Raw genomic sequence first — 576716 nt, 5'->3', positions numbered from 1 at the left:
CACATATTCATGCGAATCAGGGGCCTGAAAGGTCATTTCCAAACAGGAACTGGACACTCATAAGTAGAAATTGACAGCACATGAGTACTAACAGACCCATCTCTCCACTCTGCTTGTCCACTTCAAATAGTAACTCCATATGCGAATAGTAACTCCACATTCAGATGCTTGGTTTCTTCAGTTACCTTTTTTCTTGCGCTTGTTTCATATGGTCATTTTGCCATATTTTTTCATTTTTGGATATGTTTTTATTGATGTGTCTCACAAACAACCAAAAGAGCGAACTGATGCTTTGCAGAATTTCTTCGAACAATGAGATTCTATTGCAGGAAAAATGTTGACTGATTTATTTTGGTGTAAGATGTTCAAATCACTTTATACACTGCAGGTCCCCTGTGTTATTTCATCCTTATGACTAGAAAATGTAGAGGGTGACATGCCGTGGTTTGTACATTTTGTTATCGTATAAGATGCCTGCTGCTTTCGGTACTGGCTGTGGTATGGTAATAGTTTCAGTTATGTGGCTTATTTTCTATGGTCTGCGGATCTTTACTTTTTACTTAACTTTGAGTGTCCGCCTAAAATGCCTCTGAATTTTGAATTTCCCCCACTTTACTATTCATGAATCATGATATACCCTTCTTGGTAGTGTTTATTGATAGATGTCATAGAAAAGCAGGTGTAGTCGCCAGGTATAATCATAGAACTTCACTTGCCCCTTTGGCTCAACATGTCAAATGTAATGTACCTGACAATTTCATGACTTGTGGCTTAAAATGGGAAAGTCATTCTAATGTTGTCTTGACTCTTGTTTCTTGACATATCTGATAATTTCAAGTAGATGTTTGCTTGGGAAAGGGGGTTTGAAGAATTAGCGTGGGTTTCAACTGGTCCTGAGCACCTTTAGATCTTTTATGTGCTGTAAATATTGCAATACCTCTGGTTGATTGCTCTAGGCGAATGAAATATGTTTAAATAATTTACCATCGGTTGTTGATTTCATATTTTAGTCTACACTAAGTACTTCTCTGCTTTTACTTGCACTGACATTCTTATCGCTTTCTGTAATGCTTTACTTTCTGTCTAATAATTTCACTCACAGTTTTGTTTCCTTGAATCTCCAGCGATAAAACTGTATGCCCATTACCCCTTTTCCACTGTATTTGGGCACCTAATGATGAGGCGTATGTTTTAAAGAGCAGTTTTTTGCTTCATCACTCTGTTCGCTTGTTTTGTGATATAGTCTGGGATGGGGTAATGAGCTTGTATTTTCTTTTTGGAGAAAGTTAGTGTTTTTAGGATAAATGGAAGGAGAGGTTACATAGGCGGACAGACAGTAAACGGATTTTGGATAAGCCGTTAACGTTAAGGTTTAACCCCTTCAGTGCCCCGCCCTTTCCCCGCCCTGTGCCGGCCCTTTCATTAGCGGGCGGGGTTCATGACGAGATAGTCTCGTCATGGGCACAGCGCAACCGCGCTCCATGACGAGACCATCTCGTCATGGGCACTGAAGGAGTTAAGTAGATCAAAGAAAGCTGCTGGGACGTAGAGGTGAGAGGGTCATCTTATATGTTGGAGCTTGAGTTTGGATGTGTTTCCCAGCAACTTTTACACTGGATATCATCAGCGCTGCATTGTAGCTGGCCATGTGAGTAACTAGAGCTACTGAAAGCGAGTGCAGATGGTCCCAGCACATTAAGAAATTATTTAATAAACCAGCAGAAGGTGTGAGTTCTGTGTGGATTGCATGGGTGGCGGGGTAGCAGAACAAGATGGAGAGGTTTCCCCTTCTCCGTCTATGGAACAGAGCAGAGGAACGCAGGACCGGAGAATCTGAAAAAAGCACCATCAAAATAACACTAATCGTTTCCTTCCGATATTTGGAAGAACCTTGGGAGTAAGGGAGTAAAGCAAACGTAAATAGTCTTTCCCAAGGTAATGCTATGAAGTTCAGATCCCAAACTTCCATATCTTTGCTGTAGAGCAGAAAACTGACAACATGGTGTTGTTTCTAGAGGCATGAAGGTCCAATCAAGGAGCCTTAGCTGTCACTAGTTTGTTGGAACAAATCTTGATATAGCGGAAGATCCAGGAAAGAGGTGAAGATTTGATCAGTGAGTCAGCTGGCGTGTTGTCTACTCCCAAGTGGATAGAAGGATTTTATCAAGTGTTAACCTTGATCTGCACAGATTGAGAGATTCCAGGCTACCTCTGACAATAATTTGTACTCTGGGGAGACTATCCCCATGTGATTTACATAGGGTTTCATCACCAAGTTTGTCCATGTTTCTTTTTTTAATTTATTCAAATTATTAATTTTTTGAAAAAATATAATTTTATATTTAACATCCCCCCCCACCCCCCAAGTAGAATTGCTTCTGCACTATATGTTTCGCGACTATCTGGAGTGGGTAATTGGTACCGTTTATTGAACTCTCAAGATGATTCTCCTTTGGTGTTAAAGATGCTGGAGAAATTCGAAGCTCATACACATGTGTTTTTTCTTATCAAGAATGGCAAAAGATTTCAACTTTAGGTAATAAGGTTTTGAGAGCTGCTAACTATAAAAGAATGGCATTTCTTGCCCAATGGCTGGCATACTATACTCCAGAAGCATTAAATAAAATATATCCAGAGGTGGTAAATAGTGGTTTTCGTTGTGGTACCTTAGCAGAAGGGGGATGGCGACATACTTTTTTTTCCTGCCCCAAGCTAAAAAAAAATTGGGATTTTTTTTGTGCTTATTTTAGTAGGGCAATTAAGAAAATGTATAAACCCTCAGCAGAAGCTGCTTTGTTTGGGATAGGTGCTAGGGAGGCTATACTTTCAAAAAATGAGGGACGTTTTCTTGCAATTGCTATGTTGGTTGCCCGTTCATTGATTTTACAAAACTGGAGATCATTGGAAATACCTTTATTTGAGAAATGGTTGATAAAGATGAAACGGACAATGTCCTTCGAAGAAGTCTATGCCAAACGGGTGGGGGCAACTAAGAAATTCTCGAGGGTCTGGGATTATTTTTTTGATTGTTAATTTGATGACGGTGTTTTCCTTTTCGGCTGCTATTTGTAATTATTAATTAATTAACATGGATTTGTGTTGCTTACAGTTCAAGATTTTTGTTATGTGTAAACAATGGTTGCTTCTTGTTGGCTCTGCTCAATAAAAAAATAAAAAAAATAAAAAGTTTTTCCATGCTTCTCAAAAGTTAAGTTCCCTTCAGATGAGTCACAAGCAAAACCAACCGGGACCCAGCTCTCTGTTCAGTGTGAGAGCATTATCCCTGCTGTTGAGACGGAGATCTTTGGTTATGACATAGGTGTCAGGGCAGGGGTGTATCCCATTCTAGGACTTTGTTTTTGATTGCAATTATCTCAGAGTTTTGAGTAAGTAAAGATGTGCAGGTTATCATGTTATAAATATTTTTTGTTTGTGAGTAAGTGTGTGGAAGTAGTTTCATATATGTTTGTTTTGTGTGTATGATAAAGTAATGATGCAGTGTTTGAGCTTTGAATGCACTGTGTATATGATGCAGTAGGATCTGATCAGCTAGTAGAGAGTGTGAGATGTTTTTAGTTTGAGCCTGGGCAGTGCAGGCGCTGCAAGCCTGCTGTATTGGCGTATGTACTTGAAGCCCTGCCCACTCTCCGCCCATATTTTTCATTGGCTTGTGTCATTGTCCTTTGTAAATGCTGTCTTCAGATTCGTTATTAGGCTTGTTAGTCCCTCCTTAGTACAGCCTTGTCTTCATTTGTAACCTACCATGAGGACTGGCCCTTTTATTTCGGTTGTTACACGGTACGTCTTCTTTAGTCTGTAAGCACTATTTTCTTTAATTAGTTTCTCTTACTGCAGGAGGGCAGGCAGGTCTCACTTGCGCAGTTGTGACCACCGGCTTGTTTATTTAACTCTTAGCAAACAGAGAGCTCTTCAGGGGCCATGGGAGACAGAAGGGGGCAACTCAGCGATGCCTTCAAGCATTTGGAATGCAATAGGTCTCGCATTTGTGAGAGTTTAAGCTTTGGCATTCTAAATGACAAAGCTTATTATTTATGTCTTAGAAGCCAAAACATTAATAAAAGGCATTGTCATTTACAATACAAATAGCTCAAACTAGCGTAAATGCGAGACCTATTGCATTGCAGATGCTTGTTATACCACTCTGCAACGCAGCTCTGTGGTTCTTACTGGAGGTAGCTGGTAGGCTAGTTGACCCTCAGGATTCAAGGAGACTTAATCACCCAACTTAAAATGCACCACAGGGCGCGTTTGCACACTTGCCACATCAGGCCCCGCCCCCCTCCCTGCACCACAGTGCAAATGCGCCCTGTGGCGCATTTTAAGTTGGGGGATAAATTCCCCTTCAATCCTGAGGGTCCCTGGGGGCCAACTAGCTCACCAGGTATCTCTTGTAAACGCCACATGGCTGCGTTGCAGAGAAGTGCTCCAAGGCCACGCCCTTTTTTACACCACTCTGCAAATGCGGCTTCTGGTGCATTGCTGGTGGGGCGATGAGGGCCTCTTGTGTCCTGAGGACCTCAAGACACAAATGGACTTCATCCTCTGAGCAGCAGTGCGCCAGAAGCCGCGTTTGCAGTGTGGTGTAAAAAGGGACGTGGCCTCAGAACACCTCTCTGAAACGCAGGTCTGTGCTGCTTACTGGCTGTACCTGGTGGGCTACTTGGCCACCAGGGACCTTCAGGATTCAAGGGCACTTAATAGAGATGTCATAGTTAGAAATTAGCATTTAAAAAAACGTTGAAATTCACAGAAAAAAACAGGTTGCAGGTACGTTATAGTTAGAAATTAGCATTTAAAAAACCTTAGAAATTCAGTGAAAAAACCATAGGTTTCAGGAACGTTATAGTTAGCTGGACATTTCACTCTTACAAAACATAGAGATTCCACTGTTATAGTTAGTTCAGCTTACTATAACTCGCGCACCCGCAATGCACTGCTCATGACGTCATGTATTACATCATTCATGACATGGTCAGTGACATCATGATGCAAATTCATGGTAAAATCGTTCACTGTATGAGACCCTCAGAATACATTTCCACTGTTTCGACTCTTGGCTCTACATCAACCTATTGATCCCTTATTTAGGTATCATCAATTAATACAATGATATCAATATCTCGCTCTGAATGAGCCGTCAACAAACTACGAACCAACTGCGAGTCGATAATCATAAGCAGTCCATTATTGTTCTATTATTTCTCAGTTTGAAAGAGGAGTTCAATATCTTGCTACGAATTAGCCTTTATCATACTTCCAACCCAGCTGTGTATCCTCATTTCTAAAAACAATGTGTCTAAACCTCTCATAGGATAGTTTTTCATAATACCCACCCGAGTTACATCGGACCTTAAATTGAATCAATTTCATTTGTCAAATTACTATGTGTGTTGTACAAAACACGTCATTAATGGTCAATAGTTCCATCAAATCTGCATATACCATCTACTTCCTCTGGTGCCATCAACACTAGCCTAGATGTATGGCTAATTCTTCCTCGGTATTGACACCCTGTGGAATCTTTGTCTGTACGTTCACGATGTATCTGGACTCCAAGCGCCGTAGTGCAATAAAGTAAGAGAGCGGCACTCCAAACGATGAATCCCAAAGGTGGATTTTATTTAAAGAAATAATCAGTCAAAGCATTTCGGATGCTTGCTTGCAACCTTGTTCACGATGGTAAGCGGCATTTCATTTCATGATTAAATAGTGTCCCATGACATTGAGGAAAAACAGAAACGGGGAGTACAAAGTGCATTGTGCCTTCAACATTTGGGTGCCATCTTTAAATATGTTTATGAGCATTGCTAGTGGTATTTTCTGCATGGTATGTAGTGCATTTATAAATGTCCTAGCAGCAAAAACGTATGTAATTCCGACAAGCATACCTTCATTTAAAAAAAGAAGGTAAGTACCTAATACCTTATATCACAAAATATTACAAAATATCAGGACGGATGTAAAATCGAGTTCTTTCTTTTACATAATTTCTGGATACTCCGACTTGGACAGTAATTCATGATTCATTGCATAAAATACGTAAATGGAAATCCATCTAGTCAGTATGTTGACTTTAAAACAATGAATAGGATGGCATAAACAAAAAAGGCCAAAATGAATTCAATACGTTAAATAAGTGCTCCGTGCAAAAATGTGGAAACATGCTAGTAACCATTTTTCAATACTCAACCACATTGAACTGCCAATGCAGAACACATAATGAGTATACAAAATAAAGAGTATATATATCATCTCCAATCATTCAAATGCAACGATATGTACATGTTTTCAAAACTGCTCAAAAATATTCAATAATACAGATATGAACAATAAATGTTGCACACTTGGACTAGTAGCATTCCCAAGTGAGTGTATTATGATGTCATAATACCACTCAACCTTATAGTACATCAAGCCAAAACAATATGAAACTTAGACTGTGAAACGTCACTGCCAGAGATGTTGTAAATGCAGTCAAATTGCTAATTACGTGTAATGAAGCTAGGTGAACCCCAACCACCTGTGTGCTTAATTCCCAAAGTTAAAAACTCCCATGCAAAATTTCGACAGAGCACTGAGAGTATACTACAAGATGGAGCAGGGATTCAGTAAAGGCAGATGTACAATTCCTCATCTACATTGAAACCATGTGGTTCTTTGCTGTCTAGCTCCAGTATGTAATATGTTTCCAGCTTACGAAGCTCCTGTTCCCTGTCCCCCCCACTCCAATTTCTGGGAACCTGTGCTATGCAACTATATTTTGAGTCTGTTGGATCATTTTGATGGCATTTCAGAGGAAGCAATACTGTCTCTTGTAGTTTATGATCAGGTCTAATGTTTCATTGAAAAGTAACTTCTTTGGTTTTGCCAAAAATCTTGTAGCTATTTGAGGAATCTGCAAAAAACTTTAAAAAAAGAAACTCTCATCCGGTCAACATTGACAGTTTCATGCAGATCCATGAAGTGGGGGGCAAGAAGTATCAGGCTGGTCACAAAACTGACATTTCCTGTTGTAAATCCCATCCAATACATGTAGCAGGCAATAGAAAAAAATGGCTGAACAGAATTACACCAAACTAGTCATGAAACTAGAATTTTACTCAAGTAAGTGACTTTGCTTGGTGTGGTGTAAATCTATTCTTCAGAAATTAGTGCTAGAATATGATTTGTGAGAGCCTCAAATTGAGATGACCTGTCAATCAAACTTTGACATATAGCGATACCTGACTGTCAGTCTTCAGAGTGTCCACAAACGGGGTTTGTGGAACCTTTATGGACCCAAAGATCATACAAATTAATGAATTTGATTGGGCTAGAGAGGTTTTTCTTCAACTGTCACTACAGGTTAACAAACTCAAAGATGGCCCCACAAAAGCAAAGCTCTCTGATTGTCTTGCTGCCATTACAGGACATGAAAATTCTTTCCCCCAGTCCCGAAAAAAATGAAGGGGCCATAATAGGGCAGGGGAGCATCTCCTTAACCCCTTGGCTCGAGTTACGAAGCCTCAACTGACTCCCTCGGTCCTAAACAAAGCACACACAGAATCCTGCATGCAATATAGGCACCCTTGCATGCCTGCGCTGGCGCGAAGCTGCAAAATGGTGCCAACGCAAGGGAATGGGGAGGCATGCGCTGTATTGCCTACAATACATCACATTCCTGCCCTTTTCCGGTCACCCAGGGCAGCACACCAAGGTGACTTACTGCGCTGCGTGAATGGCCATAAATATGGCCCTTTATTTCAAAATCTGAGGTAAGGCCAGGAAAATTGTACATAATATAGAGACATTCGATCCCGAAACCAGGATGTATTTCAAGACCATGAGTAATGTGGAATCATACAAAATACACATTGCACGCAACTTCCCCTAGAGCGGTCATCATCATGTATAAATTTGTACGGGGGAGTAACTCGAGAACAAATGTCATTCAAGAATCCACTGTCTTGCAGTTCCCCTATGAGAAGAAGAAGAAAATTTTATTCGCATAATTGATTAAAATTATTACAAATTTGGCATAGTAAAATAACAGTACAAGGTTAAAAATGTATTTAAAAGAAGTTAAGAAGTCCCAGGTGGCCTGCTGGCTGTTTGGCCCTCCTGTTCTATTAATTCTAGTCTTTTTTTTGCTTCTTCCAGAAATTTGACTCCGCGGCATGCCAAGATTATGGAGGAGCCTCTGAGCCAGCATGTAACTGCGTGTCTGCAAGAGCGAATGTTTAGCTCGTTGAAGATGGGTTTCAGTAAGAATCGTCTCTGGTTTATCAGGGCCGGGCATGTACAGAAAAGGTGGACCAACGTTTCTTTATTATACCCACAAAGGCGGCATCGTTTCGTCTGGTGAGGCGATTTCCAAGACGGTAGTAAGTCTTTTGAGACGTGCATCCCCATCCGATAGGCTATAAATGCCTTTTTGAGATGACCATTAAAATGGGATGCTAAATATGGCAGTGGTTTTAGAGTTGTAAAAGAGTTCATGATAGTCCAGCCATGCCGACGTTTTGCCAATGTCTCTTTATCCTCCATAAAGGATTTCCTTTTTGCTGCCGCGTTGGCTAGTTTATTTAGCGTTGCCTTGTCTGTCCCTGATTTCCAGACTGTTTCCAGCTCCAACTTTTCCACACATAGTTTCAGGTATTGATCCCAGATGTTCGGCTTTTCAATTACCCCACTTTTTTTTATTTCCTCCCAGCTTAGCCAGTCCAATGTTTCTGAATGTGCAGATCGAAGTTTATGACAGAGTTTCACGAAGCCGCTCATGCTTCGGTACTTCTGATTTTGCAGACCAAATTCAAGCCTGACTTGTGAGGCTGAAGCAGATTTAGGCAGGTTGAAGACCGCTTTATAAATTTTGATCTGCAAGTTGTTTAAGAGATCGGCCTCCTTTCCACACCATGTAACCAAGCCATAAGATAGAGTGGGCATTATCTGTGCTGCCATTCCTTTTAATTGGTGGTTATAGTTAGGACAGTCCATTTTTCCTTTTAGGGAACGGTGGGCAAAAATCAAGGATTGTGCCAGGTTGTAATACTATTTTGTGGTCCTTGTAATTTGCTCCTTTTGTTATTGTTATTCCCAAGTACTTGTAATTCTCTTGTTCTTTCACTGTTATCCCTTGAGCCGTCCATTTGTATTTTAATTTTTTCGGGTCGACTAGACGGACCACTTTAGTTTTTTCTTTGTTTAGGTCCAAGATTTCCCTTTCTAAGTACAATGTTAGTTTGTTAATGGCTCTTTGTAAGCCGATTGGGGTTTTACTCAACAAAACAACGTCATCAGCATATTGCAAATAGTATATTGGATTGTTTACCAAGTGTGGAGGGTGACTGTCTGCTGATTTGATCGCGGTTGTAAGGTCAGAAAGAAAAAGATTAAAGAGGGTGGGAGCTAAAACACAGCCTTGTTTTAGTCCTTGGTGTGTTGGGATACTCCTTGTGGTACTACCTCCATTTCCCAATTTCACCTTTGTCCAAGTGTTGTCATGTAAAGCTTTGATGGCTGTTAAGAGCTGGTATGGCAGCCCCCAACTCTTCAACTTTCTCCATAGGCGCTCTCTGTTTACTCGATCGAAGGCGGACTTGATATCTATAAAGCAGGCATACAGGCGAGTGCCCTTTTCTACAGGTTGGTCTATTAGGATAGCCAGACAAGTTAGGTTAGTTATTGTTCCCATTCCTTGCCGAAATCCTGTTTGGAATTTTGGCATAATCTTTGTTTCTGAGATCCTAGCTTGTAGTTCGAGTAGGATACAAGAGGCATATAGTTTGGCCTCTACATCTAGTAGGGATATCAATCTGTAGTTTGAGGGGTTACGATGGTCACCGTGCTTAAATATGGGGTGAATGATGCTACCTTTCCAGGAGTCAGGTAACTCTGTTTGTTTGTATATTTGATTGAACAGGGGTGTTAAGGTCTCCGACCACAGGTCCGGGTCGTGTTTAAAAATTGCATTTGGCAGCCCGTTTGGTCCTGCTGCCACCTCTGTCTTTAATCTTGAAATTATCTTCTTCAGATCGTTTTTGGTGATTAGGTCATCTAATTCTATTGACCCATTCACCGGTTTTTCATGCTCGAGTTCCCAGTTTTTATTTTTGTTCTCTCCTTTTGGTTCATCCGTGTGGTCCTTCACTGCCCCTGAGCCATTGTTGTGACCTGCCTCCGTGTTACTATATAGAGTTTGCACATGTCTGATCCAGGTATCTGCACCAACCCCTGCTTCCTGTTGAAGTTTAAACCCTTGATTGAGTTCATTAATGATGCCCCAAAAGTCCTGGCTGTTAGAATTTTTACCCGAAATTAACAGCTTTTTCCAGATGGTTTCTTTGTATGTGTGCTTTGCGGCGCTCAGTGCCTTCCTATAAGTACTCCTGGCTCTCCTCAATTTAGATTTATTTACCGCAGATCCCAATGGGTTTTTGATTTGCAAGGTCCCGGACCTCCTTGGCCACCTTTCTTTTTTTAGCTCTAAGATCCAGGTTGAACCAAGGCTCCTTTTTGTTGTTAAACTTCCTGTGGTTCCCTGATCTTGCTGGGAACTTTTGCTGCAGGACCTGGATCATTTGTTCCCAGTTGGGAACTCGGTCCTCCTCCTTTTGGGTTCCAAAGTTAGCCATCTGTACTTTCACTGAGTCCGTGATTTTGCCCAAACCCTCTCCTCGCCATTTTAATTTTTTCAGGTTAAACCTTGATGCGTGTTGCAGTAGAGAGGTCATTATTGGTGCCATGCTTGGTGCAATACTCAGACTTATTATTTGGGGAAGATGGTCACTTTCCGCTCGAAGTTCTATGCCAAAAGCTTCGATACTGGGGATTAGCTCATCGCTTATTATAGAATAGTCAATTATTGAGGGTACCCTGCCACATAAATATGTGGCGGCAGCCGGCCTATCCTCCTTAAAGTTCCCATTTAGTATTGATAGTCCATAATCTTTTAGGCTGGATGCTAACTTTTTTCCTCCACTATTTACTTTTATCTTCACCTTCGCCTTATTTTGATCGATGAGGACATTGTTGAAGTCCCCGGAAATGACCAGTGGATATTGTAAATAAGTCCTTTGCATGAACTTGATAAGTGATAGCAAAGTCACATGTTTTTCTTTTTGTGATTGTCTGTCAGGGTGGATGTAGACATTGAGTATTAACAATTTCCACGGTTCCATCCCCGGTGGCTGGTTTTCGGTGATTCTAATCACTTGGACCCACTTCAGGCCCACGTCTATCTCCTCAGATGTCCAGTTAAACTTGAGGGTTACGTATGTCGATAATCCACCACGAGGGTGACTATGCGTGGAAAGGCTTTCAGCGTAAATTTGATGTTCTTTGAAGCCTGGAATTGGAGTTGATCTTAATTTCCAGGACTCCTGGATCAAAATAATGTCTTGTCGTAGGAAGAAGGCTTGGGTTTCATGATCATGGGCCATTTCTCGAAAGCCATGCACGTTCCATGAGCAAATTAAAACTGTGGGCTTCTTTGTTACCTTCTGGGGGGGCATCAAGTTCCGCGAAATTTCGATAGAGTTTAAAACAGAGTTAGGTAGCTTTATTACTCAGAACGTTGGGTATCCAGGACCAATCCGTGCTGTCTGTGTGGCAGCGACCGGTTGCTTGTGGCTTACAAATTGCACTTAGGGGCTCTGGCGTAGAAGCCCTTGCACCGCGAAGACAAGCGGGATGTTGGCCTGTGCTCTCTTGCCCCTTTATTTGGTCCCGTATACTAAATTGTAATGGGTATGGGTACCTCGGACACTTGTGACGCATAGTAGATATTCCCCATGTTTCGAACTGAGATCTTGCGAGGTATATCCTATCTACCAGGTCCTTTGAGGCCCAGGTTGTGACTGTTTCTCTTATGTCCGCGTTGTTTGCGTTTTGCTGGAATTCGACAGAGTAGAGGTCCTGGGAAGTAATGCCTTTTAGTCCCGGTATTTCTTTGAACAGTGTTAACAGGTTGCCTCGGTTCAAAATGTCCTGCGTACCCCTTGTCAAATATTCAGGAATAAATGTTAATTTGAGCTCGTATGAATCTGGGTCTTTACTTTGCTCCTTGAATGTTGGGCCTATTTTGCAAGGAGCAAGGCTACAAGCTTGAATCCTGCACTGACAGAATTGATCAGTTGTTGTTCCTGCTCGTTCTGTGCAGCCTCAGATTTGAGTACATTTTTCTGTGTAGGGGCTGTGTTCTTTATCTTCAATCGGGGCATACTTTGCTCCCTTTGTAATAGCGAGCATTTTCGTTCCTTTTCCGAGACAATAATTCGCAAGGGGGTTAATGCTGATTTATTTTCGACTACTGCTACTGGACCACGTTGTTCGTATGCATTCCTTTCTGATATTTCAAATGGTTGTTGCTCGATAAAGTTATCTATAGCTGGGTTTAAGCCCTCTTTGTGGCTGTTTTTTGTGGCCAAACTGTTTATTGCCGAGGCTCATGTCGAGTCAAGCTCCTCACAGGCTCCGTACTTGCCCACCTGTATTCGCTTGGGTTCTTTACTTCCCAGCACTTGTACTAATAATTGCTGGTTTGATCTTATATCCGTTTTGCTGTTTTCACCCATGGGTGGATGTGGGCCTGGATTGTCTCCCGATCTGGGGCCTTCTCCCTTCGTGTGTTTGATGGGTTTGGTTTGTCGATTGGGTCTACAAAAAAACCATCACCAGCTATTGACCCGTTCAAAAGATTAGATTTGTTTCCGTGGTGGGATTTATTATTAAATATGGGGAAGATTTTGTCAGTATCAACATTAAGTTGTTTCTTGTTCTTGGGCCTTGCCTTTCTCGCCCTTTTCCTTTCTCTCTTTGTTAATTTTTCCTCGATGGTAGATTGGTGGATGGACTGAGGTTCTTCGGTATCTGAGACTATTTTACCTAGACCACGTTCCTTTAATGATTGTTCTTGATCCGTTATTTGTTTGCTTATTGTGGCCTTTCTCTTGGGTGTTTGTAATTTTTCCGGGGAAGGAATTAATTCTAACACCAGTCTGTTAACACGTGATAGTTTTACCTCCCCCAGTATGTCCATCAGGATGGCCGGAAGACTTGCTAGCTTTTCAATTATATTTCCACATCCACAGTTTTGTTTTTGATTACTCCTACCTGTGTTGAGATCTGGTTTCCCCTGAGTTGTTAAGAGCAATGAGAGGGAGTCCAATTTTGCGTTTATACCCGAACTGTGTCCAGCCACTAGTGTAATGAGGTCAATCTGGACTTCCATTTTGTTGGATTGATAATTCAGCACCCTTATTGCTTGTTCTAGAGTGCTTAACAAGGATTGAGTCCATGATGTTGATGTCTCGTCTTTTTCGATTTTGCTCAAATCCTTGAGTTCTAAGTCCGACGTGCTCCCCGATGAAATTGTAATTGGTAGTGAGTTACTGGGGGGTAGCTGAATTGCCTGCGTGTTTATAAGGTCGTTTGTGCCTACTTTTTGTTGGTCTCTACTTGGGTCGGGGCCTCGAGGGGTTGAGACCAGCATACCCGGACTCTGATGCTGATCCCCAAAGCCATGTTCTACCCGTGAGACTCTCCCTTGTGTGTCGATGTACTTTGTAATTCTCTCGGTGAGTTCCTCTAATCGGGAGTCATTTGATAGAAAAAGGGAATTTAACCATGAGTCCCCTTCTTGCCCTGATAAGATGGGTTGATTTTTATGGCCTGAGTTTCCCTCGTAAACACCCTCGCTTCCTCTAACGTGGTCCCCAACATCGCTGGTCTCAGCTATTATTTCACTTTTCCTCGGTGTCAACCTAAGATCCTTTGCAAGGCAGTTATCTGCATTGTCCTTTACAGAGCTGCCTCCCTTGATTTCATTTGTGGCTGCTAAGGTGTAAGGACAATGTACTTGTGCGGTTACTATCGCATGTTTGCCTTGAAGGGAGGGACCCGAACACGTTGAAGTGGTTGGAAACTCTAATTTGGTACTTGGCATGTTTAATGGCGCGAGGGGACTTGGTAGCTTAGAAGCCTCCGCAATTGGTGCATAGATCGTTGCCATTGGGTCTTTAAGATAAAACAATTTTAGGAGTCCGGGTGTTCGTCTAGAGTCTAATCTTGGCTCGGGGGTTGGTACCGATACCAACCTTTCCCTGGTTTTTAGTTATGGCCCCGTGTCCAGTGATCTTTTGGCTTCCGAGGTTAGCTTTCTCGATTTTCTTTTTTTTGCTTTCCGCAGGTTTGCGTATTCTCCCCGATCTTATTTCCCCTGTCTAAATCTCACCCTCCTTTTGGCCCTATCTAAGGATCTGATCTTATTGTTTAGAAACTGTTCTTGACGGAGTCGGATGTGTCTAATACGGCGGCTTGTCGGGGGCAAAAGGGGGGGGGGGGAGAGAGAGAAGAGATGCAGCCAGTCTCACCAGTCTCGCCAGTCGTGCGGACGTACAGTCGTACAGTACAAGTATGCGCGCCCCAAATATTGCAAAAGGTTGAATTGTGCCCTTAACTCTCCTTACCACAATGCACCTGGCTGGTTTAATTCCACTGCTTGCTGCTGAATCCACTCTCCTCTTTGCTTTTTCGCTCTTTTGCGGTGTCGATTAATAATTAGGGTGTGGGGGTGTCAACTTTATTTGCCAAGGTCCACTCTGGCGACGCCACTGGCCCCCCACAGGCGGCTCAGCCCACGCTAAACCTTGTTATATGCTGCTGGCTCCAACCCACGCACCCCCTCCTGAAGACCGCCTTGTAAGTTGCGCCTGGTCTCAAGATTACTGGGCCGCTACTGCGCGGGGGTGGTAACGGCGATGCACAGGCTATCGGCAATCTGCTACCGGGTCTCCCTGGATCTCCTCGGGTCTTCTCGGGTGCGAGCGAGAGCTGCAGAATCCTCAACTACAGCTATGGCGTCCTCGTTTCAGTGATGTACATTCAGTGAGCGCCCTCTTACTTGTACGGATTTCATTGATGTGCTTTCAGTGATTGTATTCAGCCTACATTCACAGTTTTTCCTTTTGTCCCAAGGGCCGGTATAAGTCCCTTGTGGGTTTTTACAGGTTTACAGGCGGGAGTAATCAGGAGCAGAACTGCAAAACTGCAACACCGCAGATCCGATGCAGCAGTCCAAGCCTCCCGTGGCGCCGCAACAACCTTCACCCGCCTTCACCCGCAGCCACAGGAGTTCCGGTGAACAGAAACCCCCCACGACGTGAGGCTGATGTGAGACCGAGGAAGCGGGAATCAACCGGAGCTGGAGCGGGAATCACCGGGAATCAGGCGTTCAACAGCAACACCAAACGCGGAAAACCAAGGCTGGAATCTGGCTGAAGCCGCCGCTCCTCACCTCTGCTCTCTACTCTCCTCTCAACGCTGTTCTCCGCTCTCCGCTCTCGCTCAACCGGCGCTCAATCGGAACCGGGAAAAAAAAAAAAACGATTGGTGCATTGCTAAAATGTCTTTTTTGCATGACACTACACAATTTGTTACAGCTCGTACAATTCAGCACGCCAGATGTCCAGCACTTTCTGACTTCCAGTAAATTTGGGCCTTAGTTTCTTTAGATTACTTTTTGACCTATTTGCCTCATTTATGGTTTTTTTCGTAGGGCAGCGCAGCAGGCCTTGCTGCTGCGCTGCCCTATCATTACTGTCCTTTTCGCCTGCGCCGGTGCACAATGGGCTGCTGTGCGCCAACGCAGGCACCTTTGCACCATGGTGCAAGGGGGCCTGCATTGCAGGGAGGATTATTTTTGTGCAGGCAGGGAAACCTTTCTGCACAAAAATAATCACAAGAGGTTTTTTCCTCTTTTTTGTATCCTGCAGAAAGCAGCAGACCAAGAAAGAGGAAAAACGAGAAGAAATAAAGATATTTCTCCTCGCTGTGCCTCCCTTACGACTACCGTGGGGAGGCGTGAGTTTTTGGCCCTCCCGCAGATGTATGATTTCTCGTAAATCTGGGGCAGTGTCAATAAGCCATGGATGTTGCTGGGAACGCCCCGAGCAACACCCATGGAATGCCCCTTTCATGCCGTTTTCTGCGTGAAAGGGGCACATATTTATAAGGCCATGAAAAGCTACGCAGCATGGCTTTATGTGGCCTTATGAATATGCCAGTGGCACATTGCGCCACTGAAACGTCAAAAAAGTTGTCTTGCTAAACCTAAGTTTCTTTTTTATCATCAGTTTTTCTGTCAATCAATCAATCTGTGTCACAACACAGCTGTTAAGACCTATCCTCCCTTCATATGAATTTCCTGTTTGTTACAGATATCAAACTTGCCTGCTCCAAGTTACTATAAATATATTTGACTTCCACATTCGATCTTATTTCTTTCACTTACAGACTTAACCGGGTACTTGATTCAGCAGACACTTGAATTGGAATGTCTACTGTAGTATTTTGTTGACACACAATAACAACATGCTTCGCCTGTTAAAACACGCAATCTAATCCCTACCGGAAGCTTTCACGTCGTTTGGGGAAAAATGTTATAGCCTAGTACAAGGAAGGCTGACATTTCACTTTATATTTATCTCACGCTTTCCAAAAACATGTTTCTCAGTAATGGCTGAAAATTACAGTATGACTCAGAGGCTTGTAGTCTAATGCGGAATGGGCAAAGATACAGGATAATGCGGCATCTCTGTGTTTCTGATATCTATTGAAGTTAGAGTCCCCATAATTGGTTTTACTGCCTCGAAAAAACAGTTTTCCTCTATACAAATGCAAACATTTCCAAATTAGCCGACACATTTCAGGCATGTATTATCACAGTATGTACATCTAATTGGCTGCTGTATTCAGACACAGTTTTTCATGGTTTTGTTGGGCATGAAGCAGGCAGTGTAGAGTTTAAACATTGTGTTATGAAATTGTATATGGCGTTTGTATGGTGCTATTAATAATGTATTTGGAAGTGATGGGAAGACCTCATTCTTTTTTAGGTAACCCTATCAGACATCACAGCTGTATGGTTGCGAAAGGCATATAGTGGGCTTCCCCAGAACACACAAGGGCTTGACAAATATATGACGTTACAACGCATACCATTACAATGCATACTTTTTCATTGCAGTTTTTACAATTAATTGTAATATTTTTTTAACAAAGATATCTGACATTTATGTGTACATACAAAGCATTTTTTACAAAAACACTCTACAGCCAGTGGCGAACGCAGCATCTACATACAAGGCATACAAAGCAGAGACAACAGGTGTCCTTCCACCAATTCCATTACAGCAGCCAACCCATCATCTACTCAAAATGGCTGCCATTCTGAAACCAAACGTATAAACCAACATTTCACACACCACATAATAAATGTACATTCTGTCAGGTTCTGATTCATGCGAAAAATTGTTTTCATAACATATTTTCTTTTACATTTTTGTTTACTCCTAAAAAACGTAAAAATGAAGCCGACCACCATTTTGTGCTCAGTGGTGCACTGACTTCCCTGGTGACCACACGCAGCTGGAGGAGGAGGAGACAAGTGAGACTTTGCAGTTCAAACACTGCCATCTATTGACTGAAGTAAGTGTAAGTTTAAAACAAAACACCTTCATTATGAAGACAACTATTTATTATACCTACAAAAAAAATTACATTTATTCACAGAACTTGAAAAACAGCCCCAGCACTACAATACATATTTCCTATAGGTAGTAAGTGAATTTCTTCCTACATCTGATTTTAATGTAAATCCCATAGCCGGAAATTACATTTTTCCTAATTTCCAGAAGATTGACCATACACATACAACAACCACATTTTGAAAATCATCTGTAAGTATAAGGTACTGGTCAATACCGGGGGTCAAAATTACTATTCTTACACTGCTGGGAACTTGCCTCAGTGTAGCTGCTGGTCAGTGGAGGGGGGAAACGTACTATTCTATCTCCACCGGGTGTTTGCCTCAGGGAAGGTGTTGGACAGTGGTGTGGGGCAAAATTACTATTCAAACTCCACCAGGTTCTTGCCTCAGGGAGGCGCTGTGGTGGGGGGCAAAATTACTATTCTATCTCCATCGGGTGTTTGTCTCAGGGAAGGTGCTGGACAGTGGTGGGGGTTAAAATTACTATTCTAACTCCGCCAGGTGTTTGCCTCAGGGAAGGTGTTGGAAAGTTGTGGGGGGCAATATTACTATTCTAACTCTGCCAGGTGTTTACCTCAGGGAAAGTGCTGGACGGTGGTGGGGGGCAAAATTACCATTCTATCTACAGTGGAAGTGTGCACCAGGGAAGGTGCTGGTCAGTAGTGGGGGCAAAAGTACTATTCTAACTCCGCCGTGTGTTGGCCTCATAAAAGGTGCTGGACAGTGTTGGAAGACAAAATTGCTATTCTAACTCCAATGGGTGCTTGCCTCAGAGAGTTTGCTGGTCAGTCCTGGTGGGGTCAAAATTACTAATACAGCCCCCAGATACTTACCCCAATAAAGGTGCTGGTCTGCTGTGTACTTTTTTTCTCTTGTTTATTAAAATAACCTTCAAAAAAACATACAGACCAAACCATCAGCTGGACTACAAAGCCTATTCAGCTGCATAGCCGGCAATGCAGAAGAGGTAACATTTTGGGAAAACCTATCAGTAAACCCAATATTAACCAAAGCTTTTCTCTACAGTATCCCAAATGCAAATAAACAACAATCCGTTTTTATAAATCCAAGGAAATACAATTGAGGGGGAAAAAAGTTTAATGTAACAATCGCTTCCAAAGCCTCAGTTAATGCCAACTTTTCTTTTCAGATCTACCCAACAACACCCAGAAGCAATACAATCAACCAAAACATATCACCTAGAAATAAACCAATACCACCTAAACGCCAAGCAGCCAGAAAAAGGAACCTAATCAAGGTAAAGCTAAATATGTTAACTAATTGAAATAGCTATCTTTCTTTTCACAGAAGTCAACAACAAAATCATAGTACCAAATCATAGGTATCATATTCATTGTCGAAAAATAGAACAACATTTTCTTAGAAAAGCCAACAGGCAGTTACAGAAATATTAACCTTGTTTTACAGATTTTAAACAATAAAAACTTGGAAGATAAAAAAACATATTCACTTTTACACTTCTTGTTTTTCAGAAAACAAAACCAGTATGGCAAGTGGAAGAGAGGCTTCTTACATCAAGTTCAACAGAGGCAACAGGTTATTAAAGTATGGTGGCTACCTTTATTGTAAGGGGAGATTAACTGAGCCCAGGAGTCATTGGAGGTGTGTGCAATATTACTCATACCGTTGTGCAGGCAGAGCGGTTACTCTTGGTGACACTGTTGAAAGGACCACAGAGCATAATCACTCTGCCTCTGCAATGGGGATAGAAGTTAGAGAAAACATAAATAAAATGAAAGAACTTGCATCCACCACCAATTAATCCCCTGACTCAGTTTTGAGGGAGGTATCCCAAACCATCCCTATGCACGTAGCACGTTCTATGCCCATGATCCCTAATTTAAGAAGAATTATCCAAAGGAAAAAACAGGCAAGTAACCCTCAGTGTATAACACCCGAACATTTTCTGATATTAATATTCCCTCTGAACTAACTGTTAGTTACCAATGAAACCTTTCTTTTGCATGACAACAAAACCCCTCTGAAAGAATAATAATCTTTAGCACACCCCATAACCTTCTAAAATTGAAGACTATTTATATTTGGATGTAGGATAGGACGTTTAAATTCACACAAATATACACTATTCATGTCTTTAATAATAACATTGTAGTCCCCTTAGTGTACAATATACTCCCTGATAAACAAACCTCAACATACACTGAACTTTTAACAGCTGTTAGAACTAAAACACAGAATAAAAGTCCTAGAAAAGTGATAATTGATTTTGAATTACACATGATTAACACCATCACCAAATTGTATCCTGAAATCCAAATTCAAGGATTTTTTTCACTTTTTACAGGCATATTCGCGAAAAATTCTAAAAACATCTTTAGTTGAGGATTACATATCAGACAGTAAACTGGAATTTGAGTTGAAAAATCTAACCATATGCTTTGTTCCTCCTGACTGTGTGTATGAATACTACACATCAATTACTGAATCAGAATATTTTACAACAAATGAAGACAAATTGGGTCCATTTCAAAATTACTTTGAGGACACGTGTATTGGCCATCTAAGACTGTCGGGTCGCAGGAGGAATTCAAGTTTTCCTGTGAAGTGGTGGAACTGTTACACAACCAGCTTAGATGGAGGAGCAAAGACTAATAATGCCATAGAGGGATGGCACAACTCCTTAAACAAATGAATCGGAAACTTTCACCCTAACTTTTATCGTTTTTGGGTAATTTTGAAGAAGGAACAAAGTTTCCAAGAAATGAGAATAGCGCAATCATTGACTGGTAGTCTGAACCCATGAATTTCTAAACGAACAAAAGAAGTGTCTGAGCGACTATTGGGCCAAATTCAACTATTTTCATTGATGGTGGTTTCAGACTACCAAGACAATATTGCTCACATACTACATTCCTAACCTACTCTACCACCTATCCAACCTTACTTGTCTGTTTTGTAATTAAATTGTATTAATTAAATTGGCATTTTTCAAAATATTTTGAGGTCAGGTTTCCTACCTTCTGTTGTCTTCTTTCTATGACTCTTGGACATTCATAGAATTCCACAATTCACCAAGAGTCTTGAACACTCCCAAAATCCATAGTAACAAATCCATAATCCGCAATGTAATTCAAATACTGAGTCAAACTTTAAAAAAGGAAACAGTTTGGCATAGCCATGTTTTACAGCAAATGTAGAGATGCAAAATAATCTGTGTTAACTAAAAAAAAATCCCCAAAACAGAATCCTGAAAATAGATTATTTTTGGAAAAAACGTAGTAAGAAATCCATCACTCCAATCCACTGTCCACAGTTTTCAAATCCTTCTCAAATTTGGCAATCGATTTTCAAAAACAAAAAATAACATTTACATGCAGAAAAATTACTGCATAAACTTAAAAACCTTATAGGAAAATTGCCGATTTGGCCAAAACTTCCATTCAGTCATACTTCCCATCTTTTTTCTCCAAACTTCAAAGCGGCTGAAAATTCACGACTGTGCCATACTATGTTACAAAAACGCGACGCAACAAAAAGTAAAAAAAAAATTGCTTTCTTTACAGTTTGGTTTAATAGAAATCATAATATTTCTTTTAATATATATTTTTTTAAACAATAGTGTATATGACTTATTTTGAATTTTTTATCTACAGTTATATATTTTTTCATGAAATAAACATTTTATTATTTCATTTTATATGTCTATTATATTAGTACTTTTATCAAATTATTAAAACTTGTTTAAAATTTTTGTACAATTTTGTCCGTCTATTTTACTTAATTGTACTGTACATATATGCATGTTTACATATTATTTATTGTTGTACTCTGTTATTTTATATTTATTGAAATGTAAAAAATAGTTCTTTATAATTCTACATGCCCCTTCTGCAAACCCATTTCTACTCTAAATTCCTACTTCAGATGGTAAGAGGTTAACCATTATATTTATTTTTAAAACATATTTTTTAAATGTTACTTTAATAATATTTTTTAACATAAATTAGTGTTATGTTATTCAAATGAATACCTGGATATTATTGCAGTTCCACTCCCTAAACCCCTAATTCCCATTCCAGATAATTAGTATCACACCTTCAGTAGTATTCAAAGTATTAGTTACAACTATTTTCAATCAATTTAATAAATAAATTAATAAATATTAACTACCCAGGTAATAATATTAAAAAAGGTATTAATAGACTCCCCCATCCAAAACACCTATTTCTCTTGCATCCCATACCAGAAGAAGAGTATCATAGCCTTTTAATTATTAATTTGATTTTTTTATAGTTTAATACAAAAGTAAATTATAATCTATATTAATTATTACACAAGTATTACAATTAATACATGGGTATAAATACACTTCCCCACCCAAAACCCCTCTTTCCCTTGCATCCCATCCCAGAGGATGGGTGTCATATCCTCATAAATAATCATCGTTTAAAAAAAAAATTACTTACAATTAAAATGTAAATCATTTATTAGCACACTAATATTAAAAATAAAACCAGGGTATTAATACAAAAGTATTAAAACAAACACCTGGGTATTAAAACACTTCCCCACCCAAAATCCGTGTTTCCCTTGCATCCTGTCCCAGAGGATGGCTGTCACACCCTCATACACAGCAATCATTATTTAAAAAAAATACTAATAAGTAAAATATAAAATTAATGCACAAGCATTAAAAGTAATACCCGGGTATTAGTCTACTCCCACAGTCTAAAACTCCGAATTCCGTTCCACCCTATCACAATTGAATGGTGTGACATCCTCATAATTAAGAATCGTAATTATTGTTAAAATTAATAAAAAATAACATTTGTTAATACACAAGTATTACAATTCATACCTGGGTATTAATACACTTCCCCACCCAAATCCCCCAATTCCTTTACATCCCGTCCCAGAGGATGGTTGTTATACCCTCATATATTTAAAAATATATATTTTTAATTTAGCAAAAATGTAATTAAAAAAGAATATTAATGAATACACAAGTATTAAAATGAATACCTGTGTATTAATACACTCCCCCCACCCAAAAACCCTATTTCCTTTGCATCATGTCCCAGGGGATAAATGTCAAACCCCATAAATAATAAGTTTTTTTAAATAAAAATGTAAAATAAAAATCAATTAACATTTATGAAGATGATAAAACAAAAACAATATAATCAATCTTATCTAGAGTACTTACCTCAAACACTTATCCTAAAAATCATTGTAATAGCATGCGTTGTAATGGCATATACATTGTAATGGCATGTGTTGTAATGGCATATGCTTTGTAAAGGATTCGTTGCAAAGGCATTGCAATGTAATGCCTGTGTTGTAATGGATGTTGCCCGGGTTTGACACCCCCTTGCTTACTATTCGTTGGTTTTCCCGTTGCTCTCATTTGCTGCTTCTTATTCATGTACCAGCTTGTCAATTTTGTGTTCGTCCCTTCCCTGAAGCTCAACCTCTTTACCATCCCTTTGATGGGCTGGCCTCTATGCTTCCACTGCTTGCTTTTCAAGCACAAAAGTGCATACGTTTTCCAGCTGTGTCCCTCATGTACCTCTCTTCCCCTACATTTCATGTTGGTCACTGTCACCTGTGTGCTTCTCGTCTCTTCACCCCGTCCACGTTGTGCTCTTTCTTGTGTCCTCTCCCTGTTGCTTTTTGTCGGTGTACTTCTCCCACGCCAGCTCTACATTGCTAGCTCACCAGTTGTTTCTTGTTCCCAACTTCACCCTCCATGTTGCTTCCTTTCTCCCACCCTTGTGTTACTTCCTCCAATGCACCCTTCTTCTCTGTTGCTGTTGCTTCGTCTCCCACCCTATCGAGTTGCCCTGACCCACGGCCCCCATGTTGCTCCCCCACCTGCTGACACTTAAAGAAACACTTTCACACATTTTTTATTTTTTATTTGCCAATCCAACTTGATGGGCAAATAAAATAAAATGCAGTTGCAGGCATGCGTGATGAGTGAGCCCACTGCCAACCATGTCATAGGATTATTTTCCCCTTGTTTAACCATGCTCAGAGCATTGGGAATGCTGTACAGCATGGCTAAAACACCATTGACAAAGGCAACAGGTCTCAAAAGAAAGACCTATTGGCTTTGCCAGTGCTTGTTGTTTCAAGCCCTTGGCTTGTGTCCATGGTTGATGAAGCAAGCACGCTTAGTTTGCAGAGTGTAAGATTTATATGGATGCAGTTGAGCAATGCATCCTTGAGTGGGATGGCCCTTGGACGTTCTGCTTTCTTGTACATATTTATACGCATCATATTGTGGGTGTTTAACCAGATTGTAATAGGCTTTAGTTCATATTCTGTTGCCCACTTCCTGGTTGACACTTCATGGGAGCCATATTGGAAGGCAGTTGGCTAGAAGTTTTCTCAACTTCTGAGACGTCTACTTAAGCCGCATGAGGGCACAGACTCGCAGCTAATCCAAGAGATACCACTCATGGACATATCGTACATTCTAAAATCTGTTGTGTTGGTTATTCATTTTATTGCTTTGCGCCACATGTTTGTAAACTGAATACCTAATGCTTACCTTCTCCCAGTGTTGGCTGCCTCCAAGAGTGGGTGGTGGGGCGGGAGGGGTGGTTGCTGGAATGAATAAAAAAATATATATATATCTTACCTTCTCTTCACCACAGCATGCCTCTCCTCTGTCCTCTTCGTTCTGCACTGGAAGCAACCACCGGAAGCAGACGCTCCCAGCCAATTACGAAGCTGCATGAGCAGAGTTGTGATTGGTCCGAGTGTCCTGTTTGGATGCTCAGGCAGTGACTAGGGAGGCTGGGCAAGTTCTCCACTGGGCTGTGCAACACAGCCCAATGGAGAACATGCCAAGTGTGCATGACGGTTTGGCCGGAACAGTCATGTGCACTTAAGGAGTGCAAAAACACTCCTCACTCTGCCAAGCTCCGCCCAGCCTCGACCTGGATCAGTCCCTCGCAGAAAAATAAAATGGTAATAACTGCTCATTATTACCATTTTATTTCTCTTTCTTGCAGTGCTCAAATAGCAGTGGGTCTACGCTCCCCCGCCTTAATGGAAGACCCGCCACTGTCTTCTCCTTGCTCCGCCACAGCTGGGTAGTAGCCGATTGTTGCCTAGAGAGAGTTGCTGCTAGTGCTGCCCTCTTCCTGGTTGACATTACACGGACGCCATATTGGAAGTAGCAGGCTAGTCGTTTTCGCCACTTCTGAGACGACTACTTAAGCTGCATGAGTGTGCAGACGCGCCACTGATGCACATCGGCAAGCACGTTTGCGTCTGGACTGTGCTTTGTGCCAGAACTCCTGGCCCTTTGACATCAGAAAGGCCTCCTCCTTTGGTTTATTCCAAGGAACAACTATGGAGTGTATATTATGGGGGTAAGTTACCTCCATGCTCCACGTTTGGGTCTGAGGATCCTTACCGTAACATAAACTGTACTTGCTCTTCTTGTGGGTTTAGGGTCTCTCAGCCTCCATCTTTGGAAGGAATATCTACTAACGCCGACAAGGCCTTAGCAGTAACATATGATCCTGATTGGGTTTTAGTCATGGAGACCTGAGCAAACACTTCATCGGTTCCCGATTTTATTGACGCAATTCCCACAAGGTATACAATCCTTAAGCTGGGTGGGCAGACCAGGAGGTAGTCGGGCCATTGTATATAAACTTAAATATCACTGCCATATGGAGTAGATTAAATGTACTAATCTCTGTGGTGCTATTTACTTCACCATAAAAATGTCACCCATTGTCTCGTTTTCTGGCATCTCACTATATAGAACTCCGGGCTCTAGGGCAATGTTCCTGACCAAATTTGCAAACCTTATTGAATCGTACCTAGTTAGAATTTTTTTTTATCTTCTGGGCGATTTTAAATTTCACCTGGAGGAGGTCAGGAGTTGTGATTCCGGGGTACTGATTCGCACCATGGCCTCTCTGGGACTCCAACAACTTGTTAGGGCCTCCACTCATGCAGCAGGATACACCCTAGATGAGGTTTTCTCCAATGACGCCTGGCTGTCCGTGCAAGAGGTGCTACCACTAAATTAGTCTGAACACCAGCCAGTAGCCTTTACTCTTGCTATGCCTTGCATTCAGATTAAGGACACTTGCAATAACACCATGACATACAAAAGGAAATGGAGTGGGTATCTGCAGAATCCTTTTCAAGTGCTATTAGAAGCAAGCACTGCATTGAGTTTGAGGATGTGGATATGGGAGTTGCTGAATTTGCAGCCTGACTGGGCTCAGCCTCAGACATGGTCGCGCCAATAAGGGGAATTAGAAACTGCAGGAAGCTGCCGACACAGCCCCATGTTTTACTGAACGGTTAAGACTACTTTATGTCATCAATGCTGCTGGAGGAAACATTATGAGGAGCAGGAGAAAATCATATATATATGAGAATGCCTAAATAAAGAGTACAGAAGAGCTATTAGAAAAGGAAAATCCCTCTACTGTACTAATAAAATTGAGTCTGCCAACTCTTCTAGAGAACTTTTTGAATGTATTCATCAGCTCTTTGACACCCCAGTTCTTTCCAAAATTGACAGCTCAAAAGAATTCTTCAAGAAGTTGGCCGAATTCTTTCAATTCAAAGTTACTGATATCTGTAAAGAATATGCATCTTCAAATCAATAAGTGCATTCAGACTCGTACCTCACTGCTCCATTGCAGCAGATCCTCCTGGAAACCACGGAGGCTGAGGTGATACACTTAGCAACCTTCTCCTACTTCCTCCTTTTGACTCTGGATCAAATGGAGACACAACTCCTAAACTTAAAATCGCGATCACCACTGGAACCTTTTCACCCTAAAATCCTTCAACTGGCAGTTAGTGCAATAGCTCAACCTATAACCACCATTATGAAAAAAGCAGATAGTTCTGGGTGCTATCCATGGTTGAGGAAAGAAGCAGTGGTCAGGCCTCTACTCAAGAAACCCAATTTAGACCCAAGTGACCTCAAGAACTATTGCCCCATCTCCTTGCTTTTCAATCCTGGCCAAGATCCTAAAAAATAAACTTAACCAGCATCTGATGGGCCATGTGGAGAAACAGGGGTTGTTACACATCTCACAATTCGGTTTCACAAGTAATCATGGAATGGAAACTGGCCTGGTATCCACAACGGACAGCGTTAGGCATCTTGTTGACGCAGGGCACATGACTGCTCTGATCCTTTTGGATCTATCCGTGGCCTTTGACACCATCGCTCTCGCCCCGCTCACTGAACCTTTCCAGGATTTGGGTTTAGGAGATATGGCGCTGAAACTACCTACCTCATTCCTTATGGATGGATCCCAGATGGTGATCATAAATCAATTTAAATTTGACCATTGCTCCTTGCCATGTGGGGTTCCTCAGGGTTCTTCCCTGAGCCCTACGCTGTTTAACTTATAAGTTTCCCCACCGGCCAAACTTATGCTCTCCTTTGGGTTCGTTGGCCACACTGTATGCTGACACACACAAATGATTGTGTCTCTTTATAGAGACTTAGATGCCACTGTGGGCAACTTTAATAACTGTATTATGGGGGTGGCCAGGTGGCTGGGCAAGAATTGCCTAAAGTTGAATGGTGAGAAGAAAGACGTGCTGATTTTTGGGAGCCAAACATCTGTATGGAACCAAAACTGGCGGCTGGATAGCCTGGGGACACTACCCACCCCAACAGACTCAGTGAAAAATCTAGATCATGGATCGTGACCGGTCATGTGACCTCCAGGTCAATCATGCTGTGGCGTCCTGTTTCTGAATTAGCAGAACCTGTCTTTCCATTTATTCTTCTTCCTGCATGAAAACAGGTAGCCTTAGCACCAACTTCAGCCAGGATGAATTACTGCAATGCGTTCTATTTTTAAACCAATATGACAACTCAATCGAAGCAGCAAATGGTGCAAAATGCAGCGGCAAGGATGACCGTAGGCATTTCCAAACATCGGTCGGTCTCGAGAGGATTGCTTGAACTTCACTGGCTTCCAGTACAGAAGCGTATTACTTTTAAAGCTCTGTGCATTGTTCTTAAAGTCCTGTACAGTACCAGCCCGTGTGGTATTCCCCTAGTAGACATCTTCACTCAGAAGCCCATAATCTAGTTGTCATTCCCAGATTTCTCAGAAATAGATGGAAAGGCAGAGCTTTTCTGTCACAGTGGCTAGGCTCTGGAATTCCCTCCCCCGCCATCTGACCTGCATGAAGTTGCATACTCATTACAGGAAGGCCTTAAAAGCCTGACTTTCCTCCCTGTAAGGAGGTCAGCCCCAATTGTGTTAACGGGGCTCTCTAAGTGCCGTCTACTCTCAGGCTTAGTTATTAGCGCCGCAACGCTTTGGGGCATTTGTTGCGCTATATAAATATCTGTAATTTCCTTTAATGTCATTTCGTATTTCTATCAGATAAGTACTCTTCATCATTAGTGGAAGCAGGATTCATGAAGTCAAGTGAGGAGTGGGCTGAACAACCATGTGGTTAGATTCTTCAGAATTCTAGGCTAGGTGTGAGCTTTCTTACTCAGGATGAGAGAGTGGTACCCACATTGGCGTTCTGTTCTGAGTAAGTCACAACACCTAAGTAAGATTTTTAGCAATAATAATTCAAAGTACTGCCTTTGACCTATGGTTCCTCTTAGCTGGATAACTGGGTTGAAGTATTTCTCGTAAGAAGATTGAGCCTAGACTGAGAATTGTCTGATGTGCAACGCGCATGATCATGAATGAGATCAGTCTGGCCACAGGGAAGCAGGCATGTGCTTGAAGAGCTGGTGTGATGCGGTATTCCTTCTCGGGTACGTCTTAAGCAAACTAAAAAAATATGAAAGAGCCGTGCCCCCCACAACTATGGGAAATGTAATGCGGGTATGTGAAGAATCGTTTGGAGAAGGAGCCACATTAATTTAGTTTCTATTTTTGTCAAGTGTCACTCAACCAAGATGGTGCTAGTAAGGTCCATAGAATCCATAGTGTTTTTCATCATTATAGATTCAACAGCAATCTCTACATAGATGAAGGTAGGATATAGTCCATAGCTAAGAGCTGCCTGCAGGGAAATAAGACCAAAAGAGAGTGAGAGGCAAGTTTTGAGAATGTGGTGATTAGGAAGAGATATGAGCATCCAAGGAAGGGACAGAGGAAAGGCATAACAAGTGAGGTTGTGTGCTCGTAAGAAATAAAGTAGGTAGGCCAGTGCAGTAGTGAAAGATGGCCATGTAGCAGTATAGTGGGTTAACAATAGCAGTAGAGAAGTAAGAGAAGAAGTACACATGAAGAGTAGAGAGATTTTCTGACCAAAGGTGGATTATATTAGAGAGGATGGTGCTCAATTAATAATTTTGGAAAGTTCAATTTTTCTTAAGAGGCTGGATGAGGACAAAGATAGAGGCAGCTTAGAGATAGATGGAAAATCTGGAAGGAGTGCTAAGGATGTAATTCCAGATAGATTTTAAACCTGTCATCTTTATTGGATTTTCATGTTTGCATCACAGAAAGGGATGTCAACAAACCAGTGCAATAATAATGGCTTCCCAACATGTCTGAATAGTTTTTAATTCCCTTCCTCTCCCACTTCCCCTATGAATTCCAACAACCAGGTCAACGAGTGTAAGAGTTTTCAACCTTCCTCCCACGGTGAGTTAGACATGTGGCTAACGCTACTGTTCTTAGGAAATACCGTCTAACAATGGGGTAAATCATGGCTCGGGTAGACGCCTCATGATTCTGCCCTTAGTAAGTGGACATATTCAGGGAATGTCATGAAAAGGTTGGAAGACTCTTAGATTGATGAATCCAATATCGGGCCCCAAATCATTTGAAACTCCTTGTACTGGTCAGATTTTGATTTTTGACAATCTCTATTGTCATGACATTCCATAAGCTCAGATGGTAGTGTGAAATGGGCAGAGGGTCTTTCTTTTTCCAGTTAGAAGCTAATGTAGTGTTTTTGCTTCACTTTAAGCAATTTCAAGGTTAGTCCCTATTTGGTATTCCATAAGAAATGAGCAGAGGACCAGTAAAACAAAGGCAATATCTGAGGGGTTGGAAATTGCATAGCTGCTTAGACCTCAGCCCTGAACTTGGAAAGTCCCACCAAATATGCCTAAAGATTACAGGTAGGCAGCACACGGTTCGAAAGTATGCTTTAATGTGTGGATAAAATATTTTAAGCTTCTTGCAAGTCTCAAAGGTGAGCATGATATACTCTTGGGACATATCTGAGATTGTGTCACAGTTTCTACTTTTCCACCCTTCTAAGGGGCCAGGCTTTAAGGAAGGTGCAAAAGTGGTGTTGCCACGGATGGGTGTGAGGGCAACGTGGTCAGGTTCAAGCAGCTTGTTAGGGTGTCACAGAAGATCAGTATAGAATTCCTTGGAGCTCCTAATGTACATCATTTGGAGGTCGATCTCGTTGGGTACCTACACCAAGTCCCAAATACGCTGCCTTCTACTGCTCGATTTAAATGTGGCCACAGTTTTCAAAGTGCCTAGGTGACCAATCTAAGAGGTCTCACCGTTGTGAAGCCCTGTAATATATTGGAAATCCAAGAGGGGCAAATCTTCAGCAACCTCAGGGCAACACTAAACTATTTATGCTAACCTTGCTAGGTTCCAATACAAGATACATATCACACTTGTTTGTTTGAGTATTATGATGAAGAATTCCTTGTGCAATTTCATCGGTAGAGCTTGAAAAAGACAGAATCCTGCACGGTAGGTTAATTTTGATGGTGTTAATTCGATTAATCCATGAGAGAAAGATGGGTGACTATCTCCGAAAGTCCTCACTTAAGGATGTATTGATTTTTATGTGATTAGCTTTGAAAAAATCTGATGTATTTGGCATTATATGCACTCCGAAGTATTTAATTGATCAATCAGTCTACCAGAAGGTGGCCTGGGATTTTAACTCGTTTTTCTCCTACAGGGAAGTGCGACATTCAAAATCTCTGGTTTTGCTTGGTTTATTTAAAAACCCTTTGGCTTTTTCCAAACCCATCTACTGGGATAGAATGAGTTACATGGATGTGTCCAGTGATGATAGGCTCAGCAGCACATCATTTGCAAATTAAAGATAGTTTGTATACATCTCTGCCAAACGTGATGCCTCAACATTCTCATATGTCTGGTTATGTGCCACAAACGTTTTGATGTTGACTCAGTGCAAAAGCATGTGGTAAACTTCCATTGAACATGAACCTTGAGGTGGGTGATTAATAGCCTGCCAGCAGCATGGTTGTAAATGGGAGTCAATATCCTACCAGCCGTAATGTGTTCGCTAGGACCCACCAATGCACCCGGTCGAAGGCCTTTTTTGTGTCTAAAGAGAGTAACTGCAGGCATAGTCTTCCTCCTGTCTTTCTCAATAAGGCGTACTGTACTGTGAATATTAGTATGTGTCTGATGGCCTTTAATCAATCCCCAACTGATCAGTGTGTATTAAATCAGAAACAAGGGGGTCCATTCTAGTTTAAAGTATCTTGTTTGTGGTTTGGCATCAACATTGAAAAGTGTTATTGGCCTACCTTATGCACAAAGATTTGGATTTTTACCTAGCTTCGAGTTAATGGAAATATTAGTCTCATTTATCGAAAGGGTCACTTTGCATTCTCTTGCAACTGAATTAAAAAGGATGGTCAAGTGTGGGGCTAGGGAATTAGCAAAAACTTATAAAAATTTCCAGTAAAGACATCTGGGCCTGGAGCTTTGTGTAATGTGAGGTATTTAATTGCTGCCATTCCTTCAGGTTGGGTAATAAAGGACTGAAGCATATCCCTCTGATCTGAAGTCAGATGTGCAAGTGATGCTTATAGTAACAAAAAGAGGTTTGTTCGCTGTCTAAGAGAAATTCAGGGGGGTATAGAGTGGCACAAAAAGTTCAAAAGCCTCCATTTTATCTCCCTCTGAGGTGAGCATCGAGCACTCAGTAAGTTGTATCTCTCCTACATATACATCATACGGCTTTTGCTGCAACCGCCTTGCCAAATGGGTCCCAATTCTATAGCCCTGATCTTATGAAATATTTTGAAGGCACAGCAGTATTGTTTTTATTGAATTGTTTGTAGCCATTGCATTACATTTTCTTTTCAAAGACGCGATCATATGTAGGAGATATTGGGTACGATTTGGCTTGAGTACCTGTTCAGCTTTTAGGAGCTCACCCTCCAATAGATCCTTTTATTTGCACAATAACCTGTTGAGATTGGCTGTTACCAGATGCATTTACCCACAGAACTGCTTTGAAAGTGTCCCAATGACATGAGGGGCCCACTTCACCTGGGGTATTTCATTGAATTTTGTTCCTATACGCGGGGTGCAAAAAGTCACCCACGCATGGGGGTGCAAATAGTCACCCGTGCAATGAAGATCAGAAAGGTGAACAGATAGAAAGAGAGAAGATATCCTAGGAAAAAGGGGACCCATTAGTGAAGTGGAACAACCACTTGCTGTCCTCTGTTGCCCTCACACACCCCAAGAGGTGTCATGCTTCATCATTGGGCAGTTGCTCCTCGTAGGGCCGGCGCTGCAATTCCCTACGGGTCCCCTGAAGGGTCTCTTTGTCGGAGATCTTTTTAAGGACTGCCGGATGGTGCAAGCATTACACCTCTTGGGGTGTGTGAGGGCAACAGAGGACAACAAGTGGTTGTTCCACTTCACTAATGGGTCCCCTTTTTCCTAGGATATCTTCTCTCTTTCTATCTGTTCACCTTTCTGATCTTCATTGCACGGGTGACTATTTGCACCCCCATGCGTGGGTGACTTTTTGCACCCCGCGTATAGGAACAGTGCCCCCTTGTTAAAACTAATATAGTCTTTTGGAGCATGGACACTGGACCTTTAATAGCTCCGTGGCCCCCCCTCTTCTTTTTTGTTGTATTTCATTGAATGTATTCCTCTATATGTGATTAGATATCAGTTCTTAGTACAGGAATCCAAAGCAGTGTTGGATACATTATACATAATCCCATCAGGGGAATCCCAGATTTCAGAATTAGCTCAATCAGCGCATGTTCTGAGAGCACGATCAGATGCATTTTGGTATTCATTTCAAGTTACATCAATGCATGGTTAACAATGTGTAGTCAATTCTTGAATTTCTTGAGCAAGCATGAAAGAAGAATGTGAAGTCTCTCTGATATGTGTTATGCTCTATCCAAGGGTCTACAGGCCAAGGGTCTTTAGAGTCTTTCTACTCTTTTTAGAAAGGTCGCTCAAGTAGGATGAGATGGAGCCTGATCTTTCTTTCTCAGCTTCCCACACTAAGTTAAAATTGTCAGTTAATATTATATTGCCCACAACAAACCCTACCAGGTTTTCTAGGAAGGTAATTATGAAATTGTTGTGGCCGTGATTAGGGGCATACATAGTGGCCAGTGTGACTTGTCTACTCTGGCTTCAGCCCACCACCATAACTTATCTCACTTCTACTTGCCATAGAGGCAAATTCCAGTGATTTCTGAAAGAAGAGAGCATGCTATTATACACATTTCAAGCCAAAGGCTGCTATGCAATTGAATATTGATTATGTTTCAGGCAAAGTTCATCAAGTCTCCTTAGAAGGGTCTCTCGAAGTTCCATAATATCATGCTTTTCCTCGCCCAGATAACGCCGAAGATTGAATCTATTGTTGAGCTAGTGTAGTCCCTTCATCTTTGATGAGATGACTCTAACCATTAAGTAAGGATATAAGGTATCCTTATAGTACCAACCCTCTTTCTCTTCCCATGCTTTGGACTATCAATGGCCCCACTGGGTCTCATGCTTCTTGAAGTTCCAGGTTGAGTTGGCTAACAAAAATATGTGCCTCTTTGATCTTGTCTGTGACATGGTTTGTCACTGACTGGCATTTCATTCTCAGCACCGGCACTACTGACATTCCACCACATGCTAGCCCTGTGTCTGTAATGTTGTGATGGATCACAGATTATCCGTAACCCAACCATGGTGCATCCACTTCACCCAACATCTTTCCCCATGCAGCAACTTCAATGGGTCCTCCTAAAAAATAAGATTCATAAAAAAGCTAACTCTTCTACAATTTCTGACACCCTGTGTAAAGGTCGCTCAGCAGTAGCATGAAGTGCCCCGTTTATTAATGTAACCTTATAGCACAGAAACCTGGCAAACGCACCAATCCTAGATGAATTAGTTCCCCAGGGGGTGTAAACTTATGAAGCTTATGAGAGAAGGAAAAAAGATGGAGGTTTTGCTGTTTTGTTTATTATGATGTACTTTTACTTGAACAAAACGATTCTATCTCTATAGAAAACACCAAGCCCTCCCAAGACATCTTTATTCTAATCTATCTCCTCCATCTGGATTCCCTTTCAGATTCACTTGACCCTTTAACATAACTGTCTGACTTCCCTGGAAGAGGCTACTTCCTCCAAATGTGATTGCCCTTCAACTCTCTGAATGTGTGCTTGTAACCCAACTGTGCAAGAATACCAACTTCTTGAAGTTGAATCCCAACAAAACAGAGATTATGTTTACCTCCCCTAAAATCCAAACAAATGATCTAAATTAGCCATTTTACCCCCCCCCCCCTCTCTTTGCTGCCCCAAAAGTCCGCATTGATGAAAATCTGGGATTTAATTCTCACACATCCAATGTGTCCAAAACCTGTTTTTTTACTTACATATCTCCCTTAAAGAAAATCCTCCAATTATTACGAAGGGATACAGGGCTCCAGTAGTCATCACATTGGACTACTGGAATGCCATACTCCTGGAACACTCCTAAGAGCAGGATTTCCCAGCTTCAGCAAAACGCTGCCCCTAGGCTGCTCCGCGGTCTCATGAAACAGGACCCCATTCCCCCCTATTCATAGGACTTTAAACTCGTTACCAATTTACAAATGTATTACATCTTAATCTCTAACCATTGCATACAAAGAGCCATCTACACAAATAAACAAGGGTTGTTTTTATTTTTTTGCAAATCAATTCGGTGTAAGCTTTCTAGGCAGCTTCGCTTGGAAAATACATTTCTCCTACTGGTTCCCAAAATCAGTGCAGTGACTTTTGGTGATAATTCGTTTTCCATTGCCAAACTGTGCAATTCACTCTACTTGCATTTAAGAAGCCAGCCGTAATGACTTATTTCTACTAGAAGATGTAAGAACTTTCCTTTTATTACTTAATCCTGCGCCTAGCCATCATCACGATAGACCATCTCCTCTTCATCCAAACTCTATGCCGATCCAAAAACCTTTGGTGATCGTGCGCTAAACATATAACCATTACCAAGTTGACCACCTAGTTACCCTTATGAGCACCTGCAGAACTAAAGTACCAAAAGTATGACACATCCGCCCCTGGCGAACACGCGCTTGATGTCAACAGAACTCGCCTCAACTATGCATTTGTTGTTTGCACATGACTTCACAAAAAATAAGGTATAAACTCATTCTGCACCTGTGGGCTTTATAGAATTTGTTTAAACTGCCCCCTACTTGCAGAATAATGAAGCTGGTCATATGTTCTTCTTATCTGTAGGTGGATGTAGAGTTCACCTTCCTGTTCTGAAGAACATCCCTCGCCCTCTTGTTCCCCATGTAAACCATCTTTCAATTTAAGACCATAAACCATGGGAACTTGCATATGGTGATTAATTTATGCACAGTGTTGCAGGTGACATCCACCGGCACTCCTTTTTGTGTTGTGGACAAGTCCTTATTTTGCAGCGTCAGACTTTGACCCATAGCAAGAGAGCGAAAGGCAGAAAAGGGAGAACGCAGGTGAAAAGAAAGATAGGCAAACATTGACAAAGGGAGAAATCTGGCCCCAAAAAAAGGGACTGTAAGTGTAGATTAGTGGAAGAGAAAGGCATGAGGTGGAATCAACACTAAGCAGTCTGTGTATCTGCCACCCCTAGCAAGCTGCAGTAATGGCAGCAAGATTCTAAGAAAAACTTTAGGCTCCTGCACCTTATAAATAAATAAAAAATGAAGTATTGCACGTGACCTAATGGTCTTTATGGACAATATCTTGCTAGTTGTGTGAAGGTGTAAAAGCCATTTCATACCACTGAGATCCTAGGGTCTCCATTTCATGCATTCACATCAGTCACCAAGGATGGCCAAAGCACATCTATTGTGAGTCCTGGAACCCGGAACTGCAATTGTTTTTCTTCTGGATTATGCACAATGTATTATGTTCCTCTATATGCCTCACTTGTGTTTGCTCCACACTCTGCAGAGTAGTCTCATTTGGAGTGTAAGCGAGAGATTGCCAGAAGGACCTGGCTAGCATAATGCATAAAGTGTCAAAGTGATTGTGCAAGTGACTGAAAAGAGTGGCTGAGGTTCACCTGATCTTAAAGTGTTCTGAAAGAATGAATCGGTTTTCTGAGGGGGTCTCAACCCTCCATCCCCCCACCCAGCAGGCATTTGATCCTCCTGAGCTCTTGTTGAAGGGGTCCTCTAGGGAGATCTGATGCTCCACCGCTCTGGTCGAACAGAATTGGCCTTCATCCTGGCAGTGGTATGAAGCTGTGGATTCTGGAAGAGCAACAGTAATCGCATGACTTTAAGTGGGCCGGGTCCTCCCTGTGCTCAGCACCGGCAGTTCTTAAAAGCATGTGCGGAGACGGGTCTCTATCAGACTCTCCATTTTTGCCCTCACCCTTAGGGTGAAAAAAAAACTCAAGTCTGCATCAGAACCACCCTTCACTGCCTTTGATGTAACTTCTGAGAGACTCACTATAGATCTTTCGCAGTCTCCTCATTTCAGGACTGAAGCATTTTCAATATTATATACAACGAAGCCATAGTTGTTGCTTATTTATCTTATGCAACTAACAACCATTGACAAAGTCAATAGTCCTAGTTTGTTGTAGGTATAATGTCACTTGCTGTATTATTTATCTGAATACAATGACAGAAACAGCAAAATACCGGGCGGCCGGTACATTATGCAAATCACAGGATTTTAGCTTAGGTGTTTTTAAACCATGCCCTGAATTCCATAGGCCACGCCCCTTTAACCCCTTCCCCGCTCATGACGGAACCACTCCGTCATGAGCCACGGTTGCCGTGCGCTCATGTCGGAGTGGTTCCGTCATGCCGCGACCGTTGGCGGCCGCTCCGCCCACGCGGCGCTGTTTCCCCGCCTGTGCGGGGGGACAATGCAACTGGGCAGAGTCATGACGGAACCACTCCGTCATGAGCACAGCTCAACCGTGGCTCATGACGGAGTGGCTCCGTCATGAGCACAGCGCCACCGCGCTGCCCCCCCCACACCCCCCAGCGCTGCGGCGGAATTCCCGCCGCAGCGAAGGGGTTAAGAGACGCCCCACCCCCACACACCATTTTTTTCATTTCACTTAAAGTCCTGAGTAATGGAGTATGTGCCTGTATACATGTATTGGTACATATTAAGTACAAACCTAGCTACAAAGCAATCGAGAGGATTGTGGAAAACAGCTATGATAACTTTGCACCTTGACCATTGAAGAGACATGTGGTGTCTTCACGAGTGCACACTGAACTAACCCAAGAAAGTATTTGTTTGGAACATAACAGTAATACATTAACCCCTTTTAGAGATAGAGAGTTTCAATTGGGTTCTCTTTTCTCTCCCCCGCAACAGAACAGACACAAGAAATATTAAACATTATTTTAAAAGGCTTTACTTGAGTGAATTAAAAATGCATGAAGTATCTTCACCTGCTGTAGCAGATCTAAAACTGAAGGCTGCCATTATGAATGAGCAAAAAGTAAACATCATAAGCATATTTATAATAATTGAAATGAATTCTTCTTTAGTGAATCCTGGCTAATAATAATTAGCATTGAAAGGCTTGTGGCTGTGAGGAGTACACAGGATTAGCACATACTTGAATACCAAGGGCAAAGAGCTCACAGCGGCTTGCAAGGACAGCTTGTATTACTGAGACGCCACAATGTACTCAGTCTGTGCCTCTCTCCCTGAGAAGACTGAAAATACTGCTTATAAATTGATTTTCAAAACAATTGTGAGAAAGATATAATTGCTACTTGTCATGTAACATGAGAGAAAAACCCATAAGAATTACTACACCATTATCCACATTCACGGTCTGATCCACAAACTGCATTCTGTAGTTCATAAAGCGGATATACAGTAGTACTGCTTACTCATTACAACATGGAGTTCACAAGCCCATGGTCGTAAATGTTCACCTCTCCTATCTTTTCTATGGGGATCTCTTCAAACATGTTAGTTCACAACTTAATACATGTGAGGAAGTGGGGGTATGGGGTAAAGTGGGGAATGCGTCCATTACTTACCAATATTTGCACTACTCCTGTTCCTTCTCCTTCGCCTTCCTTCTTAACGAAGGAAATTCCCTTGCATCTAATTAGACCCCTCCCCTCTTGAAATAAAAACACCTCCCACCCCCTCCCCTTCCGTACGTAAAAAAAAGCCAAACCAGATACTCAGTTGTTCCTTACTGGGAGGACGGGAGGGAATCTTAAGGAAAGCGGGGGAGAAGGACTAGGAATAATGCTGTTAGCAGTAAGTAATGGACGCATTACCTCCCATCCCTCCCTCGCCTTCCTTCTTAACGAATGAGACACAGCCAGCAGCGGCAGCTGCAGGTAACAGCGATGGGGTGGTGGAGCCAGGTTGGAGTGTGGGGGGGGGGGGGGGATTTTGAAAGACGACTACAAGGGAAAATTAAACAAATAATTAATTTTTCCTTGTGGTTGTCTCTCGAAATCCCCCCTCATCTGGCTCCACCGCTCTTACCTTCAGTGGACGCGGCTGGACATAGCAAATAAACAGAAATGGACAACTGAGTCGCAAACACACCAAAATTTAATAAAGTGCACAGATCATATAGAGAAATCACTCAGTTCCTTCATAACGGACTAAACTCTGTCACCCAAAATACTATAAAGGCTGTCAAACTCAACAATCCTATACTGATGAACAAAAGTGGATGGAGTAGGCATGTTGCAGCCCTACAAATCTCGACAACTGAGGTCCCCTGCAATTAAGCCACTATTGCAGTCATACTGCATGTAAAACGTCCCTGAACCCCCAGAGGAGGAACCACACTTTTCACCTCATATTTCAAGATAACCAGAAAATGGATCCATCTCCTCAAAGTAGCCGTAGATGGTTTCTCCCCCTGCTTGACTGGACCAAAATTCACAAATAATGTGTCCCCTTTCCAAAAGGACTTCACCACATCAAGGTACAATAGTAGACACCTTCTCATGACCAAATAACGCCATCTGCACCCCTCTTCTGAAGAAGGCTCCGGACAAAACTCGGGTAAATTCACCTCCTTGAATAGTGTGAATAGCTGAATTGACCCTAGGCACCCATGATGGTAGCAAAACCAAGACTATCCTATCTGGGAACACGTTACAAAAAGGATATTTACAAGACAAGGCCCCCAACCCGCCCAGGCGCTTGGAGCCAGTAATGATCACCAAAGAATAAGTCTTAAATGTCAATAGATTCAAATCCACCTGAGCAAGAGGCTCAAATGGAGGCCCAGTCAAAGCCTCAAACACCAACTGCAGATTCCAATTTGGAAAAGAACGAACAGCTCTGGGAAACGAATTCACCAACCTTTGCAAAATCTAGGCATCAGCCCCTCCACATTCTTCAGATTGTGCCAGGAGCCACGAAAAGCCTGAATAACAGCACACTGAACCATCAGAGTAGCTACTGACAAACCCATGCTAGCTCATTCCAGCAAGAATTGCATAATCAGAAAAAGACTAGCCAAAGCGGAATTCACCTGTTTCCTCAAAATACCAGGCCAAAAAGGCTTTCCAATGCCTAGCATAAGAATGGAGAGTAGACGGCCTCCTAGATACCTGCCAAGTCATTTGCAATTCCTCAGAAACCCCCTAAACAGTTGCACCTCTCCGTTCAACCTCCATGCCATCAACGGCAACTTCTACAACGACCCCCAGGGGAAGAGATGGAATGAGGGGAAGAGATGGAATGAAGAGAGGAGACGGGACAACCGGTAGAGCCCATTCCTGACTTTTATTCAACAACCCCAGAAGAGGTAACCAATTTGCTTGGGACCAATGCAGAGCAATCAAAACTACTTGAGCCCTCTCTTTCCTGACCCTCTCCAGAAAAGACCGGATCAACTGTAAGGGTGGAAAAGCACAGATCAGAGTCAGAGGCCAGGGTCATGTCATCCCATCCATTGCCCTTGCATGAGGACACCTCCCCATTCAACAGAACCTCTGCATCTTGGCATTCTCTGGAGAAGCAAACAGACCCAACTCTGATTGACCCCACCTCCGATCAAACAGACACGGTGAAGAGAGAAATTCTTGGATAACAGAATCTCCCTGCTCAAAGGATTCGCCCTCATAGTTTCCTCCTCCGGAATGTAAAGAGCATTTAGAAACAGAACATAATCCTGCACCCAGTCGAAGCCGTCCTGTGCAATCAAGTTCAGACACGTGAATCTGGTACCGCCCTGACTCTTGATATAAGACTTTGCTACCAGACTGTCGGTCTGAGCCAGCACCACTTTCCCCATCAGAACTGCCTGAAAATGAACCAAAGTCAGTAGAACAGTATTCAAATCGCTCCAGTTCAATGATCTCTGAGAGTCCCATAGAGACCAGAAACCTTGGACTTGCTCCAACTTAAGCCAAGCCCCCCTAACCCGAGAGGCTGGCGTCCGTTGTCACCACTGGAGCCGGAGGAGAAAAGGAGATATCCTTCTCGAGGTGATCCTGCTCCAGCCACCAAAACAGATCACCGTGGACCTGGGCTGACATCTGGATGTGGACGGGAAGATCATACGCACCTAGAGACAAAAAGGAGAGAATCCAGTGAGCAAGCTTGTGCATGTGAAACCTGGCCCAAGGAACTAGAAATACAGTCGAAGCCAAGTGAACCTGAGCCTGCAACCAATCCACCGCCTTTGGAGCTTTCTGAGCCACCAAAGCCCAGAACCTGAGCCTGCAAACTGACCAGCCTTGTTTCTGAAAGAGTCACCATTCCTCTGTGAGTATTAAAAAGAGCCTCTACAAACACCATGTCCTGGGATGGAGCCAGACAAGATTTTTCTCCGTTTATCATAAACCTGTGCTACTGGAGGATCTGCGAAACCCTTTCCATGTGAACCACCAGTTGGGATTCTTTAGGGATGGCACCAACAGATCATTTAAATGAGGATAAACGAAAACCCCTTCTGTGTGAAGAATAGCTATCAAATGAGCCAGAATTTTAGGAAAAGACTTGAGCTCAAAGGGATGCACAAAAAATTGGAAATGATCGTTCCCCCACTGCAAAATTCAGAAACGGTTGAGAGGGAACTGTGATAGGGACGTGCAGTTAGGCATCTTGGAGCTCCATTGAGGCCAAAAAATCTCCCGGACCTACCAGAGGAAGGAACGCCTGAATTGTTAACATTTGAAAATGGATGGATTTTATCCAAGAGCTCACCCATTTTAGATCCAGTACCGAACAAAACACCCCCAAAAACCTTTGAACCAATAACAGGATGAATAGGCCCCTTTTCCCAGCACTGCGGTCAGAACTTTACAGATGGCCCCTTTTGTCTGCAAGTCCCTGAATCCATTTAGAAGAGCCTGCCTCTTCTCTCGGGCAACCGGAACCGGAGTCAGCAGGTCACCAGTATCCCGGGGAATTTGCTCGAACTCAATTGCATAACCATTGGCCATAACATTCAAGACCCAATGATCTGACACATCTTGCTGCCACCTCAGAAGAAAGTGCCGAATCCTGCCTCGATCCGGCAGACCCCTCCTCACCCCCCTCACCCTTCTCCCCGCTCCCTTCCCCAAGGACTGTGATGGTCATGAGCGCTTCTTAGCAGCTCCTTTCTGATTCAGGACATTGCGCTAAGGTGAAAATCAAGGCAGAAACCTTCTCCTCCTAAAAGAAGAATGACCTTACAATTCGGGGATGACTTAGAGGACTTATTCCATTACTTCCCAGCTGAATAGTCACCCTTATAGCGCAAGGCATGCTTTATTTCCTTAAATGCCTTAGAGATCATGGTGGACAACTGTTCCCCAAAGAGCGACTGACTCTCAAATGGAATCATCATCAAGAAAGACTTCTCCCCAGGGTCTCCCTTCCACTGCCTTAGCCAGGAGCTATCTCCTAGCTGCAATCAAAGCCCCTGTGGACATGGCTGAAGAATGTGTGATCTCCGAAGAAATGTCTGCAAGTAACCTCGCCTGCTGCTCTATAGCTGACAACAAATCAGAACATTCCAACCCCATGCTAAACTGCCACACCAGGCTTACCAAAGTCTGAACCAAGGACTGCACACATTAAGCCGAGAAAATACTTGCTTTTAATGCCAAATTCTCAGCCAAAAAAGACTTTTTAATACCAGAGTCCACCTTTCTATCTGTGGCAGGAGTGGGGGCACAACCCTCAGTATTAATGGCAGGCTTATCAATCAGAGTCGCTAGAATAGAATCTAGGTGAACTGAATGAGGAAGAGAGTCCTCCCTTTTCAATAGATGCATCTGCAGAAAACGAGGGACCTGTATTTTATCCACATCCTTCCATTCCCTGATTCCCATATCCCTAACTGGACCCTGAGAGGGAATGGCAAACCTAGAGGGTTTAACATATTGAAGTATTAGGGCTCCCCCTTTCTAAGTTGCTTGAAAGGATGGAAACCACAAGGTTTCTCACTGCTTTACTTTAGAATCGCTCCCAAGTCGTGCCTTCCACACCAGATCCGATGACCCGGAAGCGCTGCCACAGCAGAACTGCTGGACTCAATTAGAGCATCTGCAACCACGCTTCTTCCTCCGCCGCGCAGAGGGGAACAGAAAATGCTGCCAAAGCTGGGAAACTGCTGCCAGGGTCCAGCTTTCCATCATGGATCAGCAAACGAAGCACCCATAGGCTCCACCATGAAGGGAGAACTGGAAGGTAGGTCTCCTTGGAGATAAAAAAGAAGAGGAGGTGGAGGGCGTGGGAGGTGTTTTTATTTTAAGAGGGGAGGGGTCTAGTTGGAGACAAGGGGGCCTCATTTGTTAAGATGGAAGGTGACGGAGGGATGAAAGGTAACATCTACTACAAAATGGGAAGGGTTCAGGGAGGAGTAAGAAGGGGTTTAAAGAGGGATCGGGAGGGGTTAAGAGAGGGACAAGCTAATGCAAAGATCTACTGACAAAAGACTAAGCCCATTGCTATTCACAAATTACACTTCTAAAGTTATTACAGGCCAAAAGGCCTCAAAACAGTTGTAAAAGTACTCCAGACCAGCCTTGGAGTAAGTCCGGCACTACACATGGCCACTCACAGGTACTGCAACACACTCCCTTAGAAAATAATAGCGGCAGGGAGTTAAAATTGTGTCAGGAAATAATGTTAAAATAAAATAATTTATTTTAACTTTTTTAAAATATATATATTTAATATAATATTAAATACATATAAATAAAAATAAATAATGCATTATAAAATTGTAACTCCTAAATGCTGGGCCTTTTCCCTCCCGGTGCGGAGCCCTTTTCTGGCCATTTGGGGTAGTTTGTGTTCAGCGCTCCATACCTTTTTTCCACAGAAGGTATCCAGGACAAATTTGGGTCCTTTTTTCCAACCTCCTGGGGATTCCGAAGGTACCCCGAGTTTGTGGATTCCCCTGGAGGAAACCAAGAAAATAGGCAAAATATTGCTCAATTTCGAGTTATTGGGGACATTTAGGAAAAAAGTGATCTAGAAAAAAAAATCTGTTTTACCTAAAAGCAGCATCACAAAGTTTGCCGTGCTAAAGTCACCATTTTCCCAGCTTTCTGGAACACGCAGAGTTGAATAAAAAAACAAAAAGTTTACTAGTTTTGGCATTTTTCAAAGAGGTAGCCCATTTTTCCTATTTTTGTTTAACCTACTTTCAGTTTGTGGTGGAAACCAGTGTAAAACCTACAGGTGATCCAGAAAAGCTATAGATTTCTGAAAACTAGACAAAATTCCAAATTGAGCAAGGGATCATATGTGCCGATATCTCAAGGTTTTCTCAAAGAAACAAACTGTTGAATTAACAAACTATTGAAAATGAGTAGGAAAAAAATGGCCATTTGTGACAATGTTTGTCACAATGACTGATTTGCAAAAGTAATCTACCATTACATTCGCTAGACCATGGGTACTCACAAACTTTCTCTCGGGGGGCCAAATTTACAGTGTGGTTAGTGGCCGAGGGCCGCAAGGGTGGAGGCAGGGTCAGAGGGGGAGGGGCGGGGTTAAAGCAAAAAAAATTGTGACCGTGAGGTTGAACACAGGTCCCTGCAGCAGACGCCTTTGTCCACTGAGCCACCAGACCCGGCATACACACATCTCTCTCTCTCTCTCTCTCTCTCTCTCTCTCTCTCTCTCTCTCTCTCTCTCTCTCTCTCTCCCTCTCCACCTCCCTCCCTCCCCCTCCCTCCCCTTCCCCTCCCTCTCTCCCCCTCCCTCTCTCTCCCTCCCTCCCCCTCTCTCTCTCTCTCCCCCTGACTCTCTCTCCCTGTCTCTCTCTCCCCGTCTCTCTCCCCCTGTCTCTCTCCCCCTGTCTCTCTCCCTGTTGCCCTCGCTCTGTTGCCCTCCCTCTGTTGCCCTCCCTCTGTTGCCCTCCCTCTGCCGCCCTCCCTCCGTCGCCCTCCCTCCGTCGCCCTCCCTCCGTCGCCCTCCCTCCATCACCCTCCTCCCTCTGTCTCCCTCCTCCCTCTGTCTCCCTCTCTGTCTCCCCCTCTGTCACCCTCCCTCTGTTGCTCTGCCTCTGTCGCCCTCCTCCCTCTGTCTCCCTCTCTGTCTCCCTCTGTCCGTCTCCCTCCCTGTCTCTCCCTCCCTGTCTCTCCCTCCCTGTCTCCCTCTGTCCCTCTCCCTCCCTCTCCCTCTGTCTCTCTCCCTCCCTCCCTCCCTCTCCATCGTCTCTCTCCCTCCGTCTCCCTCCCTCTCCCTCCATCTCCCTCCGTCCGTCTCCCTCCCTGTCTCCGTCTCCCTCGCTGTCTCCGTCTCCCTCCCTGTCTCCTTCTCCCTTCCTCCCTGTCTCCGTCTCCCTCCCTGTCTCCGTCTCCCTCCCTGTCTCCATCTCCCTCCCTGTCTCCCTCCCTCTCCCTCTGTCTCTCTCCCTCTGTCTCCCTCCCTCTCCCTCTGTCTCTCTCCCTCTCCCTCCCTCCCCCTACATCTCCGTCTCCCTTCATCTCCCACTGTCTCCCTCCCTCCGTCTCCCCCGTCTCCCTCCGTAACCCTCCCTCCATCTCCCTCCCTGTCTCCCTCCGTCTTCCTCCCTCCCAGTCTCCCTCCCTCCGTCTCCCTCCCTCCGTCTCCCTCCATCTCCCTCCCTCCCTCTGTCTCCCTTCATCTCCCTCCCTCAGTCTCCCTCCGTCTCCCTCCCTCCGTCTCTCTCTCTGTCTCCCTCCCTCTATCTCTCCCTGTCTCTCTCCCTGTCTCTCTCCCTCCCTCTGTCTCCCCCCCTTTCCCTCTGTCTCTCTCCCTCTGTCTCCCTCCCTGTCTCCCTCTCCCTCCCTGTCTCCCTCCCTCCCTCCCTCCCTCTGTCACCCTCCGTCTCCCCCGTCTCCCTCCCTCTCCCTCCCTCTCCATCTGTCTGCCTCCCTCTCCCTCCCTCTCCCTCCGTCTCCCCCCTCCCTCCCTCTCCCTCCCCCCTCCCTCCCTCCCTCCCTCTGTCTCCCTCCATTTCCCTCCCTCCATCTCCCTCCCTCTCTCCCTCCCTCCGTCTCCCTCCGTCTCCCTCCCTCCATTTCCCTCCCTCTGTCTCTCTCTCTGTCTCCCTCCCTGTCTCTCTCCCTCCCTCTGTCTCCCTCCCTCTCCCTCTGTCTCTCTCCCTCTGTCTCCCTCCCTGTCTCCCTCTCCCTCCCTCTGTCTCCCTCCCTCCCTCCCTCTGTCACCCTCCGTCTCCCTCCCCTTCTCCCTCCCTCTCCCTCTGTCTCTCTCTCTCCGTCTCCCTCTGTCTCCCTCTCCCTCTGTCTCCCTCTGTCTCCCTCCATCTCTCTCCGTCTCCCTCTGTCTCCCTCCCTCCCTCTGTCTCCCTCCCTCCGTCTCTCTCTCTGTCTCCCTCCCTCTATCTCTCCCTGTCTCTCTCCCTGTCTCTCTCCCTCCCTCCCTTTGTCTCTCTCCCTCCCTCTGTCGCCCTCTCTGCCTCCCTCTCTCTGTCTCTCTGTCTCCCTCCCTCTCCCTCCCTCTCCATCTCCCTCCCTCTCTCCGTCTCCCTCCCTCCCTCTGTCTCCCTCCGTTTCCCTCCCTCCGTCTCCCTCCCTCCCTCTCTCTCCCTCCGTTTCCCTCCCTCCCTCCGTCTCCCTCCCTCCCTCTCTCTCCCTCCCTCTGTCTCCCTCCATCTCACTCCCTCCATTTCCCTCCCACTGTCTTCCTCCCTCCGTCTCTCTCTCTGTCTCCCTCCCTCTATCTCTCCCTGTCTCTCTCCCTCCCTGTCTCCCTCCCTCTCCCTCTGTCTCCCTCCCTGTCTCCCTCTCCCTCCCTCTGTCTCCCTCTCTCCCTCCCTCTGTCACCCTCTGTCTTCCTCCCTGTCTCCCTCCCTCTCCCTCTGTCTCTCTCCCTCCGTGTCCCTCCCTCTCCCTCTCCCTCCGTCTCCCTCCGTCTCCCTCTGTCTCCCTCCATCTCTCTCCGTCTCCCTCCCTCTGTCTCCCTCCCTCCCTCTGTCTCCCTCTGTCTCTCTCCCTCTGTTTCTCTCCCTCTGTCTCCCTCTCCCTCCCTCCCTCTGCACCCTCCGTTTCCCTCTCTCCATCTCCCTCCCTCTGTCTCCCTCCCTCTGTCTCCCTTCCTCTCCCTCTCTCTGCCTCCCTCCCTCTGTCTCCCTCCCTCTGTCTCCCCCAGACTGCGCCTCTCTGTCACCCTCTGTGTGTGTCAGCCCTCAGCCCGGGCTGAGACAGCTTCCCAGTGCGCACACACAGCTGCACTGTGACAGCTTCCCAGCGCGCGCACACAGCCGCACACGAGTACTTCACAGGTCTTTAAAAGACCATTTAAAGGTTAATAAATCTTTGTTGCATTTCACCTCTTAGGTCCCTGTATCTCCACTTTGACAATCATTGGAATCCTCCAGCCCCACAGAGCAGAGTCTTAGAGTCCGGGCTGCTGCACCTGGCAGTGTTTGCTAACACTATTTTTTTTATTTTTTTTAAACACAGGTAGGATGTCTGCAAGGTCCGCGTGCCGCCAAGGAAGGCTTGCCGGGCCGCTGGCGGCCCGTGGACCGTACTATGAGTAACCGTGCGCTAGACCATTCGGGTTGTGGGGATAAATAGTGTTTGTAGGTTCTCGAAGAACCCGAGGCACCCAGAGCCTGCAACTGAGCTGCACTGTTCAATGATTTTTCATTGTGTACAGAGTATAGACCAATTTATATTGGTAAATATGTAGAGTGAAAAATGGGTATCAAGAAAACCTATGTATTTCTAAAATGGGACCAAGATATGAAGTTTAGGAACAGTGGTTATTTGTGGTCAACCGTACTAGCATACGATTTAGAGGGTATTTTTTAAAATACTTACTTTCTTACACACAGGCTTACATATGAAAGTCACAAATGCAGGAGCGTCGCCCCACTTCTTTCTCAAAGTGCGAGAAGCAGAAACATAAAATGGTATCTTAAATACCATTTTATGTTTCTGCTTCTCACACTGCGAGAAAGCAGAAGGCAGGGTATGCCTGGTTGGAGGCGGGCGGGTGGGCGTGTCGAGGAGGAGTGGCTTTCCCACTGTTGTGGGCCATGACAGCCTACATAGAGAAAATGGCCTCCATTCCAGCGTTGTGATTGGCTTACGGGAGGGGAGGGAGCAAGCCTGTTCCTGTTCAAGAGCAGGAAAATGCCAAACGCGGGACCCGGCCCAAGAGCAGAGGTGGCGCGGGACCCGGTCAGGTACGTTTATTTGGCATTTTTATTTTAACACCCCACCCCCCCCCCTCCGCGCGACCCATCCCCTCCCCGCCCCCCACCTGCTAGTATTGCGAGCCTTGGCTGCACAAATGCAGTGAAAGCCAAGTGGTAATAACAAATATTCTACTATTTTATGCTCCCACATGTCTTCTGTTTAATATGGCACCTCACTTGTGTGGGTAGGCGCAGTGCCTGATGGAGGAAAGGCCCAAAGCGCAACATGGACACATCACATTTTTCGCTTGCACGTTTTTGAAAAGTAGATACCTGAAGGAATACAGGGACTGTTAACTTGCATGGCTCTACAAGTTTTTTCTTACCCAGAATCCGTTCCAAACCTCAAACTTTGACAACAAAAAAAGACTCATTTTCCTCACATTTCTGTGATGGAAAGTACTGGAATGTGCAGGGGGCACAAACTTCCTTCTACCCACCATTCCCTGTAGGCCTAGTGCCCACAGCAAGACCAGCTCAAACACAAAATGTATACATCACATTTTTTCAATCAAAACTGACCCCTTTATTTGCAAAGTGGGTAGCTGTGGATTTTGGGCCCCAGATCAGCCGGCACCTAGGAAAACCTAGCAGTGAGATTTTTGCCTTCCCATGGGCAAAATGGGAGCTAAACTCAAGTCTGGCCCTGGGTAGGGGGGCAAAAAAATTGGTTTGGTGTTTTTGTGGTGGGAGTGGGTGTGAGGCCAATGTCAGAGTTCAACACCCGCACCACTTTCGTTCGCCCCAAATGCAAAATCCCTGGTGTCAGGAGGACTTTCTATCCCCCAATTTGAGCAAACCTATCAAAGAGGCAGAACGCCCACTGGACACCAGGGACTTCTAAAAAAATAAAATAAAAAATAAAAAACAATCGAGGAGTGGGGGCACAGGGAGGCAGAAAAATACTATTGCCCCTAAAGGGATGGGGTATGACTTGGGTATGACTTGATACCCATGTAGGCCACTCCCCTCCTTTTGTTTGTTTTAGCTCTGTTTTGAAATCCCTGTTGTTCAGTGGGCTTTCTGCCTCCCCCCAGGTAGGCCACTCCCCTCCTTTTGTTTGTTTTAGCTCTGTTTTGAAATCCCTGTTGTTCAGTGGGCTTTCTGCCTCCCCCCAGGAGGGGGGAGGGTAAATTGAGGGTGAATACCCCCATCTTCTCCCAAGGGGGGCAGAAAGTCTAAAGGGGGCAGTATGGTGGTGGAAGAGCACGGACCCATGCCCAAGGGGTCATCCCCACCCCAAACACACAAATGAAGGTCCTGGTGTCTATTGAACTTTCTACCCCCCCCCCCCCCCGAAGTCAGGGCAGATTTGGGGTAATCATCCACATCCACTCACCAGAGAGGCAGACAGACTGTCAGCACATTTGTTTTGGGGAGGACCAGTGCCATGTCCATGATGGGCAGTTCACACCCCTACATTAAAAAAAAAATGAAATACTGGTGTTCAATGGCCTTCCTGCCCCACATAGGGGGCAGGTCGGGGTAATCATCATCATCCGCCCACCCTGAGGGGACAGAAAGAATGCCAGCCTATTTTTAGGGGGGTGAGGGTGGGGACATGGCCATGCCCATGATGGGCAGCTCCCACCCCTATATTTTATTTTTAGATTGACCTGGGGCATAAAGATCTTTCTGCCCACTTCCAGGAGGGTAGATCTGGGGTAATCATTCCTCATCTGCTACCCAGGGGAGGGCAGAAAATCTGCCAGCATAGTTTCTCAATGGGGTGGGGCATTGTTATGGCCCTGATGTGCAGCCCCCATATATTGTTTTTATATGTCCCTGGTGTTTTGTGGGTCTTCTGCCCCCCAGCATAATTTTTTGATGGGGTGGGGGCATTGTCATGTCCCTGATGTGTAGCCCCCATATACTTTTTTTTATATGTCCCCGGTGTTTTGTGGGCCTTCTGCCCCCCCCCCCTTCCGGCTGGGTAGATTGGGTGTAATCTCCCCCATATGCCCCTACCCCGGGATAGCAGAAAGACTGCCAGCCTACTTCTTTTTTGTGGGGTGGGGGTATGGCCATGCCTATGATGGGCAGCCCCCATTCCTCTATTGTTGTTTTTTGAGTCCCTGGTGTCTAGTGGGATTTCTGCCACCCCTGGGTAATCACCCTGTTTGCCCCGAGGGAGAAAGACTGGCAGTTTATTATGTTGGGGGCATACTGTTTTATACAATCAGTCTTTTCAATCATACAATCAGTGTCAGGTGAATCAGTCCTATATGCCACAACAGGAGAAACAGAAAGTGTTGAGCAAAGTGACGCGGATGGCAACAATTGCTGAGGAGCGGAATAAATGGTCGTCATAGGAGGACATAATACAGGTGATCCATAAGCAGCATTTGTGACAATGCCCAGTTGAAACGCCCCACACAGTGAACAATGAATAAAAAAGGGTTTAAAGTGCTCCGTATGATCCACGGGGAACACACATTGAGGGTCCAAAAGGATGCTGATCACAGTCATGTGATAGCAGAAGCAGCACTGGAATATTGGTCTTCCAACTGGTGGTACAATTCTTTTACATCTCAAAGTGTAATATTCATACAGACTGAAACGCAAATCTACGACCAAAAAAAAAGGTGATACCAAATTAACAATGATGCTTTGAAGGATTCAGCAAATTCATTGCCTTAGAATTTTGGTTGCTCCTGAAATGATTAGAAGAGTCAGGATTGCTAAATAAATTGGAGGCAAGTGAGTACCAAAATGATAGAAAAGCCCCAAGAACAGTTTTATAAGCAGTCAGTACTCTAGACCATACTTCTTTAAAAAGGTGGTCAATACCTGCAGTACTGGAAGCACTGAAGATAGTACCAAGTAGATCAACAAAATAAGTTGGGAACTGCCTGTTTAAGAGGTAAAGTAAAGCGGCCCGAGAATCAGTAGTTGCGAAAGTTATAGAGTGAGGTTAGCTTGCTCATTTTGTCTTGGCACCTTGGGAGTAAAGTACCTTTGGCCAATTTGTGAATGCAGAACCCCGAACAGGAAGGAGGTTGTCACAAAGTTCCCCTTACCGTTGATCATACTGAGATAAAACATGAATGGCGGCATTTTAATAGAAACCACAATCCTCTCCCTTTTCATTCAGAGACGGAGGATTCCCCTGATTGGTTCATTCCACAGGTTCGAGACTCATCCAGAGAAAGGAGCGGCTCCTTAAACTGGGAGCAAGGTTCAACAATCCACACCCCCTGGCCTGGCGTCATTAGCCCTAATCCAATTGAGGACGGAGCTCGGGAGGCGACGACAGACGGGGAGAGACGCTTGAACCGGGAAGACGCAGAGTACCGAACCCAGTGGGAGACGTCGAGAAAGGAGGAGGATACCGTGTGCAGAGCCTGGGAAGAGAACTCGGGAAAGGAAGAAGGCGCCCTGATTCCAGTGTTGACTGCTGAGCGAGGAACCACCGGAACGGCGGAAGAACCAGGAGACCAACGTATTCGCGCATCATCCAGCCACACTTCAGGAGGAGTGTGGCTCTCCTAGGTGCGTGCACAGATTGCGGGGTGGGCTGGGTGGCAGGGTGAAGGTCGGTGGTGAGAACACAGGCTAAAATCCCATAGCTCTACCACCAACCCAATAACCCCCCTCCCTTCACTCATACACCTTCCCCAGTGAAAGAGCACCGGGTATCTCCTCACTCCTTTTACCCCTATGGTGACGGTGTGAAGGAGAAGACATAATCTCACACCATTTTTTTGTTTTTGGTATTTATTCTTTTTTTGAGGAAAAAGCCTGAAGCAAGACGGCACTCTCACAACTGAACCAGGATTCGTGGACACTGTAAAAGCCCAAGAAGTGGTGGATAAGGATACTAAATACAAAGAACAATTCTGGCATAATCAATTAAACGTGTGTAGAAAATAAATCCCATTGAAACCTCTCTTGTTGTGGACCTCACTGATTCATCCCGCTCACAGAGGTATATCCCAAAACACCAACATTTACAGTCTGCTGAACAGTGAGGAGATAAACATATCCCTACATTAAATATTTGTTCTGGAAACATAGCAACCATTGATGAGAACAGTACGGTATGAGGTAATGTCGATATGGGCACCACCAACAACGGCAAGCAAGGTCAGGCATCACAAAGTCAGAAGGATGCTGTATTTAAACCATGTCTAACAAGAAGGAATTGTCCAAATCATTTGCACATGAAGAAACATTAATAAGGACAGGAGTTTCTTTTAGTAAGCACTTAGTAAGCACTGGTACTTGAACAGAAGACTCCATCGGAGCAAGAAACGGGTTATGCTTTGGTGTATACCGTACCATAGATGTTTGTCGTAGGCAGCTAAATAAATCATAAGTATTAATAGGTGAGATAGTTCCATGTATTAATCACATTGAACGGTTGACATCACCTGGTTAAGAAAGAAGGTCAGATGTTGACAATCACTGTTGACATAATTTGCCCACGTTGTAGATAGTGACCTTTACAGATGAATACCTAGTATCAGGTCTATTAGCTAGTTGGTTAGTCTGGATCAGTCAGAGAACATCTGTGTTTGTTACTTAGGATGAAGCCTCCTTTAATGTGCCATTTTATAACAGTATATTAATCTTGTCAGTTATAAGAGCTCTTCCCCATTTACAATCTGAGAAGTGGGTGAAAGTTTGCTTAGGTGCTAGCTGGATCACAAACCTGTAATGATAGGAAAACCCAGGCCCGCTGTTTGCTGAACCGTATTAAAAAATCATAGATATAAACAAGCTAGAAATAATGTATCAAACCTGTGGTGACCAAATATTAATATATGATTAGCACAGTATATCTAAAACCAGTCCGCTTAGTTTTAGCCTAACCAATAGTCCGAAACTCCTGTTAGGCCTAAGGCGATAAAAGGGCCGGGAGCGGAACGACGGCCATTTTGGTTTGAGGCTCCCTCGCTGTTCGGTCACATGGTCTTTTCTGTCCACCATTTACCCTTAGTTTATCATGCTCTGGTTAGGATGAAGTAATCGAGTCAAATATATAGTTAAGCCCAGTGTATCTAATATGTCTAATCAATATGAAGTCACAGTTTGTTATTCATGTGCTGCAACCCACTGAGCTATCTTTGTAATGTGCAAGCTTCAGGTGTATAGAATTGTTTCTGTAATGTGGAAGCTTCTATCTTATTCTTGCCTTCTCAGTAAGAGACCTGTTATGCTACATTGCTTTCCTCCAGTTAAGTCTATAATATGAATGTTTCTGTATGTTTTTGTTATAAGAAATAGAAGCTTGATAATGGCAGAAAGACATCTGATGCAGACATTTGTTCTGTAGCTCCGTGCATGGCACAATCCCCCTCCCTCTTGGAGTGTGATTTACTAAGAGCAGCTGAAAGTAAACGGTCTGAGGCCCGAAGGCCGAGTTGTGAGATAAGCACATTCCTGTGCCTGAGCTGAGCTAATTATGTGCGCCAAATATGGGTCTTCCTCTCCTCCGAGCCAACTTGTAGATTTCCATGTGCTGACTTCATGTATTCACTGAAAGTATATCTGTCTGGTTTTGACTGTAATTCGTCAGTCTTCCTCGGCGCACCTGATGGGTGAGGGTCGATAAGGCTCCTCTATATAGAGTTCTGTCTGGCCAATAAACGCTTGAACCTTCTACGTTGCCAACTGCTCATTATTTGACTTACATTGCGGGCCACTGGTAAGTGTGGCCCTTGAGATGAAATTTTGGATACAACAGTTGGCGACCACGAAGGGACCCCGTGATAGGGCCTTCTAGTGACCCTTCACCGGGGTTCTACGAGCTTAACTCAGGAGCTGACCGTGTTGGTTTTGAGAAGTTGGCGGCGGAGAACGGACATTCGTACCTGGGTGCACCCGGTGAGTAATTTGTTTGTTTGAAGCATGCGCTGTTGAGCGGTGCATTTGTTTGCAGCACGCGCTGTTGAGCGGTGCATTTGTTTGAAACACGCGCTGTTGAGCGGTGCATTTGGAACAGTTAACTGTATTTGATTTGAGGGGTCATGAGGACCCTAGGAGAATTACGGAGGTCTTGCAGGATGGCCCATTAGGGACTGACTGTAGGGACTCCGCGGATCTTTTGTGATTTGGAGACACTGATCAGATGCCTAGTTGTTACCTGTGTGTAACACATGGCCGGATTGCACTCGGAAAAGCCTGTGGCTGTAACTGGGTAGCCATGAGACATATCTGAGGTGCGGCTTGAACCACATCAGAACAGTCTCAGTGGTGAACCAGGGAGGCAATGGGATGGTCCGTAGTCCAGTTCGTGGTTACCCCTGTCTGACAGCCTCTTGCCAGTCTGTTGGAAGACTGCTTGTTGTGATTTTGTCGGTCCTTTTGAATAATTCTCCACGAACGGGAGTCGACGGGCTCTGTTCGTTTGTTTGGATGCATCAAGTTTGGATAGGTTGAACTGCAGAAAACGTTGTGTAGGAAAATGTACATGTCATTTTGGTATTTGAAATTGACACCTATTTTGCATTTTGTTTTGGTTAAAGCGCCGGCTATTTTCATGCTTTCAATCACGTGTTTGAAAATGTGTGTGAGTGGCGAATATATGCCTGCAGTATAAAATAAGGGAGTGTGTGTAACATGGCCATGTAGATATGAGATTGTATGTTGGTAAGATTGCTCAGTTGAATGTAAGTAAGCTATTAGTGAATAAGAATGTTGTGGTATGCTCAATTGTGTTTTGGAGGTTGCTAGCGCTGGAAAAAGCGTGTGATTGAATGACTGTGAATATGTGAAAGAATTCTGAGAAGTGAGATTGTTGAGGAGTAAGTTTAATTTGGTCTCATCACCGTCAATGCGTCGCAAAAGGAAATTGAGAGGGGTGTAGCTAGAGAAAGAGCAACCCCTGCGATTTGATGACACCCCTAATGTACAAAGTATTAACGTAAAATAATTAGTGATCGGTTAAAAGTTTAGCTTGAGAAAAATTGTGGGTATTTCGAAATTGCAAATTGTTCCTATACAGCTTTGTGTTCTTGGTGGTTCAGTGAGCCGATGTGCTGGGTCCAGACGGTTGTAGGTTCTGATTCAAGCTGAACCTGCAGAGACACCCACCTATTAGAGGTTGATAAAATAAGTACCATTGTGTGAAGTAATAACCAATATCTGCTCTGTGCTAGTATGTTATGTACTGTACATTATTCACAGTGAGCGTTTCGCTAATCTGAGATTGGAAAAATAAGATTATGATCCCCTGAAAAGAAATTGTATATCAAAAAACAACTTTTCAATAGGGCAAATTATTGCAGTTTATATATAATTGGGAAGACTTTTTGTCTTTGACAGCTTCAGAGTGAGGAGAAGGTGGGGGCTAAAGAGCGCAGAATGCCGGGAGGTGAAATCACTGCTTAGAAAGCTTCTCTGACATAGAATCTGTGTAATGCCCGCAGCCGGGGAGCCTTGGAAGGAGAGGGGCCGGGAGTAGATAGAGAACAGATGGCTAGCAGCCCAGGCTCAAACCAGCACTGAGGGGCTATTTTTAGCTTCTCTGATAAGACAGGGCAGCTGAGAAACGAAACTCCAGAAGCCTCCCTTTGTTCTATTCTGTGCAAGACCAGTGCCCCAGGAAATGTCTATGGAAGACTGCTGTCTTTATTTCTTGCATTGATTCTAGACAAAAAAGTAAAATGATGCTCTTGCTTGAAATTTTGAGGGCTATATGCCTATATAAAAACGATTTTTCTAATTCAGACAATTCACAGTGGAAATTGTGGCCCAAAGCTGTCACCACCTAACTGGTAAAATGATAACAGTTAAGTAATGGGAATTTATTTTTGTGCATTATGTTTTGTCTTTTGATTAAAAGTTATAAGTGTTATTTTGTCTGTTATGGGACATGTTTTTCTTTTGTGTGTGCTGTAGTTCTCTCTTCTGTCCACAGATTGTTCATGGATTGTTCTGGGTGGTTTTAAGGCTGACAAGACACGTGAGTTGGATTGGTAAAATGATCAAAAGTTTATAACTATGAGAGGAAACATGAGATATGCGCCGTCAAATAGGAAATCAGGGTACATTGTATTGAAATAAACGTATTTTTGTCATAACACCTTTTCAAAAAGAAATGTTCGTGTGTTTTTCATTTTTGATTATTCTTGCTGATCCTGTGTTGTCAGAAACGACACAGTCAGTTCATCTGACAGCTGGCCATCATTACGATGACCTGCTGTCAGATGGGGGTGTGAGTAGGGCAGAAAAATCAGTTATTAATTTTAAGCCTGACAAATTAAGCAGGCCAGAATGTTCGACTTTGAGCTGTAGGTACAGTAATTGCGCATCACTGCTCATTTAGATATGCTATTGTAGTTTGTCTATGCTTTCTGTGCTTGGTATACTGATGGCTTGGCATATCTAATTTTTATTTTATATAGGTTTTGTTTTTGTGTCGTATTGACAATTCTGTTTTAACACTAATACAAGTTCTCCTGTGCGGTACAGAGATGGTCGTGACGACAATCTTTGCGCAGCGCTTGGCTGGAACTTGTTCACAATTACTAAATTTCACAGACATGATATTACCATTATCATGCTGTCAAAACAGAAAACAGTAACAAGGTACTATGCATCTAAATGCCTTTCCAAACGTAATGAGGGAAGCATGAATTTTCCTTAACAGATATGACAATGAAGTGTAGGATTCCAATGGTTCAACCTCACTGAGTATGCTGGTTCTTTCCCTCGAGCAGAATGTCTCCTTTGAGCAAGGCAGTGATTTTGTAAAACAATGTGTGCATTCAGTTGAATCAGTTAGATGTATATAATGTGAAGAATGTATATAATGTGAAGAATGTATTTATATCTGAGTACTTTTATATAATAATGCAGAACATATCATTCCATATATGTCATCCAAGAGTATAGGTTGGCCTAGGTTTTAGGCCTCAATCTGAATTTTCCTCATGCCATCTCTTTAGCTTCCAGAGACATGATTAGTTACATGAATGTTGGTTTAGTACAAGGTAGTGGTGATCTCACCCTCTGCAGACAATGGAATGTCCGATTCTTGGTTCCAGTGGCACTTACGGAGGAGCGAGTGTTCCCCGTTTAGTTTTTGTTCGAATATTGGCTACATTACCCCAAAAGGGGCCGATCCTATTCAAAGGCTGCACTGCCTAGCATCTGAAATCCATACAGATACAGGTACCAGGTCTATTTCTGGTTGATTTGGGGTCTTTTGACTACCTGGGGTTGGAAGCTCTTCATGATCCTTTTAGGAGTAGCAGGTTTCCTCTTTACTTGCTGTCTGTGTATCCAATGCGGTCCGGCCTGTTGCGTTTTCTGTGCAGCACAGGTTCGCCGATCTATTCCTAAGCCCAAGCCTAGACAGACCCGGATAGATACTCAGCGGGCCAAAAAGGAGACACATGATCTGAGGCAGATAGATGAGGGAATCTTTGAAGATTTAATCGATTTTTAGCTATACTGTGCTAAAAGGGCCGTTCTGTGGTGACCAAATATTAATATATGATTAGCACAGTATATCTAAAACCAGTCCGCTTAGTTTTAGCCTAACCAATAGTCCGAAACTCCTGTTAGGCCTAAGGCGATAAAAGGGCCGGGAGCAGAACGACGGCCATTTTGGTTTGAGGCTCCCTCGCTGTTCGGTCACATGGTCTTTTCTGTCCACCATTTACCCTTAGTTTATCATGCTCTGGTTAGGATGAAGTAATCGAGTCAAATATATAGTTAAGCCCAGTGTATCTAATATGTCTAATCAATATGAAGTCACAGTTTGTTATTCATGTGCTGCAACCCACTGAGCTATCTTTGTAATGTGCAAGCTTCAGGTGTATAGAATTGTTTCTGTAATGTGGAAGCTTCTATCTTATTCTTGCCTTCTCAGTAAGAGACCTGTTATGCTACATTGCTTTCCTCCAGTTAAGTCTATAATATGAATGTTTCTGTATGTTTTTGTTATAAGAAATAGAAGCTTGATAATGGCAGAAAGACATCTGATGCAGACATTTGTTCTGTAGCTCCGTGCATGGCACAATCCCCCTCCCTCTTGGAGTGTGATTTACTAAGAGCAGCTGAAAGTAAACGGTCTGAGGCCCCAAGGCCGAGTTGTGAGATAAGCACATTCCTGTGCCTGAGCTGAGCTAATTATGTGCGCCAAATATGGGTCTTCCTCTCCTCCGAGCCAACTTGTAGATTTCCATGTGCTGACTTCATGTATTCACTGAAAGTATATCTGTCTGGTTTTGACTGTAATTCGTCAGTCTTCCTCGGCGCACCTGATGGGTGAGGGTCGATGAGGCTCCTCTATATAGAGTTCTGTCTGGCCAATAAACGCTTGAACCTTCTACGTTGCCAACTGCTCATTATTTGACTTACATTGCGGGCCACTGGTAAGTGTGGCCCTTGAGATGAAATTTTGGATACAACAAAACCCTTCAAGCTGCCACGATCATGGTCATTGCCTACTAGGGGCTAGAACGGAAGCATCACAGTACTTCGAGCCGTGTTCTAGGAAGGGTTGATGGAACTGGGGTGAATAAATAAATGTAGGCGTTGTGGCAAGAACTGTAGGAGAAAGCTCAGGATTCTGTAAATAAAAATAAGCAAATTAATCAGATCTATGATCAATATCAAAGCAAATTAACTTTCTTGGCAGGCCTCTCGGCCAGAGGGATCCAACAGTGCTTCTCACTGAGAAGAATTATGTAGTTCATGCTGGCTACTTGATTGATGGGCAAACAATGACCATATTGTGGAAGCAGTACATCACCTCATAATTCTCCACATCCAGAGAAGGATCTTCATTGGCAAGTGAAGCATATGTATTGGAATCATCCGAAAGGTGTTTGACTGCTTTTATATCCCACATACTTGAAAAAGAACCTGCGGTGATAATGTCATCCAAACCAATGTGTATTTGAAGCACTTTTGCAGGTCCCAAAAGGTGATAAGGAAATTTGCTCCAAAAATGCCATTTGGTAACTGCTAAGCAGTGATGTTTGTAGCATTATAACTACTTGCTGCACAACGAGATGACTAATGTGGCTGGAGCTCTTGCAATACAGAAGATCGTGGAGGATACTCAGTAAGACAGTGCCCATAAAACATCTTTTAAATAATAGTTTGTATAGTAATCCTTAGGCGGAATGATTGACTGGCTGCAAATACCCATATTTAGGATCAAGTTAGATGAATTTCCCTATACCTTCCCCAGCAACAGATCATCCTTACAAGTCGCACAACCATTTCTAATGTTAGAGTGCCTGAAGAAAAATGAAGAAAAGCAACTCTTGCTTCCTTAGTATCAAATTCCTCTTGCAACACTGCAGCTTCTTGCAACTGTGAACTCCCTTGTGATGGTCAGCAAGGACAAGGTTGACACTTGTTCAGCAGTCTCTTGCACTGGATCAGAAATTGACGTGGGTAAAGCTAGAGACTGAGCTGCTCCTCCTAGGAGAGAATCATCTCAACTTGGCTAATGTCTTCTCAGGGCAACTACATGAACAGAGTGGCTTTTCTGATCTAATCTGGAGGTACTTTGGCATTGGTGGGGGACCGATGAACCTGACTGGCCTCATGTTTTTCTGTCATTTTTGGCACCAGGGAGCCATAGCTAGATTACTGTACAAGTGTCTTCTATTCCAAGAACTGAAACAGGTGGCCTATATAATTAAGCATTTTTCCCAAAGTTGCATGAGTAAAGAAACCACCAAACACCCTCTGGAAGAAACATGCAAGCTCATCAGACCAATGAAGGCCAGAAACATGTTGGAATATTTGAGCTCACTCTGAATTAGGTGTGGCATAAATACCTGGCTGAAAATGTATAAAGTTCACCAAAGGTCAACCATCTCTCAAATAGACCATAATCAGCAGCGCCATAGTTTCTGTTCTACTTTCCTCTTCCTTCTCATTGCACAACAGGCCACAACCACAAGAGAATATTCATCACTGCAAGCAGTACCACACAAATCCCTTACCTCAAAGATGTCCACAGAGAAAGATAGAAAACATTTGAAAAACCCAAAACGTATTCTCTATTATTATAAAAATTCACAATCTTCAGAAGCAGCAAAGAAATTGGATTGACATCACATATTGAATGTCTACATTTGAAACATCTGCTCTCCCCCTTCTTGCTTTCCATTTTTTTCCTTATTTCTCATCATGTATTGCCAGCTTGACTACCCTCAATCACATACATTTCTTTCTTTTTCATTTATGTGACCACACTGGTTTTCGCACCAGGACTTTATTCTCTTTTTCTGGACTACTAACTCACTTCACCTATCTTTTTCTTGTCCCCGCATCTTATTGCTCCATTTTCTCCCACATTTATCTCATTTCTCTCCATAGAGCTGTTCCTGCAAGATCTATTGCATTTAATCTTGAGAAAGGTTTTGTTTCCTCAAAGAGATTTCCCTGCAATATTACTGTCTAACACAATGCAGATTCCACTCATTGGGCCTTAGGTTCAAAACATTTGCGACTCGCAAACCAGTCACAAATTTGCAACTACTTGAAGTTTGCATCTGTATATTCAAAGTGTTAAATGGTAAGCATTTCTCATTTTAGCTCTTTAAAATGTTTACTAATTCGCATTTCTGTGATGTCAATATTTTCTGAATCTCAAATGGGGATTCGCAAAATAAATTTGGCGATTCAGTATTTGTATGTTCAAAGCATTGACTAATTGCGATTTATCGTAAAACAAGCTTTATGCACTCGCAATTTACCACCAAGTGGATGCAGGTGGTAACCAGGTGCAAACTAGAACAAGCATTGGCATAGCCAATAGGTCTCGCCTTTGGGGCTTTATAAGTGTTTAGCTAGAGCTATTGGTTTTGCCAATGTTTCTTAGCTAAGTTAGCGTAAAGAAAGGCATATATATATACCGGGATAACAAACATAATATACCTAATGGCTATACAGAGCCCATGAAATTAGTGGTCCCCTGATATCGTTACTAACTAACATAATAGTGGTCATTGAGCAGCGCTTGGTTATGACGCCGCATTAATATACACAGAGACTATCATTCCGTAGATACGATGTCTAATTGTCCCTTTGCTCAAGAAAACTGAACAGCATTATCCCCACGGAATACACCACGTGGTGAGGGGCCCCTGCACTCTTGTAGTGAGTCAAGCAGCCACATGTATGCAGCATCCGAACATTAAAGAATGTTCCCTCCATTAAGGGAAACCTGACACATTAATTTGTAACAAGTGTTAGCATTGCAGGTGGAGGCCCATCCTTCAACTGAGATAACCAAAATAAGGCCAATGCCAAGTCAAAACACATACCATCGCGAGTCCCCAAGAACCCTATGACACAATGAGGATCCTCCCACTAAGCACTGGTATATACACAAACACTCCCCCTTCTCCCTCCTAACGCATAGTTTTTGCAATGGCTAGGTCACAACACAAAACAATATAGGCAGAAGTAGCATGTTGACACAACAAAAATCGGGCACTTGTTATCATTTAAAACCGGACAATGCTGTGTTACAGCGCTTGTCGCCAAATATGCGGTAGCACTTCAAATCAATATAAAAACCACATTGACAGTAATGGGTAAAGCGCGGACAGTGACTTCCTAAGTTCAGCAGCCTCCCCCCCCGGTGATAGTAACACGTATATACTCGTTACCATTTAAAATAAAACAGGCAATAGCGTTTTAAAGCGCATGTCTCCAAATATGTGGTAGTACTACACATCGATATTAAGGAGCACAATCGCTGTAATGGGTACAGCGCGGATCAGGACCTCCTAAATTCAGCAGCCCTCCCTGCAGTACTTACCTGTCCGTGTTCGCAAATGGCTAACTGTTTTGAAAGTTCAAGGGTGCCGGTGCTGTGTACACGCCATATAAATAAACTTCTGCTGCTGTAAGACGCCGTAAAATCCCACGTCGGACGGCCCGCATGAAGTCGGCATTTACCTGTGTAGATCGAGACGACCTCCCCCTTCTCGGATCTCTCTACTCATGTGTCCCCGATGTAGGTCGCGTGGAAGGGGCTGGAATGCCTCATGCGTTGTGCGGACCTATGGACTGCAACAAGCATGAGAGGGGTGCGCGAGCGCCACACTGAGACATCTGTTTCCTATTATCGCGCGCGCCTCTTTGCACGATAATTGCAAACAGATGTCGGGCCTGCAGGTAACTGACACCAATAGGCCATGGGCGGAGCAATGCGCCCGCCTTTGGCCAATTGCGTGCTGGCTTTGTTAAAAAAACGCATGCAAAGGCCAATAGCGTGGGCCAAAACTAAGAGCACACACACAAGCGTGTGAGATTCTTAGGTTAGTTTCTGAAGCCCCTACATGAAGTCTTCGCCAGAACAGCGCATGCGCGCTGTTACAGGCTCGACCTAAAAAGGGTCGCAGAATACTTAATTTAATTTCAAAATGGCTGTATTTATGTTGTGGTGAGGCAGAGGCACATTGTAGCAGGAGTACAGGGGGGAAGAAACAGGCAAGAGAGGATTCATAGGGACAGAGTCTTTGACCAAACAGAGGAGGCGAGTTATACAAAGTACAGGCTTACAAGTAGTGTTAGTTTAAATTTAATGAATGAAATTCACCACTTTAGTAGAAAGAGGCACACGTAGAGCCCAGGCCGTTCTGTCATACATTCAAGTTCTGTACTCTGCATTTTTGGCATCAGGGAGTTAAAAGCCATTGTGGCTGAGGCAGGAGGCATTTCACAGAGTGCACTCTGGATTTTAGAGCTTCTCTTGAAGCCATGTTGCTAAAAATCAGTACTTATAATGTGTTCCTCATACACCAGGTGACCTAACATGTGACCTACTAGCCATCAAGGTTGCATTTTTCAGAGTAGCACAATTCCCTCAGGTAATTGGCTACATTGAAGGAACGCAAATCACAATTTGTGCACAATTCTAATCTGACTTTTTACACAGCAGTGGGAACAATTACCACTCTTAATATACAGGTTGTGTGTAATAGTGAATGTGTAATAAATGATATTGTAGCACATTATCCAGGCAGTACCCATAATTCCTATATGTTCCGCCACTGTGCTCTGTGCACCCGTCTGGCTACAGGACAGCTTGGATACTGTTTTCTTTTGGGTATGCAATACATTTTAAAAAACATGTATATACCTTTATTAATTTTTATATATGTATGCAGGGTTTCTTATAATGTTTAATGTACTTGTAGGTGACGGAGCATATGCTCTTCGGCTAAGGATTATTACACCCTTTCTACATCCTCATTCAGCCAGGCAGCGAAGAGATAATAATGTCCACTGACAGACCGGGTCCATAATAGAGAGGACATTTGGACTCCTGAGAGAATGTAATAATGTAGCCTTTTTATAGAGATGTTAGAAGACAATAGTAATGATGAATGAAGCAATACCTCCACCTTGGGCACAGCATCAAGATGGAAGGAATGTTACAACACAAATCGACAACTACTTTTAAAGTAAGTTTGTTTTATTACTGACATTTTTGACTTCCACAAAGTATCATTTTTAAATTAGAAACAATATTTTTTTTCAGTTTTTTTCCACAGGCCACTGAGGAACAAAGTTTTCCTTTGAAGTAACATTTTAAAAATGAAAATGTATCTATAAACATATCATGTACAAATATTTATTTTCAGTTTAAATTGTATAAATAAAATAAAGCTACAACAACAGTTACAGCTTTATTGTCTCGCTCTTTTTCTCCCTTCATTCCTGTAACCCTGTAGCTAGATATTGGTGTATTACTTGTATGTGCACTTGGGGTTTGTCAGAACTGCGACTTAGAGTACCCTGCTCCTGCACAGGCAAACTGCTGTGGCTTGATGCCTCTTCACTTTCTTCAAGTGAATGAATGAATGAATGAAATTGGATTTCTATAGTGCGTAGCTACCCTGAGGCCTCCTAGCGCTTGCGGAGCGAACAGACAGACGGTATGTCATGTTAATGTGAAGTACTGAAAAGATGAGTTTTGAGAAGTTTTCAGAAGGCCAGTATGTTTGGTTCCCCTCGGAGGGTAGGGGGGAAGAGTATTCCAAAGATTGGAGGCATTCAGGAAGAAAGAGCGTCCACCTCATCTGGATCTTCGTACTTTCCTTGGGGTGGCAAGAAAAGCGGAGCTGGAACGAAGACTCCTGGGGGGTTGATAGGGGGTGACTAGGGACTGAATGAAGGCTGGGCCTGATTTCCACATACCTCTATGGGCCAGGCACATGGCCTTGAAATGTATCCTGGACCGAATTGGAGGCCAGTGAAGATTCCTCAAGGCACCTCCCTCAACACTCCTTGCATGTCTATTTTTCATTTCATCTAGCACATTACTAAGGTTTTAGAGGCCTTTAGCAACATCTCCACTAAAATGTCCTAGTCCTGCTTGTAAATTCAGGGGACCTTAGAGATAGAAGACACGTAGCGGTTACAAGGCGATCTATAGATCTACCAAAGCCGTAAAGTCTGTTAGTTAAATGCTGATGCTGACTTTAGACATCACATCTATCAGCATTCACTATTCCACGTAGTGTAGATATGGCCTCTGTTGATGCACCAATTTCTGTACATATAGCCTCATGTGACTCACAAATGCATATGAAACCAGATGTCATGGTTTCCTCAATGGCACTTAATTTTGTCCCTAAAGAACACATTTCCCTTAGTTTCTGTTTATACTTTCAGCATAGATTTCTCAATGTTTTAAAATGCTCCAGCAGATTGTAATTCTGCTTCTAAATTAAGAGACATCACTGCCCTCAGTCTTCAATTAGCTCTTTGATTTGGCAACAATCTGTTCTGCATCTTGCATCATGCTGAAGGGATAATATTTCAAATTATCTGCATAGTTGGACGTATTGGAGATCTTATATGACCATGGGGTTCATCTGTCGTTTCAGCTGGCTCTTCTGCTTGTACATTTCTGCGGAGATATTGGACAGCAGCTGGTTCACCCATCTCTTCATTAACAATGTTTTCAACATTACCATCTTCATTTTAAACACTCACTGGCGCAGCAGTATTTTCTAGTGAGAAATAACATATATATGTTTTAAGTGTGGTGAAAATTATATGTTATGGTTTTACTTCCATATAGTAAAATTATAATGACCGTAATGCATTGTTGTGCAGACAAAATACACAGATTGACATTTTTAAAGTTTTTTTTGTTTTTTTAAATGAACGTATTAGACTTAGTAGAGAAATGTTTAAAAAAAAGTATGTTTGTTAAAAATGATTGCTTTAACAATGCATTATGCGATTTGTCTATCTCATTTTGTGGATAGTGTTAATGACTATTTAAAAAAATAATTTACATCTACATTTATATTCAAAATATGCCTTGCAAACTAAATTAACATGATTTACTGCGACAGTGACCTTGTAACCCATGTTCGATGGTGGAAGATTTGAGGTGTCGATGTTCGTCGCTTCTGGCGCAAAGGCACTCTGTCATTTCAACCATCTGATTTACAGAGGGGACAGATGAAGAAACCACCTCCAGTACACCGAGCATCAGACATTCTTTGCACAACCTTTTCTTTTGGGCATGACCATAAATCATACCAGCAATTAAGGATTTCATCAATGGTGGGCTTGCTGACACCAGCACCATTTATTCTTTCTTGGAATGACCCCCAGATTTTTGGGGGTTTAGCTCCTGCAAAGTCCAAGCAGTTTCCTAAAAGGTTTGTCATTTTGGAGTCACATTCTTCTACCAAAATCATCAGAGAATTTATGTTTCGTTTGGGCCCTCCATCATCCCTGCCTTTATCCTAGATGGACATTGTAAAAACTCCACTATTCTCCTGCTCCACACAGACATGCGTGTCTTGAAAGTGCTAACCAAGCAATGTAACTCACTTCCTGCGACATTCAGAATTTGCGATTCTATGTTTGTGACTACTTCTAATTCGCAAATTTAGAATTGGTAATTGGCATAGCAGATCCGAAGAAATTGCTATTTGCGAAACCTAACTTTACGAACATAGGGTTTGCCGATTCAACATTTGTGATTTCGTTATTTCTTGCAAGTAACAATTCTGTAAATGACATGTACAAACATAAGGCTCATAATGTTTTCTTCTGTAAATCACTGTCTTACATTATTTTTCTAATCTCAACTCATCTTTCAAACCTAAACCTCAGGGACAACCAACTATTGCCCAAACTCAAACATTCTTAGGATGAGGAAAATGATGGATAGAACAGTAGATAAGCAACTAAACTCCAATGTCGAAGATGATGTATTGGCTGAATCTGGACTCAAAGCTAGCTTCAGCACCCTCAAATATTCTCAATGACATCCACCACATTGTTGGCAAGGAAAATGCCTCTCTAATTGTACCAGAAAAAGCCGCTGCCTTACACACAATCAACTACATCAAGCTTCTCCTCACTCTCGAGTACCATGTGGGAATACAAGGAAGCATTTTGAACTATCTAATACAATCTGTCCAGCACACGCCAATTGATAAAAAAAAAAATAGAAGCACACACATCAGACTCAGCTGGCGTAATATGCAGCAATCCTCGGTGTTCAATCATGACTCCCACACATTCAGTTTATAAATACAACCTTTAAGTATAATTCTGGAGAATTCAAGTTTCATGGTGCATTAATTTATCTGACACCGAACTCTCTTTAGACCTTAAACATAGAATACATGGACATCCTTTAAAGAAAAAGAAACACAGATGATGGACGGAATGCTGAGAAAATCAAACATTCACCCCCAGTCAAGAGATCTGTGATAAATCCATTGTTCTTATGCTCACCAAGCCACCCCAGTTTAGACCCAGCCATATCGAAATCAGTCTTCAGCTTGTGCCTCATGGGAACAGTCCAGCCTGAATTACCAAGCCATGTCCTCCCTGAACCGGAAACAAGCATCCTGTGACAAGTTTCGGGGCATCACCCCTCATCAGCCAGGTATAACTTGAATCGAGTGGACCAGTAAGCCCAGGACCCATGTCTGGGTATACCCGGCGCACTTAGGGCAAGAAAGTAAAAGAAACACAGATGATGGGCGGAATGCTGAGCAAATCAAACATTCACCCCCATTCAAGAGATTTGGGTTAAATCCATCGTTCTTTTGCTCACCATGCCACCCCAGTTTAGACCCAGCCATTTGCAAATCAATCTTGACCCTGTGCCTCATGGGAACAGTCCAGCCCAAATTCCCAAGCCAGGTGCTCCTTGGACCGGAAACAGCATCCTGGGACTCATCAGCCAGGCTAGCTTGAATCCAGTGGCACAGTGAGCCTTGTTCAGCATTTCGTCCATCACTTGTTCCTTTTGCATTTGTCGCCCTAAGTGGGAAGGGTATGCCCAGACGTGGGTCCCGTGCTCACTGCATTCAAGCTAGCCTAGGCTGATGAGAGGTGATGCCCCGAACCCGGTCCCAGGATACTTGTGTCTGGTCCAGGGTGGACCTGGCTTGGCAGTATGGGCTGGACTTTTCCCATAAGGAACAGGGTCAAGACTGATTTGCATATGGCTAGGTCATAACTGAGGTGGCGTAGTGAGCAAAAGAACGATGGATTAAACCCAGATCTTTGTGATTGGGGTAAATGTTTGCATTGTTCAGCATTCCGTCCATCATTGGTTCCTTTTGCATTCATCCTTTAAAGTAGGCAATCCCCACCATGCTCATTGATGCAACACCACTTTCTATTCCTACATCCTCAGGAAACTGAATTTCTTCCACCTCACTTTGAAGACTGGCCCCTTCATACTAAGGACCTCACGAACACAGATCTGCCCGCTCCCCAAACCTTCCCCCCCCCCCTTCCCACCCCTCAGCGCCTTGAGACCCTCACGGGTGAGTAGTGCGCTCTATAAATCCCTGATTGATTGAATAGAACTCAGTGGGTCTAGAAGTCTTCGTCCACACTCTCAGCTAAATTACATTGGTTTACTCTAGATTCAGCTTTTAAACTCATCCTATGAATTAACATAGGGGCAAAGCAGCCAATTTTCATCTTCACACCCTAAAGAAAATTGGCCTTCTCATTTCCTCTGAACATTTCAAAACAGCTGTTCACCACCTTATCTAGCTAATCTTTTGACATTTCCTGCTGACCAGGATTAAGTTAGAGTTTTAATAATCTTCCCCCAGCTGTCATCCGCCTCTGCTCATCACAATTTTGCAAAGAAAAGAGGATAGATAAAGGGTTGTTAGAAGTGGTTACTGCGGTTTAATGACTGCGACATTAATTCCGTTGGAAGTAGGAGAGACCAACGTGTGGCTCAACTAGTTTCTAATGATAGTGACGTTAAGAACAACATAGTGGGATTCCACAAAACTTAAAGGTTCTCTTTATAACAAGGGAATTCTTAATCTGAGGTACACAGTTTTTTGCCATAACAGAGAACATCTCTTTAATTATGTTTAAAGTTGAACGGTTTGATCCAGAATATGATTCGTTTCATGAGTGGTGCTGTACCCCTAGAGCAGACTCCTAAATATTCCACGTTGTTGTGTGGGCGTAGCACTGAACCAGGGGCCTCCTGTGCTAAGGTGAGGCAGCAAACCAGTCAATGTTTCTTGCACAATGACTGGTTCATCACCACCCCCTCTTCATTTTGCACAGTGTCTGAAGGACTAATGTCTTGGAGCACAAAGGCCCATTATCAGGAGTTTGCAAACTCTCATGCCTTGTTAATATTGATGAGGGGACCCTCCCGGCCTCTTGGTCGGAAACAGTCATAATAATCTTTAGGAAGAAGGGAAAGGATCCTTGCGAGCTCTCTTCATACCGCCCAATCTCCCTTATAAATGCCGACAACAAAATATATTCGAAATGTTTAGCAAAGAGATTGGGGGGGTGGGGGGGGGGGTTATTACACCCTTAGTCTCACTACGACAACATGGATTCATAGCTGGGAGAGGCACCACGGATCACGTCAGGAGACTTATTTCTGTCTTTGACTGGGCACAGGCAACGGGGGTTCCCGTTGGGGTGGCCCTGTTGGATGCCGAAAAGGCATTCGACAGGGTCTCCTGGGAGTTTTTATGGGCAGTGATGAGATGGAAGTCCTTTCCTAATGATTTTATACGAGCAATACAATCTATGTACTGTATGCCGAATGCAATAGTACAACTAGGGGGAGAAGAGTCACAGAGGTTTACGGTTAGCAGGGGCACGCGGCAGGGGTGCCCCTGCTCCCCACTTCTCTTTGCTCTGTTTATAGACCCTCTTATAAATAGGCTAGAGGCTGATACCGAAATCTGTCCGGTAAAAGCGCATATATATTCAGTGAAAGACTTGGCATATGCTGATGACCTTGCGGTGTTGTCTGCGGATATGAATAAGGCTATGGAAAGAATTGTGGTCATTACTAACAACCTTGGTACAGTGTCTGGCTATAAATTAAATCTGGATAAGACACAGGTGTTACATACGGAGGTTGGTTTACCATTAGAGATGGAGGTAGCCACAGAGGCAACGTATTTAGGTGTGCTCATTTCTACTAAAATTCAAGATATACCAAGGATTAATGTTGAACCACTGATTATATCATCAAATAATACTTTGGAGCGTTTAAATAGGCTCCAGCTATCTCCATATGGAAGGGGTAATGTTTTAAAAATGTCAATCTTCCCGAAATTTCTGTATTTGTTTCGGGCGATTCCAATTATGTTTTCCAATATCTTTTTTAAGAGAATAGAGCGAATGTGCTCACGGTTTCTTTGGGAGTATCGGCGCTCTAGAAGGGCGATGAAATGGCTATATCTGCCGGTAGAGCGGGGAGGTCTGGCCATTCCTAACTTTTATGTTTACTATTGCGCTACGATGCTCCAATTTATGGGTGTGTTGGTATCTGGGAATACTGAGGTTCAGGAGTCCGCTTTTTCCCCATCTATTTATGAATGGTGTTTGGGAGAATCGGCGAGAGGGTTATTACTAAAAATCCTGGAGCCAAGTTATTATAAAAAGACTCGGTTTAAGATCATTCAGGCAGCATATGCAGTATGGAAGAGGCTCAGGAAACAACTAGCTATCCCTTGTATCACGTGGTATACACCTTTGGATGCGTATACTCTGCCTTCTACTGTATGTCATGATTCAGTTATGAGGAGGTGGTCACAGCAAGGTATAAGAGTAATAGGGGACCTATTAGAGATGGGTAATATTCTTTCTTTTTTGACACTCCAAGAGAAATTTGGGGTTGGTAGGTCTGATTTTTTCAAATATCTTCAACTTGGAAGCTTCTTGCAGGTTGAAATTGCGAGGGGGAACTGTCAGGTGTCTCAGATCCGGCTATTGGAGTTGATAAAAGGGAAATCTAAAATAGGTCAAATATACAAAGAAATTATCTTAAAAGAACCTGATGACATCCGTAAATTTGAAGCAGCGTGGGAGGGAAAACTGTCATTGACCAATCTCGATCTTCAGCTGGTATGGAGGACCGCCTGTTCTATTTTGCTTTCTGGCAGTTTAAGAAGTCAAGCCTATATGGCTATGTTTAATTTATATTATACGCCAGCAAAGATTACAAAGTGGAAGGCTGGAAGGGGGACGAGATGTGCTAGATGTGGTTTATACGGGGCAGATTCGATACATATGTTTTTCTCCTGCCCTTCGCTCCATCAACTTTTATCGGATATTGAATGTTTTATTTTAGGGTCCCTGGGTATACCGATTTCTGTGACTGCACATATGGTTTTGTTCGGGATAGAATATGGTATGGACTCGGGGAGGAAATTGGTATCTCATAGAGGCCTAAAGTTCATATGTATGGCGGTTCTGAGGCTATGCATAACATCTCAGTGGCTTGATCCCGAACCCCCGTCATTCGTTAATTGGAGGGCTAAGCTTATATCATTGTACAATTTGGAAACCGCCCTATATAAATTAAAAGGTAGGGCAAGGAAGAAAGTGGGGGCTGCAATATGGGAGCCGATTGCTAATTGGGTATAGTAATATATTTTAATGATTATTATTAGACATATGTCTGTAAATTGCGGATTATTTATGTTGCATTATGGCTCTCTGTTTGTATATGTTCCTGTTTTAAGGCTTTTCTGTTTGTATACTATGAATTTTGTTTAAGTATCTCGACCTCACTGAATTGCACAAAAAATAAAAAAGTTTAAAAAAAATAATAATAATATTGATGAGGCAGAATTATTTTAAAAAAATTCTCTGCAAATGGCTTCAAGTGAAGAGGTGGAGCCCTATGAGGGACAATAAAGCTCCCATCACTGCATTAGCTGAATGGCTTTTTAGGTCTCGCCTGAGCCAGCGCATGTGCTGTCTGCGAGACATTTAGTAGGTGGGTTTTCAAAGTGCTATCCCGCGCTTTGGCTGGCCCAGCGCTTGCGTTCACGCGAGTGTGCACGCGCGCAGCCACCTTGTGGCTGTCATAGCTTATTAAGCCTTGCTCTCCCAAGCGCCTCGCTCTGCCCTTCCCCCCACCACAGAGCGCGTCCCTGCCATCACTTTCGCTTTCTCTGTGTGAAAGTTTTTAAAGATAAGCAATGAAGAGAATTGTTGCTGATTTTAAAAAGGGGCTCCTATTACCAGATAAAGTTTCACATTTTAATTAACGCGAACACACCCGGGCGGCCTCAAGATCTGGGAGGTAAACAATGCTAAATCCACAAACCACAATGTCATTTTTACAGTAAGCAAACTAAGGATGAGGCCTGTGTAAACAGGCATTGTTTAGGGGGACAGATTAACATTTTGCATACAGTGTTAACTCCCGGAAAACACATTAAGGGATTGACACCTCTGATTTATGAAATTAAAGGGTGATAGGAGGAACAATAGACTGACAGCTTTGTGTAAACGGCAGCGATTCACCGCACAAAGGGCCTGTTAAACTGCTCGAAATGAAGAATTACACGGAAAAATTGACTCAGACAAAAAATTTTAGATCTACTGACATGAGCGTATTTTTTATATTAGAACTAAAAGACAATTAGCTGCCACAGTGAAGTACTGAATAAAATAGTTGTGTTGCTATACTCCTATCATTGATTAAAATCACACTGACCAGTCAACGAAAGTGCTTAAATATTTGTTTTGTTAATGGACATATCCCACATGTATACCTTCTTTCCTCTCATCGTCCCAGACCTTTTCCCCTTCATCTTGTTTTTCTACGCACATCTGCCTAGTCTCCTTCTTAAAATAACATGAAACTGATTGCTTCATGTTGGAGGGAGGACCACCGGGGAGTCGGAGGGACTACTCCGGGCACCTTCCTACCACCAAGTTATAGCCGAGCGTCGCTGAGAAGCCTCCTAGGAGAGGTCCTTCTCCTATAATCGTACTAGGCCCAGTAACACCACCACACAGGACTCCGTATCAGTTGCTTATCTTGGTTCTTTATATAAAAAAAAGGAGCACGTTCAATATGTACAGGGGGATCGAGAGATCCAGTAAGATTCTCAATGTCTTGGAAGGAATAGGGTAGCGGGACAGTCTTAGTACCAACCAGGTACGGGAGGGCTTTGCGCCAGACCTTGGATGCTGGTCTCAGAGCGGCTCGGACGTGGAGAGCCGCGACGGCGTCAGCAGGGCTCGGGTGGTAGTTCCGCTTGGGTCGAGCCGCGACACAGTCAGCAGGGCTCCGGTGGTAGGTCCGCTTCGGTCGAGCCGCGACGAGGTCAGCTGGGCTCTGATGGTCTGTTGCAACAAGGTCGGGCCGCGACGGCGTCAGCAGGGCCCCAAAGGTTCGTGAAGGTCTTGTAAGCACGATGGAGCCGCGACGGCGTCAGCAGGTAGTTTCAGGAAGAGTCTTTCTCCGTAGGGTCAGCCGCGATCCGATCAGCAGGGCTCTCGACTCCAGGATACAACTACTGTCCTGCTGTCGGGTCGCCCCAGATATAGGACTGGAGCCCTTTGATGTCCGGACCCTTGCGCCCGGAGGGGGCGGAGAGGCCGGGTAGGGAGCGGCCAGACGCCCAGCAGGAGAGGCGCCAGGCCCCAGAGAGCTGTGGGGCGATCGCACCTAGGTGTGGAATGACGGTTGGGGGTCCCATCGATACTGCCCTCCGCCGGGAGTGGGAAGGGCTCACGTGGTATCCCCCGGGCCAGGGGTGGGCGCCTCGATGTCGGGCCTCGCTGGGACCGAGGCCGGGTAGAGCAGGGTCACGGAGGTGGTCACGTGGAGTGACGTGTAATCAAAGAAGGAGGAGCCCCGAGGTGCATGGGACCTCGTGCAGCTGAGCGAGGGGGAACAGGACCACGCCACGAGGCCGGCTCCAACACGCGTCCCCCCCAGCAGAAGTCAGGGAGAGTCACCCATCTCCTTGGGGGTTCTCCTCGCCGAGGCGGAAGAATCGGGACAGGCCGTCAGCATTGGCGTGGTCGTTGCCGGGCCGGTGTTCCACGGTGAAGTCCATCCCTTGCAACGAGATGGACCATCGCAACAGCTTGGGGTTCTCGCCCCGCATTTGCATGAGCCACCGCAAGGGCCGGTGGTCAGTCTGGACCCTGAAGTGGGTGCCGAAAAGGTAGGGCCGGAGCTTCTTGAGAGCCCATACCACAGCGAAGGCCTCCCGCTTGATGGTGCTCCACCTCTGTTCTCGTGGCAGCAGTCGGCGGCTGATAAAGGCCACAGGTCGGTCGAGGCCCTCGGCGTCCATCTGGGAGAGGACCGCCCCGACCCCGTACTCGGATGCGTCGGTCTGCACCACAAATTCCTTGCTGTAGTCAGGGGCCTGTAGCACCGGGGCAGCACACATGGCCGCCTTGAGGGCTTCAAAAGCAGTCTGGCAGCGGGGCGTCCAGTGCACCACCTTGGGCTGTTTCTTGGAAGTGAGCTCCGTAAGGGGGCCCACAATGCTGCCATTATCCTTAACGAATCGCCGGTAGTAGCCTGTGAGGCCTAAGAAGGCCCGGACAGCGGTCTGGGTTGCGGGGGGCTCCCACGCCTGGATGGCATCGACCTTCAACTGGAGGGGCGCTACCTGGCCACTCCCCACCTGGTGGCCCAGATAGGTCACAGATCCTTGACCGATCTGGCATTTGCTGGCCTTAATTGTGAGCCCGGCCCTTTGGATAGCGGCCAGGACTTTGCCGAGGTGTCCCAAGTGCGCGGCCCAATGGTCGCTGAAGACTGCAATGTCGTCGAGGTAGGCCGCGCTGAAGGTTTCTAGCCCGGCCAGGACCTTGTTTACCAGCCTCTGAAAGGTCGCTGGGGCGTTCTTCATACCGAAGGGCATCACCCGAAAGTGGTAGTGCCCATCGGGGGTGGAAAAGGCGGATCGTTCCTGGGCGCCGGGAGTGAGCTTGATCTGCCAGTACCCAGCGGTGAGATCAAAGGTGCTTAGGTAGCGGGCGGCCCCTAAGCGATCGATCAGCTCGTCTGCCCGGGGCAGGGGGTGGGCATCGGTCTTGGTGACTGCGTTCAGGCCCCGGTAGTCTACACAAAATCGGAGTTCCGGAGAAGTACCGGGGGCGGCGGCCTTCGGCACCAAGACCACCGGGCTAGCCCACGGGCTGTCGGAGGGCTCAATGACTCCGAGGGCGAGCATCTTGGCGACCTCGGTCTGTATGCAGGCCCGGACTCGGTCAGGTACTCTGTAGGCGCGATGTCGCACAGGGGGGCTGTCCCCGGTATCCACGTCGTGTACGCACCAGGGGGTCACCCCGGGCGTGAGAGAGAAGAGGGCAGCGAAGGGTTGCAGCAGCCTCCGGCAGTCATGGCGCTGTTCTGGGGTCAGCGTGTCGGAGAGGTGGACTCCCTCTAAGGAACCGTCTTGGCCCGAGGACCCCAGGAGGTCGGGCAGGGGCTCGGAGTCGCTTTCGCCCCCATCATCAGTAGCCAGCAGCAGGCTTAGTTCAGTTCGGGCAAAGTGGGGCTTGAGCCGGTTGGCGTGCAGGACCCGGAGGGGGTTCCTCGGGGACTCCATGTCGACTAGGTAGGTGACGGGGCTCTTCCTCTCAACCACCTTGAAGGGCCCGGTCCACTTGTCCTGCAGGGCGCAGGGGTCCACGGGTGACATGACCCAGACTTGCTGGCCTGGCTCGAACTCGATGGTCGAGGCGTTTGCGTCATACCAGCGCTTCATGTCTTGTGGCTGGCTTCGAGGTTGGCTTCTGCCAGGGCCCGGAACTTCCGAGTCTGGTTCCGCAGGGTCAGGAGGTACCGGTAGACGTCGGGGGGGGGGCATCTGGGACGTTCGCCTCCCAGCCCTCCTTGACCAGGCTGAGGGGCCCTCGGACGGGGTGCCCATACAATAGTTCGAAGGGGCTGAAGCCCAGGGATTTCTGCGGTACCTCTCGATAGGCGAACAGGAGGCAGGGCAGCAGGACATCCCACCTCCTCCGCAGGGGCTCTTCCAGACCCTGGATCATCCCTTTTAGGGTCCTGTTGAACCGCTCGACCAGTCCGTTCCCCTGGGGGTGGTAAGGGGTAGTGAATCTGTAGGTGACCCCACATTTTTGCCAGAGGGATTTCATGTACTTTGAAATAAAGTTCGTACCCCTGTCGCTCACCACTTCTCGGGGGAACCCCACCCTGGAGAAGATGCCCATCAGGGCCCGGCCCACCACTGGAGCTGTCACAGTGCGGAGTGGGATGGCCTCCGGGTATCGGGTGGCGTGGTCGACCAGTACCAGGATGAAGCGGCGTCCTAGGGCGGTTCGGGGGTCGAGGGGCCCCACGATGTCGATCCCCACTCGTTCGAACGGGGTGTGGACGGCTGGAAATGGTTGGAGGGGGGCTTTAACTCGACCCCCAGTTTTCCCGCTAGCCTGGCAGGTCTGGCAGGACCGGCAGTGGTGGTCCACGTCTCTCCGCATTCGGGGCCAATAGAAATGGGTCACTAGACGGCTGTAAGTCTTGTCCCGCCCGAGGTGTCCGGCGAGAGGCACGTCATGCGCCAGGTTCAGGAGGAACCCCCAGAACCGGAGGGGAACCACCAACACCCGGCCGGCTCCCAGCTCGGCGACTTTCTGCTCGCTGTATAGTAAGTTATTGTCCCAATAGACCCAGTGGGTTCCCGTGGGGTCCCCCGAGGCCTGGGCGGCCGCTTGCTGTCGGGCCCCCTCGAGGGACGGGCAGGCCTTCTGTTCCTGCTGGAACTGTTCGCGGGTGGGGCCCCCATCGTGGCGCCACTGAGCCAGCTCGGGGATCTCGCTGAGGGAGGCGGCCTCGTCGGGAGACAGTTCGGACGGCCCGGCCTCATCGTCGGGTTCCTCCGTGCCGGAGGAGGGTGATAGTTCTGGGCCCGTAGGCTGGTCGGTGGCCGCGGCAGCGGCGGGTTGAGCGGTCATGGACCGGGTGGTGGCGCAGGCCCACTCAGGCAGCCCTAGCATCCCCAGATGCTCTCGGCGCTCCACCTGGGCCCAGGGGGAGCTCTCTAGGTCATTCCCCAGGAGGCAGTCCACGGGGGCGTCGTCGCGGACAGTCACTTTTAGAGTGCCGGACACTCCTCCCCCCATCCGGCACATGCTTTCGGTGTTGTCCGCGGTCCGGACCGGGCATAGGACATGTGGCAGGATTTGTTCGGGGGTCACTAGGTGGCAGCGGACAGCGGTCACGCTAGCCCCAATGTCCCGGAGGGCTTCGGCCCGTCGTCCGTTGATGGTGACCCACTGCTGGTACTTCTGGGTGTTGCTTGGGATGGCCGCTCGGGGCACCATTTCTCGGGAGCCCAGGCAGACGAGCGACATGGCAGCTGGTTCCCACTCGGGGGACCCGTCCTCGCGGTTTTCCTCCTCTTCTTCTCCTTTCCCCAGGGCAGCGGCGGCTATTTGTCGGGGAGGGGGCCCAGCGGTCCCGTTTCGTCGGTTCACGGGGCAGGCCGGGTCGCTCGCATAGTGGCCGGTCTGTTGGCAGCCGAAGCAGGTCACTGGTGGTCGGGGTCCCGGTCGGGCGATGGGGGTCCCCCTTCGGCCCAGGGTCGGGGACGTGTGGTTGGCGGCTTGGCCTCGTGGCGGGCTTCTGGGCGGTCCGGCCGGGAAGTCTCGGCTGCGGTGGGACCCCCCTCCTCCACCCCGCTGGCGAGGGGGTCCCGTGGTACTCCGTTGGTAGTCCCCCACGGGGTTCCGGGGGACCCTTGTGTTGACCCATCGGTCTGCTTCGGCGGCGAGCTTCCGGGGCTCGGTCAACTTACTGTCCAGGAGGTGTTGCCTTAGTTCTACAAAGCAGTTGTTGGCGAGGTGCTCCCAGACAATGAGGTCGAACAGTTCATTGTACGAGGTGACCTTGCTCCCTTTTATCCACCCTTCAAAAGCCCGGCTGAAGAAGTCCACGTACTCGACCCAGGTGGTACCGGGGAGCTTCTTGCAGTCCCGGAAGCGCTGCCGGTACATCTCGGCTGATAGTCCGTAGCGGGTGAGTAGGGCTTCCTTCATGTGATCGTAGGAGGTCATCACTGCGTTGGGGAGTTGCAGCAGGGTATCACGGCCCTCGCTGAGGAACCTCCCCCATAGGCCGGCACCCCAATCCTTCCGGGGTACCCGATGGGAGGTCATGGCTACCTCGTAGGCTCGGAACCACTGCTGGATGTCGTCGTTCTTGTAGTACTCTTTGACGACATCCTTGGGGATATGAACCTTGGGCTCGGTCAGTGGTAGGGCGTCCCGGGCCCCGGGGGTTCTGGTCTCCCCGTTTTGGATTTCAGTTCGAGTTCTTTGAGGCTCCTCTCGTGCTCGAGGGTTAGCAGTCTCTCCTCGAGCTCCCGATGCCGTTTCTTTTCCTCGATTTCCTCTTGCAGCCGTAGTTGCTCCAGGGCTATTTTCTTCTCCGCTAGCTGGAGCTCACCGTCCAGCCGGAGTCGTGCGAGGTCCATTTCGTGTGCCCGGACCCTCTCCCGTTCTCGTATTTCTTAGTGGGATAGGCGGGCTTCGGGGATGCCTTGCCCCCCATCTGTCGGGGTTGTGGTCGGCAGGTTTTCGTCCCGGGCCGAGGTCCCTTCGGTGCGGGGTGGAGTGGCCTCGGCTTCGGCCCAGGCTTTCAGGGCTTTCTGCATTTCTTCCTTGGTGCCCAATCCTGTGGTTGGGATCCCTTTGTCTTTGCAGAATTGTTTTAGTTCTTTGTGGGTGTATTCTTCCAGCTTTTCCAGCTGGAAGGTTGCGGCCACGGTTGCTTCTTGGCCGTCCATGGTTCCCTTTTTCTTTTTCCGTCTGGTTAGGTAGTGGGTGCGTTACTTGCTTGTACGATTGCGTCTGGCTCGGATCCCGTCGCTGGCAACCAAATGTTGGAGGGAGGACCACCGGGGAGTCGGAGGGACTACTCCGGGCACCTTCCTACCACCAAGTTATAGCCGAGCGTCGCTGAGAAGCCTCCTAGGAGAGGTCCTTCTCCTATAATCGTACTAGGCCCAGTAACACCACCACACAGGACTCCGTATCAGTTGCTTATCTTGGTTCTTTATATTTAAAAAAAGGAGCACGTTCAATATGTACAGGGGGATCGAGAGATCCAGTAAGAGTCTCAATGTCTTGGAAGGAATAGGGTAGCGGGACAGTCTTAGTACCAACCAGGTACGGGAGGGCTCTGCGCCAGACCTTAGATGCTGGTCTCAGAGCGGCTCGGACGTGGAGAGCCGCGACAGCGTCAGCAGGGCTCGGGTGGTAGTTCCGCTTGGTTCGAGCCGCGACACAGTCAGCAGGGCTCCGGTGGTAGGTCCGCTTCGGTCGAGCCGCGACGAGGTCAGCTGGGCTCTGATGGTCTGTTGCAACAAGGTCGGGCCGCGACGGCGTCAGCAGGGCCCCAAAGGTTCGTGAAGGTCTTGTAAGCACGATGGAGCCGCGACGGCGTCAGCAGGGCTCAGCAGGTAGTTTCAGGAAGAGTCTTTCTCCGTAGGGTCAGCCGCGATCCGATCAGCAGGGCTCTCGACTCCAGGATACAACTACTGTCCTGCTGTCGGGTCGCCCCAGATATAGGACTGGAGCCCTTTGATGTCCGGACCCTTGCGCCCGGAGGGGGCGGAGAGGCCGGGTAGGGAGCGGCCAGACGCCCAGCAGGAGAGGCGCCAGGCCCCAGAGAGCTGTGGGGCGATCGCACCTAGGTGTGGAAGGACGGTTGGGGGTCCCATCGATACTGCCCTCCGCCGGGAGTGGGAAGGGCTCACGTGGTATCCCCCGGGCCAGGGGTGGGCGCCTCGATGTCGGGCCTCGCTGGGACCGAGGCCGGGTAGAGCAGGGTCACGGAGGTGGTCACGTGGAGTGACGTGTAATCCAAGATGGAAGAGCCCCGAGGTGCATGGGACCTCGTGCAGCTGAGCGAGGGGGAACAGGACCACGCCACGAGGCCGGCTCCAACACTTCAGTTTCCTATGCCCTTGTTTTCTTTGAATTTTAAATATGTGCCATTCTGCTTCAATCTGTGCTGGCACTTCATTCCTCATACCCAGTTCACTTCCCCAACCTAGTAATTATCACTAGTCTCCTCTAATCTGTTTCAAGACCTTGTTTTTCCCTCATGTTTTGTCTAGCAAGTTTGACACACCAGGTACAATTAATGTAGGTGCATTTGTTTTAAATAGAATGATTTCACATTTGCTTGTTTAATACAAGGTGCACTCTTTTTTCAATATTATTTGTGTTATTTAAAATGGGTTGTTTGAAACTCACAAGTATCCCACTGATACATTTTAAACATAGGTCCTTCATACCAAACGTGGTTCACATGTGTCTTGTCCCTTGAACATTTTAATCCTTCCAACCCCTTTTGTAACCGTCCCATACACACACTGGGGAGACCATGCAGCTCACCATGCCACTCATCCTACCACTACTTCTACAAAGTGGTCTTGATGAGGTCTCCTCTTCACCATTTGCCAGCTTACACTAGAACCCGACAGCATACACGTCTCAGGTAATGCTGCTTCCAAGACCATCTCTTGGAAACACTTATATAGCCCTTTCACAGTGTCATACCTGGCTATCAATGCAGTAGTAATTTGTGAACTTGTGGCTTGACGGTCTAGGTCGCAGCCTGACATCTGTCCGAGACAGGCACTCCACGTGCCGATGCAGTAGGAGGAGCCTAGTCTAGGTCAAACGACCTGTTAGAATTTGCTGAGGCAGCTTCTTGGCCAGTACATAGCACATATAAATACAGAGGACTACCCACTTTGATATGGTCCTCTTCTGCACCGCCTTACCATTCTTTGCCCCAATGATACCCCCCTCCCTCCCAGAGAGCTGATAATCCTCCCCATATTCAATGGTATGACCGATGTAAAAGCTTAAGGCTCTTTTGGGGTTCAAGTGTTAAAGCCTCTTCTCCTCCGAGGGGTGCTGTAGAGCAAAAAATGCTGGAAGTGTGATGGATTGTCCAACATGAAAAGTTATCAAAATCTTTGGCTTTGATGCCACCCTAGTCCGTAACACTAGTTTGGCAGGAAAAAAAAGCTGGTATATAGGTGATGAACTGGCACAGCTTGTTGCTCACTTATGCGACAAGATTAATGAAAAAGTTACTTACCTCTCACAGACAATCTCTGACAGATACACTCTCACAGACACTCAGATACTCTCTCAAACACTCTCACTCACAGGCACACTCTCTCTGACACTCTCTGACACTCTCACAGACACTCACAGACACTCACAGACACTCTCTGACACTCACAGACACTCTCACAGACACTCACAGACACTCTCACAGACACTCACAGACACTCTCACAGACACTCTCTGACACTCTCTGACACTCACAGACACTCTGACACTCACAGACACTCTGACACTCACAGACACTCACAGACACTCTCTGACACTCTCTGACACTCTCTGACACTCTCTGACACTCTCAGACACTCACAGACACTCACAGACACTCTCAGACACTCTCAGACACTCTCAGACACTCTCAGACACTCTCAGACTCTGACAGACACTCTGACACTCACAGACACTCTCTCAGACACTCTCAGACACTCTCAGACACTCTCAGACACTCTCAGACACTCTCAGACACTCTCAGACACTCTCACAGACACTCTCACAGACACTCTCAGACACTCTCAGACACTCTCAGACACTCTGACACTCACAGACACTCTGACACTCACAGACACTCACAGACACTCTCTGACACTCTCTGACACTCTCTGACACTCTCTGACACTCTCAGACACTCACAGACACTCACAGACACTCTCAGACACTCTCAGACACTCTCAGACACTCTCAGACACTCTCAGACTCTGACAGACACTCTGACACTCACAGACACTCTCTCAGACACTCTCAGACACTCTCAGACACTCTCAGACACTCTCAGACACTCTCAGACACTCTCACAGACACTCTCACAGACACTCTCAGACACTCTCAGACACTCTCAGACACTCTCAGACACTCTCAGACACTCTCAGACTCTGACAGACACTCTGACACTCACAGACACTCTGACACTCACAGACACTCTGACACTCACAGACACTCTGACACTCACAGACACTCTGACACTCACAGACACTCTGACACTCACAGACACTCTGACACTCACAGACACTCTGACACTCACAGACACTCTGACACTCACAGACACTCTGACACTCACAGACACTCTGACACTCACAGACACTCTGACACTCTCTGACACTCTGACACTCTCTGACACTCTCACAGAGACACTCTCACAGACAATCTCAATCTCACACTCTCACAGACTCACTCTCACAGACTCACTCTCACAGACTCACTCTCACAGACTCACTCTCACAGACTCACTCTCACAGACTCACTCTCACAGACTCACAGACACACACTCACAGACACACACTCACAGACACACACTCACATACACTCACTCACAGACTCTCACTCACAGACTCTCACTCACAGACTCTCACTCACAGACTCTCACTCACAGACTCTCACTCACAGACTCTCACTCACAGACTCACTCACAGACTCACTCACAGACTCACTCACAGACTCTCACTCACAGACTCTCACTCAGACACTCGCACTGACACACAGACACTTGCACTGACTGACACACAGACACTCGCACTGACTGACACACAGACACTCGCACTGACTCACACAGACACTCGCACTGACTCACACAGACACTCGCACTGACTCACACAGACACACTCAGACACTCAGACACTCACACTCTTTCAGATTCTCACAGACACTCACACTCTTTTCACACTCTTTCAGATTCTCACAGACACTCACACTCTTTTCACACTCTTTCAGATTCTCACAGACACTCACACTCTTTTCACACTCTTTCAGATTCTCACAGACACTCACACTCTTTCAGATTCTCACAGACACTCACACTTTCAGATTCTCACAGACACTCACTTTCAGATTCTCACAGACACTCTCTCACAGACTCTCAGACTCACAGACTGACAGACACACTAACTCACAGACTCTCACTCACAGACTCTCACTCACAGACTCTCACACACAGACTCTCACACACAGACTCTCACACACAGACTCACACACACAGACTCACACAGACTCTCACACACAGACTCTCACACACAGACTCTCACACACAGACTCTCACACACAGACTCTCACTCTTTCAGATTCTCACACTCGCACTATTTCAGATTCTCACAGACACTCACACTCTTTCAGATTCTCACAGACACTCTCTCACAGACACTCTTACACTCTCTCTCAGACACTTACACTCTTACACTCTCTTACACTCTCTCACAGACTCTCACAGACTCTCACACTCTTTCAGATTCTCACAGACACTCACACTCTTTCAGATTCTCACATACACTCTCTCACAGACTCTCAGACACTCACAGATACTCACAGACTCTCACAGACAGACTCTCACTCACAGACAGACTCTGACTCAGACAGACTCTCACTCACAGACAGACTCTCACTCACAGACAGACTCTCACTCCGACAGACAGATTCTCACTCACAGACTCTCACTCAGACTCTCACAGACACTCTCAGACTCACACTCACACACACTCGGACACTCTCACACACTCACACTCTTTCAGATTCTCACAGACACTCTCTCACACTCTCACAGACACTCTCTCACACTCTCAAAGACACTCTCAAAGACACTCTCACAGACACTCACAATCTCCTAGACTCTCACAGACAATCTCAGATACTCTCTCACAGACACACACACTCTCAGACACACAGACACTCTCACACTCACTCACAGACACACACTCAAAGACACTTAAAGACACTCTCACAGACTCACACACACTCTCACACACACTCTCTCACAGACTCTCACAGACACACTCACTCACAGACACACTCACTCACAGACACACTCACAGACACACTCACAGACACACTCACAGACACACTCACAGACACACTCACAGACACACTCATAGACACACTCATAGACACACTCATAGACACACTCACAGACACACTCACAGACACACTCTCAGACACACTCTCTCACAGATACTCCCTCACAGATACTCCCTCACAGATACTCCCTCACAGATACTCTCACAGACACTCACTCAGAAACTCACTCACTCTTACTCACAGACACTCACAGACACTCAGACTCACAGACTCTCTCAGACACTCTCTCACAGACACTCTCTCACTCTCACAGACACTCTCTCACACTCTCAAAGAGACTCTCACAGACTCACTCTCAGACAATCTCTCACAGACACTCACAATCTCCTAGACTCTCACAGACAATCTCAGATACTCTCTCACAGACACACACACTCTCAGACACACAGACACTCTCACACTCACTCACAGACACACACTCAAAGACACTCTCACAGACTCACTCACACACTCTCTCACAGACACTCTCTCAGACTCACAGACACTCACACTCTCTTACAAACACTCTCTCACAGACACTCTCTTACAGACACTCACAGACACTCTCACAGACACTCTCACAGACTCTCTCGCAGACACTCTCTCGCAGACACTCTCACATACATTCTCTCACATACATTCTCTCACAGACACACACTCTCGCAGACACTCTCTCACAGACACTCTCTCACAGACACTCTCTCTGACTCACAGACACTCTCTAACAGACTCTCACAGGCACACTCTCACAGGCACACTCTCACAGACACTCTCACAGACTCTCTCACAGACACACTCAAAGACACTCTCACAGACACTCTCACAGACTCTCACAGACACTCACAGACACTCACAGACACTCAGACTCTCTCACAGACACTCACTCAGACTCACACACTCTCAGACTCACACTCTCACAGACACTCACAGACTCTCTCACAGACACTCACTCACAGACACTCTCACAGACACTCACTCACAGACTCTCACAGACACTCACTCAGACTCACAGACACTCTCAGACTCACAGACACTCTCAGACTCACAGACACTCAGACACTCACAGACTCGCACTCTTTCACAGGCTCACAGACACTCACACTCAGACACTCACTCAGACTCACAGACACTCTCAGACTCACAGACACTCAAACTCACAGACTCACAGACACTCACAGACTCACACTCTCTCTCACAGACACTCTCACACAAACTCTGACACTCTCTCACAGACTCTCAGACACTCACACTCTCACAAACACTCTCTCACAAACTCTCTCACAAACACTCGCTCACAGACACTCTGAGACACTCACAGACACACAAACTCTCACAGACTCTGTCTCACAGACTGTCACTCTCTCACAGACTCTCAGACACTCACAGACTCTCTCCCAGACTCTGACACTCTCACAGACTCTCACAGACACTCTCACACAGACACTCTCACACACACTCACACAGACACACTCAACACAATCTCAGAGACTCATTCACACTCTCACAGACACTCTCATACTCACACTCACAGACTCAGACACGCTCTCACAGACAGACTCTCACTCTCAGACTCACAGACACTCACAGACTCAGACACTCACACAGACTCTCAGACACTCTCTCACAGATACTCACACTCTCTCACAGACCCTCTCTCACTCTCACAGACACTCACAGATACTCTCTCACTCCCACTCACAGACTCCCTCTCCCACTCTCTCTCACTGACTGACTGATTCACTCTCTCTCACTGACTGACTCACTCTCTCTCACTGACTCTCTCTCACTGACTCATGCCACCGCAGCATCACTCAGCAACACCACAGCATCACTCACGGCCAACACAGCATCACTCACGGCCAACACAGCATCACTCACGGCCAACACAGCATCACTCAGCACCATCACTCAGGGCCACAACAATATCACTCAGCGCCACCACAGCATCACTCAATACCACCACAGCATCACTCAGCACCACAACATCACTCAACACCACATCAGTATCACTCAGCATCGCCTTTGCAATAGTACACCACCACATCATCATCACTCATTAAGACCTAAGTATCATTCAGCATCACCTCAGCATCGTCTCAGAACCAGTCACCACCACTACTACTACTACCACCTCAACATCACTCAACACCACCTCAGCCTGATCTCGGAATCTGCCATCTGTTGATTCTCACCTAGCGTCTGGCCGCTGCTAGTGTTATAATACAGGTACTAGTTCAAAACCTTCAACCTCCAATTGTTTATGCCCCCCCCCAAAAAAAACTTTAACAAGCATTGCAAGAATAAAAGAAAAATTAGGATTTTTTCTATTGTACATACATTTTTTAATATGGTCGTTCTGTTGGACATAATGCCTTCTTGGTCATATATAAGGTAACAAAAATGCTTCGGGCACTTTTTTTATTACAACTTTCAGCATGCTGCACAACAGCCACACTTCTCTACAGCACAGCTTAAACACATTGGCAAAGTCAATAGCTCTGCCTAAACACTTATAATGCCCCAAAGGCGAGACCTATTGGCTATGCCAATGCTTGTTTTTTTAAAGTGACCCTGTCCTTTCGAGGGACAGAGACTGCTTTAAAAAAAAAATGCTGGCAATCAGTGGATTGCGTTGAGAGTAGGGGTGTGGCATTGACTACAGTCTTCTCCTCCAAAAGCCAGCAGTAATCATTGACAAGGGAGGAAGCAATCCCTCAGGAACAGCTTCCACTCTGTAAGTGAGTCACATGCCCCTTCCAGGTCTTGGTAACAGATGAATGTCTTGTGATTGCAAATCACTGATATATTTCACATTGGCTTGCAAAGGAGGGGAGGGGTGTCCATTAAACACCCCCCTGTTTGAGACTTGGTGACGGTCATAAACTGTAGTTTGCAAGTCGGGAACACATTTTTGTCTTGTAAACCACACTTTGTACACAGCAGCACCCTGTTTGTACTTTATCATAGCCTATAATTTATTTTGAGAATTGCAGGTTTTGCAGTACAAAATAGTTTTGTACATCTGGCTCTAAATTCCTGAAAATTAAACCAGAAGTTGAAATTGTTAACCATCGTGAAATGGGACTAGATAGGCATTATTTGACAAACATGATCTTTAGGATAATCGATGACAGTTTTGAAAGGTATCAAAGAAGATAAAGAAGCAGGTTCTCCAAATATAAGACAACAGTAATAAGTCATTTAAGAGAGACTAAGTGAGGATGTAACATACGGCTAGAGCGGTCGACCTCGAAGCTGGGGAACCAGGTTCGAGTCTCGGCAAGGGACGCTCAACATGCTGTGATCTGATCCTGGGCAAACCACTTAATCTCCCTGTGCCTAACATTTGTCCATCTGTAACGCAACCAGCACTCATGTAAAGCGCTCTGATACCTTCGGGTCAAGTTTGCTATATTAAAAAAAAATTAGATCTACTGACATGAGCGTATTTTTTATATTAGAACTAAAAGACAATTAGCTGCCACAATGCAGTACTGAATAAAATAGTTGTGTTGCTATACTCCTATCATTGATTAAAATCACACTGACCAGTCAACGAAAGTGCTTAAATATTGGTTTTGTTAATGGACATATCCCACATGTATACCTTCTTTCCTCTCATCGCCCCAGACCTTTTACCCTTCATCTTGTTTTTCTACACACATCTGCCTAGTCTCCTTCTTAAAATAACATGAAACTGATTGCTTCAGTTTCCTATGCCCTTGTTTTCTTTCAATTTGAAATATGTGCCATTCTGCTTCAATCTGTGCTGGCACTTCATTCCTCATGCCCAGTTCACTTCCCCAACCTAGTAATTATCACTAGTCTCCTCTGATCTTTTTCAAGACCTTGTTTTCCCCTCATGTTTTGTCTAGCAAGTTTGACTCACCAGGTACAATTAATTTAGGTGCGTTTTTTTTTTAAATAGAATTATTCCACATTTGCTTGTTTAATACAAGGTGCACTCTTTTTTCAATACTATTTGTGTTATTTAAAATGGGTTGTTTGAAACTCACAAGTATCCCACTGATACATTTTAAACATAGGTCCTTCATACCAAACGTGGTTCACATGTGTCTTGTCCCTTGAACATTTTAACCCTTCCAACCCCTTTTGTAACCATCCCATACACACACTGGGGAGACCATGCAGCTCACCATGCCACTCATCCTACCACTACTTCTACAAAGTGGTCTTGATGAGGTCTCCTCTTCACCATTTGCCAGCTTACACTAGAACCCGACAGCATACATGTTTCAGGTAAGGCTGCTTCCAAGACCATCTCCTGGAAACCCTTATATAGCCCTTTCACAGTGTCATACCTGGCTATCATTGCAGTAGTAATTTGTGAACTTGTGGCTTGACGGTCTAGGTCGCAGCCTGACATCTGTCCGAGACAGGCACTCCACGTGCCGATGCAGTAGGAGGAGCCTAGTCTTGGTCAAACAACCTGTTAGAATTTGCTGAGGCAGCTTCTTGGCCAGTACATAGCACATATAAATACAGAGGACTACCCACTTTGATATGGTCCTTTTCTGCACCGCCTTACCATTCTTTGCCCCAATGATCCCCCCCCCCCCTCCCTCCCAGAGAGCTGATAATCCTCCCTATATTCAATGGTATGACCGATGTAAAAGCTTAAGGCTCTTTTGGGGTTCAAGTGTTAAAGCCTCTTCTCCTCCGAGGGGTGCTGTAGAGCAAAAAATGCTGAAATGGTGATGGATTGTCCAACATGAAAAGTTATCCAAATCTTTGGCTTTGATGCCACCCTAGCCCGTAACACCAGTTTGGCAAGAAAAAAAGCTGGCATATAGGTGATGAACTGGCAGAGCTTGTAGCTCACTTATGCAACAAGATTAATGAGCAAGTTACTTACTTTCGGTAACGATGTATCTGGTAGAGACATAGTCTAGCCACAGATTCCTTAACTTAGAATATCCCCAAGCGTCAGACTGGTCCAGAAAATGTTGCGCAGCAGCACCTCTGAGCGCCGGGGGGGAAGCCGCACGGCTCCGCCCGAACGTCGTCCATGGACGTGACGTCAGCGGAGCCATATATGCCCCGCCCGGCGCGCTGACATCAGTTTTCGTCAGAAGACTTTTCCGCATCAGGACGCGAAGCCACCACCAAAAACTGTGAAAATATGGGAACAGTGTACAGAAAAAGAAGAGAAAACAAGGTATGGTGAAAAAACATCACCATAGAAAGACAGTGACAGGCACTGTATATTGTAAACTGAGGGAGGAAAAAGAACAGAGCACCACTCTGGGAGGGACCCCTTCAATCCTTAAGTCCGGGAGGGACCCCTTCAATCCTTAAGTCCAAAACCTTCCCCGGAGGCAGAAGAAGATGCAGAGCATAGGCAGGATTGAACCCTTGGCCTACGTGAGCCTGTGCCACCAGAGGCACAAGACTCACCATTGAGCCATAGCTCCGTGGGTAACCATCACAGCAGCCGGCAGAAAGGCTGCAACCACAATATATGACAGTGAAGGACAACCAGTCCAGAACCCACGAGCAAAGACAAAGTACCATAAAGCGGCACCCAAAAGGAGACGTCAGATCAGACAAAATGGACCTGCCGAATGGAGCATTGTCAGAGACTGCAACCACTAGATTGCAGGGGAGGCAAGAGACCTCAAGCAGTTGAAGAAGATAGAAGGGAAGAATTAGACACACATCGGACAACCCAGGGTAAGGGTTGTAAAGGACACATGGCACATGAGCATACCGTCCAATCACAAGAATGGGCGGAGCAGAGCCCCAAAACAGAATGTAGCTTCCTGAGTCGGAGTGAAAGAAGGCGTCACCCCTTAGAGGAATCAAGCCACCTAATGGGAGGTGAAGGCAAAAAGCCCAACCTGAAAAGGTTGTCGCAGGACAGGAAGGACGGAGGGGCGTTAAGGAATCTGCGGCTAGACTATGTCTCTACCAGATACATCGTTACCGAAGGTAAGAAACTTGTTCATCTGATAGAGACGTCTAGCCGCAGAGTCCTTAACTTAGAATAGATACCAAAGCCATACCCCTAGAGGAGGCGGGACTGCGACTGAACCTCACAAAGGTCCAGAGAGAACCTAGACGTCAATAACATGACCAAAAGAGTGTTATGAACTTAAGGGCGAAACACAGTGGGGACAGAAGTGACAGCTCAGCCAACCACCAGATCCCTAAGCCCTGAAGAGAGCAGGGAATCAAGGGGAGGCGAGGGCACCACAGCCCATCCAGAATAACACGAAAACCCCCACATGTAGAGGGGATGAGAGAAGGAAAACACCAAGCCAGAATGCTTGTGCCTGATTGAAAAAATGCAGGAGGCATGAAGGATCCACAGTATCCAAGGTGTCGACAAGAAGCCAGAGCTAGCCCCAGCTAAATAACTCAAACAGCGTAAAAAACTGTTAAACCTGCTCCTGTAAAGATACAAAGGCAGCAGGATACTGACCCCCGCCCAGCATGGGCCGACATGGAAGAAAAATACACCAAGCAAAGAAACTGGCGTAAAAAGATAGTTCAGCACCTCGCAGGAAGTAGAACTGAACCTTATGGCGCGAAAGAACATCAGGATGCGGCAGTCGACAAGCCAACCCAAAGGACAGGTTAAGTGGTATGGTGGAGAGAACGCGTAGCTCCCTCACATGTACCACAGAGGAAGGGTACTGCGGAGACCCTTGCCAGTCAGACATGTGGAGAGCATTGAAAGGATGACCCTACACAGCCCGAAAGACGCTCATACGCGGCCAGGAGGAACACCAGGAAGCAAGACAGCAGGAACAGCTGAGATGCGCCGAATCGCAAGAAGGCAACGGGCCCACACAAGCCATGAGGAAGAACATGGCGCAGAAACAGCCTCAAGAAGATGCTGAAACCCGACCAAACCCAGGCACTAGGGTATGCCCAAAAGTACCCGCAGTTATACAGAAAGTGGAACTAGGCCAGGCTATAAGCAACGTCTGCCGTCAGTCCAGAAGAGAGAGAACAGTCCCCTCGCAGGACAATTTAGAAGAAAAGACAAGCCTAACAAGAGAGTACTTAGGACCAACTCACGGGTCCTAGATGCCAGAAAGAGCGGGGGTTCAAGGAGAACCGTCTCCACGAGTCCGCCACATTTAAGAATGCTAGTGGAACGTAGAAATCCCTGCGCGAAAGCAGCGGGGGATGTGGAGAAAACTGTTGGAGAATAAGCCAAAAGGCCATAACAACCTACAACAGAGAGGTCCACGGCAACTCCCTACTTGGGAGAACAACCCAGAAGGGGCTGGCGCCAAAAGACGGACCATAGGACAAAAGCAAGATGCCAGGCTATGCGAGGTAGATACCACACAGCATAGACCTAGACCCGGAGTCCAAGCATTACAGACAACAGAGCGATGCGACCCTGCGGGACGCAGTAAAAGGAGGTAAATGAGCCCCAGAGAGATACCCATAATGAAAACTCCACAGGAGCGTACAAAGACAAAGGCAGACACCTGCCACCAGCCAATACCCCACATAGGGCAAGGGTCAACCCCTGGCAAGAAGGGGGTCCTCTTGGCAAAACAGATAGTCAGAGGACTTGAAATCAAAAACAACCCAGCCATACGGCTATACAGACAATACAGAGGCACCAACCTGCCTCTGATAAAAACTGGTCCGTAAAGGAAGACCGCAACGAAGAAGAAAAGTCAATCAGTCAGTGGCACGGCAGAATTACAGTAGCCCTGACAGAAGCCTGGAGATAGCCGAGTCAGCGTGGGACCCAAAAAAGTCTATTCCATTAAACGGCATGTCTTGGAGGCTCTCCTGAATATTATCAGGGAAGCGACTGTCACGCATCCAGGCATGACGGCGCAAAGTCACCGACCGTGTAAGAACACGGCCCACAGAGTCTGTGGTATCCAGGGAAGAGCATATTGTAAAATGAGCCATTTCCTTGCCGTGAAGGACAAGACGGAGTAACTCAGGGCGCAATTCCTCCGGAAGGGAAGGGAGAAGGTTAGCCACAGAGTTCCAGAGTGCAGAGGACGCACGTGCAAACACACATGTAATGTTTAAAGCGCGGATGGCTGCGCTAGAAGAAGCAAAAAGCTGTCTTCCACATGCATCCAGCCACCTGGATTCCCGGGTGGGAGGAAACAAGGGCAAAGTGGAGGAGTCCTGCAACCCAAAAGCCGCCTGAATTACCAGGCCCTGAGCGGTAGGGTGGAGGGACGGGCAAAGTGGACCCCCAGGACGGGACGGTGCCTACCAGCAATGGCCCAATCTACCGGGGCTCCAGAAGAGGGCCATGCACACGCGCCATGCAGGGCTTCTAATAAAGCACCCCCAAGGGGTAGCAAGGGCTCCACGGTAATGGGCGCAAGATGTAGCAGATCCATTAAGGGATCGGGGATGAGGGGTACCACAGGAGGCTGAAAGCCGAGGATAGCAGTTGCCCAGTTGATAGTCCGTGCATAGGCGGCCCCTAGCTCAGTAGTCACTCTAGGAGGGGACAAGAGGCCATCTGTAGGAGACAGTTGGATGATGCGTTGCCCCAGACGTGGGATCAGGCTTAAAGCTTGGTGTGGGTTTGGACGTCGAGCCCGTCATTGCGTCTGAACCTGGCATCGCCGACGCCGGTTCCGCCATCCACGCAGGAAGCCGCCCAGAGCTATGCGCTGACTGGCAGAGTGTGCTAGAGCGACCAGGACGGTCTGGGCCACGGCCCAACGTCGTCGCCTCAGCTCCGGAGTCGGTGCACACAACCCTTGTCGGGGAAGGATCCGCCAACGAGGGCCCGGCCTGAGTACCCTCCGCCTCTGTGGGACCCGAAGGCATGGCAGGGAGAGAGGGGGACTCAAAGTAGGCCTGAAGAGCCTGGGAGTAGGCCTCCATTTGGGCGTGCGTCACTCCAACTCATGGAAAAGGAAGGTATGGAGGAGGTGACATCCGGGCGCCCGTAGCTGACCCCTTAAGAGAGGAATGGGCGCCAGCGGCACACGTACGAGAGGTGGACCTCAGTGGACGTTTGTGGCTCCGCTTACCTTTTTTAGGGTGCCGGTCGCGGGAGCGGCCTCGGGAATGAGCTCCCTCTGGAGAGGGAGAGCGGTGACGAGAAGAAGCTGGTCTGGACAGCCATGTGGCCAACAACTTGATACGGCGTTCCCGTAGGAACTTCGGCTTCATCTGTTGACAGTCGCCGCATTGTTTGGAATCGTGGTGCACACCAAGGCACCACATGCAAATAAGGTGCGGGTCAGTGCCAGACATCTGACGTGCACAGGCTTCACAGGCTTTGAAGCCGGAGGGCATTGCACACTGTTTCGGTCAGACACCAACGGTACCGAGAAAGCCCAAAACCAGACCAGAAACTGCTGGTTTCCAGGGTCCGCGTCGTGACGCGGAAAAGAAGAAAACTGATGTTGGTGTGCCGGGGCGGGGCATATATGGCTCCGCAGACGTCACGTCCACTGCGCAAAATTTTCCGGACCAGTCGGACTCCTGGGGATATTCTAAGTTAAGGAATCTGCAGCTAGACGTCTCGATCAGATTTATCACTATGAGAAAGACTTTTGTGAGTCACTAGACGCAATGGACAGCTATGCATCTGCTCAAAAGGGGTATACAAAAGGGAAGTGAGAACCAAATTAAGGTCTTACCATGGCATTACAAAAAGTTTGGTTTGGAACATATGGACAAGACCTTTAAAAAAACGCATTACAACAGGTGATTTAAATAAGGATGTTTGGTCCTGTAAATGCAAAAAGGCTGAAAGGGCTGACAACCTTTAACAGTACCCACAGGAAGTCCTTGCAGGGCTAAAGATCGAACAAAAAGCAGAACATATGCCAACTTGGCTTGTACTGGATCGGTATGGTGGGAATTCACCAGGTCATACATTTATCCCGCCCTCCAGCATAAGGAGATTTTGACCGGGGCCTCTAGAACGACATACATTAATTTGGGTGGGAGGTTGAAGCCAGTGAACTGTTGTCGCTCACTCACCATGCACAGAGTTGTAGATTGCACAGGCCCGATGCAGGACCCTACCCAGCTGCTGAAGATCTTCTAAAACCGGCAGGGCAGACTGATCAAAGGCAAGTACTCATGGCCAATAATTCCATGTGCTACACTCTTTTGACCCAATCTGGAGCCACAAGGACAGCTTGGGTCTGTTCGAAACCGATAGTCTTCAGATCACTGGGTGGAAGCGGCAGAGGAAGGAAGGAGTACAGGAGTCATGAGCTCCACTCTAGGCAGACTGTGTCTCCAAGTGAAAGTTTTTGGGGTAGTCCAGCACACAAATGTGCTGACATTATGCGCTTTTGGCATTGGCGTTCGGGTTCTCTCCATTGTTGGAAGACACCCTGCACCCCCCTCAGAGTGCAGTTGCCATTCCTGATTCGTTAGGTACCGGCAGATGATTTAATCAGCCATGACATTTACAGATCATGCCTTATGGTTAACGACCATCAAAACACCCTGCTGACTAAGACCGTTCCAGAGGAGCAGGGAATTATGGCACACGTTCAGGAATCTTTCCCTGCTCTCCTATTTGCAGTACCACAAGATGGTGGTGTTGTCCAGGAGGACCTAAATTAGCCTCCCTCTAAAGGATGGTAGGAAGGCCTTCAAAGTCCAGAACATGGCCTACAACTCCAAATCATTGAAGTGGAGGTAGGTCTCCATTGGAGACCAGATACCTCTCACTTCCACATCTCCCAGTTGACCTCCCAAACTCAACAGCAATGCATCTGTGACAACAGTCAGTTCTGGATGGATTAGGGAGAGGAGATTGCTGCCAGTTCAATTGTAGTCAAGCAGCCACCACTGCAGGGTTTTGTCAGTTTCATCTGGCACCTAAATAGAATCTGTCAGGCTCCCTTTGTGCTGAGCCCACTGAGACTTAAGCTCCCATAGCAGAGCCTGTATGTATCATCTAGAGTAACCAACAAGCAGGAGGCCAAGAAGTCTCAAAGGCACTCTCACCAAGACTCAGAACCGAGGCTCAAACATTGGGATCAAAGACTGAATGTCCTGGACTCGATCAGGAGACAAACCTTAAAAGTGCATGATAGCAGAAAGGCTCCAATGAATTGGAGCCTCTAAAAAGAAGTCATGTGGGACTTCAGCACGTTCATCAACAAACTCCAAGATGTTAGAAGGTTCACTGCTGTCTGAGGATGGTCTACAACTGACTGTGGTGAAACCGCCATCAACAGTGAGTTTGAGGTTGGGGACAACTGGCATCACCAAACTCAGATGGTGTGATACAACCAACGCCATGACTTTGTAAACACCTGAGGGGCACTAGTGAGATGGAAGGGGAGTACAGAGAACTGAAAATGTTCTGGGGTCACCTTAAACCATAGATAATGCCTGTGAGACTGCAGAACAGGAATGTGAAAATTGGGGCCCTGCAGGTCCAGCGCTACCATCCTGCCTTCTGGATCCAGTGTAGACAGAACTTGAGCAAACGTGAGGATCTTAAATTTGCTGTTCTTCAGGAAGAAATGGAGAGGGTACAGATCTAAAATAGGACAAAGTATTCCATTCTCCTTTGGCACCAGGAAATAACAGGTGTAATAAAAGTTCACAATTTCCAATGCCAGAACCCTCTCTATGGTTCCTTTGATCAAAAGAGGCAGGTTTTCTTGTCACAGAATGGACAAATGTGCTCCAAAAACCGCTCTAAGGTGGACATGAAATCTGGCAGGTCAAACAGAAATGGTAGCATAGAGCCTTGTTGCATAATTCGGAGCACCCACTGGCCAGTTGTAACGCTATGCCACCCCTGTAGGTAATCACTTATCTTGCCTTCTACAGGATGGACATACTGTGGAAGTCAAACTAAATCAGCTTGGGGCCAGAAGTGGGGGACGTTGAGGACTGTGCAGTACACTGCCCCTGTATGCCTGGACATTGTCAGATATGACCTAGGCCTAGAAAGGGCTGTGGGTCTGTTGCTGGAGTAGCGGGCACTGGTGTTGTCTTTGCAGTGGAACCCCTTCCAAAGCCTCGAAAGGGATGAAATTGCTGGTGATACTGCTGCACCAGGGTGGAAAGATAGAGAGGCGTGCTGTGACCCTACTTTCCTACCAATATTGACTCTACCTTCTCACTGAAGAGATTGGTGCCATCATATGGCATGCCTATCAACAACACTTGGATGTGACCTGAGAAGACTGTGGATCGCAGGTGTGGAGCAGAAGTACAAAGCTGGTACCAACTACCATGCCTAAGCTGACAATAGTGTCTAGCCAAGAAAGGTTCGTACAGTTTACTGCATCCTGGGCATCTTGGATGATTTGCAGTAAATGTGCTTGAAACTACCGTAAATAAATCTCACTTACCATACCCCACAAAGCCGGTGAATATATGTCTACGAGCCAGCTATCGCTGACCAAACACTGTCCCTCACAAATCCATGTACAATTTCATGGCATCATAATATTGGACATCTTCTCCACTGTCATTTCCATGATTATTTTGGCTTTGGGCAGAGTGTGAGCCAAACAAGATGTGAAGGCCTTGGGATGGTATTCTAGAAGGAGACGTTTTCTGAGTCAGAATGAGGCAGGACCGTTAGTGGTGTACGATGCGCCTTTGGTCGAAGTTGAGTCTGATTCATTTTCAAAGTCTGACAAGACAACCAGGTTTACCGACAACATTAAGGCTGGTGTTGAGGTGGAAAGGACCGGCATGGGCCAAGGTGAGATAATTTAAGTCAGGTTAGGTACTAGACCTGGTTTTGGGGCAGACCCTGCATGGGCACAAGACAAGTAGCCAGCAAGGAGGTCGAATCTGCTGATGGTAACCCAACTGCGGGCCTCCTCAGATGCATGGGGCATGAACACGCACCAGAGGAACCCAGCAGGGTGGCAAATATGCACAGCATGGCTTCTATGAAAGCCTCTGACTGCTGCACTGTCGCTGAAAGATCAGAAAAGAGGGGTACATTGGGACAAGTTGTGGGGTTGGTTATTCAGTAAGGGACTGTGCCCCTCGACGCACATGCAACTTCCCACGATGAGTGGCGGGGCAGGGAAGAATCCTGCTTCGACATCTTACTGTTTTTTTTCTTGGACTTACCGGACAGCTTCGACTGGGAAGATAATTATGATTGGTCAAAAGAACATTCAGAGGAGCAGGTCCGTGCTCTCAACGTTAGCAAGACTTACGTGCTTTCCACCATTATTCAGCATTATAGAGATTGGCTTTGTGTTCCCAGATCACTAATTTGTGACGCACAAGTTACTTACTTGTGTAAGGATATATCTGTAAGAGACATTAGTTAGTGATAGATTCCTTACCTTCGAATATCCCCAGGAGTCAGACTGGATCCGGAAAGTTTTCGTCAGCAGTACCCATGCGCGTCGGTAGGCGTCGTCGTGCGGCTCCATGTACGTCGTTGGCGTCGTAGTCGCCGAGATGATGTCATCTGAGCTGCTTAGACGTGCCGACGTCAGTTCTGTACACAACTTGCCGCACCAGAAACAGAGCCATGCCAGAGACCGACTACTGGTGCATTAAAACTAGGGCCCTGAAAGGTATGACCTCAACCCTAGAGACCAGTTCACAGAACAGGGAGGATGGGCGGGCGGTAAGGAATCTATCACTAACTAATGTCTCTTACAGATATATCGTTACACAAGTAGGTTACTTGTGCATCTGAAAGAGACACGTTAGTGATAGATTCATTACCTTAGAATACATACCCAAGCAATACCAACCCCGGTGGTGGGTCTGCGAAGTGAGATTACACCAGAAAGTCACAGAGAACCGAACGGCCAAATAAGCCGTCTCTCCGGACTTGACTGTCAAGGCAATAGAGCTTAGTGAAAGTGTGCAGTGAGGCCCACGTGGTCACCTGACAGATGTCACGCAGTGGGACATCGCATCCCAATGCTGTAATAGCTACCGTCGCCCTGGTCGAATGGGCGCGCAACCCTACCGGAGGCTCATTTGTAGCCAAAGAGTAACATGCTTAAATACACGAGACAACCCAGCGGGAGATAGATCTCTTGCGCACAGCCTGGCCTTTCTTGGCACCCACGTAGCCAACAAAGAGCTGGTCATCCACCCGGAATGGTTGTGTGCGGTCGAGGTAGAATGAAAGCGCACGTGTGGTCCAGACAGTGGAGCCTCACTTCCTCTCTGGAAGGGCGCGGAGGTGGAAGGAAAGTGGGCAAAGAGACAGTTTGCCCCAGAGGAAAGGCAGTGACTACGTTTGGTAGAAAGGAGGGACGTGACTGAAGCACAACCTTGTCCGGATAAACCGCCAGGAAAGGAGGTTTACACGAAAGAGCCTGGATCTAACTCACAAGCCTAACGGAGGTTATAGCCACCAGGAAGACAGCGTTCAAAGTTAAGAACCGTTATTAAGAGGCTCAAAGGGAGCGCACAGTAAGTATGTGAGAACCAGGTTCAATTCCACGGAGGCATCACAAAAGGAATAGGAGGGAAAAGGTGAGTAATACCTTTGAGAAATCTATTGTCAACAGAGAGAAGGAACAATAGGACCTCAGAAAGATGGGCAGAAAGGGGATCTACAGCTTTCGCTGTGCACCATGCCACAAACTTGTTCCACTGACAGGCGTATACAGTTTTATTTGATGGACGTCCAACTGCCAGAATCACATTACAGACTTTAGGAGGTAAGTCAAATGGAATCTAACTGTCGCCGCTGAATCTCCATGCAAGGAGTTTGAGGCAGGACAGGTTCGGGTGAAGGACCGTCCCCTGGTGCTGCGACAGGAGATCCTCCCGAAGAGGCAGTCGGATTGGGGGATCCACACTCATACCAAGTAGCCCACGATACCAACCCCTTTGAGCCCAGTCCGGTGCCACAAGAATGACTTGGGCCCAATCGCGCCTAAACCTATTCAGCACTCTGGGCAGAAGTGGTATAGGCGGAAAGGCGTGTAACAGACCGCAACTCCACTCGCGCCGAAAAGCGTCGCAGAGCGAGGGACGCCTTGGAAACTCCAATGTGCAGAACTGATGACATTGCGCGTTCTCTTCGGTGGCGAATAGATCTAACCAAATCTCTCTGCTGAAAGAGACCTCGCACCACGTCCGAGTTCAGACACCATTCGTGATCCATCAAGCACCGGCGGCTGCATTCGTCCACCCTGGCGTTCAGAGACCCTGCCAGGTTTTAACCACCAAGGTAATGCCTTGATGTTCCAGCCATGTCCAGAGGTGCAGAGCCTCCTGACATAGGGTCCAGGACCCCACTCCGCCCTGTTCGTTGCAATACCACATGGCGGTGGTGTTGTCCATGAACACCTGCACAACACTTCCCCGGACAGAGGGAAGGAATGCCTTCAGTGCAAGTCGGATCGCCCGAAGTCCAAAAGGTTGATATGGAGCCGGGACTCCGCCGGAGACCAGAGTCCTCTGATCTCTGCCTCTCCCAAGTGGCCTCCCCATCCCAGGAGGGACGCATCCGTCATCACTGTGTGCTCCGATTGGGGAAGGGAGAGGGATCTGCCATTGACCCAATCACGATTTGTGAGCCACCACTGCAATTGCCGTGCAGTGCCCTCCGAGATCTGGACATGATCGGACAGGGTGCCCTGATGCTGCGCCCACTGGAACTTCAGGTCCCACTGCAGAGCCCGCATGTGTCATCTGGCATGTGTCACCAGCAGGATGCAGGAGGCCATCACGCCCAGAAGCTGGAGGGTCATCCTGACTGAATCCCGGGACAGAGGCTGAAAGATCGGAATCATAGACTGAATATCCCGGACTCGCTGCGCAGGAGGATAAACCCGAAACAGCGTCAAATCCAGAACCACTCCGATGAAGGGGAGCTTCTGAGAGGGACTCAGGTGCAACTTCGGCATGTTGATGGAGAACCCCAGCAAATGCCGGAGGTCGGCCGTAGTCTGAAGGTGGTTGACGACTGCCTGGGGCGAGCCCGCCTTCAACAGCCAGTCGTCGAGGTAAGGGATGACTGACACCCCCGACATGCGCAGGTGAGCTGCGACCACCGCCATCACCTTCGTGAACACCCGAGGGGGGCTGGTAAGACCTAAGGGGAGCACGGCAAACTGAAAATGCTCCTGGCCTACCGAGAACCGCAGGTAACGCCAGAGGGCCGGCAGGACGGGGATGTGAAAATATGTGTCCTGCATGTCCAACGCTACCATACCGTCTCTAGGGTTGAGGGCAGCCAGGACCTGAGCCAGAGTCAGCATTTTGAACTTCTCCTTCCGGAGGAAGCGATTGACGTTCCGGAGGTCCAAGATGGGGCGCAGGCCCTCTTTGTCCTTCTTGGGGACCAGAAAGTAGTGGGAATAACAACCACTCCATACTTCCGGCCCAGGAACGCACTCGATGGCCCCCTTGGCAAGAGGGCCATGACTTCCTGCTGGAGAAGTACCAAGTGATCCCCTGACATGCGGTGGCACCGAGGTGGCATGGCTGAAGGGGAGGACTGAAAGGGAAGGGAGTAACCCCTGCGGATGATCTGCAACACCCAATTGTCCGATGTGATATCGCGCCAGTGGGGGAGGTGGTGGCGGATCCTGACACCCACCGGCGTGGGGTGCTCCACAAAGCACGGATTAGGAAGGTTTGGAGGTAGAAGCAGCGGGGACGGAGGTGGGCTGACCCCCACGCTGATTCCCAGACCCGCCCCTGCGGAAGACGTGTCTGCGGCCACGCTGAGGCTGGTTCTGCACAGGCTTGCTGAAGGAACGTGCCTGGGCGCCCCTGCCATGACGACGAAAGGAACGAAAACCAGGAGTGGCCGGGCTCTTTGCGGAAAGACCAAAGGACTTGGCTGTGGCTCTTGAGTCCTTAAAACTCTCCAGTGCACTGGCGGCCTTATCGCCAAACAGGCGAGTGCCATCAAAGGGAATGTCCATAAGCGAGCTTTGGACATCTGGCGAGAACTCGGTAGATCTCAACCAGGCGTGGCGACGAAGCGCCACAGTCGTAGAAATCGGCCAACCCAGAGAGCCAGCGGTGTCCAAACCATAACGAATGGCGAACTTAGCCGCATCCTTACCCTCAGCAACCGCTTGGGACAGCACAGCGTGGGTCTCCTCAGGACACTGAAGCAACACCTGCACAACCGTATCCCACACCGCGAGGGAATAGCGGCCCAATAAGCAGGCGGTGTTCACTGACCGCAGCCCCAAGCTGGCCGAAGAGAACAACCGCTTACCGAACTGTTCAAGCTTCTTAGAGTCCTTATCAGGCGGAGCCGTGGGAAAGGCACTCATTCTTCGAGGCTTGGATAACCAAGCTCTCAGGCGTAGGATGAGTGGTCAGAAAAGCGGGGTCACCAGGCGCCGGGCGGTGACGCCTGGTGACATTCTTATCTACAGGGGCCCCTGTGGGTGGTCGCGACCAAGTGCCCAACAAGACGTCAGTGAGGGCGTCGTTAAATGGGAGCAGGGGCTCCGACGAAGTGGACGCCGTCTGCAGCACCTCAGTGAGGAGATTAGTTTTAAGGGCCACCGTAGGGAGATCAATGTTTAGAACGTCAGCTGCCCAACGGAGCACCATCGTGTAGGAGGCGCCCACCTCCATGGTAGGTGGGGGAGAGGCAAACCCCGGGTCAGAGGAGACGTCGAGGTCGCCGGCGTCCTCAGAGTCGTCCACCCAGTCCTGCTCGGAGTCACATTAACGGGCAAGAGGGTCCTCGGACCGTTCTCCACCTCTGTCACATGGGGAACAAGTCGCAGCGGGAGAGCTGGGGCCGGAGAAGGAACAAACGGCATCGGAAACGGTGCCGGCTGAGGCCGAGCCAGTGCCGCATCCCAGTGCGGATCCCAGGCCGGAACAAAATGGTCCTGGAAACTGGGCAAGGGAGGGACGAAGGGCACCCACTGCAGCGCCGGGGGCGGAGCCGAGGGTGGCGCTGGGGCCGGAACCGGCAGTGCTGGTCCTAGTGGCGCCGGGGCCAGAGCTAATGGCGCAGGATCCTGTGGCGCCGAAGCTGGAGCCACCGGCGCTGCCGGCGGCCCAACAGGATCCGGACACGGGACCGCGGGGCCCGAAGGCGCGCCGGCGGGAGCCCGAGGCCTAAAGAGACGGTCCATGGTAGCAAGAAATTCTTGCACCGGTTTGGGAGTCATTGAAGGACCCGGGTAAGGCGGGTAGGCCGCGTGACTCCAGGGCTCCAAAGGAGCCGCAGGGGCAGAACCCCTGTCCTCCTCGTCCGCATCCGAGGACCGACAGGGGGACGTCGGAGAGTGAACTCGCTTCTTCGACTTCTTTTTGTGTCGTCTCCAGAATCCAAGGGCGAAGACTTGGAGCCCGAGGATCGACGACTGCGGCCCCGCGAGCGGTCCCTGGAACAGTCCCTGGACCGGGAACAGCACTAGTACGAGTGCCGGCCTCCAGCAGCTTCCGGCGCCGCTCCCTCAAGGCCTTCGGTGCCATGGCCCGACAGTCCCGGCAGGACCAGGAGTCGTGGTCAGTCTCCAGGCAGTAGAGGCAAACATCGTGGGGGTCTGCCACAGACATATTGCGACGGCAGGCCCCACAAGACTTAAATCCAAGCATCCCTACGTGCACCAAGGAAAAAAGGAGACAAAAAGACTCAAAAAGGGTAGTCAAAATGTGGATCTGCGCTTGCTGGCGTGGAAAAAAGAAAGAACTGACGTCAGCGCGCATGAGTGGCGCCTAAGTAGTCTCCGTGACGTCATCTCGGTGCTTACGACGCCAGCGACGGAGGCAGAGCCGCACGACGCCACCTACTGACGTGCAAGGGTACTGCTAGCAAAACTTTCCAGATCCAGTCTGACGCCTGGGTATTATTCTAAGGTAAGGAATCTATCACTAACGTGTCTCTTTCAGATAAGTACATAAAATCGGGTTTAAGCAAAGTGCATAGTGCCCAGTGAACGTACAGCTGTGTGGAGAAATAAGTTAACACAAATACACGTTTCTTCATCTCATTGTTGGAGATAATGGTAAGCTGGGATACAGCGGCATAGGTTTCGAAGTCTCATAAAAGGAACAAGGAAAGTTTTAGTGTGCATTTTATAGCCGTCACAGAATAACTAGATAAGGGGGCAGCCACGATCTTCCTGCAAAAACTATTTTCTTCCCTCTGTAAGGCCATGGCCATGCATTCGGTAAAACCCTAGATTCCCGCACCGTAAGAAGCTATCAGAGCGCACTGAGTGGCGTATGTTTGCAACATAGGGGCCAACTCCCTTCCACAAGAAGTGTGTGGCAGACTAAGGAGCGCTGGGAGGAGAACACCATTTACACATTTGGAACATCGGAATTGCTCAGGGTTAACAGAGTTCTGTGCTTGTTAATGTATAAGATAAATAGCAATGGGGCGAGCACACATGCTTGGCGGACTCCGCGCCCAATACTGATTCCATCTGACACCACCACTGTGGCCGCACCTGACCCTAACTTTTGTGTTTGTGTGCAATGAAACTAATGAATGCACAATTGTCACATCAAGTCACATCTCAAGGAGGAGTTGCCTTAGCTTTGACCGATTTACACAGTCAAAAGCCATGGACAAGTCCATGAAGGCTAGATGTAGTGAGGTCTGCCTTTCCACTGTGTTTTTACCGATGACTAAATTCAAATTTAGGCATTGCTCTACTGTGCCAATACTGGTACGACATCCGTATTGACAGGTGTTTAAGATGTTGTTGTCCTCGACCCACTCTCGTATCCTATTGTAAAGGACCCGCCCAAGAACTTTAGCAGTGATATCAACCAATTAAATGGGTTTGGAACGGTCCCCCTTTTTTGAAAATTGGGACAATAACAGAGCTCGCCCGTGAGATGGGTATGGTAGAGTAACTTAGACTATTAAAAACACTGATCAATAAAGGGGCCCAGCGGTTCAGATTGTATTGGATTATTTCTATGGGAACACCATCTGGCACCGGGGATTTTCCCCGGTTGCTCTACTGTATGGCTACAGTAACCTGCTGTAGGCAGACCTGTAAGAATGAAATCAGATCCTTGCATTCTGGCATTTTGAGTTTTGGGTCAGTAGCTAAATAAATCTGGGAAAAATGGGTCACCCATGCCTCACTGTCTATGTGGTAACTAATGGAGGTAGATATCTGACCAAAAGATACAGCTTTCTGAAAGGATTTGCTATCTTTTGAACGGGCCGTATGCATTAGTATATCCCACTGCTGGGTGATAACTTCATCCCGTCTATGAAATGTTGCTATTTTATATTGCTTCTGCAAGGTGGTTACAGCACAGTGGTCTCTAGGCTTCTTATTTAGGGCTCTACGCAAGAGACGGTTAGACAGGGAACACTCATGATCAAGCCACCACGGGGTCTGCAGCGCTGGTCTATGCCGTTTGCAGATAGACTGTCTGATCTTATTGCAGAATGCCACAAAAGAACTGACTATCATACTTTGGCCTGTGGCCTCCGCGAGGCATCCCATGACTAACTCAGTATTTTCGGTTATTAATTTCCTCAGAGGTTGGGGTGGATATGAGAATCTCCAGGTGAGTCTTAGATTGTCTGTGGACAAAGATAGGTTATTGAGACCTGCTAAAATATGAAAATCCTTTTATATTGAGCACCCAATACTCTCAACAGGGTTATGATCACGGAAATTTGTGTTGATAATGGTGGTGTATGATAAAAAATGAATCAAATGTCCGTAAAGAAAAATATAGTCTATTACTGAGAAACAATTCCTCCCCCTTAAAGTGGGCAGGCCCGGGTTGTTGATTGCAGCCATTTCCATCTCATTTAACAGGTCAGAAGAGGCGAGAAAGACCTCCAGCTCTGTGTCCCTCGAGTCCCCTCCCACACCAGCATCTGAGACTTCGCAATTGAGAGTATTTGACAGCTTAGCGTTGAAGTCTCCAGCCATGCACAAGTACATGTGCTGTCCCTCATTAGATTCTTGCGCCGCAATGGTGGAAATGTAATCAAACATACTTGGGAATTTTTGATTAGGCACATTAAGAAAATCATTATTGTAAAAGTTAATAAGGTACACAGTCAACGCCGCCTTAAAAAGTACCCCTTGGAAGTTGTTGCCTGGTGAATTTAAAGTCTCTGCGTGGCCGCCGAGCTGCAGGTTAATCTATATAGTTAAACCTTGATGCTTGCCTTGAAGGGGATGGAACAGCTGGTATGCTAAAGCACAGGAAGCCCTCAAATGCTTTATGGTTTGTATCTCAATTTTATTGCATTAGCAAAATATGGTAAGATCCTATGAGCAGTAGCTGGAAGTGCTATCTTGGTGCGAAGTCCTGCAATATTCCAGCTTATTATCCTCACCAGGCGGTGTTTGACCAGCATGGGGTCAGTTGGAAGTATATTTTTGGGGCACTAACACTTTGATTGTAGCCAGACATTCAAGCTCAACCAATGCTACTGGTTTAGGTAGACAGCATGTACCTGGTACTAGGGCATTATAGTTATGGTACAGTGTTCATTTGCAGTCCCAGGCCTGATTGACTGGGCTTCCTCCATGGTAGGCCTGGACACATCCTGTCAATCAATCTCGTTACAATCTATTAGTGATGCATACCTGTTGTTACCGGTTAGGCCCCAAAGTGGCGGAGGGTGGTAATCGTTTGGTAGAGAGCGCACTGCTGGATTGGGAAGCTTGTAAAAATAACCCAGTGGCCGTGTGGCAATATTGGATTTCGTTGGTGCCCTTGCTGTATTTCTACCTAGTAGTCTCTGCACACTACTTGGACGCCTAAAATTAACAACGATGCAGTCACTAGTTAGGTCTTTCGGTACGTGGCCAACCCAGCGTACCCGCCAAACCATTAGGATCTCGTTTTCTTCTGCAATGTTAAAATTCCTATTCACCCCAAGCCAATGAATTACCTTGTTTCGTGCCTGGTCTCAAGTCTCGGTTTGATTAATTTTCAAGGCTGCTACTCCTGCCAGTATCTTCCCATATGGGCAGGCTTCTGGAGGAAGATTTGGGTAATTGTGCTGGGCTTTATGTCCGTAGCTCTGGCAATGTTACTCTGAGTGGCTGCTGCAGACGGGGGACAATTATATGGCGTACAAGTACAAACTGGTGATACTTAGAGGAGCCAAGCAACTACAAGAATTGACTTTCTTTGGTGCGGCGTCTTCCATACTGGTTATTTACCACGGTGGATGAGTATTCCTCTGTCGTCCCTATTGGTGGTCTCCACCACTGGGCTACGTTTCTCGGCTATAGGTAGGCCAATGACCGGAGTTATTTCTCCCAAACTGCTCCAAATGCCCCATAGATATAGTCTGCGTTCCGAATGGCTGTTTCATTGCTTACTACCCACATGGCTCTCTCTAACATGGTATAGACACTTGTGGGTCTATGCGGCGGGATGGAGCACTCAGTCGCTTTGTCTTTTTTTGCCCATAGTTTTGAAAGACTAAATAAGGGCCCTTTTCCTGCAGTGTGTCCAATTGGTGTGATCTCTAGGTTTGCGCTTGTTAGCGAGGTGAACCAGCCCTGCCTCGGGCGGCCCACGTCCCATGCTGCAGGGTTCATGCGGCGCTTGAATAGCGTCAGTGTCCGGGGCCCCTCCTTAGGTCAGCGGAATGCAGGGATACGAAGTCCCACCCCAGCAGGGCCTCACAAACACTCTGGAGCAGTCTTTGCAGGTAAAATCAATGCAGGCAGAGAAACTGCCGATGAGTGGGGAGCGCTCATTGGCGGTTTATCTGCGTGCATTGATTTTACCCGCAAACACCGCTCCAGAGGGAGGCCCTGCTGGGGTGGGACTTCGTCCAACAGCATTCCCCTGCCCTATTCTTCCAATTCGGTTTGGTAATATTATTGTTTTGCATTTTGCTTTGGTACTGCATAAATACTTTACACACTGCCATAAGTTAAGGTCTCTGCTCTGAACAATGGCTACCAGAGGACTGGGTTCAGGTGACTTTAGAGACTTTAAGGGTTCACAGAAGAGTTGCGATTATCCTTGTGGTGGGCCGCCACCCACTACAAATAATAATCCATTTTCTTACATTCCCAGTGGTATATTTTTGGTCAACCCCAAAATATATTTATCCAGAATAAGACACAGATGCACACCATATGTATATTACTGTAATCCAATATGTATCTAAACACTCAGATATAACCATTTCATCATCTCAATGAAGAAATTTCCAGAATAGTCGTGGATCATTCAGAAGATACTTTAATTTTTCTTTCCGGACATGTGGCAGCCAGCCAACGCGCGTTTCGCCCTAAACAGGGCTTCCTGAAGGCACAATTATATAAAATCGTTGGTCCCAATCTGACAATCAGTGTCCATTAAGCATCACTTCCAGTTAGTGTAGTATCAGCAACTTCTGCCCACTTAAAATTTCTGTATTTAGTCAATGTCGTTAATAAATGTACTTTCTATAGTAATCCACTTCCTTTTGTATATGTCTTGGAGCCTTGATAAGTTCCATCGCGCAAATTACGAACAGCGTCCCAATGCTCTCAAAAATCCGGCGTTGGTACGCCCTGTTTAGGGCGAAACGCGCGTTGGCTGGCTGCCACATGTCCGGAAAGAAAAATTAAAGTATCTTCTGAATGATCCACGACTATTCTGGAAATTTCTTCATTGAGATGATGAAATGGTTATATCTGAGTGTTTAGATACATATTGGATTACAGTAATATACATATGGTGTGCCTCTGTCTTATTCTGAATAATATGCTCTGGTGCAGGGTTAATGATCTTCAATTTTCTCTGTTTATCCAGATTGTTACACTCTAGGTGGATGAGTGTTTGACACTAAGATTGCACCCACGATTTAATTTATTGGCATAGCGTTACCTTGGAGACACATTGATGTGCAGATCGTTAAAAGCAAATCCACCACAGTTTTCTTAATAATATAACCCAAAATATATTTACTTTGCTATCTTTTTCCCCTGGAAAGTGCCCTGAGCCCTATTTACAGAATCCTAAAAGTCCATTCCTTTTTACAGCGATACATTTTCTTATTCATATCATAAGCTTTTCATGACTTTCAAGCCGCCTCTTCTGAATTTCACACACATCTTATTTAGTCAATCCCTTCTCTTTACTTAAATATAGTCGGGGAACAGATATAGTGCGAAAAAAGGGGGTACTAATCAAGTACCAAGATAGGAAAAGGTCTTCAAGCGGAACAGTGCCTGGTCATCTCTGGTGAAGAAGTAACAGAACTTTGTACTCCTAATCCTCAGCCTACATCGCAAAGTTAAGGGCTGTCCTAGCGCGCCAGAGACCCCACGTTTGCGGATTCTTGGTATAAGAGAGTGTTGCACATTCGCTTGGTGTGCAGAACCTTTCCACTGCATGGGTATAATCAGTGCTTGAAATGCAAAAATAGAAGTGGAGGTACTCTGTACCAGAGTACCTGCTTGTTTCTGAGAAGTGCCGGTACTCTCCCTCTCAAATTAAAAAAGTGCTGGTACTGCGTACCGGACAATACCGGCCTATTTAAAGCACAGGGTATAATGTTATTGCTACATCGTGCAACCCCCTATTCGTCATGAACTATGGCACAGAGCGGCGTTTCCCACTGACTTTACCTCGGACTGATGCTTTTTCTATGTCCTCAAATCCGTTCCTTGGACTCACTCTTAGATGTGCAAGCCTCAGTAACTATAGAGAAGCAAAAAAAAAGTAACAGACCATTTTCTTTCTACATTTTATTATTTCAAACCATGTGAACAATTTCATAAAACATCATGTGATAAAAGCTACGCTGCATCCACATTTACTAAAAAGTCCCCACAACATCCCTTACAGAAGAGGAAAGGCGGGGGTCGGGAGAAGGGGCGGAGCAGAGATGTGCCACTCCGCTCTACATATAGCAGTCTATGCTCCAGCGATGAGTTATGGGGGGGGGGGGGAATGATGGGGGCATAGCCTGACTTTGGGGCATATACAGCAGCCTCGTCTGAAAACCAATGTGTGTTAATGTCAGCAGTGAGAAATTGGGAAGATTGGACTGAGAAAATGAGGACATCAAGTTCAATAATCTCCAACAAATTTACAGAGAGGAAAAGACCCAATTCTTGTCATTTCTGTGGGAAAAGTTGAAATGTACAGATATATTCTCGCATGAAAAAAATGTATGGTTTTGCTCAAAACTGAGCGAAACCTACAGAAGGAAATAAACACAGAGGACAAGACATGCAAAGCGTTTTCATGTTCAGAAAGTGACGCAAATGTTGGCTCCACACCTAAGATGTCCTGTGGTTTCAAACCACCAAGACGTATCCATCTGAGAATACAAATACCAAGGAAACAAAGAGGAGCTATACATTTTTCTGCTCTTATATTTAACAGGGAGGAACGAGGGACTAGCAAAGATGTGTACAACATAGATCCAGGAAGGCCGGTCCTTTCCAGATTTTCAGGATAATCTCTATGTAAATTAGATGTATTTAGACACGCAGAAATTAGCACAATCTGCAGTTACTTTTTCTGAATCAAGTAACTGTGTTCGTAAGTAAATATGATCAACATCCTGGGAGGAGGGGAGTGTGGCTTTGAGGACATTTCAATCTTTAAACCGTTTCACAGTTTTTCATAATGTTGGCATCAAAAGATGTATGGATAATGGTTCAAATTCCTGAAGATGGCTGCTGTGCCTACAGGGGTCAGCATCGTTTCACCATAAAAAAAGGCTGCAGAAAATAGCAAAATGGTTGGCAAATGAATGTCAGAGTGGGCTCACAAATGTACACATTTTCAGGCACATATCTAAAAATGTTAACACATAAGAAGAGTTACCCAGTATCTAATGAGAAACTCTTCTATGCAGATTTGAGAAATTACAGCTTACATGTTGAATGGAGGCATGATTGTGTGGAGTCAAGACTACAGAATCACTGGTCGCGAGCCAGGCGATGCGTACAAGTACAAGCTGACGGGTCAGAACAGAGCCAGCTTGGGAAAAAGCAAATGACAGACCAGCCATTTTGGGATACAGAGAAACATGTCAGATATCAAATACAAATCCCATCCCCCTTAACCACCATATGGCTTGGGTAAGTATATTTGTAATATGATTTTTCAGGCACCCGTAAAGCTTAGATTAGTCAAATATCCATCTTACATTACTTAGAGTTCCTCGAAGGGCTGAGGGGCGGTTGGGGGGTGGGGTAGAAGGGGCAGCCTATTCTGTTGCCAGTTGTCCATGCTCGCTCTGGCTCTGCAGTCTTCATTCCCATGCTTGGCATACTCAGGTGTCACTATTTACAAATAAAGGTTACAGGCCACTTGAATAAGGCCCATTCAAAAGTGCCCAGGTTTGGCTGCTATGCTGCTGAAAGGCCTCCTTTGATTACAAAAATGTTTATTTTCACTACATATCTTGGGGGGCGATGCTATGAGTTACCTCTCATCCCCCGCTTGCAAACCAAGCCAGAGAAGATGAACCAGTGGCACTTCACCATCTGCTGTTCCTGTGCAGGGGAAGAAGAACTCAGCCTTACTTTCTAAATGGTAAGTATAAGATCCAAGTGTCAGACAGGGTTCTCTTAAGGCTGTAAATGCAAGTAGGAAGTCACATGTGCCTTTTTTATGCAAAGATACTCTCGCTGGGTGAGTGGCACTTAATGGGAGGCAGGTCATGGGTTGTTACACAGCAGATCAAGAAAGCAAATTTATGGAGAAAAATATTGTAAACATACGAGCAACATCCTGAAGGCACAAAACTGACTGCAGATTTTGGATCAAGACAGGTTGACCACTTAGAACTTTTACATTTTAAATATATATAATTTTCTTAGAAAGTATTTGTTATTCAAGCGAAGTAAATAAGAGTACATGTTTTGCCTTTAAATTAGACTTTTTTTCAGTAACTTTTTTTTTAATTTTGTGTTCAAGACCATCATTTTTTAACAAATGCCAGGCTAGGACATGCTAGAGTATTTTTTTTTTAAATCTCAATAAGAACAGGAAACCTCTACATTTTCAATTCAATATATCTTTCAGAGGCGCTGTAACTTATCCCAATATAATAAATCAAATTCTTTACTTTTAAAATGACAAATAATTTTTCATTAAAACATTTAGGCAAAGAAGCCTACAGGCTCACGGTTAAAAAACACAAAGGTACAGGAATAAACAAGCACGGGCAATGCCTTTATGGTGGGGAGGAAAAATAAAACAACGTACAAAATATATGACCAATTATTTCCTTAGACGGAATGTGTGAACGCCAGGCAACTGGAGAAGGGATTAGATTGAGGCGTAAGGTTGGAGTAGGGCGTCCAACAAATATTGAAATTCTGGCACTTGCCCCCCAAATTACTAAGTCTGTACTCATTTTAAAAGGATTTAAAAGCTGAAGTCTTGACACGATGCAGTCTATCCGCTTTCTCTCTGCCGCCTGTCTTGCATCATAGAAGCTGGTTCAAGTAATCCTGGAAGTAGAAGGAGGAAATGAAGAGATGAGGCGCACTACCAGAAATGGCTGGATTTTAACATCTATACAGGATGGGTTTTTTAAAAAACATGCCGCCCTCATAAAACATTTACAACATGGTTCCGCAGAAAGTTTTTTTATCCCCTATGTGGTATGGGGAGACAACAGTTTTTTTGGGGGGTGAAACTTCTTTGGGGTTCAGCGTAAGTAACACAAATATATATGTAGAAGCTTTTGTGATGTCATTTCCACAGAGATCGTCATCTTTTATGTACTGCACCTGCCATTAGTGTGGGCTCTGAGTGTTCCTGCCTTATCCTGGAAGACATGCAAGTACTTATGTATGTACACAAGGGTGCTGGTTCCTTGATCTGCATGAAAAGCGTTGGCGTAGGAAGCGCAGCAGTGATGTCACAGGTCGTATGGCATAGATCACATTTAGATGCTGCGATGGAAATGTCAGGAGGGGCACCTAGCCAAGAGCCACCCTACTCAAGGATCAGGATACAGAGAGCAGGGAGTTTGTGTGGATGCTGTGCGAGTTACAACAACGAGAACATAATTAAGGCTCCTGTTTTCTGTTTCTACTGATTTTTACAGATAAATACAGACAGAAAACATTTATTTTCTTGTCTGTATTTATTTTTAAATGAGGATAGAAACGGAAATTGGGTTGCTTTTTGAGTAATTCTAAATACTGTCTGCCATGACTGCCAGGTCAATAGCTGTGTGGATTGATAGGTAAGGGGTCTAAAAACAAAAGGAATTTTAGTAAAGAGGCTTTAACAGCAGTAGATATGCACAAGGTTGATACTGAAAATTGCATAATTCCTTGCAACTGCATTGATTTATCTTCTGCTGGTATTTAAAGCATGAGTGCATTTTTGCCGGTTTAAATAAAAATGGAAATATACTAATTTCAGCTTTATTTTTCCACAAAACCCAAAATAAAGGTTGATATAATTTGCAAAAAATAAATATGGATGGATACAGACAGAAATGTCAAAAAAATAAATACCATAAAACTTGGAGCCCTAAACATATATATTCTCCTGAAGAAGGACCACATTGCATCAGGACTAAAACATGTCACATTCTAAAGATCACTAATAGGATACTGATTCTGTGAAGATTTCTACTTAATTATAATCAGTAAGTTAGGAACCCGATTCACCGGGATATGGTGGACCATATGCAAAGTTCTTTACAAAACGTGCATAAGGCCCAAGTGAAAAATTAATAAGGGCATTTATAGATGCTTGGTCCGCAGTCGCATATCCAGTGAGGTGGGTCTGCACAGCAATTGGGCTGCTCACCAGGCGCTGCTTCAAAGCGTAGATTCAGTATGTTGATGGGGGGAAAGCAAAGTGTGTGCCCCAGGGGCAGTGCTAAATTTAAGCCAGTGGTTTCTGGTGCTCTGCAATTAATTGCCCACACCAGCACCTATGGCAGTCTGCCACACGGCGGCGCTGTCTGTCTAATTTAGCACAACAGTTTATTATTAACACAATGTGCATCAAAAATAACTAATACCTGCCACTCAAGCCACTTTTATTGCTTTGGGGGCCTGGAATAGTCTGAATTGTCACACTTGTAGTGTGATGGTTAGTTGTTTTGGTACTGGAGTCCGGAGCACTGGCAGGGACAATAGGTGGAGTAAGCGGCAGTGGCCTCCTGACGAGCGTCCTGTCACTCATTTATTTTTTGCAAATTAAGCATTTGTGTGCCCTGAGAATTTTACACAGCACAGATCACACGGGCCATGTTTTTCAAGCCCAGAAAATGTGGCAACAAGATGGTGTCTCACAAAACTACTATCGCCCTAAACATCTTTTATGCTTTCTGATGAAAAGGGACTGTATGGTACCAAAGCAAACAACCTTCTATAGGATTCAGAGACAGCCTTTAGATGTTTTTATGGAATTTTTGGCTTTCTGAGCTAAAAATCTCATGTGAATAACTGATTAGAATTGCACCATTCTTCCTCAAATCAGAAATGCCCAAGGTGACGTTTCAATGATTCTCACTCTTACAACAAATGCCTTAAATATTTGAGAGCTTCTCGTTGAAGAGCAGAAGCGCATTCTATTTGTTTAATCCGGAGTCTTTTGGCCTTGGACTGAGCTCTGTACCTTCTACCTGTACCTGGTCCGGCACAGTCGCAGCTCAGGATTACAGAAATGCTTCATCAACAGATCTCGATTCCCATTCTCATACTTAAAAATCCAGGATTATTCCGAATTCTTAGTCTTCCTATTCTTCAAGCCCTATAAGCAATGACTGGCACATATCTGAGTTATGGCTCTCCGACATTGTTTATTTCACTGCTTCTATTTTGAGTGGTTTTTTGGCATTTTTATATGGATCATTTGTTTTTTCAGGTTATGTTACACAAGACATACGCTGTTCATGTATTTACAGTTTCATACCTCGTTTTTTGGATTATGAATACCAAATTGAAAAAAATGTGTATAATTCATGTTATCTGTGACGTAACGGCACAAGTTGCCAGACTCGCATCCTAGTCAGATATACTTAATGCAATACATACCTTTATTTTCATGATGTTTTTATAAGCAGCAATTTGTTCTATGACAATTGATGTTCAGATCACGGTTGCGCTGCATAAATCTCATTGTGTTATATTATTCCATGGAGTGGTTATTTAAACAAAGCATTTAAAGTGCATTTTTCAACTTGGGTATCCTTCGCGTTGGGTTTGGGAAATTGAACACCAACTCCATTATTGAACACAACGGCTTTAACGTTGATGTATTGCTCAAGTGTAACCATCACAAAGTTTCTCTTAAGGGTTTAGTTAGGTACGGTTTGTTCACCGACCCAGCCAGAAACCTCAGGGCTGGGAATTTTTTGTAACGGCATGTTGTTTTTTTTCAACAAATTTTACTATTCCCTTTTTTACAAAAAACTTTACTGTTCACCTTTCTGCACTTCATAAACTGCACAACAGAGGAGTCTGTTGTCTCTTTCAGTTGCACATTTTATTTATTTAAGAATATAACTTGCCATACGTGTTTTCAACTAATTAGCAGCATTGCAGTTCACTCTAGATCCCTTTTCTGGAGGACCTAATTTCTGAGAACATTCGGTTAAGATATTTTTTGTTGGGGACCAAGATATACGTAGCATGTTTACTCATCGTTACATTATGGTGTAGCCTCTAGCGGCTTTTCCTTTTTCCTCTTCCTTTTCGTAGTTGGGTTCAGGCTTCCTGCAGACTTCGTCTCACGAAGCATAAATGTTAGAGAACTTCAGAAAAGGTTTTATCCAGGGGCAAGTATATGTTTGCATCTTTTGTTATTTGTTCACAACTTCACCATTACACTTTTGAGCAGCTTTTTTATGGCTTTCTTAATTTTTAGAAGTTGGATCCAGACTTTGCCAGAGAGCAGTCTTTACCGATGGTTGCAATCACTGCAGTTTTAGCAGTGACTGGACACTCACACAAGGTAGCGTTGCATATTATCAGGTTTATCACCATCTGATTGAAATTTATGACATCAGCAATTCATGTTTGCCGGCAATTGCATTGTTTTCCCGCTCACACATTTCTGCTTGAGAATTCATGATCCGCTTTTTCGTAAGAACCATGGGCCATATGTATGAAACTTTGGTTTTGCGATTCTCAAATAGCGGTATTTAGAGAATCGCTATTTGAGAATCGTAAAATGCTATGTATGTAGGATTTGCAAATAATTTTGCGAATCCTACATATTCCTCAATTGCGAATTGCAAATTGCAATTCGCAATCAAGGAATACCTCCCCATTCATTCCTATGGGCCTAAAGGCCCATAGGAATGAATGGGAAGACATTCTCAATTTGCGATTCTCATATAGAGAATCACAAATTGAGAATGCAATTTCAAGGTTGCCAGGGTGTCAAAAGGACACCCTGTTGCACCCCTGAAATGTACATGTTTGCACATGTGGCACACATACATGCCCTAAGGGCATGTATGTGTGCCACATGGCACTTTGAAAAATGCAAATAAGTGCATTTTTCAAAGAAATCGCAAATTACCACCAACTTGAAGTTGGTGGTAATTTGCGATTCCTTAAGACCAAATTGCACTTTTTCTGGGCCTCTTACATTGCATTTGAGGAATCGCAATTTGAGATTCCTTAAATGCAATTGCAAAATAAGGAATCGCAAATTTTGCGATTCCTTATTTTGCGAGGCTGTTTTCCTTTCATACATCCCACTTAGCTAAATTGCGATTGCAAACGCCGAAATTCTGCGAATTTCGGCATTTGCGATCGCAATTTTGAATGATACATATGGCCCCATGTTCTCACTTGGAATATTACTTTTAGCTTTTTCATAGGCGGTTCATAGGCAGATCACTCACAGTAACCTCTCTAGTGCATTTACACTTTTGCTATATTCTTTCGTTTCTCCTTTTTTACTACTTTTCTGAGTCGATTCACAGAGCACTTTGCTGCATAATAAGTGATTAATAGAGGCATGACTTTCACTACCTGGAAGATCTATCCAGCTGGGTTGGAGTTTCATGTGCTGGTTGGTGGCTTTTTGCAGTTTTCACAAACATTGAGAATTGTCCCTCACGGCATGAGGTCAAGCGTGTAACATTGTCATTTGTTGAATCTCTTCACAAATTTCTTTATGTGTGTTTGATTCTAGACACCTCTCACGAAGGGCTACTGTTACAGCCCGAAATGCATTGGGATGAATTACACTGCTAGTCTCCAAATAATGTCAAAACTAGCTTTCATGTGAAAGACTCACTGACAAGAATCATGTCCTTGAAATTAAATCACCTTGATCAAGATTTTGTTTACAAGTGTTATATTATTTGTAGAATACTAGTGCCTATGTATGTGTATATATTTTTTGCTCAATGTTAAAAAGAACTTATTAGATTTATAACCAGATTTTATTCCAGTCGTGGGAAGCAGTAGTGCATACTGTGTCTAGGACACTCGTTCTATGTACTCTCTCCGATATAAAGGGCATTTTCATTGGACAGGGCTTCATGGGTAACATTTTAAAAAGTGGCCATTTCAGGCCCTGAAAAAAATGATTAAAGGAAGTGAAAGATTATGATGAAAGCGAAATTTCAGATCTTCTGAAAAAAAATTAAAATATGAACAAAGGCCTGGGGATAGCAAAGCATGGAGTAAGTGCATAATCTAACAGGAAAATAATTAAAAGGGCTGTTCTCTACTGTCTCCTCCCACAAGCACTCATTGCGAAACCCAGTAAATGGTACTGCTGCAGAGTGTGCCGAGAGGTTGCTGCACAACAAAGCATGTCACTGTTTTTATTTTATTTTCCTAAAAGGCGTTCTTAAGGGGAGCATTCCAAGGGTTACAAAAATAATGAAGAGTGATAAAGAATTTATAATCTGGTAGGTTGCTAATGGACCGCTTAACAGGGGGAAGCAGTAATCTTTTGCATATGCTCCCCCCCCCCCCCCCCCAGTTTTGACAGGTTTGAGGAAGTGTCATATAAATCTATATCACTTCATGTTGACATTCAAAAAAACAACAGGGCAGATGTGTCTACCTTTCTCTACCTGCCAACAGCACAGAATCAATAATATGGTAAGCTCTGTCTTAGAGGCCTCCCAATAACTGGAAGACCTGGTGTTCTGTGAGCAGATATTCGACTGAGGCTCACAAATGCTATTCATTCCATCATTCCCAAGCCTATATCTATTCACTCTCTTCTACTGACCTTCCTATATCGAATGCAAAACACCCTCAGTCCACCTCCATACCAGTGCAAAGTGAGAAATGTCTCTACGAGGTAGGATTTGTAAAAAAAAGCTTTATGGTAAGAACAGTTTGCAGGGGTGTGGAATTCCAACTCCCAGGACATATTGTTTGGGGTCTAGGACAGCAAGCTGTCATGTTTATTTAGTCTTTGGCACAAGTAGGCCCAACCCCCTGCAGCCCAAACCCTTTGGCTGCTAGTTTACAGTACCACATTATGGATCAGTGAAGGACATTGTCTGCAGTTAAGGTAACATTTGTGTCCATATGATAATACTGTTTTAACTTTTATTTATGGTTCATTAATACAAAGCCTTTCTTATTAGGGTGAGCGCTAGAAGGAAATGTAAGCTCGGACTGCAATACTGACAACGGTTCCAATGTAAAAATGTGTACATGCATTTCCAAAGTTTAACTATGAGGCTAGATACAATGCTCCCAGAATGCTCTCTAATTAGATGCAAATATCTGCAGAAGCTTGAAAGCAAGATTGATTATCTTATGCTTTCATAATAAGATTTTCACCAAAAAATGCAACTAGGAAAGAAAAAACGTTTGGCTAAACTACTATGAAATTGTAAGTAACATTTAGTGAAATGTGTTGATGCATGCTAGTATTTCAAAAAAATATTCATCATGGAAAATCAGTGCAACCAGTTTCAACAAAATACATGAAAATAAACAAGCATTGGCAAAACCAATGGGTCAGATATTGATGGTCAGCCTTCTGGCTTTGTCAATGCGTGTCTTGTTTTGATATATTTTTGTAAAATTTTGTGGGAGCTGCCAGGTCCTCACCATTATAACAATCATCGGCTAAAAGCAATAACCTTTTTTGGATTCAAAGCACACATTGCCACAGTAGTCCCCGACACTGAATAAAACGACTGTGTGCCGATATGCTTCTTGTGAAACAGCGGAAGAGAGAGAATTTTAATAACATGCATTTGCAATGCAATAGCTCTTGCATTTACGAGAGGTTGAGCTATTGGCAATGCATAAGCTTAAACTCTCGCAAATGCGAGACCTATTGCATTGCAAATTGCTAGCGTCCATGCGGCGCTTTCACATGCATGGAGGCCGCGCCCCTTTCTTTAGACAAGCTGCGTCTAAAGAAAGGGGCGTGGCCGACATTAAAGTGAAACCGCAGCATGGGGCGCTTTGACATAAAAAGTATCCGTTTGTCAAGTTGACAAACTGATTTTTTTGTTTTAAAGCACCCCATGCCGCGTTTTTCCTTTAATAGCGGTCGCGTACCTTTGTTTAGACGTGGCCTCCATGAATGTAAAAGCGCCACTTGGGCACTAGTGAGTTGGCCTAATAGCTAGGGCCTAATCTGGGGAACCGGGTCCGAGTCTCGGCAAGGACGCGCAACATCCTGCGATTTTGGGCAAATCACTTAATCTCCCCTTGCCTAACAACAACAACCAAAAATATGAATGCATCCTCATGTAATGAAACTGGTGCTCATGTATAGTGCTCCGATACCCGATACCTTCGGGTCAAGCTATATAAAACTCTGTAAAAAAGAAAAAAAGGAAATTAAGTAAGCGCGGCCGCTATACTTAAAGCAGACTGTGCTGCTAAAATAAATAAATAAAGAGACATTGTTGCTATAATTAAAGCGGACCGCCATCATTAAATAAAAGAGGGGGTGCGCTACAAGTTAGTGGGAGGCATAGGGGAAATCATTAAACAAAATACTGCTCACAGCCAAGATATAGCAGACCATGCAACAAGACAAGTAAAAGGTCCAGTCGTTATGAGAGGTTAGAAATGCAGAAAAGGCGGTACCAAGGAGGAACTAACAGGCCTAATGATGACCCGGAAGCCAGCGTTTACGAAGGAAAATGACACAAGCCAATTAAAAATATGGGCGGAGAGTGGGCGGGGCTTCAAAGCCATACTCCAATACTGCATGCCTCGCAGCAGCACCGGCGCTGACCAGGCTCGACCTAAGAACCAAAGATCTTGGTTAAACTCAGACCTAGGCGCTCAATTTTTAAAGTCACTACTACACCCATGGTCTATGTCCTTGTATTAGTGCAGATTTACAGCTTTCATGAATTCACAAAAATTTACAGAAGGAGGCCAGGAATTTGTACTTCTAGAAAATATTTGTGAACTGCTTTTTAGCACAAGCAAAACTTGCAGGTGTAGAATTGCTCATGTGAAAATCTGTTGAGCATTAACAAATTCACTATCCCTCCAATCACTTTTTTCCCAACCCTAGAAGAAGTTTTACTTCTGCCATTATCAGGAGTAAATTTTCAACCTTTCTCAGTATGGGAAAAAATTAGAGAAGAGCTGGCGAAAACCCCTAAAACATGCAATTTAGTAGGTTTGCACAGACTCAAAAGGCCACTCCAACCCTGGAACTATTGCTTAACGCTACAAGTGGATTTTTTTTACAGCACAAGTTGATTCATGAATCAACTTGTCCCATGGACGAGTAGATATTTTATTAAATTCCACACCCCTGAGAACACCTGTTATCGAAATATCTTTAAAAAGGCGCACTCTTTCCAATAGGCTTGGCACTTAAAGCAAAAGTCGCCATTCCACCAAACATGAAGGGTATGCCATGCCTTTCCCATCATGAAGCAGTAGGCAAGTCTACATTCAGACGACTGCAACCAGTAGCTGCTGATACAGACATGAGCACAGAATCGGCACCAAGTCACCTACGGATGCCAAAGTAGATCAGGCACCTGTTTTTTCAACAGCAAAAAAGCCCTTACTGACTTGACTGGCCGGAATAGGAATGTTGCCTCCTTTAGAAAAAGCTGTGCAGATCACCAGGGAAACAGGTTGCCTGGTTACCGAAGAATATTCTGCTTTCCAAGGTTTTCAAGTGAAATCAGTATTACAGGAGATAAAAGACAGGGGGAAAAGCAACAAGAAATGTAACAGGCTTGTAAACATCTGGCTGGTGATTCTGTCTCTATGGGATTTTGCAGTCTGTTTGCTGAAAAAGAATGTGGACTGCTTCCCACAGCGTTATCCCATGGAGGAGGGCACAGACAGGATGCTAAGGTTTTGAATCATCCCTCCACGATTAACTAGCAACATGCTGCTTGCAGGAGTCCCTTCTTTCAATCATATCCCCAAGCTTGCACTGCAAATAGGGAGGAAGGGGTCTGGTTCACTGCAACAACCATTGGCAGTAATAAAATGGTGGAGCCACATTACCAATGTGAAGCGACTGCGGGTAACTCTGTCCCTTAACACCAGCTCGTCCTGTCCTAAAAACAGGGTCCCTGATGATCGGCAAAGAGTTAAATAACACCAAGCCTGTTTCAATGCAACATCACACACAGGAGTGACCAGCACTGTGGTGGCCGAAACAGTGACAAGGGCAGGATGGTGAGGAAGTGGTAGGTAGTGTCATAAAGGGAAGCAAGATCAGGAAGAAGGAACCAACAGGAAGAAGGTACCAATATTAGTCCAAGGGTGGAGGGAAGACGAAAGGCAACAATGAGCTGATGGGGTGTTGCAAATATGAACAATGGTGCTGAAAGGGGAGGGAAATTGGGGTCCCTCTCATGCAAAAGACATAGGCAGAAAGGCACAAAAAAAGAGAACACGGTATCTATCCTATCAATGGGGTGCCCCTCTTGCAGGTAGACAATACTGATATGTGGGAGAAAGTTGCATTTGCAGATGACAACCCCACCATGATGTGATCATCAAGGTTCCCCTACTGCGTGGAGTATGAACATTGTATTCAAAATGGCCACCGAGCCAGGCAGAACAGTCACCAATGAGCCATTGCAATATTATAACCCTGCCACATCACAACAGTCTATGTCCCTGCTAGGCAATAGCAGTCTGTTGTATGAATGATACCTATGAAAATGCCAACACATCTCATACTCACCATTAGAAAATAAACTAATATTCACAGAAAGTAGTTAGTGGCATTTGAAAAGTAATCTTACAACTACAGAGGATTTTGTAGTGTGTCATCAGCAGAATGTTACACTGTTTGCTAAAATGCAAGAGTGGAGAGACCTGAAAGCTAGGTGGTGTCTTGACCCACTCCTTATAGCTGCCCTTATTTTAAAGGGCAACGGAGGGGACACTGGTGGGACGAGAAACGAGGGAAGCCTATTGCTACATGCATACTGAAATCCATAAATTAATAAACGCTGATAACCACCCCATGGTATGTTTTAGACTTGTCAATTCAGCCATTCTCTATTCAAGCAATGTCAACATTGTCACTCTCCTCTCAAGAGTTATATGAAAAATACTGTTACTACTTTTTATAAAAAATAAAAAATATAAGACTATCTCACTATCATTAAGGGCCAATAATTACACACCCTGTTTCAATTTATTCTGCAAGCCTACGCCACATTCCTCCCACTGTAGGTGGTTTTAAACCAACAGATTCAATATGAGAACCTGCACAAGCCTGTTTGCTTAAACAACATTAATTCAGCTATGACCCCATTACTCCACATCTCATCAATGTATCCATAAGGCAAGCCTGTGTACTCACTGTTCTTAAGGAAGGCTTACCCTATAAAGAAACCTACACTTTGTTGTGGATTTGGCACATTTTCAGCCACATAAAACACCACACCAATTTAGTAAAAATCCTGGAAATGGTTTTTGTTACCCAACTACAATCTTTTATGGATATCAAAGATATACTTTTCCCTACGCAACCAGAATGTCACCCACTGCAACGGAGAGAGTCAGTTTTGTTCAGCTTTTGTGACAAGTCTTCTTTCAATGGATGATGGGGCCGCATTCACGTTCTCCATGCTGGACCTATCTGCAGCTTTCGACACAGTAGACCATGGCATTCATTTAGACGCTTAGCCACTGAGTTGTGTGCTGCATCTCATATCATAGTTACTTCAGCTCCTTTTTGAAGGATCGCTCAACCAGGTGAAGATCGAGCCTTTCTTTTCTCATCTTCTGACCCGGAGTTGCGGAGTTCCACGGTGTCCTGCCTTTTTAACATTTATCTGAGACCACTTGTGGAACTAGGTAAAAACAGTAATGTTTCTATTCAATCACATACCGATGACACTCCAATTTATTTAAGATTTTCCAAAGCTTCCATATTGTGCTCGAATTTGAGCACTCCGGAGGGAGATATTCAAAGCTAAACAACTTGCAACTACTGCCAATCGAACAAAGCTAAAACATAATTGATAATAGTAAGGGTAGATCGTTGTTGTTTAACGAACAAATTCCAGAAACCTTTGCCAAAAAACAACAAAAAAACACAGCTGATTAAGTTAAAAACTTGGATTTTTCTTCAACACACACACTTCCCTCAAACTTAAATTCAAACCCATTTTTAAAAGCTATGTTTATGACCTGTATACCCTTAAGCCTATCCTGACTTTATACTCATTCAAAAGCAGATCTTTAGTGATGGGAGTTAATTAATGCCGGCTTAACTACTGCAATGCATTGTCACAGGACATCATATGTATTAGCAACTGCCAGGGAGCCCAGAATAGCATTTGAATATAAATTTACTGCCTGATAAGACAAAAGACTATGTCTCAGAGGCCTTGTATTCCTCTTTGTTGAGTTTGGGTGCAGGCAAAAAGTGCTTTCAAGATCTTATGCCATGTGTCCCTTCCTCCACAACTCGGGTGACATTTGACTGTGTATCCCAGAAAGCAATTAATTTGAGACACATGCAGGCCATTCTATTCCCATTCAGCCTCCTATATAATGGTAATGGAATGCCCTACGAACTTTGAAATCGGCGAACTTGGAAACTGCTGCCTACCTGCCCATCTGCTGGCCTGGACACCCGCAGAACTGCTCCTTCGTTGCTGGCGGCTCTGTCGCGCCCTGGGCTCCTGTGCTGTTGTGTGTCTCCTGCCTCCGCCATCGCTGCCCTTGCGGCTGGGGACTCCATTACCCACACTGCCTAGCGCCGCACACGCGCACGAGCGCGTATAAAGCTCCGGCGCTTCTCCCGCGTCGCGGGACGCGCGCGGGCGGCGCCGGGCTAAGCCCGGGCAAAGGGCGGGCCCTCTTAGGCCCTCAGAGGCCGATAGAGGCTGGGTTGGGGCTGCCCCCTGTAAAGTGACTGTCGGAGTGTTCTTTTTTTCCTGCAAACAATACAGGTGTTATTTGTCTGTTGGTTCGTGTTTTGTCCATCCCGGTGGAAGAATGTCAAAAGGGTCATCTAAGGCATGCTCAAGGGTTGCGGGTATGGGGACCTTGGATAGCTATTTAAAACAGGCAGAATCTGCTATTGTAAAAGAGATCGCTTCAGTCGAACGTAGACTATCACTAGACCCCATTAGATCATCTGTACCTTTATCACCTGCTGTAGTTTGTTTATCAAATAACACTCATGGGGAGGATGTGCATATACTTGAGAATAGGAATGGCTCTTGCATTAATGTCAGTCCTACAATTATGACACCTCCTTCTACCTTAGTGAGTCCTGCTCAAACCTCCCCTGTAGTTCGTACTAGACAATTAAGAATCAGGTCTAATCTGTCTGTTGGTGGGTGTAAAACTGTCACGGGGAAAAGGAAGGCGAAGGACAACCCACAGGGTAATAGAAAACCGGCAAAACTATCTAAGGCTAACAATCCCGCTCCCGGTTTGAATAAACCCACCACCGAGGTTCCTTCCTCAGTTAGTAAGAACCTGGGAGCGGCAGGGAATGATAGTACTAAATCAGCTTTGGGCAGTTTTGCCGATAGAAACAGCGAAAAATCTATGCTAGAGCTCATAAACATTCTTGATGAGCACCTGAAATCATTTACTGCCCCGTTACTGGTCACCCTAAGGCGCATTGAGGAGCGGCTGAATATAATTGAGTCACACTGTATTCCTAAGGTTTCTCTTCCTGGTCCTAGTACCGGAGCAATTAACTCTCTTAACTCTGTTACTACCACGGTTAATAATCTGTTGGATACCATAATTACTGTACCCCAACAACCAGTACATCAGGGTCCGTCCTTGGCTTCTGGTGTTAACACACAACCTTTAGTTTCAAATCCTATGAGTACAACTCAAACGCTGGTTTCAGGCCCTCAGAATTCTGAAAGGGGCCCCGGCTTGTTAGCTAACTATGACAAGAGGGACTCCCTGCATTTACCCGTTGAGGCCTGTCCATACACCATTATTTTAGCTAATGTCCCAAAACTTGAAGGGGATACAAGAGAACATTGGACTTCCCTTAAAAATAAGGCCATCCACTTCTTATCTAGAAAAACTGTTTTGGGACAACATCTTGCTAACAATTTTATGATGATTAGAAGGGTTCCTTGGGTGGGTAGAACAAATAAGAGTCTGACAGGCGATTGTATTGTTATAAGTTTCAGATCTCCAAGGCTGGTTGAGGATATATTGAAACAGGCGGGGTCAGTGAGAATCCAGACGGATTTTGTCAATGTTCTTCCTTTGGGCTTCTTTTATCCTCCTTCTCAAGCTGGACCGCCACTGTGTGACCCCTCTAGAGGTATAAGCTTAAACAACTATGCTGTCCCTATTTTTAATAGATTTGATGCTCTCTCAAATCTAAATGATAACGAATGACTAGGGACATTGGCTGAGTGTAATACCCGAGTTAGCGGGGCAACTGGCTGTGATGAAAATATACTGCAGCCAACAGATGATAGTCTTGACGTATCTACTTTTGGTTCACTGGGCAATTTATTTAGACTGGTCAGTTGGAACATAGCCGGGCTAAAAAATAAAATTGATGACCCAGCTTGGCGGGCACTTATAGGTTCAGGACATATCATTATCCTACAAGAAACCTGGGATACAGAGAACACTTTGTTCGTTGATGGCTATAGGAGTTTTTTTGTCCCAGCTGTACCCTCAAATGCGGGGAGGGCAAAGGGTGGGCTGGTCACTCTAATCTCCGCCAGTATTTCAGGTCAACAGACCCAAATAGACACAGGTTCACGGAACAGTTTGGCTGTAGAAATTTCCCTGTCTGAGGGAGGCGTTCTTTTAATTGTAAATTTTTATAATTCTTTTGAAAGAGTCACCACAACGGATCATCTCTTAGCTTTAACACGCTTTTTGGCGGCTTACAAAGACGCTAACAATAATGACTGTTTTATTATAATCTCGGGTGACTTTAACATCCACGGCTGTCCTGACACTTGTCAGACCATTGACCCATTAGGATCATCTATACAAGGTGATGCTCACTTTGAGCACTCTGCTCAGGGAGAATGTCTTGAGTCATTGTTAGCAGACTTCGGCCTTATACTCCCTTCTTTGACGTCGGAGGAAATTCCCACTTTTAAAGGGAATGGTAAACACTCTGTCATCGATTATATTTTTATTAGCTTTGCACTTGGTAAAATGATTCATGGTTACAAGGTGATGTGGTCACACTTCAGTGACCATAACCCTGTGGTCCTTAGCATTTCAGAAACTCTTATTACCCGCACTAAAACTACGGGCAGGACGGATAAATTCAATATCCGCCCCTCTGACCAGAATCGTAGGATTAGATGGAACAAAATTATTCCAGAGGATTTCCACTCTAATTTAAAAAGGAAGGTGGGTGCAGAGATAAATATTTGTTTGAACACGGATGCCGGTAATAATGAAGTATTAGAGGCTTACTCTGTAATTTGTTCACAAATCTCTGCTGATCTCAGCTGCCCAGTTAAGGGTAATGATAATATAGACCTGGGATGGTTTGATAGTAACTGCTCTCTGGCTAACAGAAGGCTGAAGGCTGCTTTACGTTGTAAACCTATCAACAGGCCGATTATTGCTATGCTGAGGAAAGATTATGATAAAGCTTTGAAAACTAGAAAGCAAGAGATTAGAGAGGAGGCCTGGGCGGAACTAGCTTCCGTGGATGTTCTTAGAAATAGTGCAAAGTTCTGGTCTGTGGTGAATAAACCCTATTTTAGCGACGCTTGTAACGGCCAATTAGATTGCGGAATAGGGGAAGATTTGTGGTGTACCCATTTTAAGTCAGTCTATGAAGGGGTTAGAAATGGGGCACAGCCCCCATCCTCCTCCGTTGTAAATCAATATACTTTAACGGTTTCTAAGACCGAGGTAGTCGAGGCCATTGAAAAGATGACAAGCAACAAAGCCCCGGGCCCGGATGGGGTTCCGGTGGATCTTTATAAAACTGACCTTGAGACTTGGTCTGTGGTTTTAATGAATGTTTTTAATAGGATTTGTGTTTCAGGCATCCCGGATACTTGGTCGGAATCCGTGATTATACCCATTTTTAAAAAAGGTTGCAGGGGGGATCCTAGTTGTTACCGCCCTATCTCCCTCATCGATTCTGCAGTCAAAGTCCTTGGGCGTGTAGTTTTGGGGAGACTATCTGCGTGGTTGGAGGATAATGAGACCCTATCTTGCCTACAATATGGGTTCAGAGCAGGCCGAGGCACTATAGATCAAAGTCTGAACCTATATTTATTAATAGGCAAATACACTATTGCCAAAAAAGGGAAATTATATCTTGCCTTTATGGACCTGTCCTCGGCCTTTGACCGAGTAAACCGGTCAAAGCTATGGGATCTGCTTCTTAAGTGTGGCATTGATGAAAACATTGTATTTTTCCTGGCTGATTTACATAGGGATCTCACCGCCACTGTTAGATATGACCGCCTGGGCAACTGTACTAGTAGGATTGGAATTTCAAATGGTGTTAGACAGGGCTGTATTCTAGCCCCCCTGCTTTTTACTTTATATATTAATGATCTAGGTGCTGTTTTGACTAAATCGTGCAAGGACATTCCTAGAGCTGGCAAATTTTCTATTCCGGCATTATTATATGCCGATGATGCCGCCTTGCTAGCACGTACTCCTGTGGGTCTGCAACGGTTGCTGGACTCATTTGCAAATTTTATGAAAGCACTTGATCTCAGCGTGAATTTTTCCAAATCTCATGTTATGATTATGGGGTTTAAAGTAAAAAAAGCTAAGAGCTTGTATTGCGAAGGGCATGTTTTATCCCGCGTCAGTAGATTTCCCTATTTGGGGGTTATCTTTGATGATAGTCTTAACTGGTCTCCGCAATTAGCGGCTAAGCGTAATACTTTTGTTAGATCTACCTTAGCTGTATTAGACTTTGCCCGCAAATTGGGGGTGAAGCCTATGCAGGCCATTTTGAACATTTATGTTGCTAAATGTCTTTCTATAGCAACGTATGGGGCAGAATTATGGGGAATTAAAGATGTAAAAATTCTTCAAATAGTTGAGGACAAATTCTTAAAATCTATTTTATCTCTTCCTCAGTCAACCCCTGCCTTTATTGTTCATCAGGAATGCGGGTTAGACCACCTTGTGGACCGTATTGCTCTAGCGCCCATGTTAAAATGGATTACAACCTGGCTAAACCCTGATTTGGAATTAAATCACGCAATTTTAAAGGATTGTTTATCTCTTGAGTATGGTACCTCCATCCCCTGGATAAACTATGTTAAGAATTTATCAAGAGAACTAGGTCGTCCAGAATTATTTGATGCTCCTGGCAGTCTAACTAAGGGGGATTTAAAATGGGTGAAAGTTGAATATAAAAATCGGATAACCTTAGAAAGAGAAGATAAGGAGTTACTTAAACCTTCAGTCAGGGCTCATCAGTTATTAATCACCTCAAACAGTATTGAACCCTACCTGGTCACGGTTAATAACATGAATCATCGTTTTTTACTTACCAGGTTCAGACTGAACAAATTTCATCTTTTGCTCACCGATTCCCCAGGGTGGTCAAGGGAGAAGGATTTGGGAATCTGTTCTTGTGACGGTTTTTCCCTTAAAGATACAGTGCACTTTATCTTCTTTTGTAAATACTTGGCTCCCATTCGTAAAAAACATATCATCCCCCTTATTAAGGAGAAAGGTTTTAGGCAAGTTAAACCTGCCCTTTTATATTTACAATTGCTGGGATCAACGTGGGAGATCTTTAATATTGCCAAATTTTTAGCAACCTCAATGAGATTAAGGAAGAAAATTTCTTGGACATAATCATTATTTGGGTAATTCATGAATTGTAACCACTACCTTGTATGCCTTTTTAATTCATTCGTAGTGTTTTAATGTTAAATGTTATTTATATTGTATGTATATATTTATATGCTTTTATGGTTTTTGTTATGAAACCGAATAAAGTAATTTTGACTGACTGACTGAATGCCCTACGACTTCCAATCTTCTCCTCGCACCCTCAGGAAAAAAAGCTAAAAGATAATTAGTTTGGTTAGCACAATGAGACCCTTTTTTGAGCGATGGATGTTATATGAATATTGTAACTCAATGACTGACTGTAGAAGGGCGTAATTGATTAAAACCTTTGGTGGAGTCTTCACCTTGAACAAAACAGAGGAGAGCGGAAGGTTGAGGCTAAAAGTGCAGAGATCTTTTTTTGCATCCGGAAGAGAATGAGAAATTTAATATATTGATGGTGCCTTATCTGTATTTTTGGAAAAGATCAACCAAAGTGAAGATGCTTCGATTCATACGTTTAAAAGAGGATCAAGAACATAGGCTAAACCATACCTTCCCAGAAAGGTCAGCAGTTTCCTTGTTAGAAGAGGCCACAATCCTTCAGGTTGTTTTTGATGATGACATCAGTGACCGCGTCAAACACGAACTGGATATTCTTGGTGTCAGTGGCACAGGTGAAATGTGTGTAGATGTCTTTTGTCTCCTTTCGCTTGTTTAAATCTTCAAACTTACTCTGGATGTAGCTGGCTGCCTCGTCATACTTGTTTGCACCTGTGAAGAAAGGGAGGTGGGTCAGAGAACACTGGCTTCGTAATAATAGAGGCATTTTACAGAGGCCTGTGATTGTTGACTATATAATGTCATTTTTATCTACCAGACAGATCACTTTGCATATATAGAGCTCAATTTCGCCACTTTCTTGTATACAGATTTCTCCCCATGCAGGTCCAAAGCTCTTTCTCACTCTTTAATTTAGAGCTAACTTTACAAGTACACCACACTTTGCTTTTATATTCATTTTTTTGTCAAACCATTTTTATTGCAGGACCAAGTACAACGTACAGTAACCAGGATGCATGTCAGTAATGCAGGCTTCCCGTCCTCCCCTTAACCGTTAGTCCGTGCAGCATAAACAGCCGTACTGCCCACATCCCGGAGGCCGGGCGGCGTCACATAGACATATGTCACATTGATACAATACTGTCAGGAGCAAACTTCCGGAGGGGAGCCCCACTGCCTGCTTTTGATCTCTGTCCCTCTGCTCCCCCAGATACGCACAGTACTTACAATCTACTTCCAGAGAACCTTAAACTTATAAACTCCCCCTTTGCTTTTATATTCATGTGAAAAACAGTATGGCATAATTTTTTTTTGACAACCAATTTTATTGACTTTTGTACGTAATAACAAACAGCACCATTCAGAGCTACATATGCATCATCAGAATAGGGAGAAAATAGGGAGAAAAACTCATCTCAGTGACATCAAGGTTACAGAAGGAAATCACTAAAAGCATATCTACGTGTGCCTGACAAGAGGACCACACCATCTCAATCATCGAGTACCCCAACCCATTTGCCCCACATACGGCGAAATTTCTCAGGACATCCCCTGGCTACATATAGAGGCCGCTCCCGCGCAGCGCACCAATCCACCCCCGGAGCCAGCGCCCTAGAGTGGGAGGAGCAGTGTCCAACCAATGCGCAGCAATGTCCCTCTTGGCGACCACCAGTGCTGTGTTAAGGAAGAGCTTCTCCGCCCTAGAGCCGTCCAATCCGTCAGTGATTCCCAACAGAACATGTATGGGATCGAGAGGCACCTCCCACCCCAGGACCCCCGTCAGGTCTTGGGTTAACAAGTCCCAATATCTTTGGATCGCATGCCATAATTTATACACAGATAGCTATGCGTTTTATCAGGACAGAGCTGTTTCTCTCTTCCGCTGTCTTCCAAATGTTTAATCGACACAGATTCGAAGCTCGTCCCATTATCACTGTCCAATCTGGAAATCGTGATTACACCGCTGCACATAATTTAGAGTTCAACGCTTCTCCCCCATTCCTATCTAAAATTCAGTTCTTAGCATCATTCTTTATCCAGAGACAGACACTCCCCCCAAACTATTTTCCAATGTAACTTCCTTGGTTCAATCAAATCCTGTAAATTTCCACAGAAACCAAATTTACATTTTCCTCCAGTCAGCGTTTACCTCCCAGTTATAGAACAGAGTGCCAATTACTTTACGTACAGCACCATTTTACATGATCAGAAAGCTAATAAAATATTTAAAAATTCATAACCGAGTATACTCCAAACTGCCCCAGTCATGCTGATTTTCTTATTGCGATGTTTCCATCGTGTGGTCCCACCATTCCAATGGCCAATGCAGATACAGTCAACGGGTAGCTATCCATTGATGGCGGATGGTAAAGGAGTGTGTAAATCAAGGATCATAAGGTAAGAGAAACGCTCTGCTCATTCATGAATGGAGGAAGGCTTCCATGAACACCTCCTCATTCACTTCAAATGCTGGTGGTGGAATTTGATTTAGTTAACAAAGTAAGCCAATGTTGTTTTGTCTGTGACATTTTATGCTCCAGTAGTATCTCATAGTCTTGAAAACGTTAATCTCTCTAGCTACTGCTTTCAACGGTATATGGGCCTAATTTGAAGCTATGCAGTAACTATGCCCGGCTGAAGGTGTCAACAAACATGAAATGGTTCTACGTCACAGCTATGCTTACTTGGAATTACAAAAAATCAATTTGGGTGCCATAGAACGCTTGGGGGATTCAATTGCAGGTTTATATGGAAATGGACACAAAAACCACACTAGAACGGTGTGCCGGGAGCTGCTCTGATCCTGTCCAAAACACAAGTAAACGCAGAATTAAGTAAAGCTTCCGACTAAAGACTTCTAGACTCTGGCAAAAGATTAGGATACATTAATCTAGGCAAGAAGCCAGTAATGAGGATTAACAAAACAATCTCTCTCCGTACTTTAAAGCGTTGGGTTAGCAGCTGTCACATCATTAAGGGGAGAATCCAGTTTGGGGGTAAGGGTTTGGTTACAAATTGTGTGAGTTAGTTCCCTAAAAAGCCAGCTAGATCAAAGGAACTTTGTAGGACTTATTGGTTGAAATGGCGCCGCCACCAGGCTGGACCCTGTCAATGAACTTTGCGACAGGTACCACAAGCAATTTTCCATGTCAATCAGATGCAGAGATATCCAGGGCAACAATTACACGGAAGCATTACATCTGAACTGCAACATCTCTTCCCATAGAACAAAACAACATCAAAAAAAATAATAATAAATAATATAATACATTATAAACAGCAATAAACGCACAGCATTATAGTGACCCAGCAAACAAGCAAAGTACTCACAACCTGTACTTTGAAAAACAGGGTCTTATTTTTGTTTTACAGACAACACATAGCGGACCACTCCGCTACAGGCCTAGTCGCTCATTTCTTTGCGCAACATTTTAAAACATTTCTCACATCCGAGCACTCAACTCTCCTTCCACTCAGATAATATCTAGCCACAGTACATATGATCATACCCTCCTTCCAACACAACAGTGCTAGGAAAGAATGTAACTATTTCTGACATTTTACGTGATTTTATCATCTTTTCTGCAAATGAGCACCTGGTATGCTAGCACAGCATGCATACAATGATACTGCAACCTATCACCATCGTTTTAACATTTTCAGTCGAATGCCCCTTGGTGGCACCGCTTTGCACACAACTGGCGAACAGCTTCTATTTCTTGCAACAATACAAAAGATGCATCAAGTCTAGTGGAATTTAGGTGTGGTCCGACACCTTCACAGGGATGTGGATTCCTTTCAACAACCCAAATAGCCTCTGACATACGAGCAATCAGAAATGTGGTCATCTTCACCAACACAAACTGTGGATCACTGCCCAATACAACTTGGTCCGGTTAAACCACCATATGCTCGATTACATCACTTACTCTTACTTCAGTGACAAACTAAGGCTTCTTAAAAGAACAAGAATCGGCAAAGCGATAGGTTTCACCTATGCAAAATCTTTTGGTGTAGTCAATGTTTTTTTACATGTTGCACACCAGCTCACACTGCTGTGCAACATGGCTTAAAATATATATTTTTTAAAGTGTTATAACGTGGCCAGTGTTGACTGCGTCATGTCACTTTTTTTCCCTTTTAGCCATGCTTGCGCTGCTGTGCAACATGTAAAACAGTGGGGGAGGGGGGGGGGGGCTTTTTTGTAGGGGGGCAGGGGGGTGAGTGATATACAATGGAGGACGAGGGTTGAGGGAGAAGGCAGGAAGGAGGAGTTACTTTTGGACATGCACTCAATAAGAGGGGGTATCCAAAAGTAACAAAAGAGTACCTGCATGAGCCTGCGGCCAGTGGAAGGACAATGGCCACAGGAGGCTGTACCTGGTCCATGCTCCACGGCACTGACACACAGAGAAGCCCCAGGAGGAAGCTGAGGCAAGGAGGAGGTGCTCACCAATAGTAAGTAAAGCAACATGATTGACGTGGAAGCCAACCAATAGTACATAGAAGTAAGCAATAGGTGGGCTCTAAGCCCGTTAATATATATATATATATATTTTTTTAAAGAACAAAAGTTTTGCAGACACTGCATGCACGATATAGGCAAAACCTAAAAAACATTACCATGAAAAACACACATCTAAAAGCACCACTGAGCATAGAATATTACACTATAGACCCATTGCATCCAGAAAGTGAGATCAACCCTTAGCATCTGGATGATGGCAATGGTCTGTTCCAAAACCTCCCAGACTTGACTTCTTCTCTCGCACCCTCCTAAAGGGCATCCTACATGCTGTAGTTTGCCTGATAAATATGACATCACCTTCACACTGATGAAAGTCCACTATCTTGCCCACACCATAATCAAAACAAGCACTGGCACAGCCAATAGGTTTTGCCTATGCAAGATCTATAGGCTTTGCCAACAATGTCTTTTTTTTAAATCTTGCACAACGGAACAGTGCATGCTGCTGTGCTACTTAGCTTTAAAAATAAATATATATATGACGTTTTCAGACTGTGTCATAGCCCCCCTTTTTTCCCACTTTCAGCTATGCACGTACAAACAACTTGAAATTGTTATTTTCCCTATACATTATATGCAGTTTATATTTTGGGACAAATGCCCATTACAGTTACCAGCATGTCAAAGTGTAGCTAGCGGGAATACTGAGCATGGCAAGGCTGTGGTGTTAGTGCCAGAGCTGCTGACTTTGGAGCTGGGGAACCAGGGAACCAGGTTTGAGTCTCGGTGCCGGCTCAACATCCTGTGATTCTGGGCAAAACACTTAGGCCCTCATTACGATGTCAGTCGGGTTGTGGATTAGGGCCCAACCGGCCTCAGGTTGGCGGTTCTGACCGCATTATTTGGATGTGACTGCACATGGTGCAGTCGGAAACATCCATTTGCAATGAGAGTGTGTGCAGCGTGCTGGAACTGCCCGCAGCAAAAGCTCCCATTGAAAAATTGAAGTTTCTAAACATCCCTGCACCGTGTGTAAGGCACTTTACAGTGCCTGACACATGGTGCAGGGATGTTGAGGGGGGGCACCATAAGTGCCCCCCAGGCTCAAATGTGGAGGGCCAGGAGGGAAGGGGGCCCATTTACAGGTCCCCAAAGTCAGTTTCTGACAGCCAATCCATGTCGGAAAGGCCAAAATGGACTGGCTGTGTAAAACCGACATAATCCCGATGGTGGAAATGCTGTCTTTATGGTATCATGAGCTCTTTCCGAGGGGCCAACGGGCTGCTTGAGCCCAGCTGGTTTAAACTCAGACCGCTGTCATCATAATGATGACGGCGGTTGAACTTTAAACCTACAATGTCGGTCGGAAAGCCTCCGACCAGCGATTGGAGGCTTTCCGACCGACATTGTAATTAGGCTCTTAATCTCCCCGTGCCTGTAAAAATTAATGAGTCCTTGTGTAATGTAACTCATGCAAAGTGTTCCAAGTTCTTCCGGTTGACCTCATGCTTCATAAAACAAGCTTTGTAGGGTGGCGAAGAGGCATGCAGGGACAGGAGTGAGGTGGTGGGAGGAACATGCAGCAACGAATGGGGAAGGAGCATGCAATTATGGAATTTAGGTGGTGGTAAAAACAGAAAAAGCAACTAACAGAATGCGGATGCTGGAAAGTGAAAAAATATGTAATAAAACAAACATCCAAACAAGTTAACTTTTTTTATTTCCCTATACTTGATATGCAGTTTATATTCTTGAACGAATACCCATTGCCGTTACCAGCGTGACAAAGTGTAGCTAGCTGGAACACTGAGAATGGAGAGGCTGTGGTGTTAAGGCCAGAGAGGCTGACTTTGGAGCTGGGGAACCAGGATCGAGTCTCTGTGCTGGCTCAACATCCTTTGATTCTGGGAAAATCACTCCCCGTGCCTGTAAAAATGTGTGCATCCTTGGCAAATGTAACTGGCGCTTATGTAAAGCGATCCAAGTAAGTCCTTCCAGTCGACTTCGCACTATGTAAAACAAGGTATGATGGAGGTAGGAGGGAGGCAACTTGCAATGGGGCAGGGAAGAGGCATGCAGTGACGGAAGCAAGGTGGTGGGAGGGACAGGGCAGCAATGAACGGGGAAGGGGCATGCAGCGATGGAAGTGAGGGGATGCTAGGGACGGGCAAGCAATGAACAAAATGCGGACTCTGGAAAGCAAAAAAAAAAAAAAAAGAGTATGTTGCAAGTGCGAGGCCAGTGGCTGCTGGAAGCAGTGCTTGGTCCAAGCTCCACAGCGAGGACGAAGACGTGAAGCCAAGCAGGAGGAGATGCTGTACAACACAATAAAATGATACAAGACTGATGTAGGAGCCAACCAATGGTAAGTAAAGATAAGTAAATGACGGGCTCTAAGGCCCTTTTAAAAAATGTTTTTGTTACAAGAGATTTCACAAACACAGCAACAAGCAAAACCTAAATAGCTACAAATTATATGAAGCCATCTTAACTGGCACCCCTACCTACCTAACTGACTAACAGCTCACCGCCTTCAGGACAACTGGCACATCCACAGTCAAGGCAGTATCAGACTGCAGATTAAGAGTAGAAAAGGAAAAGCAAGGCAACAGGCCTCCTGTCTCTAAGCACTCAGGATCTGGAACTGCCTCCTTATACCCCTAACGCCACCTAAGCACAGCTCCAATTACCAAAGAACTGAAGATACAGCCCTTTAAAGATTGCTACAACACAAAGCTGTAACAGTCCACTTTTGCTCCCTGAACCCAGCTACAACCCAATCATTTGCGGACTGTATCTTTGCATTTCACATTGTATAGTATTCACTGCCTTTCAGCTAGTCCTGCGTTACACGAATACATATATGTTCAAATTTAAATCACCTCGTAAAATGTACAATGAGCACACAACATCTACTACCTACCCAAGGCATGACTAATTACATACCTTAAATAGAACCTTTCATTAGTGAATAATATATCTTATAATAAAACACATGAAGGTAAGTTCTCTATAGAACAGCACAGAATGCAGGACTTTGAAACTAGAGGATTCAAACCTACCTGTATACTCTGGAAAACAGATGGTCAGTGAACTGTGGGTGATCTTCTCCTCAAAAAGATCTTTCTTGTTGAGGAAGAGTATGATGGATGTGTCCGTAAACCACTTATTATTGCAGATGCTGTCGAAGAGCTTCATGCTTTCATGCATGCGATTCTAGAGAGAAAAAAGAATGGAGCATTAGTCTATTAGAATGAGTGAAACTTTGGAATATTGCACCAAACTGTTTCATCTGGAGAAGCCAGAGGGGGACTATGTCAACTCATGATACAAGGTAATTTTTACCAGAAAGAATAAAATTAAAAACTTGAAAACTAAAACAACCAATAGATTCTCCAACTGAGATTACTTTCAGTTTTTTCTTTTGTAAATAAGAGAGAGAGGAAAGCTGATTGACAGAACTGTATTATTTTCAGCAGCCATTTACAATGCAAATTCTCTTGACCGGGGGATTGGAAGCAAAGCTTATTCATCAAGAACAAAGAAGAGAATTGAAAATAGCAGCCGACAAGCGCTGTCAGGACAACCGACTACGCCTATGTCTCTATGTACCTTACTTTGTTTAATTAATACAGTATACTGGATATTTGCATACATATATTAACACCCTGTCAAAACAGCAGAGTGTTTACAGTTGATATATCCTCCTTCATATAAACTTCGTGATCAAGTAAGCATTGTTAAATAGGAGGAGAACAGTTCGCAGCATACAAAGTACTAAATCATGAGACCCTTTGAAAGTTTTTCTTCTCCTTAGAAGTGTCAGTTGAGCCTGTTTTATGAACTACAAATTCACACTTCTTATCTATATTTCAGTTTCGTATGAGTTCTGCCTACTGCATTATGGAAACACCACAATACTTCCTCAGTCAACACAGGAGTTCTGGATAAAAATGTTTTATCTTTTGTCCAGATTATTCCTATACTACTTGATGAAGGACCAATATGACAACCATTTGTTTTTAGGTCTGGCCTAGAGACAGCTTTAGCTGCCTCCCCACCCTCATGTTTCCGGAAGAAAAAAATAATATTCATCCATTCAGTGGTGTGAAACGTCTAGATATTGACAACCAGAACATATTGTTTGAGGTCAAGGAAACAAGTCTTCGTTTCCATTTTATCCAAGTAGACTCCACCCCCATAGTACAAGTCCAGGTTGCAAGTTTACTGTGTCGCATATTTAAGAAAGAGGAATCATTTGCTGGTATAGCGAGACAAACACACAGGCATGCAATACGTTTCAAGTAGTATATATGGGTCATTAATGCAAAGGTTTTACTCTTCAGTCAAGTGCTACTAAGCAATACGGTTTGCTGTAAGCACATCTTGCATTGACAAAGATTGTGAAACAAAAACCGTACACATTTTCAAAATCTGATCATTGTTGGGCATTGCCAATTTCACCAGAACGCTGCAAATACCTAAAGTGCTTATGGAGATGAAGTAGTCACGTCCCATTTCTTTTCTCCAAAAAGAAAACAAATTTCCAGGGGGGGGGGGACCACTTTTTCTATGTCCTACCTTCAGAAAGTACTCTCTCTGGCCCTGGCCTGCAGTAAATCCATGTATATGGCAGAAAAGGTTGCATGAAGTCTGCAAACTGATATACCTGTAGTTGCCCAAGAACTGCGAAGGCTGAACGTGCCCTGGACTGCTCACTTCCCAACCCCTGCATGAGATTTACTCCACATGTAACAGAGTGTGGTGGGGTAATACTGTGTGCAAGTAAATGAATTCAAGATTACTAGGTCACCTTTTTCTTAAAATCACGAATCAGGACTTGAATATTTCTGGGTTTTGCTTGCAAGCTGTATTAACACCACTGTTGTGAGTTTTATTCAGTGCACTCTGTGAAATCCCCAAGCCTATTATATCAATGCTTCTGAGCTATGACAACTGTCCATAGACTGTAGTCTTCAGCGGTCTTTGCTCTCACAGTAGGACTGTATTCCAGCGTCTCTGTCCTACATCATCCCCTAGATTTCCCAGGCGGCAGTTTGTGTAGATGTTGTAGTATAATATTGCATGACCCTAGGCAATCTTTTCAATTCTGCTCGGTCTTTGGTCTCACAGTATGATAACTTCCCTCCAACGCGTAATCTTTCCGTAGGCGCCTTAACTTTCCCAAGCTGCACTTTGTGTGGACGTTGCAGGTTTAGGATGGCTGTCCATACACTCTTCTTGGCCTACAGCTCTGACTTTGCTTCCACGCTAGGACTGCTCCACTGTGATGAGTTGATATTGTGTATGCGTTGTGAGGAACCCCAAGGTGCCTTTGTGTAAATGTTGCTGAGTTCTGACAACACGACTATGAGTTCTGTGGTTTTTGTAGCTCATTAATTTCCTTTCTTTTCACAAAGCTGTGTGGTCCAGAGTTTCCCAACTATTGATCCTTATCAACTGAACTGGAGCAACCTATTGTGGTACAATGGGCCTTATCAATTGTGCAATTGTATGGTGCAATGAGTCTTATCAAGTAAACTGTAGCACCGTAGTCCCTGGTATTGTTTTCTCCCCTTGTTAGTTTGTATATTATGGGTTCCCCATAGGCGTCCTGCTCACAGACCATTAGACTACCAATCCCCAGCTCTGCCTTTTAGTGTGCTGTATGAGGTCCACTGTAGCACTGTGCAATGTCGCAACTGAATATTGAATCTCAATCCCAGGCCCAACTTTATTCTTAGATTGACGTCCATGAATCGAGGTTCAAGGTGTTTGCGCGCGGAGATCCCTGGACCGCCACCGCGTAGCTGTTGCTTCATATTGACAAACAGAGACTACTCTCTATGTGGTCTCCACCTCGGTCTTGTGCTCATGCGGCAATTACTGTGATGCGTTTAATGCTGTACGCGCAGTGCAGAGGCGTAACACAGGCCCCTGCGGTGCGGGGGGCCCCAAGCTCCAGGGATCCCCCTCGGCACTGCACTCTGGCCAGAGAGCTACTGATTGAGCCTGGAGGGGGGCCCCTCTTCATACTATGCAGGGAGGCCCCCTCAATTTTCGTTACGCCAGTGGCGCAGTGACGTTCCTCGACTCCCTTTGAATGGCTAATGATGAGTTCACACAGATGACCTCAGTCCCTGTTTAATCTCTACTTCTGTCTTTACTCTCATGCATTGTTTATTCCCTTGTGAAGAGCAGAGTAATGCGGAAACCCTCAGGCCCCACCTTTTGTGAATTTTGTTGTGGTTTGCAAGCTGACAGTTTACCCTGCTTAATCTTCAGCTCCATCTTTCGTCTCACACTACAATGACTTCTAGGTGTGCTTCATATGATATGCTTGGCAAGGTCTGCCGGCATCATTGTGTGCCGATGCTGCTGAGCTATGGAAGCGGTGCAGCTTCTGTCTGCGCTTTCTAAGACTGCCTAGCTCATAGGCCTCTAAACAGTGATGTGAGGGGTCTTCTTCTAGGGTGCTCACACCATGCCATCATTTGAATGGGTCCTATCAAAGCTCTGGCATCATGACAATGCAACCACCATGTCTCATCTCACTGATTTGCACCAAACGGGGCAAGTACCTTTTTTTTAATACACAATAGGTAGATTTCTAACACATCTTGCCCCTTGAATATGTAGATATTTTATAAAATTCCACACCCTATATATATTCATACACAGAGGGGCTGTTGGCCAGTCTTCTTAACTCAATGACCTGTTCAAGTGTCATTAACGTTTTGTTTCTGCCCACAACAGCATAGGGCCATGGGTCTGCCCCCAAACCTATTGGCTGTCTTCGAGTGAGTGAGTGAGTGAGTGAGTGAGTGAGTAAGTGAGTGATGGCATATTGCCCAATCACATGTTCACAGCCAGCAGATTCCTTCAACAGTGCCACTGGAGGGATGTTATAGGAAGGCGGGAAAATACACACATGTGATGAGGGCCAAACAAAAAAGAACACCAGGTGGCGGTAAAGTATAATGAAAAAATATGGGTCAGCAAAGGGGTAGAAAGAGGACGTTTAATTAAAGAAGAGAGCTCTCTACATTCTCACGAAGGACGACCAGCTGCCGTGCTGTGTTTGTGTCTCACTAAAGCTAGAGCCATGTTGTTCAAGAGTGCAATACAGCTGGTGGACTCAGTAGGTGCAGGCAGTTTGATACCAGGGCCTGCACTACCAATGATACCAACAGCAGTTTTTCAGGAAGCCATTGCTTTTGGAGTAACATGATGTTGGGCGGGCATATGAATTCATCTCATGACTCTAGACATAAAATGGAGAACATATAAAAGGGAAACATATCAACTCTAAAAGTAATAGTCCAATGCTGGAGTTCAGCTGGGATATGGATGTGGATTTAGGGGGGGGCCTGAAGTGAGTGTTTTGTAATAGTATGGGCTGGGGTTGTGCTCAAGTGAACTTGGCAGTGTCTGCTCTCCAAAAGTTTCCTTACTCGGAAAACAGCCATTTGAATATTTGATGTAACGAAAGTTTTTACTTATTAATTTCTTAATATTCGAGCAATCGCACCTAAAGATTTTGGTAAGTGCATTTCTTCAAGGGCTGTTACATTGTTTCCCCCACTTCAGAACTCAAACGTAAGGGCTATATGTTTAAACAATGTGATGGTCAATTAACAGAGGACATTGGCTTGAAGATTTACTAAACAAGGTGCAACCTTCACATACATGACTACTGCATATGTTAGAACATGCCTATATCCCTAACCGTGTCTTTGGGCACGGAATGGAAACTCCTATTACGTTAACGTGCACCAAAAAGCTAAACGATTTATTGGACCAAGCATCACTTAGCTCTCCAACATATGAAAAGAAATGTCTGAATATTAATGAACTTGCACAATTCTGGATTAGGACCAGCCAATTGTGGAGCTAGGTAGTCAGACGAAGATTGGTGTTCGGGCCAAGTGGTGCCATGGTGCTTGGCAGGGCATGCTAGTATTAGTAAGCCAACTATGTAACTGATTTTGTCCTTGGATTCACTTTGGCACTGGGATTACTATTTTCTTAGGTCTCTGTGAGTTTTGCACTCTTTCAGTGTCCATTGTTCTGCACAGAATAAACACTCATGAAGTTCCTATATATTGTTCATCAAAACTTCAAGTTAATCATAAAGTGAACCTGTGGAGAATTAACATGCTCATTATATTTATCCATATAGTATCTTGATGTCTAAAGTCAGATGCCTCTTGCTCAAGAGGGAATCTAACAAACCATTTTAAGAAATATGCCTTTAAACATTTTTAGTTGAGGAAAAAAATCCGACTTTACAGTATAGTTTTGTGATGGGCGGGTCCCGCGGACCGAGAACTCTTTCTTCTCGTTTCCACCCATTTTGCAATACAAGTATTTTTGACCTCAGGAACAAGAAGGCCCTTCCATTGCTCTCTGCTGGAATCAGTGCATGTGCTCATCCTGCAGCCATAATGTGGGTTTATTTATATAGTTCTGGGATACAGACAATGAAGGAACAAGGAAAGTGGAAGGAAGCACTGCACAGCAGTAAGAAAGAAAGGTGAAATGCTTGCGGTCCTCCCTCCAGCAGCGGCTCCTCCGCTACGGCAGAGGAGCGTCGCCCACACAAAAACGAAAACTAACCCTCGTATTATTTTTCCTTTCCTGCTGAGTCTTGAGGGCGGAGCCTGAGAGTGACAGACACTGAGGGGAGTGGTAGTGAACTCTCATCACTGCGCATGACGGTTTGGCCGGCCGTCTCAGGCCGGCTAAACAGTCATGCGCAGTGAAAGCTCTCTCCAGCCCAGCAACAAAGTTCGGTTGGAGAGAGCAGGCACAGACTCACAGTTGGTCTTGGTGCGCAATTCGTGGCGCTCAGGCCAATCCTGAAGCTGCTCTCATGTGTCAGAGCAGCTTCAGGATTGGCTGAGGACATTCTGAGAGTCTGTGCCTTCCCTTGCTGCAGTGAAGAGGTGCAGAAGAGCGCAGCGGGAGGGCTGCAGATAAGTTTTTTCCTCTCCCACCCGCGACCCGTATACCCCTCCTGATCCCTCCCCCCGCACGCCTCGCGCCGCTCATTTAGCAGTCCAGAAGACCGGCCGCTACTGCCTCCCTCATTTACAAATCACTATATTTAACACCTTGGTTCTAGTAATGATCCACAGCTTGATTCCATCTACTCATCCTGAAATACACCATAATTCATCCGCTTCTCTCTTGTTGTCCATCACCTTGCTTGACCAAATTGATTTCATTAGATGTTAACTCCAGGACTCATCTCTTCTAGTGGCAATCAATATCTCTCTCTCTCTCTGCCCCTCACACTTATCCTTTGGGTTTCTATTAAATCAATGACAAATATACCAGAAGTTTCACTAAACCGTGTGGCTCTACGCTTTCTCTGCTGTCGCATTGTGTTCTGTGTCATCACTGAGCTGCCGCAGGACAGCTCTACCATGGCACATTACAGAAAAAAACACAAACTTCACTGCAAAAAGACAAAGTATTGTTTTGGGGAATTTTGCAGATGAAATGAGAAGCCTTCAGATAACACAAGAACATTGGTCATTAATCTATTCCTTTGGACCACATACCTTTAGTTTTTATGCTAGGAAATAAGTAACACCTAAAGGCCACCAAGGAATGTCATAATCTTTTACTCATGCTTCCATATTCAAAAACTTCAAATAGGAAAAGGACAGATAACAGAAGGGAGCATATTCCCAGTGGGGGAAATAACTTGTTCATTCTGCTAGCCCACAACTCATACTTCTAACCACAGCAGGAGTGGGGATCCTATGCCGGCTTCTTACCATCTCTTCATCTTCTGCAAGCACCAGGTCGTAGGCACTGAGAGCCACACAGAAGATGATGGCGGTGACGCCCTCGAAGCAATGTATCCACTTCTTCCTCTCAGACCGCTGTCCGCCTACGTCAAACATCCTGCGAAAGAAAGAGACAAGGTTACACACTAGAAACTCAACGCGTAAAGTAGTTGTAGACACAATCTACATTACTATATGCAGCATTGATGGAGCTCACGACAATGAACAAGTGCTGAAATGTATGTTTTTCAAATGTATTATTGTCATATCTATTTCCCAAAGTTTTGCTTTGAAGAAAGTTTTTTTTGGGGGGGAAATGTACCCTCCCTTCTGACAGGAGGTTAAATTGAAAGCTACATTTGCAAGTATTTTCAGAAACATGAAAGGTACAAATGAAGATAATTATTGAATTAAAGATTTTTTTTTTGATTACTCATCACTGTGAATGTCACCGATACAGCAGATTGTTGCTTTCTCACCTACCTGGGTGTGGGAGTAACAGATGTGCCCTTTTTAGTGAAATGTGATTTGCAGTTTGTAAGGGAGCTACCACATTCTGGACGATCATCCACATAGTCGTCGTCACACAGTTTTCTCGTGGCGATACCAGGACTTGGAAGGAGAAGGAGAGACCCAGAACATCAGATACTATTCAAACAAGAGATTGAGGATTGGGAAGAAACACAGGCACTGAAATCTCTCCATTCTAGATGAGATTTTCTTAGTGACTGACAAGTTATCATAGGAGAATGGATCACTTGTCCTGTGTAGTAACCAGGGTCTGGAATGTTAACCGTCTTTAAAAACCCTAATTCACCTGTATAGTACCACGGCAGTATATCTTGATTTTCCGCTTGTGTACCAATGTGAAAAGCATCATCATAGGGTCTTAAAATATGTTTTCTTACACCTGGAGGGAGACCTGCTGGTGTTAGCAGTAGTGATCGGAGATCTTGAAAGTGTGACTAAAGTGAATTTAAAATTGCCTCCATCACTCAGCAAAGTGTTTTATTCTGTTGGAGATGGGGCAAGGATAAAATCAAAGGGCGGTGCATGTCTAGAAGGGTTACTGTTCCACAGCACCTATTTAAAAAAAGAGTGGATGGTCATAAATATTGAACTGGCCTGTACTCAGAACACCCTTTACTCAGGTGGAGACAAAATACACATGCCACAATGCGGTCCAGCATACCAAATGGGCAACCGGGGGGGGGGGGGGGGGGGGGGGGGGGGCTTGGCAAGCCAACATGGCGGACGTGTGCTAAGTGAGCTCCGTCCAGCCCACCGAATATCCGTCATTCATCCTGATTCCCCCGACTTTTGAGACCGCATCGAGATGGCCCAGCAACACTATGTTGCCCCTATCTTCGCCCTGAGTGGTTTTGGGGAGCCTACAGCGATCCTTGGCGGCGTGATCGGACTGCGCCTGGAGTGAGGCTTGACTACTAGTGGTGGAGCCGGGGAGTCGTGCTTCGGGCCACCGGAGGCGGCTGGGGGCCGTGCGGCGTGCTAGGCCCGCCCACCGGCATATCGACTGGATCGGAGAGCCCTGGTGTCGGTGGAGGGCTTGGATGGCCGGCAGGGGGTGCGGAGCGCTGCTCCGCTGTTCTGCAGCTTGGCCCGGGACACAATCTGCAGAGGAGACCCGGCAGCCGGATCGGGCCGCGCAGGTGAGGCGGGGGCCGCAGTCCGTGATTGGGCCCCCCCCGGAGGAGAGGGCGGACGGCAGCACTGGAGGTTGCTGAAGGGGGTTGCAGGCTTGAAATCTACGGTGCGGCCCCCCCTTTTGGATAACTGGCATTGCGTGGGGGATCGGCGGTGCAACCGGACCGCGGGGAAAATGGCTGGGAGGCCTGCCAACCGTTCTTTTCTCCCCTCTCTCTGAGCTATTCCGGGGCCATTGGGGCTCCCACATCGGCGGTCGGTCGGGCTGCGTGGGGCTGGCCTGCTGCCTAAGGGACTCCCTCATCTTCCCAGTGGCTTAGTGGGGGATCGGCGGCAGAATCGGACTGCGGGGTCAGAGCCCCGGTGATTTGGGATCAGCCTCTGTCCCTCCCCCGTATCGTGTTGTCAGGGGTGCCCGTCTGGACTGTGGACGGCTTGCTCGCTTCCCCCTCCTGTATGTGATGCGGTAGTGGGGGATCAGCGGCGCAGTCGAGCCGCAAGGGGGGGGCTGTGAAGTCTGCGGTCTAGCTTTCTGTCCCCCCCGCCCCCCCCCCCCCAGAGTTGACCCGGGATCGCGGGGGGGCCCACACCGATGGTCGGTTGGGCCGTGTGGGCCTGCATCGGGCTGCTGGGACTAGTGGCTGTTATTACCCCTGGTGGGGCCGCACGGCGGGGGTGAGTGCGCGACTCTATTCATCTACAGGGATTTCGCCCCGGCAGTAAATTATAACGCACATACGTGTCCGGGAGCCCTTGGTGAGGTGGGGCCCCTGAGAGGTCTTGCTGGCCCTGTGGATTTGTAACGCCTTCTGGTCGGTGCCCATTCGGCGCTCTGGTCGGACCGCGGCAGCTGGTGGTTCCCGCGCCTGCACCCTGCCCTTCCTGGGATTGTGTGGGGTCTTCAGGGGCAGACATGACAAGGGACAAAGGAGATGACGGATCGACCAAGCAAGTTCACTGGTCTGTGGTCGGCGGCTGGGGCCTACGGGGGCCCGTCGGGAGCCATACCAGAAAATGCAGCCCCCATGGCTGCTATCACCCCATCCAGGGACATGTTGGACGCAAAAATTGGGGCAGTTGGTGCGGACTTCATGCTGTTGCGGCAGGATTTGCGCAACGCGGTGTCCCATATCTCGGAGGCTGAGTCCTGGATCTCTGGGGTGGAAGATGATGTCACCGTATTAAAGCAGAAGGCTGCTAAGATGGAGACTGTCCAAAAGGGCCTTGCGCTTCGAGTTGAAGATGCGGAGGGGAGGGCTCGACGCAACAACCTCTGATTTGTCGGGTTTCCGGAGGGCTGCGAAGAGGGCAACATGGAACGATTCCTTACGAAATGGTTGGAGAGCTGGCTTCCCCCTGAGGTCATGTCCCGGTGTTTTGTTGTGGAGTGGGCCCACAGAGCGCTCGTGCAGAAACCCCCGGTGGGGGCTCGCCCACAGCCAGTTATTGCCAAACTGTTAAATTACCTCAATCGGGATGCTATCCTGAAGCAAGCTAGGGCTAAGGAACCTCTGCAATACAATAATGCCCGCATTCTTATCTTTCCTGACTATACGAGACTAGTCCAGCAGCAGCGCCAGTCATTCACGGCGGCGAAGGCCCGCCTGAGAGACCTTAAGCTTCCATACGCCCTACTATTTCCGGCGCGCCTTCGGTGGTATTTCGCTCCCGCACCCACTTCTTCGACCCCCCTGGAGGAGGTATTGAAATGGACGGACAAGACGGTGCGGGTGAGGCCACATACGCCGCCTGGAAGGGAGTCCGATTCTTCATCGAGAGAGGTGGTCAACAGAAGAGCAGCAGACGATCCAGATCCCGGCGGCGCTCCCAGTCCTGCAGCGCCTCCTTTCGGGGGGGGGGCTCTACCTCAGGGCGACAAACTCTTGAACCCTAATGTACGTAGTCAATGGGGTGCTGTGGAGCCGTGGTAGCTCACAATGTGGGCTGGTCTCTACGCCAAGACCGTGTTGATCGGAGACATGCCCAGAGGACATGGGCTGTGAGTTGGGGATCCATTGGTTGGGGTGGTCTTCACCCCCCCGTTGGGGATTGGGGACCAGCCCTACTGCGACAGATACTTCAGTGTTTTTGAGGTATGGGGTGGGGCGTTTGTTGGGTGGGGGTTGTTTAAGTTTCCAGATCACAATTCCGCTAGACGCTTGTTGTTCTCTACATATGCACCACCACAGTTCACTATCCGCTCTGCAGGAGCATGCGCCCCCTCATGGCTGGAGTGCCAGATGATAGCCGGATAACCCAGGGCAGTCTCCGCATCATCAGTTGGAATGTGCGTGGGGCCCTGGATAAAATCAAACGCGGGGCGATACTCCACCAGACAAAGAGGGCTAAGGCCGATGTTCTTATGTTGCAGGAAATGCATCTTTTGGGCACGAAGGCCCTTTGCTTGCAACGCTATGGATTCCAGCAGGTCTTCCAGGCTGGATTTATAAGGGGTTCACAGGGAGTAGCGATCCTAGTACAGCTTATGGTCCCCTATGTGCACATACAACAGTGGACTGACACGCAGGGGCGCTATCTATTTATCCGGGGCAGGGTCAGGGACGATCCCCTGATATTGGGCAGTGTATATGCACCCCCCCTACAATGGAATCTGGTAGAGAAACTGCGTTCCTTGTGGGCCGACATGCCAGATGGGTTGTCCGTGGTGGGTGGGGACTGGAATGATGTTACGGATTTGGCCAAAGATAGGACCAGAGTTGGGGGTAGCCCCGGGGGTGGTCTTCCCACGAAACTGCATTAGTTAGTGACGGGATTGGACTGGATTGACGTATGTCGCCGTATGCATGGTGATCGGCAGGGGTTCACATACCTCTCGGCAGTCCATAACTCACTATCCAGAATTGACTACTTCTTTGTTCCTCGGGTGGCAGTCGATAGGGTGGCTTCGGTAGAGATTTTGCCTCGCGGCCTCTCGGATCACTCTCTGGTGTCCCTTGAGCTATATATAGGCAGAGAGAAACAACCGTTTCGGTGGCGTTTATCAGTTTGGCACTTGCAAAATGCAGAGTATGGGACACATGAGTGAAGCAATTGCCCAGTACCTGACGGCTAATTAGGAGTCCGTTCCTGGTGCCGCAACGTTGTGGGAGGCGATGAAGCCTACCTTGCGAGGGGTTGACATATCTTGGTGTGCGATGGCCCGCAGGAAGTGTCAGGAGGAACTGACTAGCGCAGAGGCGGACGTGGAGGAACTCTAGCGCCGGTGTTGGGAGGCAGGGAGGGATCAGCACGTGCGGCAATTGCTTTTTGCACAACAGACCTGTGCCGTCCTGTAGCTGGGCGAGGCACGCCAGGTCTGGCTGGCGATGCGCAGCAGGGTATACCAATGGGGGGGACAAGTCTGGCAAGATGTTGCACCGACTGTCCGGGGCCTTCCACACCCAGGCCCTACCGCGAATTCTGGACTCGGCGGGGACGCCGGTTACTGACCCCTCCGCCATAGCGGAGAGTTTCGATGCATACTATGCGGAACTCTATGCCCCCTGGAAATGTTTGTCAGAATCCACCATCGATAAGTTCATTGCAGACTTGCCCCCCCAAAAGGGTGCCAGAGGAGGTACGAGACCAGTTGGAGGTCCCCTTGACTGATGAGGAGTTGGGTGTGGCACTGGGAGAGCTCAATCCCGGTAAGGCACCTGGACCCAATAGGTTTCCTAAAAAATTCTTCAGTCGTTACAATGTGCAGCTAGCCCCTTATTACCGGGCGGTAGTGGAGGAGGCCTGGGAAAAGGGTTTACTACCTCCAGATTGGAGGCATGCGGAGGTAGTGGCGTTCCATAAGCCCGGCCGACCCCCAGACCAACATGCCTTGTATCGCCCCATTTCCCTCAAACGTGGAGGCCAAAGTCCTGGCCAAGGCGTTGGCCAATCGTCTTCTGCCCCACATCTCTGCTCTTGTACACCCGGACCAGGTGGGGTTTATGCCCCAGAGGGCGACCAGGCACAACATAAGGAGGGCACACGTGGCGGTGGCAGCCATACGGCATATGGGAGAGCCGGCGGCGCTTCTCCTGGCAGACATGGACAGGGCATTTGATTCCCTAAGCTGGGTTTACCTCTTCGCACTACTACGGAGACTCAATCTTGGCCCCCGCTTCCTCTCTTACATAATGCTCCTCTACATGGAGCTAACAGCGTCAGTTCAGGTGGCTGGCGCGTCCTCCTCCACTTTTTCCATAGGACGGGGCACAAGGCAGAGGTGCCCCCTGCCTCCATACCTCTTCGCCCTAGCCATGGAGCCGTTGAGTATGCATCGATGCGCAGGTTCGGGGATTTGAATGGGCCCCGGGTCTGTCCGACCGGATCGCGCTATATGCGGATGATGTCCTTTTTTTTCTTACAGCGGTGGACAGGACGGGGCCGCGGCTTTTGCGCATCATGCAGATTTTTGGGGAGACGTCGGGTTTGTATATGAATCCCTGCAAATCCACATTGTGGGCCCTGGGAGATCGAACGAGAGCGGGTGCATGGGTGTCCTCGGTCCAGTTGGCGGTGGGGAGCTTGAAATACCTGGGAGTGCTCCTTTCAGATATACCGGCAATCTCCTGGGAACGGAATGTAGCTCCAGTGTGGGAGCGAGTTCGTTCTGACCTTAAATCTTGGTCCCGTATGCCTCTGACTCTGTTTGGCAGATCGGCAATATTCAAGATGGTAGCGCTTCCCCAGCTCCTTTACCAGAACCACCCGTACCCGAACCCGCCTAGATGGTTCCGGATGGTGAATTCTGTGCTTGGGCAATTTTTGTGGGAGGGGGTAGGGTGCACGTGGCACTGCGCACATCCTTTCTGTCCACTTATTGCGGAGGTCTTGCGTCCTCGGACATTCTCTCGTACTACTAGGCATCGCATCTGCTGGTTCTTAATGAGTGGTGGTATGGAGAGACCCGGCGTATGCGCTGGAACGGCAACTCACCGGGCGCCACTCCTTACACACACTCGTATACTTGGCGCCGTTGCGGGCTGCGCTGCCATCGGTCACACTGGTGGTGTTCCACATTTGGAGGCAGGCCCTGTGGCGTATGAGTTGGTGGAATACCCTGACTCGGGAGACCCCTCTGTGGAACAATGGGCGCCTGCCCCAACTGGCAGCCCTACGGGGTTTACGGGGATGGGACGACATTGGCATTTCAACCCTGAGATGTTATGAGGGGCACGACACTAAAGCCCTTCCAGGACCTCTAGAGGGAATTCCATATGCCAATTTTTTCGGTACCTCCAGTTTCGCCACGCCCTGTCTCCTAGCCTGGAGGGTTTGGAGTCTCTCCCTGAATTTAGTCCACTGGAGGCGAAAGTCTTTATGGGAGACCTACAAGAAAAGAAGATCTCCCGGATATACCAATCCCTGGTTACTCACTATTCCCCCACACTACAAAAGCTTCGGGGAGACTGGGAGGCTGACGTGGGTGCCCTAGAGGAGGAGGACTGGACGGAGGCACTGGCAGCTCCGCGGGGTGCGGCAATAGTGATGCGACTCCGCTTGGTTCAGTTCAAGTATCTCCACAGGGTCTATTTTACTAGAACACGACTGTGGCGGGCGGGACTGATTGCTTCCCCGGAGAGTCTTCGCTGTGATCGGGAGGAGGGCACTTTCCTGCATACTGTTTGGCAGTGTACGTCCTTAGATCGTTTTTGGAGGGGGGTATTCTCATGCCTCTCGGAGGTGCTGGGGTGGGGACTCCCTCGAACACCGCAGCTGGCCCTACTTCACATCATGGAAGGGATAGGGGGCAATGTCTACAAACGACATCTTATGTTGTTGGGGTTTATGATGGCGAAATGAGATATTGCTAGGGAGTGGAAGGCGACGCGGGCCCCTTCAGTGGCTGCATGGAAGAATGTATTAGATTTTTGCATGGGGTTGGAGCAGCCCATCTTCGTGGCCAGGGGATGCCCACACAAGCACTATAAAGATTTGGAAACGGTGTGCAGACTATCGGGGCTTACGGTTAGAGCCGCCGGCAGAGGCGGAGACCCATTCACTGGAGTAGTTGCTAGCACAGTACAGGTGCGGAGAGGGGGGGGGGGGGTCATGGGGGTGCATGCTACCAGGGTGGGATTCTTTGTTTATTTAGACTGTGGGCAGGATAAAGCGGATGCAGAACGATCTCAGGGGGGTGGGGAGAGGGAGGGTGGGCCTTAAGGGGGGGGGGGCATAATTCATTATCATTCAGCATGCCTTTGTTATGCACCTTGATTTTACATATAAAAATGTCCATTGCTTTCATGTTTACATATGTCTGATTTGGCAGATGTCTCTGGACCACAGAACCCTGCGCTGTAATTGTTAATTGACGAATAAAATATGTTTTAAAAAAATAAAATGGGCAACCGGGGAATATTTTCTCTATTAGATGGCTCTGGTTTCTCTTACGTTCGAACACCCCTTTTCTGGGTTGCCCTCACCTACATTTTGTTATATGCTTCATCCTAGGATTCTGATCTCATCACAGACCCATTCTGAAAGGATGGGCTCAACTGTAAAAGGGACCCCATGATAGAATGTACTGGGAATGGAAGAAAGTAAAATTGTCTTCATGATGCCCGAAAGTAGTCTATTAGGGTACCTTTGATAAGATTAAAAAGGAAAGTTAAGATGTTATAAGATTTTAATTATCCTCTCATTTATATTGCCAACATGTTTCAGCAACACTTCAACGCCTCTGACAGTGGCTTTCATCTGGACAACTTTGGAGGGCCTATCAGCAAATTGTTCCTCTCACTCCTCTCAAACTTTAATGGTATATTAATCAAAATCCAGACGGAGCATGGAAACCAGATTCTCCATTCACACCCTTAATCTGTTCTTAAGGAGCGAAAAGGGGAGAAAGAAGATGGAAAGCAGACTAGGTAGAATGAATGGGGGAGGTGGGCGTAATGACCCTTGCGCAGACTCCCAAGTGGAACGCACATCTATGGTAGAGAAATTTAGATATAAACAATGATGAACCTAATTTGCTCAAACTCAAATGCTTTTTCCATTTAAGTGTTAGTACAATGGCAGGAACAAAGTTTTTTTCTCTAGACAGAGCCCGGAACTGTTGATATAAAAACACAGATGAGCAATGAAGCCATAGTTAACACATAACAAAACAGTTAAGGAACAGGAAGGTCGTTGGTGTTACAAATTTCGTTTTACATCAAAGTGAATAAAAAAAATTAAAAAAAATAAAGAAAGAAATTGGCATTATGAATACAAATGCAGATGGTCATCGGCAGAGAGCTGGCTAGATGAAAATGATACATCCCACAAGGTCAATGAGAAGTTACAAAATAAAAGGGACTTCCTATTACTCAGAACAGCAGCCGGGCTGAAAGGAGATACAGAAAAATGAAGGATTCAAAGGAATGAGGAGCACTGTGGGACATAGGCAAACAACAAGGACACACAAGGTCAAACCACTAGACAACAAACATCACTCGCACAATGGGAGACTGGCGGAGGAGGCCCTGTTGCTAAAGCAAACTCACACATGTTGCTCAGTGCTGAAGGCACAGATAAACCGACAGTGTAGCAGGCAATAACGATTAACAGTTTGTTTTTTGTTTAAACCTTTTATTGAATGCCAGCTTTTTACATAGTTTTGTCGCATAAAAAGAATTAATCGAAATCAGTATTCAAGAGCCACTATAATCAGTTTCCGAATGTGTGCCATTTACCAATAAACATTAATTGGAACCTGAATAAAGTCAGCCTTAGAACCTTGGCTCTGACACACATGATTTCCATACAGGGAGGCGTAAATGACAAGCCAGGGAAGGCGTGCACGCAAAACGCTGAGGGCACTGCTCCGCGAGGCCAGGAGAGGAGGGCACTGGCAATGAGAGCGGTAGGACTTGGTAGCAGAATGCCAAAGGCGCAACATAACCTCCAACAATGATCTACCTACACATAGCAGAAACGTAGACCGCACAGGCAGAGAAGAATGGCGACAATTCCTTTGGTTTTTATATGTTTTTACAGCTTGGACGTGCGGCCAGAGAGCATCTTCACTGTGCTTGGGATTACATAAGCACAGGGGCGGCTCCTCCTCAATGGCGGAGGAGCGTTTTCCCACTGGCTCAGCGCCAGCAGTTGAAAAATAAAAGGATATTTTATCATTGTTTTATTTTTCACCTGCTGGCTCAGCCAGCGTGTGTAGGTAGGGGCGGGGGGGGGCCGGGCCATGGGAGGGGGAGGAGGACTGGTTGGTGCACTTCTAAGTGTGCATGCGTGTTTGGCCGGCCGTCGTAGCTGTATTGCATGGCCGGGTTGGAGAAACAGCACTGACTCCTTGTGCCTGAGCGGAGCATCAAACCAGCCCACTCAGGCCAATCCCTGCGCTGCTCCCGTAGAATGAGAGCAGAGCAGGGATTGCATAGAGAGTCTGTGATGCTATTCCAGTGTCTGCTGGGACCAGGAAGCACAGGAAGACCGAGGCGAGAGGCAGCCGTCAGCTCAAGTTAAGTTGCCAATTTTTTATTATTATTAAACCTCCCCCCTCCGCTAGTGCCCCCGCCACTCACCCCTCCACTTTTTAGGTCTCGCCTGACCCAGCACATGCGCTGGTCTGGCGAGACTTATTGAGAGGGCTCCAAAAAGTTCTACCAGGCCAGCCTAGAACTACAGTGCATGTGCGCGGCCGTGCGCGCCGCATTTACCACGATTACTTTCACTTTCGCGGCCGCTTGGCATAGCCAATAGGTCTCGCTTTTGGGACCTTATAAGTGTTTAGTTATGCAACTGTTGCATGGCTAAACACTTATAAGGTCCCAAAGGCGAGACCTATTGGCTAAGCCAATGCTTGTTGTTTGTGGCGGCCGCCACTGCATATACAAGGAAAGGGTGGAAAATGGGGGAAAACAAACATTACTGAATTTGTTCAGGTTTTAAATTTACAGCTCAACATAACTTCTATTTTGACTGCTCCATCCTTTTCTCGCCCTGAAAACACCAGAAGCAGCTGGAGATGTTTGACCAGACTGGTCAGGAAGCTCGGATTATGGCAGGCAAATAACATTTACTCGCAACTTAAGAGAAAGACAAATTCAAGCAGAGGTAGAAGATATGAACAATGCCCACAAAAATGAGTGTTTGGGACTGACTTTACAGTGGTCTAGATGAGTAAAAATGGGAGCTTTTAGAGGCAGCCAACAGAACTGACGTCATGATGTGGAGGAGTGAGAAAAGCTCTGGATGAGTTGAGAGCTCCATTCTCATGCTGGGCACAGTGACACCACAAGAAGCTGTCTCCCCAAAGAGAGACACAACAAAGGGGATGGTGGTGCAGGTTACCTCTTGTTAATCAATGGCATCTAATGCAAAAAGTTAAAAGAAGGAAAGGTTGACTCCTCCGTCACAGGATGAAATGTGCTTAAGACTTTAGGAGGCATGTTAATAGGGGTGATGGTGCATGTCTTGTAATTCCCCATTGCCCATCGTCAAACCCCCACCATCACTGCTTACACAGTTGCTGATAAAAATGAAGGGACAGAACGGTCTTTGCAGAAACATTTTGCCCTTTGAAGACAGCTAGACTTCATTTATCTCTTTTATAGTAGAAACAGGACTTATCAGTAAGGAAAGGAAAATGCTACTTACCAGTATGCATCTGTTCTTGGCATGTAGAGCTGTAGATTCGTATACTTCTGCATAGATTGCCATCTGGTGTTGGGCTCGGATGTTTGCACTTTGTTTTTGTCGTGGAAGAAGTCTTTGTAGTCACAAGGTAGGTGACTCCTCCCTAGGACGATAGTGTGCATGGGCATCGACTCCATCCTTAGATTGTTTTTGCCACGTAGGGTTACGATGGAGTAGTAAGAAATAGAATGAGATATCCATGTGTAATGTATCTAAGTAAGATAGTACTGGAACAGATAGAGGTATCCAGTGAGGCAGGCGTATCTGAATCTGCAGCTCTACATGCCAAGAACAGATGCATACTGGTAAGTAGCATTTTCCGTTCGAGGCATATGAGCTGCAGATCGTATACTTTTGCATAGACTATATAGCAGTTACCTCCTTAGCGGTGGCTACCTGCATCTGTTGCAGTGGTTTGAAAAAGTGTTGTTAATACAGCCTGGCCCACACTAGCTTGTTGTTTTACCTGCACATCTACACAATAGTATTTTGTGAAGGTGTATGGTGTAGCCCAAGTTGCTGCTTTGCAGATGTCATCTAGGGTAATGTTCCCTAAGAATGCCATGGAAGCCCAGAGTTTGGGTGTGGAATGAGCTCTAGGGGGAATGGTTAGTGTTCGTTTAGCTTTGGTATAGCATATTTGGATGCATTTAACAATCCACCTTGCAATTCCTGTATTTTGGCATACCGGAGAGCTTATTGAGCAGACTTCAGGTCGTGCAGAACTCTGCAGCTAGAGCGGTCCTGAAGTTAGGAGCCAGAGAACGGATTTCGCCCCATTTGAAGAAATTATACTGGCTCCCAGTTCGGTGCAGGATTCTTTTCAAAGCACTAACTCTTGCTTTTAAAGCTTTACATGGGGTAGGGGCTCATTACTTGCGTAAAAGAGTTCTTTATTACATCCCGCGCAGATCGCTTAGATCAGCCCACCAACATTTGATCCTTACGCCAAGGTTCTGTAGAGCACGTTGTGGAGGTCGGTCTTTCCAGGTACAAGTAGCCCGTGCTTGGAATACTCTGCCTCTCCTCCTAAGACAGACTACCTCCCTTTTGGAGTTTAGAAAACAATTAAAAACCTGGATGTTTCAACAACTAATTTAATCCACTTCCCCTCAGTCCAAGTGTCTGGTGGCATATCCTCTGCCTCTGTCTTTACTGTCATAGCGCCGGGACACTCTGTTGAGTAGCTGAGCGCTCTATAAATCCCTGTTTAACATAACATAACATAACAATTCCTGCCTTTGAGATGGGATTGCCTTTATGAGGTGGGAGAAAGCCACAAAGAGTTGTTTGGTCTTTCTAAAGGATTTTGTCCTTTCAATGTAGTAGAGTATTTCTCTTTTAACGTCTAACGTGTGAAGAGCTCATTCTGCCACTGAGTCTGGTTGAGGGGAAAACACTGGGAGTTCAACAGACTGGTTGAGATGGAAGGCAGATACTACTTTGGGTAACATTTTTGGGCTAGTCCTTAGAACCACCTTGTTATTATCGATTTGTAAGAATGGTTCTTGTATGGTTAATGCCTGGAGTTTCACTAACTCTTCTGAGAGATGTGATAGCAACCAAAAAAGCTACCTTCCAAGTGAGGAATTGTAGTTCGCATTTGTGGAGAGGTTCAAAAGGGGGACCCATGAGTCTAGTAAGGACCACATTTAGGTTCCGCACTGGAGAGGGCGGAACTCTGGGTGGAATTATTCTTTTAAGTCCTTCCATAAAAGCTTTGAGAGCAGGCACTCAAAACAAAGACCAATGTCTGTTTTGGAGATAGGCTGCTATGGCAGCTAGATGTAGACTAATGGATGTATATGCTAGGTTACATTGTTGTAGATGCAAGAGGTAGCAGATAATGTTCTGAATAGAAGCATCTGGTGGATTTATTTTGTTGTGTGTGCAATAAATGGCAAATCGTTTCCATTTAGCTGCATAGCATGCTCTGGTGGTAGGGCATCTAGCTTCTTTAATGATATTCATACAGTCTGGCAGAAGATTTAGGTAGCCAAACTAAGACCGGAGGTGCCAGATCGCAAGGTTGAGTTGATTGGGATCTGGATGTCTTATCTCTCCATGGTTCTGAGTGAGAAGCTTGGGTGAGAGACATAGTTTTTGATGAGGGACTACTGATAGCTCCAATAGGGTTGTGAACCATCGTTGTCGGGCCCATGTTGGAGTAACTAGGATCATTGTGCTGTTTGAGTTTCCGAACCACTAACAGAATGAGTGGGTGAGGCGGAAAAGCGTAAGCAAATTTGCCTGACCTTTGAATCCATATCGCATTGCCTTTGGACAATGGGTGCGGATACCTGGGTGCGGATACCTGGACGCGAAGGTTGGGCATTTTGCATTTTGGTGTGAGGCGAACAGATCTATTTCTGGGTGGCCCCACATGTGAAAGAATTGAAGAAGAACTTGAGGATGGAATTCCCATTTGTGGATCTGCTGTGTTTGTAGACTGAGCAGATCTGCTACCTGATTGTGTACACCTGGGAAGTGTTCTGCAAGGAGATATATGTTTTGCGGAATGGCCCATTTCCATATGCTCTGAGCTAGGCGTGAAAGCTGCAGAGTGTGTGTTCCCCCTTGTTTCTGTATGTAGTACATTGCTGTCATGTTGTCTGTACGTACCAGGACAGCTTTGCCTAGGAGGTGGAGTTAAAAAGATTTTAACGCTAGGAAGATTGCTTACAATTCCAGGTAGCTTATGTGGAATTGTCTTTGTTGGGGGTCCATATGCCTTGGATGGTATGGGTTTGAAGAGGAGCTCCCCAGCCGGTGAGCGATGTGTCTGCTGTTAGCACTGTCTGTGGAACAGGGTTGAGGAACGGCCGCCCTTTGGAAAGGTTTTGTGTGTTCCACCACTGCAGAGAACGATGTGTGCGGGCGTCTACCAACACCAGATCCGTTAGCTGACCTTGAGCCTGGTTCCACTAACGTGCCAAACATTCCTGTAAGGGATGCATTTGGAGTCTTGCATAAGGGACGAGGAGAATGCAGGAGGTCATCATCCCAATTAACTGCATGAACACTCGCGCTGGTAGTGAGTGTTGAGGCTGAAATTTTTGGATTAGAGCCTGTATGGCACTTATCCTGACTGGATTGGGATATGCTAGAGCTTTTGAAGTGTCTATTGTAGCTCCTAGGTATTATTGTATGCTGGACGTTTGGAGATGGGATTTGGCGAAGTTTACTGTGAATCCCAAGCTGTGAAGCGGCTGAATTGTGTTGTGTGTGTGTTGCACTCAGCAGCTGTGTGATTTGGCTTTTAGGAGGCAGTCGTTCAGATAAGGGAAGACATGGATCTGCTGTCTCCTTAAGTGGGCTGCAACTACTGGGAAGCATTTGGTGAACATGCTGGGTGCTGTAGTGATCCCGAATGGGAGGACTTTGAATTGGTAGCGTTGATCGTCTACCACAAACCTGAGATATTTCCTGTGAGCGGGGTGAATGGGAATATGGAAGTAGGCGTCGTTTAGATCCAGAGTGGAGAGAAAGTCGCCCTGTTGAAGTATTGGGAGCACCTGTTGGACAGTGACCATGTGAAAGGGGTCTGACTGAATGTAGAAGTTTAGCGGTCTGAGATCCAGTATTGACCTGAGGGAGCCATCCTTTTTTGGGTTTAGGAAATACAGGGAGTAAACCCCTTGGCCTTGATGAGGCAAGGAGACTGGTTCTATTGCATGTTTTTGTAATAGAGAGAGAACCTCTTGTTTGAGAAGTGTCAGATGTTCTGAGGACATGGGACGCCATCTGGGAGGAATGTTGGAAGTGAGTTCCAGGCAATAACCATACTGGATAATTTGTCTTACCCTCTTGTCTGTTGTGATGGAATTCCAGACAGGTATTAACTGTAAAAGATGTCCCCCGACAGGAGTGGAATGATCGGGGGGAAGTGCAGGGAAGTCACTGTTTAGTGGTAGGGGGGTATTGTTGCCACGACCTCTCCCTTTATTATTGTTGCCTCTGTAGCCTCCACGAAAGTATGCTTTCTGACATGTTTGAGTGGGGCTCTTGTAGGAGGAGGGATGTTCTGAACCCATGGTTTTGGAGCCGGCTCTGTAGAAGGAGCGGCAAAAAGGGCCTCTCGGGGAAGGAAACTGTAAGGCCCCCATTGACTTAGCAGTTTCGGTATCCTTCATCTTTTCTAGGGATGTGTCAAATGCGGGGCCGAAAAGATGTTCCTGATCAAATGGTTGATATAAAATAGCAGCCCGGAGCCAAGCCTGTCTACGCAAAAGGACGCTAGTGTTAATTGCGTGAGATGCGGCATTGGCCGCATCGAGCGCACATTTTATTGATGTGTTGGTAATCAGGTTGCCCTCCTGGATAAGGTCGTTGGCTTTTTGTTTGTACTGGTCAGGAAGGTGTTCCATGAGCTTTTCAAGCTCGTCGTAGTGAGCCCTGTCATACCTGGCCAATTAAGCTCGGGCGTTGGCGATCCGCCAATGGTTTGCAGCCTGCGACGCAATACGTTTCCCAGATGCGTCAATCAATTTGGATTCCTTATCAGAAGGGGAGTGTCGCCTGTACTTTGTGAGTTTGCACGCTTGCGTGCGTTAGTTCCCACCAGGGAATCTGAGCTTTAATGTAAATTGGGTCATTGGGAGATGCCTTGTATTTTTTGCCCACCCTGAGATTGAGAACCCAGGTTCTGACTGGGTCCTTAAAAACCTCTGGGGCATGTTTTAGCAAGTCTGTTAACATTGTCAGGGTGCTTGTTGATTTTTGCGAGGGTGCGAAGGTTTCTAGCAAAAAATCTTCATCTTAAGGATCGGAATATAAAAGGACCCCATGGTATTGGGGAGCCCTGTTAATTAATTGTGCAAACCCAGTGTTGTTATCTGGTGGTGACGGCTTAGATGGATGTGGGTCGGGATCTGTATTGTAGTCACCCCAAGTGTCTACGTCATGTGGGATGTTATGTGAATGATCATCCCCATGTGGGTCTATATCTCTACAGGTGTCATCCTCACTATCTGATGGTTGAGGTGAAAATATAGGTTGTGGGGAGTGTGGTGGAGAAATCAATAAATGTGGATTAATTGGAGGGGAAGAAGGAGGTGGGGACGTGTTAGTGCCCATGTCCTGTCGTTTGAGAGGTATAGCAGGTTCTTCTGCACTGTCCAGTTTCCTCTTTTTTGGAGGCTTGGTGACTAGTTTGCCCGTGTTTGGGTCAATAAACAAAGTTAAATCAGATGCAGTTTGCGTGGGCAAAATGTCTTTATTCGGTGTCGAAGATTTTGGATCCAAACCTTCTTTGGAGGGAGTTTGTGAGGCTTTCTGTGGAGTCTTACACTGTTTAGGTTTTTGGGGCTCCGAAACCTTTCTCGGCTACGACGATTTTTTGGAGTCAGAAGCCTTTTTCGGCTCCGAAGATCTCTTCGGTTCTGAGTGTTTGTCTTTGCTAGGCTTCGATACCGAGGACTCTGGCACCGAAGCTGTCTTCGGCGTGGACAAGTGTTTGACTTGTTGCTTCGGTGCCGAGGAGGACTTTCCAGCGTCGGAAAAGGGTTGGACCGAGCCCGATGGCTAATGTTTAGGTTTAGTAGCCGGGCCCGGGGCGTCTGAAACGTGTTGACGGTGTTGACCCGAGCCGGAGGGCGAGGGTGTTACCGGAGCCTTCGGTTTATTTTTCGAGAGGGGGGTTTCGGTACTCACCGACCGTTGAGCCGGAGTGACAACCTCTTGTTCGGAGTTGTCGGAGACGTGTTCTTCATCACCCGATTGTTCCGGCTGGATATCGAGGTCTGCTTCAAAGATGTCCGGAATCGGACTGCTTCCGCGAGACATTTTGTGACGCCGAGCCCGACGATCATGGATGGTTTTCTTCGACCTGAACGATGCACAGGCCTTGCAGTTTTTATCTTCATGCTTCGGGGAGAGGCAGAGAGTGTACACCTCGTGCAAGTCTGTGTGGGAACTTAGCACCCAAATGCCCGCATCGAAGATCGAGGAGTTAATTTTAAGATGCGTGCCGAAAAGGGAAACGCGATTGAGACAATACCGTCGAGTGGAGAGAGATTGCGCGTCGAAGGGGGATTTGAAACTGATATCGAAACGGAGCGCAGTAATTCACATCCGATCCCGATGGCGGAAAAAAACAATCTAATTATGGAGTCGATGCCCATGCGCACTATCGTCCTAGGGAGGAGTCACCTACCTTCTTCCAAGACAAAAACAATGTGCAAACATCCGAGCCCAACACCAGATGGCGATCTATGCAAAAGTATACAATCTGCAGCTCATATGCCTCGAACACACAATTACTCTATGAAATTTAAACAACAAACATCCTTTGAAAGAACATATCTAAATCCAACCCTAGCAATTTTTCATACGACTTCTGGATTGTAAGGCTCACTCCACATAAACCTGCTTGAACAGTTTTCTGTGGGCTGCAACACATGCATTTGGAAAATGTTGGTGGTATTTGAGGGATAGTCACAAAATTAATGGTTAGAATGTTATTGGTCAGTGTGTGCACTGGGAATATGTCAAGGATAAACCAGTGGTGTCCACTTCTGCAATGCAAACCCCTCTTCATCAGCAAAATGTGATCATGACAAGGACCGGTTTACTGATGTCCCCGTATAGCCGGATTAGGGAAGGAAGCATTTTATCCGAAATGAACACACAGTGTGCCCTTCGAAATTAAAGAGGCTGCGCATTTTAATTTCAACGAAACAGTTGCTGACTTGGAGGCAATCGCATGCACTCCAAGTCTTTTTGACAAAAGTTGCACCATTGACTTCCGAGCCAGAGGTTTAGTTTCTATTTCAAGTGTTTCGCCTCCCAGATACCTGGGAACATCCTGAACTTTGGCTGGAATTCCAGTTGGTCAACGTCCCCTAAATAACGATCCTGTGTGGAGTCAGTGGTGTAACGCAAAAGATGGTGGGCCCCCTGCATAATAGTATGAGGGGACCCGGAGTTTCCCATATCCCACAGTTATTTATTGAACTTGGGCTGTATAGGGGCCCCGATGATGCAAGGGCCCATGGCTGGAGTGCCGTTGCCCTGGTTCTTCATTCTAATGGTTGGAAAGCCTTCTAGAACCACCTGACTGCTTCAAGACAAATTTCAAAAACATACCTGAAACACCCCACCCCTTCTATTGTGTCATTTCCTCTCACAAGGAGAAATTAAACGATGCCTCAGACTCCAATGCTACCCTCTCATGCACTCATTGTCAAATTGTATTGCTTGGTTAATAAAAACCATAACAAAAATGATTTCATGTTACATTGTCGGTACAATATCCACTAAAAAAACACTTACTGAGAGATGCAATTCATTATGCTAGTAAAATAACTTATGAGAGCATACAGAGCATGTAAATCACCAAGGGATGTAAAACATTGGTTAAAAAATAAAAATATTTAAATACAAAGAGTTGCATAGTCTGCATGCCCCACTGTTACCCGCAAGCACACCGGATCCCTGCTGTGGGGGATTGGCCTATTTAGGTCCCGCTATCAGCTCGCCCTGTCCAGTCCGCGTTTGATTAATAAGCAAATAACCTTTTCTAATTGTAAGGACGCTGTAATAATGCCCTCTTATATTTACCCTAAAAATGTCTGGCCTGAAGGATGGGCCTCAGAAGACGAAAGGAGTCCCCTCGCAAATGTCAATGCGCGTTAGCAGCCGCAGAGAAATGGGTGGGAAATGGTGGAAATTCTCACCACCTCCTGCCCACACTCCCAAGCCTGAATTTAGATACACTGTAGCAGCCAGTTCTGCAGGCAGTGAGAGAGTCTGGAAAAAAGTGTAGTCGTAGGAGGGCCTAGGTACGTTGCTTTGTGCGTTAATCATTACCTCCAATCTGTTTCACTCCTTCGCCCGCAGTCTTGGCAACGGTCAGCAGCATTATGATGGAGTGGGAGACGAGCAGCGCGCCATTTTCTCCATCTGTCAATGGCTTGATTATAAGCAGATATTTATAATTTTTCACGTCACCCGGGTTCCTGTGGTTGGCAGCGCGCCCACGGGCACTGTGTATTTGTTACTGTATGGACGCCTCCTCGAGAATAAGGGAAACGGTTTCAGTGAGAAAACACACTCATGGAATTGTAAACAAGGCCAGGGAAGCGAGTCAGAACCAGTGGAGACAGGTCCAGATGAGTGTCCCAACATGGTTCAGAGAACTGGCACAAGGGGCAAAAATAAAAGCCCATCCTTGTCAATACAAATTTAACCAACGTAATTGGCAAATGCAAAACACAAAAAAGCAAGAAAAAGCATAAACACCATCAGGTTTTAAAGCTGCATAAAATAAATATGTGTTTTTGTGTGTACACAGACACACACTTCTAAGATGAAGATGCACATAGACGCTTCTGCGGTCTCCTTACTTACTAGAGCTATGCAAAAATAATGCCACCATACCAACTACGACCTCCCTCAACACATCAGAGCCCCGCCTCACTTCTTGAGTTCCATAAGAAGCTGAAGACCTAGCTTGTCGTAGAAGCACGTTGGGGACAACACACCTGCCCAAGCACCTGAAGACCCTCTAGGGATGCCACCCTCAAACCGTTGCCTGTTTCTTTTCTTGACCTAATGTAAGAACAGGACAACCAATGGGGTATTCCTTTGCTAGATCTACCCATATTTAGGTGGGCAGCGAAGGCGGGTCAATTACTGGCCATGACATTAAATTGCGACCTGAGGGTTACTAATGGTAGATGCCAATCCGACCGCCAAGGCAAACAGACCTTTAATAGGGTAGGCTATAGTAGTAGAATTGATTACTTCCTGGCTGACGTAAAGGTCTGGCCGGCAATTGTGGATATGGATATATGAGCGCTTGGATAGTGACCACAATGCCCTTTGTATGTTGTTATGGGACCAAGTACCCCGAGCCCAGGAATCCTATGGCAACAGAGATATGGGCTCCCTCTCATATGCCAATAATTTTAGAACAATCAGGTGGGACTGGGTAATGAAAAACACATAATTTTAGAACAATCAGGTGGGACTGGGTAATGAAAAACACAGGTATTGCAAGCGATCAAGCATAGTGTTACTGCCACTCATGAGTTCCTATCCAAACTCCCGGCTGGCTCTAGAATTGGGAATTTTGCTATCCTCCACGAAAGGTTAATAGCACATGCCAGAGATACATTGGGGAAACCTGACAAATGGTACAATGGTGAATGTAGGGAAGCCAAGCACAAACTCATTGTGGCTCTTAAGACAAACAACTCATCCAGAAATAGCCAAGAAAAGAAAGCTGTATCAGCTAGCGATAATTAAAGCCAAATGAGAACTGGAGAGTTCCCCATGGACCAACCTACATGTAGCACTTTGTAATAAAGACAATAAGTCCTTTTGGAAGACAGCATCTGGCTGTCTCAATGGTCGTAAGCAAACCCTCGATTTTTACATCCAGCCGTAAGAGTGGGTGGCTCATTTTGAACAGCTTTATTACCACAAATGCGATAATGCCGAGAGTGGCGCAGAAGATATTCATATTAGTTCTATCACTAAGGGTGTCGATCTGACTTTTTCGCTCAGTGAGACAATAACATCTTTCAATTCTTGCATTCCTGGACGTGCCCCAGGACCTGATAGACTGCCTAATGATTTATATAGAGAAAATACAGAAATTTGGGGGCCATACATCAATTTACTTACACAATCCTAGCTGGTATGGAGATACCACCATCCTGGAAACTAGTGGATAATATTACGATCTATAAAAAGAGGGATAGGACAAATCCGACCAATTATAGGCCCAAAGCCTGATTGACACCCTACAAAAAACTTTTGTAAACAGGTTTTGGCTCGTATACAGGAGTGGATTAGGGATGAGAACATACTCTCCGATTGGCAGGCAGGTTTCAGACAAAATGTGAGCACTGTGTATCAGATTTTCTGTTTTGCATGTATCTTCTGTAGAGAGGTAATTATTCACAAGGGCAAACTTTATGTTGCCTTTGTTGACCTCCGTGCAGAATTTGATTTAGTTCCCGGTCCTAAACTATGGAGGGTTCTAGAGGAGATGGGGTTTCCAACCCCCCTGCTTAACATTCTTATGAGATTACATGCTAACACACTTATCTAGGTGAGGGGAGGGCAGGATGGGGCTCTGACTGAGCCAATCCAGATTGATCAGGGGTCAGGCAGGGGTGTGTTCTGGCACCCACTCTCTTCCCATAATATATAAACGGTGTAATTGGTACACTGGATCGAGATGGGTGTGATGCACCCAAGATAGGAAGTCGGAGAGTTCCCGTTCTTCTTTTTGCAGATAAAACCTTGTTAATTTCTAAATCACCTCAAGGGTTGCAACAACTCCTGAACTCCTGCCAATTGTTTTATGTTGAGAGGGGGGTTGGAGCTTAATAGCTCTAAGACCAAATGTTTGATTTTTACCAGTCAGAAGTCAAAACTCTAAGAGAAGGATTTTAGTGGGTGACACCATTTTAGATGCAGAGTCCAGCTTTAAGTATTTGGGCACTAAACTGACCACAAATCTATGTTGGGCACCGCAGGGAAAAAAGCTTACTTATCTTTGATCCAGTATACTGTTCAAATAAGAAAAATACACAGAAAAACAACATCAAGAAGGGTGGCTCCAGCCTGGGAAATTTATGTGAAGGCCCTAGGGGCGGTTTTATATGTTGCCGAGTTGTGGGGCTATTCACGCATTGAGTGTCTTTCTGTGGTGGGACAAAGGTTTCTTAGAATCCTATTGAATCTCCCCGTCAGTACACCTTTGACTCCCTTTATATCTAGATATGGCCAAAAGAAAATTGTTCATAAGATTGAACGCAGAATGCAGATTTATTGGCATAGGTTATAGACAACCCCTTCCCTGGAGTCCTACAGTGATAGTATCAAGGATCTTTTGGTCCCACAGTATGCACGGAAAACACTGTGGCTCTGTGCGATCAAAGCCTTACTTTTAAGATTGAAATTTAATGAATATTGGACCTTACCAGAGTATGTGCCGGATTGGTAAGGCTAGTCTAGAGGGACTATTTTGGGAAAGTGTGGCAATTGATAATATAAGATAATGTAAGGGCTCCTGGTCAGTGTCTTTTATGGACTGGAAACCAATAGTCGCCTATGAAAGCACTATTGACAAAATCCTCCCGCCACTGGCGAGGAAACTTTATCTCCAATTCAGGTATGGCACTCCACCTAGAAAATCATTTACATGCAGAAGACAACAAGAAAAAGGCTCATTTGATGAAGTGTGTGTAGGCTGTGAAGGGTGTTCTGAATCGCTTATCCGTGTTTTGTTTTTTGTCCATTTTACAATTCTATACATGCAAAATGGATTGTTCCCGTATGTAAAAATCTAAGTTGAAGGGAGCATAAGGAAACATTTAGAATACTGCAGAGTGACTCTAGCAAGATTGTGGTTTTTTGTGTGGCTATGTTTTTAAAGGCATTTTGGATTAAGCGAACTAAACTCCTACTGTCTGCCACTGATCTTTGATAAGAATTGCTTGATGTTGATGAAGCTATGTGGTGGAATTTTTTATGTTGCAAGTTTTATCTGTGGTTTTAGTCTCTTGCTATTTTAAGACAACAGTTGTGACATTAATTTTTGGTTTTTTAATATTTTTTTTAACAGCTAATTTTTATGTATTGATATTTATATGTGTATTTTTATGTATATGGGAGTTGTGGTTGCTTTGTTGTCTATACTTTTATGTTCCATAGTGATCGAAATTAAGTCTATGATGATGATGATGATTAGTGCGCTATATAAATCAATCTAAATTAACTAGATCTGTTGTCACTTCTACCAGAAGACTACTAATAAAGCGTGCCAGGCTAACATTTGGGTGGATTAGTAAAGCACAATGTGCACTCAGAAGACCAATATCTCTTTGGGGCTCAAAATGGTGAAATCATGCAAGAAATGAGAAACAAAAAATCTCAACAGGGACTGGGAATTATTTAGGCAATGGTGCCAATGAAAGGACAACCTTCAATGCATAAATGAAATTCATAAAAATGAATAAGGCAAAACAATCATAGGCAAAGCCAAGAAGTCTGGCTCTAATGGGCTACACGTGCAAACAAAAGAGCAGAAAGGCTGTTTGCGTGCATTAACCCATATGGGGCAGAGGTTTTGACTTTGACCATTCTTTTTTATAGAATGCAGTGGCAAAAGCTGTGAAATAAACAGGCACATTATTCCTATAAAAGCAAAACCATGCTAAACCTCAAAGTATCTAAAATATGGACAAGGAGGCACAACAACTGCTTTAAGGCCAAAAAGATTTTAATAAACTAATGAGCACAATCCCAGCAACTAACTGGATTGTGTGCTTCTGATAAATTACATGACACTTACTCCACGTTGGAGTGTGCTGCAAGTTAGTTTAGGGCAGAGGTCTTCAAACTGTGGGGCGCGCCCCCAGGTGGGCCATAGTCGTGTTCCCAGGGGGCGCAAATGCATCAGTACCAACTTGTAAATAAAAATAGCTTAGAAGCCTGAATTTGTTTATAAAACGCGCTTCCAGGTGGTCTTCATTTACAGATAGCAGCTGAAGTACATGACCGGAACAAAGAGAGGAGAGAGAGGAGTTGGCCTAACGGCTAGGGCGGTCGACCTTGAATCTGGGGAACTGGGTTTGAGTCTCGGCAGTGACGCTGACCATCCTGTGATTCTGGGCAAATCGCTTAATCTCCCTGTGCCTAACAAAAATGAATGTGTCCTCATGAAATGCAACTGGTGTTATGTAAAGCGCTCCAATACCCGATTCGGGTCAAGTTCGCACTATATAAAACAGGTAACGTAAATGAAAAATAGTTTCAAGATAATACTTATGAATTCTCAAATGGTTAATGCAATCACTGCAGATGTGTGTATGAGGCCAAAGAGTTACAGAAATGAATTTTGGTAGGTGCAGTGGGGAAAATGGGATTGTGTCTATATAGATATAAGAGGTCCAAGCCTGTAACAGAAAGTACTGTGAATGTCAATATGTTAATAATTAATTCAAACTGCATTACACCAAATATATGATAGGCTGCTGCAGAATGGTTTAGTCAGAGCCACTGGAATTAGGGTTGACAAAATTATGCAAGAAGAAAATTATTTATGTGGACTAATGACATTTTTTACAGTGTTGCTTCATTATTTTGTACTTTTTTCACATGGTAATACGGTTGGGGAAAATATTTTACTTCATTAGTACCAGTTTAATAACCAAATACAGAAATAGGCAAATGAAAGGTGACAATTTAACCTCTATCAAGGGCCTTCCATTATGTGGGACCACATGTCGCCACATTTTAGTAACTTTTGATCCGTTTGAGCTAGAAGCAATTTTTTTTCTAAAATCTGCATCTTATGCACCAGATAATGGATTATGTGGTAAATGTAGCAGATGCATAATTATGCGAAAAAAGACACAATATCGATAAATTCCAGTGGCACTGGGACCAAGAGTGTGAGGGAGCGCCACTGCACTGCAATTATGACTGTAGCGAAGACTGGAGTGGAGACCCATTTTCCTTGCTAGTATTAGGGCCCAGGCCACTCTTCTTCAACAGGGCCCCAGCACTGGGAGGGGGAGATGTGGGACTTTGTTCCCTTTTTTAAAAATTGCACAAAGGGGTATACAGTCTACTCTGAGCCTCAGGCCTAGGAGCAATATCTCTGTGTAGTGGGCTGAGGAGGAAGCCTGTATCCTAGGGCACTGAGGCCCAGTGGTGTGAGAAGCAAACTAAACCCCAATTATGGCTATTTTACTATCCTTTCTTGTTTGCATCAGGTCCCAGTGCACCCTTGCTGTGCCCGTATTTTTGGCCTCAAACCAATGGCCCAAGGGAGGTGAATGTCGAAGCTGAGATAGCTTAGTTGGGCCTCAGCGAGATGAAAGAAGGGGTATGAGCAATATCAGGCCCCATGTTTTCAACAAAGAGTCGATGAGACTGTCTGTTTTGCACGGCCGTACCTATCACTAGTGGAGCAGGTACCATGGCACTGGATCCCCTGGGATGAGGGGCCCACTGCATCAGAATCATGACTCTTACTCTGCAAAAGAGGCATGGGCCTTGCTAGCATTAGAGTGGAGGTAACCGTAGATACAAAGTGGGGAAACATGTGGGGGCTCATTTTTCAGAGAGTCTGCGTCAGGGCTGGAAGGAGGATAGCCAGGCATGGTAGGGAAAGGCAGAGAGGCAGCCCGCTACTCAGGGCTGCAGCTATCATTAATCCCGCAGGTACATCTGCATTGGGGTCCAGGAGAATGAGGGCTCACAACACCCTAATTATGTGAGCCAGAGTTCTTTGGTCAATTTTAGTTTTGTGTGGCATATTTGCTCTTTTATACTGCTCCTATTTAGTGCAGAATTTGAGCTACAGAAAAGTACCCTTGAAATTATCTCATACTCCTAGCCCCACCGCGCCCAGGCGTACCACTCCCACTTCCCCAAACCTTGCCATAAAGTTTTGGAGGGGGGGGGCCACTTCAAAACATTTTCTTTAGGGGGGCTCAGAGCAAAAAAGTTTGAAGACCTCTGGTCTAGGGTTTCCTTGAGATAATCCATGTCAGATTTAGTTAAATGACAATGACATTTAAACATACTTTGTTAATAAAAAAACAAACCAGAGTAAGAATTCTTTAGCAGAAAAAATAATTATAGTTAGTGGTGGGAAACAAATCCTGATACTGAAATTGGTGAGGTGTGAGTAGACAGTAAAGATTAAATAAAAAGAAACCCTTAAAAATATAGAATAAAATAGAGGCAACCTGGCATACATTTTTGGACTAATTGCATGTGTACAATTTTGCGTGAAATGCTGAGGTGCGTTTCTCTTAATATGCTCCTACGATTTCATTTTGAAAAAAAGTTGACCTAATCTCACATATTGCAATAAAAATGGAAGCGTTGCAGGACTGGACGACGTGTCCCAATTCATTTTCCTAGAGTGAATCCGTGTGAGTGAGTTGTGCAGGGCAGATAATATCGCAATCACTTTTAAAGGAAGCGCACATATGTCTTTCAGAACATAACGGACGAACTTCCAAATACTGGATCCAATGATTGCTTCAAGTGAAGTCAAGGTTAGTCAGAACCAAAGAGTCAATTTTACTGAGATTAATTTTACATGCTAAAATGAGCAAAATGTATGCATCAGTTCCTCAAAGGCTAACACAGAGTAGTGGCCGCTGTAATTACATCAGCTGCACAGGAAATGACGCTTTTGCTTTGCTGTCGCAACGTGGAATGAAGAATGACTTTTTCTGATCTGAGCAAGCAGCTGTAGATAAATAGCTAAAAGAGGATATAAAAGGTTTCCTGGGGCAGCGGACTGGTAAGGCAATAAGCATACAAATTGACACAAGGTTTGAATAGATTTAAGGATGCCTAGCTGAAGTCGCATACACTTCAAGAGCTCTAAAAGTAATTCCAGTTCACCCAATCAAAAGACATTTTAGTGTTGCCTGAGCCCAAAGCCCATATCCTACCCATCGTCACTTCTGGCTTTAACAATAATACATTGCGGTGGCCTCTCCGAAGGAGGTGGCCATCCCGGCTCGCCTTCGCTTCGTCCAGCTTAAGATACTCCACCGGGTGTACATGACGGGGCCAAGGCTTCTGCGTATGGGCTATGCCGAGGACGGATTGTGTAAGCGTGGGTGTGGTGCTTCAGCGACCTTTTTGCACATTTTGTGGGAATGCCCGAGGGTGGAGCGATTCTGGCGTGGTGTGCATGAGGTCCTGCGAGCGGTTACGCATGTCGCGCTGTTGCCTGAAGCGAGGAGATGTTTGCTGAATGTGTGGGAACCGACCGATTACTCGGTTCCGCAGACGCGATGGGTGACTCTGGGCTATATGGTGGCTAAACGGGACGTTGCACAGCTGTGGGGATCCCAGAGGTCCCCGGCGGTGTCGGCCTGGAAAGAACACATGGATTGGTGCATGTTCCGAGAAAAGGTGGTGTATGTGGCGCGGGGTAAGCCTGGGGCATGGGTGAAGATATGGGGCCCCTGGAACGCCTACCGCGGGGATATCTGCGAGCCGCAGTTGTTGCCTCCCGCTTCACCAGCTCCATCCCCCTAGTTTGCTCCCTCCCTCAGTTCCGAGCACAGTATTCTCCCGGTCCCAGACCTGTTTCCCTTCCCCTCTCGGGGGTTTTCAGTGGTTGGTTTGGGGTCCCCCATTTGAGGAGCACGTGCTGCCACTTTCGATCGTGGGTTGCCTTGCGGGTGTGTGTTTATTTATGTTGTTGTGTTGTATAAAATGAAACCGTATTGTGGGCTCAGAGCCACATGGCCCGCGTTGTGGATACCTCCTGCCTTAGTGTCTATGTAAAGCTAAGTGCCTCACTGTATGTATGTCATTTGTTATCGTCACTTTAGCGGCCGGCCAGAAGGTTGTAGGCCCCTACCTGTATATATTTGAGATTGCAATAAACGGTTTCAAAAAAAAAAAAAAACAAAAAAAAAAAACAATAATACATTGGCTAAAGAGTTCCCGCTGTATAACAGAAGGATACTGCAAGATAAGAGAATTTCTGTGAACAGTATAAGATCACACAATTCCAGTGTGATTTACAACAGTCTTATAATGTATGGGCTTCTGCTACCCTGTATAAAAACCTGTCTCTCATTGTTTTATAAAAGAGCAACTTGTGATGCACCCAGTCGCCGATTATAAAGGAATTGCGTTAGAACTCAACTGTAATAACTTATTACAGGTGAGTTCTGATGTTAAAATTCCTACTGTCAGCAGCTGAGGGGAAAAGCAGGTCAAGTCAAACAGCATATTTAAAGATGCTGTTTAAAGAACTGTACAGTGCCAAACAGAAAGATTATATTTATGCAATATTTGTATTTCTTCCATTCCTTAGATAATTATAGAAAAGTTATCATCTTTCTGTATGTTTCTACACATTCTGAGCTACTGTGCCTTGAGAAAAAAAAAACCTGACGCATTCAAATTACGGATTTCTTTTTGTAACACATATCTAACAGCTTATTTGATAAGTATAATTGTGTACTAGATATTCTATTTTTATTCTTCATGTTTGCAAACAAGACCTCTCTTTCTTGTGAAAGAGCTATGAACCAAGGATTTAAGTGGTTTGTGGGAAAGGTGAGGGTGTGACCATGTATTATAAGGAATAAAGTATCTCCTGCTGTACAAGAGGATATTGCAAGTCACCTCGGAGTTCCAGTACCTATAAGTGAAGGCGGCCTTCGGCCATGTTCCTCTAGTTGGTCATGAAACTCCTCGGTGAATTGCAATATCTGTATAATTTACAGCACATATAATGTGCAGGGGAGTGTTTTTTTGTTTACACACATTGGCACCCTTCATTTCTTTTGCCAATTTTTCACTTCCATTCTTGTGTTTCCCCTACTGTTTTTATTTACAATTTTCTATGCATTTCCTTCATCCTCTCTTGCCTTTTCTTGCCAAACGCTTTTAAAATGCTCTTTCTGCATCTCCCAAATACTTATTAACAGTTCTCCTCTTCGTTCCATTTTACATTGGTTTCGGTTTCCCTTCACTTTCTTTACTCTTAATTACCTGACATCTTGTTATATCAAATGTCGTACAATATAGACACGCGGTCTTTAGGAATACATTTGCTGTGTGGGCATCATTAAAACTAAACTGAATACTTCCAGGTAAGAGGAACAAGCTACTCATCCTAGCCAGGTCTAATATTTTATAAAGACACCCATAAACATTTACAACTTCATACACAAAATCGAGAGTTATCACGGACAAACTGCTCCGACATTTTTGTTTTATTTTTGACCGACATGAGTTTCCCTCTTGTTGTTACTGGCTTGGTTACACCCATTTTCTTCATTTTGTAGTTCAGTTCCGAACATTCCAAAATCATAGTATGGGACTGTCTTTTCATCATTTCGGCAGATTTTTGCACAGTAGACCCATTATGCTTTTATCAGTTTTGACTTGCTGTGCACCCTAAACACTATCTTCTCTCAGCTCCCATCTGATAGACCCATATCTTCAGGGTTGTGTAATATTTCCATATTACAGCAGACACCTCAATGTGTACTAGGATATAAAAATGAACGTAAAGATTAGAAATGCCCTCTCTTGCTATATAGCAAGAGAGCAGCCTGTGACCAAGGTTGCTGGGCAGGCGAAACGCGTTGTGTGAATAAACAGTGTCCTGCAACAACTGGGTTTCTTTTGTGCTATCTCCTGATAGCGCGCTTATTGAACTTTTGGAGGTGATATACATATATATATATATATATATATATATATATATCCAAATGAAAGCACACCACAGTTGAGGCGCCACACACAGTCGTTAAAATCACCTTCTTTATTGGCAAGACAGCAGGGAGAAGAAAGGCACTCTGCTAGTTGGAAATTCCCCAAACGCGTTTCAGGCTCTCATAGCCCTTGCTCACTGGGATCTTCGTTCAGGCATCAGCGACAAACAGTTCTTTCTGCCGCATTAGCGGCTTTTCAATTGTTGACCCCGCCCCAATGGGCATGTCATCCGACAGCATTCTGGTCTTTGAAGTTTTTAGAGTCCATGTGGCATGCCGCTATTGTCCTGTCTCGACTCAATCTTCCTATAGTAGGTAACTATGCAGGTTACTGTCGAGTCCCTGCTAGTAATGATCTTGCCACAATGGTTACGACGTTCCTATCGCGCTCTCTGTCATCAGCGCTAAGGAGCTGCACGTCCGCAGCGGGGCGCCTCGCGATCCGGCATCGACCGCTATAATATCCAAATGAAAGCACACCACAGTTGAGGCGCCACACACAGTCGTTAAAATCACCTTCTTTATTGGCAAGACAGCAGGGAGAAGAAAGGCACTCTGCTAGTTGGAAATTCCCCAAACGCGTTTCAGGCTCTCATAGCCCTTGCTCACTGGGATCTTCGTTCAGGCATCAGCGACAAACAGTTCTTTCTGCCGCATTAGCGGCTTTTCAATTGTTGACCCCGCCCCAATGGGCATGTCATCCGACAGCATTCTGGTCTTTGAAGTTTTTAGAGTCCATGTGGCATGCCGCTATTGTCCTGTCTCGACTCAATCTTCCTATAGTAGGTAACTATGCAGGTTACTGTCGAGTCCCTGCTAGTAATGATCTTGCCACAATGGTTACGACGTTCCTATCGCGCTCTCTGTCATCAGCGCTAAGGAGCTGCACGTCCGCAGCGGGGCGCCTCGCGATCCGGCATCGACCGCTATAATATCCAAATGAAAGCACACCACAGTTGAGGCGCCACACACAGTCGTTAAAATCACCTTCTTTATTGGCAAGACAGCAGGGAGAAGAAAGGCACTCTGCTAGTTGGAAATTCCCCAAACGCGTTTCAGGCTCTCATAGCCCTTGCTCACTGGGATCTTCGTTCAGGCATCAGCGACAAACAGTTCTTTCTGCCGCATTAGCGGCTTTTCAATTGTTGACCCCGCCCCAATGGGCATGTCATCCGACAGCATTCTGGTCTTTGAAGTTTTTAGAGTCCATGTGGCATGCCGCTATTGTCCTGTCTCGACTCAATCTTCCTATAGTAGGTAACTATGCAGGTTACTGTCGAGTCCCTGCTAGTAATGATCTTGCCACAATGGTTACGACGTTCCTATCGCGCTCTCTGTCATCAGCGCTAAGGAGCTGCACGTCCGCAGCGGGGCGCCTCGCGATCCGGCATCGACCGCTATAATATCCAAATGAAAGCACACCACAGTTGAGGCGCCACACACAGTCGTTAAAATCACCTTCTTTATTGGCAAGACAGCAGGGAGAAGAAAGGCACTCTGCTAGTTGGAAATTCCCCAAACGCGTTTCAGGCTCTCATAGCCCTTGCTCACTGGGATCTTCGTTCAGGCATCAGCGACAAACAGTTCTTTCTGCCGCATTAGCGGCTTTTCAATTGTTGACCCCGCCCCAATGGGCATGTCATCCGACAGCATTCTGGTCTTTGAAGTTTTTAGAGTCCATGTGGCATGCCGCTATTGTCCTGTCTCGACTCAATCTTCCTATAGTAGGTAACTATGCAGGTTACTGTCGAGTCCCTGCTAGTAATGATCTTGCCACAATGGTTACGACGTTCCTATCGCGCTCTCTGTCATCAGCGCTAAGGAGCTGCACGTCCGCAGCGGGGCGCCTCGCGATCCGGCATCGACCGCTATAATATCCAAATGAAAGCACACCACAGTTGAGGCGCCACACACAGTCGTTAAAATCACCTTCTTTATTGGCAAGACAGCAGGGAGAAGAAAGGCACTCTGCTAGTTGGAAATTCCCCAAACGCGTTTCAGGCTCTCATAGCCCTTGCTCACTGGGATCTTCGTTCAGGCATCAGCGACAAACAGTTCTTTCTGCCGCATTAGCGGCTTTTCAATTGTTGACCCCGCCCCAATGGGCATGTCATCCGACAGCATTCTGGTCTTTGAAGTTTTTAGAGTCCATGTGGCATGCCGCTATTGTCCTGTCTCGACTCAATCTTCCTATAGTAGGTAACTATGCAGGTTACTGTCGAGTCCCTGCTAGTAATGATCTTGCCACAATGGTTACGACGTTCCTATCGCGCTCTCTGTCATCAGCGCTAAGGAGCTGCACGTCCGCAGCGGGGCGCCTCGCGATCCGGCATCGACCGCTATAATATCCAAATGAAAGCACACCACAGTTGAGGCGCCACACACAGTCGTTAAAATCACCTTCTTTATTGGCAAGACAGCAGGGAGAAGAAAGGCACTCTGCTAGTTGGAAATTCCCCAAACGCGTTTCAGGCTCTCATAGCCCTTGCTCACTGGGATCTTCGTTCAGGCATCAGCGACAAACAGTTCTTTCTGCCGCATTAGCGGCTTTTCAATTGTTGACCCCGCCCCAATGGGCATGTCATCCGACAGCATTCTGGTCTTTGAAGTTTTTAGAGTCCATGTGGCATGCCGCTATTGTCCTGTCTCGACTCAATCTTCCTATAGTAGGTAACTATGCAGGTTACTGTCGAGTCCCTGCCTGAACGAAGATCCCAGTGAGCAAGGGCTATGAGAGCCTGAAACGCGTTTGGGGAATTTCCAACTAGCAGAGTGCCTTTCTTCTCCCTGCTGTCTTGCCAATAAAGAAGGTGATTTTAACGACTGTGTGTGGCGCCTCAACTGTGGTGTGCTTTCATTTGGATATTATAGCGGTCGATGCCGGATCGCGAGGCGCCCCGCTGCGGACGTGCAGCTCCTTAGCGCTGATGACAGAGAGCGCGATAGGAACGTCGTAACCATTGTGGCAAGATCATTACTAGCAGGGACTCGACAGTAACCTGCATAGTTACCTACTATAGGAAGATTGAGTCGAGACAGGACAATAGCGGCATGCCACATGGACTCTAAAAACTTCAAAGACCAGAATGCTGTCGGATGACATGCCCATTGGGGCGGGGTCAACAATTGAAAAGCCGCTAATGCGGCAGAAAGAACTGTTTGTCGCTGATGCCTGAACGAAGATCCCAGTGAGCAAGGGCTATGAGAGCCTGAAACGCGTTTGGGGAATTTCCAACTAGCAGAGTGCCTTTCTTCTCCCTGCTGTCTTGCCAATAAAGAAGGTGATTTTAACGACTGTGTGTGGCGCCTCAACTGTGGTGTGCTTTCATTTGGATATTATAGCGGTCGATGCCGGATCGCGAGGCGCCCCGCTGCGGACGTGCAGCTCCTTAGCGCTGATGACAGAGAGCGCGATAGGAACGTCGTAACCATTGTGGCAAGATCATTACTAGCAGGGACTCGACAGTAACCTGCATAGTTACCTACTATAGGAAGATTGAGTCGAGACAGGACAATAGCGGCATGCCACATGGACTCTAAAAACTTCAAAGACCAGAATGCTGTCGGATGACATGCCCATTGGGGCGGGGTCAACAATTGAAAAGCCGCTAATGCGGCAGAAAGAACTGTTTGTCGCTGATGCCTGAACGAAGATCCCAGTGAGCAAGGGCTATGAGAGCCTGAAACGCGTTTGGGGAATTTCCAACTAGCAGAGTGCCTTTCTTCTCCCTGCTGTCTTGCCAATAAAGAAGGTGATTTTAACGACTGTGTGTGGCGCCTCAACTGTGGTGTGCTTTCATTTGGATATTATAGCGGTCGATGCCGGATCGCGAGGCGCCCCGCTGCGGACGTGCAGCTCCTTAGCGCTGATGACAGAGAGCGCGATAGGAACGTCGTAACCATTGTGGCAAGATCATTACTAGCAGGGACTCGACAGTAACCTGCATAGTTACCTACTATAGGAAGATTGAGTCGAGACAGGACAATAGCGGCATGCCACATGGACTCTAAAAACTTCAAAGACCAGAATGCTGTCGGATGACATGCCCATTGGGGCGGGGTCAACAATTGAAAAGCCGCTAATGCGGCAGAAAGAACTGTTTGTCGCTGATGCCTGAACGAAGATCCCAGTGAGCAAGGGCTATGAGAGCCTGAAACGCGTTTGGGGAATTTCCAACTAGCAGAGTGCCTTTCTTCTCCCTGCTGTCTTGCCAATAAAGAAGGTGATTTTAACGACTGTGTGTGGCGCCTCAACTGTGGTGTGCTTTCATTTGGATATATATATATATATATATATATATATATATATATATATATCCAGGGCTTTAAGTGGGATGAAAAAACTGGGGGGTCTCTATAAGGGGCATGGCGAATGAAATAAAGGGCATGGCTTAAAAACAGGTGAGCTATAAATCTGTGCTTAGCATAGTGTACTGTCCGACTTGTATTTTGCTGTTTTTGTCATTGCATCCATATATATAATACTACAAGTAACATCATACCCACAACAAGCCAGGACTGGCTTTGTAAATATTTTTTAGTAGCATAAGATAAATAAGCAGCAACTATGGCTTGTATATAATTGTTGTAGAATGACTCATACACACCAGTAGAAGTATAAAGTCTTTATTCTTGACCATCCGCTCTCAAACTGCTTGGAGCTCACCTGAACATTCTAAGGTGAGCTCCCTCGGGTCATACCACTTACTGGTTGGGGAAAGGGGTGTTGGAACATACCAACTATGCTATGGCAATAAGATTATAACACATCTCCCCTTGAAGGGATTACAAAAACATTGGAAAACAACGTAGATTCACTCAGTGTTTACAACTCTGTCTTTGCTCCATGTCTGTCCGTTGTCCAGGCGAACAACACTCTTACTTGTGCCTTCCACCCTTTGAGGTACTCCGAATTTGCTCGTTCCCGGTTGCACCCTACCAGGTTTCCTAACCCACACCTGGGAGTTGGGTTTTATCTCCACCTCTTTAGCTCCATGTTTCCCATCGTACCAGGACTTGTACTTCTGTTGATGAGACTCTAGACATCTCTCCACTCGACCTAGGTCTGGTACAACTCTTTTTCCTCCCCCCAACCACCTCGGGTTCATCTTGGTGCTGGGTTCCCTTCCTCTGAGAAACACAAACGGAGATATTCCTGTTACCCCATTGGGCGTGGTGTGATATGCCCATAAGGCTTCTCTCAACTCTTCTTCCACATTCAACCCATTGGTGGTGGCCAGTTGTATCTGCTCCTTGATCATCCGATTCACCCTCTCCACCAATCCATTGGCTTTTGGACAATAGAGAGCAGTCCTCTCATGCTTTATATTGTGTTCTTCCAAAAACTCTCTCATGTTATCAGAGACGAACTGCACTCCATTGTCCGTTACCAGGGTAGCCGGGATTCCTTCATACACAAAGATGTTTTTTAGAAATGCAATGAGATTGGAAGTTGTGGTGGACGCTGTGAACTTAAAATTCACCCAATGGGAAGTGTAATCCACCAATACAAACATAAACCTTTTCTGTGTCCCCAGTATGTCCATGTGACCCACAATGTCCATAGCTAGTTTTGTCCACGGAGACATAGGTACATTGACAGGGGCCAAAGGGGCCCTGTGGATAACTTTGCTCTTATCACTTCTCGCACAGCTGATACACTCTTTTACTGCGCTCTCCACCTCCGAATCCATTCTAGGGAACCAAAACCAACTCCTCACTTTGTTCTTTGTAAGGCTCCTGCCCAGATGCCCTTCATGGGCCAGATCTATAACCCTTTTTCTCAGCCCTTCCGGTGGGACAATTTTCTCCCCCCTTTGCAAGCGACCAGCTATGATAGAAAGTTCAAATCTGACTTCCCAGAAGTCTTTAATTATGTCAGGGACCTCCGACAACTTGTCCGGCCAACCCTTGACAATGAGTTCTTTTAACATACCCATGGCCTTGTCTTCCTCTATGCCCTTGTTCCATTCTGCATCAGTCAGCGAGGGGAGATGCACCGCGCAAATGGGTACATCTAACACTTCCTCACTGTGATTGCCTTTGATTGGTAACCTTGACAAGCAATCTGCAATCACGTTTTCTGGCCCCGGTAAGTACTCCATTTTGAAACTAAAGTTTTCCAGCCCTAGCACCCACTTGCTTATCCTAGGGGACATATTTTGTGCTTGTTTGGGCGAAAACATGAACGTAAGTGGTTTGTGGTCTGTGTGAATGGTAAACTTGTTACCCCACAAAAAGAATTTGAAATGATGTACCGCCCAGAAACATGCTAATGCCTCCCTCTCGATGACCGAGTAGTTGCGTTCTGCCTCACACAAAGTACGTGAAGCAAACGCTATCACTCTTTCTTCCCCGTCACCTTTTTGGGACAACATGGCCCCCAACCCTTTGTTAGAGGCATCCGTGGTTAAAATGGTTCTCTTTTTGGGATCAAAAGACCCCAATGCTGGAGACTCCAATATGCACCTTTTTATCACTTCAACCATCCTACTGTGTTCTTCTTCCCACACAAATGCTGTATTCTTCTTCAGCAGCTCACGTAGGCCCACACATAAATCAGCAAAATTCCTGACAAATTTGGACATGTACTCCACTAAACCCAAAAAGGATTTGAGCTCCTCCTTATTAGTTGGGTGTGGGGCCTCACTGACAGCTTGGATTAGACTATGCTTGGGCCTGAACCCCTCTTTGGTGATGGTGTGCCCCAGGTAGTCCACGGATGTTACCTTTATCCTGCACTTGTCCAGTTGTACTGTTAACCCTGCCTCACTTAATCTGTGACACACTGCATGAAGGGTGGCATCATGTGCTTCCTCTGTGTCCCCATACATCAGGATGTCGTCTTGGAAGCAGAGTGTGTTCTTGACCCCTCTCAGTACCTGCTGCATTATTTTCTGAAACACTGAGGCGAGACCGAAAGGCATTCTCACAAACATAAACGCCCCAAACGGTGACGTGAATGCCGTCAATGGTCTCGACTCGGGGTGCAGCTCTACTTGGTGATAAGCCCTAGACAGATCGATAACTGAAAAATAACATGCCTTGCCCATGGTGCTTATCATCTCATTTATATTGGGGAGAGGGAATCTCTCCACCCAAATATTTTCATTTAAGGAGCGTAGATCCACACATAGGCGAATACCTTTCCCATTACCCTTGGATGCTAAAACTAAGGGCGCAAGCCATTCAGTAGCCTCAACGGGTTGTATGACCCCTATTTCACACAGTTTGTCTAACTCTTCTTTGAGTGTCTCTCTCAAATGAAAAGGTACTGACCGTGTCTTGTGTACCACCGGTTTGGCTCCAAGTCTGATTTTGATTTTGTGCTGAAACTCACATAGTTTACCCAATTTCTCAGTGAAAAGTTTGGGGAACCTCGTCTGTAGATTTCTTTCATTGCTACCTCTGTCAACCATAATCACCTGATTCTCACCATTGGGATCTAACCTGATACCTAATTCTCTTTGGTGCAGCCACCCCAGAAGATTGGCACCATGCTCAACAATGTACACACTCCCCTTTGTGGACCTCCCTTTGAAATCAATGTTGCTGTACAGCATGCCCACCAGGGGTATGGGATCTCTCGTGTACCCTTCAGGTTTGATATCGGGGGTCTCTAAAATCTCTCTGGACCCCCCCCAATGACTCTTCAAAATCATGCACATTCACTAATGTGAAGGGGGAACAGGAATCCGCATACACTTCCAGTGGTTTGTTATTGAACATCACAATACATTTAGGGTAATTGTGTTTTCCCCCCACCGCCATGCTCCTCACTTGGAAAACATATTTAGCATGAGATTCCTCACCACCACTAACCACGCACACCGTGTTATTAAACCCTTCTCTGCACACTCTAGCTAGATGTCCCCTCCTGTTGCATTTCTTACACATGACACTTCTGGCAGTGCACATAGGGTTATTGGCAAGATGGTTACTGCTACCACATCTATAACATTTTGCAATATGCCCATCTCTACTAGCTTTTGTGGCTTGAACTTCCTTCGTGCTCCACTTATCGGACACTTTAAAAACTCCTTCACTCTGCTCTTCTACCTGTACTTGTGCCACTACATCTTCTTTAACTTTCATTTCTTTTACGCATTTCGCCGTATGTTCCACAGATTGCGCAATCGCCACAGCATCTTTCAAAGTGGGATTTTTAGCTAACAGTTTTTCTTGAATCCTGCTATTGTTTGTGCATCTAACCAGTTGGTCGCGTATGAGAGAATCATTCAAATCCCCAAACTCACACAACTGCGTTAGTCCCCTTAGCGCTGCAATGTAGTTACTGATCGACTCGCACTTTCCTTGAACTCTGGTGAAAAACTTGTGTCTTTCCAACACAACGCTGACCTTATCCCCAATGTGTGACTCAAGCTTCATCAGTGTCACATCAAAAACATCAATGCCCTCATCATCCTCCAGCTCAGGTTCCGGAAGGGTTTCGTAAACTTTGCGACCATGTACGCCCAAATTGTGCAGTAAAATATGCTGTTTCCTCAGGGCTGAAAACCTTTCACCTCCCATGGCAATAAGATATGACTCGAACAGTTTGGCCCAATCCTTCCAGTGAATATCTGGGTCCCCACAGTCATTCAAAAAGGACGGGGGTTGACTCATGCCAGGTGTTCCCATGGTGACTGAAATGGCTAAGCCCCAAACACAGATAAAATGATTGAACCAGATGAAATGCGGGGTGAGTGTCCTACCTCTCAAAAGATGCCTGAGGGCACCACACCTGCGCCTGACAGCCTAGTCTCCTACTGCTCTGGGTACCAGGTCACCCTTACACACTGGCAGGATACTATGCCCTTTGCCACAGATAATTTGTGCACTCACCCCAGTCACAGTGAAGACAGGTTCGATACTTGGACTTGGCACTGTCTCCCGCCTGCCTCAGCACCTTTAATCAAGGAAACCGCTAGTAAATGGAATGAACAGCTGACGCGGCTGAAACACCGGCAGCGCTGACTGGATTTGACAAGGACCGGTCCTCAGCAGCTGGCGCGCCGGCTCCTCAGGGAGGATGTTACCTCACAGGACGTCCGCTCGCTGAAGGACTGAGGACGAAGCTGCCTGCGTATCGCGCTGCTCCTCACGTCGTCACACGAAAAGCTGTTCGACGCCCGTCCCTCCACGAACTTTACTCACGGAGCGATGCAAAACAGGTGTCCACCTCAGCACTGCCACCCGAAGCTGCTCTGTAGCGCGCTGCTCCACCCGCCGTCACCTCCAAGATCCGTCTAGATAGGGAATCTCCTCAGCGACCCATAGCACTCTTCCGGATACCGATCTTCTGTAACCGCTGGTCCCGCGGCAAACCTTCCTGACGAAACGCTCCAGAACATAAGTGTCTGCCTCCTCACTGTCACTTAGGAACAGACAGAATCTGCGCTGATCAGGTAAGTGCATTCACTGTAAATAGTCCGTTGTACATCGGGGATTCACAGGACACTGAGAACTGTAGCACACACGCCACGTAATCCACAGAGCGGCAAGCACCAGACCTCCTTCACAAAAGTCACGCCACTGGGCAACTGTTGTTCCAATTCCACCAAACCTGCCCATGTACTACAAGTTGAAAGATGGCACGATGTCCTTCACAGTGCTTGCCCTCGTAGCGCCGTGCTTCCTGCTTGTGCACTCCTTATTAAATTAGTAGTCTTTCTTGAGAGAATAAAACAGAGGGGAGATGGCCACCTGCCCCCTTCGCAGTTCGTCGCCAGTGTTGTAGAATGACTCATACACACCAGTAGAAGTATAAAGTCTTTATTCTTGACCATCCGCTCTCAAACTGCCTGGAGCTCACCTGAACATTCTAAGGTGAGCTCCCTCGGGTCATACCACTTACTGGTTGGGGAAAGGGGTGTTGGAACATACCAACTATGCTATGGCAATAAGATTATAACAATAATATTGAAAAAGCTTCCACTTAAAGCCCTGGTGACACCACAACAATGTTGCTGCTCCCGAGTTTCAAAAAGAGAAGGGCAAACTTGGAGAGAAAATGACTCTCTAAAGGATTTCCCTTCCCCTACAATGCTCACCTGGCATGACGTCATGCCGTAACTTCTCCACTAGTGGCTACAAAAACTATCTTTTGTATTCATAACCTTTCTTATGAATTGTTGGATGGCTCAGAGTATCGGCAAAGACATTCTCTACTTCCAATGTCCAAGACTGGATATCTCAGATGGCTGGCCTAGAAATGCAGGGCCTTCTGTACCTAGAGTACAGGATGGATTGTGTGATAGGAAGAGTTATACAGAGCCTTTAGTCTCATGTAACGAATGGAGGATAGAAAACCTTTTAGTTACAGACTATCATCACCAAGGGACTGGTACAGGAATGAATGTTTATGTTCTACCCACCTGCACACCACAATATGGAACACTCATATATGGGGGCCATTCAGACCCTATGCCGTAGCGCGAAAACCGGGTTAAATGCTATTTTCACTGAGGTCGGACACCATTGCGTTTAAAGCTTTTAAAGGAACACCACATAAGTGTCTCTCGCAATCAGTTTAGGTTGCCGGACCACTGACATGTTTTATTGTGCCAGGCGGACTGTTCCCCTGCTCCTGTAACTTAGCCCCAACAGAAATACAAATGCTGTGTATCTGGTGGCTTTGGCAAATACAATAGGTCAGGTTATAATAGAAAATGCCAGCCAGACCAATTTGCTCTTAAACGTAGTTTAAATCAGTGGTGATTCAGAGTTGAGCATTAATTGCACTTGCTCACAGTTTGCAATCTTAGTTACTGGTGGCAACCTCAAACGCAAAACATGTAAATGAGTTAATTACTTCTATGACCAGGGTGCAAATATCGTTTCCACACATCATTATTTTTTTATTAGCACCATGTCAGTAAAAAGGGCGCGAAACACTGCAAACTCCTGGGAGTTATACCGCCCAACAATATTGGCAGTGATTATATGAGCATTCATTTCGAGCTGTGCACATGCCTTACTGTATCCCTTAACTGTGCTACATGAAATGAAATTCTCGGGTTTCATGCGATGAACAATGGGCAGGCAGCAGGTGCGCTCATCTATGGCATGTTAAAGTGCTACACCTAGTGGGCTGTACGCCGTTTCACGCTCGCTGCATTCTCTAGCAATATGCCACTGACGTACAGCAGAAACATTATTAAATAGACAACACGTCAGTGACAATATTGTAAGTGTCCCCGTGAGCAGATCATCGCTGCAGGACGCTGTGAGCTGCGCAGCCGTAAAACGCGTCCCCCTGGAGACTGCAAGTGAAACAGCAGCGTCAGCCCGTTTTCAGGCATGACGTGTTTGTGGGAATCAGCGACGCCGTGTGACGTTCATTGGGCTATTGGAGGGTCTGGGATGAGCAATGGAGTTTGGTTAGCTCTCTAGTCACCATCTGTGGTAGAGACAGGCCAGAGCCAAAAGAAATAAAGCGGTAGTAAAGCCCGTTGAGCTGTGTATTTAGTATCATTTCCAAACTATATACGAGAATCCAGAATTTTAGCAAACGTATAAAGTCCAATATTTTGTGTTTCATGGAGAATTCAAGCGCCACAGCAGGATAAAATATTAGCGATATTATTGTGTGATCTGCGATACTCATCAGGGGCATGCCATGAATCAGCAACCTGTAGTTCCGTCTCTTTCTGCTACCATTAGCCTCCTCATTACAGAGCTGGACAAGCCCGTGGTACGTTGGGACTGAGACCAGCTGTAGGACACAGAGACCAGTGGGACCAAGCCTAGGGCAGAGGATTCTGGGCATTGAGATGCTGCAAGGTACCAGGGGGATGAAAGAGAAAGGTCACAATGTCCCACTTGGGCCTAACTGGACCCAAAGAAACTGCGTCTAGCATTCTGTACGCACACGGTGGTATGGAGCAGGCATGGTTGCGTAGGAACGTTGTGAATGTGTCTTTCAAGGTAATAGAAAAATAAGGGGCCTCATAGAGGGGGAGAAACCTCCTGGGGGCCTAGAGTTTATGGCAACCTGATGAGCACCAGTAACCAAAGCAACCGAAGCAGCCTCTCTAGGCCATAAACGATGGGATACATATCGATGGGATGAAGGGGGCACAATCAAAGAGAAGCAACAAACACTGTAACTTGCACAGCAAGAGGCCATGGGAATAGAGAAGTCAGGTGGAATTTAGTATAAGATATGGGGTGGGTTTATTACCTGCATGGTACCAACTTATTCTCTGGTGAGAAACACCACTGGTGTCAAGGTGGTTAGACAGATATAAAACTGAAGTGATTACACACAGACAGGTGTCTAAGAGCACTTCGTTTATTGATCGTTCATCTCCACAGCCTCCAGGGATAGTCACAACTGACCCTGGACTTCAAACAGCAACGTTCCGTAACCTTGGAGGTGACATCATAACAGGGAGAGAGACAGGTTGTCACATTACTACAACATCTCCCTTCTTTCCATAGAATGAACATTAAGATGCAGCATAACAATATAAATAGGAAAGAAGAAAAAAAAAAGAAATAAAAAGAGAGAAAATGAGCCAGACAAAAGAGAAAATAAAGAAAAGACACAATAGAACAAAAACGAGGATATGTGCAAAAACAGTAACATATAAAACATTCACATTGCGTCCATTAAAAGAAAGGAACGCATAAGAATGAACAAATATCAATTCCAAACGTTAAGGTGGAACACTTCTTCAAACACTCATACGTGTACTAGGCAGTTGAGGAAGGGTTTTGGGTTGGGTCTGAACCAACTCAGGATCACAACCACCAGACCCTTTCTCGAGACCCAATTTGAGAACCACACCCCTAGGAATCTTGTAAATTCTGGAACAATTCCACCAATTCTTACCATTAACCCTCACCGCAAAGCGTGAACTGGCATCCACCTTAACAGGAGGACTGAACTTAGACAAACCCTTGGCCACTTTTAGTGGAAGCTTAACTTTAACCCAATCGCCCACCAAAACCTTGGAATTAAAATCATGGACAGCATTCTTAGACAACATATTTCAGACATTCTTTGACAAATTATTGGATGCACTGGTTGAACATTTATCCCCACCCACACTTGAATTGGGAAAAGCTGTCACAGCACTGTCCGAAGCCCCAACCTTGGTACGCAAACCCCACTTCCTCATCCAAGCAGGACACCTGTCAAAAGTTGCAACTCTTCCATGCAACAGCTCAAATGGACTCTTACCCAAGGCTTGACTGGGAGTAGTGTGATACGCCCATAGCATGCTATGTACAGCTTCCTTGATATCAACCCGATTAGATAAAACCCACTGCACACACTCGACCAAAATGCAATTCATGCGCTCAATAAAACTATTGGCTTGAGGATGATATAAAGCCACACGGCGATGCAGAATGCCAGATTGAGACAAGAAATCGGACATTTCTCTTGATGTAAATTGCACACTATTGTCTGAGACAATTTCTTTAGGAAAAACTTCCCTTGCAAACAAACTTTGGAAGAAACGAATAACTTCTTTAGTATTGGGATCAACTATGAAATGGACCTCCCATCACTTGCTGTAATAGTCAGCCACAACCAACGCAACTTTGTATCTGTGTGACAATGCATTGAAAGGCCCTACAAAATCTACAGCCAGCTTCATCCATGGACCTGTAGGAGGTTCAACAACTTGGATCGGGGGCATGAGAATCTTGATGACCTTGTCACTCGTACAACAAATCACATACCCCTTGACCACATCCTCAACCTGCCTGTCTATGGATGGCCACCAATACATAGCACACATTCTTCTTTTAGTGCTGGTTTGCCCCAGATGTCCTTTGTGTCCCAAAGTTACAATGCGTGACCTCAAAGATTCAGGTGGAACAAATTTGTCACCACGCATAATCATCTCTCCACCCTCCAAGGTAAGCTCAACAGCAATTTTGGAAAAGGGTTTGAAGTTCTGCATCAAGATGCTTTTCTTTAGGCTGACCTAGAACAATGTGTTCTTTTACTTTCTTGAGAATATTATCTGACTGCATGGCATCAAACCACTCCTTCTCTGTTAAACCACCCACACTACAAACATCAATCGCCATAGTCAAACACTCTTCATCTTCATCACACCCATCTAACTCCTCATCTCCCAATGGAAGCGGTGATCTGGAGAGAAAATCAGCTCTCGTGTTTTTTCCTCCCGGAATGTGTGCAACATCGAAATTGTACTGTAACAATTTTTCACTCAATCTTGCTATCCTTGGCGCATGCTCTTTAACAATGTGTCCATTAAGAATAGGGATGAGTGGATTGTGGTCTGTTAACAACTTTAAAGACTTGCCCCACAGAAAACACTTACATCTTTCAACTGCCCAGCAACAAGCCAATAGCTCTCTTTTTATAACTGAGTAGTTCTTCTCACTTTGTCGCAAAGCCAATCCAACAGTATACTCCTTGCTGTGTTTGACCTGGGTAATCATACCACCCAAACCATCCAAACTCGCATCGACAGACACAATACACTGTAAAAGAGGAACGAAAGGGGTAAGAATCTTACATGAACCCAGTTCTTCTTTAATGCGAACAAACTCATCTTGGCACAACTGATCCCACACAAAAACAACCTTTCTCTTAAGTATATCACGCAAATGGACCGTTTGGGCAGGAAAGTTAGGAATGAATTTTGAATTAAATTTGCACACACCCAAGAATGAAGAAACATGATCCTTTGACTTGGGACAAGGATCATCGAGGATGGCATCTATCAAACATTCTCTCGGTTGAATCCCTTCACCAGAAATGCGATCTTCCAGATGCTCAATTGACTCCACAACAAACACACATTTAAGCTTGTTAGCCACAATACCTTTCTCTTGAAGTTTAGATAAAACTTGAGTGACTTGTCTCGTGAATCTCTGCACTTTCCAGCAACCAGAACGTCATCCTGGAACACCACAGTGTCCTCCAGACCCTCCAAAACATTCTCCATGATTCGCTGGAATGCTGAGGCTGCCCAAGCCAGCCCAAAAGGCATTCTCTTAAACTGAAAGGCGCCTATCGGTGAAACAAAAGCAGTCAAATGCTTACAACTTGGGTCCAGTTCCACCTGATGGTAGGCGGAGGAAAGAACTATTTTTGAAAAGTACTTCCATCTTGCAAATTTGGCAAGAATGTCATCAATTCGGGGAAGAGGATGGGAGTCAACCCATAACTCTCTATTGAGACTGCACGAATCAATGCACACTCTGAGACTCCCATTCTTCCTAAGGGCTACCACCAATGGAGACAACCATAAAGAGGACACCACTGGTTCAATAACGCCAGACTCACATAACCTTTTAAGTTCATTCGACAGATCATCTCTCACGCTACAAGGTACATTACGTAGTTTGTGCTTAACAGGGATTGCCTGATCTTTTACCTAGATAAGATGTTTAAACCCCTTAATGCACCCTAAATTCTCACCAAACACACTATTTTCCACACTGTCAGACATTCACCCTGATTACACTCATCAACAACTGACACTTGTTCTTTGGTACATGGTCTAAGAGTCATCCCAAATAATCCCTAGTGATACCAGCCCAAAATGTTGAGTCCTTTGTTTGCCACATACACCTTCCCAGAAATACACCTCACTTTAAAAATCAAACTTATTACAAAAAACCCTTTTAACTCGATCCTCCTGCCCTCATAGGAAACAGGATTTCTGTCAAGTGCTTCCAAAAACTTGTCCACCCAAGAACTCTCAAACAACTCCTCGGTGATCATGGTCATAGGTGCATCCGAATCGACCAACAGTTGAACAGACTTCCTATCAACAATCCCCTCCACCACAGGATCAACACAATCATCAGCATCATCTTTAACCCCTTCGCTGCGGCGGGAATTCCGCTGCAGCGCTGGGGGGTGCGGGGGGGGGGGGGCAGCGCGGTGGCGCTGTGCTCATGACGGAGCCACTCCGTCATGAGCCACGGTTGAGCTGTGCTCATGACGGAGCGGTTCCGTCATGACTCCGCCCAGTTGCGTTGTCCCCCCGCACAGGCGGGGAAACAGCGCCGCGTGGGCGGAGCGGCCGCCAACGGTCGTGGCATGACGGAACCGCTCCGTCATGAGCACACGGCAACCGTGCCTCATGACGGAGCGGTTCCGTCATGAGCGGGGAAGGGGTTAACAACAACAATTAAATCCTTTATCGAACTCACCACCATGCCACCCATCGGTTCACCTTTATCTTCTTCATCATAAACTGAGTTAACATTGCCTCTTGACAATCACATCTTCGCAAAATGCTCGTTTACCACATTTTCGACAAGAAGCATTTTTAGCTGGACAAACATGAGAGTTAGGGTAATGTAAGGAAAAACCACATTTCATGCACACATTTTTTTGTTGTTTCACCTTCTTCTCAGGTCTGTAAGAAGTGTTCTTGTGAGCACGTAGCTCATTATTTTGCTTTTCTCCCTGCTCTTTGCGTTCTTTGACCGCCCCCACACAAGCTTTGTCAGGCTTCAACTCGTTAGAAGCTTTTTGTGACAATTCTATACTTTTAACAATTGTGATTGTCTCTTGTAAAGATGGGTTTTTCAAAGTCAACAACTTTTCTTGTACTTTTTTGTCCATACAATGAGCGACCACTTAATCTCTTATAAGTTGTGAAGTGGATTGTTCAAACTCAGACGCCAGAATGCGTAGCGCTGCGACATAGGACACAATACTCTCATCATTATCTTGTTCCCTAGTAAATAATTTGTGTCTAGCTACAACTAGACTACCCTCTACATCAAATTGCTTCTCTAACATTGCCACAGCTTGTTCAAACTCATTAAGGGGCCCTTCTCCCTCAGCAACCTCTAAAGGGGGTAAGTGTTCTAATACAGCTTGCTCCTCTAGTCCTAGATTGTGTTCTAAAATAAACTTCCTTCATTCTGCACTGAATCTTATGCCCCTATGGTTCCTAAGTACTTAGTAAAGGCTCTATATCAAATCTTCCACCTAACAGGAGGGTCCCCTGGAAGCTGTAAAAAGGAGGAGGTGCTTGAACACTGCATAATGAACAAGACAGTAAAATAAACAGCACACTGAACGATTGAAACAGAGGATTGAATGAACCTACTGAGAAACACACACTAAGCAATGTTGCACAACAATTGCATTGTAGAAAGTGAGAAAAGAAGATAAAATAAGTGATTAATGAATTTCTCCCTTTCAGTCACCAATAAGTAGAGCGAATCTTCTTTAAGGCACAGTTGTACATATAGGTTAGAATGCCAGCTTAATCTGTTGAGGTCCGCAGTACTCCGACGTGCTGGAGCGCTCAATTCGAAAATAAGGATCAGAACAGTATTTCCAATACAGCCACGCTCGACAATAATCACTAGAGTACAGCCCATGCTTTTACAGGAATCAGTTGCGCAAGCTTTCCGGCAAAAAAAACATCTACATCAGGCAGATGGCGCAACGAAGCAAATCCCATAAAGGCAACTGGTGCAACGATGAAAATACTTATCAAGCAGGTCAAAGGTCGAACAAGTCTTCTGCTAGACAGTCGCACACGTCACTGAAGATCGAAGAAGGCCGCGAACACTTGTTGCACCTCACGCAGCGCATCAGATGTTCAGCATTCTGGTACGTCATCACACTAGCGCTGGCAGCCAAAGGGAAAGGATCAGGCAGAGCCGGGGTTAACTGAACGGCACAACGAACTCCGTGAGACACACTGTGAGACAAAAATATAAGATCTCACCCGTGAATCGTGATTTTCCTGCCCCAAGTGCACAAACTCCTCAGATACTGCGGTCTATGGTCACAGGTTGGACACAAAGGAAATTTTCAGCGGTGTGCCTAGCCCAACATGCACGTAGAATAGTATTTCTTGCACGCGAAAACAGCAGAAGGCAGCTCCCAACCTGATGTACGACCAAATCCACCTCAATGACACCAGGAACAAATTCCCACTGGTTACAACACGAGGGTGAGCTTTTGAAGAGGTTTTTTCTGCAGAAACGTCGGTACCGCAAAAAGCCAAATCCAAACAGACTGGGATCACAGCCACTGGCACAGCACAAGTGGGTGGAGATCTAGAACGGTCAAACTTGTTGCCAAATTTGAAGTGATTACACACAGACAGGTAAGTGTAAGAGCACTTCGTTTATTGACTGTTCATCTCCACAGGGATAGTCATAACTGACCCTGGACTTCAAACAGCAACATTCTGTAACCATGGAGGTGACATCATAACAGGGAGAGAAAGGTTGTCACATTACTACAAAAACCTTCTATAAACCAGGTGGCATAGACTAGGGTGGAGCAGAAGTGGCTGTTGACCACCCTGATATACAATTTTGAAGGTGGAAAAAGAATGGATTCCAATCCCCAATAGAAAGTAAATGAAATAAAGGGTCCAGGTTCACGTTCGCACTAACACCTTAGAGTAAGGAGGAACTACGGATTTGGAAAGGAACAAATGATGGTACTTATTTGAAATCTTTGTGTCTGCTTAGGGACATCTTTTATGGTTTCCTTTGGGATGAGTATGTTACTTAACCTGCAGTGTGATCCAAAACCAGAACATCCACTGGCCAAGCAGAGCCCTCTCTCTCCACCTATTCTTTGTATTCCTGCAACACCTAACTTCGCCCCCAATCACTTTTCTACATCTGCTCCACCAAGAACACTACTAGTGCTCGCCATTTCCCCAAAACCCAATAAAGTCACTGTTGAGCCTACTGGAGCAACTAGATGAACCATGCAATAGATCATGCTTACCGTCTCTGCTACCACACCGGCCAAAGTTGTAACATGACCTGTAGTTAGAACCACAAGAATTACAACATGAGCAACTGGAGGTATTGAAAGGTAAAACATGTGTTCCTCCATTGGCTAATTGCATGATATCTCATGCCAAAGAACTGCATTTGTTTCAACTGGAGGTGATTCCCTGTGCCAGCTCCCTCATGCCTCTGCCTTGTTTTGCTCCAGCGGCTCCAGTCTGATGAGCCCTATTGTGTGGCCTTCTTGATCTTAATATGGTTTCTGTTTTGCCCATTGCTGTGCCTCTTGTTTTTACTGCTGCGCTTCTGTTCTGCCCATTATTGTCCTTGTTGGACTGTTGTTGTTCTGGTCTGCCATTATTGTGCCTTGTTGTGTTCTAACACCGCTCTGCTTGTTCCCGACCCACCGCCTGCTTGTCTTTTCCCGCTTGTTACCGCTATTTTTCCCTCCTGCTTCCGGCCTTTGCTAACCCCACCCAGCGCCCCTACCAACCCCTATTGGATGCCAAAGTGCAGCTACACCATCGGTGTGCCTAAGGCATGCTTGTCGGTGCACGTCCATCGTCCCAACTTCATCTTCTTCACCGGGACAGCATCAACAAGCACGGAGGTTAAATCGCCCTCATCCACATAGGAACCATTCACTGCTCCAACGCCGCAGATACCACCGCAGACAACGCCACCCCAATCATGGAACACCTCAACTTCCAACTCAAAACTGACAGCAAAACCACCATCAAAGGCACCCTCGCCCATAGACCTCCAGGACCTCAATTGGCTTCTGCTAGGCAATCCCCGAGTTCATTGCACCACAAGCCATCAACACTGAAAACAACATTATCTCGGGAGACCTTCATTTTCACCTTGATGACCCTAACAACGCCAACACAGCCAACCTCCTTGAAAGAATGAACAACATCAGCCTCACCCAACTTGCCACCAACACCACACACAATGCAGGACACAGTTGACACGATTTTCACATCGAGTGATAGATTAAAGTACAGCCATGTCACTGAGCTCACCTGGTCAGACCACTCTATCCTCCACTTACAATCATAGCCATCCCCAGCACCACCACCAAGCCACCCTGCACCTCACGCCTTAGCTGGAACAAAGTATCTGAAAGTCAATGAACCGATGCCCTCAACACCTCCCAACCTGACACCACAACTGACCTTGAACAGGCTGTAAAGAGCTTTACCGCCTGCGCTTACAGAGTCACCCCCAGCAATTTCAAGAGAACCACCAAACGTGCCAGTAGGTACAACTCAGAGCTGAGAACAAAAAAACGCAACTGCAAGCAACTATAAAGGAAATGCCACTCCAGCAGGGAACCCACAGACCGCAACGGCTTCAAGACGTCGCTCTATCACTACCACCAACTCCTGAAACAGACACAAAAAGAACACCCTATCCAACTGCAATGAAGCCAGCAACAACCACAGCGAAGCACTTTTCAGCAGTGTCAGGGAGTCCTCCAACCACTCAGCAACCGAAAACATCACCCCTTCCCAAGAACTCTGTGACACCCTGGTGGACTTCTTCTATGACGAGCTCTCCACCATCTACAAACACTTCGATTCCCAAGCCGCCGCCTCCGACATCCTCAGCCTCCTCGCCCCCACAGATGCAAACTCCGACCACCAGATCACCGCTTGTGACCAGCTCACCACACATAGCAGCACTGCCATGTTGCACGCCGTCCACTCAGGAGCATCCATGGACCACTGTCCTCACCACATGTTGAACCTTGGAAACAGGACCATAAGCAACAAACTCACTGCCATCTTCAACACATCCATTACCTCGGCCACCTTCTCAAAAGACTGGATACGTGCTGTAGTCAAACCCCTCTTCAAGAAACCATCCACCAACCCCAATGAGCTGAAGAGCTACTGGCCTATCTCCCTGCTGACAAAGTCCTCGAAAAGGTCAACCACCAACTCACGGAATACCTGGAGAGCCACAATCTTCTGGACCCGTCCCAATCCGGATTCCATAGGAACCACAGTACCGAAGCGGCCTTTATAACAGCCACCGACATCAGAACCCTCCGTGACTGGGGAGAAATAGCCGTCCTGATCCTCCTTGACCTCTCAGCAGCCTTCGGCACTGTGTCACACCACACCCCAATCAATAGACTTAATTAGACCGGAATCCAAGAGGATGACCTCAAATGCATCGCCTTCTTCTTCATTGAAAGAACCAAGAGAATCCGCCTACCACCTTTCACCTTTGAACCCAAGCTCATCATCTATGGCATCATTCAAGGCTAATCCCTATGCCCCACTCTGTTCAAAGCATACATTACCCCTCCCTCCCCCAGCCAATATTGGCAGAACCCATGGACTGAACATCATCTCCTACGACCGACACCCAGCTCTGCCACTTGCTATCAGAAGATTCATCCTTTACAAGGGTCAACTTCCGCCTGTGCATGAACAGCGTCACCAACTGAACGCACAACAACTGCCTCAAACACAACACAGACAAAACAGAAGTACTGATCTTCAGGAACACCTCCCAGTGAAATAACTCCTGATGGCCTGCTGAGCTAGGACCCTTACACACTCCTAGGACCATGCCCGGAACCTCAGCATCATCGTGGACAGCAAACTCACCATGAAAAACCAGTCTCCTCTGCCTGCTTTCTCACTCTTCGATTGCTCCTTAAGATCTTGAAATGGCTCCACGTCAGTACTAGACATACTGTCACACAAGCCCTCGTCACTAACCGCTTGGACTGAAGCATCACACTCTACGTGGGAATCACCACACACCTCCTGAAGAGACTGCAGACCAAACAGGACTCAGTGGCCAGACTCATCCTTTACATCCCCAATTGGACCCACATCACCCACACCTCAAGAAACTCCACTGCCTGCCCATCCACAAGAGATGAAAATTCAAGTTGTTGACCCACGCCTACAAAGCCCTGCACAATCAATGAGAGGCATACATCAACCACCGCCTGAGTTTCCACCAAACCTCCAGACACATGCGACCCGCCTCCCTCACCGCAAAGTCCTAGAGCGGTCTCCCCTCCACCACTGGACCTCAATCTCTCTTCTTGGAATTCAGAAAGGGATTCAAGACCTGGCTGTTCAATGGATTCCACCTAAGCAGCATGGCCCTCAGCACCTGGAAATCCTTGCGGGTGATTAGCAGCACTCTATAAATCCTGTTTGATTGATTGTTTCACTGTTTCACCTAGCTACAGACATGGCTACAAAGAGCTAAATATAGACTAGACTGCAATAATGAAGCCCTTTTCTGTCGGAAATCCAGTCCACAACAGGACTTAAACAACCACTATCCACAAGCCCACATTTAACATTAACCACCATCTAAGCATGTTAATGTGAGATACCTGGGAAAAAGCTGAAATTGCATCTATGACCTACTGGCAGATTTCAAGTTGACCTCCTCTTCAACACCGAGACTTGGCTTGGTGAAGATGCTTCATGTTCTATAAGATCTGCAATACACAATGCTGCTATCACAGATGCTATACTAGAATGAATAGCTCCTGTCACTATGAAAGACAAAAAACTGTGTATAGAAAGGGACTTCAAACCTAGTTTGACAACCCAATACTACACACACCATCTGCCTTCTCTCCAGCACTGAAGAAGTTGTCTTCCACCAATTGACCACCAGTCTCACCCACTCAACTGGCCAAATGTTTGACACTAAATTTTCCTCAACATGCTTAATATCGAAACTGCAAATGGACCTATTGCATGGAGCAATCATCACATTGTTCATTTTCTCCGATTAGCTCCTTGACAACCAAACAACCTGTAGATTTGAATACAAACATAACTGCCACAACCTGTAAGAGATTCAATGCAAATTTAGTTAAAGAATCCTTCTCCACCTGCATGGAAAAGTCGGTTAAGCAATTCCACAAATTATTATTAGAGCTTTTCTCAGCATGGCCCTTCTAGAAAACAGATGTCTGTGACTCCAAAGAAAAAGAGCTAGTTGGTTCAATTCAGATACACAAGTAGACAAAACATAAACCAGAGGAAAACATTGAACTCCGGCAACGACAAGGGTCTAAAAGGTAATACGTAATACACAGGATCATCATTAAGAAGCCAAGTGGTCCAACCAGGCACAAAACTACTCAGACGCTTCATGCCCAACCAAAGAATCGCTGATCGATTTATAATTCTACCAGCACTTCAATAAAGGTTAAACAATCAAAGGAACTGCATTAAATCTTAGCAATTTACTTTGTCAAGAAAGACACCGCTCTCAAAGCCTACTTCCCCTCAAAAGCAAGCAGTGTTCTCTTGTTACCACGCCAAATCAGGCTACTCTGTGACTCAACCAATACTCTGCTCATTCAACTTCTAAAACTAAAAGATGCTTGTGACCGAATTAAAGCTTCAAATACAGCTGGCTCTCCAGCAGATCCTTGCCTGCCACACATCTTCAAAACATTCTTTCTTGAATGCTCGGCTGTCAATATCAGAGAGGGTGCTCAGCGACTCTTCCTATCAACTGGTGAATTTCCAAGTGAACTTAAAACAGCATATTTTAAACCTTTTCTAAAGGAACAAGGAGTTAATGAGGCTAATCCAACTGATTACAGACCAGACCTTAGGGTCGCTTTCTTAAGTAAACTCATAGAAAAGGTAGCCGTCGGACAGACATCAACTTTCTTGAACAAAACAATCTACTGTCTGTCAGAATGGTTTCAGACCTTGAAGAGACACAGAATAACCACTAATATCCTTTTAGTATGACCTTCAAGACTGTCAACAACGATGTGGATGCTGTTCTACGGCTACTTGTCCTGTCAGCTGCCTTCAGCACAATTGACAACCTGCTAATAGGCCAAAGCCTTTATGACTGGAATACAGTGTACAGCCCTTTATTAAAGACTGAATTTTTTTTTCTCATTATCACCTTTTAATTCTTCACTCTCCATCAGTTTAGTAGGTGTCCCTGGGGCGTCTACTATCACACCATTACTCTAACATCTACTTATCCCTCTTCTTGAACAAGTGAACTCATTCAAACTCAACTGCTAGATTGACTCTGATACATTAAGATCATACGGACACTCAAAAATTCCTCACAATTCAAACTTTTAAGACTCTGAGAATGCCTACTGATTTTGAAACAGATATACTCACATGAGGGTCATGATAAGCCAATAACCCAATATACTTTTCAGAACAGGAAAAGGAGCAGCCATCTACCACTGACTTAAATAAAAACCACCGTGGAGTGATTGGAGACCCTTAAGTCTTGATTCAGTCCCAAGTCAACAAAGTGACAAGTGACCTAATTCTACAAGGTGAGAACTACACAATGTATCTACACCTACTTAGGGCTTTCACGTCTGAGAGATGCAACACTAGCCTTTATGATGCAAAGACTGCATTACGCAAATATTTTACATTGAATAAACCAGAAAATCAACGGCCAAACTGCAATGAACAAACAACTCTGCAACTACGCAAGTCCTCAACCTATATTCCAAAAAGGGAGCTCAAGAGGGAAAATAACCCAAGGGGCCCTCTACTCATTGTCAACATACAAAAACCTGATTACATATTACAACTATAATTCCACGTTGTGAGGGAGAGAAGCACCATTTAGTTCTAGGTGGGACAGGGTTTGCTATCTAGTCATATACCGCCCATATGTGCCTTTTTTTATATTAAACCAATCAAAGCAGGCCGGTAACCCCAAAAACTTTTACCTGTATATGGCTCTAAAAAAGTGAAGCGAGTCAAGGAAGGGCCTCACGTAAGTAACACTGGGGGAGCTGCTGGAAGGTACTCACCAGTTAGCTCACTGTGTCATCATTGGCACTTTCCTGACCCAAAAGGAAATGAAACCCAACTCCCAATTATGTGGAGCGGGTTGCAGGAAAGACGCGGATGCCGGGCCAGCGGCGTTTTGGGTTGTTGGCCTTCTGTGACTTTTATCAGTGGCTTGCTGGTAGGACTTTACCTGGCAACTACCTGGACCATTGCATCTTCGGGGTGGAACTGGGTCCCCGTGCCCTGATGAAATTGCCACAAAGTTATTGGCAATGAAACATGTCGGCAGTTCAGATTAAATAGTCTAAACAGGACATTGCTGTTTTAAAGGAGTACGGACACAATGAAAATTAAAGACAGGGTTTTTTTGTTTTTGTAACTCAATTTTCACCTTATAGGAGTAGCACAATTGGCCTCCTACAGTAACGGGGCTCTTCAGTTTTTGGTTTAATATCACTTTATTTTTGACACATTGCTTCTCTTCAGCTTCACATAATTGGGAGTTGGGTTTCGTGTCCTTTTGGATCAGGAAAGTGCCAATGATGACACAGTGAGCTAACTGGTGAGTACCTACCAGCAGCTCCCCCGTGTTGCTTACATGAGGCACTTCCTTGACTCACCTCACTTCTTCAGACCTATACACTGGTCACAGTTTTGTGGGTTACCGGACTACTTTGATTGGTTTTATTAAATAAAAAAATACAAAATAAAAAAGAGACACATATGGGGGTATATGATTAGATGGCAAACCCTGTCCCACCCAGAAAGAAATGGTGAGACACTCCCTCACAATTTGGACTTGTATATGTAATAGGTTACCAGGTTTTTGTATCTTGACAAGTCCATAACCTAAACAAACTTGAATATAGAACACCTGTCCTCAAAGCACTACAGTAATTTCCAGTGACCAAATGAATATCATTTAAAGCTCCTTTGTATTGCAAATCAGGGTAATCCACAGGCTGGGACCTAGATTTCTACAACTGAAACTCAAGACTTTACGAGCATAAGGGAAACCGGAGATCAAGAATGGCCTCAATGCTTATTGTTCCCACTTACCATACAGCTTGCATAGAAAGTAATTACTACTCCATAAAGACATGCAAAGTATTAAATTACCTGCCTAAACAAATCAGCTGCATCAACAAGCACTGGCATTTCAGAAGAAGGGCCGTGAAGTCCTGGCTTTTCCCTAAACCAAAACTCAGTCCCTCTAAGGTCACAATCTTATTGGTTTGTATATGTTGCTTGTGAATGGGTCAACACACTTTTTTGCTTTATGCCACATACATCAACGTGCTCATATGCCACTAGCTAAAGTCTGAAGCATGCCCTCTGGGCATCATGTATGACACCCATACTCAACTCTGGTCGGTAACACTGCTGCCAATACCTTTGTTCAATCCACAAACCTCAGAACCAGAGGTCTGCATAGACAAGCGCTAGGAAAGGGCCAAACAAAGGTAGAGACAATACAGGATAACATATCCAGACAACAGAGGAAGAAGGATCAAGATATGAGGCCTGATGAAGATTACAATGTCTAGCAAATAATATCGGTGAGGAACAAATCAACTGTTAACCGTCACTGCTTGAAACTCTGCAGAAGTAATCTCTATTGGCCTGAAAAAGAGGCCAAGGAGTCCCTGAATATTATCTGTAGACAATAGGGGTTTGAACCTTCTAAAATACTTTTCACATGGAGGGAGTGTCAACATCACCTGTAACTTTGTCTATAGGATCATGCACTGTGGTAGGCTCCTGGTACTAGGCATGGCCCCTTGGCTGCTGCTGTGCACTGCAGCAGTCTGCTGGTTCACCTCTCCACTGTACCTGGGGCTCCTCTGCACCGTCGCTGCCTGTGGGAACTGTGCACTAGAGCTCCTGCTGGGACGGTGCGCACTTCACCCAGGAGATTTTGTGTTCACCACAGTTGGTTGCCAGCACTGCGCTCGCGGCTGCCTACTCTCGTGCCCTGCGTCCAATGAATGCACATGTGCAGACAACTGTTTGCCAGTCGATGGGCCGGCATTGTACTCTCTATAAGAGCGGACACCACACTGCTCAGCGACGCGTAGTGCAACGCTCTAGGATTCATATCCGACAGTACTTGGTACCTAGCATTCACACTGTAGCCATTACCTGTGCCCGAGCACTGTGCCACCTGCCTGTAAGGTGGAAGGCGCAGCAAGCGCCGCTAGGGGGGATGATCGCCGGCCTCGGCCTGTAGGTGGTGAATGTCGTGGGTTGCAGTCTATGCATTTTCTACTTCTGTCGTTTTTTGGTGACCGGGGTCCTCCCCTCTCGATGTAGCATTGCAACCTATACAGATAAAGGCACAATTCGTGGCGCTAAGTTTTTTTTTTCTTCTCTCTCTACCTCTCTCTCTCTACCTCTCTCTCTCTACCTCTCTCTCTCTACCTCTCTCTCTCTACCTCTCTCTCTCTACCTCTACACTGGGAAGGGGGTCGGGCGAATTCAGCGCTCTTATACTCGATAATACACGCAGTGCATAAAACAGATTATGCTCACGCGGTAGCATCACAGCCCCATCCACCCAACACACAGACACACCCCCTGGGGATACAGCGAAGATTATTCGCTGCCTTCATGTACACGGCGTGGCTGTAACAGACCCTCTGCTCTTACTGTAGGGTAGGGGTGCTGACCATTCACTTCCATGAGGGTGGGGAGGAGGTGTATTCTCGGCACGATGTTTACGCTGTCGCATTAGCAGTCATCAGCGGATCAGCTGTCATGTGGCAGGAGTGCTCCTCTACCGTCACGGGTGGGGGCACACATCCTTTGCTTTCAGGGAAGGTGGGGGCATGCATCCTTTGCTCTAGGGGAGGGTGGGGGTGGCACTGCCCCCTCTTCCATCACCATCATAGACTCACCGTGGTGGTTGCAGGGCACGCTACCGGGCTCCGAGGCTGCCTCACAGAGAGGGTACTGTCCAATGGATAAGCCCTGCTCTCCGACAAATCCGTGTGCCGGGCACGGTAAGGGTTCCTCGCCCGACCCTCAGGATCTTCGTGGCACTGCGTAGTGTAGACAAATGGGATAACAGCATGACTGGACAGCAATAAAACATTAAAACAAGCATTTGCAATGAAATAGGTCTCGCATTTTAGAAACTTTGACCTATTGGTATTGTAAGTGATAATGCCTTTTATGATTGCAGGTTTTCTTAAACCCATAAAAAAAAGGCATTGTCATTTACAATGCCAGTAGCTCAAAATCTTGCAATCGCGAGACCTATTGCATTGCAAATGCTTGTTGTTTTTGTGGTCGGTTTTTGGAAAAAGCTTGGTATTTGGATTGTTTGGTTAATATGGAACCGAGACGCCACCTTTGGCATGAAGTGTGGGTCCGTCCTCATTACAATCCTGTCCTTGTGTATTTGTAAGTAGGCTCTTGGAGTGTGAGCACTTGCAATTCACTTACCCTTCGTAGTGACGTGATCGCCACTAGGAAGGCCGCCTTAAGCGTGAGCATGTGCGGTGTAGCCTTGTGAATAGGTTCAAAGGGTGCCTTCATCAATTGAGTTAGCACTACGTTGAGGTTCCATGCTGGTGCTGGCATCCTCTTTGGGCGGCCGATCCTCTTGGCCCCTTCCAAGAATCTCTTTACCACTTGAGAGGTGAAGAAACTTTTCCCAGTTTCTCCTCTTGTGTAGGCCACCACTGCAGCCAAGTGCACCCTCAGGGATGTGTAGCTTAATCTGCTTTGTAGCAGGTGCGTTAAGTACTTTAGCACTGTTGATTCCTTTGTGACCTTCCGTTGTAGTTTCTCCTTGATGCACCCGAGTACTGCCATAGTACTTGCTGGTAGTTTTAGGTGCGCAAATTCTAGGTCTTCAGGAGCCATGCTGCTAGGCTGAGACCCTATGGTTCTGGGAGAAGCACCCTTTCGTTCTGCATTGTTAACAGGTCCCTTCTTCTTGGGAACCTGTGTGCTGGTTCTTGTGCCATTTCCACTATCTGCGAGAACCAGGACTGTCTGGCCCACTGAGGTGCTATCAGTATCAGTGTCCGTGTCATGTTGCTGATTCTGCATTCGCTGAGTACCCTGTGTATCAGTGGTATCGGGGGAAAAGCGTATGCAAAGCTCTTTGACCAACTTATCCATAGCGCATTCCCTTGGGACCGATGGTCCGGTTGTCTGGAAGTGAAGTGTTGGCATTTTGCATTCTGGTGTGTTGCAAATAGGTCTATTTGTGGAGTACCCCATTTCTGGAAAAGCTTCTCTATTTCCTTCTGGTTGAGCTCCCATTTGTGGGATGCAGACGTCTGTCTGCTGAGCCGGTCTGCTTCCACATTTTCCTTTCCTGGGAGATGTATTGCTAGTAGGTCTATTTTCAGTGGGATGGCCCATCTCCAAATTTCCTGTGCTAGCCCAGATGATGGTACCGATTGTGTTCCTCCTAGTTTGTTGATGTAGAACATGGTGGTTGTGTTGTCTGTTTGGACCAACACCCTGTTCTCGTACCGCTCTTTGTGAAAGGCTTTTAAGGCTAGGAATACAGTCTTTAGTTCCAGGTAGTTGATGTGTCTGACCGCATTTTGCTGCGACCATAGACCCCTCACCTTGAGCTTGTTCATGTGTGCTCCCTACCCCAGCTGGGAGGCGTCCGTTGTGATGGTCACTGTTGGGAGTTGTTTGTGTGAATGGCTTCCCCTGTGATAGGTTTTCTTTTTTCCACAACGCTATTTCCTGATGCACTGTGTGCCTGACAACCACAAGATCTTCCCAACTCCCTGTGACCATTGCTGCTGGATCCATTCCTGGAATGGTCTCATGTGTAGTCGAATATTTAGGACTAGGTGGATGCATGACGCCATCATTCCCATCAGTTTGCTCGCCGTCCGAACTTGCCCCTAGCGGTAATGACGTGTTTCCTTCAGTATCGCCATTGTTCTCTTCCTGCTGGGGAACACTTTGGCCTGAATGGTGTCGATGTCTGCCCCTAAGAATGTCTTGATCTGTTCTGGTTCTATTGACGATTTCTCCCAATGGATCGAGAAACCCAGTCTTGTCAGTGTTAGTATGACCTGCTGGATGTGTAGTCTGCATTGGCCGTACGAACTTGCCTTTACGAGTCAGTCGTCGAGATAGGGGTATACGTGTCTCCCTTGCCTTCGTAGGTGTGCTGCGACAGCTGCTAGGCATTTTGTAAACACCCTTGGTGCGGATTTGAGGCTGAATGCCAGTACTGTGAACTGGTAGTGGCTTTGATCACAAACCTCAGCAGGCGCTTGTGTTTGTGGTTGATGGGGATGTGTAAGTATTCTACCTTTAAATCTATAGTAGTCATGAAGTCCCCTTGTTGTATTACCTCTTGCAGGGAAGTCATCTTGAACCTTTGTGTTCTTACGAATTTGTTCAGGAACCTTAGATCTAGGATAGGTCTTAGTGTCTCGTCCACTTTGGAACCAGGAAGTAAGTTGAGTAAACCCCTTTGTTCCCTTGGTACCACCTCTATTGCCTCCTTGCTGAGCAGTTCTTGTGATTCTAACTGCAAGAGCGAGAGTTCCTTTGCAGAGTGTGCCCTGTTTCTTGGTTTTCTGTTCGGAGGCTATTTTTCTAACTCTATACAGTATCCGTATTGTATGATGTTTAGTATCCATTTGTCCGATGTGACCTTTCTCCATTCCTGGATGAAGTCTCTTATTCTTTCCCCTACCGGTGTTGAGTGTTCGAGGTGCTGTTTGTCTTTGAACGTTTGGCTGCAGTTTCCCTTTATGTCCTGCCGCCCACCCCGAGGTGTTGCTAGGGTGGGGGCATTTTCTTTGATGAAGTCACTTGGTTGAGGGCTGTTGTCCGTCTCTCCGTGTTTGTCCTCGTCTGTTTCCGCGCCCTCAAAAGGACTGTCCCCAGGGCTGGTACTGCCAGTTCTGCTGCTGCTGGCCTTGGTTGTTCCCTTGGTAGCCTTGCTGGAACGGTTGGTGTGATGTGGAGGGCGCGTTGCCTCCCCTACCGCCCGGTCTTCTCGTGGGTGTGCCCCTTATCATTCCCCTGAACTGCAACGCCCCCATGGACCTTGCTGTTTCGTTGTCCTTCTTAAGCTGTGTCAACTTGTCGTCGACTGGCGTGCCAAACAGTTGCTCTCCATTAAAAGGTGTGTTTAGGATGATGCTTTGCACCTCTGGCTTGAATCCCGAAATTCTGAGCCATGCGTGTCTTCTCTCAGTCACTCCGATCATCATCATTAGCCTGCTCGATGTTTCTGCCGCTTCCAATGCCGATTTTAGGCATGTATCGCCATGCTTTTCCCCTCTTCTACCAGGTGAGTTGCTCTTTGCTGGTACTGTTCCAGTAGATGTTTTAGGAGCTGTCCTACTTCATCCCAGTGTTGGTAGGCGTGCCTGCAGATCAGGGCGTTGGAGTTAGCGTTGCGCCATTGGATTGCCGCATTTCTCTCCACTTTCCTCCCTGTGAGATCCATCCTCCTACTCTCCTTGTCTGGAGGTGGTCCAGCATTAGTGGGTACAGTGGCCCTCTTCCTAGCCATTGCTGCGATAATGGAGTCGGCTGGCACTGAACCTCGGATGTATGCAGGGTCCTGTGAAGAATGTTTGAATTTCTTCTCAGTCCTAGGGGTCACAGCTTTGCATGTTGCAGGCTCCTTAAAGGCCTCTCTTCCTTGATCCAGCACACTAGTGAGCATGGGCAGGAATAGGCTCTTAGTTTGTTGTGGCAGTAGAGTTTCCAGGAGGAAACATGATTTCGGCTTTTCGTCCTCCATTTTCACCCCATAAGTCTGTGCAGCCTTCTGCACGACCATGTCGTAGACCCCTATGTCGTCTGGCGGCGAGGGCCTCGAAGGGTACGTGTCTACCCCTTCTTCCGGCGATTCTGTGTCGAGATCTTGCCAATCCATGTCTTGTGCATCCGAGGGTGTCGACTACCGGTAGGATTGAAGGTCTTCGTCGCCTTCTCCCTCGAAATAGTAGTCTTCGTCCCCAATTTCCTCGACTGGTTCGGGGGTTTTCGGCGGTTCCGCGTCTTTGTCGTCTTTCGACTTCGACCGCGGATTTCGGCAGGATGGTGTACTGGCTCATCTTCTCATCAAAGTCCTTTTTCCGTTGAAGGATGCTCACCATTTCGGCCTCGAGCCGCCTCTTCTTCCTCTCCATCTCTGCGGCATGTTCGGTGTCGAGGGCTGGAGCGCTTCTCTTTGTGGTCGTCGACGAAGTCTGCCCTTCTTTTCTCAACAATGAGATGTCCTTTTTGAGGGGAACCTTTGACGAACTTTGTTTCTCGATGGCTTTCACCGATTGGGAGTTCTTTTTGAAGGATCCGCTCGGTTGACTGTCCCTAGTAGCTGTTGCTTTTGTCGTGTGTTTCGACGGCAGAGCTCCCTTCGAGGACTTCGCTTCACTTCACTTCTGTGAGTGTCGCTCTGGGCTTTTGCTTCACCCTTTCAAGTGTCGCCTGAGTGTTTAGGGGTGGACGACTCCCTTACCTTCTTCGACGTCTTCTTATGGACCTCAACAACCGTGCAGTCCTCTGGTCCTTCGGCGATGTAGTCCTCCTCTCCACTGGAGAGACTCAAGTCTCGGAGCGATGAAGGTGGCCCCTGGCCCTGCATGTTGTGGTTTGCCCTTCTCTGCCTCTCCCTTACTCTGAGGGTCTTCGGTGTAAACGCCGAGCAGACGTTGCAGTCTTCGCTGCTGTGATCGTGCGGCAGGCAGAGGTTGCAGACTGGATGCTGATCCTTCTGGGCGTACTTGTGGTGGCAATTGGTGCAAAACTTTAACGGTGTTTTGTCCATCCCCGCGCTCAGGGTGCCCTCTGCGAGCACATCCTCCGTCGAGGTTTTGGTCGCAAAAACTTCTCCCTAATCGCTCCGGGTACCAGACCTGTGGTCTGGTGTAGTTGAAAACTTGCTTCTTCGACGATTTTCTTCGATTTTCCTTGACTCCTCTTCCAAAAGTCTGCAACTCTTCGGTAACGATCCAGACCCAACGGCAGAAAAAAGAATCTGAAGATGGCGACCATAAGTGGGAGCTTCCGCAAGAAGCCCGCTAACGTCACGAAGGACACCTAATGGTGGGACGTCACCGTCCACCTGGCCCACGAAAAAAAAAAAGAAAATACTACGATTCCAGACCCAAGCACAAGATGGCAGAATAAGATGGTGGAATAATGCACAGCATAGTGAATCCAGAAAGATTAACGCTGCAAAATTAGCCATACGCCAATAAAGCCTAAGCATTGTCTATGCTACGGTCAAGATTCACAAGATTCCCAACCGGGACCACGTTGAGTTGAGGTGTGTTTTTCTTCCATGCACCCAATAAACACACAAATGTATGAGCTGCATTAAACCACAACTGCATAGCACTCAGCGGTATTTCTTGATGCAGGAACTGCCTGCAGAAGAAGTAGCCATCCAGGTCTCCACCAATGTGTCACCTACTTGAAGTGCAGGTCTTTGAAGGTAAAGTGAGTCTCAACGATGCCGGTGGTCTTCACCCTTGTCCGCAGAACATCCTGCTGTGTAGGAATGTAATCCGCTCGGGCTATCCTCTCCAAATCGTTCAGGTAACTGCAAAAAGAAAACAAAAAAGAACAACAGTTAATGCAGGTCACATGAGGGAGGGAAGCCACAAGAAGCAAGTAGAGGATGAGCTGCAAAATAAACACAGTCGCCACGAGTGTCCGCCATTTAGTTGGTAATGAGAATCTTTACAATGAGGCACGCAACCCTTTTGTGCTTTTAGAATCTCGTTTCCCAAAAACAAAAGCTTCAAGACTCCGTCCTCTGTACCTGCCTTGGTGGTCGACTGTACACAAATTTGGATGCCATTAAGCATAAACAAAGTAAAAGCAACACACAAAATGCACTGTATTCCATTTGTCGTTTGGGCAAGCTTTCCAGTCAAAGCTTCTTTACAACACCCACACAATCGAGCACAGCAACATTACACCAGACAGCAACTACAATGAGAGTGAAATCATACACAATCAGAAAGCAGCTGTCATTTCATAGGGAAATGGATGTTCAGTATTCCATGACAGGAGACATCTCTCAGTCCTGGATTTTTAGACAACCACAGTTAGCATTCTGGGACTTGTAGTTTGAAATGTTGTATTATTAGTACAGGTACGTAAATTCCAGCATGCAAAAGTGTTTAGGGTGTATAGGACATCCCATGAGTAACTGTAAACCACAGAACAATTGTGCACAACGTTACAGTGCATTCCAAACACCGGAGGTTTGGCAATTGTGCCAGAGAAACCACTCACATGAAAATTACAGAGGTGTCAGTATACAAGAAATAGAATAATCACACAAGAGGGTTATTGTATAGCAGGAGGAGGAAGTAAATATTATATATCAGTCACATATGAGGAATAAAAAAAAGTAGAAACAGTAAAACTGGAGATCTAAAGGAGCCAGAAAGAAGGCAGTTGAAGCCGTCCATACCATGGCAACCTCACATGAAACATCACGGATACCACACTTTGGGTAATCGTAAAAAACAAAAGTTACATTCCGGGCAAAATAGCCGGGTGATTACAGACAGAGGTCCAAGAAATTCTTCAACCAAGAGTACTGAACAAGCAATCACTGAGAAATGATGCATTGGGCCCAACAGAATAGGAACACACAAATTGCCAAAGAGCCAGCCTTAATACGTGCAGACAATCTATGATGGCGCCATAGTAAGGCTATAGATCTTTGTAGCTGGAGACCAGACTCGAGTAGCATTGCATGGTTTGTGGAGGCCACTCTCCAGAAAGGTTCAAATAAAATATCTGGAAGGGGAATAGGAGAAAACAGCGGTTTGCAAACAGGGTGGGATTACCAATGCCAACTCTCATAATACAGTAATAGAACTCTTTCTAAGCTATATGTACCTTAGCCTCGTATGTTGTTCTTTAATGAATCCAAGAACTATAAATCCTTTGTGTTCCTTACTACCTGCTTCCCAACAGGATGATACTTGGTGGCGTCCGACCTCAGTGGATTGAAGGACTGGCCACTTTAAACTCCACCTAACCTGGTGCCTTGAGACTAAGAGTCAAAGACTTACAACAAAGGATGGGTGTGAGGTCTTTTCTATGAGAGAGCCAGGGAAAGGCAAAGGATGCCAAGGTGGCTATTTTCATTGTCTGTGCTATGAAGTTCACATAAGTCTTGAAGATAACGCTTAAGAATAGAACGGAAATAGTGTGGGCCAACAAGCAAGGATGGGAGATATGAGTAGTGGTGATATTCTCTGGTATCGTACTGCTCCTACTGGACAATCTTGGGGCGTCGGTTAGTCTACGTTATGCACCTACCTTCTTAAACTGTGTTCCACTCAGTTCAGCTCCGATTGACCCAAGCAAGCTAGTCTTCCCATTGTGGTCTATTTATTGCCCTATTACATGGTGCTCATCTCCATGTTCGACAGTCTTAAATACCTGATAACCAGGCAGGGGCGTAGCTTCAGGGGGGTGTTTAGGGGCTAGACACCACACAAATAAATGCAATCTTGGGCTGAGAGTTAGGTTTGGGGTCCAGAGTCGGGTTTCCTATGCCTGTGTTGGGTTTCATCTCCATCCTTATTTAACTAGAAGGTTTTAACTTGTTCATTTTTTTTTTAAGTTAGGAATGTAGACAAGGCCCACCTAATAAAAATCTGAATTTAACCTGTTCCTTGTGGGAACCGTGTACCCAAAGCCTTGGTCATCTCATCCCTTCACCATACTGTTTAGTTGGAAAATGTAGGAATCACACATCCCGAATCTTACTAAGTTACACCCCTATGAACTGGTTTGGGTACTGAACATCTGGAAAGCACGCCATACAATGAGAAATTCAATTCAGACTTGTCCCTCTAAATGTCTCCTCAGACTGTCCTTACTTGTTGCATCACCTTATAACTCAAATTAGATGAAGACACACCCATGAAACTATGGGCGGATTATTCAAACCCCTCTTACGAGACGAAAAGTCTTTCTGAGTCGTATAAGAGCATTGCACCCCTTTAGAAATCACAAATAGGATGGGGCATGAAAGCGGCCTCTTATTGGCGAATTTGAAAGGAATATATAAAAGTAAGCCCGGGCGGGTAACTACGCTCCGCCAGTCGAGTTGTGATTACTCCGCATTCCGTTGCGAACGTGGAGTTCAGGCAAAACTATGACTTTGTGGCGGAGCGTAGTTAGCCGGCTCCTCCACTCTCCCAAAGTAATTAAAAATAATTAAAAAGGCACTTAGCTGTCCGTGGTTGCCTCCTCCTCGACATGACCGTACAACGTTGGGGTTATATGTGAAGGACGACGGCGAAGAGGAGGCAGGAGAGCGGCCATGTCGAGGAGGAGGCAGCCACGGGGCAAGTAAGTGCCTTTTTATTTACTTTGGGAGGGCGTGAAGCAGACCGAAGTTCCAAGGAGTTGCTTTCCAGCTCCATGGAAAATAGCGAAAAGGCACTCTGCCTGCTCCGCCCAGGGTTATATAAAAGATGTTCGACTTCCATCACAAATGATTGATTAGTTACTAACTGTAAGTTGGGGTGGTTACTGATTTTCCAAGGTAAAACAGGTACTCTTGGGTCTCAGGATCTGTGTCGGTAATCTCAGGGTTGCACGTACAGGACCCAAATGTTTAACTTTAAAAAAATTAATTAATGACCCTTTAATGGACAAAAGCTGCTCTACAAAAAAGACTTACCATTTGAAAAAGTAAACATGGACAGAGGTCTGCTGGGCCTGATAGCATCCATCCCTTCATTATAGGCCAATCAACCTGGGGTCGCAAACTGCAGCCCGTCTTATAAGCATTCATTCGGCAGGTCGCTTTTTTCAATGGGAAATTTATAGCGTAATCTATTAGTACACAGGTCACATCGCAAACTGCTCTCCCATTTGCAAAACAGACGGGGTGCAAATTGAATATCCCTTGGTTGGGAAACCGGAATAATACATCTGACTCCATGTCCATAGAAGCTAGCTACCAAAGTGGGGGTGTCGCTCTCGGGGCAACAACGTGTAAATAATGGGTGTCCTGGACCATTCTGAAGACCACAGCATCTTTTATCCCAAATACTCCTTCTTGAACAAAATGACTCAATGTAGCCAGTACGGACCTTTATTCCTTCAGAAGATACAGAATAAGCCAATAGACACAGAACTGGCCAGTCGTAAACGACAAAGTGCAAAACCAGCCATTAAAAACCACCACAAGGCAGGTTGGGTAAAGAGCATCTCTAAACACAGGCCATCGGTGCAAATATCCTACTTTTACTATACGTCTTACCACCCCACTCACAACACCACAAACCAACAATGCAAGGTGCGCACAAGCTGCGACATGCCACAAGGTGCCCGACTCCACTTACTGGCTAAGTGGGCTTTCACCGACAATCTCCTATTAAGCTAATTAAAACGGTGCTAATCAGGGCACTCAGAGGCTGCGGATCCGCTAATGAAGCCACAGATCGCTACCAGCACCTTCCCCCCGGAGTCACTTGCCTTTGGGGACGCAGGAGACGAGTTCGAGCTTGCTTGAGCAGCTCAGCTGGGCTGTTATTGTGCATTAATTGACCAAGCCTTAAGTAGCCAACGGAGAGAACTCGGAGCGGCGCGTGATGCCCATGGGGGAGGCAACCTCTTCCCAAGCAAGTAATGAATATTGATTTACGCCGATTACAGCGTAAACGGTTCCATTACACAGGTGCCTCTTCCGAGGCAGGGTTTTACGCGGGAGGACTGCCTGCCTGGGAGACACAGATCTTTACACCCGAGGAGGGTTGTACTGTTTAATATGCGATGGTGTTCACACAGAGCATGCTTCTGACAAAAATGCTGTAACAAGTACAACAAAAAATAGGAACACGTCCCCGACAGTGAGAATTCACGCCAGAGGAGTCATGCTCAACTTCGTCTTAATTATACTCCGTGACTAGGGACATTGAGTAAAGACAAAACAACAAATGCGGGTAAATTCAAAGTCAGCTACGTCATCGGAGCGGTTCTGCACAACAGGACCATTAATGGTGACACTAGAATTAAGCACCCATGCAGGACTACATTTATATGCACTTTTGAAGGGCTTATGCTGTAGGAAAAAATAAATAAACTTAAGCAAAATAGTATGCAATTAAATTAATTATGCAGCACATTCTGTAACAATATAACCGCTCATGACATTTAAACGCACATAAAATGGAGCCCAATACAAATGTATCTCGTAAAATAAAAATGTGAACACATTCAGCAGATTTTATTCAAACCGTATGAAAGTATGGGACCTTTCGAAAACCACCGCTACACGTTAGAGCAAAATATTTTCAGTAAAACACATGCAATGGTCTTAAAAGCGGAAGACCTATTTAAATGCACACATTCCTTGTAACAGCACATTTACTTAGTGGTAGGTAGCCTTTATTAAACAAACACCTGTCTGTAACTTTTATCAATGTTGATGCAAATGTATTGGCCCCGAACAAAAACAAGCATTGGCATAGCCAATAGGTCTCGCCTTTGGGACCTTATAAGTGTTTAGCCATGCAACAGTTGCATAACTAAATACTTATAAGATCTCAAAAGCGAGACCTATTGGCTATGCAAAGCGGCCGTGAGGCCGCGAAAGTGATCGCGATCAAACATCAAAGCGGCCGCTCAGCCGCGAAAGTGAAAGTAATCGCGGTCAAGCACGGTGCGCGCGTCCGCGCACATGCACTGTAGCTCTAGGCTGGCAGCACTTTTTGGAGCCCTCACAAAAAGTCTCGCCAGAACAGCGCATGCGCTGGGTCAGGCGAGACCTAAACCCACAACATCCAGAGATGCTACTTTATTTCAGGCTCTGATCTCAGGCCATGGCCTTTGGTATCATTTCTTTTAGCAGACCTGGAACACACTTGGAAATGTGTACATCAGGCGAGGTAGAGTTTGAGGATAGTGATGAGGAAGGCACACCTCGGAGTAATGAGGATTACTGAGAATTAATCATGTCATTACCACCTCAACAGCACTCATCACATCCTTAGCTATGAGGGTGTACAAAGCAGTCACGCTACAGAGTGTCTGCAGTGTCTGGGCCACACAATGGGTGCAGGCACCAGACAGAAGACAAGATCATGATTTAAATAAACACCTTTAAGCTGAGTGGCAAAATTACACTATCACCAAACAAAGTCAGGAAGTACCCGTATTATCCCCATACAAGGCCTGGGTAAGGCTTGTCACAGATGAGACAGAAATATGGTACCACAGTTTTGCCATCTGAATACACCCAGCAACAATGCTATTTTTGGTGCCTATGTTGCAGAGTTGTGCCCTCTTGAGGCCATTTGTTGTGGTGCACAAAGGCAGATGCACGCCACAGCCTTAATTTAGCACAGGCCATACATATTTGGGTTTAAATGCTTTGTTCTACCTTTCTAATTTCAGCAAGTCAAGGTACTTTTTCCAGCAAACTTGCTGGCAAATGTAAACTACGTGTCTGAGACTCCATACCCTCAGGACACACTAATTATTCAATCCTAAAGGACCTATATTTATTATGCATTTTAGATAGTGCTGCTCTACCAGAATAGGCCTTACTGCACAGTAAAATGGCACAGAATGATTTCTTTTTGTACTATAATCATCAGCGCATATAAAATAGAGGTGATATTACTTGAATTATAATTAGTAAAAGTGATTTAAAAACAGTATGTTGTGTGTTGGAGAGGGAGTCACCAGTGTAAAAGACTGTTGCAACCAGGTGCTAATTAAGTATCCTAATTTCAAGGCATACATTTTCCCCATGTGCCTTCTTGGTCACAAAAACACAATAAAAAAATACCCACAGTTGAAGAGTCTGCATTCATTAGCAAGAACAACAACAACTGACTTCTACTGGACTATAAGCGCCATGCAACTAATCGGTCTAGCAATCTTCACAAAGTATCATGCCCTCCATCCGCAAAATGCTTCAACACCTCGTCAGGGGTAGTAAGTGACTCACAATACAATACATTCCATGGCTGCTCTTCCCCTGGACACAAAATCAGTCAGTCCTCTTTCTATGGAAATGTTGCTATATTAGTCTTCAATAAGAAGTCATTCTTCCATTTCCACCAAAAGCACAATCAGAAGGAATGATTTGCTACACCTGGCTCGTTCAGCAAGTAAGCACTCTGGCAAATTGCTGTTAATGCTCCTTTCATTTCCTAAAAACCAGACCCTGTGCACACGCTAGCCATTCCACATACCTTGAATGGTAACTTATGCACCCTCACATGTGTTAAGATTAGAACAACGGACATCTGACACTACACACCATCTTGACTCTCAGATGTGCTGGACCGTGCACATACAGAGCAGCGAGCGTGTGACTTAAGTTTTTTATTTTTTTTTATTTGCAAAGACTTCCTAACATCAGACAAGAAAACAGGATAATAATAAAGAAAACAAATGTGCATAGCTATGAGCGAATGAAAAAAAGTACAGCTCTAATATCCTCTACTCTTTACCAGCTTACTTCACGCATACTACTTGGATTCTACAGGACCTATTCCATTTCTAATCCTCTTAGCAGTAACACTTTGAAATTGCAGCTGTAATTCCTACAAACCCCCTGTAGATAGAAAGTGGTAGATTAACCTACACAGCTTCCTCTTCATCAATCTGCTGGTAACATCAGCTGCTGTATGCTGCTCGCCGCTTCACGGGTGGAGTGCCCCTTTTCTTCTGTTTCGTCATCTTTTCTTGCTTGCCTCCTTTTCTTCTAACTTGTCCTTAGATAGAATTTCTGCATTTTTCTGCACATCAAGACTCCTTTAACCAGTGTTTAATATGAGCTGGTGGATGGCAGTGGGGGCCACCGGCACAGATTTTTTGGGGATCAGCACTTATTTTTTCCACATCAGACTTTTACTGAGAGCCATGGAGGGAAAAACGCACAAACCGGAACACAGACGAAGAGAGAAACGGAAAAAGCGTAACAAAGGGAGAAAGGAGAAGGCTGCAAGTGGGCAGGGAGTTCCTGGTAGTGGATTAAAGAGGCATGAGGTGGGTTTAAGACCACACAGCCTTGGTATTCAGCGCGCCGAAATGTAATTGCACTAGCCAAGGGCTTCTGAGAAGAGATTTGGGCACCAACACCCTTTCTTTTACAAATTAAACAGTGTTAAAGACCTAGTGATCAACAAAGTTAAAGGTGAAAGTTTATTCAAGTAGGTCAAAAGTCGTAAGTCAAGCTAGAGCACCAACCAGGAACATGCTGTTCTCAGCTTAGGCCCAACCCTCGCAACAAAACTGGTGGAGCACTGACCACTTACCGTCTACACTGCATCACTCATACTGTGGAACACAGACTGAGACCCAAGAATACACCCAAGGCAGGACACAGTAGCAGGCTTAGTCCAAGCTAAAGACAGAAGACATCAGGCCTATCCTGAGCAGCTGGGGATGTGGCCATGAGGAGCCTGGTCCACACCACCCCTTCAAAGGAAAGAATGGTCCAGACTGAGCAGCGAGAAGGCCTAAGGCTCCAAGAGAATAAAAATACGTTTAGGTACATGCAATGCCACAACTGTATGACAGTCATCACTGAGCGGGAATATCCATTGGGCAGTTCATGGTGGATGCCGCCCCACATTCCTGCAGCCTATCAGATAACGGGCCTTCACCCAACCTTCAGATTCCTCTTCTAATCAGTCCCCCTGATGTGGGAAGATGAGGGTTAATCCCTATTATTCAACACACAGCAGTTTCTCTCAAAAACAGAAAGACACAAAACAGAACTCGTGGCCTCTTGCCACCAAAATATTTTTGCCATTTTATATAGGTGATCATGCATACCAATATTGCATCAATTATAAAATTCTTCCCATTACCTTTCCTTAAGTGAACCATGATCGGATTGCAGTTAAAACTCATCCATTATGTCAAGACTGTGCTCTGGGCAAAGGATGCTATGCTTCAAGTATCCGTACAGCTCCAACCCTCAAGCTGTCGCCATGCATTTTTTCTCTCGTGAGGAAGGCAGCAGCGGTGAGGAGGGACTAATGAAAAGAAGAACTAGGTGGGAAAGGGGAGGGACAGTCACTGTTTTAGAAAGGACTACTGCGCAGAGGAGACGACCAGAAGAGCCTGTGATGAATGGACGGAGAGAGACACAGATTAACGCAGTAGTAAGGTAGGAGGGGAGGCAGATGAATGGACACTAGCAAGGTGGGGAGGATGTGGCCTAAAGGCGAGAGTGGTTGACCTCGAAGCCGAGGAATGTCATTCGAGTCTTGGCAGGGACGCCCAACATCCTGTGATTCTGGGTAAATCACTTATTCTTCCCGCACCTAACAAAATGAATGTGTCCGTCTATAACTCAACTGGTGCTTAACTAAAGCTCTCTGATAGCCTCGGGTCAAGTTCGCGCTATATAAAACTAAAAAAAAAAAGCGACTCCAAAGATGAACACCTCAGCCGAAAGGACATATGCCCCAGTTCCTGGAAATTGGTCTACATTCGCTCTTGGTGCCAGGGGCATGCACCATCTACTGCAATGCCGAAGACCAACCCTGCAGACAGGGTAGAAGGAGACAGAGCCTGAAACTAAGAGGCAGGTCAACAAGGAAGTGTAGTAAGAACCAATGATTAAAAGTAAAAAAAAATGTGAGATGGGGAGAAAATACAGGCAGCTTTCAGAGTACACGGTAAGTCGGTGCCAGTCAGTGTCCTCTCCCAGTGCAGAAATGGGGAGGTGCTGAGTAATTGCTCTCCTTCACATTGAAAGGGAGAGTTCATCAGCAGTTCTCAGCAGGGCTGCAATACTTCTACTTTTCCCACCAATGGATGGCATTTCTGCTGGAATTCACACCTGCCACTAGGACATTTTGAAGACTCAAAGGAAAATAGGCTTCCTCTAACTAAACTATAAAATGGAAAATTCATGTAACATCTACAAATTCCTATTGATTTCTTTTTCTTTGAAAAATAAAAAACAAATATATATTAGAAAAAAATATGAAAAATTCTACCCCTCACAGAGAAGATGCCTAAAAGTCCACTGTCACTTAAAAACCATAAGCAGCTCCAGACAGTCTTTTATTTAGTCACAAGATGTTTCCCTATGGGTTATGATAATTAGCTTTATTCAGCAATAGTTTTATATGGTGCATACTAATAACCAGGGGTGTCACCAGTATTTACAGAGAAGTACTCATCATTTAAATGCTTACCAATTACGTAAAAAAGAATTCTAGTATAGGAAAAGTTGTGTTATACGAGAGTAAACTCATCATTACAATGATATCTCCATCCTACTGGCAGTTGCCAGTAGGTAGGTAGAGTTAGGACCTAGTTTCCACATACAAAGCATTGTATTGCTTTGCTGATCTTTTCAGTGCAGTTTCACAAATCTTTACGAAATTTTCAAAACTACAGTACAGCTCACTTCAGCTCCTGTCTGGAAAGTTTTGGGGGGATTTGTCTAGCGCGGGCCTAGAAAAAGGGAGGGTCCCAAAACGCATTTTCCCCATGCAATTTCCCCTAGGGTTTTCAGACACAACTACAGCCTGAACAGCTGAACAGAATTACACCAAATTTTTCAGACAGGTATCTCTTGGTCTAGAAAGAGTCCTCTTTGTAATTTTGTATAAACCTGTTCAGTAGTTTCTAAAGAAAAAACATTTATACATATCTAGGGAAACAAATTCTTTGAATCAGGAAGTGTTGGCAGCCATTTTGGGACTCAGATGAGTCCCAAGAAAAAAGTAAAAAATAAAATAAAAAAAAGCAGACAGAAGGGGGCAGAGTAGGAATACCCTGACACCCAACGCCTGGTGGTGGGGCCCAACAGGGACCCCACCAGGGCCCAAAAAAGTTGGGAAAAGAAGTTGGTAGAAACAAGTGTTCCCAGAGGGAACGGTGTAATGAAGGTGGGGGAGAGAGGAAATACAAGAGTCAGCAAAAGGGGAAGGGGTATTGCTCCCTTAGGAGCAAGGGTCCTCACACACCCCAAAGCGTGTCATGCTTCATCATCGGGCAGCTCCTCATTGGGCCGGCACTGCAGTGTTCAACAGGCCCCTCAAAGGGGCTCTTTGCCGGAGCACTTTTCTTGTTGTCGATGTGAGATGGAAGGGGTGGTGGGACGTGTGGAAGAAGGAGGTATGAGTAGAAGTGAAGGAGGAGTATGTGTAAAATAAAAATAATTACAGGAAACCCCAAAGATTCTTTATTAACTGGGTTCCTGTGCTATGGTTAAAAGACTAATGAGTCAAGGCGAGAGCAAGCGATGATGGACCTCTCAGAATCTAGTTTGTGCGTGTCAAATAATGGCTTTTGAAAGTGGCAGTCAAGAGGTAACTTAAATTTGCCTAAACTCTGGGTCAGAGACACTGAACATATTTAAGTTTCTACACTAGCGGCAAGAGTCTCCAAAGAGATGAGCAGTTGTGTGTCATTCACATAGCGGGAACATTTTAAATCAAAAGTCCAAATTAAACTCGCCAGCAGTGCAATATATAGATTAAACAAAGTGGGGCTTAAGAAGATCCATGAGGAACCCTCTGGCTCACAGACCTAAAGCTGGACCTAAAAGCTCCCAGCTGAACAAACAGCTTGGGATATCTCTAAAAGATAGGATTTCAGTCATTCAAATGCAGAAGCTACAAGACTGTTTGTTGTGGGCTTCACTTGGCACTTTGTCAGTTCAAATCATTGAAACTATGTTCATCGTTCTATTCTTTTTATATCATTGTTTATATAAAAATAAAATTGTATTATAAAAAAAGGAATTATACTCCAGTTCTGTGATTTAATGAGGCACCTATTATTTGTGGGATGTGTTACCGATTAAGAATTATATAGGGGAGGTTCTGTATTTTCTAATTTAGATTTTCCCCTGCCTTCCTCCCTTATCATTTAGCTTTTCAGGGGCCCTCTATAGTTCAGTTTTTGAAGCTACCAGACTGACCTCCCACTCCACTGCAAAAGCAGACTGTGGGAGACTTTGTTGAAGATAGCAGAGAGATCCATTTGCACTAGGGCAGAAGCTTTGCCCTGGACGGCTAGCCATTGTAGGTAATTTAGGACAGAGACCTAAGTTGTGCAACCCGGATTTTGCCTCATAAAAAAACTTTATTGAATAAAAAGAAAAAGGTGAGATCTGGAAATTCATTGTTTTCACAAGAAGTCTCACTGGTAAGGGAAGAAGGAATATAGGAGGAAAATTCCCAGTCGCCTAGGGGTCCTCATTAGCCTTCTTCAACAGAAAAACCGCAATTGGAGGTTTCCAGGTTTTTGGCACAACTCCAAGCTCCAAAGACTTACAACAAGCAGTGTATGAAAGATCATGTGAGGGTCTTTTCAGGAGATCTAAGCAGAACAAGGATCATGGGTGGATCCTGAGCCAACATATCTAGAAGCTTACGGAAGAAGGCCAAGCTGATAAACTCAAATTTACTTTTATGTTCCCTTAGAGTATCCTTTAACTGTCCTCTCAGCTCCCGATCATAGTTAACTCACCAGAGCCACTCGGCATTTTTACAAACTAGTTTTGGAATCCTTAGCTCTTCTCTGAAGTGATGGAGAGATCATGCAAGAGGTCAGTTGCCCACTGCAACTCAGTCCTGTGATACTCTGAAGTGACCAAGCACAGCTGGATGTCTGACCAGGGAGGAGAGGCATCCACACACACAAATGTGTGTGGCGAGAACTCAGTAGCAGTTGAGACTCCTGAACTGTGTGTGGGAGTGACTCAGCGACCCCAACAAAGCCGTACGTGTTTTGTTCTACTAACGAATCTGTATTGGCTGATTTCCAGTGAGCTGCCCAGGGCATTATAGTATCCAAAAGATTCTTCTGGTGAAGCAGACCAGTTTACCATTTGAAACTGGTCTGGCACTGTCCTGGTTAAGATTCTTTATGGAAACTGGAAAGTGGGTGACAAGGCCAACTCTCACTCACGGTGAATTGCTATCCAGAAGAAGGACCATCCCTGGAAGCCAAAAACTGCTGTGTCAACACCAAGAACGTAACTGGTAGTTGGGGGGAGGCTCTCTCTACTGGCTTAAGATGACTCTTATCGAGCCCCTCTGGCAGGACTGACGGCAAGAGACAGCAAAAAGCTGCGAATCATGCTGTGTAACTGGAGATGGAAGAAGCCACCAATGGCCACTTGTGAGTACTGAGCAGGAACTGAAAAGCCCATGCAGAATGGAAACGCTATGTGAACTAGGACTGTACACTATAACGTAGTGACAAACTAAGATTTAGTCGTTTTGGCCTTATTCATTCATAAAATACATTTTAATATCACCAAATTGGTCTGAGAGCTTTACTTAGTGCTTTCTTGATACAAGCGCTGTGCTGGTAGAAGGCATCTACTCGGACATTCTCTAGTAATATACCCGTTCTGCTGGATGGTCCTAACGCTAGCTAGCTGTCCATGTGAATCACCAAATCCTGTGATGTGTGATACCTTTAACCAGGCCGCCATGCAGTCCTCCCCCCTCTGTGTCCCATGCTGCTGCTCTTCTCCTGCCCTACCCTTGTCCTGTGCCCACTATTGTCACACGCACACCACAAGATCTCCCTGCCCTACTACACGCACAGCTGCTTTGACTCTTTGCCTATCACCCACAATTGTAGACTCTATTCCTGTGAAGATGCAACCGACTGATTTATTTGCTAAAGAATGCTATACCCATTTACTTTATAATATCTATTGCTATTTTATGTACATTGTATGGCTAAGAGAGGTTTCCACTGTTACTGTTACCAATTAAAAAAAATAATTAAAAAGAAAGTTATGTGGTCGTATTGCTACCCCTACTAAGGGGTACACAAGGCTGTCTTACATAAACAATGGTTCCCTAATTAGGATCTAGCACAGTAGTCAGTTTGCACCAATGCGCAACCCACCTTAATACACAAACTTTCTTCTCACTGCCATAAAGCTACCAGTTACGAAATCCCTTGAGGTACGGATTTTTATCAGAGAGATCAATGTAAGGGAAGTGATCAAAACCATACTAACCAACTTGGCTATATTACTGGTTTTCTACTTGGAAATCAGGACCCCCCTACTGGACTAAAGTGATCAACACATCCTTGAAAGTAGTGGATGGGACTGAACTATGTAAACTTAAAACAAGCAGTAGCATATATAGAAGATCTTTCCAGCTTCCCAACTTTTAACAAGCGTTCTTTTCTTAACAGAAGTTTCAGAAAGCGGTGTTGCAGAGACTGATCTGCATATGGCTGGGTCCAAACTGAGGCGGCATGGTGGGCAAGAATACAATGGGTTAGAGTGCTTTCCAGTACGATTGCCAGTAGCTAGACGTATTGTAAGCACTCCTCCTATCACTTTGTGTTTGATGTACCACCTTACGTGGCATGGGTATGCCCAGACATGAATCCTGTGCTCACTGTGCCACTGGAACCGAGCTACACACGTCTGACAAGTCCCAATCAGCGTAAAACTGGTCTTGGGTTGCTTGCGTTGCAATTCAAGGAAGACCTGGCTTGGAAGTTCGGGATGGACTGATGCTATTGGAGCAGGGTCAAGAGTAATTTGCTTAGGATTGGGTCCAAACTGAGGGGGCATGGTGGGCAAAAGAACGATGGGTTGGAATGCTACCCTGAGCCATTAGAATTATTGCAAGTATCAGCAAAGGACAAGTTAGGGGTACTGAGCTGGAGTGGAGATACAGGACACTTTTGTGGACCACCTCTCCTGTGGAAACAAGGACCCGATGTACGAAAAATGCAGCAGCACCATCTGCTGCAGATGAATTACACTATAGGGGATACATTTCCATGCAGTTAAGTTAATAGTAATCAGTTACAGATTCAAGGGCTATCCTAAAAATCTGGCATGGATCGGGCTCTTGTGGACTAAATTTGGACATCCCTTCTCAAGGAAACTGCGGCAAACCTCAAGGTATTGAATTGTTTCCCTCACTACCTTCAGAATCCTAGCTAAGCCTTAAAACCTTTAAACTAGTGTATGTGGAAATAGAAGGTCCCTAAAAGATCAAAAAGAGTGGTTAACCCTTATTTTTCCAAAGGTTTCACTTTCTACAAAGGAGAGGGCACAACACTCGCTCTTGACAGGCCTCACACAATCATAGTCGCAACACGTTCTAGGATGGTGGAAACCACAATGACTTCAGAAACGAGTACCAGTAAACCTTACATTGGGAAGCTGATTATAAATACAAAGAAAATACAACTAAGATATGTTCAGGCGTTAATGAAAGAAGGCTTTGCAAGCACATATCAATCACCAACACTGTAAAAGGCTTCAGTGTTACAGATAAACTTGAGTAATGCGGTCTTCCCACAATGCCCCACGTAAGGGGAGCTATGGCATTGGGGACCAACGCAATGCCCCAAGAGTCTGACCTTAGGGGCCAGCGTTGCAGTAATACTGACCCTGAGTGTAGCTGACAAACATCAATGCAAGCTGATCGACGAATACAGCAGTGGACACGGTTTGGGGCCTACACAGTAAAAACACTACAAGCAAACACCAACAACCACCACTTCTACCGACTAAACCCCATGCCAGGACCACTTTAGACAGAGAAGAGGACCAGCAAATACACCAACCACCTTGCATTTTATTCGCACACAGCCCTGAGTTAGCAAGCACCCTGTCTAACTTTATAAAAACAAATCTGCAGCTCCACTAGGCTGCAGGGAGAAGGGACGCGCTAATCAAAGAATTCTCCAGCCAGCCTCTCCCCTCCAGTGGCAATTAGCATCTATTAGAAGCAGGACCGCAGCCAAGAGTATTTATTTACGGGGCATGTCACACAGTAATGAGAACATGAAGGAAAGGATCAGACGGGTGGGGCTGTTGGATTACCTCAAGTTAAAAAATAATAAAAAATGTTGCAGTACACATTGAATATGTTTTGGCATGGGTGTGTGTTGCAATAATGCAATAGCACAGCTGACAAGTGGCTATGTATTTTATGACTAACACTTACAGCCAGTCCTGGATTTATAGCCAGGAGCACTGTGCATTCTGGTCTATGTAGTTCCATGTATGCTGGGGAGGACTGGCCATTAACCCTACCAAGCTATTTTTTTTTTTATTTGGACTGCTACATCAAAGACATTTAGAGCCAGCAGGTTTAGGGTGTGATCACATTCCTCCCTATTCGTTTCAGTAAAGATGAACATGTTTCTTAACCTATATTGAGCAGTACACCTCAGGTATTGTAACTTGTCCCTCCCAGTCTACCATGTAAATAAATGCTGACCACTCACAGGCACTGTAACAAAGCTCAGGCTGACAGGGTGCAGGACCGTGCAAGGGATATTCTGATAATCTACTAGAAGCACACAAGCCAACTCCAGACTTTTCCCCATTATGTGGCCGATTAGAAATGGGAGACAATAATTTGTAGGGTAATTCTGCCCATCCGTACCATGAAGTTAATACCAGTGGATTGGTATCTTCAGGGGAGCGAGACAACTTTTCATTACGAGTTGGACACAGAGGATGCACTTAAATATGGTAAGTGATTGTGGAACACCACACCCAATTCCCCTAATATCATCATTTCTCTCCTTAGCACTTTTTTCTCTCTCTTTTTCAATTTCTCCCTTCTTTCTCTCTGAGAAAGTAGCAGCAAAATATAAATAAACCCAACTTTCTTTCCTCCTTTCTCTCAGAACTTCTTAGTTTTGTTGCTACTTCTTGACTTGCAGTGCCCCTTCTTTCACAGGGCACTCACCCCTCACCCCCAAGCTGTCACTCGGCTCACCCACTGTTGCCAGTTTCATATGCAAATACATATTTCTTTGAATCACATTTAAAAGGTTGAGCTGAACTTTGCACATTTCCTTGCTTCATAAGGGTAAATTAGTTCAATATTACTTTATTTTTCAGTATTCCGAGTCCCCCAAGGGACAGCTGAGTGGTTTACGTACCACAAAACAAAAGCCAAAGTGATCTTTGGTATTAAACAGGTACAAGGGTTTACAAGCTTTAAAATATGAAATCATATTAACATCAATTTGTTCTAAAGCTACACTTATTCAGAGTCCTTGTTTCAGATTGTAAGGCTGCGGAGTGCAGCATTAAACTATCTGGGGGGCTTTAGGGAAGGAGCAGTATGTGCCGAGGGACAGGCCCATAAGACTTCGAAAGAGTTCCCACATGCTAGGTACCAGGGCTGGCTTAAGCACTGGTAGCGTCCGGGGCGACAATCACTTTTGGCGCCCTCCACACCCTATGACCGCCTCCTCGGATTCTCTCACTACCACCGGGCAAAAGTGCCCCTCATCTCTCCGATCATAAGATATTGCTAAACACAGCAACCCCCACCCCCTGACGTCAGCGCCCAGTGCAGCTGCACCGGTCGCACTGACCTAATGCCGACCCTGCTAGGAACAGTCTGCTGTGGGAACATATGTATTGCCATCATCCAAGTAGCTATTTCTTTAAATAGCTCTCTTTCTGGGGGTGAGTGGGTGGGTAGGGCTGGTTATTAACATTTTGTGAGGTTGTAAGCCTCATGGCAAACTGTCCAGAGCCAAACACAATTCAGACTATAGCCATGGCTTTAGCATCTCTGTGGAAGGACACAGAGAAAAATGCTGACACCAGAGCAGGGTGTGCGGTTTCAGTGCAGGAATAGCATGGGATGGCCGAGGGTGCTACAAGTCAGAGTTGAGACGCGTGGCAGGGCATAACGTGGATGTCGCTGCTGGAGGAGGAGCAGGCCTGCAGATATGAACGAAGGAGCACTGGTTGCTAGACTTGCGACTGGCTGCTAGACTTGCGACTGGCTGCTAGACTTGCGACTGGCTGCTAGACTTGCGACTGGCTGCTAGACTTGCGACTGGCTGCTAGACTTGCGACTGGCTGCTAGACTTGCGACTGGCTGCTAGACTTGCGACTGGCTGCTAGACTTGCGACTGGCTGATGCCTTTCACCTACCAACATCTAATTGGAAACATGCTCACAATGTTACTTTCCAATCCTGGTGGTACGCTGTAGGTTTTAACCATAGACCAGATACTAATTATGTTTCTCCCTTTTCCTCAGCTATAAAAAGAGATCTCTTATGGCTCCTAATTACTTATTTTGTGTCCCAGTCTAGTGTATGTGCAATTAAAGGCATGTGTATTCCTGCTGAAGCACGGGAACCACCTTACACCAGTATGTACAATACCTCTCTGTCTTTACCCACAGAATGACCTTTTTATTTGTATAATGCTTTTCATCTTTATGATATGTCTATATTTTTCTACTACTGCCTTCCTTTCCACTTTATACATCCCTTAATGGTATCATTCATTCTAATTGCTTAACAACGTATGACGTATGTTTCATTTATATCCTCATGACTACACTATACAATGTATTTCAAATTTTAAAATGGTGTTGTATTTCGTTACTATTTCCTTTATCATTATCAACTGCTGTTAAGTATTCTAAATAAACTCAAAGTTTAAAAAAAGAACTTGGGGACACTGGTCAAGCTCTGAGCAGTGGCAGGAGCTGCAGGAAAAGTGTAGAATTGAGGGGCATAAGAGCTGGTAAATTGTCTTAATGGAGGGCATGATGAACTCCAGCTCTGAATGGAGGGTCACTGGCAGAGCTGTGGCTCAGTCATGAAATATCAAGACTTCTACTGGGAGAGCTGGGGGCGTCAGAAGGTCTTAATCCTGGATAGCATGGTGGAACGCAAGTCACGAGTGAGGGGCATTGACAGAGCTGTGTATGAGTTCATGTTCTGCTCTAGGGCAGGATAGAGAGGCACCGGCATAGCTCTGGGTGAGCATACATGTAGGATTCGCACAGGGCTGCAGGACAGGATAAAGGTGCATAGAAAGAGCTGGGTGTGAGTCCCTGTGCAAGAATACTAGGGGGCTCAAGGGCAAGAATGACGTGCACTGGAAGAGCCGCCATGCTCAGTGCAGTAGTAGCAGGGAGCCTGTGGAGCAGGACTGGGGTGCATTGGGAGAGATCGGAGGGATTCTCAGTGGACAGGCGGCAGGGCTCCTCCAGGTGGAGGTGCACCAGCAGAGCTGTGTGTGTGTGGATCAGTGTTTGATATCAGTTTGTGCTGCAGGACAGGGCCAGGGTGCCCTTTCAAAGCTGTATGTGGGTCCCAGGCTGGACTAAAGGTTACGGGCCAGAGCAGGAGCAGAAGTGCAGGATTAGATGGCTCTGCTGAAGAACAGGACTAAGGTGCACTGGCCGGACTGGGACTTCAACCAGTAAATCATGGACCTGTCCCTAGATATCTTTTTTTGCAGATTTATATAGCACAAACTCGACCCAAAAGGTATTGGAACGCTTTACATGAGCACCAGTTACGTTACTCAAGGACACATTCATTTTTCTTTAGGTCTCACGTAGCGTTGCACAGCAACGCTCTGCAAGACTCTTGCGATGAAGGAGATTTCAGAAGGCGGCTTTATGGTAAACGGTGGTCTGCCATTGGAAATGAGGTTTCTGGGTTGCCTCCTTTTGGCTTTTAGTTCCGGCCCGCCCGGACTGGCTCGCCTGCTTCAGGGCTGTTGTGAAGACTTATCTTATCTGCTTGATAAGAAAAGTCTTCAAGACAGCTGTGAAGCAGGCACAGAGCTCAGAGGCGCATGGGGTCACGGGGAGGACAGAGGGATCCCGGCAGACTGTGTTTTCCTGCTGAGGCAGCAATTACATTTCCCGTCATACCTAAATGCAGTTGTGCACTGATGACGTATTGGCTTGGATTCCAGATCACAAAAGTACTCATCCGTCAGCACGTTAAATACTCGCAAGTATCAGTTGCAATCAATGGAGCACATGAACCGAGCTTTCAAGTTGTAGCACGTGCATTCCAAAAGTATCGAATGTCTCCTTGCATTAATGATGGCTCACATTGACTCGAATGCGGACTGCACGCGCAGCTCAATGAGACAATAGGCTTGGGTTGCAGGCAAGCATTGTTTGGTGATGTGACATGTCTTACCTTTCTGCTCTGTGGCATAAACACGTGATATAAAAAGACACCTTCTACAAATAGTACAAGCTTACAAAAACCTACATTTTGGTTAGGCACCAGTAGACATTTTTGCATGCAAGTGATACGACACGTTTTACAAAACCTGCATTGACAAGGAGGATTAGTATTGTAGTGCTGTGTACACAGTAATATGCAGCTTTTGCATTCACATTTCTATGTACTGCCTTTGAGAGGCAGCCGAGGGTATCTGGTAAATCACTGGATCTGTTTCACTGTATTGTACCTCCATTTCCTCACTGTTACCATCATGCGGATCACGTTGCCTTTCTGTCACGCAGATTCCAATCGGAGGATTATTTTTCTGTGCTAAGAATTAAAAAAACAAATTCTAAAGAAAGCCTTTGGGATGTCTGTATCAGCATCGGGGAATCGCCTGTTTGTCTTGCAAAAAAATGTCTACACTACGGTATGTTGTTAAAAGGTAAAGCTTTACATGCAGGGCACGCCTTTTTGGCTGTTCGACTATTACATGTATCCCTTATGATGCTCTCTTTCTCACAGTACCAACAAACAGACAATTCGGATGGGTGGCAGGCCCCGTTCTGCCTTAGCCCACTCCTGCCCCAACCCTTAGAAAACTCAAGAAATGGCTATTTTCAAGAGATCAACCCAATGTGTATACTTTTAAAATACAATAACCCTGCAGTTTCTGCTGTTTGGTGCCATGAGGCCCTGTGGGTGTGGGCATACTTTACAAAAGCATTTCACATCACATAGCCTAGCCTAATACAACATAAAATAGCAAAACATAACAAAACATAGCCTAACATAACATACCATTACATAACATAACAAAACATAGCCTAGCATTGCATACCATTGCATAACATAACTTAAAACATAACAAAATATAGCCTAGCCTAACACAACATAACACAGTATAGCATAACATAGTATAGCATAACATAGTATAACATAACAAAACTTAACATAAAACACAACACAGCCTAGCCTAACACAACATAACACAGCCTAGCACAACACAACACAAATCATAGCATAACAAAACATAGAATAACACAACAAAACAAAACATAGCATAGCATAGCAAAGCACAACAAAACATAGCATAGCAAAACAAAACATAGCATAACAAAAAACACCAAAACATAGCATAGCATAACAAAGCATAGCATAGTATAACAAAGCATAGCATAACAAAGCATAGCATAGCATAACGCATTGCATAACAAAATATTGCACAGAAGAACAAAACACAACATAGCATAACAAAACAAAGCATAGCATAGTAAAATACCAAAACATAGCAAAGCACAACAAAACATAGCATAACAAAACACAACATAGCATAGCATAACAAAACAAAACATACCATAACAAAGCATAGCATAACAAAGCATAGCATAGCATAACAAAACATCGCATAACAAAACATCGCATAACACAACAAAACAAAGCATAGCATTGCAAAACAAAGCATAGGAAAACACAACAAAACATAGCATAACACACCATAGCATAACATAGCATAACAAAACAAAACACAACAAAACATAGCAAAACAAAACATAGCAAAACAAAACATACCAACACATAGCATACCAACACATAGCATACCAACACATAGCATACCAACACATAGCATACCAACACATAGCATACCAACACATAGCATAACAACACATAGCATAACAACACATAGCATAACAACACATAGCATAACAACACATAGCATAACAACACATAGCATAACAACACATAGCATAACACATAGAATAATAAAACATAGCATAACAAAACAGCATAACATAGCATAACAACAAAACATAACAAAACATAGCATAGCAAAACAACAAAACAGCATAACAAAACAACAAAACACAGTATAGCATAACAAAACAACATAGCATAGCATAACAAAACACAACAAAACAGGATAACAAAACAAAGCATATCATAGCATAACAAAACATAGCATAGCATAACAAAACAAAACTTAGCATAGCATAACAAAACACAGCATTGCATAACGTAGCGTAACATAACATAAGAAAACCTAGCATTAAGTTTGATGAACTCACAGTAGCGGGCTAGCTAGCTTTAAAGGGCAGTGACTGTAAGCAACTCCATCCACCCAGAAGCAGTCACTCGGTCACCTCCAGCTCCAACAAATGCGGACCTATTGCATTTCCAATGCTTGTTTTTGTTAGGTACGGGGAGATTAAGTGATTTGCCCAGAATCACAGGATGTGGGCGCGACCCCGAGGCTCGAACCTTGGTTTCCAGCACCAAAGTCGGCAGCTCTAGCCCTCAGACCACATCCTCTCCCCGGAGATGTGCTGCAGCTTCTGGAAAATTAGCGCCTAGACAACCCAAGGTATTAGTTGCGCTTTACTAATTTTATTTCCATTTTTTCATTTCATGAGCACTAAAGTGCAGGATTCTCAGGGTTCGCTAATATCCAGAGTTGAGGTGCACTAGACGAGCTGTGGGGGTCACAGTGCCGGTTGTGCAACCGGTCAGGATTGGGGTGCCCTGTCCCAGTTGATTATGCTGGAGAACAGGGGTAAAGCAAGTACAGTTACGAGGAGCTTGGGCAGTCATATTTGTTAGCCTCACTTCAGAATCTGCAGGGTGTGCTGAAGTGCACTGCCATAGTCGTGAGTGCCACACTGTGGGATTGCCAGAGTTTATTGCAGGACAGAGTTGAGGTGCACTATTAGAGCTGGGTGTCACAATGCAGATGTAGGTGTGGATACTGATGTACAGCACTAGGGTACATTGGCAGAGCTGTATGCATATCTCAGTACAATAGCAGCCTGGTGTGCTTTAGGTAAGGACTGAGGTACACTGGAAGAGGTCCAAGTGTGCCCCAGCGTGGAGTAGCCGGTGGTGCTACAGGTCATGATGGGGGTGCACTGTCATAGTTGTTTGCGTTTGAGGATAGGAGGAACTGGGTGCGCAGAAGGTATGGTTTTGAGGCGCTTTGGCAGAGCTGCATGTTATTTTCAGGACAAGATGAGCAGGACAGGCTGCGTTGCAGGACCGGGTTGAGGTGCATTGGCAGAACTATGCCATCCTTGGTCCTTAACCATACCTCAGCCCTCCGCTCACCCACTCTGCACTCCACTAACCACTCCATTTCATCCGGCCTGCTTTTCCTTCTACCCTTCCCCTGCCCACCTTGATCGTCTCCACTTCTGCCCTCCACTCCTTCCTCTCGCCATTCACTTCCTGCTCTCCCTTATATTCCCTCGCCCCCTTTCACACACCTTACATGGCCCCCCACCTGCTCTTTTTCTTTCTCCACTTCTTCCCTCTCCCCTCGCTGCTGTACAGGCCTAGCTCAAACAGCATGGGCAGGGTACCAGCACAGGTGTCCCGACACTGCGAAGCACTTACACTGTTCTGAGAACAAACTGTTAATTTGAGGCCAATTAGCTTAAGAGGCAAATGCAAAAACATTCACCCTAAGTGGGATGGGTATGCCCAGAAGTGGGTCCCATGCTCGCTACGCCACTGGATTCAAGCTGGCCTGGCTGATGAGGGGTGATACCCCGAAACTGGTCCTAGAAGGCTTGTGTCTGGCCCGGGGAGGACCTGGCTTAGCAGTTCGGGTTGGACTGTTCCCATGGGGAGCAGGGCCAAGACTGATTTGCATATGACTGGGTCCAAACTGGAATGGCGTGGCGTGCAAACAAATGATGTATTTAATACAGATCTGTGAATGGGTATGAATGTTTGATTTGTTCAGCATTCTGTCCATCATTTGCTTGTACTGTAATAATCTTTGGAAGGGCAATGCCAAATGTCGGCTGGCCGGGCCTCAGGTGGCGCATGTTAAAGCAGGATAATTTAGTGAAGAACCATGAAATAAAATATTGTAAAATCAGATGAATAATGTAGAGAATGTCCATCATGTGAACGAGAGACTGAGCTTATGCTGGAGGATAAAGTGTCAGATGTATAAAGCTATATAACCCTATAAACTTTACCTTTATCTATGATGCGAACAAAGCCTAAATCCCTTAGATTGCACCTATGTTGTAAAATATGTGTTTAAGGATGGAAGTCCCAGACAGGTCCTTGAAGGCGTTTCATCTTGCCATGTTCCCTTTACCCCTAAAGCACCCAATCTTTTTGCAAAGTTTGTGGTCCCACGATACAGAGGATGTCCTCAAACTGCAATTAGGTGTGTCTTCAGGTCACCTCTTTGGTGTACCCCCTGAGATGAGAGATCCTAAGCTGGTCTCCCCGCTGTGAAGTCGCAAGAGCTTAGCCCCCCTTGTTCCTCTCTGCACAAGTCCAGACTGGTAGCAACATGCGGCTTGTTTTTTAAGTTGCTGTTGCACCTAGGGGGGCTGCCAACTGGCTTTCCTGCGTAACTGACGTCCAGAGAATTGGTTAGGCGGAAACCCCTTATATATATATTTGTTTTTTTGCATCTTTCTTCGAATTCTTAGCTTTTGCAATAACTAGGTTTTGCAATAACTCATGGACACCAAATTCTTTCAAACTACTTCCAGGGCACCGGTTGTTAGGACAATCCATAGCCATTCACCAGCATTCTCTTTTGATATACTGCTGATTGAACGATAGCGGAGAGATGTTGTCCACAAAGGACCACTCCACCCCCCATTTCTTCCTCTGCTGTTCTTTGCTTTTTTGGCTGTGTGAGGGAGGAATGCACAGCTTAAGAGCAGTCTCATGGAAGATGATGGTCATCTGCACAAAGGTAGAGACCAGGGTATGGAAATTTGGGGAGCAGGCCGCCCAACTGACTGACGGTCAATGGGACTTGCCCAACTGCCTTAGCTCGGGACTTCTGACCTGGGGCCATTCTCCAACTTGCAGAACAACTTGATGACCTCATGGTTCATGGAGCATGTTGCTGCTTCTAGAACACTGAACTGAGTGCTGCCAACTGGATCCGGACTCCCCGACTACAAACAAGCCTGAACGCCTCTGCTGAAGATCCAATGACCGGCCCTATTGCTGCTGCATTTACCCGATTGGAAGCCCACATAACTTAATATAATCTGGATTTAACTGAGCTACTGCTGTCAAAGTAATTCAGTACTCACTTGGCTTGCCTGCTAGCTGGAACTTCAGAGTAACCTGAAGGAAACCCTTTGTGCTTTCCGTAAGCATTTCTTTCAGTAACAGTAAGCGAGACAGTGGTCATTCCTAGCAATTATCACGGTTGGGGACACCCTTCTGCCCTACACCCTTGTGAAAAGTCACTTACCACATGGAGCCCCTGAGTAGCATGCATTTGTCTTGGAAAAGCAATGTACATGGTTTACTGCCGACATGTTGTATTAGTTCCACTATCTGGCTAACGATTTGTACTCTAAACATATATTTATAAACGTTCTGTGTGCTCAACAAATCTGATCAGAAATCCCTATCTTTGCCGCAAGGGTAATAATGTTGTAGTGTACCTAGCCTCACCCTATTCACCTCCCTTGAGAGTTCCAAAATGGGCCTACACCCTGAAGGAGTAGTTTCTTACCTGTAACTCCAGTTCTGTAGTAGGGGTATCTCTGTTATAGTCATAATCTATGAATAATCCCCGCCCATGTGCGGGGACCCCGGAGCAATCAAAAATATCTCTTAAGCTGTCCCGCATTTGCAAACCTGCAAAGACACTTAAGAGACAGACAAAATAATACAGCCTAATCACCACAAGGCTGCACTGGCCAGCACTTCCTCTGAAGTGAACACAAAAGCCAAAATAAAGTTGAAATGTCATTTTTATTCACATTTGACATGTTCCTTTATTATCACACACTCCCTTCACCAAAATCCCTTTAAACAATAGAGAGGAAGGGGTGGACAGACAAGCCCTATAGGCTGTCATTATGTGTCTGCTAAAGGGATACCGTGCCTTTAAGAAACTCTCCAGAGACCCCCGGTATCCCAGGATGCACAGCCAACACAAGTTACTTTCAGTTCTTTTTGAAGGTGTATAACAACAGGCCTGATACCGTCAGGTTACTCCACCGGGGAGGAGGGAGGGTCGCTTATGACTATAACAGAGATACCCCTACTACAGAACTGGAGTTACAGGTAAGAAACTACTCCTTCTGTAGTAGGGGATCTCTGTGTATAGTCATAATCTATGAATAGAATGGCAAGCCCATCCCAACCAACAAGAAGCGGTGGAGTAAGACCAACACCAACAAATCACTGTGCAAACAAATTCCTTAGCGAAGCCTGTCCAACCTGCGCATCTGCCCTAGCATCAGAGTCCAGGCAGTAATGCTTTGTAAACGTATGGACCGACTTCCAGGTGGCAGCCTTACAAATGTCAGCAATGGGAACATTCCTAAGCAAAGCGGTGGTAGCCGCCTTGCCTCTAGTCGAATGTGCCGTAGGCTTACCCCCTAATGTTTTATTAGCTTTTTGGTAACAAAGCTGAATACAGGAAACAATCCATCTGGAAATGGACTGCTTTGAGGTAGCTAAACCAGTTCTTACCGAACCATAATTAACAAACAGTTGATCCGACCTGCGGATATCTTTTGTCTTATCCAGGTAGAATTTCAACACCCTACGCACATCAAGTGAATGCAGAGACCTCTCCGCCGGAGAGGAAGGATGCTGAAAAAACGTAGGCAAAGTTATCATCTGATTCACATGGAAATCTGATATCACCTTAGGCAAAAATTTAGGATGGGTACGCATCACTACTTTAGAAGCATGGAAAACAGTATACGGCTCTTGGCAACACAGAGCCTGAATCTCACTCACCCTCCTGGCCGATGTAATGGCTACAAGGAAGGCAGCCTTCCAAGACAAATGCTGCAACGAAGCCTTATGGATAGGTTCAAAAGGCTCCCTCATCAATCTAGATAACACCACATTCAATTCCCAAGGTGGAGAAGGCCTTCTAACAGGGGGAAACACCTTACGCAAACCCTCCAAAAAATCCTTAATCACAGGGATTTGAAAAAATGAGGTTTGAGAAGGGCCCTTCCTATACGCAGTCAGAGCTGCGAGATGAACCTTAATAGATTGAAAATTAAGCCCAGACTGAGCTAACTGCAGCAGATAAGGCAAAATAACGTCTTCTTTACAGGATGTAGGGTCAAAGTCCTTCGCCTTGCACCATAAGCAGAATCTCTTCCACTTATAGGCGTAGGAAGTCCTCGTAGACGGTCTCTTAGCCTCTTTCAAGATCTCCATACAGTCCTGAGGCAGGTTCAAGTGTCCATACTGCACTAGCTCAGGAGCCATGCTGCCAAACTCAAGGACGAGAGATTGGGGTGAACCATCTGCCCTCCGAACTTCGTGAGAAGGTCCGGCCGGCACGGCAGGCGCCGGTGTGGCAGAACAGACCGGTGAAGAAGGTCGGTGAACCACCATTGTCTCGGCCACTCCGGAGCAATCAGGATCATTCTGGCTCTGGATTGCGACAGCTTGATCAGCACCGCCGGAATCAGGGGAATGGGTGGAAAGGCGTAGAGAAAGCTGTTGGACCAGCTGATCCATAGTGCATTCCCCAGCGTCCCTGGTTGGTAGTACCTGGACGCGAAGTCGCGGCATTTGCCGTTTTCTGCCGTAGCGAACAGATCTATATCCGGAGTGCCCCATTCTGCGAAGACGTCTCTTAGCACGTCGTCGTTTAGCACCCACTCGTGGTTCTCCTGAACGAGTCTGCTGAGCGCGTCTGCTTGGGCATTCTGCACTCCCGGCAGGTGGGTCGCCGTGATCGTCAGATTCCTGGCCACCAGCCAGTTCCAGATCGCCTGTGCCTCCCGAGACAGGGTGCGTGACCGGGAGCCCCCCTGCTTGTTGAGGTAATACATGGTCGTAGTATTGTCCGTCTGAACCAGCAGGGAGGACGTCCTGAAGGAGGGATGGAACGCCTTCAAGGCCAAGTGTACTGCTCTGACTTCCAAAAAGTTGATATGGTAGGTCGTCTCCATCTGCGACCATATCCCCTGAATCTGAAGAGGGCCCGAATGCGCTCCCCAGCCCTGGAGAGACGCATCGGTCACTATGGTCTGGGCCGGAATGTCCTTGTGAAAAGGAGTCCCCTTGCAGACATTCTCTGGGGAACACCACCATTTCAGAGACTGCCGAGCGTGCTGAGACAACTGGATCTTGTCCTCCCAACGCCCCCTCCTCTGGTCCCATTGATCCTCCAGACATTCCTGCAGGGGCCTCATATGCAGACGTGCATTGGGGGTGAGGAAGATGCAAGAAGCCATCGACCCCAGTAATGAAGACACCGTCCTCACCGTAGGAGAGCGGGCTGAGATGAGATGCAGAGCCTTCCCACGGATCGATAAGCGTCTCTCCTCCGAAGGACACACGCTTGCGGTCAAGGTATTGACTGAAGCCCCCAAGTACTGGAGACACTGCACAGGGATCGGCACTGACTTCGTCATGTTGATGTGCAGCCCCAGACGGTGAAGCAAAGCCGCCGTCCTGTTGAAATGGCACTGGGCTTCCTGATAAGTGGACGCTTTGATCAACCAGTCGTCCAGGTAAGGGTACACAAACACCTTGGTCCTCCGCAGGTGTGCCGCGACCACTGCCATGCACTTGGAGAACGTCCGTGGTGCAGACTTCAAGCCAAACGGGAGTACGGAATACTGGTAATGGTTGTTGCCTACCAGAAACCTCAGGAACTTGCGATGCTTTGGTGCGATCGGCACATGAAAGTAAGCGTCCTGCAGATCTATGGCGCACAGCCAGTCTCCTCGATGCAACTGAGGGTAAATCTGATGCAGGGACAACATACGGAACTTTTCTCGGCGGATCCACCTGTTTGCTTGACGCAGATCCAGAATAGGCCTGAACTCGTTCTTGTCTTTTTTTCTTACGAGAAAGAACCGTGAGTAGAGACCTTTTCCTTTTTGCTTCAAAGGAACAGCTTCTATCGCCTTCTTTTTTAACAGAACGTCCGCCTCCCGCTGGAGCTCCCGCACCATGTTGGAGGAGCGCACTGGTGGAATCTGTGGAGGCGAACTGGTGAAACGAAGACAGTAGCCATTGCAAACAATATTCAGCACCCACTTGTCCTGTGTTATTGTCCTCCACTCTGCCAGGTAGTGTTGAATACTTCCCCCCACCGGAGCGGGTAACGGATGAGGGGGAAGTAACTTTTCAGGGCTTCGACCCGGCCGGGCCTTTGTTCCCCGCCGAGGACTGATGCTGGCCTCTGCCCCTCTGGCGCTTCTGAAAGGGCTGCCTCTGGTACTGCTGCTGTTGCTGGGGCTGTTGCTGGGGGCCCGACTGACGCCCTTGGCCCCTCTGCTTGGTGTAGCGCCTGCCCGAGGAACGGAAGGACCTCCTCTGCTCCTTAGGCCGCTCCAGCCCCACCGCCTTCAGAGTTTCCGCCTCAGCCTTCATGCGGGCCATCTCGTCATCCGCATGTGACCCGAATAGCGTCGTGCCAGAGAATGGTAGATTGGCGATCTTCTGCTGCGCTTCCGGCTTGAGCGGAGTCAGCCGCAGCCAGGAATGCCTCCTCATATGTATGCCGTGGCAGTACCCATGGGCCGCCAGCAGCGACACGTCCCCCGCCGCACTGATGATCTGATTAGAGACCATCATGCCCTCGTTCAGCACCTCTTGAAAATCCTCCCTCTTGTCTCTGGGCAGGGAGGCCGCGAACTGTTGCAAGGAGTCCCAAAGAGACCTGTCATAGCGCCCCAACAGAGCGGAGGCGCTAGCGGCCTTCATCGTAGTAGCCGACGTGGAGCACATCCTCCTCCCCAAGGAGTCCATTTTGCGACTCTCCTTATCCGGGGGAGCCGTGGAGGAAGGCGTCGTAGAGTGTTGCTTACGAGCCGCCGCCACGATAACAGAATCCGGTGGGGGGTCCACTCTGAGGAACGCCGGATCCGAGTCAGGGGCCCTGTACTTCTTTGACAGTCTCGAGGGCGCCGGCTTCACCACGGCCGGCGTTAAGAACACCTCCATCGCAGGTTCCTCCAGCCCTGGGACCAGCGGGAGGAGGGGGCGCGACAGATGTACTTTATGCAAAGTCTCAAAAATCACAGAAGTAGTGGGAATAGGGGTAGTCACTGATATCCCCAACTTCGCAGCCCCTCTCAGCAACACCTCCTGGAACGTGGCAATGTCATCCACTGGAGAGACGCGGGTAGGAGGCGTCTCCGACAGCGAGGGCGAATACCTGCCAGCCCCAGAAGAGTACGTGCCCATCGACCCTCTGGACCGAGACCGATACCTCCGTCGACCATGTCCAGAGCGAGTGGAGGATCTGCGCCTACTCCGTGATCGCCTGCGAGGGCGAGAGCGAGATCTCTCCCGGTGAGGAACCCTCGGGGGAGGAGGCGGTGGCTGCGGTGGCGAAGCAGGCAGCTGAGGCACGGGCAGAGGCAGCGGAGGAGGCGGAGGAGGAGGAAGAGGAGGAAGAGGAGGAGGCGGAGGAGGAGGAGGCAGGGCAGGCACCGGTGGAGGCGCCGGTGGAAGGTCGGGCACCGGAGGCAAAGGCGGCCGCTGGGTACGCAGCGGGGTCAGATGATCTGAAGCCCCATCACTTCTAGCCGGAGAGCCCCCATCATCATTGTCCGGGCTCGCGGCCACTCTCCTCTTCTTGGCGGGCCTGTCCCGCGTGGAAGCCACCGAAGGCGAACGTCCGCGCCTCCCCGATCCCCGACTGGAGATCGTAATCACCGAGGACGTATTCCCCGATGTCTGGGACGTCGAACTGTACGTAGACCTCGACCGGCGTCTCTTCGCCCTCGACGACGAGTGCCGCCCCGCAGTCGATCGTTCTCTCGACGTCGAACCAAGTCTCCTCGACGTCGACCCATGCCTCCTCGGCGTCGAACCCCGCCTTGAGCGCCGTCGCCGGGGTGTCTGCCTCGACGTCGACTGCCTCCTCGACGTCGACCGCCGGTGTCTCGGCGTCGACCGCTGCGATCTTGACGTCGATCGTTGGTATCTGGACGTCGATCGTTGGTATCTCGACGCCGATCGTTGATGTCTCGACGTCGATCGTTGATGTCTCGACGTCGATCGTTGATGTCTTGACGTCGACCTGTGTCTCGGCGTCGACCGCCTCCGCCTCGACGGCGGGCGCCGGGATCTCGGCGTCGACTCCGTCAGCGTCGAGCCGTGGGTAGACGGCGCCGAGTGAAGTCCATGGGGCTCGGTACGACGTCGATGTGTTGTGGACGTCGACCGTGACACCTGCGACGGCGACCCGGTCCTGGGTCTCGCCGGCCCCTCCCTGGACGTCGAACGCCGAGGCTGCCGCGACCCAGAGCCCTGGATCGACGGCGAACATACCGGTGCCTTCTCTCTCGCCGTCGACGTCGTCGCCTTCGACGTCGAACGCGACCTACCAGCCGGTAGGCGCCGTCTCTGCTCCTTGCTCTGCCCGGAGGTCCCTCCAGGGGCTGAAGCATGGGCGGAGGAGGGGGAATGGGACCCTCCATGCCCTGAAGTCCCACCGGTCCTCTGCATCTCCTGTCCCTGAAGGCGAGTCTTCTCCCTGTCCCTCAGGGTCCTTTTCGAAAAGGTGCTGCAGATGTCACAGGCAGCTGGGACATGTGAGGGCGACAAGCAGAGGATACACACCTCATGTGGGTCCGTCTTAGCCTTCTTCCTCCCACACTCAGGGCATTTATCGAATAAAGCCATGCTGAGAGTGGGCCAAAACTGCTCCAGATTGCAGGCAGTAGTAGACAAAGGCTTTAGACGTCGAATGAAACCACTTTTAATCCAAAAAATCCGATTTTAATCAATTAAACCACCCAAAAGGGTAGAGCTCAAGCTCCAGGGTCCTGTTAGCAGGAGCCGGAAAAAAGAACTGAAAGTAACTTGTGTTGGCTGTGCATCCTGGGATACCGGGGGTCTCTGGAGAGTTTCTTAAAGGCACGGTATCCCTTTAGCAGACACATAATGACCGCCTATAGGGCTTGTCTGTCCACCCCTTCCTCTCTATTGTTTAAAGGCATTTTGGTGAAGGGAGTGTGTGATAATAAAGGAACATGTCAAATGTGAATAAAAATGACATTTCAACTTTATTTTGGCTTTTGTGTTCACTTCAGAGGAAGTGCTGGCCAGTGCAGCCTTGTGGTGATTAGGCTGTATTATTTTGTCTGTCTCTTAAGTGTCTTTGCAGGTTTGCAAATGCGGGACAGCTTAAGAGATATTTTTGATTGCTCCGGGGTCCCCGCACATGGGCGGGGATTATTCATAGATTATGACTATACACAGAGATCCCCTACTACAGAAATGGCATCACTGTGGCATGCCAACTTAATTTTAGATTTGCCACAGTAGCCATATAACATACAATCTGCTTTGCAAATTCCAATAATAAAAAAAAAAATCAAGCTCCAATAGATCAAAAGATACTAAAACACCCAACAAGACCTCCATGAGGCTGACATACACGTTGTAAAAATGAAAGGGTCACTTTGTAGCTGTTGACTGCTGTTTTCAGGCTTTAAAGAGCGCATAATTCTACTCATGTGGTGGTAATATCATTAATCAATTAATTAAGGGAAAGGCTTTTGACTGCACTTGGAAATAAAAACTAACATATTTATGTGTCATTAAGTCAGGATTGGAAGATGGATTATTTGTCATGAAAAATTATTTTTACATTTTAAGCAAATTCATGTCTTCAGCAGATACCATGTCACAGATACCATTCTGCAAATAGACATTTAAAAGGAGCACCCACTGTTTGGAAGAATGCCAAGCATTTTGCATCTCTTTACAAGATATTATGTCACAAATCTTAGAGTACCTCCTAGGGAGAAACGAACACTATAAATATATTATAGTACACACGGCCCTGCGGGGATGGGTCTTATTGAAAAAATTCGCATTCAGAAGCCTTATGGCATGTATACAGAGTAAGCTCAAAGCAGAAGACGAGGGTTAAAACATAACTGGAATACACAACATATAGGAGGTAAACCTTTTATTAAAAGAAGCATGCTTATGCAGGCTTCATTTCTTCTAAATGCAGCAACGTTTGTATTTTACACAAACTACTTGACTCTTGAAGGTAGAGGAATAAGTTAGTATAATAGTAGTGTGTGCTTCCTTCAGGAGGAATTCAATCACTCTTGGAGAATAACAATTCAACAGAATCTGGTGAATCTACAGGTTACCTTACTAAGAACCTATTTTCTATAACATTAGGATCCCTTTTGTAGCAGGGAGAATTTAAAAGTAAAAATAGCTAATATCACAGAATTTGCTGCACAATGTTCTCACCTCTGCCGCATAACTTGGTCTTCCTTTACCTTATAACTCCTGTGTCCCTGCCTGCCACCTGCTGATGATAACACCAATGCCTTACAGGGAATCAGTACAGTGAGTATGCGGACAGGTAAGAACATATGTATCCCTTCGACTGCGCCTTTGGAGCGAAAGCAAGTCCACAAGTCTGGCCTTGACCATAAAGTGGAGACAAGGTACTGGAAAGAGGAGCTAGAGCGGCTACTCACTATGCAGCAGAGTCATTGAGCTGGTACTCTCGGGAGCGGTTGAAGCAGACCTGGACGCCGCTGTCTGCCCACAGTCGCCGGATCACGTTGGAGAGGTCGTCGGGCATGATTCCCTGTTCCTCTGCGGTGCTTGCCAGTGCGAACAGCTGCCGTGCGTCATCCTATCGAAGAAGGAGGCAAATTTCACTAACGATGGTCAACCAACATTTCTGGGTGAAAACACCTCTGCTTATTAACTCCAATACATTTACTCAGGGGCTGTTGGACAGGACCAACATTGGCACTCAAGAGCACAACTAACCGAGCTGTACATTTTAAAGACTAACCCCGATGGCCCCATGTACTAGTTAGCACCTAGTTGTGCCTTACGCAGAGCAGGGCACTGCATATATCTACCATAAAGAAACACAATTACAAAAAACGACAAACAAAACTATGGAGTGCCAGTGTCAACATACAGATTACTATGCAAAGTGGGATTTGATAATAGTGAACACAGCCTATAAACCATTTCACAGGTTCATTCCCGACAGCTTGAGAATTGCCAAGATCAAAGCTGAAAATTCTAAAGTGTGGAGTTAATTTTTTAGGAAAGAAGAGTGACTCCTGTAAAAACGGATGAAGTCTGTCCTTGTTCGGAAAGGAGATGACAGCATCATGTATGGAAAGCACAAGCCATTGATGTGATAACCTAAGAGCATTTATGTTTGAGGGTAAATATCTAAACTAGGGCTTTGCTGTAGGAGCTGAAAGGTATGCTGAAACATCTTCTAAAAGTAAGAAGAAATCCATAATTTGAAGAGATGTGCCACATGGCCTACAGAATGCAGTGGGTTAATTTACAGTGCAATGACCTACACTGTTGCCAAGGATCTGTGAGTGGTAAAAAGGGATTGGCTTTGAAATGTGCCAAGGGAAATGCAACTCATGTAAACAAGGTAAAGAGCATTCACACACAGTACAGCTGCACTAATATCTTTAGAATCCATAGCTTTGCCCAAGGGTTGGCAAGGAAGCAATGGATGGCAAAAACATCAGTTAAACAAAAAAGAACTTTTAGAAGGTTGGTTTGCAGAGCTAAGTCTTCCTGGAATCATAATTCAGGGTGAAAATGAAGGCCATATGAGGTCAAGCCATCCTTTATGGAGCACAGTGTATAATTAACAATGAATTCTGCTCAGTGAGGCTGTTTAAACCTGTAAAGAGGCCTGAACTAAAAGAAGTGTTGGAGATTGGTGGCATTTTAATTTTAAATATTTCCACTGCCTCAGTTGTAGCATTTTGCTAGAACAATCAAAAAGACAATTCTAAACTTTAAAATATTAGCACGATTTCCTTTTCTATACAATTCAAAGCAATGTTGAGGCCTTCAGTTTTCTCCCTTAACCAGATTTCAGTCTGCTGTACTGCTTTCAAGTTACCAGAGGCTCGGTGGGACCAATGAAACAAAAAGAGCAAGTAACCCAAGTCCAACAGAGGAACATATACAACTGCCTCATCTTGCTCACCATCGCCTCAAAGTAACCATTGATTCAGACTGCCTGACCTTCTGGAGTCAAAGGAAGAAGAGATGCCTTTGCTTAAATGGAGAAAAACAGGTCATTTACTGTCTCACTGAGGTCAACTTTGTCAGAAGACATACAGTAATTTCCTGTGCTTTCCATCTCATTTCAGGTTATATGATCTTCTGTGATTGCGTTGCTTGACCAAAGGACATGTGAAGGTTTTTTCTGCTGGTGTTAGAAGTATGCTAATTAGTACTTGAAACTAAGGTACTTATTATTCAGACCAGTTTTCCATGCCAGGCACCAAAAACATCTACTGATATATAAGCCACCACGTTCAGTTGCCTCATAGAATATCTTTAGGAGGCAGGAAGAGGTGTTCATAATTAACCTACTAAATGGAAGCGGCATGAAGACAGAAAGTCTAACATTTTAGAGTGGGCCGTAGATGCCCGTTGTACGGAGAAGTTTTGAACAAGGTGGCATTTAAGGATATACCAGCTCAGCTTCCGAATTGAAAGTCTGTGCCCACATGTGTTGTGAAAATAAACTCCCTGATAATACTGTTTGAAGGGGAATCAAGTGAATCACTTGAGTTCCTTTAATGTCGTTTAATACCAGAACCAATTTAAGCAATCCTTAATTAGCTTTACTGGGGCAGTAAGTGACACAAACATTTGAAGTGACCTGAGTTTGCCGGATGGCCGTGTGATAAGGCTGGCGACTGAGCGCCCATACGCCCTGTCCCTCGAATGGGAACTTGACTACGGTCTTTTTGCACATTGACTATAACTTTTATCAGGTACTCATTGCTTCTGAAATTTCACACGTGGTAGCACGTTTTATGTTTTTACCACAAGTGCTTTAATTGTTTATCAGATCTTTGCCCTGTTTTTCTTAGACCTCTGCGACTGAGATCTAATACGATTAAAAAGTGCCGACCTAACTGGCCTCACATCATTTGGAATTCCCTTTCTGGACTGTATTAACTAATTCGTTGCCCTGAAGAAGCCCACAATGGGTGAAACGCGTTGATTGTTGTGTACTTAATAAATGAATAAAAGGATCAACAATACCTCCTAGTGAAAGACTGACTTTTCCAGGTTATCATTGTTCTCCATCATCTGTGGGATTAAAACCTACGAAATGTTTGTTTGTGTATCAATGCCTCTCTCAATTTATGTGCTTTCATGTTGTAGTTGAAACCACAATAGGTAGCTGGTTTCGGGAGGTGGGCATTGACTGATTATTAATTACATTGAATATTTGTTGATCTATTTATAAGAAACACAGGTCGTTTGTGCAGTAAATATACCCTGCCACCGTTCGTGTATGGAGTAGAGCAGTAGAGATGCACCAGCATATAATCCAGTATCTTAAGAGATCAAGCTATGTTTGTCAGTTAACTGATCCTAGACCATGTCGTCCTGTGATGGCAAAGCAAAAGAACACAGTTTCTTAAAAAGTGTGCTATCACCCTGCCTAAATCTTATTTGCCATTTTTTTTTTTACGGTTACTTGTTTACAAAGTAAGCATGCAGGTTTAATCTTTAATTAAGGAAAACACCATAACAAAATCTGAAAATTCGAAAAACATCCGTAAAGCAAATCAGTACGATATACAAATCCGGAACAGACACACAAACAGATTTGGGGAAGCATGACAAAAATGATACACATTTGGTAGGATCATCACAGAAACTCAGCAGGATATACAAAGAAACTAAATAAGTAGGGGCCTTATTTTATTATTCTGGCTAGCACTGAAGACCATACATGCATAAACATAACATGTGTGTTTGATAACACAATTAAAGCAGAGTTGATTTTGCAGTATAAAGGGAACGACAATTATTCATTATCAATAGCTCAGATACTTCATTATGAAAACATCTGTTTGGGAAATGAGGACCACGATGGTCGTTTGGTAGTTGTCTTAGTGTAGGAAAGCAGTATAATTCCTTGTGACAATTGCAAGCTAAATTCATCTTTAATGTTGATTTTGTTTATATATATATATATATATATATATATATATATATATATATATATATATATTCTTCCAAAACTGTCCCTGAAGGCGCAACCGATGGCAGGCAACTCAGCTAGTGCAGCAGGGTTATCATTTATTCAATTACCAGCTCCGTTCCCAGACATTTCATTCAGACCCTACGCATTTCGAAGCTCCTGCTCCTTGTTCACGGGTCGGTAACTGCTGGCAGATACGTGGGAGAAAAGTCCCTCATTTCCATTATATCGCCCTCTTATGGGAACGTGATGTCATCGAGTTTCTGGGACTTGAAGTCCTCACGTTGAAATATTACCCTGTATGGGTTCCGCCTAACAGCGCTTTGTTCATGACTGCATAGAGCCTCCGGTCACCTCGCCAGTAAAATCTTCAGCCCGCCATCCTGTTTTTGGGACAACGCGGCACCCACTTGGGAGATTTATTCACAAGGGAACCACAAATACCAGCAGGCCATGCGGCCTACGCCCACCAGGGCGGGACTTGTTACATTTATCAAGGGCTCCTTTGAACTGCCGTTACGTACGTCTCTACTGTGCCCGTGACCAAGAACACAGGAGTGTTCGAAACGCGTAGGGCTTTGCAACCATGGAGGGGGAGATTTCATTTTTGCCGAACTGTGTTTGCCTCAATTAAAAGGTGTTTATCTTCTGTCGTGTGGCGTCTCCTCAATGGGCAAATCTTGTTTTGGATGTAATGCGGCCTGGCACAGGTCGCGGAGACGCCCTGCTGCGAGCGATGCGGACCTGGTGTTTGGAAAGTTCGAACACTGAGGGACAGAAGTGCCATGTTGATTGGCATGTGAAGGACAGTTGGGCAAAAATTGCAGCTTCCGCCCAACCCACTTGGGTAACATTTCTTCAGTGAATTTTGGGACAACGCGGCACCCACTTGGGCGATTTATTCACAAGGGAACCACAAATACCAGCAGGCCTTACGGCCTACGCCCACCAGGGCGGTACTTGTTACATTTATCAAGGGCTCCTTTGAACTGCCGTTACGTACGTCTCTACTGTGCCCGTGACCAAGAACACAGGAGTGTTCGAAACACGTAGGGCTTTGCAACCATGGAGGGGGAGATTTCATTGTTGCCGAACTGTGTTTGCCTCAATTAAAAGGTGTGGCGTCTCCTCAATGGGCAAATCTTGTTTTGGAGAAAATATATATATCACAAAAAGAAGGTTGACCTTGAAGACACCACTCACAAGGGGTTAATTCCATTCATTTATTGAAGACTGCAGAGTGTCAGTGTCCCTGCACGTGTCGTGGTAATAACAGCCTGACGTGTTTCGCTAGCCAGCCTAGCGGATCTAACAAGGTAACGCTGTTGGAACAAGGGGCTTGCTTATTGAGAGACATCGTATTGACAGTGTGCAGCAGCTCCCATCACGCATCGACCCACTGGGGTTTTTTATGAATTTTATCTGGTTGACCGGCGGCACCCACATGGGAAATAATGGTGTATGACTGCAAGTACTACAGGGCAATGCGCGGGAGCGCCATGCCCACTCGGGCGGGACTTTAAAAGCAGAATGCAGGAGTCATACCTTGTTGTTGCTGTTGCCTCTTTTGTGAGCCTGTGAATGTAATATCGTGACCTGGAGCCTAGGAATAATTGTGGATGCCACACGTGTCCTTGAGTAGTTGCTAGAACACTGCTCGCCACGCCCAGCACTCCGGGCTATTTATTACTTAACACCACATGCTTCTAGCGTGGACGTCAGGCACGTCCACGGTGGGCACGCTCAGGGGGGGAGGTTACTTTCCCTAAAGCCAGGGACCCCCGGGATAATGGTCGGGTCCACAAACCACAACACTACATTCCTCCTTTACCCACAAATGCAAAAAACTAAACAAACATTAGGCTTAGCGACACAACATTTCTTTTTACAGTCTCAAACTCAGTCTCTGCAGGTTTCCTGAACAAACAAAAGGAACAGTCTTACTTGGTCTTGGTGCAGCTCACTTCCGCTTCGGGAGCTGACAGCGGGCCACAAAGTCCTGGTACCTCTGGGATGGCTGCGGGCATGGACGTAGGTGGTACCTGCTCTGGCTGCGCCCTTCTGGAGGGGTTGGAAACATGTCCTCAGAACAGTCTGTACCCGCCAGGCTGGGGCGGCTCGGTGTTCCTTGCGACTCCCGCTCTCCTTGGGCTGGTGTTGTCGAGGCGCTCTCTGCGTCTTCCGTCCTGCAGGGAGTCTCTCCTGCCGTGGCCTCTCTGGGACTCGGGGATGCCACTGACCGGTAGTCTTCTCGCCCGGGAAGCTCTTCCTCTCCTTCATCTGAGACTTTCTTAAAGAACGACACATTCCTCGTGACCTCTTCTCCATTCCTGAACGCCGTGATCAGGGTTCCGCTGACTCTTGTGACCGTCCAGGGATCCATCTCGAAGGGCAGACGGAACTTTCCCCCTGGATGGCAGTCTTTCACCAGCACTCGGTCACCCACTTGGATGGGGCTGTCAGCAGCTCTCCTCTTCCGGGATGCTTCGTGGTTGGTTCTTGTCCTGTGCTCCATGGACCGGTTAGGCGGGGTCGGTGCTGACGCCCACCTGGGATGGTGTGGGATAGTATCGGTGACTGTTCTGCCAAAACAGAGGCGGCTTGTAGAAACCCCCGTGGTGCAGTGGGGCGTCAACCTGTACTCCCGTAGGAACTGATAGAGGGCTAACTCTATGCCCTGGCCGTCCGCCAGTGCGATCTGGATGGTCTTGTTGAGAGTTCTCATCAGTCTCTCGACTTCCCCGTTAGCTTGAGGCCACCTCGGGGTTATGCGTCGGTGCTTGATACTGTGTGACTGCAGGCATTCTGCTATCTCGGTGCCATTGAATGGGGGACCATTGTCCGTGCGCAGCTCCCCAATGAGGCCGTGGGTGGCGATTACCTTTTCCAACTTGGGAATTACTTCAGATGCGGCTGTCGAGGACAGGAACTCCACTTCGGGGTATCATGAGAAGTCGTCCACCACTACCAGCATGTACTTTCCTCCGGGGAGACTGCCGAAGTCTGCGCTGGCTCGCACCCATGGAGACGTTGGTCCTTCCTCGGTGATTATTGGCGCCGGGGGGGTTGGGTAGGCTGGTCGCTAAACAGTCTGGACATCGCTGGACGATTGTCTCCACCATCTTGTCGAGGCCAGGGAACCAGAGCTTGCTCCGAAGACGGTTCTTCGATTTCACAATGCCTTGGTGCGCGTCATGCGCCAGGAGGGCTGCCTGTTGGGTGAGGCAGTGAGGTAGCACCAGACGGGGCCCTCTCAGGAGGCATCCTTCCGGAGACACAGACAGTTCGTTCCGGACTTGATGGAGGGCCTTAAGCGTCGCTTGGGCATCCGGTGTGAGGAACGACGATGGGCTTTGGAGTGCTCTCCAGTTGCCTGACATGACGGCTTGGATGGCAATCTGTAGGCAGTCGTCATCTTTGGTGGCTCGCGCCACTTCCTCCAACGAGATCGGTAGCGGCCGTGACCTCTCCACGATCATCCCGACGTATTCCTCCGTGGCCGCGGCTTCTGCGGCTTCCGAGTCAGTGGCAGGGCGTGTGTGCCTTGACAAGAAGTCGGCAGGGTTCCGGGTGCCCGGGCGATACTCCACCGTGAGCTGGAATTCTTGGAGTTGGTGCACCCATTTTTCGATCCGAGGAGGGGGGCGCGTGGAGGAACCTTGGAACAGCGGGACTAGAGGTTTGTGGTCTGTGATGACCACAAAAGGGTGCCCATACAGGTAGATGTGGAAATGCCGGCACCCCCACAGGATGGCGATGGCCTCTCGTTCGATCTGCGAGTACCGCTGTTCCGTCGGGGTGAGGGTTCTGCTCGCGTATGCAATGGGGGCCCATTCTCCGCATGCTTGTTGTTGGGTTAGCACGGCCCCCAGGCCTGTCGGGCTGGCGTCCACCACAAGTTGCGATTCATTGCGGGGATCGAAATAGGCCAAGGTCGTGTCGGCCGATAGTGCCGCTTTCGTCCTCTGGAATGCCTCTTGCTGTGCCGGGCCCCACTCCCAGGTGGCAGCCGCCTTTGTGAGGTCCCGGAGGGGGCCGGTGAGGTCAGACAGATCCTTGATGAACCTCCCGCAATAGGTGACCATCCCGAGGAAGCTGCGGACTGCTGTCACCGACGTGGGGGCGGGGGCCGCGCGAATATCCTTGACCTTTTCTGGGTCCGGGCCAATTCCTTGGTCTGAAAACCGGTAGCCAAAAAAACTGATGTCTTTGCGTAGGAAGTCGCATTTTTCTCGGTGGAGGGTCAGCCCTTGCTCTTGAAGCCGGGTGAACACTGCCTGGAGGCGTTGGATGTGCTCGTCCAAAGTTGGTGCGTGGACCAGAATGTCATCACTGACATTTAACACTCCCTCGAGCCCTTGTAGTACGTTCTGAATGATATTTTGAAACACCTCCGCCGCACTCGATATCCCAAAGTTGAGTCGGGTGTAGCGCCAGAGGCCCGCATGCGTGGAGAAGGTGGTAATCGGGCGCGAATCCGGGTGCAGGGGGATTTGGTGGTATCCAGACCTCAGGTCCATCTTGGAGAATCACCTCGAACCAGACAGCTCTCCGACTATTTCGTCTATGGTTGGCGTTAGGTGGCGCTCGCGCTTGATAGTGAGGTTGGGAATGCGCATATCCACGCAGATTCGCACCGCGTCCGGCTGTTTCGGCTTCTTGGCCACTACGATGGGTGACACCCACGGGGTGGGCCCGCTTACCCTCTCAATGATTCCAGCTCGCTCGAGTACCCTCAGCTCTGCTTCAACTTTGGGTCGTAGGTGGAACGCAATACGTCGGTGACGGAGGGCTACCGGGGCGACCGACTTGTCTATGTGGAGGTGGATGGCGGGTCCCTTCAAACAGCCGATCCCTTCGAACAGAGATGTGTGGTTTTGAACCAGATGGTCGAGGCTGCGGGCTTGGACTGTGAGCGCGAAGTGGATCAGCCAGAGATCTTGGGCTGTTCGGCAACCAAGCAAGAATCCCGACCCCGCTTGCGACACATAGATCTTGGTCTGCAGGGGAGTGGTGTAGTGGGACAGATCCGTTCGGAACATCCCGCACAGGCGGAGTGGGCGACTGGTGCCGTAGGCGTATACTTGTACCCTCGTGGGATGGAGTGCCGGGGCATTTTCTAGCGTCCGGTATACGCTGGCAGCCATCAGGTTGATTGATGCGCCTGTGTCAATCAAGGCCGCCACTGCTTGGTCTCGCACGTTGACTGTGCACATGGGTTCTGCGGATGGTGTAGCCGCCAGCGTGTGGAGCACTCTCACAACATGTACGGAGGCCACGTCCGCTTCGTCGTCATCCATGTCGCTGCTGGTGGATGTACTGGGTAGCGGCTCTACCTGTCTTCCCCTCCTTGGTGGGCCGCTCTGTTTCTTCTTGGGTGCCGACAGACATACGCTCGCGAAATGGTTGGTCTTTCCACACGTGCTGCATACTTTGCCTTGTGCCGGGCACGCTCCTCTGTGGGGTGTCGCGCCACCACACCACGCGCAGGCGCGGCCGGGAGGGGCTTGCGCCGGTCTTGGGTTTCTTCGCCGGAATTGTTTCGTGTGAGTCTCGGCGGCGTCGGTCTTGAGGGCGCACACTGGCTCTGTCTTGATTGCGACCACCGGCTTTGGCTCCATGTGCGCGGCCCTGGCTTTAGACAACTCCTTTGACTGCCCGTGTACGAGGATGTCGCGCATGTGCATGTTGTCCGCTTCCAACACCCTCTCGCGCAACTTCGACGATGTACAGCCCTGGATGAATTGGGCACGGATTTCGTCGTCCACGTCGGGAAGGGTGCACGTGCTGGCCAGCTTCTTCAGTCTTGCATAAAAGACGTCTACTGACTCCTCCGGGAGTTGGCGGGCTTGGCGGAGTAGGAATCTCTCATAGTCGGCGCTAGCGAAAGGTTCAAAGTACGCGATGATGGCGTCGCGCAGCGTGTCATATGTCCTGGGCGGGCCAGCCTCCGTTAGGTCCTTGGAAATGTCATGGATGGCTTCTCCGCCTAAGTGTAGAAGCAAGGCGCGCCGCCGCTCGGCCACGATCTCCGCCGCCACAAAGTAGTACTCGAGCCTCTCCACCCACTTCTTCCACCGTGCCGCTTGCGATGGGGGGGTGCCGGTGACAGCAAATGGCTCCAAAGGGGGTACGTTGGCCATGGCCTTTGGGGATGGGTGTCACCAGCAGGGGCGGGCTCACCTTCACTCTTCTGGGGGCGGTGCTCTATTCCTCCAGGTGTCATGTGCTGGTCCTGAGGGGCTGCCTCGGTGTCCTGGAGCGTCCAGGGAAGCAGGAGGGGCGACCCAGGGCCTCAGAATGGCTAGATTCGCATCTCACGCGAGATGCGTGAGAAACGGCAAGTCCGGACCACGTGTTGCACGCAAGATGCGTGAGAAACGGCAGGCGGGTCGCGTTGTTCCGCGGGTGCAGGCTCCGCAGTCACAGAAGCTTCCCGGGCAGGCAGGAGGCGGTCGCTGGAGGCCGAGGGGGCAGCGGTGGGCCTGGCCAGGCGGGGAGATGCACACAGCATGGCTGGGTAACGAGGTAGGCAGCCTGGCGCCGGCTGGGGCCACACAGGGGCGGCGCACAGCCACACAAGGAGGGGAATCGATCCGCTCCTTGGGCAAGAGCGAGAGGCGGCAATGCACGCGATGGGGTGGTTAGACCACCTCGTCGCCAGTGTAATATCGCGACCTGGGCCTAGGAATAATTGTGGATGCCACACGTGTCCTTGAGTAGTGGCTAGAACACTGCTTGCCACGCCCAGTACTCCGGGCTATTTATTACTTAACACCATGTGCTTCTAGCGTGGACGTCAACGTCCACGGTGGGCACGCTCAGGGGGGGGGTGGTGGGTTGGGGGTTACTTTCCCTAAAGCCAGGGACCCCCGGGATAGTGGTCGGGTCCGCAAACCACAACACTACAGTGAACAAGGATGAGAGGCGTCCGAAACGCGTCAGGCTGTTATTACCACGACGCGTGCAGGGACACTGACACTCTGCATTCTTCAATAAATGAATTGAATAAAACCCCTGTGATTGGCGTCTTTATCGAGGGAAACCTTTTTGTGGATATATATATCCTCAGCTTTCGTTCCATACAATCCCCTCTCTCTGGAAAAACGAATGCGGACTCCAATTTGACTGGTGCAAAAAAACAATGTATTTGCCCGTTACACCGCCATGACGTGTTTCATCCTGTACAGGCCTGGATTACTTGACGCGGCTGCAGAGTAAACTACCAAATTTAAAGTGACAAATACACTTTTTTATAGGTAACATTTTGACCTGACAAACAAGGCCAAAAGAACTGCGAAGAGTTAACTGGTGATGTAGTATATCCCAAAAGAAGAGGAATAGGCTAGACAATATATCATACGCCACAAACCTTCGGCCACCCATTAAGCTGAAGGTGGCTCTGCGTGTTAAACACTCATTAAAATTGCTGTGATCTACAGGTGACTAACCGAAATACAAGAAAGTCCATCTCATCCTTCCGAACTTCTGTGGTCAGTAAATTGAGTACACCACCACTAGATAGTAGCAACACCTGTTGCTTACAGCTTTTAAAAGCAGCAGAAAATGGTATGCCGAGCTGCCTAAAACAAGACACTATAGCATAGGACTAGATGAGGCAACACCACTCAGCACTGGCCCGTGCAGTTTCATCCACTGTAGGGCTGAAGATCACTCACTTTAACTCTGGCTTTTCCGATGGCTAGCCAAAATTGTGAACTACTGGTAGCTACCTAGAAGAAGTTCTCCTATGTGCAGCCCAACCTGCTAATTTTGTATGTTTGGTAAATTAATACGTTTTTCTTTGGCTGAATTAATATATACCAAATTGAAAAACGCGGATTTGAGACGCAAATGGGTCTATTTTAAGAACTCATATAAGCAGGTGTTTGGAGAAAATGGTTGGATTTGCTAAATATATTTAAAGCTGCTATTTGAATGACATATTAAGCAGCTTTGTGGAGAATTACTAATAATATTACCTTGGTGACATGGGTGCTGCAGCACCAGATGTCACGTGTTACCCGAAGAGAGGCATTTCACATTGATAGATTTTTTTTTGCTTTGTTTTACTTTACTACTGTCAACCCTGCCTGATGCCCCAAGTTGATCATTGCGGACAGTCTTGCATTGGGTGGCCACTAATGCGATCTTGTCTGGTGTGTTCACCATCACATCACTATTAACGTCAGTAGCGCAGGGTGGTTTTCATTGAACATAAGAAGCTCCTATTACATAAAATGTTGGAGACACCTGCCCCAACTGCGCAAGGTCCTTGACAATACTACTGGATAGGTGAACTGCACAGAAGCCATCTTGGCACCATAATAAATAATCACTAAGGCAAAAGTCTGGCATTCAACACCTGTTCCAACCTCCAGCTTTGCTGCCATTGCTTCAGCCTCTGTGCGGCTTTGGGCTTGGACAGATGTTGTCCTCTGCATCTGGCGCTACAAGTTCAAGAGCTCCAAGGTTCAGAGGCATTTCAAAGGACATCCCCTTTGACTAAAGAAAGGCAGTTGACATGGGTTTAAATCACTGATGCTACAAGCCAATTAAACGCAAAAGCCGCCGAGAGCTTAAAGTTCCTACAGGGAGCCCCCTGGGTCTGCGAAAGAACATAGACGTAGGCGTCAACATGAAGTCAGTTTCATCGGGGTTTGGCGAGCGATTAATTCTCACACAAAAGGCTCATAAAAGTTTCCGTTCCTCACTTGGCACCTGCTGACAAATTATGTAATGACAACAGGGTGGGACAGAGAACAGGCCCGGGCACAAAAAATGAAGTGGCCCCATTAGTGAACCAGCTGCAAATCGGCACAATTTTGGAATTTGTAAAGACAGACTGTTTAGGTGTTATTTGCGAGGTATGTGAAACTGCATGCATTTTTATTTGCTGCAGTCAACACCTGTAATAATAGGAGGGAAACTAACAAAAATAGGCTCTTAAGACCATACTCCGACCCAAGGCTCCAACCCTTCAGCATGGGACGACTCCTGGTGGCAGACGGCACTGGGGGCAGCCCCCACACCCACCGACCAAGCACCCAACCTGGGAATCATCCTCGACTCGACGCTCTCCGTGACCAAGCAAGTCAACACCATCTCCTCCTCCTGTTTCAACACCCTCCGCATGCTCCGCAAGATCTACAGGTGGATCCCGACAGATACAAGAAGAACAGTCACCCAGGCCCTCGTCAGCAGCAGACTCGACTACGGAAACGCCCTCTACGCAGGAGCCCCGACCAAGGTCATCTGCACGACTGCAACGCATCCAAAACGCATCTGCACGACTGATCCTCGACGTACCTCGCCACAGCCAAATCACCACCCACTTGAGAAACCTGCACTGGCTCCCAGTCAACCAGAGGATATCCTTCAAGCTCCTCATCCACGCACACAAAGCACTCCACAAGACCGGCCCAGCCTACCTTAACAGATGACTTTCCTTCTACATTCCCAACCGCCAGCTCCGCTCCTCCGACCTCGCACTCGCCACCACCGGCGGGAGATCCTTCTCCCACCTTGCCGCCAAGACCTGGAACACCCTCCCACTAAGCCTATGACAGACCCAAGACCTGCTGACCTTCAAGAGGCTACTCAAGACTTGCTGTTTGACCAGTAGCGGGGGCCCCCCCTCCCAGCACCTTGAGACCCTCGTGGGTATGTAGTGTGCTCTACAAATGATTGATTGATAAAACAGGACCATTAACAGTCAAAAACAGGTAAAAAACGGTCCATATACAGATCTGTCCGACCAGCACTATGAACACTCACAAATTGCCCTATAGGCACTTGTCCACCTGCGCAACGACTAATTATAGCAGCTCAGAATTCAATAAGAAAAATCTCTGCCTACAAAATACAAGAAAAGAACAAATAAACAATAGGAGACCATGATAATGGCTGTAATGCACCAGACAACATAGCTTAACATATGACCGCCAATGTGACAAAATACAAACATAACAGACACAACAAATCATAGCAAAAACATAACAGTCAATGAGAACTCCCAGAACCTACATATCACCATGCACCAACAGTACTAACTGGGTACAGCCCCTTACAGCATCATGTACATATAACAGCTCCATGTCCTGAAGCTGGTTAAGAGCTTGCCACCACAATAGCACATTTCCTAGAAGCTATAGACCTGCATCACTCTGGCGCACATATAAACACACCACAGCTGCAATCCAAACAACTGGATAAGCAATAAGATGTCACCTCAATAGCACAACAATTCACCAATGCACATATCAACCCAACTTAAATATACGAAACAAACATGCAAACCTCACTACAAAGCCCCTTAAGAAGACCAAAAGACGAACATGCACTCTGGTACAACGAAACGAACAGCAAATTAGGTCAAACTAGCTGTCAGCACCAAGCGATTAACTTATTGGGTCAAGGTGTGTACTACCACAATATGTGTATGCTCAGCATAATATTTCCTTATCTTCCGACTTCGGCCAGAAGAACTTTAGTCCAAGCCCTGGTAGTAAGTAGGCTGGATGATGGGAATTCTCTACTGGTAGTAGCGAATTAGACTTGGGTTAAAAAACTACAGATGCAAAACCCAGCAGATAGACTTATTCTGTATCTTCCACCAGGCACCCCGTCGGCTCCTCTGTTGAGAGCTCTGCATTGGCTGCTAGTCAAAACAAGCATTTGCAATGCAATAGGTCTCGCATTTACGAGAGCTTGAGCTATTGACATTGTAAATGCAGACAGCTTAAACTCTTGCAAATGCAAGAACTATTGCATTGCAAATATTTTTTTTGCTGTCAAAGCCCCCATGCCGCACTTTCACATGCGGAAGGCCCGTGCCCCTTTCTTTAAAAAAGCTGTGTCTAACAAAAGGTGCGCTATTAAAGTAAAACCGCGACATGGGTGCTTTTACAAAAAAAAGCATCTGCTTGTCAAACAAATGCTTTTTTTTGTAAAAACCTGCATGCTTGGGTTTCACTTTAATAGCGGCTGCACACCTTTTCTTAGACACAGCTCTTGTAAAGAAAAGGGCACGGTCTTCATGCACGTGAAAGTTTGGCATGGGACTTTGACAAAAGAAAATATTTGCAATGCAATAGGTCTTGCATTTGCGAGAGTTTAAGCTATTGCCATTTACAATGCCAATAGCTCAAACTCTCCTAAATGCGAGACCTATGGCATTGCAAAGATGCTGGCGCCATTGTCCCGGCTGCTTGGAAAGTGAAAGCATGCATGGCGCGCTGAATATAAGGAAAGCACGTCGTGCCTGCAGTAGGGCAAAACCCATTAAAGAAATAGTACTTACAGACGAAATAAAACATACCGTGGAGCAACAGAAGTAAAAGGGCCAGTCCTCATGGGAGGTTTCAAACTAAGACAAGGCGGTACTAAGTAGAGACTAACAAGGTGATTAAGGATTCAGAAGCCAGCATTTACAAAGGACAATGACACAAGCCAATGAAAACTATGGGAAGAGAATGGGCAGAGCTTCAAATCCCTAACTCAATTTAGCATGCCTCGCAGCAGAAAAGAGAAGAGCTAGCGGTATCCCTCTAGGACAGCACCGGATTTTCGATTAACCCATCATATTGATTGGTGATAATTTAAGTTCACCCCACGTGTGCACTCTTGAATAGCACCCGCCAGCACAGTGCTTCCCCAGGTTCTGGAGCAAATGTGAACAAACAGCAAAAGGTGCACCACTTCAACAGATGTAAAATGTGTTAAATTAGTCCATGTACTTGATGCGTTTTCTTTTCAAAAAATTCTTCTTTATTATTCATTGCTACTCAGTTATCAGACGCACTGGCAAAGCCAACAGGACTGGCCTGTGTTAGGTGTATTCTCGTAGTTGTATGTATGATATATGTGAATGTAATAACAGAAAACTCAGTCACCCGGAAGTGGGTCAGTTGGAATGCTGCGTGAAGAACTGGATTTTAGTTGAGATGTTTTAAGGGGCACCCTTAATCTCATATGCCTCTTGTGAAGGACCCTTCTTTGACTGTACCCCTTGCAGAGATACACTCATCTGTATCCTCCCCCTTAAACCAGAAGCAAATGATATCCGCCTCGATTTCTTAAGACACAGGTATTTGTGCACGTTTGTGTTTACTGCACACTAAAACGTCGCAGATTGAGAGAAAACTGCTTAAATCGCAAGCGTGCTGCCCAAAGTCATCAGTCATGAGTTCCTTTAGCACAATAGAAGGTGCAACATGCAAGTGTTCCTTTACTCATTCACGGAATGATTCTTTTTGGCCAGTTATGGTTATCATGTGAAGAGGACTGAGGGAGACCAGCACTTCAAGGCTTTGTTAGGGAAGGTGACGTTACAAAGTTCAAATTACAAAACATGGTGAGAGGCAGAGTAGTTCCGGTTGCAGAAACAGATGTACCATTACCATGCAACATAAAAAGTCATTTTAACCAAAAGGCTGCTGTCTTACAGATCTTTGGATAGCATGATCTTTACAATGTACTCCTAGAAGAATGAAGAAACAAGACAAGCCCGGTGGAGCGTGGCGCGCGCGCTTTGCGGGTGCGGGGGAGCGCATTTCAGGCGGGGGAGCAGACCCTTTGAAGTAGGATGCCAAACGGATTGCATGGCGGCACGATGCACGTGATTGTGCGCGTGCTCGCCATGCAATCCGCTTTTGGGAGCACTTTTGGGAGCCCCTTACAATAGTCTTGCATAGCGATCGCTTACGCGATAGCTAGGCGAGACCTAAAAAGGATTATTTTCAAGAGAGGCTGTCTCACCTACAAGGTCTTACAAGGAACCGGCCCTATGTATCTTCAACAAAGAGTTAAAGCTTATGCTCCTACCAGAAATCTAAGATCAAAGGATAAAGCCTTGTTGTGTGTTCTCCACATCCAACAGGTTAGATGTGGGGGAGATCTTTCTCCGACCTGGCCCTTGTCTATTGGAATGGGATTCCTATACACCTTAGCATCTGTCTAAACTATAGCCAATTCAGGAAATTATTGAAAGCTTCCCTCTTCTAATGGTGTCCTCCGCTGGCAGATGCAGTCTAACTATCTCGCAGTGCCGAGATGAGTATTGGTGATTTGTGCGCTATATCAAGTATATATAACATGTTTGTAGCCTGGGCAGATTTCTTTGATCATCCCACCTAAAGTCTAGTAACAGTCTAAAACCTTTTCTGTGACAAGAGCTACTTTAATTCCAGTAAATTCATCCGGAGCTACTAATATTATTGGTTACAGTGACCACATCAGATGCAATGACATTAGTGGCCACCCTAAGCAAGTTCATCATGAGTAATCACCTTAATGTATCATGCAAAGTTGACAACAGAAATGTAAAAGAATAAAGGCTTTCTCAAAGTGAAATGCCTCTCCATGGGTAATGCATATCAGGCATAGATGTAATGCCCCTGACACAAGGAGTAATTAGTCTCACCAATGCCTCGTGACTTATTACTCCAATATAAGCTGTAAATATATTTTGGAAATTTCACCATTTGTTCCAAACATCAGCTTATGAGTTCTGAAAAAGACACACTTTTGAAATTTTGTTAAACATATATTAGATGCTTTTTCTTGGCTGAATTAATTTAGTAGGCTGGTCTGCACACACGAGAGCTACTTACAGGTGACTGGTGAGCTACCAGTACCACACAGGCTACTCATTGGAGAAGCCTGGTTGGATGACAATTAGACTTAAAAGTTCACACAGCAGACAGAGCGAGACCCTGGAGAGTTGAATTTGCTTTCTATGGCTTGTTCATAAACGGTCTGAGGATAAGGTTTGCTTTCTGTGAGGGAGATCCCCAAATCAATTTACCCACCCAATAGATTATTCTCTTTTGATTGCTGAAAGTTTAGACTCATCAAAGCATCACTATTCTAAGATAAGTCTAAAGCTCAAAACGGCTAGGGCTTAAATCTACTTCTGTGTATGTTTCACTGCTCGGAATGTCTGAATTAAGTCCACAGAGGAATCCATGGTAGGCATTTTAGATGTAGTTCTATATATAAGCCCATACTGGCCCAATGACTATCTTCTAACTCCTAATAGGGTTTGATTGCAAAGCGTACAACATAAGTTGTGGCAGCCTACGGCGATCTCAGCCTGGAGCTGGAATCCCGTGTACATAACTTGAAACATCTGAATCTCCACTCCCTTCAGGTTAGAAGTCCTCTAGTCAGGACTGAGGGAATCCATCCACCACCAGCATGCCTATAAATCACGGCTCGAAAAAAATGGGCATTAGGAGGGGGAGTTTGGGACATGGTGTACCTCAGGCAGAATTGGGCTTTGTTTGCGCTTTGCCTGGGCTGGGCGGTGATGGGCTTTATCACTCAGTATAAAAAGGGCCATTTTATATTCCCTGTCACCATTTTGTGGTGACACAGGGGCTGTCGTTAGCTGCTAGGACAATTTTCAAATTTTCATTGCAGAGAGTTAGTGGCATTTAGCATCAAGCGATTGTCAAGTTTAGAGCGTTAGTGGAGTAGGCGCAGTGTACTTCATTTAGAAAGCAGGACCGCCGAGTGCAGGAGGCCATGCTCCTGTTGGCCGAGGCAGGCCGCATGGGCTTGCTAACGCAGGCAAGCGTGTCTTGGCGAGACCGGCAAGGCATACAGCTAGTGGGGGTGCAGCAGCTGTCCTGGTCTGCTCGCCCCTGCGCAGAGGAGGAAGTGCACCAGTAAGTGGGCGGGGCTGCTCGGTGAACAAGAGAGTGGCCCTGAACGTATCATGTGGCTCGTGTGCTGGGAAAGGACAAGCGCGTTGGCCCGTGCTTGTATTTATGGAAGGGAAAGGGGGCGGGACCAAGGCCCAACCGGAGCAGGAAATTAAGGCTGCATGTTCCTCAGGAGATGCGGGCCTTCTGGAACAGAGTGTGTGTGACCCTGGAAGGGGGCAGGGTGAGGGAGCTGAGAATTTGGGAAGCCAGGGAGGCACAGGGGGGGGTTGAGCTGATGGCCCACTGGCATCAGAGGGGGGGGAGAGGGTTCAGAGGGCTAAGGAGCCGCCTAGGGAGCAAACGATTGCGGGGGCAGGGGTTGGGGAGACAGTTGAGGGGGGGGGGGGGGTTGTGGATGTGGCCCCCAGAGTCACTTGGGGCGAAGGGTTGGCTTGATAGGGGCCCTAGGACAATGCATGGTTTTTGGAGTGAGGAAGCCAGATGGGGGCGGGGGTGGTGAGAAGCGGGGATACAATGGGGGGGAACAGGGAGGCTTGAGGTCTAGGGGTGGGGCACAACGCTATGTGGCGGGCCCGGTCTCCGTCTTGATTGCAGCATTCATAGGAAAGTGTTTTGAGGAAGGAGAGGAAGGTAGAGAGGATGGGGTATTGGTAGGTGAGGGAGGGGGTGTGAAAACCCCCAGTGAGGACTTATGCCAAGGGAGGAGGGGGTCCCCTGCACGGAGGGGCAGTCACACAGGAGGTGAGGGTAAGTGGGGACCGGGTGATAGAGGGGATGAGTGGGGCCAGGAAGTGGAGGTGCAGAGTAGGGAGGAGCATAGGGCACAGGCGGGGAGAGCTGTAATGGTGCCAGGACAGGGAACAGAGCAAGGTGTGAGGGAACTTACAGACAGCACGCCGGACCGGACTTTTGCATTTTAGGCTCAGCGTCAGGGAGGACATGCGAACTCGAAAGAGTCTTATGCGGCTTGTAAACCCCGAAGCAAAGAGATGGCAGGGTCTCGGATGGCAGGTCCTCAGAAGGCAAGCAGGATGGTGTTGTTGGATGGTGACGAAACTGCCTCACGAAGGCCTGGAGTGGCCTCGGTAGTGCAACGGCCGGAATAGGTCAATGCGGCCTCTCAGACATCAAGCACTGGTGGAAGGCTGAGATGGTTGGGGGCACAGCCAGGGGGGCGTATCTCGGCACCCTGTCTGCCCTCTGCATTGGTAAGTGATTCACATGTGGGGGGGAGTGGGGGACAGCAGGTTGGATGGCCAAAATGTAGAGCATTTCGGGCTGGAAGGGGTTACAGCCCGAGCCAGAACAACTGTACTGTGATGAGGTTACCTTAGAAGAAGGGGAAATTGTGGAAGACACCTTTGAAGAAGGGGACAAGTGGTAGGGGAGGGGTGCACAGGGGGGCTTAAGTAATGCACTTGTTTGCAGCTCGTTACAGGAGTGTCATGACGGACTTGGGACACATCAGATGGCATTGGCTGGTGGAGCCCCTCCACAACTGGTTTGGGGGACTGGATCAACGGAGGAGTTCCATCTTGATGCCAGGTAAGGGTGCTGGTATCACAGGAGTGTCTACACAGCAACAGGGCATGGTTGTGGTTGGAGTGACAGCGGTGGGTGGTGATGGCGGGAGTGGGGATGTATGTTAACAGAAGGGGAGATTCCTTAAAAGACACAGGCAAAGGTAAGAACGCACATGATGGGGGGGGGGGGGGGGTCAAAGCAGGGGCAGACACTCAGAAGATGATGGGGAAGGAGGACACCCAGGAGAAACAGCAAAGAAATAAAGATCCCAAAATTGCCTTACATGGGGGCGACTAACCCACTGGGGGCGCATTTAATCCTGGCAATGAAAGAAATAATATGGAAAGGGGAATATGTGGAGATCCTGAAGTTCCTTCACAGAGAATTGAGGGCCAAGGAGGGGTTCAAAGAGGAAGAGGTCGAGTTGGCTAGAAGGCCTAGAATGCCTACAACAATAGAGAACTGGACAGCGGCCTTTCTCATTTTTGCAAGCGTTTACTGCAAGAAATATCCTGAGCGTTGCATATCAATGTTTAAATATATGGACGTTATCTGCAAGGCCCAACTCGCTTATGGGGGAGATACGCGTGGGTGCATTATGACAAGGAATTTAGATCACGGATGGCATGGGACACAGAGGTGAAGTGGGAGGACACAGCAGACAATGGAGTCAGTCAAGTTCGGTATGACGACATACACAGTAAGCGGGTTGCCGTTGGTAAATCGACTCTTTCTGCCGTGGGCGGGGGGATTGGAAATAGCACACTCATGGCGAAGTGTGACATTAAGCCATCCTTTCAACTGTTGCTAGTTCATCCGCCAGATTTTCATTTGTTAGTCGTACAGTTTGAAGGCCAATGATACGTAGATAAGGTGATACCAATGGACTGTGTAATCTCATGTGCACTGTTTTAGCGGTTTCGCTCTTTTTTACAGTGGGTCTTTATGTCACACACTGGGAAGATGACAGTGACGCACTAGTTGGACTACTACTTTTTTGTGGGGTTGCCCGGTTCTGTGGACTGTGAGCAACAGTTGATGAGATTTCAAGAGCTAATGAGTGACATTGAGGTACCGCTGGCTCTGGAAAAAAGTATGGGGGCAGCAATGGTGCTATCCTTCCTGGGTAATTAATTGGATTTCACAGCTTTGGAAGCACATCTGCCACGGGACAAAAAGGTGAAAATGCAATTGCTTTTCAGAGCAAGCTGGAAAAAACAAAGGTGACAGTCAAATAGATGCAGGTCTTGTTTGTTTGTTTTTTTTCTTCCAATTTTATTAATTTTATTGCAAGCAAATCAGATACGGAATATAGTCAGTTCAAAAATAGACAATTATAATCAAAACATATCAATATAATGCATTATCCAGAAAAGCACAAAGACCATATCAATTACCAAGGCATTTTAAACATCCAATTCTCCCTGAATACATTGCAACACAGGGGCCCATATTTTTTCCCCCTGAAGTCTTCTATTACGGCCTTTCACCGCATAAATAGCATGTTCCAAATTATACTTCGCCAGAAGGCGTGCCCTCCATATATAAAATAGCGGAGGATATGGGTTTATCCAGTCCTGAGTAATGCAAGCACGAAAAAGAGACATACAAATAAACATCAGCTTTTTCCTATCACCATCCATATTGTCAGATGAAATCCCTATAAGTACCAATTCTGCAGTTAAAATAATATTACTATCAAAAATTTCAGACAAAAATGTTTGTATTGCAGTGATTATTAACGAAAGACATGGGCAGTGAAAAAACATGTGACATGCGTCAGCTGCTTCCAAAGAGCATCTCTTGCAAGCCGTCCCAGATGTTGCACCCCATTTGAAGAGTTTTTCCGGAGTATGATATAGATCAAATAAAACCATGTAATGCTGGGTGCGCGATCTACCTGTTAATAAGATGGCGTTAGCCATCTGAATGGACTCTTCAACCAACACATTTGTCATGCCCAGCTTATGTGCCCATCGATCCTGTACTAAGGGGATATCATCCGTACAAAATGTAATCAATTGGTTATAAAAAAAGCCAATCTTTCTTTTAATATATAAAGACTCAATCAAGGATATTTTCTTTAACCCTGAACACTCAAGAGGTGATAAAGTTTTAAGATAACTATGCAGCTGAAAATATTTAAAATAATCAGATTTTGGAATATTAAATTTAATTTGAAGACTTTGAAAAGAAATCATATCATGATTATCCCATAGATCGCCTAAGTAATTAATTCCTAGGTTGCTCCATTTTTTCATGACTTGATCCCTAAAAATGAATGGAAAGATATGTTTAGATATAAGAGGAGTATATCAAGATTTTTGGAATCTCCACATACCTTTTAATAATTTTCCATGCCCGATATGCAGCAATTACAGTCTTGAATTTAATTTTCTTATAATAACTCAGTTCTATATTCTTTATAAGACAACTACGGGCTTCGACCCCCCAAAAAGAATTCATATATAGAAGGAGAATGTGCGTCATTAATTGGAGCTTTGGAACCAATAATTAGGGGATTAATAAATTGCAATATTGATGCTAGATAGTAGAATAGGAAGTGTGGAGTATTCCATCCTCCTCTAGCCTTTGGGAGAATCAGCTTTTTAAAAGCTCTGCGATGACGTTTATATCCCCATAGAAATCTCCCCGCCATTCTTTCCATTTGTTTAAAGAATTCTATAGGAAACTCCAGGGGTATTGTTCGAAAAAGATACAGAAACCGGGGAAGGATTAACATTTTTAAAACATTATTTCTGCCATGCAAGGACAGATGTAAATGATCAATACGTTACAGGGTTATATTAGCTTTTTTAAGAATAGGAATGAAATTAAGTTTAGGAATATCAGAGATCGGGGTGGTAATTTTGATTCCAAGATACATTGCTGTGGAGACTATATTGAGATGTGTTGGTGGATTCTGACCAACAAATAGAATCTGAGTCTTTGAAGAATTTAATTTATAGCCCGAGAAGGTTCCGAACTCGGCCGCTATCTCTTCAATCTTGGGCACTGCACTTGTAATATCTGTAGTAAGGACCACTACATCATCGGCATAGGCCAATGCCCTGTATGGAATACCTGCTACCTCCACCGGTTTTATTTCCCGCTCTTGATTTAGCTTATTGAGATAGATATCAATATATATAGAGAACAGTAACGGAGATGATGGGCATCCTTGACTGGTGCCCCGAAAAATACCAAACGACCTGGAGATATTAGATCCAAGCTTTACAGATGATGTTGGAAATTGATATAAAGCTTTCAGTGCCACAATCATTTTTGGACCAAAGCCTTTCAAAGACAGAATATCCCAAAGATACGGCCAGGCCACCCTGTCGAATGCCTTTTCGGCATCCAACAGGGTGATTCCTAATGACGTTTTAGTAGCTTGTGCCCAATTCATCATAGCAATGACTCTTCAAACATGGTCCGTTGTATCCCTATTGGGAATAAACCCATGTTGCCATCGTGATACAATAGATGAGATTACTGTTGACATACGAATGGCTAGTATTTTAGAGAAAACTTTACTGTCGGCATTTATCAAGGATATTGGTCTAAATGATGCTGGGTTCAGTGGTGGCTTGTCCTTTTTAAGAAATGCCATTAAGATAGATTGATTCCAAGAGGCTGGGGGGTGCCCCCTCTGAGCTTCCTGGAATGTAGTCAATAAATCTTCCCGTAAGATATTTCTAAAAATCCTAAAAAACTCGAGGAGCAGGCCATCAGGCCCCATGGCTTTTCCCATAGCCAGGGAGAGCAATGCTGTTTCTATTTCCTCCCATGTAATATCTGCTTCCAGAAACGATATTTGTTGGTCAGACAGTTTTGAGATATTATTTTCTCCAAGAAAATGTATTACTAAATCCGAAGAGTATAGCAAACCGTCATCTTTATAAAGAGAACAGTAAAATTGCCGGAATACCTCTAGAATTTGATCCGGATGGTTATGAGTCTTGCCTGCTTCATCTTGTATAGCACTGATATTATTAGAGATATCTTTTCCCTGGTTCTCTTAGCTAGAATTTTACCAGCATTTTCTCCCATTTCATAAACTCGAGATCTAAATGTTGCAACCTGCTCCGCCAGTTTATCTGCAAATATTTCATATGCCTTAGCCTTATATATGTCTAGGGTAGTCTTAATTTGCTCAGTATCTTGATGATTAGAGATGGCTGTCATTAATTTTTTCCCACTCTCGTACTAAATTAATATTTTGATCTATTTTCTCTTTTATATGCCGTTGTTTCTTAATTGAATAGGAGAGTGTTTGGCCACGTACACCTGCTTTGAAAGCGTCCCACACATTCTGAGGAGATGTGCTATCTCTATTAAAGAGGAAAAACTCTTTAATCCATTTCTTCATTGTTTCAATATAGAGTGGGTCTGCTAACAGTTTCCGGTCAAATGACCAAGGTCTTATAGTTAAAATAGGGCTATCCTCCGTATTTATTTCTATTAATATCGGATTGTGATCCGATATTATACGGGGAAAAATTTCAAATGTAGTACTACTAATGAGTCCAGGATCTAAAAAGAAATAATCTATTCGTACAAATTTCTGAAGGGGATTAGAAAAGAAAGTAAAGCCAGGTGAGAGGGGATTTTTTGCATATCCTACATCCCTTAAACCATACTCCGAAGCTAAGCCTTTAAGTGCCTTAAATATCTTCTTTTTAAGTCCGGAGTATGCCGAATTACTGGATAAGTCTATCCCCCATCAAGATGCATGTTTAAGTCCCCGCAGAATATAACTGATGGGAGCCAATCAGCTAATTCCACACTCAAATAATTCAGAATCTCAGGATCGTCTGAGTTTGGAGAATAAACTGAACATAGTTTGGACATTTACATTTTGCATGTAGAGTGGTCAGGTCTGGTAGGACTTTCTGTAGGCGACTGGGTATGTCTTTAGCTGGGCTGTCCATGTCACATCATCAAATGCAGTTATCTGGAGCCACGAGGGAGGACATGGGTCTCTGGAGAACGTTTCTGGATGATTCCAATTGAATTCCCATGGTTGGTCAGCAAGAATGGGATGTGCAGATATACTCGGATGCCGTGGGAGGGTTCGGTTTTGGCCTCTACTGGCAGGGCAAGTGGTGCACTTCAGAATGGCCCACAGCATGCTAAAAAGGGGGGAGGATTATAGCCTTTTTAGAGTTTTTCTCTTTGCTGGTTGCTGTGACAATGTTGGGGGAGGAGCAGGCGCACAAGAAGGTACCATTCAGCGTGGACAATATGTCAGATGTACACGTAGTGAACAGGCAGCCTGTAAGGGACGAGCAGGTTCTCAAGCTGTTGCAAGTTTTTGTGATGTGGTGTTTGAAGCAAAATGTTGCTTTGTGTGCAAAGCAAGTCCCAGGGGTGGACAACGATATTACGGATGCTTTGGCTCGTTCACAGAGGGAGAGGTTTCATGGGCTGGCCACGGATGCAGACAGACAGGACGATGATACCAGAAAACATGTGGAGCACTGGAGAGATGATGCTGCAATTGGTGGTAGGGTCTTAGGCTGTATCAACCAGGATGGCATACACTCTGGCCTGGAAGGAGTTTCCGGAGGGGGGAGCAGAGTGTTCAGAACAGTGGGACAAGGAGGAAGATGTGGTGCAATACATACTCTCGTTAATAGAGTGGTCTTTCAAGGGTCACAATTATCAGGAAAACTGGCAGGTACTGCATTCATGGGCAAACTGTATAGGGGATATACGCCTGCGGCGGGGGAACTGGGTAGAAGAGGGCTAGAAAGGTAGACTAGGGGAAGGGTCAGCAGCCTCGCACATGGAGGCCGTTATCTAGGCACTTGCTTTGACAACTTTTGGCGGCACTTCCCCAGAGATATGCAAAGAACAGGGAGAAAGTGTCCTTTTCTCGACGCTTATGTCATGGATGTTTTTTGGGCCTTTCAGGGTTTTGGAGCTGTTGGGTAGGAAAGGTATTCCAGGGTTGTACTGAGGAGACGTTGAGCGACGGGAAGTTGGCCTGGATTTGTGAATTTGTCAATTTAATAATGATCAGAAGGCAGTTAGAAAGAGAGTGAGATTCCAGGTTTAGCCAACCCGGGAAGTGAGTCCGGTATAATGGGGGGCAAAGTGACAGGAGGTTGTTGGGGCAAAGAGGGGTGAGGTCTTTAGTCACAGGGATCGGTCTTGGGTGACAGCGCTCCAGTTATTATGGGTCATGCGTTGAGCTATGGTAAGCATAGGACAAAACCCAAAGGAATTCCGGACACATTAATTTCCAATTTGAGTGGCCACTGAACTGGCTGAAAGAGGTTGGGGCAGGGACAGGATTATGCCACAGGGCCGTTGGTCATCAAGCTGCTTCTGCCAATATGTGCAAGGGGAACAAGAACAGAGGTTTGTGATGCTGACATCTCCGAATCTTACATTTGTTTTCTTTTCAGGTGCAAGTGATTTGTCCATATGGATCGTGGGGCATTCATTTATGAAATGGGCAGAGCGACATGAACGTCAAATAAGGCAGAGGCACTAACCTTGCGTTGGGCGGACAGCTTTTTACAGTGCAATGGAATGGAAAAGGTGGTATGCATTGGCACGATTTGTTGCCTTGTTTGAATCAGTTACTGCGGAGACATAGATGTCCTGACTTTTTGGTTTTGCATTTGGGAGAAAACTATTTGGTTGTACGTAAAGGCCTGTCTTTGTTGAAGGAGGAAAAATAGATATGTTGGCGATTAGGAGCCAGCTTGCATTGATAAGGCTAGGCGTAAGATTAACAGGGATATGAGGGTGTTTTGTAGGGAAGAGAGGTTTGGCAGGGTGGAACATCCTGAACTGAAATTTGAGGAACTATATTTCTTTGGAGGGGATTGTGTGCATTTGTCACTGTACGGGTTACAGTTGTATTTGATTCAGATAAGAGAGACTCTTGATAAGGTACTGACAGATAGCAGGGATAGGGGAAGGCCCTAATAGAGGGGGGAGGGTTCAGAAAATGGTAGCAGGATAGGCCTTCTCTGAATGGCGGTAGGCAATGCAGTTGACATGGTTATACATTAAGATGATGGTTGTGAACATAGGGGAAGGAGGACAATGGGGGGGGGAGTGGGGTGTCAGTCAAAGTTAAACCAGGGGAAAGGAAAAGTTAAGAGTTAGGATGAGATAGTTAGATGATAATAGATGTAGGTCAAGTGTTTACCGCTGTAAAGTTTGACAGTTCAATGCCGAGGTAGGAGTCACAGTTGCAAGATAAGGATGTTAAAAGGGGGGTGGTAAATTTAGGGGGAAATTTGGTGAAGTAATGTATGGTGAGGCCTAGTTATGTGAGGCAAAGTCATAGAGTAAAATGTATGTGATGTGCACCTGTCTTCAATAAAGCGACCCTTTTCACACTAGAAGTGAGTATGTGGTCTGCGCTGCTCCTTATCGCCCACGAACGGGGAACAGAGGCGAGTGTACTTTTTATCATTCCCTATTCGTTGGGCAAAATCGGAAAACTGAAGCCTACAGTTAAGAGACTGAAGTTTTCCTGATTTCACATTACATGCAAGGTGTAGTAGAAAAACATACAACACTGCTTTTACAAGATCATTTCCTTGTCCAGACGCCCTGTCTTTGCAGGAGAAGAATGATTGATGTGAAGGCTGGAACATCCCACGATCAACACCAGGTATCAGGCAGACAGAAAGCTGTGACACTGCAGGGTAGGTGGTTATACAATTGTGGATGAAAGGGGGCTTGGGGCCACAGAGGTTGCATATGGGAAAGGGCTAGGCCAACCAAGATTTGTGTGGAAAGTGCAGAGCTTGGAGCAAGGGTACGGGTGGAGAGCTGACAAGCGACATCATCTATCCCTTTCCCTAGTTGCTGTTAGCATCCCCATGCAGCAACAAGAACTGCTGGCCTACACCTAAAGAATTCAGTTACCGGATATGTATATTTATGCCCTTTAGCTTTAAAAGTGAATTTGTTTTGCCTGACCTGCAGTATTACATATAGATATACGCCCATATTATTTAATGCACATCTGTGTAGAACAATTTATCAAAATAAACTACAGGCCCAGGAGTATGCTACATTTCCTGAGCCGGACACGTGTGTTTGTGGAAGGCTTCGGTATCAGATGACTAAAGACATCGATGAGTGTTCAAGCCTCAGACTTTGATCCCTCTTCTCTAGTCGGATCAATTGACAAAACATGCCAAGTAAAGATGATATTGCATTTTTGCAAAAATATATATGTGGGTCTTCTACACATGGAGTTCTGTGGAAATAGGTGGGCAAACATCAGAACTTATTTTTGTTGTTGTCAGACTTCATGATTGGATCACATCACCAACAGTGCACAGAGGATGGGGCACAAAGACATTTATGAGGAGAATCCTGCAGCTGTGTGCACCCTCAAAACTGCAACAGTTCTTTGTAAGATATCACTATGCGTTCTTTATCCAACAAGGATTTCCTCTTTGGAAGAGTCTGTCCACAGGCATCCATCGTGGGAACCATTGCTGGACTGAGGTGAGGAGTGCAGAGCACCCTTTGGGGTTCTTCACTCTAATACCCATAAAATGTGGGGCACATGGTAATTCCACTGAACCTCATCAAACATTTGAGTGTTACGTTCCACTCAACAGCAATATTTTCAATTATACACATTATCTATAGAAGGCATACTAGAACAGAACACATACTACCATAGTAATGGTTGGTCACAGTGCAGAGTGGACTTCACAAAATGGGAGCCTTCATGCATAGTGTAGACGCCAGCCAATAATGGTGAGTTAAAGGAGAAGGAAAGTGCGCAAAATCGCAGCCTTAATGCTGGGCACAGACTATGCACAAGCTGGGGGCCTTAGCGAGGGACAAAGAACCTCAAAACGGGTGTGGTCAGCTACACAAAACTGCCTGCCACAGGACAGGGTGTGTAACACCTGAGACAACAATTCCTCCAGATGGAACTGGATATTAGCCGAAAAGGGAGTGGGGACCCTTTGAAATTGTTGAGAGGCAATTTCTGGATAATAAAAAAAAAATGTAATTAGATTTTTAGTTGGCTAAATGAAAGCTCAGGTCTTTCTTAGTCTGAGAAACAAAACAGGTGGCTCTACACATATGTCCCTTCCTACTCTAGTGAATTTCAGGCACTAACCATGTAGGCAAGCCCTTCCCAACAGGAGCATCATGTACAGAGACTATGGGAACAACTGCTTCAACAACAAAAAACAGTAAAATCACAAAAGAATCGTATTAGATCAAGCTGAAGCACTCAAAAAAATAATCAGTAAAAGCACGGTCGTCACTAAGAGGCAGGAAATCGACAGGAGAGTCAACCAAAACGACCACAAAAACATCCGCTAATCAGGTTTGCGAAGTCTATATTGAATTAGACAACAGAGCAGAAAGCAATGGAATCCATGCCATTTGCCAAGTCTTTACAGCACTGGATCTGCAACTGCAGAGCAGGAGCGGCAGCGTAAACTAAGGGGGAAATGCTCACAAATAGTAATTCACTTTATACAGAATTTCCAAAATGGGTTTAATATATTTTGGAAATGCTGTGATAGCATGGGTTACTATCAGCCATCTCCATATTTGCTGCTCGAGAACATGGCTCCACCTTCATAGGTTCCCTAATACAGGTCTTCATGTGGGCTGTGCAGGGTCAGCCTCTAGGAATCTATAAAAAAATGTTATATATTGGTTCAGCCCACTCAAAGGTTTGTTAATACGTACAAAGAAAGCACATTAATCTAAATGTGAACCTTATGGAAACTGCCCACATTTCCTGGAATCCACGGCTTGGAGGACACCGCAGCTTGCTGTCCATCAGCCTATCCTGAGAGCCGCCTTCAGCCCCCACACATCCTTAGTCCACGGTACCCTGCTGTTTCTTAGCACCTTTATCCAGAGGTTCAGGGGCTCTAGGCGAAAAAGGCATGTATAATAGTTTAATTGAAACAATTTCGCCCAGAAAGTAGTGATTAATCTTTCTGGATCGAGCAATAAATGAATTATTTAAAGATTCTGCAGTACTTACTATTTTCAAGAAGCGCACACGTTCGCTTCCAACCAAATGTGTGTTTGGGAGAGATGATCTTATTATGTGTTTGCAAAATAACTACATTTGCCCAACAAACGCTAGAAGATCCACAGATCTACTGTTATAAGACCCAAATCAACTGACTTAATTAGAAGGCTAATTAATGTGATTGCACTTTCTATTTGATAACTGAACCACTTCAATAACAAATTGGTGTCAGTTCTTAAGTAAAGCGTGCTGCAATTATGTACATTAAAAAAAAAACCTTCAACAGAGGTAGTTGCCATGACTCTGCGGAGTACAGCCTTCCAAAACAAGTTGCACTTTTAAAGCAGACCAATCTACGCCCTAATCACCTCAAAGGAAAATGCAACATTAACAGCAACAACCAGCTCCCGCTTCAGCTTGAGGCGAATCTCCCTTGAACACAGTTAGCTTCAGGGCTCAAGGCAGGGAACACCACATTAGCCGAATTGCCCCACGTCAATCCTGGGGGAACATACAAAGTCCTTCGGCAACTGCTAGATGCCAAGATAGATCTGCTTAAAGTGCCACACTGAACCCGTATGGAAGGGTTACTGCTGAGCGCCACAGCGGATAAGGGGTGGGGGTGATGCGGTGGAGAGGCGCTCACTAATCAGTATAACGCAATCTAACAATCTCATTTAAAAGTCTCCAACATTCCACCATCAATTGTGGCTTAGCCCACTCATCTCTCACTCCCTCTACAAATGTTGTAGGTGCCCATCCATGGATGGAAGTGTACCTCCTTCCTAATTGTTTCTTTTAACGAGTCTTAGGGAGGGTTCTCCATCCTGGTATTTACTTTAACAGTCTTCTCTATTGAACTATTTGACTCACTGTCTGCTGAGAGAGTCATCCAACCATTTCAAATTTTTTGTCCTATCATGGATGTTACCCTGATACAGTGCTTTTTCATAACTGTACAACGGTTCGGTTAAGTCCTCGAGTTTCTTTTTTTTATAATTTTTTTATTGTTTCCAAGGCAGTTCCACAATTGTAAACATACAAAACTTCAAACAGAAAAACAAAACACAAATACTACGATGTACTCATATCATCAGAAAGGAAATTCATGAGGGCACACCAGATCAACATGCCTAAACGTTTCTTCCTTGTTCCTTTTAAAGCATATAAATGCAATTCAATTTCATACATACGATACAGCTTAGCTCTCCAGAATTCAAAAGTCGGGGGCTCGGGTGATAACCATTCAGTTGCAATACATAATCGAGCGACCGTCATTGCAAGAAATAGAAAATAGGCATGTTCTTTTAAGACCTGATGGCTATATATTTTTTGACATCTACCCAATATCATAAGTGACGGAGAAATCTTTAAAGGACAACCTAATACCAAGGATATAAATCTTTCAATTTCAGCAATAAGGTGCGACAGTTTTGTACAGTTATAAAAGATATGCAACATATCTGCTTCCTGTTCTCCACACCGAAAACATCTACCATCATATTTATCTCCCCAAGTCGCCATACGTTTAGGAGTATAGTATAACCTGAAAATAGTTTTATAAACTTGTGCCTTTAAATTAGCTGCCAAGCAAATTTCCTTTGCAAGACATAAAGATTTCCCTATGTCAATTTGAGGGTCTTCCAGTTGGCTAATCCAATACTGGTTATATTTTTGCATGTCGTCATTCCTGTATTCGTTTAAAATCGCATATAGTGGACCGATCCTTTTTTGAAGACGGATTCCCTCAATTAAATCATTAGGAAGAACCTCAATCTGATTTTTCAAGCAAAAATCGCGAAATTGAAGGTATTTAAAAAAAAACACATGTGAAAGCTGGTATTTATCCGATAATTCAGCATAAGTTATGAAAATAGCATTTTTATGATATAAATCCCCAATTTTTGAAATCCCTTTTCTAAGCCATATCTTAGCATTGTCATCCCAAAACACAGAAGGAAGTATTTTGTAAGCATCAAAAGGAGTGTAATATGTAATTTTACCTAATTTAATTATTTTCTTGACGCTTCTCCACACTTTAAATGCTGAAGCAAGTACCTTAAATCGTGTGTGTTTGTAATAGTTGCCCTCTAATTCTTTCAATAAACAGCCTTTCGCCTGTTCTCCTAAAAGTAAAAAGAAAATAGATGGGGTATCCGCCTCGTTTTTTGGAGGTTCCCCTGTCAATATATAGCCCATTTTTTGTAAAAAACAAATATAATAATAAGAAAGAAAATCAGGTAGACCACGGCCCCCTCTTTCTTCCGGTAATGTGAGCCATTTCATGGCTCGACGAGGTTTACCAGGAGCCCATACAAATTTCCCACAGAAATTTTGTAATTGTTGTATATATTTAGATGGAAATTCCAGAGGTATACTTCGAAATAGATACAGAATCTTGGCTAATATATTCATCTTGACTATATTCCCCCTTCCGATTATTGATAATTGAAGTCTACTCCATTTATCTAGTGAAAGTTTAATTTGAGCAATAATCGTTTCCCAGTTACTTTCAACAATCTCATGCATTTGGGTTTTAATCTGAATACCTAGGTAGGTTACTTCGTTTGTAACACGAGAATCACTAAATTGTATGTTCTTTGTGCAGAGAATTTGAGTTTTTTCAGCATTTAGTTTATACCCAGACATAATCCCAAAATTTTTGGCTAACGATTCGATCTCCGCCATAGCCTCCCTAGGATCAGTAGTGACTATGGCAATATCATCTGCATATGCAAATACTGTATATAAAATGCCAGCAACTGAAAAAGGTTTAATGCATGGAGAATTCTGTAAACTTATGATAAAAGGATGAATATATAAAGCAAAAAGTAAAGGGGAACAAGGACACCCGTGTCTTGTTCCTCTGGTGATATTGATCTTTTCTGACTTTAGACCCATGGCTGCGATTCTGGCAATTGGTGCATTGTATAATACCTGAATTGCCGTTAAAAAAGCGCTTCCAAAACCCATCCGTCTCATCACTTCCCACAAATAAACCCATTCTACACGATCAAAAGCCTTTTCAGCATCAAGAAGTATCAAGGCTAAGTCTCTCTTTTTAACATCTGCATAATCAAATAAAGTAATGACTTTATTGATATGGGAAACCGTTCCTCTTTTTGGTATAAAACCATGCTGATTTATGGTGACTAACGAAGATATAACTTTAGACATACGATTGGCAACCATTTTGGAATATAGCTTGCTGTCGCAGTTAAGTAAAGATATTGGACGATATGATCCAGGTAGTTCAGGAGGTTTCCCTTTTTTACTAAAGATGACTATGGAGGCATCGTTCCAAGTAGCGGGTGCTGTTCCCAATTGTGCCATCCTGAATGTTGCTAACAAAACATTCTTTAGTGGCTCAAAGAAACATTTATAGACTTCCCCAGGGATAAAGTCAGGGCCAGCTGCCTTCCCATTAGGTATTTGACTAACTGCCTCCTCTAGTTCCTCCATGGTAAAGGGGCTATCTAAAATATCTGCTTCTACCTTATTTAATTGGTTTATAACGGCAGCATCAGGAATCTGAGCCATGGTAAAATTTGATTGCCGAGTATACAGTTCCGAATAAAATTGTTGGAATACTTCTAAAATTTCCGAAGGGGCTTCCCGAATTATCCCGAATTGATCCCGTACTCTTGAAATCACCCGAGAAGTGGACTTCATTTTTAGTCTCAAAGCTAAAGAGCGGCCTATAGATTCCCCATATTCATAAATATGTCTTCTATTTGCCAAATATTTACGCGCTATCTCTTCGGCCCATACTCCTGTGATGGTCGCCCTACATCGTGCAATTTTTTCTTCCATAAGCAATATCTGATTTAAGTTATCCTTTTTAGTCAAGGCTTTAGCAAGACCTACTTCCGCTGCCTCTAATTGCAGATAGAACCCCCTCATTTGTAATCGTAATTTATTTTGATGATATAATCCAAATTTTGTCGTTTCTCCTCTAAAACAGGCCTTGAATGTATCCCAAACTGTTACAATATTGGCCGAACCTAAATTAATACTAAAGAATTCTGTCATCTATTCGGTTATATAATTTCTATATTGTGTATCAAGACAGAGCTTCCTATCAAATGAAAAACTTTTTGAAATATTTATCTCCGCCAGGATTGAACAGTCAATCATAAGAGGAGAATGATCCGAAGTAACTCTAGGAAAAGTCTGTATCCTTGTCTGTGTGTGAATGGTTGAAGATATAAAAAAATAATCTAATCGGACAAGTTTCTTATGGGGTGCAGAATAATACGTGTACCCTGGAAGTAAGGGATATTTTTTACTCCAAATGTCCACTAAGCCATGATCCTCGACTAAATTGTATAAAGCTTTGAAAACGCGTGGTTTTCGTCCCTGATAGTATGCTAGACCTTTCGTTAGTTCTGTGGTGTTTAAGTTAATATTCAAATCTCCACATAAGATTAGTGGTGCTCTCCAATTAGCTAACTCAATATTTAATGATTCTAAAACTTCAGGCTCGTCCATATTAGAACCATATATGGAGCAGATTGTAAAGATCCGACCCCGCACTATAAGCTCAGCGATTACCCATCTACCCCATTTATCAGCTAGTTTGCGACCCACTGTGCAGTATCCAGGTTTAGATAAAATCATAACCCCTCTGATATTATTGGCTTGTTGAGAAGCTACATTCAACGTATAGCCTAAATCAGTTATTAGAAACCTATTATCCCAAGAGAGATGTGTTTCCTGTAAACAGAGAATATGAGGTTGAATAAAGCGAACTTCTGCTGCTATTTGCCGTCTTTTATTGCTGGAGTTAAGCCCGGATACATTAAAAGAACAGATTTTTATACTACGAGACATTACGAATAATTCTCAAAATTGATATGGGAATCAATCTCCACAATACAATATTATTCCAATCAAACTGAGGATTATACAGACATAGGTTCTTCACATAGATACATCGTTCAAAATTATCCATTTCAAAACTGTCATTTGGAACCGCCAAGGAATTTTTTTCCCCCCTTATTCGCCCCTCACCCCCACCATCTACCCCTGTCCCCCCCCCCTCTTCCCTTCCCCAACCCCAGCCCCAGTGACCCCTCCCCCCTCCCTTAATCGAGGCTTTAGGACGCAGTCCTGAGGATGGGAGTGAGCGTCAGCCCCTCTGTCAACCCCGACAGCTCTATCTACTTTATTGCTAAAGAAAAAAAAAACAAGTCTTGGGGGAAAACCCCTACCTGCTATGTGTCCCCAAAATCTTATCTAATCTGGTCTTTACTCTCGTTCCTAGTCAAAGGCTAACCCCCCGAAACATAACTAAACATAACTAGGCATAATATGTGTCGGAATGTTTCTCGTCAGAAAAGAGTTCATTTTTTAAGGGTTCTTCAGAGAGTGTAAATACTCTTTTGCTAAAGCGACATTAGTAAAAAATCTTGATTTTTCTTTATAAGTCACTTTGAGTTTTGCAGGGTTCATGATGTAGGCCTGCGCACCCTCTTTTTTAAACAAATCCACCAATTGTCGCAATTGCCAACGAGTATCCATTGTGTATTTTGAGTAATCTGGTACCGCAAAAAAAGTATACCCATCTGCCATAGATTTGCTGTTTAATCGAGTTTGCTGGTAAACATCTTCTCTGGCTCGAAAGCTATTGAAGGCGACAAGGATCGGACTCGGTCTGGATCTTATGCTTTGCCCGGAGCGAGGCTGAACATTAAAAGGGAATCTGTGAGCCCTTTCAATTTCTCGGTCCCAGTCCCATTTATTTAAGCCAGGAAAAGCTTTCTGAAAGAGATCCACAACAAACTTCCGTGGATCTTGCCCTTCGTCGCCTTCAGAAATCTGCATTACCCTTAGGTTATTGCGACGAGATCGGTTTTCCAAGTCGGCCATTCGCCAAAGCACATCATCTCTGTTGCTACTCAAGATCTCAGTGTTTTTTTTTTGCTCAGACATATCATCCTCAATATTGGATATTCGTGTTTCGACTTCTGTAAATCGTTCTCCGAAATCGGATTGTGCTTTCACAAGCCGCCTAATCGAGCCCTGTAGCTTCCGACAGGAGTTTTGTATCTTCTGACTATCAAGTGCGGTCTTGTCCATGTGACTCAGAATGGTTTGATAAATTGTGGTGAGAGTAATGTCCGCTATTGGGCTTTCTTGAGAATCTGCAGTGCCAATAGCTAAAGGTGTATCACGGCCTCTTACTGTGATGGGGGTATCCTCTTCCCCAAGCTCCCCGCTAGCGCTCACCTCATCTTCAAAGGACTCACGTTCCCCCTCAATAGACATCTGTCTCGTATATTGTGTAACCAAATCCTCACATGAGGATGCCGAGTTCTCTGAGACGGAATAGAAGTCTCCGGATTCAGCCTCTGGTGGCAAAAGCCTTACAGGCTCTTCAGAGATTAGATTATCAGTAACAATTAAGACTTCGGAGGGCGATACGCATCTCGATTCTTTATCTCCAATTTCGTTACTACCCGCCGCTTTTAATACGTTATCATCTCCCGCTTCTTTCAGAACTTCGTCTGCGGCGGAAACATCAAACTGAGATGTAGAACAGCTATTAACCGATAAAAGCTCGTTAGTAGACATCCCTTGGCGTTTTTGCTCGGTGTTGGAAAACAGTGTCATAATTGTTTGTTTGACTTTCCCTGAAGGCGGATGAACGATGGAGTCTCTCTCACCTTTTTTCGTTGCGGGGATAGAAGTCTTCAATTCCTGTCCACGACCCTTTCGGGCTTGTTTTGGAGCCATTTCACCTTTCCTCGGCAAATCCGTCTCTGTACTAGCGAAGTACTCGCCGCGAAGCCAAGCCGGTACACCTGTGCTGGTCACCGCCCACCACGCTCTTCGCAACCTCCACAGCGCGGCTACAGCGGTGACCGCCTCCAGCATCAATACTTAAGAAGAGATCGGCGTTTTACAAGATCCTCAGCATACCCGTGAGTCAGGATTCGGGAGGTAATAAAGCAGTAATTTGTCTTAAGCCGTTTTCTCAAAGGAAAGATAAATAGTCCGCTCTCATAGACCGCCGGTGGCACACAGCATACTATTGTAGAGCCGCGGGACAGAGGAGAGTCAGCTCACACAGCCGGCACGAAAGCTCGCGCAGACGCCATCTTGCCTCCTAAGTCCTCGAGTTTCGTCACTAATATGCAGACCTAATTAGCAGTGGAGCTGAATGACTTCAAGAAAATAATTTCTATTTTGATAAATTAGTCTTTTCCCCCTAGAAATACTCCACTATTGTAGAACGTTTAGAAAGGAATATGCTACTTACCAGTATGCATCTGTTCTTGGCATGTAGAGCTGCAGATCTACACACTTTTGCATAGATCGCCATCTGGTATTGGGCCCGGATGTTTGCAGTTTGGTTTTCCTCTTGGAAAGTCTTTGGAAGTCACAAGGTCGGGGACTCCTCCTTTGGATCGTATTGCGCATGGGCTTCGGCTCCATCCTCAGATTGTTTTTCGCCAGCAGGGAAAGATGGAGCGTAGTAATAACAGTGAAGAAACCCATGTGTGTTGTATCTAAATAAGATAGACTGGAACAGATACAGGAAGCTGGGGAGGCGGGTGGGCGTGTGTAGATCTGCAGCTCTACATGCCAAGAACAGATGCATACTGGTAAGTAGCATATTCCGTTCGAGGCATACGAGCTGCAGATTACACACTTTTGCATAGACTATATAGCAGTTCCCAACCTTAGCGGCGACCACCGGTATCTGTTGCAGTTGTTTGAAATAGTGTTTTTAGTACAGTCTGGCCCACACTAGCTTGTTGCTTGGTTTGCACATCTACACAGTAGTGTTTAGTGAAAGTGTGCGGTGTTGACCATGTAGCTGCCTTGCAGATATCATCTAATGGGATGTTCCCTAGAAAAGCCATAGAAGCCCCTATCTTTCGTGTAGAATGGGCTTTAGGGGGAACGGATAGCGTTCGTTTTGCTTTGTGGTAGCAAATCTGGATGCATTTTACAATCCACCTAGCTATCCCTGATTTGAGATGGGGTTGCCCTTGTGTGGTGGAGAGAAAGAGACAAACAGTTGTTTGGTCTTTCTGAAAGGTTGTGTTGTTTGGATATAGTAAAGTAAGACTCGTTTGACATCTAGCGTGTGTAGAGCCCTTTCTGCAACAGTTTGAGGTTGCGAGAAAAATACCTGTAATTCTACGGATTGGTTTAGGTGAAAAGGGGAAATGACTTTAGGTAGGAATTTTGGGTTGGTACGGAGAACAACCTTGTTCTGGTGCATTTGAAGAAAAGGTTCTTGTATGGTAAGTGCTTGTATCTCACTGACCCTTCTAAGGGAAGTGATGGCTACAAGAAAAGCTGTTTTCCATGTGAGAAATTGCAGTTCGCATTTATGCAAAGGTTCGAAGGGCGGCCCCATTAGCCTTGTGAGAACGACATTTAAGTTCCACACCGGTGAGGGTGGTACTCTGGGGGGAATTATTCTTTTTAGGCCTTCCATGAAGGCTTTAATGGCAGGTACTCTGAAAAGTGATAGGTGCTGCCTGTTTTGTAGGTAAGCTGCAATTGCTGCGAGGTGTAGCCGAATGGAGGTATATGCTAGATTACACTTTTGTAGGTGGAGTAAGTAGCATATGATGTGTTGTATAGACACGTCTAGAGGATGGATTGTGTTGTTATGGCAATAAACGACAAATCTTTTCCACTTGGCAGCGTAGCAGGCTCTAGTGGTAGGGCGTCTAGCTTCTCTGATGACGTTCATACAGTCAGGGGGAAGGTTTAGGTATCCGTATTCTAAGATTTCAGGAGCCAGATCGCAAGGTTGAGCTGAGCTGGGTCCGGGTGCCTGATCTCTCCATGGTTCTGGGTTAGGAGGCATGGTGAGAGGTGTAGCTTTTGGTGTGGTACTACCGAGAGTTCCAGCAGCGTGGTGTACCACGGTTGTCTGGCCCATGTTGGAGCTACTAGGATCAGCGTGAGGGAATGCTGTTGTAGCTTTCGCACCACTAATGGAATTAGTGGGAGAGGTGGAAAAGCGTACGCAAATTTGCCTGACCAGTTCATCCATATCGCATTTCCTTTGGACAATGGGTGTGGGTATCTGGCGGCGAAGCTTGGGCATTTTTTGTTTTCGTGGGTGGCGAATAGGTCTATTTGTGGATGCCCCCACGTTTCAAAGAACGGGTGAAGAACCTGCGGGTGAAGTTCCCACTCGTGGATCTGCTGCGTCTGTCTGCTGAGCAGATCTGCCATGGTGTTCTGGACTCCTCGGACATGTTGGGCTAGGAGAAAGATTTTGTGTGGAATTGCCCATCTCCATATGGTCTGTGCTAGTTGAGAGAGCTGTGGAGAGTGTGTGCCGCCTTGTTTCTGAATGCAATACATGGCCGTCATGTTGTCTGTGCGAATGAGGACTGCCTTGCCTAAAATGTGTGCCTGAAAGGATTTTAGGGCTAGAGAGATTGCTAGTAACTCCAGATGGTTGATATGGAGTAACTTTTGTTGCGGCGTCTATGTGCCCTGCACTGTGAGGTGTAATAGATGAGCTCCCCAGCCGGAGAGCGATGCGTCTGTTAGTATTATTTGTGGAACCGGGTCCAGGAACGGTCGACCTTTTGAAAGGTTTGTGGTGTTCCACCACTGCAGAGAGCGATGGGTGCGACCGTCTACCAACACCAGATCTGTCAGTTGCCCCTGGGCCTGGTTCCATTGGCGTGCTAAGCACTCTTGGAGTGGACGCATCTGGAGTCTTGCGTGGGGTACTATGAAAATGCAAGAGGCCATCATCCCTATCAGTTGCATAAACACTCTTGCTGGAAGGGAGTGTTGAAGTATGAATCTTTGTCGCAAAGCCTGAATGCTTGCAATCCTGGCCGGATTGGGGTAGGCTATGGCTTTTGAGGTGTCTATGGTGGCACCGAGGTATTGTTTTTTGTAGGATGGTGTTAGTTGGGACTTTTGGTGGTTCACCGTGAAGCCTAGTTGGTGAAGTAGTTGGATTGTAGCGGCGGTGTGGTGTACACATTGGTTGTATGACGTGGCTTTTATCAGCCAGTCGTCCAAGTATGGGAAGACGTGAATGTGCTGTCTTCTGAGGTGTGCCGCCACTACCGCCAGGCACTTGGTGAATACCCGTGGTGCTGTTGTGACTCCGAATGGGAGCACCTTGAACTGGTAGTGTTGCCCGTCCACTACAAATCTTAGGTACTTTCTGTGAGCGTGGTGTACTGGAATGTGAAAGTATGCGTCTTTCAAGTCCAGTGTGGTGAGGAAGTCGTTCTGGGAGAGGAGCGGAAGCACCTGCTGAAGCGTTACCATGTGAAAATGGTCTGAATGTATGCATGTGTTTAGGGGCCGGAGATCTAGAATAGTCGTAGAGTCTCGTCCCTTTTTGGTATTAGAAAATATAGGGAGTAGACCCCTACATTTTGCTGATTGACGGGAACTTGTTCTATTGCATGCTTTTTGTAGGAGGGAGATTACTTCCTGTTTTAGTAATGTGGAATGTTCTTGTGACATGGGGCATTGCCTGGGTGGAATATTTGGGGGGGGTAGATGTTAATTCCAGGCAGTATCCTGACCGAATAATTTGGGTCACCCATTTGTCTGAGGTGATGGTCTCCCAGACATGAAGGACATTTTGTAGTCTGCCCCCGACCGGAGTGGAATGGTCTGGAGGGAGCGGGGGGGAAGTCATTGGGTAGGCGGTGTGGCAGAGCGGGCGGTATTTGTTTTGCCTCTGCCTTTATTATTATTTCCCCTGTAGCCGCCTCTTTGATAACCCCTTGTGAAGGTGGACGGAGTGGGGGATTTGTAGGAAGTGGACGCGCTATCCGAGCTGTAGCCTCTAGATGTACTCCGAAAGGAAGAGCGGCGAAAGGAGCGCCTAGGAGGGTGTGACTGCAGGGCTCCCATGGACTTCGCTGTATCAGTGTCCTTAATTTTTTCGAGGGCCTCATCTACCTTTGGGCCAAATAGGTGTTCTTGGACAAAGAGATGATTCAGGATGGAGGCTTGCACCTCTGGTTTGAAACCTGATATTCTTAGCCAAGCATGGCGACGGAGGAGGACGCTAGTATTAATGGCCCTGGAGGCTGTGTCTGCTGCATCTAAGGCACAGCGTATAGAGGTAATAGTTATTGTCTTACCCGCTTGAATTAATTCATTGGCCCTAGTTTTGTATCTTTCATGGAGGTGGTGCATTATGGTTTCTAATTCATCATAATGTAACCTATCGTATCTGGCCAATAGCGCTTGGGTGTTGGCAATACGCCATATATTGGCTGCCTGTGACGCAGTGCACTTTCCTGACGCGTCCAGTAGCTTTGACTCTTTGTCAGGTGGTGGTGCTTCGCTTGACGCCTGGGAATTTGACCTTTTTCGTGCAGTGGAGACCACTAGGGAATCTAGTGGCGCTGGCCCTTTGATATAGGCAGGATCTGTGGGGGCAGCTTTGTACTTTTTCTCTATGCGTGGGTTAATGACCCTGGCCCTGACTGGGTCCTTAAAAACCTCTGGCGCATGTTTTACCACCCCTTGAGCATAGGTATTATGGAGGTAGACCTATGTGCAGTATCAAAAGTGTCGAGGAGGAAATCCTCCTCCACTGGGTCAGTATGTAACTCTACCCCGTGATAATGTGCCACACTTTGTAGTAGGTGGTGGAAACCTAATGAGTCTTCCGGTGGAGATGGCCTGGAAGGGTAAAGGTCATCTTGTGGGACGTCTGGAATATCTGGGTTATTGTAGTTGTCCCATGGGTCTGGGGATCCTGTAGGGGTGGGGTCTTGGGGCACATCCCCTGGATCGTGATATGGGTCCCCCTGATCATCATCGTCTGGAGACAAGGTCGGAGAGCGATGAGGTGGGGGTGGAGAAGGCGGAGGGGGCGGAGGTGGAGAGGGTGGAGGAGGTGGGGAAGGTATTCTGAAAGGGGAGGTAGCAGAGTCCTTCCTCTTTGGAGGTGGAGGTGGAGCCGGTTTGTCCAAATGTCTCTTTTTTGAAGAGAGTGCCAAATGTCCACTTTTTGGATCCTTGGTGAGAGTTTTTTGTAAGGGATCTGGTGTAAATAGTTCCTGTGACAATGTTTGGTCCGTCGGCGCCGAAGTCTTCAGGGCAGATGACTTTTTAGGCTTGTCCGTGCCAGTTTGCTTAGCACTGGGCTTGGGAATCTCCGATTTCTTGGTCGGCGCCGAGGTGGGCTTCGGCGTGGAAGTGTCGGTGCCGAGGGCCTTATCGGGTTTGGTCGGTACCGAAGATGGCGTCGGTACGGAAGTGCTGGGTTTCGACCCCGAGGACTTCGGTGCGGAGCTCGGTGTCGAAGTAGAGGCCGGTTTCTTTTTCGGTGCCGAAGAGTGTTTCTCGGCACCGCTGGCAGGCTGGCTCGAGCCTGATCCGCCGGAAGGCTTATTTGGCTTCTTCACGGGGCCTGAAGGCGGGGTGTGTGAAGCAGTGTCTCTGGTCTTGCCTAGTCCCCGAGGCGTAGGCGTGACCAAAGCCTTTTTGGGTGTCGGCGCAGGTGTGGGGGGGGGTATATTACTCACGACCCTCTGCGCCGGAGTGATGTCCTCCACATCTGAGTCGTCGGCTTGGGAAGCACTGACGAGGTCCTCTTCGATGCGCTGCTGCCCCGGATCTTCGATGTCGTCTCCGACGATGTCGACTGGAACGGAGGTCGAGGAGTGTGCCATGTTTCGTCTGGCTCTTCGGTCCCGAATAGTCTTTTTCGATCTGAAAGATTTACAGGCCGGACAGTCTCGAGCCTCGTGTTCAGGGGAGAGGCAGAGGTTGCACACCTCATGAAGATCGGTGTGGGGGAATTTGGACCCACATCGAGGCCACATCTTGAATGGAGTTCTTTCCATCAGCCGGGACCGGAGCTTGGGTAGGCCCGAAGGCCGCCGTCGACGACTGGAACTGAAGATTTGTCGATGAGAAGGTGCGTTGATTGAGGAGATCGCGATGGAAACAATACCGCGATGTGAGGTGAGGATTCCGCTTCGATCGTCGAACTGGAAATGTTCGTAACCGGAGCGCGAAGATTACATCCGAGCCCAATGTCGGGGAAAAAACAAACAATCTGAGGATGGAGCCGAAGCCCATGCGCAATACGATCCAAAGGAGGAGTCACCGACCTCGTGACTTCCAAAGACTTTCCAAGAGGAAAAACAAACTGCAAACATCCGGGCCCAACACCAGATGGCGATCTATGCAAAAGTGTGTAATCTGCAGCTCATATGCCTTGAACGTACAATTTCCAAAGCCAAGGATTCACAATTAAGAATGTGTAGATACACAAGCTAATAGCCTTCTATACTTGAGTAGAAGTTAAAATTTACACAAAGAGGGGGAAGTACAACAATAGTAACACAAATGCTCATTTAGGTAAATCAAAATCAATGGGGGGGGGGGGGGGGGGGGACTTCTAAAGACTTATCAGAAAAATGCTATCCCTTCTGGGTGAATGAGTGATACATTTATAAAGCACAACTATTGCTGAGGAGTCTTGGCGCTGAGCTGTAATGAGAGTGGTAACTGGTATGTAGTGAGCAGGATTAGGTTGCTTTAGTTGGAAACAGCCAGGGTTTGATCAGTCTCCTGAACTGAACTCTGTTAGGTTGTATCCTGATTGAGATCGGCATTGTGTTCCAAAGTTTGGCTGCCCCGTAGATGAGGGTTCTTCCCCCACATCTAGCTCTACAGATTTTTGGGACCTGGACTAGTCCTTTATCGGCCGACCTGAGTTCACGACGCAGGATATGCCAGCGAATAAGTTGCTGAAGGTCCAGAGACCCTCCTCCATACAGTGCCTTATGCACAAAGCAAAGCGCTTTGAATTTGATGCGCTTCTGGACCGGGAGCCAGTGGAGCTCCTTTAGACTGTTGGAAATGGTCTGTATTTTGGGATGTCTAGAAGCAGCCAAGCCACAAAAGTTTTGCAAGGCTTGAAGCTTCAACATTTGATCTTTGTCAATGCCTAAAAATAGCACATTGCAATAATCGATTCTGGAAAGGATCAGTGCTACTAACACTGTTTTGCGAAGGCCTTGAAGAATGAAGGGTAAGACTTTACGCAAAACCTTTACGAGGAAAAAACTTGAGGCGGTCAGGGAATTACACTGGCCAGCAAAGTTTAGTTGATCATCGAACAAAATTCCTAGGTTTCTCGTCTTCCTCGTGGCTTCAGGGCACCGCCCGGCATTCGCTGGCCACCATGAGTGACTCCAAATGGATGGGCCTTTTCCGAATTCTACCACGTCCGTTTTTTCGGTATTCAGTTTAAGGAAATTGGAATGCATCCATTCAATGATGTGTTTCATACAATTGTGGAACCTTTTCGCCACGGTTTCCACATTTGAGGAAATAGACATCACTATCTAGATCCAGTAAGATGAGGATGGCTCTCCCCACACCATCAACTTGTTTGCGGATCTCCTCAGTGGCTGACTCCGTAGAGTGACATGATCTAAAATTGTGTTGCGCGGAATTAAGGAGATTGTTGGATTCTAGGTAGCTGGTTAGCTGCTGATTGATAGATTTTTCAAAGATTTTTGCAGCCACTGGTAAACAGGTTATGGGTCGGTAGTTTTTTGCTTCAGTCAGCTCTAAGGAGGGTTTCTTCAATATAGGTCATATGGATGCTTTCTTCCATGAAGAGGGAAAGGAGCTGGACAAACAGACATTATTTATGAGAGGGGTCAGGTATGTGCTTACTCTATCTGCAACCATATGGATAATGTGAGGGGGACAGAGATCCGCAGGGGAGCCTGATTTAGTTCGAGGCGAGAAAACTGATAATCGACAGGGGGAGGGGTCATCCAAGGTGGTACCCTCTATTCCCATCCTGCAATCTGTATTAGAGGTATTTACCGCAAGCTCATTGTAGATCGTTTGGACTTTATCCTGAAAGAAGTTAGCCAACATCTTACAGATTGCTTGATCTGGAGTAAATGTATTAGTTCGCTGCAGTTTGGAGAGAGTGGTAATGATTTTGAATAATTCTCTTGACGAGCTTTTAGCGGCCTCTATTTTGGTGGTAAAATATTTTTTGGGACGTGAATAATTGCTTCTTTATATTCCGCTAAAGCTAGCTTATAGTCCAATTTACCTCGCTCACTGTAATCCACTCTCCAGGCACGCTCTAGGCGCCTACATTTACATTTAATATTTTTAAGTTCTTTGCAATACCATGGTGCCGAAGGTTGAGCTCTTTGTTGATTACTGGTCGTTTCTGGGGCCAGACAAATTACTGCAGATCTAATCCAATTGTCAAAATTGTCTGCAGCCTTATTATCTAGGGCTGGGCTAGGAATGCCAATATCAAGAGCTTCCTCCAGGTTAGTTTTGTTAATTTTTTGCCAAGGTTGAGACTTAACCTCTGTTCTGCCACTCGACATCATTTTTCTTTCCGGACAGAGGAGTGTGAATAACACGGCGTTATGGTCTGTCCATGTAAGTGGCAGAATTTTGTCTAACCCAATAAGGGGGTTATTCGGGAAGATGCCATCCAGTGTATGCCCGGCATCTTGAGTGGGTCCAGTGACTATCTGGGTCAAACCAAGACTTCTGAAAGGTTTGCTGGTTACAGAAGCGGGCAACACCTTGAATTACTTAAACATCCTTCACCAGGTAAATCAGGGGATGAGCTTGGCGGAGGAGGCTGCTGACTCCAAAAGAGACTCAGTAGAGAATTTACAGGAGATACAGGGTAGGTTTTTGAATGACAATGAAAAGCAGTAAACGATAAGCGTGGCTCTCCCTGTTACCCCGCAGAAGTATTGCTTTACTGTTTCTAAAATTGAAACAGACTATTTACATTAAGTGAGTCATGCACTCTTGGTAGATGCATAGATAAATGTCTTGCAGCAGGGGTATAAACTCTCAATGCAGAAGCAGCACACTAAAACACTTAATGGTAGCGCCAGGGGTTTTACTATGATTTTGTGACCAAGTGAATACACAAAGGGTCTTCCACTAATTTTATGATACGAGACAATGTTCCTAATAAAGAATGAGGCTCAGGTCTGTGAAAAGTAGTAGGATCCCAAAAAACCAGAATTAGTGGGAGTGTGGGATTTTGAGAAAATAGAACAAAACTGTAAAGGAACTTACAAAGAATTAAGGCAGACTAGAAGATTAAAAAGAAAGACAAAATTCTCTGGTAGGTTTAGAAAAGGAAGAGTCCTTGGCAACCACCGGTTGGCCCCCTTTCTGTCCCTTTCATTACACAGGTTTGACTGACCATGTTTGCCTCACAGTCTTATTAAAGATGGCGAAAATTAAGCCTTCCTATATAGAAGAAGAGAGCATGCATTGCAATTCCATGATTTGATCTGTAAAATGTATAATCTGCTTCCCATAGATTGGAGCGACAGGGATGAATATACCTTTCGACATTAGGCTGCATCGCTGGCTAGTGCCCTCTTCTTCCCTGGCATCTGCTAGTTACTTTCACAGCTACCAGTCCTAATTTCATCTTTTAATGCAATTTTTCAGAATCTTACATCCAGAAGGTGGTTTGGTCCCAACTCACTAGGATTCTTTTGTCCTTTCCAGGAAAGGAAAAGGCTTGATAGTGCCCAATGTGTGGTCTTCCTGAATCGACATTGTACAAAGAGTCAAACGTGTCATTTTCCGTGCCTTTGATGATGTGCACACAGTTGTAAATGCCATTTTGAAAGTTTGCATTTTTCCCCCAAAGTGCTTGCACCCCGAGAAAACCAAGACAAGACTTCCACCCCTTGGAACACCACATATAAATCAAAAAGCTTTTTAAAGATACCCAGGACCAAGTGAACTCAGGAACCAAAATACCTTGGGCTAACCACCCAAGCATCTATCTTGATTGTGCTCCTCTTTATTCCAATTTTTGGCTTGGCCGTCTTTCTACGTCATTGGCATAATATTGTGCCCAACTGTCTTGAATGAACCCTCTCAATTCTCTGTCCAGAAGTCTTACTAGACAAGCAATTGTGAAGGCAAAGTTTGGGAAATATAATAAGTTATTCAGTGGCTTGCCTCAATCATGGGTCGACACAGCTCTGTAGACAGAAAACCTGTGGTCACTTGGCAGGTAACTCATTACTGCTTGCTCTCTTTTTCCTGCATGCTTTTTAGTGAGCACAAAATTACTTTTAATGTCTTATTCCAAGACACACGAGGCTATCCAGGATCCATTTTACCTCAGGTCGTGTTTCATTACATTTGGCGAATACATTCGTTAATGTCTCCCGTTGAAGCCCTGTCACCACCATCAGCTTATCTGTAGTTGGTAAGAGCTTTTCCACATTTTTACAAACCACCTTATAAAATAATCACTGCTCCATCAGTTGCAAGAAATTAACGTGATCAAACCAACGCTTGAATGAGTTTCGAATACTCTCGATCTTAAAGAAATGAAGTAACCTTTGTTTACTAGACTACAACCAGAGCAAAACAGGAGGCCAAAGGGATGCAACTTGTATAGTACTGCTCTTCCCTTCAAGCCTACTTTGCAAGTAACAAGAGTTGTAACAAGACCCAGGTCTCAGTACAATAAAACTTAAAGTAAGCAGAAAGAGAAGGGAAGGGGAAGAGAGTAGGAAGTGACCAAGTAAGAAACCTCTCGGTCACTAGTATAGGTTGTGATTTATCTGCAAATCAAAAGCACAAACATTGTGGGATGCATGCCCTCTACTCATTTTTTTGTACTGTACTGTAACAAATGGTTTCACAGTTCGCATTGGCAATGCTAAATGTATTGTGAAGGATGTTGTTTCGAGGCTGTATACCTGATGCAAATCAATCCCGTATTAATGGTTTAGTCAGTAATTTTGGTAATTGTGCTACGTTCAATTTTATTTTTTAAATGGTTAGATCCGTGTCTAAAGGTTGGTGTATGAGAATGGTTGCCTGGTTCTCCAAAGAACATGGTTTATTTTGTTGTTATGAAATTATTTGCGTCTGAGAGCGCCCTCGTTCCTTCGTGCCTGGTGGCGTTGTATTCCTGAAGTTGGTTTTGGTCATCTCCCCCGCCATGGTCCTGAGGGTCGCGGAATCGGAAGATCAGTTGTCTTTCTCTTTCTTTATACCAATTTCCATCGCTGTTGATAACTTTGACTGTGGCTCCTAATTTTTTACATATATATCCTGTATGATAATGAAGTTGTGTGATGGATATTTAAACTGCTGGAATGTTCCTTTCCTTTTGTACTCGTCATAGCGGACACTATAAGTCACAAGTCGCGGGAATGCCCAGTAATAACCGAATATTAATATACAGGTGTCAGCTGACAGTTAAGAAAAAATTTAAAAATGGCAAAATAATACAAGAGTAATATGTAGTTAGTATTTTCAATTACTATGAGATACAGTCCTCAGCCCTGGGCAAACCCTGAAAACTACAAAGGCCATTAAACCATACAATCATTCCATCTCCGGGCCTTTAAACGCAAGGTCTTGATACTAAAAACGCTCCGCGGTCTAAGCAGATCGTGTTAAATAAGGTTTCTAAGCGTTTGCCCTGAGAGGTCCAATCCAAGCTTTGGGCTATGAGCGGACCAATAGGAGTGAGAAATAATGTTAGGTAGTTCCGGGTATTAAATTCACCTACTGAGAGTCCTGACTTCTAATTCCCCGTTTGGTCTTCTTTAACTTTCTTGTTGACCTACACTCCACTCTCTGCTTTGCAAGTAGGACTGTCGCCTCCACTGTGCTGGTTTCTCCAGATGTCTCCAGAAATTCTTGGAGCACAGGCTTCGAGGGGGTTCTCACCTCCCTTATGAGCTCCCAAAATCCAGCGGGCCCCGAAGCCTGCGAGTTCTCTAAAGCGCTGACCCCCAACTCCCTCCAAAAATACCCTCCACTACCTGAGGGGGTTTTGGATCAGCAGTGGCCGTACGCAGAAGCTATTGAGAGCCAGAGTTTCAATGTCTCTTTTAGGAGGCAGTAGAGAGGCTCTGGAAGCACGGACCCAGACAGTGCAAAAACACGGAGCCCCTCAGCCCACCAAGTTGGGGCCGCTGGGAGTAGAATTGGAGGACACACAAGTTGATCGGACAAGCGGGTGGGCACGAGCACGGTCAAAGCGTCAGTCTGACGGTGTAGGAATGTAGCTCTCCTCACTACCATGTTTACGCTTTTGATGCACTCTTTACTAGGAAACAGTACATTTTCGATTTCAGTTGTTTGACCCATCTCTATGTGTGACAGTACAGACAGAAGAAGCAAAGGAGGCAATGCTTGGAAGGGAGGTCTTAAGCTCACTTTGACTCAAATATGAGCAGGTGGGATATCTAGCCAAGTAGGTTTGTGGCAAAATAAGCAGACTCTGAAATCAAGTTGGAAAAGTACTCACATTTAGGCCCATACTAGAATAACCTACATTAAGTAGGCATGCACAGCACAAGCGCAAAGTCACATTGAGAAAGGAGGGGCAGAATCTCACCTCTGTCAGACATCTATTTCCAAGTCCAAATTGAGATGGAGACAGGAGGATAGTGGAAAAAGAATCGGTCATGCGGCCATCTGCACAGATTGATTAAATCACACTCCGCTTTCTGCCTCAGGGTAGCAGATTTCCCAGTAAGATAGCAATGAGAAGGAAGCTCACTTGGGAGGAAATTTATTTTATGGATCCAGTCCAGGACAAATCAATGGCAGTGTACATTAAGGGGGGGAATGTATTGATCCATCAGAACCACTTATGGGTTGAAGATTTATGTGAAGAATACAACAGGGTCTTCATCCATTTATGTGGTATGTTCAACATTTAAGTATTATTACTACTCACCAGGCATTAATGCACATCTTTCCTGTTTCAGCTGCGTAAGTGGATTGATGAGTAAGTATGTGCACACAAGAACAAACCTTCTCGTGGAAAAGGATTCACCTGGAGTGAATGCCTTCTAGGAGGCCTTGACTTAATCTTAGTGAGCCTACATGAGCACAAGCAGAAATCTGGCTTGGAAGGTGCGCCAGGACTTTCTTACTGCTTCATTAATAGTTTAGTGTAGGGATAAGAAACTTAACCCAGCTTCAAAATGGCAGCCAGCGAAAAGTGTGACATTCAAATCACCTTTTTGACATCTATGAATGAAGGCCAGTTAGGTGGGAGCAAATATGGACTGCAAGAGTAAAACAGTACATTCAGAGTTTCAACTTGTTGTAAAGGATACAATATCAAACCTCCAAACATGGCCCAAAAGGCTGGTCAAATACAGCAACTATGTAGATAATTTTACAGACATCAAAGTTTTAAAGGGGGAACATCCCTAAAGATGCTGAGATGGAAATCTTGATGTATTCTGTTGACTAGAAAGGAAAATAATATTGTGATTTTTCAGAACTTACCAATCATCATCTATGACGGGATAAAAGAGGAAGAATTTAGGAGGATACCGCGATACACCAAAATTAAATTAGAGGTGGAGTACTGCCAGTGATAAATTAGAGCAGGTGGTTGGCATCGCCACTAAATTTTGGCAACAAGGTCTAATTTTTCATTGTCAGACTTTGGGCCAGAACAAGAGAGAGAAGGGAAGTAAAGGACGAAAGAAGGAGAAAGCGGAAAGATGGGACACAGGGACTAAGTACGGATAAAAAAGGAAGGTGTAATAGTGAGATAAAGAGGCAGAATGTGTAGGGTATTGGTAGAAAGGGGGATGAGGTGGGGTCAAGAAGAGGTGATGTTGGTATTAGGCAAATCTGGCATTCGGTAGCAGGCTTCTACGAAACACTTGGGGAACCTGCACGTACTTCTTATTTACTATTTATTTACTATTAAAAATGAAACACTGGCTGATGCACAATGGTAAACCTCTAGATTAAATAAATGCGCTAGTGACAAAATTCTTTAAAAAATGAGAGCAATGAATGAGGGAACGAGAGAGAGTGCATCTTAGAAGTTATAAAAGATGCACAACATTGAAGGAAGGGCTGATTGGCTTAGGTCGAGAGACAGCTACTAATCACAGTAAACCCAAGAATGGCAAACCCCAAAAAAAGTACATTCTACCATCAACATCACTCTTCAATGTGAAAACATACAACAAGGATCTGGCTTCCAAGTTGCTTAGAACGATTACGCATCAAGGTCAGTGTAGCTTCAGACTGATAGATTAACTAGCATGATTTTGGATGGCTGCTAAGTATCTTGGGAACAAGCGAACATGCAGAAGGGTCTTCTTCTACTGACTTGCTCAGTTGGAGTAAAATATAAATGTCTTTTGATTAAATAACTTAAGGACGCACATTCACAAACTAGGTTTAACTTTCATGATATAATTGGTGTGTGGATTAGGGCAAAAAGCTAACTTAGAGTTGGAGAAGTTAACTACACCGGGTTCCCATTTGCCCAGAAGTCAATTCCTAAACCGGCCATACAGCAGCTAGCAAACACTATCATAGAGAATATGGCTCCGGGAGCAATTTTAATGGAAGCGGGACAAACAGGAGCATATTTATGCAGATATAGAGGAGCCTTCGACACCGTCTCCCACCGCACCCTAATCACGACACTCCATGATGCCGGCATTCATGGCAAGGCCCTGGACTGGATCCACTCCTTCACCGGTCAAACGCAGCGAGTCAGACTACCTCTGTTCCTCTCCAAACCCACTAAGATCAGCTGCGGAGTACCCCAGGGCTCCTTCCTGAGCCCCACCTTCTCAGGGCTATCGTCAGGAACTACTGACTCAACATAGTCTCCTAAGTCAACGACATCAAACTGATCCTCTCCCTCACCAACGAACCTACAAACCGCCTTTAAACAACTTCCACAGTGGAATGAGGGCCCTTGTCACCTGGATAAAAACAGTTGCCTCAAACTCAACTCGGACAAGACCAAAGCCCTCATCCTGAGACCTACCCCCTCAGCTTTGGACGACTCCTGGTGGCCTTATACATTGAGAAGCCCGTCCACCCCCACGGACCACGCACGAAACCTCGGCATCATACTGAACTCCTTGCTCACATTGAACCATCAAATCAACACATATCCTCATCATGCTTCCACACGGTTCACTCGCTCCGAAAGACATTCAGGTGGATCCCCACCGAATCCAGAAAAACGGTCATATAATGAAGCATGACACCTAGCTTGCTGGGTGTGTGAGGACTCTAGTTCCGTTAAGGAGGATTCCCCTCCTCCTTGTTTCTACTCATGTTGCTCTATCTCCTTTGGGGAACTGCGTACCTTCCTTCGTTGTCACCCACGCACTCAGCAGCAGACTCGACTACGGCAATACACTCTACGCCGCCGTCACCCAGAAACTCCTCAGGAAACTACAGAATGTTCAAAATGCCACAGCCAGACTGGTCCTCGAGATCCCCGCCGTAGCCATATCACCGAACACCTTTGAGAACTCCACTGGCTCCCAGCCAACAAAAGATCCACTTTCAAGCTCCTCACACATGGCTACAAAGCCCTCCACGACGCACAGCCAGCATACCTGAACCACCGCCTCCCATTCCACGTCCCCACCAGACACCTCCGCTCCGCCCAGCTGGCCTGGCCACCGTCCCTCAGATCCACAAGACTAGAACTGGAGGAACATCCATCTTCTACCTCGCTGCCATGACCTGGAACACCTTTCCTCTCCACATCAGACAATGCCCATCGCTGACCCAATTCCAGAAGGAGCTCAAGACCTGGCTCTTCGATTGAACCCCAGTGCACAGACGGATCAGCAGCCACCCCCTCTACCCCCCCCCCCCCCCACCAGTGCCTAGAGACACTCACGGTTCAGTGCCATTCTTTACAAACCCTTTGATTGAGTGAGCTGAATGATTGGACTATCATGGGACTCCCTGGTAAAAGTTTAATTACAGGCTTACTGAATTTGGTAAACAACCAGAACGTATTTTGATGAAATATGTTTTGCCCAGTCAGCGAAGAGAAGGTGATCGCATAACAGAAATTGGACTCCAGGGTCCAAGAACATTCCAGGAAGCTTCTTGACATAAAAAACTGAAATAAGAATATATATTTTTGGAATTTCCTTGTGTTTGGTGTTAGAAACATTTAGTGTAAACATACACCACTGTGTTTACTTCCAATTTTTTCAATTGTCAGAAAAGTCCCATATAGAGTGTTAAATCTTACAAGATTTCTACATGCTGGCACCAATACCTTACTCATAATTCTGAAGATATTTTACAGAAGGCAATGATGGCATTCAAAAAGTAGTTTGGGGCTCAAGTTCTGTGAAAATTATCTTCATTCTCTGTAGAGGCCAGCCCCTCTCTAAAATGTAACTGGGGATCACTCTAACTGAAGTCTGTTAATCTATTTCAAGGTACAAGGCCCGGCCCTACTATCAAACTGGAAAAGCAGATAATGAATAAGAACCTTTGAAACACTGTATATTCAGAGACCCCACTCCCGTCCCCTTATCAGATGCTGCCAACCAATGTTAAGAGCAGCTGGCTGCAGGTACTTAGAGCTACATCAAGAATTGAAGAATTTATTATTAGAGAAGTGCGAAACAAAATCTCTTCTGACAAATGTGGGACGGCAAGTAAGAACCCCTTGGTCCTGATGGAATATAGTTCTAGGTCCAGAGCCATATTACAGCTTGAAATTTTCTTATACATCCTGCTGAATATACAGGAATTGGTTAGGAAATTTTCCAAAAGGGAAGCTTCAGTTATGAGGAGGCCTCTGTATTGAAGACATCTGTATGGGGTTGGTCAGAACAGAATTCAGATAATGAGTTATAAAGGGAAACCTAACCAAATGGAAGTGCAGCAGATCAGCAAGATCTAGACTGATAACCATGTAAGAACTTCTGGTGGCCCCTGAAGGTCTAGATGGCGACCAGGTAGGCTTTTAAAGAAGTCTACCTGACACATGATTCCGCAAGAAGTCTAGAAAAAGGGCATGCCATGATCCGCTGACTGCGTCAATATCATTCGACACCTATGCTGTGCTCTTGTGTAGGACTTCCTGGCTGGAGCAAGGAGATCAAAGATCGATAAAAAGTGTCCAACATGAGCAAAAATCCGCTCAGATACCAGGCACTCAAGCTGAGCGCTAGTCCGGAAGGGGGTATAAAGCTTTCCACTTTCACTGATAAGATAACTCCTCCTGTTGGCACCCCAGGTGCATCGTCTCTAAAAGGTTTAAGAGGTCAGAGAATTATGCTTGGTAAGGCGAGCCTTAAAAAATAACAGGATGCTCCCTGGTTTTCTGGAGGACTTCCAGAATTGGAAGGGTCAGAAGAAAGGTTTACAAGAATCCTCAAATGAACATCTTTCCATAGCTGTATGAACCCAAACCCTCTCTCTCCATCTGGGAGGCACGCTTCTTGAAAATGTAGGCCAGGGATGTGAGAGTTAGTGAAAGCTTAAATGGATGGCCCGCTCAAGTCTTGATTATGGAACCAAATACTTCTTGATGGAGCTCATACTCAGGTTGCCCCCTCTCTAGCTATCCACACCCACAATTTGCCTCTGGTGGAGGTATCTCCAATGATACTGAAGGAAGGTTATAAGGATGTAAGTGTCATGCAGCATGTTGGTAAGTCCTGAGGTTAGAACTGGGCAAGTGAACAGAGAACTCTGAAGATCAAGCCAATTATAATTCAATAGGTCAGAGATGTAAACCCCATTCACCAACCAAGTCCTGATTGTATTAAATGGGGACAGCCAAGAGAAAATTCTCCCGGAGGAGACAGACCACTGGTACTGGCTGTGACTCAGACGGTCCCTACACTTGGAAATGTACAAGAGTTTCTGGCATCAACTCTTGTTCTCCAAAGACCAAGTGTGGCAGTAAGGAGGACATTTTGAATCCTCCTGGATAGGGTGCACAGTGGCGTCAGAGCAAGCTCCCACAAACTACTTGCCTGAGAATTGACTGGAGGAGGGCTCCTTCACTTCCTCTTGCAACAAGGTTTCTTGGTCGTTCTCAGAAGCTTTATACAGTGAGCACGAGCTAAACAACTACAATAGAGAGGGGGAGGAGAAGAGAGGGTTGATTATACCTCATCAGACGGGAAGTGCTGCAGATCCCGTCCACAGGAGGAGTAGGCTCTACTTTAGTGCAATTCCCCAACACCTGAGAGTTAGCAAAGCAGCTTTGATTCTCTGGCTCACACCCAGGCATGCTCAACCTTTTGGGATAACATGTCAGTATGACCACAACCAGAAGGAAATATGGGTTCAAATAGAAGGTATAACAGGTATTCAGAGTTCTGTTCTCAGAAAAGTAGTGGTCTCTCCAGCTGATGATGCAACCGAGTCTTTGGTGCAGGCCAAAGTTTGGCCCCTCCAGGTTTCACCACTTCAATTGTTCCTCTGGTACCGGGCATTTGACACCCATTCTTGACAATGGCAACCAGATCCAGTTGAAACATGTTTTCATGTACCTGGTAAATGTAGATGTGTGATTAGGTAATCTCACTCTCGCTTGGGTTAGGACTGAGCAGGATCAAAGAGTGACAACAACAGGGTAAGCGGAAGGGCCCCTGGATGGGGTGCCATGCTGAGTTACTGACAAAAAAGGGTTCTCTCTATGGCGCCTTGTTTCCAATCCCCATACTCGAACCAGTGATCGCAGGCAGAGCACAGTTAGGCGGCAAATGACTACTCCTAAAATAGAAGCGACATAGGTTATGTAGGTCAGGTGCTGCAAACAGCCAGTGATGTGATGCACACGGCTTAAAAACAAGCAGCATAAATTACGCGGGCTGAAGGAAGGAAAGACTAGAGTGAGAAAACAAGCCAGTGAACTAGCGTAGGAAGTTGCAGAGTATGACAGCAGGTTCCCCCTCACACTGATGATCAGAAACGAGGGAAGTTGTGAACTGCTTGGAGATGAAGGGGTGTGCTACCAGACGACATGCACTTGCTGCTCTGTTGAACAGCTTTTGTAAGTAGATTCTGACCTCACCATGAGGAGGCTCCAGCAACCACATCTTATGAATGGGAGAGAGCGCGAAGATGGGAGAGTAGCACTAATAGTTTGCTTATGTAACTTACAACATTATAATTGAAGCAGTGCATCTAATTACATGTAAGACTTTCAGCACAAAGGTCTAACAGTATTCTATGATGACACGCTTAATTGTAATTCAGGCACTAATAAGATCACTTTCACTATATGAGGACACAAGAGAATGTTGCATTTAACGCTTAATCGGTTGTAAAACGTATTATCGCACAAAAACTAATAAGAGAGAATAAACAAGCCAACTGTGATATGACAAGTTCGTTAAGCGGGCTTTGGGATTCACAGAATGATACTTAAAGCAGCATGGGCTCAAGGGATACCCAGGATAGAGTTGTAAAGAACTGCAACAGAGACTTATCTCGAAGAATGGACCTCTCAAGGATGGAGAAAGGATGAGGCGTTGATCCCCTGGGCTCAAAGGCTCATGGAATAAGTACAGGCGCTACATAGCCTCTTGGGTCAAGTGGCTCCATGCATGGTTTCTCATCTTGCAAAGTGACTGCCTCACTCCTCTGTTGAAGGGTTATAGGGTGTGATGGGCTTGGGTCAGATCCATCCACAGCAGCCTCCTACACTTAGCAACAGCGAATATATGTCGTTACTACGCATTCCGTTGCAACGCATGCCTTTACCACGCATGCGTTACAACAGAATGTTTTTTCTTCGCATTGCCTTTACCTCGATTTTTCCTTTACCCCGCTTTTTCTTTTTGGGGGGGGGGGGGGGGGAGACCCCCCCAAGCCCCCTTTCTTCTTTTTTTTCTTCTTTTTCTTAGGTCTTCGCCGACACTCAAGAAGGACTGGCGCTTTTTTTTCGGATGAGGAAGACGTTGTTCCGTGATGACGTTGCTTGCGTGGTAAAGATGTCGTTGAAGCAATACGCGTTGTGAAGACGTTTACGAGGTAACGCGGAGAAAATGCTTCGTGGTAAAGGCTGTTTCCCGCAAGAGCTAGACAACTGCAAGGGCTGGGTTGTTGGTTAGGCATCAGTGGGCTGGTATTGATACAGATATCCACAGGAGGGTTAGGCTCTACTTCAGTATAATCCCTTGACCCCATTGTTGGCTGAACAGCTTGGATTTTATAGCTCACACCCAGGTATGGAGGCATGCTCAACCTTTTGGGGTAACCGCTCAGGAATGCAGGGCGCCACCTTAGGGAGCAGATGGCATTTGTGGATATTATTTTGTTTCACCTTTAGGAGTAATAAGCTCAGAACTGGCACAAAATATAGCCTAGGGGATTCACACAGTATCAGCTGTTAGGAGATGTGGCATAAGGGTTAGAGCTGCCGATACAGGAACTGGTGTACTAGGTTTGATTCTAGGCTTTGGTTCAACTGCCTGTGGTTCTGGGTGAATCACTTAATCTCTCCCTGCCTAAAAGAAACAGACATTGGCAAAGCCAATAGGTCTGGGATTGACTGCTAGCCTTTAGGCTTTGTTAGTGCTTGTTATTTCCTGATGTTTGCAAAACTTTGTCAGGCAGCTGCGAAACTAACTAATGTAAAAAGAAAAAATGGCTAAAAGCAAAATGTTTTTGGTCTCAAACAGCACACACCGACATTGTAGTCCTAGACCCTTAGGGGGATTACACTGTGTAGGGTTGTAAATGTGAAAGTGCAGAAAGTCATCGATCAAAGTGAAGTTAGACGAAGGCTGAAGTGGGCTGACACATTGCCCTATGTCGTACTGGGAGGAAATACAATGTGAATGACTTTATAATGGATGAAAGGGGACTGGCTAAAAGACTCAATAAGTATATTATACTGATGGGGGGCGCTAGAGAGCCCACAGCGGAATGGCTGCCTCGTGAGACAGCTCCGCCGACCAGGCTCAACTAACGGCTACCAAAGCGTGATGGCGGGCTCGCATCGGCATTCCGCCGACAGAAACTGAAGTCGAAGGTACGGAGCTCCGAATGTAGCGGCCGAAGGAAGGCCACCAGCGTACGTTTGCCTGGGAAACGGCATCTCTGCTCCGGGGGACGGCCGCGCGGACTGGCGTACCTAAGATGGCGGCGCCCTGCGGTGGTTATCTCCCAGAGGCGTAGTGGAGGACAGCGGCTGTCCACGGCCGACCAGAGCGGAGGCAATGAGCGCTTCAGCGGTCTGAGGAGGGGCAGAGAACGGCACGAGTACGGACCCGGACACTGCACTCCCGCCCGGCTTTGAGGTATGCGGGCGCGGAGGGGGAACACGTCCACACGCCTGGCGACGACTGCCCGGTCAGACATGGAGGCGCTGCGGTCTAGGCGCAGCACACTCGCACCTAAGCGCGGTGACTGCCCCAGATGAGGACCCACGGGGTATTAGCTGAGAGCTGGGGCCGGTCACGGTTGCATCCCTCAAGCAAGATCGTAGGGGGCGGCTGAAGGCTGGAGGCTGCACTGGTACAACGGCGAACACACCGTGCTCTGCAAAGGGCGACCTGCGGGGGAGATACTGCGAAAATGCGGGGCTCGATGAGCGACTAACTCGCCCTGGTGGAGGCCACCCCATACATGCCCCCCTGCATCCAGGCGTTTTGACACAGCACAGGGCGCCCAACAGGTACGATAAAGCTGGCGAGCCGGGGTGACTGCGGTGCGCCTCTGGACACGTAGGGTGCGCACGTGTGGACGGACTGCCGGTGCGCCTGAAGTTACCATACAGAGCTCTTCTGACCCCTGAGAACCGGCGGGACTGGATTGGATCATTGGTCCGGCTGCACCCACGGGGGACGATTCTGCTGCGGGGAGACTGCCTCCTGGTCTATTGGGTTCCTGGCATTTCCTCGCGGCTACTACAAGAAGAGACACCCGCGCGACATCACGATGGGGAAGCCGGACAAAACACAGTCCAAATTACCATTTGATGCCAAAAGACCCACGAAGGAACTGACGGCGGCGACGATGCCGGCGCAGGGGCTGCCTGCGGAAGCACCTGCGGGAATGGAGGGAGTGCTGCTGGCCATACAGCGTAGTCTGCAGGACATTAACGGGAAACTGGACACCATAACACTGCGAGTGGACAACATGTCGGCCAAACTAGATGGCCATGGGCAGCGTTTAGAGGAAGCAGAGTCACGCATATCTGCGGTGGAGGACGAGGCGCATGGCACGAAACAGCAATGCACTGAGATGGAGAAGCTGCTGGACGTTATCCGCAACAAGGCAGAGGATTTGGAAGCGCGCTCAAGGCGCAACAACATCCGCGTCGCGGGCATCCCAGAATCCACCAACACAGGGAAAATGGAGACATATGTCGAGGAGCTGATTCGCAACGTGTTCGGAGTGGAGCACCTCTCAGCTATTTTCGTTGTGGAGCGCGCCCACAGGACCCTTGCCCGCGTCCGAAGCCGGGGGCGACCCCCCGGGTGATTGTCGCCCGGATTCTGAACTACCGAGATCGTGATACAATCCTGAGGTTGGCACGAGAGAAACGGAAAATCACCTACCAAGGCAACACACTGGAGTTCTTCCCATACTTCACAATGGCAGTTCAAATGGCGCGCAAAGAATTCAACCCAGCAAAGAAGAAGCTACGGGAGTTGAATATTGACTATGCCATGCTCTATCCGGCAAGACTCCGCGTGACGCAGGATGGCTGCCAGACGATCCTGCAGACACCGAGAGCGGCGCAGGAGTTTCTCAAGAAGCTCGGAGGAAAGAGGAGGGAGCGACGACAGGTAGAGCAGCGACAGGAGGTGGACATGGACGCGGATCTGGGTTGAGATGCCGGTTGCGGAATGATGGTTCAGAACTGGTAAGAACTATGCATATCCTTTTGTGTGGGACTGCTCCGCTGGCTCCTGATAAGACTCAGCGACGGCCGGACATGGTCGAAGTGCATTGACACTGAGGCACATAGTGGTGGAGGTGCGGGCTGAGTCGGGCCCTCCGAACATGGACCACTGTGTTGTGCAAGTTACAATGGGAAGGTCTGTTCTATACGAACCAGGTGGGAGCGGAGGATGAATGATTTGTTAGAACATGCTGCTGGCTTGTCCGGCTGTCTGTACTACGCCCTTGACTCACCATGCGGGGCCGGCTGTGGATTGGCCCTCATGGGTGGGGCGGTGGGCAACGGTGACCTATCATTCAATTCACAGGGGGACGGTGTACTGGCTGGCCTAGAGAGAGTACATACAGGTGACTAACTCGTGGCATGAGCATGTTGAGAGTACCGCAGTCCACGATGTGATAAACGGACATTTGAAGCGACGTATGCGATGCCAGGCTTGAATAATTGATTGCCAGGTCACATCCATTTACATGGATGAAGTGGTGAGCTCTCGGTGGATCCCCACAGCGGGTGCTCCCCATACTAAGTTGAAATATGTTGTTATGTAAGGGCGGGGTACGGCTTTGGCATGGTTGGGTTGCTGAAGTGGGAGGGGGGAGGGCTTCTAAATGTTGGGAAGTGTTACACAGGTTATGGTGCATGAGAAACATGGCTGAATTCCAGTATTGCATAAGGCTGTATATTAGTTTGGGACGGATTACCGTTGATTGCTATGTGCTGCAGTGTTGCCGTGCCGGTATTTGGCATTCGCACTATATCCGATGGCTATGGTAAAAGAGCGTAATGCACCCTTAAATATGTTGACCTGGAATGTGAGAGGCCTTAACAACCCCAGAAAGATAAGGCAGATATTTGAATATCTAGACAGGCACCACGTCGATGTTGCCCTATTACAGGAAACGCATATTGCACCGACCTCCTCAAGTCAAGTAGGGACAAGATGGGCAGAGGTCATAAAAAGTTCTTCCTACTCATCCTATTCCAGGGGAGTCATGATCCTGATTAAAAAGGGGGTGCAATTCAGGGTGGTGGACACGACCACGGATGATGCAGGGAGGGTTGTTCTCGTAACGGGGGTACTGCGGGGGCGGCGGCTAGCATTGCTGAACACATATGGCCCGAATGTGGACGACCCTGACTTTTACCACACAATATGGCGCACACTGGGTGAACTCCCAGACATCCCTGTGCTATGGGGGGGCGATTTTAATCTTGCACTCAATGACCAGTTTGATAGATCAGAGGGATCAACGGAACCGCACAAGAAGGCGCTGGGTAAGCTAGGGGATGTGCTGGCAGACAGACACTTAACAGATATTTGGAGGGCCAGACACGCGGGGATCCGGGAGGCCACACACGTTTCGGCAGCGCATGGCAGTTGGTCGCGGCTCGATTACTGGGTGGGTTCGCCCGAGACGCTGTTGTGGACGAGCTCCATCACTCACCTCCCCAGAACGCTATCGGACCATAGCCCAGTACTGCTGTCCTTACAGATCCCGCACTACACACCGCCACCTTACAGCTGCCGATTTAATGCAAGGGCGCTGCTAGATTCAGTTTATACAGACACCATACACCAGGCCATCAAGGAATACTTCGACATCAACACTCCTGTGGTAGATGATCCGGGGCTTCTGTGGGAGGCTTTTAAGGCTACCATCCGGGGGGTGTGCTTGAGCACAACTGCGGGCATCCTCAAAGACATTAGGCGCCAGCTGAGTCGGCGCGAGGACAGACTGTGGGAGCTGGAGTCGGAATATGAGCGGACACGCAACGTGGCGATACTAGGGGACATCAGGGTAGTGCTATCAGAGTATCAATCCTATGCTGAAGATGAACTGAAATACATAACTAAACGCACGAACGCACGAACGTATGGCGAGGGCGGTAGACCTGGTAGGTGCCTGGCCGCTAAGATCTGTTCGGGATTTCGGCCATACACTGTGCAGGCGGTGAGGGACCACACGGAGTCACTAAAACACGACATACAGAGCATACTGGGGGAGTTTATGGCCACCTATGCAGCACTATACACCTCACGCCCTACGGAGCCACCAGAGGTTATTGGGGAATATTTAGAGGACATAGCAATAGCATGGATGTCGGATAGACAGCGGGAATATTTGTCGCTTCCGGTCACTGTGGAGGAGGTGACAGAGGTGATCAAATCCCTGCCCAATGGGAAAGCCCCGGGCCCAGATGGGTTCACTTGTGAATTTTATAAGGCGTTCGTAGACCAACTGGCGCCGCATCTAGTTGAAATGTATGGTGATGCCCATGACAAACAGAGGCTACCGCCTACGTTGCGCGAGGCCATGCTGATCGCACTTTTGAAACCAAACAAAGACCCGGAGCAATGCGAGTCGTATAGGCCGCTGTCCCTTATTAATGTGGACACCAAGATCCTGGCGAAACTTCTCGCAAATCGGCTACAGCCGCTAATGCCTAGATTGATTTTACCGGATCAATCAGGGTTTATCCCGTCTAGATCTACTACGCATAACACTCGGACACTCTTTGCATTATCACACTATCTGCTCCCTACCACGAAGGCGGCGGCGGTGTTGCTAGATGCTGCCAAAGCTTTTGATTCTATCGAGTGGCCCTATCTATACACCATACTGCAGCGTATGGGTTTTCCCCCGCTTTTCCTGAAAGGGGTGGCGTTACTGTACACAGAGCCGACGGCGCGGATAAAGGTTAATGGATATGTTTCTGACCCGATCAAAATTGCGAGAGGCACGCGGCAAGGCTGCCCGTTGTCTCCACTGCTATTCGCGCTGGCGCTAGAGCCGTTGGCTTGCAAAATTAGACAAAAACACCATTACTCGGCGCTTCAGTTTCCGCAGAGGCCGCTACATATCTCGCTTTATGCCGATGACATGACGCTGTATGTGCGCGATCCGGAAGTGAACCTAAGCCCACTACTGCGGGAATTTATAAAGTTCGGCCAGCACTCTGGTCTCACTATCAATTGGTCCAAATCGGTGATTCTACCGTTGACAGATACCACGGATCCCTGTCCAGTGGATTTTCCGCTGGAATGGCAGTCAGACCCTGTGAGATATTTAGGGGTCTGGTACCACCGAGATCCGGAGGTGGTGATACGCACAAACTATGGACGGGCGATTGAGACTCTAGAAGGTAAAATAGGGCGATGGATCCAGCTGCCACTGTCGCTGGCTGATCGCATAGCTATAGTCAAAATGGTCGCTCTCCCTAAGCTACTGTACCTGTTTAACAACATTCCGATTAAGCCTCCGGCGGAGATGTTCCGTAGAATTTCAGCCATGGTCCTCCGGCTTATATGGGGGGGAAAGCACGCGAGGATAGAATTGCGTTCCCTTGCATTACCATACGCCTAGGGGGGATTTAGGGTCCCGGACTTTCTGCTCTATTACCTTTGCGCGCAAGCGCAATATGCGCATTACTGGTATCACCCAGTCCCATTCCTGACACATGCTGCTATTGAGGAAGGGGATGCACACCCTGTCCCGCTGAATGCTATCATAACGCACAAACGACCTCCATTGCACAATCGGGACATAAACACGATAGACACGACTAACAGAGCCTGGCACACCATGGGAGAGAAGGCGCACAGGCTGCCTCTGTATGTGCCGGTTTTACCGCTGCAGCATCACCCTGAACTCTCGGTCACCCAGGAGAAGGTGGGCATGGATTTACTCCGGCAGGTTGGCCTGACCACCATGGGGGATCTGTATGAAGGTGGTACTTTTAAGACACACGAGGAACTGACATACATTAGCAACCAAACTTTACTGTTTAAATTCACATACTATAGGCTACAGAGGGCGATGCAGAAGTTGTACCCGGGGTACCCTACGGAACCGCCCCCCTTGACCGCCTTGCAATTGCTGATCACAACCCCTACTGCCACGAAACTGGTGTCCAGACTATACACAGCACTGCAGACAGATATTTCCGACACGACACACAAGGCGCTGGAACGTTGGAATGGTGGCCTGCCGAATCCCCTGTCAGAGGAGGACTGGGGGGTGGCCTGTGCAATTACTGGGATGCTAACACCAAATGGGAACCTGCGCATGCTGCATTATAAATACCTCCATCAGACTTACTATACCCCTGCACGGCTCTATAAATATGGACTGAGGGACGACGCTAAATGTCAGCGCTGCGGGGGGGAACCGGCGGACTTCATGCATTTGGCGTGGCACTGTGGAGCGGTGGCTGACTACTGGCAGAGGGTGGTGCAGGTGCTGGGGGACATGGTGGGCACGCGTATCGAATGCACGGCTCGCACTTGCCTACTGGGCCTTCTGCCTGGAATCAGGGCTAACAAACGTAAATACTGCCTGATCGCACTCCTAATTGCTAAGAGGCGGGTGTCGCTGTGTTGGGGTGGACGTATGGTGCCCAGGGTCAGACACTGGCTTCAGGACTTGACATATTGCAAGGACACGCTGCAAACGTACGAGGAGGAGTTACCCACAGGGTCCAAACCCAGGGACTACTGGTCATACTTAGTTCAATATCTACAATCGCACCAACCTATGTAAATTTTATTATTGCAAGACAAGGCCGGACATGAGGAAACCTCAGTACAATGACATGTTATTGCATGCTGGATGAAGGATGTTGTTGTGCCATGACCTGTATTTCTGTTTACAAGTTACTACTGTATGTTTTGATTACAGGCTATTAAAACTCAATAAAAAAAAAAAAAAAAAAAAAAAAGTATATTATACTGATAATTTTAGTGCAATCAAAAAGCGTTGTTACGTCTGGTTCTCTTATGAACCACTAATACCCCTGGACCAGGTTTGTACTATAAAAATACTGCAAAATGCTTCCATCACCAGTGCACTAATGCAGGGGGACCACAATCTTCATCTCTAAGAGTGAGTTGTTTAGAAGGCTGACACAGGGGTACAGAGAACTTCACCTCTAAAGGGTTTTAGCGGCACAGCGATACGTAGCTTGCTTGCCACCTCCTGAGCTATATAGTTCCCAGTAAAAGACAGATACATAAGCTTTTATCTCCAACGCTGAACGATTTAGGACATTTTATAAGACATGCAGAGCCTTTCACCTGGAGCAACTGATGGATCCCCATGGGTCCCTGGCACAGACACAGTGTCTATCACTTCCAGGGCTGGATGGTGCATTGGATTCTGGCTACAATGTTAGTGTCTGTCATCTCTAGTGCTTGGTCTTTGTAGGCCTACGCCATAGATAAAAGCAGCTCTGTTACCCTGTGAAACATTTTTCCATTTCATATTCCATTTGAAGCTGATAATCCTTTTTCCATATTTGAGACAAAAACCTCACAAATGCAAGCAATCCAGAAAAGCAACAAAAAAGGCACATACTGCTCTGGCTGCGTCTCCGAAGTCCACCTTCAGGTTGCCCATGGCTTTGATGATGGCCATGATGGACTGGATAGTGTTGCTGTACACCACGGCCTTGTACTGCTGGCACTCATCCTCCGAGTATCCGTCTTCATGGATGATCCTAGGGAGAAGGGAAAAAGGAGTCAACCAGTGGTTCTGGAACTTGCGTTAGCCCTTTCCGAAGGCAGTTCAAAGAGTCGCTCTCGCTTTTTGGCATACGAGAGGAATTCCACACACAGTGTACACTACTACTAATTTAAAAAGAGAATTGTAGACATTTTCCAAATACCTGGGCCCTGTTGCAGCTCCCAGTCCCTGCTTTTCATTAGTGCTGCGGATTGGAGCCAAGCTACACTGAAGGACCCGCATTTGGTTCTCAGCAATAGTATTATGGGAGTGATGTGGGAGTAGAGCGAGTTATAAATAGGGCTCCCGGTTTTGTGTTTGTTTTTTACATTTCCGTCTGTATTTATCCATATTTATTTTCTGGCCATCTTATTGGTATTTAGTTTGTGTTTTGAGAATAAACGGAGATGTAAAATTGTAGATTTCCACATTTATTTAACTGATAAACATGTTTTATAACTCATGTTTTAGAGAATTAAGAAGCCAAATATAACAAAACACTACACCCACCAGTACATACTTGCATTAAATACCAATATTTGTTTAAAAAATGCCTGTATTTAGGAAAATGTTATGCTGTTATATTAACTCTATGATGTCTATTAGCTCAATTTTTGGCCGAGAATTCATGAAAGGCAACATGGAAAGTCACTCACAAGAAGCACAATTTTCTGTATTTTCCTGCTCCAAAAAATAAACAGACAGCAAACACATTGTTTTCTGTTCTGTATTTATCTGTAAAAATCAGTAAAAACAGAAAACTGGGAGCCTTAGTTATAATGAAGGACCAAGCGTGGGTCCCTGTTCGTGTACAGCTGTAATACCGTGCGTCAGACCTGAATTACAAGGAGGGACCAACATATGGCTACCTGTAATTTGCGGGAATGCTGCGGGTCAGGTCTGAGTCACAATCAAATACAAAGGAAATGTTGTGGGTCAGGACTGAATTATAATGAAGGCTCCAAGTGTGGTTCCCAATGCTTGCATTGCAGGAGTGATGCTGATCAGGGTTAGATTACAATGAGGGACCTATATTTGGTTCCCAGTACTCACATCATTTGAGTGCTGTGGGTGTGAAGCGAGTTAGAATGAAGCACGAGGTGTGGGTCCCTGTTATTGAACAGCGAGAATATCGTTGGTCAAGTCTGAATTACAATGAAGATTCGAAGAGAGATTCACATGCATGCTGTGGGGTAGGGTCAAGTCACAGAAGTTCCAGATCCTGGGAGTCAGGGGTGTTGCATATTATGGGATTTTCAATGTCAGAGCTGTGTGAGATTTTAAAAGGAAGCAAACTACCTTCGCAACTTCAAAAATGGTCTATCATGCCACTAGAAGGAACAGAGGGCCAGATGTACGATCGTTTTTGCATGCGCAAATGGATTTGCAAACCAATTTGCGCGTGCAAAAACAGTATGGGCCATGTACAAAGCCTATTTAGCGAGTCGCAATTTATTTGCAACTCGCTAAATAGGTTTTGCGAGTCACTATTAGGAAGAGGCGTTCCCTTCCTAATAGCGAGCGCAAGCCCAAGTATGAATGTTTTGCCACTGCAAAAGCAGTCGCAAAACACTCGCAAATTACCACCCTCTTCAGGAGGGTGGTAATGCACTCGCAAAAGGGAAGGGGTTCCCAGGGGACCCCCTTCCCTTTTGCAAATGCAGGGGAAAATATATTTTAAGGGCAGGCAGTGGTCCCAGGAACCACTACCTGCCCTTAAAAAATGAACTAAACACAAACATTAATTTCTTTTCTTTTTTAAATGCATCCCGTTTTTCTTTAAGGAAAACGGGCTGCATAAAAAAAAGAAAAAGCTTTATTTAAAAGCAGTCCCAGACATGGTGGTCTGCTGAGCCCAGCAGGCCACCATACCTGGGAGGGACTGCCATTCCCAATGGGGTCACAAATTGCGAGAGGCTCATTATTATTCATGAGCCTCTCAATTTGCGACCCCAACGGGAATCGCAAACAGTGAGATACACACTGGTGTACATCCAAATTAGCGCCTCACAAATTGCGAGTCGCAAAAAAACCCGCAATTTGCGAGGCACTATTTTGCGCGTCGTACATCTGGCCCCAATACTTTAAAACAACAAAGGCAATGCAAATGCAAGCTGCCAGAGCTGCTTTCAAGACTGGGTCACACATCTGTAGAGCTTTCTTCTGTGTTTACAAGGACTAGAGATGAGGTCAGGATTAAGATGCATTAGCAATGCTGCAAATGCCCCTCTGACCAGGAGTAGTAGGGGCTGAAGCACGGAATCAAAGAAGTACATTGGCGGAAATGTGTGTATTTTATTTGTATTCATTTCATTTATCAAGTTTTGTACACATATAGCAGGTACATTATTTACAAATGTAGTAAATAAAAAAAACATAGTGCTAGTAGATATGAGAAGTGTACGATAGCCAGTGGCATCTGTGGGCGATAACGTGAATTAGACCTAAAGGCATCAGAGCACTTTGCGGAAATAACAGAAGCGAATTATACGCGATACATATTGAGTAAATAAAAATACATAGTGACAGTATGTAAAAGAGGTATACAACCGGCAGTAGGATATGTAGACGATAAGGATCTGAGGTAGCTGAATACGATATATACAATATATACAGTAGGATACGGGGACAACAAGTTCTGAGGTAGATATGAAAGGGTATTACAGAGGTGGAGGAGAGTAGAGGCACAGTATTTACCCGAGGTAACGATGCTCAAATTTATTTGAAGGGTTTGGTATAGGGGAGCCAGGCCAATCAGAAGGCTTAGGGGGAGAGGGGGGAGGGGGGAGGGTTTAGGTATTGCTTGAGATGGAGTTTAAGTTTCTTCCTGAAGTGAGGGAATAATGGGTTATCACGTAGAACCTAAGGCAGCAAGTTCCAGATTCTGGGAGCTTTTGCGGAGAAGGAGAGGGTGCGAGATTTTTCTTTCTTAAATTTGGGCGGAATAAGGAGTCGACTGTTCGCGCTTCATAGAGGACTCTTTTGGCCGGCTATTGATAGTTTGTTTGCGAGGTAGGTTGGTTTTTCCATGTAGAGAGCTTTGTGCGTAATAAGCAGTTTTAAAAATACTTCTTGCCTCGATTGGTAGCCAGTTGAGTTGCTTGAGAGTGGGAGTAATGAGCTCAAAGCAACTCTCCCCCGATAGCTGTCTGGCCGCTGCGTGGAGTGTAGCTGTCAGGGGCACAAGGTGTGTTTTCGGAGGGTCCGTGATCTTTGAGTTACCATAGATTAGCTTGTAGAGGACTAAGGATTGCACCCCAGAATTTAACTCTTCTATGGTGATGAAGGATTTGATTTTTGTAAGGGGCTTCAGAGAGTAGAATGCACTTTTGGATGTCGCATTGATGCTCTCTTTCAGATTTTTGTCAAGTTTAATCCCCATAGATTTGACAGAGTTGGAGATGGATAGTTTGCAGTTTAGTGCAGTGAGGCTGTCGAGCCAGATGTCTACGAGAAAGGACTTTCCTTTCGGTCGGATGAGGAGGAGTTCTGTTTTGTTGGGATGCGCTTGAGGCGGTTGTTGGGCAGCCTGATTGCACCGTGGAAAGTGTGCTGTTTAGGTGTTGGATGTCTTTGATTGATGATATTTTGATGTAGAGTTGGGTGTCATCTGCAAACAGGTGATAAGCAATGCTGGCTGGAATTCAGGATCGTTGCTAGGGGTTTCATATAGAGGTTGTAGAGGGCAGGAGAAGGATTTACCATTGATGAACTCCTTATGAGACTGGTGCTGCTTTTGTGGAGTAGTTTAGTTTGATTAGCTGTGAGCGCTGGCTTAGGAAAGATGCAAATCATTGAAGGACAGTTCCACTGATGCCAGCACACTGTGAGAGGGGGTTTAGGAGGATGTCATGGTTGACAGTATCAAAGGCAGCCGAGAGGTTCAGGAGGCAGGCCTGGCCATCATCCACAGATCTGTGTAGGTCGTCTGTGATGTTCAGTTTTGCAGTCTCGGTATTGCAGTCTTTCATGAAGCCAGATTCGAAGGTGTTGTGCAGGTTGTATTTTTTGATGTGTGTGTTGAGTTGTGCCAGCACACATTTTTCAATGTTTTTTGCAAGGACGGGGAGTTTAGTTAAAGGTTTGCAGTTGTTAAGGTGTTTTTTTGATGAGGGTGGTGTACTTGGCCAAATTTGAGAGAGGCCAGCACGGAGCCGCTCGATATGGAAGCGTTGATAATTTTGGTCCATGCAGTCGAGATAATGGGGCTGAGATTTTGGAAAAGCACAGTAGGAAGGGGGTCCGAGATGTGCGAGGTGGGTTTCAAGGAAGCTAGTAATTCGACAACATCATCAGGGATTTTTCATTTGCACGAGGTTGCAGTTGGTGTTCTGGATTACTAAAGGGGAAGGGGAGTTTGGGAGGGGACAACCCTTAGTTGGAGGTGGGGCCTGGGGTGGACCTTCTATGGGGGCACCCTTGATGCAGGGCAGGGAGGTAGGTGGGTCGAAAGAGACAGAGTTTGATGTTAGATATTTATTCAGAGAAGAATCTTGCGAACTCTTAGTAGAGTCATAAATGGAGTGTTGAAAGAACAAGGAAGTTTGTTGTTTGATGATGTTGAAAAGGTCTTTAGGTTTGTTCATAGATCAGTCAAGTTTAGCTCGGAAGAATGACGATTTTCCTCTGAAGATGTGATTTTTGTATTTTAGGCAGGTTGTTGTCTCCAGTTTCTCTTTGTCAATCGGAGTTGTCGTGTCTCTTTGTTAAGGACTCCATTAAACCAGGATCTGGAGGCGATAATTCTTGATTTCTTGAGTTTGAGAAGGGTGACTATGTCGAGGAGTTCAGCCATTTTTGTGTTGTAGTGGACTGTGAAGTCATTCGCAGAGGTGTGTTTCGGAGGAGGAAGAATTAGGGAACTGAATAATGCTTCTAACTCTCCCTGGGGGAGTCGATGTATGTTTCTTATCCAGTGCTTGGGATGGATGGTCTGGAGGATGGCCTTAGGTTGGATGGCGTGGAGATCAAAAAGAATTAGGTGGTGGTCAGTCCAGTTGGTGGGTAGGGTAGAGCGGAAGGATGAGGTGTTGTGCTTATGGATGACTGCGTCAAGGGTTGAGTCCTTATTGTGAATTTGTTAATTGCAATGTTGAGTGAGATTGTTTACTGCCAGGAGGTTGGATAGGGCTTGTACTATTGGATCTTTGGCATCATTCAGGTGCAAGTTTAGATCTCCTAATATAATGTATGTGCCGACTTTTAGGGAGCTTTGTGCTATTAAGTCACTTAGGTCTTCCAAGAAAAGTGTTTTGTCACCTGGAGGGTGATAAATGGCGTGACATTTGACAGGGTTCGAGTCTTTAGAGGTGAACTGACCTCCCAAACATTCAAAGGTGGGACATTTGTTAGTGTGGAAGGGAGTTAAGTAATGATCATTTTTGTGAATGATGGCTAATCCACCACCGACATGATCCTTGCGGTCGCAACAAATGACTGAGAAGCCCGGTGGGGTGAGGAGATCAATGAAAAGACATGAGTGGTCATTCAGCCAAGTTTCAGTTAGAAAGCAAATGGCAATTTTAATTGGTAGGATGGTTTCAGCTACATCAACGGAATGCTTGGCTGCTGAATGACAATTTAGTAGCATGCAGCAAAGTGTGGGTAATGTTCTCGAACCAGGCTGACTGGCTTGGATGGTAGTTAGTTGGGCAGGTGGCCTGGGAGGGCGAGTGGCGTTCAGGGTCCTCTTCGTGCCAAGGATGACCGGGATCTTGTGGTGGCAAGGATGGCAAGGAGCATTGTCATTCGTGTGGCTCAGTATTTTAGCTTCCACCTGGGACATTCCATTTGTGGAGCGTCTAGGTTGGCGGTGGTGATGAGTTTAGGGGATGGTATGCCTAAGGGTACAGGATGGGGGTGTGGGGGGGGGGTCGACGTCTATATTTGCAGCAGGATCCGTGTTCGCCATAGAAGAGTGAGGTTGGGGCAGGATGTGGTTAATCTTTACGTCCTTATATAGTGATACAGCCAGAATAGTGCTGATTTTGAGTTCTAGACGGGCTATTATAGGGATCAGTTGAGAAATAGTTGGGTCTGAGGTAGGGAGTGGGGTATGCTTGAGTTTGGAGTCTACGGTGGAGATAAGGAAGTATCCAGCCTCCTGTGGTTGGAGGACTGAGGGGGACTCGGGTAAGGAAGATGAATTTAGATGGGCAGTGGAGGTGTGCCATGGGGCGGGAGAAAGTAATTCAGGAAGTAAAGCCAAAGCTTCAAGGGGTCTCGGCATGGAAGAGGCTGCAGGGGCAGTGGGGACACTGCGAGGAGAAATGGGAGTAGAATGTTCCGCTGGTAAAGGAGGGTGTGCATGGGTGGGCTCTCTAGAAGAGGACGGGGTTGGGGTGAACGCGGATGGCATGGAGGTGTATAGAGCAGGGAAAATATCGAAAATGGATAGGTTTGGCTCGGAGTGCTTCTTGAGCTTAAGAGCTCAGAGCAAGTCAGAACAAGAACGTGGGAGGGTTGATAGATGAACTGGTGTGATGGGAATCTATTTATATTACCCCAGGGGTAGAGTGGCAGAAGAGGGTTTGAAGGGGCAACAGCAACGCGGATAACTGAGGCTGCATCAGGGCGGCGGGCAGCAGGTCCGAACTGGGAATAGAAACCGGCCCTGGCAAACTGCTCAGCTGGCCCCCCTGGGGTAGGGTGGGGGAGTGCAGCCGAGAAGTTTGAGGGCCGGTTTCGGCGATTTTGTTTCAGGGGGCCGATATTGCCGACCCCCGGTAACAAAAACGGTCCCCAGGGGGCCAAACCTGGCCCCCACCCTAGCGGCATACCGGGGAAACTCCTGGGGCCCGCTTTGGCCAGTCCAGCCCTGGCGGGCAGGCAAGAAAGGTATATAGGGTAGCTAAGCCCGATCGGATATGGCTTCCATGGGCAGGAGGCTCAATATGTCAGGGCCTGACATCTCAGATGTCACAGAGTGAGTGGAAGGGCCCCGCCTTTCGAGGCCAGGATGTAGTGGAGAGCGGCTCACCTGTATTTTAGGACATCGGAAGCATCAGGCCCCCCGCATGTCGCCTACCAAAAGGGATAGGGACATGTATCAGCAGCTGAGCCCAATTCAAGATGGCTGCCTGGTGCACAAACTGGTATCGGGAGAGGGGCCAGTGAGGTGCGGAAGAACCAGCAGATCAGGTGATGTAAAGACCTGCAGTGGACGGTAGGTCCAACAGATTAGCAGCACCACCTGCCTCCAGCCCCGACGAACAGTGCCTTTGTTCCAGCAGCCGAGCCCAAACCAAGATGACCGCTGGGCACAGAAACAGATACCAGGAGAGGAACTGGTGAGGTGCAGCTGTTCAGCAAGTGTAGAGAGGGGCAAGTGAGGGTTGGGCACTCCTTCCTGCCTCCCCAGGATGGTTCCCGCAATGCCACACTTACGATTCTGCACTGGTCGGCAGGGATGGTCATGGAGCATTAGTGTTAAGGTATTGGGTGCCTCCTGGCAGATTTAGCAGGATTTGGGATTCCTCCGCAGCATCAGCAGCCCCGGTCCCTGCACCCATGAGTGAAGGTACCGGTATTGTGAAGTGCAAATAGGGAAGAGGCGCTCCTCCCGGCCTCCCTAGGATGGAACCCGCAATGCCACAATGTTGGTTATGCCAAAGGTCAGCAGAGGTAGTCATGGAACGTTAGTGTTAAGGTGTTGGGAGTCTCCAGGTAGATTTAGCAGGATTTGGGCTATCTTTGCAGCATCGGAGGCCCTCAGTGCCTGCGCCCACAACGGTACCCACCGCTACTGAGTGGGGCAGGCACTCCTCCTGGCCTCCTCAGGAAGGCTCCTGTACTGCCCTGGTTGCAATTCTGCACCGCAATTGGTCCCTGCACTCCTCACCTTTGTTTGGGAGCACACCCATTCCAGTGCGCTTCGCTGCATATACGGCCGCTTCCCCACACTCAAGGGGCAACCGCAGAGTGTATTTGTTGGTCAGCCGGCACTACTAAATTGGACCACTTCCGACTGCCATGACCAACAGCGGGAAGCCCCAGGCACTCTTCTCGCACCTGGCTCCCAGTGAAGGGACAGGTGACACAAGGAATCAGGTCCAGGAGCACACCACAGCCAAATAGTCAATACTCAGATGCCAGAGAGGTAAGCTGACGCTTCTGCACCGCGGTCGCTCGCCAGGAGGTTGGCTCATGAAGCCTCATTTAGGGGTATTCACAAAAAGTGGTCTCAAAGGCCAGGAGCTTCTCAAAGGCTCTACCGCCTGGTTTCCATTTTGACATTTTGTGTGTGGGTCTGAACAGTAGAGTAGCAAGGGTGCTATAGGTCCTTGTACAAGTAAAGGAAATTGCCGCTTTGACTGCTGTTGGGGGAGTGAATAACTAAGCTTCTGGATGTGAACACTGCAATAGCATACAATGCAGCAGTCCAAAATCATAGATTTTAAAATGATAACATTGAAAATAGGGTCTCTCTTACAGTGAAAAGTGGGCAGGCCCAATCTACTGACTGAAACGCATCAAGAAACAGTTTTGCACTATGGGCATAAAAGAAAAATCAACTGAAAATATACAAACCTTGATTTTGAAAATCTGACTAAAGGGACTATTTTGCTCCAGGGCTTGTAAAATCAAACTGTAAGTACAGGTCATGCAACTAAATAAAATCACGAGACATTCAAGGCCTCCAGACATCCTTGTTTTCTTAACGTAGGACTAATATGTATATACATTTAGGTATAGGTTACATCATTTGTCAAAATTATTGCCTTAGTAAGGGGGCTGCTCGGACTATTTGGTGCTCTGCAGCAGCTCAGCTTTATGTTCTTCATAAGACACATCTAGCCTGATAAAGTCTACTCTTTATTGCAACTTGTCAAAAAACTACCTGTTGCTTTACTTTTACAATGAGCAGGGAGGGTTGGGAAGAATTACGTAGAGCATGGGGTAGTACAGATGTGAAATGACAGCAGTACATAGGGAGAGAGCAATACAACGCATGCTGTCTCATGGAGCACAAGTCATTCAAGCAAAGGATGGTAAAGATGCTGTGCTCTAGTAGAGGGACAAATACAAGAAAATAAGCCATTGCATATGAAACAAACAATTTAAACTCACAAGATAGACATCAAATGATAACTAATGGGCTGCGCCAAAGTCAATTCTAAGTACTGATATTGTGCACAATAGGTGTTGGAAAACAAACAGCTAAAAGCTGCCTGTAGGTGAGGCCTAAAATGATAGATATTAACATTGGCAAAATGATTTTATAGGAGAACAAAAAAGTAAGAGAGAGGAAAATATTTGAAAGTCATGATTATCTTGCAAAAGAGGAACAGCTGCAAAGTAGGATCAGGCTTACGTCATCAATGGCTCATGGCGCTTTACCTAATTTTCCCTACAAAAAGATAAAATGCAAAGCAGTTGCATTGTGTTCTTCTGTTCCAATATCCTGCTCTGCCTACCTCGCCCCAAACTGTCAGGCACAGGAGCATTGGTAGTACCCTGTGACAACCCTTCACATCACTGCCAAGCTGTTTTGACATTGTGTCTTTAAATCCTAACTACCCGACCCAAAAACAAACAAGTGAAAATATATTGTATTGTAATTATATAGCGCTTACTGCCCCTGACGAGGCGTCAAAGCGCTTTTTCAGCACGTAGCACGCTACTCCGGAACCCACTAAGGATTAGTGTTGAGTTAGTATAGTGAAATATGAAAGTGATCTGAGAGGTGGATATGTTAGTCAGTCATTTGGATTGAGAAGGATAGTGGAGGGATAGAGGAGGGAAAAAGGTTTGCATTTATACAGCGCTTGCTACCCCTGATGAGGTGTTGAAGTGCGTTTTCGGCGAGTAGCACGCTACTTCGGTACACAAAGGATTAGTGGTAAATTAGTATAGTGAAATATGAAAGTGATTTGAGCGGTGGATATGTTTTGAGAAGGATAGTGGAGGGATAAAAGAGGAAAACAGGTTTGCATTTATATAGCGCTTATATGTTCATAAAAGAATGGGTAGGAGCATTGTACAATGTGAACAGTGTATCTGCTCCAGTGTTTGTTGTTCAGTGTGCTGTTTGTGTACAAGCCAAGAGGAGATGAAAACAAATGCTTCAAAGGATCCGAAGGGTGTGCACCTGTGTTTTGGCAGCACGGATGGTGGCCCCCGACACTCAGACAGTCCACAAACGACGGGGCGTGTCTGGACTCCACTGTCAACACGAGAATACCCATCTTCAGGGGTGACACGACCCAGACTGAATATACGCCCATTTGCTCTTCTGACCATTTATTTACATTGTCCCTGGAATGTTACTATCACTCACTCTCGGACTGACACCAGAGGTCAGAATCAGGTCACTGACAGCAGGCTCACAGAGGGTCAGAACTTACTGCATTTCAAGGCATTCAAGAAGACACTACCTCTGGCGAAGTCGTTCACAGCACCTGGGACGAGTTAAGAGGGGAAACCAGGTCGACCTTCAATAAATCTTTTCAAAACTGAAAGCACACCATTTTTTAGGCCCAAGACAGAAAAGCTCTGTGGAATCCCTGGACGGGAGTAACAGGCCTTCTGGCAGTCAGGACTTAGGTTAAATGCCAATACAGTGCTTGGGTCCCAGCACAGATACTGAAGAGGATGCTACGGTCACACTTGAGGAACAGTAGCAGGACTTCATGCAGGACTCAGTTATTAAAAAAAAAAAAAATAACAAGGATGGAGCTTTGCAAGTATTGGCTTAAGAAGATCATTAGACGGGCATCACTACTTACATCTTCGTGAACTCCTGCAAACTCCATACAGCTGGACTCTCCTCCCGTTGTGAGTATTTGTGGATGCGGGTAGCAGGGTATTCTTTGCGAAGGTGCACAGGAAAATGTTGCGTCTCCAAGAACAGTGGACGCGACTGAATCAACCCGCCTTTCATGGGGCTCTTGCCTTGTCCTGCTCCCCGACAGGGGGGATGCACACAACTTCATTCCCTGGCGCCATCTCCAAAATGTATGGAAAGAAGCCTGCAAAAACGCTTTGCTGTGTGACCTGACCTGCACAAACCTCCTGCAGGGGTTTCTTGGACACTGAGCTCTATGCACGTTTTCACTCACCTGGGACTAAACCTACATAAATTTGCCAACAACCAACACATCTGCAAGCTTCCTTGGAGGACTCTGTGAAGCCCCATCCGGTAAAAAAAAAAAAAAAAAAAAAAAAATAGATATCGGAGGGGTCTGGCCACAAGAACTTAAGAACGGCAGCCTTTGTCCAAGCTCGAGACCACATACGTTTTCCTTCTAGGCACTCTAGAAAATGGAACAAGTATCCAAGGGCTGAAACACGCGATGTCTGGTACCTTTGATGGTGCACTTGGCATCTGAAATACTGAGCCCTAAGAGGTGGTATCAACGGAGTTTCCCACTACCCTTCTGCCCAAAAGAAGCTAAGATGAGAGTTTAGGTTCACCGTGGGTGCGATTCACTTTGGTACAGGTGACATCTACCCTTTACCTTCACCCCAGCCGGCACTGTGTCCTGGTTGAGCTGGGAGAATGAGTGGCACATCCTGAGGCTTATCCAACAGTGTTGGGGTGGGCACCTGTTCTCTGTATATACGAGTGAGGACAAAGGATTCCGTATTCTACCATTAAAGATCAACTCCAACACCTACATGTAGTGCTTAATTTGAGCCAGTGGTTTCCCGTGCTCGGCACCAGCAGTTAATTGTCAACAACGGCACTTATGCCAATCTGCCACATGGTGGTACAAAAGGGAGTGGTGATGGACGGAGCATCAGAACCAATCAAACACTCACACCCAGTCAACAGATCTGGGTTTGATCCATCACCGTTCTTTAGCCCACTCTGCCACCCCAGTTCAGACATGGCCATATACAAATCAGTCTGACCCTGTGCCTCATGGGAACAGTCCAGCCCGAACTGCCAAGCCATGCCTTCCCTGGACCGGAAACAAGCTTCCTAGGACCGGTTTCTGGCATTTCAGCCATCTTCAGCCAGGCTTGCTTGAATCCAGTGGCAAAGTGAGCAAGGGACTCACGTCTGAGCATACCCTGCCAACTTATGGCGAACAAAGCGGTACAAAAGGGGGTGGTGATGGACGGAGCATCAGAACCAATCAAACACTCACACCCAGTCAACAGATCTGGGTTTGATCCATCACCGTTCTTTAGCCCACTCTGCCACCCCAGTTCAGACATGGCCATATGCAAATCAGTCTGACCCTGTGCCTCATGGGAACAGTCCAGCCCAAACTGCCAAGCCATGCCTTCCCTGGACCGGAAACAAGCTTCCTAGGACCGGTTTCTGGCATTACATCTGTCTTCAGCCAGGCTTGCTTGAATCCAGTGGCAAAGTGAGGCAGGGACTCACGTCTGAGCATACCCTGCCAACTTATGGCGAACAAAGCGGTACAAAAGGGGGTGGTGACAGTCAACAGATCTGGGTTTGATCCATCACCGTTCTTTAGCCCACTCTGCCACCCCAGTTCAGACATGGCCATATGCAAATCAGTCACATGGTGGCACTATTTGTATAATTTAGAGATTAGCACAACAACAGCTGTTTATTGATTCAATTTACATTAAAAATGACTAATACCAGCAGACCAAGCTGTTCTTACAGCTTTTAGGGACTGGAATTGTTACACTTTTAGGAATGGGATGGAAATTAGTTGTGCTGGTACTGTCACTGGCAGGGGAAATGTGTGGTGCAAGCTGCAATTGCCACCTGATCAGGGCTATGTCAACTTTTTCTTTTTAAACAAATTAAACACTGCCCCCATGGCACCTAACTTTATGATGAGCCTCCCTACATTGACATGTAGGCTCACATTTGTTACTGCTCCTGAAAGCTACTATTTGCAAGTTATGAGCCCAGGACTGACGCTGATTGTCGACAACCCCAACTTCCCTTCAGGGTATGACTCAACGTTTTTAGTCGATGGCGTGGAAAGGGATGTAGGCGAGTGGGCTCTCCATTTTTTTTACCCTACTTGGATCATCCCCTTCGACCGACTCAAGCAGGATAACTCTCTTCTTCCATCAGACGTGTTCCATTACTTACAGCTGAGACACTGGGTAAATACCCAGAGTTACAAAAAAGATTCCTCCCGCCTCAAGCTACTCCGTAAAGGATAGTGACAAGAATCTCATTGCTGAACTCTATGCCCTGCTCTCTGACGGTGGCTCCGCTACTAAATCAAAGGGTCAAATATGCTGGGATGAGGAATTGGGGCACTCCCTCTCCCCTAAAGAGTGGAATGATATTTTCTATAGGGTACATCACACTCCGCACAACATGGCCAGTACGGAGTTGGCCAATAAAGTAGCCGCCTACTGGCATCTTACACCTCCATGTATACGTAAATGGAATCTGGGGCGTGCTGGTGAGGCTGTGAGCAAACAGGCTCTCTCCATCACCTCCTGTGGCATTGTCCCAAATTAGTTACATTATGGAAGCAGGTCCTGAATGATATTGATCTGGAAATCAATACTGCTATACCCAGATTCCTACCCTATACTATCCTAGGACTATCCAACCTCCTGACCTTTCCGTTACGATTGAATCGGGGTAGGCAAATGGCTCTAGCATGAAGCGCAGCACGCCAAGTAATGCTCTCGCATAGGGGGACTGAGAAAATCCTGGAGCATGTCGCACGGTTGCACAAATTATGGTTCACCCTGGCGATGGAGTGTATGTCACTCACTGTAGAGGACAGAGCAGCCGCCTATCAAGACCTGTGGGCCCCCTTAATCCAAGTCTTTTCAGCAGAACTCAGGGAAGTGAACTCCCCGCAATATCTTTAGATATTAGGCCTGCCCTTCTGGAAAGATACTGAAGCTACCTAGACCCCCCTTTTGGCACGGACTACATGCACTTTGTCTCGTAGAACACACCCCAGTCATAGTGGTACAGTTGGTTGAATCTGGTGCGGAGGCGTGGGTGGGGAATGGTGTATTGATTACTCCTTCTTTTTCCCTTCTCTAATGTTAAAAATGGTCTGTTCATCGCTGCTGGCCTCCAGCTTGTAGGCATTTAGCTGTGTACCATCTTCCATAAGCTGATCACACTGCCGGCTGTTGGCTGTAGGCAAAAAGCTGTGTCACTGACATCGCAGGCATCAATAAATAGAAGTATTGCATAAATTCACAGAGCATAGATGATTTTAGCCACGTTTAGAACATGCATGACCACAATTGTATGGGGTACCCTATATCATTTGACAAACAAATGGACAGATATTACTGGGGTCTTGAGAGGGTCATTCTTTTCCCAAATCATCACATCCTAATTTCCTGGACCCTGGGTGGATTTGTTAAATAAATACCATAGGAAAGAACAGCTTTCTTTTCAGCAGGGTAGGGGTCATGGCTGGACTGGTCAACTAAGGAACCCCCCCCACCACCGGAGGCTGGAGTCCCAGAAGGCTGGTTTCTAACTCCAGAAATGGTGGTGCAAGTTATGAGACTCCGGCAGCAACTTAAAAGAGTTGCTCTGGTTCTAGAACGCATTAGCACGTCTGCACATGAGGGCCGAATTAATCATTTTTACCATGGCTGTTGTAAGTTCCCAGTCTGGGCCTGGTGAGGGTCTTGATCTCTACAGCATTTTACAACTCTACTAACACGTTGGTGAGGGGTATTTGCTATAACTACTCCAAGTATGAACTCGGGGTACATGGTACCCTTTAATGCCACACTGTTTGCCTGATGGGTCAGCCACCAGTCCGATTTCTTGTAGAAGAGACAGAAGGCCATCTTTCCTAATGGTAAGCTCTTCTGCAATGGACTGCACCATTTCTGTGCGAGCCATGTGTAAGTTTCAAGAGAGACTTAGTAGATTCCAGCTGACATTACACAAGGTATTTAGGTTTCCCATTCTTTTTATTCAACACTCAATATGAAGTCATCCTACTTTCTACCAGGCATTTGTCTACAACTGCCCTGGTTAGGACATGGAAAGCAAACACAAGACAATGATGGACGGAGCAGTGACACCTTTCAACACTCACCCCCAGTCACAGATCTGGATTGAATCCATCATCGTTCTTGAGCTCACATTGCCACCCCAGTTCAGACACAGCTATATGCAAATCTGTCTTGACCCTGTGCCTCGTGGAAACAGCCCAGCCTGAACTGCCAAACCAGGTCTTCCTCGACAGGAAACAAGTATCCTGGGACCCGTTTCATGGTAACACCCCTCATCAGCCAGGCTAGCTTGAATCCGGTGGCAAAGTGACCAAAGGACCCCAACAACTCCAAGGCCATGCACAGCGGTCTGGTCAAACCTGCCTCAACGTACTACTGTGACATCACAGGTGCTGGACTGCCTGGCTGAACTCGAGTAACCAGCACTGAGGGAGCCTAAGTTGACAGCACGTTTGCGCACATACAGACCTACATGGTCAAAAAAGAAAATGCCATTCTAGGTACTAATACCTAAATAATAATCTAAAGCTGCATATATCCCATAAATTACACGAGGACAGAGAAAGAAAAACTGCTCACCCAAAAAACATTCACCGAAGAGTCTCACATAGTTAAAGCATGGGGTTTTACGTGGGTCTTAGAAGGCCAGATATGAGCCTTGTTTCTAGGATACCCACATAAGGTATTTACATAAAATGAAACTCAATGGGCCCAATTTACTTAGTCTAGGATTAGCCTGAAAACCCAGTGAAGATCACACCAACCTGGGTTTACTTTGGAAGCGGAGTGTCCTAAAGAAAATCCAAATATTGCTAAAATATATCATGACAACAAAACGCTTAATTCAAAGTGCAATGCAGTCCACTCGGTTTTCGCAGTTAAGATTCTTGTAGAAAATGGAGTGTAAATTTCCACTGTGTTTTGTGCGTTTGTGGTGCCTCTGGGTTAGTGTGCTAGGAATATTTTCTGAAAACCTGTTTCAAAATAACATATCCAAGCGTAACAGTACATTCGTCAGAACAGGATAAACTGCTAGTGGCAACCAGGGTTAATTTGCAGATTTTTATATGGATTTGGTGTTTAAGAGTGCAACTCCTAGAGTTGGGAGGCCTGCTAAACCAAAGGGATTCGAATAACAGAAGCTTTTTTATCACAGGCCATGTAATAACGCGGATGTTGTTATGCATTAACCCCCTGAGCAAATTTACCACCAGCATGAATAGTCAACCATTGAGACGCGAACCATGTCGAGTTGTTTTTGTTTAACAGACAAAGTATATAAGTGGGGACCAATTACCTGCTAGGGCATGGTTGACATGCGCTTTACAACTGCTGCTAACTCAATAGTCGCTATTGTACATCTTCTGTCCCGCGTAAAATGCAGAGCATAGGTGAGGCATCAATATTTGGCATAAAACCTGAGAATGAGCAGAGAATAGCCTTCCTCCTGGGCTGCCTGCCGAGAATTTGATGCAAAGATGAGTAGTAGTGCAACAAAGGCAACCAACAAGCCCCCCCTTTTCTCTAGAGACTGTACTGCATTTGGGAAAGGAACTAGCAACACTCCAGGGTAGACACTTTTTGGGACATTATTGCAAAAATATTTTTTTCTATTTTTTTTTTTTATAAACAGGACCTGTAAGAGGTTTAGTATTTGCTTCCTCAATCGAGAGCAGAGGGAGAGAGATCTCAAAGCAGCAGCTGCAATGTAGCTGTGAGACAGAGGCTTAGAACTTGGCATCCAGGGAATTATTTCTATTGACTGATTCAATTTTAATCAATTAACTAAACATAAACCAGCGAGGAGTCGAGGCAGCCATTTCAAAGCTGCAGTATCATGGATTGTGAGAGAGAGGCTCTAGACTGAGGCTTCCTGGTAATTACTTTCATTACGTTGTGATGAACAAAGAGTAAAACAATGAGGAGGGCATACTCGCATGACGGCAATAACAAATCTTATTCGCCCATGAACAGCAAACTCTTCAAGAATTTAAAACAAACTACAAAGCGTGGAGTACAGTTTATTGGCCATTAACACAAATACTTTCATGTTGACATCTTTAATATCTCAGAGCAATGAGTTCCAGTTCACCGGACAACAATGTTTCAGTTACACACTGTGGTTATTCATTTCTTGCAAATTCCTAGTTTCTTAAGAATAATTAACAAAGCGCTTGAACTCAATAGGCTCCAAGTTCCCACAGGAGGAGATTTTGAGTCTTTTTTTTTCCTTGGCAGCCATGATAAGGTTGAGAGGTTTAATTTGCAAGCGTGATGCAACTCCAAAGCTTGATGCAATGTCCTTCTCTACGACCCTAGGTGGCCTTTGGGGGCTCCCAGCTTCCTTATTTGCATTTCGTCGCCTAGCCTGCCCCAATCATAATTCTGGCGTACCAACTGATGATATCTTGTTCCGCATCCAATAACATGGCTTATACTTTGGATCAGAAGGGTGCAATGTAAGCTTGAAGGCATCAGAAAGTTAAATTCAGTAATAACCTTTCCCCTTCCCAATCAATGCCCATCTCCATCTCACATGGAACCAAGCATTGGCAAAGGTAAGAGGTCCCGGCTTTTAAACCTGTTGGCTGAGGCAATACTATTTGGTGGGTCAACACAAGAGCCCAGGAGGGGAGGGATGGGGTTTGCAGGAGGACAAGGGAGGGGGCAAATAGAGCGTGTGGTGGCAGACTGGGTGATTTGCAGGTTGAGGAAGCACATGAGGAAGAAAGCAACAGTGAGCATGCGGGAGCAAGTGGTTTGCAGGGGAGAGTGAAGTGTGAGAGAGTACCAAAGCATGAGGGTGTAGAGTGCACTCATGATGTCAGTAAGGACTTAAACTCCTTGGTCTTGAGAGCAATGGGTGGGGCAAATAGTGTCAGATAAAAACGTAGATGGCTTGTCAGTGGAGATTTAATGTGCATCAGAAGGTCCTGCACTTTATATCTGGTGGGAAAAAAGGACGATCACCTTGAAACAGGACAAGGTAACAGGGGGGCTTAGTTACCATGCGAAAGCTGTGTTCGTGTAGGTCTCCTGGCTTATGCGTCAAAGAAAGATGCAAGGTTGTTGGAAAAGGGCAAGGAGGCTGGGCAACGTTTGCTATGCATTTAAGAACAAAGAATCATTTTAGGTAATTTTAAGGAGATTCAGGAGCTGGAGTGATGCACGTCATGATTGTCTGCTTTAGCTATTACAACTGCTCTCATACACCAATCCACACTTTTTACATAAAGAGATCTTTCTCCTTGTATGTTGTCCGGCAATGACGTTCTATGGGTAAGCTTGACCCATACCTGTAAAGCAGAACCCATTCAGGAATCCAACATTTGCTGTTACAAGAAAAAAAACACTATTTTCTCCCCATCTTTTCGCGGAAACAAACACACCAATGCGAAATATAAAAATAGTGCTTAGTTAGTCGTCTGGATACAGACAATATGGTTTAAAGTCACTCGTGCCAAACCCCTGTGCCACTTTTTGGGAAGAATCCTACAGAGAAGTGTTGGTTACTCTTTAGTATCAGGGCTTGCTGTTACTTGTTAAGTTCTTTGGAAAGAAGGTATTCAAGTGATGGAATCTATTTCTGTTGAGGTCGCACTGACCTTGCAAAGAGCTGAAGCATCTTTTGAGCATGTCTTAAACAAGAACTGCATGAAGATAGCATCACACGAATACACCAGATGCATCCCACCCCCCATGAAACATATTCACTCTCAATTCCTACAACTCCTGATAGTAAGGTGTCCTCAGAGGTGCCACAAAGTCAAGTTATTGTTTTAAAGCCTTATGTGCTACAAAAGATCAAGCTGTTGACGGTTCTTGGCCTTAATGAGGATTCCTTCTGATACACTGGTCCCATGACAATAGTTTGACGTCATCATATCTGATTTTTTTTTTGGGCCAATCCTCTACACTTTGTGAGGCATGTCCCAAAAACATAACTTCAGAGAAGTAATGGTGGTAAGGAGGGTGAGAAGACATGGCAGCTGACTAATCTGGGCACGCCACAGGAAGACTGGTCAACAAGCTTTAACGAAGAAGAGTGACAACCAATGTAAAACCACAACTGATTCACTAGTCAGAAAGCAGAGCTTGGAAAGGAAATGATGCTCACAAGCCAGAGATGCAGGATGGGAGCGAGATTTCTTACCACCCGTCTACAGATGCAGTGTTTTCAATGGGCACCACCTACTGGGTCTCTGAAATCATGCCACTTACCTGAGGTAGATGTGTTAATTGGTTTGCTTGTGGCAGCCCCAGATAAACACCAGTACAAAACAGAATGCAAGCACCACTTGCTCTTCCAAATGCAGGGAACCAAAGACCACTACATGCAACATCCAAGCACAAAGCAGCTAAGACTGTCGGGTTACATCCAACAAAGAACCCTCATATGTATTTCAACAGTGGTGGCCGGCACAAACAAAAAGTGGTGAGGCGGGTGGAGAGAGAGCGTGGAAGTGGGAAGGGCAGGGGGGGTGTTTAATAATAATTAACAAAAAGGATGACTTGCCTGAAGCTGCCAGCCACCTCCTGCGTCGCACCTCGGTGTTCTTCCTGGCCCCAGCAGACACTGGGACAACGTCACAGACTCCCTGTGCAATCCCCGCACTGTTCTATGAGAGCAGCGCGGGGATTGGCCTCAGCGGGCTGGGTTATCACTCCGCTCAGGACAGGGAGTCTGTGCTGTTTCTCCAACCCAGCTGTTCAATACAGCTGGGTTGGGGAAACTAAGTGCGCATGCGTGTTTGGTCGGCCTAAGACAGCGGGCCAAACAAACATGCGCACTTAGAAGTGCACAAACCAGACCTCCCCCCCCACCCACCCCCCCTCCCATGGACCTGGCCTCGCCCTTCCCTAAAAAACACCTGCTCACTCAGCAGGTGAAAAATGAAATCATGATAAAAGATAGTTTTATTTTTCACCTGCTGGCTCTAAGCCAGTGGGGCGACGCTCCTGCGCCATTGCGGAGGAGCCGTCCCTGTATTTCAAAGCTCAAAAGACACACAGCGTGATATTGTGTAGCCTCATCCCTTCAATGAGAATGTTTATTTACACGTGAAATCGACACTAGATCACTGTGTGTAATATCAGGGTGTGAAATGGGCACATGTGAAGGAGCGGTACAGAATGTTTAAACCATTGATCGTTATTACTATCTAACACCCAGATGAGAGTGTATAAAACTGGTCACAAGATCTTATTTCCAGAAAACCAACAATATTTACACATAAGAGACAGCAGTAGAGAAGGAAAAGGATCATGCTTACTTCATCTGTTTCACAATTGTGCTTTTCCCAGATTCCCCAGCACCTGCAAGTAGAAGAGATACAACATGAGTAAAGAACAGGCTCTTCAAATCATCTTCATGAGTAACTACAACAAACTTTGCCCAGTAGCTTACATGTGGCACTTGCGCTCTCTGTTTGCAGTCGCACTGCTTTGTATTTGGGTGCAACTGCTCCTTGAGAATTCGAGGACAATGTCCACTTCATTTGTGTGCTGCTGTGAGAATGAAATGAACTGAGTTCTTGTGAGTGCAGATATGCAGTGAGAAGGTTCCCTGTTTGCCCCTGCACTGGGGAATGATACACTCGGGGTCTGAGTGTGTTCATCACTGCTCTGTGAGCATGAGGTACTCAGCTACATTTGTCATGATGCTCTGCGAGAAAGAGACACGCAGGTTTTCTGTGTGCAGCTGCTCTAGGAGACTGTAAGGCTCAGGGTCCCTGTGTGCAGAAGCTTTCGGAGAATCAGTTGGTCAAGGTTCAGTGTGCAGCTGCCTTGGGTAATGAGACCCTCGGGTTTCCTGTGAGCAGCTGCTCTGTGAGAATGAGACGCTCGGGTTTCCTGTGAGCAGCTGCTCTGTGGGAATGAGATGCTCAGGTTTCCTGTGAGCAGCTGCTCTGTGGGAATGAGACGCTCGGGATTCCTGTGAGCAGCTGCTCTGTGAGAATGAGACGCTCGGGTTTCCTGTGAGCAGCTGCTCTGTGAGAATGAGATGCTCAGATTTTCTGTGTGCATCTGCTCTGTGGGAATGAGATGCTCAGATTTCCTGTGTGCATATGCTCTGTGGGAATGAAATGCTCAGGTTTAACATGCACAGCTGGTTTGTGAGAATGTAGTGCTCATGGTCCCGGTGTGCAGCTGCTCAGTGAGAACGAGATAATCAGGGTCCCTGTGGGCAGATGCATTTGGAGAATGAGATGCTCGGGTTCCCTGTGTGCAGCTGCTCTGTGAGAAATAGATGCTCTAGTTCCCAGTGTGCACCTGCTCTGTGGGAATGAAATGCTCAGGTTTAACATGCACAGCTGGTTTGTGAGAATGTAGTGCTCATGGTCCCGGTGTGCAGCTGCTCAGTGAGAACGAGATAATCAGGGTCCCTGTGGGCAGATGCATTTGGAGAATGAGATGCTCGGGTTCCCTGTGGGCAGATGCATTTGGAGAATGAGATGCTCGGGTTCCCTGTGTGCAGCTGCTCTGTGAGAAATAGATGCTCTGGTTCCCAGTGTGCAGCTGCTCTGTGGGAATGAGATGCTCGGGTTCCCAGTGTGCAGCTGCTCTGTGGGAATGAGATGCTCAGGTTCCCTGTGTGCAGCTGCTCAGTGGTAATGGGATGCTCAGGTTCTGTGTGCAGATGGTCTGTGGGAATGAGATGCTCAGGTTTCCTGTGTGCAGCTGCTCTGTGAGAATGAGATGCTCAGGTTCCCTGTGTGCAGCTGCTCTGTGGGAATAAGATGCTCAGGTTCCCTGTGTGCAGCTGCTCTGTGAGAAATAGATGCTCTGGTTCCCAGTGTGCAGCTGCTCTGTGGGAATGAGATGCTCGGGTTCCCAGTGTGCAGCTGCTCTGTGGGAATGAGATGCTCAGGTTCCCTGTGTGCAGCTGCTCAGTGGTAATGGGATGCTCAGGTTCTGTGTGCAGCTGCTCTGTGGTAATGGGATGCTCAGGTTCTGTGTGCAGCTGCTCTATGAGAATAAGATGCTCAGGTTCCCTGTGTGTTGCTGCTCTACAAGAATGCGACGCTCGGGTTTCCTGTGTGCAGATGCTATACGAGAATGAGATGCTAGGGTTCTGTGTGCAGCTGCTCTATGAGAATAAGATGCTCACGTTCCCTGTGTGCTGCTGCATCTACAAGAATGCGACGCTCTGGTTTCCTGTGTGCAGATGCTCTACGAGAATGAGATGCTCAGGTTCTCTGCGTGCAGCTGCTCTATGAGAAAGAGGTGCTCAGGTTCCCTGTGTGCAGCTGCTCTGTGGGAATGAGATGCTCAGGTTTCCTGTGTGCAACTGCTCTGTGAGAATGAGACGCTCGGGTTTCCTGTGTGAAGATGCTCTATGACAATGAGGTGCTCAGATTCCCTGTGTGCAGCTGCTCTATGAGAAAGAGGTGCTCAGGTTCCCTGTGTGCAGATGGTCTGTGGGAATGAGATGCTCAGGTTTCCTGTGTGCAGCTGCTCTGTGAGAATGAGATGCTCAGGTTCCCTGTGTGCAGCTGCTCTGTGGGAATGAGATGCTCAGGTTCCCTGTGTGCAGCTGCTCTATGACAATGAGGTGCTCAGATTCCCTGTGTGCAGCTGCTCTATGAGGAAGAGGTGCTCAGGTTCCCTGTGTGCAGATGGTCTGTGGGAATGAGATGCTCAGGTTCCCTGTGTGCAGCTGCTCTGTGGGAATGAGATGCTCAGGTTCCCTGTGTGCAGCTGCTCTGTGGGAATAAGATGCTCAGGTTCTCTGTGTGCAGCTGCTCTATGAGAAAGAGGTGCTCAGGTTCCCTGTTTGCAGCTGCTCTGTGGGAATGAGATGCTCAGGTTTTCTGGGTGCAGATGCTCCCCAACATGAGATGCTTGAGTCCTGTGACTGTTCGTCGTTGGCAAGAATGAGAAACTTTAGTACTCCGAGTGCACCTATTCGGCAAGAATGAGACTCCCGGTGAGCAGCTGCTTTGGTAAAGTGCAACTCCCTGCATCTTCGTGGGCACAGCTTTCTGCAAGAAGGAGATGCTCAACTTCTATGTGTGTATAACTCTGAGAATGAGACACTGGGTTCTCTGTGTGCAGCTGCTGGGTGACAATACAACTCCCTGATTGCCTGTGTATGTTACTGCAGTGTGAGAATGAAATGCCCGGCCTCCCCCATGTACAGGTGACCTGCAGGAATAATATTCTTGGGGTCTAGAACGTGCAGGTACTCCAAGGAAATGGCCACCTCATGTAAGAGAAGGACTTCAATTTCCATGCTATAGTACTAGGTTACCTGCTCCATCCAGGAAAATCCAACTTCTAAATACCATATGGTGCCATGTGCCCATCGTGCAAAGTAAGGCAACCCAGAAAAATATGAAAAGAGCATTATAAATCACTGCCCTGAGTTGGACATCAATTTGTGATTTGCCCCCACAAAAGGACAATCTAAGACAAAAGACAACTCACAATTTTGGCACTGCAAATATATGCTGCACCACGACCAACATCCCACGAAAACAACCACATTTATCCTAACTTAATAATTATCCCATCCTCTCATGTCATTCACTTGGAATGAATCTGTTTCCTGGAAGTGGGTAGGGAAATGGGAAGTGACAGGATGAGATGAGGTAAAGGGATTTAATTCACTGAGCACATGAATTGGATAGGGCTCTAATGCTGGGTCCTCTTGTCTAATTGTCATACAAAATAAGAATTCCAGTTCATCACCATCAGCAAACATACTTTTTTTTTACAGGAGAAGGAAGGTACCTGAAAGGAAGGTGATCAGAAGTAATCATTGAGGAGCATAAGATCTTCATAGTACTAAGGGATGGTACTACGGTTAGACTATTAATCGGTTATGTGTTTTCCTAGTTCTGGGGAGCCTGTGTATCGCAAGGTATCCCCCAACAGTGACATGTGTCAAGGATATAGGTACCAAGGTGGGAGAAAAGGGGAAGAAACAACAGATATGTATGCACAGTCTACGTTTCGGATACTCCAAGCCATCAAGCACTTCAAGACCCATCAGTCAACGGATGATACATAGCTCTACCACAAGGTACTCTGGTAGTTACACAGACCACCTGAATTCGAGCTTGAAGGTCAACTACTTGAAGTTGAATCCCCTGAAAAAGAAGAAGTTCACGCTGATTTCCAAAAGCAGAGCATAAACTTGTGGAAATAAACTCTGATGTCAGCGCTGGCCTAATTTTTAAGGCGCAGGCAGTATGGCGTCAGCTCTACCTGCTCCTCAGGGTAAACCTGTACCTCCCCAAATATTAAATTAGAAAGCCTGCTAATGCATTGATCTTAACCTGCACTGTGGCACCATTTGAGTGTCCTCCAAACTGCAGGACTTATCAAATGACGGAGTATGACTTGATCACCTCAAAGCTTAGGGAATCGCTTATGGGCCCACTGTCCATCGGCATCGCTTCAGGATTTGCTGCATCACCCTGAAAGCACAAAGCTCTACCATGCCCCACTGTATGACCAACTAGTGCAAGTGACAAATGCAACATACGCAGAAATGCTACAGCCAGGCGCAAAAATAAGAAGTGGAAGAAGAAGACCAGACGGCAAGCCTTCTGCTAAGAAATGCCTACCTTGCACCTGTGTCCCCCCACATAGTACCACGCTGCGTTGCATTACAACACGTTCATGCGAAGTGTAGAATTAGGTATATACAGATAGAAAGATGCAATGTAGAGCAAGGGAAAATGGCTTGGAGGTGGGGAAAATGAATGTTTGGGGACATAGTTCAATGGGGAAATTCAGGCTGTATACTAATGGGCTAGAGTACCAAACCCTCATTCATTTGTGACTACCCCAAGTGTCTCCAATTGTGACCCACCAATGCATACGGCAGTGTACCCTTGCACCATACTCCATGAGCTGAACGTGTGACAACACCACATGACGCATGCACAAGGCATTGCGACCACGTGCTGCACTCCATGACTTAACCATGCTTAAGATGGCAGCACCCTTTGCCACAATCTGACACAAAACAGCCTGTGAAGTCGCGTAGTCATCACCCTGACTGCGGACTTCTGCATGCATGGAGCAATGCAGCAACTCAGTTCACTCAATCACCAAAAATAAGGCAGCCGGTTCGATGGCTTAAAATGAAGGAACACCCTCCTTCACTCACGCGTTGTTGTGTATCAAGCCTACAAGTCACATTTCAGGGACCAGCAAAGTGCAGAAATGGAGTAGAAGCCAAGAATTGGAGCAGAGAAGGGAATAAAAACAGGTTTACAAGGCATGGCGAGTACCATCTGCAGAGTCACTGGGGTGCAAAGAGAGGAATTGAATGCATCTTACTTCTAAGGATTAACTTCCACCACCTGTGTGACCAAACTCTGCATGAGGTACTGTACCCCTGCCTACTGCTGAGATAACAAGTACCACTCGCTGCAGGATATAAGGCCGCATAAGACAATGCTACCCTAAAACTCACTCGATGAGTTAGAACTGAGATGGTGCAATAAGTTAGATAGAGTATATCGTCATGAGTTACTATATGCAAAGAGAGTAGGTGCCATCAAACGGTTTAACAAAATTTGGTCAAGTTGGCAGATGACACCGGGCTCAGAGTAACTAAGCTAGGAATTAAGAATTACTGTATATATTATTTTTAAAATCCAATAGCCTAGTCTTCACAGCATGGCCACTGAGATAGATTTAGACTATTATGAATTATCAATGACGTGATGTTTTACAGCAATCTATTAAGTTGTTTTAGGAGTAATTTGTATGAATTTGGTAATATGAATTATGTATTTAGAGATGAAATTGATGATGCTGTTAACTGTTTTTCCAATTAAAAAAAGTTAAAACCCAGTTAGTCAGTGCAATGCTGTGCGGCACCCAATTACTTACCTCTGCCCAAAGAGGTTTGGCACTGCTCCTTGCTTCGCGGCCTAACTAGGCATGCTGAAGTAAGGCTTTGCACTGCATACAAGGATATGCCCCAGCAGGAGGCAGAGCAGCTATGAACTTTAAGTAATATTTAGGATTCCAGGCCACAGTAAGCACCACTGCTAAACACAATGATAACAACTAGGATTCGCCTTGCTTCACTGACGTACAATGACAGAAAATCAAAACATGCAATGTACAACAGAAGGCGTTGAGTTTGTACTGCCATTACTTTACGCCTGCTCAGCTGTCATGCGTTGAAGCTGCAGGCAACTCACACCACAAGACCTACTTTCCCAGATCATTAACAAGTGCATGAGGGCAGATTGTATGCATACCACCATCACTGCACCCCGTTGACTTGCAATTCGACAAGAGGCGGACACTGATGTACTGTAAGACCTATCACTCGCTGCACCTGCTAGAAATGATCGCCTTGTGGTTATGTTTCTCGTGCTTCTGCTAGTATCCCTCCCCGTTTCTAATGCCAGTGATGTCATGATCCTATTACTCATGGGTGGTCACAAATAACGAGATTGCCATGCCAACCGTGTTGGGCTCACAGCTCCCTCCAATTGCTCGCAGCTTCTAATGAATGTTTTTTTGGCTGCTCGCCCTCTACTCTCCGCTGCCTTCTGTCCCTACATCGCAATCGCAGACGCGTTCTTTAATCCTCGCGGGGATCTCGCCGATGATTTGGCACCCACCAGAACGCAACAATGGCCTAAGCGGGCTTCTATTGTTACACTGTTGTGCTGGGAGCGTCCCTTGCCTCTTACCTGCTGCTCTGCACACCTAGGACTCCTTCGTACACAGAAGGTATTCAACACTAGACAGACCATCACACACCATGAACACAACTCGAAAGGTGCGTACAAGTGGACGCTCCTTTGCAGCTATAGCACCACATCTGCCAACAACCTTTGTTGTCAAGTTAGACTCAACACTATACAAACTGACAACCGTCTTCCAAGTGAGTAACACATTCCAATAATCAAGCGGTCTCTCATTCCTGATTTTACAGATAATTGTATCAAGAAGGACTTTTATGATATAAGCACCCTGCAATGCTGAAATAACATATTGCAGATGTGAAGAACCAGCGCCGGGAATAACCAAGCGAAGGCCATGATGCAGTCTTGAATGGCAATCACCTTTAAAGAGATCTTAACAGGGGTGGCTACTCCGCTATGGCGGAGGAGCGTCACTCCACTGCTGTTAAGCAGTGAGAAACATAAAATGACAATAACTTAAGGAGTTATTGTCATTTTATGTTTCGTGCCCTGCTGCTTTGTGGGCGGGCGGGCAGGGCTGCTCTTCTCTCCGAGCAGGGTAGGGGAGGAGTGGTTTGCCCAATCCTAAGTACGTAATGACTGTTTGGACGTCACTCTCGGGCCGCCCAAAACAGTCATGAGAACTTCCCTGTTCTCCATGAAGGTTACAATACAGCCTGCATGGAGAACATGTCCACTCCTCTAGCCCCTAGCTGAGGACCGTGCTAATATTGGGTCAAAGTGCTTACAATCTATGGATATGATGAAGTGACTCCATTACAAGATAGAGTAATGGCTGAGTGACATTTATAAAGGTGAGAGCTTGAGGTAAGAAGGTGACCATGATGGCATGTGTGTCCTAAGAGAGATAGTCAAGACTCCAGCGTGATGGCTGCAGTCATGATGAGTATGAGAAAAAGGATTCACGACAGATGCGATGTCCAGATACAACCCCACAGAGTATGGTAATAAACATTGCCGAGACAAGGATGGGACAGAAAACAGGTTGGCCAACATGAAGTTAGTCATTCCAGAGCAATAGGGAAGGAGTCCTGCGAATCCCTGAAGATCCATAGGGGGCAATGTCCCACAACTTGACTGCAGCATAACTGAGAAATTAAATCCAAAGGAAGATGAAGCAGTGCATGCCTCTATAGAGGACAGGAAAGACCTAAATGAAGACCTAACCCCAGAGGTTGATAAGGGGCCCTTGAAACATATCAATTTATACACTGCACCTGTCATAGATGCCACCACTGTGCCGGCATCATGCTCAATTACAGGCCATCCAAAGATTACAGGGTATGATATATATATATAACTCAGTCGAAAAAGGCGCGAACGCCGAAACGCGTCCTGGTGTTACTGCTGCTATCTCCAAACAATGCAATAAACAATCGCATCGAGAAACCTTGCTGAGTGCGGTCTCCTTCATTCTTCGAGTGAAGTCCTTGGAGCTTTATATATATCGGCCAGAGCTGCCCACATCGGAGCTGGAGGAACCAGTTCAAGTCTTGGCATCGGCTCAACATCCTGTGATCCTGGGCAAATCACTTAAACTCCCCGTGCCTACAATTCAATGCCTTGATACCCTCACGGGTGATTTGCCCTGCTTTACAAATCCTGGATTTATTTATTATAAGTCAAGGGCACCGCAGAGTGTTTGATTATGGGACATCAAAGGATTCCATTTTATTAATTGCATATGGCGAAGGTAACCGCATAGTGCCTGCATCGTGTTCAATTACAGACCATCAGAGGGTTTCAGTGTATGCAATGGACTTAATGATAAAGCTGATGATGACTACCATGAGGCATCAATCACATTCTTGTGTGGTCACAGTCTCCTGTGGTGCTATTCCTGCATGCAAAAATCACCTGTCGAAAGTGGTCTTTGTCACAGCTCCACATGTGACAAGCACAAGGGCGCGTCGTTCAGGACGTTGATAGCACAGCCTGTCTGGGAAGCAAATATTCAAGCTTCTGAACCCTTTTCATCCTGCTCTAGCATTAGAATATGCAATTTGTGCCAAATAACTTGCTGACTTCAAAGTCGCGAGGACTTGAAAGCCTCATCAAGCTATATCCCCAGCAAGACCATGTCGCAGAGGGGCTCTGATGCTGCAGGTACCTCTGGTTACTAGAGTGACATTTATCATGCACAACGGACAACAGCCTCAAAACCTCATCACCCGCTGCTACCTCGCTCTTAGAGAACACTCTAATGAAGTTCCCGGCAAATGGCCTAAATTTATAATGGCCTACTTAATTTTAATGATCTGGACTTTAAGCAAATGTTTGAAGGGGAAAGTAATACTCTAAGGGTGGTAGGGAATAGGTTGTGTTAACTGAAGCTCTGCTGAGCACGGCTGGAGCCTGCAGTGTCCAAGCAACTAAGGATAGCTCTGCTGTGCTACTCAAAAGTGAGAAAAATCATTGCAACCAAGGAGATGTTTCCTGTGTTAGTCAACAATGAATGTAAAATCTATGCAGCCAAGGAGTGGTCTGCTGTATTAGTCAAGAGCGTGCAAAATCTATGCAGCCAAGGAGTGGTCTGCTGTATTAGTCAAGAGCGTGCAAAATCTATGCGGCCAAGGAGTGGTCTGCTGTAGTAGTCAAGAGCGTGCAAAATCTATGCGGCCAAGGAGTGGTCTGCTGTATTAGTCAAGAGCGTGCAAAATCTATGCAGCCAAGGAGTGGTCTGCTGTATTAGTCAAGAGCGTGCAAAATCTATGCAGCGAAGGAGTGGTCTGCTGTATTAGTCAAGAGCGTGCAGAATATATGTAGGCAAGGAGTGAGTTACCTTGTTAGTTGAGAACCTACACAAAATGCAGCCGAGGAAAGGTCTGCTGTGTTAGTCGAGAGTGTACAAAATAAATGCGAGCAATGTTTTGATGTTTTATGTGAGAGCATGCACACTCTGCGCAACAGAAGGTAGCTCTGCTGTGTTAGGTGAAATCATGCAATATCTGGGCACCTGATCAACCATTGAAATATCTCAGCTAAGGAAAATAGCTCTACTGTAAAAAATACTCTTTCCTCATTCTCTATGATGTGGATAAACTATAGCTCTGCTGTCTAAAGAATGAATCTGTTCATGTAAATTTAGAGACAGCTACACAGACTGAAATTCCAAGTGAGATCACTAGGTTTTCCACTAAATCCACCCCCACATTGAATCAGAAATGTTGGCTTTACCAACAAAAAACGTTTGAGAAGTGGAGACGCCAAACGTGGGTCAGGATCGCGTGACCAGCAATCTTTGCACGCTTTTTTTGACACATCTGAGGTTTAATCTGTCAACCAAAAATTCCTTTTAGGTACATGCTTTAGCAAGTAAGGTCACATTCAGTAGTAATATAAAATGACGATGGACTGGGAGGTGTGGATTAAATCAACCAATCCATCCATCAATTTTTTGTATACTTTAGTGTGTCGCCCTAAGCAGGACGGGTGTGCCCAGATGTGGGTCCTGGGTACAGTGTGTCACTGGAACCAAGCTATACCTGGCTGATGGGCCCTAAGTAGGGTGAAACCGGTCGAGGTTGCCTGTGGTCCGATGTAGGGAGGACCTGGCCCGGACGTATGGACTGGGACAGGGTTGAGTCTGATTTACATATGGCTGGTTCCAAATTGAGGTAGCATGGTGTGCAAAAAAATGATGGACTGGAATGTGGCCCGTGTAGTTACCAGTGGCTGTCATTCGGTATTCCAGCACGAGGAGGAGCAGACAGGTCTGCATGCAATCTGCAGGCCACATGCTTGAATCCCAGGACAGCAACCTCACAACCAGGACAATCAAGGACAATCAAATACTGCTGAGTTGTGGAAATAACACAATGCCTGGCACGTACGGGGTTTGGTTAGGTGCCCCAAGACGATTTGACACTATAACACTGGAATTGCATGCAGCTGATGAAAAACAAACCTGACTGAAGTCAGAATAACAAAAAGCACCTAACGAAAAGCCTATCTAAAACGAGACAACCTTTTTTTTTAATTAATAAAAACAGTGACAGTTAAAATAAGCACTAGCAAAGTCAACACGTCTGGCCATGGCAACCTTGGGATATTTTTGTTATTAGGTTTATTCTTTTTTTGCAAATCTATACGAGGGGTATTGGAAGTTTAAACCTAATAAAAACTAAATGTGCAGCAATTTCTAAGTGACTTTATTTAAAAAAAAATGATTAGCAAATAATGACCCAACGTAAAAATAGAGCAAAAAGAAGGAAAAAACGACATGCAATAAAAGCAGGAATAAAAGACTGACCCACTAGCCCGGGCACTGAAGTGGACTACCTCTTAAGCAGATGGGTACAAGAATATGCCGTCACTCACAGTGAAAAGAGCTAATGGCTGAAGCAAGCTCGCCCACTGATTGGCCCTTGAGGTTGTGGCCAGAGGCAAATTGTGAGTGGAAAAGAAGAGGCTGGGAGACAAACTTGGTCAGTCCTAACAATAAACGGGAATAAGTTAGGTGGGTTGGAAGGTGGAAAACAGAAGTGCAAAAGTATGCTTAATATATTTTGAAAAATTAAATAAAGCAATGGCATATTACAGTCCCCATGCTGGGCCCTTACAGGGGCATCAGGGAAGGTGGCTTGTTTGCATCAAATCAGAGTTTACTTGCAGAGCAATGCAGTCCACAATATTGAGTCGGGGGGCAAAGGGGGGGGGGGGGGGACCATTTTAGTTAAAACAAAAATCTAAAATCAAGAAAAAAAATCTACTTGTTTGAATGATAAACGAAAGACTGAACAGCTAAGGGTCAAAACAGGACAAAGGAGATGAACTGACGACTTGAACAGTGAAATGCAACATTGCACCAGTAGGAGGCAGGCTAGCTGAAAAAGGCCAGAACAGTGCATAAAAAGCAGAGAGTGGCACGTGCACCAAAGTGAGGGTGCCCGTCCGGTGTAAGGGGTCCCAATGTGAATCACTGCCAGAGGCATCCACCCCTTCTTGGTATAGATCTCAGGCTTATGTTAAACCAGGTTTACAGCTCACGCAGGAGTACAAGACAGAGGCGCATTTAAATGGACTTACAGAAGTGTAGGTACTCACTAACTACCCCAGCATGCCTGATTGCTACTGATAAGGGCCTGTGAATCCAATTAAAAGTATTGCACCTGTGCTGGGGAGTGCAGGCACTTTTGTGGACTAATGAAGGAAGAACTCAGTACCTGACGGTACTTGCCCTTTTAAGGCACTGGTGCTGACCCGACTGGATTTTACAAGAGGAAGAGAGAGGGAGGTAGGCCTGTCTCTCCTGGGGGTACAGAACTAGTCTGCAAATCACTGGTACAAGCCATTCAGTCACTCATTGTTCTGCAGGGAAAAGGTCACCATGGTGGATGCAAGAAGAACGTTGGATGCTTTTGGACTAGTTAGTCTGGTGGGCGGTGGCACATCTGAAGTGGTTCCTAAGGCATCATGTGAAAAACCTTGCAATAGGGAACTTCAAACGGTGGAATCTGCATTCCAAACATTTTCAAGTGTTAAAGAAGGACCTGCAGCAAGTGTAGAAACTAACTCTGATGCCCCGCTTGAAACAATATCGAACAAGGAAATGAAATAAAAAGGTGAATGCCACGCTGGGACAATGTCTGCGTGGATAGAAGTTCCTCTGAGGTCATGGTGCGTGTGGCTACTTGAGCCATTCCTGGGATTTTGGAGAATGGACAGCATTAGTTTAGAGAACAAGAAAGTAAGATGTGCATGCTTTACAGTTCGGGGGGAGGGGGGGGGTCAAAATTCAGCCATTAGAAAGCAGACACACCCTTGGCTCTTGATGACGCAAGTCATGCTGGGAATGAGTCGACTGGAATCCACCGGTATCTCAGGGTGTATTTAACTAGTCCTGGGTGGAATTGTAATTACACTGGCAAGATTTCTAAAAATGTTGCATAGCAGGTTTTTGAGTAACCTTTTTTATTTGAGCATTCTGCTGGATAAAAAAAAAGTATGTCTTGTGCAATACCAGCGGGAGACTAGTTTGCACAGAAATTGTGTTGCAGGCAAATAAAAGCTAATTGAACCAATCCCCTGCTAGTATCTTGCAAATTTTTGTCTGAAGGCAAAGTGCTCCTCTGGATAAAAAAAATTGATCCGAGCTGCCAGCAAACCACAGTTAACCACAACAATTAAATTTCGTGAAATTTTCTTCATGGAATTTCAACAAATGTCTTTGAAAAAAATGTCTAATATTTGTTGAACTGGCTATAGAAGCGTGAGGACTGGTGCTCTGTACACCATGGTAAGAGCTGTGAAAAAGGCTTTAATTGGGATACAGGTGTATTCTTAATAGTTTCATCCTCAAAGATTTCTGTAGCATTTCTCTGGGTCGGAAAGAAGCTTCACTGCTCTGTATCTTTTTGACACTGGAGCAGAATTGATCACGGAAGTGTTATTTAGGGAGGTGTACAATACATGGCATCTGATAGCTGCTGTTCCTACAAAATGAAACTGTATTGCATTGTTGTTGATGTATGTATTGAGAAAAGTTGTTTTATGAGGGTGGGAATTAGGATGGTACCATACTGTGAAGATTTGGAGGGCCGCCGCCAGACGGTCTGGGTTTCCCAGAGCTCCGCCGAGATGCCGCCATTGGGAGTTGGGGTTCCACAGGGTTCTGTGTTGAGCCCAACATTGTTTAACATCTTTATGTCCCCCCTGGCGGCTGCGGTTGAGGCTTACGGAGCCCAGATCGTGTCCTATGCCGATGACACGCAACTCCTCTTCACATGTGGAAAAGATCAGACATTTGATGGGGAGAGAATTCGGGACTGCCTGGACAGGGTCTTCGGCTGGTTCCAAAGGAATAGCCTGAAGGCCAACTCCAGCAAGTCGGAGGTTTTATTCTTCGGCTGTGCCATCGATCCCGAGTGGCGGCAGTGGTGGCCGGCCGCCATGTGTCCTCCGGCACAATCCTCCTTGGTTGCCAAGAACCTTGGTGTGAAGCTTGATAACAAGCTCTCTCTGAGAGCGCATGTCCTTGGCCTGTCCGGCACCTGTTTCGGCATCCTGAAAATGCTCCGCAAGTTTCTTCCTCTATTGTCTGCGGAGCACAGACGGATTACGGTGCAGGCGCTCATCGGATCTAGGCTAGACTATGCCAATGCTCTTTTCCTAGGCCTTCCGGACTACTTGGTCCAGCGTTTGCAGGTGGCACAGAACTCTGCAGCCCGTGCGATCTTTGGTCTGCATAGACGAGCACGGGCTTCTGGGCTGCTGCAGACGCTTCATTGGCTGCCGATCCGTAAGCGGATTATTTTTAAATCCCTGACGCTCGTGCACAAAGCTTTGTTTGGCTCAGGCGCAGGATATCTGCAGAAAAGATTGGCCTTCTATCGTCCTGCGCGCTCACTGCGTTCGGAATCCCTTTTCACTGCTGTGGTCCCACGCGTGAGGAAGGCCCGCATTGGGGGACGCTCTTTCAGCCTCAAGGCCTCCCAGTTGTGGAATTCGCTTCCACTGGCACTCCGCAGCACTCCCAACTTGCTTCAATTCAGGAAGAATTTGAAGACTTGGCTTTTTAATCATTCTGTTTAGGTGGGCTTCTTTCTTTCTCTTTTGGGCTTTGTTCTTCTTGCTATGTTGTTATACCCTGTAGCTGCCTGTGGAAAGCGCCGGGACACTCTTTTAGAGTAGCCGAGCGCTATAAAAATGCATTTTAACATAACATAACATAACATTTGTGGAAGAGCAAGTTAAAAAAATTTAAAAAAAATAAAAAAATGTATTTTGATTCGGTCACAGTGGCGATCACGGATTGTGCCATGAATGCAGAAGACACCATTGGTTCGAAGCTGGTAATGTGATGAGCCTGCAAGAGCATTAATAGGGGCTTCTTGGGAAAACGAGATTTTCAGCTTTAGTGCAAAATACTTTTACAGGACCAGGTATAAGTATTAAAGAGAACTGTTAACACGATGATTACGCTGGGATCCTCATTCTAGCCACAGCCAAGTGATGGCCCAGGATCACGGGGTGAAGCTTCCTCTTAAAGTTGCCACAAGTGTCAATCAAGTACACACTTCATGAAAATGATTGTCACGGCCGATGGGTCTTTGACAGAAAGTTTCCACACAAAGAAACTGTTAAAACTAAGACCAAAAGTACAGAATATTTATTTTCCTCTCAAACATGCAAGTAGGCCCACTCATTTTACACTGAATGGTGCATGGATCAAGGAAACCGAGCTGGCGAGGGCTTGGGCGGCGCTAGTACAATTGTTGCAAACACCACCTTACTGACACGGACGACGACTCGAGTACGCCAGGGTTGGAGACTCCTCCCCGAAGAACTACCCCGCCTTAAGGGGATGGCTACTATACTTTCTCACATGACACTGCCTCTGACTCCAAAGATTGGCTTTCTGGAACACGGTGGTGGGCGCATTTACGATTGACACAATTGTGGCTCGTAGTTTAACTTGGTTTTAAAATTTTTGTTATGCCATCAGGGAGGGGGGAGGGAATAGATTTGCATTTCGAGTTATTTGTTACACTGAGAAATGAGTATCTACAACCATTTGATGGAGAGAGAGACGATACCTCTGGAAATTCTGATTAATGTTATGGCGACTTGGGGATAATCGGATGGTTGTGCACAATGTCGTTTGTAGCATCCAATACATAGGCGGAAGCGGGTGATCTCCGCCAGAACTTGGTTCATTTTAGCACCTTGATGTTGAGTGTACAGATATGCTTGACTTAAATTGCAATTTTGTGTTTGTTTCAATAAAACAATAAAAATATATTTTTAAAAAAAATGGATCAAGGAAACCGAGATGTCTTCCCTGTCAAAAGATCTCAGTGTTCAAAGGACAAGGGAATATGTGACCAACTGGGAGAGAGGAGAGAAGGGAAGTAATAAAACTAATTTAAAGATGGAGGGGGGAAGGTACTTAAGCAGTCAAGAAATTGCAATATATGTAGTTAAAAAAGGAAGCATGAATATATCGTACAACTAAAAATGGAGACATACTGCCATACTGATATAGGGGAGAAGTTGACATATACTAGAACGACTCTTGAAGGACGATGGTAAGGTAGCCAGGTTGATGGAGCTCAGAGTTGAAATGCCAGTTGTCAGGAAAGCTCATATTGATAGGATAAGCTGGGATTTGTAACGTGGATCAATGTTCACGCAAGAACGTACAGATTCAAAGGGAGTAAATGAAGGCAGCAAGCAACTCAACTAATGATTTCTAGGTATTTTTAGAATTGGTGGTATTTTTAGAATTTGTGGCTTATCTACTATTGACCGAAACCCCATTAACCTTAGCTTCACTTTACAATTGGTGTTTTTTTGGAATTTCATTGTTTTTTCTTTATAGATACTGAACTTATGTTCGGGTTGAGCAGCTGATATACATCTTCCCCTGTTGGCCCATTCACATAAGTGTAACAGAGCAGCTGTCCCAGACCTCGCTTGGCTTTCGGAGGACAAGGAGGCCTAGGACAGCAGAAGCAGGCCAGTTTGCAATTTCGAACCATATGTTGGGACAGCTTTTACCAGTAGCAGGCTTTCTTCTTCTGCCTAACAGTGACGGCTAACACGGACCAGGGCAAAGGATAACATGCCAATTGGCCTTGTCACCACTGAGAACAAGATGTTAGGGCACCTGCCAGTCTTGCTTGCAGTCAAAATCACAGAGATATCTGAGGATCATGCAACTAACTCTTGCCCTAGTGCATTCTACCCTATAGCCAATGCAGCAACAGTATGCTGTTGGCTGTACTGGGACATTCTCAGAGCTCAGTCCTCCTGCCCTCTACATATTTTCAAGATTCAGGCTTTACTGCTTTGCATCCTGTAAAGGTCACTGAATCAAAAATCAGGAGCCAACCACATTGCCTGAATCTACATATCTTCTGAGGAGCCGCAAAATCCAATACGACCAAGAGAAAATATTTCCCTCATCCAATCAGACTTCCTCATTTTTTCGACAAAGCCTGGTTTGCTAAAGACATCTGGAGGACATTCAGAAAAATTCCCTGGAAATTCATTCTGCCCGTTGCTTACCATCGACTTTGTGGTTTGTGCCTCAGATTTTCTGGCTTTCTATTTGTTGGCTTTATTTCTTTTAGGCTACCCAGGGTGAGTTCGTCCCTCCCAGGAACCAAGGCCCCTTGTATTCTTCCACCAGTTCTCTTTTCTGTAAGCAGGCCTGTAAATCTTGTTCTTATCTTGTCACTTTTGCTGTGCATTCAAAGACATAGGTCAAATGTCAGGCTCAGTCTTCCAGGGAGCATGGTGTTTACTTTTCTTTCTCAGACTTCAAAGTGATAGAATTTATGAGACAATCTTGCTGGATACTGGGGGTAGGAAAGGGTTTTTTCTATCACACATTTAAATGAACTGTGCAAGTATTTCAGAATATATCAGAATTAAGAACACATAAGAAGCACATTTTTTACATTTCTGAACACACGATCATAACAAATGAATACACCTGGTGATGCCATTTCAACACATTATCGTTTGTGCGCTGTATAGTTTTATTAGTATAACTGTATGTTTGTGCAAAGGTGTTGTCTGTAATAGCAGTGTGCTACCACACCATGCATATTCCAGTCTACACCACCCTACTCCACTGCACTCTACTCCACTTTGCATCACTGCACTCTACACCTCTCTACACCACAGCACTCTTCGCCACTGCACCCTACACCACGACAGTCTAGGCCACTCCACTCTACCCTGCACAAACCCACTCCACACCACTGCACTCTTCGTCACTCCAGTCCCGGACACTCCACTCTACTATCCATAACACCACTCTACGCCACTCTCCACTACACCACTCTGCAACACTGCAACTCTATGCCAAAATACACTTTTCTGTACCACTCTACTGTACTCCCCTGCATTCTAACCTAATCCACTATATGCTATTCTAATCTACTATGAGCCATTGTACCATACACCATGTTACTCTACACCATTGCACTTTAGCCTGCTCCACTCTTTGCCACTTCACTGTACTCTGAAACAATCGACTCTACGTCACTGCACTCTATGCCACTCTGTGACACTCCATTCTAAACCACTGCACTGGGTGCCCAATGAAATCTAAGCCACTGCACTCTACGCCACTGCACTTTGCACAACTGCACTCTATGCCAATGCACTTTATGCCACTCTACTCTGCATCACTGCGCTGTACCCCACTGTACTCTCCACAACTGCACTCTACGCCTCTACGCTCTGGCACTCTATGTCAATACACACTAATATACACCAATGCATTCTACAACTCTGCATTGTACGCCCCTGAGTTTTATGCTGCTAGTCTACATCAGTTCACTCTTCTTTATGCATACACCACTCCACTGCACTCTAATCTGCTCCACTCTACGCCACTACACTCTACTCAGCACCACTATTGTCAATGCCACTGCATTCACCACCACCCTACGCCTCTGCAATCTACGCAAATGCACTCTAGGACACTCCACACTACTGCATTCTATGCCAATGCACTCTACACCACTGTACTCTACGACACTCCACTACGCATTACTGCATTCTATGCCAATGGACTCTACACCACTCTATTCTGCATCACTCTACTCTATCCCACTGCACTCTGCAGCACTGCACTCTACTCCACTAAACTCTACGCCACTATACTCTGCACCACTCTATGCCACTCTGCACCACTGCACTCTAGGCCACTCTACGCCACTGCACTCTAGGCCACTCTACGCCACTGCACTCTACTATCCAACACACTAATTTATGCCATTGCATTCTACGAGGATATATTGCACGCCGCTGAAGTCTGTGCCTCTGCACTCTACGCCACTATACTCTGCAAAACTTCGCCAATGCACTCTACACCAGTCCACTCTACTCCACTTCATTGTATGCCATTTTACACGATTCCACTCCGTCACTCCACTCTACTCTACTCTTCGCCATTTCACTCCACGCCACTCTCTTTTACGCTGCTAACTTAACCATGCTGAACAGCAGCCACGCTAGTTTACAGCATGGCTAAAACACATTGGCAATGCCCATACCCCTTGGATAGGGGAGACCTATTGGCTTAGCCAATGCGTGTTCAGTATCTGATTGACAGGCTTAGCAAATGTTAGATGGCAGCCCAAGACAACTACACGTTTTTTCCATAATAGGACCTCTGCTATTTTGGCTTTTCTGAAAAACAGACATGTTCAAGTGGTTTTGCCCAAACCAAAAACGCTTTTCATGTTGGAGCAAGCCACTTCACCTCAATCAAGTTGGTAAAAAGCCATATAGCGTTTTTCACTATAGCTGAAAAAGAACAGTTTTGAGATGTTCCCAAAAACTTTGGATGCCTTTAACAGATCTTCACAAATACCTGCACAACCAGAGTAAGATATAGCAAACCTTAGGATATCTTCATGCAGTTTCAGCAAATGAAGCCAAAGTTATTAAAGATTCATAAACACTATTCCAATAACAAGAACGAAGTAACAACAGAGTCATTATTGAGAATTCAGTAGGACAAAAATATATAGGTATAAAAAGTGAGTAGATACCGCATCTCACAGAACACAACCTAACTTGGATATTTGTCCCATGCACGTCATCCTTGAGGAGTCTCTTGGCACCATTGATAGATAAGGATGCTTATTGTTACCCAACTCAATGGGAATTTGTCATTTTACAGACCTCTGAAGGATGAAGGGCTGAGTGGCGCTGACAAGATTTGAACCTTTGACCAGGAGGCCAAACAGAAATCACTGGAATGGGTGCATTACTTAGTCCACTGAGTAACTGGACCAGGAATCTGGTAGTATGACAAAAAAATGTTTTTTGGGGTTAAGAGACTTACCAGATATAGATTCGGGTAATTTGTGGCACAGTATCACAAAAGGTAAGCAACAGCATCACCTATGTAGATCAAACACTGATACTCTTACGCATGTAACTAAGCAACATTTTCATATTAGTCCTTGATTCGCTTTTTATATTAAATCAATCTGCTTTTGAAATATTTTTTTTGTGAGTGGATTTTGGGAGAGCTTCTCAATTGAAATCAATTGATGAATATGCATATCATGAAATATAGTGAATCAATTACCAAGATTAGCCCTAGGGTTTTGCCAGGATAAAAAAAAAAAAAATCTGTTGTAATGACACAAGAATGTTTATTGAGTGTATAAATAAAAAAGCATCTTGAACAGATGGAGTGAAGTGAATACATTGAAAATATTTGTACGTTTGTATTTGATGCTTCGGACAATTGTAAAAGTTTCTGTAAAAACAGGCTTACTGCGTACAAATAGTCACCTGCATTTGTAGGGATGTATGAGTAATGTGTAAATGAATGTATAAAGTATGCCCTTGTTTTGTGGATACGCAAGTTAAGCCTGCATGTTAATCTGATATAGTTTAAATACAAAAAAAGGAAATGCATCAAATCTAGCTAGAGGAGTCTTTTAAAAACACATTTGAAAAAAGAACCAAACTACATAAAATGTAATGTTTACAGTAGATGAGAATCAGTAGGTCTACTAAGCTTGCTGATTTGCTGCCTATACTTGACTCTACGTCTTCTCCCTTTCCTATTCCACTCCAGGCATTGTTTTTGGCACAATATTAGTAAAATAGTGAGTTTTAAAAGCATTTCTAATTTCTTTATGTCAACACAGGAAACAGTTCTGAGAAACAATTGTAAGAAAGGTGTCTGAGCCCCATGAAAACTGTTTTTTAGAAAAGAGAAGAAAAAACATTGCTCGCAAACGACGCTTGTGGCAGTTTTGCATAAATTGGATATATTAAAAGATTGATAATTCTTCTGCTCCAAAAAAACGTATCAAACTCTAGGAATGTAGGCATTCATAAAACACTTTGGCCCACTGAACAACTGAAAAGAACCATGAAAGGTAGCAAAAAGGACAATGAAGTGAATCAGCATAAAAATGCCTACATAAGTAATTGAATATCTTTAACATTGTAATGAAAATGTGCACTTGGCAGAAAATGTTATCCTTGTGTCAGCAGTAAATATATAGGTATATCAGCAGTGAAACTAACAACGCAAGTCAAAGAAGGACTCGTTCATCGGTATGAAATGTCCTCACAGAATCACAGAACTGGCACAATTATCTGGGTAGAAATGGCCCTCAAATCAGTATTGAAACGACCCAAAAACAGTTGGAAATTGCAGTCAATGGCATTACCCCCTAAAAGTTAAAAACTAACATAAAAACCACTTCACTGTCACCTAGACTGCACATGTTTAATGAACCGGCCCCACAAAGCCAGTCCCTTTCAACCATTATCTCTGAAATTACCAAGAGGGCCATGACTTCCCCAAATCGCATTAAACTTCCTCTGGCATACAATGAAACTGTTTTAAGTGTTACCATGAAAGAGTAGTAAGAGAAAATTTGACATTAGTACACTGGTCAAGCACAGAGCTATTATCAGGAAGTTTGCGCCAACTATGTGCCCTAATTCACTCAGGACAATAAAGGTTGGAAATTGAGGCCCAAAAAAAACTAGACCAATGCAAAAAACGAAAGCGATATGAGTGGGTGCATGTCTGTGCACAAGGAAACAACTTCTGTACTTGGGTAAGTTCTCATGATGACCACGATGCTTGAGCCAGCAGGTTACCATGCGACGCATAAGGAAATGTAAACAGGATACCACAGGCAGCAGGTTGAAAAATGCCGCCAATTGTGTTAGATGATAGCCCACTTCGGAAAAGTAGAGGACATTGACTAATTCAGTGTCTGCAGGCTTCATCTAGTCAGTTCCGGTGCAATGGATCCGAAGTCTGCTGTTTTGTATTCTCAGATTCAACTTGTTCCGTTGCGGCACTTAACTGTTTTGTGTGCCTTCATCAGGATAAACATACGCCAACTGCTTCTGTAGTTTTGCCTTTCTGAGCTGCTTACATGAGGGGATAAGAGCAATAAACTACTGTGCGGATTTGTTCTGATGTGCATGGAGGTAAAATGGGGGGAAACTGGGGCCATCATCTACCCCTACCCCCCCCCCCCCCCCCCCCCCCCGGGCATCAGGAATGGAATAGCAGGAACAAAAAGTAAGCCAACTTCTAGAAGCCACGCTTACATTCTGTAGCATCCACTCTTTGACACGAGGAGGCTGTTCAGCAGCTAAAGGCGGACAAGGAGTCATCCTTGTGAGATCATGGGGGGGTTAAATGGCCCATAACCTCATTTTGGTAACTATATATTCTATTGTGACTCAAATTCACATCCATGTGGCTTTCCTCCAGTTCCATCTACTTCAGTGATTTCCACACACCTCATATTCCCTTTGGAAGGTATTGAAGGAGGGACTGAGAAGCGCGGTCTGCTATGATCAACCACTCAAGTATCCAACACTGAACAAAGCTCAGCACCAACTTCTAGGTTTTACGGCGATGACCAGTGTGAGTGGCAGCAACTTTACTTGTGATCACACAATGGCACTTGTCTCGCTCCACTGAGCTGAGGAGACCAGACCAAGGACCTTGAGTACCTAGAAAATTAAACATGCTCCGACAAATACCAGATAGAATTTCCAACATGGACAAAAGCACAAATCTTCTGAGGCTTATGGCGGCCATTTTACTGTCTTCAACTAGTATTTCGTCAGTTTAGGGACAAAAGTAGGATGACATTCTGTAGCTAAATTTAATTCTGCGAAATATATTTTATGCCTCTTTTATTAAGATTCCCTGTAGCTGTGTATCACTTTTGTTTTATGATATAGACTTTTTTTGCAATTTTAAAGTTGTACACCGACTTTGCAGGGCTCTGACAATTCTGTGCCTTGTTTGCGCTTTAGAAAATCAAATCCAGGAATAAGAGGAGAGTCTTCTGATGAAACAATTATTGTCTCTGGATCCATTTCAAGGCATATTAAATATAAAACAATCCTCAGAATTATGAAACACAGGACATCCTCAGTTTGGGGCAAGCTTCAGGAAAGGAGCCATTTTTTTGTGGTAAGCGTACTGTTCCAGCCGCCAAAAGACAGAGGAAAGAAAGGCTTTGTAAATAGGTGGTGCTCATGTAATAAGCACTGGCACTGTTGTGCTAGGGGAACTCCCACCCCCATACACTAACAAAACCGCTTTGTCCGAATATAACCGCCATGCTGGGACTGATATGGCAGCCTTTAAAGAAATACGAACGGAAACCACTACTAAATCTGGCTTGGCTGCAGACCTACCATGGAGCACGCGTGGGCGAAAGCGCACTTTTTCTGCAAAATACGTGAAATTACTTGTAATGCATGAATACTCAGCAGGTATCTTGCTTAATGATGTGCGGGAGTGTGTACCACGCATACAAGTCATACAAGACACATGGCAAGAGACTGGGTGGAGGAGAGAATGTTTCTCAGCTGTGGCTTTTCTGTTCCCTGAAATCTGTTTCTATTTACAGGCAAAAATTACATGAAATAGCTTCACGAAAAATGTACAGGAAATTTTGTGAAAAGCGTGTAATACGAAATTAGTGAAATTTGCATAATTTCGCCTGGACTAATAAAAATATCTCTGGATAAGATCCATTCCCTTAAACTACGTGGCAGGGGGTTCTTATCAAACAACGAAAGGGCAGTCCAGAGAAGAATTTGGTTGATAGTGCTTCACCAAGGCTAGATTTTTTCCACACGAATCTGTCACTCATCTGGAGTGACCAGCACAATTCAGATGTAAGCATTTCTCTGATGCAACATGAAGTCTCAGCACTCTCAATAATGCATAGCGCCTACAGCATTTCAAAGTACAGATGAATGTCCCACTTTTGGACCAAAGGTGCCAGTCAATTAATTATTCTAAATTTGACAAATGCAGCTTCAAATAATTAAACGCTAGGAAAGAGGGGGGAAACCAGGAGCCTACAGTTCACCTAATGCAACCTACAATCTGCGCCATAATAATGCATTATAACAAGCTACCAACAGAAACCAAAGACCAGCTGTGATCAACCATCTTTAATGGACATTTTGGGACTCTGCTTGGCTGCAGGAACCTTGTTTTTCCGATTTAAAAAAGCAATACGATCTATGTCCGCGTTGGAAGGCGGGGGCATGCAGTTGAAATAGGGCGCTAGAAGACTCTTCGGGATTGAAGACCTGGCACTCCCTACCTCTGCACCTCAGGCAATCACCGCTGCTGCCGCAATTCAGGAAGGACCTTAAGACCTGGCTCTGGGACTGAACCACAAGACCCCACCCCACACTTAGTGCCTTGAGACCCTCACAGGTGAGTAGTCGCACTTTATAAGATTACCGATTGATTGATTTTGAACATGAAGCACTTTGCAACATCATTCGGAGAGCAACTTTTAGCAAGTCAATGCACAACTGAGTAGTTGAAAGGAGGTCAAGCTGAGGAAGAGTGAAAGATGTGTACATATGAGGGCCTTCTGTGTAATCACAAATGCTTGGTAGATAGTGCTTTGTAGATGGTGTGGTTCATCGCGGCCTACTCCATTTATTTATTTATACAGATTTGTGCAGCACATGGTCACCAAGGGTATGGATGTACTTTACAGAAAACAATCAATGCGTTGCTTAGTCTTACACAAAACTCCTAACGAACTGGGGTAAGAGGGCTGAGAAGTGGCTTTAGAAGGGAGAGTAGAGTGGAGATTGAGTTTTGGGAGGGGCGGTTGGCTGGGTGGAATGAAAGGGGCAGGGGGAAAGGAAGGAGAGGATGTGGCCTAAGGGCTAGGGCAACCTCAAATCTGGGGAACGGGGTTCGAGTCTCTGCAACGACGTTCAACATCCTGTGATTCTGGGCAAATCTCCTTGTGCCTAACAAAAATGAATGTGTCCTTGTGTAAAGCAACTGGTGCTCTATGTAAAGCGCTCCGATACCTTTGGGTCAAGTTTGCACCATATCAAACTCAGAAGATTGAAAATGTCAAGAGAAGAGGATACAGGAGAGGAGAAGCAGAGATGATGTAGGGGTAAGACAGGAACAGAAACGAAGAAAGGTTGAAAGGGGGAAGAATATTAGAAACGTGTGGACAGACGATGGTTTAGCAAGTGAAACATGAAACAGGGAAGTGACTGCATTTTAATATGAATTCAATCAATAAATCAATCTGTACTTGTAAAGCGCAACTTATCTTCCGTGAGGGTATTCAGGCACTGGGCTGCTGGTTTCATTTGAAGAGCCAGGTGTTGAGTCTCTTCCTGAAGTCTGTTAGCGATGGTGATGTTCAGATTTGGAAGGGGATGGCGTTTCAGGACTTGGGGGCACGGTGGGAGAAACCTCCTCTGGAGCGGCAGCAGCAGATGCGCAGCGTCTGTGCGGGGACACGGTGAGCGGAGGTTTCTGAATGGTTGGTGGACGTTCAAGCAGTGGTTCATGTATGCAGGCCCTTGGTCATGGAGGACTTTGCAGGCGTGGGTCAGTAGTTTCAACTGGCATCTTTCCTGGATGGGGAGCAAGTGGAGGTCTTTCAGGTGCTGGGTGATGTGGGTCCTTTTTGGTAGGTTGAGGATTAGTCTGGCTACTTACTGCGTTCTGTGTCGTCTGGATATCAATATTACGAGTGTGGTCTTTGCGTGTGGGGTAGGTCAGAGTTATGGAGGCCACCAGGTGTCATTCCAGGGGAGGTGTGGCTGCCAAAGATCAGCACCTCGCTGTTGCCCTTGTTGAGCTTAAGGCAGTTGTCCTTCATCCAGGCGGAGACATTTTTCATGCAGTTGTGGAAGTTGGACTTCGTAGTGGTGGGTTCGGATGTCTGCTAACGGCATCATGTAAATGTTTAAGTGGGTGGGACTGAGGGGTGAACCTTGGGGGTACTCCGCAGATGGTGCACAAGGGTTGTGAGAAGAAGGGCAGGAGACGGATTCTCTGGGTGCGGCCAGTGATTTATGATGCCACAAATCTAAGGGCACTGTCTTCAATTCCGATCTGGTGTAGACGTTAGATTAGTGTATGTTGGGAGACCGTGTCCAAGGCTGTGGAGATGTTGAGAAGGATCAGGGCAGCAGATTCTCTTCTATCAAGTGGGGTGCGGATGTCGTTTGTCGCTGCAATCAGGGCCGTCTCTGTGCTGTGATTGGCCCTGAATCCTGATTGGAAGGGGTCTAGCAGGTTTTTTCTCTCCATGTGTTCAGTGACTTCTTTTGGGAGATTTATATAGCGCGAACTTGACCCGAATCCAATCAGGTATCAGAGTGCTTTACATAGCACCAGTTACGTTACATGAGGACACACACATTCATTTTTTGTTAGGCACGGGGAGATTAAGTGATTTGCCCAGAATCACAGGATGTTCAGCGTCATTACCGGGACTCGAACCCAGTTCACCAGGTCCAATTTCGAGCGCCCTAGCCGTTAGGCCAACTCCTCTCCCCAAACTTGGAGGTTGATGTTCTTCTCCAGGACTTTGAGGGAAACAGGAGCAGTGAGATCGGGCGGTAATTCTGGAAATTGCAGAGGCCTGCTGTGGGTTTCTTGAGGAGGGGTCTGACATCTGTGTTTTTCCAGGCATTGGGAAAGATGGCTGTAGAGTTGGAGGTGTTGAGGAATGTGGTGAGCTGGTGACTGATCTTGTCGCTTCCGAGATTGAAGAGTCAGTGAGGGCACGGGTCGGGGGGGATCTCCTGAGTGGATGCAGTTCATCAGGGCCGTGGTGATAGGTGTGCTGAGCTGTTCCCATGTGGTGAGCGGGCGGTCGTTGGTCGTCTTTGTGGGAAGATGGAGGGTGAGGAGGTCAGTGGGTTGAGGATCGAATTAGGGAGTCAGATATATTTTAAACAGATGTGTCTTTAAGAGAAATAAAAGTCCGGACAGTACTGATTTCTGTGGGACGGGAGTACCAAAATAAGGAGGTAGGTCCTGAGAATGATTGATGAAGTGCAGATGAGGTTCATAAGAAGGGGCCTGCTAGGAGGTGGTTGTTCTTGCATCTAACATCCTTGAAGCCTACTAAGATGTTAAGCAGATTGGTCACATATGGTGGGACTTTGGAATGGATTGCTTTGAATGCTAGACACCCCAATTTGAAGTTGATTCTGGCCTAGATGGGGAGCTGGTGCAGCTCACTGACAATTGGCAGGTTGAGGGCAAATTCCAAGGCTGTTCATAGCAATCTAGATGGGGAATGCACGACAGATTTTGGCGGCATAAGCACCGATTGTGCAGGGCTGTAACCCATCTCCCTAGAGTATTAGCCTCCACTGCTTACTCCCATGGAAGATTCGTGCTCAGGACAAAAGATGTAGAAACTGCTTTCAACAGCTTTATCCCATAGAAATCAATAAAGTGCAAAAAAAGTTGATTGAAAATGTTCCACGCTCTCGTTTGAAATAAAGGTGTCCAAAGTTTGTCACATCTGCCTGTCAACAAAATTTCTCCCAAAAAATGTTAACGGGATATTTTTCTGCAGCACTCTTTTGTGAATCTTCTGCAAAAGACAGTAAGCAGGAACGTTTTCCACTACAACCTTTTACTAAATAATTTATGTTGCAAAACGTACATTCAGTCCGATTTGTTACATTTGGCAAAACTTTGTGGCAAAGAAGAACAAGTTACTTACCTTCGGTAACGATGTATCTGTAAGAAACATTAGTTAGTTAGATTCCTCACCTTAGAATATCCCCAGGCGTCAGACTGGATCCGGAAGATTTTTCGTCAGCAATACCCCTTGCGCGTCGCTAGGCGTCGTCTGCGGCTCCGCGTCCGTCGTCGGCGTCGTGCGCCGGAATGACGTCGTCTGAGTACTTAGACGCCGCCCTCGCGCGCTGACGTCAGTTCTTGTACATAGCTTTCCGCGCCAGGAACACAGAGCCATGCAAAGACAGACACTGGTGCCAAAAATAAAATCATGGGGCCTGAAAAGGAGAACCTTAACCCTAGATGTCAGTTCGCAGAACGGGGAGGATGGGTGGGTCGGTGAGGAATCTAACTAACTAATGTTTCTTACAGAGACATCGTTACCGAAGGTAAGTAACTTGTTCATCTGAAAGAAACACGTTAGTTAGATTCCTCACCTTAGAATAGATACCCAAGCAATACCATCCCCGGTGGTGGGTCTGCGAACCAAGATCACACCAGAAAGTCCTGGAGGACAGAACGGCCAAAGAAGCCATCCCTCCGGACTTGGCTGTCAAGGCAATAATGCCTGGCAAACGTGTGTAGCGAAGCCCACGTCGCCGCCTGACAGATGTCCTGCAAAGGGACACCCCGTCCCAAAGCAGTAGTAGCCGCTGTGGCCCGAGTAGAGTGGGCGCGCAGCCCAACAGGAGGGTCCTTTTTTGCCAAGGAGTAACAAATTTTGATGCACAAAACGACCCACCGAGAGATGGTCCGTTTGTGCACAGCTTTCCCCTTCTTAGCACCCACGTATCCAACGAAAAGTTGGTCGTCCACCCGGAACTGCTTTGTGCGGTCCAAATAAAAGGAGAGCGCACGTTTTGGGTCCAGACGGTGGAGCCTCTCTTCCTCTTTGGAAGGATGCGGAGGCGGAAAGAAGGTGGGCAAGGTGACAGACTGCCCAAGATGAAATGGAGTCACCACTTTCGGAAGAAAGGAGGGACGAGGCCGAAGGACAACCTTGTCCGGATGAACAGACAGAAAAGGAGGCTTTGAAGATAAAGCCTGGAGCTCACTCACCCGCCTAGCCGAGGTGATGGCTACCAGAAAAGCAGTCTTAAGAGTCAGAAGACGAAGAGGACAATTGTGAAGAGGCTCGAAGGGAGTGCACATCAGGAATGTCAAGACAAGATTCAAGTCCCATTGAGGCATTACAAACGGGACAGGAGGGAACGTGTGAGTCATGCCCTTTAGAAAGCGTGTAACTACAGGGGACTTGAAAAGAGAAGGCTGATCAGGAAGCCGCAAGAAGGCAGAGATGGCAGCAAGATAACCTTTCAGGGTGCCCAGGGCAGAGCCCTGCCGGGCCAAAGAAAGAAGAAAGAGGAGAACCTCGGAAAGAGGGGTGGAAAGGGGATCCACAGCCTTTGCTGTGCACCATGCCACAAATTTGTTCCACCGGCAGGCGTATACCGTCTTTGTGGAGGGACGCCTGGCTGCCAGAATGATATCACAAACTTCAGGAGGCAAGTCAAATGGCATCAACTGCCGCCGCTCAATCTCCACGCATGGAGGTGGAGGCTGGACAGGTTCGGGTGGAGGACCGTCCCCTGCTGCTGCGACAGAAGATCCTCCCGAAGGGGCAGACGTATCGGAGGATCGGTCAACATACTGAGTAGCTCGGGATACCAGTACCTTCGTGCCCAATCCGGAGCCACCAAGATGACTTGGGCTCGGTCGTGCCTGATCTTCTTCAGCACTCTGGGCAGAAGTGGTATAGGCGGAAAGGCGTACAACAGACAGCAACTCCACTCGTGACGAAAAGCGTCGCCGAGCGAGTGCCGCCTTGGAAATTCCAACGCGCAGAACTGCTGACATTGCGCGTTCTCTTCGATGGCGAATAGATCTAACCAAGGCTCTCCCCACTGCTGAAAGAGACCTTGTGCCACTTCGGAGTTCAGACGCCATTCGTGATCCATCATGCACCGGTGGCTGAGTTCGTCTGCTCTGGCGTTCAGAGAGCCCGCCAGATGTTGAACCACCAGGGTGACGCCCTGGTGTTCCAGCCATGTCCAGAGGCGCAGAGCCTCCTGACAAAGGGTCCACGACCCCACCCCACCCTGTTTGTTGCAATACCACATGGCGGTGGTGTTGTCCGTGAACACCTGCACGACACTTCCCCTGACAGAGGGAAGGAAGGCTTTCAGTGCAAGTCGGATCGCTCTCAACTCCAACAGGTTGATGTGGAGACGAGACTCCGCCGGAGACCAGAGGCCTCTGATCTCCGCCTCTCCCATATGGCCACCCCATCCCAGGAGGGACGCATCCATCACTACGACATGCTCCGGCTGGGGAAGGGAGAGGCTCTTGCCCTCGACCCAATCGCGGTCCGTGAGCCACCACTGCAACTGCTGTGCAGTGCCCTCCGAGATCAAGACATGGTCGGACAGGTTGCCGTGATGCTGGGCCCACTGAAACTTCAGGTCCCACTGCAGAGCCCGCATGCGCCGCCTGGCGTGATGCACTAGTAGGATGCAGGAGGCCATCAGCCCCAGAAGCCGCAACACTAGCCTGACCGAAACCCAGGATAGAGGCCGAAAGATGGGAATCAGGGCCTGAATATCCCGGACCCGCTGTTCCGGTGGATAGACCCGGAACTGCGCCGAATCGAGAACTGCTCCGATGAAGAGGAGCTTCTGAGAGGGACTCAAGTGTGACTTCGGCACGTTGATGGAAAATCCCAGCAAATGCAGGAGATCCGCCGTAGTCTGGAGGTGGGAGACGACTGTCTGGGGCGAGCCCGCCTTCAACAACCAGTCGTCGAGATAGGGGAAGACTGGAACCCCTGATCTGCGCAGATGAGCCGCGACCACCGCCATCACTTTCGTGAACACCCGAGGGGCACTGGTGAGGCCGAAGGGGAGCACGGTAAACTGAAAGTGCTCTTGGCCCACCGTGAACCGCAGGTAACGCCGGTGGGCCGGCAAGACGGGGATGTGGAAATATGCGTCCTGCAAGTCCAACGCTACCAACCAGTCTCCAGGGTCTAGGGCAGCTAAAACCTGAGCCAAAGTTAACATCTTGAACCTCTCCTTCCGGAGGAAGGCATTGACGTTCCGGAGGTCCAAGATAGGGCGTAGGCCCCCTTTGCCCTTCTTGGGAACCAGAAAGTAGTGGGAATAACAACCACGACCTACTTCTGGGCTCGGAACGCGCTCGACGGCCCCCTTGGCCAAGAGGGCCGAAACTTCCTCGTGGAGAAGATTCAAATGATCCCCCGAGATACGGTGGTGCTGCGGTGGCATGGCTGGAGGGGTCGTCTCGAAGGGGAGGGAGTAGCCCCTTCGGACGATTTGCAGCACCCACCTGTCCGATGTGATGGACCACCAGTGGAGGAGGTGATGGCGATCTCTGCCGCCCACTGGCGTGGAATGGGCCTGAAAGCTCGGACTAGGAAGGCTTTGAGGCGGATGCTGCCGGGGTGGATGTGGGCTGACCTCGTCGACCTCCAGATCCGCCTCGGCGGAAACCACGTCCGCGACCGCACGCAGGTTGGTTCTGCGGCTGGTGGCTAGGCGTACGTGAGGAGGCACCCCTTCCTTGGCCACGAAAGGGGCGAAAGGCGGAAGATTGCGACCGCGGGGCCGAGAGGCCCAAGGACTTGGCCGTAGCCCGGGAGTCCTTAAAGCGGTTCAGCGCACTGTCCGCTTTCTCGCCAAAAAGGCGAGTGCCATCAAAGGGCATGTCCATAAGAGTGCTCTGGACATCACCCGAAAATGACGTGGACCGCAGCCAGGCGTGACGTCTAAGCGCCACTGTGGTAGAAATGGCCCTACCCAGCGAGTCCGTGGTGTCAAGCCCACATCGTATAGCATGTCGCGCGGCATCCCTCCCATCAGCCAGAGCCTGGGTAAGTCGTGTCCGGACCTCCTCCGGACACAGGGGCAGCGCGTCCTCCACCGCATCCCACAGAGAGTGGGAATAACGGTCCAAGAGACAAGCGGTGTTCAAAGACCGCAGGCCCAAACTAAGGGAGGAGAACAGCTTCTTGCCAAACTGTTCTAGACTCTTGGAATCCTGGTCCGGCGGGGCGGTCGGGAAAGAGGATTGGGAGGTGGAGGCCTGGATAACCAGGCTCTCAGGGGTAGGGTGTTGGGACAGAAAACTGGGGTCGCCCGGAGCAGGGCGGTGGCGCCTGGCGACGTACCTGTCCACAGGAGGGACTGTGGAGGGCTTGGACCAGGTGCCCTGTAGAACGTCAATGAGGGCCTCATTGAATTGCAGCAGAGGCTCAGTGGAGCTTGCTGCAGACTGAAGCACCTCAGTGAGGACGTTAGTCCTCACAGCCACGGCAGGCAGCTCGAGCCCAAGGGCTGCGGCCGCCTTGCGCAGCACCACAGAGAAAGCAGCGCCCTCCTCCGAAGCCACATTTGGAGGAGAGACGAATCCAGTGTCTGGAGAGGTATCCAGGCCACTGGCCTCCCCCAGTTCATCTGCCCAGTCCTGTGACATTTGAAACTGAGCGGCCATAGGATCCTCGGATCCCTCCCAGTTGTCCCCATCATCCGATTCCTGGTATACAGGAGGAAGGTACGGAGCCGGACGGTAGACATAGTGTGTCTCTAGCGGCGCCGAACGCGGCGTCCATCGACGCCGTAGCGGCGCCGGGTCCGGAGTGGGACTGAACTGGGGCCCGACGTCGAGCGGAGTCGACGTCGGCGGTGGCACCGGTGTCGACGCCGGCGGAGGAGGCGTGACGAGGTCGACCGGCGTCGTCAGGGACTCGGGAACGGGTCCCTCGGGCGCTTGCGGCGTCGAGGCCGGAGGCGTCGACGGCGCCGGGGCCGGAGCCACCGGCAGGCAAGGCAGCCCTGTCGGGTCCGCGGGGCCCGAAGGCGCGCCAGCAGGCGCCGACGGCGGGGCCAGGCTCCTCATGGCCGAGAGGAAGGCACTGACCTCCGCCGGCGTCGCGTCAGTCCCAGGGACCGGCGGGTATGGGGACGTGCGCGGCGCCTGCGGCTCCGCCGGAGCCGCGGGGGTGGAACCACCCTGACCCTCGGCCGAGTCGCGCGACCGGCGAGGGGAGTCCGAAGAGCGGTGTCGCCTCTTGGACTTCTTGGAATGCTTCGACTTACCCGAAGACTTGGATCCCGACGACCGATGGTGACGTCGGCTGCGGCTCCGCGACCGATCCTTGGACCTCCTCCTGGACCGGGATCGAGCGACGCGCGGAGCCGAGTGGCGGATCTCGAGAAGCTTACGGGACCGCTCCCGTCTAGCCTTCGAGGTCAGGGCCTTGCAGTCGGAACACGACTCCGCGTCGTGGTCGAGGCCCAAGCAGTAAAGGCACCGGCGGTGATGGTCCGTAACCGACATCAGGCGGCTACAGTCAGCACAGGCTTTAAAACCAGGCATCCTACCGGCACCGGAGTCGATTGACAAGATCAAAAAAGATCGAAAAAGTTAGTCAAAAAGTGACTAAAGGGGTAGCTCTCCCGGATCTGCGCTTACTGGCGCGGAAAAAAGAAGAACTGACGTCAGCGCGCGAGGGCGGCGTCTAAGTACTCCGACGACGTCATTCCGGCGCACGACGCCGACGACGGACTCGGAGCCGCAGACGACGCCTAGCGACGCGCAAGGGGTATTGCTGACGAAAAATCTTCCGGATCCAGTCTGACGCCTGGGGATATTCTAAGGTGAGGAATCTAACTAACGTGTTTCTTTCAGATCCAAAGCTTACAAATTTTGCACACACTTTGTCTCAGGCCTGCTCTCTTGTCAACCAGAATAACTACATCTGGAAATAGAGTATTTTGACTTGCGCAAATTGGGAAGGGCAGTCTTAGCCCAATATGGTTAAGATGCACTAGAGATCTAAAATTAAAGTGGTGACATAGTAAGAAATTGTAATAAAAGTTTACAAAAAAACCTTAGAAATTCAATAAAAAAAACAAAGGTTGGGACGTTATAGCTAGCAGAAAATGCCAGTTAAAATATGCTTCACCAGTTATAGTTATCTTAAGTACCGATAATTTGTGCCTGAGAGTAACTCACTTGTGCCCCTGCCGGGCACAGTGCCGTCATCAATTATGTCATTTTAGATATTACAGCGATGTTAACAATGATGTCAAGGAACAGTCATAGGAGATGCACTATTAGAGGTATTTAGCAGTGCTCCTGCCGCTCATTTATACATTTGTTATTTTTTTATTTTTTGGGTGTCCTGGTTTCAAACTGGGCACCAGAAAATAATGCATCATTAGCAGCCTTCGGGCTGAAAAAAGCCTTGAGGAGGGAAGCGGTGCCCCCCTCCCCAAAAAAAGTAATTCTGCCTCAGGGGATGGGGTCCCAGGGGCCCAAAAAAGGCTCAGTGAAAGGGCTTCACGCCCTACCCCAAAAGAATAATTGTATCGCTGCCTGCCTGAGCCATCGCCCAGCCAGGGGATTTATTTTGAAAAAGGCGGGAGCCTGCCATTTTGTTTTTTAAAGTTGTTCCGCACATACACCGTACAGATATCAAAATTCTGTTTTTGAACCCATTATGGGTCCCTCGGGGAGTGCCTCACCTCCAGCAGGCCAAAGGAGAAAGGGTAAACCTGCTCTGCCCTTTTAAGTTTTATAAAACACAGTCCTAAAATGGCTGTTACCACATCTTTGTTGATGTGGTGACAGCTAATCACAACTTATCTTGCGATCCGTCTGCCCCGTGGATCTCCCATGGCGTGATATATGCATACATTTTAAACCTTAATTTCTCAAAAGTACTTAACTGATTTACACTAAAACATAAAAATTACGCTTTCTGGACCAAGACCTAGCTTTCTGCCAAATTTGGTGCAATATTGATCAGCTACTTTGATATTGTTGTTCAAATTTCCTATGGGAAATACGCTTTTTGGGACCCCCCTCTTTCTCTCAGCCCCCGCTTGATCGATCACTCTGAAACTTTCCAGCAAGGAGTGGAGGTGGATGAGACTTTTTTGGAAAGCTTCATGAAGATTTGTTAAACAGAGACAAAGTTATTAGCAAACCAAACAATCTATTTTCTAGAGAAACGTGGTCCTAACTAGAACTGCCATGTATAGATGTGTGCGTGTGCATAATACAAAATTATCATACGGTACAACAAATCACTTCTTTTCTCAAATTACACCAACATTCTTGTCCTTGCATATTGGAACACCTGTTCAACCTGCAGACTTTTGATTTAGACTCTTTTCAATGTATGTACAAATGCTATGCCAACACTTACCATTTTAAATAATTATCACTTTATCATATACCCCTACTACAACATTGACATACTTTGGAAAGATAAGGTTTCAGGATTCAAAAAGAAGCTCCAAAGCTTTTTTTCAAAACTTGAGGCCAAATTAAATAACTATCACCAAACTTAGACAACTGGTGTAATCTGACAATACTTCTGAAAAGCATGATCTCTTCACACTGTGAAGTTAGAGACAGAATGGAGGCCTCAACTTATGAAGTGCCCAATGTGAATCACCCTACAATCCCCAAACCAGCTTTTCTTTCTCCATAGTGGTGGTAGTTACATTTTCCCAACTACAGTTAACAAATGTGCATATAATACTTTTAAGTCTCTTTATGTTATTCTAATGTTTGTAAGTTTGCACTGCATAAGTACCGTCTCCGTGATTAATGTTAACTTGGGCTTAACTTAAACCTAATTGTAGGGTTTTGGAGAGCTGCCCTACAAGTAACATAAGAGATATGTCTGATGCTTGAACTAGTCAGATCTAGATACCTTCGGGCGGCTCTGCTGCCAGAGGAGTAGGATTGTGAGACGGTCAAACCGGCCTCTTACAAGTAGATAGGCATAGGGTAAAACTTAAGATCTACTTCAAAAGAGCGCAATGGAAACGTGAAGCAGTGGGTGACAGAAGTAATGAAAATATTTCATACATTTTGAAAATTAATAAAAGCCCAAATCAAAATGCGTACCCTGAAAATTTGAACTAAATATAAAAATAAATCCTTATGTCCTTTAGAAAATAGATCTGTAAACACATTGACTGTTGGGAGGGTTCCACTACTGAGGAAAACTGTGAAACATGTGATAAGTACAAAATTCTCCTAAGTCGGTGACCCTCACAGAAATGTCCTGGGGAAGGCCATGATCACACTGTAGTCCCTGGAGCATTGGACTATTTCAGAAATGCCCCTTCTGAGCAGCCTGTTACAACTAGGTTTTGTTTGCCAATTTCTTGACACTCACGCCATAAAATTAAGCATTTGGTCCTTCTTAGTCAAAGTGTTCGTGGGAGAAAGTGGCTGCCTTTTCTAGGCACTGCCACCCCACCAAAAACAAACACTGTCAAAGCCAAACGGACTAGCTTGGGTTTTAGCTAAAGCATTTTATAATAAGCCTAATGCGGTGGTAAAAACAAAAACGAGTGCTTTCGGAATACAAAGAATCTATGAGATAAAGATTTTAATTGGTGATGTTTCAGTGTACTTTTAAAATGTAAACTAGTCCCGCGTGCATTGCAAATATGCTATTTGAAGAGTAATGATACACCAAACAGCGCAAGGGAAGAGCTGAACTTTCCTCTGTGTGGAGCCAAAGCCCTCACTGTGTATATTTTACAGCACTGGTAACAATAGGGTAATGCCTCTCAGTCAGCTCATGATGCACAGTGCGGGCTGGGTCTCGTATGAACATCAGCTCAGACCAGACCCCAAGATATAAGCAATTGGGACGGGTAAGACCGAGAGAATGCTTATTTTATGGAGGTTATATGAGGACAAAAAAAAACATTACGGTAGTGCATTGGATATGCTGAATTAGAAGAAAAGCAATAAATATATAGATCCATAAGTACATGAGAGGTATACAGATGCATAAAGGGAGGTAGTATCTGGAGATTAAAGATGCATTAAATACACTCTGGCTTTCAAGTGTTTTTGTACTCGGACGCTCTGTCAGGGGTAGTAAGCGCTATATAAATGCAATTACAATACAATAAGTCAGTCATTGATGCGGTCTTAAGTCAGGCCTAAAAAATGTCCGGTTGAGAGGAAACCAAGCCTCCCCAATTCTGCAATTTGCCAGGGATTTATCGGGCCCAAACAGTTCGACTGCTGATCAGCACCCACTCTCTTCTGGAGGTCCTGCACGGAGCCCTCGCGGGCACCATTACAACCCGCAATTGCATCATTACTACCAGAGACCATAGTGTTCCGTGATGTCCAAGCCTGGGATTGCTACGGTCCAAGTCACAGTAGGAAATTAAAATGAAGTCCCGCCGCTTAGGGTGGGTCGATGGCTGTCACAATACGCTCGGAGGATCATTAAAAATAGCATGTCTGCTCGCTTGTTGACCCTCTTCCTCTATGTCCAACTCTAGCACAGAGGTCCTCTCAGAAATCATTAACAGCTAGTGAATCCTTCCGCGCCCCACGCGCCCCCACCCCGTGTGGCAGTGCCGCCTGCTGAAAGCGCAGACCCAGGCAGCACAAATCCAGCCCTCAGATCCATCCAATTAGAATTTAATCAATCGCAGTATTTCACGCACCAGGGCAGATTGAAGGCCTTTTCAAGCATTAAAAACTCCGGCTCAGCCTCTGAGAACACCGCACCTCATGTGGATTCAGGTGCATCACAGGTTGAGCAGTCCAGTTCTATAGCAGCCACCAAAAATGTATGGTTAGCTTTGGGGATTTATTAAACATGTTGAGGTGGCATTGATGAAGTGCTAACGCAGGCATTGGAAATGCCTGTCTAACATATGTAAATATAGCCACAGAACGGGGGACTCCGCAACTTCGAAGACAGTCCCTCACCTTACCCTTTTTTGGGTCCAGCCTAACATATAGCAAACCTGCCTGGATGCAAAAGCCCTATTATCAGCTTACCAAGAACTTACAGCTGGCTTAAAGCCCACCCATTGCCTATCATTGGTTGGCTTTATCGTCACTTATTTCTTTGCTTCTTATTCAGGGATTTGCCCTGTCCATTTTGTATTTGTTCTTCTCTTGGAGTAAAGCCTCTTCAATCGTGTCCTTCTATAGCTCACTTTTAGGTAACTCTTTTTTCTTTAGCTCTCCATGAGAGTGCATGTGTTTTTCAGCTTTCTCCCTAGTATACTTCTCTCCCCTGCACTCATGGTTAATCACCTGCGCTCTTTGTTAATCTCTCTTGCCTGTATGCTTCTCCCTTTGCCCCTTTTTGTTTTCTTCTTCATGTACATCTCTGCCTTCCCTCATTGTAGCTCTGTCCATGATGTCCACTTTTTCGCTACTTGCCACCTGCCTAACCGATACTTGATCTACTCCTCTATTGCCCGCTTTCCCACTTCGTCCCTGGTCCTATTTTTTTTAGGTCGAGCCTAGCGGCAGCACACATGCGTTGCTCACTCTGCGATGCATGCTGTATTAGGGTATGCACTGGATGCCCCTCCCACTCCCCACCCACATTTGTCATTGGCTTGTGTCATTGTCCTTCATAAATGCTTGCTTCCGCTTCATTAGGAGGCTTGGTAGTCCCTCCTTGGTACCGCCTTGTCTCCAATTGCTACCGCCCATAGCGACTGAACCTTTTACTTGGCTTATTACACTGTCTGCATTATAAGGGGGTGAGAACTATTTTGTTTATTGAAAGTGGGGACAATGGCGGCCAATTTTCTTATACAGCGCTATGCGCTCTAAACTGTATGCTGAGAGCGGCGTCTGCTGTATGGGCATCGCGTTAAGTTTACATTTGTTATTTTTTTTTATTTTATGACTGCGGTGCCAGCTTCAGGGACACCGCGCTGTTTTTATTTTGAAAATCGGAGTGCCTCACATCATTATTATGCACAGCGGTAGCCCTGACCTCGCAGCACATAAACATCGCCCGTATATTGGGCGTTGTCTACTGTATGCCAAGTAGTTGCGTCCTTTGTGTGTGGGGGCAGGAGGATTGGGGAAGCAGAGTTTTAAGGGACATTGTTTTTGTGTGCATACCCGCCATGTGACTTGTCACGTGTGCCATCTTACCCTTTCTAGACTTTACAGTTAAAGGTGAGCTGCATGCTGGGACTTGCAGTTTTATGCTCAGGACAAACATAAAAGGAGCATCAGCATGTAAAGTGGATTATAACATCAGCACTTTGTGAGTTTACATGCGAGAGAGATAGGATGTGTGTGCTCTATGTACGAAGGGGGTTGGCGGGCGGCACCATGTGCGGTCTCTCTGGGAGCAATGTATCTGTGGCAACAGCGTGCGAGGGACAGTGCGCTGCAGGAGGGTCAACCAGAGGTGTGATTCTGCTTGATGTGTAGATGAGGAGTGTATGGCTTGTGTGAGGAAACAGCTCGTGCTTTGCATAGGAAAACTTTTTTGTGTGGTGAGCATGCGTGCTTGCTGCAGAGTGGTCCCTTGACAACGTGTGCCAGTCCTGGAGTTTTACACAAGTGCATGTTGTATTCCTGGAGTTGTAGTTTATTTTTCAATATTTCAAGTAAGTGTTCAAAAATCCCAACATGCTGTGCTGTGAGATATAATTTTAAAAAAAAGCATTGGCAGTCTGGCGTTAATGTGCTAATGTATGCATATACAAGAATGCAAAATTGCGCTTTTCACGCACTTGAGGAACACATATTTGGCACATTAAAGCCAGGCCTATTGGGTTTACCAAGACTGGGATAAAGTAGAAAAAACTGTTGCTTTTTGTATAGAGTGTATTTGGAGATCGAGAACGCATTAACGGGAGTTTGAGCTATTGGCATTGTAAATTAAAATGCCTTTTATTTAGGTTTTGTTTTTATAGCTTAAATAAAAGGCGTCATTTACAATGCCAATAGCTTAAACTCGCGTAAATGCGAGACCTATTGCATTGCAAATTATTTTCGAAATTCAACAGCTTGTTATTTCATACTGCTACAACAAGCTGCTGCTGGCCCTTCCGCTTCCGTAATAAAAATGTTTTTTTCTATTATCGTATGTTTTATTTAAGATCCAAATTGGATCCTGCTGTGACTTGTACATGAGGGTCGAACAAGAAATGAATACTTACCTCCTACTTGAATGACTTCAGGCTCTTGGGTGAAGACCCTCCCCCCCCCCCTCCAACAGTTTTGGTTATCTTGCACCTCTGTCCGGTCACCGGGTCGAATGGGCTACTGTGAATTATGTGGCTAGGTATGCAAAACAGTATTCAAAACCTATTTAAAATAAGAAACAAACAAAATACAAGCACTGGCATAGCCAATAGGTCTCGCCTTTGGGACCTTATAAGTGTTTAGCCATGCAACAGTTCCATAACTAAATACTTATAAGGTCCCAAAAGCGAGACCTATTGGCTATGCCAAGCGGCCGTGAAATTGAAAGTGATCGCGATCAAACATCAAAGCAGCCACGTGGCCGCGAAAGTGAAGGTAATCGCGGTAAAGCGCGGCGCGCGCCCGCGCACATGCACTGTAGCTCTAGGCTGGCCTGGTAGCACTTTTTGGAGCCCTCTCAATAAGTCTCGCCAGACCAGCGCATGCGCTGGGTCAGGCGAGACCTAACTAAAGGACACCTTGTGTGCGAGAAATTAACTTTCATGTACAGGATGTTGACAGAAGTGTCAATTATTAAATTTAATCTACAGGCACAAAAAGTAAAGCTGCACCATCTATGGTTGAATGCTACTTGCCTTTGTTTTCAATTTCATGTCCTCCATCTCACAATGCATCTCATTACTCGTAAAATGTTTAAGCAAAAGATAAAACCGTGTCCTCCAGAAAAAGCTCAAAGGCAGGAAGGACATAGAGAGGACGACCCTTCACTTCTAAGCAGCCTCATGGAAAAAGGATACCCTGTCCCTGCGGCATATTTCATGACAGGACTCAAAATTATAATATAGGTTCACTCTCTCGGATATGCATAGGATTCAGACTGAGGGGTAACATCTGTATGGGCGGGGGTGGAGGGAACGCCCTGCCCTAAAAGGCCAATATTACAACCCTGCAAATAGGCAGTTCCTACAGAGGAGGCTAATGTGGTCATGGGCCTGAAAGATGCCAGCAACCTCTTCCAACAACCCCGCCCTGAGATCTCAGATCTGGCGTTATTGGCCAAATCAAAGTTGGCTTTCGAAAAATTACTTTTTTTGACTAGTGGACCCATATCCACCGGTAACCCCTGGAAACAAATAGTGAGTCTCTAGTCCTACAACTAGGAGTTCTGGCATCCATGGGTTTCCGGTACTCCAGCAGACAAATATTCTGGCCTCCCTGCAGACCCAACCGCTGACACTCCTTTCACCCATATGATCTGGCAGTCACCGGTTCCGGCACTCCTTCAACATGGGGGTCCGGCACTCCTTCAACAAAGGGTTCCGGCACACCTCCAGCAGAGGGTTCCGGGACACCTCCAGCCTGGGGTTCCGGGACACCTCCAGCCTGGGGTTACGGGACACCTTCAGCCTGGGGTTACGGGACACCTTCAGCCTGGGGTTACGGGACACCTTCAGCCTGGGGTTCCGGCACACCTTCAGCCTGGGGTTCCGGCACACCTCCAGCCTGGGGTTCCGGCACACCTCCAGCCTGGGGTTCCGGCACACCTCCAGCCTGGGGTTCCGGCACACCTCCAGCCTGGGGTTCCGGCACACCTCCAGCCTGGGGTTCCGGCACACCTCCAGCCTGGGGTTACGGGACCACTTCAGCCAAGGGTTCCAGCACACCTCCAGACTAAGGTTCCAGGACACCTTCAGCCTAGGGTTTCGGCCAACAAACGTAGGGTTGCAGAATTCCTGTGTGCATTGGGTCAGGAATTCAATCAGCCACGAGTTCTAGCACTCCAGAAGCCTGGGCGGTGGTCAACCTCCTGCTAAACTACTGTCACAAGTAATGGTGGAACTGCAGTCACTAGTTCAGGTTTCCTGAAAGTCATAGCATTCGGGCTTAAACAGCTGTAATCTGCTAAACTGACATTTTCCTGACCCAACGCATCCTTTTTGTTTGGTCGATGGGTTAATTTTAGAGTGGCACAGCATGCTGCATGTATTTTCAATCTCTCTCCAACCCTCTAATGTGCAGCCTGTCAGCTGCAATGGCCCTGCCACCCTATCATTACACTCTGAGTCAGCCGCGCTGCGGCGTAAACGGGCTCTGCGTGGAAGGGTCTGCAACCTCAGTCTGACTAAATTCACTGTGATGTGGACCAGAAAAAAAATTCCCCATCAGGAAAACGTCTGCACACTTCATTGCAATGTACGGGGCTCAGCCAAAGCCTGTGGGCCTCGGATAACCAATCCGTCCCACCATTTCTCTCAGGCAGGAAATGTTGTGGGCTTGGAAACAAGCACTGACAAAGGCAAGAGTTTGGCTGCTTGTTGAAAACACTTTCACAGCTTCCACTTTGGCAAACAGCTTAGGAGAAGAATGGACAGATGCAGTGCAAGCGTCTACCACATACAACACACGTCTAGCACTAGCAGCTGGTGTGCAAGCTTCCATCACAAGCAGACGAAGTACAACACAAGCAGCAGTTGCGAACGCCTTCTCTCACACAGGAAAATACTGTGCATTAGGAGCACAAGCTGTGCACACTTCCCTCACAAACACAATACACAATAGTGTCAGCAGCTGCACAATACACAGGAGCGAAAGCACGCTTCCCTCTGCGCTGGGAGAAAAGCTGCAACATGCACACGAAAGAGCATACTTTGTGGGGCTTCAAAACGAAAAGACTAACAGCCCACCAGTGTGTCGAGAAATAATACAAATAGCGGTCATTAAAAAGCAAAAAAAACAAATTCCAGCAGATTATGAGCGGAGGTGCTGTTAGTTGGTGTGCTCAAAGGTGGTCGTGTAGCGCGAGAGCCTTGGTCTCTTCCCTGCAAGGAATCAATGGATGGGGCTAAGGCACATGAAAGGCCCTCTTTTCGTGTGCACTGGGGCTCATCAATTCATTCCACCGCTTAAATGTTATGATGGAACCTCCTGCCACATCAGTCCCTTTAAAAGATCCTTGAAGTTTTAAAGGTCACCTTGCAGCTTCAAAGGCGACCCTGTAACTTTTCCTACTAATGTGGATGCTGGACTGAGAGGGGAAATTGGGCTGCACAAGCCTTCTCGACTCTCCTTGGCATCTTGGCTAAGTAGTCAAGTTCTAGCCCATGGGAGGCTGAATGAAGGCTGAACCAGGTGCGATACTACTATCAAACACACAGTAGATGAGACTGTTTAGTAACTGTTACCCAGAGGCGGCTCATCCGCAATGGCGGAGGAAGTCGACCCCACCACCCCCGGCCAGCAGTTTAAAATATGTAAAAATAAAACCACACAATAATAAAACGGGTTTAACACCCGTTTTATTTCGCTTGGGGCGGGGCCAGGGTTACGACCGGCTGGAGGGGAGTGGTGGCTCTGCATAAACTGCGCATGTGGTTTTTGGCTAGCGGTCTCAGGCCGGCCGAAAACCACATTTGCAGTGACACCGCTCCACCCCAGCGGCATTGCTGGGACTGGAAAGAGCAGGCACAGGCTCCCAGTCGGTCCTGGAGTGCACATTCTGGGCGCTCAGGCCAATCCTGAAGCTGCGCTCATGTGAGCTTGTGCCTGCCGGCAGCGGTGGAGCGGAGGAAGAGCGCGACCAACGTGGCAGCAGGAAAGTTTAATGTTATACTTCTTTGTTTTCAGTTGTCCCCTGTCCCCCGGCTCTTTTGCAAATGTCTTTTTTGATCTCCGTTGTCCCCAGCCTCTCTCCCCCCCCGCCCTACCTCTTTCACCCAATAAGAGCCGCTCCTGCAGTTATCGCTTGAAAAGAAAGATCCACTGACAAATTAATATTACAGAGTGGTGACCATTGATATTGGTGGTAATAAGAAGACTCTGGCCAAAACCACTCTCGAGATATTAACTTTTACACAGCGTGCGTTCAGCAGCTGATAGACCGACTTGAGTACTGCTCGCCGACCAATATGGAGGAATGCCTCTCAGAGAAAACAATGGGTCCAGGTTATCCTGAAAGTAAATTATCATTAAGAGCTACAGACCTGCCTAGAGGACAGACTATTTAACATTAAAGTCCTAGCAGGGGAAGATGGAGTAGGCTGGAGGGAAGACGGGTTGAAGTTCAAATGTACAAGTAACCCTGGTGGACTCACTTTTGATCCTTTCCATAGTAAGCCAAGGACTGAATTAAGTCAAACTGGTGCCCATCAAAGTTAGATTAAGATGTCTTAAAGTTCAGGTACCTCAGTTTCTATTGGAAAACGTGTAGTTGCTATGGTAACCTCCAGTGTACCTGGACAACCTGAGAAGAAATCCTCCAATCCTCCAGTACCAGTGCAGGAATTACAATCCATGGGGCAAATTAACTAAAATGCTACTCTACTGATCAGATCAGATAGCCCTAAAACTTTAAATTCTGTTACTCTCTCACTGCTGGTCATAGTCAATCTTGTGCTAGATCCCTATTTATAGAAACGTGCACCCTACATTTTAAGAAAGGATATCTCTGGGCATGGGAGTGCTAGGCGTCAATGGGAGACAGGACACAAGGAGAGATAGCCTAGAGGATGTAAGGAATCGACTTGGAACGCGATGCAGAGCCGTTCTCCCACCATCGTGACAAATCCCGATGTTATATCGTATATAGACTAGATCTATATTTTGGTGCTACTTTGACACAACGTTGGAACAAAAACTGAGTTATAAGAATTGGAAATTACTTTAGAAGATTACCACGCTTTCAAACTGCAAGTGCAATCTAATAAGCAGAATTCCATCCTCCATCACTTAATACAAGCGTGATTACTTGAACCTCTTGTTTGGTGGCCTTATCCTTTAGCTGCTAATTTCAATTGAAACGATTTTTTCAAAAAGCATATCAACTACCTACTATAGATCCTTGGTTACACAGTAATACGCATCTGCATCCGTCCATTCCTACCATTAGAGATTTATTCTATTACCATTCGGAATCGATTGTGGCTCTTCCTGAAGAAGGCGTTCAAAACGCCGAAACGCGTGTAGAAGAACTCATTGAAGTACTTAAAAATGTTATTACATCTCTGCCACTGTGGTTATTTCCACTAGAGTTGATTATCTGTCTTTGTTTCGTAAATTATTATTGTTAGATGTATTTGTTAGTCAGTCAATACATTTCTTATATGTCATGTTATGTATATTCTCCATGTGTGTTTATGTCATAATTTTAAATTTTATAAGAATAAAATGAAAGAATTTTAATGGATTTTGTGGGGTACACTGATCTTATGTGGCTATCGGTTGGTTATGTAGAAGACCTAATTTTCAGTGGGTCCTGAGTTGCCTAGGAAAGTTATTTCAATTCAGGAATCCTGGCTTGATCCATCATTAAACAGCTCTTAAAATTGATGTCCCGGCGGGCCAGGAAATACACATGGGATTTCATAGTGCTTCTACTCTGGCTCAGGATCTACGTGCATAGAAGCTGGCCAGCTGCATGGATTTGCACCTCGCAGAAAAGCCAGCGGGATCCTCTAACTGTAATTCAGGGATACGCACCAAGCACCAGGCCTGACACTGTTAAAGGGTCCAGGCTCACACCACAGCATATGGTGGTCAGTAGGTTCAGGGGAAGATGCAGGGAAGGAACGCCCACAATATCACAGGATCACCATGTAGTGCAAGTGGAGAGCTTGCCAGGCAATGTACTGGCTTCTAAGGCTTCATTTCACCTCATCCGGCCATTGATGACACCGCCCTCAGCCGATCTGGTGAGGGTCACTTCCCCGTATTCTGGTCTCCTTGGGTTGTCTGTGGGACTCTCCTCCGTCAGCAAGTCCAGGAAGCACGCTTCATGCAGATCACAATGCTTTGTCCTGAGGATCCATGTAGTACACAACTAAGGTTGGGGAAGCACCAGCAGCCTGTGCAGTGTCAGTTTGATGTAACTTATATTCCCAGGTTGTGACAGCTGGGGCAAAAAAACTCTGCCAATCAAATGTTGATTCAGCCCAATTTTATAGGTACCAGTCAATCAAGTTACGAGTATTTTGTTGTTCTCCGATGGTCCAGGTGAAAAAACTTCAGTTTCCTGAATCATTTCTGGGCAGATTCTAAATAGTGCCCCTGTGATTGCTCGAGGAATCAGCCTAGGTGTTAACAATTGTAGTCTGCCTCACCATGTAGCAAGAAATTAATGAGGTTTGGCTAGGGACCTGCCCCGACAATCCTATTGGCAGGTAGGCATTATCCACGCCACTCTTCGCCATCCCCACAAAGTCACCCGAGCCTAGCTGAACGGATCCTTTTCACATGGGGCTGCTGGACTTTACAAGGGGGGTTAGCAGACATCACCCTTACAGCAGACATGTACTCCCAAAAGTGAAAACATCACTGACACACATGTGAGACAAGAATCATGCTCCTTCAGAGTACAATTGCAGGGGGACCTTTCGGGGTTCCTCTTTTTCCTGGAAGCATATCTCTGGATGGAACAAGTCGAGATCCCATACAGGTTCTCTTTCAATGAAGGGCACGCAGACATGCCATTAAGAGCGACAGGAAGGGGCAGCGGTTGCAAACAGTTGTGTACTTTTATCTCTCCTCCGTGTAAATAAGAGGTCCAGGAAACACATTTCAAGCCTAGTCCAAACTCGGCTCCATGCTCTAGCATAGGCAATGGCAAATGTCCCTACTCCAGTAGATGCTGCATTAGGCACATTCCCAATGCAAAATTCAGGGATGATAAACATGGCGTTGGTGAGATTGAAGCAATAAATGGCTGTTTATAAGTAGAACCCCGCTCACCTTGGCGGTGGATACGCTGGACACCTACCTATGATCATTATGCCAAACAAAACGCAGGCTCGTTCGAAGGAGGAGGAAGCAGGCAGTAGTTAAACATGTAGCATTTACACTGCAATCTAGGAAGGACTGAGGTTGTATAGCGGTGGTATGGATGATGAGAGTAACTATAGTAGTGGGGGGTACATGTGGCAGGTGGGGTATATGAGGAGCCTTAGGCACAGCGGGTATGTGGTAGGAGATGGGGAAGGTATGTGGTGTAAGGATCTATAAGGAGGGGTAGGTTATATGTTCCTGTGTGTATATAGATGGAGTAGGTTACTGGAGAGGATATAGGGGGTAAGTGTTGGTAGGATTTATGCGCTAGCGCAGCCAGGCTTTGCTGTGGACATCGGTACTGGAGTTGGAATAGATGTGTGTGCATATAGGTAGTATTGAAATGGCTAGTGTGCAGACAGTCCCAGCCTTGCCCAAAGTCTTCCTCTTATGCCGTTTCCGAGATTGCAGCCAATCTCACAGGCCCAAAAGCCCTAAACTTTCCATTAAAATTGATCATCTTTTATGCTTTGGACAATGTGCAGTACAGCGTTATGCACAATAATGGGCGCATTTCTTTTGCTGGGGCTACATATATTGGATCGCGCTGTAACATACGTGTGTACAGACTACTCTTGATCCCTCCAAAATTTAAGAGAAATCACGCATTCGCTTCTTCTACAGGAGTGATCCATAAATCTGGAACTCCCTGCCCCGGGACCTACCGGAAAATCAACTCTTCCCTCACTTCAAGAAGAAACGAATGCTTCTCCACTTCAACAAATACCTAAAGCCACCATAAAGCTCCTGCCAAGCCTGTAGGCTCCCTCCCCACTAGCTCGAAATAAATCTGTGCACCACTACCATGGGGAATTCTGTGCCTCTAGTTCCCCCCCCATCCACAAGAGGCCTTATCCAGATATCTCAGACCTTCAACGCCTGTCTTTACTTCTGCTCAGCCTGTTTTGCCGTATTTATTACTACTATGTGTTATGTTATTTTTTTACTCTACCAGTAATTGTGTACAATTGCAGCTGTGCTCTGCAAAGCGATATGTATTTTGTATATTGTAACTATCTCAAAATTTTAATCAGCAATCTTCCCTCTATATACTTGTACACCTCGTCACAATATCACCACGCATCTATTTATACCCCAAACGCGTCTTGCATATTTCAGCACATGCAATTTCATACTTCGTATACCTCATCACTTTCTGTCCCTATGTATCTGCATTTACTCCAAATGTATTTCAAGTATATGCTGCTAACTCTGTGAAGTGCTTTGATGCCCTCTGGTCAGGTTTGCGCTTTATAGAACTCAATAAAAAAAATAATGCACAACAAGGTCTTGGTCGTACTAGCTTGCAAGGTGGCCAGGAGAAACTCTCGCAACAACTTTTATTCACAGCTCTTGAAGGCAAAACTGCAGTATAAAGTGCTTAATTGAACAAGGTTTGTCAATGTGTGTAAACATTATTCTTTTATAAAAATGTGGAAGGGGACTATTTTTGTCTTTAAGTGCACAGTGTGCAAGAACAAATTACCATCCCGCACAGAGGGTAGTAAGACAATTGCTTGAGTTAGCTCACCATGTGCCCCATGCAGTTTTATGCGACGGGCAGAAATTTGAATGAATGACAATAAAAGAAGTCCAATGGAGGAAGAGAGCTGGCTGCAAGCCAATGTTAAAAATTTAAAAAAGGGGAGGGGGGGTGTGGTGTGGGTGTATATATATATATATATATATATATATATATATATATATATATATATATATATATATATATATATGTATCGTCACCGTAATCGGTGCACTCGTGGACGGGTGCTGTTGCCACAGGGGTGCACCCGCGTGAAAATTGAAGCTCAAAGGTTTCCGATGGGTAATCGTAACATATATACCTTATGTCAAACCTAAAAAAGGCAAACTATTCTGAGCGCCACTACCGTAAAACTTTTTAATGTATTTGACAGTTAATTTAGTTGAAAGTGAAGGAAGAACTATATAGGTGTCCAGCATACTACAGAAACAAATGGCTTCAGGGATTCTGTGCAAGGGAGGGCAGGCTAAATGCAGAACAACTTAATACGGCGTAAGGAAATACTGGTTCTTAAATTTCTCTTTTCAGTTTTCTTTGCATTGCTTATCCGAGCCAAGTATAGACACAACCTGGACAAGTCTAACACATTACGCCACGCACTGGAGTAGCCCAGGGCAGTATCCACTGGAATAATGAGAGCAGCATTCGTCCGGCACAATTGACAAACAGAGCCCCAGAAAGAGCATTAGCACAGCACGTTCATCAAACAAAGAAGAGATTGGGCAGAGTCACAAAACTAACATTAGCAGAACACGTTAAACACAGGGAAGGTGACAATATACACGACAGGCTATGATGGGCCAAACATGAGTAGTCCAGATGTACCGTTCTCTCAGTGCCACTCTCAGGACAATGCACACAATACTCAAGTCTACGAATGGTGTAGCATCATGGCACACCTCTGTACATAATGTATGGGTAATGCACCCTGCAACTGTACATTGATAGGACCCTGTCAGTCACTGAGAAGATCATGACCACAAAGAGCCCAATGGGTGGCGGTAGTGGAGAAGTGGTCTTTGTGAGGGGTCTGAAAGGGCCAAGTTTGCTGGAGCCTGTCAATCAGTCAATGAGAGGATCACGACCACAAAGAGCCCAATGGGTGGCGGTAGTGGAGAAGTGGTCTTTGTGAGGGGTCTGAAAGGGCCAAGTTTGCTGGAGCCTGTCAATCAGTCAATGAGAGGATCATGACCACAAAGAGCCCAATGGGTGGTGGTAGTGGAGAAGTGGTCTTTGTGAGGGGTCTGAAAGGGCCAAGTTTGCTGGAGCCTTTCAATCAGTCAATGAGAGGATCATGACCACAAAGAGCCCAATGGGTGGCGGTAGTGGAGGAGTGGTCTTTGTGAGGGGTCTGAAAGGGCCAAGTTTGCTGGAGCCTGTCAATCAGTCAATGAGAGGATCATGACCACAAAGAGCCCAATGGGTGGTGGTAGTGGAGAAGTGGTCTTTGTGAGGGGTCTGAAAGGGCCAAGTTTGCTGGAGCCTGTCAATCAGTCAATGAGAGGATCATGACCACAAAGAGCCCAATGGGTGGTGGTAGTGGAGAAGTGGTCTTTGTGAGGGGTCTGAAAGGGCCAAGTTTGCTGGAGCCTGTCAATCACAGTGAGTGCGGCCTGTGCTGCGGCTCCAGCTTGTCAGCAGCTCCCGCGTATGTGGGATGGAAAGGGTGAGGTTGGGTAGGGTCTACGGGTTTGAGATTGGAGTCTGGCCTTTGCATGCTTCAATTCCACTAGCCTGGCTGCAACCTCTTCTACCAGTTCAATACATGGATCTGGCAAATGGGGAAGATATCCTGGTGTGGTGCTCTTTTCACATTAAAGAGATCGATTGTTTGTAAATGAAGAATAACATTTTAATCTCTGGTGCAAAATTAAACATCAAAAATCAGCTAGATGTTTGTTGCAAACAATAACAAGAATCAGTTTAATACAAGTCCGATTTAAAAAACAAAATGCTGCAGCACAGATTGTGCAGAAACGTGCACAAAGATTCAATCTTTCTATAATTACCTAAAGCGGGAACAAAAATAAACTTGTTGCCATAAATATTTCCTTTCTGTTTATTACTGTTCAACTAGAAAACCAAAACAGAAGGAGGAAATGTCACGCTCGTTTTTGTTTTTTAATTGTGCTCGTGTTTTGTTTTTTTCCCTAGATTGTTGGCTGTGGGCATTGTGACATCAGAACTCAAATGTAATAAGTTATTATAGTTGGGCAGCTATATCATTTCTTTATTACAGGTGACTAGGGACATCACAAATAGCATGTAGGGCAGGAAAAAGAAATGGGATTCAGGCCATGAAACTGGAATGAATGTTCTGATGCAAAAAACCAATGAAGACCCAGGCATGGAACCGGAGTCGAGGCTCATATGAGGTAATGGAAGCTAAAGCATATACATATAGAAACTGAAGCGGAAGCACATTATGTGAAGCAGGTGTGTGAAGATCTACTGAGCTGCATGCACTTAAGCATCAATGGAGAATCATCTTAACAGCACCAACAAATGCCACCCCCGTTTCAAAACAACCAATGAATGCATGGACCACAACCTGTATGCGCGCACAAGCCGTACTGTAGCTTCTCAACCAGTCCCCCTTTCCAAAAGTTAAATTGGTTAAGCTACTGAGATTACCTAAATCCAGGCTATATCTTCCCATATTGCACAATCACAGACACTTCAGGGTTTGCCAAAATGGTTTTATAACCCTCTCTTACTTAGAGAATTAAGCTAGAGGCAGATCCTTTAATCCCCTGGGGTCTTAATCCTGGAAGCCCCCAATACGTACAGGGTTCACACTCAGCCTAGGGACTTATGTGCCTGTAAAGCCGTCACCCTAAGTGAAACTTTAGGGCTCCCATAATTTATTTTGAATTATGAGACTGGCATGTCCACCCCAAGTAGAAAATGATGTGGGAGAAGGGGTGCAGCTTTAAGCTTAGCATTTTAATAAAGGGTTTGGTTCTTAAGTATACAGCACAGGAAGCCCCACACAGTAAGTACTTGTTATGATAACTTGAATCAAATATGTACCGTGAGGCTTTCCTGCCAAAATAAGGAACAACCTTTAGCACAACAGCTGGTTCAGAGCCTCCGGTAATACAAATATTACACAACTGCTGTAATCGTGGGAAAAACGATGGCGTCCAGCGATGAACCAGGGGACTTAAGGGAATAACATCTTCTATTTATAAACACAAACTAAAGACTCAGCACTGCACAGTGATACTACAAAAGAAGTCTACACTCTAGAGCTATGCAAACCTACTCTGAAAAAACAACACCCACTCTGAAGCAGTGGACACAACATCACACTCTGCACAATAAAACGAATCAAGCACTTTCAGGTATTGTGCCCTGTGCAATGTTCTACAGCATTCCAAGTCAGCACAGCCTAAGCAGGTTAGCTCCTCTGAAGAAACTGCAGGCCTTTAATAAAAGCAATGTGACTGCCTCAGTGAAAATTGAACTGCACTGATCAAATGAAAAGAAACTGCTTCATTGAGAACTGATCAGATTTTACTGCAAAAAGTAAGACTGAAACCGAAAAAGAACATACATTTGCAATGCTATAGGTTTCGTATTTGTGAGCGTTTAAGCTATTGGCTTTGTAAATGACCATATCTTTTATTTATGTGTTTTTAAAAGCAATACTTATATAAAAGGTATGGTTATTTTTAATGCCAAGAGCTGAAACTCTCGCAAATGTGAAATAATTCTAATGGAGGCTGTGCCCCTATTTTTAGACGCTGCACGCGTATTCAGGTTACAGTGAGCGGCGTCTAAAGAAAGGTATGCGGCCAACATTAAGGTGAAAGCGCGTATGGGGCGCTTTTACCCAAAGTGAAAAACAATTTATTTGTTTCAAAAGGTTCTGTAGCGCAGGACTAAAGTGAAAGCGGGCCGCGCCATAAATTAAATAAATTACTAATAATATAAAAAAGCGAGCGGCATGCTGCGATGTCGTCGGTGGAATAAGGGAAGGTCATTAAAGAAAATAGTGCTCACTGACTTATAAAGCAGACCGTGTAACAACACAAGTAAAATGATTCAGCATCCGAGCACGCTAAGTTGAATCAGTCACAATGTAAAAATCACATTAAACACTATAATGATCGTAAACAGAACAATTGTGAATATCTTCTCTTTTATTCTTTCATTCGTTGGTCCAGCCAACACGTGTTTCGTCGCCCGGGAGTACCCACGACTTCCTCAGGGCAGTTGATGATATAGGATGTGCGATGACCCCTCTCCCTTTGAGCACCCACAAGATTTCTTCATTGTTATACATACGGATAAGGGTGGGCGCCTGTATTCACCAGGGTCTTTCATCCGTTTCTTCCTTTTAACACAAGTAAAATGTCCAGTTGTTATGGGTGGTTACAAATGCAGACAAGGACATACCGGGGTGGGGAGGGGGGGACCATTAAGCCTATTCAAAAATGAAAAGCAACGACTTCGCAAGAACAGTAATAGGAGCCAATTGAAAAGATGGGCAGAGCGTCTATGCCATACCTCAATACAGGATGCCTCGCAGATCAGCGCATGCGCTGCCCAGGCTAGACCTAAAAATGAATAGACTGCATCTCCTATAATGCTAAGGTACACACCCAAAATACATCTTGTGCTGCTTTGTGTAAGAAACTGCAATCTGCGATTGTGTTATTAAGAGTAGGTGACATGTTTAAGGTGCTACAAAGCTAAGACGAGGCAGGGGAGGACAATGCCTAATAATACAGAGAATCCAAAGGACTTGAATAACAAATAGTTTCTGCCCATCAAACACCTGGAATGTTCCTGGATCACTTCCACCACTGTATCCTCACCTCTGCCCAACCTGGTGCCACGAGGATAGCTCCTGCTCCACTGACCCTGGGCCTGTAGTATCCACTCAGCACCTCCTTTGATGTACAGACAGAGAGGGATAGATTTTGGGATTAAGCCAGATCATGCGGAACTCCCTAACAAGCTTACTGGAAGGATTTAGCACTTCAGACAAAGGTTTACATGAACTGACGGTGTAAGATGTGAGCACCAGCAATTCTTGTTTTCCCCAAAGGGACACCATGTGCACTTCTAAGTAAGGCAGAATCACTTTAATGGGACAATACCAGCATTCCACTACCAGCTTCAAAACAGCTTACAGCACCACCTCGGAGTGCTATCAATAGGACAAACCGAAGGCTTTGGTCAATATTTTTGACACCACTGTCTGTACTGTGCATGGATCCGACCAACAGGAGATTTGGTATTTGCTAACTTCAAGACTAACTTCAATAATGGATTTTTTCTATTGAGCGTAAACAGCCATCTAAGTACCACATAGGTTTGTGTTTCGTGGAGCAGTCATCTCATTCCCCACTTTCAATCAAGACATCGGAAAGCCTCCTTATTCTTACCTAAGGGTAGTCAAGCCAGGAAGAGCGAGTGAGAAACTACAACTGAAAATATTTGTTATTAAGGATAAACTGATATAGGACGAGGTAAAATTAAAATTTAATTTGCAGAAATTAGGAAAATTCCAGACAAATGTGTTAAAATTACATAAAAAGCCTGTCCGGTGTAATGTGATTTTTTAGGTCAAAGCCTACTAGACAGCACAGCTGTCTGGTTTGCTAAAGACATCTAGGCTATAATCAGAAAGCTTTCCTGGAAATGGATTCCACCCGTTGCTTACCATTGGCTTTGTGGTTTGTAACACATTTGCTTGCTTCCTATTTGCTGGCTCTATTTGTCTTACCGTGTCCAGCTTGAGTTTTTCCCATCCATTGCCCAAACCCTATTTACTGTATTATTGCACCAGAGCTAATTTTCTGTAAACAGGCCTTTAAAATCTTGTTCTTATCTTATCACATTTGCTGTGCATTCAAATACAGAGGTCAAATATCACTTTGTCTTCCAAGGGGCTTGATGTTTACTTTCCTTTACCTGACTTCAAAGTGAGAGGATTTATGTGACAACTGTGCTGGCTACTGTGGGAACGCACGAGGAAGGTTGTATGGGCAGTATGATTGGCGTTTTTCTAGCACACAACAACATGTAAATGTCTGTACATTAACTGTGCGGCCATTTCAGAATATATTGGAATTAGGAAAGCACAAATGAAGCACATTTTTTGTTGTGGAAACAAGTATTTTATTATGATCAAAGCAATTCAATCCACTAGGTGAGGACATTTCCACACATTATAGTTTGTGCGCTGTATACTTTTACCTGTAAAACTGCCCGTCTGTGCAAATGTAATGGTCATTTCAACTGCTGATCTGTCGTCTGTAATGACAGTATGCTACCACACTATGCATAATTCACTCTACCCCACTCCACTCTGCACCACTCCACACCACCCCACACCACGTCACTGTACTCTACGGTTCCTTACTCTATGCCTTTCTACTCTATACCAATGCACTCTACCCAATACTACCCAAGGACGCACTTGTGCAACAAAAATAAAATACACATGCTGCGAACAACAGACACTTGTGTAGTGTAAAATAAGTGCAATGTGAAAAGCCAGAAATTATGCAAGATTACCCCAGCATTAACACAATTCACGTGGGTCTTATTTAATACCAATAAATATTATTAGCAAATTGTGGCACTTTTACCTCCTTGCCATCCATTTTTCTAGCCCTCCTCTCTCTATCTTTGTTGGGATCACTGTGGCCTGTACAATATGACTGTACCCTACTGATGTCCATAACAGAAGTAAATGAAATACTAACATTTGAAAGCCATGAAAGAAACACAGGTCTCACAAGACCAGTCACCTACTTCTTTGCTGAAACATCTCTCCAATCTAGAGGTTTAATAACCTATACAAAACTGTACGGTATCCCTACTGGCTGGCATTTACTCGCTTGAACTGCTGTGACCGATTCAGCTCCTCTGGCTAGTGAGACACGTGACTGAATGCGCCATACCCAACTTACCTTTTATCACACCATTCAGATAGCCTGCGTCTAAAAGAGTGAATGAGAGAACGATGGCGTGGACGCGTAGAATGATCAACCTGTTTTCCTTCAAGCCAGTGTTTGCCATTGACAGCTGATGCCCTGCTCCATTGGGGTCAGATCCATGCCAGGTTTTCAAAATATCTATATAAGATACATTTATGTAAAATTAACCTAAATGGAACTGGTTTGTGTAGTCAATGGTTATACTGAAATTCTGGCATGGTTCCACCTCTTTTTAAATGATTTAGTACTAGAGGTGTGCAAGCCACTAAAAGACGACGATTTCTGGCTCAGCTCAATTTGATCTTCGACCATCAAGTCTATATGAAGCACAGCTTTAACGTGGCTTCTTCCCCCTGCCTCCCATGCTCGACCTTCTAGCTCCAACAGAAAACAAAGCATTAACCGTTAATATTAAACAGTAAAGAAAAAGATACCGGATAGCGAACTAATGGCTGAATTGCACAATGTCAACCCAACACAGAGATCAATCCTGGATTCCATTGCTTGACCCAACTATGTGATTGTCGGCAAGTATTTTATTTCACGAAGCCTCTGTTTTTTCGCTCTCACAAACGCAAGCACCTACAAATGACGCGAGATCAGGATGCGCACTGTACATAAATCTCGTGTTTGATTTAATAGACTAAAATATTGTTTTATCTGTAATATGAATCAAATATAGGCAGGGCCAATGGAATTATGCTGCACGGGCGGACCAAATTATGTGCCAGGGTTGATGAAATTTGGTGGCAAGAAAAAGCAAATTATGTGGTACAGTGTGGTGCAATTTGAAATAGCGCTTACTTGTGTACTAATTTCAAAATAGGGAAGTAATGCTGTCTGTGCAAAGGTTTCGCCTCATTCGTACCAGGTTCACACCCAAATACAGCAATAAGAAACAGAAAGGGGACTAGTCAACCGTTGCAAAAGGCCTTCTACTGTGCGGCAAGACATGTTGCTGAGTTTTCATTAACTGATGATCCGTTTCAGTTAGAAACATTTTTTTGTTAAAATCTGCAGCATTTGCAGCAGAAATTTGATTATGAGGCAAATGTTTAATTATGTGAGAAAATCTGCAGCTGCAAAATCGCATTATCAGCGGCACGGCACATGACAACGACTTCCCTCAGTGCCACTGTCGACAGGGCAGGGGATATGAATGTTTTTACGTTCATTTTGAAAAACTTTTATAATTATCTATCAACGCAGGGGCATATTTGGTTGTACTAAAGTGTAAAGCTTCCACATGTTAAAGAAATCGTTTTTTAATTTGAAGATACTTTATTATAGTTTCACACGGTGTGTGTTGCTCGATTTACATTGCCAACAAGTCACAAACTCTTAGACCACCCAGACCCTTGGCTCTGCTCTGGTTGGGCACGCCCTGTTGATTTGTTGGCGCGGCCATCTTTATTTGGGCACCGCTGCCCCACTCACTCTCACACGCCTGCAAAGCACGTATGGATTACTAGATTGTACACTAGTGTCTCATGCATCATACGCCAAGCCCCCCCCCCCCCCCCTTGTTTTACAAAGGACACTGGCGGCCCATCAACAGATTACTGCTCGCTAATCTCCTCACTGCCCTCCACAGAGCCAATCTCCCGGATAGAGGCCGAGGCGTTAATTTTATTATCGGGCGAGTGTGAAGCCGGCTCCAGGCGCCCAGGACAAGCGCTCAGCTGCTGCACACCAGCCCTCGCCCGAGAGATAACGGACACTCAGGCCAATCTGTATTTTCACTAAAGCCCCCTCCCCCCCCCCATCAGTAAGGCAGGCTGAAAAAGCAATGCGTGATAGATAACAGCCTCCACACAACGCGCACACAAGCAGTGAGAGACACAGGAACAGAGAAGAAGGACAGCCTTAACAAATACAGAGGCCCAACTCAAAGGGCAGACAGCAGGGCACAAGTCCTAAACAACCATAGGCATAGCTAATAGGTCTCGCCTTTGGGACCTTATAAGTGTTTGGTTATCCAGTACAATATCCTTGGTGCAACAACATCAACTGTTGCATGGCTAAACACTTATAAGGTCCCAAAGGCGAGACCTATTGGCTATGCCAAAGCTTGTTTATTGAGTAGTTGCAAACTATGCCTTGTCCCCAGTGACAGACTCCTGGCCTCATCCCCTGGAACAAAATAATCTGTGACCTGTCTGGAAGCCAGGGGTCTGAGCTGTAGGTACCAACACACATTTATTCATTTGTTTTTCAATGGGCAAACACATTTCTAATTTGTAAGGGAATGCTGAGGTTCCCACTAATTGTATGTGGTAAATCCCCCGCCACTAGAGTTACCAATGTCCTCAGCATCAGTAAGTCTAGTGGACAGAGTCCCAGGCCTGCAAAGTGGTGCGTGGCCCTTACATAGGACTGTGTCACCCTATAAGCCAGCACCACGCTACCTCAGGACAAAAGTGGTGTAGCTCACAATGATGAGAGAGGATGAACTAAAGCATGTTTATATGTGCATATTTTTCAACAAGCGTGATGTCACAGCTTTAGGGCGAGGGCTTGCTCTCATATGACAGATCATAGTGCTTATAAAAATTAAGAAGGGAAATTCTAAACACTGACACAACCTGCCCTATAACCGAAGCAGGGATGAGCAGGAGAACTGAAAATGGGAAAAGTTAAATAGGAGTTCTTCTAAAAAAAATTCTGACAGGTTTCAGAATTCCTTTTATATAAAAAAAAAAAACAAGTCATTCTTGAGTTCTGCTTTGTAGGCACCCGTGTAACTTCTCAACTGGTTGAAGGCTTGCAGTCTTGGCCCTTTGCCACAAAATAAACTCATTCTTTGTCAATATCAATTACAGCGCTCTAGCAGTCAAGTCATATTGCTTGAATATCCCTTTTTATGCTTGGCAGCGTTTCCATCTCAAAATCATTTCCAAAATGGTGAACGAAAATAATCTCAAAATCTTGATTTAATAGCATTGGGTCACAATGGTAAAGTTAAACAATAGGTCAGAAAAGTGTTCTTTGGACGATCTCTTTAAAAAAGACTTGCGATCCTTTTCATTTAGACTTTAATAGGAATGTTTCGCTGTATGTGTTCTGTGAAGAATTATCTGGAAGATTTTCTTTTTTTGGGGGAAAAGAGAGCACTGCAGCATTAATGGAATTGCAGTGTTAAAAGTACCTTACAGTTATAGGGTCACTTGGAAACTGGACAATACATATGACAGCTGAAAAATGCAAATAATGCTGTGTTATGAGAGTGCAGGAGATCATCACTGAATAAAAATGAAATTTTGCCTATTGAGCTGATAATACGCTTCCTTAATAAACAAGCATTGGCAGCAGTAAAAGTAACGCTGCGCGGCCGTAAAATGACGCGCTAAAGCACGCTAGGGATGCGCGCGCAGCAGCCCGCGTGCTTGTGTGCGTGACAGTAAGCTAGTTGCTGCTTTGGTAGCACTTTTCAGAGCAGCTACTAAATGTCTCGGCCAGACCAGCGCATGCTCTGGATCAGGCGAGACCTAAAAACAGAAGGGGGAGGGCTAACCAATTTAGGCAGCATGCAAGTGATATTATGAAGCATGACATCACTGTGCATGACATCACACGTGACATCACAGGGCGTGGCATCATAACCCATGACCTCACAGGAAGTCACATCAAAAGAAGTGACATCTTATTTTAAGTGCATTACAATATTCACTAAAAGAGATTTTGCGTCGGGGTGGCGCCAAAAAAAAGGACAACTCAGACGCAAAATCTGAGCCTCAATTTATACATTTTTTTTAAACCCTGCCAGAAAGAAATTGGCAACCAAGAGAAATGTGGCTGTAAATATGTTCTGCTTAATTGGTTGCAGTCTGCATTTTAAAATATCTTATGGGGTTCAGGCACCTTCTGCAGAGATCTTTGTGTGCCCAGTAATTCTCAGGGAATAGTGATTGGTAAAAATAACTCTGGAGGTTAACTCATTTGCTGGAGAGATTTGTGTTTTGTCTGGTCACAGTTTTGAATCAAAGAAGCATAAAGGGTTAGTATTTCTCCTGTAAAGCACATTATGTAACAAGCAGATGACATACTTACTTTATGGAAATCTAAGCGGGTTACTGTTTTTAACACAGATTCTTTTTGTTACTTGCAGTTCATAGACCGTAATCCAAATATAGAACATGGAGCAGGGTCATAGGAAGGAGGGTGCGGCGGGTGTGGGCCGCCCCGGGTGTCACACTGAAGGGGGTGACAAAATGGCAAAAATATGTGTGTTTTAAACATATTTTTGCCATTTTTTCACCCCCTGTGTGACGACACTGGTCACACCCAGCTTGACAAAATGGCAAAAATATGTATTTTATACACATATCTTTGCCATTTTGTCAAGCCGGGGATGACAAAAAAAATTCCGCACCGGGTAGCACCTGACCTTGCTACGCCACTGACATAGAGCTATGAAGGACATGGCCCCTACACTATGTAACCTTTACAATCTTATGTCACTCATCCTGTACACTGATTTACATGCGAATTATTTATTGTCAATGTATAACGTGTAGATGGGATGTAAAGCAAGAATTGTGATATTTAAAATATGTGTAAATACTGGGACAGACCAATGTATCTGACATTCTTACAGCGCATGTATATCCCATATGTAGGGATTGAAAAAAGTCAAAAGAATGTCTCTCTTAAGAACTTGTGAAGTAATAACAAGTTGAGTGCCTTTGTTTCCCCTCCATTGCGTTTACATCCAGGTGTGAGGCTCCAGATAGCTCCCAGCAGGATGCTCTAACTAAAGAAAGCCCGATGGCCCTTTAAATTTCGTTTCGTTTTGGAACCACCTGGAATTTAAAATAACAAAGCCCCCTCCCCAGCACGTTGCTGCTCAGAAGCAAGGCAGATATGGTGATGGTGCTGCTGAATGTGTCCGGGTGTCTGAAAATTACACCAGGGCGAGTTTAGCATATTTCTGTGGGGGCCCAAATACTAGGCAGTGTAGACAGCATCCACCCTTTGAAAAGAGTGGGTAGACACAGTCTATCAGTGTGTACCCCCTACCATTGTGTACCCTCGACTTATGCCCTGGCAGACAGTGTCAGAGCAGAGAGGGCCATGGCATTTCCTTAAGAAAGTGGAGAGACTGTCTCAATCACCAACGCTAATAAATCCCAACGACAGAGTTGTCACAGAACATTTTTTTTAAAAGGCGCAAGGACATATAGGCCCGAAGACAAATGACTAAAATTCGCAGGTCCAAACACAAGCCCAGTAAGATGAACATAGGTCCCCGCTCAGACTGACTTGCCACATGCAAGAGACATTGATGCAAACAAAAGGGTGGCAGAGGCCTAAATAAATGGTAAAAAAACAAACACCGGGTCAGACTGAGACCTGCAAGTAAATATTGGATATCCAACAAGTGTAGGCCAAACATTGAGGACAGGGCCACAGGCAAGACATAGGCAATCAAAAAAATGCAGGAAACACATGTTTTAATGCAAAGGACAAAACCACAGGATGAAAGACAGCAGACACGCAGGATCAAGCTCAGTTAAAAGTGCATTCGAGTCAGAAATGAGGTTTGCGTTACACGCTATTAGAGGCAGCCAGATCCTCACAGATGTCACTCATTGTGAGATCTAATATGCACTCACTCAGACTTCACCAGTGTGTTGGGTGGACTCCAGCACACACATCTTCATGCTCAGAGGAATGTTCTAAGACCTGTAAAAAGTTCCACCACAGATATGTCCCAGTGACCAAAGCCAAATTAAAGGACTCCAGTTGCCAAGACATGATGGAGACACTTGATTCATGCTCATACGAAGACTACATGGACATCTCTACGACTGCGAGCAAGGTAACAGAACAAGATGAGTGGGACATGAACAACAAGAGTTTACAGAGATGTTACAGCCTGTAGATCTGGTATAAACAGGAATCTCCAACGACAAGTTCTGAAACTACTGGTAGTTCTCCAGCTACCCATGAATAAGTAGCTCCCTTATGTGAAATCCAACTAAGTCAATAAAAAGCTTTGTTTGCTTGAATAAGGTATATTTTTAACATGAAACAAAAAGGTTGTATTCAAAAGTAAAACGGTAGCATTTTCAGAACTGATAAAAATATTTCTTTCACAACCATCAGCTTAAGTCTGCTATTTAAATGATAATTCATGCTGTGTTTGGTGTTTTATTCTAATGTTCTTTCTTAGGGAGAGAGAGAGAAAGAGAAAGAAAGAAAGAGAGAAAGAGAAAGAAAGAAAGAGAGAGAGAGAAAGAAAGAAAGAGAGAGAGAGAAAGAGAGAGAAAGAAAGAAAGAGAGAGAGAAAGAAAGAGAGAGAGAAAGAGAGAAAGAGAGAAAGAGAGAAAGAGAGAGAGAGAGAGAGAGAGAGAGAGAGAGAGAGAGAGAGAGAGAGAGAGAGAGAGAGAGAGAGAGAGAGAGAGAGAGAGAGAGAGAGAGAGAGAGAGAGAGAGAGAGAGAGAGAGAGAGAGAGAGAGAGAGAGAGAGTGTGTGTATATATATATATATATATATATATATATATATATATATATATATATATATATATATATATATATATATATATATATATATATATATATAACTGCTATGACTTGTTGAGGTCTTCAAAATTTAGATTTATAAAGTTTTTTTCTCCATCATTTCTGGTTCCTTTCCTGATGCACTGATGTTGTCACTGTTCAGTAATCCAGCATGCTCTCAGTACTATAGAAGCCTCTGTAGTTGTTGCGTCACTTTCCAATTCTGAGGCAGTTTTTCCTAAGCAAGTATGAGCGATGAGGAATTTGCACCACAGATCTTTCTTTACCCTTTAAACACCCACATCTTTCACTGGTCGCCAATGTTGTAACCGGAATTATACTGAAATGTTGGTAGCTCCAGTGGAGTCAATGGAGTGGAAAAGAGCCTCCTGCTTTACCATTCCAATGTTTGTCTTTCTGTTTCTTTACTGTAGAAGTGGTTGAAATGTGTTAATAGCTGAAGAGTCCTTCTACATCAGGCTACAGTGTTTGTGACAGGCACTCTTGCATTATAGGACCTCTTCTAGTGCTTAGACCCTATAACCTAGGGATAGCGCTTTTAACAACCTGTATATACCTTGGCGGGGTATGTAATGCTATAATGAGAGTGGATGCAATGCTATCTTCATTAGTTACATGTACATATGCATGTTGTAAAGGACACCCCAACAGCAGCAGGGTAGCCTTTCTGCCTAGTGTACTCCTCTTCATTCCCATATGCCATACCTCTAAGCAGTGACACTAGCGTAAGAGTTCACGTGGCACCATAGCTCCTGCGCTGAGCAGGACTGCCACAGAAACAGACAGAGTTAGATATAACAAGCTGTTTTTCACGCAGAGAGCCATGATCTCGTGGCAGCCACAGCAGAACAAGCATTTGCAATGCCATAGGTCTCTCTTTTACAAGAGTTTAAGCTATTGGCATTGTAAATGACAATGCCTTTTATTTATCTGTTTTGATAATTATTATATAAATAAAAGGCATTGTCATTTACAATGCCAATAGCTTAAACTCTTGTAAATGCGAGACCTATTTCATTTCAAACTAGCGGCCGCCATTGTCCCGGGCTGCTTGGAAAGTAGAAGCGCGCATGGCACGCTGAATGCTTCAGGAAAGCATGTCGCGCCTGCAGTAGAAGAAACTCATAAAAGAAAATAGTGCTTACAGACTAAATAAGACGTACCATGTAAAAAACTAAGTAAAAGGGTCAGTCCTTATGGGAGGTTACAAATAAAAACAAGGCGGTAATAAAAGAGGGACTAACAAGCAGTTACTGAATCATAAGCCAGCATTTAGGAAGGACAATGACTCAAGCCAATGACAAATATGGGCAGAGAGTGGGCGGGTCTTTGAGCCCATACTCGAATACAGCATGCCTCGCAGAGCAGGCCAATCGCTCACCAGGCTTGACCTAAAAACAAGTATTTACCAAGCCAATAGGTTGAACACTAAGGGATGAGAAAAGCAACAGAAATGACTGCAGCTGTGCGGAGCAATCAAAAAAAGGATTGTTTTGTGTGTGTGTGGGGGGGGGGGGGGGAAGTGTCTTCAAGGGGTGTAGCTATCATTAGTGCAGCAGGTACAGTAGCATAGAAAACCAAATGGGTCTGTCCTTTACCACCCAACAAGAGAGTTGGGGGGGGGGGGGGGGGGGAGGGGCAATTTCCTCCCTTGCATCAAAGTTCAGGGCACCACTGCTACGAGATTCATGTCTTCCCATCCCAAGGGAAGTATATGACAGGATATAAAACAATGGATCACAACCACAAAAATCGATCAAAGCCAGGCTGCAATTACAATATTTACATAGTCGCTTTTCTCCTTAAAACATGACTGCCCCTGACCTTCATGGTCCACCACTGGACAACCGATATAAAATATGGGGGTGGGCAAAGGCCTCATTTTATAATCAACTTAAGGGCCTGGTCTCTGAAAACATGTACACTACACTTGGTCATCTACTGCACTGTTGGTCAAATGAAAGAGACAGCATGCCTAGTCGACACAAAGCAGCAGTGACAACATTTTCCCCACAGCCGACAACTTTGTTCCCAAAGCCGACACAAGAAAATAAACACTAGCAACCCTGCTTCCTGTCGAAACACATTTCAGAACGGACATATTTCAGCAGAACAAATTACAGCGCAAAGATAACCGGGATGGTTGAAATGTTCTGAGGTGCTCCCACATTCAAGGCTACACCACGAACTCACACACTCCCCCGAATTATGAACGTAACATTCTCTTCTTGGTGTTGCAAATGTATCAAACAAATGAAAACAATTTGGTTTATTTCCCAAGGTTATGCAGTCTCTGTAACTTAGGTAATCACAAAATGCCTGAAAGCCGCAGTGTTTACCCGAAGGCAGATGTGTCCAAGGTAGGCCAAGGACAGCCAAATCTATGCCAGTCTTTCAGAATATCTACTTAAGATACATTCACATGCACAGAATCTAAATCTGAATTGTTTACATAGTGAATGGTTAGTCTTAAAATGTGGTGTGGATCCTGCCCTCCTAGTTGTACGCTTAAGACCCATGTTGTATCACATCCAGACATTAACGAAAAAGTCCAGTCTGCAGTGCTAGAAATCTCAAACAGATCTGTAGTTGAGAAATCCAAGTTCAGGCCAATAGACAGATTCATGGCACATTTTCAGAATAAGCAGTACACAAGTGGTACCCATAGAGAGTCGATGTGTGCAAGTTTATCTCACATGACAATCAAGAACATCTGGCATGGATCCAGCTCATATGGTATAGCACTGGACACTCAAATTGGAGAGTCGAGGGGATTGCTAGGTTTACAAATATGAAGAAGCCTCGAGCTTTAAGAGCTGCAAGGTGACCGATCAAGATGCACTAAACAAACTTCGAAGGCCAGAATGGTATAGAGACAACACTGTACCGTAAACCAGCCCTTGCGCAACCCCCAAACAAAGTGTATGTTACTTTCATTTAGTGGAGAAAACACCTCAGCCCCGGCCTGTGAGAGAAGATGTGGAGTAGTTGATATATTGTCGAAACTTCAATTCAAATGTCAACACTTCTACCAATTGTGTGCTCTGGGCCAAATCATTTCTTGAACCTTTGCGGTAATTCCATTTTTAAAATCTGGATCATTTTGGGACTGGCTAGCGCAGTAGGATGAGCTATACAATACAATGCATTTTTTAAAAATAAATTAGAGAACACCAAATTAGCCCATCCTGTATGAGGATATCTCAGAGGGGACACTCACTTGGCACTGATATGCAGGTTTAAGTCCCAGCTCCGGCATATTACCCCACTAAAAGTCAGCCAGCAACAGCAGATCCAACAGGCCCACAACGGGCAGACAAACAAGCTGGGCACACTCCTCAAATTGCTACCACAGACCACTAACCCCTGCGTCCTCAAGCTTGATTCAATATTTTTGGATGTTAAAGGAGTCCCATATGGGTGAATTAGTTTCTGGTTACTTGGTACTAAGAAAACCTACCTTACCACCTTCTCTTTAGTAAAAGATGTATACTATGACCATTTGTAGGCAGGCACATTAAGTCAGGATCCACGCTTGAGGGTCTTCATGCTCATCGCTGCAATTGCAAGGACATGAACGCTACGCAGCTGAAGCGAGGTCCCCCAATTACCAGCCTGTGCCAAGGCAGCTGGCATTACACAGACACATGCAGGCCCAGTCCCTCCAGAATCCACAAACTCATCCTCTGCATTCCTAATTGATTGCAAGAGCTACACAATGGAAGCATCTCCTGCCAAGGCCATCGGAGTTACTAGGAGGCGAGGCACCGTGCCAGACTATCCATGCATGTGCGCTCCTGGTAAACTTACAGCAGGTAAGGAATCCACACCCATGAATGTCAATTCACCAAAAGGTCACTGGAAGCATACGTGAAATCGCAGGTTTGACTGCTTATGCTACCCGTAGCTCCTTAACAGCCTCCATTTTGCTGCTGCCGACTAGTGAAAAGGTAAGGAATGAAAAGTATTGAAAGTATACAGATTTCTTTACAGCCTCGTTCAAATTCTGTCCCTGCATCCATTAATGCAAAGAGCAGGGGTAGCAAGACATCATCAGTTTACCAAAGGGCAAGCCACTGGAGCCACCTACTCCAACTAGCATCTATTTTACCATCTTCTGTAGGCCATGATGGAGCACGCCGCTCAATCCTGAGGAGTCCATAGATGAATTCTGGGCATTTAAAAATACACTAACATAAACCAATAGAACAGTAGGCATTGCATTACAGTCTCGTTGTAATACAATGATATTAAATATGGGATAAAGTTTTCCCAAGCGTTCATAATCAAGATAAGGCAAAGCACCAAGGAACTCCGTGACCGCAAAAAAGCATAACGCAGTGGGCCAAGAGCATTTGAAAGGTCAGAACTTAGAGGCAGCTTGCCAAATCCTCATTATCTGTGGGATTAGAGGCACTTTCGCTTTTTAACACATGGTGGCCCTGCAGCTCAGTGTCCAAGCCTCTGATAATAAACAGGCATGCACAAGACACCATGGAAGTGGTTTGTGTAAAACTGTAAACATTGCAACACATTTGACCACCATTAAGCGCTTTCACAGAAAAACTACCAGCACCATAACAGAAGTGTTGAATTTGTTCCAGATTTATATTCGCGTAAACTATGTCGAAATGATAAAAGTCATAAAATGACTTGTTCAAATGCAAGATTAGATTGTTAGGCTCCCCTTCAAACCACCCACCACCCTAAGCAGTTGCTTTGTGACATGTCAAATACAGTATTATTCATCTCATCGCGGATTATTGTGCCAGGCAGAATTGAACTATTTTCATATTTTTCAGTATTAACATTGATTCCAGCCATGTGTCTTCCCTTCATCCTTGTACACAAATCTACGTACTCCCGAGCTCCTAACTTCTCTTTACACATTAGTGCATCTTTGATATTTACTGAATGCAAGTCTATAGGTCATATCAATATACCGCATCATCAACCACATTAATCAATGTTTGCCATTTTGCCAAAAATAACTAAGGCTGGGCCTCGGTTTAGGTGTGAAAGATGGTACTTGAAGAAAAAAAGAAAAATTGAACCTCCAGTGAGATGCATTTGAGACACGGATTCTAAGCTGCTGTCAGACCCTTCATTTCCTTAAGCCAGCCTCTTAACTAGTGCCCAAGGGCACAATGACTTGAGCTTTTATTTTATTTCTGCTATGTTCAATGAAGATTGTGTTTTCTGGGAAAGTTATAAGCAAATCCTAATTTGAATTCAATATCATTGCTGTACGATAATTTACAGATCGTGGTAACTGGAGGGATCATACAAAGCGGTCACCAAATCATCCATACCTATACCGTCCAAGTCAATGACTTCAGCTCCAAAGAGTGAGAAGGCAATTGTGATTACATAAGTATAACATCGATTGCGAAAGTGATGGGATCACCACGTTTATGATCAAGTTTTGAAGAGATTTGCACATTACAGGGACTCTTGGAGGACACTGCAGGGCAACTGGAGTCAATAGAAGGAGAGAGAAATATATACCCCCTTCACAGCAGTGTCTCAAGTTATTCATGGAAAGCACCAAGTGTGTCAATACCTTTTAGATGGGAAGAAAGATCGTTCCACAATCATCCTGCCACCACGAAGAAAGAGTGATGTCAAAAGCCACAAAGGCAATAGCGAGTAACAATTTGAGTTCTGCCCTGGTCTGTCACAGACTTCACAACAGTACATATGACTGAACCACAGGGTTTGCCGTCATGGTAGACCCAAGAATACAGGTGGGGCCTCACTTGGCTCCCGGGAGAGGCAATAAACTACCACAGGTGTTATTCTATTTTTAATTTGGAGCATTAAGCCTGGAAACGCGCAGACTGAACCCATTAGCTGCGCGAGGAAAACAGGGTCACCTAGGCGGGCTGCAGGGGCAGTGAAATGGGCATTTCAGCAAAGGAGCCTGTATGGGCTCCTCATTTTCTCCTTTTCTGCCCCTACAGCCCACAGACACAACCACTGCCGCACTTGGCCTCCCAGGTTCCTATTTTCGGATCCGCTGTCCCTTATTTTATTGCCAGAAGGGAGTGGATCACCTTGCTACTGGTCCTCGCTTAGTCCCACTTTGTTTAATGCCTACATGGCCCCTCTGGAGGATGTAGTTGCCCCATTCGGGATCAAGATAGTGAGCTATGCAGACGACACGCAACTGGTCGTCTCACTCTCACATCTTGACCACTGCCCAGACAATCTGTTGAACTGCCTCCAGGAAATCCACCACTGGATGTGCGATTCATCACTTAAGCTTAACGGATCTAAAACCGAAGTTATGCTTATGGGCAAGAAATGGGCTACTATCCTTCCATCGGTTTGGCCTGATGTTCTTGGCGAGGTGCCCACCCCAAAGAAGGAAATTAAGACCCTGGGAGTCTGGCTCGAACCTGACCTGTCCATGAAGACCCAGGCAGCCAAAACAGCAGGAATCTGCTTCGGACTTATGCGTTCTATCCGAAAGATTCTTCTGCTACTCCCCCCTCTTTCGAGGAAACTCCTGGTCCAAGGTTTGATTCTGGCTCGTCTGGACTACAGTAATGTCGTCTATCTAGGAGCCCCCGAATCTACTTTGGCAAAACTTCAGCGTACTCAAAATGCGGCTGCCCGGCTCCTGATGAATCTTCCTATCAGAGCTTCTGCCGGACCTGCACTCAAGGCCCTACACTGGCTTCCAGTGCGACAGAGGATAGAATTTAAGGCTATGTGTACTGCCCATAAACTCCTCTACGGCTTAGGGCCTTCGATCTTGAGAGACATGGTCACTTTGTATAAGGCACCCAGACCCCTGCGCTCGGACAATGAGCGTTTGGCCAACGTCCCAAGATTCAGGAAGGTGCGCACTGGCGGTCGACGTTTTGCAGTAAAAGCGTCCTCTGGTTGGAATTCGCTCCCACGCCGCTTGCGGCTGGAACCCTGCCACCTTTGTTTCCGCAAAACACTGAAAACTCTCCTTTTTCCTAAATAGGACCTCTTCGTTCCCCTCGGTCTGCACAAGTCCATTATAGCGCGGGGATGCCTCCGGGTCACCATGCGCTCTACAAATCGTCAAATAAAATAAATAATAAAATAAATTGCTTGTTATCATATGTCATTATCTTTCTTCATGCTGGGCCTAGTCTTGTGTGGACTCAAAGCAGGTAGGCACCTTGGAATGAGGAACAAAAGGTCAGGCAAATTCTGGATTGATTTGGCTTTAAATCTCATCTCAAGTCAGGGTAGTGGTAATGTGGTGTGTGGTGTTGCGCCTGGGACGTACAATACAGCGACTGCTGCTAGTCCTAGAGACACTCTATTGCACTGCCCCAATGATGTTGGGAGTTGATGCGTGAGCCACAGGACCAAGGAATGAATGGCCTGGTTGCCCAGACCCGTCGCCTTAAGGGTGACAGAAAGGATCCCTGTTTTTGGTTGTCTCTGGAATGGTTGTTTATGGGCTAAGCTCACAAGTTGTCCAGTCTCCGTTTCCCGTGAAGGAGTACGTGAGTTTGACCTGTGAAAGTTACATCTGGAGGGCCCAGAGGGATTGCTTGGCCCAATTAGCTGTTGCTGTAAGGTCCAGCGAGGTGGTCAATCATGGCAAATTGTTTATTAATAGATCCTATGTCTAGTTTGGTGCCAACTGCATTATATGTCCTGTTAACTATAATAAAAAAATGTGTGCAGTGTGTGGTGCTGTAACAGAAGAAGCATTTGAATGTGTTTGCTGCATAATGATGGAATATGTAATAAATACAGCGTGATAATTGCTAATACTCTAACACAAATGGTCTCAGCTCGTTCTTGCGCATGCTTACTGTGCCTGCTGCCCTCTTTTTGGGGCCGCCTCACCCGGGTTTAGATGTGGTCTTACTGACTTGTTTATTTTGTGCCACAAAAAAGGGAGATCAGTTTTATTAATTGCCCGGTAAGGCAACCATGAGAATTTGTTTTTGTTTTTCTACCTGATGGCAGCGTAGGTGGAGGCACACCTTTGAAACATGGAGAAGCAATGGTGTCTTTGCTACTGCTGTAGCTGCTGCATTCTAAACCCTTTAAGCTCTCAGGTAGATTGGGGTAACCAAGATAGCACACAACATCCACAACTGAAAGTCAAGAGACCTATGAAATGGCTTTTCTAATGCACGGAGGATTGTCTGGGTATGGAAATCACCTCTTTAGTTGCCTCTGAAGGAATACCACTACCAGCTCTGCTTGTGCCACCTATGGGGCCCAAGGAGAGGGATGGGTCAAATAAGATGCTTGGTTTCCCTAGACTTGCATGAGAGGGCAGGGTCTAAAGGCACAAGTGTAAAAAGTTGCACAGCTGCAAAATATGATGTACAGAGCACATCTAGTTTAATCAGATATATGACCCAATCCATTTAAGGACAGTGCCACCTGTGCACAGTCCCTTCAGTCTTGTGACCAACTAGGAAAGTCAACAGTGTCAAATGTCACTGACCAAACCAACAATGCTATCTCACCACCACGGTCTCTAGCCACAAGGTGACATAGGACATTAATGGCACCAAAGCAGATCCAGTTTCCTTGCTCAATTTTATAGGAAGTTATGAGATTCCAGGGGATGTTGGATATCACCACTAATCACTTTTTACATGAGCGCCACTAAAAAATAAATGGAAACTTGATCTATATATATATATATATATGCTTCTATATGTTGCCCAAAGTCCATAAGCACTGCACTAATCCACCAGGGAGACCCATCATATCGGCCAACGACAGACTCTTAGAGAAGGCTTCTATTTATCTCGACCATTTCTTATTTCCTTATGTGTGCGGCTTACCTTCTTACTGCCGCGACAGCATGGATTTCATTTCTAAGGTTTCAGGTATGCCCTGGATATCCAGCTACATCTGTGCTACAGTAGATGTTGTCTTGTTGTACACATGTATCCAGCATGATTTGGGTCTGAAGGCTTGCAGACACTTCTTTAGGGACAGACCCATAGCGTCATACGACCACACCATGATTCTCCTAGAAATGCTTCAGTTCTGTCTGGAGAACAACTATTTTTTGTTTGGAAATCAGTGGTATAGGCAGCTGACAGGGACTGCTATGGGCAGTTGCTTCGCGTCCAGTTATGCCTGCATGTTCATGGGGTGGTGGGAGTCCGAATGTATCTGGTCTGAGGGATTTGAGATGTATACTGAACACCTGGTCCTTTGGACCAGATATATTGATGACATTTTTCTCATCTGGGGTGGCCTGAAGGTAGCCTTGATGAGTTTTTGGACAAAATATCCATGAATGATCTGAACCTGAAGTTCACTAGTAATACCAGCACCAAAAAGATGGACTTCTTAGATGTAGTGGTGGAAGTACAAGATAACACCATACAGACAAGCCTACACAGGAAAGCGAAGGCAGGAAATAGCATCCTGCATGCCAATAGCCACCACCCTACCAAACTCCAATGCAGTATCCCCTATGGAGAGCCCCTACGAGCCAAGAGTAACTGTAGTACATTGGAGGCATACAAGCGGGAGGAGGGGAACATAGTAAGGAGATTCTACCAGAGAGATTACACACGTAAGGTGGTAGAGGAGGCTAGACTAAAAGTCAGTAAGGTCAACAGGGAGAGTTTACTCAAACCCAAATCTCAGAAAGGGACTAAACAAGAAATCAGATTTATCACCACCTACAACTCTAACTCGACAGCAGTACAGGTCATAGTTGGAAAACACTGGCAACTGGTCAGATTGGATCCTACCATAGGCAAACTGGTGAGCCCTACTCCACACATCACATATCGCAGAAGTAATTCCTTTAGAGATATGTTGGTACACCCTATCATTGAACCAGGTGCCCTACAGGGTGGTACCTGGTTGAGAGAATTACCTGGTTTCCACAAATGTAGCAAGTGTAACGCAGGCACCCACAGCACCAATGTTAAAGTGGTATCCATGCCCAATGGTAGACAAAACAAGATCAAACCATTTATCAACTGCAACAGCGATTTTGTTGTATATGTTATAACATGTGTATGTGGTTTAAGGTATGTGGGAGTACGATTTTCCCGATGAAGAAGAGTCTTGGAACACCTTAGTGCCATCAAGAACAATTATGCTACATATCCGATGGTCAGACATTGTTACAGCTTAATACTGAGAGTCTTGAAATTTCGTTTTTTTGGAATTGACAGTGTACCAGCCAAAATATGAGGTGGTGACAGAATGTGCACTCAGAAGACTGGAATCCAGATACATCATCAGTCTCAACAGCAAACACCTGGGTGGCCTCAACCAGGATGAGGAGCTCCATGTCCATCTAGGATAGAAACCCCTCCCCCCCCCACCCCCCTGTCACCCCTGTTCGGCCCCACTGACTGAAACTACTGAAACTTCTTGTTCCGTTCTCACCAAGCCATAACTTCTCTCCTCTTTGCCTCCCTCCTGATTTTTACCTTTCTATTCTCTTCCTTTTTATCATTCTTACATTCGGTCGGACTTCTGCCTGTAGTCTCCAGTTTGTCTCTACCTTTATTCACCATGACAATATCTTTTCTTTCTCCACGTCTGGGAGGACGACACAGCAGGCACCCTGGGTATTTCGTCTCACTAGGGGGATGGTGCCCACCGAGTAACTTCCTCTTATTTTCTAGATACACGCAATCAGAGCAATTCCTCAACCTTAGAATCCCTGACGTTCAGGCACGGGTGGCAGGTCTGGCTTCCAAGAATGTACTCACCTCTTGAGGAACCAGTGAGCCTGGGGATGTGAGAACACATCACTTGCGGTCACTTGCCCCTTTCTACCCCCAGGCCGCTCGCACATGGCATTGGGGTCATGCCAGACTTGCATTACCTGTGGATACATTACATGGTCACTTGACTTGCATGCATTACTACACCACCATCCACAGGGTATTTACTCAATTGTAGAACAACAGATGGCCATATGCTTTATCTCTTCTTTTTTGCATTTTGCTTTGTATTGCTATTTTATTTTATATATGTTTTACACCTTTTGTGCAAATTTGTTGGGGCACAATATTTAGTTTTGACCTGTGAAGTATATTTTTCTTTGACTGAAATAGCATGCATTATTTGTATTGCCAAAGTATTGTTTCTATGTTAATCAATTGTGAAACCGTGTCTCTCTACAGTAAATAGGGCACACTGACACATTGTTTCAAATGCTTTGACAAAGACCGTTTGGTTGAAACGCGTCAGCAATAAAAGAATTTTGACTTATCTGGAGTGCAAGCAATTCTTGCAGCGCGGCAGTGAGAGCAGGAAACTACATCTACTCTATACATACATGCATGCATACATACATACATACATGCTTTACTGGAGTTTAATGGAGTAAATCCGGGGTCTCTTCATCAATATTTATAACGTGTCCTGCACCTGCTTGATATATATATATATATATGTATGTATATCTATCAAGCAAGTGCAGGACCAGTTATAAATATTGATGAAGAGACCCCGGAGTTAGTCCATTAAACTCCAGTAAAGCTCGCACCCTACAGCCTTGATTTCAACGGGTTTGTTTATTCTGGCTATGGGTTTTGCTCGCGCAGGGGCTCCGTCACAGACAATTACAAAACACTGTGCCCAAACACAAAAGAGTTCAAACATGCCATAGACATAAAAGATGTGATGTCGCCTTTTCAGGCTCAAAGGAGATGAGAAAACAATTCTCGTAATTATAAATGCCACATAGGAGAAAGAGAAGGAACATCTCCCTGAAGTCCCACGTTGAATAACAAACAAATCATTAGGGATCTTAGAACGGGAATCTAACAAGGCAGTAAATATGGCAAGATGGATTTGAGGCCTGTTTTCAATCAGAATCACAAACTGAATGCGAGATGGCAGAGTGTTAACCAGTTTTCACAACATTCTTCTAGCTTCCACATGGTGGTCCAAGCATCAGTGCTGTCCAGGCTGGACTATGCCAGCTCCCTACTGGCGGGGATAAACCAGTCAGAATCTCTGCGGCTCCAGCGGGTTCAAAACGCTGCGGCCCGATTGGTGACAGGTCTGCCTAGGCGATGCTCGGTGTCCAATACTCTGCGCTCTCTCCACTGGCTCCCTGTGCAGCAGAGGATTAGATTTAAGGTTCTCTGCTTTGCATTTAAAATCCTAAAGGGTACTCCCCCACAAATCTTGGAGAAATTGCTGATCCCCTATGTCCCCTCTGGCACTCTTAGATCGCTAGGCCAGAACTTAGTAGTGGTCCCGCGTTTTAAGTTGAGCAGAATTGGTGGCCGCTCCTTTCGAGTCCTGGCAGCGAGTTGGTGGAATTCTCTTCCTCCACAAATTCGGGCCATCGATGAGCTCCTTCAGTTTAGACGGGCTATCAAGACCTTTTTATTTGCTTAGCTCATCTGTTGTGTCTCGTCTCCTTTTGTCTGCTTTTAGTGCTATGTTGTGTTCACCTTCTCAAAGCGCCAGGACGCCCCTTTGCTGGGGCAGCTGTGCGCGGTATAAATAAAAATAACATAACATAACATAATATATATTTCCTGCAGAATTGGGGCTATTCTCCTAGACAAGTTGAGTGAGTGGAAGGAGGATCAAATGTGAGTCGAGTAAGGAGAAGCCGCGTCATAGGAGGTTTCGCAGTAGCTCAATTATGGAAGGGTCTTTTGTCTTACACAAACTCACCAAGTTTTCCGCCCACACAAGATCCCCCAAGGTTTTAAAGACAGGGGAATGCAAAGTCACACTTTGTAAGGAAATGAAGGAAAACGTTTGTGTTAAGGGCCTAACTGCTACACATCATGATTGCAACACAATGGGGTACAAGAGCGTCCTGCCCTCTGGTTGATCATACACCACATTCTCTTACCTCGGTATTCCACTTACCACCATTTTCATCAGTCTGTTATCATATGACATGCACATTTTAAACACTGCCATTCCCTCAGTGCTGTGTGTCAATTCAGAGTCATACAAACTCACCCAAAAGGGCCAAGACTGTGGCACCAATGAGGCAAAGAGGAACCAAAAAGGGGAAAAAACGAAACCCAGGGGACTTATGACACATCTACAGACACCAAGACTCGTCCATACACATCAATTCTAACACAGGCAGAAAGACTAACCCACTGGCACAGATATGTACCTTCAAGCAAAACTGGAATACAGCAACCAGAGTCCCACAGATACCATCAAAAAGACACAGGGAAGGGTGAGGTACATACACAAAACGATGCATTAGCACACATCCACAGCTAGCCAAAGACTAATTCACAGGCAAATACATTTGGCTGCGAGCACCAAAATGTACCTAAAGCAATAGGATTTGACCCACAGATGCCATCAATCAGAAAAAGAAAAGGTGAAAATGCAAATATATAAAACAACCTGCCGACAAAGATTTACACACTCGCACACATCTAACACAAGCCTAACTCAAAGAGATGTACCTTCAAGAACCAAAACTGTCCTACAGCAAACAAGGGGCGAACCTCAAATGCCAAACGGACAAAAGCAACGGCTTAAAACACATACACAAAACACTGTGCACACAAAGTTCACATGCGAAACACAAAACGTGCACAATTAAACACTAAAACTGACCCACGACAACCAGAGTTGTGATAAACATGCTCTCAAAACACAAAAAACTGGTAAATATACATACACGCAAACACAATGCTGTACATGCTATAGCACAAAACGAAAGACAGGCACAACCTAATAAACAAAGGTTTGAACAGGCACTGAGGCATATAAAAACAGAGTAATTAGGCAATGCGAGCAAACGGTAGGGCTGCCTTGCAGCATAAGACAGTGGCATCTTTCTTGCTGTGAGCTGATTAACCACAGCCATTGGCACTGAACCCAGAGGTGGTGGGAAAGGATATTGCAATGCAGCAGATTCTGTAAATGCTGAATTAATCCACAAGGCAATGGATTCCATCCAGCCACACACAGTCTTTAATCGGCAGGTCCGCGCTGGGTCTCACAACGAATCACTGCCGCAAACATGAAAGCCCTCCGGGCTCAAAAGGCAGCATTTTATAAAAACACTTTAAAGGCATGCTCACCACATGCCCTCCTGCTCTTTTCAATCACAACAATGTGGAGCCTGCGTCAAGCCAGAACAGTACTAAGGGCAACTACTAGTTGCTAAATTGGGCACAAAAATATAAAGATTTATGTTCGAGTTGAAAGTCCAGAAGGAGCGTGCTCTGTGGGAATGACGCATTAGGTGTTACGTTTAAGAAGGCTGGGCCCTACCCCCTCCACCCCTAAATATTTTTTTTAAAGGCACCTCTGAGATTTCATATTGTACACAATTACTGTGATATAGGGTCTCTGAAAATTACATACACAAAGATATGGTAATCTAAACGAAATTCAAAGCAAGACCAGCACCAGGTTGCTGAAAACAGAAAAACAATGAAACACACAACCAAAAACCCCTTTTTGGGAATAATGTGCAGCAGGTTTGGAAACGACAACACAGCAACTAAATATCTCAAAGAACCCCCATTGACCAATTTGCTTTATTACAACCAAGTGAAATCGAGCCGACTCCCTGAATTTAATACCACTCTGGTTAGTTTGTCAAATCAATATTCTTTCATGGCAGTGAAGTTTGTGTTTCCGAATACAGAAAAATTTACAAGTGGCAATCTGGCAGAATAGCAAACAGAGTACATGCCTGCAGAGAAGAACAAGAGGTCCACAGGGAGGCCTTCAATGACGCTTGGCGAGCAGTACTAGGGCGACACCAGTAATGGATTCATATGGAAACAGTGACCATGAACCCAGAAACCACGCGATCTAAACATCGTAGAAATAAAATACGCTACCTATTACACTGTCCGAAACAGAAAAAAGCAAGAATTGCCAATGTGGATAATTTCCCTGTCGGATCACCAATGCCATGAAGGATAAGATAACCCAAGATGTACATTTTGTTTGCAGAAGTGCCAAAGATGGTTGAAGAGGCAGCAGCATATATATCTGTATACCGTGTGACACGATGACTGACTGACTGAGACAGAGACACACTCACGCCCCACCCCCCACCTCCTCCTCTCTCTCTGAATCTGTCAAGTTTGGCCATAAGTCACGCCAAATGCATTAATTAATTGAATTGAAAATGGGTGTATCTGATTTAACCGATTTGTCAGGAGGGGACCCAATACCGGCTACACCAAAGTCAGTGTTTAGGCGGGGCCTCTTCTCTTTGGCCCCTGGGGAGAGAAATGCCGAAGGCCGGCATCCTCTCCCTCAACCACAGTCGTTGGCCCCTCATTCACCCTCCTAGTCGCTGTTCAGTTACAATGACGGGCTCCACTTTGAGTTGCCTTGTATCCACCCGCCCGGAGCAGTCACACAATGGGCTGGCTACGGATATGTGATGAGATCACCATCAGGCAGAGCCAAGGCACAGGCAGGGACAATCAGCACACATTTGTAACCAGTAGCAACCGAAAAAGAGGGAAAAAGTGATGTTCCACTTGGAAATGGAGTCATTGTCAACTGGAAGGTGAAGAATAGCAGTCCTCCATGGGAACTCGCTGGCCATGAGGTGTGTCGCGTATGCCCAAGGAGAAGGAACCCCTTGCACTCTCATCGCAGAAATGTGTGTAAGCCCATCCCAATGGCTTACTGTGCCATACACTGAGAGGCACGTGAACAGAATACTAAACCGATGCAAGACACTGTGGCAGCCATTGATTCCAGCAAGCAACACAAAAAATGCAGATTTTACTGCAAGAAAAATTTACAGTCAGAGTCCACACAAAATATTTACAACTTTAGCATTTACTGGGCTTGTCAAGTCTAGCAGAGAAATCCGTGACATTTTGGGGTATAATAAAAAAATAATACAATTGCAAAATATTTCAGTGAGGCACTTGTGAGTTTGTACATCCTCATTAAAGAAGAATTTAAATTTATTTTCTAAATAGCATGTTTAGTTTATTCTCTTTTTAAACAGAGGTCTTTAGAACATCAAACAATTGAGTGCGACACCAAAATTCTGTATTTTGGATTATGAATTGCATTTATATAGAGCTTAGCCCTGATGAGGCATTGAAGCGCTTTTTCGGCGAGTAGCACCCTACACCGGGACCCAAAGGGGATAGGCTACAAATTAATATAGGGAGATATGAAATTTGAGCGTTTGGTAGTTGGATTGAAAAGGATAGTGGAGAGATGGAAGAAAGAAGGGTCTAGAAAGTGTTTTTTGGAGCCCATAGCAGGAGGAGAAGGTTTGGGAGAAGTAAAGGGAAGGTGAAGAGGGTGGGGGAAGAGTCCGAGGTAAGGGTTCAAAAAGTCTTGTTTGGGAGATCTGAATATTAAAACATGATGTGTGCTTCCTTGTTTTATCTAAATACAATTACACAGGGACTTCCTTCCTCAAGACACACTCACGTCCCACTTGAATATGTTCTTTTTGCATTTGAATATCTGAAAGGACACATTTTAGCTGCCGGGACATTCACTTTCTGACTATAGGATGCCACAGCCTGAACAGAGATTAGGCTGCCGGTGAAGCTTTATATATAAAAAATAAAATCTAACTCAGTCTCGTTTAACCGCCTAATATCAGTGAACGCTCAAAAAAGGCTTTGTCAGCTTGAGGCACATTCAAATGACCCAATAAAGTTGAGAGTGGCCACTTGTAATCTGCATGATGGTTATTCAGTGCCATCAGAGAACCTTGAATATGGCCTGTAACATAAGCCCTCTACCTGGCCCGCCACAACCATCACCAAAACAAAGTCCACAGCAGAGAGGAATAAAGTATACAGGAACATTCACCCTCATCCAGCAATGCCTACTGAAACTGAATAAAAGACTAAGAGGCATATGTATGAACAAGCCCTTTTGCGATTCCTTAATAGCGATTTTTAGCAAATTGCTATTAAGGAATCGCAAAATGCTATGTATCTAGGAATCGCAATAATAATTACGATTCCTTAACTGCGAATCGCAAATCGCGATTTGCAATTAAGGAATTCCTTCCCATTCATTCCTATGGGCGTAGAGGCCCATAGGAATGAATGGGAAGACATTCTCAATTTGCAATTACCAATAGGAGAATCGCAAATTGAGAATGAGATTTCAAGGTTGCAAGGGTTTCATAAGGACACCCTGCTGCACCCCTGAAATAAGTATGTGCGCCACATGGCACTTTGAAAAAAACGTGCTTTTTTCAAAGAATTTGCAAATTACCACCAACTGTCAGTTAATGGTAATTTGCGATTTCCTATGCCAAATTCGCACAATTTAGGTGCTTTCTACATCGCATTTAAGGAATCGCAATTTGCGATTCCTTAAATGCAATTGCAAAAAAGATAATCGCAAATTTTGCGATTCTCTAAATTGCGATGCATACATCCCAAAAGGCCTTTTTCAGTTCGCAAATGGGCCGATTCTGAGAATCGGCCCGTTCGCGAACGGGAAAAGGGCTTCCTACATATGCCCCTAAGTCAATTTAATGCAAAAACAGTTGATGGACAGAATGCAGAACAATGTCATACATTCACCCCAGTACAGAGATCTGGGCCTAAATCCATTGTTTTTTTGCTCACCGTGCCGTTCGTTTGAACCCAGCCATATGCAAATCAGTCTTGACCCTGTGCCTCATGGGAACAGTCCAGCCCGAACTGCCAAGCCAGGTCCTCCCTGGACTGGAAACAAGAATCCTAGAACCGGTTTCGGGGTTTCACCCCTCTTCAGCCATCAACTGTTGTTTTTGCCTAAGTAAATTTAGTCACTTAGGGAAAAAAAATGCCTCAATATAGGAAAAAAACATTGGTTTGTAAAGAAAGTATTTTTCAAATGCAAGTGCAGGCTTTGCAGAGTAAGAAGACATTCGTTACGATTACAACACTGCAACACATCTTGGAAAATAAATAAGCATTTTCAAAGCCAATTGGTTAGGCATTACTATAGCATGTGGATCGGACATAAGCGCTGCAGACAACAAGTTAATGAGAGAGCAGGTGCAGTTCAGTCACACAGACCAGATATTGTCTAAGAGATGTATGAGAGTAAATTCAGGGGTCTGAAGTGCTGGAGGCTTTCAGAAGCACACCAAAGACTCAGAGAATTTAGAAGATAAGGGATTACGTAGTAAGGACCATCTGGAGCTTCTGACTAGGACTTCTACGTTTTCCAATCTGAGATCCGTCCTTTTGGACATTCGTTCATTCATCAATCATTGGAATATGATAGCTAAAGGCACAATCGTTAACCCATAAGCCCTCGATGTATTGCTATGCAATGAAACTGAGACAGTTTCACATCACAATCAAACCTCATCAATGCTCAACTGGCATCCTCAAGCACCTGGGGCTGGGTGTGTGGGAATTCAAATTTCAGCACCGTAACTAGATGAAATATTTTTTGCAATTTTATGAAATTTTGGTTGTTTTTTTACTTATTAATAGTGTCACCAGTGAAACTCACTCATGCATGTGCAAAATTCTCCAGGAAAGGTTACATTTTGGGCTGGGGTGTCCGTAAAATATTGTGCAGACTTTATTTACCCCCTTTAAACTTTAGTGATTTTGTGCATTTTGGAGAGGCTTTCCATATGATTTTATGAAATTCGCAGAAGTAAAATCCTGCAATTTCATATACCCCCTCCCCAACTCGGACCTCTATTCAGGGCACAAAGATAAATTTTGTTTCGAAATTAATCAGTGGGAATCATAAATGCATGTCACCCAAATCATGCAGTGGAAAGTTAGAACGCATGCTCCCATATAGGTCACTTTCTCAGTAGATCGGTTAAAACTCATCTATTAGGATCGCAACAACTTTTATGGAGTTCTTTAATGCCCGCAAGTCACAGCACTTTATAAGAAATGAATATGTGATGCGCAAGTCTATGTAGCTCTAATGGATTAGACTGTGAAAATCTCTTACCGACAGGTGAATGACTGAATTTTCTTTACCTCAGATAAGGATGTAGGAGTTAACCCAACATAGAAACACGTTTGTTAACAAGGCAACGCAACAGTTCAAAATGCGGAGACTAGATTGGGCAGAAGATCCGGTAAAATGAGTCTTGCCCCCTCTAGCTGCCTATTGTGCCGAGTGGAGTGAAATTGCCGTAGTGAACCTTAATATGCAGCTCATGTTGATGAAACTCAAAATCTGATGCACACTCTATGGGCGTCAATCGGCATGAGAAAGCCAGTCTGCTCAGAGACGATAAATGCTCTAGATTCCAAGAGGGGAAAGGATAAGCATATGCTACTGACCTGCCCAAGATTGGAGGAGTCTCAGGATGAGGTTATACTAACTGAGCAGACATTACATTAACAAGCACAAGATGCGAGAAGGACCAGATGTTCATCAATTCAAAGGCCCATGCCACCACGGGAATAAAATCAGCTGCATATGTAACGAAAGCTACGGCAACGTGTATAAGACTTCTCTTACGGCACTGACTTCTCAAAATAAGACTACAATATGAGAATGGGTCAGAAAAATGGGAAAACTATCCACTACAGAAAGAGTGACATACTGAGCATAAGATAGGGGAAAAAACTTCAAGGCGAATCTGGGGAGAAATGTATTGAAATGTTAGAGTTGTAATTCATCAAATATACTTTTAATTTCTTTTTACCAACAAATGTCAAATTACTTTTACAACAGTATTATCAACAAGCATTGGCAAAACCGATAGGTTTTGCCATCAGGACCTATTGGATTTTCCAATGCGGTTTACTGATGCTGTGTATTTTTGTGGCAACATAAGTATACTCCAGTGGGTGAAGCCAAAACCCACTCTAACTATATTCTTAAAAATTAATAACACATCTATAGACGTCCACACTGTCAAGCTAGACCCAAAAACAAAAGTCAAGCCTTTTCATTTACATGCCCCTGGACTGGAACAACGTCCATTGTGGGTGAGTTTGAGGCTTTAAATCTGAGATAATCGCCTAGTTTGTATTTTAGCCTGGCCTGTATTTTAATGGGCCTAACACTAAAAATATTGGGAAAACCAATGACGTCAGATATATGTTTTAACCTTTTGAAACCTAAAACAGCAAGTACGTGAAGAAATCAATAAATAAGTTTTGGAGTGCAGTCTCAATTATTCCTAAATCCCCATTAAAGAAAACAGATGAATAATTCCCAAGTTGCAGAAGAATACTAAAATGTTTACACCTTTTTCACCGCCCAGCTCCTGGCCTTTCTAGAATCCCCAAACCTACAGTGTCTAGTATTTATTTTTTAGAAAGATGGCAACCCTCGCGAGCATCACACACAGGATTATCGCCCGCCGGTACGAACATTTGTAGAAACACTATTTTTTATAAGGTGATGATAGGTAGGGCCCTCCGAAAGAAGAGTACTGTAGTGGCACGTAGCGAGAAGCCGGATTGTGTGGCGCTGCTGCCGTAAAGGTTCAGTTCATCCATGAGATCGGTCTTCGTTTAACAAGGATGGTCGGGGTGGGGTGCCGTCCCTCTGCTGGGGATTGTTAGTGCGTTGTTATTTCACCAGAAACCATCTGATCCTCTCGCGCCTCCTCTGTGCGCGCGCGCGGCGGATGCGGCGCCTCTGCTGGGGACATTAATTACACGCTGTTTGCAGCTGCTTGCAGCCTCTCGCTCTGTGACGACATCCGCACAGCGCCGCACCACGCTCTGCTTGGAGGTGAAAGAGCTGCACTGCAGTCAACACAGAGGCAGGGTCTGACCGGGACGGGGAGCAGGCCCGGGAACCGAAGCAAACTTTTGACTTCAGAGGGATAAAAAGTGGACCATATTTGCATATTTGGCTGTCTTGCAAAAGACTCGAGGTGCAGGTGTTTTGCAAGGTATAGGAGACTGAGAGCCCTTTTGTGCTTGGTGCAGGCAATATTTGTGGTATTATCAGGGACATCAACAATAACAGTAAGAACCGGCTCCTTAGGCCAAAATAAAGGCGCAAACACTGACCTGTAAGACTATCCCCTCCGGCACTGCCAGATTGCCCTATGTAGGCCCAGCAGGGCACCGCAGCACTCATTGGTCAACTTGCCTTTAACCCCTTCGCTGCGGCGCGAATTCCGCAGCAGCGCTGGGGGGGTTTGGGGTGTTTGCGGCGCCGCCATGCTCATGACGGAACCACGCCGTCATGAGTCACGGGCGAGCTGTGCTCATGACGGCGTGGTTCCGTCACGACTCCGCCCACTCTCTAATTCGCCCGCACAGGCGGGGAATTAGAGCCGCGTGGGAGGAGCGGCCGCCAACGGCCGCACCATGACGGAACCACGCCGTCATGAGCACACGCCGCCCGTGGCTCATGACGGCGTGGTTCCGTCATGAGTGCACAAGGGGTTAAGCCGATGTCCACCCAGCAGGCTGTGGACCGCAAAGACCCCTAAGCTCCCAAGCATTGAAGCTTTTATCATTTCTTGAACCCAGTGGCTATTCTGATAGTTACCTGCATCCCTCAGCCTCTAACTAGAAATAACAAGCATTTGCAATGCAATAGGTCTGCATTTGCTACAGTTTTAAGTTATTGGCATTGTAAATGACAATGCCTTTTATTTATCTGTTTTGAAAACCAACACATAAATAAAAGGCATTGTCATTTACAATAAAGCACACAAGATGTTCTGCATTCTGTCCATCAACTGTTGTTCTTGCAATTGTCATTTACAATGCCAATAGCTCAAACTCACAAATGCGAGACCTATTGCATTGCAAATGCTTGTTTAATGTTGCCTCCATCGATACTCCTCTTAAATGCTTTGCAGGAGCATCTACGACCATCAACCACATACCCTTTTGGTGTTCCGTAAGCTCAGCCCCCTATCAACAGTGTTCTCCCAACAGCATCTCCCTACTGCTACAACCCCACCGAAACTCTATGAAGCTCCCCATCAACCAACCACACGTCACCCAAAGTCTGATGGTTTTTTCTCACCCCCATGAACTTGTCAACACACGTTTGTCTCACCTATCCAAACTACCTATGTAAGGGACAAGCAAGCAGCACTTCTATGAAACTGCAACCTAATTCACCAGAAAGATCATGGTGTGGTGGTCCTGGCTCCTCTCCAGTTATTTCTGCCTCACCATCATACATTGGGCCAGGTTTGGGCCAAGGGAAAGGGGCTAAAGTATGTGTCAACTGAAGAAGAATCAGAGCGAGGCTACTAAGAGGCCAGTGAGTGCAGGGTCATAACTTCCTCATAAGTCTTCCTCGCCACATAGGTCACTACGTCATTTCTGTGGTGAGGAAGACTACACTTGGAGTAATGAAGATTATCGGTAAGTAACCTGGGCGTTACTGTTGTGACTTGAATTGTTACTATGCATCCTTTCCCTCAATTACCTGTTCCCTGCAGCTCAGCCAGTATGGATATGATGTAGGGAAATGCTGGAGTGCTTGGTGATGCAATGCAATGCTGGAGTGCCTGGTGTGGTTGAGTGATTGTCAGTTGGAGTGTGTGGGCCGAGCATCAAGGAGGCTGCTCCTGGTGGGGCTATCTGCTACTTACTTTCCATCTTAATAATCCTGTAACCAAGTCTTAATAAACCTTATTCTACAATCTACCCTTTGGTTACCTGAACGTCCTTCCATTACAACAATTACCTTCTCGTAAGTCTTCTTTGCCACAGAAATGACGTATTGACTCATGTGGTGACGAAGACTACACTCTTAGTAATTAAGATTACCAGTAAGTAACTGGGGCAACAGCAAGATCAGATCTTCATGCACCTCATGGGTGCTGCCACACATGCCGGTGAATGTAAGCAGCGGAGATTAGGGGAGGGCACTGGGCACATAAAAAAGTTATGTGCAGGGTGGGGAAAATGTGCAGATCACTGGAAAAGGAATGGAAACTGCACAGGTGCTAGTGAGGAGAGAAGCACAGAGCTGCTATTACTAGTCTCGGCGATAGACAGTTCTACCTGGCTACTGTGATAGAAGACAGGCAGCAACACCTGAAGTTAGACATGAAGGTCTCCTTCATTTGGCGCTCACTGGATCAGCATTGTCCCCTTGCACGCCTACTGCAGCTCCCCCATACATTTATGCTTAGTAAGGTAAGCGAGTCAGTGAATGCGTGTCTGAGTATAAAGCGATTATGGGAAATAAATAACTAACACGCCAAACACGGTCGCCACCCACATGCTCTCTACAGACCTACTCCCGATACACCACCGTGCCCCTGTCTAGGGTCTTCCACCAACGCCTCCCTTCTCCTCTCCACCTGCCAGAACACCACATGGGAGGGGAGCACCAGAAGAGACGAGAGGGCGCTATGGTCAGAAAAGGGAGTAAAAGTGGGCGCCAGGTGAGCCGAAGGGAGGTTGGTGCAGCGCAGAGACGGCTGACGTCATCAAGAATGAGTATGGTGCAGTTCTAAGCATGTCTTGGGCCACCTATGCTGCAGTACCTTCCGTCCAGTGGCTTCCAGGCTCCATCCAAAAGCAGCCATTACACCTGCCAGCTCCCGGGCGCAGGAGTCTGCAAAGTCGCTGAGTTCCCTCCGTAGCTGTTCCCTCAGCTCGGCGCCATCTGGCAGCGGTGGCTTTGCGACTGGAAGCAGAAACGGCATGGGAGTAGGCACAGGCTCCAGGGGAGTAGGCACAGGCTTCAGAGGTGTAGGCTGCAGCAACTCCACCGCCATTGCTCAAACTAAGACATCAAACTTCACAGATAAAGAGGAAGGACTTGGAGAGGAGCAGAAAATTAGTAGACATAAAAAGAGAACCAGAAAAAGCTGGCGATATAGAAGAGGGACATCACTGGAGTTTTAATTGTAGCCGTTCTTTCATTTTTATGAAAGGTCTCGGTTTTTTGGCTTTAAAATTCTGGTCACCTTACCAGTACGGCCACTCCAGCCTTGTTAACAAGTATGCTTGCTGCGCCATAGTGCAAACCTGCTGCTATAATGTGCACGGAGAAGCCCCCGCCTCTGCCTGCCAAGAGGAAAAAATCCGAAAATAAAGAGCCCAGCATAACAACTTTGAGAAGAAGAACAAGCAGAACGAGTGGTGCGCGCGCGCCACAGCGAGCGATCTGTTTTCAATTATCGCGCCCGTGTCTGGGCACGATAATTGAAAACAGATGTCGGCGTGCGGGTAACAGACACCAATAGGCCATGGGTGGAGCAACGCGACCGCCTTTGGCCTATTGCGTGCTGTCTTTCTGAAAAAGACGACCGCAAACGCCAATACCAGCGAGCGTGTGCGATTACAGGGTCCGTTGTGGAATCCCCTACAAAAGGACTCTCGCCTGTGCACTGCATCACTACGCGCAAGGCCTAAAAACTACCCACCTTCTGTGAAGCGCACCATGGACTCTCCTGCCCCTTCTCTAACTCTCATGCCCCCATTTCTAAATCGCAAGCCCTACAGCCAAAGTTGCACAATAGAACAGGAAAGTTGGGTTTAAGTAAATAAAACACAACATTAATTTAAGTAACAGGTGTTCAGAATCACGCAGCTCGTACAATGTGGGCTTTCAAGTGCATTTCTAATATTGTCCTACTAGGCAGTGCCAAACTCAAGAAAGAGTTAGAATTGATTCTTTCTTGAGAAAGAAAAAACATACTTCTCCAATATTATAGTTTATATTTTTTTCCAAATTAATGTAATGGTTTATGCAATTGTGTGTGCTGTTTCTAAGGACTGCAAGATGTTTGCATTATACACTTTTGCATGCAAATAGTTGTAGAATGTAAATATAAGATTACACAGTGGGACTGCCCTGTATGGCAATCTTGACACTTCCTGAATTTTCGGTGCCTTTGAAAACCAGGTGAAGGTTGGGCAGAGCAGACAACATGCCCTGCTGCGTCGAGTCATTTTACTTTGGAATTTGACTTTGTCGGCCTGTGTAAGATTATTATTTTTTTAAAGTCTAAGGCACTGTATTTTTTTCGAAAGATACACAAGCCCGCATTTCCTCCTCCTGTTGTCAACTCAGAGATGGAATCATAGCATAGCAGTACAACTTAAATGAAACACGATTGTTAAAATATTACCTTGAAATAAATATAGTGCTTGCATGGGTCAGAGCATTGTCCTGCTTGTCCAGCTCCGACGGAATCTATATCCCACTTTATGTTGGCGTGCCCGGCTTACAAGCTTCCCAGGAGCAAATGGCTGAAACCCATCTGCATGAACCTGGGCACTAGATCTGCCATGGAGGCGTTAAGGATTCTGCGGTCATCCACTGAGGCCCCTATAGTTGTAGCTATAGCCACATTTTTGGGTTGGGCCTGGATTATTCGCTGTAAAAAACTAAGAGCAACCCAAGCCTAGTCATAACTATATAGCTGCTGTGTTACATCAGTGAGACACTGTCACTTAATCTATAGTAGTGACGGTCATTTGGTTTTATATAGTATTGTAAATTTATGGTTTTTAATGTGGTCTCTGGCGACAGCCATTTTATATGATCAATATTTTGCACTAATTATTGTTACCAGTTTCACTGATCTGATTGTTATATACAGTATTGTGTTTTTTTCTAACTATTTTTAACTTGACATTTTATGTACTGTCTTTTATGATTAGTTTAATCGAAATAAAGACATAATGAAATGAATATAACTCTTTCCACTAATTTTCACAAAGCTTACAACACAGCAGTACGGCTTCCACCAACAGATATCATGCATAATAAATCATTTTAAGGAGTTCTTATGTAACCACGTGTCATGCTGCATTTTCTGGGAGCCACAATGTGACAGTTCAAAGCAAATGCCCACTAATCACGGTTTGTTTTGCCTCTACACTGGTTATTGAGTAAATCAAATAAATGAAACATATGCATGTCAGCAAGAGAGCTTGAAGTTCAAACATCAATCAATAAAATTCCAGGCCTAGAGGATGCTCAACTATAATGAAACATACACACAGGTTTTATGCAAAGCATGCATAAGGTACATACTTGCTTATTAAGCTCGAAAAATATATAAAAATGGACAGACAAAAATCCAGAGCAAGGAAACTACTGGTGCACAACTTTCAATACTTCGGTCTGCGGACATTTCCTAAACAACATGATCAGTTCCAGTGTTTAGATTCCGAAGTATAGTATTCCACCAATGTTTACCCATTATAGCAATGGCACAAAATTACAGTTAGATGGCTTACGCAAGGGGAGAAGGCGATTTTTGTACTAACTTAATTTCAGACTTGTAACTATTTGACTACGTGACATTGCACACATTTCCTGATATATAGGCAGGACTACTGCAATTATGCGCCAGGAGAGGACCAAATTATGCGGCATGGTTGAGTAAATTAAGCGTCCAAAAAACGCAAATTATGCTGCACATTTTGTACTAGTATTAGTTCATTATTTCATCATTTTTAAACTTGGTAACACTCTCTGGGCAGTGGTTGCACATCCTTAGTACCGGTTTAACACCAAAATATCGAAATAAGCAACATAAAGGTGACCAGTCCAGCTTTGCAAAGGGCCTTTCATTGCATGGCAACACATCACTGCATTTTTTGTAATTTCTGAACCGTTTGACCTAGAAACACTTTTTTTTGTTAAAATCTACAGATTATGCAACAGAATGAATTATCTGGCAAATTAGACTAATCTATAACTATGCGAAAATCACAGCGGCCGCACAATGGCATGACTCCAGTGGCCCTGCAGACATGTGAGGAGTGGTGTGGCTACCTCTTAAGTGAAATGTGGTATTGGTATAGATGCTACCACTTCATTAGTATCTCACAGCAGTGAAAAAGGTTCCACTCATGACACATTTCTCTAAGGCATTTAGGTTCTCTCCAGCTGGGTTTCAGTGAGAGTACTACCATGACAACGTGCTGGAGAACTATCCTAGTTATATTAATAAATATAGAAGTTTGTTGCCTCCCACAGAGCCATATATCCTTCTCCAGTGTCACATCCTTGTAGAAGCCTTAGCTACAAAAATAACGACCTCAATTTTATGGATGAAGTGTTGTCTGGTTGTGGATCTTGAATCCTGCAAAGATCAGGATTCTAATGTGAACATCGTTTGCTTCTAACGTTTTACGCTTCAAACACTTTTTACAAATAATCAAAGAGGCCACTGAATATTAGTTTTGTCAACATTTCTACAGAGGATCCCCGAAGCCCCAAGAAAATTTAAGTAAACTCACTCAGAATATCTGACATTTTACATATTGAGCATGGGAATATATGGACAGTCCCAGGACTCCGGAGGCCCACAAAATTTGTTTTCAATCCCAGGGGAGAGGAGGGACCTTATATAGTCTCTTTCCTTCCAATTTAAAGCAAGCATATTTGAGAGTTTTGCTTTCCAATTGGTTGTCGATCCTCATGTGACATCCCTTCTCTTGACGATTCATTTCAGATAGTCATGGTTTTGTCAAATGAATGACAATTCAAGAGTCCACATCTGTTTTTACTACATGCAAGGCTGATACAGGGCTTATACTCATGCAGCATACACTCTGAAGACTAAATAACAACAAACAACTAAAAACGTATACATCTTTCTCCACTCATCTGTGGTGGATCCATGACTCAGCATTGTTTTATTGTTACTTCTTGGATCTCAGCAGACCACTCGGTGAGGCAAACATAGCGCTCCAGTGACACAGCGTGTCGTCATGGACTCAGATCTCCAAGTTCGTGAACTGGAATCGTGGAAACTAGTTAGGACGATGAAATGATGGGCATCAAGTTATACTGCATTTCAAGACTGGGCCACCCTTATCTTCAATTAATCAACAAGTTTTTAAGTATCCCTGTGAACAAAGCATGAAAACTAAGCATAATGTCTGACTGGGGCAAAACCATGAGACACCTGATGTCAGCTGCAGTTTTTTTTACAATTAGGAAGAGCGCCAGAACATGGATAGATAGGTGGGGGAGGGGGTATATACCCAAGGAGAAGAAGGGCATTCACTTGGGGGCAAGAAGAAGGGAGCCCAGCTTCACATCTCATGGTCTTCGACCCAACAAGGCTGGCCTGTGGGAATCCTTTCCTTATAAGTGCTTGTTCTTCAACTGGCCTCGTTACTTAACCCGTGGTCCTTACAGCCTCTTGAGTCCTAGAGTTACGGGCAGGTGTGGCCTAAGGGCAGAATTCCTGACTTCAGAACCAGGGAACGAAGCTCGAGTCCTGGCGTGGGCTCAAAATCCTTGTGATTTAAGGCAAATCACTTAAGATCAACGTGCTTAAAAAGATTTTGAAAATGAATATCACCTTGTGTAATGTAAATCTGGTGCTCATGTTAAACGCCTCCTTTGGTACCAAGTTTGCACTATATAAAAACTGCAAAAAAGGTGAAAATTATACGGAAAAAAAACAATGGAATTGTACTGGCCTGAATATCACTTTGAAGCGCTCTGAACAGAAGTAAACAAACGCTTTTTTTGGACCTACAAATTAGATTCTGTTGCTTGTTTTTGCTTCCTCGAGCTGACAGCTATGTTCTTAAGACACCAATTAAACACCGGAAGCGACCCTAGCTTCCCCTGAGACTGTCTCATGTATTGTTTTAAAGTTTCAACTAAGCGTTCTCCACACCTGGAATCCGAGTCGTTTACAGGGTTCAGGCAGATAATTAAGCGAATGCACGAGGCCGGCGGAAACACACCATCCAGAGCGGAAGCAAGACGGGCGTATCTCAGAAGTGGCACAGCGGGCTTTGGCAGCTGTTGGAGGGGGTGCATTAACACCACTGTAAGAAATGCCCAGAATACTAAACCGGGCCCCAGCGTTAACAGACAGGCCTCCTTGTTCAACAAAGGGGCGCTTTCGTAGGTCGAGCGGGTTAGCACGTAGCAGTCACATCCCTCGGAGAGGGATGGCAACTGGGAAAAGAGGAAAGCGCAGAGTTCTTAAAATCCTTGTAATGTTTATGGCGGTCAGATACAAGCCCATGGCCAGTCTTCCAGAAAGCTTTGGGGAAGAGGCCAACAAATTAGGGGAAATAGCTTAATAAACACATTTTAAAAAGGCAGGCAGGTAGAACATAAGAGTCGGTTTATAAACCTTCCCTCCGCCAGTCATCAAGGTACAGAGAGAAGCCGAAGCACAGACTTATAACTGAGCTAACAAGCATTGGCAAAGCCAACAGATCTGGCTTTAATATGAGAATGCATGTAAGCAAGGGCTGGGAAAAAGTTTTTTTTAATTTTTTTAAATCTCTACAGAATGTATAGAAGAGACACTGAATGGGACGACCAGCGCCATGACTCAATGTACTTTTCAGATGGGCAGTAGTCCCTCGTGCACTCCAATAGAAGCACTTCCCGGAACATGAATGATGCACCAAATACTCAACATGAGATGAGAAAATAATACTCTCTTTTGGTGGGCCCAAAGCCAACTGTATGTTTATTTTAATGACTTGGTAGCAATACATTTTGTAGAAAGCACTTTCAAGCAAGAGCTAAAGAGCACTTGGAAGAGACCACAGGGGTGTAGTTATTAGTACAGAAATGGCAGGGGTTCCCCGGGCAGTGCGAGGTTCCCAATGGACCTCAGTTATAGGGTTACAACTCAACGCAGATGGTAGGGGCTCATACGCATGGTATCGGGTCCCCAGAACCCTTGCTACATGACTGAGAAACAAAGTTTCGGTTGGGCTTCCATCCACGTCTCCCTAGTAACACTTGAATGCTCCACTATACAAATCTCCCACTTCCTGCCACTCTCCGTAAGCCAATAACCCACCACGTTTCTTTCGACACAACAAATGCACCTGTCTGATTTATTGGCTAGGAGGATTGCTCCCACCAATAACATAACATGTGTATTTGTAAAGCGCACATTCACCCCTAATGGGGTATCTTGGCGCTGAATAACAGATGTTTATTGTTACCCAACTCAATGGTACTCACTTTATCGACCTTAGATGGATGAAAGGCTGAATGGACCCACCGGGATTTGAACCTGTGACCATGATGTCGGACACAGGCCCCTGCAGTGGATGCATTTGTCCACAGTCACCAGACCCGGTTGGTGAGCAAAGATCGGTATTGTCAGAACTGTGGTGGCCAGAGCTCTGTGGCCCCCTCTCTCTCCCCGTTGTCTTGTAGTTCCTAGGAGTCCCCCAGGACCTGCACGTGTACATTACCAGCAGTGAACGTTCAAAAGATACATAAAAGTTACTGTTAATTAAAAATTGAAATAGCAGGGACACCACAGAAATGTATAAGACTAAAATCACCAAAGCTAGGAACCTTCCTTTCGCTTCATGGATTTAAAATCCGATGATAGAACAAACTGACACACCTGCTAAGGAAATGTAAAAAAAATAAATAAATAAACGCAGACACTGCGAAGCACTCAAAAGTCCTCTGCCACAACAGTCCCCCCCCATTCCTGCACCTTCCCTCACTTTCTGAATCACTGAAGTCCAGCAAGAACTGTAAGGCAGAATTATGTAAACAGAACGAGAAATGCTGTGAACCACAGTAGCAATTTAACTCAGACCTAATACATCACCAACAAGTGTGCTCACACTCCATGCCTGGTCACTTCTAATGTGTTGGAAGATAATAAAGCAGGCAACGAATTGGGATGGTAAGGTAAACCAGCGTGGATCCACGGAAGGAATTTCTAAGGCGGCAGCTCTAAAGGAAGTGCAGTTCTTAAGTTTATTTCCAGGTGTTAAGGCTCCGAGACATCAAGAGATGCCCATGTGGCAGTCTTTAATATTTCAATAAGCAGAAGCATCTGAAAATCGGTTGAACTGCCATTTGCACTAACCAGTGCTTTAATTGGAAAAAAGTAACTGCAGCTACTCATTAAAATGAGCTAGAGGTGTGGCAAGTGGGCGGGGCAGGGGCGGGGCTAAGGGCAAGACATGATACATAATGACTTCTATACCAGTTGCAGCACATATTAAAACAGGAGAAATGTGTTTACGTAAACAAAACAGGTTTACTCATTACACAAGATGAAAACCAAACAGGAGGATATGTCAACATTTCCATATATATATATTTATATATCCACCTCGAGTTGGCTCGGTTTCCTGGAAATTGGCGCTCTGTGACTGTGCTGTTTTGGCTATGGCAGAGCTAAGCCCTTTGTAAATGCACGAATTTCCCCAACAGGAGAAGTTCCAAAAGCACTCATGGATATAATCAGTGTCCAATTCTGTTTATTTTCCTAGCAACAACATAGCTTGGGCAACACAGCACAGCCCAACGGGCTTCAGTGTTGCAAAGACCTTGCTCACGGGCACACAAAGCGCTGCCTTCTCGCATTGAGAAAATATATTTCAACATGATTACATCACTTCCTTTTGGTTACGAACTTTGCATTGTGGGCGATGTAGTGTGTAATGTGGAAAACACCTCGTTTTGTTGGTTCCACCACATTTTGTGTAGAATTTAGTGCGTTTAAAACAATTATGTGTTACACAAGTGACATTTCTTGTTTTAGTGATCTCATTCAACATATAAATGGAATACCTGTGCATAACGCATTGTTTCTAATGGTAAAACTGTGGCCAGTTTTTCACAATATGTGTAAACAAATGTTTTACGCTCAGTATCATTGTTGGAATAGTTCCCTATCACAATACTTCCAGTTCGGGACATTTTTGGAATAGTTCCAAAATTCATCTGAATCACGCCCTCCAGTGGGCAGACTGTTTATACATGTATTTTGCTCAATGAGCCACAGTATATTCCTTAGATCAAAACGTTTTTGTCAAACTTATGCACGCTGCAAAATTCATCTTGATGGACTGCAACAAACTTAGAGGGGCGCCTCGGGACTTTAGCAACGTCCCTGCAAAAGTCTGCTTCACAGGCTCAGTGCGATGGCGAGATCCAGAAGTAGAACGGCATCTGTCCTGCGTTGGACGCGATACCGAACCTGAGCCTGCCTGCCATCAATCAGGGTTCCGGTACGCTCCCTGACTCAAGAAAAGTGCCGGTACTGAAGGCTAGAAATTTTGGAAGTGCCGGTACTAAGTACCGGTGAGCACCGGCCCATTTAAAGCACTGGGCCACTAACAGAGTTGGCACAGTTGTCTCCTGAATGGCAAGATCAACCACAAAGTACTAATTTGAAACACTTGGCAAATGGCTTCCCATAGACTGAAAGCCATTTTGCGGAGGGCAAGTCCTTTATACTGTGGATAATAGACTCGGTGTGTGTATCTCAGAGCGCCTCCAAAAATAAAACGGTATTTGGTTTTTCTGCCCTCATGGCATATGATCTTTAGACGAAGGTGAGTAGATTTACAACTCTCGTGACTTTTCACATATATGAAGAGCAAGCTCGTTGGGCATACCACCATTCCTCTAAACATGCATGTGCAGAGCGACTGCAACTTATTTGCCATTCAGAAGAGAATACAACTAAAAATGTGCTTTCAGCTAGCCAGTTCTAAGTCACCGGTTACCATGGTTTCAAAAAAGTGTTTTTGCAACATTGTGAAAGCTATATTTAAACTCCACTGTGGATGGCAGACTCCCACGTCGTGATGCAAGTGCAGAAGACCAACAAAATGTCATCTGACTGCTTCATTCATGAAGGAAAACATTGAGGGAATTTGTCCTAGAACGAGATGATCATTAGCTTTTCCATATGTATTTTATAACCTATTTGGGTAACAAGGCATTTACACTAAAAAAATCATTAGCAAAGCATGCAAGAGCTAAAGAGACAGAACCCAGATATCCAGGTAAAACAATGGTGGGGGTGATTACAAGACCTAACCTTGTGAAAACTTACTCCTGCTCTGCCTAACTAGGTAACGTCTTTCCCTAGGCCTTACCGGTGCTTTAAATGGGGGAAAAAAAGTGCAGGTACTCATTAAAATAGAGGTGTGGCAAGTGGGCGGGGCTAAGGGCAAAATATCATCTTACATAGAGACTTCTGTACCAGTTGCAGCACATAATAAAACACATGAGAAATGTGTTTATGTCAAAAAACACAGATTAACTCATAACACAAAATGAAAGTCATGATGGCACTTTCACCCGATTGGTCGCTGCGCATCTTATTGACAATGCAGGGTCTGTCTAGAGACCCTGTCCTGTTAATCACAGTGTGACACAAGCCCTCTCTCTCCCCTGCAGTTTGGGGACATTCAAATGGGCGCTGCTGGAATCTTCACCAGCAACTCTGGAAAAGGATACTTCAGCCGAGTTAATTACAAGCTCCTCAGAAGCAGAGTGGCCTCTGCCCTGTACTGGAGCAGAAACCTAACTGGAGTCTGCTGTGCCGAGGATCAGGGTACCGATATTCTCCCTGGCTACAGAGAAGTACCGGTACGGACGGCAAAAAAAAAAAAACGGAAGTGCCTGTACTCAGTACTGGTGAGCACCGGCCCATTTAAAGCACTGGGCCTTACTACAATATAGTAACTAGAAGCGCCTGTTTCCCAGCGAGCCGGGATTGTGTTGGACACTTGAAGTTTAAAAATGACTGCATGCTTCAAATAATTGGAAGCGGGGATCCATGTTAGGATACAACTGAATGACACTTGCTCTCTGTGGGACTGTTTCTCATGATCTTGTCCTGACACATACCTCCTAGAGTACAGAAACTCTGACCTTAATTCTAGAAACGTTCATGCTTTGCTACAGATGTGTGCACCACTTTGCCCTGGGAGGGCCTCTCTTTGGTAGCTGCTGTGGGAGACCCTCTCCGTGTTTTCTGTGATCACAGCCTTTTCATGCCTACATTTCACAGATTTGTCCCAAAAGTAGAGTTATGAAGTTTTCTTTGACATTATTCTCTTAGGAAAGGGTAGAGCCTCAACTTTCGAGAATATAGCTGGGAGCTGGTCTTTGGTCAAGGAAGCTAGATCCCAGAACGACCTTTGACCAATTTCTAAAGAAAATCAAAAATGTACAAGGCAGGTTCATTTTTAGCATGCCCAAGACTAAGTGAATGAGTGGCGAACAAGCGGCGGCGGAAACCTATAATGCCACTCCTTCGTCAGTCCGATAGGAATGCAATGACTATGGATCTCCGGTCACCTAAAATGTGCACTGTGGACCTTAATCTTTGGCCGCTGTTAGGAGGTGTGTTCACAAAAGGTGTTAAAAATCCAGAATTCAGCTCCCAATGCTAGAAGCAGGTCAGTGCCTTTGGCATCTATGTCCTTCAAAAACGTGGTGCACTCTGAGGACAGCAGCAAGGAATAATACACTGTGATCAGAGTATGAAGCCCTCCCACGCCCTGCCATCAGTAAACATTAAGTGATGAACTGACTCCTCCGCTCCATGTTGCAGTGAAGCATTAAAGAGGCGGGCCCTAGTGGCCTTTATAAAGAGTCAATCCAGCTTTGCTGCCTTCCTATAGGATTGTAGGTGCCTCTAGAGGGTTCATGGCTTTTAACAACTACTAACAGCAGGCAATAATAATACTATATTAAACACTGCATCACATGCTTTTTCTTTGCAGATTGAATCTGTTAGTGTAAAGTTAAAAAACAATGGTGGAATACAGAAAGTATACTTGCAGTGCACTTTCTGGGGTGCTCAGAGGCACAAATTCACAGACATGCAGGTACTCCATTTTTTAGGTCTCGCCTACCAAACAGCTTTGCTGCTGCCCCAAGACAAAGGCCCTTGTGGACTTAAAAAAAAAACATTTTTATTTTTTACAGAGCTCAGCCACTGCTTACTTATTTTAACTCATTTGTTGGCTTCCTATTCAATGACCTACCTTTCTCTTCTTGTGTTTGCCCCTCACCTGAAGCATAAAATCATAGTCTCTTTACCATCCTTTTGACTGGATGACTTGCACTCTTCCACTGCTCAACTTCAAGGAACTACTTTTTCTAGGGCCAGCCTGCGAGATCATACGCTCTCGTTTGCGGGGCTCTTCTGTTCAGTGATGGGCTTCCAACCCACCTATAGCTTACCATTGGTTGGCATCACTGTCGCTCTTCTTTGCTGCCTTCTTATTGGGCAGTGCCTGATGTGTGTCATGTCCTTTTCTTGCAGTGGAGCATGGACCAAGTACAGATATATTAGCTTTGCTAAAGTGCCCCTCCGCTGGCCATCTGCTGCTCGCGCTGGCCTTCAGGAACTACCTGCTGTTCCAGCACCACAATTTCAAATAATAGAGTAAAGTTGAGAACATTGCAAAGAGCAGGCAGTACATGGCCAGGCAGCTCTTTTGTAAAATAGGCAACTTGGACAGAAGAAGTGTGTGCCACTGTGTATTCTGAGCGTGCAGCGCTTGGAGATGAAGTGATAGAAACTCAGCGCTTTAGATCTGCTTTTCCTGGTCATGTGTTTTCTGTCCACGACTCGAAAAGTCGGCTTTCATTAGTACACGGGACACAACTTCTCAGAAGGTGGGGCGTGACTTGGTGCTGGGACCCATCTGCCTCGCCTAGAAACAAGTCATCCTGCTTTTCAGATCACATAGTACCAATACACTAAAATGTGCGTTAATGCACAAGTTTCCCCCCATTGTCTAGCAACATAATAGAACTGTAGTTTTGAATTTGAATTTAAAAGCATTTGTTAAGCGCACGTATACCATGCGGTTTCATGGCGCTTTAAGTGATGCAGTAGCGGTCGGCAGAAGGGCTAGACAGTATAAGCTTGCTCAAATAACAGGGTTTTAAGGTCTTTCCGAAACTGTGTGTATGACGGAGAAGATCGGAGAGCAGGAGGGAGAGAATTCCAGAAAAGTGGGGCGAGAACAGCAAATTTCGCTCCGCCAGATTTCTTTTTCTTGAAACGAGGAATGATGAGGAAAGCCCTATGGGCAGAGCGGAGTTCACGACCTGGGAGGTACGGTTTTATGGCGGCGCAAATGAACTCGGGGGCTGTACCTGATCTAGCCTGAAAGGTAAGGCAACCCAGTTTAAAAAGGGCACGCTCCCTCACCGGGAGCCAATGCAAAGCTTTAAGCAGGGGAGTGGCACGATGGTATTTGGGTAAGCCATAGATCAAACGAGCCGCTTGATTCTGAATGAGCTGCAAACGATGGAACGCATATGCTGGAGCTCCATTGTAAATGATGTTACCATAGTCAACTCTCGACAGTACCATGGCCAGCACAATGATTTTTAAAGCAGGAAGGGAAAAAAAGCGGGATACTTTCCTAATTAGTCTTAAAGAAAAGAAACAAGCAGAGACCACTGAACCTACATGTGAGTGAATAGAGAGTTGTGTGTTAAGAAAAATCCCAAGAGTTTTGACCTTAGAGACAGGAAGAGGGGGAGCACCAAGTGACAAGGGCCAGTGGGCAGAGGTCCATGGACTGCAACCACCTCCGGTCAGGACTAACTCAGTCTTGTCCGGATTGAGTTTGAGGTGGTTGCAGTTCATCCAGTCCTGAATGAATGTCATTACGGTCTGAACATTGGAAGCAGATGAGGGGGAGTTGGAGAGATTAAAGATTAGCTGGAGATCATCAGCGTAGTTAAACACCGTGACCTCCATCTGCTGTAACGAAAAAATGAGGGGATAGATGTACAAATTAAATAAAAGTGGGGAAAGTGATGAGCCTTGAGGGACTCCGCACTCCACTTTGCGAAAGTCAGCGGTGAAATTGGCCAAATGGACGGCTTGGGCCCTCCCTGTGAGGAAGGACTCAATCCACGAGAAGGCAGAACCTTCTATGCCCGCCGCCCTGACACGGCTGAGAAGAATGGAATGATCCACCGTGTCAAAGGCGGCGGACAGATCTAATAAAATCAAGGCTTGCGGAAGGTTGGTGTCAATGCCTTCACGTAGCACGTCCATTACCGAGATCACCACTTTCTCGGTGGAGTGCAATGGGCGAAAGCCGGCTTGACGGGGGGGAAAGACAGTGATTGATTTCAACAGGAGTGCTTAAGGTGGTTGTGACGTGAATTTCCAAAATTTTTGCTAGGTAAGGCAGTAGGGAAATGGGACGGTAGTTGGAGGGGGAGGAAGAATCAGCGTCAGGTTTTTTAATAATAGGTATGACAACCGCTGATTTATGTATATCAGGAACGTTTCCCTTCTTTAGCGAGTCATTGAGGAGGGTCAAAGGGGGAGTGGGGGAAGATAAATAGATTTCCCTGAGGATATGGGCGGGGGCAAAATCTAAGGGAGAACCGGATTTGACTCGGTGAAGTAATGAGAAGAAGGTGTCCTCAGTTAAAGGTGGAATAAGGTTAAGTTTGGGGACAGTGGGGGGAGGGGAAGAATTGACAAATGCAAGGGAGGGTGGTGGAATGTTAAGTTTGATTTTGAGTATTTTATCAATAAAAAACTCATTGAGCGAGTTACAGAAGGACTGAGAGGGGGGAATGGTAGTCCTGGTTCGACTGGATAATGCTAATTCATGGACCGCGGTAAAGATTTCCTTTGAGCGAGACTCAGCTGCCATAATCCTGCTGGTATAGAATGCAGTTTTAGCCGCTAGAATGCCCGCTTTATAAGTTTTTAAAACAGACAGATATATAGTCTTTAGCTCTGGGCTGTAGTCTTTCCTCCAGGCTCGCTCGGCTCTTCTAGCTGCTAGTTTCTGTTCTTTTAGCTCTAAGGTGAACCATCGATTGGCTGCATGGGCCCGCTTGACAGTGAGTCGCCTCATGGGGGCGAATTCGTCGCCTGCCAAAGTCAGCCAATTATCAATGGCGGCCAGTTGCGACGTAGCAGTGAGATCTGTAAGGTCGGGAGCGGTTTTGGCCAAAGTTGAACAGAAGGAGGGCATGTCCGTTTTACCCCATTTCCTGACCCAAATGTTTTTAGGAAGAGGAGGTTTGACCAGTGTGGTCAGTGCAAGGGAAAAGGAAATAATAGAATGGTCGGACCAGGAGCACGGGGAAATTATGGGGGGTGTGGATGGAATATTTAGCGCCCAGATTTGATCCAACATATGACCGTGGGTATGTGTGGGGCCATGAGTGAGCAGAGAGAAGTTCAAGGAAATCATGAAGTCTGTAAAATCTTTGGATTGAGGGCTCTCAGCAGGTTCATTGGGCCAAAAGTTTAGGTCCCCTAGCACTAGTACCGATGAATTGTTAACCACCAAGGTGGCTAAGAGAGCCTGAATGCTAGGGAGAAAGGATGGGGTTAGCTGGGGAGGACGATAAATTAAGACAAAGGTGAATGGTACCTGATGGAGAGTTGAACGAGCTACTAGGTAATCTACCTCAGGAATGGGTAAGGAGGGGAGAATCTGGAAGCAGAAGTCTGTCCGGGCTATTAAGGCTACTCCGCCACCCCGCTTGCCCTCAGGCCGATCTGCTCGAATGGCAGAGTATGATGGAGGCAATGCGGCTAATACATTGGGTAGGGAGTCTGCCTTAAACCAGGTCTCCGTTAAGAATATGAGGTTTGGATTATGGGTATCAATGTAGTCAAATAGCTCGTATTGATGACTAACCGCAGACCTGGTGTTTAAGAGTATTGCTGAAGTGTTACAAATTGGTGCTGGGGGGGCTGGGGGGGGCAAGATGGTGCAGGATGGTGTATTGGATAAAGGAAATAAAGGTGGGCTGATACTAGGAGGACGGTAAGGTGGGGAAGAACATAAATCAAGCTGTCTCAGGTGGGTACTGATCGAAGGGTCAACCGTTCCAGGGACCCAATATGAGAGTAGTAATGCAGGTGAGTACGTAAGTAAGCGGGCAGCCTTTCGTGCCCCTAGCCCCGGTCGGCCGCGGACGGGCGCAGACGGGCTTAACTCTGGCGCAACTCCGGCGCGCCTACGTCGCGCCCGCTGCGCTCGTGCGCTGCGCTGACACATGCTGCACGATTAAGTAGGGGCGGAGCGGTGGAGGAGGGGCAGGGCTAGGAAGGAAGGCAGCCCGATCTAAGATGGCGCCTGTTGCTGCTTAGAAGCCCGCAAGTGCACCAACCCGCCCTGGCAACCCACCTCTGAAACCGCAAAAGGTAAGAGACCTGCACAAACTTTGAAGATGAGTTAAAAGCAGTAAAATACAATACAAATGTACATCGCCTGCGCTAGTAATCAGCGGGGGCGGAGAGCAGGATGATCGCGACCAGCAATCCAAGCGTCAACCAGCAAGCCCACTGCCACCGGGCTACTGGCAAACACAGTAGAAGGACAGGTCAAGGCTCTTAAATAGGGGCGGAGCGGTGGGGGAGGGGCAGGGCTAGGAAGGAAGGCAGCCCGATCTAAGATGGCGCCTGTTGCTGCTTAGAAGCCCGCAAGTGCACCAACCCGCCCTGGCAACCCACCTCTGAAACCGCAAAAGGTAAGAGACCTGCACAAACTTTGAAGATGAGTTAAAAGCAGTAAAATACAATACAAATGTACATCGCCTGCGCTAGTAATCAGCGGGGGCGGAGAGCAGGATGATCGCGACCAGCAATCCAAGCGTCAATCAGCAAGCCCACTGCCACCGGGCTACTGGCAAACACAGTAGAAGGACAGGTCAAGGCTCTTAAATAGGGGCGGAGCGGTGGGGGAGGGGCAGGGCTAGGAAGGAAGGCAGCCCGATCTAAGATGGCGCCCGTTGCTGCTTAGAAGCCCGCAAGTGCACCAACCCGCCCTGGCAACCCACCTCTGAAACCGCAAAAGGTAAGAGACCTGCACAAACTTTGAAGATGAGTTAAAAGCAGTAAAATACAATACAAATGTACATCGCCTGCGCTAGTAATCAGCGGGGGCGGAGAGCAGGATGATCGCGACCAGCAATCCAAGCGTCAACCAGCAAGCCCACTGCCACCGGGCTACTGGCAAACACAGTAGAAGGACAGGTCAAGGCTCTTAAATAGGGGCGGAGCGGTGGGGGAGGGGCAGGGCTAGGAAGGAAGGCAGCCCGATCTAAGATGGCGCCCGTTGCTGCTTAGAAGCCCGCAAGTGCACCAACCCGCCCTGGCAACCCACCTCTGAAACCGCAAAAGGTAAGAGACCTGCACAAACTTTGAAGATGAGTTAAAAGCAGTAAAATACAATACAAATGTACATCGCCTGCGCTAGTAATCAGCGGGTGCGGAGAGCAGGATGATCGCGACCAGCAATCCAAGCGTCAACCAGCAAGCCCACTGCCACCAGGCTACTGGCAAACACAGTAGAAGGACAGGTCAAGGCTCTTAAATAGGGGCGGAGCGGTGGAGGAGGGGCAGGGCTAGGAAGGAAGGCAGCCCGATCTAAGATGGCGCCCGTTGCTGCTTAGAAGCCCGCAAGTGCACCAACCCGCCCTGGCAACCCACCTCTGAAACCGCAAAAGGTAAGAGACCTGCACAAACTTTGAAGATGAGTTAAAAGCAGTAAAATACAATACAAATGTACATCGCCTGCGCTAGTAATCAGCGGGGGCGGAGAGCAGGATGATCGCGACCAGCAATCCAAGCGTCAACCAGCAAGCCCACTGCCACCGGGCTACTGGCAAACACAGTAGAAGGACAGGTCAAGGCTCTTAAATAGGGGGGGAGCGGTGGGGGAGGGGCAGGGCTAGGAAGGAAGGCAGCCCGATCTAAGATGGCGCCCGTTGCTGCTTAGAAGCCCGCAAGTGCACCAACCCGCCCTGGCAACCCACCTCTGAAACCGCAAAAGGTAAGAGACCTGCACAAACTTTGAAGATGAGTTAAAAGCAGTAAAATACAATACAAATGTACATCGCCTGCGCTAGTAATCAGCGGGGGCGGAGAGCAGGATGATCGCGACCAGCAATCCAAGCGTCAACCAGCAAGCCCACTGCCACCGGGCTACTGGCAAACACAGTAGAAGGACAGGTCAAGGCTCTTAAATAGGGGCGGAGCGGTGGGGGAGGGGCAGGGCTAGGAAGGAAGGCAGCCCGATCTAAGATGGCGCCCGTTGCTGCTTAGAAGCCCGCAAGTGCACCAACCCGCCCTGGCAACCCACCTCTGAAACCGCAAAAGGTAAGAGACCTGCACAAACTTTGAAGATGAGTTAAAAGCAGTAAAATAGTTGTGCGGTCAAATATCGATACCTGAAAGATGAAAAACTATGTCAAACAGGTGAATTGTCAACGGTGACTTCAGGCCACGCGCGGAGGTATTTGCAGCAGGTGCACTGTCACGCTAGGGTATATTACCAGAGTTTCCCAGTGAGAGGCTGACTAGGACCACTAATCGTAGTGCATCACAGAGTTATAACTCACAATTATTTTGCTAGAATTAACTCTGCTCTTTTTATTGACTACTAGATGTGTAACACTGTTCTGTCTCTTTAGCAGTTTCTTTAACCCACCGGGCTATCCTGCTATATTTAGAGCATATTAAAAATCACACCAAATTGCTCACCTTTTAATTGTGTATTTTTTATATATTTGTATGTGGTAGACGCTGTAATCAAGAGCTTTGAGCTGTAATCAATAGCTTTGAAAGGCAGGCCATGATAGGGTCACCATCTTTTCCTGAGCGAAATAACGCCATTTGTTCACGTTTTAGATTCTGCAAAGGCCCAACATGATATGTAAACATAACTTTATTGAAAGCCTTCTGTAATTTATTTTTAGCATGACCTCTCTCTTTACTTTAATTATCAGGGATCATCCAGACAGCTCTGGAACACTTTAATTGTTTTTTTCTAATGATTAGAGTTTAATGTATTTACGCAGGAAGCGACGAGGGAAGACAAAGGGATGGTGATGTCATCGCAGGAGTTTGTTGAGGGGTATGCGTAGGGTGGTTGTGACGTCGAAGCATGGAGCACAGTGACATCATCAGCTCAGTAGCAGGACTGTCGTGAAGACAGGAGTGAGGGGATGAAGTGAGGCAGAGTTGGAGGCTTCAGGGTTAGGCAGTCCCTACACCTGACCACCACATCTCTTATATTCACGATTTTCTCTTTTTTGCTTGTAGTATTTCTTTTATTTCCACATGTAATGCTATCTAGTGTCTCGTTCTAGCGTTTCAACACAGGGCTGGCGCGGTTATAGGGCTCCCAATAGTTTTGTACATTCAACTGTTGTGTACATTCTCCGTCCTGAATGGGGGAGGGGGGTTGTCAGGGGAGAGAGGTATAGCCAGGCGGCTGGACAAAGTGCATTCACAGTTTTGAGAGCACACAACTAAACACGAAAGGTATTGTCATTTATGTAATTCCTGTATAGAAGACCCGAATAATGTTTTATTTGTTTGTCCCGCATTACAATCAACACGTCGTAGATATCTAAGGAATTGTTTTTTAACCCCTTCTGTGCCACGCCCTTTCCCCCTCCTGTGCCGGGCGTTTTATTAGTGGGTGGGGTTCATGACGAGATAGTCTCGTCATGGGCACAGCGCGACCGTGCTCCATGACGAGACTATCTCGTCATGGGCACTGAAGAGGTTAAAGTATAATATCACCACAGCAGAAGAGGCCCGAAATTGTCTGCTGTCCCCCCCCCATCTGAATTCACGTGTTTCAAAATGTTTAGCTTTTTTAAACAATTTTTAAATATATATTAATGTTGTATGGATCTTAATATGTATGCACCGAGCACTTGCACTTTCTTGACCCTTCGGTCTTTAAGGGCGATTTACTATGTTTACAATCAAGCATGTGCACTTTTATAAACATTTTCTGCTGCTAGTTACTCGTTCTCTAGGATCACAAGTACCTTACTAAATCCTTGTTTTGCAGCTAAACTATTGTGTACTCCACGCTAAAAAAGGCAAAACCATAGTATGAACTACTTTGCACTGTCATTATGTTGCTGGTCATACAGTACAGTTTAGTGAATTGACAAATTATCTTTTATTACATGGTTATTTCATTCATTATCTAGTATTGTATAGCGAATTTTAGATCTCTGCACTTTACAATAAGTTTTAATTTTGAATGTTTTATGATAGTATTAGATTATAAGCCCGTATAAATCTGTAAGAATTCATGTATGGCAATCTGACAACTCCTGGTTCACCCCTGCTGGCACTGGAAAACCTCTAGAATGGCTGCAACTGATTTGCTCATCTGTGTTTTTAGATGAAATGACAAGATGAATTTAGATTGCCAATTTTTGGGGGAATGTAATGCGTTTTTAAGATGTATTTTTATGTGTAATTCTAAATCATAATGAATACAAATTTAATTGAATTGAAATGCGTAGGGTGGTTGTGACGTCGAAGCATGGAGCACAGTGACATCATCAGCTCAGTAGCAGGACTCTCGTGAAGACAGGAGGGAGGGGATGAGGTGAGGCAGAGCTGGAGGCTTCAGGGTTAGACAGCCCATACACCTGACCACCACATCTCTTATATTCACGATTTTCTCTTTTTTGCTTGTAGTATTTCTTTCATTTCCACATGTAATGCTATCTAGTATCTCGTTCTAGCGTTTCAACACAGGCGCAGTTATAGGGCTCCAAATAGTTTTGTACATTCAACTGTTGTGCACATTCTCCGTCCTGAATGGGGAGGGGGTGAGGGGGTCGGGGGAGAGAGGTATAACCTGGCGGCTGGACAAAGTGCATTTACAGTTTTCTTGAGAGCACACAATGACCACTAGATTAACCGCTTACCTTGTGTTCTGGAGTAGCGAGCTACTTGCAGTAAAGCAGTTCAATGGCTCATCAGAGGTAGTAAGTGCTTATAATTACAATTATATTTCTGAGCTGATGCGGTTACTTCATACTTTTTTTTTTTTTTTTTACTCCTCTCCACCGTCAGTTTTTTCTCCCTTAAAATCCCCATTTCATATCCCCCACATCTGCCCCGTATTTTCTTCTTTTATCTTCTACCCCACCCACCCCCTCCCTCTTTCTTCTCATCCCTTCCCTGGTTCTTCTCACGCTTCCACCAGCTCCAGTGTCTACAATCTGGACCTATACAGTGCTAAGAAGCGGCCAGCGCTGGTCACTTTATAGCGCTTTTTAAAATCATCCCATTATCCATGTCCCCTTCCCCCATCCGCCAGCCCCAACCGATTGCCAAAGCTAAAAGGTAGCCCACGGGCGAGACGCTATTGAGTTTGCCAATGCTTGTTTTCCTGGTAACACTCTTAGATCGATCTCTCTCCCTGTTTTACAGGTCAGCACCACTCAAGCTCTCGTTCCTCCCAACCTCAAACTCATCCACTGTGTTCCCCACGCCTCCCTGGAGGCTTCACAGCATATGCAAAAAGCACTGGCAAAGCCAAAGAGTGAAAAAGGAGAGACTGGTCTACTTTGCCGCTACTTGCTAGAGCCAGGGGGTCTCACTTGGTCTCCGCCTTTACACATATAAAAGGAGAGGTGAACAATGCTCGTCATGGCATTTCCAGCCAGTAAGTTGTGCCCACCGCCGCCCTAACAGTAGCAGTTGGCCTCTCCCTCAGGCTGTCAGCGGACAGGAACTTTTGAGCAATCGTCCAAGTAGAGAATGGTTTTCCTGCAGGAAAAGGGATGCAGTCGTTTCCGGCTGCAGACAATACCAGAGGCGCAGGAAGCCCGGCAAAGGAGGGCACACAGGCAACACCAACGTTCATCTGTCCACACGCATGTCCCCCGCGCCTCACGAAGGACGGCCTAAAGCTGCCACATGTTGGCAGAGAGGCGTGTAACAAACACACTGTGCAGCCGTGGACAGGTGACAGCGGCATACCAGAGCAGATATGTCGAAGCTATTATCATTTTAAAAGAGCGTGACCGCCATTTCATGGTAATGAACCGAGGGTGAGTGACTGACAGCCGTGTAACAGGAGCGGTCTGCTCACAAGTGGTGAAGAAGAGGGGTGGGCAGCGGAGGGATACGGGTAAACAGTGAGGCATGTTTTAAAGAATGCCCACCCTTTTCCTGCTACCAGAGCCCCGAAATCAGTATTCGGGCACCAGGATACGACACCCTCCTTCAATGTAACATTTTAAATGGCGATAACACTGGCATGACAACGGAAGAGAGGAAGCTGGCCTAGTCACGCTGGTGAGACGGGGCAGTGCAAGGAATCACACGTGCATTATTCAGTAACATGCAGTAATGAGGGACATTCAATCCTCTGCCTCATAAGAGGCCATTGTGGTATGTCGGTGCAGGGCGTAGAGTAATGACGCGCAGAGAACACAAAGTGCTCATTGGTCAGGGTCACAGCTCTCTGTCCGCGCGCCGAGCAGGCACGGCTCCAGGGTTTGGGAGGGCCATGAAGAAGCATGGAAGCTCCAAGATGATGAACAGGGTTGTCTAGCTTCTCCCAGGTGTATGAGAGCCAGCTCTGGACATGCAGAATAGCCTAGTAGTGGCAGGCCCGGCTTTAGTGCTGGTCGCACAAGTGAGGCAGTCTTTGAATTTTTTGGCCGCACACTCAAGACTTCCTTCTCCGTGGATTACCCCACTACCACCCTTCAACAATGCCCCTCGTCTCTCCTTAGCCCCCCTCTGAAATGCATTTAATGTTTTTAATAGCGCTTCCCATAGTTCACCAACACTTAGTCCTGTGATCTGCATGGTACACGTTCTTTGCAGCAGGCACATCAACCCTCTGCGCTACTTTAGGAGTCAAACTTCAACTAGACAAAACTCCAATCTCTCCCCAACACAAACAATCACCAGAGTCATCTTGACATTTGTATAGTTGCCTCAAAACTGCTGGACACACAATGTACTCTGCTGCGGGTGCTTTTAACCCATAAGTTATTTTTAAACATAGTGCCTCCACCACACAGGGTCAGCACCAGGTACAGCTGCACCAGTTGCACAGACCTAAAGTCTCTACTGTCTGGGTTGTGCCTACTAGTTTTTCTCTGTATTTCTGGGGTTATGTACCTATGTAGTTTATCTCTTCCGCTCTCTCTGCCTCACTGTCCTTTGACTCTCTGCTTCACACTCCTCGCTCACCACTTCATCCTGCTCTCCTCACCCTCGGTTTCCTCTCTTATCAGCCTCCTCTTTCTCCATCTCACCTCCCCTCCTCTTTCTCCGACTCACACATGCTATCCACCTCACGCTTCATTCTCCTAGCTGTGACCTACTTACTCCCTCTGCCTCACCTGCTCTCTCCCAATTTATACCTCATCTTTCTCTTTCCACGTCACCTTCGTCTCTCACTCCGCTTCGCCATACTCTCACTGCATCAACCTCCTATTCCTCCAATCACCCTTCTGTCTCCAACTTCCCCTTCTCTCTCTCTCTCTTACACTCTCTCTCTCTCTCTCTCTCTCTCTCTCACCATTGTTGCTGGACCTCCCCCTCAATTCACTCTGCCCCATCCTCCTTTGTCTTTCTGACCCACCCTTTCTTGTTCTCTTCCCTTTCTTTCTCACTATCTTCCTTTTCTCTACCTCACCGTCAGCATCACCTTCACTGCTGCTGCATATGGAATATTGATTTTGTGTATGCGAAGGAAGCTTGATCTGCTACCGTTCAAGCATTTGTGAGTGTACCTGTGAGGGTGTGCGCATGTGTGTACAATCAAACCTTACACTCCTGCTGTCCTGGACATGGTCTTCACCGAACAGTGGCAGAACAAAGGCCTGAATTATATACAGCATGCTCATGAGCAGGCGCAAGATCTACAAAGTGCATTTTACAGGCACATTTAAAGAGATAGTATGGAGCTACGCAACTTTTTAAAGTTGTGGATGGTGCCTATTGCTATTCATTTGTTTAAAAAAGAGGGATAACGTTTGGAAGAGCAAACAAAGTTGGCAACTTCAGAAGAACCATCCGAACAGCAAATGTGAGCCTGTTTCCTCCCGTAGCTGCCTACTGTGTCAGTGTGCAGCCACTGAGGTTGACAAATGGACTTCTCATTTATAAGCTATTTTCTCAACAAATATTTGGTTGTCAATTTCTTGAGCAGGATGTATTTTAAGGGGGAGAAAAGAAATGTACAGCTAATGCGAGTGACTCAAATTTGAACTGTTGTGCCAAAATGATGACTGGCATGGTACTGCCTCTTTCCCACTAGTCTCTCCCAGTACACCCAGTTTCGCATTCACTCTGCCCACTTGTGCCTTTTGTTCTATCAATCTCCCCCAGTCTCTTCATCTTCCTTCTCTGGTCCTTCGCCCACCACTGATCACTTGATCATCACCCTTCTTTCTCATCCTTTGCCTTTACCCTTGCTCTACTCCTCTATGTAATATTTCTCTAAGAATTTATTTCTTAGAAATAAACGATTTTGACTTGACTAGATTGTTTCTGCTATATGGTTTTTAGGAAGAACTGTGTGATGAGAGGTTTGGTGGGTCTCTTGATGTAATGGGAGTGCCACAGGTACTCTGCTATTCACACACAAATCTATCTCGTCATCCTGCAGTCTTTTTCCCCGCAGTGAATCACAACGCGGTCGTTACAACGACCGCGTTGTGATTCCGCATTCCATCACTCCGCAAGTTGGAACAACGACTTGCGGAGGGGGGCGCTGGATGTTGCAATAGTATCATTTACTATTCCAACTCCAATCTGTGCGGACACTAGGGAAGGTGTTGGATTTTAAATCCAACACCTCGCCCACCGCTCCCCCCCCCCTCCCCCGCAAGTCGTTGTTCCGACTTGCGGAGTAATGGTATGCGGAATCACAACGCGGTCGTTGTAATGACCGCGTTGTGATTCCCTGCGGGGACAAAGTTTTGTGGTAAACTTTGTTTACCTTCACACATGCATGATAGAAGCCAGCATCCTGACTGGCATCACATTTATCCCAGGCCCTTAAAGTAGCCCAAGAGCATTGATGTTATTCATTAAAGCTAAACAATTAAGTGGAGAAAGGGAGGCTGCAGATCCAGGTGAATCAATAAGGCAAGCCCTGGCACAGCCAATAGGTCTTGGCGATTGGAGAGCTACTGGCGTTGTTCATGTCTTTTAGCTATGTAGCTCAAGAGCACACATTTTAAGCAGGAAAGCTGTGATCAATCCTTGTTTTCTGTTCTGCCCCTTTTTCACCTCTGAGTTAACCACAAAATGTACAAAGGGGCATAATCATTTCCTAAACTGAAGGATCAGGAAACATTCTTCGGCGCTAAGAAATGCAAAACACTTTGCTATTTTTGAGTAATATTTTCGTTAGCCTCTTACATGATGGAAAGAAGAAAAAATAATACCCGATACATCACAAGCAAAATCCTAGAGAGAATGTAAATCTGTGAAAAGGGTATGACCTAAGCGTATCTTCATAATTCGTCCCCCTGCTTCAATATTTGGCCTACAGAAGCAGGATGGAAGCATTCTAACAAGCATTCCCAGTGTTTGCGCTCCCTTAGATGATGTTTTCTGATGTATGCCGGGGTTCGTTTTTAACAAAAATTCGGACGCCTCTCAGTGACACACAGGATAGCATACTGGTACAGAGCTTTAGCAAAGCGCCCAGCGCCTCCCTAGAAGTGAAAAAAGAGATATATAAATGCCAATACAATACGTATGTGCACCCCTCCGATCCTTGCCGTGCGACGGGGAAAGAGGCAACAGATTAAAACACAATCCCTCGTGTGGAGTGCTCAAACACAAACAAAAAAGGAGCTCCTAAAACGGAAGCAGTGGATGGACCGAAGTACTTGGTCCATGCTCTGTGAGAGGGGTAAACACAAGAAGAGGCATGGCACATGCATGCCACAGGTAAACAGACATGAAGGATACGAGTGCAACGATGGAGTGAACAAATGGTAAGTCTATGGGTGGGCTGAAGCCCACTGAAAGCGCTAACTAGCCGAAATGCTAAAAATAACAAAGGTTGATTTCCGGATTGTAAATGGGCCTTGGGTGCCACTGAGGTACCTTGAGAGGACATGGCCCACCTGGCCATCCCTCTAGAACTGGGCCTGGCGCCAAAGACTCCTATGTATTAGCTCATGGCCGCGCACTGTCACCAGACTGCGAGCATTGGCCTGCGCCTGACAGGTCAGGCCACGCCCTTTTGTCCCGTACACTACTGCAATGTCTGGAGAAATTATAAATTCATTCCCCTGGGCCAGAGATAGAAATGATCTACACAGCTGTATTTTTGTATCATTTGTGCCACGAGGACTAGAAAAGAGCACGTTTTTCTAATCCCTGCAATTGGAACTAGCGCAATAGCTCCGCAGCTTCAGCTCAGCGTCTCTTCAGCAGGACCTATGCACCTCTGTGGTGACGAGGCTAAAGCTCCATTACTGTTGTCTTCGCAACTTACGCTGAACTGTGCACTTCAAAGGCTTTGAAGATGAAAGGAATTTGACTTTTGTTTTTTTACTCTATTCTCAGCAGTTGCTTTAATTATTGGGCGAAATGCCGCAGTTTGCCTTTTCTGAGCACTAACAAGTAAATTGATTTTCTTTAACCTAATTTAACAGTCTGTTGCCATTTAAAAGGTGGGAAAGCCTAAGTTGGCTTTGCCAACAGTTAAACTTTTGACTTGTAGATCACAATAAAAAATCATATAATTAACAAGCATTTGCAATGCAATAGGTCTCGCATTTGCGAGAGTTTAAGCTATGGCATTGTAAATGACAATGTATTTTATTTATCTGTTTTGATAATGAACACATAAATAAAACACATTGTCATTTGCAATGCCAATAGCTCAAACTCTTGTAAATGCGAGACCTATTGCATTTCAGAGAAACGTCCGCTATTGTCCCGGGCTGCTTGGAAAGTGAAAGCGTGCACGGCGCGCTGAATGTTGCAGGAAAGCATATCCTGCCTACAGTAGGAGAACCTCAAAGAAAATAGTGCCTACAGACTAAATAAGATGTACCGTGTAACAACCAAAGTAAAATGGCCTGTCCTCATGGGAGGTTACAAATGAAGACATGGCGGTACTAAGGAGGGACTAACAAGCCTATTAACGAATCAGAAGCCAGCATTTACGAAGGACAATGACACAAGCCAATGGCAAATATGGGGGGAGAGAGAGTGGGGCTTCAAGTCCATACTTGAATACAGCATGCTTCGCAGGGCAGCGCATGAGCTGCCCAGGCTTGACCTAAAAAGGAATGTTTTAGCGGGAAGAGAGTTGAAACAAAAATGCTTAGTAAATAAACATTTATTTTCTACCTTTTAAGAAATCTTGCTTTATTTGCACACCTGTTTAGCACAGTGTATATCTTTTCTGTGATTTACAAAAAAAAAAATATGATCCCCAGGTTGATTTTCTTTTGCTGGTTTAGCTCGTACCTTAGTTTTTAGAGCTCCCTGTCTCAGCTCAGAGTCAGCTATTCCCATGAATTGTTTGGCATTCCCGTCTCCAGGCAAATGTACACAGTAAAAGATGCACGCAGGAAAAAAGTTAGCTTGACTGTCAACAGCACAAGGTCACTAGTGGATGGAGACAAGCATGAGAGAGAACAGCTTCTAGAAATAGCGAGCTGATGACTAGAAGTTTCAGACCTTCCAGAACTGAGCCTGGCCACCGGCAATGGGAGAGTTGTCGATGGAGAGGGCAGTGAGATAAGGTATGCCACAAATTGAGAGGACCACTATTAGGCAAAAGGGAATTCGGGATCTATGAATCTTAAGCTCCAGGGGCATCAGGGCATACTTCTTGCATCTTCAAGAAAGCACTACAAGGCACACCAATAGAGTCCAATCTTCAGTGGGTATCATGCAGAGGTCCTTAAAGCGATATCAGTTTGGTGGGAATCCTTTACATTTGGGTGGTGCAGGACATGGGAGAGTGTTTTTGTTTCAACTCCACAAGTAAGGTAAAACCACAGATTTCATCATGTTAAATCAAGTATATAGTCCACCTCTGACATCTCCCATATAGCATGGTGCTTATGGTAGGGAATCTACACAAGCCTGGTCCACAGTCCCAGACACTCAAGACAGAAAATATCAAATAAATTATGTGATAATGATGCCTAGTACTATCCCCAAAGAGTACTAGCCTCAGGAAAACCCTCTCACCGCTTGCCGCCTCGCCATAGAATCAGTCCTCTTTAATGACACTTCACTTCATTTTCAGGAGGATATCAAAACGTTTTTTTGAGCTCTGACAGCGTTATAATATATTATTTGTTGCTCAGAAGGTTGATGTAATGGGGTGGAACATTGTGAGCTCTACATTACAAGGTGCACCAAGAGGATTCCGGGAACACAGTCCCAGGGGAACATCTCTGCACAAGTTAAGCTTCCGATGCAACCCAGATTGCTGATCATCTCTTGTCTCGGACCACATCAGTTATTGCCAGAGTGTATGTGAAGGAAATAAAATGCCTCAGAGCACCAGCATTATATGTAAAATGAACGTCCTAGTTTGGGCCTGTAACAAAGGCTGCGGAAGAAACCCTAAACTTACCTTGAGACATTTTTTCCATTTTTGGAGATTACTTATTCAAGAACTCAGGAGAATTCCCTTAGATCTTTGTTCTCCTGTTGTAAAAAGTATCGCACTAATTTTAAAGCCTTGCTTATGAAGAAGTGCCCAATATTATTACTATGTGTTACAGCAAACAAATTATGGACGAATGCTGACAATGCAAACATTCTCTCCCAGTCAAAAGATCTGGGTAAAATTAATCGTTCTTTTGCCCACTACGCCACCCCAGTTTGGACCCAGCCATATGCAAATCAGTCTTAACCCAGTGCCCCATGGGAACAGTCCAGACCGAACTGCCAGGCCAGGTCCTCCCTGGACCGAAAGCAAGCATCCTGGGACCGGTTTCAGGGTACGTCACCCTTCTTCAGCCAGGCTAGCTTGAATCCAGTGGCAAAGTGAGCAAGGGACCCAACAAGAATGATGGATTTAACCCAGATCTCTTGACTGGGGGTGAATATTTTGATTTGTTCTGCATTCTGTCCATCAATTGTGTGTCTTTTGCTTTCTCGCCCTAAGTGCGGCAGGTATGCCCAGACGTGGGTCCTGGGCTCACTGTGCCACTGGAATCAAGCTATCCTGGCTGAAGAGGGGTGAAACCCCGAAACCATTCCTAGGATGCTAGTTTCCGGTTCAGGGACGACCTGGCTTGGCAGTTCGGGCTGGACTGTTCCCATGAGGCAAAGGGTCAAGGCTGATTTGCATATGGCCAGGTCTAAACTGGGGTGGCATGGTGAGCAAAAGAATGATGGATTTAACCCAGATCTCTTGACTGGGGGTGAATGTTTTGATTTGTTCTGCATTCCGTCCATCAATTGTGTGTCTTTTGCAATATTATTACTAAGCATGCTGGGAAACCTGTACCTTCAATATACTGGATTGATACCTCAATGTTTTGGAGAGCAACAGCAGAAAAGTGGTTCTCTGTTACTAACATAGCTGGCGGTCGAAGTCCAATGATGGAAGATACGCTCAGGCCACCAAAAAGGAATGCTGGTGTCCACCATCTGCAACCACCGGCAAAGACTTACAACTGGACAGTGCTACACTACTGGAAGAAAGTTAGAATTCAAAACATAACACTGGGGTTACTCACTGTACAATGGAAGCAAAGATTGGTAAACAGAAGAAATAGGACCTAATATCTCATAGCGTGCTTAACCCAGCTGTGGCTTTCTGTACTCCAAACTATATTGTACTATATTATACAGTGGCAAGGTCAGGTTTTACAAATTTGGTATGCCAATCAAATATGGGTTTCCATCTAGAAAATTATTTTCAGAAAAAGAGAAAATGTGGATTTACGACAAGAAGTGCAGGAAGTTGTTTATACATCCGGGTGATATGTTGCTACAAAACGCTATGGCCGAGGAACGGCGGAAGAGGGGAGCTACACATAGCCGGACAGTTCCCTACATTTCACCGAAGAGGACCACACAGTTACACTGCATGGAGAACTTTTCTGTGCCTGATGATCGTATAGTTTAGAATGTAGCGGAGTTTTTTTACGCATTCTACAAAAAACGTTTTTAGGTAAATAACTCATTTGTATGAGCTGGATAAAACATGAAGAAGTCTTTGAACAGCAACAAAAAAAAAATAGTCCAAGTTGTGTGGGCCGCGATCTAAATGTAAATCTAAATTTAAAACGTTTCACAGGTCTAGTTGAATCCTTCAATTGAAGTAAGGTAAAAGCGGGAGCCTGTTAGCAAACACTGATCATAGTTACACCGTCTCCGATTCACAATGCGACAGTGTGCGAGTCAACCTAAGAAATTATTGAATGCTTCAGTAACATCACCTGGACCAGAGTGCAGTCATTCGGACACAGTATAAATGATGGTAGTTCATGCCAAAAGAGACCGATGACATCTTGAGAACCTAGCATCTGCACTTCGATCTTGTCAATTATTAACAGATAACCTAGATGATGATACGGTCACTGGCTTTGGCCATCACACCGATACTCAAATCCACTCGGTGATCTCCCACCAGCGGAAGAAATGAAGAATGGCCCTGACTGACAGTCATAGATCAGTGAGACCTCTTGTCAGAAGAAAAGGCAGATTTCCAAGCCAACCAGGATTAACAGAGGCAGCAGAAACTGCTAGCCCAGGTCCTAGTAGTAGCATCACCAAGCCCAGCACCATAATTTCCAAGAAATACAGTCACTGATTTACCTCCCAGGAAAAGATTTCTAGGTTTGGTAGTCAATGCAAGTGTAAAGTAATCCTGTAGTACAACAACTACTTCGATCTAGAGGCTTACAACAATGCTTAAGTCGTTGTACATGAGAAAACCTATTAACTACACTTGCATTGAGGATGCTAGTGTTCGGGAGAATGATCACCAAAAGAACTAAAACTTAAAAAATTGGGGAAACGCCACAGAGTTTCACTGAATGTTTCTATCGCAGAAGTCCCCACAGATGGTCACCTTATGGGAGGCAACAAAAAGAAAAAGGTACCCCTTAATTACTTTAAGGTCTGAGAGGAGGGGGAAGCAATAAACTAACAAAAGGAACCTCTAAACTGACCTATGCTACTTTTAGTATGGCCATATTTGCCTAAAACATACCACAACCCCAATATCACTGACATGCAACACTGTCGATCACAAAAATATATTTTCATTAAGTTTTTCTTTATACAAAAATATTTTATACTTTGTTTTATTTTATCATTGTTTAATGTTTAAAAAGACAACACAGATTTTAAAACGAAATATTTACAACTAGTTACCTAGATAGCTGTACAATCACAGATTTTTGAATGTACAATAGTCACATATCACTTCATCCCTCAAATCATAAATTGTCATTTAAGTGATTTCTTATGTTCTTTATATACAAAAACTAGGTAACCTCCAGAACAATTCTCAAATCAAGGTATATTCTTCTACATGCTTGAATCTTTTATGTATGAGCGCAAGTGTGAATGAGTAGGCTTGAATGGTGAGCGAGACATGATGAGAAAATGTGGGGTTATTCAATCATTTTTTTCAGTAACTATACCTTGACTTGAGAATTGTTCTGGAGGTTACCTAGTTTTTGTATATAAAGAACACCTTATGGGAGGCACCAATCAACCGAGAAAGTGAGCATGCTGGTGATTACAAATCATAAAGTCAAGTGATTTAGTGTAAGAAATTCGTGTTATATTTGTCTCTTCAACTCTTACGTTGACATGAATCAGAAAAAAAGAATGTATTTTTGTTGTTGTTTTTTAGTTCAGAGTATTTTATTACGTTTTTACAGGTAGAGGTAAGCAGTGGTAAACAGAACAAATGTATAGTTAAAGAGGATAAATACACTGAGGGGAAGGGGGTACAGACTGTGCATAGATTGGTGGAAGTGGATAATTGACAAATAGGAGAAGGGCCGATATAGTTATGCAGTAAAATACATTGAATATACAGCATAGGTAAGAGGTTTATAACCATACAGCATGTGTGTTTTGGTGGGCTTGACAGACCATACCGTACCGATGATCATAGGTGCTGAAAAAAGTATGTCGATTGCATAACGTTTTTACCCAAGAACAGCATTATACACATGATGACTATTGATAAGAGAAATAAGAGAGGGCAAGAGGGGTGTAACAAGCCCACCCATGTCCCCCAGTATGCACAGGATAGAGCAAAAAGGGTTGTCACACAAGAATGCGGAGTGGTGGTTAGTGGTCGTGGTGAACAGCTAGGAGCACTGATACGTGTTTTTTGTTGTTTTTGAAGTTGCACTTCGACGATATCTACAGTCTAACAAGGGTACCTGATCACAAGAATAAAGAGCCTGGTTCTTTCCAGTTGTACAAGTTTAGAAAATAGGGACCCCTGCGTTCAAGATAACTTGCCAAGCGCATGGAATGTAAAATGCATACAATGATGTTTTCAATAGCACATCTTTTATCTGTATATAACAGAATGTAAAAAAATGTTTTAAATTATTTTGTGTTGAAAATGTGATAAGCTTTTTCAGTCTTTAGATGAAGTATTGTTGCCATATTTTCACTCACTAGTTTCTTGTTTTAGCTTGTTTTCTAATTACCGTCTTTTTATACCTCATATAATTGGACAGAAATAATCATATCTTATTCAATATATTTAAAATAAAAACCATTTTAAACATCTGTGCACGTGTTGAGTCTGAGCAGCTTTTCTGATCAGAATACTGCAACTTTAAGGTAAACTTTGAATATTTTAGTTATAAGGAATAATCATGGAATTTGAGAACATCATAATACATGTTCAGATGCATCTCTGTGCCCCCCTTGATGGGAACGAATACGCCAGCTTGTAATTATGACAATAACTTAATTTGTGTTAACACACAGGCCCAGGAGGACAAATGCAGTGTGCTTGCATCAAAGCTAAGACCAGTGACTCAGAGGTACAGAATATGCAGAGGTCAGTGAAGTCAGCTTATACATTCATAAGATGGTTTCATGCCACTGGAACACCATGCACAGACACCTTGGATGACACAAAAAATGGTATGCTACTAATGTGAAAGAATCAAGCCCCCCCCCCACCCCCCGAAATATAGAGCTTTAGGTTCAAGAAACAATTCATCAGCCATTTTTGATCTTTCTTGCTTTAACAAGACCTTATATCTGGTATGCCATTAATGGGTTAAAGTGCAAAGCATTTGAGGCTTACATTAGCCTGAGCTTCCAGTGAAAGGCAGCTTCGAGATGTACTGAAGCGACCGCAGACCTCCCCTGGAGGCAGCTATTTGGACGTCTCTAAGCATACATTAAAAGCACTGAAATTAAATGCTCTGTCATATACAGGCCCAACCAATGATGTAAAAATACCCAACGTTCAATTTCACAGAGTCCTCATAGGAAGGGTGCCAGCACCGCACCAGGGCATCCGCGCAAGCAAGCAGCACCACCTTAAAACCAGCTAGAAGCATAGGAACAGCTACATTACTATAGTTAAAGGCGGAAAAAGAAGTGGAGAGGCCACCTCTGCTTACCACGCCAAAAGAAAGGGGAAGAAATAAAAGCAGCCAGTGCATAAATGTTCGAGCTAAAAGAAAGTGAACAAAAATTAAATGAAAAAATAATATGGTTAACTTTTTAGCTGCATCCTGAATCAATCAGCAATGTCCAGATGTCAACACTGAACTAGGGCCGGCACTTTCACGAGGAGAGGCGAGGCTCTCCATTGGCACTGAAAGCCAGAAAAATTAATTTTGTTACTAAATTGGGGGTCTCTCAAACAGGTGAAAATACAATTTTGTCTTGACCACTGAAAATCCGTGCACTGTTCCTCATGAACAGATCTGTCTTCCAGATGGTGTCGCGAGATCTCCAGCGCTACTCAAAAGAGCCCATACGCAGGCTGCTGCTGGAACAAACGGGGCACCAGTGGTGTACCCCTGCAATGTATTCTGGGTGGGTAACGGGCATCCTTCTCTCACCTTGCTTGCAGAGACTCTACTGGCTGCAGCAGTGATTTTTTGATGGGGTGCCATGTGCCTGCACTCCAGAGCAGTTTGTACAACCCCAACCCTCCACACCCCACGTTAAAGTCATCCTTTTTGCTCTCCCTCGGAGTGTTAGAAGTTCATGTAAATGTGGTATTGAGTGAGGAGTGAAATGTGTGGCAAGATGTTAAATGGGTGCATGGCAGCACCACAGAAGCATCTCACCCCTCACTCCTTCCTGTTCCTTCCTCTGTGGGAATCCTGAAGACGCCCCGACCAGGCAGCTTCTTGAAAGGACGCCCGAGAAAAGGCCCAGCAACGCACCTATGCAAGATCCAAACCATGCTGGGAGAATAGCAAACCAGGAAGGTAGCATTTTTTAAGGTACAAAACAATATGTCATAATCAGGGCTACCGGAATTATGCGGCAGGGGAGGACCACATTTTGTGAGAGGGTGGATTAAAGAAAAAGCAAATTATGAGGAGTAGTGCAGCACATTTTTCGGTAGTATTACTCCCTGATCATTTAATATTTAAACATGTTAACACTGTCTGGACAAAGTTCACTCCTTCAATACCACTGTTAACGCCCAAATACAGCAATAAGCAGCAGATAAGTGTCCAGTCAAGCTTTGTGAAGGGCCTTAAACTTCACAGCAACAGTCATTGCTGCATTTTTAGTATATTTGGATCCATTTGAGCTAGTAACATGTTTGTTATAATCTGTAAAATATGCAGCAGATGTTATATTATGCGGCAAATCCAATTATGCGGAAAACGTCACAGCCGCAAAAAAAAAAAATCACAATTTCAGTGGCCTGAGAACCTTCCTTCCTTCCTGTCATTCTGCAATCTCCCCACAGCCACATTGATACAACTTGGTCGTTGTGAGATCCAAAGCAGGATGCAGTTTTATTTGTGAGATGGGGAGGGGTGTATTAATGAAGGTTTAAGGTAAGGAATTTTCCTTTACAGAGCCCAGACTGGAGGTGGCTGCAAATAGAGCGTCATATATTGTTTTTGTGTGTTAAAAGAAGAGCTGCTCCCGCGCCCTGTGGCAACTGGGAGACAGCTGTGATGCTGCTTCCGGTTCCCAACCGCAGGATGATTACATACTGGAAGTTCCTGCCGGGCGAAGAACAGTAATCTAGGCAGCAGGAAGCGAGAGCAGGGAATTTCCAGCAGCCTGCACAATGCACGATCATATCCATGTCGCCCTCTACCAGCGATGGAGGGGGGCACCTGGCACTGCCCTGCGGCAGAGTGAGCACGAGCGCAGAGAGCGTGGTTGGGAGGCCATGCAGCCGAGCACGAGGAACGCGCGTCACGCGGAGCCCATTATTACACAACTGTCCGGCGCGCGCTGAGAGCCTCTCCAGGTATCAAGAGCCGCTTAGTGTCTCATCGTTCTCACCCAATACACACAATGGCAGCTTCCGCAGGGGCATTCTCGGACTGGAGTGGCATTTAATGCCACTTAGTCAATGAAAACCTGTTCAGGGGCTCGCTATCTCCGCAAGACACTCGACTCGAGGCAGAGCAAAGTCTGTACATCTAATGGGATTGGCGGGCACTGGGCGGTCCCCACGCTTGGCACCCGCGCTCAGCTCATAAAAGGTTCTCGACATGACGTTTCCAGACTATACCGGGTCAGCCACGCATCACTGGTAGAGGGAAGGTGAATTCCAACTTGGTGTACACTGTACAGTAGTATACAGGAGGGTCCGATATCCAATGGAGTTGCATTGAATTCTGGGCCACGGGCACCGTTTGTCTGCCCAAGTGTCCTCCTGCTGGGCTGGGGAGTAGTGCAGAGCATCACTGGCATGCCAATCTTCTGGCCCCACCAGTTTCATATCATTACGATGGGGTGTTAGCATAGAAGTCCAGAGCGCCCCATCTTGGCTGCAGTGTCACAACTTCTTCCTCCTTCACCCGCCCAGGTAAGGCCCGCAGTTCTGCAATAGTTGTCAACTGATGGTCTCTGAAACAGGGCTCAGTCAGGTGCTACTTCTGAGTTGCCACCAGGCACAGTGGAACCCCTCACTCTGGTGCAGGAGCACCCACATACTCCAGCGGTCACCATCCACCAGGAAGTAATCTCCCTAAAGAAATGAGGAAAAATACCACGCTGGGGTATGTGATTGGCTGGCTGGGTGCAGTCTTCTTCTCAGGTCTTCGGAGCGGTGTCTAAGCCCTTCAGTAAATCCAGCATGATCACGCTTGGTTCGAGTGTAGGCTGTGTGTCACTATGGTCTGACTATGGGCACAAGGTTATCCCCTGCCCCCTCTGTTGAAGACCTCACGGATAGCCATGAAACGTTCCATTTTATCTGCGCCCATGCGCCATTCACTCACCATCCTCAGGAAAAGTCTGTTGTTCAGCTGTCTTTCTCAGGGACGGAATCAACATATAGCCATTGCCCTTCAATGGCTGCTGTCGAAACATTCTAACCAATCTGTCTCTATGACTGTGGTTGGACCCCTGTCCAGGTCCCCAACTTTACCATTTAACTTGATCTGCAGAATTGCATTTGCGCCTCAGCATGGGCGTCCTGGGAGGGTTAGGGGTGCTTGCTGTCTCCAGCCTGAATCAAGCAGGAAAATAATTCTACTCGAAGAACTACTGATCTGCCTGCCTGCTCAAGAGTCGCTTGCTTTCCACAGTGCAGGCAGGTACCACTCTCAGGTGTGAAGAGCAAGAGGATAGTCCAAGAGCATCTAACAGCACTCTAGAGAGGATGCACGCAGACAGACTATGGGACATGCAAGGTTGGCAAAGCAAAGCCAAAAGATAGCTCAAAACTGGAAGGCATGCATGGCACCCTCGATACAGGCATGGGAGAAAAACATGTCCGCTTGGACTAAAGCTGAACTGAGGGCCCTACAGAAAGATGATGCGCGAGGAATATGTAAACGTCTCATAGCGGAGTTATGGGCAGAGTTGCTGTGGGATTGGGAGACCAGAAATATGACAGACTCTGAGGGAGGGGATGAAGACACTGGAGAATCCGGTGAACATATTGTTAACATAAGAGAACTGGACCCCGCCTGTTGACACAAAGTACATATTCGCATATAAAGAAGTGATGACCTGACTAGTATGTACCCCGCTCTGCCAGGAAGCATGCGAGAGCCCACGTTATTGTCAACAGAAATGCTAGAGACTGAACATGACAAGGTTTGATATATACTGTTTAATGTTAATAGAATAAAATGAGTTCACAGTATAATTTTGGCTAAATGTGGAAGTACCTACCTTGAGTACATATATGATGTGGTACATAACTTCAAGGTGAAAAACAGAAGACTAACCGTTAATAAGAATGTACGTTAATGTGCAATTCCTACTTTGATGCATGATCTGTAACATCCAGACGTGTATGGGTTCGCAAACTTAGCGAAGAAGCATGACCAAATGTACATGTGTGAAATGTACAAACTGTTACAAAATGCCAATAAAAAGATGTTTAAAAAAAAATAAAAAAAGCAAAGCCAAAAGGGAATTCAAACATGATGAACAAAAATGCAACCTCCCTGGTGGGCTCACTGTATACAGCAGCGCGGAACAGTGATCCAACTGGAGGGCTGATGGTGTGTGAAGGACACCAGGAGCTCCCTCCGGACAGCCCCAGCATCTCAGCCTCAAACTGAAGCTTCTAGGCCCACTTTCCGATGTCCGTAGTTGAGGTTATTTTTCTCACACAATGAGATCAAAAACATTTACTGAAATGCTGAACAGAGGAACGATTAGTGATCGAGATTAAATCGAGCACTGCATGCATAATTTGTTCCCACAACATTCTTTGGACCAATCCATCCCTAAGATTGTTCCCAAAAGATGCTCTAAACTTTTTTTATTATTTGCAGTCACAAATGATGGGGACTAAGACACCTGACTTTGACATTTCCCTTCTAGACCTTACCATCACCAGCCAGGTTACTGGAATACTGCAAACGGCGGAGTACCACATTATTCCGGTACGAAGGTGGATCACGAAAATCTCTTGCCCGAGGGACTGCAACCAACAATCCAAAGTTAATGATTCCTAAATGTCCATCCAGTAGCCCCATTAATTAACTGAGATCCAAGAGGGTCTCAGTGGACACATTGGTTGCCACAGAAGCATTCGGTGCCAACTCTTCCTGAAGTACAAAGGACCAGTTTTCAAACCTGCCATCTGGAGGAGGCAAAGGTAGGGCCCACCTTCAGGCTTTGCTATAGAGCAGGAAAAAATAGCCAAAGCTACATAAACATCAATGGCATGAAAAAGGCATGCACTAATAAAAGTACTTTGAAACGTAAAGTGAATATTTTATGGTGTATCCACAGCGCACTCATCGGTGGCACGGTAATGTTTTTATTGGCCGTAATGAAATCAATGAATGAAGAAGCTTCTGGGTCGGATAATAGTAAGATTGCAATATTTACTGTGGAGTCAGCCCCCAGATCCCTGAGCCCGGATGCCAATCTATCGGCTGCGTCACTGAAAGCCAAATCCCCTGCCACCCATGAATGAGTGAACTTGCCTCCGAGTGCGTTGCAACATGCAAGCGGCAGTAGGGACAAAAGGGTGGTCTAGGAGTAGGAGAGAAGTAGTAATATGGAGGTAAACTTTGCAGACCGCATCTCTACCATAGACGCCCATGCAGTGGCCGCACGCCCATCTCGGGCCACAGAAAACCCAAGACTTGTTCTTAGCAACAGTGGACTTCGGCTGTCCTACAGAGGGCATGGCAGCAATCCGACTCCAGGTCCTAGAGGTCATTGGCGTGTCCCTGCCAACCGAGGGGAAATATGGAGCAAGCACATAAAGGCACTTAGACTAAGGAAATGGAGCAGTGTAATGAAACTTGTTCAACAATGTTGTGAGCTTTGTTGTGGGTAGAAGAGAACCTGTGGTAGGAGCTATTCTATTCTGGAATGAAACCCAACCTTTGACAGCACATCCTTTGAAAAAAGCCTGCAGCATAACAAATTGGTGTTATATATCTATCGATCTATCTATCTATCTACCTAGCTATATACATATATAGATATATATATTCACAAAAAAAGGTCAAAACTGAGTAATTGTTTTAGCTTAAATGTGCAAAACAACAAAAATTCGCCAGTTATGATATGCAAAGCACACAATGCACGTCACAGCGACCACCAGGTTTTGCTCGATAATTGTTCTTTTTCCTGTGCTATTTTGAACTGGGTGTTCTGTTTTGTGTACTGCGGGGGCAGCGTGAGATATGGCGTGTTTGGTTCTTTTCAAAAGTCGTTCTCTTTGTCATGCTTCAAACCATTTGACCCTTTTCTATTTATCCTAGGTGAGATCTCAGATTTCATCTTCTCCTTAGGCTCCTGGTCTTCTTTTCCTATCACATCTCCCTGGACTTTTCAGATTGTAAGGTGCACCTCCCTCTATTCCTCTTTACCCTTCCCCCCTCTGCATCTTCCTTCTTTCCCTTTCTATGTCTCCTCAGTCCCTCAAAATACACTTTTCTCCAGGATCACAGGCAGCCACCAGCAAATTCCTATGAGGCTCAGCAGAAGGCAGCTATGTGCTAACTGGGTCCGCACAGCAAAGACCCAGCTTTTTATATGGTCTCATTTAGCAGTATAGATTCATCATACTATGCCTGCAAGAATGTGTAGATGGGACAGCATCCAGCACAAGCTGTACCGAAAGAAGACACATAACTGAAGAAATAATTTTCCTTCTTTCAACTTCTGCAAGATTTACCAATCGAAACTCTTTCCATTATTAGGTCGAAGCCTGGTTGCAAAAATACTTCTTGTGGGCATTCTGAAAGCTTCCATGAGAATGTATACTACCAATTGCTTACCATTGGCATTATGATTTGTAACTCTAATTTTCAGCTGTTTGCTGGATGTATTTATTTTTGGCTTGTTCACAATTGGTGCTTATATTATTACTCGAATCCTCGGTTTCTGTAAACTGGCCTTGCAAATGTTCTTATCTGGTTGCATTTGCTGTGCGTTCAACGACAGAGGCCAACTGTCAGGCTCCGTCTTGCAAGGGAGCTTGGTGTTTACTTTTTTTCTTGTCCAACTTCAAAGTAAGAGAATTTATGTGACTTGGAAATAAATGTTTTTTTCAAGCATGCAACAAAATTAAAATGTCTGTAAACTAACTCTGAAAATATTTCAGAATATATCAGCATTAGGGTAGCACAAATGAAGCACAGGTCTTTTTGTAGTGTGATGGAAATAAATATCGTAATACGATCAAATCAATCCACTAAGTTATACCATTTTCACACATTATCGTTTGGGTGCTGTAACTGTATGTGCAAATGTAATGGTTGTTTCAATTGAAAATGGGTTGTCTGTAATGGCAGTGCGCTACCACACCTTGCATGTTCTACACTACAACACACAACTCTACACTACTCAACTCCACTGCAGGCCACTCCACACCCCTTCACATCAATCTATGCAACTTGACCCTACTCTACCCACATCCACTGACACTCCACTCCACTCACCTCACCTCTATGCCCCTTCACAATACTCCAGTATGTGACATTAGTCCACTCTACGCCCCTTCACAGCACTATTATGCTTTAGTCCACTCTATGCTCCTCCACTCCACTTTATTCCACTCTTCACCACTCTACTCCCCTGTTTGCAAAGTCTACCCTACAACACTCTTCTACGCCACTAACTTTTAGCCATGCTGAACAGCAGCCATGCTAGTGTAGTACAAAATGGCTACCAAAGTCCAGCGCTTTTTCTAAGGCAAGTCGTAGTAACTACATGCATGGTAAAGAAATGCGTTGTAAAGACGCATTCATGATTTGGGCCGCGTTAAGGCAGGCGTTGTAAATGCCTGCATGGTTAAGACATACAACTGGCTAAAGCACATTGGACAAACCCTCCAGGATTTTGCGACCTCGCAATTTGCAAAAGAAAAATCAAGAAATCAGGACTTTCGTAAACAGTTCATTATTTTTACAAAAGCCCCTGCAAAAAAAAAAAAACACTTTGAAGCTTATTTTCAACTCCTTTTATTGATCCTGTGCTGCTGCACTGGATCAATAAAAGGAGGGCTAGCAGGAGAGAGGTGTTTTCATTCCCCCTCCCTGCCCTGGGTCCCCACGTTGAGCTTCATGGGGACAAAGCTTGCCTCCACGTACCTTAAGTGTCGCCGGACCTGCAAAAAAGGAGACTGCTGGAGTCTGGGACACAGAAAGTGAGCGTCCCAACCTCCCTTGGCAGTCTCTCTCTTCAACCCCAGCACCCTGGCCTAGCAGTCATCCTGCTCTCACCCACCCACCTGCCCTTTTGTCTCCCCTCCGAACCCAGTAATCTTTATTTCAGGGCCCCCTCCCCGTTCTCCATAAGACCCTTTATTTTATCGCCTCTTCCCCCTTCCTCCTGCAAACCTCCTGCATCACGGGGCAGCATGAAACAAATGCTGCTGCAGGAGGCTGCTACACTCACCCCCTCCACCCAGAAACGTTTTAAGGCATGGGCAAAGAGGGGTCTGGCCCAGGGCCCCAGCATTTTAGGAGGGCCCCTGATGGAGCCAGCTCTGTTCTGCAGGGAGTCTTGCCCTGATGATCTTAAATAATTATTAAACAGATTGTTTTAAATACCGTTTGTATTTTTTTTTTAATGTGGGTCATGTGTGAGAGTCTATTACAGACATTTTGCAGAGAAATTAGTTTATTTTATGCAACATCCATAAAAAAAAAAGTTTTTTAGATCAAAACAGGACCCCACATATGTGAAATGGGAGAACACATTAACATTCCCCTCCAGCAGCATGCATGTCTTGCTGAACAACGTGCCAGGATGGTGCCAGGGAGTGCAGATTTGACACTATTTCGCACTCTCTCGCATCAGACATCTCATTCCCCAGCTCACGCTAATCATGTGCCTGTCACAAAAATGCCACACATTTTTCCTATTTTGGCTGCAATTTTCTCATTTTGCAGTCACAAAATTAGCAAAATGAAGAAACGATGTCCTGGGGAGTATGTTTGGCAAAGCCAATAGCTCTTGCATAGGGAAAAACAACTGGCTTTGCCAATGCTTGCTTTGTTAGTAAATACGAGGCTGTGCTTCATTTTGTGAACGGTTTTCAGACATTTATACAAGATCTGAATATAACAGGAGAACATGAGGTGCCGTGTTCAGAATTATCCCAGTCGCTAAGGCGCAAATTCCAAGTTTCCACTTTCCGTTACTCACCACCAACAAAAAAAATACAACCTTTTTCTTTACTCTTGAGTGATACCCTAAATATCCTATCCTCTGATGTTACTTGTTAAACGCGGCCACTTGCCACAGGTGGTTAATTGCATCATCCGTAGCATTCTTTAATCACGCATGTCCTTCCTTAAAAAAGTTGGTGCATTTTGCAGCTCATTCGCCTCAGTTCCTAGGGCCATGGTCGCAAGAGGTAGCTAAGGAGGGTGGACAGAGTACATGGACCTGCAGACTTATTTTGAGGGACTGTCCACATTTGATGCATGGCTGTATACTACAATATTGAGACGATAAAGGAACAAATACATCTTCAGCTGTCCCCCAGTTCCCCTACACCTCCTTCTTGCAACACCACAGTGTGTTCTCAAATTTAACAGTTTGTCACTCAGTCTGGTCTCCGTCTTCCATATTCACTCCATCTCAATCTTAAGTGCCTTTCTACCGCCCCTATGTCCCCTTGACAGCTTATCCTTTCTTGTGTCTCGTTTCTGTAGTCTTTAGTTTTCAGCAGTCTTTCCCAATCTCTGGTTACCATTCCTACTCCTTTCATTCAATTTCTTAGGCACTAGCCCGCATTCCTTGTCTCCCGATCTCCTCACTGCAATCCCAGTTCTCTTTTTATAGTTCTCAAACGGAAATTTCCCATCTACTTCTAATATTCCATTTGACATAAATTACACTGAATCTACTACCGAGTGGATTTTTTTTATTTAATCGAATTATCCTCAACCTCATCTTAAAAAAAACAGCAAAAAGAGGTACGCAAACCTGTTAGTAGATGGTCTACAGAGAAAAGTGGCAATTTAACAGTACAAGCCAAAGGCTATTAGAAGTCACCTGTAAAAGTAAAATAGAGAGATCATTGTGAATGCCTTTTATGAGCAGAAAGGGTTGAATGATTAGGTCTAAATTGCTTCCACGGCCTTGCTTTGAAAGGCAAAATGTAATCTACATATATTACTTTAGGAAAGCAATTGCTAAAGAACGCGCCCTGTGGCTAAAGATTAGTTCAGGTATGTGGAAGCAGGTGCAACCTGCCGGAAGGCAAACACCGGTGCAAAAAATAGGTGCCTGTAGAAAACATGCACAACTTGACTGGGCATTTATGATTCCCAGAAACTGATCGTCTTCATTACAGTTCCCATTCCAAGGCTGTAGATGAATTTAGGGAAATAAGACCACAGCCAAGGAGGGACTGAGGAATTCATCTATCTAAAATGAAAGCAAGGTCAGTCAAATATAAAAATAAAAATAAATGAAACAAACATTTACAATGCAATAGGTCTCACATTTGCTCAAGTTTGAGCTATTGGCATTGTAAATGGCAATGCCTTTTATTTTTGTGTTTTGAAAACTTGCAAGCAGTGCGTAAACATGCACGTTGTACTTATTGTAGTTGCTTACAAGAAGCAAGGCTGGCAGTAGCTGCGCCTCTTTTACTGCCAGCCTTGCTTCTCATAAGCAACTACTATAAATACAAAGTGCATGTTTACGCACGATTGCAGGTTTTCAAAACGCATAAATATGGGCATTGTCATGCGAGACCTATTGCACTGCAAATGCTTGTTGAGTCACAAGAAGGCAGGGACCATGACGCCAGGCCGTGCGTTTCAAAAGCCGGAGGGAGGAGGAGGCAGCTGCAGCCAAAACAGACCCGTGGTCTTTGAATGCCAGCAAATGTGGCAAGATAAGTGCAAAATTTACATCCCTGCTTACAACAGAGCTCTGTAAACCATGAGCACTGGACTCTGGTGCGCCAGCTTAAAGAAATAGTGCTGACAAGGTCTGAGTAACAACACATGTAACAGGGGACAGTCCTTAAAAATGGGCGGAGTATTTACAGCCCATATCCTGAGTACAGCAGGTCTCGCAGAGACAGCGCAAGCGCTGACTAGGCAAGACCTAAAAATGGACAGAAGGAGCAATGTCTACACCCTTAAATAACATGTAACAGCTAGCATTATTTACTGAAATGCCTGCTCAGCCCTTCAGAGAGAAAAAACCTTACAATTTGCAGCACCACACAACCATGGGAACCCAAAAGACTACTAGAACTATATGTAACAGAAGTCTCTCTAGGTACCTCATAGCTTCTAAAACTAGCAGAATGCTACAATTATCGTAAATTACAGGTCAGCAGATCAGCATGTATATTCCCCGAATGGAAATTAACCTGTCAACTCCTCAATCATGAACTGTAAACTCAGAAGATGGACACTAAGAGGTCAACCTACCATAAAGACACAAACCACAGACCTTGCTACTACACAGATTAAAAAACTCCTGCTTTCAGAAGCATCTAACCAACAAATATCTCCTTCTACTCCTTACATTTGAATCTTAGTGTCTTACGTAAAACCTATGTGATGTGAATGCATATTCTAAACATCCCAACATATTGCACGGCGATTTGATGTAAATTCTTAGTATCCAAAACTTAACACAAGTGCATGTTGCCTGAATCGACAAATAACCAAAGCAAATTGGTTCTTGAATTACCATAGTTTGTGACCAATAAAGGTATGAAATAAATAACCTCCAACAAAAAAGAAACAGTAAACTAGGTAATTAAAGTAAGCAGTGAAAGCCTCCTAAACTCTTTAGAAATTGTCCGGCAAATTTAGTGATAATACTTTTAGAAGAGCCACAACCCTGCAAAGTAAACTGTAGTGAGTGGTATTATCCTGTCAACTTCACAAAGAAATGTACCAAGCAAGCTCCACCACAAAGGTTATATTAGCAGGTAAAGCCACCAAAAGAATAGGAAATGACCTGTAAATCCCCCTGAAATATATGAACCTGCTGTCCTTATCTGGACCAGGCCAGGTTCCAGGATTCATGATCTGGGTGGTCCATGAACAAACATGGGTGGGCCATGAAGATGAATTAAGTTGTCAAGTGTTTTCCAGGTGTCTGAAAGTTGAATCTTGGAATGCTGGATGGTCTTGTAGGGGGATGAGCTGCATGCTGGGTGGTCGTGCTTATGAGTTTTAACTCTATTTCTAGGGCTTTGCAATAAAGAGCTATTTATTTTGCTCTCTCTGCCTCACCCTCCTTTCTTCCCACTTCACCCTGCTCTTCTCACCCTCTGCATCCTTCCGCCTCACCCCCTTTTCTCTCCACCTCAACCTCCTCTTTCCTTACCTCCGCCTCCTTTTTCTCCACATCATCCTCTTCTCTGCCTGCCATAGCATCCTCTCTCATCTCACCATCCTCTCACTGTACCTCCACTTCTCCCTCATTCTTCTGCCTCCACCCCATCCTTCTCTCTCCCCTCACCAGTCACACTTATGTGCCTCTCTCTCCCTCTCTTCCTCACCCACCTCTTTCTCTCCACCTCACAACCCACAATCTCTCATCCCCACTATCCTTCCTCTCTCTGCCCCCCTCTATTCCTCACACTCCCTCTCTGCTTCACCATCCTCTCTTTCTACCCCAGCCTCTTCTCTTGTCACATAAACCTTAGCTCTCTCCACCTCACCCTCTTCTGTCAGCCTTACCGTCACTACTGCTGCCTATGGGGAAATGATTTTCTGTATCTAAAGGATTCTTGTAATGCTTTCGTACAAGTGATTGCTTTTGTGTGGGTGTGCGTAGGTGGACCTTGCAATTCTGCTGCCTTGTACCTGTACTTCACTGGCAGCTCTCAACATTTTGAAGAGCAGCCGGGCCAGGGACTTGATGATATAGAGAGTGCTCATCAGCAGACATATCGACAAAGACTTGAGGGCCATGACTAATATAAATAGATAGTAAACAGATATGCAACTCTTTATAGTAGTGGATACTAACTTTCGCTGTCTATTTAATTCAAATAAGTGCAACAACAATTGGAAAAGCAATCCAACTGGCAACTGTCAGACATCAAATGTGAGCCCATTTCTACACACTTAGCTACCCAAGAGTACAGATTCTGTGTTGGACAACTGGGCTTGTAATTTAGTGGCTAGTTTTTCAATGAATATTTGGCTGTTAGACCTTTGAGTAGAATATATTTTAAGGGGAACCAAGTGGATATGTGCATGCAAAGAGAGTGCCTCAAAACGGAACAGTCTCTTCTAAATTGTGCCTGGCAAATTCCCTCTTTACTCCTGTTCTTTTCCTTTCTCCCACTAGTTTTTCCCTATTCCCATCAACCGCTTTGTTTCCCATCACCCTCCCAACCATCACTCTCTTCTCCCTTCTGTTCCACCACTCATCCTCCACTCAACAATTTATCAATTTGCCCATCACGCTCCTCTCTAGTATATTTCATTTCTTATTTTAAAGCTTTATCAGCCTCATTCTCCACCTTCACCCTGCCTTACTCCGCTCACTATACTCACCTCTCAACCTTTTCTCAGTACAAAACTACCAATTACCCTACTCCCATCACCGACTTTGCCCATCATTCTCCTGCACCATCCTCCTCCTTCATCTACCTCTAACATTATCTTCATCACCTTTTCTGCTTTTTTTTTTTTTTTTAAACGTAGTTTATTGGTTTTTTGCACAACCACATATAAATCTTTACAAAATTTGTATCACTATACACCCTGAAGAGTAATCACTAGCCCCCCGCCAATCATACCAATCACCTTTTCTGCTTTATGACACGTATCACTCTTCCTAATCAGCCATCTTGGTCATTTTTTTCTAGTTTCTTCTTTACTCTTATTTCACCCACCTCTTTCCTTACCAATGTTTGCTCTTATCCTGGTTTTATTTCTTTACCATCGTCTTTTCTGTCCTCTCACTCTCCCCTGATCACCCATTTATCATCTCTGTACTATAACATATCCATCAGTCAAGATTCTACAATCTTTTATTGTGTTGGTCTCCTGAAATTTAAATCACCAGAGATTAAAGTGTCAAGAGTCAAAAAATGAATTACGATTATTGCAGGCAACAGAGGTAAAAATACTAAAGCAAGGTCATCAATGGAAAGCTAACAGATGCTCACCCAGATCATCCATTTGAGACATTCTCAGGTCTGAGAGTGTGAATAGCCACAAAAGATCACATGCAACGATTCAGCAAGGCCCGCAGACACTGCGCCTCCAAAAACAGCCTTTGAGTATACAAGACACATAAGAACCTGCAACGGGAATAACCCTTTAAATGTACTGGAAAGGCTACCATTCGTGTACCATTAGACCCCGAATGTGCAACGCAAGCCCATGAATACCAGATTTTCAGGCTAGCCAAGAACTAAATAAGTATTAACAATTTATTTATGGACTTACATTAAGTGGATATCCTGAAAACGTGACATGGATCCGGATTTTTAGGAGCTGCTTCAATCACTCCTGCATTGGGTGACTGACCGAGTTAATACGGATACGGCAAGCAAAAGTCATGCAGTTTCCACCCCTGGTCGCGAAAAAATTAAACTGAACAAGAAAAAGCAGGACAAAGAACAATAAAACAGAAGTACATTTTTCAAGATGGAAATTCCTTAATTGATATAGAGCTCTTTAGGTGGTAATAAAGCAAAAGGATGCTCGACGAGATCCAAATGAGTATCATGCACACAAGAAGCCCATGCAATGAGTCTCAACTGTGAGCATCTAGGTCACCCTGCCCCGGGAGCTGGGGCACGGCACTGCGTGTGCCAGGCACCGCCGGTCATTGTATTCGAAAGGATAACCGCTTCCTACTCTCTTCAATATACAAGTGTAAGACGTTTTGTTCTCTTTCACAGCTATAAAAGGGAAGCCAGCAAGCTGATGAAGGAAGTGAGTCACAGGCTGCAACGGGCCAGCGGTGGTGAATTAAGGAAGCCATTCTACTGGACCAACAGCTGAAAGCGGCTACTGACAGGACCTAACTGTTCGAAGCTAGGCCAGCTTGAATCTGTAGGAAGGGCGAGAAATAAAGTTAATGGGGACAATGGACAGAAGTAGAATTCTGTAACCCTGAACCGGTCACTGAGTAGTTAACGGAAGCAGATTGAAGGTGATGCCACATTGTTTGGGATCTGCACCTCTCCATTTCCTTCCTTTTTACTATATTTAAGAGGATCGTATGGTTTTGCATTTTTTTAGTCTAGGTTTATTTTTTTTATGTCTTTAATAACACAAAACAATTTTGAGTCCCATGTGGTGTATTGAATTTAGTCTAGCATGTGGACTGCCAAGTAATTGGGGTGTGTAAAACTGCGTACGTTTTTTCTCGCAAATTCCCATAAAAATATCACAAAACTACCCTTTTGTAGTAAAAGGTGGTTTGCCAGTATCTTGCAAAAATACTTTACCAATTTCACAAAAAGTGAAATTCAGGAATTTTGCCGGTGTAATTAAAATTTCACACAGGACTAGTTATGTTGAATATGACAGCTTGGTTAGAATAAGGTGTGTGAATCAGGCACTGATGCCACTGGATATATTGATGGGTGAGGGAGAAAGTGCGCAAATTCACACATTTTGCAGTTGGTCTATTGCCCATTCGCTACCAACTCTCCAGTCGACGCTGGAAGATAATTTTGACCTTAGTTTGAGCGTCCTAACAGTCTCTGTCTAGGCATTCCAGCACAACTTAGCTAACTTATTCAAACTTGGTGCCACATGATGCAGAGTTCAAGGCGTATGTCAAAGCTTGCATCTCCTGAGTGGGGGGTGGGGGGAAGAATTGTATGTCAGAACCATACACTAACTGTTTAAGCAAGAGCTTTGATTTAACTCCTACTGGGTGGAGGAGAACTTTTGGTAGGCATGTCAAAGAATCGAGTTCCTGAAATGTTGGTTATCACTCCTGGATACACATGTGGACTGGCATCGCAGCCTGTAAGATGTGGTGTGCATTATCTGGGCAAAATAACCCTAAGAGTAGCAAAAACAGTTGTATGTAAAGCGAGACACAACCAGTGGCACATCTATGATGGCTCTGAAAGCAGAGGGCATACCCTTTCTTGGAAAAGCTGTAAATGTTGTAAGGTAAACTTAAAATTTGCAGAAGGACAACAAAGCCAGCATAGCAACACATTAAAAGACAATATTGTAAAGTGCGGGAATAGGTTTAGCAAAAACAAGGAGAGGAGTGTGAGCAAAGAACCCTGGGCACTGCTGATATTACCTTCATATTTAGCTTTTCCATGGGTGACTTTCAGGCAGCATCTGCCTATCCTAGATGCAGACTCCCAAGATGCAATCTTGGGATCTCTTCACCAAGGTGGCAAAATTGCCCTACAAATTAGACCAGGACTTCAAGATCATTAATGCATTATAAGTATGTATGAAGTCTTTGGGGGTGAATAACAATAATTAGCGGCTAACAAATAAAGTAGATGAATGACAGAAAGGGTCGGAAGCTTCACAGTTAACAGGAAGGGGTTCAGAAAGTCTGTCCTCCAATGCAACTCCATGCCCGCCAACAATCAATCTAGCAGCAAAGACATTACATTTCATTAAAGGTGCCACATCCTCTTAATCTGTGCCATGGATCACATCAGTAAGGCGCTGGAGCAGTGCAAAGATGCTGACTCAAGATGTATGATTCCCAAAATGTAAGTGATGAGATTACAAGGAGATTCTGGCACCTATGGGGATGACAATAGAAATGGCAGAGATTTCAAATGGGCAAAGGATAAATGCACCAAGGGTGTGGAGTAGACCAAGAGGGAAAGTTATGAGAGTTTTGAGAACTAAGCACTCACCCGGAAAAAACAGCTTATCCGCCACAAAATCAAGAATAACCTCTAAACTGGTATACCACTTATGACAGCGACACACACCAGACACGCCCCTGTGACTGAGGAGGAAAGGGTTAGCGAGGAGGGAATAAGATTTTTTTTTATGTGATCCAGATTGCAAGGACCAGTATTTGGGAACTGATCAAACTCCATGAACCTACAATAAACTTAGGGAAAAAAGTAAGATATCCACTTTCAATGTAGCAGGTACGCTCATATTCGAAGGCAGACTGCTTTAAGCAGTTGGATTAACACGAGAATTTCAATAGGTATGCATTGGATAAAGGAAACAGCACAACAATCCGGTTTTGACAAAGAGCTGTATTTCCTATACATTTTCAGTTTCCATCATCTAGCAGCCCATACAACAAAAGTCTACTAGCTATAGTCACAGTTGTTTAACAAGGCACTAAAGGAGTGATGCTTCATCTATGCAAAAACAAGCATTAGCAAAACCAAGAGGTCTTGCCTATACAAGAGCTATTGGCTTTGGCAAGGTGTTTTAGCCATTTTGTGCACTATTTTGGCTGCTGGTCAGCATGGCTAAAAGTTATTGGTGTGGGGTGGGGTAGAGTGAAATAGGGTAGCCTGGCATATATTTGAGTGGGGGTACAGTGGGGTAGACTGGAGTGGGGTGGAATGGGGTAGATTGGAGCACTGTAGACTGGAGTGTGATAGATTGGAGTAGGGGAGTTGTGTAGATTAGTGTGGTAGACTGTAGTGGGGTATATGATTGAATTGGGGCACATTGGGGTGGAGTGAGGTAGATTGGAGTGAATTGGGTTAAACTGAAGTGGAATAGATTAGATTGGGGTAGAGTGGGATATATTGGGATAGAGTGGGATGTATTGGGGCAGAGTGGAGTGGAACATATTGGGTAGACAGTATGGGGTAGAGTGGAGTGGGGTAGATTGGTTGGAATATAGTAGGGTAGAATGAAATGGAGTGGTGGTAGATTCGGGTAATTTGGAGTAGGGTAGAGTGGGATGGGGTAGATTGGAGTTGTGTGCGGTAGATTAGACTGGAGTTTGGTAGATTTGAGTGGTGTGTGGGAGATTAGAGTGAAGCAGAGTTGGGCAGGGTGGAATGGAGTGTGGTAGATTGGCGTGGAGTGGGGCAGATTGAATGGCTTGAAGTGGTTAGATTGGAGAAGGGTAGGACGGAGTGGGGTAGACTGAAGAGGGATGGTGGGAGTGGGGTAGTTTGGAGCGGGATTGATTGGAGTGGGGTGGATCGGATGGGGTAGATTGAGTGGGGTAGATTAGCGAGGGGTAGTTTGGAGTAGGGTAGACTGGGATGGAGAGGGGTAGGGTACATTTGGGTGGATGGGGTAGATTTGAGGAGTTCGGTAGATTGGAGTGAAGTATGGTAGAGTGGGGTACATTGTGGTAGACTGAATTGTGGTGGAGTGGGGTAGATTGTGATGGAGAGGAGTTGGAAAGATTGCACTCTAGTTTGGAACAGAGTGGGGTAAATTGGACTGGGGTAGATTGGAGTGGGGTCATGTGGAGTGGGCTTGACTCAAGCACATTGGAGTGGGTATATTGGGGCAAACTGGGTAGAGTGGGGTAGAGTGAAGTAAGGAAGACTGAGGTGGGGTAAATTGGGGTGGGGCAGAGTGGAGTATATTGGAGTGGAGTACGCTGAGGTAGATTGTAGCGAAGTGGAGTGGGGTACATTGGAATGGGGTTGATTGGAGGGGGTAGAGTGCAGTGGGGTAGACTGAAGTGAGGTAGATTGGAGTGGGGTAAATTGAAGTGGGGTAAATTGAAGTGGGGTAGATTGTAGCGAAGTACAGTGGGGTAGACTCGAGTAGATTGGGGAGTGAGACCGAACCATGCTGTGCTGCTTACAGCTCCCGGAGGACCCGGCTTCTGCTCCATCTCGGAGGTCTCACCGAGGGTCGTGTTCTGGTCGCTGAATCAATACCAGATACTTGGGTGGATTCTGAACTAGAACATTGATGCCACCAAATCTAGCTACTGCGCTTTTCTTACACTCTGCTCCGGAGTTCAGTAGTCATTTTCCACTCTCTGACGACTCCATCACCCTGACCCTCTCCTTGCCGGGCCCTCAGGCTTCCTTTTGAGTCAGGAGGATGTTCACAGCTCCATATCATTTAGAGCTTCGCCAGCTCTTTCTAATTGGTCCCTCAATCCTCGAGTAACCTCCCTTCTTCTTGCTCTCAGTTACGCATCTTTCCTCCCTTTCCTCGACTGTCTCCTCACCATCATGTGCTGACCCTCAGACACACTCCGAACCTGACCCTCACGACAAGGTCCTCAGTTCCCCAGGCCAGCCTCACCCTCTGTGTGCCCTGAGGCGGTGGCCGCCCTCGCGCTGGAGGCTCAGTGAAAGCGCACAAGCCTGGCACTGGACTCGCTGGTCTGCGGGAATCTCACTCACTCTCCAGCCCTGCTCATTTTTGGCAACAACTGCGACTCCAGTTCCTATTTCCGCACACAGACCCAACTGCCCGCACACTGAACCAACACACTCACTGCCCGCACACAGACCCAACACACCCACTGCCCGCACACAGACCCAACACACTCACTACTCGCAATGTGGCATCTGTTGATTCTTCCCTAGTGTCCGTCCGCTGCTCGTGTTCTAATTAAATTACTGTTTTCCAACCTCCACTCCCCCGCTATTTATGTCCCGCTCCCCCATAACAAAAAAAGTTAGAACAAACAAGCATGAGAACAGGCAGGAAGAAGTTGCCAGCAGTGCAAATACCAAAAAACTAGAAGAAAGTTGTTATGTTAAAATCTTTTTTTAATCATGTTTTTCAGTTGTATGTAATGTCGTTTTCGTTTGTATAAAGGTAACAAAAATGCTTAACACTTTTTATTATAACTTTTCAACATAATGCACAGCAGCCACAATGCTCTACAGCATAGCCAAAAGTCCTGGCTAAACACATAAGGTCCCACCGGCGAGACCTATTGGCTACACCAATGCTTGTTTTTGTTGTGTGCTATACAAAAAAACACCCTACACTCTCTCTTACGCAGAATTGCCACAAAAATTCTCTCACTTTGGAATCAGAGAAAGAAAAGTAAACACCAAGCTCCCTCTGAAGACAGCTTGACATTTGACATCGGTCTTTGAATGCACAGCAAATTTGACAAGATAAGAACATGATTTAAAGGCCTTGTTACAGAAAGTGAGTTTGTAGAAGAATACAGTAAAAAAGGTTTGGGCAACAGGAGGGGCAAACTCAAGCTGGACAGCCTCAAATAAACAAAGTCAGCAAATAGAAAGCTAGATAATGTGAGTTACAAAGCCAATGGTCAGCAATGGACGGAATGCATTCTTAGGTCAGCTTTCTGAATATCCCAAAGATGTCTTTAGCAAACCAGATTTAGACTTCGACCTAAAAATTGGATTTCACAGGAAAAAATGCAGTCACTTCAAACTGCTGGAATCATGATACTGTAATACAACAAATGTCCTATGATCGGAAATCAGGCACGGAGAAGCAAATGTCCATGCTGAAGCCTTTGTGGAAAATTCAGAAATGGGAGAAGGCGAAGAACCTTGTGAATAAAGAGAACATGATACAACCAAAACAAAAGACTTGGTGTCACACTGGGTAAATGAGAAAGCATGCTAATGTTTTGCAAATCCTTAAATTCCATATAGACATCATTCATTCACTTCAAGTACTCCGTCAACAAGAATAGCACCACTTAAAACCCAAAGGCATCTGCATCGAAGAAACAGAGCATTTGCTTCAGCCTACGAACCACATCCCTACAAGCCAGCCTCCTTTAAGATGGTGCTAATTTTCAGGTACACCACAAGTGTTCTAGACATTGAAGGTAAACTGACTGAACGCCACTGACCATTAAAGTTGGACGTGCTTCCAAACAAAGATGATCCTGAATATATTATACATTTTCAGGGATGTTATTGGACATCCAATCAAGAGTAACACAGGTGGGGAGGGAGTGGAGTCTAAACATTCAGGGAATATGACCATCACCCTGCACCGTTCTGACCATCCTCACAGAAGACACTCGTGTAGAGAGACGTTCAAAGATGGAGGGATATCTATAAAGCTCTACTGCATCTCCATTTTTGTAATTACTGTTAAAATAACTTTTTGTCAGTCATTTCACAACCCTGATTTTCTAGTCCTCTTCGAAACCCCTCCCCCCTTTTTCAATGTATTGGGTCTATACGAAACCACAGTTACTTTTGTTATACAACATTCCCCCCAACCCCATAAGATCATTCCAACATGCATGAATGTAATTTCTTTTATTAGGCCATTACACTTATGAAAAGACGCAACCAAAATCTTCAATCTCGCTACTTCCTTTATTGAGAATTGCCCTGAAAGAGCATCCAGACAAAGTGCTCGACAGAAGTCACTTCTAATTACACCACTGCCTCCCATAGTTTTAGTATTTCACACCATTAAGAAATAATTTCTATTATTATAATATTTCTAACCAGGGTATCCACCAACAACACAATCATGTGTTACAATCTGACCTGTGGAATACGATTTTGTCTGAAGTCGCAAGTCAACTTCAGCATGGATCTTCCATCCCTGAAAGAAGGTTCACCCAATCCTAAGCCCTTTCCTCTCGTTCACCATTCTTTGCACCCCGTCCACTCAGAGCACATTCATTGACAGGCCTCAGGCAATGGGAATCGAAGGACAACTCTGCACATAAAAGAACCTCTCTTTTCTGGGGGTGCTGCCAGCTCACCACTTGGCAAAGAATGCAAAGCACCCAGGTTGGTAGTGTTACCTGTAAAGGTGGCCTCTTAAGGCGTCATTGCCCAGCCTAGTGTAAACAAAAGATCATCTCTTTACACTAAAGCAAGATATAGGACTCTGAAGCAAGGGTCTAGTGATTGTAAAATGTTTGAGACCCTTGATGCAATTTGCTAGCTGTCAGAGGTGCTGGTGGATGCAGAACATCCTCCAGTGGACAAAAGAGAAAACTGAAGTCAACTAAGCTGATGAAATCCAGAAGATCAGATTCAGAATGCGCTCAAAAAGAGAATAGGCAACCTGCACACTAAAACAAGGGATATACACAAGCCTGCTACAACATATGAAGGAAGCTGCACCAACATCGGCCATCAAGAAGTCTTCACAATCAGAATGCAAAAACAGGGATTACAAAATACGGCAACAGCCTGCAATCTCATATCGTCTTCTATAAAGCCAAGGCTTAAGGGCACATGCACACTGCACTACTTATTCCGTGTTGGCCTCTCTTGGACACCTGCCTTCAAGGGAGAGCTTAAAGTTTACTCTTGCCATCTATTCCATCGTTGGCCGGTTTGCTTCTAGGCATCAGTTGTCCAATCGGCAGCTGAAAGCCACTCTTTTCCAGAGGAGAAAAAGCATAAAAATGGTATATGGTCATGGTGACCCTTTTCTTCTACCGTCAAGAGAGGTCACTATCAACACTAAAAGGAGGACCTGAAACTGAACAACAAGGACATGATCCAAAGACTCCCTATTATGAAATGCTACCCCTAGTTAGATCCCGAGGAGTAGCAAAATGCAACAACACGTCCAATCACTACAGGACCTCTTCAGTTTTGCACTGAACCTTAGCTCACTGTGGTACATTGCAGAGAATCATGGCCCAAAGGCTCAGAAGAGTGATGGCATTCGCTCGCCCTGTAGGGATCTCCAGGCGCTCATGCTGAACTAATGAAGCACCTGTCCTACGTAGAAGCAAACTCAAACAAACCCTTGTGCCTTTCACCTACAAGACTCGAGTGCAACTGAGCACAATAATGGTGAACGTAAACTCTCACCTCCAGGAGCGGCGAGCTAGTGAATGCTCAAAGGCCCTGAAATGTGTCCTGCTCTTCCATATCCTTCTCATCTGATCAGCTCCTGTGTTTTGCGATGTGACACTTGCGAACTAAGCACTTGCGAACTAAGAGGCTTGTAAGCAGCAGCCATGAGCAGGGCAGGATTGGAGATGTGGCCTTTTGGTTAGGTCTCTGGAACTTGGTGACTCAGGTTCGAATCCTGGCCTCTGCACTTGCCTCAACATCACGTGATTCTGGGCAAAACAATTAATTGCCCTAAGCCTAAAAAATGTGAAAAATAATGTATGAAATGTATTTGTGTTATCCACACAATGTAAATCTTGTAGATCATCTCCGCCCCCATGTAATGTACAGCACTATTACTTTCTAGCAAGGTTTGCGATCTATGAATACCAATGCAGACATAGACTTGATCTGTAAGACTGCCTACATTCACTCAGCTCTGCGAGTGAATAGCATGAAATGTCATGAGACAAATTCGACTTTCTCCTCTATGCCAAGAAGCCAGGTGAATGCCACTTGGATATATGGTCTATAATTTTAGGAAAGGTGGGCAAATAAATGCCCCTGTGACTGGCTGATAAGTGACCACTACAAAAAAAACAACAAGCATTGGCAAAGCCAATAGGTCTTGCCCATGCAAGATCTATTGGCTTTGCCAATATGTTTTAGCCTTGTTGTACACAAGCACGGATGCTGTTCAGCATAACTAAAAGTGTGTGGGGTAAAGGAGAGCGACGTGGAGTGTCAAAGTGGATCAGCGTAGAGTGTTATGGAATGGAGAAGAGTGCAGTGGCAGAGTGGAGTAGAGTGCAGTGGCATAGAGCGGAGTAGAGTAGCAGTTGCGTGCAGTGGGACAGAATAGATTAGAGTGGTGTGGAGTGATGCAGAGTTGTAGTGGCGTAGAGTGAAGTAGAGAGAAGTAGAGGTGAGTGGTGCAGAGTAGGCTGGTGCAGAGTAAAGTGGTGTAGAGAGCAAAGTCGTACATGGAGTACAGTGGTGCAGAGTAGAAAAGAATGGCATAGTGTGCAGCGACGTAGAGCGCAAAGGTGTAGAGTGGGATAGCATGCAGTGGCGTGGAGTAGATTGCCGGTGAGTTCAGTGGCAGAGAGTGCAGTCTTGCAGAGTAGAGTGTCGTAGAGTGCTGCAGAGTAAAGTGGAATACAGTAGAGTGGAATAGAGAAGAGTGCGTAGAGTACAATGGTGCAGAGTAGAATAGAGTGGCTTAGCATGCAGTGGCGTAGAGTGCTGCAGAGCAGAGTATAGTGTCTTAGAGTGCAGTGGTGCACAGTAGTTGGCGTAGAGTGCATTGGATTTTAGTGCAGAGTGTATTGTCACTGAGTGCAGCACCGTAGAGTGGTGTAGAGTACAGAGCAGAGTGGCTTTGAGTGGATTGGCGGGGCAGAGTGGAGCGGGGCAGAGTGGGGCGGGGCAGAGTGGGGCGGGGCAGAGTGGGGCGGGGCAGAGTGGGGCGGGGCAGAGTGGGGCGGGGCAGAGTGGGGCGGGGCAGAGTGGGGCGGGGCAGAGAGGGGCGGGGCAGAGTGGGGCGGGGCAGAGTGGGGCGGAGTAGAGTGGAGTGGCGCAGAGGGGCGCGGGGCAGCGTGGGGCAGAGTGGTGTAGTGTGGGGTACAGTGCATTGGCATAAAGTAGAATGGTCTAGAGTAGAGATGAATAGAGTGAAGTGGAGTGGTACAGAGTAGAGTGTAGTGATGCAGCGTGGAGTTGCGTGGCGTAGTGTAGAGTGGTGCAGAGTAGTGTGGAGTGGCACTGACATACATGGTGTGGTAGCACACGGCCATTACAAACAAGTCTTTAATTGAAATGACCATTAAATTTTCACAGATATACAGTTTTCCTGATAAAAGAATACAGCACACAAACGGTAATGTGTGAAAATGTCATCACCCAGTGAACTGATTTGTTTTCATCATATTCAAATATTTGTTTCCACCTCACTTCATTTGGGCTTCCCCAATTCTGATATTTTAGGAAATATCTGCACAGTTAATTTACGGACATTTAAACTTTGTTGTGTGCTAGAAACAAAAAAACAACATTGTACAGTCTTTAAGAACTTCCCCCAGTAGCCAGCATGCTTGTCACATAAATCCTCTCACTTTGTAGTCAGAGAAAGAAAAGTTAACACCAAGCTCCCTGGAAGACAGAGCCTAACCCGGTCTTTGAAAGCACAGAAAATGTGAGAAGATAAGAACAAGATTTAAAGGGCTGTTTTCAGAAAGCGGATTCGTGGAAGGATGCAGTACACAAGGTTTGGCCAATGACGGAAGAGGGAGGGTGGGGGGGGGGGGGGGGGAGGAGGTGTGTGTGTGTGAGAGTTAGTTATATACACACACACACACATACTGTTACTCACACGAGTGACTGGTGAGAGTATGCTGAAGTGGTACATAGCTCCTCACTTCTACAACTGGCAGACTGGTGAAGGCTCCAGTGACATAAGGCATCTTGACTCTAAAACTCTCCATAAGTAAATGCAATAGAGATGCAGACATTCTAGACACTAAAGACAATGTGTATTCCATGGGGGGACTATGTATGTGGCTTAGGTCCACATTATTTTCTAACTGGTGAATGCTGTGGGGACAGCACTTCTCTAGGGCTGAAAGGGAGGTAACTGATACAGGAACACAGAGCATCTTACCTGAGGGTTGGGAACCAGCGAACGTGGCAGAGGTACAAAGGTTGTAATCACCCATTTACTAACAATATGGTGCATGATTACAAACTCTGACTTCTAGGATAAACTGACTGACTAGGACTGGAGGGTGGATCAACGCTGCAAGAGTACAGTCTCTCCCGCTGCCAGGAACGGCTGATGGGTCTAGCATGAAAGGTGACAGGCCTCTCTTACTTGAAACTTGGAAGTCATTGAGTCAAACATTGCTAAATCGGAGAATCCGACTGCCCTGCTAAGCTTCCAGATAATCCATCTTTACACCACCAGGAGGCTTATGCATATACAAAGGATCAGCGATTAAGCACGCACGCCTATTCATTATGCTGTCAAGTTTTGATTTTGAACCTTAGTGTTTACAGTTCACGTTGACTCTGTCAAACGCCCACATTAAACGTCAAGCTAAGCTAAGGCTGACAGTTTACAAATTCACAAAACTCAGGAGGATCAACCGCAGGAGGTTTCCGTCAGAAGAGCTCCTACAATCGTAACACAGGGATGGGGTTTCAAATATTGGTAAAAAGCATTTCCTGCGTTAGACTGTCAACGTGTGTAGTCTAGCTTCGTAAAGCTTGGAACAAGTGGACTACTGATTCTCAAGTCCCATTAGTACTACGAAGAGGAGCCGCTCCAAGTTGTGTACAGTGACGTATTCACCCATGAGCCCAGCTTCTGGGAAATGGGTCACTTTGGTGATTTAAGCATCTACATTTTCGAAAAAATGTATTTCCTCACCTTAGTCACTGTTTGCCCAAACCTCCGGGCAGGATTACACCATTCACCAATGCATTAGGAAATGACACCACGAAAGCCATCCGTCTCCTTACAAGGAAGCCACATTGCAAATTCAATATACTATGCAGGTGGTAAATTCATTTTCCCACAGCGTTTCCTGCGTTATGGATAATAAGCACGGACACATAGTAGTGTGTCTAAGTACCAGGCTGATGGTGGACACCAAGCTGGTTCACTGGATGACTGTGGTTTAGGCAAACACGTGTTAAAATTGTAGACAAGCTAAAACTACGGCTCTTGTGATCTGCAGTGCTCAACAAAGGGAGGTCCACAGAAGGCGCAGTTGGCAGGAAGAAGCGGGAGATCCCAATGGGGAGGACGTGCGGCATCATCGAACGGGAAACCGACAGATCAAAACTACGGCCTCTGAGTGGAAGCACCTGCTTTAAGGCCTGACTACTGTTGATGAGATCACGACACGCCAAGTCAATAAGCCATTAAAACATATCCGGAAAGCGGCTCGGACGTAAAATCTAATATATCTACAAGCACATTTATTTTTTCCCCAGTGGTTGCTTGTGCTATGAGAGGATTAATCAGCAGCATATGGTGTGAGGAGCCGTTTCACAAATTAAAATCCCTTCTGAGTGAATCGAGTCAGGAGAAACTGGCCATCGCTAGCACTACAAACAGCAAAGCGCAATGCTTAAATAGCAGTAGTCCCTTAAGCTTTCTGCTCAAACCAAGTTTCTAAGGGCCAGATGTACGACCCTATTTTGAAAGCGCAAACAGGTTTGCGACCCGTTTGCGCATGCAAAATACGAAAGGGCCATGTAGTAACCCTATTTAGGGAGTCGTGACTGTTTTGCGACCGCAATCGCGGTCGTTAAACAGTCACAGTTTACCACACTTCTCAGAAGAATGGTAAAACACTTGCAAAAGGGAAGGCGACCCCTTACCCTTTATGAATGCAGGGGAAAATATTTTTTAGGGGCAGGCAGTGGTCCCAGGGACCACTGCCTGCCCTTAAAAAATGAAACAATAACGTTGAATTTTTGCTTTTTCAAATGCATCCCCCTTTCCTTTAAAGAAAAGGGGCCGCATTTGAAAAAAAAACTGATTTAAAAGCAGTCCCAGACATGGAGGTCTGCTGAGCCCAGCAGGCCACCATACCTGGGAGGGCCTGCCATTCCCAATGGGGCAGCAAATTGCGAGTGCCTCATTAATATTCATGAGGCATGCAATTTGCGACCCCATTGGGAATCGCAAAGTGTCTCAGACACTGTTGTACATAGCATTTTACGACTCGCAAATTGCAACTCGCAATTGAGTGCAATTTGTGAGTCGCAAAATGCTATGGTCGTACATATGGCCCCAACTCTTTCAGCCTGAAGCTATGAAAAGTATCCCTGACCTCTACACCTCTCAGTCCGAGAACGGGGCCAGAAACAGCGCTATACACAAAGAGTTGCAGCACTAAGTGAGAAGACACTAGTCCACTCATCTTGCCCCTGAGAGACTATGGAACGGTTTCTAGCCTTCTACCCCTTTCAGCGTGAGAGCAAAGGGAAGGACTCTATGCCTACTAGAAGAATAAGGGGTAAGCACCCCAACCTCCCACCCCAGACTAGTCAAAAGGACCTCCAGTCATTTGCCCGTGTGAGTTCGAAAAGAAACAAAACTAGTCTAGCCTTCAATCACTCATGCAGCGGTGAAAGGATCTCAGCCTACCATTTACCATAGCTTGGGGGTTGGCTAATCCTCGCAAATATTTTAACTCTACCTTTGGGTCAGGCCATTTGTCATAATTCTATTTTAATTCTATTTGAACATCAGATGCACAAAGGCCGACACAGGGGAAAGAGTACAATGTATCCCTCCCCACCCGACAATCCCTATGCGGAGCCCTTAGTTAAAATTTAAAAAGAATATTGTTGTGGTGCACGGAATCTCACTTGCAGCATATTCTTTATGTTTCCAGCTGACTGCTCCAAATGATCCGAGGGGGCACCTGGCTCATATATTCTCTGTTTGATACTCAGAGTTCATCCTGACTGGGACTTCTTGCACTACTTGTATAGGCACAATTTACACCCTTCCTAAAAACCAAAGAGGAGCTCTTCAAAACTTGTTCTGCAGACCCTTTTTCTATTACACAGACAGGGTCACTCATTTTTAAAGAGAGACATGCAGGGAATAACTACCCTGACCCATCATACAACACTTGCTTAGAGGATGCCATGTCTCTCCCTTTGTATGTATTTGATATATCAGAGTGGATTGTGTTTGGCTCCGCTCTATTTGTTCAAAAGCACTTGTCAGAAAGACTAAATATTAGGCCTCGATGTGTGTTCCAAAAATTTCAGCAGAGCAGAGTTTTTTTCTACTCGTGCACGCTCGCCAGCGCCGAGTTGGAGAGCGTGGAAAATCTTATCCATAACACCTCCCGGTGAGATTTCTCAACGCAGACAGTTGCTACCGCTCGCTTTGAGAAACCTTCAGTTCGCGTTGAGGACGCAGCCGCTCGAGTAGACTGTCTACCCGAGCGGCAGAAAGAAGCAGCGCCCTCTAACGCTGCATGTAGTGCTGTTCACGCTGATTTTACCGCGCAGAACCAACACCCGGCCCTAAAAATCAACACGAAAGATGCGACGTAACATATTTTGCCACTTGTGTAGCGCAGCAGACGCGGAACTCCTTGAACTCCACCCAGACCAACAAAATACCACCATACACTGCTAGAAATGGTTGTAATCCTCCAGGAAATCGAACAGTGGACCCGGTGAACGTGGGAAAGTGTCCATTCTCAAATTAGTTATTAACATCGAGCTAACGACAGAGTTTCTGCATGCTTTGACGCCTACTTTGGCACCCAAGGGCTTGCAGAAGAGACCAAGAATGCTAAAAGTTCTGGTAAAGCGATGTTTAGGCTCTTAATGATGAGGTTCTTCAAGTCCTTGAAAGAGCCAATGTGTTAATTAAGGACACCAACCTGCAAAAATGAGATTTGGCTGTGTATTGCCCGCACGGTGCATCCATTAATTTTACCAATCATCAACCACTATTGCCCTATTTACCAAGGGAAGGGTTGAAGTGCTAAGTTTTCATTAATCTCAGAAAAATAAAAAGGATATTGCGGACAAAACATTATTTGGGTGAATATACTGAAATTGGTGGCTATGAGTTATTAAAATAAATTCTAAGGGTTAAACAAACCCATTCGTTATAGAAAGGCGTGACTGAGCAAAACATGACAAAAACTCAGAAGAAAACGCATAGAAATAAAGAAAGTGCGCCTCACAAGTCTCACGTGGACCAAACACCTTGCAGATCAAGCTCTAGGAAAGCATCCATTAGGAGGAGGGACTGCAAGTAGGAAGAGCAGAACAAATACCTCTTAAGAACAAAGGGTACTGATAATCGGAAAGGTTCAAATGGATCTTACAGAAGCATTAAGAAAATGCTACTGACTTTTTGGGATGAAATGTCTGAACATAGAATTTCTTAAGCTCCAGCAGCAAGCCACTTAACCATCAGGTCATACAGGAAATGGCAGACCGTAAAAAACAGGAAGCAAAACACACACAGAAGCACATTTTACCCCAATTCTTCACTCGTACAGCTTAAAACATGTTCCCTTAAGTCCAGGAAAACACCTTAGCTTCAGGAAGTGTGACTATCTAATACAAAGTGTGAGCCCTACTCTCAACACTCATCCTTGAATCATTTTCAAGACATGGTGCCCCCAAGGCGAAAAGGACTGCTTCCTGCAAACAAAAGGGCACACTTCACTCTTACCCAAAAGACAGCCAAAGTTGTCTCTATGACCCTGAGTGCTAGGGTGCTGTCTCTTCAGAAAGTGTTCACGTTTCGACCATGTGTGAGCAAAAGGGTCTCTTCAGGACCAAGTCATCTTTCTCAAGGCCTGCATATACACGGAGGCAGAACCAGAACCGTTCATCAGTCAATAAGCTCCTCAACTTTTAGCAATCTCAAGTCCAAACAAAATTGAAGGACCGACCAAAACACTCACCAAAAAAGGGAGTATTTCACTGGTGTGTCATCTGTTTCAAGGGTCTAAATATCCACATTTTCTTTCCCATGGTTCCCAGATTGAGTGTGTTCTACAGGATTGTGCAATTGTTTATACACATGTATTCCGAAAATCACATATTGAACCAGGGACAACATGGGTCTTCTATGTATCCATGCACTCACTGGAGCACTGCGCTGTCTGTACTTTTGATACTATGTTGTACTGAATATTGCATATATATTGGATAATGCATACTAGCAACAGAAAGTGTGTGTGAGAGTGTGAGAGGGAGAGTGTGTGTGTGAGAGAGACAGAGTGTGAGAGAGAGAGAGTGTGAGAGGGAGAGTGTGTGTGTGAGAGAGAGTGAGAGAGAGTGAGAGAGAGTGTGTGTGTGAGAGAGAGTGAGAGAGAGTGAGAGAGAGTGAGAGAGTGAGAGAGAGTGAGAGAGAGTGAGAGAGAGTGAGAGAGAGAGAGAGAGAGTGAGAGAGAGTGAGAGAGAGAGAGAGAGAGAGAGAGAGAGAGAGAGAGAGAGAGAGAGAGAGAGAGAGAGAGAGAGAGAGAGAGAGAGAGAGAGAGAGAGAGAGAGAGAGAGAGAGAGAGAGAGAGAGAGAGAGAGAGAGAGAGAGAGAGAGAGAGAGATAGAGATAGAGATAGAGATAGAGATAGAGATAGAGATAGAGATAGAGATAGGGAGAGGGAGAGGGAGAGGGAGAGGGAGAGGGAGAGGGAGAGGGAGAGGGAGAGGGAGAGGGAGAGGGAGAGGGAGAGGGAGAGGGAGAGGGAGAGGGAGAGGGAGAGGGAGAGGGAGAGGGAGAGGGAGAGGGAGAGGGGGGGAGAGGGAGAGGGAGATGGAGATGGAGATGGAGATGGAGAGGGAGAGGGAGATGGAGATGGAGATGGAGATGGAGATGGAGATGGAGATGGAGATGGAGATGGAGATGGAGATGGAGATGGAGATGGAGATGGAGATGGAGATGGAGATGGAGATGGAGATGGAGATGGAGATGGAGATGGAGATGGAGATGGAGATGGAGATGGAGATGGAGATGGAGATGGAGATGGAGATGGAGATGGAGATAGAGAGAGAGATAGAGAGAGAGATAGAGAGAGAGATAGATAGAGATAGAGATAGAGAGAGAGACTCTGCTCTGTTGGCGGAGTTTTTCCCACTCCACATAGAGCGCGGAGTTCCCAAAAAACTCTGTGGAGTGGCACATAGTTTTTCCTCTCTCGCGGCTTGCCAACTTTAGGTTGGCGAGAGCAAGCAAGGAAAATCAAATGCTAGACCACCTCTAAGGCAGATCTCTCAACACGGGCGGTCACAGCAGGTCGGTACCACTTGCATTGAGAAACCTGTCGCTCGTGTTGAGTAATCTGACTCTCAAGTAGAGCATGTACTCGTGCGGCAGAAAGAAGCGCTCTTGCACTGCATGCAGTGCCATTTGTGCTGATTTTACAGCATGGGACAAATGCCTGGCGCTATACAAAACAGCGCGAGCAGCTCGACTTACTTCACTTCGCAACATGCATAACTCCACGGAGCGCGGCAAAATTTTGTCAGTTCACGGAGTTCCACGAAGTCCACCCAAGCCTAAACACAATTCAAGAAAGAACATACTACTGCTTTGTCTAAAGTACACATTGAATTGTGGTCTCCCCTACATGTTTAATGGGACGGACGGATGGATATAGATATATATATAGATATAGATATATATATATATATCTTCAAATAGCCCACTACAACGTTGCCCTCATAGCAGAAACTGCAAATACTGCTACTGGTCTCCACCCCCACCCTGAATACTCTAGCACTAGACCGGGAGGATGAAAGTCTGCCGGTCAGCTTTATTCAATCGACATCAGACGTTTTGGCCTTGGCGTCACTGTGCTTCAACTACACGATCTCCGGCAAACGAAAGCAACACAATCCAACTCAGATTCAATGACTGCCTTACACCGCTCTACATGAGCTGTACTTAGAGAATTGTTGAACAGCTTCAGCACTAGAGCTTTCGTCCACCTCTACGCATTTAGAGGCATATGACCGATTTTAATGCATACATCTATAGTCCTGCTGTGTAAGCATAACAGGACTGCAGCGCAGAGGCTTTTCGAAAGTATGCAGCTGTAGGAAGGATCTGCATGCACAGCAGATGTGAGCATTTTATATACATGAGGTGGCAAACGATGCTTCGCACAGCGCTGCGACCTTACACAAATTCAGAACCTTCCAAAGAAAAGGGAATGGCTCTATTGGCCATGCAAGCCTCACTCTTCCAGAAACATGGTTTGCCCTTCTTTCTGCAAACACAAGGAGATGCTTATTTCTGTCTTCCAAACTTTTTTGCTTGCTCTTGTGCTTTGCCAAGAGCTTCACTTTCCCTTACACACTTAAGCGCATCATCGTGCTGTCTGCAAGCTTCCGAACAAGGACCCACCTCAGCTGTACCGTACCTGCCAAATCACCTTAGCCATTGCCACAGTTCTCCCATACCCATTCCTTCCCACACACTTGTTGGTCTGGTTCTTCTTCCTTCATAGTCTACTCCGCACTCTGCCATTCCTGTCCCAGAGACTTCCCCACTCTGATAATCCTGCTCTCCAGCAGCACGTACTGCCAGTTCCCACTCTCACCTGTCCCAGTTCTCTTTCAGAAGTTCCAGTTCTAGCTTCCTATTCCTAAAGTTACATCTTTCTCTCCACAGACTGGCTAGTTTCAAAAGCAGCCTGCCACATGGCATTGATTGGAGAGCAGTCTAGTAAGGTGTGGGCAAGGGTAAATGGTAATTAGACAGAAAGAGGTTGGGTGGTTGACAAAAGAAGGGCAGATCTGTAGACAGAAGTTTGGGAAGCCAGTCAACAAAGGCTGCAAGCTGTCAGTCACCTGAAAAGGTGACTTAACAAAAAAAAAGTGGGGGGGGGGACAAAGTCAACAAATGTGAGAGGATGGGTTTGATAAGGGCATTGTGGTCGACAAAAAGTTGTGCAGTCAAGTGAAGGATAGGGAGTCAACTGAAGAGGACCCTGGGTGAGACAAAGTTAATGGAAGGGATTTAACATAGTTGGGGTACAAATTGGCAGCACCCAAATTATGTGGGCAACTGCTTTCCCTGTAAATTGAGCACAGTTGAGCAAGGGGAACTTCCTCGCGCTGCATCCACAGTGTTAGGGTTTTGTAACTGTGTTGGAGTAAGAGCTCTGAAAAAGGTGTATTTTTTACCATGAACGGTGGCTAACAGGGCCAAGTCTCATCTTCCTGGCTTCATTCTGTTCTACTGTCAGGTGAGGGGGGGGGGGGGGGGTAAGTGGGGGCTCACATTTCTTCCCACTGAGGCAGCATACTTAAGAAAGAGAGAGAACGGCATACTGGACACCTCAAAGATATTTTCTCCGACCTGGCCAATAACCAATAGTACTGCGAGAGAGAGGGAGAGATGACATCCTCTTAGGTAATTTCATGCATCTTTGATGGCCAGTCGGATGCTGCTCAAATGCCACAAACTAAGGAGATAGATGATTCCCAGCACCACTTTAGCAATCGGAAGAGCTACATATACCTACACAAGACATGCAAGGACTTGTTGGTGCTTCTTGGACCAAGCTGTGCATTGCCTGCCCACTTAGGGTTGGACCAGATGTCCTCTGCAGGGCCCTAAAGTTGCATGCCCCATGCAAATTGTGGGCAAGGTTAGGCTCACACCCCATCACACGTCAGCCAAAGGTGCCTCCGAGGGGTCACAAACAATGGTCTGAAACCCTTCAGAAAGCTCTACCATAGGGGTGAAGAGTCTCCTGCAGTAAGAATGACAGGAAGCAGGAGGGGTGACCCCTAGTAATGGAGATTGTATTACTACATGACCTTTCTGGGGGACTGAGACTTGTCAACACAATGGAGACTCCTTGCCCTCTGCTTGGGAGGAAATGTGCATGGACCCCCACCAATATTGGGCATTGATTCTCACGGACTCTGATGCACTGTGCAGAGGTTCCAGCTTCAACCACCATACCAGCTGTAGCACTGTGTTTCAGATTTTGTGAACTGGAAAAACAAGGTCCATGGTGTCAACATCTGTGCATCTGGGCAGGAATTACCAGTCTGGTAATCTGAGAGCAGTTCAAACCATACAATTTCACAGAGAATGGACCCTGCACTCAGGATCACTGCCTGTGTTACTAACACTAGGACAGCCAGAGAAACACAACCCTAAAGAACAAGTTACTTACCTTCGGTAACGATGTATCTGTAAGAAACATTAGTTAGTTAGATTCCTCACCTTAGAATATCCCCAGGCGTCAGACTGGATCCGGAAGATTTTTCGTCAGCAATACCCCTTGCACATCGCTAGGCGTCGTCTGCGGCTCCGCGTCCGTCGTCGGCGTCGTGCGCCGGGATGACGTCGGAGTACTTAGACGCCGCCCTCGCGCGCTGACGTCAGTTCTTGTACATAGCCTTCCGCGCCAGGAACGCAGAGCCATGCAAAGACCGACACTGGTGCCAAAAATAAAATCTAGGGCCCTGAAAGGACAACTTTAACCCTAGATGTCAGTTCGCAGAACGGGGAGGATGGGTGGGTCGGTGAGGAATCTAACTAACTAATGTTTCTTACAGATACATCGTTACCGAAGGTAAGTAACTTGTTCATCTGAAAGAAACACGTTAGTTAGATTCCTCACCTTAGAATAGATACCCAAGCAATACCATCCCCGGTGGTGGGTCTGCGAACCAAGATCACACCAGAAAGTCCTGGAGGACAGAACGGCCAAAGAAGCCATCCCTCCGGACTTGGCTGTCAAGGCAATAATGCCGGGCAAACGTGTGTAGCAAAGCCCACGTCGCCGCCTGACAGATGTCCTGCAAAGGGACACCCCGTCCCAAAGCAGTAGTAGCCGCTGTGGCCCGAGTGGAGTGGGCGCGCAGCCTAACAGGAGGGTCCTTTTTAGCCAAAGAGTAACAAATTTTGATGCACAAAACGACCCACCGAGAGATGGTCCGTTTGTGCACCGCTTTCCCCTTCTTAGCACCCACGTATCCAACGAAAAGTTGGTCGTCCACCCGGAACTGCTTTGTGCGGTCCAGATAAAAGGAGAGCGCACGTTTTGGATCCAGACGGTGGAGCCTCTCTTCCTCTTTGGAAGGATGCGGAGGCGGAAAGAAGGTGGGCAAGGTGACAGACTGCCCAAGATGAAATGGAGTCACCACTTTCGGAAGAAAGGAGGGACGAGGCCGAAGGACAACCTTGTCCGGATGAACAGACAGAAAGGGAGGCTTTGAAGATAAAGCCTGGAGCTCACTCACCCGTCTAGCCGAGGTGATGGCTACCAGAAAAGCAGTCTTAAGAGTCAGAAGACGAAGAGGACAATTGTGAAGAGGCTCGAAGGGAGCGCACATCAGGAATGTCAAGACAAGATTCAAGTCCCACTGAGGCATTACAAAAGGGACAGGAGGGAACGTGTGAGTAATGCCTTTCAGAAAGCGTGTAACCACAGGGGACTTGAAAAGAGAAGGCTGATCAGGAAGCCGCAAGAAGGCGGAGATGGCAGCAAGATAACCTTTCAGGGTGCCCAGGGCAGAGCCCTGCCGGGCCAGAGAAAGAAGAAAGAGGAGAACCTCAGAAAGAGGGGCGGAAAGGGGATCCACAGCCTTTGCTGTGCACCATGCCACAAATTTGTTCCACCGGCAGGCGTATACCGTCTTTGTGGAGGGACGCCTGGCTGCCAGAATGATATCACAGACTTCAGGAGGCAAGTCAAATGGCATCAACTGCCGCCGCTCAATCTCCACGCATGGAGGTGGAGGCTGGACAGGTTCGGGTGGAGGACCGTCCCCTGCTGCTGCGACAGAAGATCCTCCCGAAGGGGCAGACGCATCGGAGGATCGGTCAACATACTGAGTAGCTCGGGATACCAGTATCTTCGTGCCCAATCCGGAGCCACCAAGATGACTTGGGCCCGGTCGTGCCTGATCTTCTTCAGCACTCTGGGCAGAAGTGGTATAGGCGGAAAGGCGTACAACAGACCGCAACTCCACTCGTGACGAAAAGCGTCGCCGAGCGAGTGCCGCCTTGGAAATTCCAACACGCAGAACTGCTGACATTGCGCGTTCTCTTCGGTGGCGAATAGATCTAACCAAGGCTCTCCCCACTGCTGAAAAAGACCTTGCGCCACTTCGGAGTTCAGACGCCATTCGTGATCCATCATGCACCGGCGGCTGAGTTCGTCCGCTCTGGCGTTCAGAGAGCCCGCCAGATGTTGAACCACTAGGGTGACGCCCTGGTGTTCCAGCCACGTCCAGAGGCGCAGTGCCTCCTGACAAAGGGTCCACGACCCCACCCCGCCCTGTTTGTTGCAATACCACATGGCGGTGGTGTTGTCCGTGAACACCTGCACGACACTGCCCCTGACAGAGGGAAGGAAGGCTTTAAGTGCAAGTCGGATCGCTCTCAACTCCAACAGGTTGATGTGGAGACGAGACTCCGCCGGAGACCAGAGGCCTCTGATCTCCGCCTCTCCCATATGGCCACCCCATCCCAGGAGGGACGCATCCGTCACTACGACATGCTCCGGTTGGGGAAGGGAGAGGCTTCTGCCCATGACCCAATTGCGGTCCGTGAGCCACCACTGCAACTGCTGTGCAGTGCCCTCCGAGATCAAGACATGGTCGGACAGGTTGCCGTGATGCTGGGCCCACTGAAACTTCAGGTCCCACTGCAGAGCCCGCATGCGCCGCCTGGCGTGATGCACTAGTAGGATGCAGGAGGCCATCAGCCCCAGCAGCCGCAACACTAGCCTGACCGAAACCCAGGATAGAGGCCGAAAGATGGTAATCAGGGCCTGTATATCCCGGACCCGCTGTTCCGGTGGATAAACCCGGAACTGCGCCAAATCGAGAACTGCTCCGATGAAAAGGAGCTTCTGAGAGGGACTCAGGTGTGACTTCGGCACGTTGATGGAAAACCCCAGCAAATGCAGGAGATCCGCCGTAGTCTGGAGGTGGGAGACGACTGCCTGGGGCGAGCCCGCCTTCAACAACCAGTTGTCGAGATAGGGGAAGACTGGAACCCCTGATCTGCGCAGATGAGCTGCGACCACCGCCATCACTTTCGTGAACACCCGAGGGGCACTGGTGAGGCCGAAGGGGTGCACGGTAAACTGAAAGTGCTCTTGGCCCACCGTGAACCGCAGGTAACGCCGGTGGGCCGGCAGGACGGGGATGTGGAAATAGGCGTCCTGCAAGTCCAACGCTACCATCCAGTCTCCGGGGTCTAGGGCAGCTAGAACCTGAGCCAAAGTCAACATCTTGAACCGTTCCTTCCGGAGGAAGGCATTGACGTTCCGAAGGTCCAAGATAGGGCGTAGGCCCCCCTTGCCCTTCTTGGGAACCAGAAAGTAGTGGGAATAACAACCACGACCTACTTCTGGGCTCGGAACGCGCTCGACGGCCCCCTTGGCCAAGAGGGCGGAAACCTCCTCGTGGAGAAGATGCAAATGATCCCCCGAGATACGGTGGTGCTGCGGTGGCATGGCTGGAGGGGTCGTCTCGAAGGGGAGGGAGTAGCCCCTTCGGACGATTTGCAGCACCCACCTGTCCGATGTGATGGACCGCCAGTGGAGCAGGTGATGGCGAACTCTGCCGCCCACTGGCGTGGAATGGGCCTGAAAGCTCGGACTAGGAAGGCTTTGAGGCGGATGCTGCCGGGGTGGATGTGGGCTGACCTCGTCGTCCTCCAGATCCGCCTCGGCGGAAACCACGTCCGCGACCGCGCGCAGGTTGGTTCTGCGGCTGGTGGCTAGGCGCACGTGAGGAGGCACCCCTTCCTTGGCCACGAAAGGGGCGAAAAGCGGAAGATTGCGACCGCGGAGCCGAGAGGCCCAAGGACTTGGCCGTAGCCCGTGAGTCCTTAAAGCGGTTCAGCGCACTGTCCGCCTTCTCGCCAAACAGGCGAGTGCCATCAAACGGCATGTCCATGAGAGTGCTCTGGACATCGCCGGAAAACGTCGTGGACCGCAGCCAGGCGTGACGTCGAAGCGCCACAGTGGTAGAAATGGCCCTACCCAGCGAGTCCGTGGTGTCAAGCCCACAACGTATTGCATGTCGCGCTGCATCCCTCCCATCGGCCAGAGCCTGGGTAAGACGTGTCTGGACCTCCACTGGACACAGGGGCAGCGCGTCCTCCACCGCATCCCACAGAGAGTGGGAATAACGGTCCAAGAGACAAGCGGTGTTCAAAGACCGCAGGCCCAAACTAAGGGAAGAGAACAGTTTCTTGCCAAACTGCTCCAGTCTCTTGGAATCCCGGTCCGGCGGGGCGGTCGGGAAAGAGGATTGGGAGGTGGAGGCCTGGATAACCAGGCTCTCAGGGGTAGGGTGTTGGGACAGAAAACTGGGGTCGCCCGGAGCAGGGCGGTGGCGCCTGGCAACGTTCCTGTCCACAGGAGGAACTGTGGAGGGCTTGGACCAGGTGCCCTGGAGAACGTCAGTGAGGGCCTCATTGAATGGCAGCAGAGGCTCAGTGGAGCTTGCTGCAGACTGAAGCACCTCAGTGAGGACGTTCGTCCTCACAGCCACGGCAGGCAGCTCGAGCCCAAGGGCTGCGGCCGCCTTGCGCAGCACCACGGAGAAAGCAGCACCCTCCTCCGAAGCCACAGTCGGAGGAGAGATGAATCCAGTGTCTGGCGAGGTATCCAGACCACTGGCCTCCCCCAGTTCATCTGCCCAGTCCTGGGACAGTTGGGCCTGATGGGCCATAGGATCCTCGGATCCCTCCCAGTAGTCCCCATCATCCGACTCCTGGTGTAGAGGAGAAAGCAACGGAGCCGGGCGGTAGACAAAATGTGTCTCTAGCGGCGCCGATCTCGGCGTCCATCGACGCCGGACCGGCGCCGGGCCCGGATTGGGACTGAACCGGGGCTCGACGTCGAGCGGAGTCGACGTCGGCGTCGGGGGTGGCACCGGTGTCGACGCCGGCGGAGGAGGCGTGACTAGGTCGACCGGCGTCGACGGGGACTCGAGAACGGGTCCCTCGGGCGCTTGCGGCGTCGAGGCCGGAGCCGTCAACGGCGCCGGAGCCACCGGCAGGCAAGGCAGCCCAGTCGGGTCCGCGGGGCCCGAAGGCGCACCAGCGGGCGCCGACGGCGGAGTCAGGTTCCTCATGGCCGAGAGGTAGGCACTGATCTCCTCCGACGTCGCGTGAGTCCCAGGGACCGGAGGGTATGGGGACGGACGCGGCGCCTGCGGCTCCGACGGAGCCGCGGGGGTGGAACCACCCTGACCCTCAGCCGAGTCGCGCGACCGGCGAGGGGAGTCCGAAGAGCGATGTCGCCTCTTGGACTTCTTAGAATGCTTCGACTTACCCGAAGACTTTGATCCCGACGACCGATGGTGACGTCGGCTGCGGCTCCGCGACCGATCCTTGGACCTCCTCCTGGACCGGGATCGAGAGGCGCGCGGAGCCGAGTGGCGAATCTCGAGGAGCTTACGGGACCGCTCCCGTCTAGCCTTCGAGGTCAGGGCCTTACAGTCCGAGCACGACGCCGCGTCGTGATCGAGGCCCAAACAGTACAGGCACCGGCGGTGATGGTCCGTAACCGACATCAATCGGTTACAGTCCGTACAGGCTTTAAACCCAGTCATCCTACCGGCACCGGTGTCGATATGACAGGATCAAAAAGGATCAAAAAGTTAGTCAAAAATTGACTAAAGGGGTAGCTCTCCCGGATCTGCGCTTACTGGCGCGGAAAAAAGAAGAACTGACGTCAGCGCGCGAGGGCGGCGTCTAAGTACTCCGACGACGTCATCCCGGCGCATGACGCCGACGACGGACGCGGAGCCGCAGACGACGCCTAGCGACGCGCAAGGGGTATTGCTGACGAAAAATCTTCCGGATACAGTCTGACGCCTGGGGATATTCTAAGGTGAGGAATCTAACTAACGTGTTTCTTTCAGATTAATAATGCCCACTAGCAACCCAACTACTAGCCATCGTCCTCCTACACGTGTGACATTGAAGACTTTTCCAGGCTCCCAAAGCTATAAGAATCCCTTGGGCAGATTGCATTAAGTAATTTTTTATGTAAATTGAATTTATAAACAACTGTTGGTGTGCTCATCTCTAAATTAGACAAACTGAGCCACCTTTTGCAGACTGTCCTAAGTGCCGGTGCTGAGCACAGGAAACCACTGTCTCAAATTAAGAACAGAAAAAGGGGTTGGAGCCATGGTTTGCTTCTATCCAAAAATGTGGAAAAGAACAAACTAGTCTGTGAATTAAAGAGCAGAATGTATAATAGAAAAATATACTTTAAAATATCTCTTGGGTAGAGTTTTAAAACTATCACCATTCTTCAACATTTTAGTATACTATAATCTTAAGGTGCTTAATATGGCAATTTTTTGTGTGTGGATTGGACACCTGTTTATACCTCACATCACTCAGAAGCTAGGCACTGGCAGCTTGGCCAAGCCACCAATGGGAGTCAAATGCCCTCTCCAAGCCAAACATCCGTCTCTTACTCCGTTTTCAATAGCGGTGACCGTGGGGAGCACATATAGGTTCACCTTTCATACTACGAGGTGGTCACTACTACTCAAGGATCTGGGGGAAGGCTTGATTGGAGGCATCAAAAGACGGGCGGGGTGATGACAGAAGCAGGATTATCGATAGAAAGATCAAAATCGATAGAAAAGGGGAGTCAATGAAAAGAAGGAAACGGGAAGCAACAGAAAGAATGGGATCGGGTGGAATGGCGGGGAGTGATAGAAAAAGGGGCAACAGCAGTTGCTATAGGACACTAGTGGTGGGGGCGGGGTGTTAAAATAATAAAGAAAAAAAAATAAAAGGGAAACATTTAAACTTATATGCATGCCGCTGCTTCTCCTCCGTCTTCTTCTTCTTCAGTCGACGTAGGAAGAGGAAGCACCCAGGCTTCCAGACTCCCCTAGCCAATCTGGACGCTGCTCGCAGCTTCGTGATTGGTTTGAGTGCCGTGGTTTGGCGCTCAGATGGGAATGGTAGCCTGGGCATGTTCTCTTACCAGGATGTGCAACACAGCCCTGTGGAGATCATGCCAAGTGTGCATAACAGTTTGGCCGTCCGTCATGCGGACTTGCAGAGTGCCCACCAGCCCTCCCCCTGCTCTGTGGGCAGTCCAGCGCGCCCTGCCCCTACAGAGGAGTACTGAAAAATAAAATGATGATATCAGGCTGTTATTTTATCATTGTATTTTTCCTGTGGGGCGACGCTCTCTGCCTCAGCACATGAGCCGCCCCTTGAGGGGGGACGGGAGGCGGCCGTCTAAATAGGGGACTGTCAGATGAAAGGTGGTGGATGTTTCAATGTAGGACGCAGGTATGCAGATCTTGCCACCACTTAGCCACAAACATTCATGCACAGGCAGTCAACAACGCCTTCGTCATTTCCCAAGAATAAAGGAATCAGGCTGCCACTTCCTCTCCGTTTTTACTGCACACACACGAATAAGTCGACAGCAAACAACTCCCTGCTGTGCGAAACGCAGAGTAGCATCAAGACATCACTCGCTCACCACCCGCATCTCACTTCCTGTCTTGAAGCCGGACACAGCCTAATGCTCATTCGATTTACGTGCTTCAATTGTACGTTTTTTAACACAAAAAAAACACAAGCCTACTAAAGCTGTCGTTGACGAAGATACAATGAACAATGTAAATTGTTGGTTCCAGTCCAAGGAGACGTCTCACAGCAGACAGCAGCAGCCACATAAAGCTGCCACCGGCCACTCCCTTCCTCTTTTCTCTTGCTCAAGATTCAGAAATGCAAAAAATTAAAAACACATTTCTCTGAGATGCACGAGCCCTTACAGGAGGTACTTCCGTGACGTCAAGCAATATACTCAGGGTAACTTCACCAAGACACAGTCAAGCCACAAACAAACATAATGCAGAGCTATCAGGGCACCGAAAACTGAAATATGCAAACACGAGTCCCTAGAATGTAAAAAAGAATGATCCTTGTGACCATCAATCGTGCTATATACCATTCAACTGCATCGGGGAACACTTGATATCTTCAATTAGCGCACATCAACCAAAACTCTATTCCCGCTCGACCTCTCCACAGCATACAGCTATGTTGGTCACAGCAGCTTTTCTTAAGAGTAGATGCAAAACTGGACCCAGATTTTACTTTGCAATCTGGGACTTGGAGTCCTGGTTTGATAATAGATTTAAAAAGACTACAAGTCTCTAAATGCCCCAAAAAAGTAAGGCCTGGAGCAGCTGCTTACACACAGACCTGGGAAATTTAGCAGGCTTGCAAAGACCCCTTCACTTACCAGCAAAAAGCCCCCCACTTCAAAAAGCCATCCCACTACAAGCCATGTCCTGACTGGAGCTCTATGCCCATTAACATACTGGCACAATTGCACAAATGCCACAATGTATTGTGTTGTGCTGCAAAGTCCACTAAAAGTCTGCTGGCAGGTTAACCAAGCATTTCCAATGCAATAGGTATCGCCTCTACGCGAGTTGAAGCTATTGGTGTTGTAAATAACAATGCCTTTTATTTATGTTTTAAAAGCGAAAACAAAAATAAAAGGCATTGTTATTTACAATGTCAATAGCTTAAACTCGCGTAAATGCGAGACCTATTGCATTGCAAATGCTTGTTTATGATTGAGATTGGGTATTGTTTTAAGTGATGGCGGTGCTTTTGTAAGGTCCTAGCCTGTTGCAGCGCGTTGGAGGAAGGAATGGACAGGAGATAGCCCCTTTTATTAGGCTTTACAGCACTTGGACGATTTCTAGGTGCTGAACGGATCAGGCGTGATCGAATGGGGACGTCCTGCGTGCTCGAAGCCCCAGTTTCATTATTTGCGTGTCTCCAGAGTGCACAGAATATAGAGGCTGGAATTTGAAGTGACTCCCGTAGCCAATAACAAGCCACAGTATAGAATTACTCCCCAGAAGAGCTCATTGCTGGCTCCAACCGCAAGCTGCGAGAGTCCCCTTGCCTTCTCCGTCTCACCCTACCCAGTGCCGCAACTGGAGTTCGCAAGTGGGCGAGTAAACTCAATATGGTTTTGGGATTTCACAAAAGGGGGGAATTGTCAAAATAGCTAGGTAAAGGTAGAGCAGCTGTGTAGCATGTAATTTGTATTGGACATTTGCTGTGCACAATGTCACTAGGTGATAGCATAGTTGTTCCAAATAAGTATTCAGTTAAACAGCACCAAACAGTGTGAACAGCCTTGGCTCACAAGAAATACATAATTGTGTGCGAGGGACCAATAACTAAAATCGAACCGCCTTTGACGAAGGTCAAGAGAAGTGAAACGCAAGGGACAGACCGATTTCAACACGAAGGGATTGTGTACCTCATTGCACACATTTGTTTTTGAAAGAGAAGAATTAGTGAATTATTTGGAGTGCAAAGGCTGAGGATGCACAAATTGCATTGCAAAATATTGCGCTACAAGTAGTCTATTTGAAAATCTCCACCATTCCTTCCCACAGTGTTGCTCGGTATGCTTAACCGCAATTTATGCATTTACGAGAGGATGGCACGGAATTAATTTTAGAACTTGTCCTTTCATTTGGCCGGAAAACTGTGGCTCCACGTACAATTTATCCTTATACCCATATACATTAATATTAAGGCAGAATCCACCTTTCACCGTCAGAAGTCGCTCTCTGTTCGACAGCCACATAAATATCTTGTCAGTTTGCGATAGTTCCTGAAATTCAGTCGACTGCTTCACTTAACCAGTAATCTCTGGCTGAAACTGCCCCGCTATGCCCCCTCCATTGGTACTAAGCACCACAAATTCCATAGCACTTCCGGGGGGGGCAGAGTAAACAACGGAGAGTGGAGGCAGAGGCCTCAGCTGAGCCGGAGCTGTGCTGTTTAGGCCAGTGGCCAGGCAGGTGCCCTGCTGCCACGCTGGTCTCTGGGGAGTGGACTAGGACTGGCCGTGTTAGCTGCTTGCTCGCTCCCCTCCCCCCTTGCCGATCTTATAGCCATGCAGGAAGAGAAGCTGAAAAATGAAACGTAAAGAAGCACAGGGCCCTGCTGCCGTCACAGCATGAGGAGAATGTTAAAGTGAGTATGATAGTTCAGAATGGAGCGATACACAGCATAAGAATAGAAGGTAATGGGCATTCAGGCCAATTAATGTACATTGACACAGGGTGTGTGTGGGCTTCAGCCCTGAAAGTAGATGGAAGGCCCGCTAAATATCGGTAAAATGAAAGACGCCCCTTTCAATGCGACGTCAGATCAGCAGCTGTCTGGTGCACTGCAGACAGAGAGCTGAAATGAAACGGCACAAACAGGAGCTAAGGAAATAAGTTATGAAAAGGCTTCAGTACCATGAAGATATGTTAGTTGCGGTCTGCATTATGTTGATAAATATCATTTTTGTGTACTGTGTTTCCCAATGAGGTTTCTGTTTTCACGCCGCCAGCCTCTCAAACCCGGCTTTGCCAATGCGGCCTCTCCCCGCTGGATCGACCCCGCTGGTCACTTCGCCATGAAGTAATGGCAACATGTTTGACGGCCCTGGGGGACGACAGGAGGACGCAGCGCCGTCTGGGGTCTGTAAACAAGCTGTCACCATTGTGAACAAAATATAGTGCCTACCGGCTAATTAAGGAGACAGTGTAACGCCGCAAGCAAACAATCAGTCTGGATAGGCTGGCCGAGAAGGAGACAGGGCAGTTACAAAATAGCCTCACTTTCAATCGGAGGCCAGCGTTTAAAATAAATAAATGATGACGCCAGCCAATAAAATTGATGGCCAGGGCTTCAAGTCCCCTTCCAAAATCATCTCGATCTCGATCACAATAAGCCTCGCAGAGCGAGGAGCGCATGCGCGCTCCAGCGCTAGGTCTGCGAGACCTAAAAATGCAGTGAAATGTGCTCACTCAACACAGTGCTTCAGCCTCTAAGTCTTAACACTCGCTTCCGCATCGAGTTTCTAAGGGAATCATGCAGCAGCGACATCTTTACATCCAGAACGCAGACCTGTCAACTAAATCAAAACACTCACTGTGTGAGAAGGGGGATGGGATCTAGGAGAGGGTGAGATCTCATGCTGAGAAGCACCTAAGAGGCACTTGGGCTCCCACCCCGCCTCCAAACTCTCCCCTCAAAAAAAGGGGGAAAAACTAAATCTTCGGTCAGTGCCGATGTTCTGGAGTTTTTTTCACACCCATTACTGGATGTCAGCAGTTCAAAGCTCCGAAAACCACTGCAGTGGTTTTCAGCTCGTTTTTCCTTCCACCTTATGATATCAGCTCTTCGCCAGGTGACCGCGTGAAGGGAGTTGATATTGTGTGTCACATGGTGGCATTGTGTGCGTTGGCAGGTCTGAGAACTAGCTACTTGTTGTACAAGCACAACTGCATTCCGACACAAGCATTGGCAAAGCCAATAGGTCTCAAATATGAAAGGGCTAGTGGCTATGGCAATGCGTTTTAGCCATGTACTACACCCGTGTGGTTGCTGCTCAGCGTGGCTAAAAGTAGGTGGGGTAGATTGAGGTGTGGTAGACTGGATTGGGGTAGATTTAAGTCGGATACACTGAAGTGGGGTACATTGGAATGGGGTTCATTGGAGTGAAGTAGAGAGGGGTAGATAGGAGTGCACTAGATTGTGCTGGATTGGAGCAGGGTAGATTGGGTAAATTAGAGTTGGGGAAAATTGGAGTGGCGTAGATTGGAGTTGGCTAGATGGGGTAGGCTGGAGTGGGTTAGATTGGAGTGGGGTTAATTGGGGTGAAGTAGATCGGAGTGGGGTACGTTGAGTTAGACTGGAGTGAGGTTAGGTGGAGTGAATTGGAGTGGTGTAGATTGGTTGTGTTTGAAGAGATCTAGATTTTAGTGGAACAGATTGGGAACGGTTTTAAATGTAGGCATTTTGTTAATAAAACGTAATCATTCCCTGTAATTGTGCATAAAATTTGTGTTGTTCCAGGCGAACAACTGCAAAATTGCCAAATTTATTTTCACTGCATATCAGCTTAATTTTTTACTGGTCTGTAACTGCAATGTTGAGAAAGACATTCCAGGGTCATTTGCATGCCCATAATGCCATGGGCTTTAACTGTCAATTTAAGCTGCTTCCTCCTTCCTGCAGCAATACGTTTGAAAATTGCCAGTACACCGCGCAGAGGGCATGGGTCCTAGTTTTCAAGATCACTCTCACTCTTAAATCTTTTCAGATTAGGGCTTTATATACTGTTCAATAGGATTTTGCTGTAACTCACGTTCTCCCGCTTCCAAGTGCGATGGGGAAGCAACAACAGCTATTGAGAAGGAGGGTGTGGGGGATTGGGAGGAAGAAACATGGAATACCAAGTTAGTGTCATTTGCTTGTTTGTTGTTGTTGTAAAGGAAATAGGAAGGGAACCTAAGTAGCAAGCACTCGTATGGAGTGCTTAAACACAATTAACATGGCAGCAGCATGGGGGAGGTAAAGAAAAACCGGGGTGGGGTGGTGAGGCAGAAAAGAGGCAACACGAATGAGGAAACGAGTGAGTGAAAACACAAGCTCTCGTATGGATGGTGTAAACACAAACAAATTAGCTCCAAAATATAAGAGCAGTGGATTGACACAAGTACTTGGCCCATGCTCTATGGGGAAGGCCAAACGCAAGAAGAAGCATGACGCATGCTTGCCATGGCAAACTGCAATGAAGGGTCTGAGATCTACGTTACAGCTAACAAATGGTAAGCCTGTGGGCGGGCTGGAGCCCACTCACTGTAAACAACAATGTCTCGAAGAGAGCGCATGTGCGGTCTACCTGAGACTTAAAAAAAATAAACACAATCATAGAAACATAGATCAATAAAAAGCGAATTCAGGGAGGTTCATTGATGGGAGACACACTCAACCGAGTGAAACATGGACTTGCCTGCCCCCCAATTAAGACTACTTCATGCCCCATAGTTTGAAGACCACTGAACTACGGACTTCTATTATGCTCAGACAATAAATCTTGGAATGAAATGTGATTCACAGCTCTCCCTTAGTCACAAGATCCCAGCAGCTGCCAAGAGTATTAACCACGCCCAATGACATACCGTTCAACCTCTTGACTGGAAAATGTGGATGAAATCCGGTGTTTAAAAGGGAGATCCCATTATGGTGCATGGAGTCATTGTGTTCATTCAGGTGGGACTATAGAAATGAAAAAGTGGGCAATGCAGCTAGTTGACAGGTTTGTAATGATGTGAAAGACCTCTTTATCTTTTGCAAAATAATTATTGCATCAAATTTACTAGGTCCTTAGTACTTTCTCGACTGGACTACTGAAACATATGCTACACTGGGGCACAAGGAAGGAAATTCACAACGAGACAGAATGCACTCCATACAGCCAAATATCAACAGACTGTTCGGAAATCACACTCTTTCACATAAGCCTCAAATGTTTGCATTGGCTTCCACTGGTTCAGAAAATAAAGGTCCAAACACTGCACCGCATTCAATTCACTTAAGATTGTTGCAATTCTCTTTAAATAGGCCCTTAGCCTCTGGGCCAAACCAAAATAACCCCAGCATCATCACACTCCAAGACGAGACAGTGTACAAACTGCATCATCATCACACCTTGGACCCTGTGTAACCACCACCCGAAGCGGAATATCAAGGCCTCCGAATCCATCACTCTGCATCATCTACCCATGGAGAGAAGCCTCAGAGGGATCACAGACCATACACCTTTTCAGCAATATTGTGTGCTATACAAAATGACTAAAATAAATATTGTGAGCGAATCCACTGAAAGTAGAGGCTTCCTGGCCTCCCTTTTACAATCTCAACTGCTCCACTGAAACAAGAGGCTCCAGGAAATGTTGTGCACCCTGCACCAATGCACAATGATACGTTGGTGCTCTCCAATCCATTTTAGGATACTAAAATTACTTCTCCCATCAACTTTATAAGCACTTCGCAAACAGAAAATATGCTTTAAGCATTAGATAAACATTGAAAGGTTTTTTATAAAGAAGGGGAATTTTTCCAAGACAAATTGTGTCTAATTGTTAAAGTTCCTTAGTGAAAATCTTAATGTGGTTGTGAAAATGTAGATTGATAAGGGGCATCCATTGTGTCTTTAAGCTCTAGTCTGTCCAGTCAAGGTTTCTTTTCAGCGGAACCTCTGGGACAGAGAGCGGAAATTTACAGCATAGCCGTCGTCAGACAAATATGTGATAACCACCTTGAGAGGGGCTTTGGCTCTGCCCACATGCAAGGAGCCAGGAGTACATGTTTTGATTTAGCAGACGCCTTGCACTTCCACAAAAATGTGCTTTCCCTCCACGCAGTTGTGATCTTTGATTTATCAGGCTGCCTAAGGTTGACCTACCAGGGACACACCCATTGCATTATAATGCTATTGAAGTATCTTAGATGACGTTTAATTTATGGTGTTTCTCTCTGGCAGCACCACAGATAGGAGGTGGGCAGTCATTAACCTACATGGATGTTTAGGTCAGGCTTGATAGTGCGTTCATAAGCCCGACCTATTTGTATCGCCAATGCTTGTTTTGTTCATGCTCCTGGAGGTAGTTTTGACTGTTTCAGCAATGCATGGGGTGTAATGGCCCGCTCTCCACAGCCCGCCCAATTCTGCCTGTGTGATCACAAGGCAAACATTATCCTACGTCTGCAGGTTGCGGTCTAGCGTTTTATAGCACTGATGAGGGCCAAGATAAGCTGAAAAAATATGTGGGAGTGATCACTGATGAGCAGATAACAATCAATTTTGAATGAGGACCAGGGAGTGTAATCAGCCACGAGTCTATGCTTAGGTGGGGGTGTGGAACAGTGAAAACGAGGGGCTGGGGATACCAGGGTGTCCAGATAAGTGTATAGTCTGGGTGGACACAAAAGAAATCACTGGCAATGGCTACGCCATTGACCCTACTGAGGTCACAACCCAAGTGTTAACCCTCGAGTAGTGTAGCAGGAGCCCAGATGGGATATGAGGGAGACAGAATAACAACTTTATGCACTGCATGCCCTGCGACCAATCCAGGCAAGATGGCCCTTGACCAGCCCTGTACAAAGTCAAGATAAGCTGCCCCCGCGGTGCCTTGACGGAGTCTGTATTGTATAAATGGGATGGAAGATGTACAACGCTAAAGGTGTCCTGCAAAACACATCTTTAAATCAAGGTTAAACTTTAGATATGCTAATAAGGAGGAATGGGAACACCCATGGGGAAATGGCCCTAAACCAGCTGCCGACCTGTCCTACAGCCTTTAATGAAGCTGGGCACATCCAGATGAAGTCAATGGTCAGCTCCTGACTGACAGCAGAACTTCTGATACTTTTTAATTGACTGGATGTAGCCTCTCTAGAGCTAGTCCCAGCGACGTTTTAAGGCGTGTGGAGAGGATGTAGCCTTACGGCTAGAGCGGTCGACGTCGAAGCTGGGGAACCGGTTTCGAGTCTCAGCAACGATGCTCCACATCCTGAGATTCTGTACAAATCACTTAATCTCCCCGTGCCTAACAAAAATGAATGAGTAACGAAACTGGTGCTATATAAAGCACTCTGATACCCGATATCTTCGGGTCTAGTTCGCGCTATATAAAAGTCTAAAAAAAAAAAGAATACATTTAAAAAAAAGACATTGGCAAAGTGATAAATTGCCACTGAGAAAGTGAACATTTTCTCCATCTCGGTCTATTTCTCTAACTAAGACATTACCATATTATTCAATATTGCTTATCACCATATGGTTGGAATGAGCAGAAAATGGGTAATAAAATTAAAATGTGTTCCGAACAGAGACCTTAAAATATTTCTATGCCCCCCCAAAATCCTCAAACTGACACTGTGTAGTCCCAAAGAAATGGCTTGCTTGCAGTAGCACCCACCAGAGGGCAGGCCCTGCAGGGCTGCGTACTGGCGCACGGAGCTCCCATGAACCCTGACGTTCTGTGGATAATTTTGTGTTTGTTTAGTGAGAAGTAATACAAAGGCATCATTTGTACTTCCCTCCAGGCCCTTGAGCAAAGTCAAGTCTGCAAACAAAAAACAAACTGATGTCTGGCACACACTCCCCCATCGTTCCAGTGACCTTGAGCTGGCCTCCTCCTCTCCAAAGTCAACCACATGCAGAGCATGGAGAGCAGCCAGATCATCTTCAGACCTATTCTGGGTCTTAGTGAGGATTAAAAAAGCCTCGTGATGAGAGGAGTACTGCTGCCGAGCAAGCCCATCCAGACTTATTCCCACAAAAGCTGGACAAAAATGTCATTTTGTGGACAGTTCTAGTATTCTCAGTCCCTAGCCCTAATAGACAAACATTAATTTTCATGGGAAATGCAACATCCATTAGAACTAGACCTGGGCTCAGATTATAGCTTAATTATAGGCAGATGGGAACATTTGTGCAAGGGTCACAGCCAGTGGCTAACCAAGGTCACACTGAAGGTCAGATGGAAAGGATGGCCGTGGTGGGGATTCTTCACACACAGTAAGTGCTGAATGGGTACTGCAGAGCCTTCTGGGAAACTGTTGTAAACAATCTGGAGGTGGATGTGGATTTTGACAGGAAAATAGGCGCTTATTTCGAAGTGCGGTTTTATACCAATTATTTCAACCGCATAGCTGCCTATAAATATGCTGGGTGGGATGCAAGGAATGGATGCAGCCGAACCAAGGGAAAACTAAGAACACAAAACAAGCACAGGCAAAGCCACGAGGTCGCACCTTTTCGCTGCTAATGCGAAAAGGCCGATTTTGCCCATTTTTTTGCCAGTGTTGTTCATTAAGGAGCAAGGGAAGCAACATATACACTGGGTGGGTCAGAGCAACAGCAAGGTGTGGGAGGGGGTGGGGAACGTGAGGAAGAGAACAAGAAAAGCAAAGCACTCACATGGAGTTCTAAAATGAAGCACTGGCAAAGCCAATAGGCCAGGCAGAAAAGGGTTGCAGGGGTTCTGACACCAAGGCATCACAATGCCTACTCAGGTCGGACCTCAAAACCTTGCGTTGTGATGAAGTACTGCTCAACCTCCACTAAGTTAAAAAAAAAATTAAAACACTAAAATATCAACACAAGTATCTTATTGCAGTGCCATCTACGAAATACCATTCTAGCAGCTTTTACTATAAAGGTTCAGAGAGAAAATGGAAAATGTTTACAACTACAGGTGTTACAAGCATATTACATTTGCCCATATACAATAATAAGAGAAATGTACATTTGTAGTCAGGAGCAATTCAAAGGTAAAACACGTACAAATGTGTATTTTTATATTCACATATGCCAATCTCAGGTCAACTGTTCCAGTGACCATACATAGCCTTAGAACGTTTAAGGGGCCGAAACGTTGACCACAACTACCCACTATACAAGCCCTGACAACAGAAATCGAATACCAGTGTCTTCTAAGGCTATGTTTTGTCACTGAAACAGTTGACCTGAGATAGCCCGGAAAGGTCTCACTATGTGAAATTTGATGCATTTATGTCACACTACCTCTCCCTTGTCATTCACCCTCACTTACTCACTTTGATCCAGAACACCACCATCCTCCCCTTCCCAATACCAGAGCACCTTCATTCACAAGTATACGATTCTAGATGTAGGAGCAACTGGGTTGCCCAAAGTGCTTAATGTTTTAAACATATATTGCATTCATTACAGATCATATCAATGTGTTGAAAATAAATTGCATTTAACGCGGAGTGTACAAAAATAGTGGTGTGATTGCTGTAATTTCTTTTGTATTGTTTAATGGTTGTTACCGTGACCAACTGTTTATTGTACTGTGCATAGTAGTAGGGCAGCTGAAAAGTTATTGCCACGACATAGTCAGCAGTGTTAGAGAAGGTTTAGAAGAGGATCCTTCAGATTGGATTTGAAATTCTGTAAAGAAGGAGCAAGTCTTAAACAGTGGTAAGCGCATTCCAGATCTTGCAGAAATTCCCAGAGAAAGTGTTTGAAGTTGGACATCTTATTGAAATGACAAGTTTTGCACAGTAGTGTATTTTAGACTAAAGGCCACATGTAGGAAGCTCGGTGTTTGCGATTACCAAATTGCAAATGTTTGGGATTCGACATTTGGTAATCACAAACATTAATGTACCAAAGTGTCTCGTAGACTTTCTGGGATTCCAGTGGGTGGTAAATAGACCTCCCTCATAAATATTAATGAGGTGGGTCTCAGTTTGCGACCCATTGGAAATCGCAAAAAACACAGAGATGGTGGCTTGCTGGGATCAGCAGACCACCAAGTCTGTGACTGCTTTTAAATAAAGCAATGTTTTTTGTTAAACGCAGCCCGTTTTCCTTAAAGAAAAACGAGAAGGGTTTAAAAAGAAAAAAATAATTTTTTTACGTTTAATTTTTTTAAGAGTTGGCAGCGGGATCACTACCTGCTCTTTAAAAAAAACACATTTATCCTCAAACAGGAAAGGGTCCCAAGAGGACCCCCTTTCCATTCGCAAGTAGCTTACCACCAATTTCAAGTTGGTGGTAAAGTGCGAATGTTTTGCGACGGCATTTCGGTCGCAAAGCATTAGTACATACCAATTCAAAACGGTATCTGGTAGGGACGCTTAAACACACCCCTTCTAAACACCGATTTGCAAACCCAAATTGCGATTTGTTAACAGGTTACCAAATTACAAGTAGGGCTTTGTGCATTTGAAAATGCCTTTACGTTCACAAATGGTCAGATTCTGCAAAAACTACATGTGGCCCTTACTTCTTAAAATCCCAGTTTTACTAACAATGGCAGTTTTTGAGCGAAAGTAAAGAGGGGAGTTTTATTGGTTGGCTTTGTGAATGAGAATCTGCCTAGAGGGTGGTATAAAAGGGCTGCTGGCAGGAGTGGCATAATAAAAGGTTATGCATAATGTTAGCCTTCGGTCTTGTAATGAAATCCAGAATGTGAGCAACTCAGAAGAACTGTCTCATACAGGTAGTCAGCCTGGTTGCAGTGTAGGACAGCTTTGAAAGGTGTGAGGCGGATCTTGTGCAACCGATTAGTAGTGTCCACCCATTTTCTATGTGCAATATAATTGCACACGAGACAAGAGGTTACTGCTATATGTCTGTCAAGCAGGAAGGCATGTACATTTTCGACCCGGTACGTTGTCAGAAAATGTCTACTCTGTAAGCCGCGTGTAGCACTGTAGACCAAGCAGCATTCATTCTAAGGGGCACCTACTGTTTGCGCCACAACACCGAGTCATGGTGATGGGCAGATGTTCTCGACTGTTCTCCTGGGTTCTACTCACACGCTCTAAAATCTGTTCGGTCGATCATAATGAGCATCTTTCACCCCCACTGCATCTAGGTGTGTCATGGGTGGCTGTATTACATGTAGTATGTAATCACCTTGATTTTCGAAGGGGATTAAAAACCTGGCTTGTTCAAACTACTGAACGCTTTGAAATCGAAAACTACTACTAACATTGTACGTACTTGTATGAAAGACTGTTCGCTCTTCTTTTTGCACCACCTTGTGCTTAAATTCAGCTTTAAGCTCACCCAAAAAGGATTGTAGCTTGACTTCCTTCAATCTCCATCCAGTTGACTACACCCTATGCTTCTGTAAGGTTCAGTGGACAACTGCAGAACCTCCATACCACACACATCTAACAGGCCCTTCAGTTAGGCAGTGACCAATGGAGGGCTTCGTGGCCTCATCAGGGGTATTAAAGTGCTTTAAGATTCCTGCACTACATCTACAACAAGCATTGGTAAAGCCAAAAGACCTGGATGCAAGGAAAAGAAACATGCAGCATTAGCGCAATGGAGCGAGCCACACAGAGGGAGCAAGCAGAAGCAGACAGTGAACAGTGTAGCTGTAAACCAGTCACACTTGCAGTTCAGTGAAAACACTTGAGAGGAGGCAGAAGGTACATAATCTTCGGATAACAGAACATGGAGCTTGAGATAAAATGAGGATTTTTGCTGTTAACTGGGGGGAAATTAGGTTTCCAAGGAGATCAAATGCACTAGGCACATCGGGTTCACCAAGCAGCGACCTTGAAGCTAATCATATTGGTATGAACCTGGCACATATTTCTATTGTTGCAGCGGAAAAGCAGTACACAAGAGAACAGGGCAGAGTGGTCAATGGAAGGCAAACATGTCTGCCCACGATGACACCAGCTATCCGCAGAAGGGGCGGGGGATAGACAACGGAAAGAGCAGAAGAGAATCCCCTCTCCACTGGAAACGTGCCCAGATATATGTGATTTACAGCTATGTTTCAAGAATCAGGCACACAAAGGCAATACGATGCACCTCAAAGAACTGAGGTTCACACCCAGAGCAGACTTCTTTCTCTCTTTTACCCGGAGGAGGAATGTGGTATTACTATTAGTGACAGCGCAAAATGTAAACGCTTACTGCTAAATTTGGCAAGGATCTCGGTTAACTGCCAGCACCCAGCTACCTCAAACATACATAAAAGCCTTGGAGCACCGAGGAGGTCTCAATGGAGGATTCGCTTGAACAGCAGTGCCCGAGAGCCAACATATGAATCAGCTTCCCCTCTCCTACTGCTTCCAGGGATCACACCACTGGTAAGAGTTTGGTAAAAGGTTATATTTGTGATTTATTTGTTTTTTTAAGCGTTGTGTGCTTAACTTGTCACTGGGACAAGTTCAGAAGTGCTTGCACGTTGTCTGCTTTCCATTCCCAACAACAATGTGCAGGGAGGGGGCTTTTTTATTTCCACCTCCAGCTGGGCCAAAGATAAAAGCTAAAGTTAAGGGGCCATCAGGTCTCCTTTTGTTCCAATATGATCATGGCTGGGCGTGGTCTGGAGCCTCACACTTCGACACAGATACAATGGGTGGGAAACAAAGGCACACAGCTTATCGCTTCACAGATACTTAAGAGCGGCATGGTTTTGAGTTTGTTCAGTCTCTGTATATTCGAGTTCAGCATGCACTGCAAGAATGTCAGATGTGGTGGTCTGTCCCAGTATTTATACAAATAACTAATTAAATACCACTATTTTATTTCTTTTATAGCGCTACTTACCCCAATGTAGGATGTCAGAGTGCTATACGTAAAACATTATACATTGACAATAATTCAGGTAAGTAGGTAAATCAATGTAAGGACGTGTTACAGAAGACATTGAGGGTTTTACTGTATAGGAGTCACATGTCCTTCAGAGCTCACTGTGCTATATTAGAAGGATTACAATTTATGAACAGCAAGTAAAAGGATCTGTGTTAACAGCAGTAACCCACTTACTTATCTACATAAAATAAACATCTATCATCTGCATGTTACATGATGTGCTTTGCAAGAGACACATTAACCTTCTATACTACTTTGATCGAAATCTTGGACTAGACAAAACACAGATCTTTCCAGCAAAAGTGTTAACTTCCAGAGCTATCTTACCATTATTAATATTCCCTGAGATTTACTGGGCACACAAAGATCTCTTTGTTAGGTGCCTTTACCCCATAAGAGATTTTTTTTCAAATGACTTTGCAACCAATTAAGCAGAACAGATCTACTATCATGTTTCTCCTGGTTACCAATTTCTTTGTGGCGGTTTTAAAAAAAATTTGGTTGAGGCCCTGATTTTGCTCCGGGGTTGCACCACTTTTTTAGCATAACCTGACACAAAATCTTATTTGTTAAATCTTGTAATGCACTTAAATGTACTCATGTTAGACCTGCGAAACATATATGTGACGTCTTAAAATCTGATGTCACTTATTGTGATGTCACTTTGAGAGGTTACTTCCTGTGAGGCCATGCGCTGCGACGCCATGTGCAGTGATGTCACACACCATGATGTCACTTGCATACTGCCTAACTTGGTTAGTTACCCACTTCTTTTTTTTTTTTTAGCACTCGTACTCTTGGTGTGGGGTTGTTGCCCCGATTATCTGCATTTGTCCTCAGCCAGGCATCTACCACAGGAGCCCCTAAAAAGAGGTTGTTTTCTCAAATCATCTTGAAATCAGCAACGATTGACAGAACAGGAGTACCATCAGCCTAAGTGACTGGATATACCACTCGCACAGATGCAGGATTGGGAGAAATAAATGATGCAGCTCCGACAGTCAATCTCCCTACCAAAGAAAGAATGACTGATATCTCAAATCTTTGGGTAAAAACCTAGTCCGAATTTTTAAAAATCTACAGGAAGCATCCGTTTTAAAACTGGAAAAGTTTTGCCAGTAATATTTTCTGTGAAAAAGAAAATACAGACTGGTTGGTACCTTTTCGCAATCGGCGAGTCAGTTACAAGTCCTGTTGTGACAATCTGGAAGTGGAGTGATGGTGTGAGGCATCGATTAAATTATTGCTCAAACTAGTACTATTATAAAACCATGACCCAGTAACCAAATACTGCGCAAATTTTCAGAGATCTCAGTCTTACTGACCCAGTCGATCAGCAATGGGAATTTCTCTACTAAGAAAATTTGCTTTGGCTTCCATCAGCCTCCTGCAATACATCGACATACTTCACATTAAAGGTTCCACGCGGGACTAATAGGTTCATTCACACCAGATGCGCCAATGAACCAGACCTTATGCAGCACATATTCACTCACTAAGGAGAACCTATGCGTTCTTAGTGCGCAATACTTTTATACAACTAACCCAAATTACATCGATCCACTTCCTGTGAAAAGCTGTTACCCGCACCTTCTACGGCACCTACACTTTTCACAGCCATGACTACATTACAAGAGACTTGAGACTTGACTGCCGCTTCCTGGAAAGCTTTCACCCACTTCCTACTAGCAGCTTGTACGTATTTTTTCTAAGCTTGTGTAACTTCCTGCAAAGCTTAGTACAATACAACAATAGGGCAATTTCGTGTATTAAATTTGAAGCAAAACAGCCTCTCCAACCAACAGGTTGTACAGTTAACAGTAGAAGAAAAGGAGAGGGACCCCATAAAATACTCAAAGGAAATGAGGTACTTAAAACCAAAAGAAAGGAAAAATTCCCTTGATTCTACAATATTAAAACATTGAATACTCTATCCAAAATCTATATAAAAAATTGTTTTATTTAGAAAAATATTTTTCTTATCATTTCCAAACAATTTAAAGCTCATATCATCAACACTTACATGAAAATTATAATTAAAAGATCATAAAATACATATCAATCAAATACAATACAATAACAAAACACAGTTATGGCCAGCATAAGAGAGACAGACAAAAATGTAAGACACAGCTACTATTTTTTACAGGTGCACATCACAATGGACTCTAAATTACAGTTCATTATACATTGATAAATCAGTATTTAAATTGGTCTGTATTGGTCCTTTGATTGTGCTTGCAACAGCGTCGACGTGTTTCGATGACTTAAATTGATAATGCTATCTTTATCAAGCCACAATGATTTTGTCTCCCACCTTTGTTGGTCTTATTCCTTTTTGTGTGGTACAATTATTGCGTATTCATCTTTTATATCCTCCTGCTTAAATGCGCAAAATAAGATCCTGTGGATTTTCCTCTACCCTTACTGTTTCTGACCTAGAGTACTATTTTTCTCGACAATCTTTTACCGTGTCGGAAAACGCCTACGTTCTGTCTTTGCGTTCTTATATCTTATTTTCGCAGAGTACCACCACCCCGAGGCCTTAGTTCCTCTTCTTTGTCCGGCGGGTCTAAGACTTTGACAAAGAGAGACCCGCCGGACAAAGAAGAGGAACTAAGGCCTCGGGGTGGTGGTACTCTGCGAAAGTAAGATATAAGAACGCAAAGACAGAACGTAGGCGTTTTCCGACACGGTAAAAGATTGTCGAGAAAAATAGTACCCTACGTCAGAAACAGTAAGGGTAGAGGAAAATCCACAGGATCTTTTTTTGCGCATTTAAGCAGGAGGATATAAAAGATGGATACGCAATAATTGTACCACACAAAAAGGAATAAGACCAACAAAGGTGGGAGACAAAATCATTGTGGCTTGATAAAGATAGCATTATCAATTTAAGTAATCGAAACGCATCGACGCTGTTGCAAGCACAATCAAAGGACCAATACAGATAAATTTAAATACTGATTTATCAATGTATAATGAACTGTAATTTAGAGTCCATTGTGATGTGCACCTGTAAAGAATAGTAGCTGTGTCTTACACTTCCTGCAAAGCACCTGTAAGTGTATGCAGCCACTAAATCGTACAAATCTAATTCGACCCAAGTTCAGTAGTTCTAAGTACTGTCAAAAAATTGTATGCCATACGACCTAAACTCCAGCGCTGTTAAACAACTATATCGACAATAAAATACTAAAGACTTAAGTGCACAAAAATATAACAATACGGGTTTTTCCAATAAGCTTTCAAATGTAAATCCTAAAATGCATACATTTTAGCAACAATGCTAAAAATAAACCTACCGTTCACCCAAAATCTACTCTGAATGCGAACCTTAAAATCCAGGGCTAAACATAGCCGCATCCCCAGGCTTCATCTTGAATGTGTGTCTAATTATGCCTAGAACATAAAACTAACACCAGCTCTGAAAAAAAACACAGACCTCTACCATAACCCAATAACCCCACGCCTTCAGTTCAAGTCCAACATGCCAATACGGAGCCTAAACATGTCCAAAGACAGAAGTGAAACTTGAACTGATGGCTTTGAGCAAATGCCTAATTCTAAACCTCCAACTCCGTGTCCTGACAGACGGACAACGCTAGAAAGCCCCTGTACCTCTGTTCAATGATAACATTTGGTTAACAATTCGGTAATTTCAGAAGGCTTTTCAATACAATTCAAAAGAAAAATATTTCAACATTACTTATACATTATTTGTGTTCTAGGTATCTTGGTTCAAACTATAAAGGCTGCAAGCCCACACCTTCTAACAGGAATTTTCTGCCACTTGGGGGGGGGGGGGGGGGGGGGGGGGCTGTGAAAAGCTCCACACATTTGACTCACATGTGGTGTAACTCTCCAACGCTCCCTTAATGTCATCATTTAATAGTTTTTAAAGGCCACAGTCTACGAACTCTCCCTCCAGTATCCGTGATTAACAAAATATTGTTCAATAACGCAGAACGTTGCAGGGAGTTGATCAGGGTCTAAACCATACCTAGACCCACCAGTTCAGGTGGACGAAGGCACCTTCCCGGATTCCCCACTCAGTTGTCCCAATATACTGAGAACCCCACACAGTCAAACCTGCACTTATAAAATGGTTTTCGGTGGCTGCATAATTAGGATCTAACAATCCTGCAGTCATGGAGGCCAAAATCACATAATCTGCTTAGAGCCCCTTCATTTTGCAGCACACACCCGACCAATCTCGGCTCCCTCCCAGTATCCATAGAGCCTCACGAGATACTGCTGAGCAAGCCACATGCAGCCAGTGCCCGCATCACTGAAGCTGCTAGTGCCACATTTGACGGGCAGCTCAGAGTGACGTGGTGCTTGCTGTTGGAGGCATTACTGACATAAACGTCCCTACACTGTAAGGCAGTTCTTTCTCTCTCCCACAAGTGCCAATTATAGTTAGTCATCCTTGCTGGCTAATTACATGGAGGTGGGTGAGGGGGTAGGGACCGGGAACGTCAGACTCCTACACCCTGGGCATCAGCCTGGCACTCTTAAATGCTAAGGGGTGTCGGTGTCACCATAGGCCTCCGCCCGCATGACTGCATGTCTACTGTGCCTAGACATCCTTCAAACGTGCAATCTTGCTGCGGTGTGGTGCTGGCCAGGCTGTTTTCTTGCTCATTTAATCCTCCATGTGTCGACCAAGCTGGGAACTGCCAACATAGACATTCTTCCATTTCCTAAGGGGCTATCTTGGCACAGGGGAGGAGGGGGCAACACCACAGAGCTTCACACAGGAGGAAGAGTGGATCTTTTAGACTTTTTGCAAGACAAGTGCTATACTTTCCAATTAAATACACAGATTGGCTCATAGGATTCTGTAATCCGGTGGAAAAAATATAGATGTGAAGCATGGGAATCCAAGAATGTGAAGAAATGGAGAAATACAAACTGAAAGGAATGTTAAATAATTTTGGACAGATTCAATCCATACTGCTAGCTAGGTAGGTACAGATGAACCTGTACCCCTTACTGCTTCATCAGTTGCGTTCTTGTGGGGCTTGTGGTACAAACAGTTGTGGGGCTTATGGTACCAACAGTTGTGGGGCTTATGGTACCAACAGTTGTGGGGCTTATGGTACCAACAGTTGTGGGGCTTATGGTACCAACAGTTGTGGGGCTTATGGTACCAACAGTTGTGGGGCTTATGGTACCAACAGTTGTGGGGCTTATGGTACCAACAGTTGTGGGGCTTATGGTACCAACAGTTGTGGGGCTTATGGTACCAACAGTTGTGGGGCTTATGGTACCAACAGTTGTGGGGCTGGGAAGACAGTGAGGCACTCGACCATCATCACACAAATATGTCTGAAATGAAAACCGAGAGCAAGAGCGCAGATCTCTTGAAGAGCCCTTGATCCCACTTGGGTCAAGTGTTGCACACCAGGTTTTGTTCAAAGAGGTAAAATTCTCTCATTCAACCACCTTGTATGGAAAAAAGTTCTAGTGTGCTGCATCTCCAGGCTATAACCAACACTGTGTCAGAAACGAATGGGTGTCCCCGGAGATCATGAGTCTCACGGCACATTAGAAGCTGCTTAGCTAATTATCAGAAGCCAATTAGTTGAAAAGGAACAACTACGTCTCTAGAGCATTGAGGCATCCATCGCAATGAGAACAGCCCAGTGCTCTGCTGCACGACAACCTGGTCTCCAGCGAACATGGAGCAAGTTGCAGCTTTTAAGGGGCATCTTGCAGGGCTATCCACCTCCTCTACAGGGGCCCAGCGTTGGTAAAAAAAGGGAGCAGGTGACTGAGCAAGCTTGGGAAAAATAGAGCTGGGGACCAGCAATAGGCAGCCCAAGTGGGAAACTCAGTGTTACAATCTTATTGGCTCCTGCAGCAGGATAAATCCAGGGATCCTGTAGCGTGGTGGACCACGTGAAGAAGGCCAGACGGAGCCTGCAGACCATGGGCCAAGTTGAACCAGCTGCCACTGGAGGGGGGAGGGGGGGTCAGCAGGGGCTGGAAAACCAAAGGGTACATTAATAAACAGGGGGCTGCAGCTAAATAAACTGTTAGGGACCTGCAGCTAGATAAACTGAGGGGCATCTGTTGTCAAAAAAGTAAAAAAGGGGGGGTGGAGAGGGACAGCAGCTGGATAAACCAAGATGGGACTGCAGCAGGATATTTCAAGGGAGCCCAAGGCATGGGTCAGCCAAGGGGGTTGGGGATATAACGGTGCCATGGTGGGGACACATGGTCTGAGATGCAATGCAGGAACTGCAGCCTGATAAGTCATGACGGGCCCTGCAATTTGATATGTCATTGGGGGCTTCGAGGTGTTTGCAGCCAAAGTTTTTAGAGAGGGGGGTGGTGTGTCGCAGCCTGCTAAGTTTTGGGGGTGGGGGGTTTTCAGCGTGATAATGATAAGCCATGAGGGAATGAGGTCAGTCTAAGTCATGATAGTGGCACCTGCGACCCTTTAAGTCATAGAGGGGTTATATGCCTGCTACAGTTTAACAAACCTTGGTTTTTTTTGGGGGGTGGGGGGCTGGGACCTTGGCCTGCTGCCTGGTAAGCCATGCAGGAACCTACAGACAGATCCACAACGGGGGCCGAGCAACTGGATGAAACACTCTAGATGTGCAGCAGGACAAACCAAGGCAGGCTGCTGTCAGACACAGCAAAGCAGAACTTCAGCTGGGATATTACAAGGCGGGATAACAGAGAGCAGTCAGCTGCCAAGTAAAACACAGCCAGAAGAGGACATGGCACCAGGAATTTGACAATCTGGAGTGGGATGGGGTACATAGTGTGGTGGGGGCAGCAATACAGGTGGGAAGGATGATGGGTCAAACCAAGGGGTCCAATCCTGTACTGGGAAAACCCATGAAAGTGGGAATTTAAAAGGGGAGCTGGCAATACACAGTTGTCCATGGAATCAACATCCAGTGGGTGGTGTGAGTGGCCTGTGAGCAGCTACTTCACTCTGTTGCAAGGCACTAAACTCCATTCAAATCTGATTTGCTAGGAAATGGTTAACAGAAGAGACCTGTACAGAGCGAACCCATTGTATCTTAACATTTTAATGAACCTCCAAAGGCCAGGGACCAGCTTTGAATTTGTACTCTCAATAGGTTGTCACAGTGCATGCCTGTATTGTAGGAGCAGTTACAGGGCCAGTGCGCCCAAGCGTACCACTTCAGTGACTCGATGTTCTTTACCTGGTTGACCTCAGCATTTGCATCCAGATCCCTGATGAGGTCAGTTGGTGAAAGCAAACTACCCCTTCTTCAAACACAATGCAGAGAAAACGAGTCTGCGGCGTGATGAAATCACTCAAATTAGAATGCGAGATTCAGAAATCCAGTCAAACGAGGCTTCCATAAAATGTATTAGAAGCCCGAGACTGGGAAGTGAAAGGGGATGGGATGGAGGTCATACGATTCAGTTCTGCATCAGCAAGAGATTTCAGAAACAGCCATATTATCCAATAGTTGTGCACTGATTCACGCTCATGTGCCCGGTGTGGTGCAATCCGCGACATAAAACCTGGTTTGGTTCAGCCAGTAAGGATCTGGTCTCTTGTGGCATTACGACAATGCCAAAGGCAACTCTGAACAAAATCAATCTGGACTACAATTGGAGTATTGATCAGAGGCCTAACATTGGGAGGGCAGAGTGTAGAACGCTATAATGGGAGGGCAAAGAAGTTGGGGAGGGTTAAGAAAGATCTCTCATATCTGCTAGGGAGACAGCGAATGACCCTAGAATTTGGGAGGCCTTTCCTGGCATCATCATTATGTTCATCACACTCAAAGTGTCACCATGGCTGGAAATCATCAATGGACCAATGAAGATGATATTCTCGTCATGCTGCTTTGGCAGGGGGGCACCTAGTGCTCCCGGATTTGCCCACGATCAACTACCAACATGTGGGTTGTGGCGTATGGCAATCCTAAGAGACTTTTCCCATTTCTTCCGTCTGGTGGCTTAGTGGACGAATGCGTCCATGGTAGAGTCCTGTGTTTGACCTCATGGTCGCAGGTTTGCGGGTCCACTCAGCCTTTCATCCTTCTCAGGTAGATAAAATGCGTACCACTGAATTGGTTAACAATAAACATTCTTATTCAGCACCAAGATACCCTTCTGGGTGAATGTGTGCTTTACAAATACACGTTATGTTTAATTAAGCAGAGGCAATAGAAATCAAACATAAAACAAACAAAATAGCAACTATCCCATCATCAGCGGTTTTAAGGATACAGTGGCCACGCTGTACAATAAAGCCTTTTTCAACAGTTCATTTCCCGTTGGGTTAATGGCCATTCCGTTACCTTAATGTCCAATACTTTTCCCAATGCAGTAACTGGTAGGTAATGTCAGAAAACTGCATGTTGCGGGAGTCGATCTGAAAACTTTTGCATTCAGTTAAAAGTACACCAGCGAGTTGCGTGTCAGTAAAGCTTATTTTTTACATTCCAACGGACACATCGGTTTGTGGTTCGTTCATGTTTAATCATAGTCCTCATTCTGTTAATTTGGTGTCTTGCAAAGCCCAATATCTTCAATGTGAAAGAGACTGACGTTCCAGCCTGCAAAAGGTGGTTAATGACTTCATAGCACCTACGCACGAAGATGCTGGGTGTCTGTAGACACCTACTGCATGCGCCCAGGAGCCATGCTTCTCTGTTTACGCAAAGCCCTGTGTGAAACCACAAGTCCTGTAACACTCATAAGAGGAGAGCATGCCCAAGAAAGCATGACACGCCTTCCAGCTAACAGCCAGGATCCGGCAGCACACAAAGGAGCCATAGCCTCTAAGAAGCAAAAAAAGTCAGAATTGCATGCGCATCTCTACCGAATGGAGAGCGGGAGACCTCGCCGCACAATTGAAAGTTGATGTCACTAATGAGATGCGCACATTTTTTGAGAATCCAAAGTGTCTGTTGAGTAATCTTGACACACACTATTTAGTGTACCTAACTTGCATCTGAGATTTTCTGGTGCTTATGGCGCGGTCACTCCGAGACGTTTCTGGTCGAGGCAAAACCTAGATCTAGAAGGTCCTGGCACGATGCCTGTAAGTAAAGAAACTATGTGGTCTGATGTTAAAGCTATGTAACTTTTAACAATGAATTGCTTGAAAGCCTTTTAATGGAGGAGAATAAAGTGCAACTATTTTGAACAAACACTATCACCAACAGCCAAAGGATCATTTTAGGTCTTAATTTTGTTCGTGAGATAGTTTACTTCTTAGATTTGAGCGGCGAGTAAACTTTTCAGCCAGTGAAGCAGTTGGTGCAGGGAGACTTTTGCTTTAAAACAAGTTTGTGTGAATTTTTTATTGGCTCCTCATCATGGCTAAGGTTGGAAGATATGTTTCATACAAACGCTGCTTCTCGAACCCTGCAGTCTTCCATATCACCACTTTCGCTCACGTGCCCCCGTAGACTCCCAAGTTCTAAACACAGCACCTGTGACAAACCTGTAGGGGATGCACAGCACAACCACACAAATGTGCAGAGAAGGGGTAATACGGGACTAGGGATAAAACAACTGGGGCTTCAAAGGACAAGAAAAGGAGATGGTAGAGGGTATAAAATATTGCACTACTCTCCACTAGAAAAGCGTAATGGGTGACTGGCTTAAAGAAGTTCAGGCAATTTCAATAAGGATTTTCCACCCACCTCACCAAGCATACTCTATAAGAATAGTGGTAGACGAAGTCAAATCCCAGCGTGATGGTGTCTACAGCTCTAAAAATCCGTTTTAATAAATACAAGTCGACAAAGAGGCCCAAGTCTGAATGGGTGTGAAAATGCAACTCTTCTCTTACCTCACATAATTTCTGCAATCATCTACTCACAGAGCTAAACATGCAGAGACAGATGTGCTTCTAAACTAACTTCACCCACAAACAACTCTAAAATAAAACAGTATTCAGAACAGCACGGTGTAACATATTTCCCTGGCACACTAGGAAAACCCACATTACCATCTTGTGTCAGAAGCCCTTGGGCCAACCTGCCAAGCTTTCCAACGTCACAGTGTTTATTTTCTGGCTTCACGCATTATCAAAAATTCAAAGACAAAAGAATGCAGTGTGCAATGGAAAACGTGTTCTCCCAGACAGGCAAAGGAAGGAAAAACACAACACTGCTCCTCTGCTCGCCTGGCAGGCTGACAGCACTGCCTGGGGCTGGAAAAAACTGACCGCGAGCGGTGGCAAGCTGAGGGCAGGGCAGAGGCCTGTACCACTGATGCTCTTCCTTGGACCACGAGGCCCACAAAGAGGCTCTGTCAGGCGCGTGCGCGAGCGCAACGGGAGCATCCGCCGACGTTCCCGGGGCGACGAGGCGCGCGGCCTTATCAGCCAACGACAAACAAGCGCTGCCCTGTGCGCCGGCGCCGGGAGCCGGCCGGGCCTGGCACCACCAGCCGCGGCTCCAGTTGCCCCAGCTGCTGCAACAAACAAATGCGAAGATGAAAACAATGTGAATGCAACTACCAGCTCCCTGTGCCGGTTTCGTAGTCAGGAACGGGCAGAGCGCATTGGCGCCATTTTAGAAGTACCTCAGTTGATTTATCGATTGAGGTTAAAATAACTTCTCGAAGTAATGTGAAGGAAGGGGACGGTGTGAACAAGGGACACTACTTTTAGAGGATGGAGGATGTAGAAAAAACGAGTAGCTGCACTTGGCAGTCTGTTTCCATCATTACACATAATCCGCTGCTATGCTGCTCCACTGACCGTGACTGGCCGTCACTGGCAGTCAAATGGACAAAGGCGCATAGAAGACATGCTAAGGTTGGTATTATGTTTTTTTTTTATAGGTCTTTAAGTGGTATGAAACGGGGGAGGGGGGTCCATTAAAGGAGTAGGGCCTATATCATTAGGGGCGAAGCTTAAAAATATACACTAAAATTCCCATCCAGTGACACCCTACCCACACATTTGCATAGAATCACAACTCCAACTGGCATATGTGCCTATTGTACTTTGCAGAGAGGCCAAGGATTGAATGGTCACGGGTGTTTGCAATCATTTTTCTAAAGGCCAAAAGTTTGGTCTGTGGTGTGATGGAGTGCCGCATTGATACAAGCAGGGTGGCAGTCCGATATGGGGGGGGGGGGGGTATGTATAAGGTGGTTGTACAGGTAGTGCGGCATGTACATCTAGTGGTTGAATGGCACAATGTGAAACCAGAAAACCTGGGATCAGGAGTTACTCCCCTGCAAGGCACGCACCTTTAACGCATCTGACCGGTTTGCATCTCCCGAGCTCCTGAGGACTCCGAAGATTTCTGCAACACAGGAGGTGGGTTCCCGAGCGTCCCTTAGGTCGATCAGTTCTCTCAGCAATCCTGAGACCTGTATCCCTCGTGGGGATCGTGCAACCCGAACCCCTCTGCACCGTGTACTTTTGCAGCAGCATATGCGATCCCTGATGCTGTGCTTTGGGCTACGTGTAGTCCTGACACAGAGCAGTATTTACACCAAAGATTTCTGGCCTACACTCCACGAGTGTTCCGTGGGTTGGTATTTTGTGATTCAGCTTGAGGTCCCTTCGTGATGCCTGGTCCGTTGGCCTGTGGGTCCCTGTGAAGGTAACTTTGACTTTCCGTGGGCTTTCCTGGTTGCTCCAGACGTGCCCTGACTCTCCATTGCTTGGAGAGTCCCCATGACCTTGCTTGTCCTCACCCAAGCTTATTTCCTCTGCCCGCATGGGTTGCAGTTGCCAAGGCTTGTTGATGTTCAATCCGGACACTGACCCCCCCCCCCAGGACTCGACATCCTTCATGGGACAGCTCACCTCCGGACTTTGGTCGTCGTCTCCTGGTCCCCGTGGCTGCAGAGTCAAGCATCGCATCATCTCACCTGAAGCACCCGACATCGGTGGGCATTCGTCCATCGTGCCCCTGGTCACCCTGAAGTGACCCAGATTCTGTCCCCTCTGCTTTCAGGTTCTTCTCACCCCAGATCCAGGCGTGGATCCCACCGGACACTTTTCATCTTCCCGGCAGCAGCACTTTCTTGCATCATGCCATTGAAAACGACGAGGGTTTCCGACACCACTTGACCCCTATGCGCCCGGCTCCTCTGGGATAGGTAACACGGGTACCTCGGTACTCACAAGGGTGCTGGCCTTAGAACATATGTTCCAAAGGGTTTGCTTGAAGTCCTCTCCGAAGTGTCCTTAAACTCTAAAATTCCAACCAAGACTTTCCCATAGAGTTGTACGGAGCTCGCGCCTGTGCTCACACACTGCACCTGTCCTCCATGGGTCCCCTGTGTCACTACTTTGGGTGGTTCCTTGGGGTTCAAGCGATTCTACGTGCTTAGGCACTGTGTCTAGTTAAGTTGTGGTTGTTATACCACTTTCTTAGTATATGGTTCGGTCTCTCCCTGGAGCACGCTGTGTATTGTGCCATTTACTGTCGTTCTAGTGATTTAATATTGTTTGCTTTGTGCTCTAATCTCATAAAGAGGTTAGTAGAGAGGGTTTAGTAATAAATACATATATTTTATATAGCTCTTGTATGGTTCTCCTTTCATTTGGTCATTCAGAAGGTTCTGATCTGGTAAAACAAGCTGCTTTACATTCCTTCGAGACTTAGCCTGAAGGCTGCTCTCCATAGCTACCACTAGGATAGCTTTCAATAAAGGTTGTCTTTAACCTAATCATCAAGAAGGGTCGTTTGGACTTGTGCAAGGTGCCCACTTTAATTAGTGGACAGCATGTACCAGGTCAACTTCTCACACTTGACCACGTATTCTGAACACCATTTTGCCCCACTGACAGGCACAGAGAGAAACTCGCACTGGCTTTAGCCACAACTCAACTGTGCCCTGTTATAACCACCTGGAGGCGACAGCTAAAATTATGCACGAGACAAGAGTAATATACTGCCTGCAAAAAAAAAATACTAGAAACATCCTGGAAAAAACAAACACTCGGAATGCAACATTAAGTAAAGCTTGAGAAATATAAACAGGAATGACATGAATTACCTTATGCTTTTTACACTCATTGTTCAGAAATCGATCAGTGTTTTGCCTGCAAAGGGACCTGCCCCACTTAAGCCTGGGCTTTCATCAGTTAGGTCTCAGGAGTTCAATAGTTGGGAAAATGTGTATAATTATCATCAGTGCTTGAAATGGAAAAATAGAAGTGCAGGTACTCTGTCGGAAAGTACCTGCTTGTTTCTGAGAAGTGCCGGTACTCTCCAATTAAAAGTACAGCATTTCTCTTGAGAAGTGCGGGTACTCTCTGTCTCAAAATAAAAAAGTGCCGGTACTACATACCAGACAGTACCGGCCCATTTAAAGCACTGATTATTACCAAACCAATGTAAAAAAATGGGAGGGGGGGGGGGGGGGGGTCAGCTTTTTTTTTTCTTTATTAACTTGCTGTAAAATCCTCTGGTAATCCAGTATAAATGTGCAAATTACCTCTTGCAAGAATCATAGTGAAAGCACTTTGGTTTTATACACAAAACAAAACTCGCCCTATCTCACATCAGTGCCACTCCATTAAAGTACCCTTACCTTAAAACTACTCTTGCCAGCAGGACAGACTTCGAAAACTCTGCCCCTTTTGATGGCCACCTTATATTTACATATATTTAAACACAGAGTGAGGGAACTCCCAAATCTGATAAACTGACGGCATGCTCTTGCAAAATCTCAGTAACTCAATAGTATTTTACACTCGTCCCCTACAGAAGGGACCAGAGAGCAAAAAAAAAATGCATTGCATCATGGATGCATGCAAATTCATTATTTAATTAAAAGACTGAGTCACCGTTCGCATATAAAAATGTAAATGTGCAAAACTCGCATATAATGTTTCATATTAAATTAAATAAGGCTCTTGAGCATTAGCACAGAATTAATGCAATATTTTAATGTTTGGAAATTTTCAAAAGCATAGGCATCCTAGACAGTCTGCTCGATGCAAGATGCTTATATTTTTATCTTGTTACGTTGATTTGTATAGCACACTTATCGCCCAAGAGGGTATCCACGTAACATTTAACAAATTATCTCGAAACCGCTCTGGTCTCCTAATGTGTTTAAAAAAAAATAATGTTTTTTATATCCAATATAGAAAAAAAGTCCCCCAAACATTACAGGTTTATAATGATTCGATTGCCTCTCCCAACTGCCCTAACCCACGTGGTTAGAGGTCTAGAGCAGGGAATGTGCAACAATCTATTTCACTGTACTTTCAACAAAAGATTGCAAGGTTTTCTTAATTCATGATCGAGAGGTGTAAATTAAAGTTCCTGTAGATGTGAAGTGCCTAAAATAACTGGGGGCCATTTTGTTGCACGTGGTACCACAGAGTAGGTTTCTGGAGCATGCAAAGAGTATGTACAGCCAGGACAAGTGGTCATGCTACACATCAGTGAGTTCACTGCACATGGAAGAGCTTTATAGTTGTGCAAGGACTTTCAAGTCAGAGTGCTGGGTCGGGATGTGCAGTCCTACTTTCCATAGCAGACGCTGGCCCATATAATTCTCATTCTAACCCCTAAAATAAGTCTAGACCCATAGAGTGGAAGTCTTTCACAGAGGCTTTCAGGCTACTTAGTATAAGCCATTCAAAGGGACCCATGGGCGTTAGAGCAAATTGCTGTAAGGGTTCTGGGGGGGGGGGGGGTTAAACAAGCTTAGACCACGCTATCATGATAGGGTGTTCGGTGAGAATTGGGTGCAAGCCTCCAACCAAACAGGGCCTGGTGGAGATACAAAGCAGATCCATGAGGCGCCACATGGGAGTCTATCAGAAAGCAGGTTCTCAAAATGAGTTAGAGGGTAAAATATAGTGGAAGCCTAAAGATTACCTCAGATACACAGGGCGAGTACCAGCAGAACGCCCAGATATGCACTGGCTGCCCATAAACTTGGCTGATATTTTCAAAATAAGAAGAAAAGCTCCCCGACTTGTCGGCAAAAGAGAGAAAATGTGATTTGTTTGCACACTTAGACCATTCTTCTCCATTGCATCACTGGTGTATCCCTAATCCAAACAAAAAGGGACCATGGCATTGAAAAGGAAAAGAAAGCCTGGTTTGAGGATTGTTACATTTCCATGACAAAATACGAGGTATAATCCGAGCATCACATCATGCTCGCCATGGCCTAAAACCTTCAGGAACTTACTACAGTAATTCTGCAAGTTCATATCCTGCCTGTTGCAAATCCTAGTACAGAGAGAGTGCCACCAGGAGGTTATGTTTTTTTAAAGTCAGCAGCCAATCGGAGAATTTCAGCAAATGTGTTGTGGCAACATGGTTTATCATAGTTTCAGACACCCAGAATCCACAGAGTTAGACAAAAGAAAGCATGGCATATCTCAACCTCGTTACTTCCCTGCACTCCCTCTATGCTGCCCACGAGGTTATGTTACTCGATTTTATTAGATGAACTGTTGCCTACATCACACCCTGAAATAATTTACGCAGCTCATAAAGGGACTCTCACTGGTTGTAAAGATAAAGCTCGAACTGGTGGTGTGTGAACAGCACATGTTTACACACCACTAAAAATCAAGGCCAAAGAAGAGGAGTCTCATACAGGTCCTAGGGAAGCCCCTCCCGTGGTAATTTCCAACTAAACTTGAAGTTGAGATGTGTAAATATCTTAATAGACTTCGGGGATGGGATATTTTTTGTAGGGGGAGGGGCAAGGGTGAGGGACCCTCTAGGCACTGCACAGCAGCAGGCCTAGATTGTGACAGAATCCTACGGTGAAGCATGCCACCATGACAGGTGAGGCTTCTTGTCCATTAAAGAATATCTTCTTTGTTTTCCCGTGGGGCCAATCACACAGTAGATAATGTGTGCTCGCAATTTTTTTCCACAAGGGCCAAAAAGATTGATCTGTGGTGTGACTGAGGGCCGCATTGATGCCAGCAGGGTGGTGGTACGGTGTGAGGGGCATAGGGAGGCGGTAGTATGTGTAAGGTGGTTGTACAGGAAGCGAAGCATGTACATAATATTACCTGAATTTCACAATATAAAACCAGAAAACCTGGGATAATTCCTGGCTTCCCCACTTGACCAAATAGTGTGATCCTAGGCGGAAGAGGTGTGGCGCAGCGGCCAGGGCGACTGACTCCAGAACCTGGGGGCTCACGGTTCGATCCCTGGGGCCGGCAGCAGATCAGCCCAGCACCATGTGACTCTGGGCAATAGCTTGCTTAATCTTCCCGACGGCCCCCAGCGCCTTGACACCTTTGGGTAATTGTTCGCGCTTTACAAATACTGGACATTTATATTTACATCCTAGGCAAATATTTTACATCACTATGCCGCCTATATCTTCATTATCATACGAGAACCCTGAGATGCATGACTTTAGGATGTGAGCTGCACGAAACTTTCTCCTCTGCTTGATTTAATAAACTAAACTTTGTCCATGTATAATAGCAACCCAGGCCTTTCAAAGGGTGCATATAACAACTGACTTGACTCTTACTTCACTAGTGGCATTGTTGTCAGGGTAGGTGAAAGCATGAATGTTTCTAAATTCACGTTTGAAAACTAACACACTAAAAAAAAAAACTTCTCAATGCACTGATATAATCTGATGTACTAAGATGAAACGGTTCTGCATGTTAATGAAATAGTCTCTTTAAAATTCAAAAAGTGTATCACATTTTTACATATTTGTTGCAAGATATCTTTAAAAAGGAAGGTGTTCCTAGAGCTAGGCGGTTACAGACACCCTAGTTACTTCCTTCTTTAACTTCAATTAACCTGTAAATAAATGCTTGCAACCTTACTTAACATCTTTTTAATATTAGTGCTGAGTCGAGTAAACTGCAGCCCAACTGCATGTAAAAGTCAGGAGGGCTGCATGTGGCCCCAGACCGTACTATAAGTATCACAGCCGTAGACCATTCTATATAAATTTAGACTAATGAACTAATAAGTTCATCTCTGGTCTCCCCGGAAAGTCATATTTCACAGTCAGGTGGGGAGGGTATGTGACGGACCGTTAACACCCAGCCCCATACATTTTATATATTCATTGGTTATCTGTTAAACACTACAGGTGTGCCAAAACAAAAGAGTAACTCTGCACTAAGAGGGTTATGACAAGTTTAAAACAGCCTGTCTGAAACTGCCTTTAGAAAGTCGTTGAAAACCATACCTTTTGATTCTTGTATATGTACTGATAGCCTCTCCTCAGCTGTCTTTGCTTGAGTGATTCTGTCCGCTAGCACCGGGACACTTCCTTGGAGGTAGCTGTGTGCTTTACAAATGGATTGTATTGTATTAAAGATAGGGCACCACTGTTCCCTAACAGCCAAGGCAAAGTTAGCAACAGGGTACCACAGTATCAAGAAGGCCAAGGCAGGCTTAGAGAATGGCATTGCTGTAGCATAAGAGCCAGGCCAGTGTTAGGGAAAGGGTACCACTAAACCACTACAAGGCTTGAGGTAGGACGCCATAGCCATGAGGACCAATGTAGTGTTAGATATAGAGCACCACTGTACCATGACAGCTATGGCAGTATTGGAAATTTACTGCACCAGAGGATAGATAACATTTTATTGTATAAAGTTATTTAAAAACATCACAATATAAGAACAGCAACTTGGATAAAACAGATAAAGCCAAGCAACAAACAAAGCTTGATAATTTGGTACATGTAGAGGCACTTTACTCCATTGCAAACAAGATCCAAGGTGTGATGTTGTCCACATGGGATTAAAATGGCCATCAAACGAGAAGATAACCTAGTTCATACACAGAAAGTGTGTGCACTACAAGAGTTCAATAAAGAGCAATGTTCAATAAATACATTTATGGCTAAAGTGTACCAAGTAGAATCATCCAAAAGCATGTCTGCATTGTGACAGAAACGTAATTTTCATTATCGTTTGGATGAAGTGTCAGAGCAGCCTACTAACAGAAATTCATTCTGACTGGGGTCAACTTAATCGAATATCTGTGCAAGGCAAGCCATGGCCGCCCCAGCCAATTAAAACTTGTTCAATGACAGGAGCAGCAAACTCTAGTGAATATTAGTGTGGCCCTTCTAAAGCTGCAGCAAAAATTCGGGAATGCAGGAGCAACTTCCTGGGGCAATGCTTTTTGACAATAGTCTGCACAGCTAATTAAAAATGTTTAAAAAAGGAACCAAGTGTAGTCCAACTAAATGGATGAAAGGGCTAGGCACTCTACGATGGGTACGATAGTTAAAAACTGTCTAGTAGTAGGTTCCGTAGCTTTAGTATTTCTTTGAGGAATTTCACACCGATAGCTGTGATTTCATACTACTCAGGCATGCGGAGACAGCCATGATGCATTGTCTTACGCCGAGTTTATGGAACAGGGGTTTCAGCGGTAGCATCCTACATTTTTCAAAACTGGGCACATGCATATTACATGGGAGATACTTTCCTTCTTGTAGTTACATGAGCGGCAGTGCTGTCCCGTAGGACTGGTTAACCGCCAAAATGTATAGCCTTTTAGAGGAATTAGACCGCATCTCAATGAGGCCTCTGCAGATCTTGTTGGACAGCCAGTTTCAGGGGGCAGTAGAAGTACACTGCTATCCCCGGTTCTCGGTACAGTGAGTCACATAGACTGGCATGGGCTTTTAGAGACAGTTCTTGTTTGTCGTCAATTCCCGATTGTATCTTCACCATTTTTTACCAACAGTTTTGCAGTAAGCACTGCACCAGAGGCCAGGCCAGATATACAGATAGGGTACGCGTGTGCCATGAGAGCCAATACAGGGCAGATACGGTATCGCTCTTAGCAGCAGAACCCAGGCAGGGTTAGAGAGGGAACCACTACCATGTTGACCGAGCCAGGGATAAATCCGGAGTATCACTATACAGGGGAGCACAGGCAGGATTAGAAAAGTGAGGGAGGAGAAGCCAACTGCATTCTAGACAAGAACATAGTTCACCATCAGAAAGAAATCTACATCTGGCTCCATCGCCTTCCTTCCGAGGATGAAAATTCGACCACAATTATACAGAATGCGTTCAGAAGTACAGGGCACCTATCTCATCTACCCAGTAATCAGACCTAACAGCTGCACAGAACACGAACCATCAGGAGAGCAAATGTCGAGGAAGTAAACATTAAAGAGCCTTAAGCGTAGGGGTAGAAAAAAAAAAACTCCAGGACGAGATACAGCGAAGACAGGCGCTAATGAGGGAAACGTGGCAAGAAATCGTGCAGCTCCAGGGCCCAGATTACATCAAAACCAGCAACACCTGCACCAAAGACAACTCCTCCACTGCTAACCGACTATCATGGGTTTATTGTAATTGCTAACTATCCACTGTGCCTAAGTCAGTCAAACCCGATGGCTCTGCAGCTTTTAGTTTTCAGTTGGGGGTGATGGGTGCACAGATGGGGTGATTGGGGGGGGGGGGGGCGATAGAAATAAGCAGTGGCATAGCAGGGTGCCATTTGCCCTAATGCATGGAAGAAAATTGTCCCTATCCCCTGGTTTAGTAGTGAAAATAAATGTTGTGATTGGGGGTTGAGCAGGACAGGACTATCCAATCACGGGACCCTGGTGCCACTGCACCTGCTGCCCCACCTTGCGGACTATGACGATTAGTAGACTGAGTCTTGCAACATCGCCATACTCTGCAGGCCAGTGTGCAAGGCTGGGCTAGGGTTATAGTGACACAAAGCCCCTGTCTTTTGCTAGGAGACTGCCTTGGCCACTGGAAGGAACAAGCAAGATGAGTGTGTGGTCTTAGCAGCCTTCCGCCCCCCTCCCCATTCCTCCACCCCGGTGGCTGATCCCAAAAAAAGAAAGCCACCAAAAGTCAGCAGCGGTGGCTTTCCTGGTGAAGAGGAGACCGAGGAGGACTACTGACATATAGACTTTTTCAGGCTCCACCTAATCAGATAAGTACAGTACAAGGGTGGTTGGTATCTGGTCTCCGGGCGCCGGTGTGAACACCTGCCCCACTAGAACCTCAGAATCCATCTTACCACGAGTGCATCTGTGTACCACAGGTCTGAACAGTGAACTCAATTCCAGTGCTTTGCAACTGTGCACACAGGTCAATATAAGCATGATATGTATAGTTTTAATGTAGCGCTAAATACTACACTTTGGCTTTTTTTTTTTTTTTTTTTTTTTGTGTTTTAAAAGTTTTATTGAACAATAAGTCGATTACAAGCACGGGCCTACAACCACCAGGGCCGGCCGCTAAGTACAGAATGAAATATACATTTATCAAAGCTGCAGTCGGTTCCCGGGGGTCGGCCCCGTAGTGAGTCCGGATAGTTCTAGAGGCACAGGAGACTTAGATCAAACAAACACAGAAAACTAAAAGAAAAACAAAAGGCGAGGCATAAAGACAAACGGCGCAGGGCAGGCTTCCTCCGGGGAACTCCAGGTCAGACCATTAAGCAGCACACGACAGGAAGGAGTACCGGGAGGCTGGGGACGGGGGGGGGGGGGGGGCAAGGGAACTGAACGTCCATATATAGTCATTCCAAAAGGTGCCCGGAACCGTCAAGGGTCAGGGGGACATGGCGATATCGGTGTCCACCAGGGGGGGCGTACAGATACCCCCGCGATAAGCATTCCATTGCCCCCAGATTCTGCCCCATGCCCCCGGCTTACCACGGGCAACATACACAGTCTTCTCCCTGAACATACACCAGTCCATATTCTCCTTCCATACCGACACGGTGGGCGGCCGCTGGGCACCCCAAAGCTGCGCTATATCTCTCTTGGCAATCATGTTCCCCAGGGCCGCCCACCGAGTCTGAGACGCGCTATAATCATTGGGCTCCCACACATTCAGAACACGACGCACCTCCGGCAGCAGCACAACCCCAGTGACCTGTCCCATAACCATATGTACCCGGCGCCAGTAGTCCGCCACCTCGCGGCACTCCCACAGGATATGGAGAAAGGTGGCACTGAGCCCACAACCCCGCTTACAGAGCCCATCGTCGGAATATCCCATCGAGACCAAGCGAGGACCCGTCACATACACCCGGTGAAGAATCTTAAGCTGTACCAACCGGAGACGGGCCGGAATGGCGACCTCTTTGGGGGACGACAGTGCAGACTGCCAGTCCTCGTCGTCCAATTCCACCCCATCCCCCGTCCACGCCTCCCGAAGGCGCACCAAGAGGTCAGCCCGATGATTAATCAGTTTCTTATAAATTAAAGAAATAGTGCTGTCCGGGACATGTCCGTCAAGTATGCGGTCCTCGAGGGGCGAGGAAACCGGGATCGTGGTCCCCTCTCCAAAGACCGAGAGCAGGGCGTGTCGAACCTGGGCATAGCGGAAGAACTCCCTATCCGTAAGCTCATATTCGGCCTGAAGAGCCGCGAAAGTCTTAACCGCGCCCTTATGCCACAGGTCTCCCACTTTGCTGATGCCAATCGTGTCCCACTGGTCAAACCCCTTCGTAGTCCAGAGGCTCCCCAGGCGATCGGAGGCAAACAAAGGAGTAGCACATGTCAGTCGCTCACCCCAGCCCGTGGCAGCAGTGGCGGCCCTCCAGGTCCGCACAGCAATCTTAGTAGGACCCGTGAGGGTCCGGCCAGCCGAGCGGGAGTACAGCGCCCTGTTATAGTCCCCGCCGGGAAGCAGGAACTTGTCCATCTCATACGCCGGGTTCAGGCCAGGCGCATACGTGGCATGGTTGATGGCCGAAAGCTGCGCGGCCCAATAATACCTGCGAATGTCGGGAAGCGCGATGCCCCCGTCATACCAGGGGAGAGTAAGCTTAGCAAGAGCAATACGCGCCCGCCCGTCCCACACCAGTCTCCTCTGCAGGCTCTCTACCTCCCGAAAGTAGGCCACTGGGATGACGTCGAAGGAATTCTGGAGTGCATAGAGGAACCTGGGAAGGGACATCATTTTGAACAGCGCGGCCCGACCCAGCGGGGACAGGGGCAGCCTGCACCACCGGGCCGTATCCTCTCGCAATCGCCGAAGCGGTCGCAGGAGATTCAGCTCATAGCGAGCCACCGGGTCCAGCGAAACGTATATCCCCAGGTACTTAAAGCCGCTCAGTGATACCTGGATCGGAAGCCGAGGCGGTAGGAGTGGAGGACCACCGGAGATCGGATAGACGCAGGATTTAGACCAATTGATCGTGAGACCCGAATTATTCCCAAAGGAAGTCAGAACGTCAAAGAGGACGTTGAGCGACTGCCGCGGTGAGGTGAGATATAGGAGAATATCGTCCGCATACAGCGAAACCCGATCTTCAAAGCCCGGGGCCCACCGGATCCCTTGAAGCGAGGGCTCCCAGCGGAGCCAAGCCGCGAGTGGCTCCAGGGCGAGAGCGAAGAGCAAAGGGGACAACGGGCATCCCTGCCTCGTGCCCCTGCCGAGGGCAAAGGGCCGAGAGACCCGCCCGTTCACCACCACCTGAGCCATGGGCCCCGTGTACAGAAGCTTCACCCAGCCAATAAACCCTTCCCCAAAGCCAAATTTAGCCAAGACAGCCCAGAGGAATGGCCACTCGATGGTGTCAAAAGCCATCGTGGCATCCAAAGAAACCAGCACGGCCGGTTCGGAGAGGAGCTCCGCCCTGGCAAGGGCGCCATGAAGACGCCGCAAGTTAAGAGCGGTGTTACGATGCGGGATGAATCCGCATTGGTCCGGATGAATCAGATCGCACACGACGCTCAACAGACGATTGGCAAGGACTTTCGCCAGGATCTTAGGCTCCGCATTGAGCAGTGAAATAGGCCGGTAAGAAGTACAGCGATCTCGCGGCTTGTCCTCCTTGGGGATAACGACTATCGTGGCCAAACGCTGATCGGCCGGGAGGGAACCCGCCGCCAGAGACTCACGGAACATGCGACTGAGGAAGGGCGCAAGCTTGTCAGGGCGCAATTTATATAGCTCAATGGGCAGACCGTTGGGACCCATAGCCTTGCCCGAGCGAAGGGAGCGGATCGCGGTCGCTATTTCATCCACCGACAAGGGGGCGTCCAGCCGCTCACGGTCCTCAACGGACAGGCAGGGCAAGGCGATATCCCTCAGTAGAAGGCGAGAGTCGTCCTCATCCCTGTCAGTCACTGGGGAGTACACAGCCCGGAGGTGGTCGGCAAAACATTCCACAATCTCGCCAGGCTCCGTCACACACACACCATCCGCAGCACGCAACTCCGGGACCACACGATTCACTCTCTCCTTCCTATCCAGCCACGCGATCAACTTTCCCGCCTTGTCCCCGGCATCGTACAGTCGACCCTGCTGCTCCCTATACATAGTTTTGGCCGCGTCAGTGACCAGGGACCTATATTCAAACTGTTTCAGGCTGAGGGCATGGAGCCCGTCCGGAGTAACATTCGCCTCCAAGGCCGACTCCAGCCCCAAGATGTCAGTCTCCAGCCTCACCACTGCCTCACTCTTGACCCTCTTAGCCACCACTATCTGGGAAAGGGCGTGTCCGCGGATCACGGTTTTAAAGGCTTCCCACAGGGACATTGCAGAAGACACCGACCCCTCGTTATCCAGGAAGTATTGGTCCATAGCCTTAACCAGGCTGTCACGAGTCGTAGGGTCTCGCAGGTACCATGGGTTAATGGGAGCGATCCGCCCTGCAGACCGCGGCCCGGTGTCAAAAACAAGCCACAGCGGAGAATGGTCGGAGATACCCCGCGCCAGGTGCCTGACCTCTCGAATCCGACCAGTCTGCGCCGCGGGCATAAGGAAGTAGTCTATCCTAGAGAGACTCCCATGCGCCCCCGAGTGAAAGGTGAATTGACATTGGGTCGGATGCATCAATCTCCAACTATCCACCAGGCCGAAGGTCTCCAGCATCCCACCCAGCCATGCATGGGCAGCGGGGAGGGTCCTTGGTGGGTGACGATCCAGTTCACCCGAAACCACAGAATTAAAGTCCCCGCCCATGAGCAGGAGGCTGTCCGGAAGGTCAAGCAGCATTCGACCCAAGTCAGTGAAGGTGGAGTTCTGGAGGCCCGGGGGGACGTAAACTGAAACCAGGGCAAGGGGCTGCCCCTCCCACCTCCCAATCAAACACACATAGCGCCCTCTGTCATCCGAGACTATCTTAGTGATCTCCACCGGAAGTGAGGTTCGCAGCAGAATGCCCACCCCCCTGGAACCAGTTGTGAAACCAGAATGGGCCACGAGGCGGTATCCCCCCCTGTTCATTGCATGACAAACATTGCCCACCAGATGCGTCTCCTGGAGAAACACCACATCAGGAGTCAGACGACGCAAATATTGCAGTACTACACCCCGCTTGATACGGTCCCCCAACCCATTGACGTTCCATGACATAAGCCTCAACCCGTCCCCCCCCATCCCCCCCAATAGATCAAGGGTCCCCCAGCCTGCAGCACAGTTCCCAAATGTGGACAAAAATCAGTACCTCGCCCTGTAAACAAAAAACACACAGCAAAACAAACCCTCCTCCCCCCCAACCCCACCCCAGGACCAACTCCCCCCACCCTGCACCCCTGCGGGCCAAAAAACCCCCCCAACTTGCAGTGTGCCTGTCGCCCCACTAACCCCATTCTACGAAAAGAACCCCGAGGAGGTAAGGGACCCGTCCCCGCCCGCCCCCCTCACTGGTCCTGGTAAAACACAATATGCAAATGAAATAAGACCCGATTGTACTGTGCAAAAAGGCAAAATCAAGGACCAAAAGTCATTCTAAAGGGGACCCATCACCTGCGGTGCCCGCAGAGGGTCCGGGACGGCCACCTCCGTCCGGCAGAGAGTCCAGCCAGTCACTTGCAGCCACAGGAGAGTCAAAAAAGGCTGTCCGATCCCCATGTTCCACTCGGAGTTTTGCAGGGTAGAGCATCGAATACTTTAGGCCCAGCTCACGGAGACGACGCTTCACCCCTTGGAATCCCATCCGTTGTTTCTGGACCAGTTGCGTGAAGTCCGGGTAAAAATTGATGGTCGAGTTCTCATGGCGAACCGGGCCGTGGGTCCGTGAGGCCTGAAGAATAGCGTCGCGGTCCCTGTAGTAGAACAGTTTGGCCACGATAGGCCTCGGGGGGGCCCCCGGCCGTGGCCGACCGCCCGGAACTCGATGGGCCCGCTCCACGGCAAAGAACTTACTTAGGCCAGCCGAGGACAACTGTTTCAGGATAAGTTCCTCGACCACGAGGTCAACCGGGCGGCCGTCAGAGGACTCCGGTACACCTATGACGCGGATGTTGTTGCGTCGGGCCCGTCCCTCGAAGTCCTCAAGCCGCCGGGCCATATGGTCGTTAACCACCCGAATGTCTCCAAGCGCGGCCCGCAGATCCGACACATCCGCACCGAGGGTGGAGGTCCGTGCGTCGAGAGCCTGGACCTTCTCGTTAGTTTTGGAGAGGTCGGCCCGGATCAGGGTGACATCGATCGCGACAGTGTCAATCTTACGGGCCAGGGCCTCATATTGCGTCGCGATGGTTTCCCTGATGCCATCAATGGCGCCCATAATGTCCTGCAAGGATAGTTCCGTAGTGGCGGTCGCGCCTCCTTCCGCAGTATCCGAGGGGAGGCCAGCAGCGCCAGAGGGCCCCCTGCCCTGGGTGTAGCGGTCCATGTTATTGCTCTGGACTGCCCCCCCGCGGAGGGAAGCCTTGGTCTTGCGGCCCTCGGGACCCCCTTTGCCCCCCATGTGAACACGGTCACCCGAGGGGACCTCCAATCAAGAGGTGTAAGGCACCAGCAAGAAGACCACAAAATGTCGGTATAGGGGGTCCGAGGCGATAGGCGCTCTAGTGGCAGATGAAAGAAAACCTCATGCAGAGGCCCAGGAAGCACCTCTCCACCCCGAGCGCACCTCCCTGCCGGTCTCCTGAAGTGCAAAACCGAAACCGAAAGTGGTGGATCGGCAGCTGGCACCGCGCTGAAGCCGCTGTTGTTCAATTGCAGCCCGGTCCCTCGGGTCACCTTCACCCCGGTCACCTCCGTCGGGTGGGTCCCAAAAGTTCCGACGACGACAACTCAGGATTCCCAGGTCCGATTTGAGTTTTGAAAAGAGATATACGCTCAGCTGGTCTTTATCTCCCAGATTCCATAAGCCAAGTCAGGATATTCTCAGGATAAATTCCGAGGAGCAGAGAGGGTCCGGGGAGCCCTGTGCTCACGCGACCATCTTGGATGCGCGCTAGGCTCCTCCTCCACTTTGGCTTTTCTTGGTGCTGTAGAACCACCACTGCGATACTAGTGGCACTGTAGGACTTGCTCTAGCCCTGCAAAGGCCAGACTGACATTTCCAAGGATCAGTGAGCGGGCAAAGGTCACTCCGAGGATCTTAGAGCCCCGTTTTCTCTGTGGTACACTCTGGTCACTTGTACTGGAAATGGGGGGGGGGGGGACGACTCACTCTCCAATTAAATCGATGTTCCTGCACACTGGTCACTGTTATGAAGGGGACCTGTGTTCCCGCAGGGTTCCCTCAGGATCCCATTTAATGCCTATGTTGGTGTGCGTCTAAAAGCTCACAAGCCCACGGAGATGATTTCCCGGTCCACTGTGCAATTACAAGTCACAGGGCGTAATTTGGTACTATAGATGTGTGCCAGTGTGCACATCTGAGGTTCACTCAGTAGATTCTACCAATCTGCAGAAGTGCGCCTCTGAGTCCATACACAGGCCACTGGGAGGATTGAAGGACTGTGAATGAGCACCTAGGGGCGAATTGTACAAGTTTCTGGTTGGACTACATCACTCGGTGGGTGTGCGCCTATATCTACATTTACATTCTACTGGCTGGACTAGCATTCTGTGAAAGTGTGCCTACGTGTCCACACACAGGCCTCTGTGTATAATTAAATTATTTTTGAACGTGAACCCAAGTGCATTAAAGGTCAAAAGGGACAATCGCCAATTTCAGCTATTCAGATAAATTTCTTATAAATTAATTAAATGAGATGACAAAAGACACATAGGAGAAGGGCCACTGGGGAAACAAGGATTGGAAAAGCCATTTTTTGCTACCAGTGGGAGGAGGGCGAGGATGCTGTGCTTGCACGATTGAATCGGAGGCATTGTGCCACTACGGCAGCGAGGCTTTTTGTGGACTTGTCGGGACTGTCGCCGCCTCAGATGAACTGCTGCTGGTGCATATGATTCTCTAGTTATGAGGGGCAGCATGAGGGGTGGGGGAGGTGAAGTGAATAAGGTGGCATGGACTATGAGGCATATGCCGGTTGTATATTGGCAGTACTTTATGTGCTGCACGAAGATGTTATTATGATGTGCAATGGACCTGCCTGTGAATACACATGATATGTTGGGGCACCGATTACTGCTTGCAATACTTCTATTAGATGACCGTTTGATGTAAGTTGACTTAAAACAATAAACAGAATAAGAAAATTTAAAAAAAGGATTGGAAAATCCAATAGGCTGGGTTTAAATGGGTAACATATGACAGCAGGCATGTTGAAATACTGGCTACACATGCTACATGCAAAAATGATGTTTAGCATATTAAAGACAGACCTACTAGCGTTACCAAAGCTGGGGACATTTTCTGTATAGAATGCACATAATAAATAAAGAAATAAACGTAGCAAAACGTTTGATGACTGAGTGCACTTCTTGCACTTCCGAGAGTTCTTCGTGTATTCCAATGGAAGCCCTTCCTAGAAGGTGGAATGATACAACAGCATGAGGTGAAAGACAATTACTCCTGAGGATGGAGCCACACCCAGTCTATTTTAAAGATTTGGTAACAATAGGCATGCAGACAGATGGGCTGTCAAGTGACACCTAACAAATACAGTGTCTGGCTCTTCTATTTATTGTTCCACCCAACAGATGAAATAGAATGTCACAACATCCCTCTGCCCCCTCCCCTGCCCTAATCAATCAGCAGCCGAGACTAAGGAGCTCAAAAACACAAGATTTGCCACCTGTTTCCTCTTCAACGAAACATCGATCGTCCTTGTCAAGCAAGAGGCAACCCGACCACCGACAACCCCACCACTGACACGAGGACACATCCCAGTGTAATGGTACCTATGAAGCAGAGCGGTCTTGCAAAATCTATACACCTAGCGACAGTATTAACATAACCTAGGCCTGTCAAATGACACTGCAACGTCTGCGGCAATGAAATAGGCATCAAGCTAGAATGGATGTTCCAATGGGTGAAGGATTTGACCTCCCTCTCACTTATAGGTTTCCACTGGACACCTTAAGCAGTAAGACCAAGGTCCTGATGCAAGAAGCACAAGACCTGCTCAGATCACAATCATCAGAGGCAAAAACCCTCGACTGTCCAAGAGAACTCAAGAGCATGACTGTCACATACCTCACCTGCCCTAATAAGTAAACTAGAAACCACTGAAGAAAATTCACTTTTCCCGTTTAGTCCACTGTGAATAAGAAAAAAAGCGCAAAGACCATCTTAAGTAAGAAAGGCAGGAAAGACAAGAAAGAAGGCAGATAAGAAAAACGGCAAAAAGGCAAGAATGAGAAAAGGAAAGACAGAGAAAAAGAGAAAGAAGGAAAGCAAAAGAAAGAAAAAGAGAAAGAAAGAAACACAACGAGGAAGTAAGAAAAAACAAAAGGGAAAAAAAGAGGGTAACTTAACATGGAACAGTTTCAAATGGACACAATCTGGTATGCTGTGAAATAGCCAGTCAGAAAAGCAAAACACCCCAAAGGGAATTTACAACAGCATTTGCAAGAGATATGATCTGGTAAAGTTGGAAAGTGCCCTGTGTTCACATCGGAAGCGTCCTCCCACCACATCAGACTCCAAACACAAAATGCACCACTAGGGTAACTATAACGTAAAAACAAACACACTGGCACTGAAGGGAACTAGCTTTGGTGCAGATGTGCTCCTTGTGAATGAGCAAAATACAGTCACTCAAAGGGAAGTTAGTTACCCAGTGGCTTAAGTAGACTGCCCCACTTCCCCATGCAATGTGCTGTAGTGGGCAGAAGCAAAATGTGAATGACAGACCAATGGACGAAGAGAGGTGGCTGAAAGCCACTAAATGCAAGTATATCATACATTTTAATAAAAGCAAAAGGTCATGGCAAATGCCAGACCTAAAAAGGAGAATCATTTGTCAAAGCAAAATATTGGACCATAAAACTGAGCCCGACTAACATCGATGCTTTAACATTTTAGAACAGCATCTTCCGAGAACCTGCCACATGTCCACTGTTGCCTCCTGCTGCTGATCAGGGTCTCTCTGTCCTAATGCCAGTGGGTATGAAACCCACTCCATGCAGCGTAGGGAGGGCCAATCCATGGCCGGCCACACTACTTCCGGTTTGTAAATACAAGAGCGGACCAAGGGGCACCGCCTGCAATGCCACACTGCAAACAACATTGCGGGAAACAGGCAGAGACGATGCAATTGAACAACAATGCATGTAGGAACCCAAAGTCCCTGCGGTTTAATAGCTGCCTTGCAACAGGAGTAGGCACTGAACCCCTGTGCCGGTCTTACAAAATCATTTGTTACTTTATGGAAACATAATTTATAACACAATGGCTGTTTTGGGAGGAAGTGATGTCCTGTGGTGGCGACAGCAGGGCCACGTGAAACAGGAAGCTGCACTATGACCTTTCCTCTAACGTTACAGCTTGGTCTGCGAATTGTACCGAAATTAATGGACCAATAAAAGCCCCGGACATGCATTTCAACTTTACAGCCAATGCGGACAGTTTTACAGTCCGTTGTGTGCAGCGAAGGGGAGAGAACAGGGGAGCTTAACATAGTTTCAGCGGTGAGAATATTCAAGCACTGGAAGCTACAGCGGCGCGTGATTACCCCCTGCTGTGGCGAAAGAAGGAAGGGAAAACATGCTGAAGCCCAGGACCAGCTGAGGGCAGTAATACCCAACCTCCAGGGAAGGAGACGTGTACCCCAGGAGAGGGCGCACTGAGGCCCAAGAAGGCAGAGGAGGGCAACATAGGCCGAGACTGAGAGAAACAACGAGGGAGAGGCATGTGTCTCACGAGAAGGCACTCCTGCCAAGATACAGGAGGGAGAGGCGTGATACAGGAGGGAGAGACGTGATACAGGGGACACTAAGGCTAGATACAAGGGGGAGGGGATGCGCAGCACCGGAGAAGACAGGGGTATGTCGATATAAAGGGGAAGAGATGTAGGACACAGGAAAAGCAGTGACTCCAAGATACAAGTAGGGCTGGGCGAGCAACAAAGGAGACTGCAGTAACACCTGGATGTAAGAGTGGAGAGGCATGGGGCACTGAAGACAAAAACAAGCATTTGCAATGCAACAGGTCTCGCATTGAAATTATATATATTTTTTTTACCAGCGCCCATGCAGCGCTTTCACATTTGTGGTAAATAATTTAATTACCGGGACTTAATTTGATACAGAACATAATAAAAATAGCTCAATAAATAAGAGGCAGAATCCGTGGTATTAGAGGTTAAGAACGGGCTTTATTCCAATAAACGATTTCGAAATCGTGGACCCCAGGTTCCATCACCACGGAGGCTCAGGAAGTGAAGTACATACATTATTGACAATTAATTACTTTTATACAATAGGCATTACAGTGGAGCAAATGCGAGAGGCGTAACAATTGATAAGGAAGATAACATTATTCGTACGTAATGAAAATGGGCGTGATTGGGCGTAACAAAGGAACGTCATCAGGCATGATGTCATAATGGGGTGGTTCCATGAAAGAATTTCGCAATGTCAGCAGAAATACTTGGCAGAGATGCGCGCGCAGCAGTATGGCGTGTGATTGACGTGCAGCTAGGGGGTGAAGGGGACTTGACATTTAGCTCTACATATGGCGACAGATGTCTAGAGGGTCAAGTCAACCTAATCCCAAATCATATCTAACATCCTATGTTTAAAGAACTATGTTATCCAAAAGAGAGGCCTTCTTGGAGTAGAATCTTATTCTATACTGACTATACTGACTGTTAGTGCGTGTACAGGCGTCTAAGTGTCTAAACTAGATGCGAGGGCAGGAATCTTCCATAGTAACAGGGCTATGAATTACTTGCATAAAGACAGAGAAGCCGGGCCTTTGCTCGGTAGCTGGCAGAATGTTTACTTAAGCTACTAGACAGGAATGCATTGGGCAGGGAGCGGAGCAGATAATTTCCGAAGGTGAAATACAGTTCTTGGCAGGCAGCAAGCTGATGTCAGGCATCGTGAGCCGCGCAGAGGATGAGACAAAGTTCATGGTCACAGATGCAGGCTCGGACTGGAGCTTCAGAGACAGAAAGCAAGAAAAGCTTGATGACAGAATCAGGGCCTACTTGCCTGGACTGTAAAATGGCATAAGTGAACCATATAAAGGCGGTGGCCTTTCGTACTTAGGAATGGAATATCCGGCCCATTCATGGCGGATCTGAAAGAGGACATGTTAACGATGGACGCACATGTATTTGCGTCTTCATAACTGGAACTGGAGGGATCATACATGTGCTTGTAACATGCACATAGAACCGTTGGGGTCCAAGATAGGGGACATAACTGACCAGAAAAATCCATATTTCCACATTCCCTCCTTGTCCCCTACTTGCCCGTCAAGAGATATCAATCTTCATTAATCCATTGATCTGTTCATATAGCATCATTTGTTCTTCTTTCTTCTTCCGGGATCTTGAATGAAAATCTTGATGTGGAATGCACGATGTGGCACACAGACCACAAATCGCTGGTCCACATTGCAGGCATAGACAGCAACTGAATAGTATGAGAAGGCCAATACCTAGGAAGGATAGAACTCTCCATCCCCAGGCTGATAACACGCTCCAAAACCAACCGGACCAAGTCCAGGTGCCTGGATTCTGGTGTATCTGGCTCACAATCTTATGAAGGCGCGTTATAGCTTTATATACAGATGGCGAATTTTCTGATATGAAAATGCAACAGCTTGATCCGATGACCCTACAAGCTCCGCCCCTATCGGCCAGGATGACGTCAAGGACAAGACGATTTTGAAGCACAACAATCCGCATAGCAGACTGCTCTTCTGTTAAATTGCCTAAGGCGGAAATAGTTTCGTTCACTACTGCTTCAAGGGTTCTAGTCAATCTACGTATCAGCTTACTATTAGTAACGGTACCTATATAGGGAAAGAGACCTTTATTGAAATCTGTGTATTTTTCCCATGCTGTTTCAGTGTAATCGACTATTGGGAGATCTCTCCTTTCTCTATTGTGTACTAAATGAGTATTTCTGTGATAATCAGGAGGAGCTAGAAAAACAGGTGGCAAAAGGAATCCAATGTAGCAGGTACCATCCCAATCTAGAGGCAAACGTACATATGCCGTCTGACCACATATAAAATAGGAATGGCGGGAAGCTCTAAATGTCGACTTGCCTTGATCACTGAATTCTATTACAGTGGTGCATCTACTATGGCCCATATGTATGGAACCATTCTTTCTCACACATAATTCACCTTTTACTGGAAATACTGACATGGCGGGCAAACTTGGATTAGCTTTGGATTCGACATTCAAGATCAGGAGATTAAGCGTAAAATTACCTAATCCATATACTTCATTTTCTAGATCAGTTCCTGTTCTTTTGTGAAGTCCCTCCTTGTTGGGGTGGCAGACTTTAAGTAAAACTAAGTTCAGATTTCCCCATACCCCATTGTCTTGATAAACTGCAGAGTTCGAATCTTGGGAATTAAGTAAACTAAACCATGCTCCACAGGAGCCGTTGTGTGTGAACGGGTATGGAAAAAGAGGTAGAATTCCTTTATAGTTCTGATAGGGAGGGAGTCGGCCACATATCCAACAATTTGTAGCATTGCTAACCTGATGGGAATGATGTAACATACTAATAAAGGTGTTATTGCGCAGCGCAAATCTGTATGACAATTCATGCGGAGGTAATTCGCTAAAAGAATGTTCAGCAGTAATATTATAAACATGTCTAGAAATAGGATAACATATGTGCAACAATATACTTGCAGTAATTATTAAAAGACTTAGGAAAAACAAAATCAATAACGTCACTGTGCAATGACTACGCAGTGATTTACAGTATGCATGTCGTTTCAGCATTTTTCGGGTGCATTCTCTATTCAGGTCCAAGGGATACATGTCAGAGACAATTCAACCGCTTCACCTCGGAGAGGACTTAAACAATCAAATTGCTTGACTGATTGGACCTGAGCTTTAGTTTATAATGTTCGGCATTACTCTTTTCAACAAAAGGAAGTTTTGAGTCAATGGGTGAAGACACACGAGGTGTGGTATTCACATCTGCTGGTAGTCCATGAAATTTCTTGATATGACTTGAATGTATCCAGCCTTTTCTGCCTTCGATCTTCACGGCTGTCCTCGTCGTTAATAACACGAGCTGAGGCGACCTCCACCTAGGATCCAGCTGAGTCTTTCGATCAAAGTTCCTCACCAAAACGAGATCCCCCGGAATTACGTCATGGGGTTTCACCTCAGTGTTGTCAGGAAAAGCTGCAGCTACCTGTGAACGACAAGATTGTAGTGCAGACATCAAGGAAGCCAAATAATCTGTCAGCATATTACAGTCAATATCAGTTATTTTACGTGGTATAGGCGTCCCCCACATATTTGGTGGTCTGCCAAAGATCACCTCATACGGGGATAGCCCTGTTCGAGAGTGTGCTACCATTCTCATGTAAAAGAGTGCAACTGGTAATGCTACTACCCAGTCGACACCTTTTTCCCTGCATATTTTGGACAATCTGATTTTCAAAGTTTGATTATGTCTTTCCACGAGACCTGCTGCCTCGGGGTGTCGGACACAGTGGAATTTCCACTGATAACCTAACAAAAGTGAAACGTGTTTCATTAGTTCGGATGAGAACGGCTGGCCGTTATCTGAGTAGACAGCACGTGGTAAACAGTATCGTGGGAAGAATTCTCGAACTAACTGTTTGGCAGTAGTCGGGGCAGTGTAATCTGAAACCGGGTACGCCTCTGTCCAACGGGAAAGAGCACAGACAACTACGAGAACATATTTGAATCCTCGACATCGTTCCATCTGGATATAATCCATCTGGAGGACTTCAAAAGGGTGGTCAGGAGGCTGAAATCCACCCTGCTCTACGGGAATGCTTTTTCCTGGGTTGAACTGACAACAGATCATACAGGTACGAACTTTTTGTTTCGCTGCTGCTCGTAAATGCTTGTTGAACCAAATATGTTGAATGCTGTCTAGCATAGCTTTCTCTCCTAGATGCGCTGGACTATGGACAGTGTTAATAATGACTTGGACCATTGAATCAGGAAGGAACCACACAGATTTTTCCTTCGTCATCCATCCTTGATCCGTTTGGATCCCTCCTAATTCAGTCCATTTCCTTATTTCGTCTGAAGTAGCATGTGTCTGTATGTCAATTACATCAAGAGCGGGATCCTTAACCATCATGCAACGTGTTGGTGTCTGGACTATTGTCTTTGTCATGTCGGATGTTTGAGTTTGAGCAGTCTGTTTAGCTGTTCTGTCAGCTAGATCATTGCCTTGAGAAATGATATCAGTAATTTTCGTATGAGCTTTGCATTTCATAATCGATATTGCAATGGGTAGATGTATTGCATCTAATAAGGCATGAATGAGAGGTCCGTGCTGAATGTGGGCACCGTGAGAAGTTAAATAACCTCTCTCTCGCCACAGCACGCCGAAGTCATGTACAACTCCGAATGCATAACGTGAATCAGTGTATATGTTGACTCTTTTATTTGTGGCTTGAATACAGGCTTGTGTCAGAGCGACGAGCTCTGCTGCTTGAGCGGACAAGGTATTTATACACTTGGTTTCGATAATTTCAGTGTCTGTTGTGACTGCGTAAGCGGCCACTAACTCTCCTGTACTTGTTCTCATACATGAACCATCTACATACAACGTCAGGTCTGGATCTGACAATGGGACATCTGTCAAGTCTTGTCTGGGTTTCGTCGTTATTGTAATAACATCAATACAGTCATGGGCTAGTGGATCTGTTCCGATTACAGGTAAAAGTGTGGCAGGATTCAATGTGTTACAACGTCTGATTTCTATATGTGGCTGAAACAATGTTAGTTCATACCCTGTAAGTCGTGCTATAGTCAAGTGTTGTGTTTGCGTTCGATTCACAAGAACCTCTACTGCATGTGGCACTTGGACTGTCAATGGATGTCCTAACACTATGGCATCGCTTTGTCTGATTGCTAAAGCTGTCGCTGCCACTGATTTCAGGCACGCAGGCAGAGCCTGAGCTACGGGATCTAATGTACTAGAAAAATAAGCACACGGTTTGTGTGATCCTGCTTGTTCCTGTGTGAGTACTGACAAGGCAGTACCTTCTCGTTCTGTAACAAAGAGTGTAAAATGTTTTCTGTAACATGGTGTTGCTAGAACAGGTGCTTGGCATAGAGCTTTCTTTAAGCTTTCAAAAGCTAGTGTGTGTTCCTGAGTCCAAGGGAGGACAGTCGATGTGGCTGCCTCCTGTGTTGTTAATTGAATGAGTGGTTTTGCTAGAAATGCATATTGAGGGATCCACTGCCTACAATATGAAGTGAGGCCTATGAAAGCCCGCACCTCCTTTTGTGTCTTGGGTATTGGCATATTTGCAATTAGCTGGATGCGATCTGGTGTAAGCTGCCTTCCCTCCTTGGACAGCGAGTGACCAAGGTAAATAACTCGCTGGACACAGAATTGCAGCTTAGAAGGGGACACCTTGTGCCCCTTTTCGGCTAGAAATTGTAAAACCGTCAGTGATGCTTTTTCACATTCAGGTTCGCTTCGGGCGGTGATCAGCAGATCATCGACATATTGAAGCAGAGCAGTGTTGACTGGCATGTGTATACTGTCAAGTTCTCGTTTCAATGCTTGGCTATAGATGCTGGGGCTTTCTGTAAATCCTTGAGGTGCGCGTGTGAATTTAAAGCTACGTCCATTTAAACTAAATCCGAACAAATATTGGCTTTCCGGATCTATTGGGACGCTGAAAAAGGCATTCTTGAGATCAATTACAGTAAAGAACGTTGCTTCGGAATCAATAGCTGTCAGTAATGAAGAGATGTCTGGAACTACGGGGTATTGTGGTACAATACATTTATTTAATTCGCGCAGATCAATAACCAATCGATATACTGGGGGAGCCTTTGGATCAGTTCGTTTAAGAATCGGAATTATCGGTGAATTACATACATTGGAGTCGGTCTCCACAACCACTCCTTGGCCAATAAGCTCGTCAATGATTTGCAATAAAGCCATTACAGCATCTGGGGGTAACTTGTATTGTCGCATTCGTGGTAGTACCACTCCTGCCTTTAGTGTGACTCGATAGGGTGTAATGTTCATGCAACCAACATCTGTAGGGCCTTGTGCCCATAAATGTGTGGGTAAAGTCTGCAGTCGGGAATCCATATCTCGAGACACATAATGACCTTTGAAATCGCGTAAAAACAATCTTACTCCTTCCGGAGAACAACATATTATAGCTCCTAGAGCTTTCAGTGTTTTTATTCCTAACAAGTTTTCTGGACAGGATTTAGTAAGCAATAAATCTGTAGTTCTGGTCAAGGGTCCTATCGTAAGTGGAAGAGGCTGTGATACTTCATTAACAATAGGTTTTCCTGAAAAACCAAGGGAAATATTCTGTGAGCCTGAGAGGGGTGCCCCTGGAACTTCACTACGTTTTATAGTTGTTCGACTTGCCCCTGTATCTAGTAAAAATTTTCTATCTTGGCCTAATAATTCACTATGTACATAAGGTCCTTCTTGGTCTACAGGGACCTCGATAAGGGGTAAGTCAACTTCCCTCTCTAGGCTGGTTCATGCATATCGTTGATAATCAGGATAGTCATACTGTGCTGTCTGGTACAGCTGTCGTGTCGTGGTTTGTGTGGCAGCAGCAGGCAACGCTGGTGCGGCTGGCACGAACTGTATAGACTGTTGTGGGGCCGGCATGGCCTGTGCATGCTGCGGTGCTCCTTGTTCATTCTGATCCTGTCTAGGTGGCCGTGGTCTTTCTTTTGTAATACCTGTGGCGATATTACGCTTCAGGACTGGGCAGTCGTGTATGTAATGTCCTGGCTGTTTACAATAGTTACATGTCCCTTTTATAGGTCCTGCTGAATCACCAGAATGTGTCGTACCCTTTTTATGTCCTTCAGTTGGAACTGTCTGGGAGACTAGCATTTTCATTTTTGTGTCTTTCATGCGTCTTTGTTCATGTTCTTGTTCTTCTCTAATTCTATTGTAATGGTACTGTAACATTTGTAGCATTTGTGATGGCGTATTACCTTGCCAGGTACTCTCGAATTTTAATACTCTATTCTTCACTTGGGGCAAGGAATTTTCAACTAATTTTGTCACAAACAGATGTGGGTATGACTCGCTACTTGCTTTTATACCACTATTTATACCAAAACATTTTTCGAATCGGGCATAGAAATCACTAGGGTCTTCATCTTGCTTTTGTTTACAGGCTGAGATTGCACCCCAGTCTTCCTTTTTCGTGGTTAATAAACGTGGCAGTACCTGTACTAGTAAACCTGGCAGTGCTTTAGTTTTGTCCCCAAGCCCCGAACCTGGACCTCGGGCCTTTTCTTCATTTTCTAATGCTGTCCAATCTATCTTTTGGTCTCCTACCTCCCACTCTTTTTCCTTGAGTTTTTCATAAATGCCAGCAGGCATTAATACCTTTAATATTGTCATAATGTCGGGATAGGTATACTCTCCCATGAGTAACATGTCTTTAATTTCTCGGTGGAAACCCGCTGGGTCTTTGTCATGACTGGGTACCACTTTCTTCATTTCTAACAATTCTATTTTCGATATGGGCGTATATACATATACACGTTTAAACTGATTGTCCTCGCCCTTTATTGGGTGCACTTCTCGTAAGGGATTCTGTCTGTCCATGTAATACATCGGTCTTTCCTTGATGGGCAGTGAATCATGTTCTGGACATACAAAAAGAATGTACTGTTTTCTAGATTCTAGTATTTCCTTAATTAACTTAGTACCTGAACCTTTCCATCTATTCGTGAGTAATTCGGTCAATATATCAGGTAAGGGACCAGGATCTGAGTGTTGGCTTTCATATAGTATAAGAAGTTGTTGAATCATATAAATCCCAGCTAAACGCTGTTCATCTGGGGTGAGGTTCAAAAATGTGTGTGCTACTGTATCATCACCATATTTTCCGGGACTGTCAACCCAATGAACGGCTGACCTGGCTAATTCTTGTTCATCCATAGAATCGAGTAAATGATAACCCCTTCGTTCTCGCAGTAATTTGTCAGCGGCTTGGAACGAATGCTCGGGGGACCTCATATTTATTATAGGTATTTGGAAGTTCCTGTTATTATCTGGACATATCGGACGTATCGGGTCAGTAAAGTATCTAGTACTTTTACAAGATCTTCCTCTACCTACATAGGCTATTGTTTCTGACTGTCCTGTGGACAGTCCTGATCCTTCCTCCTCCTCATTTTGTTCAAACTGGTCTACCGCTAATCTTTCTTCGTGTAGGCGTTCTATTTCTTTACGGATCTTTCTGCACATGGCTATTATACATTTTTGCCTATCATGTCTCCCTTCTGATATATTCTGGCTCCATCTGGTAAGAGTTTGCATTATTTCCGGATCTACCCCCGGTCGGTCTTGATTTCTGATTACGCAATTTATGAGGAAACGTAACAGTTCCCCCTGTATCTCCACTTTCTGGTATTCCATAGCTCTGTTAATACTTTCAGAATCTCGCCCTGTTTGGACATAATGATATATATTATCTAGATGCACAGTCATTCCTGGTAACTTCCCTAAATACACCGCGGCTCGTCTGATACGTAATGATGCCATGATCATTTCGTCCTCTTTGCCGGGCACAGGGTCATATCTACAATCTACTAGAAGTTCCTTAAGCGTGCGGGCATTTATGAGTTTGGGGGTACGTGGAGGTGCTGACTCTTGAAAGGTAAGTTTATTTACTCTGGGTGGCGTAGAAAAAATATTGGTAGCACCTCCAGTAGCCCCGTCTGGAGTATCGGGCGTGAAAGGATTCGTAGAACGCGATACAGCAACTATAGGTGTGGGCACAGCTATAGAAGTAGCTGTAGGAACAGATGTGGAAACGGACGTGCTTGCCGGAATTTGTGTCAGGATTTGATGCTGTAAGGATATAGGTACAGGATCTTGGCGTTGAACCTCCCCGGCCAACGGTCTATGCGGGGCGGGGTTAGCATACTCGGGAGCTGCGTCATCTAAATATGAGGAAAGAAAAACATCTTCTGCGGTTCTAGGATGCCCCTTAGGATGTACTTTTATTGGAAATAACGGGGGTGGCAAGTCTTTTGGTATCCCCGGAGTAGCCTTAGGTAATCCCTCGGCCAGAAGGGGATACATACCCTTCATAAGGGCATGTCTTTGTCTGTCTACTTGTTCTGATTTCACTCGTGTACCTTCTTCAATTAATAGATTTTCTCTAACTTTATTTGAATTCTCTTTACTCTTCTCTTCCTGTCTACGTGCTTTTTCTGTGCGTCTATACGATTCTTTACGCCATAATTCAATGGCGTCTTTCTGTGATTGTCTAGCTTTCTTTTTCCATAATTCTTCCTCTACTTTCACGATGCACTCTGCATCCCAGGTCCCAGCTGCGGGCCACCTCTGACTTTCTGGTAATTCCTTAGTGTAGTCTACCCATAGATCAAGAAATAATATAGCGTCTAGGCCGTGTTTATGATACATGAAGTACCCTGGAGTGTCCCTAGGAGGAATGGGAACAGCTTCTTCGAGTACCCCTTTTCTAGTTGTGATCTGTCTTAGTTTCGAAAAGAGCGGCATATTGAGAACTGGTCTGCTACTTGATCTTGAACAAACTTAATACAATAAAACACAATAATGAACAGTCATTCACACCACAATATGCAGGACGTATTAATACATTTAACATTTAACATTTTTAAATGAGCAACAATGAAGATGACGATCTAAGAAAACTTAATCATAAAACATATTTCTCGACATTTAACGGAAATTTTCTGAACTTATATACTTGATATACTAGATATACTGCTAAACAGTACAGATACACTGCTGAAACAGTGCAGACCGGATTTGTGTACCCAAACCCGTCTGGACCGGCACAACTTATGTGCACGCCAGAACGCCTCCCCAGTAATGGTACTCACCGGGTAGCTCGGAACGGAAGGCCTCGGAACGGAACTGAACTGAACTGGACCGGACTGGACTCGACTCGACTCGAAAACTTCAGACACGTCGGGACATCGGAAACCTGGTGGGCCTCTGTATACCTCGGATCTTGCTCTCTCAGCTAGGCTCTGGTCGGGATACTTCGCACTTCTCACCGCCTCGTCTGGGTGTTGATCGCAGCCTCAGTCGCCCCCGCTTGACCGGAGGGAGATACAGGAAATCCTGCTGGTACGCGTTGTTGTCCGTCCAGCTGTGGCAGGAGACCGGGCCTGCAACGCACCGCCGGCGCGTGAGATGAGAAAGTGTCCCTGTTCGGGCGCCATTTATGTGGTAAATAATTTAATTACCGGGACTTAATTTGATACAGAACATAATAAAAATAGCTCAATAAATAAGAGGCAGAATCCGTGGTATTAGAGGTTAAGAACGGGCTTTATTCCAATAAACGATTTCGAAATCGTGGACCCCAGGTTCCATCACCACGGAGGCTCAGGAAGTGAAGTACATACATTATTGACAATTACTTTTATACAATAGGCATTACAGTGGAGCAAATGCGAGAGGCGTAACAATTGATAAGGAAGATAACATTCGTACGTAATGAAAATGGGCGTGATTGGGCGTAACAAAGGAACGTCATCAGGCATGATGTCATAATGGGGTGGTTCCATGAAAGAATTTCGCAATGCCAGCAGAAATACTTGGCAGAGATGCGCGCGCAGCAGTATGACGTGTGATTGACGTGCAGCTAGGGGGTGAAGGGGACTTGACATTTAGCTCTACATATGGCGACAGATGTCTAGAGGGTCAAGTCAACCTAATCCCAAATCATATCTAACATCCTATGTTTAAAGAACTAGGTTATCCAAAAGAGAGGCCTTCTTGGAGTAGAATCTTATTCTATACTGACTATACTGACTGTTAGTGCGTGTACAGGCGTCTAAGTGTCTAAACTAGATGCGAGGGCAGGAATCTTCCATAGTAACAGGGCTATGAATTACTTGCATAAAGACAGAGAAGCCGGGCCTTTGCTCGGTAGCTGGCAGAATGTTTACTTAAGCTACTAGACAGGAATGCATTGGGCAGGGAGCGGAGCAGATAATTTCCGAAGGTGAAATACAGTTCTTGGCAGGCAGCAAGCTGATGTCAGGCATCGTGAGCCGCGCAGAGGATGAGACAAAGTTCATGGTCACAGATGCAGGCTCGGACTGGAGCTTCAGAGACAGAAAGCAAGAAAAGCTTGATGACAGAATCAGGGCCTACTTGCCTGGACTGTAAAATGGCATAAGTGAACCATATAAAGGCGGTGGCCTTTCGTACTTAGGAATGGAATATCCGGCCCATTCATGGCGGATCTTAAAGAGGACATGTTAACGATGGACGCACATGTATTTGCGTCTTCATAACTGGAACTGGAGGGATCATACATGTGCTTGTAACATGCACATAGAACCGTTGGGGTCCAAGATAGGGGACATAACTGACCAGAAAAATCCATATTTCCACACATTCACGAAAGCTGCGTCCCTTTCTTTAAACAAGCCGCGTTTAAAGAAAGGGGCGTATTCAACATTGAAATAAATCCGCGGTATGGGGGCTTTAACAAAAAAAAAAGCATTCATTTGTCAAATTGACAAACAGATTTTTTGGGTAAAAGCGCCCATGCCACGCTTTCACTTTAATGTCGGACACGTACCTTTCTTTAGACGTGGTTTGTGTAAAGAAAGCGGCGCAGCCTCTATGAATGTGAAAGAGCCGCATGGGCGCTAGTAAACTAAATAAATAAGTAAGCGCGGCCGCTATATGGGGGCCGCGCTGCTAAAATAAATAAATAAATAAAAATGCAGCCGCTATACTTAAAGCGGACCGCCATCAGTAGAAATTAAAATAAAAGCGTGCAGCGTGCTCCAAGGTGGTGGGTGGAATAGGGGAAGGGCATTAAATAAAATAATGCTCACCGACTTATAAAGCAAACTATGTAACACCAGTAAAAGGTCCAGTCGTTATGGGAGGTAACAAATGCAGACAAGGCAGTACCAAGGAGGGATTAACAAGCCTAATAACGACTCAGAAGCCAGGGTTTACGAAGGACAGTGACACAAGCCAGTTAAAAAATATGGGCGGAGTGGGCAGGGCTTCAAATCCACACTCAGTGGCGTAGCTAGGCCTTATGCCGCCTGTGGCGCCCCTACGTTTGCCGCCCGTGGCCACGTGACCTGATCGTAGAGCGGGTGGGCATTGGGGGGTGGATGCTAGCCATTCATACGGCCGCAGGGGGGGGGGGCAGCCGCCACCCCGAAAACTCATGCTGCCTGGAGCGGTTCGCCCCCCCACGTACCCCCACCCTAGCTACACCACTGGCCATACTCCACTACTACATGCCTCGCAGCAGTGCATGCGCTGCCCAGGCTCGACCTAATAACTAGATGAAAAGATGCGTAACACAGAAGTATAACACAAGAGAAGACAGTAACACCTCAAAACAAGGGTGAAGACACACCTAACAGGAGAAAATATTAACACCTGGGTACAAAAAAGAATGAAGAGACGTAACAGGAGAAATTAGTGACTCCTGGGTACAATGAGGAAGAAACGTGGAACAGTTGAAGACAGTCATACCTAGGTGCAAGGGGGAGGGAGATGTGTAACAGAAGAGATTATTACTACCTACAAAGTGAAAAGATGTAACACAGGATATACAAGTGGGGAGAGAATTGTAACAAGATAAGATGCAGGGGAGTGGGAACGTGCAACACAAGAGAATTTACAGTGATGCCTAGTTACAAGGTGAAAATGTCAAACAACAACTAAAAGTAATAGCTTATAGGCTCGGGGAGGGGCTGGTGTGGCACACAAGATTGCACCAACACCCAGACACAAGTGGAGGGATCCGTAATATGAAAACATTGGGGAAAACATCTCGCACCGAAATAGAACAACATCTGAGGACATGAAGTGTAAAACAGGAGAAGTTGGCAACACCGGAGAACAAGTGGGAGAGAGGTGTAATTCATGAACATGCAGCAACTTACGGGGGCTTGTGATGGGGGTGGAAGGAACAGACAGCTCAGTACCCAAAAGTAATCACAATTGTCTTCTCTTCGGCTGTTTTTGTGAGCACACCTGTCAAGGTGACCCAGCCAAGTCGTCTCTCCCCACCCCCGTGCCCAATGCTATAATCTGAACAAATAAATAAAAAATGTGCTCAGCATTTCTGAGGATAATGTCAAAATTAACAAAAGAAAATGTCAACCTCCTTGAAGGTTTCAAAATAATTCTATTCGAACTGTGTGGTGAAGCCACCACAACACACACAATTCAACTCCCCCCCACACTCCTCTTCCTCGGCCTGACTGCAGATGCCAGTTCATACAACTAGCCTATACCAACTTTGTGTGAGCCTGCGAATCTGACAACACACACGAACTATTCACGCAAAGTCCAAATGCACACAAGAAACCGAGCTCTCGAAATTTTTCTAGGTCCATGTGTTGTGTATCTTTTGCAGAGCACATTTTTCTTCGCATTCTGGGACTTGTAGCACTGATTTTTTTAATGACTAACGTAGACTACAAGTCACAGAAATCAAGAACAAATGGACTGACAAAGCAAATTACCCACGAACCTGTGAATTTGGATAGAGAGTTTACTGGGTGGCCTCCAATGCTTAGCTCAGACAACTCCACAAAAAAAAAAAAAAGCATTTTCAATGTAATAGGTCTCGCATTTGAGAGCGTTTAAGCTATTGGCATTGTAAATGACTACGCCTTTTATTTACGTGTTTTTAAAAGCAACACATTTAAAAGGCGTTGTTATTTTTAACGTCAGGAGCTCAAACTCTCGCAAATGCGAGACCACTTTAATGGTGGCCTCGCCCCCTTTTTATTCATTTTTTTAGACGCTGCTCGCATATCTTCTTTAGGAGGAGTTATCTGGTGACAATGGCCCTGTGCTTGCTACTACCCACTAAGTCAGTAACCCTACTGGCTTATAGTGTCAGATAAAACAAATGTATAGACATGGTGAGCAGTGATTACATGCGTAATTAAGTCTACTACATTACAGTCTTCCTTAATGTATTTTTTTCAACATGTATTACAAGAATATACGGATACCACTTATGCAAATATATAACAAAACGCATACAAATGACTCACACAAAGGCGGTACACAATAAGCAAAATATCAAATACATACAATAAACATCGATGACCCTGACATTTTATATCAAACCGGTGGTCTCCAAAACATGATCATAGGGGTTTATATATAGTGTTAAAATCACTACAGCTAACACGTGTTTCGCAGTTATAAGCCACTTCTACGGGCATTTATGTGTTATGTGTGCCTCTTCAGGGAGATTCTGGGACACAATTGGCCATAGCGTATGGCTTCCCATATACCAGCCATTAACCACTGTAAACTGTCATTTCATGATCAGCATAGCATGGAGGGCAATAAACAGCAGTGAACACCCCCATCAAAGGATATAGCCTAACAGCTAGGGTGGTCGATCTTAAATCTGGGGAACCGGGTTTGATTCTCTGCAATGACGCTCAACATCCTGTGATTCTGGGCAAATCACTTAATCTCCCCGTGCCTAACAAAATGTAATGTGTGCCTGTGTAAGCAACTGGTGTTCATGTAAAGTACTCCGATACCCAATACCTTTGGGTCAAGTTTGCACTATTTAAAACAGAGAGAAAAAAATAAAGGACAAAAAACCCTACTTATCACCTTGTAACGCATGACATCTAGGGTTCATGCAGTGAGCCTCCTGCCCCATCACGGGCGGTTCTACTGATTTCAGAAACCTTAAGATAGGTTGCCTATGTTACATTACTGCAGCACCAAAGCCCCGAGCACTAGACGCCGTGAGCTGGAAGGAGAGCTCGGTCCAGTCTTAAAGGGCAGCCAGAGATCTCCTTTCCGAATCAGTGATTTATCCATGGAAACCAATAAATGCACCTGCTCCCTCCCAGGTGTTCGAATGCCGCTTGGAGAACGCGGGCTTCTAGAAAGGCCGGCGGGCCAAAACTGCAGTGCCGATTTTAAGCAGGCAACGCACATTTCATAAATGGATCAGAAAATGGGGCGGAGAAGCATCAACGTAAAGAACACGTTACAAACCTTGGGTAATGCCTTATCTGGTAGACACTCGATCTAGCCGCAGATTTCTTACTTTAGAATTATCTCTAGGCTTCAAACTGGATCCAGAAATTTTTTGTAAGCAGTACCCCTGCATGCCGTTAAGTGGCGTCATTCAGCTCCACGTGGCCTCGTTGGCATCATCGGTGCAGGAGATGACATTCGTGGTGCCTATATAGGAGCCACCCAGGCGAGCTGACGTCCATTCTCTCCTCCCCCTGCACCAGCCAGCGTAAATCTGGGGAAGAGCTACCCCTTAGTCTCTTTTTGACTAGGTTTTTTCGACATTTCATACCCTCAATAAGTGTCCCAGGCGACGGGTCACGCTACTTACCGCCGAGAAAGCAATCTCACCTGTGATGAGATTTACTTTTAACCCCTTCCCCGCTCATGACGGAACCGTTCCGTCATGAGCCACGGTTGCCGTGTGCTCATGACGGAACGGTTCCGTCATGACAATCCTGTTGGCGGCCGCTCCGCCTGCGCGGCGCTGTTTCCCCGCCTGTGCGGGGGGACAACGCAAATGGGCGGAGTCATGACGGAACCGTTCCGTCATGAGCACAGCTCAACTGTGGCTCATGACGGAGCCGCTCCGTCATGAGCACAGGCCCACCGCGCTGCCCCCCTGCCCCCCCCAGCGCTGCAGCGGAATGTCCGCAGCAGCGAAGGGGTTAAAGTGAGAACACCTGCAATCCCGCAGCCATAAACACAGTGGTGCCAAACCCCATGTTTGCGGCCACCTTGAGTGCTTTATTTTCGTTGTGTCTTAAAACGACCGGGTGGTACAATATTAAAAAAAATAGAAAAGTCCCATGACTGCTTTTTCCAGACTTTAGTGTGTTCTGCTTCACAAGTATGTTTTTGGACGTCCTTTTTTTCTTAAAACGTCAACCACGATTGAGTGTTTCCTTTTCACCACAACAGGGCAGTCGTTCCAGCATGGCCAGGAGCCCCAGTGCATTCTGGGTCTCCCTTTCCAAGATCGCTCTCAACCAGATGCCAGACCCTGTTAAAAAAAAACAGGAGTATTAAACGATGTTCACATATAAAGTAGCACAGTGGGTTCCACGTGCTTGTGCTGTGTGCAATTAGTAACACATGTTTTAATTCCAACACAGTAGGTTTGGCCATTCATCCTTCCGAGTTCGTTAGGGTAAGAATATTTCAGTGAAGTGACAACATCTGTAATTAAAGCGCTCTGAAACCAAGGACTTGGGCGCTATATACAAGACACATTATTATTGCCAATTCGTTTTAAAGTCCTTTATCACTAAATTGGGCTTGAAGGTTAGACTATTCATATAGGAGGCGTCTACACGTCACATAGTGGGCCGTTCCTTGTGAGCCCCCAAAGTTGGCCGAGTATGCTTTGCTCCCACATCGGTCTCCTGAATGTAAACTCCAGGCCTGGAAGTCGGATGATGAAAACATTTACGTCCGGCACCCGGCGAGGGCATGAGTTTGGCTGCCAGAATCAAACGGGATGAAAGACACTGGGTCTGCCGGAGGCGGGCAGAAAGAGCCACGTGTCGAAAGGCCGAGAATCCCAAAATCCTAAAGGCAGAAGGGGTTCCGCTTAGCATGCTCACCCTTCCCACCACCCAAAGAGAAACGAAGGGGTTAAAAGCCATCTCCAGCCAGAAACTGGCGCCATTCTGGCACAAAGCTCCACATTTGTTTTCAAAACACAACAGGGCACTGTCATGTTATAAACAAACTTGGTTTGTTTAGAATTATTTTCAAAGGGAGAATTAAAAAACAGGGTGGTTTATTTTACTCGAACAAAGGTTGTTTTTTTTTTTTAAAGGGGAAAGATTGCATTTGTACAATACGGATATAAAATCAACCAAGCAGGTTTTAACGGGATTTGCAAGGGAATGTCGATTTCATCAGGTTGAATTGTCAGCCGTAGATCGGGGCTACCTGGTTCCAACCCGGCCTTCATCGACTGACAGACAGCATTGTGTGACTTTGGTTAAATCGCTTTTCCGCCATAGGGTTTCCACAAATGCACCATCTAGGCAAATATAACCTAAAATGCACTGGCGCTCCTGTCCATGCTGACACTCCTAATATACTGACCCACGATCAACATTATGCCAGCCGTTAGGCATCGTGTGATCCTGGGCACAAAATTTATATACAATAAAGCCCAGTTACCTTATAATGGTTGCAGGCACAGACAGACCAGTGCACTAGGAGCTATACCAATTCGGGAGGCAGAAATGTATAAGACAAGAACAACTGGTCTTTGTGTAAAACAAACAAAACAACCCCCCCCCCCCCTTCCCCCCAAATGGCTACACTAAACTCCTTAAATCACACCACATGTCCTCTCTGCCTTTTGAGGTTTTTCAGCAACATAATGTGACATCAATTCTAGATCACACATCTTTCTGATGCTTGGGGAAAAAAAATTACATTACGCTCTGCAAGTACAGACCAGACCAAAAGAACATATTCTCACTTCAGAGAATGTGCTTTAACAGGGCACTGCAGAAAGAGCAGTGCCAGAATAAACACGTGCACGCACTGAAGTTTCAGAACAACATGCATGATAGTTCAGTGCGCGGAGGTCACTCAGCAGAGCTATGTGGGCGCAGCCACCAGCTCCAGCGAGAGCCCTACTAGGACAGGCTGAGCTTTTCGTCGTTTTGGGCTCAATAAAAGCAGCACAGCTGAATTAGGATCAATAGGGTCGATATACTAAAGTTTCGAGACTTACGGCGTGTTTTAAGATTCCCTTAAGCCAGGTTGGTGGGCCCAATTGACATAAGGTCTTGCACTGCTTTCAGACACCCTTAAGAACGTTTTAGCTGCCTAAAAAAATTCATTCTGTAGACTTCCTCAAGTCTGGAAACTTCCTTGGCAAATCAGGGCTCAATTGGCAAGTGAATTTTTCAGTTTGTGTTCAAGTCAATATCTTTAAAAGTCACTCTGGGTTTTAAAAAGATATGTAGCTTTGATATAAATTATTCGGTTTCGGATTTTTATCCAGAACTTTAGGCCACCATCAAACAGCTGCCACCATTATACTAAAAGGCACCTTAAAAGATACCTAAAAAGGTGGTGCCCAGAAATGTGACTTGTCTGCACAGGGCCAGGTCAAATCAAACCAGGAAGAAAGACAATAGTGAAGGTTCCAGACAAGCATAAAATGGGCCCTTGATAAGGAGCAGGAGGGCATCCCGCTGCGTCCAGTACATACATTATATCTCTCCCACCCTACCAGATTCACTGTGTGTTCAATTGGTTAGGACAGTGCTGAAGAAGGGTGTGCAGGGGGACGTAGGCTGCAACACCAGGCCTAGCACCAAACTGGTTGGTGCTAGGTCAGAAAAAGTCTCACAAATAAATCTGTTCGCTCATAGTCAGTCCATGAGGTAACAGTGAAGCAGACCAAATTACTGTCCCAAGGATGATGTGTGAAGTAGAACTAGGCCCAGCCTATGCCTGTACCTGGCGCTGCCAACGATACAGACTTTACTCAATGTGTGTGTTGGTGAGAGGCAGAGATACCCAACACTTTCAGGGGGGCTGTTTTTATTTTTTAAAGGTCTGGCCTACAGAAAGTGTTAGCTGTCTTCCTTGCCTCATGTAGTAAAAGTCAACAATAAAAAAAAAAAACATACATTTATGTATACATACTTAAAGGGGTCTTTCGGTCAGCCCTCCTCATCAATTAGTCTGTTTAAGATACAGTCACATTTTGCTTCTGCCCACCACAGCATACTGCATAGGGCAATGAGTCGGCCCACTTTAATTGCTGTCTCTCTTGCATTAGGAGTGACATCTTCCTAAATAAGCATTGGCAAAGCCAAATGGGTCTCGCCTATGTAAGAGCAATTGGATTTGCCAATGTGTCTTAGCCATGTTGTCCACCAGTGTGGCCGCTCTTCAGCATGGCTAAAAGTTGGAGTCGTAAAGTTGAATGGCAAAAAGTGCAATAGAGTGCCGTGTGGCGTAAAAAAGATTGACGTAAAGTGCATTGGCACAGAATGTAGTACTGCAGATAGAGTGCCGTAGAGTTCAGTGGTGTAGAGTGTAGTAGGGTAAAGAGATGTTGAGTAGAGTTGCATAGAATGTAGTGGTATAAAGTGCAATGGCATAGAGTAGAGTGGTGGACAGCAGAATGACGCAGAGTGCAGTTGCGTATAGTGGCGCAGCGTAGAGTGGAGCGGTGCAGAGTGGAGTGGCTTGGAGTAGCTTAGTAGTGCAGAGTGCAATGACACAGAGTAGAGAAGCATAGAGTGTATTGGCTTAGAGTGCAGTAGTGCAGAGTAGAGTGGCGTACAGCGCAGTGTTGCAGAGTAGAGTGGCATAGAATGCAGTGGTGTGGAGTGGCAGAGTGCATTGGCGTACAGTGTTAAAGAGTAGAGTGCAATGGGATAAGTGCAGTGACGTAAAATGCACTGGCGTAGAATGTAGTAGTTTAGAGTACAGTGGCGTACAGTACTGTGACAGAGTGGAGTAACAGAGTAGATTGTTTCAGAGCAGAGTGAAGTGGTGTTGAGTGGTGCAGGGTAGAGTTCAGTGGTGTAGAGGGCAGTGGCAAAGGATTCAGCAGTTTACGATGCACCATCGTAGAATACAGAGGTGTAGATTAAAGAGGAGTGGTGCAGAGTGGAGAGGCATAGAATGCAGTGGTGTGCAGTGGTGTAGAGTAGAGAGGCATAGAGGGGCACATAGTGGCGTAGAGTTGAGTGATACAGATTACTTTGGCGTAGATTGCATTGGCATGGAGTAGAGTGGTGTAAACAAGAGGCGTAGCATGAGTGGCGTAGAGCACACTGGCAGAATGAAGTGGTGCAGAGTGGAGTAGAGTATAGTGGCGTGCAGGGGTGTAAAGTGGAGTAGAGTAGAGTGTAGTCGCGTAGAGTGCATTGGCATAGAGTGCAGAGTAAAGTGGCGTAGAGTTCAGTGGTGTAAAGTGCAGTGTTGCAGAGTAGTGTCGTGGAGTGCAGTGGTGTAGAGTACAGGTGTACAGAGTAGAGTACACCGACGTAGAGTGCAGTTGTGTAAAGTAGAATGGCATAGAGTATATTGTTTCAGAGTGAAGTGGTCGCAAAGTGGAGTGCTGTAGGGTAGAGTGCTGTTGCGTAGAGTGCAGCGGCACAGAATTCAGTGGCGTAGATTAGAGCGGTGCATAGTAGAGTGCAGTGGTGCAGAGAAGGGTGGCATGTAGTGCAGTTTTGTCGAGTGACAGAGTGCAGTGACAGTAGAGTGGAACAGAGTGCATTAGTGCACTGTAGAGTGGCGTAGAGTGCAGTGGTGTGCCATGGTGTAGACTGCAGTGACGCAGAGTAGAGTGGCATAGAGTAGATTGTTTCAGAGTGGAGTAAAGTGGTGGGGAGTGGTGCAGGGTAGAGTGCAGCGGCGTAGAGTGGTGTAAAGTGCAGTGGCATAGAGTGCAGCTGTGCAGAGTAGATTAGAGTGGTGTACATTGGATTGGCGATTTGGCATCTAGTGTATTGGCTGGAGTGCGTGGCATAGAGTGCAGTGTATCAGAGTGGTGTAGAGTGGTGTGGCATAGAGTGGAGTTGTGCAGAGCAGACTGGAGTGGCCTAGACTAGAGTGGTGTAGCGTGCAGTTGAGAAGAGTGCAGTGGTGTAGAGTGCGTTGGCATGGAGTAGAGTGGTGCAGAGCAGACAAGAGAGGCATAGAGTGAGTGGTGCAGAGCACACTGGCGTATAGTGAAGTGGTGCAGAGTAGAGTACAGTGGTGTAGTATACAGTGGCATAAAGTGGAGTGATGCAGAGTAGAGTGTGGTGGCATAGACTGGAGTATGCATGGTGGGGCGGTGCACTGCCATTACACACTATACATTTTCAACTGAAATGGCCATTACATTTGCACCGGCATAAAGTGTTATCAATAAAACTATACGGCGCACAAACAATGTATAGAAATAGCATCACCTAGTGTATTGATTTGTTTATAGCAAAGTAGGCTTCTAAACAAAGTTAAAAATTAACAAAAAATATGCTTCATTTGTGCGTTCCTAAATCTGAAATATTTGCAGTTCATTTAAAATGCTGTTGTGTGCTAGAAAAAACCCTTTCCTACCCCCAGTATCCAGCAAGATTGACCCTAGTCCTCTCACTTTAAAGTCAGAGAAAGAAAAGTAAACACCAACCTCCCTTGGAAGACAGAGCCTAGCATTTGAACTCTGTCTTTCAATGCACAGCAAATGTGACAAGATAAGAATAAACATTCAAATGTCGGTTTACAGACAAGAGCACTTGTGGAAGAATACAAGGAGCTGGTGTGAAAAGGCCTTGCTCCTTGGGAGGGACAAACTCATCCAGGACAGCCTAAAACAAATAAAGCCAGAAAATAGAAAAACAGAAAATGTTTAAGTTACAAACCACAAAGCCAATGGTATGCAACAGGCAGATTGCACTCCTATGTCAGCTTTCGTAATGTCTCCAAGATTTATTTAGCAAACCAAACAGCTGTGCTGCCTGGTAGGCTACAATTTAAAAGGCACACTTCAGTGCCAGAGCTTTTGCGCCAATACATTAACAATGTTTATTTCTTTCCATTCGCTAGCCTTTCTTTAATTTGTAATCATCCATGGGTGTTTAAAGTAGATCTCCGGGTTACAAGAATTCAAAGTCAATAGTAACTTTTCTTTTCACCGTTATGCTCTGCATATAAAACAAATTGAGCATCTATTCATGTTCTATGTACATCTGCATACTTAAATGAAAACACACTGTTCTATCACAATTACAAGCCAACGTTTTATTTTATTTACCTTTGTTACTACAAGCATATGTGGCTGTCACATTTAGGCAACATATTTTAAATCTTTATTTTTTATGACGTACACTTTCAATTATAAATTAAAAGAATGCCCATGTCACAAGCTTCCCAAGATCACACCTATTGGCTTTGTCAATACCTATAACTGCATTGCTTCGGACACTGAAGGCGGCCAAGGCAATCTACCATTCATTTTACAATACATCGCCATCAGAAAGCATGAAAACAAAATATTTTAGCTATACATCGAATTAAAGGAAGGCCACGATTATAAGGTGCTGCCCCCCCCCCCCCCAGTTATTCTGGTCCTTAGAAGCAGAGTGAGCCAACCGCACACTGCCACGAAATGCACCAACATCAACCAATCTCCAGGATGACTTAGAAGTAAGACTTGAAGATGCGATACAGTTTTTTCCTTTTTAGCATAAACGTTCTTTGGTCAAGGTTTGTCCTGCGTAGTGGGGATTTCTGCCGATTTTATTGAATGCAAATTCGACTTTTACAGGCTTAACCTCGCCCCATTTAAAACAAAATGTGCAACTTTTTGTAATCTTCAAGAAGCAGTAGGAAAATTGCATAGTATCAGTACATGAATTCTGGCTTTGATCTCTTAGAAAAATAAAATAACCGTTCACCCCTTCAGCCATCACCTGCAATGTGTGCAAGTGCACTTTCTCCCCACTACCTCGAACGCATCTGCGTACTCGTGTCCGTCTTATCACCATTAATGTGTGCATGAGGACTTCCACATCACCACCTACACACCATGAGCCCGCACCCTTCACCTACATCGCCTTCAATGTCTGCGTACTCCTGCTCCCATCATTTCAATATGTGCCTGCGTACGATCTCCAATATATACAGCCTGTGTGTGGGCACTTACAACCCACACTCCAACGTGTACCTGGAAGCTACCGCCCCACATTCAATGTGTGCGTGCGAACTTCTACCGCCATCACGGTCATTGTGTGCCTGCCTGCTTCCATCCCATCATATCCAACATGTGTCTGCACTTCTGCTCCCATCGCCTTTAACACGCAGCGGCCAGGGCTGCCGCCTCGGGAGCTGGGGATCCGGGTTCGAGTTCAGCATCGACGCAACCTCCCCGTGCCCATGGACAGCGCCTGGATACCCTTGCGGGTGAAAAGCCGCGCTATATAAATCTATGAACTTTTAAAGGCCTGTTCACCTCCACTCCAGCACCTTTTATGTGTGGTGCGTACTTCTGCCTCATCACCTCCAATGCCTTCAGGCACACAATTTGCTTGCGTCTCAAAGCGTCTAGCGGTCTCGTGCCTGGGTGAGTGAGCCTCCAAGCCACCACCCACTTGCGTCAGGACGCCCGCTGTCAAAGCTGTCGCGAGCGTTAACTGAAAAGGAAGAAGTACTTGATCGTAATCATAGAAATGGACAACATATCAGACGAACAGGACGCGGGAGCAGTAACTGGCACCACATGAGGGCCGAACAGAGCCGTGACTGAGTTTTATGGAATGATGGTTCTTGCTAGCAATGCCCTTTTGAAATAGTGTTTCTGGCTAAAGCCCGTCACCCTGACGGGAAGCCGAGGGGGTGGTATTTCCATCTCTCAACAAAACGTTATTATTATTTTTATTTTTTTTAAACACACACTTGGCATGAGGACGCTGCACGACGCCAACCCTCCCGACCCCAAGCCATTAAGTGCAACTGCACTTCTCGCGCATGATGAAGGAAAAGAAAATATTACATCGGCGACGAATCCCCACCCATTATCTTCGACCATTTGTTCCCCTTCCTGCCTCTGTTCTAGCTTCTTATCTCACCACACCAGAATTTGAGCAATCAAAGTCCACGAGGAGCTTTGCAGTGTGTCTATCCGCAGAGGGGGCCAAGGAGCAATCAAGCAGCCACCATACGGCCAAACGATCAACCACTGTCAGAGTTCCTGAGGTGAGGAAGGTCAGATTAAGAGATTCAACGCTACAATGGGACGCTAAACTCAGCGGATGATGCAAGCTTCCTCTCAAGCACACTTAAGATGGCACCGCACACCCAGGGTATTCAGGCTAAAGGGATCACAGGATTGATTGACCCACATGTCAGGCGTAGTGGAAGTGACATCACACATCTTTTTACCCCCCAATGACATCCCGTTTAAACCCCTGTCCATCAACAGCCTCCTATTTGGAAAGGGCCAAGGAAAGGGCAAGGAGTGGGGACTACAGAAAGTAAACAGGATTGCTACAGCCATGTTTACTCTTGTGTTCTTGCAGCTGCCTTTCACATACATGAGACCAGAGTAAGCAAAGATATTGTGAGGGTGACCAAAGGGCAAGTCTGGGCTAATGACTGTTTTCTTGGCTACTGAAAGTAGACGTCCATGCACTATTACCTCTAGTTCACTGCTTCATTCAGTTCAGCTATTTTTTAAGGTCGAAGCCTACCTGACAGCGCAGCATTTGAGTTGTGAAAAGACTTCTTGGGAACATCCTGGTACCTTCCCTGAGAATGCATTCCGCCCATTTGCTTACCTTTGTCTTCGTGGTTTGTAACTCACATTTGCCTGCAATTTGCCAGCTTTACTTGTTTTATGCTGTCCTACGTGTCTTTGCCCCTCCTGTGGCGCATAACCTGTTTTATTCTTCCAACAGTGCTCACTTTCTGTAATTAGGTCTTTACATTTTCTTCATACTTTGAAACATTTGCTGTGCATTGAAAGACAGAGGTCAAATGTCAGGCTCTGTCTTCTGAGGGAGAGTGGGGTTTACTTTTCTTTCTCTGACTTCAAAGTGAGAGGATTTATCTGACAATCTGGGAGCGTGAAAGAAAATAATTTTTCTAGCACACAACAACATTTAAATGTCTGTAAACTAACTGCAATTATTTCAGAATATATCATAATTTGGAAATCACAAATGAAGCACTTTTTAATAATTCTGGACTGTGCTGGAAACAAATATTTTAATGCAATCAAAACGAATTAGTACACTAGATGATGCTATTTCCAACCATTATAATTTGTGCGCTGTATAGTTTTATCAGTAAAACTGTATGTCTCTGCAAATGTAATAGTTATTTAAATTAAAAATGTGTTTTCTGTAATGGCAGTGCACTAACACTTCATGCATACTTCACTCTACGACACTACTCCACTCTACGTCCCTTCACTCTACGACATGCCACTCTATTACACTACACTATGCCACTTTACTCCACTTTACGCCCCTCCACAGTACATTACTCTATGCTACCTTTAGGCCACTCTAAAACTCTCTTCCACTCTACGACACTTTACGCTTCAATACTCTACTTCCTCCACAACACTCCACGCTTTGAGGATCCACTCTACTCCACACCACTCTATGCCCCTTAACTTTAGGCCACTCAACGACCCTCCAGTCTACGACACAACACTCCATGACACTAACTTTTAGCTATGCTGAACAGACGCTGCACTGGTGTACAACATGGTTAAAACACATTGGCACAACCAATAGCTCCTGCATAGGCAAAACCTATTGGCTTTGTCAAGGATCGTTAGATCTTTTCACTGTTTTTGAAAAGCACTAATGTACTCCAATAGTCACTGCCATCCCAATTGCTTGATGGAACAGTGGGTCTTTAACCAATTACAGAACTTTGAGGTGCACCTCCTGTCGAAGAGCTAAAGGTAGTGAGTTGCAAAGGTAGTGAGTTGCAAAGAGAGGAGCCTTGAAAGCATAAAGACATCCCTCAAACCATCTGTATCAACAAGAGCACTTCAAGATGGACTAAGAAAATGAGCTTATGCATTCAGCAACAAGGGAAGGAGTGAAGTTAGAAAGTTGGGAGCCCCACTATGCATGTGCATCAGGTACTTTTAAATGTGGCTCTGGGTGGTTGGTAACCAGTGGGGTGACATCTGCGCAAGCGTGATGTAATCAGTTCTCCTTAGGTCAAAAAATAAATACAAGTGGAGTGTGAACGTGTGAAATGCTCTTCTACAACTACAGTGTAATGCCTCCCAAATGCCCCACCCCCTAACGCCTATGCCCATATTAGAGATTCTTACAAAGCTAATTGGCTATCCGTTTTTTTGGGTTTGGCTTGACAGCACAGTTGTCTTCAAGGCCTGTTGTTGGCAATCCTTTAATGTACACATGGAGTGGGTTTTGTCTCTGCACCACAGGAGTATTGCCCACTTATATCCTGCTAATGGCTGTGTCATGCATCCTACTGAATGCTTGCATTACAACGCATGAAAGCTTATTTTGCATCTCAAAAACAAACTAAATCATCATACTTTAAATTATTGGTCTCAGACACACTATACACTGAAAAACTCTTGTTTTTGTGTTTTTTACTGCAGAAGTTTTTTTCTTTTTTCTAAATTATCCAGGACTCAATGTGAGCCGATATTGGGGCTTTTGTCAATGCTTAGAAGTTTTGTTCTCCACCTTGAAAAACAGAGGGCAGGAGGGGATTTCAGCGTGCCCTCCATTTAACCATTGTCAGCAACTTACGCACAAAATGGTAAGCCCAAAAAGTACATGCTTATCTAAAGAAATGGAATGGCTGCCAAACGTTGATGCCAAAGGGTTCCTTTCCCTGTGCTGGTTTATTCAGATCTCGTTTAGTAGTAGGGGAATGCCTTTTTTATTCTCTATAACTCAAATTTTATATTTATCTTCTTGTAGATTATCTCAAATCAGCAAGTGTCGTTTCCTGCTCGTTCTCCTTTTCTTTGTATCCCCAACCTTAATGTGTTATTGGATTGTCGTTTACTAAAAACTGGGTTCCACATTTCAAATAATAGATCTTTAGAACATCCACTCACAAAGAGAGTAGTGAAGCTCAGATCCATTCCTTCTACTACTCATAAAACAAGAGGCGTGACACCGGCTCAAGAGATGCAGCTGCGCCACTCGCCTCCAACCAAGGAGCAACGAGTCCGACGCAGGTGACGCAGCCAAAGAACATGGAAAGGTCAAACGCAAGGCGTTCTTTCCAACAACAACATGCAAGCTGCAACCAAAAACAACCCTGGGTGAGGAACTTTTGAAGAGACTGCCGGTAATGTGGGATGGGCACAGTTCTGCAACTTGTTTTTAGTGTATCTGGCCACAGGTCGTGCAACACAAAGCGGACATAATAAATGTAAAACCCAGTCTGTTTTGGGATTTAAAGGTATGACGTCTTGTTTTTTTTTTTTAGAAGAAAGTCCAGATCAAAGGAGCGATTCAAGAGGGACCATCAGGGATACTCAGAAAACTCAGATGGGCATAGACCCTTGTGGCGCAGCACATCAACCTATGCGCGTTAGTTGGTGCATTGTACACACGCCATCAAAAGGACCCGGAAACCTCTAAACCATTCAAACGAGGTACCTACAGTATTACAGACAGGCTTAGTTTGGTGGATAAGTTTTATTCAAAATTGACATCTTCATAAAAATTAAACGTGAAAATACAGTTGGAATACTTAACAGTCACCAAACCGAGAAGAAAATGCATGTGAGAAACGTAAACATACATTCCAAAGTGTCAATAAAACGTGCAAAGTTTCCAACAAAATACATTTGGGGAAAAGAACCTTCGTCAAGATCCTGAAGTACACCCTACGCCCCAAGGGCCATCTCGCAATCCCGAACACCATTGAACCACACAGATGCAACCACCTGCATCCACGAGGGGCGGTCCCATGGCGAGGACCCTTGTCCATGGACACCGCCTACCGAACACCAAGCTCCCCAGGGGCTGCGAGGAGGTGGGCAGGAGCAGGGCACCCCGTGCTGACCCCCAATGATCTAATTGTGTGTCCTAGCCCACAAGCTGGTGTATGTCCTAGCCCACAAGCTGCTGTACATCCTCTGGTTGGCCCAAGACAGCAGAACCTTACCCCTTAGTGCTGTCCTGGGAGGGGGGCACTGCTTCTGGAGGACCCCTCTTTGCTAACTGGGGTGACTTTTGGATTCTAGACCCCGCCATGCCTAAAGATTAGGGCCGGGTGGGAGGGTGAACAATTTCTGCCGCTCGTCTTCGCGTCGCCGTCGGGAAGGCCAGGTAGGTAAAGATGCCAAGGCCAAAGGGTCTTTATACCACCCCCCAACCCCAGCCCGGCAACGTTGCGCATATTTGACATGTTTCCTGCCGCCCGCCCGCCTATAGCGAGGTGCGGTGACTGGAAGACAAGAACCCAGGAACCCAGCTTGCGCTGCCCTTGGCCAGCACTTCGCCTGATTGCGAGGGGCCCGGAGGACCCGAGTCCTAAGGGTCGTGCCCTCCCCCCCATCCGGTGTGGGGGCACTCTGTCCAAACGGGTGGTACCCACCATTCTGCTCCTGACTTTCCTCCCACTAGTCCAGGATCTACTGAAAGCTGTGGGGCTAGTCTGAAAATCCACAGATGGTAGTTGTGGCTGTGAGCTTAGTACCTTAAAGTACGCCACCAGGGGAAAAGACAGAAGGGAGTACTTATCAGTCACACACTCCAAGACAATTCACAAGGGGAGCAGAGTTAAAACCTCTTCCAACATCTGTGTGCATTAACGTGCATCAAGGAAAGTACCAAAGCATCAGCACAAAAGACATTCTTTGGATGATTGTATGTTTGTGCATTACTTCATCACTGTGTGCGCGTTTACAAACTGGTCGTCTACACCCTTGCGAATCAGAAAAAGCAAAATAGTGCAAAGTCCCTCATGAGCCACCAGGTAATGCCTCAAATAGGAGTAAGCCAACTTCAGTTAGCAAAGGTGTAGATCGCAGTGGTTCCCCAACTGTGGTCCAGGGACCCCTGGGGGTCCGCTAAGACTCCTCAGGGAGTCCTAGACTACTTATATAATGACATAATATTAACAGATTAATAAAGTGTATATAAATAAATAAGATAAATGTACAATGAAACATTTTAGAACGTACCGCAAATGAATTTGAAATTGCAATCTAAAAATTAAATTGGTATCTCAGATTGATTCGTGGGAGCAGCGCAGGTGCATCAAACAGAATATCGTATGGAGGATGAGTGGCCTCAATCGACTTTAGAAAAGCACCAGCCTTTCTATTAAAATTACATTTTTTAATTAGGATTCATGTGTTTGCGAATTGCAAAAAAAATGGGTCAACATTTGAATGATTTTTTCTGTATTTTGTGTGTATTGTTTTGTGGTTCCGATCATCGACAATTCTTAGGCCGGGGGACCTCAGCTTCCAGCAATGACACCCCGGCGGTGGGGGGGGGGGTTGGGAGCGGGGACGAGGGGGTGGTGGTCCCAGAATTCCAGTAATGATTCAGTGGGGGTCCACAGAAGTCAAAAGTTTGGGATCCACTGGTAGAACAAGAGGTAAGTCTTCAACCAATAAAGAATTTCCAGTTTGCCTACCTGACCTGCTCAGCCGATGGAAAAGTCGCGTGCTTTCAAGAGCTCCCTGAGTTGCCAGAAGTATTGCTCCATCGCGCCTTAACAGGTTACACCAGTTCTACTATCATTCCAACCCAGGGCACTCACTGACACCATCTGCTCAAGAGCCACAATAATGTAGGATTCCCACTTCCACATTCTTTCTCTGTGCAAGTGCTGTGAACAACAGGTGCCACTATTAGCTCAATGTAGCAGTACTCAGGATTCAAAGTTACACAGATCTCTGCAGCATGAGCTTTGACCCCAAAGAGGGGCAGGTCAAGCAAAGTTGTGTCTGAGCCCACTTTTATTCTTTATTAATACAGCGGACATCCCATCTGAACTGGGCAAGAACAGTGGAGGATTGGAAACAATTCCTACATTTTCCATTACGCAAAACCTGTGAAATTCCCTGAAATTAAGCATTATGCAATTTCACATAATTATTCTTTATACGAGATACCAGCGGGAAACTGGATTGCACTACAAATGCATTGCCCAGAGACATTTTCTACTCCAGCCAGTCCCCTTCAAAAATCCTGCTAAACTTTTTATGGCAAGGTTCACGCTCTGAAAAAAAAAAAAGTGACGCAAGATATCGCCAAATCCCATTTCGCATCAAAAGTGTAGTGTTGCAAAATTTTCAAGAAACTTCATGATGTTTCAGTAGCTAAAATGATGCAATTTTACCCAACCACCTTAAAAGTTCCATCATATGTGGATTAAAAATGTCCTCTTTGATAGTACAGTAGGTAAGCCAAAGTGTTGAATCTCTAATTCACACACTGTATCCCACTAACAATTTAAATTATTCACGCAAAGTCTAAAATTCTGACCTTGGGAGGAGCAAGGCAAACACCAGCAGTTATTTAAAGGCAAATGGATTGGCATAATTTAAAGAAAGGAGTATGTGGACATCACAGCAGCTGGTAAGTTGACCTGGAAGCCTTTTAAACAGATTAATTGTACTTTTGCAAAAATAGCAGAAAATGGATGGAATGCTGAACAAATCAAACATTCACCCCCAGTCTCAGATCTGGGTTAAATACATCGTTTTTTGCACACCACGACATTCCAGTTCAGACCCAGCCATATGCAAATCAATTTGACCATGCTCCCCACGGGAACAGTCCAGCCTTAACTGCCAGGCCAGGTACTCCCTGGACAAGAAACATGCATCCTGGGACTGGTTTCGGGGTCTAGGCTATCTGAAATCTGGTGGTGTAGCGAGTACGGGACCCACGTCTGGGCATACCCTTCCCACTTAGGGCGGCAAATGCAAAATGAGGAGATGATGGACAGAATGCTGAACAAATCAAACATTCACCCCCAGGCGTGGGTCCCTTGCTCACTATGCCACTGAATTCAAGCTAGCCTGGCTGATATCGGGGGGATACCCCGAAACTGGTCCCAGGGTGCTCGTTTCCGGTCCGGGGTGGATCTGGCCTGGTTTTTCAGGTTGGACTGCTCCCATGAGGAGCAGGGTCAAGACAGATTTGCACATTGCTGGGTCCAAACTGGGGTGGCATGGTGAGCAGAAAAATGATGGATTTAACCTAGATCTGTTGACGAGGGGGGTGAAAATTTCAGCAATTCGTCCTTCATATTGTTGTGTTTGCTAATTGTACATTTGGGCGGATAATGCGAAGTCCATTACTCAACTAATACAAATGATGAGAGGTCCCGGTGCAACCATATATAGCACCAATATGGTTTCCAAGTACACAAAAAAGAAAAAACAGATGTCACAGGGAGGTGGGGGGGGGCGGAGGGAGTCATAGAGATCTTTAAGTAGAGCAGTTTTATTTTTGAGCAGGGCTGCCCCTATTGAATTCATTCATTCTGAGCCTGAACAAGGAGCACTAAATCCAGGAGCACAATTTTGTTTTAATGTCTGGGTTCGTCTATTTAAAAAGTTTTTTTTAATTCAAAGTTTGTCTGTTTTAGAGGAATTTAAGATAACGAAGAGGATATGAAAACCACGATGTAAGCAACACTGTGATGTATTTAAAGGAAGTGCTGAAAGATTTTTTTTGTAATAAAAGGACTGTGAAATGGTTTGCAAAAAAAGAATTATCTAAAATAAGTTTTACAAAGAATTTAAATTGGTATTGCCCATAAAATGCTGGACAGGTTAAAATTGAAAAGATATGCCATGACACAAAAAAACAGCACTCACCTAAATAGCATATCCTGTGTGCAACTACACAACCTTTATGGAATGAAATATTAACTAATACAAGGGCTGGAAATCGTTGGAACTCGGGCATGGTGCATCAATAGCGATTTATTACACCCGGAAACTATTTTTTGCAAGATAATTAAGAGGAGAGGCCTGCCTCAGTGATTACTAGCAAAATGTTTAACGCACTTAATAAGGGCTACATATATTTTTCCTTAGGATTTTTAAATATATTTTAAATACCGTGTTAAATTTGCAATTTGAATGTCTCGATCGGTATTTCTATTTCTTAAAATAAAAAATACAATTATATTGAAAGACTCCCTTACCAGGAAGCAAGTAGCGCCTCGTTAAGGAACCCAGACATGTTCAAAGTTCTGCATTCAGGTTACATATCAGACTATTGTTAACATGCAAATCAGCCCATCAGTTGTATGCAAAAGAGACTACAAAAAGATCAACATTTCACCACAATGTAAGGTTTTGTGAGATTTTACACCCAGGTTCTATTGTCCATGAGAATAAATGGTCAGGGGGCATGTTTCGTTTTTAGGTGGCAAGATCTTCAAATGGCTTATAACAATTACAACAAAGCAAACAATCTAAATGACATGTTCAAAATGTATCAATTTCTCTGAAAAGGTGGAGCATGGGGAAAATCGTTTCTTTCAATTCTATAAGCATAAACTACACAGGCTACGTTTTACACCAAATTGGGAGACAGATCACAACTTGTGAAAAAACTGCACCGTGGCATACGACACGGCGATCCTTGCAATCAGAATATTTTATCTTAGATGCATATTCAGAAAGAATTTTCTTGTTTCCCGTTATCGCGGACAAGGATGCCCCCGGGGTAATTTCTTGGGTGCTTTCGACAACGGGACAGGACCTCACTACTGAGTCAGGGTATACCTGGTAATGTTCTGTACAAAGCAGTACACCGTCAATTCCCTTTGAATGCCTAAATCCAGCCCACAGTTTCCATCCCTGCGGCAAGACGTTTTAACAGTAATATAGCAAGGTAGTCAATTCACTATGGGTAGGAATTGTTTCATTGCAACATCAAACAGTAGATTTTAAACAAGTACACACAAAAAAGTAGTAGTTAACGTGTATGTCTAAAGAAAATACAAAAGTAGAGATAAAAAAAAGAAGTTTTTACCACCACATATGTACATTATAGATACACATCCCCAACCCAAACCCTGTTACTCAATCCTGATCCTTAAGCACAACCCTTTTTGTTCACTTGCACAGAGTAGTCTACTGTTTTATAAAGGAAACCCCGTTTCCCTTATTCTGCACCTTTAACGCCAACCATTACACCTGAAATTACGCTAAGCCCATCCATCTACTTACCCAGGTTAAAATGTAACCAAGTTCTTACTCCAACCATTAAAGTTTGTCAATCTTAACACCACTCTTACTTCATCCCCAACCATCCTTTATGCTAACCCTAACTAAACAGTTAAAGTTAACCTAAACATAAACTAGTGTCTTACTCTGATGCCAATCCTAACACTATCTCTGCCATTACACCATCTCATTCGTAAAACCTTACTTCAACAATAACCCTTAAACATGACCTTAAAGTTCTCACAAATTCTAACCTATGCACTTTTGGAATTTATTCAACTTTTTGTAGATTGTACTTTTTTGTGTTTACTTTTTTCTTTCTAACTACAAAACATACTCTGGTATCTTTTTGTACAAGGTGGGTGAGCCATTGTGAACCCAAGTCGGTGTGAAGCAAATACCCTAGCTGTGAGCAGGGAAATGCTTACAATCTCTCCCCCACCTCAGCTTTAACAAGATTGCTAACATTAGTACTGGAGCCCTGGACCGCTTACTAGAACTGAATATGGATAAAGAAACATTAATCACTTAATAGGAGATTTTGAATCGCATTGGTCGGCCTATCCACCATCACATTCCATACATAATCACATCTTTTAGACTTGGAATCCGAATAAAAAAAAAATCATAGTCCCAACCACATTGCCTCGCATGCTACAATTTCCCATTATTTATTTGTTTTGGTGGGTCTGATACTAGGCGAACCATACCCTGGCATGGTTATCAAACTAATGAAGAGGATTTGGGGTAAAGAGATGAACATGTGCACCATCCTAGATGTGGTTAATTAATGATGCACGAAGATGCCTAGTCTGCCGCCCCACTGCAGCCTCTGGACCACCCAGCTACACTTCCACCACCCTAGCTTTGCACAATATTTGAACATTCTTCCCTCTTTGTTTTTTTCTCCTGAATCTGACTGCACATGTTTTACTTTACTGCTTCTCACAATGTGTAAATGAATAACTAACTTTGATTATGTTTGGAAGGGATTAAACAACCTAAATAAGTAAACACTGCGGGGAAAGAGATATAGCGAGGATATAAAATTCCTAAAGGCAGTGATCACAGGACATGAAGCCTACATTTTTCAGAGAATAAGCATTCCTGTAACTAGAGGTCATGCTTCAAGAATGAAGTGGGGAGATAGGCAAAACATAACATTTTTCAAGAGGCATGGTCTCAAAAGCTGAGAACAGCATCTCCACAGAGATTTCTAAATGTTTGTGGCTGTAATATTGGAAAAGCAAAGGACAACCTAGAGACCCCGTTAGGTCTGTCCAATAAGGTTAGGCAAGGAGGCAAGCACAGTAGATGGCACCATGTGAAAATAGGCAGTCAAACAGGCTGCCAAAACACAGGCTCAAAAATACAATTTGACAAAGTATCAACCTCTCCCTACATAAATCTCAATCTGTTTCAATTTCAGAAAATTCAGCTAAAATTGCGCCCCACCTCGTATAGAACCTGGCAACTTTTCTACTCATAAATCTAGGTCTAGAATTTTGTTTGGGGGGGGGGGGATGGGCTATTTTGTGAGTCAGGGTGCATGTAGAATATTTTAGGGCGATAAACGCAAGATTGATATTATGGGAGTGTAGATTTGTTTTTGCAGTCTAGGTTTATTTCTTTTCACATGGTCCGGTCTAGATGAACTGGTTACTCAGACCCATACCCGAGCTAGATTTTTTAAATATTTATTTTTTATACAGTAACGTTTGGCAAGAAACGTGGTTTAATAGATCTTTACAAAACAAATTGTAACGATATTATAATAGAGAGGCTGAAGTGTCACATTCAAATAGTAATATGAAAGACAAGCGTACATCGACTCTAAAATCACGACAAGCAATGTTTGCTTTGAATATCTATCAAACACAAGAGGTTAAATGCAACATCAGTAAAGAGGATTGTATAGTAAATCAACGAAGTCAACAAGAGTTCAACCATTATCAGTCTTCATAGATGACCAAACTCGAGAAGATGGGCTAGATTTCTATACACCGTGTTTCACATGATCCCATCGGCAGCACGTTGGCACTGCCTGGGGAGTTGCTAATGGCTTTAGCGTTATCTACCGTCAAACACTCATAGGGCTATGGTAGAGTCACTGGTAACTATGGAACAGGTAGGTTTAGTAAGTATTTGGATAATGGTCCTTATTCCTTGTTGGTGGCATGTGTGCCATCAGACCAGGGTCATGGAGCGGTGGAGTTCACCAGATCGTTTAGTTTTGCCAACCATAGTAAGTATGGTATTGTTTTGCAATGTTTGTTCTAGTGTGTAGCCCAAAACAGATTATGACGTGCTCTGGCTTCAGGTGGGTGCCAGGGCATTTCTCGCAGGAGTGCACTTCCCGGTTGACAAAAAGGGTAACGCAGCCTCGATACTAGCAATAGTACACTCACCAGTGACCCCCCCTGGCCTCCTCCACATCCCTAGGTGAAAGTATCAAGTATGTTCATTTAATTAGTCTGTTGATGTTCTAATTAAAGTCCCACTTGCGATATAGCAGTTCAAGCTCTGAGTCCCTTACAACTGGATCCCTCGATAATTTACTGAAAGGACAAAAGACCTGAGGGCGCAATAACTTAAGAGGCAAAGATGGAGGATTCAACACAAGTCAAGGTGTCCTAGGGGGACACTGGTTTGAGAGTTAAAGCAGAAGAATAACGAAAAAAATACTAACGTCACATCCCTCCACAAAATCGGGTAAAAGTCTACTTTATTTAACTTTAAAAAAATACAAAAGCATCGGATAACTAGTTGGTCTGAGTATAAACGGCCATTGATAATGGAAGAAAACGGACATATACACACAAAAATGTTCCTATGCAGGAAGATTAGTGAGTGGCCATCCAAATGACTGATCCAAGATGCTACTTCTCTCCCTTCCTAGAGACAGAAATTCTCCACTAAATGGATAAAAAAAGTAATGATCTCTGGACGAAGGCGAAATTAACACTTTTTCCCCCATATATATTTATCTGTGAATCGCAAGCACCGGAGGGTGCAGTGAAGTGGGAGAAGTAGAGACAGACAGTTTTACAGGTGCCTATCAAAGGATTCACCATTTTTAAGTTAAAAGACTGACGGGGGGGGGGGGGGGGGAGATAAATAATTGTGTAATACATCCTAAATCCACTCTCAACCATCACCCTACCTCCCATAAAGCAATCAAAGACTGATCGACCAAGTTCTGCAGCATCCCCGGAAAACCTCATATCACTCAACACCATCCTAACGTATACTCAAAACTGGTTAACTGAGAACCATCTCCTGCTCAACACCTGAAAAACTGAATTCTTGGTCGTCTTCCCTCAGAATCACACCCCCAATCTTGACCTCTGGCTGAGCCACCTCACTGCTTTCAACTGCACTCCGCAGATCGTAAACTCAGTCAAATCTCTAGGAGTCACCATGGACAAGAACCTGAATATGAAAAATCATATCAGCAACACCTGTAAAGGAGCAAACCACTTGATAAGGACACTCAGAAACATCAAACCTTTCCTCCCGCTTAAGGATTTCAAGCAGGTGGTTCAAGCGCTTGTCCTACCGGGGCTAGATTATGGCAGCGCAACCCTCTGTGGCCTGCCAAAATACACCCTGGCTCCGCTAAGGGCCTCATTGAACGCTGCTGCTAGACTGGTTACAGGCACCAAACGCAATGAGCGCATATCGCCAGTCCTAAAAACTCTAAATTGGCTCCCCTATGAAGCACGAATCCAGCTAAAAATTGCCACGATGACGCATAAAGCTATCCACTTCATGACGCCCAGGTATCTGGCGCAAAAACTTGAACTATCTTGTGGTGTAAGAGCCTCTAGAAGTGCTACTACCTTACTCTTGAAACCACCTATCCTGAACAAAAAGAGAACCTCTAACAGAGCCTTCTCCGGCGCGGCTCCAAAGATATGGAACTTTCTTCCTCCAGATATACGCAGAATCACCAGAACAACGGTGTTCAAATTGAAAGTCAAAAGATTCCTGATGAATAAATTCCTTCAGTAATTGGGCTAACCCATTGGCCCGTTGACATTGTTCTTACTTCCATTGTTTCAACATTTACTACTATACTTTTTTTTTTTTTATTTACATTCTGTGTACAATGTACTCTGTTTAATATAACTGATATGTGAACCTGTATGCACTTTACTATTCACTTGTGTTTTCATCTGCTGGTTGTTACTTTATTAGCCTCCAGGGCTAGTTTGAGTGTAAAGCGCTCTGATATCCCTTGGGATCTTGTTCGCGTTATATAAAACTTTATAAATAAATAAATAAATGAATTTTTCACTGCATAAGCATCTGACATCCTGGATACTATGGAACACACAAGGACTCGCCTTTGATACCATTACAAGACCCGTGATATTTTAAGATCCAGGGCAAAGTCTGGCACGTACAAATAAGAGCACAGTACAAAATGAGGTTGATTTTCTGCCACTGCGTTACTCACACTCCAACCTCAATTTTCTAGTTCAACAAAATTTGAAGACATCCTTGTATGGCCAGAACATATATTTGTAAAGTGTGCGTTTACCCGCCGGCACCTTGGTGCCTAATAAAAGAGGTTTATTGTTACCCAACTCAATGGTACTCAGAAGGATGAAAGGCTGAGCGGGCCGGTCGGGATTTGAACCTGTGACCATGAGGTCAACCTCAGGCCACTACAGTGGACGCATTAGACCACTAATCCACCAGACCCATTTAACAGCCAACTAAAAACGTTCAGATGGACAAAAAAATTATGTAAATGTGATTCTTACCACGAATTTCTACAGTTTTGAAAACTGTAGAATACATTTTGATAGGTGTCCACATTTTTATTCTTATGGTGTGGATAGTGGCTTTGAGATATGGTCAAGTTTTTTTTATATTTGGTTTTATATCACATAACGGGCAGCAATACAAATGCCATCTTGACTTGTATTCTATTTGTTGACTGCCGAGACATGTTACATGTTTCAATTAAATATGCCGTGCTCTGTGCGACAAGGTTTTGGCCTTTTTTCCTTGCTGACCGAAGTGTGCCTCATTGTGGGAGATTTCTGGGTTGCAGCACTGCGTTATTCTGTTCACGCTCAAGGTTAAGGGCCTAGCGAGGGTTTCATGCAAAGTTGTCAGGGGTTCGCATCTTACTTTCCTGGACATGAACAGGTAGTGTTTCGGTTAAAGGTGAAGATTTTAATTGAGGTGACAATAATGCAACTGTCCATAGGTAAGAGCTGCATCTAGCGTTTTAAGGTCATCGATAGATCTCATGTTATGCGTAAGTTAGTTAACTTTGTATCAGTTGTTATGGTCGTTGTTGTGACAAGTTGGTTGTACGAGATGGGCGAACTTCAGAAGACCATGTTTAAAAAAAATGGATTTGGAGCAGCCCCACTGATTTTTAAAGCAAAAACCAGCATTTGATAAATGTAATTTAGGGGTTATGACACGAAACTAAGAAAACTGGATAATGTGGCATTGATTTAACAATTGATTAGCATGGGCTGGGTGGGGCGTGCAAGTTAATCTATATTGCATGCGGGAAACACCCCCTTTTGAGGCCTCCGTTTGCCTTGTTCAGGATGGAGTGACACACATTGTGTCGAGTCAGGATGTGGTACACCAGAGAACAACTGCACCAACTTCCTGTCTCACGCTAAGACCCATAGTCTCCACCCCAGCCAGCAACTCTTATACATCCATGCGTGAGCAGCTAATAAATAGTGCTCAGTAGGCAGGCAATGCTTGGGGGGACCGGGTCCAGTAGGGGGCGCCCAATGCTTGGGGCCCATAAGTACACGGAGGCAGCTACTACTGGGGAGCACGGAAAAGGCAGCCAATGTTGGTGTCCATGAAGAGGTGGGCAATGCCCGAGACCAAGTGGAAGCCAATTATGTCTTGGATGTAGGGTTGCATCTGCCATTGTGAGGGCTCAGGAGAAGGGAATCAAAACCCAAAACTGTGGAGCAGGCAGAAAATGCCTTGAGCCCAGGAAGGGCCAATCAACACCCAGGATCAACGGAGAGGCAGCCAATCCCAGGCATGGGCAGAGGTAGCCAAGTATCTTGGCAGAGGGGCAGCAATAAAAGCCCGACAGTGCGGTGGGGGCAGCCAATTATTTGGGCCTAGAATGAGGAAGACAGTGCCCAACGCCGATGGAAGGGACTCAGCCAATGCTTGTAAGATTGGCCAGAGCGCGTAGCAGATATACTTCGCAGGCCTTTTTAAAAATATATATTTTTTTTTAATTGCCAATGAGCTCAGTCATTTTTTATGAGTTATATATTCACAGTCAGTTACTTTGGATCAGAAAGAAGCCTTTAAGTTAGCAGCACCACATGACCCTTGGAAAACAACTTCAAGGGCATAACTGTGCCCCATAACAATTAAAATCCGCACAGACACAACAAAACTCACTGAAGAAATATTTTGAATAAAGGAGGGCCACAAATGACCAACGAGCAATGAGCTGCGAATTTCAGATCAAACCCACTGTTTACAGCACTCCCGTGATGAAGCTGTGAAGTGGCGGTTGGGAAGATAAACTGCCCAATGCCATGTTGTGCGTGTTCCGCGTGGCTGTCTTTGATGTGTCCGTGTATCTGATTTCTGGTTCCACCCCTTCTTGGAAACTTCAAACGATCAATGACAACAGAAAATTCAAGAATGCAAAAGGCAACATAAACCATCATCACACGAATGTAAATATCACTCTCCATGGACAATGCCAAGGTTGCTTCTACAGCTGTCAGCCGGTCAATCAGACTTCAGCCGCCACATACCCCTTTCAGAGCAAGAACTAAGCAGCCAGGACAGCGGGGTCTACAAATGCATGTCTCATGATAGCCGGCTTGCGTCAAAGCGAGCATCATGTCCTATAAACTGGGACCAGCTTATAATGCGTCTTATTAGGGGATGAAACATGCAGTTTCTCAGAGTCTTGAGGCAACTGCATCCAGTGATGTAAATTTTAGGGAGTGGGCACATCCTGGGCCACTTTTAAAACTGGTGGGGGCACCTACACAGGCAATGGAAAGTGTATGCAATAATATTATATATATATATATATATATATATATACACACACACACACACACACACACACACACACACACAAATTGTAATAAATTTCACCAAATACATGGGCTAATATATTGCCTCAACAACTACTTGCAGCGAACAGTAGTAGGGCTACTTAATGTGTGTGGAAAGGTACACTTTTTATTGCTCTGTCGCCTCCCAGCACAAGCAAAAGCAGTGTTGGGGGGGACAGGACAAATGGAGTTGGGACACAGGCCCCATGTAGAGATTCATGGTCCTGGGGTTTTCGCCCTTGCAACTTCCTTCAGATATCACCAGGAGGAAACTGCATAGGCAAAACATTACAAAAGAAAGGGTTGCCCAGGCAAATGGAATCCCCAGCACTCAGCAGTGCTGGCGGCAAACTCCTAAGAAAAAAGTATGGCCCTGGCACTTATGAATTTATTTACAAATTAAGCAGTGGAGCTACATACTAATTTCAGATATTGGAAGAGTGTTCACCCATTATCAGAACTCCAACCTTCGTTGACAAGGTTGCATATCAGCCACACCTTTTGGGTTCCAGATGAACAAAGAACATAACTTTGGAGGGATCCTTAGGTCCACAATCACAATGCCACACATTTGAGGCTGTGCACCTACCAGGAGGAGTCAGGACTCTTGAGCCAGTGTAACTGGGGCAGATTTCACCATCATGAGTGTCGGAAGCATGAGCTATAATGGTGAAGAATGACTGCAAGGCCCGTCTCCAGCTTATCTTCACACATAGATGCAACGGGATCTCCAAATTTACCCTTACTCTGTGACGAACACAAAACGATGGGACTGCCTGAAACTTTGATGAGGTCTCTAAAATGTAACCTAGTGTGGCCACCTAGCAGATAACCAAGTCTGTCACCCTTGGTGGTTGGGTGTTCCAGTCTTACAGGGCTCAAAGTTATCCTCCTGCTTACTCGTCATTTTTCCCCCAGTAGTACTCCAGGTCTTCCTAAAACTGATTTAGCAGGATTTCATTTTTTAACTCATTTGCTTTTACTAACAACCAGAATACAGATCGAGAAGTGCACCAACGTGTGATCAATGTTCTTGAGCGCGGTCAACTAAAAGCAAACTCACCAACACCTTTGCAGAGCTTCTTCCTCTCAGTGTGACTCAACCACACACAGTGACTTATTTCCAGATATTGGAAAAAAAACACCAACTTGAACGAAATTTGCATTTTATTTTTATGTCGTCCACCCCAGCCTACTCAATGTTTTAATTAAAAGTGTGTGGGAGACAGGTGACAGCCTTCTTTCTTTGCAACAAATCTACCTCACTCAAATATGTGGGAGGCACACAGGTAACACAAAAGTTTAAAAAACGTAACAAAGTAGTAGAAGACCCTTTGTTGCTTAACATCAGAGATCACAGAACAGTAAAAAAACAAACAACAAAAAACAATCACAGACAGCATGATATGGCGACAGGCCACATCTGATCCTGTACCCATGAAAAGACATCACGTTGTCCCAAAAATCTGATTTGCACATAGTTTTATAAAGTGCTTCAAACAGGCATTCTCTAGTTTACAAGCACTCAAACGAATGGCAAATATTGGAGTTAATGCAAGAGAGAGGAACCTTGGTTTGTCATCACCACTTGGTCACACTACCGTTGCCGCAAAAGGCCACCCAACTCTGCGGCCCGGAGAGGATCATTCATTCCTGTTGTATCGGGTTTAATAGCTCCAGACAGAAATGGCAGTTCCACAAGTGGGTCTCAATATAAGGCACAGTAGTAGCAGGTGTAACTTTTAGTGGATATTTGCATAAATAATTTACACAATTCCTAACAAAACGCCATAGCACCTTTTCTCCGATAAAACTTAAAAAAATAGTTTGCACGTTGATCACCCTACCTAGAGTCCCTTTGAGATTGCCGGTGTAAAAGAAAATGTAAATTGCACAGTATCTCAAAACCAATAATATAAACATTGTGCTTTAATCTGTATGTTGCAACGAACACTTCCCCGCTTGTAGAGCGGGAAAAAAAAATTAACATCCTAAAAAAAATTCAAACATGTTTTACCACAGGTCCCACAATATTAAAGCAGATTCGACTGTCAAACGTAAGTGGTCGTCACTATCTGTGTGAGAAAAAAAAACAGACAAGCAAACACAAATCAGTGGAAAAAGTAGTGCGCCTTAGCGGTCACTTCGAGGAGGAGGTCGGTCACAGACTCACATGCAGATAGCATGTTGCCATGTTGGAAATGCTTCTTTTACCAGATAGTTGTCGAATACAACTCTGATCACAAGGATAACAAAACCTGGCCGGGACAGGTGATTCAATGACGCTGTGCCAAAGGCTCCCTAACCCTGGTATGCCATCAATGCACCCCCTTTAGCAAAAGCGCCAATGCCCTAGTGTTATAGATTTACTGGCCCCTGCCAACAGCTCCTTTGCTGTGGTTTATTAATTCAATGGCCTCTGGCGAACCACTCCAATGGCCTTGTTAAGCGATTCGATTGCCCCTTGCCAGCAGCTCCATTGCCCTGGTTCATCAAATCAAAGGCCCCTGCCAACAGCTCAACTTCTTGTTTTATTAATTCAGTGACCCTTGCCCACAGCTCCACTGCCCTGGTTTATTAATTCTGTGGCCCCATGATAACAGCTCAACTTCTTGTTTTATTAATTCAGTGACCCTTGCCCACAGCTCCACTGCCCTGGTATCTTAAATCTGTGGCCCCATGATACCAGCTCCACTGCCCTGGTTTATTTATTCCGTGCCCCCTTGCCAACAGCTCCACTGCCCTGGTTTATTAATTCAGTGCCCCCTTGCCAACAGCTCCACTGCCCTGGTTTATTAATTCTGTGGCCCCATGATAACAGCTCCACTGTCCTGGTTTATTTATTCCGTGCCCCCTTGCCAACAGCTCCACTGCCCTGGTTTATTAATTCTGTGGCCCCATGATAACAGCTCCACTGTCCTGGTTTATTAATTCAGTGCCCCATGATAACAGTCCCACTGACTTGTTTCCAATGCCCCCTTGTCAACAGCTCCACTGCCCTGTTTTATTCAGTGCCCGCATTCCAACAGCTCCACTGCCCTGGTTTATTAATTCTGTGGCCCCATGATAACAGCTCCACTGTCCTGGTTTATTAATTCAGTGCCCCATGATAACAGTCCCACTGACCTGTTTCCAATGCCCCCTTGTCAACAGCTCCACTGCCCTGTTTTATTCAGTGCCCGCATGCCAACAGCTCCACTGCCCTGTTTTATTAATTCAGTGCCCCCTTGCCAACAGCTCCACTGCCCTGGTTTATTAATTCAGTGGCCCCATGATAACAGCTCAACTTCTTGTTTTATTAATTCAGTGACCCTTGCCCACAGCTCCACTGCCCTGGTATCTTAAATCTGTGGCCCCATGATACCAGCTCCACTGCCCTGGTTTATTAATTCTGTGGCCCCATGATACCAGCTCCACTGTCCTGGTTTATTAATTCAGTGCCCCCTTGCCAACAGCTCCACTGCCCTGGTTTATTAATTCTGTGGCCCCATGATAACAGCTCCACTGTCCTGGTTTATTTATTCCGTGCCCCCTTGCCAACAGCTCCACTGCCCTGGTTTATTAATTCTGTGGCCCCATGATAACAGCTCCACTGTCCTGGTTTATTAATTCAGTGCCCCATGATAACAGTCCCACTGACTTGTTTCCAATGCCCCCTTGTCAACAGCTCCACTGCCCTGTTTTATTCAGTGCCCACATTCCAACAGCTCCACTGCCCTGGTTTATTAATTCTGTGGCCCCATGATAACAGCTCCACTGTCCTGGTTTATTAATTCAGTGCCCCATGATAACAGTCCCACTGACCTGTTTCCAATGCCCCCTTGTCAACAGCTCCACTGCCCTGTTTTATTCAGTGCCCGCATGCCAACAGCTCCACTGCCCTGTTTTATTAATTCAGTGCCCCCTTGCCAACAGCTCCACTGCCCTGGTTTATTAATTCAGTGGCCCCATGATAACAGCTCCACTGCCCTGGTTTATTAATTCAGTGCCACCGTGCCAAGAGCTCCACTGCCCAGTTCTATTATTTCAGTGGCCCCTTGCCAACAGCTCCACTGCCCAGTTGCATTAATTTAGAGCCCCCTTGCCAACAGCTTCCCTGCCCTGGTTTATTTATTCAGTGGCCCCACGATAACAGCTCCATCACCCTGTTTCCTCGGTTCAGTGGTCTCTCGCGAACAGCTCCAATGCCCTGGGATATTTTTAATGGACGTTTGTATTTCAAGCATATATTACCAAAGCGGACAACCTTTAGAACGAGATAAAAACCCAAGGTTTCTGAAACCCCCAAAGCGCCCTCCTTGGAGATGGTTTTTAAAGGTAGCACGCCCCCTGCAAGGAAGAGTAAATATGTGACACCATAAATCACTGATAAGATTAGGGAACAGTGGGTTAACACACTAAGAAAATTAAAACAGGAAGTGTTTATGCTGGAGGAGAGCTGACTATTTACACATTATACTGGAACCTCAAAGCACACACAAATGCTACAACTGTTACTTGAAAGAGAACTCTTAATTAGATGGTCAGTTTCTGGGGGGGTGGGGGTTCCCAAGGGCAATCGCAACGTTTATTCACTCCAAACTTTATGACATACACAATTCTGAAAATATCTTTTATAAATTTCACTAAGATATATGCTGGGAAACTGGAATTACATGGTGGGGATTTGGCAACAGGTTTCATTTAATTATGCGGCGAGGAAAGGTATATGGCAAAAAGTTGTGATTTTTATGGTATTTAATTTCGTCATTTTTACACGTTAACATTGCCTGGGAACTTTCACAGAGGGCCTTTCGCTGTACCCAACATGGCTCGCTGAGCTTTTAGTTACTTTTGATCCGTTTGAGCAACAAACAATCGTTTTGTTATAATCTTCCGTTGTATGCATAAAATGATGGATTGTGTAGTACATGGGACAAATCTGGAACACACCATGGTTACATGTAACACAGTCCCAGCCACCGGCTTCCACTAGCAATGACAACAGGAATCAAACCTGATGAAAAGCTGGCCAAAGCTAAACGAGGGGGACGGCGGGATTCCTGAAATTCAAAGAGCTCCTGTGGTGAAAGGCAGGACAGCGCCTGGACTCAGGGCGCTAGTGCATCTCAAGAGAGGGCCACTGAATTGTGTTCTAGGATTTGTCTAAACCGACGGTTTGAACTGTTATCTGTCAAAGATTCACTGAAGCTCAGACGGAGCTTCTGCGTCCCAGCTGGGGGTTTCCAACCGTGGCTTTCCTCCCTTGCTTGGGGCTTTATGGGTCCACTGGCTTTTAGGGAGCTGAGGGTTACTTTGAGAGACGGACTGCCTTATAAATATTGGGATAATGGGGAATGGCGTGATTTCTGGGTGAATACATTTCGGTGTTGACATTAGATTCGCACCAGCATCACTTGAAGGAGTGATGACAAGGGAAATGAGGTTTAGTGGCTGTGGAAACGACGAGTGACGGGTATAGGAGGAAAGATGAGTGGTTACTATGGCAAAGACACAGATGACTTGTGAAGGGGAGAAGGTGGAAGGGGCTGGACAGGGCAAGAGCATCTGGCATCTGGAATCGATGGTACAGGCGAATCTGGGAGCAGGTGGACAGGCACATCTAGTTGGATAAAATGGAGCAGGCAGGGGATGGTTACAGCCGACTGGAGGGCGCTAAGGGTGGTGAAGTGGACACTAGCCAAATGGGCGAGCTGGGCCGAAAAATTAAAATGTTTGTGGTAAGATGTGTTTAACTGTCTACAGATGACTGGGCAGATAATGGAACATAAGAGGGATTACAGAGCGGGCGGACATGTGGAATGAGATGCAGGGGGTATGATTAACATTGTGGGGGCAAACGGGGAATTTGGGAAGAACAAAGTGGGTGTGTAAAGGATGTGGTGTGTAACTCAGCAAAAAGGACCGAGCTGGGTTAGACAGAAGGAATGACATTAAAAGAAGGGAGGTAGGCTGAGGGGAGAGAGGGCGGTTCAGAGGTGGCCGGGAGGGCGTTTGGACATCGGAGTGAAGGTTGATATATTTGTTGGTTAGAAAGCAGGAGTGGTCCAGGAGATGTGCGGCAATAGAAGATGCTGGGCCTGGATGGACACGGTGATCTGGAGGTAGAAGGAGTAGTAGACAAGGTGCGGATGAGTAGAGGGGGCGCTGTTTGGATGGGGAGTACTTCGGTTGAGGAGCAGCAGCCCCATTCCCTATATACACAGGGTAGGGTGGATGGGCTAAGAGCATAGGCCATAATCCAATCCCTTAGTGACCACCAACTTCTGAATGTTGCTACTCCCCTAAACAGGAGCCGCAACGGCTGCTTGCACCCTCCGCCAATGCCCTTTTGAGTTCAGCAGCCTACTTCCCTTTTCTTCTTGCCAAGGGGCCCTGTATGCCTGTATCCACTGACCCCCCACACGGTAGCTCATCTCCCACCTAGAAACGTCAGCCTGCTCTGCGCCCTGAAACAAGAAGTTGGCCTCTCGCTTTTCCTGTCTCCACCCTCATCTTCATAAACTACACTGTCAACCAGCGATACCTTCCACGGCACCGTTAACCAAGGCCGGGCTACCTCGGACTCCCTCACCAGGGGCAGTTGATTGACCAATCACCCTGCCCTGGGGTGGGCACCCTGCCCTGGGGTGGGCACCCTACCCCACATTTCTCAAACACCACTGACAGTCCCTTCACCCAGCCGCTTGCATCCCCGCCCCCGACCTCTCATTCGGCATCGGATCCCATGCCCAGCGCACCCCTGCTCGCCCCGGCCCCTTACCCAGCAGCAGCAGCTTGACCTCCCGCGCCGCCTTCTCGCCGTCCTCCCGCAGATTCTTGTCGATCATCTTGGACCGCTCGGCCGCGGCTTTATCCTCGGCGCTCACCGTGCAGCCCATCCTGCGCCTCGGCCCCCACAGCTTCCTGCCGGACAGGGGACCCGAGCTCGGGACCCGCAGCAAAGATACCCGCTGAGACCCGCAGAGGGGAGATCCGCTGAGCCGCAGCGCCCGGAGCAGCCCGGAGAACAGCCCGTGCCTCGGCCGCTCTCAGCGCCGCCTACTGACTGCCCCGCCCCGCACACACCCAGCTCGGGACTCGCCGCTGCCCGCTATTTCCCCAGCCACCGTCTGCCGTGCCCGGTGCTCCCAGTGGCGCAGTGTGTGAGCGCCGCCTCCTCCTCCGTTGCTGCCGCCGCGCTTCCTGACCCTCCCCCTTCTCTCTCCCCTCACGGGCTCCCTCCCTCGCAGGCTTCCTCTTCCCCTCACACGCTTCCTCTGCACTCTCCTCTTACTGGCTCTCTCCCCTCCAGACACTTCCTCTGCCCGCACGACACACCCTCCTTGACTCGCGCTCCTCGCAGTCTTCGGGTGCCCTGCTGCCACCCCCAGGGGCTCCTCTATTCTCTCTAGTCTTTTGTTCCCCTGCTTCAAAGTCACCGGCACCCCACACACTACTTCATCGCTTCCTCCAGACTGCCCAGTTGTAACATCTTCCCTCATAAACTTCATGTGTTCGGTCCCCCCTCGCAGTTCTTCGGGCGTGCCTTGCAAGCCCCCACCCGACTCACCCCAGCCCCCCACAAACACACACACTCTCCCCTCGCAGGCATCCTCCCGCCCCTGGGGTTCCATGTCCACCCTCAACACCTTCCTTGCTCTGTGTCTCCCATTGCTCACTTTCACATCTCATTTCCTCCACGTCACAAACTTTTCTCTTTATCCTCCCTTATATATTTCGCCTTTTAACTTCTCTTACTCACTGAACTTATTTCCTCTCTCCTTGCAGACTTCCTTTCCCTTCTGTTTCTCCAAGAGCTGGCTCCCTCAGCTACCCACACACGCCCTATTGATTATTCTCCCCTACCTCACATTTCATTTGCTTTGTCGTCTTAGGTTTTACCTCCTGTGTTTTCCCTCCCGCACAGGCTTTCTCGGTTACAGTCTCTTTTAACCTCACGCATTTTTTTTCACGCTCCATCTGGCTTCCCTCCTGGCTTGTGCACTTGGTGGGGGTAAGGAGAAACACGTAGAAAGTATATTCCCTTGTGCCTGGCAACATAGCTGGCTGCCAGTACTCACCTTAATTGATCCTAGGGCACTGGCACACCCTGAGGTGTACGCATGAGTTTTTTTTTCTCACAGCTCGAGCAGATCTTATGGAAAGCACTCGTGTTATTGGCGTAAGGACTGAGCCGGTGCAAGCTTGGTTGCGCTTTTCTCCGATATTCTCCTCTTGTATTATAGGCTAAGTGCTGGTTGTCATTCCTTGGTCGTTGGTGCCTGTGAGGGTAGTTGATGCCAATTCTGCACGCTACCAAACAGGGTGCCAGGTGGCAAACAGGATCATGTTTGGTAGCTGATCCGGTGACCTTCAGAAGTGCCTGATCCATGGCCTATTGTGTGTGGCCACGTGGTAGCAGCACTTGGCCTGCAGCCCACTGGCTGCTGCCGGGCTCACTGTGAGGAAATCCATCTGCTTTGCATTCGTGTTTTTGAAGACCTGAATGTTTAGGCCTGGTGATAGCCAAGACCTTTTGATTTGATTACAATTATATGTATAATATAATAAGAAGTCTTTCACCCCCACCCCTTCGTCCATTGCTCAGTTATTGTGTCATTCACACATTTCCTCCACCCACTACAGCATACAGCATGGGGCAGTGGGGCAGCTCACTTCAGCCATTGGCTAATTTCACTGTGGGTGACAGCATTCTGCTCTTTCCCCAGGAGCACATCCACACAGGTAGAACTATTCCGTCACTATTAGGGCAAAGTATGCTTTCTGACATTAAAACATTTTTGGTTTCAGACAATGTTTTTTTTTAAATTTACATTGACAATAGGCCCAACATCTTTCCCAACAATAAACTTTTGCAAAAACCACAACAAAAAACCCCAAACATTGACATCCAAGAGATGGCAGCCAAAGCAAGACCTATTGGCTTTGACAATGGTTGTTGAGATTTGCTGTGCTTTCACCTGTGCGGTCCCGAAGGTCTGCTGGACTGGCTTTAGAAATATTTGTCTTACTTTAAAATGGTACCTCTTCTGTCTTTCAGTGCACGTCTAATAACAGCAAACTGGCCTGCCATGTTTTAACAGCACATTTGCTGAAACTGAAAGAAACTAAGGGCCAGATGTAGGAAGCCAAATTGAGATCTCAAACGCTGAAATTCGCAGAATTTCAGTGTTTGCGATCGCAATTTGGCTGTGAGCAATGTAGGTAGGCAAATACCCTCACGCAAAATAAGGAATCGCATAAATTGTGATTCCTTATTTTGCGCAAGCATTTAGAGAATCGCAATTTGCGATTCCCTAAATGCTATGCTAGTAAGCATTTCAAATTGTGATTTTGCCCTAAGGAATCGCAAATTACCACCAACTTCAAGTTGGTGGTATTTTGCGATTTCCTTTCTAAAAGCACTTTTTGGCTTTTTTCAAAGTGCCGTGGCACACATACATGTCCTTAGGGCATGTATGTGTGCCACATGTGCACACATGCACATTTCAGGGGTACAACAGGGTGTCCTTTTGGAACCCTTGCACCCTTGAAATTGCGCACGCAATTTGTGAGTGCCTCTTGGTTACTCGCAAATTGCGTGCGCAAATCCCATTTATTCCTTTGTGCCTCTTGGCCCATAGTAATGAATGGGAAGGTATTCCTTAATTGCGAATCTCAATTTGCGATTCGCAATTAAGGAATAATAAGTAATCGCTAATATTTTTGCGATTCCTACATACATTCCATTTTGCGAGTCCTTAATAGCGATTCGGTAAAAATCGCTATTAAAGAATCACAAAATTGAATTTACCTACATCTGACCCTAAATGTTCTTACTGACGCATTGATGGTTAACTGTAGACGTGTTGATGACTGGGTCACAAATGTATCAGTTATAAAACAGAACATACTACTCAATCCAATATCAGTTTAATGTGGCTAGCTGCCTAAACTGCAGCCATCACTCCTAGAGCCTAAGGGCCCGCCGTAGCAGGCTCTACCCACAATTAGAGGCCCGCTCAAGGGAGCGGTCCTTTAATGGCCGGTTCAGCCCACTACGGAGAGTTGTATGACAGAGGCACGCATGGCTAAACCACACATGCCTCTACTACGCTGCCTATACAACTAATGCAGCTGAACAATGCATTCCTTTACCACGCATGCCGTTACCATGTAATTGTGTGGTAAAGGCATAACTGGTAAAGGGATGTGTGGTAAAGATCACATCAAGGCTACCAGCCCATAGCTCTAAAAGCTACCCGGAGCCCTAAAAACTATCCCAACCACACCCAGAGCCCTTAAAACTACCCAACCACCCCCAGGACCCTAAAACCTGCCTGACCTCCCTGAGCCCTTAAAAGTACCCACCCCCCCCTCCCCCCTCCCCCTAAAAACGACCCAACCTCCAAGCCCTTAAAATATCTCCACCCAAGTCCTAAAAGTAGCCTGACCCCCCCCCCCCCCCCCCGAGCCCTAAAAATTACCCTGAGTCCCAAAAACTACCCAGACCCCACCCCCGGAGCCCTAAAAACTACCCTACGCCCCCAACCCTGAGCCCTAAAAACGACTCCCAAGCCTTAAAAACTATCCCCATCACCCCAAAGCCCGGCCCCAGCCCCACTTACCAGTCAGCGTCCTCTCCCGATCATTCCTCTTTCTGTGCCCACCTGTCCCAGCATATACACCTCACACTGCCTTAACCATGCATATGTGTGGTAAAAGGCAAGTGTGGTTTCCGCTTGCGGGAAAACCACATGTAGCTCATCCCGCGTTGTTAAGACTGCTTCCTGCTACGGAGGGCTCTAAGGCTATTAGAACATTCCGCCCCTAGAGGGCAGAACGTTCTAATTTGTAAAACAAAGTCCTCATGGAGCCCAAGGAGGTTGAAATACCCTCAGGCTCCATAAGGCGTTTGTTCACAGCAACAGCTGTGAACAAACATTGGACTGCTGATGCTCCGGGCTTCTACCAGCCCTTAGCAGCCGAGAGCACTCCACTGTCTTCAATGGAGCGCTCAACATTCCAATGTTCTAATAAAAATGTAAAACAATTATTTAATTGATTATTTCTATCATGGCAGAGTCTTGTGAAAACAGCTTACACACATGTAGATATGCACAGAAATCTTAATTATGAAAAGATGGGAAAATATCAATCCGTCTGATTTCCCTGATGAGGATTGATGAAGTGAGTTTAGATTTCTGGCTTTGTGGTTTTTGCTCCCATTTTGTGTTCTAGACATCTGGTGTTTTGATCTCTGCAGTCTTTGGCCGGTTAAACAGGCCTTGCCATGTGTGCTTTGCCTATACATGGGAAATTGAAGTGAATTATATATGGGTCCCACCTACTTCTAAAACATGGAATGCAATTCCAGACTGCATCTGTTTAGTAGAAGCCCCTATACATTTCTAGTCTATAAAATGCTTCAGAGTCTTGGAAGTTTGAGAGACCCATAAAAGGCATGGTGGAAGAGAGACAATAATGTCTGACACACAATTTCGAATCCTCGATTCTAAACATAGCCAATCATAGTCTTTATGTTTCTCTCTGTTCGATTTAGAATATTGTTGCCCCAGTGGGCAAGACCTTCTAATAGCTTGATAGCTCTTTTACCTTGGGCTATACCTGTAGTTAAAGCCCACTCCTTCATTTTAGGCCCTCACCTGCAGCTCTTGCCTGTACCCGAGTAGAGTTCATTGACAACCAATATAGCCTTGCCAGTGGGGTATAATGTAACATTACTTCTATAGCTTCTGATAGGAGAGGGCTGTGGCCTCTTCCCCAGCACGGGAGCTTGTAAATCAACACGCCACACACAGAGCTCTGTAACAGATGTCTTTATTCTTCAATATACGATCAGAATCTACACTCACTGTGTCATAACTCCCTTTGTTAAATAAAAAGTACAAACAACATTAGCATCAGATTTCCTCCATGAGTCGTCAAGACAATCACACTGGTCTGCCAGATCTGCTGGTATGAGATAGTTGAGAGGCACCTTGATTATGTACTGATAACATAGGCTCAGATGTTTGATCTGAACATTCAGGCGGGGTCGCCGCGCTCGTGATTTCAGGAGCTGACAAACACTGAGTTAGGTGTTTAAAGTGTGACAAGTCCTGAGGGTTGTAACGTGCATGTTTCCTTTGCGCGTTACAACCCTCAAAGGGTCGACAGCAAATAGAGTGGCTGTTTTTTGCCTCCATTTCTGTTTGACCAGTACCCACTCCCCTTTATCGAAGACTGTTTCCTGGGTGCGTCTGCGCAGTTTGGCATATGTTTTCATTTTGCACTTGAGAGAAGTGTCCATGACAAACCTTATCAACATTCATTATCTGTCCGATGTCCGTTGTGGTAGTTTGGTTCTGATGATTCTCCCAAATACCAAAGTGGCAGGGCACTCATCAGTTGTGGAGTGAGGAGTTGATCGATAGGCACGAAGGGCCTGGTTTAGATCAATATCCGATGGCTTGGTTTAGATCAATTCCCTCCATCGATGCTCGCTAAATTACCCTCTGAGCGTGCCAATAAATAGGTTCAACAACACTATTGGCTTGGTGCCAGAGATGTATACTCTTTTGATGCTTGACATTGAGTCAAACAAGAAACTCCTTGAAGATCTTTGAGATTGAAAGGCGGGCCATTATCAGATTTGAGAATACTGGGAATGCCCCACGCTGCAAAGATATAATCGAGCCGCTCAATTACTTTGTCATGGGTTTTCAATGATAAGTCTTCAATCAATGTAAAATGCAAATATTTATAAATGACTACTATGAGATGATTCCCATTTTCTAGAGGCCCAAAGAAATCAACTGCAACTCTCTCCCAGGCATGTGCAGGAAGGTCAGACATTGTCAATGGATGCTGCGTCATCTTGGGTGATAACCAGTAAGAAAGGTGGCATGCTTTCAGCTCTTTCTCAACTCATTCATCTAGGCGAGGGAACCACACTCGGTCTCTTAGGGGTTTTTGGGTGGTTTACAATGTCCTTCATGGACCAGCTCAATGACATGCTGTCTCAGGTATGACGATTCTCGAGCCTTTTAATATGATAATGTGATACCCTCTCTGGTGATGGATAGTTCATTCTGTAAATGTTTGATGTTTTTGAATTCAACATCATCTGCAAAATATCAAATACTTTTCTTCCAAGATTGCGTTGTAATAAGATCTTTGAGGATGAGCATGTCTTTATCTGTGCAGGTAGGAACAATAATCTGCTCAAAGGCTAGCGCTGCTGTCGAGCTGCACCTCACAATGAAGTTGAGATACTCTTCAGCCGCTTCGGAGGTCAAACTGGTAATGTAGCGGCACTCGTGAAAAGTAATCTGTGAGGCTTTGATCTCTCGTCCGCATGTGTACAATCTCATAGTTGTACTATTGCAGTCACAATCCCCACCTCTCGATGCGAGGGGCATCTTAGCTTTCGGGTTTCCAAAGATAGTGGGCAATTCCGAGTAGTACGTGATGATAGTAAAATATTTTCCATGTAAAAACACATGAAAATGTTCGCAGGCCCACACTAAAGTCAGACTCTCCTTTTCCGGATGAGAAGAGGCTGGTTCTGTTTCAGACAGACTTCTACTGGCATAGGCCACATCTTTTGGGCCCTTGTGTTGAGCAAGCATTGCCCCCAGCCCCACCAGGCTCGTATCTACTGTGATCTCAGTATGTAACTTGGGATCAAAATAGGCAATTTCGGTTGCTTTCTCGATCGCACATATTTTATCTCTTTGAAACTTTAGTCGCATTCAGGAGACCACTGGAATGGGACATTTCACTTTGTTAAGTCTCTCAATGAGGGATTCACTGTAGCAAAATCACAAATGTATCTTGAACAATAACTGGCCATGCCTAAGAAGGATCGTAGCACGGTTACATCTTGTAGGGGTACAAGTAGATGACAATGCTTGCACTTAATCTGGGTCAGGAGTCATTCCCCCATCAAAGAATATATGCACAAAGAATTGAAGTTTGATTT

At 45.8% G+C, this 576716-nt stretch overlaps 1 protein-coding gene across 1 annotated transcript; it reads right to left on the bottom strand.

The window, feature by feature from the left end:
* Positions 1-107108: 107108 nt before the first annotated feature.
* On the bottom strand, positions 107109-570010 carry GNAI2 (G protein subunit alpha i2). Its single transcript, XM_085625085.1, has 9 exons — positions 569511-570010; positions 321360-321402; positions 301045-301186; positions 236294-236454; positions 203342-203470; positions 140862-140991; positions 134136-134289; positions 127098-127316; positions 107109-109850 (listed from the first exon to the last, which is right to left on the bottom strand). Exons 1-8 carry the CDS (start codon positions 569626-569628, stop codon positions 127126-127128), a joined length of 1068 nt encoding a protein of 355 aa, XP_085481211.1. The 5' UTR covers positions 569629-570010; the 3' UTR covers positions 107109-109850; positions 127098-127125.
* Between the last annotated feature and the right edge of the window lie 6706 nt (positions 570011-576716).

This window comes from Triturus cristatus, chromosome 9, assembly GCF_964204655.1.
Source record: "Triturus cristatus chromosome 9, aTriCri1.1, whole genome shotgun sequence".
Taxonomy (NCBI): domain Eukaryota; kingdom Metazoa; phylum Chordata; class Amphibia; order Caudata; family Salamandridae; genus Triturus; species Triturus cristatus.
The sequence above is the reverse complement of the archived record's forward strand: the minus strand, read 5'-3'. Positions and strand labels throughout refer to the sequence as shown.

Bases quoted from the DNA above. Each gene is read 5' to 3' on its own strand.
- GNAI2 (XM_085625085.1), bottom strand. From the start codon at position 569,628: ATGGGCTGCACGGTGAGCGCCGAGGATAAAGCCGCGGCCGAGCGGTCC. The intron at 236,455-301,044 runs GTATGTGCCTTT...CTTCTTCGATAG, and splicing joins TCGGAGACGCAGCCAGAGCA to GATGACGCACGGCAGCTGTT. The intron at 203,471-236,293 runs GTGAGTAGCCGC...TTCTTTTTGCAG, and splicing joins CTCAATGACTCTGCTGCATA to TTACCTGAACGATTTGGAGA.